Source organism: Carettochelys insculpta, chromosome 1, assembly GCF_033958435.1.
Source record: "Carettochelys insculpta isolate YL-2023 chromosome 1, ASM3395843v1, whole genome shotgun sequence".
Lineage (NCBI taxonomy): Eukaryota > Metazoa > Chordata > Testudines > Carettochelyidae > Carettochelys > Carettochelys insculpta.
Window position 1 is genome coordinate 353,766,029 of NC_134137.1, and position 576,716 is coordinate 354,342,744.

A 576,716-nucleotide genomic window follows, 5' to 3' on the forward strand; every position below is an offset into this window, starting at 1 on the left:
TGATGTGGGGAAGAAGGCAGGAACTGTTAGGGCAAGGAGATTGGCAGCTAAGCAAGAAGAAAGGTCTGGAATTTGGAATTAGATAGGTGTGCTTTATATATGCTAATTAAATTATCTTCAGAAAGCTCTTATGAGTTGATGGGGTATTAGTACCAATTTACAGGTGAGGAAGTGAAACACGGAGAGATTAAATTAAAAAGTACAGTAAACTCTTTCATATCCGGCATTCTGTTATCCAGAACTCTCAAATAACCAGCATTTTAACCATAAGTAAGTTTTAGTTACATTTTCTGTAAGTACACTATAGCAAGAGTAAATACAAATAAATACAGCAAATACAGTAGTTTTCAGTGTATAATACTACTGTTTTTGGTGAATAACTTAGGCTGCATATATTTTTGTTTGTTTCTTAATATCTAATCTTAGTGTTTAGTGTTATGAATTACTAGGTATATCTCTCTATTATCCAGAGTGTTTGAATATCCAGCAACCTCCTGGTCCCGGAACTGCTAGATATGAAAGAGTTTACTATATTTCCTGACATTGGATGCTCCAGATGAGACACCAAGGACCTGATTATTCAGAATACTGTACAGAATAGTATAACACCCTATGGGTACATCTACACTAGCCAGCCACTTCGAAGTAGCCGGCACAATGTTGAAATAGTACACGTTGCGTCTACATGCACCGTGTGCTATTTTGACATTGAAATTGATGTTAGGCAGCAAGACATCGAAATCACTATTCCCATCCGAAGATGGGAATAGCGCCTTACTTCACGTTCAATGTCGAAGTAGGGCATGTGTGGACGATCTGCTTCCTGCTACTTTGAAATAGCGGGGTCCTCCATGGCAGCCATCAGCTGAGGGATTGACAGATGCTCTGTCCAGCCCCTGCAGGGCTCTATGCTCACCTTGTGCAGCAGCCCTTAGCCCAGGGCTTCTGGCTGTTGCTGCTGCAGCTGGGGGCCTATGCTGCATGCACAGGGTCTGCAACCGGTTGTTGGCTCTGTGGATCTCGTGCTGTGCAGGTCAAGTGTGTCTGGGAGGGGCCCTTTAAGGGATCGGCTTGGGGCTTTCCTGGCCCCTTATTTCAATGGGGAGCACTTGTGTGTGTGGATGCTCCGCATTTCCTTCCAGCGCGGCTCCTTTCGACGTTCTCTGTCTCTACTTCGATGTTGAATGTTGATGGCCCCAGCCCTGGAGGATGTGTGGACAGTACGCATCAAAGTAGCCTATTTTGATGTCCTTATGTCGAAATAGGCTACTTCGACATATTGTGCTAGTATAGACGTAGCCTATATGTATTCAAGGGCAGATCCTGATGTCATCAGCAGCAGCTGTGAAAGCCCATCATGTTGCAAATCAGGCTCAGTGGTGTGAGGTAGGGGTCCCCCAGAAAATGAGGATGACATATGTAAACCAGGTCTGAATGAACGCTTCCCTAACAGATAGCTTGGTGGGGGAGAGACCTTGGGTATATTTCTATAAACACACTTTTTTCCTGCTCTGCTTAGATATTCAGCAGATAGAACAGTGTAAAAATTGTTGATTTTGGGTGGGGTTGAGTCAAAATCATTTCAGTACTGAATGCAGGGCTAGTAAAATATGGTTACCAATGTTATAATTATTGTCGGAATAAAGAGGAGCAAAACTGTGCTTTGCCTGTCCCAAATGAAGGGGTCACAGGCAGTTGAAAGAGCCCCATTGAGCCAGGGACGTGACTGCCAGAGCCCTGTGAAAATAAAAAGAGCAGAGACAGATGTCTCTAACAGGTGGCTATAAGCCCTCCCCAAAGGTTCTTCCTGGACTGGTTTAACTTGTTCTACCTCACTTTTTGAAGAATCAGCTAAATGGTCTTCACTGGGAGTCTCTTTGTTACCTTTTTTTGTTCCATTTGATGAAGCGGGTCTTTGCCCACAAAAGTTTATGCTCCAAAATATCTATTAGTCTACAAGGTGCCACAGAACTTCTTGTTGTTTTTGTAGATGCAGACTAACTCAGCTACCTCTCTGATATTTGTTATTTTACATGCTCAGTCTGAACTGAAATCAACTGTGGTAAGATCCTAACAGCCAAAAAATCACTGAGAACTGAAATCACTTGAGATGAGGCAGAGTCTCTACCCAGTACCAGTAAAAAAAAGCAAACAGAATTTTAAGAATAATTAAAAAAGGGATAGAGAATAAAACATAGCATATCTTATTGCTTCATGGCACTCCCACATCTTGAATATTGTGTACAGATGTGGTCGCCTCATCTCAAAAAAGATATATTGGCATAAGAAAATGTTCTGAAAAGGGCAACAAAAATGATTAGGGATTTGGAATAGGTGCCATATGAAGAAAGATTGAAAAGACTGGGACTTTTTCAGCTTAGAAAAAAAGAGAGTAAGGGGGCATATGATAAAGGTCTATAAAATCATGGAAAAATTAGGGGTATGGAAAAAGGGAATACGGAAAAGTTATTTATTTGTTCCCATAACATAAGAATAGGGGGTCACCAAAGGAAAATGCATAACAGATTTAAAACTAACGAGGAAGTTTCTGTTCATGCAGCACACGCTAGGCCTGTGGAACTCCTTGCCAGAAGATGTTGTGAAGACCAGGACTTTAACAGGGTTCAAAAAAGAACTGGATACATTCATGGAGGTTAGGTCAATTAATAGCTATTAGCCAGGATGGGTAAGAATGGTGTCCCTAGCCCATTTGTCAGAAGTTGGAAACAGGATCATTCAATGATTATCTGTTCTGTTCACACACTCTGGGGCATCTGGCATTGGCCACTGTCAGAAGACAGGATACTGGGCTAGTTGAGTCTTTGGTCTTATGTTCATGTGAAGAGCTCAAAATTAGCTAAGACAGTGATGTGCAGAGGTCATAGTAAGGAGGCATCAGAAAACAACAGACAGCAGCTGAAGAACAAGTAGCTGGTGAGACGGAGCACAGTGAGCAGCCAGCAGGATAGCAGGAGAACGTGTGGTGAGAGCAGTTAGCAGATGACAAGCAGGAGCAACCAGGGAGTAGCCGGCAGGGTGGCTGGCAGAGAGAGGCAGTGAGCGAGTAAGATGCTTCTTTACCCCCCCTCCCCACTTCTACCCAGGATATCTGCACTGACCAAGGATGGTCAGTGAGTGGGGCGCAGAGAAGGGGAAAGCACACAAAAGGGACTTTTGGGTTGCTGGCTTAAGTGCTATAGGGGAAAGAAGATGGATCTACCTGGAGATGGATATTTTTCTTATGGTTTATGTTTCTCAACTCTGTGGATTTCCCCCAGATTAACTTCTTCTTACTTCCCTTCTTTTATAAAGTATCTTTTCTACTCTCAGACCCTGTGCTTGTGAGAGGGGAAGTATTGCCTCTCAGAGGTGCCCAAGGGTGGTATGTAAGTTTCCCAGCTACATGGGTAGGGGCTCCAGCCAGTTTTGTGTTGTATTGATGGAAAGGAACCCCTAGATCAGGGATGGGCAATAATTTTTGATGGGGAGGCCACTTCAAGATTTTGGTAAGTGGTCAAGGGCCGCACTTTTCTGTGGAAGGGGTGTGGGGTCTGGGACGGAGATTGGGAGCAAAAGAGAGATTAGAAAATGGGGTGCAGGATAGGGTGTAGGGTCAAAGAGGGAGTTTGGGTAAAGGAGACGGTGGTGACCTGGGACAAGGTATTGGGGGGCCAGGGTCTGCAAGGGGGTATGTATGCAGGAGAGGATTCTAGCCTGGGGGGGATCGTAGGCAGGGATGCAGGCTCAGGGAAGGAGTTGAAGTATGGTGCCAGAGGCAGGTTCTGGCCAAGCTGCAATTGACCGTTCGATGTGGTTCTCTGCACTGGGGGGGAGAGGGCTTCACCTGCTACCCCACGCCCAGCAAAATCTCTCAGCTCCCATTGGCTGGTTTCCAGCCAACGGGAGCTGAGAGATTTTGCTGGGGGGTGTGGCAGTGCATGAAACCAGCCAATGGGGCTGAGAGATTTTGATGGGGGCTGGGCACCACCCAAATCTCCCTCCCTTTAGGAGTTGTAGGCCTGTCTGTGGAACCGGATTAAAAAGCTTGGTGGGCTGGATGCAGCCCACGGGCTGTATCTTGCCTGCCCCTGTCTAGACATTGAACCTGATTGCTGCTGAGTTCACCTGGCAGAAGAGTAACACATAATTAGTGACCCCTCCAAAAAAATTGCTTTAATTAACTCATTGAGCATCACATAGGAACTCAGTGTTAGATGCAAGGATAGAATTCAGTTCTCTAAGGCTGCATTGAACAGCTGTAAACAAGAGACCCTCCTTTCTCTTCCTGCAGTCTGCTGACTCATTTACATCACACCATCCATCTCCTGAAACAAATGAAGCAGGATTCCTGCAAACAACATCCTTCTTTACTGCACATCCCTGATTCATCCACAGAGCAGGCCTGGCATATGCACTGAAGAAGGCAGGTGTCCCATGGAAAAAATGGCATGTGATCATGTAGTCAAAGACTGTGTCATAATGCATATGCATGAAATGGGCTGAATTAAAGTTGTAAACCAACCTTAATTCTGGCTTTACCTAAGTTTTGAGTGGTTGGCTTTGAAAGGAAAAAAGTAATGTTGTAATGTATTTTTCTGTATAATATAAACAAAGTATGTGTTTGTGGCTATGTCTACACTAGAAGCGTCTGTCGAGTTATGTCGAGAGAAACACTGTCGACAGAGTGCATCTACACAGAAAAGCAAATCGACACAGCAATCTACTCTGTCAACAGAGGGCAGACAGACTGTCCTGCCCTCTGTTGACAGACCGGATGAACAGCTGACCAGAAGCTCTGCGACGGAAGCATTATTGACAGAAGCATTATTCCTCAAATTTTCTAGGGGTAACGCTATCAAGACAAATGCAGAGTTCTGTCAAGACTCTGTCAACAGAGTGTTTATGCACGTAGATGCTCCCTGAGTTATGTTGACAGAAGGGGTCTTCTGTCGACAAAACTCTCTAGTGTAAACACAGCCTGTATGTATATAGTGCAAACATTCACTCACATTTGGGTAAAAATACATATTATGTAGCTTCTTCCCTTTCTTGGTAGGTTCATATAACTCCAGTTAATGTTAACAAGAACTACATATGTTTATCATTGTAAAACTAGATTATCTTCAACTCCAATACTGCAAGTGGGAGATATCATCTGTAGGTACTGTAGTGGAAAACAAGCCTGTTGTTCCTTCCTGGATAAGCCAGAGAGAGACCCACTGCATGCATACATCTGTACATGCATACACCATGCACATGTAATGCTGACAGGCAAAATGGAACCTGAGACCTCTGGAGCTGCATGAGCCTTTACCGCTTGAGCTAAAAGCCATCTTGCTCTCAGCTAAAGCTGTAGAGGAGACTCATTCTTCTTTGTAGGTGGTCTAAATACCACTTTATGGGACACTGAACCACACTCAGTGGGTATGTGGACTAAACATGTGCACACGCGCACACACACACACACACACACACGAACAAGATGCCTGAGGTGCCGTGCCAGCTGCTAAGGCTGCTCACACCAACCGCCCAAGCCCTGCGCTGCCAGAGCTGGCCAACTGAGTCAACCGAGCTCTGCACTGCCGGGGCCAGCTGCCTGCCCGCCCACCAGCCACCTGAGCACCACACTGCCAGGGTCAGCCATCTGCCCACCAGCTGCCAGGGCTAGCAGCCTGCCTGCCAGACACCTGAGCCCCAAGCTGCCAGGGCCAGCCACCCACCCACCAGCTGCCCGAGTCCTGACAGCTGTGGCCAGATGCCCACCTGCCGGCACCCGAGCCCTGTGCTGCCAGGGACAGCCTCGCACCAACCAGCTGTCCCAGCTGCCTGCCTGAGCTGCAGGGCAGCCGTCTGCCCACCAGCCCAAGCAATGCCGGGGCCAGCTGCCCTAGCCCCACAAGCCCTGAGAGCCACCTGCCTAAGCCCCTTCTCTGCCCTCTCCGAAAGCCAAGCATGACCAGCCCCCTGCTCTTACCTCATACCCATCTCCCTCCCCCAAGCCAGGCACCTCCAGCCCCATCCTCACCCTCCACCAACCCACACTCACTCACCTTTGCAGGAGGAAGCTAGCTCCACATGGGTCTTTGCCAGCTGCCTGCTTTTTATAGCACCTGCACCAGGTCGCCCACGTAAAATGGCAGGGGCTGGAAGCAATGGCTGGCTCTTTCTTGGTGTGGAAGGAATGATGCAGGGGCTGGGTTGCCTCGCTCCCTCCATGGGAATTTCTTCACGCCCCCTGAGGGGGGCATGGCCCCCAGTTTGGGAAACCATGATTAGCGGATGAGCAAGCAAGGTTCAGGAAAGATCGAAGTACCATACAGCAGATATTGGCACTAAGATTAATATTGGAGAAAGTTCAATGAAAGAACAAAAACAACTATACTTGCTTCGCCCCAATGAGCCCCAAAGAGTCCAGTGCTAGACTACAGTGTACATATCATCATCATCATCAACACATAGAATCAGTGTATATCGAGGGTATATATACTTCAAAATGTCTCTGAAAACAAATTTTGTCTGAATTTTATGGGCATATTCTGGTGATGGGCCTGGAGCTTCAGCTCCCTCAGCCCCCTCCTTAGTAGGGCACTGCTTACTCTGTGGGAATTTTATGCCTTAAATGCTGTACTTTGATCTACCCTTTGTGATATTTACTGTGAGATACCTGCCTTCACGTACAGTCATTTAAAACCTATGTCTATTTTTTTTGTGTATTGTTTTTTTCAATTCATAATTATAATACTATTTATCACTTTGTAGAGCTTTCCCTACTATTATTAAGAACTCTTTACAATTTCAATAATCCTCATCACACTCCTATGGGTATATTTCATTATTCCTATTTTACAGTCATGAAACTTATACAAAGAGTTTTACCTATGAAAGTTCATGATCCAATAAATTTGTTAGTCTCTAAGGTGCCACGAGACAGCTTGTTATTTATAAAGGAGCAGAGTACATCAGTGGTAGAGGCAGGACTTGAATTAAGGAGTTCCTGGCTTCGTGATTCAGTGTACTGAGTTTCTGCCAGCATTTTTTGCCACATTTTTCTCAACTTGTTAACACTGAAATGGTAATTTTTTGTGTTTCTAATTTGTAATTTGAACATATGTATACAGTCATACCCCGAGATACACCCATTTGGGTTACGAGAATTCGACTTTACAAGGAGTTTCATTTTACACCCCTACTTTGGCTTATGAGGCATTTCTTCACATTTACGAGGACTGATTTGGATTTCACGTGCCTCAGTGGGACGTGGCCACCCTGCACCGGAAGAAAGGCTGCAGCTCCAGGCAATGGCTGCCCGCAGCTGCTGCCCACCTGGCACATCTCTCCGCAGTGCCCGGTGGCGGTTTCCTAGAGCCCCTGGCCAGCCACAGCAGGCGCCCACCTTCGGAGCCGGGAGAGGAGGGGACAGCACCCATCCGCGGAGCCACCGCCCCGAGCACCTCAGTCCACCCCCACCTTTACTTTGACACTGCTGTGGCTGGTCTGGGTCTCTGCCTCGGCGCTGCAACAGTGGCGCACCCTGGCCCAGCTGGCGGCTGTGTGCTCCCTGCACTCCTGGCAGCGCTGGCTGGGGCCGGGCGGAGGCTGGCGGCTCTGGTAGGCGAGCACTGAGCAGGTGGAGTTGGCCGTGTCAGTCTTGACGAAGAGGCTGTGCAGGGGGCCGGCAGCACAGTGCGGGGAGGTAGACTCATCCGAGTCCGGGCAGTAGATCATGCTGCTCTGCGAGACGTGGATGCTGGGTGCACAGCCCATCCCGGCTCTGCTGCTGCCGCTCACCCCTGCAGGTGGCTAGGGGCCACCGACGCCTGCCCTGTGCAGCTGTGCCTGGGGCGCCACTCACCCCCTGCGGCGTTCTGTCCCATTTAGCGCCTGGCTCACCCGGCGCTGCTGCCTCGGCCGCTGCTGGCAGGGCCTGTGTGCCACGGAGCCCTGTACGAGCAAGGCATCACCCCTCACCAGCCAGGCGCCCCCTGTGCCTGCCTAGCTCCCCTTGCAGCCAGCCCCTGGCACTGCCCCCTCCCTGCTTAACCTAAGCTACACTCAGGCCGGGCTACCTCCCCGTGCCCTGCTCTGCCCTGCCCACCCCCTTGCACTGGTCCTGCTTCTGCAGCCGTGGGCAGCTACTTGGCTTTGCGCCCCCCTCGCAGGCACTCTTCGATTTCCATCTTCACAGCCCTGTCTCTGCACCTGGGACAGCCCCCAGAAAGCAGGTAAACAGCCACATTATAGAGTAATTAATGAAGGGAAAATGCCTTGTTAGGTTGTGTTATGATAACTAATGTTAACTATTGAAGTAATTGTGTTCATTTTAATGAGATTTGGTGTTGTTTTAGCATAAATGGGTGTAAATTTTGGGGCTCAGGAACGCATACAATTTTTTCACGTTGAAATTAATGGTAATTATGTTTTCGACTTACGAGAATTCGCCCTAAGAGGGGTTTTTCAGGAATGAAGTACCCTCGTAAGGCGGGGGAAGACTGTACATTGCTACTATTAATTGGTGCAAACCTAAATAATTCGTAAATATTTTTAATGCTTCCTATTTCCAAATTTGTCACCCATATTGTTCAAAATCAAGCTGAGAGTTGTCCTTTCTCCAGTGTCTTTACACACTATACAAGTAAGCAAGCTTGAAGCCAGAGAAAAAGCACAGTAAGTATAGAACAATAAAATTATAACTAGTTGTCAGCATGCACACAGAAGTATCATACGATTAAGATACAAGGAAAATGAAAGCAAAGGAGGCAAATAACATCGAGGAGAGAGAGACAGCTGGACTTGCATGTTAATAAGAACCCTATTTTGTTTAGGAAACTCCCTTTCTCTGCATTGTCTCTTTCCTCACACCTCCCCTCTTTTCTTTCTTCCTACCCCTGCTATGTTTCTTCCCTATTCTAATTAGTTCTAATCATGCAATACCAGCAGTGTGACTGTGACAATGGCTAATATCCTGATTTCTGAGTGCTAGGCCTATTTGGTTCCCATGTACACAATGGACTCTAAAAGGTGACCCATTTAGTAAACTAAAAGAATCTCCCCCTAGCCAAAGGGAAAGGACCAGGAAAAGCACCAGGATCAGTTGATTCCAGGAAAACACAAATGAAAAAATAGGAATGAGAGCAAGGGTTATAGATTTATAACCAAGATTCTAGCACACTGAGCAGAGATCCCTGCACAGTGCCCATTTCTTCTCAAAGGAGTCCAAGGAGCTAACAGAGGCAGACTAGAGGAATTTTGTTCACAGGTGTGACTTCAGAAGGGAATGGAAATAGGACCCACATTTGGAAAGCACGCCCCCATCCAGCTGCCTCCCCCTAGGATGGTCAATGGCCGTTACGGCCAGTTCCGGTGGAAGCTGAAGCAAAGATCCCATGATTCTGTGTGTGGTTCACAAATCAAGGTGTCAGCTAGTTTCTTAGAGCAGGATACTGCACACTATGAAAAACAGCATGGAAATGAATTGGTACATAAATTAGAATTCTGGGAAGGTTGCCAACTGCTAAATCACACAAACCCAGGCACCGCTGCCCTGCCTTACCCATACTCTGAGGCCCCATCTTGCTCACTTCATCCCATCTCCCTCCATTGCTAGCTGTCCTCCACCTCACTCATTTCACTGAGCTGAAGCTGGGGCAGAGGTTTAGGGTGTGTGCTTTGGTTGGGGCTGAGGGGTTCAGCGTGTGGGAGGAGGCTCAGGGCAGGGGTTTGGGGTGCAGCAGGGGATATGGAGTATAGGCTGTGGCTGGGTGGTGCTTGCCTTGGGCAGGTCTTGGTGTGTGGTGCAGTGAGGCTAAGGTGAGCTCCTGGAAGTGGTAACACATCCTTATGGCTCCTGGGACAGTCAAGGGGCTCCAGGCACTTCCCCCACTTGTAGACACTGGCCCATCAGTCAGGCGTATTGACAGCAATTCTAGGCCTAAGGGCAGAAAAGTCAGTTGGCCCCATGTAAGCACAATCTGCCCTTTCACGGTCTGCCTGCCATTTGGGCAGAGCTGCACCTGTGCTGGCTGGTGCTCAGTGAGCTGCTGGCTGTATTGCTGGAAACAGTCTTCTGACACTGCTAGGGCTTCCTCATGCCCACCCAGCTGCCTTCACCATCAGTGGTACCATCTGATGCATGCCTAGGAGATCTGCAGCCCACCAGGGCAATTTAGAAGAGCCCAGTGCTCCCAGTTGTCACCACTACCACACCAGTGGTGTAGCCAGCGACCCCTGGGCCACTGCATCCTTTGTGTTACCCCACCCACATTATTAAGCCTGCTTGTACCTCCCATTGGCTGCAGCTCCTAGCCACTAGGAGCTGTGAAGTCAGTGCTTAGGGCAGGGCCAGTGCACAGAGATCCCCTCTCCTCCCAGGGTAGGCAGGGATATGTCGGTAGCTTCCAGGAGCTTGCCTTAGTCCCACTGTGGTATCTGGCACCTGGGCTTGATGATAAGTACTTAGGCATGGGCCTGGTGATAAGCCTGGGACCTGGGACCTGAGCCCGATAAGCAACTGGTGATAAATACCAAGAGCTTGACCTTGATTCAAAATTCTTTGGAAAGTCCCACTGTTGAGAGTGGAAGACAGGTGTCATGTGCTCATAGTGGCCTGCATTCCTGAGGGGAGATACTGCAAACTTGGTACCAGTTGGAGTTTCTGATGTGCTGACAGTTTCCTGCCAAGGTATATTGCATTGTTATAGTCTGACTGAGAAGAGACGTAGAAATGAATAACTGAGGCCAGGTCTTTGTCTGCCAGATACGGCAGAGTCTTTTAACCAAATGGAGCTGATAGAAAACACTCCTCATGGTGTAGTATGAGAGCTCAGACTTAGCAAGGAATCCAAGGGGGCTCCTACATTATGAGCTGAATTCACGAAATGTGTCTGAACCTGGTCAAAGAAGACTGCACCATGTATGCAAAATCCTCAAAATATTATTTTCTGTCCACCAGTACCACCTCTATTTTGTTCAGGTTCAGACAGCTGTTTTTCACCCATACACTGATCTAATTCAAACACTGGGTCATCCTGGTGATAGAGGTGTAGTTGTATGTGGTGGGCAATAGGTGTCATCTGCATATTGCTAGCATTTGCATGTATGTCATCTGACCAGTTCACCTGCTGGTTTCATGCAGATGTTGAAAAGGGTGGATAGCAAACTGACCCTTGTAGAACTCACTTCCCATTAGTTCTCTTTGGGTGCTTCCCTCGAAGAAGGACTGAGACCACTCTAGCACATTGCCCTGGTCTCCTGCCACCTTTCTCAAGCGAGACAATGGTATCTCACAGTGTTGAACACTACAGATAGATCCAGAGGGATGAGAGTGGATGTCTGTCCTGTATGGATTAACAGAAGAGGTCATCCATCTCTGCCACTAAAGTCATTTCAGATCCATTTCCTGGCTTAAATGCAGATTGTGTCACAACAAGAATGCTGGCTTCTAACTCTCTAGAGAGAAATGACACTTTTTAACCATTTATAACTAGGCCAACTTTGCATGAAATTTCATCTGACTCCAAGTCGTTTTGCAAGCAATTTAGGTATTAGAAGTCCTAAAGAAAAAATGCAGGAATTATGGACACCTCTCAGAAGGGTTGTATTTGTATCAGTATCTACAAACTCACGTTGTATTAATGTGTTGTAGTATATGTAGAACATTAATACAACATGAGTTAGTAGATACTGATACAGATTTAATCCCTCTTAGGGGTGTCCTCTTTTTTGAAAGTTCAGATATGGTAACCCTAGGGAATATATATTGAATAAAATATATTGAACAGGAAACATGAATAGGAAGCACTGCTTAGAACCTCGGAGGTAGGCTGAACCTCTTTAGTCTGGCACCTATGGGACCTGGCTGGTGCCGAACCAGAGAATTTGCCAAGCCATGGGGGGTCAATATTGCATAGCCATATTACCCACACTTCCACTGCTTGCCAGTCTCTTAGATTACAATTAACTGCTAGATACAAGCATAGATGACAGGACCGTTGGCTATATAGAAACTTTATGGGACCACAGTAAGCCTTGGCCCCACCTGTGATAAGTGTACAAGGGGCTAAGTAAAAAGATGCCATGCCAGGTATGTTGTGGGAGTAGGGAGTGGCAGACTAGAAAGGTTTAAACTTTAATAGGAAAGAGAGCTGGGGGAGAGGAGAACAGCCCCAGGGGTCCTGCCAGACCACCAGAGGAGGAGGTGGGCGAGCTGTGTCCTGTTCCTGTCTGTAAGCCCACGAGTGACCTGCCTCCTTTCTCTGCCTTGTCGGTAAGGTCTCTGAGGCAGGACCGTACTGAAGGGACAGTGCCCAGCGCACAGGGCCCCTCCTCCGTGGGAGCCGCCAGGGGTCGCTGTTGGGACCCTGGCGAAGGCTAAGGAGGCGCTAACAAGCCAACAGGGAAGGGAGGGCGCTGGGTACCCGCCGTTCCCCCCGCCCCGCCCTCGCAGAGGCCTGGGCGGCACCTGCCCACCCGCCCTCTCGCGGCCCCGCCCCATCCCCTCTGTCCCTCCGCCGGCCCTGCCGGGGGGCGGGCGGGGAAGGCCGCGCCTGCGCGTTGGGTGGAGGGGCTGCTCCGTACCCGGCGCTCTCGGACCCGGCGGGTGGCGAGGGGCCGGCGGCGGGGCAGCGCCATGAGCTCCCGGAAAGGTACCGGCCCGCCGGCTTCGGCAGCCCGGCCGCGGCCCCTCGCAGCGGGGCTGAGGAAAGTGTCGCGCGCGCCCACTAACCTGTGCCCGTCTCTCCCCAGTGCTGGCCCTGCAGGCCCGGAGGCGGCGGCCCAAGCAGCCCGCGGCGGCCGGCAGGAGGGACAAGCACAAAAAGTGAGTGCGGAGCCCCGGCTCCCGTTTTCCCCCCCTCCCCGGGACGCCCGGACGTCCCCCGACCCCGCCCGTTTTTCTCTGAGACAGCCCCCCAAGGGGCCCTGCCATCCTTCTGGGACAGCTTCCCCCAGCTTGCCTCCCCCATATCGTCCTGGGACGGATCTCTCACGGGCCCCCCCCCGTTCTGCCAGGGCACCGCCGGGACCCCCTTTTTGGGCCTCCAGGTAGCCCCTGATCGCACTATCTCCCACTGGGACAGCCTCCATCCCCCGTGTCGCTCCAGACAGCTGCTGCTGAGCCAGCCCATATTTTTCTAGAACACTTCTCCTTTTGTTTCCTCGCGTATCTCCCCGGGACAGCGCCCCCCCCCCAGGGCCCTGCATCCCCCAGATACTGCTGGGGTGAGCTCTTACATATCCTGCTGGGACGGCCTCTCAGGACCCCCTAGTGTCCTGTGAAGACAGTTCTTCCAGGATGCTCTTCCCCGTCTTTCTCCAGAACAAACACTCCGGTCTCCCACATCCCATCTGGGTTATAATACTCCCTGCCCAAACATCCCTCCCATAAGCAGTGGGGTCCAAAAGAAATTTAAGAATCGCCACTCCCCTTCTCACACCACCCTCACCAGAGTGAGGGACCTGCCCTCCCCGTGCAAAATGCTGGCCGCTTGCTGGAGCTGCTGTGTCTGCTGGAGCTACCTCCCTGTGAGCCACCCTGTAGTGGGGTGCATGTGCAGAGCGCATGGAGGGCACTCCACATTTGTGACTCTAAGGAGTTGCACTTCATCATATGATGGTGTCCAGTTTGCCCCATGTGGCAAACAGAAAGTGTATTGGACACTGCGGCCGTAGGGCGTCCCCAGCTATCTCCAATATTCTGCTTAGATCCTCTAATCCCCTCACATCCAGCTGGAATAAGGGGTACCCAGCCTATACCGTCCATCTGGACAAGGTGCCTGTCCCTTTGCACTATTCCTCATTTTGCTGAGACAGGGCACCTCTGGTTAGTCCCTCATTGCTGCAGGACGGATCCCATCCATATCTGTGAGATCTGCCTGGATTGACAGGATGCTTACCTTCCTCCCTCTTCTGTATCCAGATTTCTTCTAGGAAACTTGAGAAAAGATGGTCTCTACCAGTGCGAGCCCTAATATTCATTCTGGGATACCTTTGCCCCATAACTTCCCAGAGGACTGGACTCTACTGTCCTAATAGCTACTTTTACCTTTGTGCCCTCCTAGAATACATACCGCTCTAGTGGGAATCCCCCATCCAGTTCTTCATGTCCTTCTCATGTAAACCACAACCCCATGGGTTTCTCCAGGAAAATCCCATAAAACTTCCCATGTCTTTATTAGGTTACTTTTTGTCATGTGCTTCCTCTGTGCCTTCTCCCACTGCAGTTTGGCCTATCCCTCCTGGGTCTCCTCCTGGGACATCCCTCTCCCCCTCCCCAATTTTTTTGTTGTGATTTATGTATAAGGTTGTAAAGAAACAGATTCAATCACTCTGGTGTATTCTTTTCTTGACCCTGCAGGGATGGGTAAAAGCAGCAGAGGTTTAAAAGTTTTGCTGTGGTGTTTAGATTCAGGTATTAGCTGTGCATCATCATCCTGTTCTGTTTCTGCTGTATTTTTCCAATGCTCTGAAAAAAAACCCCAAAGACGAAAACAAAATGCTAGCAACTCCTTTTAACATTGTTTTTTTCAGTCACATTAGGCATTTATTCATATAAGAAGCCACAATTTGTGGCAGAGTTGTACTATGTGGTTGGTTCCATTATTTCCAAAAACATTTTGGAAGGAAAATTTATGATTGTCTTATACAGAGATTGTTAAGCTTTTCTTTGCCCCTTCAAAAATACAGATTTCTCAACAAGATTTGACATTGTGTGGAACTTTATTTCTGTATTTTGTACTTTTAAAAATTCTTTTCTTGAGTCACTGTGTGTTTAGAGGTGATAATTATAAAGTGGATAACTAACTGCTTCAGAAAAAATACACTGGTTAGTATGCTTTTGGTGAGTGCTGTTTTGTGACTTTGTTTTGGTGAATGAATTAGTTAAATGATATTAAGACAAAGTATAGTTTTAGTGAGCCCAGAACTAGAATTTTTTAATGTTACACCACTGGGCAAACTGGTGCTGTTTATTATAAGTGTCTAGTCTGTTGCTGACACAGACTGCTAGCTGGCCACTTGCCACACAGAGTTGGCATTTCAAAGTGCAATGCCCCAATCTTTTCTGTTGCCTTGGGAAACAGTGGCTTTGTTACAGCAAACAGCTTTCCATTTCTTGTCTACTGTGTATGATTTCTTGTCTCTTTTAAGTTATCTAGTTCTTTTCTCTGGCTTGCTCTTTTGGGCAACAATATAATATCGTAATGAAAACTTCTGAAAGATGTGTAGCTCTTTTGAATATTGTGTGGTTTTATCACAAATTTTTGTAAAAACTAGTACTCAACTTTATTTCAGGAAATAATAAAATGCTATGGGAATTTTCACATTCCTGTGGCTTTTTTAACCCAAACATTACAGTATTGTGATCTCATAATAATGGGTGGATTTGGTATGCACAATGTACAAATTGCATTTATAAATGTGCGTGTGAGGCAAGGAAGTCATCAGATCTGTTAATGGAACTCTGTGTAAAATAGTTAGTGTTGAGCTGCAGTGCAGGTCTACGTTGTAAAGGGACTGTGAAATAATACCTTAAATGAGTCTTCTCTTTGTCTACTTTGTAGTAAACATAGTTGTTTACTGTTCTTTATTTTCAGCAATACAGAGCCAGCACAGCTGTGGAAGACATAACTAGGTTTTGTATCTTCTTGCATTCAACTGAATTGTAAAGTCTTGTAGTCCTGTAATATAGTAAGAACAACATTTTCAAACTTGCGTGTTGAAATTTAGTACATGGATTCAATAGCTGTTTGTGGAATCCGTGCAATCTACAGTAAAGTTATAGTGGAAAGCAGCAGGTGTCTTTTGCAGTGTATTATTCTATTTGCTGAGACTCGCAGTGACTCATCCTAGGAAATCATTCCCGGAATGCCACCATTGGTATTCTGAAATTAGAAATGCTCTAGAAGCTGTAACATTTCATATAGGACCACTATCATGTAGGAGTGATGAAATCAAACACTTTGATTTAGATATCAAGACATCAATCTCTGAATTCCTTGGTGAAGTCAAAATTTGCCAACAGGTACTGCTTCTTCGATGCATTGTGAGAACCTGCTTATCAGGCACTAAATAATTTAATTAGTTAAGAGATATGCTGTGTAGAAGGTTAATTCAGAAGTAATTGTATTACATTTATGTAAAACTCTACGTTGTCCTCAGTAGGATAGTAATTTATACAACTGTAGGTTGGTTCAGCATAGGTCCACTAAAAGTGTGTAATTTTGATTTGCCTTTATGGGCACAAGGAAGTACAATTTCCAGTCCTTTTCACATGCAGTTGGTCTGGAAGGTGAATCCTTCATGGTGAAGGTAAACCACGTGTCCAAGGTCAGACCACGGATTTTGAAAGGAGTGTCTCCCGTCTCTCTGTAACACCTTCTGCCTTTTCCTCAGAAGAGGACATCTGGAGTGGAATCTATGATTTATTTATTTGTTTCAGCTACAACAAGATATAGAGGAATGGGGGAGAGTATCTCACAATCTGTGCTCAAACAAATAAATCAGGTGGATAGTAATGACAAGTTTTAACCATTGGACACTCAAGAACTATAAGCTGTGCAATGTGCAGTATATCAAGTAAGGTAGTCAGGCCAGTCTTCTGCCAATGTATCTTTGTGTAAGATCTTTATACCTGATCTCATGCCAGTATGCTTATTACAATATGCAAATAAACTTTTTGATCACTTCAATAAAATTACCCTTACATTTTAGAGGAAAAGGGTTAGATGCGGAGGGAGAACCATCTATGGCCTTACAGCTTATCAAGAGAAAGTATGAAAACTGGGTTCTGAAGGAGCCCCTCTTACAATGATCGGTGTTCTATACTGTACATGTTAGTTGCTCTACTGCATGATGTAGGCTTGCCTCAGATAAATGTTTCAGTCCAAATGTCAGACATCTTGTCAGCTGATATTCTGGTGGTGTAGAGAGACTGTTAGCCACAAAGTTTAGGCTGCCTATTTAAGCCAGAGGCACAGCTTGGGAAGTAGACTGTTTCAGCGTTCTGCTACTAGCAGGTTGGAGGAAAAGATCCAAGAGACCTATTTTGTGCTACTGACTCTCCGTTTTATCTTCTGTATTAACTTCTCTCTCCTATTGAGGAGCAATAAACTTGAAACCATTGTTGTCTGATCTGGTGTTCTTTGTAAACAGAACTGGCTTATTGCACGGAGTTAAAAACATATTTATCTTAGCTACAAATAGCCTTAAGTTTTGGAAGACTGTTATTTTTAGGTTTGACCTACATTGGCTGAGGCAATCAGTGGTATAGGATGGAGTGATTTATTTTACATTAGTGTCCCCCAGCATAGCAATGGTCATTTCATGCTTTGTGCAGCAGACCCTGCTCTCTCAGCTGATTCACCCTGGAGAAACACATAAAGTAATAGATCCAAGCAACAGAAGAATGAACAATACCGAGTTTTCTGAACCCCTGTGCACTGAAGTATTCCACTTACTAGACTGACCAATGTCAAATAAGATTCCCCCAACCTTCCCTTCAACCAGAAGAGATGACCCTTAGCCTGTGCTCTTAAAGCAGCGGTGTGTGCAAATGAGGGCCTACAGGCTGCATCTGGCCCACCAAATCCAGCCGGCCACCAGCCTGCAGACTAGTATATGATCTTTAGCCACATGCTCTTGGCATGCTGTGAGGCAGGCGGTGTGGGGAGAGGGTCTTCATGTGTTGCCATGCCAGCACAATTTTGCAGTTCCTATGGGCTGGAAACTGGCCAGTGGGAGCTGCATGGGCCATGCTTGTGGTGCAAGTAGTGTGCAGAGGGCCCCTTACTCCTCAAGGGTGCATGGCATTAAGAAAGCACGTGGCTCTGGCAGCCAGATACTTTGAATGGTATGCAGGGGAATGGCAGGCAAGGAGCCTGCCTGAGGGTCTTGCTGGGCTGCTTGTTAGGAATGCCTCCTGGACAGACCCTACCCTATGCCCCCCTCCTGCACTTCTGGCCCAGATCACAGCACCCTCCTGCCTTATGACGCAATACAAACTCCTGCATTCCCTCCTATACCCCTGCCCCAGGTCACAACCTTAGCCCGCTGCACCCCTGCCCCTGCATTCATATCCCGTCCTGGACCCTGAACCCCAATCCACTACCCCAGGTTACAGCCCCCTCCTGCCTCAGGTCACAACCAACACCCTTACCCCACTCCACGCCGGCTCCAGGTCACAAACATTATTCCTGCTAATTTTTTCCATCTGCGAGCAGAATCGATTTCGTTACGTGCAGCTAAGTGCGTGCAGATGGGCACCCCTGACAGAAACACATGCTTGTGGTTGTGAGCTTTCTGCTAATCAGTTGGGAGGCAACTCAGTCTCTCCTGGGTGGCCACCCAAGCACTCAGCTTTCAAGGAATGCTGGTCACAAACCCTCCCATAGATCCTGCAGTCCCTCCTACACCTCTTAAGGTCACAACCCCCTCCTTCACCCAAACTCCTTCCCAGACCCTACGCCCCCTGCTGCACCCCAGTTCCTTACTCAAGTTCCCTTCTGTCCCCAGCTTCCATTCCAGACCCTTCACCGCCTCCATTAATATGGAACAGTGCAGCCCTTGACCACTTGCCAAAATTTTGGAGTAGCCTCCCATCAAAAATTATTGTCCACCTCAGCTTTAAAGATGTTTTCATGATCTGGTAGACCAAATAGAGAGGTTCTAGCTATAAAGGATATCTCCTGGACTGCCCTCAGTGTGATAAGTATTATGAAATTTAGAAGAAAGAGATGTTCCTTGTTCTGAAGGGCTTGTCATCTAAAAAAGGTGCAGACAAGAAGTTCAGCATAAATTAATGTAGCCCAGGCCTATCACAAGGAGCAGTTTAGCTGTTGTGGCAGTACACAGGAAGAGAATGTTTTAGTCATATAAGAATTGGCTGGAAAGCTAATGTTAATTTTTAATGAATTATTAAAAAACCTGTGAATAAGTAAGCTGATGTTGTCAATACTTAAAGAGAACATGTGGAATGATTATGGTAACTTATAGGTTGGTCAGCCTCATCTCATGCAAACAAATGGGATTTTGTTGTTAAAAGAGGGAAACACAATAAAAGCCAGCCTACTTTAAAGGAAAATAAAAATTAACTCAACATTAATTTCCTCTTCATAGACATTTTTATTATAGTATTTCCCCTCATAGTATTGGTGGTTATAATGCATAAGGGCAGTGTCTATACTACCCCCTTTTTCGAAGTGGGCATGGGAATGACACTTACTGGGGAATATCAATGAGGTGCTGCCATGCATATGCAGCATCTCATTAGCATAATGGTAGGCACACAGATTTCGAAGCTGCTAACTTGGAAGTGCTGACAGGCAGTCTAGACACAGGTGCCTTAAAATACGCACCCAACTTCAAAATTTCCTTACTCCCAGTTTGTTGAAGGAGTAAGCGAATTTTGAAGTTGGGTACATATTTCGAATCACCCACTGCATGTACATGTCAGCGCCTCATTGATATTCCCTGGTCTGTGTCATTTTCATGCCCCCTGCTCGTGTAGATATGGACAAAGTGTGCCAAGGTATTTAAAGACAGAATGGCTGTGTCCACACTTGCATTCCTGTTTTGAAAGAGGAATGTAAATGAGGGCTATTGAAAATGCAGATGAGGCACTGATTTACATATCTTGTGCCTCATTTGCATTATATCTTTTTGGAAGACATTCTTTTGAAAGAAAAAAAGCAGTGTAGATGGGGCTCTTTCAAAAATAAACCCCATCGTAGAAAGAACCCTTTTTCCTATTTTGTTTCAGGAAGCAGTGTTCTTTTGAAGATGGGGCTTATTCTTGAGAGAGCACCATCTACACTGCTTTTTTTTCTTTTGAAAGAATCTCTTTTGAAAAGAGATTATGCAAACAAAGCATGAGATATTTAAATTAGTGCCTCATTTGCATTTTTATTTCCCTCATTTGCATTCCTCTTTCAAAAGTGTGGACACAGCCAAAGTGAGGCAGGACTGTTCAGAGAACCTCACAAAAACAACTACATATATATATGGAGGATTGGGGAAAAAGATGCATCACTTATTTTTGAATCCCTTTACCCCTGCTCAAATCCTGCCTAACTCTTATCTTTTATATTCTTCTCCTGTACTAGCATTTCAAAAATTGTTTGTATTGCAGTAGTCTCTAGAGGCCACATTCAGGATTGGCGCACCAATGTGCATAAATAATTTTTAAAAAAATTATTCATTTCTCTGTCTTCCCCCCCAACTTTAGTCTCTCCACTCAGTGTTCTCTCCTTTCCTAAACATTTTTTATTTTACAATTGGCATCATATTCTGTCCATTTCAACTCGTTTATCCAACTTCCTGTTCACCTCTTGTTATTTTTCCACGCAACCCCTAGCTTCAATCTCTGGTTCCTCCTATGGCTTTGCAAACTGTCATCCCTCTAAAAAGTTAACAGAGGAGTGGCTTTATTAATGTTTCTGGAACATTGGTGTTGAGAACAATCATGCTACTCGATATCTAAACTGCTAGGTTTGTTAGTCTTTAAAGTGCTACCTGACTGCTTGTTTGTTTTGTTAAACTGCTAAGGGGCCTTCTGGTGTCTGAGCCCTGCCTCTGGGAGTTGCTGCCCAGATGGTGTATGGAAGGAAGGGAAGAAAGGCAAAAATGGGCTAAAATATTATATATGTTCCTGTAACGCTACTACATGACAACAGTGTATATGTTCAGTAACATGGCAAATTTGCAGTCTAATTTTTGTCTAGAAGTGTTTGGAAAAGTGGAGATTTTCAGACTAAGTTAAAATTAGTAAAAGTTAACTCTTTACAGACACAGTGAACTCTTTCATATTTGGCATTCTGTCATCTGGAACTCGCAAACTTCTGGCATTTTAACCATAAGTAAATGTTAGTTATGTTTTCCATACGTACAGTGTAGTGAAATTAAATACAAATAAATACAGAGCATACAGTGTAAGTTTACAGTGTACAACAATGCTGCTATTGTTGGTAAATAAAGTAGTCTGCATACAGTTTTTTTTTTTAATTAATATCTATTCTTGGTTTTCTTTAGTGTTATGCATTGCTAGGTATACCTCTCTATTATTCAGAATATTTGAATGTCCGGCAACCTCCCAGTCCTGGAGTTGCTGGATATGAAAGAGTTTACTGTAGTGTCTTATTACTGCACTGCATTTTCTCAGCCTTGCACGGACTGTTAGCTAGTAGTTCTTGTTAATAATGGAAGTCAGATTGCTGAAACTCAGGCTATGTCTGTATTTACTGCGGATTCAACGCGCTGCAATCTATCTGTTGAAGTTCAATTCCGCTGCATCAGCGAAGATGCAGCAAAATTGATCTTTCTGGGCTCGTCCGTTGACCCTGGTGCTCCGGGGAGTAAGGAATGTCTGTGTGAGCGCAAAGAGCCCTGATATACACCAGGGCTCAAAGTCGATCTTGATATGTCGATTCTAGCTACATTAAGGGGGTTGACATTCATTTCTAGTGTAGACCAGGCCTCAGTATATTCATTAGAAAAAGTTCCCCAGTTTTTTCGTCACATCATGTTTGTCTCTTTTCAGCAAATATGTTGGCAAATTTTGATTTGGTATAGAAGTTCTGGATAAAGAGCAAATATGTTTAAAGTGTTAAATTCAGTGTCAGTTAAGAGATTACTTTATTTGGAGGATGCCTTTGAAAATCAATCATGAAGAGATCTCTAACTCTTCAGAAATAAAACTGCTTCATGACAATGTACAGTAGAATTCCTTTAATCTGGCACATCCCGGATCGGACAGGTGCCAGATTAGCAAATTTTCTGGACTATTGGATGTCAGCACCCCGCGCTCCTGTAGCTGCTTCACCACTCCCATGTACCTCCTGCTTCTTCACTATCCCTGTGCTCCTGCAGCTTCACTATTCCAATGCCTAGCTGCAGCTCACTGTCTCTGCGAGTCCCCAGCTTCTTCCCCACCCTGCACTCCTCCTGCTTCTTCACCCCCGCGAGTCTCCAGCTTCACCATCTCCATGCGTCTCCAGCTTCAGCACCCCCTAGCCTCCCTGCGGCCCTAAGTTGCCCCAGGCTTAACCCCCTTCTCTCTTTCCATGGCCCCAACCCACCACCCAAACTCCCGACTTACGTGAATTTTGAGATCTGTCAGGGCTACGTGGAACGCAGCCCTTGCCTATCTCAGGGGACTACTTTATGCTGGACAATCAAATTTTGCCAGAATATCTCTGTAAATGGAACTATTTCTGCCAGATGCCAGGCCATCAGGATTTCCTAATCATCAGAGGCCAGATTAAAGGAATTTTACTGTAGTTACTTCACCGTTTTTCTCATCTAAAAAGCTATCAATAAAAACCCTAACTTTTCAACAATATTGGAGACCGAGTTTTTCTTTGTCCTCAAGGCTCAGAAAATAATATTGACTATAAACTATGGTTGTGATGTCTTGTTATCATTTTAGAATTCTGGCAAACAGTATGAAAACTGTGCATTGACTATAGTCTAGGATTGCTTAAGTCCTTGTTTTTGTTTTTTTGTAAATACTGTTGTACTTCCTGCAGAATCTGTACATTTACAAAATCTTCATGTTAATTTGTAGTATTGGAATTGTTTATTTGAAAACTAGCAAATACAAGCCTTAACAAGCATTGTACCATCTTGTCAGAGTATTTTGTTAATTGTTCAGAAGGGTTGCATTTCCTTTGTGCCATTTCTTGGAACAGTTGCTATTTTCGCTTTTCTCTTTCTCCCTTGGCCTTGACCTATCTAGTTTTAAGATGTAATTTGATGAATTTATAAACAGGATTATATGACTAGGTTTTCTACAATAGCAAGGGTCTGGCCTCAATTACTCAGGAGGTCATTTCCAGTGCTATTTTTCCTTTTCTGTGTTTCTTCTTGTCACTTTTTGTTCATATCTTCCTCCCCCCCAATTTTTCGTTTTTGCTTGTTTTGCATTTTCCCATGTCACTCACCTGAAGGTTACATACTAAATGGGCATACATTTATATGTGTCCACTTGTGGGCTGTATGTTTTTGTGAGTAAGTGTAACAAGAGTGGAGAATGTTATAGGATTGCAGTCTTATATGCTTCAGGTGTGTGCGTCTTCCCTTACAGCAGGGGTCTGCAACCAAGATTGCGTGAGGAACCATTTTTTCAAATTCAGTTACAAAATCAATACTCAAGAACTGCAATGTATGTGAATACAAGATCGTCCTTAATAAATAATGTCAAACTGTACTTTTTGTACCCACTATTTTAAGAACAGTGTGCACACCTGATTTGTAGCAGTTAGAAAGCTTGTTACTTTCACTGCTGCATTGGAGAGCAAATGAGGACAAGGAAAATGCTGTGTCTGGGGATAGGCTGTTAAGCACAAAGGAGCAATGTTCCTATCAACCCTCCACGCCCCGCCTCCCATTCCCAGGCTCTACCCCACTTGGCCCCCAAATCCACCCCCCCACATTCCCAAGCTTTACCCCCCATCCTGCAAACCTACCCCCTTATCCCCAGGCTTAACCCCTCTCAGCCCCAAACCCACCCCCCATTCCCAGGATTAACCCGTCGCAGCCAACAAACTCCTTCAGCTGTGCATGCTGCCCCTGCTCCTCCTTGGCCGCTGCTGCCTTATCTGTGGGGCTGCACATTTCCAGCAGGGGCAGACTTGGCCTCCCCCCCCGCCAAGCTCTTCTTGCAGTTTTAGCACTCCCCCCACCTGCAGCATAGGCAGCTCCCTGCCCTGCCCCCACTAAAATAATGGAACTAAATTTAATTGTTTTAATGGCTGGATCCCTCCCACTGCCTTGCTGGCCATTAAATCAATTAAATTTAGTTCCATTATTTTAGCAGTGGCAGGGCAGGGAGCTGCAAGAGAAGTCATTGGCGGCAGCGCCTGGAGCTGCAACTGATTCCTTAAAGAGCTGCAGGTTGCCAACCCCTGACTTGCTACAAACCCTGGAAACACATAAACAGTAAAGTTTGTAGGACAAATCTAGCATGATGCATTCTCCTCCATTTCTTTTTTCTCTCCACTTGGGCCCCTCCTCTTTCATACAGTTTAAATAGGGAAACAATGTCTTACTGTATGCAAATTCTCTGTGAATTTATATAGTGGAACAGAGTTAAAGTTGCTGTCAGATCCTTAATTCTGAATTTCCTAACTTTTGCTTCATTAAAATCTCAACCTAATTTTTGCTTTAATATGACTCATGCACTAAGTAACTGACTGAAAATCTTTTAGATGTAGTATGAATATTCCACGCAGTTTATACATCAGCGAGTTAAAATACTGATGTAAAATCTCAGTCATCATGTTTTGAAAACAGACTGTGTGAGCCACAGTTATAATTGCTTTAATTATCTCCATTATTAATTAGGTGCTTCATTCAGGACCAGACAGGTAAATTCTGTGGCAAATCTGACTGGTAAAAGCTGCAGAAAAAATATTAATCTTACAGTATGAAATAAATATTTTTGTAAAACTGAACGTTTTGTTATGAAACTGACAGAATAGGGTGTTAATTTATGCAGTTTCAGCTCATAAATATATTAAAGTCTGTAACTGTGCCACTGTGAGTCACAACTGAGAATAACAAATAAAGGACAAACTGCTGAGAAATAGAACAGATACACCCCAAGATTAGAGAGTTGTCCCCTATAAGATATGCCAAACCAGCAACAAATATAAGCTTCTGTTTCACCATGCTGGCTAATAAGTTAGAAGAGCAGTTTTCCTAGGCATTCCAGTCCATGTTTCACAAGCAAAAACACTGAATTTACTGCTGAGTGGTTATTTAAAACCAATTTAGTCAAAGTTTTTTTTTCTGATATCAAAGGACCAGCAACAAATCAGCTCCTTATAGTGCAGATCCTACTCAATAATCATGCTGTTGACAGTCCTTTAGTGTCTAAAATCTAGAGGTTTTGTTATAAAAAAGAAAGATGAGAACAAAAATTGGTTACAAAAATCAAATACATGCAATAATTGCAAAGTTCTTGGTTCAGTCTTGTAGCAGTGGTGGAATAAACTGCTGATTTAAATCAAGTCTTTGAGTGCTTTCAAATCACTGGACGTTCCTCAGACCTTTGGTTAGAATGCTTTCCTTAATATCTCCAGATTTGTAGAAGTGGGTCTGCACCATGAAAGCTCATCACTTAATAAATTATTTTTTTAGTCTTTAAAGTGCTACATGAGTTTTTTGTTTTGTTAGAATACAGCCTAACCATTATCTCTCTGTTACTATTCCTTAGTATAAATCCTTAATCCAGATGTGAGAATGGGAAAGAGGCAAAATGGAAATATTTCCAGGGACTTTTATAGCTTCTCCCATGAGGAGGAAACCCAGGGTTCTCACTGTGGCAAACTACAGTAACAAGAATGTGTTTGGAATCACACGGGCAGTCACATATATGTGCGTGACTGCTTGGTCACGGTAGAACGCATATACAATAAGGTCTCAGAGTACGCGAACTCAGAGTACTCGACCCCGCTCTTATGCATCTGACCCCGACTCCTATTGTAAACCCTGTACTGCACTTTCCAGTTCTGCTCAGCTCACTCCCCCTGTCCTGGCTCAACTCCCCTCAGCTCTGCATGGCCCCAGAGCAGCTCCCCCCCAGCTCTGTTCACCACCTGCGCTCAGCTCCGGCTCACCCTGCACGCCCACGCCTGGCTCTGGCTTACCACCTCTCTCACATGGCTCCAGCTCACCCCCCTGCCCCTGGCCTGGTTTAAACCGCTCGCAAGTGGCTCTGGTTCAAGCTGCCACCCCACACAGCTCCGGTGTGACCCCCCCGCCGGCTCACAAGCTGCCTGCTCATGCCCTCTACCGTGCAGCACCGGTGCAGCCACCTGCCTCCCTCCCCGCACGGCTCCAGTGCACCGCCCTTGGCTCACGAGCCACCGACTCACTCCCCTGCCCCACATGGCCCCAGTGCAACCCCCTTGGCTCACGAGCTGCCCACTTGCCCCCCTGCCCCACATGGCTCCGGAGCAACCCCTGTGCTGGGTCACAAGCTGCCTGCCTCCCTCCCCCTCCCCGTGCAGCTCCAATGCAACCCCCTGGCTCACAAGCCGCCTGCTTGTCCCCCCCGCATGTGGCTGCGGTGCAACCACCCTGCCGAATCACAAGCCTCCCTCCCCCCGCCCCACACGGCTCTGGTCAAACACCCTTGGCTCACAAGCTGCCCGCTTTCTCAACTCCCCGCCCCCCTGCAGCCCAGCTCACCACCCATGCACAGCTCTGGCTCAACTCTACTCTTCACCCCCCTGCAGCTCTAACCCACCCCAGGCTTAGCCTCCACCCCCCTGCCTGCCTCCCACAGCCCCAACCCACCGCCAGGCTTAACCGTCCCCATCTGCCACCCCCAGCCCAGGACTTACCTTTCCGCTGTTTTTCCAGCTGCAGAACATGTGTTCTGCTGGTGAAAAAGGCAGACCTCCGCTTACGTGAAATCTGGGTTTATGTGAGGGTGCGTGGAACGGAACCCTTGCATACTCCGAGACCTTACTGTACCTCGAACAGTGTGATCTCAGGAAAGTTCATTCAGTGTTGGTGGGCATTTCCATTGAGAGTTAAATGTTCTTTTGATGGCCCAACTTGTATAGTCTGTCCGAGAGGTGCTGACTAAATAATTTGTAAGTGCTACCCTGGAGCAAACATTTTGACATGTAGTTATAGAGCCAGTAATCATAAATTTAAATACAAAAATGTTACATATATACAAATAGCATAATCAGTGATCCTAAAAGTCTTCAGTAGCAGAGCAGGTAGAAGATAGCAAGGGCAATGCTACAATGGCTGAGAAGGTAAATAAAGGCTTCAGTGGACGGGAGGCTCCCAATCATCATGGATCCTATGCTATTGCACTTGGGCTTTCTCTCCATTAAAGACTGTGTGGTGGCTGTAGTGCAACAGTCCCTCTGTGTTAAAAGAAGTCACACATGGGCATCTCGTATGCACTACTCTCCTAAGCTTAATCCCTATGGTGACTGGCAAATGGCAATGGGAGCAGGATTGTCTGTCAGATCAGTAAGCTTTTAGTCATGGACCAGCACGTGGACTGTAGATATATGTATCAGTCTTTCTCTTTCAAGCACTGAGGTGGTAGAATGGTCCCAGCTGCTGAATCCATGACTGAACAGCCCTGTCTAGGATCTCCTCTGCTTATCCCACATAGGGAGGGGGGCTAGCAAAGGTGCCCTAAACATAGTCTATGTCAAATGCATGGGAAACCTGGACTACATATGAGCATTATTTGAAGGCACTTGAACAATATCAATGCTGCCTCAGGAGAATCCTGAGTATCTCTTGGTGGGATAGGTGCATGAATGCTATCGTCCTGGAAGAGTTGAATATGACTGCACTGAAGCCATTATCATTCACCAACAACCTCATTGCACTGGTCATATGGTACAGATGTCTGTTTAGTGCCTTCCACAACAGATAGTTTCCGGAGTTGAAGGAAGGATGGAGGAGTGTTGGGGGCCAGACGAAGCAATATGAGGACATGATGAAGGCATACATGAAAAAATGCAGCATCACTGTTAATACTTAGGTGAGCCTTGCCCAGGGCTGTCCCAAGTGGAGATATACATATCTCATAGAGCTGGAAGGGACCGCAACAGGTCATTGAGACCATTCCCTGCCCTCTGGGCAGGGACAGCCATCCTCCTTGACAGATTTTTTTTTTAATCTATTTGCCCTGGACCCCTAAATGGCCTCCTCAAGGATTGAGCTCACAACCCTGGGTTTACAAGGCCAATACTAAAACCTCCTACCCTGACTACTTGGAGCTGGCAGTGGAGTGCTGCAAGTAGCAGCTGTGTGGCTTCCCCTGGTATCCCCCAGCTGGGAGAAGCCAGGGCGATGCTGCTGCTGGCAGGAAGGCGGGAGGAGGGATGCCCCTCACTCCCAGGAGCCAGGTGCAGGAGTGCTGGGCTAGTTTCCTGGCTCCTTCAGGGAGCAGGGAAACTGATCAGGCACTGCTGAGCCTGGCTCCCTGCTTCCTGGGGTTGAGGGTCTTCCTCCCTCCTCTCCCCTTCCTCCTCCCCTGAGCCTCCAGGGACACAGGAGCCAGGCGCTGCTGCACCTGTCTGCTGGGGGCTTGGAGTAGGGGGAAGGAGGGAGGTGTGTTGGGGAAGGCCCTCAGCCGCAGGGAGCCAGGAGCAGCTGACTAGGCGCTAGAGCGTCTGGCTTCTGACTCCCCGCTCCCCACGGCTGAATGGAAGCCTAGAAAGTGACCAGGTGGTGGTGTGCCTGTCTCCAGGTTCCCAGGGGTGCAGAGGAGGAGGGAGGAGTCACCCTCCCCCGACTTACGGAAAACGTGAGTTAGGTGGGGTTTGCGAGGAGCACAACCCCCATGTAGCTTGGGGTTTTACTGTACTTAGACAAAAGTTTAACACTCTTACACAGTTGTGTCATAGCACAAAGTATTTACTCAGAAGACATTCTTTTACCAGCACTGTCCTGCTAAGTGTCTGTATGGGTTTTGGGAGCCAGATCTGATGCCATCTCTCTTTTTGGGTCTACTTTGGGCTCTTGACAGGGGAAGAAGTCCTGGCTTTCCAAGGAATTGTTGGGGCCATCAGTCTCTGGGGTACCTTTGGTTCTGTCCACAAAATATCTGTATTTAGAGTGATCTCCTCTACAGTAATCCAGCCCCGCTTGTAATAGTAGGGGTGGGTGCTAGAAGCATTAGTGGAGGTCTTGTTCCTGTTCCTGGTTGTGTATTTTTTGCAATTTTGCTTGAGCTACTTTTGTTTCTTGCTGCACTGGAACTTGTGCCAGTAGTGACTTCTCTCTGTTGGATTTTTTGTTTGATATTTGCTCTTAGATGTGTTCTAGTGGCAACTTTTAAGACAGGAGCAGATGGGCTTCTCTCACCACGTCTTAAGGAAATCCATGTTCTCTGCACAGATTTATGTGGAAACTTGTGTCCTAGCTGCTATAATACTGCAAAGGATATGGGACTCCAGGAATATTTGCTTACAAATGGGGGTGCACCTGGCTCCAGCTCAATATTTAAAATGAGGGAAGTGACACTTTGTAAGTATGACCGCATAGTTATAGAGGGTGCACAGATAGGTCAATCTAGTTGTGATGTGGATGTTGAAGTGATGGAGAAATGTCTTTTTTTAAAAAAGTAAAGTTTGCTGGCAACTGTAAAATCAGTATTTGTGGGGGAGAATAAACATTCCTTTCCCCATCTGTTCTCTTCTTGCTGATTACATGTACAGTTTTTTGTAAATTTCAGCTTGTATTAGCAGCAAGAGGAGGCAGCACTTGCTGCAGAGAAGTCTTCTATCTCTAGTGGACTTTTTGCTCTCTGGAATAGTGTTTGTGGTATAAACAAGCTTTCCCTCTAACTCCACACAAACAATAAATAAAAAACGAGCCAGTCAGTTTCCTGCTGGAGTGCTAGGTATGACTCAGACTCCTGGCACTTCCAAGAGAATCTGAAGGATAGTCTAAACTACTTCTTCAGCTGATGTAAGTTATGTTGCTTAGGAATTTGAAAAACCTCCCCATGTGAGCAATGTAAGGGTATGCCTGCACTTACTGAGAGATTGACCTATTCAGGGTTGATCTTCCGGAGTTTGATTTCACATGTCTGGTAAAGACACACACAATCAATCTTTCTGGGGTCTGCAGTCGACCCCCTGTACTTCTGCTCTTGCAAGGAGTAAGGGAGGATGACAGGAAAAACGCTCAAGTTGACTTTCTTTAGTGAGGACAGACCTTACAGTCAACTGTAGAGATGTTGATTCTAGGTACGGCAATTGCCATATCTAGAATTGCATATCTGCAGTCGACGGTAAGACCTAGTGTAGACTCGCTATAAAGTGGTGTCTACACCATGCTGTGTTGTGGAGAGGGTGTGAGAGGCTCTTCTCCTGACAATACTTCTCAACATGAGACAGAAGCTCAGAAAACTCTTTCATGTGTGGCAGACCTGGGACCAGAAGGTTGCCACATATTCAAATATTCTGGATAATAGAGAGGTATACCTAGCAATGCATAACACTAAAGAAAACCAAGATTAGATATTAAGAAACAAACAAAAATGTCTGCAGAGTACTTTACTTACCAACAAAAGTAGTATTGTATACTGCAAACTTATGCTGTATGTGCTGTATTTATTTGTATTTACTCTCACTACATTGCCCTTTGGGGAGTGATAGCTCAGTGGTTTGTTTATTGGCCTGCTAAACCCAGGGTTGCGAGTACAATTCTTGATGGGGCCAGTTAGGGACTTGGGGCAAATAGATTAAAAAAAATTCAAAGCAGTCTGTCAGGGATGTGAGAGGGCCTGCTGTGAGTGCAGGGGACTGGCCTTGATGACCTCTCAAGGTCCCTTCCAGCTCTAAGAGATAGGTATAGCTCATATAATCAATTTACAAAAATGTATTTAAAATTTACTTATGAGTAAAATACCAGTAATTTGAGAGTTCTGAATAATAGAATGCCAGATATGAAAGTTTACTGTTTTTATGCCAGCAGGAAAGTGCTCTCCTGTTGGAATAATACGTAACCAGGTGTATTGCAGAGGCTCATCTACGTTGGTGCAGATATGCCAATGTAGCACAGTAGTGCAGACTAGCCCTCAGAAACCTGGAGGAATTGGTGAGGTGAGGAAAGCATTTTTTATTAGTGGCTCTAGTCTTAATTTGTCAGCTTCTTCAGTGCATATTTTCTGTTAGAAAATGCCAGCAGGCAGAGACTGTAAGCATCTGGGAGCTTAAAGCAGGTTCCAAACAACTGGACTGGATTTCCTTAAGTGACCCAAAAGAACTTGCTCCTGGCCCTGACTGCTGTCTGGCTTTCTCTGGGGATCACAGGGAGCTGATTTCCAATTTGCAGCAGGCGGTCTGTACCAGAGGTATACCTAACTTTTTTATTTGGGAGGTGGAGCTAGAGTTTTTAAGAAAAAAAAAAGTTGTGTATTGCTTTAATGAGTAGTTTTACCAGGGTTACTTTTGAGCACTTTTAATAAAGTGAGATAAAAAAGCTTCTATTCCAAACTCAGTATTTGCTTTATTAATGCAGTGCTTACGCTTTTTTAGGGCAGAAGGGAAAAGATTAAACAGCTCCATCTCATAGATTCTATCTCTGTATGACATTGCTACAATTTTGGATGGCACAGCTTTGCTGATCTAACCAGACTGTGCTTTCCTTCATAGTGCATGCTGTTTCTTCCTCGAGGATGGCAGCATAATCAGAGATGATGCCAAGGTGAATGGAATTTCTTTCTGCATCTAGAAAGGAAAGGCAAAAGTTCAGGATAACTTATGACTTCATATGAAAATATAAATTGGAAAACCACCAAACAAAACTATTTGATCTTAACTTTGATATTCACTTTTAAAAATAAGTTCACAGATGGCACCTACAATGTTATAGAGTAGGAAATTATGAGACATTCAATGATGACAGAAACTGGTCTTGTCAGGTCCTGTAGACTATGTCTGTACGGAAGCCTTGTTTAGAAATAAGCTGTTCTGGAACAGCTATTCCGAAATAAGCTGCTACACACAGAAATCTATTTTGAAATAGCACTTAGCTATTTTGAAATACATAGTCAGCACACACTCCTTGTTTTGAAATAGCGCCTATTTAGAAATAACTTTTGAAATAGGTGCTATTCAAACTGGGAATAACACTTATTTCAAAATAGCTATTTTGAAATAAGTGTTATCTTGTGTCTTAACAGCACATATTTCAAAATAGCCATGTCTAAATAAGTGCTATTCTTCCTGCAGTGAGGTTTACCGATTTTGAAATAACGCACCCCCTATTTCGAATTCATTTCAAAGTAGTGTATGTGTAGTGTTGATCACAGCAAAGTTATTTCAGGATAACAGCTGTTATCTCAAAATAACTTGGCTGTGTGGCCATAGGTATGTAGGTTAAAAATCTTTGTTAAAGTGCTTCTAGTCTATGCAAATGTTATTTGATTTATTTTTATTTTCACATATAAAGTAGCTGCATAGAACTTGATTAGGAAATATGTTCATTCTCATAAGAAAACATCCTTTGTTTGAATCCATCTTAATATACAAAGCACGAGAGTCTTTTATATTCAGAGTAGAAAAAGCTATGTTGCACTGCATACTGAATAGAAATCCTCCTCTAGAAGAGAGCTGAAACTCTACTTAAATAGAAGATTCATTGTATGGTTTTAAACACTTTATTTTCATTCTTGAATTCTGAAAAGTTAGTCAAAGGAAAAGTAAGAAATACTGTATGTCTTCTACAACAGTATTTTCAGGAATGTGCAAAGATTGCTGAAATTATACATGGTATGATCCGTAAATCTGTTTACAGAGCAGGTGAATTTAAAAAAATATTTTGTAATGAAATAGTGATTATTAGTATCCATTTGGATCTCAGTGTATCATTCATTTTTAAAAATAAGCATGTAATGGATTATTTAGAATATGTTATTTAAATGTTTACCTATCAGTACTCCTTCTACCTTTATGTGTAACTGATTCAGTCGCTCAAGTGATTTGTGGTACAGGTTAAACTTCTTTAGTCCAGCACACTCTCTTCCAGCCGCATCCGTAATCTGGCATGCTTTTAGTTAGCTGGACCACCATTTGTCATGGGGGTAGCCAAGGTTCCTGTGGTCCTATAAAGTTTCTTTCCAGCCACTAGTCCTGGTTCTCAGTGTTCTGTATTATTTATCTGTAATGTAACCCTAAATGTCTTCTAAGGGCCCAGTAAATAAACCATGGAAATGCTGGTAATGCCACTGGACAATATTGTCCTCCCATGGTCCAGCAAATTCTCTCATTCAGAGCCAGTGAGATCCCAAGGGTACTGGACTAGCGGGGTCAACCTGTATTACCAATTTGTACATATTATATAAGGTACAATTAGGTTCCTAGAACACATTTACATAAGAAACCTGTTATAATAATGCCAAAAAGATATGAATAAATAATTCACAAATTACAGGATTCTTTAAATCCCAAAATATTCAAAAAGGATGAGAATTGTATTTGGGCCCTAGAATAAATATTTTTAAATACCAGAACTGCTGGATGAAATATACTGGCTGTGGGTTTGTTTATTGTGGATTTATTTGTGTCTTTTTTTATTTACATGATTTTATTAAAGTGTGGTAGTAATGGAGCCTACACATTGTTTTTCTTTATGGAAGTAAACATGGAAAACAGGATTTCTTTATTTTCTGATGAATTCAGTAATTAAAATCTGTTCAGTCAGCCAGTTCCTACACAAAGGGACATTTAAAGGGGATGATGGAGAGTGCTAAGCAGTCTATGCAATCGGCTGTATATCTATAAACACACACAATTTTCTTGGTTACTAAGAGATACCAAATGTAGAAGTAATTTCAACTACAAAGCAAATTGGAGTCAACAAAAACAATGGACTTCAGCTAAAATTTTGTGTGATGTGGATTAGAATGAAAAGAGCTGTTTGCAGGAGCCAGCTACAAAACAGTTTAAAACCTCATAAATATTAAGAAATAATCTTTTAACTTATTTTGACTCTTCAGTGTCTCCAACCAAACTTGCTATCAGATCTATCTTTAAATTTGTTTTTCTTTTGCATTGCATAAGATATATATCTCTGCGTTGTATCTTGTTCTTTTGCAGAGGAGTGTAAGTTCTTTGCGGGTAGGGATTGGCCAAGGTGGATTTTCTGTGGGCTGGGATTTCAGCTGTTAGTCTTGGGTGGTGAGGACAGAGGAGGCTGATAGTGGGTGACCTCTGCCAACTCTCTTACACTTTCTATGAGATATGTCATAAATGGGGCTGACAGTGGTTACTAAGTAAAATCAAGCCTCATTTGTCATCTTGTGATGAAACTCTCATTCTCCCCCCCCCACCCCCGCCATTGTGTCAGATGATCACAAGTGGGGCTTACTTTTACTTAGAAATCAAATGTCTTGCCATAAATTTGTGGAAGTTGGGAAGTCTGTTAATATGCTGTATATGCTGTAGTCCAGTGAAACCTATTCAAGACTAGCTTATGGCCTATACATAAGTATTTTTTTCAAAATCACAATATGCCTTTTTCTGCGTGCCCACTTGAGAAGCGGAGCATACTACTTTAAATTTAATGATTTCAGCATTTCTTGCTAAACTACTGTTGTGAGTTATGCTGTTCAGAACAAAAATGAACATTACAAACATGTTTGTCTTCCTTGGGATGCTCATCTGGATATAATGATAATAGCATTTTTGGTTATTAGGATGCTTAATATTGAAATAAACCACCAGATGGCAACATACCAATTTAAAAAAAATCTTTGAAAAGGAACTACAACTCTGTTGAATAAATAATGAGACAGTAAAACAAAGTTTTGAGGAAAACAGAAACAACTTTGCATCCAATTTTTTGAATTTTGATTGGGAAAGCAGGCAATACATAAAAAGTGGTATCATAGGGAAACATCGAACTGCCTATATGCATTTCTACTCATTGAAACGACAGAGTATTTCTGATTTATGCTCTGGGTTAGATGTGCAAACATTTTAATGAGTTTTAACATAGCTTTTTTATATGGTGGTATTTGTCATAGCAAGCTAGTTCGAAAAGAGTTAAACAACACACAGGTCAGCAATGACTTAAAGACAAACTTACCTTTTTTTTAAAACAGGAAATGTAAAAGTTAATGAAAATTTAAATACTCTAAAATCAGATTTTGAAGAACCAGTTAGTGTTAAAATTGTTATCCATAACTATTTAGGAACGTATGCCTGGTGTTACAAATACTTGTTGGAGAATATAGTGCTTACTACCATGTGTTCTCTCATTAAAGTTGGTCAGACTGCTCAAGTACTAAGTGCTCCACCATAATGGCTGTGGCAGGGTCAGGAGCTTAACTTAATACATAGCACGCCTGAGAAGCAAGATCAGCAAAGTCAGATTCTGTTTTTGGTGACTGCAATGACAAGACATTCCTTTGTTGTACTGCGTTTTTATCTTAGACAAAGAACAGAGGATACAGTTTGGATGCTGGGAATTATAACTCATTTAGTTCATACTGAATATGAACAAGAGTACACTTTTCTGTAGTGAGCATTTCTGTTGCACCTCTGTTCAGATTTTTAAAGTATGGTCATTGGTAAGTAGTTTTGGCCAGTGGTTCTCAACCTTTTCAGACTACTGTACCACTTTCAGGAGTCTGATTTGTTTTGCATACCTCCCAAGTTTCACCTCACATATGCTATGTCTACACTTACTGGGGATGTCAATGGCTGCTCTGCAATTTTAGGTGTGCCAATTGCATACCTAAAACCGATTTTTCAGCAGTTGACGTTGGTCCTTGTCCTCACCGCAGAATATCAATGGGAGCACTCCTCCTGCCGACATTCCTTAATGTTGTGGCTTGCAAGGAGTTCCAGGGTCAAAATGACACCCCAGAAGATCAAACCTAAGCATTTGATCTTCTGCAGCCAGTGTAGAACTAGACTTAAAAAGTACTTGCTTACAAAATCAGACATAAAAATACAAGTGTGCCACAACACACCTACTGAAAAATAGCTTACTTTCTTATGTTTACCATTTAATTATAAAATAAATCAATTGGACTATAAATACTGTACTTCAGTTCCTTGTATTGTATATAGAGCAGTGTAAGTCAGGCACTGAAATTTTAGTTTGTGTTGGCTTCACTAGTGCTTGTGCTTTAGCCTGTTGTAAAACTAGGCAAATATCTCGATGAGTTGGAAGACCTCTGCATAGCCCCCTGCATACACATGCCCCTAGTTTAGGACCACTGTTTACGCCACAAATTAGTTTGCAATAAAAATGTATGAATAAAAATTACAATGCCTACTAAGTGTTTTCATTAAATGCAAATGAGGGGCTATGGCTATCCAGCTCTGGCCCCAGTCCTGTGCTGCTGCCATGGGGCTGTGGCTCCAGCTCCAGTCGTGGGGTGCTGGCTTTGGCCCCATGCTCCCTGAGCCTTCTGCAGGGCTCAGTGCTGTCCCCAGCAAGGCTGCCAAGGCTTTTGCCCTGGCTCCAGCTGGCCCTACCACCATTAGCCTCTCAAGCTCTCTGGTCCAGGAGCATCCATGGCTCTGCCAGGCCAAAGGTGTTGCAGACCAGACAGTGCTGGTTTTAAGAGGTGCATCCTGTAGTTAAAGTGTTTGGATGGGCGGTTGGGAAGCTTTGTGAAGAAATCACTGCTCTTTAATTTGTTCTCTTCGAACTGCCTGTTTGACTTGATGCATTTGAGAGACTTGTCTCTGATTTGTGCTGTAGCATACCTTGCAGAAAATGATGTATTACTTGGGGTTTGCTTTTTGGAGACGTACGCATAAAATGAATTCAGACTGTTCCAGTAATTTCCATGAAAACTGTCATCTTCCCTTCAGTTTGCAGAATGTAAAACTAAAACAGCATCTTGTTCATTGGCTAGAGAGAACTTTTATTTAAAATTAGGAAGGAGGCTCTAGCCCTTTCTGTATTGGCCAGGGTACCTTTCTTCTCTGTAAAGGATATGTCTACATTAGAAGCATCTGTTGACAGTAGTGTTTGTCAAGAGGGAGAGTTGTGTCAACAGAAACTCTGTTGACAGAGTGCATCTACACACAAAAGCAGGTTGATGGAGCAATCTGCTCTGTCAACAGAGTAGCCAGACTGCCCTGCTCTCTGTCTACAGAATGGTTGACCGGAAGCTGTGCAAACAGGGCTGCCTGGGGAATCGGAAGCTCTCTCAGTCGACAGAAGTGTTGTTCCTCAAATTTTAAGGGATAACAATGTCAAGACAAATTCAGAGTTCTGTCAAGACTCTGTTGACAGAAGGCTTTATGTGTGTAAATGCTTCCTGAGTTATGTCGACAGAAGACCCCTTCTGTTGACAAAACTCTCTAGTGTAGACACAGCCAAAGTATGTTGTGTTTTTAATACTCTTCTTTGCTGCTGCTGTGTGTGTTGCTCTTTTCTGTCATTTGAATTTGTATTGTCAAGTTGGGAAGTTACTGTACCTTTAGGCTATAGCTTATTTAAAATTCTTGGCTAATTTGCTCCCAGATAGTTAGCAAAGGAAAAACCCACCTTCAAGTTAACATTCTGAAGAAGTGGAGCTAATTCTTCATGACCACAGACTTTTTTGTGAAGTGCGATAGTAGCCAGACATATGCCAAGGATATTTGTGGCATAACTATAGGATGTCTGCTCCAGGTGCTTTTTGTAATTACTAGAGAGGTGCACTTGTTGCTTCAGAAAGCTCTGCAGTTAAGAAAGCTTGAAGAACTTCCACAGGACCAGTAGCCTTGCAGGCAATACTTTTTTGGGAAGGGCTTATTACAAACCTGACTTTCAAATGGAAAACAAATCTCTCCTGAGAAATGAGAAATGTAGATTGATGTGTTTTTAACATACTAGTATTTCATTTAGGTCAAATCAATATAATGTAATGATCTGGTGTAATATGCAGTTTCAGATTTAACTTCATCTGAAGGGTGATGTGCCAAAAAAAAAAAAAAAAGCAGGGGAGAGGTGGGTCCTCATTTACTTCTTTATATCACCAAAAAAAAATCAGAAATACCAAATTTGGTCTTTTTTGGCTTGGATTTCTGGAGATGTTTGTGATCTCTAATCCCTTACTTGGTGTGGTGAGTGTGTTAAATTGTTACCAGGGGCTTTTAAAAAAAATATTAAGGGTATGTCTTCAGTACTAGGAAGATTGACCTTGCCACGGTTGATCTTTTGGAATTTGATATAGCATGTCTAGGGGGTGATGTGCTAAATCGAATTTACAGGGCGCCTCCATCAACCATGGTACTTTTGCCCCCTGGCAGGACTAAGGGAGATAGACAAATGTGCTGGCTCCCATTGACCTTCCTTAATGGAGACGGTGTGGAAGCCCAAATTAAGGTACGTTGACTCCAGCTACATAATTAACATAGTTGGAATTGTGTACCTTAATTCGACCTTCCCCTCCAGTGTAGACTTGCATTTTAACTTCATTAAGCCAAACGCCTGTAACACAAAACAAATTTTTTTTAAACTGACTAAAAAATTATTTTCAGTTGCTCAATTATTTCCTGCTTGGTACTTGAGATGTCATAGTTTCACCAGTTTTTCTACTCATTAGTCTTTGAATGTTGATATGACTAGAATTTCTACTGTATAAAAACAATCAACTAGCTCCCTTACCACTTCAGAGAAAATACTAAGGCTTTTATTATGTATCACACGAGCCATGCACTGCCAGGGCCAGCTGGCCACCTGTCTGCCAGCCTAAGCCGCTTGAGCCCCGTGATGCTGGGGCCAGCCATCCAAGCCCCCCTCTGCCTGAGCCTCTCCCCTCTCCCAAAGTCAGGCACCACCAGCTCCCCACTCTTACCCCATCCCTCCCAAGCCCACACATACTCACCTTTGCAGGAGGCAGCTAGCTCCATGTGGGTCTTTGCTGGATGCCTGCTTTTTATAGCAGCTGCGCCAGGTTACCCACATAAAATGGCAGGGGCTGAGAGTGGGAAGCAAAGGCTGGCTTCTTCTTCGAGTGGTCCCCGTGGGTGCTCCACAGTAGGTGTCGGGCTCGCCCCGGCACCGCAGCTCGGAAGTTCTTCAGCAGTCTCCGTCGGGTCACGCATGCGCCAATGCGCGTCAGCTCTTCGTGCGCTTACGGTCACGTGCGCGATCCGGTCCCCTCCAGTTCCTTCTCAACCACCAACGGCTGCAGACAGAATCCTCTCCGGCTCCAACGCCCAAGACAGATAAACTCATTTTATTCGTGTTAATAGTTATAATAATAATAGTTAACAGTTATTTAGTTATTATAGTATTAGTCTACCGCATATATAGTTGGTTTTAGAAGTAAAAGACTGTTTTAAGGCCGCCTCCGGGCGGGCCCGCTATTTTTGACAAGCCTTCAAAGGCCAACAGTTGCTATTGTTTGGTAAATAGACTGTTAAGTGCACTGTTAGCACTTAAGGACTCAGAGAATTAAACTCTGACAATGTCGTCCCCTGGTTTTAAAAAGTGCGAATCTTGCTGGGAGGCCATGCCTGCTTCGGATGGCCACAGCAAATGCATCCGGTGCTTAGGCGAGACACACGTTCCCCAGAAGTGCTCCCATTGCTCTAAATTAACAAATAGAGCTAGGAAAGATAGAGAGATGAGGCTCAAAATGCTGCTCTTTGACAAAGCACTTCAGCCTGCCTCGTCAGAGAAGCCCCATAAGGAGGGCTCTTCAGGATTGCACAAGAGGAAGGCTGCCTCTTTGACCTCCTCTGTGCAGAAGAAGAGAAAAGCTTCTCCAGCTCAATCCCTGCCCGTTACCTCTGGGAGCGGGACGAGTGAAACAAAGGGCCTGGGCACGCTGGCTTCTTCTGCTGAGAAAGCCGCGGCGCGTGTACCCGCGCAGGGGCCCACGGTTCTTAAGGAAACGGCACCGAGGGCCGTGCAGGCACCGGACAGACCGGCACCGGCTACTGCGGCACCGAGAGGTTCGGCTCCGACGGCACTGGGGCAACACTCGGCATGGACCCCTACGGGGCCGAGCGAAGCACCCCGAGCGGCACCGAGAACAACGGCACCGAGCACGGTACCGGGGGGCAGCAGAAACTAGCATGGCACCCGCCACGGTGCCGAGCCCTCCGGCACCGATCAGACCTCCAGTGATGCCTGAAAGAGCAAAAGCTAAAGCAAAGACCCGGCACCGCAGTCCCTCCCCTGAGGTAATTGCGTTGCCATTATCGCCGCGATCCCCCCTGGAGATTCGATGAGCAGCAACACCTTCAGCCTGTCACAGACTTCCATCCCCCTTTCTTCAACGTCCATTTCATGGAGTTGCACGCCTCTCACCATCCTCCAGCAGAGAGCCCTATGAGTATCCTCACAGAGGCTCCCCCCATACGTCGGTGTCATCTCAACGGACACGGCATTCCCTGCATCACCCTTACGCTTTTGGGTCATGGTCCAGGTCCCCATCACCGGGACCCTGTCCCTGTTGCTATGACCGCCACCATTATACGGGACATCAGCATAGGAGCTCGGCATCTCATCATAGATCTCCGTCAACTCCTCCTCAACGCCATAGTGCACAGCTTCCACCTGGGGGAACACCGCAAGTTTCCCAATCAGAGGCTGGATCAAAAGATTTTGAGCCTCACTTCGAAGCTTCAAAAGTGCAACCGTATGAATACAGCCAGGATCCCGAGGAACTGGAGGAGAGATACCACAGTGATGCCTCCTCATCCTCTCCAGACGAAGCGGTTGTTCCTGGGGACATTTCTCCCCCAGATGACCTAAAACAATGCCAGGAGCTGTTCAAAAGGGTAGCTCAATCTCAGGGCATTCAGGTGGCGGAGGTGCAGGAAAAGCACCACAAGCTTCTTAAAAACCTCAGGCCCCCGTCCTCTTCTAAAATAGCTATACCATTGGATGATGCAATTATGGAGGCAGCCACTAACATATGGCAAACTCCAGCCTCCACTCCTCCTACCAACAAAAGGGCAGACAAAAAGTACTTCGTCCCTGCTAAAGGTATAGAATTTTTGTTTAGTCATCCACAGCCAAATTCGCTAGTGGTCGAATCCTCTCAACATAGAACCAAAACGTCCCAGTATAAATCTGGGGGACTGGACAAGGATATAAAGAAACTGGATCTCCTCAGTAGAAAGGCCTACTCGTCATCTACCCTGTTGCTTCGCATGGTTAACTATGCTGCCCATTTGTCGAACCACAATTTCGACAACTACTCCAAACTTACCGCCCTCATGGACTTCCACCTGGAGGATAAGAAGCCAGTCCTTAAGGCAATTGTACAGGAGGGTTACGCGGCTTCTCGAGCAGGAGTCCAGATTGCATTAGATGTAGCAGACACAGCGGCTCGTGCCATAGCCACTGCGGTTGTAATGCGCAGGGAGTCATGGCTCCACACCTCAGGCATTCCCAAGGAACTACAAGTAAAAATAGCAGACCTTCCTTTTGACAAAATGAAATTATTTGCCGAATCAACCGACTCAGTCTTGCACTCTAGTAAAGACTCCAGAGTGACACGTCGGACTTTGGGGATATACACCCCACCATACAGAAGGAAAAAGTTTTATCCTCAACAATGCCGTTATAGTTACCAACCGCAACGTACCCATTTTCAACGGGGGTATGATCAGGGGCGTCATCAGCAGCCACAATACAAGGCCCCTAGATGTCGACCTCAACAAGGCAACGCCTCCTCAGGGCAAAATATAAGACAGCAGGTTTGACGGGTATGTCGAGGGTCGCGAAACCAAGACAGTATCTCAGTGCCAATCTCAGTACATGTTCCATCACCGACTCAAGCCATTCTACCCACAATGGAAAAGCATCACTTCAGACAAGTGGGTATTGGAGATTGTAAACACAGGATACACAATCCCCTTTCAATCATTACCTCCGCCAAATCCTCCCACCGCACCTCTCCTCAGAGACCCCTCTCACCTACCGGAACTAAGGCGGGAGGTGGACCACCTCCTATTCATAGGGGCGGTGGAGAGAGTACCGGAGCAATTTCAAGGCAAAGGTTTCTACTCCAGGTACTTCCTGACAGAGAAGTAGACAGGAGGGTGGAGACCCATTTTGGATCTACGGGCACTCAAGCAATATCTGCGCAAACAGCGCTTCAAGATGACTACGATGGCTTCAATAATTACGGCACTAGACGACGGAGATTGGTTTGCAGCCCTTGACTTACAGGATGAGTATTTTCATATCACAATTCATCCAGCGCACAGGCGCTTCCTCTGGTTCATCGTCGGCACAGATCATTTTCAGTACAGAGTCCTTCCATTCGGCCTCTTTTCGGCGCCCAGAGTCTTCACCAAGACCCTAGCAGTCGTGTCAGCATACCTGCACAGGCAGGGCGTTTTCATCTTCCCGTACCTGGACGATTGCCTGCTAAAGGGAGCTTCCCAGGCAGAGGTATTACGGATGATACACATTACCACAAACACATTTACTTCACTGGGTCTCATCATCAACTTCTCAAAGTCAAAGACCGACCCCACGCAAAATATAGAATTTATAGGGGCTCGGATAGACTCTGTCATGTCAAGAGTATATTTGCCCGATGCCCGTTTTCGAGCCATCGAGTCTCTAGTACAACTAATAACATACAGCCCCACTGTCTCAGTCCTAACGTGCTTACAACTACTGGGGCATATGGCGACCACCACGTTTGTGGTACAAAACGCCAGGCTGCACATGCGAGGATTGCAGCATTGGTTGGGAACCGTATACAAACCATCAATCCATACCGTTCACAAGATGGTGTCACTCACAACGGAAGCGCGAAGGTCAGTAACATGGTGGGCAAACCCCAAGAATCTACTAACAGGGGTGCCTTTCTGCCAACCACAAATTACTGTTTTCATTACAACAGATGCCTCCCATACGGGATAGGGGGCACACATGGACAACAAAACCACTCAAGGTTTATGGTCCCCTGCAGAGAAGACACTGCATATAAACATATTAGAACTCAGAGCAATGTTCCCCGATACTGCTCCAGAGCGGGCATGGGACAGGGGTCTTTGGGGGACACCTTCATGATCCCATGGAAGGGCCCTCTACTTTATGCATTCCCTCCCACAACACTCATACACAAGGTCTTGGAGAAAGCCAAAAGGGAGAGAGCACGCATGATACTCATAGTCCCGACCTGGGATCGGCAGCAATGGTTCCCATTGCTTCTACGCATGGCACAGCATTGGCCGTTTCCCCTACCAACAGTGTCGGACATTCTCACACAGGCTCGGGGGTCAATACTGCATCTGCACCCGCAGAGACTTCGGCTACAAGCATGGTTAATCCATGGCTCAGCGCCCTAGAGACTACATGCTCAGAGGGAGTACAGCAAGTCCTGGAATGTAGTCGGAGGACTTCCACCAGAAAGACTTATGAACACAAATGGTCGCGTTTTTCTGATTGGTGCTCTTCCAAGCAATTGACACCTCGGGATGCCATTATACCCATGATTCTAGACTACCTGCTACAACTCAAACAAAAGGGACTCTCTCTATCCTCTGTAAAGGTTCATCTGGCGGCTATATCAGCTTTTCGACATGAAGAGGATGGATCAACCATATTTGCCCATCCTGTTGTCTCACGCTTCCTAAAGGGGTTGGTAAATCTGTACCCCCCTTGGAAACCAATACTGCCGTCATGGAGTTTAGACTTAGTTCTACACATGCTCTCGGGACCGCCCTTTGAACCATTGGCTACTGTCCCCCTTCGACTACTTACCATTAAAACGACCTTCCTCCTGGGAATCACGTCAGCTCGCAGAGTGAGCGAGCTCGCAGCCATAATGTCCACACCACCCTGCACGATATTCTCAAAGGAGGTGGTGGTCTTACATTTGCACCCAGCCTTCGTTCCAAAGGTCTCTTCAGATTTTCATATCAACGAACCAATAGTATTGCCCTCGTTCTACCCTAAGCCTCACAACTCGAATGAAGAGGCACGGTTGCACTTACTTGACGTAAGAAGGGCACTGGCCTTCTACATTGATAGAACTAAGCCTTTCTGGAAAACAGACAGACTCCTGGTGTCCATTGCATCCAGGTCAAAAGGGGAAGCACTATCTTCGCAGAGGATTTCAAATCACATTGTGTCATGCATAAGACTGTGTTACGAGCTTCGCAAGACTCCTCTGCCAGTTCCGCCCAGGGCCCACTCCACTAGGGTGATGGCGGCGTCGACGGCCTTCTTCAAGGGAATTGCGCTGAGAGACATCTGCAGAGCGGCGACGTGGTCTTCCTATGACACCTTTGCCAAGCACTACGCCATGCACAGGATGCTTGATGAGGATACACGCCTGTCGACAGCAGTCCTTTCAGGGGCAAGCTGCGCATAAATCGGGTACCCACCTCCTTTTTCGGGGTGGGGGGGGGTTACTGCTGGGTAGTCACCTACTGTGGAGCACCCACGGGGACCACTCGAAGAAGAAAGAGAAGTTACTCACCTGTGTAGTGACGATGGTTCTTCGAGATGTGTACCCGTGGGTGCTCCACTACCCACCGTTCCTTCCCACTTCGGAGCTCTGTTTGTGTTTTTCAGAGATGTCTGGAGCGGTTGATCAGGAACTGGTGGGGACCGGATCGCGCACGTGACCGTAAGCGTGCGAAGAGCCGATGTGCATTGGTGCATGCACGACCCGACGGAGACTGCTGAAGAATTTCCGAGCTGCGGCGCCGGGGCGAGCCCAACACCTTCTGTGGAGCACCCACGGGGACACATCTCGAAGGACCATTGTTACTACACAGGTGAGTAACTTCTCTTTTTTCTTTGGGTGGGGCAAATGACAGGGGGGTCGCCTCATGGCCCCCCCTGGAATTTCTTCATGCTCCGGGCCACACCCCCCAGTTTGGGAAACCATGATCTAGTCTAGACCATCCGTGACAGGTGTTTGTCTAATATGCTCTTGAAAAAATCTCCAAATCATGGAGCGTCTACAACCTTCATAAGCAATATATACCAGTGCTTAACCACCCTGACATTTAGGATTTTTTTTTCCTAATGTTCAATCTAAACCCCACTTGCTGCTATTTAAGCCCATTGCTTCTTGTCCTATCATCAGAGGTTAAGAAAAAAAAAATTATATCCCTCCTCGTTGTAACAAACTTTTAGCTCCTTGAAAGTTAACATGTCCCTTCTTGGTCTTCTCTTTTCTAGATCAAACAAACCCAGTTCTTTTAATCTTCCCTCTCAAGTCATATTTTCTAGACCTGTAATCACATGGTTGCTCTTCTCCATGTCACCTCCGATTTGTCCACATATTTTTTTGAAATGTAGTGCCCAGAATTGGACATAGTTCTCCAATTGAGGCCTACTCATCACAGAGTAGAGTGGAAGAATTATTTACGTCTTGCTTACAGCACTCCTGTTAATACATCCCAGAATGCTGTTTGGTTTTTTTGCAACACTGTTGACTCTTAGTGGTCAGCTATGACCCCTACCTTTTCTGCAGTACTCCTTCCTAGGCATTCATTTCTCATTTATATGTGTGAAGCTGATTATTCCATTTTATGTGGAGAGCTTTACATTTGTCTTTAATGAATTTAATCCTCTTTGTCTCAGACCATTTCTCTAGCATGTCCAGGTAATTCTGAATTTTGATCCAATCCTCTGAACTGCTTTCAAACCCTCCCTGCTTGGTATCATCCACAAACTTAATAAGCATGATACAGCTAGGCACCTCCCCATTTTTAATTACAGACGTGTTAATGCCTTGCTCTGTTTCCTCTTAATTTCTAAGAGTTGCTTTTGATTTTTGTTATTGTTGTTTCTGCATATGTTCTAATGTATACATTTTCAAGAGTAATTAGAAAGATGAGAAAAATGCTGGCATCTGATAAAAAGTGTGGAATTGCTTATACCAGTGGTGTCCAATTGGAAGTCAAAGCTCACCAAACTTGTTGTTGTCTTTCCATATTTGTCACATTATACAAACTTTATTAAATAATGTAAGAATATAGGTGGCTAAGTAAGTGACCTCCCACAGAGCCAGGCACTCCCAGCCCTCCCCACCACACTAACTGAATGCTGGGGCTACTGCCGGGGCTGCTGCTGCTGCCGCCATGCACTTCTCCCACCAAGCAGTGGGGCACTTGTGCACAGCACTCTCTGCTTGCAGCTGTCCAGAGGAGCTGCATGTAAAGGCTCCAAGAGCTGTGGGTTGGCCACCCATTCTTATGAGAGAGGTATGCATGTGTTTGCCACAACACAGTGTCCTATTTGCCACATGTGGTGAGTAGTGAACGTATTGGACGCTTCAGGCCTCCAAATTCTTACCTCACATGTGTTGAAACCCAGATGGCAATAATTAGGAAAAGAAATTTAATCCAGATTCTAGAACATTCAGATCTCTCCGCCTAGGGTTGCAGATCCTCCAGGATTGTCTTGGAGTCTCCAGGAATTCAAGATTAATCATTAAAGATTGTCATGTGGTGAAATCTCCAGGAATATGTGTAGCCAAACTTGACCTAGAACAGGTGATGCAAAACAAGTAGTCTTTTAGTGAAACCTTGAATAATGAATGAACACATAATGCTGAGTTTGTAAGAATGGACATGAAATGAACAGTATTTAAATCTTTTTCATGCTGTTTTGCTAGAATATTGCCCATTTGTCTTTAGTACCTACCACATTCTGTTGTTCCCATCGGAGTAACTTTCTGTAAACTTCATCCCAACCCCTCTTAGAACAGACTTTTAAATGTATAATATCTGAATCCTTCACTTGTCCTGGTTTAATACAGATTTTGAGTTTAAAATATCCTATAAATTCATGCAGTTCATGTCAGAGCGTTAGTTAAAGTATAGGGGCCAATCATCTTCTGTTTACACACACGCAGATTGTATGGACTTCCAGTATTCAGCTTCTTCCTGCAGCCTTAATAATAGAACAAAAGCAAACTTATTTGATAAAGTATTTGGATACTTTGATACATAGATAAAAATATCTTTTACAGCCTGTGATTGAGCAGAAAACCTAAACCTGCGCCCTTTCATATTGCTAGCATCGTAATGTAAACCATGGCTTGAAAACTCAGTTATAATAAGCCAGGCATATGATTGTCATTAAGAAAATAAAAAAAAAAAAAGCTCCTGGTCAATGACAAAACGTCCGCATTATTTCCTGTTCAAAGAATAGAATTAATCAGAGCAATTCTGATTTGACCCAAGCTGGGAAGTTCCTGCTGCTGGATAGAGTTCAAGTTTGCACATACATGGATGACCATGCTAGGCTCCGCATTCAACCCCTGCAGCAATGGTTGGCATTGTCTTATTTCTTGTACAGGGATTACTTGCTTTGCTGCAGTTGTGGACTGAATGTGGGAAGGTCCTGGATGGAATTCTGTTTAACCCCCTACCTTCCACAGAGCTGATGTTGGATGCTTTGGCTGTGGTGCACATGTTGGAGATTTCTGGACATGGAAGTGGGGAACAGAAAGTGTAACTGGTTTTGCTTCCCTCAGCTTGGGAAAGGGCTCCCTCTTCAGTGCCTTTCTTCTGTTGGGGGCCAAAGATCTGATGTGTATTCCTGCTAATCCCTCTCTTCAGCTAGGTTCTAGTAAAGATCAAGAGAGATAAAGCACAGGTTATTGTGGTTACCGCAGGGTGGCCCTGTCAGCATTGATTTGGCACATTCATGAACATGGTCTGAGCTATCACACCAACCTCGAGTCTTTGCACCTCTCAGCATGGATACTCTGCAGTTGAACCTGGAGCAGTAAACCTGGAGGTGGTCCAGCAGGTCCTCCTGGGTAGCAGGAAGCCATCCACATGATTGACTTATTTTGCCAAATGGACAAGGTTTATTCACTGAGCATGGCATCTCTCCCTCCTGTTCCTCTCCACCCTATACCAGAAATCCACAGACCACTATGCTTACATACATGCCTTCAGCTTCCATCCAGGCTCACCACACAATCCATTGTTTACAGCCAAGCACTAAGGTACAACCCCATTTGCTCCAGTCTGTCAGACAGAGACAAACACGTACAAGACCTTTACCAAGCTCTCCTAAAACTACAAAACCCACCTAAGGAAGCGAAGAAACAGATTGATGAACCAGATGTGTACCCAGAAGCCACCTGCTACAAGCAGGCCCAACAAGGAAAATAACAGAACATCACTGGCTGTCATCTACGTCCCCCAGCTAAAACTTCTCCAGCGTGTCATCCGTGATCTACAACCCATCCTGGACAATGATCCCTCACTCTCACGGGCCTTGAGAGGCAGGCCAGTCCTTGCCCACAGACAGTTCGCCAACCCTGAAACACATTCTCACCAACAACTATACACCACATCACAATAATTCTAACTCAGGAGCCAATCCCTGCAACAAACCTCTGTGCCAACTCTGGCCACATACCTACACCAGTGACACCATCACAGGATCTAATCATATCAACCACACCATCAGGGGCTCATTCACCTGCACATCTACTAATGTAATATATGCCATCATGCACCAGCAAATGCTCCTCTGCCATATACATTGGCCAAACTGGACTGTCGCTATGTAAAAGAATAAATGAACACAATCAGATATCAGGAATGGTAACATACAAAAACCTGTAGGAAAACACTTCAGTCTCCCTGGACACTCAGTAACAGACTTAAAAGTAGCCATCCTGCAACAAAAAAACTTAAAAAACAGACTCCAGAGAGAAACTGCAGAGCTACAATTCATTTGCAAATTTGACAGCATCAATCAATGACTGAACGCAGACTGGGAAGGGCCGGACAACTACAAAAGCAGTTTCTCCTCCTTTGCTTTTCACACCTCCATGTCAGCTGCTGGAAGTCATTCAGTATTTTCTCATCACATGATGGTCAGTTTCCTGAGGGGCTTTGAGAAGGTTTACTTTCAGATGCGGTCCCCTGTTCTCCAGTGGAACCTTAACCTGTTCCTCTCAAGGCTTCTCAGCGCACTCTTCAAGCCACTGGGCTCCTGCTTCTTATTGTACTTGTCCCAGAAGGTCACTTTCCTAGTGGTGGTGATCAAAGCCTTGGACTAGGAACCCCTTACATGTTTTTTTTTTTTTTAAATAAAGACAAGGGCCAGTTTCAGCCCTACATTTCCTTTCTGCTGAACATGGTCTTTTCCTTCCATGTGAACAAGGACATATTGCTGCCTCTGTTCTTCCCATGCCAGCCAGGATAGTAGAGGAGGGTTAGCTTAGTGGTTTGAGCGTTGAGCTGCTAAACCTGGGGTTGTGAGTTCAATCCTTGTGGAGGCCATTTAGGGATTGGGAAAATAGATGTCAGGGATGGTGCTCAGCCCTGCAAAGAGGGCAGGGGACTGGTTTAGATGACCTCCTGAGGTCCTTTCCAGCTCTAGGAGATGTGTATCTCCAATTATATATATGTATGGACATACAGAGAGCCTAGGCATTTTACGTTGCGCATATCAAGCCTTTCTGCTAATTGACCCAGCTCTTAAATGCTACAGTGGATAAGATGAATAGCCTTTTGGTTTCTTCTCAGAGGATTTTCAACAAGATCACCTCTTGCATCTGTTATGAACTGGCAAAGATCCTGTTACTGCTGATTGTCCAAGTTGTTCAACTAGAGCGTAAATATCTTTGATGGACTTCTGGTGCACATCCCAATCCAGAACATTTGTAAAAGCCGTGATGTAGTCCTTGGTCCATATGTGCACATCTCATTATGCTGTCATCCCGCAGACCAGTGATGGTGCTGGGTACGGCAGAGCTGTGCAACAATTTGCAAGGCTGTAAACTTCTACCTGCCTGCCTGCCTGTCTGGGTAATGCTTGGAATCACCTAATGTGGATGAACATGGGCAAACAATTAAAGAAGAGAAGACAGTTCCTGCTTCCTCAACTCTTAGGCTGTGGCCACACTAGCCCCTCCTTTCGGAGGGGCTATGGTAATGTGGCACTTCGGGATATGCTAATGAAGTGCTGCCATGAACATGCAGCACTTCATTCATGTAATGGCGGCCACATGCATTTCAAAATGCAGCCACCCATGTAGCCGGCGGGCCTTTCAAAATGATCCCCTGATTTCAAAAGCTCCTTATTCCCATCTGGTTTTGAAAAGAAGTGGCTTTTGAAATCATGGGTCTGTTTTGAAAGACCCCCTGGCTACACGGATGGCTGCATTTTGAAACCAGCAGTTTTGAAGAGAACATGGCTGCCATTACGCTAATGAGGTCATTACATACTCATTAGCATATCCCAAAGTGCCACATTAGCATAGCCCCTCTGAAAGGAGTGGCTAATGTGGCCACAGCCTTGGAGTTGGTGGCGAGAAGGAACTCTTAGAGTAGGGATAGCCAGGGCAACCTTTATCAGTGGTTTGCACGTTGGCCTGCTAAACTCAGGGTTGTGAGCGCAATCCTTGAGGCGGCCATTTAGGGATTGGGGCAAAATAGATGTCAGGGTCCTGATGCTTGGTCTTGCTAAGAGAGCAGGGGACTGGACTAGATAACCTCCCAAGGTCCCTTTCAGCTCTAGGAGGCATGTATTTTCAATTGTATCTATCTATCTTATACCATGCCATGCAGGTGCCACTCCAGAGGGCACTAGAGCTGGGTGTCCTATGGATGCTGGTGAGGGAAAAGCTTCTGGCACCAGTAGAATGGGCATGAGCAACCTTACTGAGGCATCAGTTATGGAACAGGTAACTGTCTTTTTTTTCATTAGTGTGAGTTTTGCTGAACTTGACATTGTGGAAGAACATGAGTTACTAGCCATTGATTTTAATTCTGTGTTAATGTAGCTTTTTTGCAGTTTTGATTTCTTATATTGTGATCTAGAAGAAGAGGTTATTTGAGCAGTCAAGGTGTGGGGGATAAATAGAATAGTGCAGTAGACTTGCCACTAGCAAAATGGGGTTTCTGTGAAATCAAGTTTAGTGTTCATCATGGTTAGCACTTATGAAGATCTAATCTTCCAGTTGCATTTAATTCACATAGGAAAGAGTCCCATTTTCGTGACTTATATACATGATTAAAATCATATGGTATTGCTACAATTGTGATGACATGCACACCCAGCTAACATGGTTACAAATAGCAATGGAGACAGTGTGACTTTGCTTATGTGAGCAGAGAACAGAGATGCCAGCTGCTCGGTTACATATTCTGTATAGCCCTCCACACACATGCCTAAGTAGTGGCTTCCAGGCCCTTTCCTGCTGCAGTGAAAAACTCCAGCAGCACGGAGAAGCAAGCTCTGAGCTTATGCAGCCTTTCCCCACTGACTGCTGTGGTGATAACCTTTCACAACCACGTGTAGCTATGCACTGCAGTTTTGGTGCAAGCTGCCTTTCACTCTATCATGTAACTATACGTAACTCTGCATGCTGCTGTGTGCATTGAGAAGACTGTGGATAGTAAATCTGTTGCAGTATCACAAGTAGGGAAATTTCAGTATTCTGTGGAACGTACAGTGAAATTATTTAGCTGCAATTACCCAATTAAAACACAGAGTTGAAAAATTATATTCAGTATGATTAATTGGAAGATGTTACCCATTATCATAGGTAGGAAGTCCTGGAAGATAAATCCTGATTCTCTAACCCTCTGCATATCAGTTATAAAGCAAGGTTCTGGATGAAGATACATGTTTCCTGCTCTTTTGGATGAAAACTTAGCATTTCAATTTGAGCCTCTAATAATAGATACAGCTTTAATTTCTTCTTATTTGGGACTTTAAGTGTAGTAAAATTCACGGGAAGCCTGGGAAGCCCTCATTGGGAGTTTTCATTGTATGAATGACAGAGGGCTTTACGAGAAACTGAGAAGCAAACAAATGAGTGCTGCTTTTAGAGCTGTAAAATGTTAATCTTTCTGCATATTACTGAGAACACAAACTGCAGACTAGGGTCCTGATCCTGCAAAGATTTGTGTATGTGCTTAACATGAAGCACGAGAGTACTTGCTTTGGCTTTGATATATGTAAATGTTCGCAAGTTTGGGCACTAAGATGTTCCAGTCTTTAGCTTTTTATATCACACACAGCACTATGGTTTCTTGAACACTAAGTTTCTCAAAGATGAGAAGTCATTACATTTGGAGCTACATTTGCATCAATCTTTTGTCTTTGACTATGTACAGTCCTTGAGGACAGGAAGTAGGTAGTTACTGATTTTGGTGAGGGTGTATTTATTACTACTTGTTATCGAAGATTTCTTATGCTTCAACATCAGAAGAGTTTCAGGACTTCTTCAAACAGACTGGAAACTTCTTACCTCATTACGTGTCAGTAGAAAGATTTGTGCATATTGATTATATGGCTCAAGTTAATGTTTTACAATTGGGGTTCTGTTGCCGGTATTTTTCCTCTCTGGTTTTGGTGAATCAAATAGCTATGTCCCATTCAAATTTAAATTTTCTGTCCTCTTTCCTAATCTTTATTTATGTATGTGTCTAGGTCACACTTTGACAGGCTGTTTTTCAGTCCGTAATATTGGTAAACTCAATTATAAATATGATATTATAATAATTAACAGATGATTTCTCACAAATATGTAGAATTAAGCTGAAAAAAGTTGAGCACTTCAGCCCTTTGCTTGAATGGTAGGTGTGATGAAATAAGAAGTAGATGGGGGGGAGCCTAAAGCCAGGTCTGTTAGTAGCAAAAATACATGATTTCAAGGGAAATCTTCCTATGTAGTATTTTGTGTGACCTTCATGAAAGAAAGACATGCAGAGGTATCCCTTATTAACTATTCTTGTGAATAAATGCACTATCACATAAGGTGCAAACGGGACAAAATGCACAAGTGATTAAAAAGTAACTTTCACAACTGAACAAAGAACATTTTTACCCCCTGTATGGTACAGAAGCAGATTAAAAAAACCCATGTCTGAAGTCATCATCACTTTTCATGCTGAAAGTGTACATTGCACAGGCTGCCTTGTACTCCTGAGAAGATGATGAAAATATTGGAGTGGCTTTTTATCTCAATAGTAAGAGCTGCCTTTCACTGGGTTTTCTTTTTATTTCTGCTCTTAAGTTTTCACATTTTGTTGGTGAAATTTGGAATCTAGTAAGTTATGAAATACTGCAATAGCTTCAGTACTATCGAAGTTTGCCTGAAATTGCTATAGGTAGTAAGGAGTCCCATTTTCATTGTAAAGCAGGGGACAGGACTGCATTAGATTTTGTTTCTAAAGATTGTTTTTGGTTAAATAGTATCTGACTAGAGTGAATACCAGATAAAAATTTCTCAGATATTATTTTTGAGCCCCTGGTATAAAGGGAATTGAGGATTATATGTGACTGTTAGACTTTTGCTGACATAAGAGCAGACATGTCAGACGTCACTTGCAGATGTGTGGAATATACTGGTTTCACCTTTATTATTTACTGCATTATTGAAAAAATCTTCTAGTTGCATGGTTAGCGTAGGTGGTAGTTTGGTTAAATGAGATTTGATTTTGGCTTTTAATACAAAAACTGGAAAATTAGGTGCTTTTGATCAGCAAAGACAGAGCTTTTGTAACAAATGTGTTCAGGGATTTATGACCTGGAGTTTGCTGTCTGGCTGCATCAGGGCTTTGAGCCAACTATGCTGTGGTGGATATGCATTATATTTGAAAAGAAACTGCACTGTTGCAATGATTACCCTAGGGCTATGGTTGAGATGTGCTTCCTGGGAAAATAAAAAAAAAAAAAATCTATAAAGCTTTCATTACACTGACTTTGTATCTGCAGCTTGTGTAATGAGAGGGAATGGCGCTGCTGTGGAGATTGTTCTAGGGCTGTGGCTAGGAAAACAAAAAATCTATAGAAATTGTCATTGGTTTGTTTTTGCATTTAGAACTTAAAGGAAGCTTTGGATATGACCAAATAAACTATTTGACTATTAATTGAATATTGAATAAATTTGGTTCTTTTATTTTTAGAGATCTGAGTTTTCTGTCTTGGTTATCTCACTTTTAATGGCCAGCTATGGGTATTTCAGGGCTGAATTTGCCATTATTTGTTTACTGGGTTTGTTTAACTCTCTTCAGTCTAGGATTGCAGTAATTACTAAATGTGCATAGTTAATTATTTTGGGCAGTATAACGACATAATGGGGTTTATAGTAATATATATTATGAAGTGATACGTAGGTATACCTTATATACCTATGGTAGTACAGGATTAGGACATAAAAGTTTGTCAATTCATTATTCAAATGTTCATACTTCTGAATAATTTTGAAAAAGCCATCCTCTGAAAGTAGATTCTGTAGATATTTAACTTAGAGGAAGGAGGTGGGAAGTGCTAAGTAGGTAGGGGTATGTCAAAGGCTCATAGTCCACACCTGTGCAATTTTTGCCCCTGTGTCTCAGAGCGTTCAAAGTGACTGGTTTACAATATATAGTATGACAGCTCCAAATGGTACAGTAGGACACTGCTTAATTTTAATAGAAGAACAATGAGAGGAAATTAATTTTAATTGCTATAAATTAGATAATTGAGGAGGTTGCTTGGGGATTATTTCAAATATTGTTTTATCAGGCTAATGATAGAAAATGGAATATTAATTTTTTTGGGTCAGATTAGGAAAGGAAGTTTTAAAACTTCTCACTTTTGGAAGTCAGGATATAAAACTAAATCAGTAAGAACGCCTAGTTATTTTCCACCATTGTGGCAATTGTCAGAAAAAACAAGTCCTGAATTATATATATTTCTAAAGAAAATCTCCTATTGGCAGTTTACAAAGTAGCATGTGCGTCTGAAATGGACATTGGGTAACAGTAGATTATCTGAGCATAAACCTGGTTTTGGTTTAGCTATTTCATTATTATGGTTTTGTTGATATGGAACAAAAATCAAGGTTTCTGGTAATTTAGCAGATTCAGTTCATAATTGGTATGGTTAGATTGTATTTTATATTCTAGATGGTGTACTAATTTTGAGGTCTGATAGGTAGCAAATTTATTTGACTTTGGGTTTGAATGGTTATACTTTTTTCCTTAAGATTTCAATGAATGAGTGTTTAAATGTGTGAAGCCAACATTTAATTTTAATTGACACCATTATATTGTAATTTTTTGTTGCCTGTAATAAATAATCTATGCTAATAATACCCAGTGTTTAGATAGTACATTTTGCATTTTATAGAGCACGTGTTCAATTGTAGATCTCAAACTTCTTTACAAAGGTCAGTAAGTGTCATAATTTTCATTCAACAGGTAGGAGTCTAAGGCAAAGAGTGGTTAAGTGACATGCCAAAGGTTGCTAGCGGTAAACTGTCACTTAGGAACAAAATACCTTTTTTTGTATGCATCTATTACAAATGTAAGCTAGTAGAAAACATAGAAAAACAGTCTTTTTTTCTTATATCTAAACATTCCATTTGTTACGTTTGACAAATCCTAGCAGTTGCAGTTGAACATATGTCGTGATCCCTATCTGAACAGGAATCTTGTTCATCAGGTTAGCCAAGAAAGACAAAAGGGTTAATGTTCTCGATTTAAAAAAAAATCTTTTAAAAGCTGTATTTTCACCTTTTCGTCACTCAGTGTTCTGTCTTTGGGCCTTGACCCTCTGGGCAGTTAGCTGCAGTCTTCTGCCCAATCTGTGGCACTTCCCCAGTGTCCTGTAGGGGAACCCATTATGCTGGTTGCAGTCTAGGGAACCTATGCCCAGTAACCACGGTCTGCTCAAGATCTGAGCTTTCTGGTGTTTCCTGGGCTCCTTTTTATCTTTCCTTCGTATTTTCTGTCCTCCCTCTGGGTTATCTTTGGCGCTTCCTCTACTCACTGGGGTTATTTCATCCCCTCTCAGGTTTTTGCCACAGTCTGTATTCTGAGTTAGTGTCTGAGGGCTTACTCTCCCCTAGTACTCCTGGTCTGTTGCCAGTTCCCTTCTTCTCTATGGAATGATTATAGAGTTCTTCCTGCAGCTTTTTTTTTTTTTTAACTTTTCCTGATCTTCTATGGTACTGCAAACTGAGCATGTGAGACTATGACCATTACCTACAGCAATTTTGTTGTAAGCAAAAATGTACATTCTCTCACCCAGTCTTGTATCCTTTAAAATTTACAGTAATACTTCTTTAAATGCTACCCTACTTCCCTGGAACTCTCACCAAACCTTTCAGACTATATTGTTTCACTGATATGTTTCAGGTTTTCATAAATTTTTTTTATTTCTGTTTAAGGTCTCCCAGAGTTGCTATAGAAGATGTTCAACTGTTTTTTGGACTTTGTGTTTGCTTGTTTAGTAAATATAAATTACTATTCAGGTGGCAGGCGCTGCTTCTTGGTATTCAGGCCAACTGGTTGGATTGGCGGTTGAAGCCAGATATCAGGTCAGGACTGCAACCAGGGTGGCACTGGCATTAAGATCTGGGGACAAGCCAGCATCAGTGCTGTAGCCAAAGTCCAGCTGCAAATCAGGTTCACAACTGGGTGGCTGGAGTCTAGGAATAATCCAAGACCATAATATAATTGCAGTCCACATGCAAGCCAGGGATTAAAGTCAGGTTGTCAGCATTCCAGCAACAAGCCAAGTCAATATCATATCTGGGGACCAGATAAAGGTCAAATGTGAGTAGTCAAAGTCTGAGGGTCCAGGGAAGGTCAGGAAGCAGAGGCAAAGCTGAAGGGGGTCACTGACAGGGCTGAAGCAAGGTCAGGTTAAGGCAATGCATGGGGCAGGCATAGAGGGTCATTTTCCCCTCCAAGTTGGTTAGCCAGGACGGGGATGAAAGGGGCTCTGTCCTTCTCTCCCTGTGTCTCACCCTGGCAGTTGGGCAGGGAGAGGGATGGAGCTGCTTCTGCCTCAGAGCTTGGCTTGGAGATAGTGACAGTTCCTGCCTCATCTTGGCTTCTGGGGACAGGAGTCAAGCATGCAGGGAAGGAGGGTTCTGGCTTGCTTGGCCCTTGTCCTCAGCAGCAGGCTGCCAACCCAGCTGCTGGGCACAATGACTAAATGAGCCAGAAACATGTAGGTGGGGGGCTCCAGCTCACTCAGCCCCTGTGCCCAGCAGCTGGCTGCCCTGCATCAGGATCCTGCTGTTGGGGCCTGGGGCTGAATGAGCTGGAGTCTGCTCTCCACCTGGCATGCTCAGCCCTTGATCAGTGTTTTTCAACCTTCTTTTTTTTTTTTATAAAATACTCCCATATACATATATATATATATATGTGTGTGTGTGTGTGTGTATATATATATATATATATATATATATATATATATATATATATATATATATATATATATATATATATATATATATATATATATATATATTATGAAGTACCCCCAGACCCCTAAGCGTACCACAGGCTGAGAAACTTGATCCTAAGGTAATCTGAGATTTTGAAACAAGTACCATTCACCCTTCACTGATTACTGTTCCCTTTTCAGGAGTCAGATTTGTTTTGCATATTATCAAGTTGCACCTCACTTTAAAACTCATTACTTACAAAACCCATGTAAAAATATCATAGAAGACTACGGCTGAAAGCTTCCTGACTTTCTGACATCTTATTATCAAATAAATGAATTGGAATAGAAACATTGTTCAGTAGTGCCTCAAGTTATGTGAGGGTCTGAGGGTGGGGGGGATGAGCCAGAGCCATGGGGTGGGGTTTGACCCTGGGCAGGGGAGGGGCTGAACTGGAGCCGTGCACGAAGCAGGGGTTGAGCTGGAGCTGGACTTGGGTGGTGAGCTGTTGTGGGGATTGAACCAGGACTGGGGATGCTGAACTGGAGCCATAAGCGGGGCTGTGTGGGACTTGAACTGAGGCCACATGGGGCTGAGCCAGGGCTGGGGGTAGTGGGTTTTTAAGTTGCACTTAATTCACATTAATACAAGTTAAGCACAACTTGAAATTACACATTTTGAGGGTTTACTGTACTTACATTTCAACATGAGGCATATGAAGAAGTAGAAACAAGTCATTGCTTGAATGAACTTTTAGATTGTACTGACTTTCCTAGTGTTTTTATGTAGCCTGTTGTAAAACTAAACAAATATCTAGATGAGTTGATGTACCCCCTGGAAGACCTCTGTGTACCCCCACTGGTACAAGTACCCCTGATTAAGAAACACTGCCCTATATCACATTAGCTGAGCCCAGGCAAGTGAGCAGGCCACCCCTTTTAATTTTGTCACCTGATTACAGAGGGAGACATCTGAACTGGAGTTCATTTACAAATTCAACACCATCAACTTAGACTTGAATAAAGCTCTTAACTGATCAATGCATTACAAAGGCAATTTCTCCTCCATGTTGTTCACATTTCCACATCACATGCTATGAACGAGATGCATCCAGCCTGGTTTAATATGCTTCATTAACAATTGGTCGTATAATTGACAGGTAACTTCTTTTGCTGCTATATATATCCTGGATTCTGTAATTTCAACTCCCACCTCATCTGATGAAGTGGGTTTTACCCATGAAAGCTATTGATTTAAGAAATTTGTTAGTCTTGATAAGTTGCCACAGGACTGCTTGTTGTTTTTAAAGTTACAGACTAACATGGCTAAATCTTAGTTAACATAATTGACAGTACTGCTCTTCCTTTCTTTTATCATACAATACTAAATTCATAACTGGAAAGACAACTGTTCAGCTATATTATGATTGCTTAAGACTAATGATTTAAATTTCTTCCAGACCTTCATTTTCACCAAAATCTTTTACCTCCCTTCTGATTCTGTTAGTATGTGGGGGTTGTGACCAGTTACTTCTTGTCCAGTCAATTCCCAGCAAGCTCTGTGTATTCATTTAGTTCTCTTATCTTCACTGTTTACATTAACCTTAGCTCAAAAGGTTAAATTTAACAAATTTATCTTTAAATTTATAGGAAGTGGAATTGTAACACTTGCACCACATGTAATTTGCAGACCTTGGTCTTGTATCAGTTCTAACTTCTTTAGTGTTGATATAGAAGCTGCCGTAAAGGCTTGGGGGCCCATAACTTGTAACTGGATTTATTAGTGCTCTAGACAGTATCAGTCATGTATTTTCATCTGCACTGTGATATTACCAGCAATACTTTTAAGCAGATTCATTTTACATTTACTATTACTTGGGCTACGTCTACACGAGCCCCAAATTTTGAAATGGCCATGCAGATGGCCATTTCGAAGTTTACTAATGAAGTGCTGAAATACATATTCAGCGCTTCATTAGCATGCGGGTGGCCGCCGCACTTTGAAATTGACGCGCCTCGCCGCTGCGCATCTCGTCCCCACGGGGCTCCTTTTCGAAAGGACCCCACCTACTTCGAAGTCCCCTTATTCCCATCAGCTCATGGGAATAAGGGGATTTCGAAGTAAGTGGTGTCCTTTCGAAAAGGAGCCCCGTCTGGGCGAGGTGCTTCAATTTCGAAGTGCGGCGGCCGCCCGCATGCTAATGAAGCGCTGAATATGTATTTCAGCGCTTCATTAGTACACTTCGAAATGGCCATTTACGTGGCCATTTCGAAGTTTGGGGCACGTATAGACACGGCCTTGATGTTACCTATAGAACTCTTTCAAGTTAGTTTATCAAACATAAGTCCTAAAATGTCAAATTTTGATCTACCTCTATTTTTACTATTTAGGCCATGTCTACTCTTACAAAAATCTTTGAAATGGCCATGCTAATGGCCAAATTGAAGAATATTAACATGGCACTGAAATGAGTATGCAGCACCTCATTAGCATGAGGCCGGCTGCAGCACTTTGAAAGTGCTGTGGCCGGCGGCATGCTAATGAGGCCCTGAATATTCATTTCAGTGCCTCATTCGTATTCTTCAATTTGGCCATTAGCATGGCCATTTTGAAGTTTTTTGTAAGTGTACACATAGCCTTAGAGAGAGAAATTCAGTTCTTCGCCAATCTTAATTTTTATGAAGACCATTCCCTTTGGTTTAGCAAGTGCAAAATTAAATCCCTAAGTATGTCCCCATTCTGAAGTCCCCCTAAGCATCTCTTTGCTTTTCTCCACAGCGATCTTAAGTCCTCTCTGTTTGGTCTATATAGTTAGAGTCCTGTATGGATACAAAGTTTATATCCATGGATATAAATTGGTGTCCTCAGTGCTCCAGGGCTGTACATACAGCACAATCATCTGCAAATAGAGCAATACCTATTTCTGTTCATATACTCCCTGGAAGAACATTAATCAGGGTTAAGCTGATAACATTTCCCTGTGGAAATCCATTAGCAGGTTTATAAATATTTGATAAAGCCACTCTCACCCTGACTTGTCTGGTCTGTCATTTAAAAAATGTTCTTTCTCTTACCCCAGATGTGGCTAGTTTATATAGCAAGCAGTCTTTCCTTAACATAGGCTTTTTCAGTGTTCAAAAAGATAGCTGTTGTAAACTTTCTGTTCCTTGTACATTTTTCATGTTTCTTTCTTCGAGTGCTTGACCATGTGAGTCCCATTCTAGATGTGTATGTGCCCATGTATGTGGTTTTTGGAGATTTTTGCCTTGACAGTATCCATAGGGCCAGCTGTGGTATCCCGTTGAGTGCCATGCTTATGCAGTGATATCAGGTGCTGCTGGCCCTGTGCCCTCTTAGGCCTGGTCTACGCTAGGAATCAAAATAAATCCCAGATACGCAATTCTAGCCGTGCCATTTATGTAGCTAGAATCGATGTATCGTGATTAACTTTCTTCCTTGGTGTAGATGGGTCTATTCAGGCTCGCGCCAACATCCCTTACTCCACGTGGCAGCATGAAGTACCAGGGTTGATGGCTGAGCCCAGAGAGATTGATTTTTCTGCATCTTCACACACATGGCAAAATTGATGCTCAGAAGATCAAGCGTGGCGAGCTGACACCCCTGCCCCCTGGCCTCTGTAAGTATAGACATACTCTGAGTTCCTTTGTACTGCCTGTGGTGGTTAATCTGAGCCTATTTCCTCGCTTACCAAGAACTAACATTTTTGGTCACCAGACTTGATGTCTTGGTTTCGGACTTACATATAGTTAGTTCTTCAGTAGTTAGTGTTAAGTAGCTGGTAAGTGTTCCTAGTTGTTAGAGTTCCAGTGGGGCCTTTACCCCTGGTCCAGCATGCTTGTTTCCAGGTTTCAAACCCTGGACAGATCATAGCAGGCCTATGTCTGTGAGTGCCCCATCCCTGCCCCAGCAACTGTGGCAAGTTCTTTGTGGGAGGTACACATAAAGACAAGTGCCATATTTGTAAAAGCTTTTGGCCCCACACTCAAAAAGAACAGAGTATTTGATTATGGGCTTTCCCCATGGAATCTGCTCTCATCCGGCCTCAAAGCTATCCCAGCAGGATTTGCCAAGATCCTTAGCAATGTGCTGTACTTTGCATAATCTTTGTAAATCTAAAAGGGTGAAATGTTGCTCAGGATGGAGCACTGAGGTACAGTACTTCGGAGTTTGAGCTGACAAACACTAGGGATGTCAGCAGAGGCCAGAGGACTGCAATTAATGTCATGGAGTCTTTGAGGAAGCACTTTGACAATGAGGGCACTAACCTATACCTCTTCAAATACGTCCCATGTGCATTTTGTGTTGCACATATCTATGCAATAAAATGCTTAAAGAGCCTAACTGAAGCTTCCCTCTTCTGCTCCCTCCGCAATTCTCTGCCACAGCTTTGAGCCCATCTTCCACACTCTGAACCCCTTGATCCCACCCCACCACATGAATTTTACATGCACACTCACTAATTTTCCCCATGGGTACTCTAGTCCTGAAGCAGCCACATAATGTATATGCTGAGGCCATCTCTAATTTATACCAGCTTCTGTCACTGTATTACCAAGACGAGGTATTTAACATGGAAACAGTAGTTTTATTTTGTTTAATTTTTTATTCTGGAAACGGTCAGGATCTCATAAGAGACTAATATATATCTTAAAATTTGTATACAATTTAAATAATATGCAAAAATATCTTAAATGGAGATAGATGGTTGTCAAAGACCATGTTTGATTTGCATTGTGATCTAATGCATGAGTCCCAATACCAAGCAAATTTGGCTCTCTGCATCTCTTCTTTCATTTGTGGAGGCATGGATGTGTCAAACCCGAGGGGGTCCTGGGCTTTACTGAAGTTCATGATTACCATGAAAAATGTGACCTCTGTGCCAGAATTGTAGCCTTAGGCATGAGTAACTCTAGCAGACTCTGATTCAGATTTCAGAGCATGTTCTTTGTTTCTAGTATTTGAACTTAATAAGTGTTCCTAAGTTGGGGTGTTTAGTAGTTGTTAGGGGTCTGAGAGCATATTTTAGATACTATAGGGTCATCTTCTATAATGAGGCCCATCAGTCCAGGAACTGTATTTAGCACGTAGTCATTTGGCCCTGAACTGTGTCATGACCTCTAAACCTTTCAATATGAAAAGATTTATAAGATGGGGAGATGAATGATAGAAGGAAAATCATATTATCTGTTCACTTATGTTGATATGACTTTATTGCAAAAAAGGCACACAATTAAAAATCAAGGAGTGGGAAATTGTATGATAATGGCATTTCCAGAATTATGCTTGTTGGCACATAAAACTACATTTGTCTTGGCTTCCATTTGTTGCACTTTTGTCCTCTTTAGTTTAAACGATTGTATTGATATAACGTAAGACAATAGTCACAATTGTCTGCTCTGCAAATAGCGTTTGCTTCCAAATTCAAAAGTAATTTCAAAATGCTGCATTAGGTAGTGTTACTAATATTTTGTATTGTGGTAATGCCCAGAGTGTCCAGTCAAAATCAGGGTCTCAAAATGTGAGGTGCTGTTTGGAAATGCAGACACAGTACCTGCCCTAAAATGATCACAATTAAGAATCGCACAGCACAATGACTGCATTATTAGACCTCCAGCTATGTTGATTGTACCAACAGGATTATCATTGTTGAAAATGTAAGCTCTTGAGGGCAGGGAATATGAGCTAATATTTTACAATGGTCTCCAGTGCATTTTACACATTGGAATAATTAACATTTTGGATACCCAGAAATTTCAGATGCTTGGTGCTTCAGAGCTGATGTGTGGCATGTCAAAGTTACAGAGGTTGAAGTATCTGCAGTCACAAGGGACATAAGAACATAAGAACAGCCATACTGGGTCAGACCAAAGGTCCATCTAGCCCAGTATCCTGTCTGCCGACAGTAGCCAATGCCAGGTGCCCCAGAGGAGGTGAACTGAAGACAATGATCAAGTGATTAGTCTCCTGCCATCCATCTCCCACCTTCGACAAAAGGCTAGTCACCATACCTTACCCCTTGCTAATAGTCATCTATGGAACTAACCTCCAAATATTTATCGAGCTCTTTTTTAAACTTTGTTAGAGTCCTGGCCTTCACAGCGTCCTCTGGCAAGGAGTTCCACAGGTTGACTGTGCGCTGTGTGAAGAAAACTTTCTGTTGTTAGTTTTGAACCTGCTACCCATTAATTTCATTTGGTGTCCTCTAGTTCTTATATTATGGGAACAAGTAAATAACTTTTCTGTATTCACTTTCTCCACACGATTCATGATTTTATGTACCTCTATCATATCGCCCCTCAGTCTCCTCTTTTCTAGACTGAAAAGTCCCAGTCTTTCTAGCCTCTCCTCATATGGGACCCATCCCGAACCCTTAATCATTTTAGTTGCCCTTTTCTGAACCTTTTCTAATGCCAATATATCTTTTTTGAGGTGAGGAGACCACATCTGCACATACATGTGGGCATACCATAGTTTTATATAGGGGAAGTAAGATATTCTTTGTCTTATTTTCTATCCCTTTTTTAATTATTCCTAACATCCTATTTGCTTTCCTGACTGCCGCTGCACACTGCGTGGATGTTTTCAGAGAACTATCCACTATAATTCCAAGACCCATTTCCTGATCTGTTGTAGCTAAATTTGCCCCCATTATATTGTATGTATAATTGGGGTTATTTTTCCCAATGTGCATTACCTTACACTTACCCATATTAAATTTCCTTTGCCATTTTGCTGCCCAATCACTCAGTTTGCTGAGATCTTTTTGAAGTTCTTCACAGTCTTCTTTGGTTTTGACTATTCTGAACAGTTTGGTGTCATCTGCAAACTTTGCCACCTCACTGCTTACCCCTTTCTCTAGATCATTGATGAATAAGTTGAACAAGATTGGTCCCAGGACTGACCGTTGGGGAATGCCACTAGTTACCCCCTTCCATTGTGAAAATTTACCATTTATTCCTACCCTTTGTTTCCTGTCTTTTAACCAGTTCCCAATCTATGAAACGATCTTTCTTCCTATTCCGTGACCACCTAATTTACATAAGAGCCTTTTGTGAGGGACCGTGTCAAAGGCTTTCTGGAAATCTAAGTATACTATGTCTACTGGATCCCCACTGTCCGCATGCTTGTTAACCCCTTCAAAGAACTTTAATAGATTAGTAGGACACGACTTCCCTTTACAGAAACCATGTTGACTTTTGCTCAACAAATCATGTTCTTCTACATATCTGACAATTTTATTGTTTACTATTGTTTCTACTAATTTGCCCGGTACTGACGTTAGACTTACAGTCTATAATTGCTAGGGTCTCCTTTAGAGCCCTTTTAAAATATTGGTGTTATATTTGCTGTCTTCCAATCATTGGGTACCGAAGCTGATTTAAAGGATAGGTTACAAACCACCATTAATAGTTCCACAATTTCACATTTGAGTTCTTTCAGAACCCTTGGGTGAATACCATCTGGTCCTGGAGACTTGTGACTGTTTAGCTGTTTAGCTTATCAATTAGTTCCAAAACCTCCTGTAATGACACTTCAATCTGGGACAGTTCCTCAGATTTGTCACCTATAAAGGACGGCTCAGATTTGGGAATCTCTCTGACATCCTCAGCCGTGAAGACTGAAGCAAAGAAATCATTTAGTTTTTCTGCAATGGCGTTATCTTCCTTGATTGCTCCTTTTATGTCTCTATTGTCCAGGGGCCCCACTGCTTTTTTAGCAGGTTTTCTGCTTCTAACGTACTTAAAAAACATTTTACTATTGTTTTTTGAATTTATGGCTAACTGTTCCTCAAAATCTTTTTTGGCTTTTCTTATTATATTTTTGCATTTAATTTGGCAGTGTTTATGTTCACTATTTTGATCACTAGGATTTGACGTCCACTTTTTAAAAGATGCCTTTTTATCTCTCACTGCCTCTTTGACATGATTGTTAAGCCATGATGGCTCTTTTTTAACTGATGTTCCATTAATCAGGAGTTTCTGTTTATTAGAGGTTAGCTAATCAAGGTTGATCTATCTCTGTGCATATGTGGTTACATATTTTATTACACAAGATTTTGGGCCAGATTTACCCCATGTAGTTTCACAGTCCTGAATGAATTTATTCCAGTAATGACTTTGTCCCATTCTACTAAGCAAAATCAGCTGTCAAAACAAAAAGCAGTCAAGTAGCACTTTAAAGACTAGCAAAATAGTTTATTAGGTGAGCTTTCGTGGGACAGACCCACTTCTTCAGACCATAGTCAGACCAGAACAGACTCAATATTTAAGACACAGAGAACCAAAAACACTAAGCAAGGAGGACAAAGCAGAAGAAGATAATCAAGGTGAGCAAATCAGAGAGTGGAGGGTGGGGGAGAAGATCAAGAATTAGACTGAGCCAAGTACGCAGACGAGCCCCTATAGTGACTCAGAAAGTTCCCATCACGATTTAAACCATGTGTTAATGTGCCAAATTTGAATATAAATGTCAGCTCGTCCACTTCTCTTTCTAAAACGGTGCGATAATTTCTCTTCAGTAACACACATACCTTGAGGTCATTGACAGAATGCCCCATTCCATTAAAATGTTGACTAACTGGTTTGTGGATCTGGAGTGTTTTGATGTCTGTTTTGTGCCCATTGACCCTTTGTCTAAGGGAGTTAGAAGTCTGTCCAATATACAAAGCATCTGGGCATTGTTAGCACATGATGGCGTATATGATGTTAGTAGAGGAGCATGAGAAAGTGCCCGTGATTCTGTGAGTAACCTGGTTAGGTCCAGTGATGGTATTTCCAGAGAAGATATGTGGACAAAGCTGGCAGCGGGCTTTGTTGCAGGGAAAGGTTCCGGGACTGGTGTTCCTGGGGTATAGACTGTGGCTGTTAGTAAGGATCCTCATGAGGTTGGGAGGTTGTCTGTAGGAGAGAACAGGCATGTCACCCAGGGCCCTCTGGAGTGTAGCATCCTGATTAAGAATAAGTTGTAGGTCTTTAATAATTCGTTGCAGTGGTCTGAGTTGGGGGCTGTAGGTGATGATCAGTGGTGTTCTGTTCTTGGCTTTTTGGGGCCGATCTTGGAGTAGCCGGTCTCTGGGTATGCGTCTGGCCCTGTCGATTTGTTTTTTTACTTCTCCTGGCGGGTAATGCAGGTTTATGAATATTTGGTAAAGTTCTTGTAGTTTTTGGTCTCTGTCAGTTGGATCAGAGCAAATGCGATTGTACCTAAGAGCTTGACTGTAAACAATGGATCTAGTCACGTGTGCAGGATGGAAACTAGAAGGGTGTAGATAAGTATAGTGATCAGTAGGTTTTCGGTACAGTGTGGTACTGATCAGGCCATCCTTGATTAGTACTGTAGTGTCCAGGAAATGTATCTCTTTCATGTTGTAATCGAGGCATAAGTTGATGGTGGGGTATAGATTGTTAAAGCCTCTGTGGAATTCTTCTAGATCCTCTGTACCATGATTTACCTGATTTACATGAATCACGGGCACTTTCTCATGCTCCTCTACTAACATCATATATGCCATCATGTGCCAACAATGCCCAGATGCTTTGTATATTGGACAGACTTCTAACTCCCTTAGACAAAGGGTCAACGGGCGCAAAACAGACATCAAAACACTCCAGATCCACAAACCAGTTAGTCAACATTTTAATGGAATGGGGCATTCTGTCAATGACCTCAAGGTATGTGTGTTACTGAAGAGAAATTATCGCACCGTTTTAGAAAGAGAAGTGGACGAGCTGACATTTATATTCAAATTCGGCACATTAACACATGGTTTAAATCGTGATGGGAACTTTCTGAGTCACTATAGGGGCTCGTCTGCGTACTTGACTCAGTCTAATTCTTGATCTCCCCCCCACCCCTCCACTCTCTGATTTGCTCACCTTGATTATCTTTTTCTGCTTTGTCCTCCTTGCTTAGTGTTTTTGGTTCTCTGTGTCTTAAATATTGAGTCTGTTCTGGTCTGACTATGGTCTGAAGAAGTGGGTCTGTCCCACGAAACCTCACCTAATGAACTATTTTGCAAGTCTTTAAAGTGCTACTTGACTGCTTTTTGTTTTCATAGTGTATAGACTAGCACAGCTTACTCTCTGTTACTATTAAAATCAGCTGTGTGTATTTTAGCATATTTATCCTTATATTTTAAAATTTTTGATAATTTATACTCACATCCTTGTGCTATGTCTTTTTCCTCTTTTCTTTCTCTTCCTTCCATTTCCTTTTAATTACATTTACATTTCTTATATACTTTTTTTGAAAAATTTCCTTCTGTTGGAAAGTTTTTCTTCTGTCGGTTTTCTTGTAGTAATTTAAATGACTGTTCTTTAGGGCCTTTCTTGTTCCTTTTGCCTCTTTGTGGCTTTTTTTAGGGTCTGCTAAACTTGGAGAGGGGTGTATTTAGCAAATTTTCAGTTGTATGTAGGTGTTGAAAAATCTGGAGGGTTTGGGGTGCTTTTCTTTGTATATGCTGTAATGAGTAATGTATATTACAGAAGATCTTGAGTTACACGAGGATTGTGCTCCTGGGTACCATGGCATAACTCAAATTTCATGCAAGTCGAGAGGGGAGCTAGGAACCAGGCAGTAGCCTGTCTCCTGGCTCCCCTGGGCTTGCAGGAGCTGGGAAACTGACCAGTGTACCAGTGCTGGTCAGTTTCCTAGCTCTGGAGTGGTGGGGAGCTTGGAACCAGGCAGCAGCCTGGCTACCAGCTCCCATCTGCTGAGGGGAGTCCAGGAAACTGACCAGCACTTGTGCGTTGGTCAGTTTCTTGGCTTCTGCAAGCCCAGGGTTCCACAGGATGAATGATGGAAGGATCCCAAAAGACATCCTGTATGGCGAGCTAGCCTCTGGCAAAAGACCTCCTGGACGCCCCCAACTGCGCTACAAAGATGTTTGCAAGAGGGACCTTAGGGAGGTAGACATCGAGCTGGACAGCTGGGAGGAGCTGGCAGACGATAACAGCAGATGGAGACAGGAGCTACACAAGGGCCTTCAGAAGGGTGAGATGAGGATCAGACACCTAGCAGAGGAGAAGTGAGCCCACAGAAAGCACAGTAAGGACCTGCCAGACACCCACTACACGTGCAACAGATGCAGCAAGGACTGTCACTCTCACGTGGGCCTTCACACTGCAAATGATCCCAAATGGAACTACGAAGGGCGCAATCCATAGTCTACGTAGATTGAAGGATGCCTACTACTACTACTGCAGGCCCAGGGAGCTGGCAACCAAGCGGCAGCAATTGGGAGCCTCTGGGTTTGCGGGAGCCAGGCTGCCAGTTGGTTCCTGGCTCCTCTGGGCTTGCAGGAAATCTACCAGCTTATCAGCTAGCGCCTGGTTCCTGGATCCCTGCCACTCAGTGAGCCAGGCATGGCTTCTTCCCAGCTTCCCTCAGCTGGGAGAAGGTGGGCAGGCAGACAGCCTTGGCAGCGTGGCTCCTCCCTGGCTTCCTCCAGCTGGAGGAGCTGATTGGGCAGACAGCTGTGACAAACTGGGTTGGGGGAGGCTGGGGAGAAGCAGCTGGGGGAAGCCAAGGAACAGCCACACTACAGTGTCAGTCTGTCCCCTGGATCCCCTGGCTGGGGGAGGTCAGGGAGAAGCCACGGTGGTGCAGCTGTCTGTCCACCCTGCTTCCCCAGCTGGGGGAGCTGGGCAGGTAGACAGCCATAGCAGAGCGGCTTCTCCCTGGCTTCCCCCAGCTGGTGGAGCCAGGGGCTGGAGCTGGGAGTTGGCAGAGGAGCTGTGCTCCTGGCAGCCTCCACACCCTGGGAACTCCAGGATTTTGACTTGTGTTTAACTCATGTCAAAGCAAGTTAAGAACAAGTTAAAATTGCGCATATCGGGGTTTACTGTATATACATTAGTCATTACAGTAATACATGCTATTACAAATTATGTCTTTGTCATGTTCCCCATTACACCATAGTCTGTATCAGGGGTGTTCAAAGTGGGGGGCAAGCTCCCTCTAGAAGGCGTGACATTTTGTAAGGTGGGGAGCAGCACAATCGGCTTCCCCCCCCGTGGCTTTCGCTGCCTTACCATCCCTCTGCTTTCTCCCGCATGGCCTCCGCCACTGCTGTCACCAAAGGAACACCCCCTGTCCTGCTGCTGGGCCAGTCAGACTGTGCATAGGCCCTCAGTCAAGCAGTGGGGCAGTCAGTGAGATCCCAGCTTGATAAGGTACCCTCCTGGGATTCTTCCTTGGTACTCTCCTAGGGTCCTCCTCCATGGACACCCCTCCCCCTTACCTCCTGGAGCCTCCCAGCACCCCCTTCCCAGGGGCTCCACTCTTTTCCTGAGTTCCCCACCCCCCGCATCCCTTGCTGTGGTCCTCCCACAGGTTTGGGGGACCCCGGCTAATTGCAAGGCCAAAAAGTGGGTCCCAATGTAAGATTACTTACCCCGGTCTATATTACTGTTTTGAGTAGAAAAACCCTTAGATACAGGTAACTGTTTCTGGTGTTTTACAAGTATTTATTGGATAAACATCAACTGATTTTTTATTGAAGGTGTTTTATTGTGTTTATCAGGTAAAACAGAAAATCAGAAGTCTGATATAAAGAGAGCTTGATGTTTTTTCACTCTCAGGCATTTCTCTGTTGCATTTTCCCTTCCCTCAGAACTATCAGGACTGTCAAGTCTTGTCTTCGTATTCTTGTTGTTGGAGGCCTGATTAGATGACTCATAAGCATTGGGACCTTTTCCAGTTCGTAATTGAAGGGGTGGAAGTGTTGTGCTCTTAACAAACAAAACAAGTTTTTCTCCCAAGTGTTATATTTAAATAGGTATTACCAAAACAAAAACAGTCACTCAAGGTTTTACGTATTCAGAATAAAAATCCTAGTTTTGCTTGCTTGGTATTTCTGATGTCATTCTACTGCTCCATTTGCTGGTCATCTATAAAGTGTTCCAGGGTAGACAAAAATCTAAATTTCAGATGTAATAAAGTAATTCGATTTTTTTTTGAAGGAGATACTGTAAAGCTTATTTTACATTTGGCAGGGTGCACAAAAGAGCTCAAATCCACTTTTTCCTTTTGAACTCTTTTATATGGTTTTATAACATCTCTAGAACAGTGGTTTTCAATCATGGATACACATACTCCTTGGGCTATGCAGAGGACTTCAGGGGGCACATCCATTCATCTCGATACTTACTTAGTTTTACAACAGGTTTAAATAAGAAGCACTAGCTAACTCAGTGACTTATTTATACAACTCTCTATATTATACACTGTAATAAAAGTACAATATTTATATTCCGGTTGATTTAATTTATAATTTTGTAGTAAAATGAAAAAATCAGCAGATTCAGTAATAAAGTGGCATGACACTTTTTGTATTTTTATGTTTGATTGTGTAAGCTGGGGTGAACAAACTATGTTGGGCGTTGCTTTTCGTCCCTGCAGTAATTAAGGTTACCCCCAATCCCTGCCCCAAACTGTCTAATGCAATCCAAAGCAATGGAAATTTTGGTTATGTTCATATAAAAAAAACAAAACAAAACAAAACAAAAGAACAACCTTTTGGCATGTGTAAGGAAATAAGTATGTAGAATATAAAAATGTTATTAATTTGGCATATAAATGTGAGTACATATACATTAAAAGGTAACATTTCGGCATTTTTAATGAGATAGATGAGCCTGAGACCCAGCATCTAATTGTGTCGTGTCCCCCATTACAAAATTTCATGCCCTCTGCCACCCCACCACCACCCGGGGCCTGCCCTCCACTTTGCTCATTCCTGGTGTAATCAAGTAGTTTTAAAAATGAGATGAAACTTGGAGGTATGCAAGACAAATGTGACTTCTGAAAGGGATATAGTATTCTGGAAGGTTGAGAGCTACTCGTCTAGAACATGATTTGGGATGCATGCTGAGTGAGAGTGACCAGTCACCTTATACTTTCAAAAGTCTTTTCAAAGGCTTCTTTTTTTCCTGTCCTCTTAACCCCACTCACTCGCTGCTCTCTATTACCAGTCCTCAACAACCATCCCATGCTTTTGCTTCTTCCCTTAAAAGTTTTTTTTAACCCCACATCCTAGTTCCCCTTCTCAATAGCCTCCATTTTGTGCCTTTGTTTCCTCTTTGTGTCTTTTGAAAAAATCCACTCTTAATTCATCAACACCCCTTTTGTCCTCGAAAATATTTCATATACTTCAGTGGTTCCCAATCTTTTCATTAGTGGAGACCCTGAATTACCCTTCCCAAACTGTTCACGAACCCCCATTGAAGCCAGTTCTAGCCACTATGTACATGTCATTAAATGAAGAAGGAAACCACAACATGGATTTTGGACAGCAATGAATAATATTATTGGAAGATATTTCATTTAAAAACAATAATTGATTAAGCATAACTTTGCAATTTATTTAAAACTTATTTTCTGTGATTATTTTTATTTATCCTTTATTTTTTTCATAGACCCCCACAATACCCTCCGCGGACCCCAGATTGGGAACCACAGATATACTCTTTCTTCACCTTTGCAACCACATCTTATTCTCTCTCCTACCTGTCACTTTTCCTTTCTCCCTTAATCACAGCAGTGCATTCTCTTGTGTTTCTTCACGTATACCACTTTGAGACCACTTCTCTCCCACCATTCTCTGTGCTCTGTTGCCTTCCCTTATCTATCCCATTCTTCTTAAGGGAAAACGTAGGTTCAGTTGGAAGAAATTATTTCTTGGGAAGAAAATGTTGTTGTAATTATTATTAGAAATTGTAAATGGGTTTATGGGTAATTTCTGTGATTTCAAATAATATTAGCATTATTCTATATGTATGTAAATATTGGTTCTTCCAATAACTTTCTTGCTTCATTTCTTCTTTTCCATTTTTGGTAACATAAATGCATAAACCATTACCAGTGCTAGATGCTGCAGATAGTTAATTTTATTTACCAGTATATACCTACCCTACTTAGCGGAAACTGACTTACTTAAAATGAAAGTAGCAATATTAAAAAAAAATGTGAATACGGTTTTATGTGACTGCCTTTGGAGTATGCGACCTTCAGAGTAGCAGGAGCTGGGGAGCTATCCTTAGGTCTTGCCTAGACAAGATTTTCTGGTATTGTTTTAACTTGAGATAATTGATTGCCAACACAGCATTTTTGACTGAAAACTCAGATACATGTTATGGGCTGAAGTGAGGGGAAATAGCTGAGGATAATTCAGATCATGTCCTTTTTAGTGCTTTATGTCTTTGATTTTACTTTATTTTGTTTTTGTAAATAAAAGTCTGCTACATTTATAAAATGAAGTCCTGTGGAAGTGGTACAAACGATTACTTATTGCACCGAGACAGTTACAGTACCAACCGCATCAGATGGGGAAGCAGATGTCTGTTGATCTGTGTTTTAATGTTAAAGGAAACAGACCAAAAATACTGAAGTTCTTTTAGTAATTTCTTCTTTGTACAGACTGTCAACAATTACAATCAATCTTTTATATTGTTTTAAACAAGTTGCTAAACTTCCAAAACATTGTTAAAAACCTTAATTTTTAAAAGGCATCCTGCCAAAAAGAATGTCTAGGTACTAAATATCCTTTTCTCTGTTTTGCAAGCAAGAAGTCATTGAAATGTGCAAAAATCTCGAGCTTAGTAATGTTTAGAGAAGAATGGATATATGTGTACAGACATGCACATTTGATGTTTACTGACTCACTTTCGTTTAACTTAGGTTTATGAACTGAGAAAGGTCATAAGGTGGAAATGGAGCAGAGCAGTGGGGGCTGAGTGATTTATGTATGTGTTAGTACAGTCGCTCAATCTATGCCTAAATTGTACCTGGCATAATGGGACAGAGATGGTGCTGCAGTTATCAGAAGACTTTTTTCTATCTATATAGTTAATCCGCCTCTCTGAGAGGCAGTAGTTATGTCTGTGGAAGATCTCTTCTGTTAACCTAGCCATATCTACACTGGGATTAGATAGACATAACTATGGAGCTCAGAATGTGAAATTTTTCAGAGGGCTGAGCAATGGTCCCTCTGCTCCAGTGGTTTTCTGTTTGCTCCAATTTTTTCCATCCCAGAGTGGAATAAATTTTGTTACCTGCACCAATGGTGTACATCAGCACACCACCAATAGAAACACATGCTGCCTGCTGTGGGCAGCTCTGGGCGCTCTGTTAATCATGTGGCACCTGAATCTCTCCTGGGAGGCTGCCTCAGCACTCGGCTTACAGGGAACACTTGCCCTGAGCAGCATAAAGAAATTCGTCCATTTCTAAGTGTAGATGAAGCCTTAACAAAATACTTGTAGCACAGTAGGCGAAACAAGGTGAAAAAAGGGAGATGTTAATTAATAGTTCAGTCCCATGGCTGCTGCTCCAAAGTTCGAGGAAGGATGATTACTTACCTCTGATGTCACATGTCTAAGTTGTTTGTAGGCAACTGTTCAGAGGCAAGAAGGAACTGCTCATATAACTGCTGTACAAGTGAATGGGAAAAGAAATGGAGGGGAGAAAGAGAGAAGGAGAGGATTGGGGAGAAGGAAAGTGGAGGGCATGAGTCATGGCAGTGGCTGTGAGTTTCAGAGTGCGACACTCACAAAGACATCAAAGTGTATCCTGAAATTTTCTTAGATAAAATATATGTCATCTAAGTCACAGAATTATATTATAAAATATTTAGAGGTATGGAAGTCCATCTCCTTGGTACTGCAAGTACAATCCTCATAGTATATCCATACTGTTTGTAAATGTCTTGGTTATTGTTTCAGTCATGCCACTCCAGATTATCCCACAAACTGGTAGGAATATATACAGTCACCAATTCTTTTCTGCTACTTGATTTTTTCCTTTTTTATGTCAGTCTTATTTCTTCTAACTTTCCTGTAGTATCTTAAAAAATTAATCTCTTTTCTTGCAATGAGTATATGTAGTTTGTTCTCAAATGCACCTTCACCCCATTTTTAGTCATTTTAGGCCTATTTGATTTACCAATCTTTTCTCAGAAGTCAATTTCCTGATTATTCAAAAGAATGGAGTATAGGTAAACCAAAGGGATGTTGTGACATGTTCTTGCCTGTTTGTATCACAGTCTTGTGCATTCTGCAATTCAGAGTATAATCAATGGGTCTCATTGTAGACCTGAAATTTTTTACTGCATCCTCTTTACTTATTTGAAACATTTATTGACTCTAGTATAGTTAAGTTCCTTTCACTTACTAGAACTTTATGTATGTGTTTATTTATTTATTAGAACTGCATTAATATTCCTTCTAATGATGCTACTGGGTACTTTTCTATTTTCATGACAAATAGAAATAACTTTATTTTTAAATAGTAACAAAGAGATGGCCATGTTAGTCTGTAGTCTGTCAAAACAAAAGAGCAGTCATGTAGCACTTTAAAGACTAACATTAACTAAAATTATTCTGTTAGTCTTCAAAGTGCTACTTCATTGCTTTTTTGTTTTACTTTTAAATGTTCAGTTAAAATTAGAATGAAAGAAAAGAAACTCTTGGACAAAGATTTTTGGCTAAATGATATTTTTAATGTGGAGAAGGCATTTAGCCAAACTCTTTGGCCATGACTATGTGAGGGGGCAATGTCAAACTAGGGTGTGCAACTCCAGCTACGTGAATAGTGTAGCTGGAGTTTTCATCTTAAATCGAGCTATTGTGGCCTCTCCACTGTGGGGGGTTGATGGGAGAAACTCTCTCCTTATGCTTGACATTCCAGGGGAGTACCAGAGTCAATGAAAGCATGATCAGTGGTCGTTTTAGCACATTTGTACTACACCTGCTAAATCGACCCCTAGGGAATTGGTCCCTGCAGTGCTGATCTTCTGGTACATGTAGACAAGGCCTATAATACATTAAAGAGTGAAAATCTCTCCTCCTTTCACCCCATAGTTTCCAATATTAATGTGTACAATGTATAGGATACAGAAAAATGCCTCCAGTCGTATCTGACGTGGTTTGTAAACTAAGACTTTTTTTTCTTAACTATATAAACATCAAGAAACTTGGTTAGAAAGTTGGTAGTTTCTTGTTGCTATGTCAGTCTGTGTATTATTTATAATTTGCCACTGGGCCACTTAGTAATTTTCCCTTTGAACTATCTTGTTCTCATATTATATGCTTTATTATAAATTACAGCTTCTTATAGTTGTATGTATTCTGGTTAATGATTAAGGTTTTCTGTTAGAAAAGGAAATAAAACAATTCAGATCTAACAAATAGTAGCGCGCCAATGCTCAACTACTGCAGTGATGAGAATGGTATGTGAAGTAACGTAGACTAGAATAGACAAAAGAATCTGGAGTTAGGTGCAGCCTGTGCAAAGAGAACTTTTATACAGCGGGAAAAAAAAAGATCTGTGCCAATGACTCTGTGTACTTGTCAGCTGTATTGAGGTTGTGCCATGGGGCAAAAAATAGCAGTGTTGGTGTTTAGGCTTGGGTTTGATATAGTGGGGTTTATTGAGATTTACTTACCTCAGAAATGCTCATAGCTTCTGTCATGGTCTCCCAGGACAACTACATTCCACAAAGTGTAGACCCAAGATCCTGCTATTGGCACTGTGAACAAAGAATTTTCGGTGATAATGTTTGCTGTGGAACTGATTGCCAAAATATACAGACTGGTTCAAAGTCTGGCTGGGTTCAGATAAAACAGAAAATACCTTTTTAATGAAGTTTTTTTCACATATGCTATCCTCTTCAAAACAGAGCAAAAAAATTAACAAATCTAGTCATGCTCCTGTGCTGTGGAAGAAGGGAGAAAGAAAGCACCTCTTTGTTCTGGGCTTTTTTAGTATATTACTATATATGTTAATAATTCTGCTAAGTAAAAATATCACTGAGGTAGATGCAATATGGAAGTCTAACAGATTCATTTACCAAAGACAGGCATGTAGAGATGAGCATAGTTTTTAAAAAAAAATGAGTAGGGCATATTAGAAGTCTCTGATGAATCTAAGGGGGACAATCTGAAACTTTTTTTTTGCTATGAGAAATTTTAATCTCATGGCTTTTAAAAGAAATCTTCAACATTGCATCTGTGCAAAAATTGATTAAAAAGAAATTCTGATCTCTTGAGGTATGGAATCATAACAGTTATCTAAGAACTGTTGTTTTAGTATAGTCTGGGTTAACCACATTGCATTTTCTACGGGGGGAGAGAGAGAATCAGAGCATATACAATTTTTTTTTCCATAGCCAGTCTGTTAATCCTTGGAGTAAGCATGTGTCTGGCTGATTTGATCTAAATGTATCAAAGCTACATTTTTTCCAAATGCTGTGATTACATTTTTCATTCTACAGTATATGATAATCTGAGTTTGTGCCTGAATTTTGAGAAAGTAACGCACTGCAGTCTTAGAAAATGAGGTGAAAAAAACTTCATGGTATTTTTAAATGCTTAACTGTTATTAGTGTTTAGGCACATTACAGACCTGAAGGAAATGTGATATCTGGAAGAATCATAGCACATAATGATGGTTGTATCCTGATTGTTTCTCACAGATGCTCTTTTTTGCACTCATGATTAAATCAGTAGGCCCAAAAAATAAAGGTGTAAGATGAATTTTTCTAGTAATAAGGACAACTGGTTACAGTCAGGACAAATTAGTGGACTGAGGAGTAATCATACAAGCTTTATGAACTCACTGTAATTTGCTTTTAATATAGTTAGCCCATAGCTGCTTTGCTTTTGTGAGAAGTAGAGAAAGTAGAAATAAACTTTCACATATAAATTCTGTCACTTAGCAGTTCCAAGATATTTAAAAACAAACAATTTTGCATTCTACTAAGACAGCATCTACTTTCAGGGGGAAAAAAACAAATGTGAATTTGCAGCAGTGATAATATCTGGTAATATAGTGTTTTTTCCTCTTCAAGATGTTTTTTAAAAAATTAATCTTCCAAGTAAGGTACACAAAGAGCCAAAAGGTCTTTGAGTGATTGGTCATGTCCAGTGGTCATGGACTTCAATGTCCAATGTCCAGTGGTCAAGGTCTTCTTTGAGTGATTGGTCATGGCTTTCAGGGATGGTCTAGAAAGTGCTTGGTCCTGCCACGAGGGCAGGGGGCTGGACTCGATGCCCTCTCGAGGTCCCTTCCAATCCTACTCTTCTATGATTCTATGATTTCGATAGGTTTGTGTGTGTGCTGCATTAATGATCATCAGAGATTTTTTCCCCTAGCAGTACCTGTTGGGCTGGCTGTGGAACCTGTGAAGTGGTGCCAGCACCCTTATCACCCCCGTTCATTTCCTTTTAAATGCCAATGACAGTTGTGGGAGCACTCTGTTCTTCCTCTTTCAAGTGCATTCCCTAGCCTTGTTTATTAGCTTAGTCTGTGTATAGTATTGAATAGTTATAGTTGTGGTTTAGTTAGGGTTAGTTTCTTGTGTATAGTAGTTAGATGTGGGGGAGGATGTTCCTCCACCTTTTTTCTTCCATGGACCACATGCTGCATGCCCTGGGGTTTAAAGCCTGTTAAAGTTGTGGGAAGCTTCTGCCCACATGCAGCCTACACAAGACTGTCTAAAGCAGTGTTTCCCAAATGGTGTTCTGCAGAACCCCAGGATTCCATGAAGTGAAAATAAGCGTTCCGCGATACAATGATCAGGGGTCAGCAACCTGTGGCTCTAAGGAGCCATTTGCAGCTCCAAAGGCTGCTGCCGCTGACCCCTCTACCACTCCATGCCTTGGTGCTGTTGAAACAGTAGAATTAAATTTAATTGGCTTAATGGTCGGCAGGGCGACGGGAGGGATCCGCCCGTTAAACCAACTGAATTTAATTCTGTAATTTCGGCGGCAGCAGGGCAGGGAGCCACAGAGAGCCCTTCATTTGCAAAGTGGCCAGCATATGCACAATGAGGACAGGGCAAGGGGAACCAGTGGCTATCTGGAAGGGGAGCCAGACAGTCCTGCAGTTTCTGCATCATCCTTGCCTTTCAGTGGCTATGACTGGCCTCTTGCATTACCATAGGGAGGCCAATGAAATCAGGCTGTCATGACTAGAGTTGGAGGAGCAGCAGTGGCTAAGGTAGGTTTGTCTGCCATGATGGGTGAGGTAATGAGAGGAGCTAACTGTGGCGGAGTTTGTTCAGGCAGGGTTAGGCTGGGGGTCTCTTTGGGTGCATGGGTTAGTCTCAGGGGCCACTTTCAGTCAGTCTGGGGCTGAGTCGAGTTAGTCCTGGGGTTGGGGGGGTGGGTTTTGGACTGAGGGGGTTAAGCCATATATGACTGTTATTAGGGGTTCCACAAAATTCTTTTGAGTTCCATGGACAAATAAATCAGGAGACGCTGGTCTAATGTGTCTGGTGACGGGCACCAGACAGATAAGTGTCTGATTTGTCAAAGATACTGACCTTGAACAAAGAAAGACAGGGACAACTGCCTCAACTTATTGTTAATGGAGATGGCACTTAGATCACAGCAGAAATATTGAGCACTGACCCCTTCCAGTGCACCAGTATTTGTGCCTGATACTTTGGCTCCAGGGAAAGATGCTGGCAAAGCACACCAGCACTGTTCCTCTGCCAGATGTCAGGGTGTGAGTATGCGGCACCAAGCACACTCTCCTGCACTTCATACAAGTAAAAGACTGCAGGTGGCCAGTAGACAGAGACCCTTTGGATGGGAAGCCTGTGATCCATGTTCCAGTGCTGTTGACTCCAGCTCAGGAGAAGTCAGTTGTGTCCTGTTCACATTGATTCCCCTGTCAGGGAACAGGTTGAAGAGGTAGACTTTCCCTGTACTCTGGACACGCAACCTAATTGAATTAATGGCGGACCCTTCATTAGGGCATGTTGCAGCCAAGAGACAGTGCTGGCTTTACCTGCACTGCTGACCAAGGCACCATCTATGGCACTAGTGTGTCCTCAGGCTCCAGTTGCCTTTGCAGCACCTGTATCAACAGCATCGACTCCTCCTCAACCACCAGCATTCGTGGTGCCAGTAGCGGTTCCTACAATTCAGCACCCTAAAAACAGAGATGCAAAGAAACTAGAATTCTTTGAAAGAAGGATTTATTCTTCTGGGGGTTACTGTTGCATGTGATGAATCAACAGACAGTGCTAAGTCGCTATGCCTTTCAACACCTGGGCTGCCAAGGGGAAGTTCCATGATCTTATCTTGTTGGACTCCAAGCAGGAATTTGGGGCCCTGCTCATGGAGGGCAATGTGGTTTCCTGGGCCACCTTACAAGCGGCTTTGGACTTAGGATTCTGCAGCTCATACCATGGCTATGAGGGTTGTTATGTGCCATAATGCCTGCCTTCAGGTCTTGCGAAGCTCACTGGAGGTCCAGACTACTATCTAAGATCTCCCTTTTCACTGCCAGGGACTAGGTACAGCAAATATGGAGTGGTGGTTACATAGCTTAAAAGATTCACAAGCCACATTAAAGTCGTTACACATGCACACCCCAACCCTGCAGAGGAAGCAGCTTAGATTTCCACCCTTTCATGTTTCTATCCTGGCCAGCCTAGACAGGACAATAACAGATGTAGAGACAGAAATGGCAGAGGTCACAGATCTAGGTTTTCCTCTTGTGAAGGCCAAGGGCCTAATAAGCCCTCTGAAGGTCCCAAACCCAGCTTTTAAAGGTATGCCCAAGGGTGGAATTCCAGACTCACATTCAGATCCTCTTCCCTTTGTGAATTGTTTATTCTGATTCTACCATGCTTGGGCACACATCACCTCAGCTTGCTTGGTTCTAAGCACAATGGAGTCAGGACATTCTATCCAGCTTTTGGGCTCCCCTCCCACATCTCCTGTCCTGGTTCTTGTTCAGGGATCTCTCTCACGAGCATCACATACTTCAGGAGGTGTAGTCATTTCTAACCTTAGGGCTATGTGTACACTAGCCCCCCTCTTTCAAAAGGGGGATGCTAATGAGACACTTTGGGATATGCTAATGAGGTGCTGCAATGAATATGCAGCCTCTCATTAGCATAATGGTGGCCGCAGCACTTCGAAAGTGCTGCTTTTGATTGCGTGTGGCTTGTCTACGTGGGGTCCTTTTCGAAAAGACCCTGCACACTTTGAAATCCCCTTATTCCTATTTAGTTATATTTGGGGCTGGCTGTAGTCAGGGGTCTTCTAGCCACCCAGGGGAAGTCTTCCTCAACAGTCACGATTTTTGGGGCTGGCTGTAGTCGTGGTCTTTTTCCAAAGGCCATTGAAGACAGTGTAGTAGCTCTACAATTACCACAGTTCTCAAAGTAAGGCTTGCAGCTATGAAAATTCTTGTTCTGAGGTTCTTCTTTGCCATGTCCAAACCTAGATCCAAGCCTGGGCATGCTGGTGATAGGGGCAGGTGGTGGGCCCTTCCCCAGAGTATTAGACAGCATCCTGGGTCTGGATGTAGCCCTGCTGGAGCTCTTTCACCTTCTCCTGGAATTACTCCATGCTGCAGTGGAGGGTAGCCTCATTCCGCCAGTGTGTAGGCCAGCTGGCATAGGCTTGGGCATTACAGCGCTTCAGCTTGGGGTCTTGGAGTAGATCGTCCTTGCCCCACAGGTCCGGGAGGGTCTGCACCTTTTGCCCAGTCCAGGAGCACTAATTATACCACAAGGTATGACCCTCGGCAGATCAGAAGTAACTACAGGGCCCTGAGAGTATGGTGAAAGCATTTGGTGCACAGGTGGCATTGTCTCCACTCCTTCTGGTCAAGGGTAGGGGTCCAGGCAGAGACATATGCATCTTGGTGGTGAATGCCAGGCAGTGAAGATGGTGTTGCCAGGAGGGCTTTAGCTTCCTTGATCATGAGATGCTGTCCCAGGAAGGACTGATAAGCATAGATGAGGACCACATATCAAGGAAGGGGAAGAGTATATTTGGATACAGACTGACTATCCTAATGAGGAAGGCTTTAAATTAGGTTTGATGGACTCAAGTGACTAAAGCCCACACATAAGCCAAACACATGGAGGTGTGGAAGAGGATGAGAAATTGACAGGGGAGCATAGGCTGTAGTAGCTGTGATAAGGGGGAGACAAGAGAACTGAGGGATCAGATCAGTATCTTAACCTATATACTAACATGAGAAGGGTGGGGAATAAGCAGCAAGTACTCATAATGCTAGTAAATAAGTAAAACTATGACATAGTTGTCACCTCAGAGACCTTGTGGGATAATACTGTGACTGGAATATTAGTATAGATGGGTACAGTTTACTGAGGAAGGACAGGCAGGGAAAAAAGGGAGGAGGTGTTACCCTGTATATTAAAAGTGTATACACTTGAATGGAGATTGAGATGGACATGGGATACAGAGTTGTGGAGAATCTCTTGGTATGAATAAAATGGGTGAAACATAAGGGTGATATCAGGATAGGGGTCTACTGTAGGCCACCCAATCAGGAAGAACAGGCAGATGATTCAGGGCATTGAAGTCAATTTTTTATTGCAGAAGATGGAAAAAGCTGCTTGGGATTAGGGATATAAATACCCATCAAAAATGTCACCTGGTTAAATTATTAAAATTATATTGTTTAACTGATTAATCGAGGGCTGGTGCAGAGTGGCGGGGTCCTGCCACAGGGGCCGCTCCAGGCAAGTGCTGCTGTGGTTGGGTTTTGCCTGCCAGCCTACCACAAATAGGGAGCTCCTCCAGCCTGTCCTCTGTGAGCAGGGCTGTTCTAGCCTGGGTGGCCCACTACATCATGGCAGGGATCCTCCTTGTCAAGCTCCCATGCTGCTGCAGGGGGTGCATCTCTGTTTGGGCCTGCGACACTGCAGCCTGGGGGAGCGCTGTTCCTTCCAGGACCCACTGCAGCTGGGGTCCTGCTGGCTGAGCTTCTACGCTGAGAGCAGGATCTGCTACAGGTGGGCCCACTGTGCTCTGCTGCAGCTGGGGGAATGCTCCCACTGGGCCCGGCCTCCCAGTTAAGCAGTTCCTGGGTAAGCATGCTGGTAAGGCTAATGCTTATTGGGTAACCAGTTAACCTCTTACATCCCTACTCAGAAAGAGGCTGTTTTATATTTCATTTTGACAAATAGGGAGGAACTGATTTAGAATTTGGAAGTGGAAGGTGGCTTAGGTGAAAGTGATCATGAAATGACATACTTAATGATTCTAAGCAAAGATATGAGGGAGAACAGCAAAATGAAATCCATGGATTTCAAGAAGGCAGACTTTAGCAAGCTCAGGGAATCAGTAAGTAAGGTCCCATGGGAAGCAAATCTACAAGGAAAAGCTATGGAAGATGCATGACAGTTTTTCAGAGAGATATTGTTAAGGGAATAAGAGCAAACTATTCCACTGTATGGGAAAGGTAGGAAGTATAGCAAGAGACCATCCTAGTTTAACCAGGAAATCTTGAATGATCTCAAACTCAAAAAGAGCCCTACAAAATTGGATACTATGTCAAATTACAAAGGATAGGTATGTATATAAATAACATAGGTATGTGGAGGCAAAATGAGAAAGGTGAAGGCACAAAACAAGCTCAGTCTAGCCAGAGACATAAAGGATAATAAGAAAACATTATGTTACATACATTAGAAGAAAGAGAAAGACCAAGGACAGGGCAGGCCCATTATTCAATAAAGGAGAAACAGTAACAGAAAATATAGAAATGGCAGCGGTGCTTAATGACTTCTTTGTTTCAGTTTTCACAAAGTAGGTAGGTGTCAATTTGTCATCTGGCATAGTGAATTCCACTGAAAATATGGTAGGTTCAGACGATAAAATAGGGAAAGACCAAGTTAAAACTTATTTAAACAAATCATATGTCTTCAAGTCACCAGAGCCTGAAGAAATGCCTCCTAAAATACTCAAGAAACTGACTGAGGGATATCTGAGCCATAAGCTATTATCTTTGAAAAGTCATGGAATACAGGAGAGATTACTGAAGACTGGGAAAGGGCCACTGGAATGGATTGGGAAAATGCTTGGGCTGTAGATGGCCTGCAAGTGGTGAATTTGAGATGTCTGATCAGGACAAGCTGATAAGAAAAATTCCAAAGTACTCCACTTAGGAAAGAGTAATCAGCTGCACACATACAAAATGGGAAGTGGGTGCTTTGGAGGGAGTGCTGTGGAAAGGGATCTGGGGCGGTACTGGACCACAAGCTAAATATGAGTTAACAGTGTAACACTGTTCAGAAAAAGCAAACATCATTCTGGGATGTATTAGCAGGAGTGTTGTAAGCAAGATCTGAGAAGTAATTCTTCTGCTCTACTTCACACTGAGTAGGCCTCAAATGTAATAATTGTGTCCAGTTTTGGATGCCATATTTCAGGAAAGATGTGGACAAATTGCAAAAATTCCAGAGAAGAGCAACAAAAATGAAGCAGTGGGCTTATATTTCAGCAAGGACAGTTTAGGTTCAACATTAACAAAGATTTCCTATCAGGGTGATCAAGCATGGGAATAAATTGCCAAAGGAGGTTGTGGAATCTCCATCACTGGAGACTTTTAAGAGCAGGGTAGGCAAATACCTGCCAGATATGGTCTAGATAATGCTTGGTCCTGCCGTGAGTGCAGGGAATTGGACTTAATGACCTAGTGAGATTCCTTCCAGTTCTATGATTCTAAGGTTATTTTTAATTATTATTTCTCTGTTGTGCTACTACACTGTATCACAAAGGGTGAGACCAAGAACAGGCTCTCATCAGTTTTATGGTTAATTCTAATTTACATCCAAAAGTACAGAAGCCTCATTTTACGTTACAGTTAGCCAGATTGTGTTGTGTGAGTCAGAAGGAGACAGAAGGCTTGTTAAATGTAGTCTGTCTTTGAAGGAGCATGAATGACGTGGTTACTTGTGTGCCTTTTTTATGCATTCAGTCTAATCTGTCAATTGTTTAGTATTGCTGTTAATCACCATAGAATCTTTGAGTGATAATTCCTATGTGAATTCCACACTTAGGTACATGTGTGCACCCTTCACGTGAGTCCTGCAATTCTTCAAAGCAGTGTAATTTATCCTGCATATGTGCAGATGCTTTTGTTGCCGTCCTAAGAGTATAAGAAGCAGTGAGAGTCAACACCTCACTAGTTTCTTCTTACCGTTGCACAGCCTTACTTGGAAGTGTGTCCTCCTTTATTACTATACAGAGAATATTTGTAAATAATTGCATTTTTAGAAGTATAGTTAGCAATTAAAGTTCATAAGTAGTTAAAATTTATAATATCACAAAGATGTTTTCTTTTTCCTTGGTGGTTAAACTCCTCCCCGTCTCTGAGATTGTCCCCAGAGTCAAGGGATTGAAGAATTCTTCTCCAGCAGTAACAAACATCAGTGCTGCCTGTTCCATTTGTGTGAGGTGCATATCTCTGAAGTGCAGTATCTTTCACTCCTTTTCATCCAAAATTAAAGAGGCCCTGGAACTTTACCTATAGAAGCATGTGATGAAGAAGGCTATGAGGCCCCTCTGTTATTTAGGTCAGAGGGACCTCACTGTATGCTGCCCTGAACTGACCAAAAGGTCAGTGCCTTGGAGCAGATCCTTCAGCATCTAATCCCAAGAACTCCTCTTCTATAGCAGCTCATAAAAGTAGAGAGTACTCTTATAGGCACAAGGATGCTACATAAGAAACATGCTTTCTCCCTGAGTCTGTCTAGGTCAGCTAAGACATTGTTTAGGGAACCTAAAGATCCACATCAGAGGGCAGAATATGTAAAAAATGTAAGATAGTCTGTTTTCATGGTTCTCTAGTGAAACATGAGGATAGATATGTGCTAGTTCTATCTGTGAGTGCAGGTCTGGACCCATCATCAGTACTGCCTCATCTGTCCAGCGACCATCTGGTTGCATTAGATGCATTGGATCCATCAGATTTAGCTGTGGGAAACCCTCAGACACCAATGTGTATTGAAACTTGTTTGACACCGCAGAATATACTCCCCACTTAAATAAAATCCCCAATTCTTTCTGGCCTATGCCTCCTGAGGGATGTTTTTACTGTGGTGGAGTCTATATCACTATCTCAGAAGCCATCTCACCCCCAACCATCTAGTAAGAGTGTCCTGGTACCAATGGCACTGCTGCTAATGATAGAGCAGTTCTTGGACTCTGATGAATCAGAGGAGATGGGCACATTGGTACGTGTAGAAGCAGTTGAGCTGTGATAGGCAGTCAAGGGATTACGCTTGCCATTCTGCTGAATAAATACTGTCCAACTGCTGCTACTGATTTCCTTGAAGACTGCCACAACCAATTGACTCCTCTTTCTGGCCTTATTGGGAAGTGGACAAATTGAAATTTATATTCAAATTTGGAACATTAACACATGGTTTAAATCGTGATGTGAACTTTCTCAGTCACTATAGGGGCTTGTCTGCATACTTAACTCAATCTAATTCTTGATCTTCCCCCCCACCCCTCCACTCTCTGATTTGCTCACCTTGATTATCTTTTTCTGATTTGTCCTCCTTGCTTACTGTTTTGGGTTCTCTGTGTCTTAAATATTGAGTCTGTTCTGGTCTGGATATGGTCTGAAGAAGTAGGTCTGTCCCATGAAAGCTCACCTAGGCTATGTCTACACGTGAAGCCAACATCGAAATAGCTTATTTCGATGTAGCAACATCGAAATAGGCTATTTCGATGAATAACGTCTACACGTCCTCCAGGGCTGGCAACGTCGATGTTCAACTTTGACGTTGCGCGGCACCACATCGAAATAGGCGCTGCGAGGGTACGTCTACACGCCAAAGTAGCACACATCGAAATAAGGGTGCCAGGCACAGCTGCAGACAAGGTCACAGGGCGGACTCAACAGCAAGCCTGTCCCTTAAAGGGCCCCTCCCAGACACAGTTGCACTAAACAACACAAGATACACAGAGCTGACAACTGGTTGCAGACCCTGTGCCTGCAGCATAGATCCCCAGCTGCCGCAGAAGCAGCCAGAAGCCCTGGGCTAAGGGCTGCTGCCCACGGTGACCATAGAGCCTCGCAGGGGCTGGAGAGAGAGCATCTCTCAACCCCCCAGCTGATGGCCGCCATGGAGGACCCGGCAATTTCGACGTTGCGGAACGCGGATCGTCTACACAGTCCCTACTTGGACGTTGAACGTCGAAGTAGGGCGCTATTCCGATCCCCTCATGAGGTTAGCGACTTCGACGTCTCGCCACCTAAATTCGAAGTTAACTTCGAAATAGCGCCCGACGCGTGTAGCCGCGACGGGCGCTATTTCAAAGTTGGTGCCACTACTTCGAAGTAGCGTGCACGTGTAGACACAGCTCTAATAAACTATTTTGCTAGTCTTTAAAGTGCTACTTGACTGCTTTTTATTTTGATAGTGTATAGACTAGCACAGCTTACTCTCTCTTACTGGCCTTATTGGGGTTTGGGATGTTTAGTATAGATGTAAAGGCTCTGTTGAGACTTGTGCAGCTCCTCTTCTTTTCACCAGCTTGTTCCATTGGTGTAAAAGGAGGGAGAGATGAAACCAGATACATGTTAATTAATGGATGCCAGTTCATCATCCCTGGATGAAGCAGTCACAGCTCCTTTGCTTTCTCCACCAGATGACCACCACCAATACCAAGAGCTGTTATAAAAAGTCTCCTGTGACTTACAATTCCTATTTGAGGAGGTCCAGAACCCTCAATACTAGCTCCTGGATAGCTTACTGTCACAGGGACTGAGTAATGTTGATGCTTAGTATGCGCAGTAGTGCATGACTTGGGCCCTACCAAATTCACAGACATGCAGAATGCATCGCAGATGTTGAAATCTGGTTTACTGTAAAATCTGTCTTATGTGTTTTTACCCTATACAATACATATTTCATGGGGTGAGACCTGCATTTCTCAAATTGAGGGTCCTGACCCAAAAGAAAATTGCAGGTGAAACAGAATGTTATTTTTGAAGAGTCACAGATTTGCCATCTTTACGTATGCACTGTCTTCGGCACGGGGCAACCGGAGAGCAGTGATTGCAATGTACCATACTATACTAATGTCACCCTTAACTGGAGGTAGCTCTGCCCTGAGAGCTGGACTCCCAGCCAACAGCCACCGCCCTCCAACTATCGAGCTCTGAAGGCAGTGGCATCACCTACAGAAGTAAGGATAGCAGTGATACCAACCTCCCACACAACTCTTTTTGGGTCAGGACTCTTACAATTAAAACACTGTGAAATTTCAGATTTAAATATGTGAAATCGTGAAATTTACCATTTTTAAAAGCCTCTTACTGCAGAATTGATGCAGATGGTCCATGAATTTGTTAGGGCCCTATCCATGATAAAACATAGTTAACTATGGTAGTTTGTATCATCTGCCTTAATAAATGCCAAAAGTAGCATTTGACTGTTTAGGTGTAATGTTAATGTGGTTAGCTTGTTTTTCCTTAATTCTGTTTCAAGAGGTAATTTAGACAAAAAGTTATTGTGGTTTGTTTCAGAGTGACGTTTCAGGTTTCTCACTTTCTAGTGAATGAGTGATGCATTGCAAATAGGGGATGGTGGCTCAGATTTTAGTTTTCCTCTTCATACTGGCATTTCTTATATTTTAAATATGTAACTCATCAAATTAATATAGAGTTCACACTTAAATCTAACACTATTCAAATGCTGCCTAGTGGAGTTAGCAGCAACAAGAGTTGGGTTCAGTATCCAGATGTTTATCCAATACAGAAACAAATCAAGGTCCCCACCCTGTAATCTAGGAAAATTACACACCACTGCCTGACCTCTTTAGGAGGAAAGACTTCCCCTCTTGCAAGCACACAATAAGAGTGTAGAAAAATATTAAAGAGAAGGAGGGAAGTAACTGACATTAATTTGGGAAAGTTTGGCAACCAGGGTTCATAAACATAAAAGCTTAACAAACACTCATCCCAAAGCACATTGCCTCAGGTTCTTGAGTCTAACAACCAAAAGTTCTTTTAATTTGCACCTTTCTTCTCCTGATACGGTTGTTGTAAGGATATCAGTGACAGTGTGGAGGCAGCGGTGAGAATGTGTGGAGAGTTGGGAAGCTGCTTTAGAAGGAGTAGAGGTATGAGACGAGGAGATCCGATATTGATAAGTATCTTCATCATGCACTTAGAGAGAGCGGTGGACAAGATTAAGGAAGAGGTAGGAGGGATATCTGTGCACAGGATGAGAATCAACAACTTGAGGTTTGTGGATGATATAATTATCATTGAAGAAGATGAAGAGAAGCTAGCAAGAACAATGCAGGTGCTAAATGAGGAAGGGAAGTGGTACGGACTAATTATGAACATAAATAAAACAAAACCAATGGTATTTGGAGATAAGAAAATAGGAAGGAAGATCAGTGTAGATGGGGTTGAACTAGAGAACATAGAGAAGTTCATGCATCTGGAGAGCAACATAACATATGATCTCAGCTGTAATAAGGAAATAGCGAAAACAAGAGTGAGTTTGAAGGTGATGGATAAGATCTGGAAAAGCAAAGTGATTAGCTTAGGAACAAAGCTGCGTGTCTTGAACACGTGTTTTCAGCAGCATGTTGTACAGATGTGAGACATGGGTGATAATGAAATATTCGAAGAGAAGGGTGTTGGCATTCGAGAGGAGTTGTTATAGGAAGATTCTGAGAATAGGATGGATGCAGAAGGTCACAAACAAGGAATTATATAAGAAGATACAGCCGAAAGAGAACCTACTGCAGAGGGTTGTAAAGTGGAAGTTACAGCTATTCAGGAATATCTGCAGAATGAATGATGAACGAAAAATTAATGGATGGTTCTAGTAGAAGAGGCAGACCACTCCGCACTGGAGAGGGAAAGATGGAAGAAAATAGCAAGAGAGGCATCAAATGCCAACAGGGGCTGAGCCCCTTGATGATGATGATGATGATGTTTTCTTCTTCTTCCATCACACTCACTCAGAGTTGTTGTCCTGGGTCAGAATAAAGCAAAAAAAACAAAACAAAAACCTTCCCTCCCAAAAAAAACTGAGTTCACAAATTTATCTGTTTGAATTCACCTCCCACGTGTTTGGGAGTGGAAGACACCTTGCCTGCTCTGCTGTCCATGTGCTTCTTTTGGGATCAGTTGCCTTGACAGCCACTTGCTGCTCTAATTTGCTAGTGGTCCACCCTCTCAGCTGTCTTCATGCTATGACCAATGCACACTGTCTTCTTCTATTGCCACCTGCTTCCCTTATGTGACCCCTGACTTCATTGTTCAGTGATTTTTCAGCTCTATGTGGGGAACTTCACTGCTGAAGCAGGCTGGGCTGAACCATAGTCCTGCAACACATATTAGCTCTAGTGATCACTTAACAAAACAAAAGGTACCTAATAGAGCTTTAATTAGCGCTGTTTTTGAAAAGTGGGGTGGGGTAGATTAAACCATTCCTGCAACTGTTAGAGCCCACACTTCCCAGCAGGAACATCTGTCCCCTCTCACTCTTATTCACCACAGGGGTCTGAGCCCCCCTGTTTAATGAGTTGAGTTCAGTTGAGGGTGACCCCTCTATCAAGACAAACCAAATACAGTTCTGTTGTATAAGCTTTACTTCTATAGTAAGGATAACAATCACTGATTATCTCTGCATTCAGTACTAAAATGATTTGTGACCAACACCAGCCGGAATCGGTCTCTTTGGCAACAAAGCTCTGTCAGTTCTGCTCAGAACTAGACAGAGTGGTGGTGGGGGGTATGTTCATGTTCATATAGTCTGGTCCAGATGCTGTTTCCCTTCTGGAGCTCATCACTAGCTGTCGGGGGAGAGCTCATTCAAAATTTGCTTACACAATTTATGTACAATAAACACAGCCTGTGGAATGGAGAGAGACTGCAAAGCATGCAGTTTCTTGATACAAAGTGCATGTGCTGTTCTCAGTGGGGGCAGATAATAGAACAAGGAAGAGGGATCTCAAGTTGCAGAGCGAGAAGTTTAGGCTGGGTATTAGGAAAATCTTCATCCTTAAAGTTTCTTGACAAAGCCATGGTTGGGGTGATTTAGTTCTGCCATTATTTTGTGATACACGGTCACCAGCTTCCCAGCAATGGAGGTCTTCAGTTTATTTTTGGTTTGTGAATGTATGATTCCCTAAACCCATACATTTCTTTCCACAAATACAGCAGTACAGTAAAAGCTGCATTATCTAGCACTTGGATAACTGGCACACTCTGTTGACCAGTATCTGGCAGGGGCCAGCTGTTGGAGGCTGAGGGGTGGCTGCTGGGGGCCTGTCTGAGCTGGCGGACTGGTATTCATGGCCCCAGCTCAAATAGCTGGCGTATTTAATTATCTGGCAACCCTGGTTCCCAGGGATGCTGGATAATAAAGCTTGTACTGTACATGGAAGTATTAAAAGTATGGTGTAGCTAAAGTAAAGGGATGACACTTATCTTTTCTACCCTTTTGAAGGATCAAGCTGTTTTTTATTCAGTTGCTTGTGTTGCATTTTTCATTGTCATACAATTTGAAAAAAACCTACTGTTTCATTATAATTATTGTCTTTGTCAGAATTGGTTTTTCATTTATATCTGAATCAAATTAATCAGAATGGATTTTACTCTGGGAGCATGGATCAAGAAGGTAGCTGGCTTTATATACAGCAGTGATCACTTACTTTTTTGGTGATATTATTTTGTCTATTGTCTTTGTCTTTAGCTTTTGTAGATAGACTGTGTTCAGTATTCTTAAAAATATGTTTCACATTCAAAAACTTGTTCATTACATCATTCAATGTAGAACTCTCTTTTTCTGTATTCTGAATGGGCTGAGCTGTGGGTTGAGAAGCAGTGAAATTAATTTTCAGTTTTGCATCCAAAAAACATTGTCTTCAAGAAAGCCAGTGAAGAATTACATACCAGCATCACACAGCCAGACCTTCTTCAAAGGCAACTGATTGAATAACCTTCTCACATACATGAAGGTCTTTGAGATATTTAATAGAAGATGCCTCTGAGAAAGCTTTAATCAGCATGCATGGAATTGAATGCTTTGCCAAACAAGGCTGAAAATGACTGGTGGTACTTGTTTGTTTTTAAAAAAACTTAACAGTGCTTTTAAATTTTGACACATGAAGAGGAAGTTGCCCTATCTTCAACATCACCAATGGAAAGCTACATTGTGTGGGCAGCATATTCATAACACAGAAGATGTAGATGTTCATTTATCAAGAAAGTCTAAGTAGCTTTGATGCTAACCATGTTGTCTGTCAGTGAAATAATCTTCATTGAACCTAGTTAATTGATTGCATTTTTGAACTGGTCAGCAACATGTTGGGCTGTGTGTGGTGGTGCTCAGTTGTGCACTGGAACAAGAGGGATGCTGGTCGTGTGGAGTTGTTCCCATGAAATTGATGACAAACCCTTGCCACAGCCAAATCAGGGATTTGGTGAGTTACTGCTTAGGCATGCAGCATCAATCTGTCCTGGAGTAGAACCGTTTCTGGGCTCAGCTATTTCCTCCCACTGATACCAGGAACTCTCCTGTTTCCTCACACTGAATCAAAATCTTGAGACCCTGAGCCTGCTCTCGGTCTTGTTCCTGCCCTAGCTCTTCCTGAGATTATTCCAGTCTTGTCCTTGCCCTGCCCAGTCCTTGTTCTAGCCCTGATAATGACCTGCTTTAGCGTTGCCTGCCTTTCCTGATGCTCCCTGGATCCTTGGACTCTAACTACTCAGTTTTGACCTTTGTCCTGTATCTAGGCTCTGGATACGATAATGACTTGGTTTGTCCATTGGACCTTGACCACCAGGCTTCAATCCACTACAAAGACTAGACCTTACTACTGGGAGGCAGCACCAGCAATGACGCCCTCATTACAAGAATTGCGCCATCCATCAGTCTCCGCAGACACATGAGGAGCTTGTGCAATAGGGACACCAACTCTCTTCCACATTGTCTGCCTCATCATTCTGAAGATTTCCTGCAAACTATTTCCTACTTGATGCTTAGTAAACTGGAAGCAATTTATGAAAAAAATTCTAGCATACAAGGAATTTCTACTGTAAGAAATGTGATATTACTAGCATAAATACCTCTAGGAAATATCCAGTTATTCTGATGATGAGGCATTCCATCCTGTTAATACCAATTTGCTGCACATCTGAAGGCCTTCCAGGAGTAAGAGTTTTCAGTACTGAAACAGATGGAGTAGCAAAAATCTTGTTAGAAGACAAAAAAATGAAATTAGCTTCACTTTCATTGTCACTCACATTATTGAGCTTATCAAAAGATGATGATGCAGAAAGTCAAGTAAAATGAGAAAGGAGAGAACCAAACAATTTTTGATGGTGTCCGGTTATCCATTTCTTACTGTTGGACTGCAATAATCATCTATATTTGACAGCCATGGGACATATGTCAGAAGAATTCAGCAAGTATTTCTCTATTATTTCTGCAAATGTTATGTATGTGGAAGAACAGAGCTTATGCTTAGCATTAAATTATTCCATGTTCATGACTAGGAAAATCATTCACAGAAATGATTTTTCCTTATGTAATTTATGTCAATGTTAATGACTTTTTTTTTTAACTTTTGTAATGCTCTCTAGGTTATGAAATGTCTCTTGTATTTCACACAGTAAGCATTGTAACCCCTTTTCTGTCCTCCCTGGGTTACACAGGCGCAGGCAGCACTCACTTGGGTGCCTGTGTGTCTGAAGAGCTTAATGTTAAAGGAGATCCTGAGTGTCCCAGTGGTGATGTTGGATAGTTAAGAATCCCTTTTCCATGCCTGATTTCTAAAGATCTGTAAAATGGTGGTGTCTCCACCTGGCTGTCCCCTGTGTGCCCTTAACAGTATGCCTTGGAGACCTCCAGGAAATGTATTCCTGTTATAATCTGAATTTAACTCCCAAAAAGTGATTATAAATAGTATGTATCTAAAAGACCTAATTAGATTTAACACATACTTTTACATAACAGTTTAGTGAAACAGACTAAACATGAATAAAATCAATTAACAATATACACAAAAGTAAATGAAACGTATAATTAGCATGTACATTGCCATCAGTTATTCCACACACTTTAGTTTTCAAAGTTCCAGTTACTTGTGTACATTGGCATGTGGCTGTTGTTCCACCAGATGGCAGGAAGCTTGGTGAAGGTTCTGTGTGTCAGTCCAGGTGAGGCAACAAGCTGACCAGTCCTTCTGACCTGGAACTGGCCCTTGCAGCACTTTGATAGACATAGATAAAGTTCCTTTCCTACAGGGTCTCTCAGTAGCAGGCTGTAGGTCTCCAAAGCAGTTCCTGGCTGGGAGAAAACTTCACACCTGCCCTGAAGAGGTCTGTTCAGTCAACCTTAACTCTTCAGCCACAGGGAGCGCAGCATCTTCTTTTTCCAGCTTAGTGAAAAAACCTCCTTTTATTCCCTTTTCTTCCCAAAGCCTCATGGGAATTGAGTCAGATCTTCCCACACAGGATCTTCCCAGTAACAATCAGAGACACCTTTATATAGAGGGGCCTACAGCAGGAATTCAGTTCTGTTTCTAATGATTGCTTTTCCAGAAGATTCCAGACAGTCAGTGTTTTTGGGTGTGCTGCCCTCTCTGGGTATGTCCCCATTTACTGGAAGATCAACTCCTTCAGGGTCAATCTTCCAGGGTTCGATTTAGCGTACCTAGTGGGGACACACTAAATCGAACCTTCAGGCTCTACAGTTGGTCCTGGTACTCCTCATTCTCACCAGGAGTAAGGGAGGTCTCTTCCTCTGTGTGGGCAGCCAGAAAAGTTGATCTAGGATACGTTCATTCCAGATGCACAGTTATAGCTGGAATTGCTTAGCTTAGCCTACAGACACAGTACTGCAGAAGATCAGCCTCCATTAAGGAAGGTTGATGGGAGAAACATTCCCATTCAATCTTCTTCCGTGTATACAGCCATAGCAATCGACCGCTGATACGTCGAGTTTTAGCTACTCAATTGGCGTAGGTAAAATTGTGTATCAACAGTCAACTGCTATGTCTAGTATAGGCACAGCTTCAGACTGACTTTTTGGTGTAGTATAGACCTTGCCTTTCTCTCCCAAGACTATTACAGAGTATTAGATCACGTGAAGGGCCTCAGGATATGTGGCAGATGACTTCTCTCTTCAGCAATCATCAACAGCAGGAACAGAGTGGCAAGGGACGGGCCTGTACAAAAAAGTGATGTCACACCCCCTCATCAGCAAAGAACATTTTATATTATCAGCAAGGTTTGTTGTGTGGGAGCAGAAGTGCTTTGTTTAAATGGGCATTTAATGTAGGTTGTTGTTGGCTTTGTGAAAAGTTGGGGAGTTGTTAATTGGAGTGTAATAGCTGTGAAACTTTTTTTTAAGGGAAAGACTTATTGGCTATGCATCCCCCACACTCTTCTGAGTTAATTTCTGTACATTGGTCTAGTCACAGATTGGATTGTAAGATTTTCATGTCAGCAGTCATGTCTTTAACTTGTTTAATTTGCTTTGTAAACTGCCACATGAATACATACTGTCTAATCTTCAAATAGTTTCTCTCTCTCTCTTTCTGTTCTACAATACTTCATCCAATCAAGATGCTCAGCTTCATTTGGTTTGCTTCTTTTCCAAGTGATGGTATTAACATATAGTAAAATGAGTGATCAAAACATTTAAGTGGGCTTGCTAACAGGCAGCTCTGTGATACAATCAAAGAGTAGGCTTGAACATATATCAGGACATTTTTGCTGGCCTAATTCACAATATTTGACTGTGGTTAAAGAATAGGTGATCAGCTATTTGACAGTACAGTAGACTGGCTTGGCAGGCCTTCCTGGTACTTAAGCTGGCTCCTTGTATTTAATTGTTTCTCAACTTATTTATCCTTTGAATTGCCTTGGAAAGCTTCTAAGTTCTTGTAGGTTTGTTTTAGAAGGTTGGTTGAGTAAGTGGTGGGCGAGTTGTGAGATCAGAAGGTTGGGTATCCCAGTAGGTGTCCAAAATGTCTGTTTAAAAATTGGTGGTATAATTAGGGTCTAGATTTTAAGCTTTCGTTTAAAAAGAACATTTTTACATAGTAACAGAGAGTAAGCCGTGCTAGTCTATACACTATCAAAACAAAAAGCAGTCAAGTAGCACTTTAAAGACTAGCAAAATAGTTTATTAGGTGGTCTGTCCCACGAAAGCTCACCTAATAAACTATTTTGCTAGTCTTTAAAGTGCTACTTGATTGCTTTTTATTTTTACAGTGTTAATCTTCTGGGTATGAACCTCTTGTGAACAAACAACATAGTGATGTGTGCCTAAATCTGTGAACAGATAAAGACAATAGCTCTGAGAGAAGCATGAACTGCTTCCATTCAGCCCAAAAGGGAGTTGACTCTGAAACTCAATAATGGTAATTTAAGTTTTAACTTGTTTAAATAATTAATTGTTGATTATGCTAATAGGAACAAAATGATATTTCTGCTTACCTGTGATTGGACAAAAAGGAGTGTTAATTCTGCTTCCTCCTCCATTTTTGTCACTTTCACCGTTATCCAAAACAGGGAAGAAAGGAGTTATATGTCCTTCTCCAAAGGGCCATCCCTAGTGATAAGCAAAATACACAGCCTCACGGGGCATCAAATTATCCCAAATGTCATGGTGCTCAAGGCATCTGCGTGCTGCATCTATGGTTCTTTTGTCAGCCACCCCCATTCCATGGCTGGCCTCTGCAGGGGCTGTGCTCAGCAGGGCTCCTCCGTAAGGGCATGAGGGTCCTGGGGAACGGCCCCCCCTCATAATAACCCCTTCTAATCCTTCTCAAAGTCCCCCATTCCTGCTTTGTTCCTAACCTGCCTCTTCCCACCCTCCCACTCCATCTGTTCCTGTAAATTTCCATCCCTGGTTCATCTCCACCCCACCTCTTCCTGCCCATGTTACAAAGAGGATGGTGATCAGTTGTTTTCATTCTGCTCTGGACTGTGACAAGAAGCAGGAAGGCTATTTCATAGTCAGGGAGATTTAGATTAGATACTAGGAAAAAATAATTTATAAGGATTAAGTTACCAAGAAAAGTTGTGGAAATCCCAGCATTGGAACCTTTTCATACCAGGTTTTATTTAAACTGCAATGTTTAAAAGAAGGATTTTTCTTCTGCATAATAAGGGTTCAAAATTGTATGAAGTCAACATTCAGTTGTAAACTTTTGAAAGAACAACCATGTTTTTTATTCAAAGTTATGAACATTTCAGAGTTACAGACACCTCGCATTCCCTAGGTGTTCAGACCTCTGTGATTCTATTGATTGATCTATAGCAAGGATCAGCAACCCTTCCAAGGTAGAGTGCTGAAATTTGACCTTTTGACCTCTGTGTATGGTCCGAGTGCTGGTGATACTTTCTAAAATTGCTAATATTCCTGCTTAGAACAGCTTCATGAATAAATAAATAAAGATGCAGAGCTTTACTCTTTAGGTAGTGGTTGGTAGCATTAGCTGATCTTTTGTTAATCCACAGGCAGCATGGTTTTGAGCAAGCTCCCAGGTGCATGCAGGAGGAGGAGCAGGGCTGAGGTCCCACCTCGTGTACCAATGAAAACTGGCTTGCATGCTACTCTTGGCATCTGTGCTGGGGTTTGTTGACCCCTGATCCATAGTGCTGGGTTGAGGGGAGATTTTTTCCAGATACCTTAATACTGATTTATGCAGGTGGGTTACTTACACTGATTAGAGAGATGTGTTCCTTCAGCCCCAGCAGGAAGTGACCACAGAAGAGGCATACTCCTCTGGCCCCAGAAAGAAGCTGCTGTAGCCAGAGGACTGGGGGCCTCTTCCCTGGCAATGACGGTTCCATGCACAGCATCCCTGAGCCCCTATTTAAGCAGCTGCACAGACATGCAGCTTAGAAGGAGCTCTACTGCTTGAGCTAGCAGAGCGATAGTACAGTAAACTCTTTCATATCCAGCATTCTGTTATCCAGAACTCTCAAATAACCAGCATTTTAACCATAAGTAAATTTTACTTATGTTTTCCGTAAGTACAGTATAGTGAGAGTAAATACAACAAATACAGTACAAGTTTACAGTGTACAATACTACTGTTGTTAGTAAATAAAGTACTCTGCATACATTTTTGTTTGTTTCTTAATATCTAATCTTGTTTTTCTTTAGTGTTATGCATTGCTAGGTATACCTCTCTATTATCCAGAATATTTGAATATCCAGCAACCTATTGGTCCGGGGCTGCCGGATATCAAAGAGTTTACTGTGGTGCTCTATGTGGACCAGCCACTAGAAGGTATTGAGATATGTATTGCCAATGCATTTCACTCCCGTCTGCTGACATCAGAGTGATGTAGAGACATAGGACTCCTGGGTTCAATTCCAGGTTCTGTAGGGAAGGGTTGTCTAATAGTTCTAGATTCTTCAGCCCCTGTGTTCCCTCTCCCCATCCTCAGACAGTCTCTGCCCCCACCCCATCCCAGCTCCTGTCTCTGTTGGCTCCTGGTGTCCTTTCTCTGCTTCTATCCACCCTCTCACACCTAGACGTTTTCCCTCCATCTCAGTCTTTGCTCCTTTCTCTTCCTCTCCTGCTCAGGTCCCAGTTTTTGTTCTTCTCTGCTCCTTTCCTTTCCACTCTTAATCCCCATCCACATCCTGCTAGTGCCCTTCATTACATAGACCCAACCATATGCCTGAGGTCCTCCCCCTCTTCTACTGCACTTGTCTCCTGTCCCTCCCAGTTCTCTCCCCTCTGGTCTCCTCAGCTCCCTCCCTGGTACTGCTCTCCCCTTTGCATTTTATTTCCTCCTCCTTCATGCCTGGGACATCAGCAGTACATTGCTAGTGCATCTCACTTCTTATCCCCGCTACCTTAGTGGCCCCTAATGGCTGGGAGAGGCAATAGCAGGGAAAATTGTGCTCAATCCTGGTATCCCCAAGGTGGAGTTGGCTCAATACAGACAGTGGACATGGGAAAATTTAGCTACCAAATTCTACTAATCTCTACTGAGCATGTATGAACTGAGACTTTTTTCAAATTTTTGCAATTTGGGGAAAGCAAAAGACCTATTGTGAACAGCAAGGTGACCTTCACCCCCACTGTACTGCCCCATAAATTCCAAGCCCTTGCTTCAAAACTATGAAAGTGGTAGAGCTTTTCAAGGAAATGGTTATAAGATTTCATTTTCACATGGGAAGATCATACTTTTTTTAATCTTATGCTCAGAAATGGCTGAATGTTTTTTCAGCTGAAAAATAAATGCAGCACCCTGAAGTAGATCTCGGGCATGGAAAATTTCATCCTGAATAGTTTAAGTTCAGTAATGTTATCAGAAATAGAAAATTGGATCTTAAAATGGGAAGAGTCAAATGACATTACATAAATGTTGTGCTTCCAGCTGTGCTATAGTATGTTCTTAAAATGATAATCAGTCAACTCTATTGTGCTAGTACCCTTTGGTTTTCATCTGAAACATTTAAATAACAGCGTTTCTGGCTACATGGTAATCTTAATTTATTTTTGAAAACCATCCAGATGTACTTGGTTTTGAGATCTCATGAAACAGAAGTCACAGATGGTATTGAGGATATTTCTTCCTTCACCCCCCTCACCTTGCCTAACAGGAGTCTAGTAGTAAAATTTATCTGAATATAAATATTTCTGTTCTAGATGGCATTGTCAGGGCATTTCTTTTAGGATAAGCGTTATGTATCAGCCTGTTCTGCTAATGGATTTTGCTGTTCATTGGTTGTGAGCATTAGGAGGAGCAATTAAGGTATTGGGTATAAAAAAAAATCGAAGGTAAATTTAGATATTGGCCTTCAAAGTATATTTGAAATGGCACCCTGTAATGTTAATATAAGAAACTGACACTTGTAGAATTCTGTTTGATTTCTGATCCCTATGCCGAAGTAGTGATTTAATACTTCATTCTTTGTGACAAAAATAATTCAAAGAGCCATATTTTTCAGGGCTTTTGAAATGAAGGTTCTGAAGGGCAGTAAATATGTTTAGGTAGCAAAGCTGCAGAATAATTTACTCCCCAAACTATTTGATTTTTCTGAAAAGCTGGAATTTGTGGAGCGGCTTGTAATTTGTTACGATAAGAATCATCTAGTAAATATGTTAGCTCAACCTCAAAAGAGGAACCACCCCTCTGCTTAAAAGAAATGGTACTTCCTGCTTTCATAAACAGTCATGTGCATAGTTTAGCAAGGCCTGATGCCTCTGGAGCTTTTTCCTTTAGAACACCGTTGAATCAGTTCTTACTGAAATGCTGTGAATCTTGTGGCCTCATTCAGAACAAAAGGGATTAGGAAAACAAATCATTTGATAATAAGACTTTGGAAAGCAGGGGCAGGCAATCTTGGTTGTGAATATTTTTTGATTTTTCCAGAGATCAAGCAGAAGATTGAGCTGCTGATGTCAGTTAACTCTGAGAAGTCGTCCTCTTCAGAAAGGTACAGCTACATCTCTTGCATGAACAATTAATGGTGTAGCATTGCAAAGAAGCAGCATAGGGCAATTTTTTCTCATCAGTTTGCTGATATTGTTGATGTATTGCATGTTGGTTATCATAATGTATTGACTGATGCTGTGTTTTTGGTTAAGCTTTGTGTCTTTTTGCAAAGGGTTATTGATTTTTGTTTTTAATGAAGTCTAATCAACAGCAGCATGCAAATCAAAATACAGCAGACTATGCCTTATGTATACTGTTGTTCCAGTCTGTGTGCTGTTTGTGTTTTCGTACAAAAGGCATCTTGATTTCTAAATTCAGTTTCAAAAATTAGATTTTTTTTATTTTGTATTAGAGGAAATCCAGTTACCATGGTTGCTGTTAAATTAGGTTAGTGGAGAATATAAATTTATTAACCACTAAATATCCTGTTATGCTGAAAGGGAGTGTCCTTTTGCAAATAGCATAGGAATTGCAAACACACAAATTAGCCACATTCTGTAAGAGATGTGATGCTTCTTCAAGTCTGTGCTAGGAAATGGAACAGTCACTGCATGCAGTAATAATGGTTCATGCCTGCAGGTAAGGACAAAATGACTCAGAAGTGTTTTTAAAGCAATTATTTTAACTGTCAATCAGAGTTGTTATAAGTAGCTATTTCATTTAAGTAGATATTTCAAAATTTTGTTTTTATTTTTGACATTCAGATTTTTGTTGCATGATGTACTCTTAATGACTATTTTGGTGCTTTAAATAACTAAACATATTTACTTCTGTTTTGCTCAAGATTTAATTTTATTAGAAACTTGTGTTAAGAAAATTGTCATTGGAGGCTAACACAAGACCAATTCAAATTAAAAAGATTATTTGAACTAAATCATTTAATCTGTGTGCAGCAGAACAGCTGACTATTTATTATATATTTTGGAAATGAGTTGCCAGAATTGTAATTAGTAATTTAGTGTTTGCATAGACAGGTCTTTTTTAGATGAAAATGTTATCTAAGATATATATGAATGAATATAGTTTTGTTTTGTACGAATGAATGTAGTTGAACATAATTAAAATAATGGCAGTGCACTGGAAATCTAAGTTAAGGGAACATAAGATAAAAGGCAATTAAAACGAGAAAGTGCTGTGGGGAGTGTGTGCCTTTAACAACAATACAAGCAATTTAATTAAATTTATAACTGTAATGAGGGAAGACATAATACTAACCCATGATGTTGCTTTTCACTAGCTGTAGCATGACAAAATATCAGAGCAATGAGAGATATAGAAAATGGTGGGGGGGAGTGGGTTGTTCAGTCACCTTCCAAAATGGAGAAATGTAAGAAAAGCTTTGGGTTGTTTTTGTCAGTATAAATTGAAAGTCATGAAGAAAAGGCCTAAGATGTATAAGATTTTTTGTTTATCCATCCTCGCAGCATCTCAGTATCACAAACTATGAATGTTAGGCCAAATAAATGGTGGTTGTGATAGGAGGGCAGATGGGGAGATGAAAGTAGTACAGGAAACAGGTGTTAACGGTGATTTTTAGGGCTTCTGTGAAGGGTATGCTGATGAAGTGGTGATTCCAATTATAACATATTTATAGCAGCTCGAATGCTAATGACAAAACTGGTAGCTGATCAGAATTAATGTTGATCAAAATGTGTCAAAATACAGTATGATTTCTGGGAAGAAATTGTTGGGTGACCAGTATGAACCTCTCTCCCTAAAGTATTGTTATACATAATTAGAAAAGAAGGAAAAAGATTTTAAGAATGCATTTTATACTCGTGAGCCATTAAAAATTCACTGGTATGTTTTTTTAGATTGGCAAGTGCATAGTTGATAAAGTTGCTTCATGGTTGGTATTTTGAAGGAAAAAGATAAATCTGAAAAGGTCAAGAGAAAGATTAAAAAATGTATATCGTGTATGCACCATAAACTTTTACTACAATAGAGATTTTTTCTGCATTGTGAGATACTACTATTTTAGTGCTTTGAGTTGGCATACATTAGTTACACATATTTAGGTTCAGAAAATAGCAAATAAAGACTTTCACAAAGTCTGTCAGAGAGTTTTTCATTATCACTGGCTACTGGTTACATGATAGCACTCTGTCAACAGAAGTCATTGTCAGAAGAGATTTCCCGACAAAACTTCTGTTGACAGAGTGCAGCCACACACACACAAAAGCAAATCGGGAGAGCGCTCTGCTTTGTCGACAGAGCAGCAGGACTGCCCATCTGCTCTCTCGACAAAGTAGGCACCCGGAAGCACAGCGGTCAGGGTTGCCCATTGTTGTGGATGCCCTGTCTGTCGAGAGAAGGGCCACCCAGAACGACCAAACAGTTTTTTTTGTCAACAGAATCTGTCAACACAGTTTTAAACCTCAAAGCTTTGAGGCAGAATGCTGCCAGCAAAAGTGATGTGTTTTGTCCAGATACTGTTGACAAATTCCATGAGTTTTGTTCACAAAACCAGGGCTTCACCTGCAAAACTTGCTAGTGTAACCATAGCCACTGTGAAAGAACCACATTCTTTCCTCAAAACAAAAGTATACTGAGTTTATTCACTGTATAGTTGGAAACAATATTATCTATCTTGTTAATGTCTATCCTTCTATGACCTTCAAAATTAAAATGTAAAAAAGCTGTTTCGTGTAAGAAATCCGTATTCTAAATTGTTTGTGAAATTATCCTTAACCTGTTGTGCACAGGTATGTACACAGTCTGTGTATATGGTATATAAATAATGTTGATATGTAAACTTGATGTTTGGGCACACATTCTTACATTGTGTTTTGTTTCCGTTTTTCACTCATAAATATCAGACTTTTCTGGTACTTTGAGCTGCCTAATGGAAGATTTAAATTATAGTCTGTGGTATGGTCCCATATCTTCCAGGTCAGAAGAAGTAATAGAGGATGCTTGCACTCTTAAGGGAAGTGGTGAGGAGAAGTTAGGATTTTCGTGTTAACATAGCCTGTACTCAGTGTGAGTGGAAGGGTTGAGGGAGAGTTTGATCCTCTGCTTCTCTTCTCTTAGAAAAAGGTGCTTTGGATTTTTGGGTTCCACCAGAGGAGAAGGAATGTTTAAGATCAATATACTGTGCTGTCCGATACAAGTAATCCTTAGTAGGAAGCATGTTGAAATAAAGATAGGGGGAAAATGGCTATGTTTTAAGAAGGCTCAAATTCTTAAAATCCTGCTTTGATTAGGGGCCCACCAAATTCACAGACATGCAAATAGCATCACGGACCATGAAATCTGGCCTTCAATGTGCTTTTCATCCAATACTATACAGATTTCATGAGGGGAAGACGAGCATTTCTCAAACTGGGGAATCTGACCCAAAAGGGAGTTGCAGAGGACTCTCAAGGTTATTTTAAGAGAGTCACGATATTGCCACCCTTACTTCTGTGCTGCATTCAGAGCTGGGTAACTAGAGAGCAGAGGTAGTAATGTTGGCTGGATGCCCAGCTCTGAAGGCAGCATCCTGCCAGCAGCAGTTCAGAAGTAAGAATGGCGGTAGCATACCCATGTCACCCTTATTTCTGTACTGCCACTTTCAGCACTGGGTACCCAGAGAATGGCAACTTTTGACTAAGGTCCCAGCTGCTTAAGCAACAGTGCAGAAATAAGAGTTGGCACTATCATATCATACTGTACCATTCTCACTTCTGAGATGCTGATGGTAGCTCTCTGCCTTTAGAGTCGTCTCCCTGTTAGCAGCCACCACTCTCCAGCTGCCCAGCTCACAAGACAGTGGAACCGCCAACAGCAGCTCAGAGATAAGGGTACCAGTGTCACAGACCCCCCTGGCCCCACCCAAACTGCTTTTTGGGTCAGGATTCCTACAGTTACAAAACAAAGAAACCTTAGATTTAACTTCTGAAGTAATAAAGTTTATCATTTTTAAAATCCTGTGACCATGAAATTGACAAAAATGAATCCTGAATTTGGTAGGAACCTGTTTACAATCCTTAGTTGCTGTCTTTCAGTTTTCCCTTTTTAAGAGGCCATGAGATACAGCAAAGCTAACAAGAAAGTGAGACTACAGGACAAGGAGCCCTGCCTTTTTTGTATTTATTTGGTGCATTCAGCCCCTCAAGCTACAGCTGTACTTTGAAAAAAGTGTGGGTGGGCTCATGCTTGTGTGTATGCCTGTATATCTGAATATGAACCTGTTTTGTAGAACCTGTTTTCAGAGGATGGTGGACTTGGTATTTTAAAGATAAAGACTTCATCTGTCTGGATCAATTTAAAATCACTGAACATTCCCTAATAAATTTACCACGTTATATTAATCTTTCACATAAAGTAGATCAAAGTGTTCAGGAAATTATATTTACAGATGTGATTTGGGGTTCCAGAATTTGGAATCTGTCTTCTCATTGACGTAGTTAGATAAAATATTGTGTAGGTAACCGTCACTGACAGAGTTAATAATTCTAAAATATTTAACCTACTTTTTCCCTTATATCTGTTTGTAGAATGTCTGCGTATTTTACTTTAAAATTAACTAACACTTCAATCCTCTTATTTTTGTTTAATCACATTAGGCCTACAGTAATGAGCAGTCTTACAATAGCAAACCATTTTATATGTATGATGGAAGAAAATAATAGTGTTCACATTCCAAGGTGTTTTATAAATAGCAGCAAGAGAAAATATTCTCAGATAATAAAACAGCTTGATAATGTCTTTTTAAAAAAATCCAAATGTGCAGTATTATTGATGGGGATTGTGTAGGGACAGCAACTGGTTCTTCATTGTATTTCCATTTATTTTTTAGCTGCATGATTTTTCACTGTTCTCTTTTTGTATTTGATCTGCTCAGAGCAAATGTAATGTATGCACTTGATACACTTACATTCTTACTAAGTTGGTCCATCTCCAAGAATTCTGTCAGGAAGAAAGAAAAGTGAGGAGGAAATCTAAAATAATGAAAAAGAAGGTGAAGGTCTGGTAGTGTATGCTTTCTTTACATAAGAAAGTATCTTATGATTGTTGCAAAATTAAGTTGTGAAAGGGGGTGGGGGTATTGTAGCGTTTTTCATGAATGGCAATCAAACTTTTTAAGGGAGTATAAAATGAGTTTTGTTGTATACGTTCAAATTTCTGCCCTTTTACAGTACTTATGCAGAATAGTATAATTTGCTGATAGCAGATAGTAGGGCTCTGGTATTCTTATAAGTGGATAAATCAGTTTCAAGAAATATTTAGCTTACTATCTTTGGTATGCTATGGCCTCAATGTATGTTATATACATATATGTTGGAATAAGAGGTAGATGATGGTGCAGTTCATAGATATGATATGAGTGGGGTTTTGTGACATCATAATAAGATTGAAGGCAAAATGATATATTATGTTCCTGAAATTCTGTGTTGGCTTTATTTTGGCATGCTCTAATTTTTTTAGTGTGATATATACAGGAAAAGTGAACTCTACATTTTTAATGGTTTGCCTCTTTTTGTCTTTATACTTCCATGGTGGTAGTTCCACTTTTTTAAAACTAGAGTCATAAATAAAAGTTTCTAATTGGTTTAGTTTCTAATTCAGAACAATTTTAATTTGTTTGAAGAGGACCTTCCTCTTTTCAGTGCTTCATTTAACGTTCAATATTTATGAAAAAAGAAGAAACCTTGGGAAATGTCTGTCTTCAATGCTTAGCAAAATGGTTGGTCTTGGCGATTTCCTGTTCCTGTGAAGCTGAAGGGCTTGACGGTTTGAGAGTCCAACATTGGAACAAACTTTATGAACTCAGGTAATAGGGAGTCTGCCTCTGGGCCACCTCCACCTCTCAGTAGAATTTTATCCCAGATGTTACAAGCCATCCGGAGAATGGCGCTCGCTGGAACATCTTGTGGCATTCTCACGATGTGTCTGAAAACTGTAAGATACCATCTGCAGACAGTGGCCTCTGTAGTCTATGGACCAGTGTCACCATAAAAATGAAGTTATGCCACTTTATACCCAATATACGATTGCATTTTTGTGTCCACTTTGTGATTATACATAATATTTCAGTTTTAAAACCGTGAACGGACATTGCTTTTTCTGGTACTGCATGTTTAGTTGCTTGACATTTAGGGTAATTTTCAAGATAAAACAATTAGCCTGTGATAACTTTACTATGCCAGTATTTTATTCTAAATGAAATTTGAAAGGGGTGCAGACATGAGTAGTTCTGTTGTAATTCTGAATTGTACTGATATGAACAAGCAGTGGAAATTGCATGTTTGCATGGTTAAAAATAGCTATTTTTAATATAAAATGTTCGACCAATGAATTAATAAGTTTCTGAACATCTCATCCATTAATTGTAACTTCTTTGGGCTACTGATTAGTTCAGGACGTAGACTAAAATGCAGTGTATAGCATGTGTTTTAAAAGGTAAAAAAAATTAGAGATTTTATTTTTTCTGTTAAGGTTTTGTTTTCCTAATTGTATTTTTGTCCTCATTGACAATATTTCACTTAGTTCCTGGTTCTTACTGCAGTCCTTATTGTCTGTGACTTTAACCAACTTATTTAAATGTTTTTGCTGTAACTGTGCAAGGGGAGTTTTCATTAGCATCTTTAGTATCTTTGATCTTGAGATGGTTGTTATAGTATACCACTTTGGAGTTGTTTTTTCCTTTTGATTTGGAATTGTTTTCTTCAAAGGGCCTTCAACATAACCTTTTTTAAGAACTAGGCTAATGAAAGGGATGCATGATTTCTACAGTTCCAGAAATGCAGAGCACAGATAGGATGTTTATTTGTAAGTATCACTGGAGTTAATTTGGCAAATTGTCTTGGGAAAAGATCTTGGGGGCTGGCATCAGACTGTCCTGTGTGGAGGCAATTAATGATTGAAAGATACTTGTATAAATAGATTGGATGGAACTATTTGAATGGGAATAGAAAGTTACACCAATTCAGGGTAGATGCGTATCTAATATATTTTTGTTACATTAAGGGGAAAAATGTGTTTTGGTAATTGAGGACTCCAGAACATACATTTAGCCCATTTTCATGAATTGAAATTCTTACCCTAATACCTGACTTAATCATGACTTATCTTAAATCTCTTAGTACAGACTTCTAAATAAAGTTGGGGGAAGTATTTCTTCAGTACATAGGTGCACGTTGTTGTGTGCCCTGTGAAAGCATTGTATTGCTGTGCATACTGTATGCAGTTGCTAATATTACAAGACAAATAATGCTGAACTCTTTTGAAGCTGAATACTGTCAAATATTTAAAAAATACGTGAATGTTTCTGTACATGCGCACACGTGCATATTGTACAGTCCCTGTGATGTTATGTGGGGTAAAGCTTTTATTGGTGTGAGATTACAGTGCATTACTTGTGAACAGCAAAGCCACAATTAAACTAAGCAAGTGTTCCAAATAAGTGCTGCGTACCATTATGTGTTCTCTGTATATTATGTATTATGAAAGTACTGTACTGTCTTACAGAAAATATATTGTTGTATCTCTCCACCTGTGAAGCCCAGGTGGTGTATTTATCATAAATCTCAGTGTAGGATTGGGAAAAAGTCGTAGTAAACCTCTAAATTTGACTTATATTGCATTTTTGTAAGTGATAATGTTGTTACCTTGAAGTTTATTGTCTTGAAATCTCTGGAAGTTGTACGAAGCATCATCTGGCTTCTCCCTTAAATACTTCTGTACTTTGTTCTGTGCAACCCTTTATGTTTGGGATATTATTACTACTACTACTTAACCCTTGTACTCCGTGTAGAGCATAGATCATCTACAAGTCTCCTCCACTTCACTCTGTCCTGGGACAGAACTTCTAGCTGGCTCCAGAAGTACCCCAGTTGTTGTCCTTTAGTCTCAGTAGACCTTCTCCACGTTGTCCAAGTTCTTCCTCTTTTGCGACAGCCCCATGATACGAACACAATACAATACAGTAACAAAGCTGCGTCAGTTCTTCACCATATTCATCTATATTCTCAGCCCTTCATCAAATTGTGTCTGTGATAGTAAACTGTTTCGGATCGTGATTGTCTCTTTTCTGTGTTTATACAGAGCCCAGCACAATAGGTTGCAAATCCTACTTTGAACATAAACTGAATGTGAATATTTTGTGCAGTAGGTTTAAAGACTTCTAAAAAGGGTTTAAAATTGTATTTCTCTGCATATAAATGTCTATCTTAAAATTCTTGCAGTCTTCTAAGGGTAAAGGTCAGTCACTGGAAAGTTGGGGTTATCTTCTTTCTAGTAGCAGAAAGATCACATTGCTAATTATGAAAGCTGGTGAGATATCCAGATTGTGACGCCTGGGACTAGTCCATGAGGACTGAATGTTGTCCAAACTAGGGCTTGAGATAGTTGAATTTTGAGAAGTAAGAAAAAAAGAGCCATTTTTTGCAGGTCCTCTCTTTGTAAATCTGTTCTGCCTTCTGGTAGCTTCCTGGATGATGTCTAGGCTTCCTGCCACCTTAACCTGCAGATGTCCTCCATGAAGTGGTCAACACAGGCATGTGTTTGGTGCGGTTTACCCTTATCCCTGACACTTATTCCTTCTGCGGCGTGAAGGCGACCCTAGTGCATGTCTGCCTTGAGTGTGCCAGGTTACAGGCCCTCTTCTGGTTCCTCCAGAATCTCCTGTTGAGGTTCTGGCTGCACTTTTCCCCACAGTTCCTGATTCTCTCACACCCCATCTGTGGCCCCACAAAGTTGCGGGACCTGCTCGTTAGCTTCCTCTGGCCATGGCCAAGGTGTGGCCTTTTCCAACATCAGGGAGGGAAAGCTGTCTGTGGGGAGGGGATGACACTGTAACTGTGAGGCCTCCTTTTGTTCCTTGATCCGTTCACGCATCCAGGCACAGTTCTTTTGGGCAGCGTCTACTGTCTCGTTCAGCACCTTTGAGGAGCAGTGGGTGCTGTCTGAGGCGATCTTCTCGGTGTCCCCTTCCGTTTCCCTCATCTTGGCCCTATGACATACACATCCAGCCCTGTTTTCTTTGTTGTTGTCCTCTGGAATCATTTGGGGTCTGTACTTTTCAGTGGATGCCCCCTTGTAGGGGAAGTCTTGTAGCTGGGGTGGGCGTAAGCCCCGACAGGACCTTAACTTGCAGACGGTTAAAAAAATAAAAGTCAACAAAATACTGAAATGTTTCTCTGGAAACTTTCCTCTAACTAATTTTTTATTATCCTGTTTCAATATTCCCTCTCCAGTGATAACCCTTTACATTCTTCTTAGCCATTCACCAGTTGCTGCCAAAATGGCATACCAGTCATAGGTAGGACAGCGTTCATTTATTGTAGTCCAGTTGCCTGTTCCTCGTAGGGATAAATATCAGAAAAATTGAAATGGAAGTGGCTTTATTCTTAAACGTAGCTCTGCCACAAAAACAGGGTTTTTTTCACTCAGAATCCTTTAGTAAGCAATCTGTCATCTTCCTTTGACTAATCACAACAGGTTCATCTCTTGATTCCTATTCCCTGTTCAGTTTCTTAGGTCACAAGCAACAAGAACTTTAACCTCTCAGAACTTCATCCATTCGCTGATGCTTCAAAGGATCCCTCAGGATTTTAGTACACTAAACTCTCACAATGTGTGATTTTGAGTTGGGCTTAACTTGCATTAATGCAAATTAAGTGCAACTCAAAATCCCACTCTCCTAGCCCTGGCTCAAACCTCCTGGCCCTGTGTGCCCCATTTCAACCCCCCTGCGGCTCTGGCTCACCACCTCTGCCCTGGTTCAACCCCAGCCCCAGCTCAACACCCCCACGTGTTGCTTCAGCTCAACCCACCCACACCCCAGTTCAACCCCCTCGCACGTGGTTCCAGCTCACCCTGCCCGTGTGGGGCTCCAGCTTACCTCTGCCCCCCCACCCTCCCTGCAGTCCTAACCACCCCAGGCTTAATCCCCCTGTCCCACTCAGACGGCCTTAACCCACCTCCAGGCTTAACCATCCCCAACTGCCCCCCACCCCACCCCAGGGCTTACCTTGTATGAGGAGCTCCAGGTGGTTGTGCTGCTTCTCTGCTGCAGAACGTATGTTCCATTGGGGAAAAAAGCCAACCGCTGACTTGCACAAAATTCAAGTTATGCAAGGGTGTATGGGAAAGCAACTCACGCATAACTCAAGGGACTGTTGTACATTAAAATATTTCACATTCTCAATATGAGAAACAGAGTGCAAATGCTGTTCCCATATGGTTAGTCTCAAATCTTATCTGTGTGCTTTGCAAGTAAGGATCATTTCAGCACGTTAGTGATCTAGAAAATCAAGTAAAAGAAAAGGAATCTATTATTATACTTAGTTAATTCTGATTTATGCCAGAAGTCAAATAAATCAAAGTTCTACAAAAAGAAATGATTTGTGTGCAAGGAGCAAATCCTTGTCTTTTTCTCTACCATCAGAATTCCAAAGTTGAGAAGAACATAAAAAGATGCAGAACGCCTCTCCAAATGTGTATGTAACAGCCTTTGCCATCTAGCAAAATTTTCTGAAGACATAGACATAAAGCAAGAGAAAAAGGTCTGCAAGACAGTTTTATTATGATTTGTGCCATCACCAAAAAAGGGCTGAGGGAGTGTAATTCTCATCTGGCTAGAGTGTTCCTATAAAAACAAATGACTCAAAGAGGTACAGAAATATGACGTATCCAAGCAGAAAGTAAATTGACACCTAAGTTTGAGGTAGTGGACACGAAGAATATAATTAATCTGTTTAATCTGTGTTTTTGTGCTTGAAAGGAAAATTCCTTCCCCAGAGACCCATACAGAAAAGGATGAAGCAGTCTATTCTGCTCTCAAGCATGGCCATCTCTTGCTTTGCCTGTGTTATTGGAAAGAGAAGGCGAGTAAGGGAGCATCTTTTATTTGGCTAACTTCTAATGGGGAGAGAGACAAACTTTTGAGCCACACAAGAAATAACTACGAAATGCGTGACTGGCCCGTGTCAGACAAGTTGGCCTTGTGAGGCTTGGGTTGTGGGAATATTTCCTTGGTGTGTAGACTTTTGTGCTCAACTGCAGTCTGAGCTCTAAGGTCCTATTATCCCACAGGATCCTAGAATTTGAGATCCAGTCTGAGACTGGAAGCATACACAGCACTGGAAAAACTCCTGCAGCCTGAGCCCCATGAGCTGAAGTTGGTTGGCAGGGGCCAACTGCAAGTTTTTCTTTGCTGTGTAGCTGTGCCCACAGAGTTCTTTTTCAGATTGGCAGAAGAAATCACAGCATCAGGGTAAAATCCAAGGCGTAATTTCTTAGAATATATTTATAAGGGAGCATACAAAGTTAAGTAGCTTATTAATATCTCTGCAGATACTGAATAAAAAGAGGGTGTTAGTGCTTCAGATTGTTGTAATAAGCCTTATATCCAGTGTTTCTATTCAGTCCGTTTTTTAGTATTTAGCAGAGTAGTGAATTTTTTGAGGCTACTCTACCTTGCATTTAGCTTTGATGCTAGGAGTACTTTGTCAAGACCTGAAGAAAAGCTTGGTGCAGCTGGAAAGCTTGTGACTCTCATCAATGCAAATTGGTCCAATAAAAGATATTACCTCACCCACTATGGCTCTCTAATAATGTGGGACCAACACAACTACATATAAATTGCTTGGGTTATGTTAGCACTATTTAAATCCCTCCCTCTAACAGAAATAAGTTTCTAAAGACAGCCTTGGACAAAACTACATTGGCGGCAGGCTTTGTCAGACTGCTAAGTCCCTCCTCCTGCTTTGCCTCCAGGCAAATATCAACAAAAATAGTGATTGAAAGATGAATGTGTATGAGTTCCTGGAAATTGCTGACCTGACGAAATCTCTTCCTTTTTACGAAACTATAATTAATACAGATATGTTCCTGTTTTTCTGCCTTGTCACATTTTCAGTGATCTTTGCTAAAGAGTTAATGATGAGAGGAGTCACATCACCTTTCTTGCCATTGTCCTGATTTGGGCTTCTAAAGATCTACATTTAGCTCAAAATACAAAGTCCATGATTCTTACTCCAAGTTTATGATCTGCTGATAAACATCCAGAAGAGGGAGTTTATTTTGAAGTGTTACACGCTTTGGCCTTCATCATTACACTGGCTCAACTTATAGAGAGATGTATCTTTGGAAAGGAAGACTCAAGATTCTTCCTGAGAGGAGTGCCTGTGGTGCTCCACTCCAGCTGTTGGTGCATCCTTGTGCCTTCACATGGAGATTTTTTCAGCAGTGGCCATCTGGGTTGTGCATGTGAACATGGGTGCATGTAGAGCATGTCTTTTGCCACTCCTCTTCCCTTTTTAAAGAGCTGCACACAGGACCTGGAGCTCTCATATCCCTTTCTGCCATCGCTGGCTGGAGATGGAGTTCAGAAGTTGTGCCATCAGCTCTCTCCTCACAGTTTGTAGTTAGTTAGGACAGTTTCTCTTAGTGAATTAGCTAGTGTTAAAAGAAGAAGAAGGAAAAAAAAAATCCTCTGTTTCAGCAGTTTTAACAGGTTCCAGGGCTGCTGGGGTACACAGTCAGTGTCTGCTGTTTGAGCGAGGAGCACATCCTCCAGAAATTATGCCCATCGTGCCAAAATGAAAACTAGGGCACACAGAGACAGGGACCTAAGGCTGAAATTCCTCTTAAAGAAGTCCCTCCAGCCAGCCTCTACCCCAGAACAAAGGGGATGCTCAGCAAAGGCTCCCCAGCCATGTCCCTCACAAGGTCCCTAAAGCCACTGAAAGCAGCAAAAATGTGGCAGGCACCTTCACCACAGAAAGCACATAAGAGAAAAAAATTCTCTCCACTGAGATCTGTGCTCCCTCTGCAGACTGCATCAAGAGTGAGCTCTGTCAGTGCTCCAGGCACCTCAGGCATCATCGGTGCCAAAACTAATGCGGCTGCCCTCCCTGTTTCTTTTGCAGCACTTTTGACACTTCAGACAGACTCGGCACCAACAGCCAATCTGCTCTCAGTGCACTCACCTCCAAAGTACACCACAGCTCTGTCAACACAGGTTATATTTCCACAGCTGGCCACTCCACATAGAGACTTTCAAGTCTCCCAGGTGCCAGCGTTCCCTCTGCTTGCAGCATCCCTCTTGCCTACCTCAAGGGCACTGCACCAGGGCTACTCATGAGATGCTTCCCCCTTTTCCTCAGATAAGGATACAAGCTTTCTCCTCACCCCTTCCCTTCCTCAAGAGTCCGCCAACCCTAATACAACTACCCGTCACTCCCCCCCACCACTCTGGGGTCCCTAGCCATGTTGTATTCCGTGGAGACTCTGTACATCCTACTGCAAATGACAGGACTCCTCTAACAGGACCATCATGGAATCTCGATCATCACCTCCAGAGCCCGCTGAGGCAGGGGAACTGAACTTGTTGCCATTCAGCCAGAGGACATACTCTGTGACATGTCTTCTCAACCAAATGAGGCCCATATACCATCAATTGCTGCTGCTCCACTTCCACCACCACACACAGTAGGTGATTATGCCTATTTCCAAGACCTGTTTAAACGTGTGGCAGCAGAATGCCACATAGATATGGGGGAGGTGTCAGAAACCCAACGAGAGTTGACTGACATACTACAGCCACCCTCCTCCACTAAGATAGCTTTACCCTTATATATAGCAATTCTAGAACCAGCAAAATCAGTGTGCGAAATACCAGCCACAAGAGCATTCACAGGCAAGAGAACAGATCACAAGTACTATGTGTCCTCTAAGGGCAAATAATATCGCTCCACCCATCCTGCCCCAAATTCACTAGTGGTAGAGGCAGCGAATCAAAAGGCCAAAAACAGTCTAGATATACCTCAGCAGACAGAGCTAATAAGGGACTGTACAACTTTGGCTGCAAAGTTTACACTCTAGCCACAGTCCAGTTCAGGGTTGCAAATTACGCTGCACTACTTGCTAACTATGACCACAAAAACTGCGTGGAGTTTACAGCCTTTATTAAGGATCTCCCAGAGCACAAAAGATGGCCATTTCAAGCCCTCATCACAGAGGGACAAACAGTTGCACGCAGTGCACTCCAAGTGGCTCTTGATACCATGGATGCAGCTGCACGAACCACAGCCACTATGATAGTTATGAGGTGGGCCTCCTGGTGCAACTCATCCACATTCTCCAGAGAGGTCCGGAACACCGTGGAAGATCTTCCTTCCAATACGAAGAAAATTTTCACAGTAACTTTCAAGGAAGTGCTTCACTCCATGAAGGATCCTCGAGACACTCTGCAATCTTTGGGAATGAATATACCTGCCACAAAAGACACTAGTTTCGATACCAGCCATACCAGAGAAATAAATACTCATATTACTCTTTAACAGCCTTGATCGTATGATTGATGACAACAATGACACAGGCACTCAACTAAGCATATTTGAAATTTAGGTCAAGGGTCCAGAAGATCTCTCCCTCTCTCTAATGCAATCAAACCTCCATTTCTCCAATCACCTTCATCCCTTCCATCACGAATGGCTCATGATTAATGGCTCATGCCGTCAAGTGGGCATTAGAGATCATCAGATCTGACTACACCATCCCCTTTCATTCCATGCCCCCCATTCGCTCCCCTTCCCTGGCCCTTTTCAGGGGCTCATCTTATGAACAGTTATTTCCTCAGGAGGTAGACCATCTCAGCCTGGGGAGGTAGACCCTGTTCCCCAGCAACAATTACAATTGTTAGCCTTTTCATGTGCTACAGAACTGCTTGTTTTGTGAAGAAATGCCCACTTCAGAGAAAGCAATTTCTTTTACAAAGGAACAGCCAGGATTTCTTGTAGACTTAAGGTATTTATAAACAATTTCTTACCAACTTATAATACTTAATATAGACCTACCAGCTACTGCAAAACAAAACATACTGAAAGTTAGAGGACTTAAAACCAGCAATGACTGAAAGTTACAGAACTTACATCTGCATTGTACGGGACTGAGCCAAAGATTTATACAGCATGTATGTATTAAAAAGTAACTGATGAAATTTTCTTTAAGTGATAGGGTACTGCAGTAACAAGATGAAGAACTGTCTTGTAAGTGACAAGCACACACCTTCTCACATATGCATATTATCATGAAAATGAGGCCCATATAAAACCAATCGCAATGGAAATAAAATTAGTGGATAAAGAAAAGAGGAGAGTGAAGATCAGAAGAGAAGGCCTCAAGGGGAGAAACTAACAAGTATAAACTGCCTCAGACTGAGATTCAGCTGAAGCTAGTGATTGGATTTTAGTTGAGGGTAACAATTGTCTGTTTGAAGTGTATGAAGAGAGCCATAAATCTGAGGGGTTTTTATCAGATCTGATCTGATTGTCTTGGGGCCATGATGAAATGACTTTTCTTTGGTCTGGTCCATTTGTAAGGATGAAATTAACCAGATACTTACTTACTATATTGGGTGTATAATGCTAATTCCTTATACTCTATGGGTGCATCTACGCTAGAGAATTTTGTCAACAAAACCAGGTTTTGTCCACAAAACTCATGGAGTATCTACACAGAAAATGGGTTTTGTCAACAGTGTCTTGACAAAACCCGGCACTTGTCCTGACAGTGTTATGCCTCCCCATGATGAGGAATAATGCTTCTGTCAACAGAGTACTGTTGACAAAATTGCAGTGTAGATGCTCTGGGGAAACTTTTGTTGACAGGTGGGTCCTCCATGGCACCGGCCATCTGGAGCTGGGAGGTGCTCTCTCCACCACAATCAGGGCTCTCTTCCTTGGTGCTCCAGCTGCCCTTAAAGGTGTGGGGAGCCCAGGAGCCCTGTAGCAGGAAGTAGACCATGTGGAAGTAGTCCAGGCTCCATGCTGTCTGTAGCCATGAATCAGCAGCCACTCCCTGACATGGAAGCCATGGCACAGGTGGCCAGAGACCCCTCTGGATCCTCTATGAATTCCCCTGAGGGGGTCTTAGGACCCACCCTTGACTACAAAAAAGTGGGCAACTTCCTGGTCCTCTGTGCAGACAAGGCTGTTCTGCTGGACCCAGCAGCCAAGCGCCGCAATGTCCTGGGCTATGCCCACCTTGCACAACTGCTGATGGAGCAGGCTCCCGCTCTTCCCCAGAGCAGGTGCGGGCTAAAGTGAAGGAGCTCTGCCAGGGCTACACGTGGGCCTGGGATATGAGATGGCAATCGGGGGCAGGGACGACCACCTGCCCCTATGGTGCTGAACTGAACCGCTCTTGGAGGGGCGAGGATGGTGTTCATGGCATGGTAACCCTGGACCCCATGGAGGAGGCCACCCCATCCCATCAGGAGATGGAGCCAGGGCAGACCATCATCCTGGAGCCTTGGGGGAGCCAGAATCTGACCCCAACTTGACCAAGGGGACCCTGATTATTGTGCTGGACTCAGGCCCCTTGAGCGAGGAGATATCCAGGTTGTCACTGGACCTGTTCAATGGACTGTCAAGTGAGTACCTGATGAGCACACGCTATGGGTTGGGACAGGGTGGGGCGGCTGCCCCTGCCATGGCTGGGCACAGGCCAGTAACATGGGCAGCACCCATCCCAGTGGACAGTGCCAAGGGTCACACGTGTGTGTGTTGAGAGGACCGCTCTGCGCCTGGCTCGTTTGCCACCCATGCAGAAATTCCTGTGTGCTCAGGCGCCCTCTAGGCTATAGACTGTCAAGTGAGAGTACCCAGGAGGGGGCAGAGTAGTCAGCCCAATCCTGTACAGGGAAGCCCACTGTGAAGGGCACACATGCCTGTGCTCCTGGGAAATCCCCATCCAACATCCCAGGGGCAGGGTGCCGCCACTTGTGGTGGGTGGGGGGTGGACTCTAGGGGGTTGTTGTGAGATGGACTCACTTTGTTCCCCTTTCTCCTTACAGCTGCACCATCAGAGGGTCTGGCCAGCCCCCCCCCGCATTCTGTCAGGGCCAGCCAGCCCCAAAGAGGACCCTGAACCCCAGGCAGGAGGGGATCCAGTGGCTGTCGTGGCTTGTGGCCCACCACCCCTTGCCAGGACTAATGCCTGTCACTGTCTAAAGCTGCCCCCACTGTATGTAGTTACCCTATCCTGTACAATGTAAGCAGTTTTTGTTCCAGAACATTTATTTCCTTACACATGCCTAGGTTAAGTTATTTAATTGAAAGCTATTTGTTTAACACCCCCACGTTCCTTGTTATTGTGGGGGGTAGTGAAGCGTGGTTGGGCAGGTTGGGACAGAGTGGGACTGTGGGCCCGAGGACCCTGCAGAGGTGCCTTGGGGAGGGTCTTTGGGGATAGTGGATGGAGCTGTCCCGGAGGGCCTCCTGGATCCACAGCCCGTCATGATGGGCTTGGCTGTTAGGGGCTGCTCATGGCTCCTTGTACCTGTAGCTGGTGTCACCCATCTACCCTCTGGAAGAAGGACGCCTACTTGCTCTCCATCACTTGCGGGGCATTAGGCTCTGCCACATCCAGGCAGATGAGGAGACACCTGAAGTGGGCCTTCAGCCACCCAAAGGCACACTCCACTGGGGTCTGTTTGCAGATAAGGCAGGTGTTAAAGAGTTCTTGGGTGGGGTCCATGAGCCAGCGCAGCAGGGGTTAGGCCGTGTCCCACATTACGCCCAAGGGCATGTTGGTGTCCCTAATGGCAAGCTCCAGGTAGAGGACGTATGTCCCCACCTCCATCCTCTGGCAGAGGCTGGAATTTTGGAAAACTCGCACATTGTGGGCCACATAGAACAGCCCGCATAGACATCTGTGAAGCATCCCTGGTGGTCGACTGGGGGCCTGCATGACTATGGAGTAGTAGTCCTTCTGGTTAATGTATAGGGTGTCGTGATGGTCCGAGGCTTGGATAGGGATGAGCGTTCCATCAGATGCACCAAAGCAGTGCAAGAAGCCCAGTGCGGCAAAGCCAGCCACGGCTGCATCCACGTCTCCAACCCAGATGACCCTCTGTAACAGGGTGTCGTTGATAGCTTTGATGACCTGTGAAAGGAGGGGACCAAATGCATATATGAGGGACTGAGGGAGGTGGGCCCTGGATTTCGGGGGGATCCCTGGCCACCTCTGGGTTCCCATCCCCCCCAAGAGCCCTTGCCCCCCTTATTGCCCCCCAGGAGAGAGTGTGGTGAGGGTGGGACCGCATGGTCCCCTGGAGATGAGGGTTCCCCCTTGGCCCCCGCCCCCCAACTTGAGGGTCTCCCCCCTGGTAGGACCTCCCCCACATCGTGAGGCCTGTGAACTGAGAGTTCCTTACCTGCATAAGCATAGTCCTAATGATGGACCTGGCCACCATGAACTGATTCCCAACTGAGTGGTATCTGTCTAGAGTGCCAAGCTTCCATAGTGTGATGGCCACCTGTTGCTCAAGGGGGATGGAGGGCTGCATCTGTGCGTCTTCCCTGCAGAGGGCATGGGCGAGCCAGTTGCAGAGCTCAAGAAATGTTGCCTTGCGCATTCTAAAGCTCTGCACCCACCACTGGTCATCCCACTCAACCATGATGAGGTGGTCCCACCAGTCAGTACTGGTCGGGTACCACCACACCTGCCTGATGATGTGTGGGGGAGGGTGGGTGGAGGATACCCCTAGGGCACTGGGGTCAGGCCCCCCAGTGGCGGCGTAGCACGCACACGTCCACAACAGGTAGATGACAGCTGCTGCAGCTCTTCCAGGGTCCAGGACATGACCAGGGGCTGGTCTGGCTCCATGGATTGGCAGCACAACACAAGGGTCTCCCTTGGGCTGCATGTGCTCCCTGCACAGGCTGTGCTGTTCCTTGTGAGGGTTGCAAAGCCTCTAATGTGCAGGGGGTGCGGGGAGGAGGGCCTTTAAGGGCATGTCAGACTGGCAGTTCCAGAAGGGCTTGCCTGCCATGCTACCCTGTCCATGGCAACTCCTGCCCCATTCTGTTGAGAGAGCGGCTGGGGCTGGTTGGCTGATCTGTCGACAAAGTGAATTGCTGTTTCAATCTGCTTTTGTGTGTGGATGCAATCTATCGACAGAAGTTTTGCTGGAAGATTTCTTCCGACAGCAAATTCTGTCGACAGGTCTCTGTAGTGCAGATGTAGCCTATGTGTAGAGAAATTTGTATACCCAGAGAACAAATTTCTTCAGAATACTCCCAGATATAATGTGTCTTGCACACTGAAGCCACGACAGAGTTTCTGTTGCAAAAATGTGGGAGAATATAGAAGTTCTGTGTCTGTGTGTGTGTGCACGCATGCACGCGCTGAATAATGCTTTTTCTTTTTCTTTCCAGTCCACTCTACTGTTCCTTTCTATGCTGCTTCTGTCCTTTCCTATCTATTGTGTCTGTCTTTAAGAAAGTGTCTTAACTAACCCCTCATCCGTGCTTTGCCAGTGTCTATTAGCACATAAACACTGAACAAAAACAGTGATTTCCAGCTTGTATCTTTCTTTGCACGTTACTTTTTAGTCTACTGAGAAACAGAAATTGAAAGCCCAAAACTTCAAGAAGCAAGAGCTAGTAGTTTAGGCTGCACAGACTAGAGCCATCAATTCATTTTTATGGGACTGTAAGTGTATGTGTAGCATGTTTGTGATGAGATTTAATTGTAACTGTTATTTCTAAATGAGAAATTTAGTGTTTTATTGATGATTTAAAAAACAAAAACAATCTGATTTAAATTTAAAAAAATCCATTTTAAACAAATCATCAATTTTATCCATCCTGAAAAGAAATGGAAGTTATGGTAAATAATTATCTGTGTGGTGGAATTTTTAGGTCAGTAAGATGGTAGTCCACAAAATGCTGCTGAGATTTCAGAGAACAGGAGCCCCTGAGCAGCTATGGTATCTGATACTTTAAGTTAAGTAATACAAATACAAAGAAAGCCCAGTTCAAAGCAGTTTTATAAGGACTACACCCTTCCCTCGTTTAAAGAGTACTTTACTTACAAATACTCGCTAAAATGAGGGACACATATACCCACCTATCAAAACAAAAAGCAGTCTAGGAGCACTTTAAAGACTAGCAAAATAGTTTATTAGGTGAGCTTTCGTGGGACAGACCCACTTCTTCAGACCATAGCCAGACCAGAACAGACTCAATATTTAAGACACAGAGAACCAAAAACAGTAAGCTAGGAGGACAAATCAGCTAGCTTTGTCCACATATCTTCTCTGGAAATACCATCACTGGACCTAACCAGGTTACTCACAGAATCATGGGCACTTTCTCATGCTCCTCTACTAACATCATATATGCCATCATGTGCTAACAATGCCCAGATGCTTTGTATATTGGACAGACTTCTAACTCCCTTAGACAAAGGGTCAACGGGCACAAAACAGACATCAAAACACTCCAGATCCACAAACCAGTTAGTCAACATTTTAATGGAATAGGGCATTCTGTCAATGACCTCAAGGTATGTGTGTTACTGAAGAGAAATTATCGCACCATTTTAGAGAGAGAAGTGGACAAGCTGACATTTATATTCAAATTCGGCACATTAACACATGGTTTAAATCGTGATGGGAACTTTCTGAGTCACTATAGGGGCTCGTCTGCATACTTGGCTCAATCTAATTCTTGATCTTCCCCCCCACCCCTCCACTCTCTGATTTGCTCACCTTGATTATCTTTTTCTGATTTGTCCTCCTTGCTTAGTGTTTTTGGTTCTCTGTGTCTTAAATAATGAGTCTGTTCTGGTGTGGCGATGGTCTGAAGAAGTGGGTCTGGCCCACGAAAGCTCACCTAATAAACTATTTTGCTAGTCTTTAAAGTGCTCCTAGACTGCTTTTTGTTTTGATAGTGTATAGACTAGCACGGCTTCCTCTCTGTTACTATATACCCACCTATGTTCACTGAATGAGTGAACTTCCCCTGCTAATATGAACAAGCCGCAGAGTCCCTGGCCAGAGAGTGAGGAGACGCGCCCCCTGCCCCCCAGCAGTCCCAAACTGCTCTGGGTGCCTCCCCCAGCCCTCCTGCTCCCAGCAGGTAACAGTCATTAAAACCAATTAACTCAAATGGTAAGCTTTCAACACCTAGGCATGAAGTAATTCCTATATCTATTGGTAGATATCTGCCTGAGGCAGCAGTATTAAGAAACTGTGAATGGCTTCTTTAACAGCTGCATGTGGCTCAGAACTGCCCGGCTGGGGACCCTCAACAAATGTAACAGTGACCCATGTGTGGGTCCCAACCCATAGGCTGGGAATCCTTGCTCTACATACATACACTATATCCTATTTCTGATGCCAAACTATTCAAATACATCAGAAAATTACCTAAACTCAACTGTTTTATGTCAAGTTAGAAGCACATGGAACAAATCGGAGACTTTTACATGTATTGTAATGGAAATTTAGTGTCGCTGTTATGAGTTTTCACCTAAGAGCAGAAATTTGGGAACCAGTTATGCTCATATAGCGAGGGATGAGTGTGTTTAGTCAGTACAGCCTTGCATGCAAAATGTGTTGAACTGATAAATTAATACAAAAAGTATATGAGGTAAACTTAAGTTGTTGAATTTTTCTCTAGATACTAGAAACAAAGAGCACTTGCCCTGGATGCAGATTATCAATCCTAAACAAAACTGCTATACTCATTTTTTTCAGGAATGCTCCTTGGTAGGGCTGTTAGGGTCTAATGCAATCCAGCATCAGAACATGGCTTTGCGTCAATTTCCCCTTGTTACATTTCTCCAAAACTGCCCGGTAACCCCTTCTTAGAGTCTGGTTTGTTGAAAGAAGGAGTATTTTTTGGTGCAGCTGTTAGCCAGTATTCACAGGAACTAACTATGTGAGTGGGAATTTGTTTGGTGCAGTCGTGATTACTTGGATAAAAATGTTCCCAAAGTCCTGTTTCTCTGAAAACAGTATGAACACCATCATGTAGTATCCTGTAACAGTTTCAAAGTCTCACCTTCTGCTAACAATAAGCTCCATTTTTAATCTTCTTTCTGGTGTCAGGCTCATGCCTGTCTTGCTTACTTTCATCATGAATAGTAACAGAGAGGAAGCCGTGCTAGTCTGTACACTATCAAAACAAAAAGCAGTCACATAGCACTTTAAAGACTAGCAAAATAGTTTATTAGGTGAGCTTTTGTGGGATAGACCCACTTCTTCAGACTTTAAAGTAGTCTTTAAAGTGCTACTTGACTGCTTTTTTTTCCACTTTCATCATGTGATGCCTGGTCATCTATCCAACCAGTAGAATAATTCAAAATCGTCATGTGGGACTAGATAGCTAGGTATATGGAGCAGAAAGTATCTGCAATATTTAGACCTATTATGAATGGGAGGAACCTAGGAGGAAGTCCAGCTTGAAGATAAAGCCCAAGTTATGGGCCTGAGTGATAGGCAGGATGATGATGTTTTCCAATGCGAGTGATAAAGAAGGTGATAGGGAGGGCTTTCAGCAGGTAGTTATGAGTTCTTTTTTAGCCATATTGAGCTTGAGCTGATAGCTAGACCATCCATGAGGAGACATGCTGAGATTTGAGTAAGAACAGAAAGGAACAAGCCTGGAATAGAAAGAAAGACCTGTGAGATGGCACCATTGAGGTGATAGTTATCTAAATATGTATTTTTGGGTGAGATTTCCCGGCAGTAAGGGGCACTGGGAGAAGACATAGGGACCAGAGACAGAAAATTGGAAAGGAGAGGAGGTGGATCCTCTGAAGGACATGCTGTAGGAGTGATTAGAGCAGGGGTGGGAAACATATGTCCCACGGGCCAGATCTCGTCCTCCAGATGTTTTAATCCAGCTCACAGCTGGCCTATACATCTTGGGATGGGGCCAGTGCAGCACAATTTCTCAGTTCCCGTTGGTTGATTGCTGGCCAATAGGAACTGAGAGATTTTGCTGGGGTGGGGACAGTGTGAAACCAGCCAATGGGAGAGGAGAGATCTTGCTGGGGGCGGGGACGGTACAGCACAATTTCTCAGCTAGTGAGAGATTTTGCTGGGGTGGGGCAGCAGAGAGCCACATGGATCAGGCAGAGGGCTGGGGCTGCTTACCTGAGAGTGCTGCTTAGGTAAGTGCCTCCTGGCCACAGCCTGCCTCTGGTACTACATCCCAACTCCCTCTAAGATGCTGCACCTGCTCCTACAGCCCTCTTCCAGGCCAAAATCATCTCTTGCCCCAAGTCACAATCTCCTTCTGCCCCCAAACTCTCCCTCAGACCCCCCCCACACTCCTGCACTCCAGTCCTGTACCTCAAGCTCCCTTCTGCACGAGACCTCTCTCCCAGACTCCGCACCCTCTCCATAGAAAAGTGTGGCCTTTGACCACTTTCCAGAATCTTGGAGTGGCCACCCCAGCAAAAATTGCCCATCCATGGATAAGAGAGAGAGAAGAACCAGGAAAGGACAGTCAGGAAAGCCAAGGGAGGACAAGAATTCAAGGAGTCTGACAAACTGTGTCAAAAGGCAGCTTGATATGTCAAGGAGAATGACAGTGGAATATAACTATTTCTGAGTTTTTCCTGGATTCTTTTCAGTACCTTTTGCACTCATGTCATATAGAACACCGTGTTCCTTTTTGGGAGAAACTTTACGGACTTGTCTGGAATCCAGGAAAGCAGTTCAATTCTGGACTTGCCAATGAGGTGGGTTTTTTGGCATTAAAATCAAAGAAAAGTTGAGCAGAATATACTACGTACTCAACAGACAATCACGAATCCTTTTATATACATATTTACACAATGCTTTTGGTTGATATATCATATGACTAGATTGGTGTATTAATTTTTGTAATCAGTCTCTGAATAGATGATATGTGTCAAAGTATGCTGATGAGTAAAGCTGCAGCTGCAAGCTTATATATTGCTTTTTGCTATTTTTTTTTGTTTACAAACTACATATTATTTACAAGACCAATTGTAAATTTATGCTTTGTCTATTGTGAACTTTGTTTCCTTACTTCTCTTCCTCACTTTTATGTTGCTCATGCAAGGGCTACAAGCTTAAGGGAAGTCAAGGTCATTTGAAACTTTGGCAAGGGCATTTTCAGAGAAATGCTGGGAGCGGAAGCTGGATTGGAGAGGGTATAATTGGAGGAGAGAAATGCCAGACAGTGATTATCGGAAGTGTGTTCAGAGATCTTAAGAATGAAAGGGGAACGTCAAGTGGTAGTTGTCAAAGCAAGTTGGGGTTATGATGGGTTTTTTAATATGGGAGAGACTAGAGTATGCATGTATTCTGAAATGAAAGAGAGGCAAGTGAGATGTTGAGTAAAGGAAGAAATTGAAAGTGGAATGGGGGAAATTGGGATTTGATGGGGTGTTTTTGTAGCAAAAGGTGGGATAAAAGGAGGAGAGCAGAGAAATGTTTGTGTCTTTGCTAGGAGAAGATGATAAATATAGGAGAGGGGATGGCAATGGCAGATAGGAGAGGGAATGTATAACAATTTGGGAATCTAGCAGAGAGGTAGCAGTGTTAGTCTGTACTCCAGCAAAACAAAGCAGCAGAAATGTAGCACTTTAAGGCTAACAAAATGATTTATTCGGTGATGAGCTTTCGAGGGACAGACCCACTTCATCAGATCAATCTCATTTCCAATACAGTCTGTGACAGTCTGTATTGGAAATGAGATTGATCTGATGAAGCGGGTCTGTCCCACGAAAGCTCATCACCGAATAAATCATTTTGTTAGCCTTAAAGTGCTACATTTCTGCTGCTTTAATTGGGGAATCTGTTTGTTATGACTTAAGAATTCCACATGACATTTTGGACTCTGTATATACTGTCATGCTGGAGACTCTATTTTAGACATAATAACCTTTACTTTTTGTCCCATTACTCTCTAGGTTGGACTGAAATTCATAGGGCAATGTTACAGAACTGGAAATAAACTGGGGATCATTGACTTAAGTGCTCTCTGATTAAAACGTGATTTTTCTAAACAATAGGCAGGCTCATCTCCCTGATAAACTGCTTCTTCTGGGTAGATCCCCTAACAATATAATTACCTAGTAAGAGACTGATCCTGGAGTCATCAGACAGCGGGGTTAGAAAGTTATGTAGCTCAGGAATTGATGTGTTCAGGATCAGTGCTGGTCCTCAAGGCCTAATGTAGGTGAGCTGCAGGATTCCATTTCTGTGTTATGGTAACAGACTCAGAGTAAATGCCTAGAAAATACGCCAAAGATGTCAAGAGAGGAAATGGTGCTCAATCTGAAACTCATGGAAACTTAAGACACATAGGGCATTTAGGGTCTGGATCCCCTCACAGTACTCTGATGAGCCATCACCAAATCTGTGGCAAAATATTTTCTCTTGGAAGAAAGTGGTGTGTTTCTGTGCAGAAAGAGAGGTAGAACTGTGGAGCTGCTCAGAGGGATTGAGGAGTGAGTAAACAATGGTGAAAAGGCAGCTGGAATTGCAGACATGGGCTTCGGTTAGGTTGGAGGAGTAGAGTTCTTTAGGAATGAAAATGGCAGAACTGAAAAAGAGAATGCATAAACAGTGGAGGAAGTCAGCCAGAGCTGCTTCACAGTACAAGAGTGGGAGTGGAGGAAGCAGATGTCAGGGAGCCAGAGCTGGGGTAGGTGAGGCAATCCCTGTCTCAGAAGGTTTGTTGGCACACCATTGTACCTCCATTAATTTTCAGACTTAGTAACTCCAGCCACATAACCACCTCTTTGTGTGCTTCTTTATTAATATCTTCTGACATAAGGATCACTGACTTATTCAGATCCAGGGAATTTCAGACTAGCAGTCAGGATAGTTGAAGGAGGCTGTTGACAGGAAGAGGTTATTCTGGTGTTAAAAACAGTGTACAGTATTCATAAACTAATGGGGAAAAATGAGTGTGTCAGAAGGATGACACTAATAATACTTAGTCCTTCTTCAGCACAGAAGACTGGACTAGATGACCTGTTGAGTTCCATTCCAGTCCTGCATTTCCATGATTCTAAGGTATTAAAGAGTAACTAAATCTAGTGCTTGATGCACTCAGATAAGCTAAAATCCTACAAGTTTTAGATTTCATGAAGAATTTTTTGTCATGCTCTTTAAGTATCTAGTGTAAGTGTGTTTGCCCAGCTCCAAACACAATTTTGTTTAACCCTTACTAGGGGTCTGGGGCTATGTTCACCAACCTCCTCTCTTTCCAGCAATTTTTCCTCCTGGGTGACAAAACGAAGTCATCATGCCAGTGATAACCCTCCTGTCTCCTCTGCTGGAGAGGGAAGGTGCCACTCAGAGCTGAGCTCTGTCTGTCACTACGGACAGGGGAGACGCTTCCTACTGCTCAGCCCAGTGGGAGTCAATAGTGGCAGCCAGAGGGGGAGCTGTTTGGCCAGGCCTGGCCATGCTGTGGAGGTCAGGGAGCTGTATGACCAGCCACCCTCAGCAGCCTCCCCTAAGCCTTTTGTGTGATGATGTCATTCAGTCATCCAGGAGGATTTTTTTTTTACATATATGAGACAGACAGACAGACAGAGTTTTCTCTGCTAAATCTTGAAGAAGCTCATGAAACAGGCCAGTGGAAGCTCAGTTTTGTTTTAGAGGTGTTAACAAATCCTCAGTTTGGGGATCCTTTCATCAGTATCTCCTACTACCTTTTACTTAGGAATTCCATGTTTAGTAGAAGCTAAACTCAGAAGTCTCCAAACTAGAAGTTCTTACAGTGGAATCCCAATTTGCACTTTTCAGTCTGTGACCGTGAAAAACCTCTATCTCTAATGTAAAAAACTATGTTCATCTATGGGCAAGTAACTGCCCTGTTCCACTCCTGTCTCAAGCCACTGTATTTCAAGTAAGTGGAATGATATTTATTTAGTGTGTGCAAGGTGACTGAAAAAATGTTTAGTGCTGAAAGAAATATTAGAAAGCTCTTTTTATTTTGTAGTGTCCAGCATGAACAAAGCATCAAAATTCTTGATTTCCAGGTGTTTGAATTATATATTAAATTGTATATTAAAACTTGAAAAGCCAAGGGCTGCATGCCTAAGTCAGTCACAGCTCATTAAAACAGAGCCATCTTCAGTCTGTGAGTACGGAAGTCCTTTGCTTTCTTGGAAAAAAAGATGTAAAATGGCCATGGTCCTCCTACAAGTAGTCTCCAGACAGCATGTTAGATATTCAGGCCTCAGCGGATATACTCAAAATAAATAAATATAATTTTCTAAATAGAATTTGAAACTCTTGGGATTTCTTTTTCTAATTCTGGTTATTTCTGTGTTCTGAATGGTCAGCATTGCCACTCTACTGTTCCCTTGGTGAGAATAAGTTTCTTAATCAGGACATTTTGGGCTTCTTATAACCTGTAGAAATGTAAATTGGGGTTTGTGTTTGGGGAACTAGTTTATGTAAGATACTAAGTTTTTGCATTATTCTATATTTCAGCTCTGGAAGCGGTCTCATGTGGTTTTTCCCAGCAGGGCAGAGCCAAGCAGATTTGCTGCTGTTACTGAGATCTGGACATATATTCTAAACTGTGGTGGGAAACCCAGCTTTGGGGGTGGGCTTTGATACTTACAATTTAAATGGCCATCACAAGTATTTCTCTAAAATCTTGGTAGCTTAGTACAGTTCCCTATCTTGTTTTCTAAGTGTCTGTACATTCTGTACGAAAATTTCAGTGTCCCATAAACATTAACATGTTTATCTTTGTAACATCCTAGTGATGTAGATAAGTAGTATGGTAATTTTATGTATGGGAACATTGAGGTACAATGACATTGTGATATATCTATGATCACCTAGTACACATATAGAATAGCTGGGAGTAGACCTTGGGTCTTCTGATTCTCAAGCCTATGCTCTCTATGCCTAATCTGATTCTCTTGGTGGTTGCTCAATAATGAGTAGTATGTCTTCATATCACCTTCCTATTTTGAGAGTCTGTTCATGGCTGACCAGCCCAATTCTGGAGCCTCAGGTCTTATTACAGAAGGGACAGGTGCTGGTAGCCATTGGAGAGGCATGGGGCAGATTCTGTGGCTCTTTTCTTATGCTCCGCCTCTCCTTGTCTGCACTGCGGCAGGACCTCTCAAATTACGCCACTCCCTCATGGATTACTGCTTTTCACAGTGGATGGTCCTGGGCAGGGTTCTCTCAAGTGTCAACACCAATGCCGCCCTTTTTCATATGTTCCTTCAGCATGTCCTTAAATCGTCTATACCACTACCCTTCTTTTCAAATTCAAAAACATGGTAACTTTTTAAGCTTATTAAGGTATGGTTTACATTCTCATTTCTTAGGCAAGTACAATTACCCTAGTGCTTTAGTTTTTCATGTAACTTGAGCATTGTTATCAGAATGTCTACGCTTACATTCCTCTTTCAAAAGAGGAGTGCAAATGAGGGAAATTGCAGATGCCAATGAGGCACAAATCTACATGTCTCACGCTTTGTTTGCATAATCTCTTTTCAGAAAAGATTATTTCAAAAGAAAAAAAGCAGTGTAAATGGGGCTCTTCTGAAAACAAACCCCATCTTCGAAAGAACCCTTCTTCCTAATTTTTTTTTTTTAGGAGTAAGGGTTCTTTTGAAGACGTGGTTTATTTTCAAAAGAGCCCCATCTACACTGCTTTTTTTTCTTTCAAAATAATCTTTTCCGAAAAGAGATTATGCAAGTGAAGCATGAAATATATAAATCAGTGCCTCATTTGCATTTTTTATTTTCCTCATTTACATTCCACTTTCAAAAGAGGAATGCAAGTGTAGATGTAGCCTAGGTGTCTTTATTAGAACCAAATCATTTTAAGGGAAAGGGCACTAGATTATCATCCACCCTTTTTTTTTTTAGTGACATTCACCATAAATGCACCATAAAGAACAATTAAAAAAATAAACATTTTCATAGTTGTTTCTGTTCTTTGTGTGTTGTAAGTGCAGCAGCTTTGATCATTGATTTTTTTAAAACATTTTCTTCTTTCCTTCTTGTAGTAAATCCATGTCTCTGATTGTTACAGAAAAAAAGACTTCTATTTTGCAAAATTATAAAACTTTTAGATTGTGTTGGTGTAGTCTCTCCTAGCCCCATGATTTTATTACCTAGCATACGCCAGCCAATGTGTACTGAAATTATTCCTTTTCTAGGCATTCTCCATTTTTGTTCCGTGATGAGTCGGGGGAGACAGTGAAATAATTCTGTAATGTTGACTTCTATGGAAACTGTTCTTAAATACTTTTTATGAAAACCATGTAACAGCCATTCTACTTTAGTCACTGTACTAACTTATTTATTTTAACTAAAATTATTTTTAGTGAAAGACTGCTGATAGTAAGGCCCATTGTTATTATCATCTGAAATAATAGTGGTACAACTGGATGTGCCCATAATGTATGTTGTCTGTGCTTTCTTCCCCCACATTTTTGGTTTCATAATTCTGAATTTTTTTTTAACTTGGGCATCAGTTTTCATACAGCTGGGTTTTGTGCCTTTGAAATTTCATCCAGATATTCCAATGTTTTATGTAGCAATAGTAAATGTATGTTATGGCAATCTATAGTTTTATAGTAGTAGTAGGCATCCTTCAGTCTGCATAGACTGTAGATCACGCCCTTTATAGTTTAAATTGAGGACTTCATTTACAGCGTCTACTGTGACTATGAAGACCCACATGAGAGTGACAGTCCTTGCTGCACCTCTTGCAGATGTGGTGGGTGTCTGGCAAGTCCTTATTGTGCTTTCTGTGTGCTCGCTTCTCCTCTGCTAGCTGTCTGATCCTCATCTCGCTCTTCTGAAGGCCCTTGTGTAACCCCTGCCTCCATCTGCTGCGGTCGTCTGCTAGTTCTTGCCAGTTGTCCAGCTCGATGTCTACCTCTCTGAGGTCTCTCTTGCAGACATCTTTGTAGCGCAACTGGGGGCATCCGGGAGGTCTTTTGCTAGAGGCTAGCTCACCATACAGGATGTCTTTTAGAATCCTTCCATCATTCATCCTGTGAACGTGGCCAAGCCAGCAGAGCCGACGCTGCCTGAGGAGGGTGTGCATGGTTGGGATTCCAGCTTGCTCGAGGACGGCGGTGTTGGTCACTCTGTCCTTCCACGATATTCCAAGGATGCACCTGAGACAGCGCAAGTGGAAGACGTTCAGCCTCTTTTCCTGGCGGGCATACAGGATCCAAGTCTCGCTGCCATAAAGGAGGGTGCTGAGGATGCAGGCTCTGTAGACTTGCATTTTGGTGTGAGTGTACAGCTTGCTGTTATTCCACACTCTCTTGCTGAGTCTGAACAGAGTTGTGGCCGCTTTTCCGATCCTCCTCTTTAGCTCAGTGTCCAACGACAGGGTGTATCCTGGGAAGGAGCAAGGGTAAGGGAGTAAACCCTGACAGAAAATCTGGAGTGGAGTCCGAAGGCCGTTCAGTGTCAACTTCTGGCACTGTCCCGGCAACTCCTGCAGCTGAGCTGGTACCAGACGTGGAGGTTATTCTCTCCTTTGGACTATATCAGTAAAGCAGAGAGGGGGACACTGGTGTCTGGGCAGCCCAGAGTCTCCATAATAAATGCCCAGGCTCGCGCCCGGAGAGGTACTCCGGCATCGCTGAACAGCGTTATAGTTTTATAGTTTACTTTTAAATTTCAGTGATGTACATAACTCATAGTGGGAGAAAAACAGATTATACCAAAAATGGTACCACCATTGTCTCTCTACTGCTTGTTCTCATCAGCATCTGCTCCTTTTAATCCACCTCACATGGTTTTCTTTTAGGTCTTTTATCTACATGAGAGCAGGTTTTAAAGAATGTTGTAGTGCTCTAGAGAAGGTATTTCTGTTCACGTGTTGCTGGTTGTCTTTTACCTGACTTATTCACTATGGAAACATAACAAGTAGTCAAAAATGAATTTGGGAAATGGGTGCAATGCTCTTTGAAAGGAAATTGATGGTTTTTCACATTCTGTATTATGGAGCAGTGTCAGAAAATCCTGATAACACAGTAATATTGCTCATGTTATCTACAGCAAAATTAATGTTGAGATTCTAATCTGTAAGTGTGTACACTTGGAATACATTGTTATACTCGTTTTTGAAATGCATAAATGGAGAGCTCCATGGTCTCACTGAGTAAGGGTGGATGATGTTGGTAAATCTTGTATCGAAAGATAAATTTACCAGGTGAAAATGGCGAAGGGTCTTCAGATGTTGGCAGTTAAAATAGTGAAACCTGAAGTATGGGTAGAGACGGCAGAATATGTGATGTGAGATTTCAGGTTGTCTTGGGCCTTTTTAATTGCTGCTGTTAGCATTCAGTAGTCATTCATGAGGTACATTGATAGTGACATGGAAGTCTGCATATTAATTTAAGGCGGGGTGGGGAACCTTTTTTGGGCCCTGGGCCACTGAAAAATGAGTCAGGGGCTACAGAAAAGTAAGAAGCAAAAAACAAACAAAAAAAAGCCTTCACTGATGTGGTCACTGACTGAGACACCTCACTCTCCATGGGCAGGGGATGGAGAAGGTTTCCCCTCAGGCCAGGTTAACTCTTCTAGGGGGCCTGGGATGAGGCCAAAAATGAGAAGTTCAGTGTTGAGGAGGGGGGCTGCCGGAGAGCAGGATGGGTATGTGGAGTCTAGGCATCAGGGGATGTGCAGGAACAGGCTGGGGGGGTGGGTTCTGGTGAGCTGAAGGGTGGAGGGAACAGGCTGAGGATGGAGAGGTCTGGGTGGGAGGTGGGTGCAGGAGTGGGGTGCAGGTGGGAGGTCTGGTGGGGTGGGAGAGAGCAGGAACAGGATGGGGGTGGGGGTCTGGGTAAGAGAGAGGAGTGGCCTGGCCTGTGGGTCCAGGATAAGGGTGGGTGGTCTAGACAGGTGGTAGTGGCAGGGGCAGGCTATGGGTGGGAGCCAGGGTGAGAGGAAGGGTGCAGATGTGGAGGGGGAAAGAGTTTGTGTATGTTTGTGTGTGTGTTAGGGATTTAAAAAAATAACAGTGATAAATATCTTTGTAATTGACTCTTCTCATTTGCAGACTATGAACATTATGCCTATATATAAGTGATGCAAATGTAGCTTTAAAGTTATTTTTGGTTACTGTTATTCTGATATATGTCTGGCAGAAATAGTTAATTTTGATGAACAGGCTAACTATCCAAGTTTTCATTTAAAATTGTCATGCTTATTTGAGATGATTTTTCAGTCTGATGATTGAGAAGCTGATTTTTTTTTAAAGTACATTCTTATATTAATTTTATATAACAAACAATGTTTAAAACAAAACTAAAAAAAAATTAAATGAAAAATGGCCTGAGGCTGAGTAAAATTTACCCAAACAAAATTAATATTTAAGGTTTAAACTCATTTATTGGCTACTTTTGCGTACAGAAAGGCAGTGTAAAGATGGAATATAGTACTTAGTAAACCTTTAAGGTCATAATTAAGACCTGAGTGCTGCATGCTGTCTGTGTGCCACCCCATTAGGTATTCATGGTGCATTGCCTAATTTGAGTTTATAAATAGATTTTATTTTTAAATGAGCTTAAGATGATTTATAATATAATGTCAAATTTCTGTTTCAATTTCACTTTTTAAATTATACTGAACTGAATAATGATATACTGGTATGTTTAAGAATATAATGCATATGAGTATAATATTTTAAGTGGAATTTGTAAATTGATGAAATGTGATGTGATGATATAATTAGATTCAATGGTAATATAAACATAGAGAGGGTAATACACTGTGCACAAGAGATACTAATGGTATTTTGATAAAAGATTTTCTCAACATACTAGTTTTTAAGTACAAGTGTTTTGTAATTTTTTTCCATGTGAAACATACAGTACATCATGTTTTTCTTCTTATGCTTAGGGAAAAGGTACGGCACATGTCCTTTGGGGAAATGCACCCTTTTCCTTTTCCATAAATTGCAGATATAAGTCATTATGTGAGTGTAATGCAGTAATTTCAAATATAGCTGTTGGATGTTTCTTTTATTAAGGTATGGATAATAAGATGTGTAATACTCTGAATTGAACAAAGTATATTAGTTTGTAACTACCCTTTGTTTTAAGGAAAATTGCAGATTAAGATACGTATTTCCATGTTACTGTCTTCACCCTGAAAGGACTGGATCATGATAATGTCTGACTGAAGAAAGCATAATGTAGCTGTCTCTAGAACTCAGCAGTGCTGTATTTGAATTGTCCTCAGGGCATTCTTTAGAACAACACAAAACATCACCTTCCCTCAGGACCTGATTGTGTTGTCCCTGAAATGTTCAATTGTCCCCTACAGTCCCAAAACAAACACTCTGAAGTATTGCCTGGATTGAAGTGAATTACTTAGAAACAAAGCAATGTACTAAAATGAGGAAAATTAGGGAGGTTTTAGGACTAAAGATTTTATTTCATGCTTTCAGCCTCCTGTGTATGTGAATTTAAAACCAAAAGTGTTATAGTAATACCTACAGTGGTGGTAGGCGCTCTTTAGTCCACTGGGGCTCCATCTGCGGCCTGTGGGGCCCTGACTACCTTACCTTCCCAATATACTTCTCAAGTACTGGGGCGCTGGAGCCCTGCATTTCCTAAGCCACCCCCTCCTGCCCAGCACTTTCGGAGCTGTGAATTGCCTGCTCTGCCCTGCTCCTCCTTGGTTCACAGCTTTCTATCTCTGGGTATGAGTGGGAGGAGCACAGACAGTGCATGAATTAGGGGATTTGTGTGCTTCAAAAGTTCTGGGAGGGAGGGAGGGAGCAGGTAAATGTGGACCTCCAGTGCCCCAGGGTGGAATGCAAGAGGCAGGTGGGAAAGAGGGGCTGACAGGAAGGCAGTGGTGCCACAGGTGGAAACCCCGTGAGTCACAGACTGCTCTGGCCCACTGAGGTGAAGGAGGGCCCCTCACGCGGCCCACTCACTATTCCTGGTTGTCCATCCCTTATCTAGAGGCTGCAGCTGGGACTGGACCCATTATGTCAAGTCCTGAATAAAATCCTGTTAAAAACCCCTTCCATGAAGATGTTACAGTTTAAATAGTCAAGACAAAAGGTATGAGGTTAAATGAATTTGTTCAAGGCCATACTGGGAGTCTCTACAGGAGTAGGGACTGATCCCATATTTCCTTATTTCCGCGCCAGTGCCACAAATACACTGTTCCTCTTACATATGGGCTGTGTCTACACTAGCCCAAATTTGAAGATTACTAATGAGGAGCTGAATTACATATTCAGCACCTCATTAATATGCCGGCGGCTGCAGCACTTCAAAATTACCATGGCTCACTGCTATTCCTGTCTTCTGTTAGGAATAAGGGGATTTTGAAGTTGCCGGGGTCCTTTCGAAAAGGACCCCTGTCTGGACGAGCCGCGCAGCAGCAAGCCCCGGCAATTTTGAAGTGCCGCGGCTGCTGGCTTGCTAATGAGGTGCTGAATATGTGTTTCAGCGCTTCATTAACAATCTTCGAAATGGCCATTTGCTTGGCCATTTCGAAGATTTGGGCTAGTGTAGACATAGCCATGATGTTTTTGAATTGGTAATTTTTATAAGTGAATTTTGCTGCTGGTAAAAAGTGTTTTGACTGCACTAGATAAAAATTACGGCCCATCTCCCCACAAAGTATAGCAGCAATATATTCTTGGTAGTGGCATTACAGGCTTATAAAAACCAATGGTTCTCAAAAATCAGGTTTCAGAAGATTTGCCAAACAGGGTGAGAGTTAGACATGCTGGTGTCCAGGGCAGAAAACCAAAGATGGAGCTCTGCTCTGGGGTGACTGGCGAAGGGGTCAGAAAAATAGTTTCTGCAATGGTCTGTTAAGTTAAGCGGGCTGCCTGGGATCACAACAAATATCAAAGGTGGTGAAGCTGTCCTTGTAATGTCTAAGGTAATTGATATCTTTGTAGAGTTTGAGATGAAAAGTATCAAACTTGAGAATGAACTCCAGTTCAGATGTCTCTCTTTGTAATATGGTGTTAGTCTCTTTGTTTCAGAATGCACACTTAAGGTTTGGATGCTATGACCCGCTGTATTAACATGATCACTGACAAGTTTATGTATATTCAGATTCCTAATGTCTGATTTGTGTCCATTCATTCTTTGCTGAAGTGATTGTCCAGTTTGTCAAGTGTATATAGTAGAGGGGCATTTCTGGCACATGATGGCGTGTATTGCATTGGTAGAAGTGCAGGCATATGAGCCCCTGATTGCATAACTGATGTGATTAGGTCCAGTGATGGTGTCTCCAGTGTAAATATGTGGACAGAGTTGGCAATGGGATTTGTTGCAAGGAAAAGTTTCAGGATTAGGGTTCTGTGATAATGTGTGTGGTTGCTATTGAGAATTTTTCTAAGGTTAGGTGGTCATCTATAGGAAAGAACAGGTCTGTCACTCAGGGCCTGTGAGAGTGCAGCATCACGTTCCAGTGTGGGTTGTAGATTGTTGATAATATGCTGGAGGGGTATGAAATGGGGGCTATAGGTGATGATAAGTGGTGTTCTGTTATTAACTGTCTTGAGCCTATCAAGAAGTAGCTGGTTTCTTGTGTTTGTCTGGCCCTGTCATTCAGTTTTTATTACTTCTCCCAGTGGGTAATTAAGTTTTATGAATGTCTTGAAGTTTTTGGTCTCTGTCAGTAGTAGTGGAGCAGATGCGGTTTTATCTAAGGGCTTGACTATAAATGAGGGATTGTGTGATGAGTCCTGGATGGAAGCTGGAGACATGTAGGTAAGAGTAGCAGTTAGTGTGCTGCCGGTAGAGAGTGGTGTTGATTTGACCATTGGTAAGTTGTACCGTGACGTCCAGGAAATAGATCTCTCATGTGGAATGGTTCAGGCTGAGTTTGATGGTGAGGTTCAGGTTGTTGAAATCCCTGTGGAATTCTTCAAGTCTCTTTACCATGTGCATTCTGAAACAAAGAGACTTAAACACTAGATTACAAAGGAAAACATCTGAGTTGGAGTTCATCCTCAAGCTGTTAGGAACAGTATTCCAGATGAGGCCAATGCACAACTGGTGGCAAAGCTTTGTGACTTTGTCCTCACCCACAACTATTTCAGATTTGAGGACAATTTATACCTTCAAATCAGTAGCACTGCTATGGGCACCTGTGTTTCCCCACAGTATGTCAGCATTTTTAGGGCTGACCTAGAAAAACACTTCCTCAGCTCTCGTCCCCTAGCATCCTTCTGCTACTTGCGCTACATTGATGACATCTTCATCATCTGGACCCATGGGAATGAGGCTCTTGAAGAGTTCCACGGTGATTTCAACAGTTTCCACCCCACCATCAGCCTCAGCCTGGACCAGTCCACACAAGATCCACTTCCTGGATGCTACAGTGCAAATAATTGATTGTCACATAAACACCATCCTATACTGGAAACCCACAGACCACTATGCTTACCTACATGCTTCCAGCTTCCATCCGGGGCACACCACATGATCCATTGTATACAGCCATGCATTGAGGTACAATTGCATTTGCTCCAATCCCTTAGACAGAGACAAACACCTACAAAACCTTTACCAAGCTTTCCTAAAACTACAATACCCACTTGCAGAAGTGAATAAACAGTTTGACAGAGCCAGACATGTACCGAGAAGCCACCTGCTACAAGACAGGCCCAACAAGAAAATAACAGAACACCACTGGCCATCAGCTGTAGCCCCCAGCTAAAACCTCTCCAGCGCATCATCCATGATCTACAACCCATCCTGGACAGAGATCCTTCACTCTCACAGACCTTTGTAGGCAGGCCAGTCCTTGCCTGTGGACAGCCTGCCAACCTGGAAAAAAAAATCTCACCAGCAACTATAGACCACACCACAGTAACTCTAACTCAGGAACCAATCCCTGCAACAAGTCTCAGTGCCAACTCTGCCCACATATCTACACCAGTGACATCATCACAGGGCCTAATCATATCAATCACACCATCAGGGGCTCATTCTCCTGCACATCTTCTAATGTAATGTATGTCATCATGTGTAAGCAATGTCCCTCTGCCATATACGTTGGCCAAACTGGACAATCTCTATGAAAAAGAGTAAATGGACACAAATCAGATATCAGGAATGGTAACGTACAAAAATCTGTAGGAGAACACCTCCGTCTACCTGGACACTCAGTAACAGATTTACAAGTAGCCATCCTGCAAGAAAAAACCTTCAAAAACAGACTCCAAAGAGAAACTGCAGAGCTACAATTCATTTGCAAATTTGACACCATCAATCAAGGGTTGAACAGAGACTCGGAGTGGCTGGGCAACTGCAAAAACAGTTTCTCCTCTCTTGGTGTTCACACCTCCACATTAGCTGCTGGAAATGGGCCACATCCTCCCTGGGTAAATTGTGCTTGTCAGCTCTGGCCTTTCTCCTGATTGGGAATCCTTCCTTTTCATGAGTCTGTATAATTAGACCTGCCTCTGGCATTTCCATTAGGTGCATCTGATGAAGCAAGTTTTGCCCACGATGGCTTATGCTCCAAAATATCCATTAGTTTATAAGGTGCCACAGGACTTCTTGTTGTTTTTGCGGACACAGGCTTAAATGGCTAGCCCTCTGGTACATTCTCAAGTTTGATACTCAACAAAGAGAGAAGTGCATGCCAAGGCAGAAGTGCAATGTAAAACAAGAACTCTGAAAACCCAGTAGTGGACTGACATGCAAGTACCGTAGCAGCTCACAGACATCAACGATACGAGAGGTTTCTATGGCCCGAGAAACCATGGAAACAATCCCCTGAGATCAAAGGATGGTACCCAACTCTTGAAAAATAATGGAGCTTATCACTGGTGGGAGCACTATAATGAGCTCTTGAACATCCCGTTCACCATGGTCCTAGAATCCCTTGACCAAATCCCTCTGCAACTGCCTAGAGATGACCTTGCAACACTTCCTGCCTTGAGTGAGGTCCAAGCTGCCATCAAAGCGATGAAGTGTAACAAGGCAACTGGACTAGATGGAATTCCCACCAGTCTTCCAAGAATGTGGTCCACAGCTCCACAAACAGCTCCGCCTCCTGATTCTCAAGATCTGGGATAGGGAGCAGATGCCACAACGTTTGAGAGACATACTGCTCATCAGTCTTTTCAATAAGGGAGACAAGTCAGACTGTGGAAAGTATCATGTCAACAGCAGGGAAAATTTTAGTTTGAATCCTCACAAATTGACTCCTGCCACTCTCAGAGGAGAAATTCTCCCAAAATCCCAGTGTGGCTTCAAAGCATTCTGAGAAACAGTAGATGTGATCTTCAGTGCCTGGCAACTGCAGGAAAAACGTCATGAACACAACCAGGCCTTAAATATGAGTTTCATCTACCTGAGCAAAACATTTGACTCAGTCAATTGTAGTGCTCTGGGAACCATCCTCTCAAATATTAGCTGCCCAAAAAATTCATTAGCATTTTAAGGCTACTTCATGACAACATGACTGGTACACTATTGAGCAACAACGGATCCCAAAGTGACCCCTTTGAGGTCAAAACGGGAGTCAAGTAAGGCTGCATCATTGCCCCATTGCTGTTCTGCATCTTCATTGCCATGACCTTTCACCTCATTGATGGCAAGCTTCCAGATGATGTGAAGATTGTCTGCAGAATGAATGGGAAACTTTTCAATCTCAGGTATCAGGGAGGTAGCTGTGGTAGTCTGTATCTTCAAAAACAACAAGAAGTCCTGTAGCACCTTATAGACTAACAGATATTTTGGAGCATAAACTTTCGTGGGCAAAAACCCACTTTGTGCATCTGATGAAGCAAGTCTTTGCCCATGAAAGCTTATGCTCCAAAATATCTGTTAGTCTATAAGGTGCCACGGGTCATCTTGTTGTTTTCAGTCTCAGGAGACCGAAGGCTAAAAGCAAGACCTCCACAACCTCAATCATGGAGCTCCAGTACACAGATGACAATATGGTTGTTGCTTTTTCTCCCACATCCCTTCAGACCATCTTAAGTGCCCTCACTGCAGCATATAAGGATGTCAGCCTCACACTGGACATCAAAAGGACCAAGGTGCTCCACCAACCTTCACTGACGGGACAATGTTGTGCACCTTGTATTGAAGTCAGTGGAGAACTGCTGGAAAATCTGGAGCACTTTTCATACCTTGTTAATCATTTTTCCAAAAAAGTCGACATTGATGTGGAAGTCCAACATCGTCTGAGCCATGCAAGCTCTGCTTTTGCTCGCCTGAGACAAAAGGTCTGTGAGAACCAGCACACCTATCCCAAGACAAAGCTCCTTGGCTACATCTGCACTAGCCCAAAACTTCAAAATAGCCATGCAAATGGCCATTTCAAAGTTTACTAGTGAAGCGCTGAAATACATATTCAGCACCTCATTAGAATGCCGGCAGCCACGGCACTTCGAAATTGACGCGGCTCACTGCCACGTGGCTCATCCAGACCGGGCTTCTTTTCGAAAGGACCCCGGTAACTTCAAAATCCACTTATTCCTAACAGCAGATAGGAGTAAGGGGATTTCAGAGTTGCCGGGGTCTTTTCTTAAAAGAGCCCCATCTGGACGAGCTGCGCGGTGGCGAGCCGCATCAATTTCGAAGTGCCACGGCTGCTGGCATTCTAATGGAGCACTGAATATGTATTTCAGCGCTTCATTAGTAAACTTCAAAACGGCCATTTTGAAGTTTTGGGCTAGTGTAGACACAGCCCTTGTATACTGTGCAGTGGTTGTTCCAACACTACTATATTCATGTGAAATCTGGACAGCATACAAGCATTGTTTGAAGGCACTTGAAGAATGTCATCAATGCTACCTCAGGAGAATCCTAAATGTCTTTTGGGAGGATAGGACGTGAACACTAGTGTCTGGAAAAGAGTCTAATGTGACCAGCATTGAAGCCATGATCATTCATCAACAACTACGTTGGACTGGTCACATGGTTTGGACGTCTGATCAGCGCTTTCCAAACAGATTCTATTTGCTGAATTGGAGAAGAGATAGAGGATCATTGGGGGCCAGTAGAAGCGATATAAGGACATGCTGAAGGAACACATGAGGAAGTGCAGCATCAGTGTTGACACTTGGGAGTACCTTGCCCAAGACTGCCCCAGTGGAGAATGGTAATCCCTGAGGGGGTGGCGCAATTTGAGAAGTCCCACCACAGTGCAGATGAGGAGAGGCGGAGAAGAAGAAAAGAGCATCAAAAACTGCCTCTCATCCCTCCAACAGCTACTAACACCTGCTTCTTCTGTGATAAGATCTGCAGCTCCAGAAGTGGTCTGATCAGCCATCAATGGACTCAAAAATAGGAGGGCGACATGAAGACATCCTACTCGTCATCGAGTAACCACCAAGGCTTTTCACCTCAAACTCAACACATATGACAGTTATCTTATGCATTACAAGGACAATTTCACCACCTTTGACATTCGTAGTGATCCTAAGCAGCACACTTAACCTGATAGACACTTCCATAAACTATTTTTCTTTCCCCTTTGCCCGCTTCTGTCCTGTTCAGCTGATTGGTCAGTTTTAATTTCATTTTTTCCTATCTTTCTGTTAAATTCTCTTCATCTCAGTTACCATTCATCATGATTTTTCTGAATCTGAAGTAGTGGATCTGTCCCATGAAAGCTCATCACCTAATAAATTATATTGCTAGACTCTAAAGTGCTATGGGAATGCTTTTTTTTTGGTTTGTTTTGTGAAGATACAGATTAACATGGCTACCTCTCTGAGATTTAAAAAAATGTTATTCTAGTCTTTCATAGATCTATGTGCCATTAATAATTCCAGTGTCAGCCTCTTTGTCTAATAGAGCAGCACGGCTAAGGGCCTCATTTGCCACAGGACAAGGGCACAGTTGCTCAAGTATTTTACGGATTTGCATTCTCCTGCTGTCTTCCACGTTCCTCCTGCCTGAGCTCTGCAGGGTGTAATGAAATCATGTGGAATGTTGAATGTGCTGCCACAGCTCCTCCCCAGAAATTTTTCTGAAATAATGCCCCCAAGCACCACCTAACTGACGTGTTGAGCTTGTTTAAATCTGTCATACTTACATACTGCCATTCGCCAGACTCCAGCTCTGTTGCTTCCAGGCTTGGCATCGAACAGTTTCTGTACTCAGCTAACACATCAGCACTGTTGTGACAATCCCCAGCAAGATAAGGGTGTCTCTGACTTGTTGGAAAGATTATGCATGAGTATGCTAGGGAATTCCTATATTATTGCACCTTCCCCCCTGCCTGCATGCCACCAACAGGACAGTAATCACAGACACTTTGTTGTTTACTGGGGCTCACATAGACAGTATTACTGCATTCTAATACCCTAGAGCAGCAGTCCTCAATCTTTCCTGGGCAGGGACCATTTTGACAATTCAGGAAGGCTTGGTGACCCATGGCAATTCAAAACAGGGTGGTTGTGGGGGCAGTGCCATAACTAGCTAATTTTGTACCTGAGGCAATAATATAAAATTGTACCCCCCATGTGTATATGTTCATAAGTTATTCCATAGTAAAAGGGGAAATATCTTCATAAAATAACACTACATTTATTAACAGCAACGAAGGGTCCTGTGGCACCTTATAGACTAACAGAAAAGTTTTGAGCATGAGCTTTTGTGAGCACAGGCTCACTTCATCAGATGCATCTGAGCATCTGATGAAGTGAGTCTGTGCTCACGAAAGCTCATGCTCAAAACTTTTCTGTTAGTCTGTTAGGTGCCACAGGACCCTTCGTTGCTGTTACAGATCCAGACTAACACGGCTACCCCTCCGATACTTGACTACGTTTATTATAGCTAATCAGAGTTGTGGTAGTGGAAAGACACTCGTCTTCAAACTGTTCCCCCCGGCTTAAACCCCACACTCAGGGGCCAGGGGAGTCACACGCCAGGGCTAAGAGAGTCACACTCAGGGGTTAGGAGAAGGTTGGAGGAGTCACAGTCAGGGTCTAGGAGTCCCTCAGGGGCTGGAGGGGACTAAGGAAGTCACAGTCAGAGGCTAGGGGAGTCACACTTGGGATGGAGAGGTCTAGAGGAGTCACACTTGGGGCTGGAGGAGGCTACTGGGGGCAGAGGGACACCCAACCGCCACAGCTGGAAGCTGGTTAGGGTGTGGAGCCCTGGCTGGTAGTGCCAGCTGCAAGAACCCCAGCTGGGTGTGGGGGGAACCCTGATTCCTGCAGCTAGAAGCTGGCTGGGGCAGAGCCTTGACCAGCAGAGCCAGCCGCAGGAACCCTGGCCAGGGCTGGCAGGACCCCAACTCCCGTGGCTGGAAGCCGACTGGGGCAGAGCTCTGGCCAGCAGTGCCAGCTGCAGGAACCCCATCTGGGGCTGGGTGGAGGGACCACAATCCTGTGGCTGAAGACCAGCTGAGGCAGAGCCTGGCTGGCAGCGCCAGCTGTGGGAACCAGGCCTGGCGGAAGGGACCCCTACCCCCCATGGTTGGAAGCCAGCTCTACCCTAGCTGGCGGTGCCAGTTGCAGGAACCCTGCTGGGGGGAATCCCAGCTCCTGCAGAAGCTGAAAGCCAGGGAGCTGATCAGCTCCGCCCTCCCTCCTAACCTCAGACTCAGGCCCCCACCTCACCTGAGCTGGGTGGTGCTCCTCAGGTATGCAGTGTTCTGCCCTGCAGTGGAAATAGTTCTCCATTTAATTGATTAGCTTAACTGCCTGATGGCTGTTAATCCAATTAAGAACTTTAGTACCACTTCAGCGTGAATAGCTTCTGAAGAGTCACCTGTGGATCTGCCCAGCCCAGCCCTGCAGGTGACCCTTTTCAAATGTACTTGCGATCCGTAGGTTGGGAAATCCTGCCCTAGAGAATCAGGGTGCGCATAAATATCTTGGTACCCAGCAGTATAAGAAGCATGCAGGGCTGTTTATCCATTTTTTCAATATAAACACAATCTCAAAATGTCAGACACTATGATAACCCTACTCTGTATAAAAAGGGAGACGTAAGATCCGTTTCCCTATATTTAGAAAGAATGAGTTCATAGGACTGATGTAACAAAAACCATGTCACCCTTTCATTAGTGTATCTCCCAGGCACAAGAATTTTTTGAAAGACGTGTTTCATCGGTCAGTTAGTCACCGACCACAAGTGTGAGGTGTGTAGCTCAGAGATGAACTTCTACTCAGGACCTGTTCACCTTTCAGACAAACAGGAAGTGCAGCACATACTATTTCAGGGGACCTCAGGGCCATTTCTTCAATGGCTATGCTCTCCTGTTTCCTTTGATGGACCGTTTGAACTATACCTTTCCTCCTGTCCCTCTGCTTCCTCAGGTATTGTGGAAGATTTGAAAGTACAGATTGTGAGTTATTTTCATTGTGCCCAAAGAGCCTGGTCAATTCTAGTTTTCCAGGTCTTCTACATGTCAGCTCAGTCACCCATGAGCATTACATTAACTCAAGAGACTTCTCTGAAAGCAGGAATGACAAGCTCAGACATTCCACCCCAGAAATTCTTCACTTTCAGAGTGTGGTATGTGGATGGGCATCAAATCTAGAATGTTCCTGTTATGAAATTCAAGAAGCCATTTTACTAATACAAAGGACCAAACAAGGAATTACCTGTAATCTAAGTGGAATTGTATCTCTGACTGGGCCCAACAGCTCCATGTGACTGTTGAGACAATGGGATATTCCTGATATCTTGGATTTACCTCCTTATCCTTAAGATGAACAGGTCTTCCTTTAGCTTGATACAGGTACTGATGATGGCAGTCAGCATGCATAACCCTCCAGAAGATAGACACACAGTCTTTGCACAACAAATCATCACCTCCTTAAAGGGTATAATTAGAACTTTCCCACTAGTAATAAGACTCAGCCCTTCAATTGGACCTTAATTTGGTACTTTGAACACTTGCCTAGCCACATTTCAAATGGCTGGCTTGTTCAGGGCTTCATCTTTTTATGAAGATTGCCTCCTTCTTTGAATCCATTCCAGTCAGGTGGACGTGTGTGCATGCACAGAAGCTGGAAGATTTTTGCCCAACAGGAACCATCAGGTTAGCCTGGAATGGTGCCTGCCTGGCACCCTCTATACAGCCTGCCCACACACCAGTTCCTTCCTGCCATCTGATGATGGTAGCTGGAACACGTCACTTTTGCTATCACAAGTGCTTTTTGCAGCATTACTTGTATATAGTAGAGTTCATTGTTTTTCCTGGTTTTAGTAGTTAGTGATATATGGGACATCTCCCCCACCCTTCCCCTAGAACAAATCATGCCTTGGTCCCCAGGGTTTAAAGCTTGACAAGCCTGTGGCAAGCTTATACCAAACAGCAGCCCTCATAGGCTGTGTCTGCATGTGCCACTTCTTCTGGAAGCAGCATGGTAATGAGCCATCTGAAAGATGCTAATGAGGCACGGATGTAAATTTCCCTCAAAATTCAGAGGAAGAAGGAGCCTTTTGGAAGGAGGGTTTCCTTCCAGAAGATCCCCGTGGGCCACACGTCTGCACGTGTATTTTGGAGTCTGGAGGAGCTTCTTCCAGACTCTGAATCACATGCCCATATGCTAATGAGGTATGGGGAAATTTACATCTGTGCCTCATTAGCTTCTTCCAGATGGCTCATTATCGTGCCACTTCCGGAAGAAGTGTCACATGAAGACACAGTCATATAGAATGCTTCAGGTGTCTTGGAGAGGCCCATCAGAAGAAAGGCATCGTTTGCAAAGGTTTTTGTCTATGAGTCCTTAACAACCATGAACAGAGACCTAGAATCCTGCTCATGGAAGCTATTCTTCTCCAGCCCAATCTGGTGCCATCTGCACCTTTGCACAGCTTGCGGTCATTGGTGCAGAGCTCACTGGTGCTGTTGTCCGTGGACTTGGCATCGAGAAGAGAAAAATATGGACAAGGCACTGTGTATAGAGTTGTTTGTCACAGATTGGCATCCCTAGTGCCTCAGAAGAAACAGAGGTGTGAGAGGGGAAGATCTAGCCCACAGGAGGAAAGGCTCTAGGCCAAGTCACTAGCCTCATGAGTCTAAGGGAATGCAACAGGGTACGTCAACTCCTGTACTTCTTTATTCGGCTTTGGTGAGGCCGCATCTGAAGAACTGCGTCCAGTTCTGGGCCCCCAATTATAGGAAGGATGTGGACACACTGGAGAGGGTCCCCTGGAGGGCGACCAAAATAATTAGGGGGCTGGAGCAGATGACCTATGAAGAAAGGTTGAGGGAATTGGGTCTGTTTAGTCTCCAGAAGAGAAGACTGAGGCGGGATTTGATAACAGCCTTCAGCTTACTGAAGGGAGGCTGCGAAGAGGCTGGAGAGAGGCTGTTCACAGCGGTCACAGATGGTAGAACACGGAACAATGGTCTCAAGTTGCGGTTGGGAAGGTCCAGTTTGAACATTAGGAAAAACTTTTTCACTAGGGTGGTGAAGCATTGGAATAGTCTACACAGGAAAGTAGTGGAGTCTCCATCCGCAGAGGTGTTTAAGTCTCAGCTCGACAAGGCCCTGGCTGGGCTGATCTGATGGGGTTTGGTCCTGCCATGGGCAGGGTGCTGGACTTGATGGCCTCTTAGTCTCTTCCAGCTCTATTGTTCTATGATTTTATGATTCCTGCTCCTCAAATGGTCCAGTTGAGTAGGACCCAGCACCATTCTGGGGATCATCATGGCTGGAATATTCAGCTTCCATCAACTCCTGAGACCTTTGAAACAGTTCCCGATTTGATTCAGATAACAGCATCTGAATCTGCCAGGAAGGCTGACGCACTGGCATCAGTGAAGCCGCCAGTGTCCTCTTGTGATAAGCCCTCCTGCTACCATGCTGCTCACCTTCCCCAGTGCCAACTTCCCCCCCAAGGCCATTGCACAACACAACATCATTTAAAACGTTTGCATCTTATTGCTTGGCACCTATGAGCACTGTCCTTCTGTGCTTGTTGGCCTTGGAATCAGAATTGGACGTTGATTCCTGCTGCTCTGATAGATCCAGCAGTAGAATGTCCAGGTCATGCCACCATCAGCAACATCCAGCTATGCAGTGGCCCTCTCCGTGGAATCCACCACAATGGCCATTCTTGACCCCTTGGGCGTACCAGCAAGCCCAAGACAAGTCACAAGTCCACAGAGCCAGATCTGCCTTGATAGCTTTGGCGTCAGAGAATTCCAGATTTGCTGTGGTGCTGGACTCAGTGCTAGCATCTTTGGCACTGTTGGTGTATATGGCATGAGGATACATGACTTTATCAAAAGGGGTCCCTGCTGTTCTCTGTGTCCCAGAGACAGCTTTGACACTGATGGCAGGTTCACAGGCTTTTCATACTTCAGATCTAACATCAGCCATTTCAGCCCCAGCCTCTGCCCCCTCCCAGCATCCCTAACCATTCTGGTGCCAATTACTGCTCTGACACTGACTGCCGCAGTACTGGCCATCCCATCGCTGACTGCTATGGTGCCCACTGCCTAAGCAGTGACTGCCTCCGGGTGGCATCCAGAGCCTGGGCAAGAGGGGGCAGGAGCAATGGTCTTACCCTAAGCCCTTTCTTACTGCTCAGAAGTCATTTGTGACACACACAGAGGATCTCACCAGACCCTGAACTCTGTCCACCCCTCCTAACCCCAGCTTGGTGTCTGCCAGCCCAGTCGAGTCCCTGTCCTTCCAGCATGCTGTGCTCCAGTTTTCAGCCCCACTGCTAGCCCCACCCTGGCCTTCCCCCATAAGGCTAATGAAGCTAGCGCTGGGGCTGGAGACTTGTACAGCACCATGCCTTTAATGCGCACAAAATGCATTCTCTCTCTTGCTCAGATGAACACTTTACTCTCCCTCTGCTCACCTTCGAAGATGGGGAGCTACTTTCTCTTCTCTTTCTTTCTTAACATAGAAGCAATGCTTCCTTTCATCCTGCTGCCAAGAGCTGTCTTCTCTGCCTAAGTCCCAGGAAGACCATCTCCCCAACTTCCCTTAAACCCCACTAGTAAGCAACCAGGGAGCTTGCGAACAGGGTGTTTGCTAACAGGAGGGAGTTTTGAGAGGGGCTCTCCTGGTGAAGGAGGGGGCAGTTTACGGCACCTTGGGGTAAGTGGCTGTCTGGAGTGTGTGGGTGTTTGTTTGGGGCCTGAGTTTGTCTGAGGTTTTGAGTGCTGAGCTGTGTTTTGTTTTAATGTGGGTAAGTGTAAAATAATGAACATTGGAAAAAATAACCCCAAGTGTACACACGATATGATGGGGCCTCATTTAGCTACAACTAATCAGGAAAGAGATCTTGGGGTTGTTGTGGATAGTTCTCCGAGTACTTCCACGCAGTATGCAGTGACAGTCAAAAAAGCAAATAGGATGTTAGGAATTATTAAAAAAAAAAGGGATAGAAAGTAAGACAAAATATTTTACTGCCCCTTCATAAAACTATGGTACGCCCACATCTTGAATACTGCATACAGATGTGGTCCCCTCACCTCAAAAAAGATATTTTGGCATTAGACAAGGTTCAGAAAAGGGCAACTAAAATGATTAGGGGTTTAGAACGGGTCCCATATGAGTAGAGGCTAAACAGACTGAGACTTTTCAGTTTAGAAAAGAGGAGACTGAGGAGGGAGATGATAGAGGTATATAAAATCATGAGCAGTGTGGAGAGGTTGAATAAAGAGGTTATTTACTTGTTCCCCTACTATAAGAACTAGAGGACACTAAATGAAATTAATGGGTATCAGGTTTAAAACTAATAAAAGAAAGTTCGTTTTCACACAGCGCACAGCCAACTTATGGAACTCCTTGCCGGAGAAGGGTGTGAAGACTAGAACTGTAAGAGAGTTCAAAGAAGAGCTAGATAAATTCATGGAGGTTAGGTCCATAACAGACTCTTAGTCAGAGGGTAGGAATGGTGTCCCTGGCCTCTGTTTGTCAGAGGCTGGAGGTGGATGAATGGAGATAAGTCGCTTGATCATTGTCTTCGGTCCCTGGCATTCACCACTGTCAGCAGATGGGATGCTGGGCTAGATGGACCTTTGGTCTGACCCAGTAATGACCATTCTTACGTTCTCCCTCCCTTACCTTTTGCCGCCACGGTAGTCTTTTTCAGCTCTAGGGCCTTATATATAAGTGCAGGATTAAAGTCAAGGCAGCTGTTTGTCTTCAGCCCCAAGACACTCACTCAGAGCTCTGCCTGTGTGCCTGCCCTGAAAATCATGGAATTGTATCAGTTTCTCAAGTTATTGTTATAGCCTACTACTGTTGTTGGTAAATAAGTACTCTTCATATATTTTTGCTTGTTTTTTGATATCCAATCTTGTTTCTCTTTAGTGTTATGCATTACTAGGTATACCTTTGTATTATCCAGAATATTTTAATATCCAGCAACCTCCCAGTCTTGTGGCTGCCAGATATGAAAGAATTTAATGTAGCAGCATTCATGAGGCCAGGATGCATTCATGTGTGTGACAGGTTGAAAAATGTGAAAACCTTCAAAAAAACAACAGTTTGACAGTGTTCCATAAAGAGTAATATATCTTAAATATAGATCTAAAATATCTAGCTGAATTATATCAAAAAAAGGAAAATATCCATCAGTAATCGAAGAATGGAATCATTCAGCACCTTATTGATGGATGTCTTCAAGTCTGTTTCTATACTTACTACATGTAAGTAGCAGCTTCTTCATGTGTCTGTGACAAGTAGCCTACTGTCACATTCTTGATAAACTGCTTGATGAAATATTACTTACTTGAGTCATGAGCCTTAAAAATTTCAAAAACAGCGCAAAAAATCTGTTGCTGCTTGAGGGATATTATGATCTGAAGAAAAAAAGTTGATCTGTCTATCAACAAGCTACAGTTTGATTTATCATGCCACGGGTTCAGTATAATTGGATGACAGAGAACAATTTTAAAATTGCTCTCAAGTCAAAAAGTTTTGCAAAGTCTATGTATTGCTTCTGTGGGTTGAGGGGGGAAAAAGTATTAAAAAAAAATCCCCTTTCAAGTGTTTGTGTTAGTACTGCCACATACTAAGTAACAGTGAAATACACACAAAAATACTAATATATTTTGGCATTTCTTTTTCATTATGGTTTTACCCTATAACACTGCTCTAAATCTTTTACATATACTACTTAACTCTTGAACTCTGAGTAGACCATAGGTCATCAACAAGTCTTCTCCACTTTCAGGACAAAACTTCTAGCTGATTCCAGGATTACCCCAGTTGTTGTATTTCAGTCTCAGTAGATCTCCTTCATGTTGTCCACGGTCTTCCTCTTTTACGTTTTCCTTGTGGGTTCCATGTGAGAGCTTGACGGACTATGCTGGATGATGGTTTTTCTGAGTGTGTGGCCTCACCATCCCCTTTCTTCTTTTGATTTGAAAATCAGTTGGTTCTTGTCCTACTCTGTTCCAAAGCTCCTTATTTGTGGCAAAGTCTTTCCATTTGATGTGAAGGGTATTCCTCAGGCATCTGTTTATGAACGTCTGTAGCTTGAAATTTGAAGACTTTTTAGTACTCCAGGTCTCGCAACCATACAAGAGCAAACTCTTTACATTTGTGGTGAAGAGAGGCAGTTTTGTCTTTGCAGATATTATTTGTGAACTCCATATGGGCTGGAGAGTCTTGAATGCTTCCATTGCTTTCCCTGTCCTGCAACTGATATACTTTTCTCTTCCTCCATCTCTGCCCATAATATCCCTAAGAAGGTGAACTGCTCCACATCTTCCAGGTCATCCCTTCCCAGCGTGGTGGTGGTGGTGTTGGACTGATTGATCCTCATTATCTTGGTCTTTCCCTTGTTAATTCTCAGTCCAGTCACTGCAGCAGTTTTGTTTAGTGTTGTGACCTTTTCTTTCATGCTTTCATGTTGGTGTGAAAGGAGGGTGGCATCAGCAAATTCAATGTCATATGATTGATAATTATTTTTAAGAACCCCATTTTTACACTTCCATTCTTACTGTAGACTATGGTGGATAACTTGCAGCCCATGCACCACATGTAGTTGGCTGGTGAGATAGTTGGTTGGTGGGCTGCAAGACATTTTGAGTAGTTGGCTGGCAGTCTGCAGGACAGGGTAGTAGGCTAGTGGGCTGCAAGACATCTTGTTTATTTTAAATGTCCACAGGCATGTCTCCCTATAGCTCCCAGTGGCTGCAGTTTGCTATTCCTGGCTAATGGGAACTGCGGGAAACAGTGTCCGGCATGTCCCTAGGGCCTGTACCACTTTCTGCAGCTCCCATTGGCTGGATATGGGGAACTGTAGCCCCGAGAGCTGCAGGGGTCCATGGCTGCGGACAGTCAATGTAAACAAACTGTCCTGTGGCTCACCAACCAATTACCTTGATGGGCTTCAGGATGTTCCCCACATGTGTTCTTCCTAAATATAACTCCTGAATAGATTGACTTTCCGAGCACTCATGGTGCCCTAGGAACAGTGTTGTACTTGTTCAATTTTTAACTAAAGGTATCATATGTTTTCATCTATCAGTTTGAATCTACATACGAAGCAGATGTTATTTTTTTATGTTGACATTGATGTTATAATACAAATGCTCTAAGATATCACTGATAATATATCATCTAAATTCAGGATATCTCAGCCCCACCATATATTTGGCAAGAGAAATGTGGTAATTATTCAGTTATTGAAATTGGTTGCAGAGAGACCTTTAGAAATCTTGAGGAATTCAAAGTTCTATAAACATAAAAAAGATATATAGAGAGAACAAATGGCACTGTGGCACATTTAAAGAAAAATTCCAACCTGTAATAGTAACGAAGGATGAGTCAGACTTTCTCCTTTTATTGACAGGGCACATTTTCTATAAAATATCAAGTAGAAGGCATTTTTGGGGAATATTATTTAAACAAGCTATTTTTCATAATTTGAACTTGCTGAACTTGAAAAAAATAGTTTACCAAGCTGAATTTGAATATTTCATAATCTATGTGGAGTTCAATATGTAAATAAAATTTGAAAAATTAATAAATTTCTATGATTTTTATTGTACTGCACAGAATTAGCATATGTTGTGCATATTGTGTAGCCATGCATGATTTAACAGTTCCTGTATGTGCAGAAACACTCTGCACTTACAGAGTGCAATGTGTGCTCTAGTGGCATTTCTGCAGCTGCAGCATTGTGATGCCCTCTCTTTGATACTTTCACAGGTAATAAAATTTCTGCACAGCTGTTGGGGATTGGCTCCAATGAGATTAGTTTGGGCACAGCTCTTCCTTGTGGTTAGCACAACCCATTCTTTGGTGAGGGTAATATGGGATTCTTGCAGATTACCTGCATATGGCTGGAATGCAGCTCTTTGCATGTGACAGAGCATAGCATTACTTTTGGGGGGCAGTGCTTCTGGCGACTGGTACTTGGTGAACGGTATCACCTATGCTTTTTTGCAGCTCTCCATTTTAGTTTAACTGTAAGCTCCAGTCTGCTTCCATTCACAATCCAAATATGAATTTAATGGCAGATGCATTGAATTCTAGAAGAGTGACTATGACATAGTAGATGGAGCTGTGAATTAAGTATTAATTCATGTACTCAAAATAGTATTTTTAATTTTACGTAATTCTACTTAAGTTGTTTATCATGGCTAACATCTACATTGCTAATTGTCTAAGTGTAAGTGGAACACTACTACAGAAAGTTTTTTGTGATTCTCAGTAGTACTATTTCTATGCCCAAATATATCAAAACTTTGGGGGGGTAAATGCAGGAAATAAATGGAGGGAAAAGAAACTTTAAAAAAAAATTAAAGCTATTCCTGTTGAACAAATACTTGAAAGAGGTTGAGGGGGAAGGTTCTCTAGAAGACAATGTTCATGTCTTAAATAACTAACAGCTGAGCCATCCTCTCCTGATTCATTCTTGAGTCATTTTTTGACCAAAAAGCTTGGGTGGAGATAATGAAAGGCATGATTGCTAATTATAATACTAAATCTGGCAAGAAAAAAGTGCCTTTTTTTCCAGTGCCTTTTTTTCTCTCTTAACTGCCTAAATAAGTTCTTGTGTGTTAGTATAGTCAGAAGTTGTTCAGGAAAGAACAAGGTTTGTTTTTTAGAAGATACTCTACTTCTTTCATAGTTTTTTAATAATATTATTCCAAAGATAAACTATTCAGAAATATTCTTGCATTTTTGCATCTTCTATCACTATGGGCTCCCACTTTTATTTGTGAACTGTGTGCTGTCATGGTACAAGTTAGTAGTCTCATTCATGAAGAAACCCTCTATTTTAAATGTTTAGTGACTTTCTTTCTAGACTGTGTTAGAAAATGAAGCACGTTGGCATTGTGTAATTATGTTTTCCTGCACTGCCACGTAGATATGCTTCTGCTTTTATCTAGCAAGACCACAGCTAGGCAGGAGAAGACAGTGAAATCATCAGCATAAACAAGGGCTTGAAAATGAACATCACTATCTTCCCTTCAGTCTTAGCATCTTCTGCACAATGCTATAGATCTGAAGAAGTGGGTCTGTCCCACAAAAGCGCATCACCTGATTAGTCTTTAAAGTGGTACATGACTGCTGATTTGTATTGTTAGAATACAGACTAACATAGCTACCTCTCTGTTACATCTTCTAATACAACTAGTTTGTTGTGATAAGATGGAGTCAATAGATAAGATGGTAAAGCACAGTTCTGATGTGACGGTACAGTAGAAGAAGAATGATTGCAAAGTAAAGTTACTGCGAGTTATCCTGTCTAAGCTTTGCAAGGAAATTTAAATGCAAACCAGCACTTTAAATTTGAGATATAAACTGACAAAAGCCACATTCAGTTTTCATTTAACAAGCCATGACATGTTCAAGTTGCAATGTTGTGTGTAATCATTCCAGCACTGCTGGTGCTTTCTCAGAGGATCCTAAGATCTTCATTCTGTCTGGAAAACTATAGTGTCTACTATACTGACAAATAATAGTTAAACTATTATTTTTGAAGATAAATTACTTGGTCTTCCTAAATCTTTTTCAATTAACGAACAATCTTTTAACTCCTGTTGTTGTTCAATGGGTTTCATGCCCTGCAGAGTGAACCCACCATCAATTGTCAGAGTTCTTGTATAGAAGTCAAACAAACCAACCAACCACCACTTTTTTCAGCATAGGTGGAATTATAAGACTTTTGGGTTGTCTTGATGATTTTCTGTAATCTGTGCATGTTATCCATTTGTTGCTTTGTAGATTACCACATTTGCAGTAACACCCTATCACTTCTTATTTGATATATAAGATTCTATGGAATTGAGGCCATTGGAATACCAAAGATTAATCAATGCAGCATTTGAGAAATCTTTTGATTTTACTTTATTCTGTTAAAAATAAATCAAATTTGAGAAATATTTTCAAATGCTCCTTGAGGGGAAAATATGAAAAATGTGCAGAACAAATAATTTCTGTATAGAATTATTCCATCACTGATCTTTCTTTGATTCTCAAACAATTCTTTATTAGCACTGGGAGCTATTGTTAAGAATTGTTTATCTTAAAAACAAGCAAACTAATCTGGATTACATGATTTTTGGCTCCAGCAATTTACTATATGTCATCTAAAAATACACCTTAGAATCCATTTTCAGCACTGATTTGTTGAGATTTTGTCAGTGTCCAATCCTGTTTCCTGTAACTGCCCTTAATACTGCTGTAGATATAGCAATGGATAAAGTATACTTTTGTGTTCTTCAGGACATTAAATTAAATTATCTTTGACTGAGGTGTTGCTTTAAAAGAATTGTCAGTTTTGAAGAATGCCTAGCAGCCCATCAATCTCTCTGCCCTGCCTGACTACTTCACACAGAAACATGGCTGGGATTGACAACCAATCCAAGTTTACTTCAGCTGATGGCTTGGCATTTGGGTGGAGTTTGCATGTTGACAAAATGTGCTCAACATCCATCCTCTGTATGCTTATGGAGAAAAGATGGGACTCTGCATGAGCATTTTAGATTGCAAAATGGAAGATATAAGCTGTCATCTAGTTAATGCACTGAGGCTCCAGATAAGGCAAGTACTGTGTGTTGTGATGGGAGGTCTTCCATGTTCCAAGAATGTCATTCATTTCTCATAGAGGCTCTTATCTAATAGATAGTTGAGGGGCAATCTTGCTCTCTAATGATTAAATCGTGTAATTTGCCTTAGTGGAACACAAGGCAAATCCAAGTTTATTTACTTATGCGGTACTCACTGTGTCCATCTCTGTGATTCAAAATACAGTAGACGAGATTGTAAGTAGACACACACATACACACACACACACACACACACACACACACACACACAGAGTTTCATATGCTGTAGGTTTTGAGGTTAATAATGTTGAGATAACTTAGAGGTTTGAAAGAAACAAGGTGAAAAATGCGTTGTTGAGGCCTCAGGTCTCCAATACATTTTAATGATCATAAGCCTAGTAAGTTTCTTCCATTATATATAAATAAATGAAGTAATTGGAGATACACACATGTCTTGAGAACTGGAGGTCATCTAGTCCAGTCTCCTGCCCTTTCAGCAGGGCCAAGCACTATCCCTCACATCTGTTTGCCCCAATCCCTAAATGGGTCCCTCAAGGATTGAGCTCACAACCCTGGGTTTAGCAGGCCCATGCTCAAACCACTGAGCTATCCCTCCTGCTTCTCTCACCAAGTCCATAGTCTCTGTTTTCCAGAAACTGGAAAGAAGGAAATCTAGGGAATGTCTGACTTGATTACTTGTGCATTCCCTCTGAAGTACCTGGCATTGGCCACAGTTGGAAGAGAGGATACTGGGCTAGAGGAACCTTTGGTCTGATTCAGTATGGTCATTCTTTTGTTCTTATTATTTTTTTTCTGCTTACATATGATGTACACTGGCAGCTGGTGATGGCAGTAGAAATCAGAGCCAGTTGCCATGGCAATGATATGAAGTACTGCAAGAAATGCAAATACTGTATTGTAATCACTTGGTGTGTTGTTCCTTGTATCTTTCTACATGGAAGAAATTCAGACCTACATTTTAAAACATAAAATATATTTCTACTTCTAGCTCTTCTTTTTCCTCAGCCTCATATTTAATTCCTCAAATATGTTTGTCTACAGCAGAGGTGGGGCAACCTGCAGCACAAGGGACATGTGTGGCCCAGCAGGGTTCTGTGTGTGGCCTGCAAAACATTTTGTTTACTATGGCTCATGCACAGGATTTCTAGATTCTTCTGTTTCCTGTCCATGTTGTTATTTTTTCCTACTGGTATAACTAAAGTGACAGGCACATGAAGTGAAAAGTGTGCTGATTGCACACAACAGTGATTATGAGAGCTGTGTACTCCCTTTGCAGCCAGTAGAAGAACTATGGTTCAATCAGCACACCCTGTAAATTTTAGATAGGCAAGTGCAGTTAGCAAAACTACCCTATCCTAGGAGACTGTCTTGGTTATTAAAGTCTTGTGGCCCACTCAGCTGAAGATGGTTCACTCATGTGGCTGACTTACTAGTCTTCATTGCCTATTGTTGATCTACAGAGATGGTATCAGGAGACTAGTTGAGATGTAGCCCAGGGTCAAGTGGGCGCCTGGTGCCGGTAGCAGGGGTTGCACACACACTCCCATTTGGTATCAGGAAGTGGAGAGACATGGACGCAGCCTTTACCACTTCCTGCTGGCAAGTGCAAGAGGCAGTCAAGCCCCCTCTTCCAAACAACTCAGCTAGGAGCTGGGGGAGTGGAGTGGCTAGAGCTGCATTGCTCCACTTTCCATCACATCGACCAGTGAGTGCAGGGGGTCCAACCTCTGCTGCAGATACCAGCTCTCGCAACTAGTCCCCTGGGATGCCCATGAGCTCTGGCCCTGCTGACTGCTAGTCCATTGTTCATCTGCCTGTTGCATTTTTTGGGGTGGGGGTGTTCCCTCATACTGCCATGTGTCTCCCTGAGTTGAAAGAAAGAAGAAGCAGTACCAAAGCATCCATTATTTTTTTATGGATAAATTCAATAACGTGTCAGGTCTACAAATTGTTCATAAATGTTTGCCCTCCCTCTGTAGCAGCGGTGTCCAATAGGACTTCAAAGATCATCACATTTGTGGTTGTTATCTTTCCATATTTGCCACATTTGTGCCCCCCCAATAAAATCCCTCCCTCTCCCCCAGAGCCAAGCACTCCCAGCCCCGCCCAAATAAATGCCTTCCCCTAGAGCCAGGCACACTCTGCCCCTCCCTTCTCTAAATAAATGCCACACTCCTCCCCAAGAGCCAGGCTCCCCTAGCCACCTCTTCTAATTTAATGACAGCAACTCACCAGAGCCGCTGATGGATCTGCTCCTGGAGCCACCGAGGGGGCGGCTGCTGCTGCTGCAGCCACTTGCTTCTCCTACCAAGTGGTGGGGTGCATGTGCGGAGCAGGTGGATGGCACTCCCTGTGTGTGGCTCTGGGGCGGAGCCGCAGTTAAAGGCTCTAAAAGCCACATTTGCCACACTGTGATGTCCCATTCGCCACAAGTAGCAACTGGTGAATATATTGGATGCTGAAGCTGTATAAAGCCTCACTCATTCAGGCTTGTTTTGCTCAAGTAACTTTGTTGTATAGCTGTTTGGTGTTCAGTATATTCTTATTCATCATTTTAAAATATCTCTGTTGTCTTTGTCTGATATAACTTTTGGACACTGTTCTGGGATCTCTGTTTTTCTTTATTAAAACTCTTCATGTGATGTGGGAATAAGAAAAGTCAAAAATTAGCAAATCAAAAAGATCACTTCAAATGGTTCATCTTGTAAGAGATTCTCTCACATTGTCTGTGAAAGAGAATAGTAAATGTATTTATCCATAGGTAATTTTTCCTTATCTGAAGTGGACACCTCATATCCCAGGAGACTCCACGTGGGCCATTATCAAATTTTGCATTACAGTCAATCTGGAGGGGGAAATACCTTCATAATTTTTTTCTTTTGGCACATTCCTACAGAGAAAGAGAGAGAGGAAGTTTGTGGTCTGACTTTGCTGTTATTCTTCGTTTTCATTTTTGTATAACAAGTGAATAATATCAAGTATCCTTTCTGGAGATAGATAATTTATTGTAAAGGTATTAGAATTTATTGTTTTGTCCTCTTAGCTTGGGCAATTGGCAAGAGAGTGAAAGGGAGTCATTTCTCTGAACATCTCCACCTCTTGGTAGCACAGTCTTAAGGACAGGGATTTTTTGGTTTGTTTGTTTGTTTGTTTGTTTTTGGTGTTCTTATGTTTTTTAAAAAGAGGAATCTCCACTCTTGAGAGCTGAGGAGGATTAATTAAGTTATAATGAATAACAGTGTGCAGGGTTTCCATGTGGAAGGAAAAAGTTACAATATGTGAATATTGTTTTAGTATGTGTTTGCTGGAGTTGTATTTGAGATGTCATGAAAGTTCAATAATGTTAATAATCTTAAGTTAGAAATCTTATTATGTTACATAGAAAGTTTGATGGTGCTACTTTAAAAATATTAATTCAAGTTAGCATATTTGCTTTTTGTTATAAATTATAACTTTAGCATTTTCACTTTTTAATGCCAAAGATGCTTAAGTCCACTTAACAAATGTAAGTAAAACATTTAAAAAACTAGCATTTCAGTAGTCTGTATAGTTACAAAAAACTCAATAACTAATTGTATATTGATTTCATTCATCTCAAAGAAGGATACAAAAATAGTTTTCATAGCATCCTATCATTCAATAATAGGACATGCAAAAGTGACACCATTAGTGCTCCTTCTTAAGCACTGGCATGGCTGAGTACCGTGAAAGAATGTAGCAAAGAAAGAACAAAATTTAATATTGGTAAAGTTAGTTTAATAAAAACTGATGAAAATTCAGGCAGCCAAATAAAGTGGTTAGATGGAGTCATCAGGTTTATGGGATTTATAGCATGCGTTCAATTAAAAAAATGAAAGTGGGAAAGTGTTTTCATAGTCATGCAGGTATTGTGCCTCCCCATCCTCTTCTCAGGCAGCAAATAAATTTAACCCTTACATGGATGTCAGTCTTACTGGCTCCATAGACTAAACAGAGCTTTAAATCAACACTTCATTCCTTAGAAGTAATATTCTTAATAGCCAGATTAAAAACTATTTCAGGACTCTTCCTTCCATCCTTCTTTATTCCAACTGTTGGTAATATAACATACATAAAGGCCAATAAGAGCAACCTATTCTTGAATTCTCACCTAGCAAATATAATAAGCTTTGCAAACATAGAAGAAATCCCTTCTGAAAACCAATACAGTAGTTTTGGAAAAGTCTCAAATGAAGCTTCTTTTTATTAGACTATTAAAATAACTGCTTTTCAAATTCTGAAAGTATGGACTCCTTTTAGGCATTAGGAGAGGGTTCTTTATATCACTTGGTGTTTACTTCAAGATGAGTAATGAAAAACAGTCCTATTTGTGAGAACTCTCAATTTTCTCAAAATGCTGTCAATATCTGGTGCAGAATTTGAACAGTAGCTTCTTGATGGTAACTGGCTGTAGATTCGTGGTGCCTTGTCATCTTGCAAAGTTTTGTCTCTCAGAGACAGGGTCTTAGTAATGTATTTCTAAATGTTATAGTGCTGGAGCCCTGCTCATCCTCTACCTGCCCTCCATTTCTGCCTTCACAGCTGTCCCCAGTCCGATTCTCCCTTACCCATTCTTACCACTCTACTGTCCCCTTCATATATGCCCCACTACTCTTTCCCTCACCTCTCCTCCTTCCCTCACCTATCACCTTCCCCAAACACATTTGACTTCTGCGCCAATACTCTGCTCTTCTTGCCCCTTGACATAAGTGTTTGGTAAAAATATTCTTTGGTGGATTATATTCAAACCAGATATTATCGCCATGTTCTCTGAAATATTATCCAGTGTGAAATCTCCTGGCTGAAGTGAATTACTACAGTTTGTAGAGTCATAACATCCAAATGCTGAATCCAAAGATTCAAAAATATGTCCTCGTTACCTGACTTACTGTTTTCAGGTATGCCAGCCAAGTGCAAGTTCATGATTGTGCATTTGTTTTCTAGCTCATCAGTCTTAATGTTGAACTGTTTACAGTCCTTGACCCCGGTATCCAAAATGGCCTCATGTCCAGAAGATGAAGTTTCAAGGTTTGTGACATGGAGCTTTACACTGTGATTTCTTTTTAAAAAAATGGATTAGAGGTTTTTGTCAACATCCAGCTGGGCTTGAATGGTATTTTTTCATTTACTTTCAAGAAAAAAAAAAACGGTTAGGCCTTTGGAGATGGTAGAGTTCAGCTACATTAATTGATCTTGTAGTAAGATTAATAGTGATTGGCTGAGGATGTTTTTGTGAGATCAAGTTCTGTTTTAATCAGAAATGGCAATACAGAGATGCATGATGCTAACAAATACAGTAAAGGAATAAAAATTAATCCCGTTCCTTGAAAGAAATATTTGGAAACACGATTGCTATATGTTGATCCTTACAAATCTCTGGATATCTACTTTGTCTGTGGCCCATGTTTACAGATTATAGATTAGGTGCAGATACAAATTTTATACTTGTGCAGACTCCAGCAATATGACTTATGCATGCATTTTTCCTTGCTGTATTTTTGTTCTCTCAGTCATATCCTTAATTTTAAAAAATTGTTAACTTCCGTCTAACACTTAGCAAGAAAGAGGTTGAAACATATTCAGAATTATCTTTCTAAATCTCAGAATTTACTGTAATAACACTTCTTCCATTTGTGTCTGGAGGAGGTGGGGGGGGATATTTGATACTAATGCAAGTTCTAATAATATTGCTTAGGGCAAAAGCATAGCAGCTGCTATGCAGGCTGTCCCATATTGCCAGTCAAACTTATTTCTGACCAACTGTACTTTGCTATTCCAAATGCTTTATTTTCTTAGACTTTATATTGTGCAAAAATGTGAAAGGATGCGTGTTGTGATATAGGTCTATGTAGGGCTAAGATAAATCTACATAAATAATTCTGCATTATAAAGCTATGTTTCCAGAGCTGAAAAGTTCACGTTACACTAATCAGAGAATCATAGAATACTAGAACTGGAAGGGAGATTATTGAGTCCAGTCTAGATCAGTGCTTCTTAAACTTTTTGAGACCATGGAACACCAAACAATAATAATTTTTAAGGGAAAACCTATGAAAATTTTCTTTAAAAAAAAATTGTTGCCAGACTCCCACCCAACACCCTCCAAAAAAGGAAGAAAAAAAAAAGCCGAAAAACAAACAGGAACATATGCAGGAAAAACAAAACGAAGTAATTTAATCTGTTATTGTAGCAATATAGAAGTATAAGTATCTTGTTTTAATAATGGAAAATATATACCATCAGTATATGATATCAAAAAAGTGTCAGATGCTTGCAGCACATCTGTGAGTTGTTCACAGAACATCGTTTACGAAACATTGATCTAGATAATTTCTGACAGATGTTTATCTAGCCAGCTCCTAAATATCTCCAGTGGAGGAGATTCCACAGTCTCGCTGCAATTTATTAGTGTTTAACCACCCTGACAGGAAATTTTTCTTAGTGTCCAACCTAAATCTCACTTGCTGCAATTTAAGTCCCGTTCTCAACTGTTAGGCCTAGCTCAAAATAACTTATGCAATTTGCGGTGTGCAAATTGCATAAGTTATTTTGAGCTTCCTTATTTTGAACCCAGTGAAGGCTACATCTGCACCTGCCAAAGGTTACCGGGAGTGAAACTGCTCAAAATAGCCCTGTATCCCAAACCAGAAACTGTAGTATAGCCTTAGACTTATTGTTTTAATGGAGAGACACTGAGACTGAGTCTACACTTGCCCCCAACTTCAAAGGGGGCATGTTAATCAGGGTAATGGGAGATTACTAATGAAGTGCAAAATTTTGTGGAGTAAAGGCACTTTAAAGTAGTGTGGTCACTTCGAAGTGCCTGCAGCTACATGCATGCCAGCACTTTGAAGTTTGACACTTCGAAGTTGCCACGAGGAAGAATTAGTCTAAAGAAGTAATTAGTAATCTCCTATTGCCCTGATTAACATGCCTTCTTCAAAGTTGGGGTAAGTGTAGAGAAGCCCTGATAATTTAAATGGGGTCTGTCAGAGGCCTAGGATTTGCTGCAAATGTGAAAATAAGTGTAATTAGTTATGTCTGATGATGGAAGGCTCTGCTCAACCTTACCTATAACAGTGAGATATGTCACTGATCTCTTTGTTTACAAATAAGATGTTCTATATATTTGTAAATAGGTAAACAGCCCCCCCCGTAACATCGAACTATTGAGAGACTACCACCCCCCCCACAAAAAAAAGAAAAAGAATATTAGTAGATAGGTACCTTCAAAATGTCTTCTTTTTCTTAAATACGTAGCTGGAGACAATGAAAATGTGAAAATCTCATAAGACAGTAGAACTTCAAAATATTAATTGTAATTGTCCTCATTGATATGTGAAATGTTTTCTGCATAGCTAAACCAAGAAGGCATCTCACTTGTAGGATATTTCTGATCTTCAGAAGCTGGAACATTTGTTAGAAATACTGGATGTTTTAACAGTTGAGTTTTAAAAACCTATTTGGTAAAAATCTGTGATTCCATTGCTTATCTTGAGCAAAGGCTAGGTAGAAGGCTTGGTATCTTATTGCTATTCACTAGTAGTTGCTCCTTCCATATTGAGGTAATTAGCTACATTACTGATAGAAAATAGATATGCAAAAAGCCTGTTGAGTCGTCTAGTGTATTTCAGTAGCCTTTGAAGGCTTGTTCCCTGCATCAAGTTCTTTAAACTTTTTTTATTTGCTGTCACAGAGGAAATTTGGTACAACTTGTGCATGTTGATCATCTTTGAGGAATATTCTTTCTTGACTCCAAATACATAATATTCTAAAAATATGTGTGTTATTTTATATATTGGTTAGTAATTTGTAATGTTTCTGTGTCTAACTATAATTGATACTGTAAACATTTGATGTGCTGTTTTAGTGTAATGGTCTACTTTTCTATGAAAGCTGTAGCTCCTCTTTGTAGTTTTACTTCCATGCATTTTTTGGAAATACCTAAGGCATTATCAGATAATATAAAGCATAATTAGGGAAATGGATGGGATTTATTTCAATAAAATTTGAAAGATGGATTTTGTGGCTAAACCCCTCAACTAGCTTCCTGAACAATCTTTCTCAAAAATGTACTTCTTTTTTTCAGGCCAGAGCCTCAACAGAAAGCTCCATCTGTACCTCCGCCTCCACCTCCGCCCCCACCGCCGCCTCTGCCAGAGTCAGCACCACCAGAACCAGAGGAGGAGATTCTGGGATCTGATGATGAGGAGCAAGAAGACCCTGCAGATTATTGCAAAGGTTAGTATAATTAAGCACTATGTAAAGTGTTAACTATTAAATGTCTAATAGCCCCTGACAAGTTGGACTCTCAGGAGCCACTTGAATGGTCTTCTTTAGAGTAAAGCATATATTTTTGTGTGTTAGAGGCAGTGGTATCCTAGTGCTGGTCCTAGGTTATGAAATTCCTACTGCAAAAACCCGGGATATGTCTACACTAGAGAGACTATAGGGGAAAACCGTCACTGTAGCTATGCCTGTATAACCCTATAATACATGTTACCTATCTGAATGATGGTAGGCAGTGTTTGTTTTGGGTTTTTTTTGTAAAAGAGGAGTCAGTACAGTTTCTTGCCCCTTCATCCCCACCTCTCCAACCCCCACTCCCCCGCCTGGGTTCCCATGGCTGGGGCTGCCAGAGGGGTAGTTGTGGGCTCCAGCTCCTGACCCCTGCTGCTGTGGGACAAGCGTGAGCTCCATCTCCCAGTCCTGCTCTGCTGCAGGGTGTGGGGGCTCTGGCTCCCAGCCCCACAGCAGCTCTCCCAGCCTGCCCCTTCCCCTTACCCCCCCGCTGCTGCGGGGTCAGCTGGGTCTCTGGCTGTCAGTCCCAATGCTGCTGCAGGGCTGGTGAGGGCTCTGGCTCCCAGCCCCATGACAGCCTTCTGGTGCCCCCACTGCTGTGGGACTGGTGAGGGCTCCCAGTCCCCTCACAGTTGCAGGGCTGGTGGGAGCTCTGGCTGCCACATTCTTCTTACCTTTGCCACATCTGCTAAGCAGTTACTGACGTGTGAGAGTACTGTCCCTCTTCCCCCATCACTGCTTACTATACCTAAAGAGTCCGTGGTGAGGGGACATGGTCACAGTCCTTTTGAAAGTCCCAGTTTATTATGTATACTGGATCATGCTCATTGACTGTTTCAAAGGATGGCAATAGATGAGTGAGGCATGATTTCCCTTTATGAAAGCTGTGTTGGTTCTTCCCCATCGTGTCATGTTCATGTGCCTTACGATTTGTTTACTGTTTCAGCCAATTTGTGTGGTACTAAAGTTAGTCTTACCTGGCTATAGTTGCCGGGATTGTCTCTGGAGCCTTTCTAAAAGCCAATGTTACATTAGCTATCCTCCAGTCATCTTATACAGAAACTGAATGAAATAATAGGTTACGTGCCTCAGTTAGGAGCACTGCAATTTCATATCTGTGGTCCTTCAGAACTTTTCAGTGAATTCCATCTGGTCCTGGGCACTTACAACTCTTGAATTGTATCAGTTTGTTTCTAATCCTTTTTTGTTGACACCTCAAGCAGATCTGCTGACTAAAGAGACAGGCTCAGGTTTGGGAATCTTCCTCATAAGTGAAAATCAGTATATAGAATTAATTTCTTCTCAATGACCTTGTTGTCTTTTTGTGCCCCTTTAGCATAGAACATCCAGATGCTAATTGTCCCTGCTGATTGTTTGGCAACTTTCCATTTCTTTTGTAATTGTTATTATTATTTGTTGTATAGTTTGTGTGTCTTTTGCTAGTTGCTTTTTGATTTTTTTTTATTTGTCTGTGAGGGTGAAAGTAACTTAAAATTCTTGCAGGTGATCTTGTATTTTACCTCATGGGGGGGTCTCAAGAAAGTGGGTTGCCGGGGACTGTGATATGACAATACTTTTAAGCAATTTAAATATTGAGTGTAAAGCAGTGGGGTAGGTATTTGGGAGGATGCAGGAGTCGGGCTCAGTTCAGGGGCTCAGGTCAGGAGACTGGGCATGTGCAGAGGAGTGCACGACTTGGGACAGATGGTTGGGGGTTGTGGGCTTAAGGCAGTGGGCTGGGTCTGTGTGTAGGGGCACTGGAATCAGGGTTGGGGTATGTGAGGAGGAGTTCAGGGTGAAGGTTTGGAGGTGGGTGGGTATAGGAGTCAGGACTGGAAAGTGTGAGGGGCTCAGGGTGTAGGGTTGCAGTGTGCCAGAGCTTTTCAGAAAAAGTTGAGTGTGAGGAGGGACTCTGTGTAGAGAGCTGGAGGATGAGGGATGCAGGAGTCAGGGTTAGGGGCATAAAGGGACTGAGGGCAGAAGTCTGAAGGTACAGGAGTCAGGGGATAGTGAGAGGTAGTGAGGAGGGGATCAGGGCAATGGGTTTGGGGATGTTTGTTATACGGGCAGTGCAGGGGGAGCAAAAACACCTCCTGCCTCCAAAGATTCATAGAATCATAGAACACCAGAACTGGAAGGGACCTCAAGAGGTCATCAAGTCCAGTTCCCTGCCTCTCATTAGAACCAAGCACCCGATAGGTGTCTAGCTAACCAGTGATGGAGATTCCACAACCTCCTTAGGTAATTTATCCCAGGACACTGCATGCTCTTCCCCTCTCCATCACGCTTGGGGAGTGAGAGGAAAGTACACTGTCTGAGTTACTCACTCCTCTGCCTGCTGCCCGTATCCAGCCCAGAGTGAGGGGGATGCACACAAGCTGTGTACTTTCCCTCTGTTCCCTGACATGACAGGAAGGGAATCAGCAAGAGCATTGTGGTAGGGATCTCTGGTGAAGTTTCAGTCCCCAGTCTACTCTAAATGGCACCCTGAGAGTGAAGGTGGTTTGGGGTTGGGGCAGTCCTGAACCAGTGGATGGGTGTGCCCCCAGCAACCATTTAACCTAACTGGCTGCCTGCTGCTTGGTGTGGTAGCCTGCAGGAGAGTCTCTGAAGCCCAGTTGGAAGCACGCCCCCCTGTCTCCTGCAGCAGAGCACCCCAGCACTGGCTTGCTCCTTCTAGCCACAGTGGGGCATTTGGACATACTGTCTTACTTTCATCTCTGCTTGCCTGATTTTATTTTTACACTTGATTTCCCAAAGTTTGTTCTCTTCTGGTTGCCTTAGCAGTTTTTAATGGCTGTCTATTTGTCTGTAACCCCCTCTTTTACATTGTTATTTAGTCATGTTGGTGCTTTATTGGCCTTTTTGCTGGTTTTTATTCTACTACTGCAACTACTTATCCCTCAGATTCCTCATGGAGCATAGGTCATCTACAGATTTCCTCCACTTCACTCTGTCTGGAACAAAAACTTCTAGTTGGCTCCTAAAGTACCCAGTTGTTGTCCTTTAATCTCAGTAGACCTCCTCCATGTTGTCTGATGGCTTCCTCTTTTGCGTTTTCCTTGCGAGTTCCATGTGAGAGCTCGACGGACTATGCTGGATGATGGTTTTCTAAGAGTGTGGCCTAGCCATTCCCACTTCCTATCCTTTATTTCAATGTCAAGTGGTCCTTATCCTGCTCTATTCCAAAGCTCCTCATTTGTGACGAAATCTTGCCATTTGATGTGAAGGATGTACCTCAGGCATCTGTTTATGAATGTGTGTAGCTTGCGATTTAAAGACAGTTTAGTATGCCAAGTCTCACATCCTACAAGAGCACAATCTTAACATTTGTGTTGAAGGTCCACAGTTTCATCTTTGCAGATATTATTTGTGAACTCCATATGGGACAGAGAGTCTTGAATGCAGGTGTTGCTTTCGCTATCCTGGAATTGATATCCTTATCTCTTCCTCCGTCTATGCCCATAATATTCCCCAAGTAGGTGAACCGCTGATCTACTCCCAGTGTGATGGTGATGGTGTTGAACTGATTGATCCTTATATCTTGGTCTTTCCCTAGTTAATGTTCAGTCCAGTCATTGCGGCAGTTTTGTCTAGTGTTGTGACCTTTTCTTCCATGCTTTCATGTTGGTGTGAAAGGAGGGCAACATCATCGCAAAATCTATGTCCTCTAGCTGCTTGAAAAGTGTCCACTGAATGCCTCATTGATGGCCATTTGTTGTCCTGTTCATAATCCAGTCCATTGTGATCAAGAACAGGAAAGGTGACAATAGGCACCCTTGTTGCACTCCCGACAGTATGTTGAAGGATTCTGTCAAGTTAATAATTTTGGATGGGATGCCATGGTGTTGCAGCAGTTTCCACAAAATGTCTCTATCAGTGCTGTCAAAGGCTTTTACAAAGTCAGTGAAGGTTATGTACGGAGGGAGCTCTACTTAAGCGACTTTTCTGTGATTACTCTGAAAGTTTCTATTTGGTCAGTACAGGACCTCTCCCTTCAGAAGCCAGACTGTTCTTTTCTGAGCTGTTTATACTTCGGTATCACAGTGTCCTATTGATTGTCATCGTTCCACTGAGTTCCTGTGATCACTAATGCAGTATCTTCACTGAAAACCAAGCACTCATGTTCACCCATTTTAATATTTAGACTTCTAGGTTATGTCTACACTGCAGAGATCTTTTGAAAGAAGCCCTTCTAGAAGATCTCTTCTGAAAGAACTTGTTTCTAAAGAGCTCATCCACACACATAAAAGCGGCTCAAAAGAGTGATCTACTCTTTTGAAAAAAGGGTATGGACGCAACTCCCACTCTTGTGAAAGGACGGGCCAGACATTGAAAAATCAGGCCCCATGAGACCTGCCCTTTCCAAAAAGGTCCTGCAGTGCATCTACACACATTGTCTTTTGAAGTGGCATGCCCTTCCTGAAATGGGAGTGGAAGAGCACTTTCAAAAGGGGTGCTGCATTGTTTCAATTTACTTTTGACAGAATGCTTTTTGTGCCTAGACATTCTGCTGGATCTTTCGAAAGGGCCCCCTTTGTTCAAACAATCTTTTGAAAGAGCTTGTTAGTGTAGATGCAGCCCTGGAGTTTGTATCCAAGCACTTAATATACTTGAAATGTGCTCACCTTAAACGTGCTGTACTTAAAGTGCTTTTCAAGGATATTTAACTTTCACAGTGTTTGCTTACTTCTTAATAATATAGTCTGATATCTAAAAAATGTATAGATGATCTACCTGTTTGTCGTGTTACATATTCACAATAGCATGTGAATGTGCAAGTCTTTGCTTGCTATTTTAGCTTTTGACTACAAAATACATGTATCTTTCATATGCTGTCTTCAGCTGAATCTGCATTTTTGATGACTCTCACCCATGTTATTAGCTTTCTTTTTCAGATAACCTCCAGATAACCTTCAGCTAACATTTTATTAATTTTTATTTTATCATAAAAACTGTATTTTAACAGCAAGTCATGAAAATGCAGCCATGTCAATGCATCTACATCATACAACACTTGATACTGTGCTAATCCAGGTCCTAACAATTAAAATACTACTGTGACTGTTAAAACTGTATGACAGAAGCTTGAAAATATATTCTAAATATTATCCAATATTGGTGTTATTCTTGGTTCCTTGTGATGGAAACAAATTCTTCATTAATGCCAAAAAACAGAGAGAGAGTAAATAGAAAAAAGAATGTAATTCACCAATTTGGGCAAAAATACATTATATAAAAAGAAAAGGTCATTCTAAATGTTCATCTGTGTATCAATGATGGCAGTTTCAAAACGTATGTAATATCTTTACGGCTTGATCCTATTCCTACTGAAGAAGGTGTGGTCCTTTCCATTTTCTTGTTGGGAGTTTAGTTTTATCTATACCAGGCGGGAAAATAAGTGTTTTCATATCTGAATAACCGTACTTACAAAATCTGACAGTTGTTTTTACCCACAATAGCTTATGCCCAAATAAATCTGTTAGTCTTTAAAATGCTACAGGACTGCATTTTTTTTTTTTGTGCAGATGTGGACTAACAAGGCTATTCTTCTGAGACTTGTACTTACACAAGTAGTATTTCCTATGGTTGAATGATCTGATATATATAATATTAGTCCTGAGGAATGCTAATTTTATCTTTGTTGAACCACATTTTGCTTCCTCTGGAATCACATTTTAGGCACATAGATGTTTCACAAATAGATAGAATGGCTTAGGAAGGAAAAATAATACAATATTTCTTTCTAGGTAGCCCAAGTGAACAATACTATTCCTGGAAAATGATTGTATTTAACTCAGATGTTCAGTTAATTGTCTCACTAGGCTGTTTTTCAAACAGTCCCACATCTTAAATGGGTAAGAGATTTTATAGCTCAATTTCATAACATTTATTTTCAATCTAAAAAGAATTTATCCAGTAAGAGCGTTCAGACTGCTCAAAAGTAGAAGAGGAACTTAACTTGTGAGACCTGTGAGAAAAATTGAAATACAAAAATTACTCCGTATTTTTCGAGACTTGTCTAACAATCAACAAAAAAAAATTATAAAAATGTAATGGAGCAAAGCTACCCCTCTTGGCTCCCGCCTTGGCTGAGCTTAGATAAAGCCACTTGGCGATCATGGGGTTCAGTAATCACTGGTGATTTTATTTACAAGTTTATACTCCCACAACTTTCTCACCATGTGGTATACACCACTCTGGGTTGCTTGTGTCTGAATCCAGGAGGGAAGGGCTCTTCTGCTTTCACTCACTTCCTCTTCTGCATCACACATTTTTCTGGCTTCCTTCACTTTAGCCTCATATATAGTACTGGCCTAATGGGGCTGGCAGCTGGCTTTCATTCACCAATTAGGGCAGGTTTCTTCCAGCCTATTCCTCTTTATTAATCTAAATGGGGCTGACATGGTGGGGTGCTGATTCTGCAGTCCTTTTGCTAAGACTGCCATTCTATAACCCTGAAATCTCGAAGGCTGCGTCTGCACTGTACCGCCCTTCTGGAATGTTTGAAGAATAAGGGTTCTGGAAGGGGGGTTTTCTTCTGAGGGAACCCCATCCATACGACTATTTTTGCTTCCAGAAAGGACTCTTCCAAAAGTAAGATTATGTGAGAGTATGCAAATTAGAGGCAAGTTATGTAAATCTGTGCCTCATTTGAATTTTTGCTGTCGCTCGTAAGCATGCCCCTTTCAGAAGGGTGGTGCAGTATAAATGTGGCGCAAGAGTCTTGGGTCAAGACTAATATGTCATTGTGGTTCATAATTTTTCATGCAAGTATCTTAACATTTTACAATTTTAAAGCACTATTTCCCAGCATGGGAAAAAGTTTAATTTCTTAGGCATTGTACAAAAGCAGTATTTATGGGTATAAAAAATTATACTAATATGTGATTCTAAATTTTCAGATGGTTTACAATCTTAAGGATACTTCAGATAGTGTGAAAGCAACCATTTAAATCAGGTCAGATTTGAAGTGCTGGAATAATTAGAATGAAGTTATTGAAAATAGAATATCTTGCAGAATATATCATCTGTCCCCAAAGATAACTTTTCTAGTAACTATAATATCAGACTCTAGTGAGTAAGATCCAGGTTTTGTAGTTTTATTATTTTTAACACTATTTCATAGAAAAAAAGGGATCTCTTATGTACTGACCCAAAATTCCTTCCTAACACTGTCACTGAGCTTAATCAAAAACACTGTGTTAGTCTCTATTTCCAGTTTTCTTTCCAAAATGTCATAATCCATCTGGAAAGCTATATTACATGACAGCCTAACTGTCTAGGTAAGGCAAGTCTTCTTGAAGTCAGCTACCAGTTGATACCTAGCGACCTGTGGTAATAAGTCAATAAGGACATTATCTCTGTCACTATTCTAAATTGAATTAGACATTTTATTAAAACTTTTTACTGGTATTCCTGAATCAATAAAGGCACCTTCCACATCCTTAAGGTGGCTTGAATGGTGTATTTAGTTTTGGAGCTCTGATTTTGTGGATTTGGTTCAGTGATCATGGCTCCAGTAGATACAGGCGTCCAGCTGACTGATTGCCAGCACACCGACAAAATGTTAATTATAAGTAACTTGTCTTTTATTGTGTTGGGACTGAATTGCAAGGCACACCACCTTTCTGTCATCTTTTGTGCAAGAACTGACTGAATGACTGGATGGTGTGACATGGAACCCTATAAAAATACATTTCTCTTTCATTCTCCACTCAGTTTATGTTTGGAGATTGACGAGGATATATCTGTACAGGGAGCCCAACATTCATTCTTATATCTTCTTCTGTCAGAAGAAAAGCTGACAGTTGGTCTACCCTTGTGGGCTTTCATCACCACATCATTAGCATTGTCCAGGGCTTTGTTGATGTCTGATGAGTTATTTGCTACTGATATAGCAATGTAAGTGTTCGATTTTACATTGCAACAGGAACAGATCATTGAAAACAGTGCCCGTAATATTCCAGTAGTTTCATGAGGCTTAAAGGCCCAAAATACCAATCGTTTTGATCGATACCAGTGTTTCTCAACCAGAGGTATGTGTCCCCATGGGAGTACACAGAAGTCTTCCAGGGGGTACATCAGCTCATCTAAATATTTGTCTAGTTTTACAACAGGCTGGAAAGGTTGATTGGCACTTGTTTCAAGACCTGATTACCTTAGGACCATGTTTCTCAACCACTGGTACTTTTAGGGGTACACAAGAGAAGTCTGGGGGGTACTTACATATACTGTTTTGACAGACATACTTTATAAAAATAGTTGAGAAACACTGGTCTATACTAATATACAGGTGAATTGACCTGAATACACTCTGACATGACCTGGTCTGCCAGCATCACATAGTCATTTTTGCTACCTTTTCTTTTTCTGCTAACCTTACCATACCCTGTATTAAGGGGAAGAGTACAAAAATTACTTCCCAGTAAGTTTTAAGTGAAAAATTACCATACTTTAGTCAAACCTGATCTAAAATCACACGGTGGAGCTGTTCTAAGTACTGGGCAGGTAATTTGACTTTCATATACATTAAACACGTGACTCTCTATTAACTGTAACAAGAAAATGTGTGTTGTTAGTACCTAACTGGATTTGATTGTTAATGCATCCACTAAGAACTGTACTTGGGTCTCTAGCTCATTTCACATTAGTCAGCAAACATATTTCAAATGATGATGCTTTGTTTAGTCTCTTGGCTAAGATTGATTTGAACTAACAAACTAAATTGAAAGAGTGCGGTTATGAACCTGACAAGCCTTATTGTACTCCTAGGAGATCAGTCTAGAATTGGGACCGATGATCTCTGATTAAATAACGTAAGAGTCAGAATAACATTTCTAAAAGTATTTACTGATGGAGATTAAAGATTGAACAAAGTATGAAATTATCTATTATTGCTCGTACCAGTTTATAGAATATCATGACTAGTGCATTTGTTCTTAATAGCTGCGTCTACACGTGCACGCTACTTCGAAGTAGCGGCACCAACTTCGACGTTAGGCGGCGAGACGTCGAAGTCACTAACCTCATGAGGAGATAGGAATAGCGCCCTACTTCGACGTTCAACGTCGAAGTAGGGACTGTGTAGACGATCCGCGTCCTGCAACGTCGAAATTGCTGGGTCCTCCATGGCGGCCATCAGCTGGGGGGTTGAGAGATGCTCTCTCTCCAGCCCCTGCGGGGCTCTATGGTCACCGTGGGCAGCAGCCCTTAGCCCAGGGCTTCTGGCTGCTTCTGCGGCAGCTGGGGATCTATGCTGCAGGCACAGGGTCTGCAACCAGTTGTCAGCTCTGTGTATCTTGTGTTGTTTAGTGCAACTGTGTCTGGGAGGGGCCCTTTAAGGGAGCGGCTGGCTGTTGAGTCCGCCCTGTGACCCTGTCTGCAGCTGTGCCTGGCATCCCTATTTCGATGTGTGCTACTTTGACGTGTAGACGTTCCCTCGCTGCACCTATTTCGATGTTGGGCTGAGCAACGTCGAAGTTGAACATCGACGTTGCCGGCCCTGGAGGACGTGTAGACGTTATTCATCGAAATAGACTATTTCGATGTCGCAACATCGAAATAAACTATTTCGATGTTGGCTGCACGTGTAGACGTAGCCAATATGTGTGTATAGTTAAGTTAAGCTTCTTACATTTTCCTGTCAGGTCATGGTCATTATTTGATGTAAAATTATTAAAGGAGGGAACTTCTTTTGTATTCAAGAAATGGATTTAGTTAGATCAGACATTGTTCCCTGAAGACTTTATCCAAAATCCAGTGACATCAGTGGAAAGACTCCCCTTGACTTGAGTGGATTTTAGATAAGACCTGCTTTGTATGTCTGTTTGTCTAAAAATATATTTAAGTCTCAAAATTCCAGCTCCGTTATACATATGGCACATAGGAACCATGAGGCTGTTATTCTCCTGTTTCTGAAAAACTTTAAACATTTGGAGAGTACTCTCAAGAGATTGTCATCAGTTAGAATACTTTGTGTCTCTGATTTTCTAGTTTCTCCTCCAGAGATGTCTCCAATTCATTCAGTTCACAAAGGACAAAATGCCCTACACAGCAATGGAATTCATCAGCTATGATTACCAATACATTCAAGAGACATTAAAGAATAATGATCTTTCTGATTTTCTCTCTTTCCCCCCTCTCATCCATTCAGCAGTTGCATCAGAAACATCATTATCTTCTGTGGTGAACTGAACAGCACAACAGAACTTTTGTTGCAATCTGTGCAGTACTACTTATACACTGAATGATTATAATTACTGGTAGTTTTTTTCCATCTAAAACTACAGTTTCATTAAACCCCCTTGGCACGAGGCAGACCATTCCCTGCTATGCTGGCACCTCCTTCAGACCACTCTTAGGATTAGTTTATGAGACTGACGCCCTTTCCTGGGGTCGCATGCTGTCACTTCCTCTGCCTAAATGGTCTCACTCCAGGAAGTACAGTATCTGTTAATGACTGTGCCTCCCTGTAATCCTCCTTAAGCCTAGTGCAGCTGACCCAACCTGTCCAATGGGCAAGACAGCTCTTCCATGAGACAAATGGTGAAGAATGATTTTGAGTCATAGACTTGCTCACAGAAGGGCCCATTTTATACCATTTTAGCAACATAAAAGGACAGTGAAATGGGCACTCATGAGAATCTTTCCCTTGGTGTTCCTTGGTATGTTTGATGAGTGTTAGGACAGGTGTAAGATATATATCAGTCATCTTATTATATTCAATTACAAAGATTTACTATGTAACTTAAAAGTACTAAAACTAAGTCTTAAATATTTTCAGCTTCTAGACCTCAGTGAGGAAAATGTATATTTTTGTCAAGAAAATGATTGCACAGGGAATATGATTATAATACTTATAATTTTTTGTGCACCAATTGGAATGTGCATAAGAAAAATGATTCAGTAAATTGAATGCTAGTGATGTATGTTATCTTGATTGTCTTGTCAACAGATTTAATTCTTCTCAGAAGAGCAAACCTTTTCAGGAATGGGATTGCGCTTTTCTCTTCCTTCTGCTGTTCTGCATATGTCTCCTGAGAACTAGCTATATTTTATCTGTCTAGTAGTTTAAACCTAAAATTTATGGAGAATTGGTATGAATCCTTTGATTGTAATCTAGTTCTGTAGTTGTTAGAAAGCAAGTTAATATTTATGCAGGTCATCAGTTTCTAGCCTTCCTGCTGGCCATTGTGGTCTGGTAGTTATATGGCCAAGGGAGTACTTGAGTTTTGTTTGTAAATTGATTTCTTCGTTAATGTTTGGTCTCAAAATGCATTTGTGTGAGTGTACTGATCAAATATTAAAGATGAAGTTTATAATAGAGGTGACTGATATAGGAAAAGCTTTGTGTTCAGCATTTTTAGAAGTCTGGGATAGTCAAAGATAGCATTTCATAGTCAAAGATAGCAAAGTTTCAGTGATTCCTTTGAGTAAGTATGCTCTAGCAAGAAGAGCCATTTTTTTCAAATTCAGAACAATACTTCAAGAGCCACAATGCATGTGAATATGAGACAGTCCTTAATAAATAACATCTAATCATACTTTTTGTCACTCCTATTTTAAGAACAACACACACAATGATTTAAGGACTGGGCAGATAATTTTACTGTTAAACACTTGAACCTCTATTAACTGTAACAACAAAATGTGCGTAGTTAGTACCTGTACCAGTTAGAAAGTTGTTACCCTCATCTCTATGCTTTACCTTCCTCAGCCCCCAAATCCACCCCACTATCCCCAAGCTTTACTCCACATCCCGAAAACCCACCACCCCCATTCTCAGGCTTAAACACTTTCAGCCCCAAACCACCCCTCCAAGCCCCAGGTTTAACCACACCCCCAGCCCCAAACCATCCCTCCATCCCCAGGCTTGACCCATCTCAGCCCCAACCTGTCCCCCATCCCCAGGTTTAACCCCTTTTATCCCCAAACTCACCCCCATCTCAAGGCTTTATCCACTTCAGCCCCCAAATCTGCCTTGCCAGCCTCAGGATTAACCTGATGCAGCTGGCGAGCTCCTCCAGCTAACGCACACTGTTGCTGCTCCTCCGCGGCTGCCACCTTCTCCCCCACCTACTGCTCCTCCTTCCGCCTCCTTCTCAGCAGGGCTGTGCAGCTCCAGCAGGGACAGTCTCAGCTGTCCTTCCACTCATCTCTCCTGCTCACTTCCTCCACCTGCAGTGCAGGCAGCTGCCTGCCCTGCCCTGCAGAAAAAATGGAACTACACTGAATTGCTTTAACGGCTGGATCCCTCCCACCGCCCTGCTGGCCTTTAAACCAATTCAGTTTAGTTCCATTATTTCAGCCACAGCAGGGTAGGGAGCTGCAAGAGGAGTCAGCAGTGGCAGCATCCAGAGCCACAAGTGACTCCTTAAAGAGCAGCATGAGGCTCCAGAGCCACAGGTTGCTGACCCCTGCTCTAGGTTTTCTCTTGAAGAGATCTGCTCTGATTGAGATTTTCAGTGGTACTGTAAAAATGAGGATCAAACAGTCTAACACCACCACCATCACTGGGAGATGACCTGGAAGATGTGGAGCAGTTCGCCTACCTGGGGAGTATTATGGGCATAGAAGGAGGAAAAGACAAGGATATCAATGCCAGGATAGAGAAAGCAACAGCTGTATCCGTCTCATATGGAGTTCACAAATAATATCTGCAAAGATGAAACTGCAGATCTTCAATACAAATGTGAAGTGTGTGCTCTTGTATGGATGCAGTACATGGCATCCTAAAAAGTCTTCAGATCACGAGCTATAGATATTCATGAACAGATGCCTGAGGTACATCCTTCACATCAAATGGCAAGACTTCATCACAAATGAGAAGCTTTGGAACACAGCAGGACAAGAACCAATTGACATTGAAATCAAGAGAAGAAAGTTGGAATGTCTAGGCCATGCGCTCAGAAAACCATCATCCTGCATAGTCTGTCGAGCTCTCACATGGCATCTGTGAGGAAAACGCAGAAGGGGAAGATGCTGGACAACGTGGAGGTCTACTGAGATTAAAAGACAACAACTGGGGTACTCTTAGAGCCAGCTAGAAGTTTTATTCCAAGACAGAGTGAAGTGAAGGAGACTTGTAGATGACCTATGCTCCATGTGAAGTACAAGGGTTGAGGAGGAGGAGGAGGAGTAGAAGTATAAAAATCTATTTTTGCAGGAGGGGTTAAAGCCCTTGTTTCTCACTGTAGCCAGAAAATATGTTCAGTAACCCACTGCAGACTTTTAAAATAAAGTGATGTTTAATAGTTAACAGGAACAAAGTAGTCAGTCTTGTACAAATATAATGAAACAGGCCTCCATGCTTGAATCTTACCAAAACTTCATTCTTCCTTTTCAAGTTTTGGGTAAGTTTTACTGTGCCTAGCCTCCCTACTACTGGTTTAGGAGAGACAGCATTCTCTCAGGCCAGGTCTACACCTACAATTTAGATTGACACAGCTGCATTGCTCAGGGCGGTGATAATTTTTCACTCTTCTGAATGCCAAAGTTAATCAGAGCTAACTGCTGTTGTAGGCACAACTAGGGGAGTAGAAGAATTATCATCCGGGGAGGTGGGATTGCCTGATTGATGGAATAACATTTGCTGTTGATTTAGAAAGCACTTGCACTGCCATGCTGTAGCACCATAGCTACAGGGTTGCACCAATGCTGCTGTAGCTCTTGTAGCATAGACTAAGGCTTGGTCTACAATAGACCTTACAGTCGATTGCAAATATGCAATTCTAGTATGGCAGTTGCATAGCTAGAATCAATGTACCTGCAGTTGACTGTAAGGTCTATCCTCACTGAGGGAGGTTGATGGGAGCATTTCTCCCGTTGATCTCCCTTACTTCTCGTGAGAGCAGGAGTACAGAGGATTGGCCGTGGACCTCAAAGAGATCGATTTCACGTGTCTGTACCAGACACACAAAACCAAACTCCAGGAGATCAATCCTGAAAAGGGCGATTTCCTGTTGAGTGTAGACATACCTATAGTCTCTGTTTCTGTGTCAGACACTTCCCTCCAGCCAGGGCTGCCTCTTCACCCACCTCCTTATCTAGGGTAGAGTTCCCTTTGATCCCAGGAATGGAGCTGGGAAAAATAAAAGTGCTAGCCTGGCAGGTGGATATTTTCCAATTAATAATATTCCCCATAATTATTTTGAAGACCCTTAGTAGTGTCTTGGGAGGTTTCATCTTCTGCTTGGTTTCCCTTAACAGCTTCCTTTGACTTAACTCTGAGTAATCATCATATCAAGCTGGTAAACTGAGGCACATAATTTTCATGGCAGTATAGGAATCTCCATATTTTCCACAAAGAAGAGTTTAAAGAATGTACTTAGAAGATACAAGACATTTTTGAGGCAGAGTATTGTAAGTGTAGAAAAAAATTACTGCAGTTTCCTGATTTATAGTTTAGAACAACTTTCAATGGTATTTGGTATGAAAGGACTAAACAGGTAAGTGAAAGTACTGTACTTGCTTATATTTCTGAGCTCACTTTTTTATTTTTCTTGAAAGGTGGCTATCATCCAGTGAAAATTGGAGATCTTTTCAATGGCCGGTATCATGTAATAAGGAAGCTAGGATGGGGACACTTCTCTACAGTCTGGCTGTGCTGGGATATGCAGTAAGAGATCTACATATATATTTGCCTTTAAGCTTTATCTTTTCATTTTTAATCAAGTAAATACTGATCTGTTAATTTGCTATACGTGTAGTAACTTTTGTTTTATTCAGAGGTTGAACCTATCGGCTACGTCTACACAAGCACAAATCTTTGAAATGGCCATGCAAATGGCCATTTCAGAGATTACTAAGGAGGCTCTGAAAGGCATATTCAGCACCTCATTAGCATGCTGCCAGCCACGGCTCTTCAAAATTGCTGTTTTTCGCTGCTGCGCAGCTCGTCCAGACAGAGGTGCTTTTCTAAAGGACCCCGGGAACTTCAAAATCCCCTTATTCCTATCTGCTGATTTCGAAGTTTCTGGGGTCCTTTTGAAAAGGACCTCCATCTGGATGAGCCGCATGGTAGTGAAAAGCATCAATTTCGAAGAGCTGTGGCTGGCGGCATGCTAATGAGGCACTGAATATGCATTTCAGCACCTCATTAGTAATCTTGGAAATGGCCATTTGCAGGGCCATTTTGAATATTTCTGCTAGTGTAGACACGGCCATCCAGGCGTTGTGTGTACCTTTGTTGTTTGGTATAGAGATGTCCACAAATGCTTTTCTCCTTTTGGTCAAGGATGCATTTTATAAAATGTGTCAGAAGATAAAGTCTAAGTTTTATTTTTTGTGACTAATTATCAGGGCTTATTGATTTCACTTGGAAAGCAAGTTGATATTTTTATTCCTTTGTATCCTTAATAGTAAGCCTACCTATATTTTGATTGAATAATAAATAGATACTTGAAATTTCTCTTATAAAGCCATTGTAATTCAAAATATTAAAAATTCAGTGATCTCAATATTATAGAAATAATACAAAAATATAGTTACAGGTATTATTCTGTGTCAGAATGCACTAAATTATATCAAGTATTTAGCTATTATATCATGGAGAATTTAGGAGTTTTCAATAATTTGAAGACAAAATTACCAAAACTTGCCAGGTGTAATTCTCTGAAGTACACTTTGTAACATCTTTCATGTCTGGTCATTTGCTGAATTATTTTTATTGTTTTCAAGGGGGAAGAGATTTGTTGCGATGAAAGTTGTAAAAAGTGCCCAGCATTATACAGAGACAGCCTTGGATGAAATTAAGTTGCTAAAATGTGTGAGTATTGTGGCACTGAGTGCTCAGTACTAATAATGGTAAATTATGTCTAGATAAAATGGAAGTATATGCTCTCGAACATCATTATTTTCCCTCTGATTTCAAAACATACGATAACTAATTACTACATTGTCTGTATTTATAAGCCTCTATCATCATGTTTATATTTTTAGAAAAAAAAAAGAATTACCTTTCTAAAAAGATGAATTATTTCCAGTATTTTGTTTCTTTGCTTAGGTTCGTGAAAGTGATCCTGCTGATCCAAACAAAGACATGGTTGTACAATTGATTGATGACTTCAAAATTTCAGGAATGAATGGAATACGTATCCTTTTGTAGCTGTTCTACGTATATTAAAATTAAAATGAAGGGCATAAATGGGTATTTTGTTTTATATTCATTAATTATTGTGTGTATGCAGAATGGAGTAATTTTTCAAAATAATTTGTTTTATTTTGTTCTAAAACTAAAATTTAAGGCCATCATAGTGATATTTAATCGTGCACTATATTACAATCTGTAATTCACTTTCCTAGTAGAAATAGTTTAATAATTCTAAATATGATGAAGGAGAAAATAGAAGTAGAAATTTCAATTTTGTTTCCTTGATGAACAGGCTTTCCCACTAGAATACCAGAAGACAGGGATATTTTTAAAAAAATTTAAATTTTACTTACAGTGATCAACATTTATGGTTTCACTAATCTTTCCAAATAACATAGTTAAGAAACACAGTGTACGTTAGTGTCCTGTGCTCCATTATTATTGTTATAGATTCTGCAGTAATTTCAATTAGTTAGGCTGGACAAGATTTTTTTTCTGAAAACAAGCAAGCAATTTATGTTGAAACATTACTAGAATATATTATAATGTATATTACTGCTGTAATGTGGAAAAAAACTTAAAAGAGAAGGGATAATCACTCTAAATAAAAAAGAATCAACTGATCTATCATATTGTTTCTATCCTTTGAATTGTTTATTAACATAAATTGCAAGCATACGATTGGCTGGAGTGTTATTTTACTCCTGTAACTGGCTGAAGGGGTTGATCTCTGAGTGACCAAGTTTTTTTTAAAAAAAAAAAAGGCAGCTTGCTAACTGAATCTTTATGATGTTTTTTAGAATTATAATCTGTAATGATTCTGAAGAAAACCAAATAGTAAAATTATAGTAAGGGTAGGAAATATTAAACATGGAAGACTGGATAGAATAGAGGATGAGTAGTAGGGTCTTGGAGCCTTTTATGTCTAAATCATTGGTTGAAACCCAGCTCAGCACAGTAGTGAGTTTATGTTCCTCTAATCTGGTGAAGGCCAGTGGGGAGATGTTAACTTCTGAAGGAAGTATGTGTCTCCTACTGATATAAGTGCATGGAGGGTTTTTCTCCTGGTTGCTTACATGATTCTCTTGGCCAGTTACTGACCAGATGTTAACTTTCATTTTTGGAGAAATGTTACTGGGGAAGTATCAGCGCACACACCTAGATGTGATACTTTTTTTTCTTTTTTTGACGTCTTTCAGTTAAATACTGAAATGAAACTGTCCTCATTCATGTGATTCTCTGCTGCGGCTGAACTATCTTTGCTGATCATGTTATTTCTTCTTTGTATAGTGTCCGTATGGGTTTTCTACTGCACCTAGGAGATCTTTACTGAGCTGTACAGTCACTGCTCCCTGTCTCAAGTAGTGTTTATGTAGTGTTGTGCATTCCAGCCACCTTCAGTTGTTTCTCAGTCTTCTTTGGTTTGGGATGGAATCCTGAGCAGATCCCACCATACGTCTGTAGCCATTAATAATAATAGTGTTTCCATTATAACTTTCTAGATATTAGCATTTTTTATTTTTATTTTTATTTTTCCCCTGAATTTAATTTTCTATTTCTCTTTCCTCTCCATTATTCTTTACCTTAGCATTGGTTTTCTTTTTTCCATATCGTTCCCAGTTGAGAATCCCTCTTTTTCTTGGGGTTACGCCCAGATGCCTAAAATAACTGAGTGCTCTATCATCAGTCAGACCCTTGGTGCTAGCCAGGTCTTTTGCATCAAGCATGCCTTCAGTACTAAGCAAATTCTCAGCACCAGCATACCTTTGGTATCACCTACTGGCCTTTTGACAGACTGCATTTTAACACCCTAAATCTTTATACAGACATTGGTGTTGTCAGTGTTCCTCCCAGTACACAGGAGTTTCGGTACCCATGAGACTTGATCATCTCTGATAATCTAGACTAGAGTCACTGCTTCTCTGTAAGGAGCTCCCTGAAATTTATACTTCTTCCCCACATATACAAGACAACTGTCCTCCACCCCCAAGGATTGCACCACCTTTCTCTAATGGGGGAGGAGAGGAAGAGGTGGAGTACTCTATGTATAGAGTGCACTTTCCCAGACTGATTGCAGGACAGAGACAAATAGTCTTCCCATCGTCATCTGTGTCCAGATTGCCCAACACTGTATCAGCAGTGCAAGAGGAACAGGAGGATGAAGCAGAAAGAGATTACACTATCAATCTGCTGTTTCTCATTTTCTCCCTGATTAAGCCATCATGTTGTCACTTCCAACATTGGTGAATGATTTTAAACAGTTCCGAGAACTGTTCTGTAGGACTGTAGATTCTCTCACATCTCTCTAGGGGAAGTTAGAGAGCAACAGCACAAGTGGCTTGATAACGTACAAGCCTCTATGTTAGCAGAGATGGCACTTTTGATCAGCAGGCTTTGTTGGGCCCTGAGAAGATGGTCTGTCAGATTCCAGCATCAATACCATCCACTTGAAAGCAAGTAGACAGGAAATACTGTGTCCTTGGTAAGTTTGTGGAATTTCTCTTTCTTCCTCTACTTTGAATTCCCTGGTTGTACATGTGATAAAAGGGAACACCACTCTAGAAGAGCCCCCTAATACAGGGAGTGAAAGAGGCTACACATCATTGGTGATGAAGCATACTCTTCAGGTATGCTCCAGTTCCATATTGTTAAATATGAAGCACTTTTGTGTAATTAAAGCATATAAACTATTTAAATTCCAGGGATTCTGTTAGCACCTACCAGATGCAGGAAGAAACTCACCCAGATCCAGACAGACATCATCTTTCTCTCCAAATGCAAGACCTCTGTGCTTTATATATCAAGTCTTTTCTGGTATGGCTATGATCTGAAGAAGTGGGTCTGTCCCACAAAAGCTCATCACCTAATAAATTTGTTTGTTAGTCTTCAAAGTGCTGCTTGACTGCTTTTTTGTTTTGATAAAATACAAATCAATATGGCTACCTCTCTGTCACCACTCAGATACAGGAAGGTGACAGAACGACTCCTTTTGGCACATATGGCTCCAACAACCATTCTGGACTCCGAAGACACAGCTGCACACTCTGTTACAATGACAGTGGTGATGAGACTAGCATCATGGCTTCACCTCTATAGGTTCCCTGGAGAGGTGTAGTCAAGGATCTATCCTTTGAAGATTCATAGTGTCAGAGAGGTAGCTGGGTTAGTCTGTAGCGTCACAAAAAAAAATTAAAAAAAAAATCAAGCAGTCCTGTAGCACCTTAAAGACTAATAATTTTATTTATTAGGTAACAAGTTTTCCTGGGTAAGACCCACTTCATCAAATTCTGGAGAAGAAGAAGTGAGTAAACAGGGAAAATATTGAGAAACGAAGAAAAAAGGGTGCGGGGGAGTCACCTCTCGTTAAAGGGACCTCTAGAAACAGTAAATTAAGTGGGATGGCTGCCATTTGTGTGAATATCACTACCTTTGATAAATTCTCACTTCCTCTCTGAGCCAAAATAAATGATTGATAACCTTTCCCCAAGACAGCCACTGAACTACTGTGTGACTTGGATTTTGGCAATCACTTGTTCAGTTACCTAGTATTGTTAGGCGACAGTAATTGAATCAAATTCATTTGATGCACCTTGCCTCCTACCACAATTGAGAACACTTTCTTGGTACATGGTAGAAAAAAGTTTCTCTAGTAGTGTGTGGTATGGCATTTAAGTTTTCCAGTTTGACACAGCATGATGCTGCAAGCGTTTCTCATTCGCTTTGGTTGCTGATCGCAATACTGTTTTCTGGACCTTTTGTTCTTTCAGCTTTTGCTGAAAAAAATCAAGTGGTTTTGAAGAGAACTGTGCTGCATTTGCAAGAGTTGCAACATTTTAGATAGTTTTAAGCTCTCCTTTGCCAGAACTTCATCTCATATCACACACAGTGCCCATGGATCTTCCTCAAAGCTAGTCCATGTAAACCCATATTCCAAATATTATGGATTATATATGAAATTTCTTGGCTTTTTACTCCCATTTGGATTCTTGTTTGCCAGTTGAATACAGCAATTGATTCCTCTTCAGTATTCTGCTTTTTTTTTTTTCAAAAAGCAGTCCATGATTAAAATTACCTCTGTGAACAACTTTTCAAGATGGTTTCAACTCAACAGATGTTAAACAGGCTGTTAAGTAAACAGATGCCTGCGTACAGGAAGTACCTTAGTACAGGAAGTGATGCAGAGAGGGAACACAGGGCAATTGCAGGATTGCAGGTACAGGGAGCAATGACAAATTAAATTGCTTGGCCTTGAAGCCTTGCCCAGGAGGCCTTCAGCCCCCTCAAAGTTAGAAACTAGGGCTTCAGCTACCTCTATATATGCAGGTTGGCTGGGACTTCAGCCCCAACTGCCAGTGGAGCCGCAAGCTAACTGGGATTTGAGCCCCCAACCCCTGGTCACCACAGCTTCAGCCCACAACCACCCAAGAAGAGGCAGGCTGACTGGAGCGTCAGCGTCAGAGGCTCCAGTCCCTAGCTCTCCACAGAGCAGTGGGCTGGCAAGGATTTCCATGTCCCTTTGCTCATGGATCTGCATGCTGGGGCTTTCTCCCACCAGTTGACCCTATCAAAGTGGAATCATGACCAACTCTTTTATAACCCGTGTCCTAGAATTATGTGCAGTTTTAAGTGCATGCCTTTGTTTTCTAGCATTGATCAGACAAAGTACCATAAGAGCAATAATGGACACCATTTCCTGAATGTTCTGTGCCAGCAGAGGGGGAATCAAGATCAGAATCCCTGTACCCAGAAGCACTAACATTTGTGGAACTGGTGTATCCAACACATCATCAGCCTCTGCCTCAGAGTTGCCTGGACACCAGTGTACCACAGCAGACTCACTGAACAGGAAATTCTTACAATCCCACAAGTGGAAATTAGAGACAAGGGTCCTGCAGCACACTATTCAACCACTGAGGATTCCTAAGGGTTGATCTCTTTGCCACATCCAAAAATGCCACATTTCTGCTCAAGAGTGGGTCTGGGTCACTGGTCTCTGGGGGATAACATCATTACAGGGGATACACCTGTACTCCAGGCCTTTCCACTCTTAACCCTATTATTCAGAGTTCACAAGGTACAAATGAAACAAGCCACCCTCATAGCCCCATGATGGCCAGGACAGATTTGGTATCCTTACCTCATATGCCTGACAGTTTTTCTATCAGTCACCCTACAGTTGACTGCGCATCTCCTCTCACACGCTGTATCCTCCATCTCAATCTAGAACTCCTTTGTCTGAAGGCGTGGTTCTGGAATTTGGAGATGACCTGGTCAGAATAGGTAAAACATTCTTTTAAATAGTAGATGTGATGCAACTTGATATAATTATCCCTATAAATGAAAAAGATTCCAGACTTGGTGTGATACTGAACATGTCCCTGCAATAAATGCTTCTTTTCTACTTACTCTACAGGACATCCTAGAACTTAAAAGATCAGGGTTGACCAAAGGTTCCATTTGTGCACACCTAGCCACAGTCATTGCATGCCCAAAATTCTTAATTAAATTGCTGTCCTCTTCCATACAAGCAAGTACTTGCCAAAACTTGTTCCTGCATCCCTCTTTAACAATAATGGAATTTGTCCATGTCTACCCTCCTTTACTGCATGGGCAAGGCTTCTCCAGTGGCAGAGTGCGAGGTGGACCTGGGGATGTAAGAAGAGAAGAGGCTAGACGACCTACGGAGATTGTAGAAATGCCTTCACTGGAAGTTTTCAAGAGGAGGCTGAATAGGCTGTCTTGGATGGTTTAGGCACAATAAATCTTTCATTTTCTCAGGGGATTAGAGATTATCTGTGTGGTCCCTTCTAACTCTATTATTCTACATAATTTAAAATGCACTAGAAATCATACATATTTTTAGGAATTTTATTTGTAACAGTTCTACAATGAAAACAAAAACAGAAAAATTGCCTTTCTTTTCTGTCTAGCTGCAATTACAAGAAGAGGAGAGCAGTTAGTTGAAAAAAATATTCCAAGAATAGTTATTGATGGCTTGTGGTCAAACTGGGAAGACTGTTAATGAGGTCCTGCTCAGAGAACTGGCCTGGATCTAGTACTATTCAATATATAATCTTGTGCAATTGAAGGGAGCGTTCACTTATAAAGAGTGCAGGTGACACAAAAGGGAGGGTTTGCAAGAACTTGGAAAGACGAGTATCAGAGGGGTGGCCATGTTAGTCTGGATCTGTAGCAGCAACGAAGGGTCCTGTGGCACCTTATAGACTAACAGAAAAGACCTTATAGACCAGCATCTGAAGAAGTGAGTTAACTCACGAAAGCTCAAGCTCTAAACTTTTCTGTTAGTCTGTAAGGTGCCACAGGACCCTTCGTTGCTGCTGTTGGAAAGACGAGTAGATTTAAGAAAACCTTGATAAATTGGAGAATTTGTTTGAAATCAGTGAGATGGAAATAATACCCAATGCAAAGACCATAGAAAGGAAAACCAAATGCATAACTAGAAAATGGGGGGAGGGGGGAATAAATGGCTTGATGTTAGTACTGCAGAATAACATATGAGGATTTCAAAAACTGAATATGAGCCAGCAATGTGATGACGTTGTAAAAGACTGATATAATTTTGGGGTATAGTAACAAAAATGATCTGTCCCGTCACCCAATAAGTAATATTGTTAGTCTTTAAGGTGTTGCAGGACTGCTTTTTGTTCAGAGTAAATGGGCTCACTATATATCCTCTCAAGATTGCTGCCAGCCCTGCCTTTCTGTGATGCTATGATTTTAATTCTGCATGCATGGACTACAGTAAGGTCTCAACATTCTTGAGGGTTCTGTGTTGAGAACCCTGGCGAATGTTGAATGTTGAATCTCGTGAATGTGACAGCCGCTTCCTGCCTGGAGCCTGGCTGCCAGGGTTCCTGCCCATAGTCCCAGTGCAGGGGCGGCTGCCAGTGCTCCTGCCCAGAGCCCCGGGGAAGCGGCGGCTGCCGGCGCTCCCTGCTCTGGGGAAGCAGTGGCTGCCAGCACTCCCTGCCCAGAGCCCTGGGGAAGCGGTGGCTGCCAGGGCTCCCTGCCCCGGGGAAATGGCGGCTGCCGGCGCTCCCTGCACGGGGCCCTGGGGAAGCAGCGGCTGCCAGTGCTCCCCACCCCAGAGCTCTGGGGGAAGCGGCGGCTGCTGGCACTTTCTGTCCCGCAGCTCCAGGGAAGCGGCCACTTGGAATAACTGAATTTGCAAATCTTAAGTTCACAAATGTTAAGACCTTACTGTATTTTTATAAAGGGTTGACTGGCACTTTAGCTAAAAAGTGCAAAAACATGTTATGGTTGAGCTAAATACGAAGTTACTTTGAAAATTATCCTTATTTAAATCTCAGATGTCTGTATGGTCTTTGAAGTTCTTGGACATCATCTTTTAAAATGGATAATCAAGTCCAACTATCAAGGCCTTCCTATCCGTTGTGTAAAAAGTATAATTCGACAGGTATGATTTGCTAATGTTTTAATATATTTTCTACAGTGTTGCTTTACTTTGATGTTAATGCATTGCTGCTTCAGCTGCAGATGATACCAGGAAATATACAGTAGATAATAATTTCTTAGGTCTTCCCTTAGGTAGCTATTTAGAGCATCTTTTCAGATAACTTGTGTGCACACGTTGCTTGCTTTGTTGTGTAGATAATCCATTCATTACTGATCTCTTTCACAAAACAAAGTTGTATGTCCGTGTGTTTCTCACAGATTGAAGGTAATTTGAAAATAAGGAAATCCGTTTTCATCATTAATTAATAGACCACAGTTTCATCTTTCATATTGAATCACCTTCAGCACATACAACATAAGATCAGAGGAAAATGCTATAAACATATTTAAAAATAAAACTAATTCATCTCTGAAAAACAGATCCTCAGGAGACCGATATTAGAAAACGCCCAAGAATAGGATTATTTTAAAATATTCTGATTATTTAAGAGCACACATCTAAAGATGATTAGCACTTTTGAAAATTCTACTATTAAACTTCTCTCTCAAACTTCTCCTTCATTGCTCCATACAAACCAAATTGCTGGGGAGATTATCTCACAGGAGTGATGTACCAGACAAGGAGAAGATCATACATATTATCATTGTTAGGGTCCTACTAAAGTCACGGTCCATTTTGGTCAATTTCATGGTCATAGGATTTTAAAAATCATAAATTTCATGATTTCACTCCCTTAAATCTGAAGTTTTCCAGTGTTGTAATTATGGGAAGTTCTGACCTAAAAGGAGTTGTGGGTGGTCACAAGGTTATTGTGTATGGGGTGGGGGATTGTGGTAAATACACGCTTGGACTGAGGTGGAGATGGATGTGGGAAGCGGATATATTGAGAGTATCTGAGTTAAGCTAAAAGGGGTAAAAAACGAGGATGATGTCCTGCTAGGAGTCTACTATGGGCCACCTACCCACATGGAAGAGGTGGATGAGGATTATTGTAAACAACTAACAAAATCATCCAGGGCCCAGGATTTGGTGGTGATGGGGGACTTCAGCTATCCAGATATATGTTGGGAAACTAACACAGCGACACACAGACTATCCAATAAGTTCTTGGACTGTATTGGACACAACTTTTTATTTCAGAAGGTTGAAAAACCTATGGGGGGGAAGCTGTCCTAGATTTGATTTTAACAAATAGGGAGTAACTGACTGAGAATCTGAAAGTGGAAGGTATGTCATAGAGTTCACAATTTTAAGGAAGGGTAGAAGGGAGAACAGCAAAATAGAGACAATGGATTTCAGGAAGGAGGATTTTGATAAACTCAGAGAGCTGGTAGGTAAGGTCCCATGGGAAGCAAGACTGAGGGGAAAAACAGCTGAGGAGGGTTGGCAGTTTTTCAAAGGGATGTTATTAAGGGCCCAAAAGCAAGCTATTCCACTGCGTAGGAAAGAGAAAATAAGGCAAAAGACCCCCTTGGCTTAACCAGGAGATCTTGCATGATCTCAAAATAAAAAAGGAATCATATAAAAGTGGAAACTAGGACAAATTACAAAGGATGAATACAGGCAAACAACATAGGAATGCATGGGCAAGATTAGAAAGGCAAAGGCACAAAATGAGCACAGATTAGCTACAGGCATAAAGGGAAACAAGAAGACTTTTTATAAATGTATTAAAAGCAAGAGGATGACCAGGGATAGGGTAGGCCCATTGCTCAATGAGGAGGGAGAAATAGTAATGGGAAACTTGGAAATGGCAGAGATGCTTACTGACTTCTTTGTTTTCATCTTCACTGAGAAGTCTGAAGAAGGAATGCCTAACATAGTGAATGCTAGTGGAAAAAGGGGTAGGTATAGAAGATAAAATAAAAAAAAGAACAAGTTAAAAATCACTTAGAAAAGTTAGATGTCTGAAGGTCACCAGGGCCAGATGAAATGCAGCCTAGAATACTCAAGGAGCTGATAGAGGAGGTGTCTGACCATTAGCTATTATCTTTGGAAAATCATGGGAGACGAGAGATTCCAGAGGACTGGAAAAAAGCAAATATAGTGCCCATCTATAAAAAGGGGAATAAGAACAATGCAGGAAGCTACACACCAGTCAGTTTAACTTCTGTGCCAGGAAAGATAATGGAACAAGTAATTAAGGATATCATCTGCAAACACTTGGAAGGTGGTAAGCTGATAGGGAACAGCCAGCATGGATTTGCAAAGAACAAATCATGTCAAACCAATCTGATAGTTTTCTTTGATAGGATAATGAGCCTTGTGGATAAGGGAGAAACGGTAGATGTGGTATACCTAGACTTTAGTAAGGCATTTGATATGGTCTCGCATGAGATCAATAAAGTCGGCAAATACAACTTAGATGAGGCTACTATAAGGTGGGTGCAAAACTGACTGGATAACCGTAGTCAGAGAGTAGTTCTTAATGGTTCTCAATCCTGCGGAAAATGTATACCAAGTAGGGGTCTTAAGGGGTCTGTATTGGGACCGGTTCTGTTCAATATCTTCATCAACGGTTTAGATATTGCCATAGAAAGTACGCTTATTAAGTTTGCAGATGATACCAAGCAAGGAGGGGTTGCAACTGCTTTGGAGGATAGGATCATAATTTAAAATTATCTGGATAAATTGGAGAAATGGTCTGAGGTAAAAAGGATGAAGTTTAATAAGGACACATGCCAAGTGCTCCACTTGGGAAGGAACAATCAGTTTCACACATATGGAATGGGAAGCGACTGTCCAGGAAAGAGTGTGGCAGAAAGGGGTCTAGGGATTATAGTGGACCACAAGCTAAATATGAGTCAACAGTGTGATGCTGTTGCAAAAAAAGCAAACATGATTCTGGGATGCATTAACAGGTGTGTTGTGAACAAGGCACGAGAAGTCATTCTTCCACTCTACTCTGCGCTGATTACGCCTCAGCTGGAGTATTGTGTCCAGTTCTGGGCACCAAATTTCAAGAAAGATGTGGAGAAGTTGGAAAGGGTCCAGAGAAGAGCCACAAGAATGATCAAAGGTCTAGAGAACATGACCTATGAAGAAAGGCTGAAAGAATTGGGCTTGTTTAGTTTGGAAAAAAGAAGATTGAAGGGAGACATGATAGCCGTTTTCAGGTATCTAAAAGGGTGTCATAAGGAGGAGGGAGAGAACTGGTTCTTCTTGGCCTCTGAGGATAGAACAAGAAGCAAGGGGCTTAAACTGCAGCAAGGGAGGTTTAGGTTGGAAATCAGGAAAATGTTCCTAAATGTCAGAGTGGTGAAACACTGGAATAAATTGCCTCGGGAGGTTGTGGAATCTCCATCTCTGGAGATATTTAAGAACAGGTTAGATAAATGTCTATCAGGGATGGTCTAGACAGTACTTGGTCCTGCTATGAGGGCAGGTGGCTGGACTCAATGACGTCTCAAGGTCCCTTCCAGTCCTACCATTCTATGATTCTTCAGAGCTGGGCAGCTTGAGTATGGTGGCTGCTGACCAGTATCCCAGGTCTAAAGGCAGAGATGCCACCATCATCAGCACAGAAGTAAGGGTGACAAGTTATGGTATTTCCACAGTCCTGCATTGGTGCTGACAGGGGCATTGCATTCAGAGGTGGGTTCCTGGCCAATAGCCACCACTCTCCAGCTGCCTAACCTGAAAGGCAGCACAGAAGTAAAGATGGCAATACTATGACCCCATTAATATAACCTTATGACCCGTCTCCCAACTCCCTTTGGGGACAGTATCTCCAGTCTGAGAAGTGCTGGTCTCCCATGTGGGATCTGTATAGGATAGGATAGGATAAAGTGACACAAAAGATGAGACGTCATGGGGGGGAGACCAGATTTAATGATTTGTGTCATTTTTCAAGACCATATTAGTATGGCCCTTACTCATCATGTTCTTTTGTGGATCATTGTGCTAATCTTAGTAATGATGCAAACCTGGATGGTTTCCAGGATGACCAAAATCTGTGATGCCAAGTAGCTTTTTACAGTTTGCCTTTATGTAAATTACTGTGATCAATATTGTTATTTTAAAATAATCTTTTAAAATAATTCTTCCCAATTATTTTCCTAAAAAATTTATATCAACGTTTTAATAGCCTAAGTGGAACAGAGGCTCTGATCCAGCATCTTTTTGTGTAGAGGTGAAGCCTTATGCTCATATGGACTCACTTATAGAATGAGAGCCAAAATTATTTGTTGAACAGCACCCTAATATGAGTCAGTGTAAGGAATTGATCCACTTTAATTCTTTTAAAATCAGTAGTGCAATATGTGTGTGTATGTTGTATGCCTACACACACTCCTAAAAGAAGTGAGGTATGGTGATTCAAATATCAGTCTTTTTATAACTTATCGTTCTTATTTGAATAAGAAAAATTTGCATAAAATTTCAGTTAAGACAAGTTAATACAATAAAGTATTCTATATAAGATAAACAATGAAAAGAATAGTTAAAATATAAGTGAATATTAAGGGAAAAGACGTCAAAAGCAAAATAAGAAATTGAATACGAGGGGAAATATACGAGTCTAAAATGCTTTCTCTTAAAGATACCCCTTCTGTACGATTCTCACTACTTGGTCTCAGCTCTGACTACCCACAACAAACGCCCCACTATGCCCAGCAAAAGATCTCTTGCCCCAAGTCTGGGTCACACCAGGGCCGGTCCAAACTGTCCTTGATTCCTAAACAGTCATTTTGAAGATGCACCTGAGGTTGGAGTACAAGCACAGCCAGATTCTTCCCTACTCTTCCTCGAATGACTGTTATGGTTTCTCCTGGCCTGCTCGGCCATTACTTTGGATTGCTGAGTCCTTCAGACAGTTGTGGTGGGCTACACAATCCCCTTTCATTCCCTCCCACTTTTCCACCCCTCCTTCCCCATCTGTCCTTCTTGAGGGACCCCTTTCATGAGCAGTTTCTCCTCCAGGAGGGTCAATTGATCCTGGGCCTGGGAGTGGTGGAAGACATTCTCCTTCAATTCAGGCCCCAGTGTTTTTACTCTTGTTGGCTACGTCTACACGTGAACGCTGCATCGAAATAGCTTATTTCAATGTAGTGACATCGAAATAGGCTATTTCGATGAATAAAGTCTACACGTCCTCCAGGGCTGGCAACGTCGACGTTCAACATCGACGTTGCGCAGCACCACATCGAAATAGGCGCTGCGAGGGAACGTCTACACACCACAATAGCACACATCGAAATAAGGGTGACAGGCACAGCTGCAGACAGGGTCACAGGGCAGACTCAACAGCAGGCTGCTCCCTTAAAGGACCCCTCCCAGTCACAGTTGCACTAAACAATACAAGATCCACAGAGCCGACAACTGGTTGCAGACCCTGTGCGTGCAGCATGGATCCCCAGCTGCAGCAGCAGCAGCAGCCAGAAGTCCTGGGCTAAGGGCTGCTGCACATGGTGACCATAGAGCCCCGCAGGGGCTGGAGAGAGAGCGTCTCTCAACCCCTCAGCTGATGGCCGCCATGGAGGACCCCGCAATTTCGATGTTGCGGGACGCACAACGACTACACGGTCCCTACTTCGACGTTGAACGTCGAAGTAGGGCGCTATTCCTATCCCCTCATGGGGTTAGCGGCTTCGACGTCTCGCCGCTTAACATCGATCTTAACATCGAAATAGCGCCCAACACGTGTAGCTGTGACGGGCGCTATTTCGAAGTTAGTGCCGCTACTTCGAAGTAGCGTGCACGTGTAGACACGGCTGTTGTTTCCTAGTCCTGAAGGCAAAAGGGGGCCTTCAATCTATCCTGGACCTCAAGGAGCTCAACAAGTTCATTGACTCCCACAAATTCCATATAGTCTCCTTAGGCACCACCATTCCCTTCCTGGATCTGGGAAAATGGCATGCCACCCTTGATTTAAAGGATGCTTATTTCCATGTTGTGATTCAACCTTCCGACAGTGCTACCTCCACTTTACATTGGGCCTGATGCACCTCTATGGGCCTTCCCTTTTGGTGCTCCACAGCCCCAGGATATATATCAAGTTTATGCTGTGGTGGTGACTTTTCTTCGTTGCAGGGGTGTTCAGTTTTACCTGTATTTGGATGATTGTCTCCTGCAGGGCTGTTTCTTCTGCCAGGTGGGTGCCCAGGTTTTCTTCACCAGAAAGACTATGGACAGTCTTGGGCTCATGCTCAAGCAGTGAAAATCCTCGTTAACGCCTCTCTCACCAACCAAAATGCATATTGAGATTGTTTTATATTTCACTCATTTTGCAGCATTCATTTTCAGTTACAGAAACAAAGGCTTCAGTTATTAAAAAGTGTATTGTATTATTCAAGTAATATTCAGGAGTGTTAAAATAAACAAATTCTTAAATTATATCTCAAAGATGCTTATCTGGATATTTAAGTGGAAGGTCTTGGCTATTATTTCACCTAGGTTATTAATACTTAAGAGTGTGGGAGTGTTGTCCCAAGTGCAAAGTCAGTTGGCTATGGAATTGCGTTATGTTGTGATATGACTTTCATGCATTTCTGATTTCTTCATTTACTAATGAAATTAAAATTTGTTTCAACTGGTGGATTGAGTCCCAAGTAATTTGTTTTCAGTTATACCAAATGCAATTACTTGGGTATTTTTCTCTTGGAAGTTAGTCTCTGATAAAACTTTTAAAGAGTTTAAGACTTTGTTAAACTTGAATTCCAAGTGAGGTGTATTCCCTACATACAGCTTATGCACCCAAATTTGAAAATGTTGGCCCACATCTATATGGCTGTCTGCATTTGTGTGACTGTGCAAACCTCAACCTAGAGTCGTGCCAGGGCTTATATAGCCCAGGATGAGTCAGCCACTGGAAGTCAACATAGAATTGTTCAATTAAAAGTCACTGAATGCTCTTGTTTGTATTAGGTTTTTTGGGAGTGTTTTTGCTTCATTTTCACAGTTTTGTGATTGTGCTCGAAAGCTGAGGAGCCCAGACTTGTTTATCTTCTACAGTTTTGTTTCCTCTCTATGTCTCTCTGTGGAATTGGTTGAAGTTTGTTCCTTTGTTGATAAAAAACACCCTACTGGTATTTGAACAGTGAGCCTTATGTATTCAGGGAGGTAATCTTTTTCTCCCTTTTATTATGTTTGTTTGTTGCTCCCTGTGTTACCTTTTCCTGTCTGCCCTTGTTCATTAACAACCATGGGCTCAGTGCCCATTGGTGTCTGATGCCTCCCTCACTATTTCCTTCCATCTTTCCCTGTCCAATGTAGAGTGGCTTAGTTTCTGTGGACTAGCTCTGCACCACTCTACTATACCATCTACCCATTCTCTGTGGGGTCAGCTTCTCCTGTTTGAACCGTCCATTATGCCAAATACCAGTGTCTTGATTTTTCATTTGTTGTTCATTCTGCAAGTACGCCTGAATAATTGTAACTTCTGTGGTATAACCTTCTGCAGCAAGTTCTCTTTTGGCTGTATCTTCCTGTATAATTCCTTGTTGGTGACCTTCTACATCCATTCTGTTCTCAGGACCTTTCTATAAAAACTCCTCTCAAACGCCAGTGTTTTTCTCTTCAAATCTTTCTTTGTCACCCGTGTCTCACATACGTACAACATGCTGCGTAATGCACACGTTTTCAAGGTGATCGGCTTTGTTCCTAAGCTATTCACTTTGCTTTTCCAGATCCTATCCATCACCTTCAAACTTTCTCTTTCTTTTGCTGTTCTAGTTACTGTTTCCTTCTTACAGTCCAGAGCATACAGTTTGTTGCTCCCCAGATATGTGAACTTCTCCACGTTCTCTAGTTCAATCCCATCTATACTGATCTTCCTTCCTATTTTCTTATCTCCGCCATGAAGTCTCTGGGGGTTCCATGCCAGTCCCCGGCCTGGATAAAGGAGGAAGGTTGGTCAGATGAGTGATGCACTGACCCATGAAACAGTAATACGAATGAAATCTGATGCCAGTACGATTAAGTGATAATAGATGCCGGTTTGGATGTCGCTCAGATAAACAAAGTCCACAACACCAATCGAGTGATCTGGGTTGGGTCAATAAGTTGGCCACCGAAAGAAAATTACAGCTAACACATATGTTATCAGTTGGAACATGGAACGTCTGAACACCGTGGGTGAGTGGAAAACATAGAGCTGCTTTGCAAGGAGATGGAGAGATACCGAAGCGACATGCTTGGACTGGCGGAGATGCACTGAACAGCATCAGGATAGATGTGTGGTTTAAAGTCATTTGGTCAGGAAATGAAACGAAGCATGAGGCAGGAGTCGGATTCCTTCTTTGCAAAAGAGCTAGAGGAGTATTATTAGGATACAAACCTTTTAGTAGTAGGCATCCTTCAGTCTGCATAGACTATGGATCGCGCCCTTTATAATTTCAATTGAGGGCTTCATTTACAGCGTCTATTGTGACTATGAAGACCCACACGAGAGTGACAGTCCTTGCTGCATCTCTTGCAGATGTGGTGGGTGTCTAGCAAGTCCTTAGTGTGCTTTCTGTGTGCTCGCTTCTCCTCTGCTAGCTGTCTGATCCTCATCTCGCCCTTCTGAAGGCCCTTGTGTAACCCCTGCCTCCATCTGCTGCGGTCGTCTGCTAGTTCTTGCCAGTTGTCCAGCTCGATGTCTACCTCTCTGAGGTCTCTCTTGCAGACATCTTTGTAGCGCAACTGGGGGCGTCCGGGAGGTCTTTTGCCAGAGGCTAGCTCACCATACAGGATGTCTTTTGGAATCCTTCCATCATTCATCCTGTGGACGTGGCCAAGCCAGCGGAGGTGACGCTGCCTGAGGAGGGTGTGCATGGTTGGGATTCCAGCTTGCTCAAGGACGGCGGTGTTGGTCACTCTGTCCTTCCATGATATTCCAAGGATGTGCCTGAGGCAGCGCAAGTGGAAGACGTTCAGCCTCTTTTCCTGGCGGGCATACAGGGTCCAAGTCTCGCTGCCATAAAGGAGGGTGCTGAGGATGCAGGCTCTGTAGACTTGCATTTTGGTGTGAGTGTACAGCTTGTTGTTATTCCACACTCTCTTGCTGAGTCTGAACAGAGTTGTGGCCGCTTTTCCGATCCTCCTCTTTAGCTCAGTGTCCAACGACAGGGTGTCAGTGGTGGTGGACCTCAGGTAAACGAACTCGTGGACGACCTCTAACTTATAGTTGTCAATGCTGATTGATGGGGATTCAGCAACATCCTGACTGAGTACGTTTGTCTTCTTTAGGCTGATGGTAAGCCCAAAGTCCTTGCACGCTTTGAAGAACTGATCCAGCAGTTTTTGAAGCTGGTCTTCTGTGTGAGACACTACAGCAGCATCGTCTGCGAACAGCATGTCTCATCAGTACCCTGTGTGAGGCTCCAGTTCAAACGCTTCTCCCAACCCCCGACCCTGTTCAGCACCCCACCCCACCCCGCTCACAGCCCCTGTTCAGACTCCCCGTGGTCCAGCTCACCACCCCTGTGCACAGCTCTGGCTCAACTCCATCCCTCACCCCCCTGTAGTCCTAATACACCCCAGGCTTAGCCCCCGCCCCCACAGCCTACCTCCCATGGCCCCAACCCACTGCCAGGCCTAACCCTCCCCAAGTGCCCCCCACACTCCAGGACTTACCTTTCTGCTGCTTCCCTGGCTGCAGAACATGTGTTTCACCAGGGAAAAAGCCATACCCCCACTTACACAAAATCTGGATTACACAAGGGTGCGTGGAATGGAACCCTCGTGTAATTCGAGGGTCTACTGTATGAAGTAGACAGTCACAAATATAAGTCCCCATCTCAGAATCTGTTAAACTTTACTAAATTCAAGTTCCTGCTGTGCCTGATGTGGGGCAGTGACTCAAATCTGGGTCTTCTTTCATAGGTGAGTGCCTGTATAACAAGGGTTTTCTAGCATTAGAGCTGAGAGGCTTTTTTCAGGAAAAAATCTTAGGGCCTTTAACATACTGTGAGAATCTTTTGTTTTGGTCTCTGTGTTATATAAACATTGTTTAAATGAGAAGATGCTGTAGTAAATGGAGAAGAGGAATCATAAGTAAAGCTTGACAGCAGTTTTTTATTTAAATGCTTTTAGTTAGCAAATGTTGATTAGTTAAAATCAAAACTTTTCATTGGGAAAGTTTGTCAGGTCAAGGGTAGAATTTCTAGTGCAAATAAGAATGGTGGGAGAGAGAAAGAGAGAGGACTGATCCTACAGCTGAGTGGCTAGGGCATACCTAGAATATGGGAAGACAGGTTCAAGTTCCTGCTCTGCGTGATGTGGGGCCAAGACTCAAATCTGGGGTTCTTATAGGGCAGTGCAAGAACAACAAGGTTATCTGGGTGGAGAATCTTTTGCCTGTTTTTTGTGAAAAAATCTGAAAGTTCTCTGTTGCATTCCAGTGCAGAGTAGTAGATGTTTCCGAAATCTCAAAAATTATAGTAGTCTGGGGAAACTATTTCTCGACAAGTTCGAACTATGAACTCTTTCTTGGTGTGGCTTTTAGTTTTAATATTATGCTTAAAAATCTGAACTGCTTGTCATCATATGTCCTCGGAGAATAAACCAGGTTTTCTGTCCGTTAAGAGAAAAATCCCTGCTTTTTCAGTTGTTTTTTCAAATAGACAAATTTTGGAATTTAGTGGAGCATACTTGCGTGCACAAATCTAGAGTAATGTATCCAGTACTGTGTTTTTGGATTCACATGTTCAGCTTTTAAAATTCATCTTATCTGGAATGATTCTGAGAGGGTTTGGGTTAAGAATGTGCTGTGTAACATTTAGGCTACGTCTACACGTGCACCCAACTTCGAAATAGCTTATTTCGATGTTGCGACATCGAAATAGTCTATTTCGATGAATAACGTCTACACGTCCTCCAGGGCTGGCAACGTCGATGTTCAACTTCGACGTTGCTCAGCCCAACATCGAAATAGGCACAGCGAGGGAACGTCTACACGCCAAAGTAGCACACATCGAAATAAGGGAGCCAGGCACAGCTGCAGACAGGGTCACGGGGCGGACTCAACAGCAAGTCGCTCCCTTAAAGGGCCCCTCCCAGACACACTTTCATTAAACAGTGCAAGATAGACAGAGCCAACAACTAGTTGCAGACCCTGTATATGCAGCACGGACCCCCAGCTGCAGCAGCAGCAGCCAGAAGCCCTGGGCTAAGGGCTGCTGCCCACGGTGACCACAGAGCCCCGCAAGGGCTGGAGAGAGAGTATCTCTCAACCCCCCAGCTGATGGCCGCCATGGAGGACCCCGCTATTTCGATGTTGCGGGACGCGGATCGTCTACACGTCCCTACTTCGATGTTGAACGTCGAAGTAGGGCGCTATTCCCATCCCCTCATGGGGTTAGCGACTTCGACGTCTCGCCGCCTAACGTCGATTTCAACTTCGAAATAGCGCCCAACGCGTGTAGACGTGACGGGCGCTATTTCGAAGTTAGTGCCGCTACTTCGAAGTAGCGTGCACGTGTAGACGCAGCTTTAGAGGGGGACAGTGCTCTTTTGAATAAACCGTGGAGATTCTTTTTTCTGCACTGCTATAGACTTCTTTAGCAACATCGCATAATTCAATTAACCTGTCTGTTCTTAATGGTGTTGTGAAGCCTGATTCATTTGTGTTTGATGGACAGTGCTGTAACAGTGCAGATTAATGATAAAAGGTTGTCATTTTTCCTTGTTACCTATTTTACATCAATGTTTATGCAGATTTACGTGATAATTTGCAAAATGCTTCCTGCATATAATGTAAAATTGTGTGGTGGACTGAATAATCTGTGACAGACAAAATTTTGTAGCAAATACACTTGGCATGCCAAATGTGCAATAGATGAAAATGGACAAATCATCATAACATCTTGGGCACATTTGAAGCAGAGATAATATTTCATATCTAAGTCAAATTGCCTTTTGTGTAACACGATGCACAAAAGGCATGATAACTTAAACATTCAAAATATAAACATGTAAAATACTTGTATACTATATTGAGGTCAAGTTTTCACATATTACTGCATTTGAATTAGAATAATTACTCTTTAAACAGTAAAACAATATATGTATTTGTCTTGGTCAGACTGTGAAATTATTTTTAACTGCTTGTGTTGTATCCAGGTTCTTCAAGGTTTAGATTATCTACACAGCAAATGCAAGATCATCCATACGGATATAAAACCTGAAAATATTTTGATGTGTGTGGAGGATGCCTATGTGCGTAGAATGGCTGCTGAAGCTACAGAGTGGCAGAAAGCTGGTGCTCCTCCTCCTTCTGGCTCTGCAGGTACAGTAGTGAAATTAAACTCTCTGTAACTGAAACTATATTGGAAAGCAGATCTTAAAAATATTTAATTTGTTCTAGTTATTGAATATTATATCTTTTAAGAGACTGAATTAAACTTGTGACTGTTAGTTACTTCACTGTATTCCTAGTTAATGTAAATATTACTTTAGACAGTGCTTTTTTCCCTAGAAAAATGGTCCCAGAACTCCCCGCAGTCTCAAACCGCCCCCAGGCTTAACCCGCTTACAGCTCTAAACTGCCCCGCCTGCCCCCCAGGCTTAACCCTCCTCCCAGCCCCAAACAGTCCCCAGGCAATGTAACCCCTGGCAGCCTCAAACCACCTTACCCCACCCTCAGGCTGAACCCCCTTCAGCCCCAAATTGCCCCCCATCCCCAGACTTAACCCCCCCTCCGCAGCCCCAAACCACTCCCTCCCCCAAACTGAGGCTTCAGTGACTTAGCTTACACAGATCAGACGTGCCAAGTGTTGGTGCCCCCCCCACCCCCACTGGTCCTTCACCAGCCTGTCTGCACTTCACCATGTATGCATGTCTTACCCCAGCCCGCTGGCTCCCCCCACATACAGCATGGGAGGAGCAGCTCCCAGCACACTGCCATACTGAAAGAACTCGATTTGATTAGTTTAACAGATGGATCCCTCCTGCCGGTCATTAAAACAATTAAATCGAGTCCTCTTTCAGCACGGCAGCCAGGGAGCCAAAAGTCAGCAATAGTGGCAGTGGCAGGAGCAGCAAATGGCTCCTTGAAGAGACACATGCAGTTTGAAGCTGCCCAGCGCCTTCTAAAATGGCGGCGCCAGGGAAAAAGGTGCTGGAATGCTGTTCCGTGACATTCGAGCAGAAAAAAATCCCTGACTTTAGCCCACAGGAAAGCCATCTGAGAGATGTTTTATGTTTTTCATGTTGGTACGCTCCCAGTATTCAGTGTTGTAATACAGGTTGAACCTTTCTAATCTAGAACTCTCTCATCCAGCAAACTCCAAAATCCAGCATGACTTTAGTTAGCTGGATGACCACTTATCGATATGGCCACATTTCCCATTGTCCCATACCCGTCAAACAGGTTGCAGGGTGGGAGGGGGCTGCTGGGAGTAGTCCATAATGCGCTGACCCCCAGACTAGTGCAGGGTTGAGATGGGGTGGGGGGGAACGGCTGGAGGACAGAACGGCTGGAGCACTGCCCTGTACCCAACAGGCTGCAGATGCGGTGGCCACTACCCCAAGCAAAAGACCGCCCTGGAGAAGCTGCAGGCCTGGGGGGCAACAGCAGGTGGGGGGCAGCCTCCGGAGTGCTGCTTCTCCTCCCCTCACCCCAGAATGGAGGCTCTGGGTGGGGAGGGTAGCTGGAGGCTGGGGCCAGCCCACAGAGCCCCACCCCCAGATCCCTCCCTCCCAGGAGGAGTTGCTGGATGGGAAGTGTTGCCCTGAACCCCTGGGAGAAGCTGCCTTAGTGGTGACATCACCCTCACTGCCACAGGTGGCCCTGGTAATGCCCCTGTCTCCCAGCCCTCATCCTGAGACCCAGCCCTAATTTCTGCACCTCTCACCTCCCTTGACTTCTGCACCCCCACTCCATCCCTTGAGCCCCCATCAACCCTCTGTACCTCCACACTCCTGAATCCTCACTTCAGCCTTCATTTTTCTTTATTTTTGAAAAATAGTATAATTGGAAAAAAGCATGTACATTTTTCATTTATTAAAAAAAATACTTTAGTTAAAGAGCTGAGCAATGCTGGGTGCATCTCCTAGTGTTACCTATCATTTTGTCTAATTTTAACTAAAGGTTAGTAAACAAGGTTGTGGCCTGCCTTAAGGGAGCTGCCAGAGTATTACTAGGGAGCTTGTTTCTGACCTGAAAATGTCTCCCCAGAGCAAGCTACACTTGCTGACTTCTGAAAGGACAAGAAACGGCCTTCCCCTCGGTGACAGAATCACATGCAGAAATCCTTCAAAAATAGAAATAATTATTTACTGGAGGAATTTTGGAGTTACAGAAAAGCAAGAAGAAATGAGTAAAGTGTCGTAAGGTATAATGTAATCACAGGTTAAAAAAAGGAGCACACCAATCAACAGACACAGACAGTATAGCATGTAACCAGGCTAGGCTCGTAGCTTGAGCTGCTAAGGGCAGGGGGAGAGGAGGGAGGGAGGGCTCCAGTAGTGAGCCTGGTGCCTGGCTGACAACTTGGGCTGCCAGTGCCTGAGTGGGGGGACTGCCTCTGTCAGCACAGCTCAGGGCTGATAGCCAACAGGAAGTGTAAGTAATACGAAGTCAGGGTGGTGCATCACCCTAACTACATAGACTTAAGTGTGGTTATACCTCTCACAGAAGTTCAGTAATTAAGTTCATGTCGTGGGCATCTTGTATCAGCAGGAGCATCACTGTAGTGTTGACATGGAGCTGATTAGGTTGATACAAACTGTCTTGCATTGACCTAATTACAATGTAGACCTCGCATGAGATACTTGCTCCATGGCTAGTTCTTTTTCTTCATACAGCCCTCCCTACTTCCGATGGTTCACTCTTCCCTTTCTTGCTTTAGTCTACTTTCCTTCAGAGCCCTGGTGAGCTCATGTTTCTGCCAGTGCACTTACTCCTCCAGGTTCCCTGCTGGAGGAAAAGTCAGGAACTGGCCATGGTGAGTTGAACTGCATAGGAGTAGCTGGCATCTGTCCGAGTTTCTGGAAACATGGAGGCTAGACAAGACTCACTGAAGAGTCTGTCATCCATCTAATGGAAGTAATTTTGTTAAACTGTCACTCTGAATAAGAGACTTTTGTTTTGTTCTCTTTTTATATTGTTCTCTATATTTAGATGAACAAGATTAAATAGACAACTAATTGTTTTTAAAGTAGGAGAATTTGTGAGTTGTTAACAGTGAGACAGTATGTGATGGAGAAGTGTCTGCAGATTCCTATGTGCCTAAATAAGACCAGAAAGAACTTCAGTGTTCCTCGTCTGACTGCCTGTGCAAGCCACAGGATTTCCATGAATTAATTTCTGTTTGAATTGTAGCATATCTTTTTTAGAAAAACATCCAGCGTTGCTTTAAAAATTGCCAGTGACAGAAAATTTCCTGCATATCACCTTTGTTCCACTGAAGACAACTAATTGTTCTAGGTTTGTGAATACTTTTAAGGAGACAAAATATTAATGTGCTGATAAATATAAAAAGGCACTAGTTTGCAATAGATTATATTGTATATCAGTATGCTTTTGTAAAAATGTACTTAATTCACCTCTCAGTTTGACTTTATTGTTCTTTTTCAGTGAGTACTGCTCCACAACAGAAGCATGTAAGTATATTTATATAACTCATACCTAAAACATCTTGCTGTCCTTTAGCTACTGACCTTTATACTATTGACATGCTACAGTCCATATAGAAGCTCCTCTGATTACAGCTTTTGTCCTTAAATGAGCACTTTTTATGCAGTTCTATGGTCTGTATAAATTTCCCATGATTTTATACAAATTTAGGTCAAGAGTGTTGTAGCAATTCTTTAAGATACATTTTTTCTTCCATGGTAATAGTAATTTTATTTTAAAATAGAATTAAATATGAATGATAGAAAAAATGCATAATTGCAGTTTTTAAGCACAGTAGTTATCCTATTGTGACTATGCACGTTCGAGCAGTCTCCAAAGCTCGAAGAGCCTCATGTGGAATGAAGTTGAGGAATAGCCATTTTTCATCTTTCTTATGGAATGATCTTGATCTTGTATACTTTAATGCTATACATTATGGCTGTGGCTACACTACATTCCCCTTTCGGAATGACAATGCAAGTGCGGCCGATTGGAAATGTGGATGAAGTGCTGATTTAAATATTGCGTGCCTCCTTTCCATAATGGTGGCCACTTGCTGTTCCAGAAGTGCTGTTTTTTGGGGGGGGAGGGAAACCAAGCAGTGTAGACGGGGTTCATATTTTTCAGGAAGAAGGGTTCTTTCAAAAACAGGGTCCGTTTTCAAATGAATGCTGTCTACACTGCTTGTTTTTTTTTCTAAAACCAGCACTTCCAGAACAGCAAGTGGGTGCCATTATGCAAATGAGTTGTGCAATATGAAAATCAGTGCCGTATTTGCATTCGCCTTCTGGAAGGGGAATGTAGTGTAGCCGCAGCCTGTTAGTGGTCCCATTTGACTTCAGTCATCTATTTCTGACTATGCTGTACAGTTGCTTGAAGATTATTAGCAGAAATTATCCCTTCATTTCCTACAATTAATCAATTATTTTGAACAACCACAAGAGCAAATCTTCAGTATATGTAAAAAAGGAAGTTACATAATTAAAATTCAAAATGTGATAAAAAATGTTACAGTAAAAACTACATCAGTCTGCTGTCTCTAACTGCTTGATTTTTCTTTTGCTTGTTGTTCCTGGACCTGGAAGCCCCTTTTTTCATTCCTTACGGTATATATAATTACAGCTTTTATCACATCCTACTGCTGTTAGAGATATATATCTTTTTACCATAAAATGGGTAATAAAACTGCTTTTAATTTTTACAGAGTTGTAAATAAACAACATGTAGAAGATTTTAGATAATTTCTTCACCTTTTTACCTCCATTTGCTGATTGTTAGCAGCTTGTTTTCAATGAGTTGGTATACCAGGAGAGTAATAAAACATTTCTACATTGTTACCTTCCATATGCATGAACCGTGATCATTAGTGGTCTAAAGGTTAAGGATGTTGCTGTTGGCCAAGATTAAATGAATCAAGTACATTTTATTGTACTATTACCCATATAGTAATGGGTAATAGTAATATAATCTGCTTTTTAGTTTAATTAACAAGCCTGAGGTTATGTACCTTTTATTGCTTTATTTAACCTGAAGTGATTTTTGAGATCAAGATTAGATAGACAACACAAATACTTTAATGTGGTACATAACATTCAGAATTTGCAAATAAAAAGCTATCAAAATTATTTGAAGTTTGTAGTCAGTTGACTTTATTTTTCTTCATTAAATGTAGGTTGGGAAGATATCTAAAAACAAAAAGAAAAAACTGAAGAAAAAACAGAAGAGACAAGCTGAGCTACTAGAGAAACGCCTGCAGGAAATAGAAGAACTGGAACGAGAAGCTGAAAGGAAAAAAATAGAAGAAAATGTAAACTCAGCCATATCATCAAATGAACAAGAAGATGAGTATCACCCAGAGGTCAAGCTAAAAACAGCTGATTTAGAGGAGGTAGCAGATGAAGAGCCTGGGAATGATGATGGTTAGTAACTTCTGTTTTACTGATATTAAAGTTAATTTGGAACTTGAATTGTACTTGCTGAGACTGGTTTATCTTAACTACTAAGTAATCCTACAAAATCTCTGAACCAAATAGCTTTTACATTTATTTGCAATGTAGTTGTAACTGTGTTGGTCCTGTGATATTAGAGAGACAAGGTGAATGAGATAGTATCTTTTTTTGCACCAGCTTCTGTTGGTCAGAGAAACAAATTTAACATTTTTACTTGGCTGTTCTTCAGGCACTTGTCCATATATATATTCAGCTGTACGTATATATCTAAGTTCCCTCTAAGTGTCATGCCTGCCCAGCAATCTGTCAAATGCCGTGCACTTCATGTACCCCTCCCTCCTTCTGTGGTACTACTCCTGCCCTCTGCCTAGGAGCCCCTGGGTGGCTGTTCCAGGAGCCTTCCACTTGCTGTGCAGAGCGGTGGGAGGAGGAAGTGTGGATAGAGGGAGGGAGAGGAGACGCTGATGTCAGAGTGTCCCTCTTCCTCCTTCCCACCGCCCCTGAAGCCCGTCTTCACAGGCAGGAGAGCATCATGACAGGGCTCAGGAATGGAATGTGTTGGCAGCTGCTGCTCTGTCGGAACAAGCAGGGTTTAGACTGATGAGTGCCAATCTACTTAAAGAAGCAGCATGCTTAAAGGGGCAGCATGTGTCTCTCTCACACACACAGTAATTGTCCCGATAGTAACATTTTAAAATATATATATTTAGGCTTATTTTTTCTATTGGTAGCGCACATCTGCTCATTACCATAATATTGGTGTACATAACAGACTTAATTCTGCACATGAACAGAAAAAATTAGTGGGAACAGTGCTGCACGTCTGTCAATGCATGTGAGATCGTCGATAACGGTATCTGTGTATTTTTTAGGAGTTCTTACTGATCTATATACGTGCTGAGACTATTCTTTTGTCATTGTACTGGGGGTATGGAAGACTCCAGCTGCTACTCTGATTCCTTCTCTCCCACATTGGCCTGAGGTGGAGCCCTTCTGTGTCTATACTCCTTAGCTTTGGCCTGGTGGTAAAATGAGAACAGACACATGCATGGAATTAAACAGCAGGGCTCAATTTCTATTAAACTTCCAACGTAAGAGAGAGGCATTTCTCACCTCTCACTCATACTCCTCTATACCAGGCATTTAATTGGTTCCAGTGTGGGAAATATAGGACTCCTTATCATATAACCCCTCATGTGGGATAAGCTTTTCTCAGTTCACCCCACAGGATTCAGCTCTGTGAGTCCTAGCACCCTTCCCCTGTGTGGCCTCAGTATGGAAGGGCTGTAAAGTCCGACCTTAACCCACAAATACCACAAGGTATTACCTTATCACATGAGCTCTAGGCCCATCACCAAAATCCCAAGTTTTTTATCTTTAGGAAATATTCATTTTAATCTCTTAACCCCACTGGAAACCTGACTGTGAGTTGCAGTGACTAAATATTGCCACCCCAGTACCTTAGTTAGATACCAGGCATGTTGCTACTTTAACCCACTTTGGCTTCCAGGATTCTCTGGTCCTCTGCCAATTGAACCATGGGAGTTAAATTCCTTCCTGACAACTTAAACATGTGGTCAACTAGACCCATGATGTATGTCAGGCAGGATTCCCATTTGTAGCTCAAATGACTAGGCTGAGCTTCTGATAAGGAGCCAAAAGAGGCTCCACATGGGCCCATGCACTGGGTTACATTTTTGGAGCTGAGAAATACTGACCAATTGGCATAACGCTCAACTGGCCAGAGGGTGCCAGAGCCTCCCACGGGAGGAGTTACCTATTGTTCCTTGGCAAGCGCCTCTCGCCCTTGCTATTGCAACTGTCTTTCTTTCACAGCTGGATCCATGAGTTTTCCCCATCTGTTGTTGCAGGTGGGTGGCATTTTGTAAATACATTTAGGTAGGGTTAGGATAATTTTCTTTGTATATAGTATAGTTATGCTTGGAGAATCATAATTTAAAGATAAGCAAAGCAAGAATCTGTTTTTATTAGCGGGAAATTATCGATTTGAATTTCAATATTAAAAGACCAGCTAAAAAATGAAGTGTGCTCTTCCTGAGGTCACCAGCCGAACAGCCAGATGGCTGATATATCTGCAGTAATCCCTCAAAATACATGATTTTGAGTTGTGCTTAATTTGCATGAATGCGAGTTAAGCGCAACTCAAAATCCCGCTCCCCTCAGCCTGGTTCAGCCAACCCCCTCCTCCCCACATGGCCCTGGTTCAAACCCCCCTGTGGCCCTGGTTCACCCCCTGCACCTGGCTCTGGCTTAACCACCAGAGGGCCACGCGGCCCCAGCTCAACTCCACTCCTCCGACCCCCCTACAGCCCTAACCCACCCCAGGCTTAACCCCACTGCCCCCTTCCCATGGCCCCAACCCACCGCCACTTAACCCTGCACAACTGCCCGCCCCCAATCCCAGGACTTACTTTTCAAAAGGAGCTCCAGGTGCTCCTGCTGCTTCACTGGCTGCAGAATGTGTGTTCCGGCAGGGAAAAAAGCTGCCCTCCTGACTTATGCAAAATTGGAGTTATGCAAAGTTTCATGGGAATGCAAGCCTCACATAACTCGAGGGACTACTGTACTTCCCCTCGCAAAGAACGTGGGCTGTGGCCACACTAGCAAGTGGCGTTGAAGGAGATAATCCTGATCCGTCACTTCGAAACAAAGCGACTACACACAAAACACGGATCAACATGTCGATCCACAACACCAAAGAGACCGCCCCTGTCATTTCGAAATGGAGTGGCTACACAGCCCAGAGCCTCCTTTCGAAATAATGGGGCAGGAAATGGTGAAGGCAGGGTCAAATGGCTGACAAGCCCTTCCTGGAGCATGGGCCAGCTGCCCCCTTAAGGGGCTCCTCCCAAACACCTCCCTCTCCCCATGCACATGCCGAGGGCTCAAGCTGCTTGCAGTGCATGACCTCTAGCACAGCACTGGAGGAGCCTTGCTCAGCCTCAACCCCATAGCCTGCCATGGACCTGCAGCACTTTATGGATGGAGATGTCCTGGACATCATCTCCAGTTTGATGGCCATCCTGGCAGCGTGCCACCTCAGGCTTCGTGCTGCTGCCCGCCACATTGATGCCCTCTTGCGCCCCCCATGGTGCATCAGGAGCACCCCTTTCCCCGGGTCTGCCATCATCTCTGGCGGTACCCCACCAGTGAAGAATGGTGGGACAACATTTTCCTTGAGGAGTGGGACGACAAGTTGTGGCTCCACAACTCCCTGATGACCCGGGCCACCTTCATGGAGCTGTGCCAGTGGCTGGCACCAGCAGTTCACCACCAGGATACCCGCATGCGGCCTGCACTCCCCCTGGAGAAGAGGGTAGCCATCACCATGTGGAAGCTGGCCACCTTGGACAGCAACCGCTCAGTCGGCCACAGATTTGGGATGAGGAAGGCCTGCCCCACGCAACCCTCCAGGCACTCCCATACCCACCTCCACCCCCACCAAAACCCCCCCACGCACGCATTTCCCTCACTATCCCCAATCAAGGCACAACACAGACACTGTTCATTAAATTTAGCTGTTAGTTGTTGAAAAACTATGTTGTTACATGCTATTTACATTGGGAGGGCGGGGGGTGAACTATTTATACTGCAGGGGAGGGGAGCCTCAATCCTCTGTTGGGGTGGTGGGCCATGAGTCACGGTGGCCCCTGGTGCTGCGACTGCCCTGGGTCCAGGGCCCATGGTGGGGCTGGGATGGCGTGGGGAGGACAGGTAGGTAGGGCCGAGCTGGGGGTGAGATGGGTTCAGACTTGCGGGGGGCGGGCGGTGGAGCCAGGGAGGGGTTGGGCCCGCCTGCCCACAGCCATCGCGTGAGCTCCTCCTGCTTGGCTGTGATCATGGCGGCTGGGAGCAGAGTGGTGAGGGCAGGGGGAGCAGGAGGGGTGGAAGTGTATGGGGGGGCAGGGGAAGGGTGGACTGCGGGAAAGGCCATACACTGAGTGGGTGGCTGGGCCAGGTGGTTTGTGATGGTCTGGGTGAAGATGTCCATGTGCCACGCCACCTGGTCCCAGGCTGCACGCTTCATGGAGAGCCAGTCCCTCTGCAAGCGGTTTTGCTCCTGCCACGTGGCCATATGGGCTGCCGCCAGCTCATCGCCCTGGCTGCGGTGGCAGGCCCACCCAGCATGGTGCCCCCATGTCCAGTCCTACCTGAGGGTGCCTCGGGTGGTTCTGGGGAGGCCCAAGCGGAGGTGGTCCGGCTGGTGCCCTTGGATGCCTCCGCTATGTATAGCGGCCCCTCACCATCACTGTCCCCATTGTCAGTTGGCGTCTTGGGGTCTGGGATCAGTGGTGAAGTTGGGGGTCCTGGCTGTAGCTCCTTGCCCTACGTGTCCAACTTCGCGGTGTCTAGAGTCTCCTCTGGTGGGGCAGCCTCCCTGGGGCTGAGGAACTGGTGGAGCTCCGTGAAGTAGGGGCAGGTTGCGGGCACTGCCTCCAATTCCTGGGCTGTGTCCCTTGCCTTTGTGTAACCCTGCCACAGCTCTTTTACTTTTGAACAGACCTGGTCAAGGGTCTGGAGGGGGTGGCCCTTTGCAGCCAGGTTGTCAGTGAGGTGGGCATAGGCAGCCACGTTTCACTTGCATCCCTCCATTCTCAGCAGGACGTCCTTCTCCCCCCAGATGGCCAGCAGGTCCCAGACTTTGGCCTCCCTCCACAGGGCACTCTTCCTCTTCGGTGGCTGCCCGGGGTCCTGGGGGCCCTGCTGCCCAGTACCTTGGGATCCCTGAGTCTCCCGGGGTTTTATGTCTGCTGGGCATGGCTCCAGCTGGATTCCTTTCTGCCGTTCTGGCGAGTATGCAGCTGCAAGCATGTGCTCCTATGGCTGCGAGCACACTCTCAGCTTCCTGCATGGGGTTTCTGTGTCCCTGCAGCTTTAAGGCACCCAGAGCTGACTGCCATAGAGCTCTGGCTGCTGACCAGAGTGTCTAACAATTTATTTTCTTCCAGATGTTTGCAGATGAATTCCTTAATTAATTGTTCCATTATCTTTCCTGCCACAGAAATTAAATTTACTGGTCTGTAATTTCCTGGTTTGCTCTTATTCCCCTTTTGATATATGGACACTATATTTGCCCTTTTCGTATCTTCTGGAATCTCTCCCAACTTCCATGACTCTTCCAGGATGATAGCTGAAAGCTCAGATATCTCCTCTATCAACTCTTTGTGTATTCTGGCATGCATTTCATCAGGTCCTGGTGACTTGTAGACATCTAACTTTTCTAAGTAATTTTATCTTGCTTTTTTATTTTATCTTCTAAACCTATCCCCTTTCCACTAACATTGAGTATCTTAGGCATTTCTTCATCAGACTTCTTGGTAAAAACCAAAACAAAGAAGTCATTAAGCACCTCTGTCATTTCCAAGTTTTCTGATATTTTTCCTCTCTTCTCCAGCCTTGAATGCCTATTTGTTTTCTTCTCCCCCAGCCATACAAGTGTTTTCTCGTATCTGGCCCCCTAGAGATAGAATGTATCCTGTGGACTAATTAGTAAGCCCATTGTCGTCTTCTTCAGATCCCTTCCTGAGACACATTTCTGATGTCTTTATGTGATGCTTCATTTGTTTATATTAACAAATAGAGATTTTGAGCCACTAAGTTGTAACTTTGTAACTTTACGATCTTATTTACAATTACTTTTGTCCTTCCTCTATCATTCTCTCCTGCTGTTTGTACCCACATGAATCTTGTTTCAGTATAATCTGATCCTGCAGGATATCCTTAGTGGACAGACCATTGTGCCTAGGTGCCTACCAAACTTGCACCCATGAAAAATTGGTCATGTACCATGAAATCTGGTCTGCCCCCGTGACAAGTGGTCTTTTTTTAATGTGCTTTTACTTTATACTATGCAAATTTCATAGGGAATACCAACATTTCTCAAACTGCAGGACTTGACCCAAAAGGGAGTTGCACATGGGTCTCAGTGTTATTTTCAGGGGGTGTCTGGAAAATAGCATGTGCTGGCTGGGAACCCTGCTGTGAAGGCAGCACCCCAGCAGTGGTGCAGAAGTCAAAGTAGCAATACCACACCATACCACTCTTACTTCTGCATTGCTGCTTTCAGAGCTGGGCAGCTGGAGTGTGGCAGTTGCTTACTGGGGGCCCAGCTCCATGGGCAGCAGCACACAAGGGTGGCAGTGCCATTCCATGGCATCCTTACTTCTGCAGTGCTGCTGGTGTTGCCTCTGCCTTCAGAGCTGGGTTCCTGGCCAGCAGCTGCTGCTCTCTGTCTGGCTATGTCTATGGTACATTCCCCTTTGGAAAGAGGAACATAAATGAGGGAAATCGAATGAATCCCGTCTACACTGCTATTTTTTCCCCCAAAATACTCTCTTCCGAAAACACAATCGGAAACAGTTATGCAAATGAAACATGAAATTTGTAAATCAGTGCTTCATCTGCATTTTTGATTTCTCACATTTGCATTCCTCTTTTGAAAGAGGAATGTAGTGTAGACGTAGCCTCTGTCCATTTCTGAAAGCAGCCCTGTCACTAGCAGTATGGAAATAAGGGTAACAATACTACAGTCTCCTCCTGCCCCGATAACTAGTTCTTTTTTGAGTCAGGACCCCTACAATTACAACACGAAATTTCAGATTTAAAGGACTGAAATAATTAAATTTATGTTTTTTGAAATCCTGTTATTGTGAACTTGACCAAAATGGACCTTGAATTTGGTAGGGCTCTAATTATGTCCCTGCAGAAACCCTTTGAAGTCAGTGGTTCCACACAGGTACAGTTCTCCACAGCTATGTAACAGCCTGCAGGATCAGGGCTGCAGGCTGTGCAGCACTTAACATAAGATGACCTTTGTGCATTACTGCAATACAAATTGTGAATAATAATAATGATTTGATTGATTTTCTGAGACATATTTTTTAAAAATATTAAGATGAAATTGGAAAATAATCAGAGTTGTAAAATGTGCATTTCCAAATAAATAGTGAAACATGATGCCTTGTGAAACAAAAACTTTAAGTTAAAAATCTTCGTGTATTTAAGTATTTGTTTCTTTACATTGAAATCTGGTTGTATTAAGAGTTCAAGATCATGAAAGTTCATAATTTCAAAAAGGTATATTAATATATTATCTAACATGTTGCTCATTACATTTGTAAGGTGAAGCTGATGACCAGGAAGAAAAAGAAGACACAGAAAAAGAAAACACTGAGAAAGATGATGATGTTGAACAGGAACTTGTCAACACAGACCCTACATGGATAGAATCCCCCAAAACAAATGGCCATATTGTAAATGGCCCATTCTTACTAGAACAACAGATAGAAGAGGAGGATGAAGAAGAGGAAGAATGCCCAAACCCTGAGGAGTATAACCTTGATGAGCCAAATGCAAAAAGTGATTATTCTTATAGTAGCTCCTATGAACAATTTAATGGTGAATTGCCAAATGGACGTCTCAAAATTCCTGAGTCACAGTTCTCTGAATTTTCAGCTTCAATGTTCTCTGGAGCTTTAGAATCTGTAGCTTGTGGTTCAGCTGTTTCTGAGGGATCATCTGTAACTGAAAGAGAAGAGAGCAGCCCATCTCATGATAGGAGCAGAACAGTTTCAGCATCTAGTACTGGAGACTTGCCAAAAAGTGAGTATTTCTCCTCGTAAATGCCTTTATGTATCTGAGAGTTGTAGATGAAATCCTACTTTGGAATGGAATGATGGGGTTAAATATTGTGTGTGCACCATAAACCTATTCAGTGATGTGTATTGAGAAGTTACTTGTGATTTGTATACTGATGAAATTATTTAAATTAGACTTTTTTTACTTATTTACTCCATATATATTGTTAATAGTAAATGTCAGTTATAATTATTTTAAATTTAGTATTTCATCCACTTGGCTTGTTTAAGTTGTCAATTATGTCTTAATTACAAAGCTAGAGGTCAGAATAGGAAACTATGTGGACTTTAATTCCTGCATATGTATATTTAAGAATAGATCAAACTGTTGTGTAAGTGGTTAGACCTATTCCCCCTGTGGGGATTCACGTAAGTACCTAGATATACATGTGGTACAGTGCCATGTTAATTAAGGAGACACATGCATCAATATTTCTACATTTTGGAATATTTACCTTATAATGCACGTTACTAGAGTCGGTATGGGATGTGCTTTGCACTGAGATAGAGGGAGCTCTTAGGATCTCCTTGTTATCAGAGCCAACCTCTCGTTCCATGGACTAGCTTTCGGTTTTTAAAACAGCATTAAAATTAATAACTATTATTATTACTACTATTAATATTAACTTACACAGTAAGTTTCTATTCCTTTTAATTGTGATGATTACCTTCCAAAAGTCAGACATTCACTAAGGCTGAAAGGTGAGGATGGGGAAATGGTGTGGCTTTATTCCACTACAGTAGGTTTGGGGCACGCTCTGTCCCTCTTCTTCTCTACAGTTTATCAAAATGGAGTTAGTTAAATGTAAGCATCATGCCATTAATCTTTCCCAAGATCCTTGAGCTGCAGGAACATGCAATCATCAATACTGTAGGAGCCACCTAGTGTTTCGTGGGGTTCTGAGGAACATGGTTGGGTACGTTATTAGGCTGAGATGGAAGTGGAAGAAGTGAGATTTTGGGGGTTAAGGATATAAAAATTATTATTTTGAGGGGAGGTACGTTACTAAGGGATTGTTCCATGAATGGCATGTTTTGTGGGCAAGCTCCTTACTAACAGTTTGGTACTAGATCAGAAAATATAGATACTTCAGAAATGCTCATATAAGCTGTTCTTAACAAGTGATTGTTAGCAGTTGTTTGCTAAAGAGCTGCTCTGTTGATTCAATGGTTGTGCCTAGTTATAATGCCCGATGTCATATCAGCTGAACATCTGGAGTAGGTTTGTATTTATTCCACCTTGTCCTGTGTATCCTCCTCTCTCATCTGCAAGAGAATTTCAAGTGTGGTGGAAAAGAATCATGCCTGCAGTGAGGCTCCTTCACCTGGCATTCAGCAGTAGTAGTGAAACTTGAATGGGATATGCTTCTGGTCACTTTCATACTGTTTTGCTGTTCCACAAAAATCTTAGGTGCAGAAGCAACACATACCTAGGGAAAGATGCCGTGCTTCCTTTTCTGCAGTATCTGGGAGAACAACATCTTCACAGCCTTTAAATTCTGGACTTCTGTTATTCTTGTGGACTGAGTAGCACTCCAGGAACTCTTTTAGTGCTCAGTGCTGTGCTGCTCCCCTCTCATTCCTGCTTTGCTCCCTGAACAAGGGGCCACAAAACATATTTTATTGGTTGTTTGCCTCTCCTTCCTTATCAAGCACAGCAGCAGTGGAGAATTGCATCTGGTCTGCTCTTAGGCAGAATAGCTTTCATGTGGTCCAGCAGATGCAAAACGTGAACCAAACCGGAGAATGTCATTTTTGCTGCTGCATCTAGCTCCACTAAGTAAGCAGTATTAGCAGGAACAATAACAAGGTGTGTGATCCTTGAGGAAAACCTAAAGGAGGGAAGTGGAACGAGAAAACATCAATGACTGGAGTCAGGGAAGCCAGCTAAAGTGAAGGCAGCACCAAGAATGAGTCCAAATAAAATTCATTTTGATCCAGGTTAGGGGCATGAGCTAAGTGTGAGCATTCTGGGATCTCTGTGACCTCTACAGTAAGCAGTGTAGCTGGCCCAGGTTCCACATGAGATGCTCGGGCAGTCCCTGGGCTAGCCACACCAGCTACTTCTGAGGTATGGTCAGGCCACCACACCCTCCCACAGTAGCAGCTGGAGCTTGGATGTAGGAGGGAATTGGAATGTTGGAGGGGGTGAAGGCTCTGGCACATGCCTGGGAGGGAGCTCCCTGGGAGCAGCAATATATCCTTCCCTCAGCTCCATGTGCTGCCTTTGCTCACAAGTGCTGCCCCTGCAGCTCTCACTGACCCCAGTTGCTTGGCCGTAGGAGCTGTGATGCTCTGAGCAGAGGCAGTGCACAGAACTACTTGGCTACGCCTGTGCCTAGGGCTGAGAGAGAGACAAGATGCTGCTTCCAGGGAACCATGCAGAGTGAGGTAGGGAGTCTGCCAGCCCCGCAGTACCCTCCCTTGCCCCCAGCACCACCCCCAGCACCTGCCAGCTGCACACCACCCCCTTTCCCCACCAGCACCTGGGGAACCCTGTGTTTGTGCCATTCACAGCACCCAGTCACGCTTTCCTCCCCCTGTTTAGTCAGGGGTGTATACTACAATTCATAGACAGGTCAGAAGCCATGAATTTTTGTTTACTGCCTGTCACCTGTCCATGACTTTTACTAAAAACATTTGTGACTAAAGCATAGCCTTACTATTAAAAATATGAATTGGGATCAATACAATAAAGGTCTGACAGCCCAGTTAGCATAGAGCAAGAGATCTGAGATGTGCTTGTGAGACTTTGGAAAAACAAGTATAGAGGTCTGTATTTTCCGTATGAATGTCTGAGACAGAAAGTGTTGGTTTGGTGAAGTTTTTTTGGAGCTAATTGTGGTCTGTTTAGCAAGCTTCATTTAAAAACTGTGTGGGAGGTTCAAGAATACCAGGAGGCTTGTGAATGCTTACAAATGTGAGTGTGGAGTAGCATCAGGCATAGCAGTATTTTGTGAATAGCAAATAAATAACCTCCTGGGAATATTATGCACTAGCTGGGTTAGAGGATAATGAGGTTGGGAAGAAGCAGAGAGTATTAGTCTTAACTAGGAAAGGAAAAGTAAGCATCGAAAAGAGATGAAAGGACAAGTGATTTTGATACATGATTTAATGAAATCACAGTTCAGAAATTATCTTAGATACTACAGTGATGACTTCTATAAAATACCCATAGACCATTTGATCTAGATAAAGAAAACAGGATAGTATGCTGCCTCCCAGATGCCAGCAAAGAAAAGTATAAGAACAAAAAAGATCTCCTACTGCCAAGGAGATGGACTAGATAAATTTTAAAAGGTCAAGAGCAGGAAAGGAGGACCCTCTCTGCCATTAGGGACCTCTGAATAAAAACAGTGCAGGTCAAAAAAAGAAAGTTTCTTTTGTGAGTTAACATATCTCATAGAGCTAGAAGGGACCTTGGGAGGTCATCAAGTCCAGTCCCCTGCCTTCTTAGTAGTACTAAGCACCATCTTCTTCTTTTTAAAGTCTGTTTACCCCAGATCCCTAAATAACTCTCCCAAGGATTGGGCTTATAACCCTGGGTTTAGCAGGTTAGTGCTCAAACCCCTGAGCTATCCCTCCCCCCAACATGCTTTGGGGTCCATATTCTGGGGTTGGGTGTGGTTGGGTGTAGTGGCACATGATTCAAGGCAGTTTCATAAAGGACAAACACACATTATGGGTGGGATGAGGATGCACTATGTAATGGCAGCAGATTTAGGTACCTACCCATTCATTCTTAACCTGGTTTTCAAGGCATCCCTGATTTTCGTTTCATCTCTCTGCACTCTCCTGATTGCTGTTATGTCTGGCTGCTCATAATTACTGGCCAGGAGATTTGCCTCCGCCCTCCATGCTGGTATGAAATTTTCTCCCTCTGCCTCACAGATTTTATGAAGAATACAGCAGGCCCCTACGACATCTCAAAACACCCATGTTGTCTTCACTGAGGTCTGAGCAGGTCAAAAGGCACCTGAACGTGGCTTTTAAATGGCCGAAGGTACATTCTACCACCGTTTTGCATCTGTTCAGCATATAGTTGAGTAGTTCCTTACTGCGGTCCAGGGTGCCTGTGTATGGCTTCATTAGCTAAAGGAGCAAGGGGTAAGCAGGGTCATCAAGAATCACTATGGGCATTTTCATGTCGCAACTGATAATTTTCTGGTCTGGGAAGAAGTACCACCCTGGAGCTTTCTAAACAGACTAGAATTCCTAAAGATATTTATGTCTTGCACCTTTCCCGGCCATTCCATGTTGACATCGGTGAAACGACCTTTGTGATCCACCAACACCTGCAACACCATGTCACATAGTGCCCACACCTGATCACAGAGTTGACTTATTGTGTCCCCATTAAATTGCCTAAATTTGACTGTGGCTGCAGTGCATTGTGGGCACCTACCCACCTATCCTGCAGCCCCACTGCATTTTGGGTTTCTGTGCCAGTGTCTTGAGGGGAAAAAAGAGTCACCACAAGTGGTTCTGGATGTCTGATGTCATCATTCCAGAGTGCATTTGCCTCACTTCCTGCTGGAAAAAAACACAGCAAAGCGAATTTTCACACCACTTTTTACATTGCCTACCACTCACCACTACAAGAATAGATGGATCCAGAAGATGCTTCAGTCTTTTGCAGAGTGTTTAATGATGACTTCCCACACTGTACTGCAGTATCTTCTGAATGTAATGAGCCTCTAGTATGAGCACCTCGAGATGAGGGGCATTTCCACACATCAAGAGTGGGAGAAGAGGAATGCAGAGATGATGGCACCACTAGATGTACTGTACACCACGGAGCACAGATTCTGGTCCTGCAAAACCAGCTCAGACTGGTGGGACTGCATCATTTTGCAGGCATGGGATGATCAGCAGTAGCTGCAAAACTTCTGCATGCGTAAGGTCACTTTCATGGAACTTCATGAATTGTTGTCAGATCTGCATCCTTGCTGGAAAAAAAAATGTAAATGATTTACTGAATAAGAGTGAGAAGAATTGTTGCAGCAGTGCATTGTCCCACAGTTCCCTCAGCCCCATAGATTCTGGGTATTTTTGCTGGTGCAGCATGCGGGAAAAAAATGCTATGCAAGTGGTTGTGGGTATGTGATGTCATCTTCTCAGCTTGCATTGCCCTCTTTCCCCTCCCATGGAAAGCAAAGAGCCACTTTTCCAGGAGGGAGAAAGGAAGTAAGGAAGGAAAAGTAATGGTATGGCATCAGCAGAGAGTGCCAAATTAACTGAAATCTCTTGTTTCTGTAAGTGAATTGTTTTTCTACCTGGAGGGAGGGATAGCTCAGTGGTTTGAGCATTGGGCTGCTAAATCCTGGGTTGTGCATTCAATATTTGAGGGGGCTGTGTAGGGATGGGGGCAAATAGATTAAAAAAAAACGGTCTGGGATGGCATTAGGTCCTGTTGTGAGTGTAGGGGACTGGATTCCATGGTCTCTCAAGCCCCCTTCCAGTTATGACATGGGTATATCTCCATATAAAATTGTAGCTGAATTATCAGAGATTTTACAAAAAGCAGCAGGTGCTTGCAATGGACAGCAAGGTGTCTGTAGTCATCTCAGCTGTTCCTACACCCACTGTTCCCTGTGTTTTTGGGGGGCCAAAGCATGAAGTCAGAGGATATGAAAGTTAGGAAAAAGATTTTGGGCTTCCCACTACATTGTTTTTTCCAAAATGTGATTGTACTGAAATCTCTTACACCAAACAGAAATAGGAATCTCAGCTGGCCCTCCATCCATTGTTCCTTGTGTTTTTGGAGGACCAAACCATGAAGAAAGAGGATAGGAAAGGTTAGGGAAAATATTTTATAACTGAAATACCAAACATTTTGCCAAAAGCAGCAGGTGCCTACAATAGGTGGCAAGCCTCCAAAAATATTTTTGGTGGGAGTTCTGGAGTTTGTGGCTGCAAAACTAATTGAAGAGGTCCTCATGGTGTCTGCAAGGCCCTGCAAGTCTTAGCTTCCAGGGGAGTCTTCCTCCCAGCGGCAGCAAGCACCTGAATATATATATTCAGGGCAAGGGTGTCTGGGGTATGTGGCTGCAGAGACAGTATAAGAGGTCCCTGCGGGGCCTTGCAGGCACCTGCAAGGACCTGCTAGCCTTAGCTGCCAGAGGGAAACTTTCCCCCAGTGGCAGCAAGCCCGAATATATTTTTTTGCAGGGCGTGAGGTGGGTGAGTGCAGAGCCAGTTGAAGAGGTCCCTTGGGCAACAGCAAGCCCCCAATAATTTTAGCCACTGGTGGAAACTGCCCCTGGGGAGCAGTAAGGCCCCAAAAATCTTTTCTGCCCTTGGTGCCCTCACCGCATGCAAGCCAGGACGTGGTGCTGCCTGGCACCATGGTCTACACTGAGCAGCAGGCACATGCTTTTATAGGTTCAGGGCCTAGCCACGTGATGTGGTTGAGTTCAGGAAAGACCCCAACTGCGTGGCGCCTGTGCGGGAGGGAAGGAACCTCTGCACAAATGTAAAGTGCAGAAAAATGTTCCTTGGCCTCTCATACAAGTACAAGCCTCCACAGCCTAGCTACCACGTGGTGTGGCAGAGCAGGGGCTGGCACCAGCTCAGAAAAAAACAAAACAAAACACAAAAAGTATTCATCTGGCAGAGGCAGAGACAGAACCGTAGCTGAACTAATAGCAGAGGAAGAAAGAAGCTTCTCAGACTTTCATACAAGTGTAACACCACAGCCATGCTGATAGCAAGGAAAGACAGACAGAGCCATGAGTGAACTAACAGCAAAGAAAGAAAGAAGTTTCTCAGCCTCTCTCAGAAGCATGACACCACAGCCATGGGCTTCCTGGTGCCAAACTGAAATTTGTGGGCTTCCTGTTGCCTCATTTGTGCACACGTGGAGAGCAGCGGAGATGGAAATGGACAGAACGGAGCACTGTGAGGCTTTGTGGGTTACATACGGGACACCTGTGGAGGCTAATGAATCCGATTCAGATGTGGCGTTTACACACTAACCTTTATTGGAACTTTTAAATTCGAACGTGACGCTATGCCAAGCTGGTTCTGACGATATTGTGATATCGATATTAGTGCTGCCTAATTCAAGCTAGTGGTATTTAGTGACATTTTAATATTGAGCTAACTGCCTTAACTTTGAATTTAGCTCATAGTGTAGATGAAGCCTAAGTGTATGTGTAGCGTGTTTGTGATAAGATTTAATTACAACTTATTTTAAATGAGAATTTTAGTATTTTATAGATATAAAATAAAAAATAAATTAAAAATCTGATTTTTTAAATTAAAAAAATCATAATTTTTATCCTCCCTCATTTGCACTGATTTTCATTATGTTTGTTCTCCAGTCACAGCTAACCTATTTTGGTGAACCCAAAATGCATAGAATTCCTCAGCCATTGCTGAGTTTTCTGCTATTGTCCTTCTGTTCAGATTGAGTAAAAGGCCTACTTTTTCCTTATTCTTTCTCCTGCATTTAATTTATTTGTAAAGTGTTTTCTTGTTACCCTCACATTGCACATGGTTTAAATCTCATTTTTGTCTTCAACTTTCTACAGTAAACGCTTTCATGTCCAGCAGCTCCAGGTCCAGGAGGTTTCTGGTTATTCAGATATTCTGGATAATAGAGAGGTATACCTAGCAGTGCATAACACTAAAGAAAAACAAGATTAGATATTAAGAAATGAACAAAAATGTATGCCGAGTACTTTATTTACCAACAAAAGTACAGTACACTGTAAACTTATACTGTATTTGATGTATTTATTTGTATTTAGTTTCACTGTACTGTACTTACAGAAAATGTAATTAAAATTCACTTATGGTTAAAATGCAGGTTATTTGAGAGTTCTGGATAATAGAATGCTGGATATGACAGAGTTTAAAGGTCTCCTGGTTAAGCCAACTAGCAGAGAGGGAGCCATGCTAGTCTATACACTATCAAAACAAAAAGCAGTCAAGTAGCACTTTAAAGACTAGCAAAATAGTTTATTAGGTGAGCTTTCGTGGGACAGACCCACTTCTGTCCCATGAAAGCTCACCTAATAAACTATTTTGCTAGTCTTTAAAGTGCTACTTGACTGCTTTTTGTTTTGGTTAAGCCAAGGTGGTCTCATTCCATACTTAATAGTTTCCCTATGCAGTGTTTTTTGTTTTGTTTTTTTTTTTACCCTTAGTAATGTCTCTTTAATATACTGCCAATTCTTCTGGACTTCCTTTTCACCGTAGGGATCTTACTTACATATTCTCTGAGCTTGCTGAAATCTGCTTTCTTGACATCCATTGTCTTTTATCTGATGTTTTCCCTTCTACCATTCCTTACATCTGTGAACTCCTGCAATTTCATGCTCATGTTCACATAAGTGAGCATGTATATATATATAGAGAGAGACACACACACACATCTCATAGAGCTGGAAGTGACATCAGGAGGCCATCTAGTCCAGTCCCCTGCCCTCTTGGCAGGCCCAGCCTCCATCTCCCTCCCCGTTTTTGTACCCCAGATCCCTAAATGGCCCCTTCAAGAATTGAGCTCAATAACCCTGGGTTTAGCAGGCCAATGCTGAAACCACTGAGCTATCCCTCCCTCCCAAGTCCACTTTTCTCTTCGAATGTTTACCAAGTTCCTCCTTTTTTGACAGTTTCACATCTAGAATAGCCTCTTTCCTTGTCTCTTTCTCCACCTTCTGAAATAAAAGGTCTTCAATGCATTCCAAGAATTTATTGGATAGTCTGTGCCCTGCTGTGTTATATTTCTAACAGATATCTGTGTAGCTAAATCCACCTATCACCAACAAGTCCTGTGTTTTGGATGTGTTTGTTATTTGGTTTTAAAAAGCCTCATTCATCTTTTCTTGCTGGTTAGGTGATCTGTGATAGCCACTTGCCATGACATTGCCTTGTTATTTTTTCATCCCCTTTATCTTTACCTGAGACTTTCAACAGGTCTGCCTTCTACCTCTGTGTCGACCTCAGTGCAAGTGTATACATATTTGGGGGGGCAGGAAACTCTTCTTTTTTCCCTGTCTGACCTGACCAGCCAGTCAAGTACCTGAGAGAGAACGCTCAGAGCTGTGGTCCTCCCTGTGTCATAACTAGAAGTGGCCATCCCTGATGCTTCAGAGGAAGGCGATTTTTTTAAAAAAACCCTACCCTGTGTGGTGCAGGGGAGAGAATTGCTTCCTGACCCCTGCAGGGTTGTAATTTGCTTGCAGTAGAAGAAAACCATATAAACATTCTTCTTGATGATTTTGTCCATAACTATTGCAAGTTATGGTTGGCATTTTTCTTCCTCAAAGAAGATCCCTGTGATTGTCTTTACCGTCTCACCTTCAGTGGTCTGGTGCTGTCTTTTCAGGAGGGTGGCTTGAAGTTCCTGCTAGAATCTTCTCCTACTAATGCTTTGAACAAATGAATGACTGCAGAGATGTGAGGCATTTTTTCAGTACTTTCCAAGGCTCAGGACAATTCCTTCATAGGAATCAGTTTTTGTTGGTCTGGAAATGCAATCCCAAGCATGCATTTCAAAGTCTAGTCCCCACAGGCTAATAAAGCTGAGGTATTGATAGACCACAGAGTTAATAATTTTGTTCTTATCACATAGAATTTAGCAATTTATAATCTACATGAGAATCTTTTTTGTAAATCTTACATCTTCCAATCCAAACTGTATGTTTTCTTTAATCTGCAAATAGCAAAATTATTATTGTGGAAAGAGAGTTGTACATGGAAGCTTACTTAGCAATATCTTTAATAAAGTATCTATTACATATTAGCTATCTTCTATCTTGAGTGAAATATTAGGGAAAGATAAAAATGGGAGTAAAATGTTTTACTGATAGTGTAGGATGGGATTCATCTTGCATAAGTATGCAGGACTCAAGATGTTAAAATTCTTTGTGTTAACAATCTAATGTGTTATTAGAAGCACTGGTAAGGAAACCTAAATGTCACTTTAAATTCTCATAAATGTCAGCTAATGATTTTGAGGCCACCAGATTTTTAAGAAACGGGATAAAGTGCCAGACTAGAAGTTGTTGTTCAAAGACAACGAAAAACATTCCATGGATACTAACTGATCTAATTCTTGTTTGCACTAGCAAAAACCCGGGCTGCAGACTTATTGGTGAATCCTTTGGATCCAAGAAATGCAGATAACATTAGAGTTAAAATTGCTGACCTGGGAAATGCTTGCTGGGTAGTAAGTATAAAAACTCTTATCTTAAGTGTTCAGCTGTCATTATTTACAAAAAGCCTCTTTATTATTCAGTGTCTTTCCATTAATGCCGTTCTTTCAATTTTAGCATAAACACTTTACTGAAGACATCCAGACAAGACAGTATAGATCCATAGAGGTTCTAATAGGAGCAGGTTACAGTACACCTGCTGATATCTGGAGTACAGCCTGTATGGTAAGAACAAGAATATGCTGTTATTTTATTATGTCAGTCAAGCTTTGTTTTACCAAATAGAATCCATTGAGAACAGTTGCTTATTTATAGTGCAAACTTGGATAGATGGGTCTTATTAAAAACTATGAAATCACAGTACCAATACTGTAGCTGAGATGATAACCATATTTGCACTATGTGCTTGATTGTTTTCCTGACACTTCGTCTCTCCAACATCCTACCATGACCACCTCAGTTTCTTCTCATTGCCTGTGGCTAGAGTTGGAGCTCTGTATGTTGTCTTCACCTCATAGGTTCACTTTGTTTTCTGAGAAATTTTCTTGTGTAGTTTAAATGTTAGTTTATTGTTAGTAGATTAGTTGGCAACACACTTCACAGGGCCCTGGACAGTGTGGGGCTGGATTGGTTCTGGGCCCATTGCAAGGGGTAAGTCCTCAGGTAGAAGGGATGAGGCTAGGAGCAGCTAGCTCTCAGCACCACCAGACTGCACTGCATCTCCCCCAGCCAGCCCTCAGCATTGCCCAAACCATGCTGTGCAAGACTCCAGGGTGATTTTAAAGGGCGTGGGACCCTGGGCCCTTTTAAATCTCTGGGCCTCAGGGCAACTGCCCCCTTTGTCCCTCTCCACTCTAGTAACTATCCTTCCAGCCGTGAATCACAATGACTGGTTTTCAGCCCTGGATCTACAAGACACTTATTTCCACACAACAGTCCTCCTTAGTCTCAGTTTCTCAGATTGGTTGGGGCTGACCTTGCTACCAGTACACTGTGCTGTCTTCTGTCATGTCTTCCATTTCTCAGCCTTCACCAAGTGTGAGATTGCAATAGTGGTGTGTCTCAGGAAGAAGGAATTCAGACCTTCCTGTATCTGAAGCAAATTCAACCATTTCTGTTGGCTTTACACTATGCCTGTTCAGTCATCTGCGTCTGATCCTAAACAGCGGGAAGTCAGTATTGCATCCAGCTGAAAGAATCAACCTCATTGGGGCCCAGATAGACTTCACAGGTTCAGGAGTGTTTCTACCAACTGAGCAATCAGGTGGTCTACCCCGTATGTCTTAAGTTGCTGTCTTAGTCCTCAGCCACAGCCCTAGTATGCTTGAGGTTGCTAGCCCACAAGGCCACATTTACACAGGTAGTCCAATATGCCAGGCGGTTCCTGTGCCTCTTCAGATGTAACTGAAGTTTGTTGACCATCCAAATTGCTATCCCGTGGGCACTCTGATCGAACTCCTCCAACCAATCCTGGGTTTCATCTAATAGGGGTGAAGAATTCATGAGAAAGGGATGGTGCTTAGTCCTGCGGAGAAGGCAGGGGACTGGACTCAGTGACCTCTTGAGGTCCCTTCTAGCTCTCTGAGATATGTAAATACAATGTTCTTCTCACTCAGCCACCACTGACCATGAATCTAGGGATTGATGCCTCCTTAATGGGTTGGGGGAGTGCATTTATACCCACTGAAAGGTCAAGGCCTTTTGTCAGAGGGAGAAGTTTCTCTGCATATCAGGATCTGGGGCAGAGATGAGCAAACTATGGCTTGTGGGCTGCATCTGGCCCATCAGGTCTTTTAGTCTTTCCCTTAGGATTACCAGTCCAGTGGCGCAGTGGTGTTAAGGTAGGCTGCCCCGCCCTGTCCCTGTGCCCCTCCTGGAAGCAGCCAGCACATCCCTGTAGTGGGGCAAAGGGATCCACCTGGTGCTCTCACTGGCTGGCACTGTCTTCAGTAGCTCCTCTTGGCTGGGAATGGGGGACTGTGGCCAATGGAAGGTGTGAGGGCAGTGCCTGCAGGGGTGGGCATTTCATGGAGCCACCTGCACTCCCTCCCTCAAGAGCTGTTTTCAGATGATTCCAGGAGCAGCACAGAGGCAGGGCAAGGGTGGGGAAGCCTATGTTATTTCTGCTGTGCCGCCAACCAGGAGCCACCTGAGGTAAGTGCCAACTGGCTGAAGACCACACCCCAACCCTAAACTCCCTCACACACCCCTAACCCCACCCTTCCTTCACCTCAACCCCTTGCCCTTAGCCCCCTCCCACATTCCAACCCAAGGACCTCATTTTAGGAGGGCAAGATGGGGTGCAGCTGTATGTACTGGATGGTTGATTGTTTTTCTTCCCTTTCCCCTGACTATCTGAGAACAATGGGAAAGTAGACAGTAGAAGCCCTCAATGAGGATGGCCTATTTGGCCAAGTGGAAGCACCTCTCAGCGTATGGTCATTAGCCTGCAGAGTTCAGTCAACACTGGCGTATATCCAGGACATCGTGAAGTCCCTGTTATACCTTCCAACATATGGTCTTGCACTTAATTCATTGCACGTCCATTTGGCAGTAATTTTGGCATTTCACCCACCTGTTTGTGGAAAGTCTGATTGCAAACTCCATGATAGTGAAGTCTGTGAAAGCTGTTGCTCAACTCCAGCCACCTGTTAAAGAGCTGGTTCCTTTGTGGATTCTTAATATTTTAGTAGTTCTTATGAGACCTCTATTTGAGCCTCTGATGACTGTTTTCTCCCTTGTGTGTCAGAAATCTTCCTTCTGTGTGGTGATAACATCTGCAGAGAATGTGTGAGAGTTGCAGGCTCTGATGGAAGAACCTTATTATATGAAATTTTCTGAAGGCAAAGAAACCTTTTTGGCTGCATTCTCAATGTTTTTTTCAAAGGTGGTTTTACAATTTCATTTGAACCAAGTTATATATCTACCAGTATTCTTCCCTAAGCATCTTTCAACCCTAGAGGAACGAAGTCTTCTACATTGCATGTTAGGCAATGTCTGACATTTTAGCTGGGTAAAAGAAAACCTTTCTGTCCCTTGCCTCTTCTGTTTGTTTTACATGCAGACTGAATACAGGGTCAAGTAATCTCTTCACACGCAATTTCTATGGATAACTTCTTGTATAATGACAGCATATGACATAACCCTGGCTATGCCACCTCCTACTTATTCCACAAAAGTTTAGGTGATGTCAGTTCAGTGACATTTCTAAAGGTCGTTCCTATGTTGGGCACCTGCAGGGTGGCCACTTAGTCCTCTAGGCATACTTTGCAAATCATTTTCCTATCACAGCTGCATCACAGTCAGATGCAAACTTGAGGAAGGCAGTCTTGCAGTCCTTTAAATAGACTTCAGGTGCCACCTTCTGTGAGTATGCTTGCAATGCATTCACTTGAATATACATTAAATCCTTGATTTAATGGACTAATGGAGGTTAGGGGTGTCCGTTAATGCTGAAGGTCCATTATATCTGAATGGTTATACCGTATGATGATGCACTGACCTTTCCAGTCCATCACTCACGCCTGTCCTCTGCCCCACCCTTCCCTTCCCTATGCTTCCCTTCCGCCCTTCTGCCCCATTCTTCCCCTCACACCTCCCTGTCCCAGTTACCGGGAGAGGAAATGCACGCCAGCCTGGCTCCTTCTACCTCCCACAGCTCTCAGCTGCAGCTCCTCCAGCCTCAGCCATTGACCTCAAGATGTGCTTCAGACATGTATTCCATGACTTGCCCTCCATCCCCATGCTTAAGAGTCTGTACTTCTGACATCTGGTTTGAAGGACCTGAGTGGGTTGAGGCAGTGCTGTCCTTAGACAGTTAGGAGAGCAGCTATGATTGCAGGGTATAACCGCTGACTCCTGTGTACTACTAGGCAAAGTTTCTTGGTTACAGTGTGTTGAACACACATATCACATGGAATACCCATCTGCGTCATATCAGGGAGGATAACAGTTACAGATAGTTAACCTGTGCTTTATTGGACAAGATGCTTTTGAAATATCAGAGGTAATGGAAAAAACTTTCATTTTTAACAGGTCATGAATCAGTTGAAATTAGTCCAATAAACTAAGTTTAATTTCTCTTTTTTTCCCTCACTATAAAGTTGCAAAAAGGCCACTAGAAGAATTTTTGAGCTTTTTGACAGTGATATTACTTGTATTCACAGAAGAATGAAAGAATCAGGCCAGTGGTCTAGATATTGGATCAGACCAATGGTCCATCTAGCGTCATATCCTGTCTTCTGGTGGTGGTCAATACCAGATGCTTCACAGAGCATAAACAGAACAGGAGACTTGATGAGGTGATTCACTTGTTATCCAGTCCCACCTTCTTGCAGTTTGAGAATTAGGGACAGTGAGAGCTTGGGGTTGCAATCCCTAACCATCTTGGCTAATAGCCATTGATGAACCTCTCTTGCATTAACTTATCTTATTCATAACGTTTGTAGGACCAGAATTTGGAAATAGACTGATATGCGGTTGTTGCAATCGACCGTGCAAATCCAATATTGAATGGATAAGCCACAAGAGAAGCTGCAGACTCAAGCACTGCCCATAGATCCTCACCACCGCTGCTAACCACCATCTCTGGAGATGAAAGGGGCCATATAGTAGGATCAGAGATTTAGACTGTATGATATGATGCAAGTGACTTATTTTGTTTATAAATTAGGAAAATGTATTAAACCGTAGAAGTGATTTTAAAAGCAAAATACAATAATTTTCAAGAGACCTACTCAAGGAGCAACAGCTAGGTAATAATTATAAAAATACTTTGTCCAAAGATAGTGGATGGGGGTTGTAGGAGAGGGCTGAATTGTACAATGAGTTTGTGAATCTGAAAGATTAGAAAGCTTGTGAGGCTCTCATGTAAGGGAAAAAAATAAATATTAGAAACCTGCAGAGATTAGAAGTTTAGTATATCTAGTGTTTGGAGCAGTCATAGTAGTTCTAACCAATTCATAGTTAAAATTGCAACTTGGTTTCCAATATAAGCCTGATTTTGGCCTCTACGCTAAAAGCTACAACAGACTATGAATGCTCCATACCCCTAACTCCCTGAATTTCTATATTGGTTTTGAAGTAAAAAGTGGATTTTTTCAGCTAAATAGGCTGTGGATTGGATCCTGGAATTAAAAGTTCCTACAAATACAAGTATTCAGTGGTGTTCAGGAACAAACAAAAAAGAGAGAGATCAAGCTTGGTTGTTTCTTCTGGTTATACCAGTCAGATCAATTGTAGATGATAGATTTCAGATAATTTAGACATTAAATGTGTAATTCCATCTTTTCAGATATCTAGGATCCTGTAAGTTTACCTTTCCTCTGAATTCCTTGCTCTTTAATGGTTGTTTTCTTTATTAATTATAAAATTCTTGTAGGCATTCACAAGGAATTCACTTGGTATTGATACGTCCACTTAGTGCTACTTCACCTTAACATATTTTTTTGGTATTTAAATAGTATTTTTTTCTTTACCTTAAGGAGTTAAGGTTTGTCGTTGCAGTCTATCTGGCTAACTTTGTGGTCAGCTTTGCAGGTGACTTTTCAGACTGATCTGAAACTTACAAGGTCTACAGGCTGCAAGTGTAATTATTTGCAACCGTGCACTTTTTGCTAGTGTGTAATCATTTACTACTGTGGCGTATTTGCTAGCCTGTGTGTACGCTGCAAGCTTGGTAGGTGACATTTTTGGATCCCGTAAATTCTGTCAGTTATGCTGTGATTCAAAGAATGTAAAAGTGCTGTCTGGATCTGAACACCTTGTAAGTTTTGTGAGCGAAACTCCTCCTCTGTAAAACACTTACAGCACTGCTCTTTCTGCTTGGTGTCCAATGGGAATTGAAAGATCTCCACGCTTGTGGTTGTGATCTTTCTGTATTTGTTGCAGCTCCCTGCCGAGCTAGGTTACTTCAGTTCCCTCCCCAGATAAATTAGTTACCCCTCCCCCAGAGCCAGGCACCCCCAGCCTTCCCATTGTAAATGCCAGCAACTCACCAGAGTCACTGCTGAGGCTAGCAGAGCAGCTTGGGGCCGCTGGAGCCACCGGGGCTGGTGGAGTGGCTTTTGGGGCTGTGGGAGCAGCTGGGCCATCAGAGACACTGGAGCCGCCACATGCGACTCTCACCAGGGGTTGGTCATGTGCACAAGGAGGTGGCACTCGTGTGGCTCTAGGAAGAGCTGCTTTTTTAGGCTCCAAGAGCCACATGTGGCTCCAGAGCCAGTGGCCACACCATGGTGTTCCGTTCGCCACATGTGGCGAGTGGCAACTGTATTGGACACTGCAGCATTAGACTTCTTGGTGTAAGGGTCGTATGCTGAGGCATGATGCATATGTGCAACTTGCATTGAATCTTATTGGAGTTGTGGTGCTCAACATCTAGCAGGGTGAAATCATAGATAATATATAGAAAAGAGGAGAGCAGACTAAGAAAGCAGCATGAAAAATTAGCATTTTTGATTGTGTGGTTAGACATATGCTTTCAGAATGTAAATAAAATGTATATATTATGATGAAAAGAGCAAACATCTCATACTTATTATAATGAAAAGGTGGGAGGTTAGTTGTGGAAGCAAAACTGATAAAATTAATTTTAGTAAAGAGTTAAAAGAAAGTAAGTAAAGAAACTTACAATAGGAAGAGGAAGGATAATTCAGATTTAAGGAACTTGATGGTGAACAGTGGAAATGTTCTGGTACTTTCCGGCAATGTTTATATTCAACGTTCTTCCCCTCCCCGGACATACTGTACAATCTAACAAGCTTCGTCCACCACTTTGTGAAAGTTTTAAATCAAGTAAGTTGTCTTAGAATATATTAGTAGGATTCGTACAAATAGATGGTAATTTGATTTTCCTAGGGTGTCTTTTCTACTTAAAAGTAACCAAACAAAGATGATAATACATGTAAATAATATCATCAGCACACTATATTTCACAGTTACATGTTGTCATCAAGAATGTGACTTTATTTTAGTACAATGAAAAATATGTTTCACTGGTTTTATTTTTCACTACCTCTGTTTTCCATTAAAAAGTTTACAAGATACATTTTATGCTTTTGTGTCAGGATCCAGAATGGTGCACCATGTTGGCATACAGCACTCTCACTGTAGACTTGCCAAGCAAGTGACGTAATCTGTACATTTTTAACTTTGTAGTTATATAAAAACACAATTAATTACTATGCACAAAAATAATTAACACATATATAAATAAATGCACAAGATGGAAATATATAAATAATAAAATGGACTCATTATTTGTAAGACCTGGGGAAAAACAAAATATAACAAATTACATAATAACCCATAGAGATCATGCAGGGCATCAGTTATCGAAATTACTTAGATGGATGAGAACATTGGTCATTTGCAGGGACTAATACAGCGGTGGACAAAACCAGCTTTGTGGGCTGGATCTGGCCGGATCCAAGCATTTCTCTCCAGCCAGTGCAGTGGATTAGCAGACTACAGCCAGCAGCAGGTACGCTGCTGCAACGACCCCCCGCCCCCAAGCTACCCACACTCCCCCATTCCCTCTGCAGTCAAACTGCTCCTGGGATTCTCCTGCTAGCTGTGTAGAAGGGGAGAAGGTGGAGGGGAGAGCGTAGTGCTCAAATCAGGGTGTTCCCCTGCCCTTGTACCCCATCTCTGTAGCCATGGATGGTGAGCGACTCAAGAGTGCAGAGCAGGAGAGGGGAGATGACAGAGCAGGACAGATTTCCCTTAAGAGGACAGAGAGTGGCTTCTCTCAGAAACTTACTCAGCTGCAGCCAGTACACACACACTGCGTCACTGTCACACACACGTAGTCTGTGGCACACACACACAGTCACTCACGTATACACTGTGTCACAGAATCTCTCACACACACACACACACAGTTTCTTTTTCATACTCACACACTTTGTATCTCTCTTTAGTCCCCAGCCCCAACCTTTCTACCCAAGGCTCCATCCCGTTCAGGGGGGCCAAGAGCAGGCCCGCAGCCAGCACCAAAATTTGTGGAGTGGCTCCTCTGCAAAAATTGATGCCCACCCCTGGAATAATATGTACTAATCTAGAAAAGTATGAAGTAGTTTCATATGTGAGCAGACATCCCCATATTTTTTTCCAAGTGTTTCTATTAGACAGTGGGTTTTTTTTCATTTAATGTAGTAGTAAGAGTTCTCACAAAGCCAATCTGTGTATGGGGGATGAATTGCAGTTTTCCATTTTCTCCAGATAACTCTCCAAGATACTAAAGTAGTTACTGCAATCTATTACTTAACGTTATCTGGAAATACAAAACCAAGCACCCCTAAAATAGACAAACTTGGGGAAGGAAAGATAACATTTAAAGTTTCTGAGAGCGTGCTGAATATGGTGTTCCAGAACAGATTAATTTGACAGATATGGAGGATGTGTGAAAAGCTAGCATGTGGTTGTTTGAATCTCCAGTATTCATCTGGCTTTACAGACATTTTGGAGTCCAGTAGTATCTTAGTTAGGAGGAATCACACAGACAAAACTTGGAGTCACCTGTCACATTAAACCAACAATTCTCCCAGGTTTCTGTTATGATAGTAAGGCTAAGTTTTTCCCCATCTTTCTCTGAGATTGAGTTTTAGAGGTTAATGCACAGCATTAAACAATGTAAAAGTAATTCTTAAAAGGTTATCTAATATGTTATCTAAAGTTTCTTAATATGTTCTAAAGGTGAGAGAGTTGAAACAGACCAATTGTGTCCTATCCTTGCAGGAATCTATAAACGTAGCTGCCTGAAGAAGAAAATGTGAGATTGTAGTATCTGATATTTTGTCTATGTGTAATTGAAGGAGGCCAATCTGTCATTTTGTGTTATAGCTTTAATTTTTGTTAATGCTCTTTCTATCCAAATTGTTGCAGTTGTGGAGTTAGCCTTGATCCTGAAACACAAGTTATTGTACAAGATGAGAGTTAATGAGATTGAATGCTGTAATTGTCTTTTTTTCTTTAAGTGTTGGGTAGCCCCTTAAAATGTATAAAAGGAGTGAGGAACCAAACGGAATAGTTAAGCCTTTTTTTAAAAAAAAATAAATCTCAAACCAGTCCAATGTGTATACAAAGATTCTGGAAGGGAACCAGCTTGCAATAGGATATATTTGGAATGGTAGGCAATATAAGCAAAATCTGGCAATCCCATAAATTACACAGGATTTTTAAGAGTCTTGTGTGACAAGTCAGGCTGGTTTTTATCCCAAATAAATTGCATGATAAGCCTATTTATATGCAAGAGTAAAGGAGAGACCTTGAAAAGAATAGACTAATTATATAAATCCTTCTTGGGCAGATATTCATTTTGCAATTTCTGTTCTCCCTGGGACCAATAGAGGAGGAAGACATCTCCTTTCTACCTCCTAGGGAAATTTCTTTTAATATGTAGTTCATACTTATAAAAATAATGTTGGGAGGATTAGGACAAATTTAACATCTAAATAAATTATTTGCGTGCATATTTAAAATGAAAAATTATGAAATTGAAACAGATTCAGTCTTTAGGCTATATTAATTGTTTCTGTTTTGTTCCAGTTAATTTAAAAACTAGTGCTCTTTCCAAAACCCACAAACTATATTCAATAATGGTGGGATCAGTGAAGGGTGAAGTCTTCAACAGTACAAAAAATGTCATCAGCATACAAGCTAATTTTATATTCTTTCTGCTTTACAGTCACACCTTCAGTGACTAAGTTCCTTCATACGTATGTTGCCAGTACTTTGAGACGTTAAAAAGGATGTGTAAGAGGGAGCAGCCCTGTCATTTCCATCTTTGTAGTTGAAATGTGGGAGAGATAATTCCATCAATTGACAGTGAAGTGAGGGAAGAGTTATATAATACACTGTCTCAATTCAGGAAATATTGATCCAAATCCAATCTTTTTTTAGGGCAGTCATTAGATAAGGTCACTGAGTCCTATCAAAGGCTTTCTTTGCATCTAGAGATAAAACTATGTAGGAAATATTTGACATCTGAACTTGCTGGATGAAATGAGTGATTTTTCTTGTGTTATCAGAAGCCAATCTTCCTGTAATGAAACTAATGTGATCTGTGTGTATAATTGATTGGATGATGGGACTCACTGATATCATCAACATTTTTACAATTATTTTACACTCTGTGTTCAATAGAGCTACAGGGGAGAAGTCACCACAACCATCTTTGTTCTTCCTGAGCACTGAAGTCATTAAAGCACTTCTCATGTCACAAGATATGGTTCCTTTTTGTAGTGTTTCATTGAGGACCTCTGAAAGATTAGAAGATAGCTGATTATAGAATGTTATGTTGAACTCATCCAGAAAACCATGCATCAACAGATACCCTGCCAGAAGTCATATTTTTATAGTCAATTCAATCTGTTCTGCTGTGGTAGCTTTGTCGATAAACAACACTTGGTCTGAAATTAGGGCCTTAAAAGGCCTTCAATTAAATAATCAGATTGATTAGAGTCATATTGCTTGTGTGATTTATATAAAGCTTGACAGAATTGCTTAAATTGATTTTTATGTTTATTATTTTAAGGAAGGCACCCTCATCATGTAATAAAAAAGAAATGTTATTAACTAATTCCATCTTATGTCTTCTGGCAAGTAGTTTACTTGCTTTTTTTATCCATTTCGTAATACCTTTCTTTGATCCCATTGAGTACGAATTTGACTTGATTGGATAAACATTCATCATATTTATAATTGATATTGTTTAGAAAATGTAGGAGTGGTTCATTGTTTGGGACAGTCTTGTGCATGCTCTGCAACTCACATATTTCCTTATCCAGTAAGTCTAGTAATGTGACTTTCTCTCTTTTTTCGGGAGACATACTTTATTCAGTCACCTCTTAACAGCAGGGCCGACAACCACTGTTGTTGGCTCCAGGACAATGTGTGTGGTGGAAGTGGTGATGCCGGGGGTTGGGCTCCATGCTCCTGGAAGCGGCAGGGCCAAGGGCAGAAGCGACGGGGCCTAGCACACTCAGCCCTTAGTGCCAGTCAGACTGTGGCCCACACAAACAAATCCTCCCAAGCCATGCAGAGTGGTGGAGCAGTGCTGCTGTGACATTTTAAAGGGGCCTGGAGCTCCAACCATTGTCACTGCGAAAATAACAGCAGCAGCGGCAAGGAGTCCTGGGCCCTTGTGCAATTGTCCTCTTTGACTCCCCTGTCAGAGGGTGTGCCCCTTGCCATCCTTTGGGAAGCTCTGAAAGCCACTGAATCTGATCTTATTATCTTGTATGACATTAGAAATGACCGAACCAACTATGCAAGAAAACTTTGCATCTTTTATTAGTAGTGTGTTCAGCTTCCAGGTGGAAGATTTCAGTGTTATGTAACCAGCGTCTATGGTCAATACGACTGGAGTGTGATCTGAAGTTAATAGATTACCAATTGCTGCTTCTAGGCAAGCTGGAATCAGTTTTGAAGACTCAAGAAAAAAGTAAAATCTAGAGAAGGATAAATGTATTGCAGAGAAATACGTATAGTCATTCTCCTTGAGGTATCTCCATCTCCATATTTCTTTTAAATCAAGTTCATTCATTAATAATGCACGTTGGCCTACTGTGCTTTCAAGAGCTGAGTCTCATATACAGTAAACCCCCAATTTGCATGAGAATTACATTTCTGGGGAACCAGGTGTAATTTGAATTTTGTGCAGGTGGGGGTGAGACTGTCAGCTCCATCCCCAGGGAGCTACCAGGGCTGTGGGAATTCCCAGCAACAACAGGGAGCTCAGGAAGGGGTTAGGGGGTGGGGCAGAGGCCAGAGCACAGAGGATGCCCCAGGGAACAGAGCCCCGGGCTGAGCTGGTGACAGATGGCCCCCCCTTGCCCGACATTCACTCACCCTGTAAGCGAGCTTCATCCCCGTGGCTGGTCTCTCACTTGCCCCTGCAGAGCTGCATCTCCCAGCACCTGGAAAGTGCATGCCGCTGCAGCCTCCCTCACTTCTGGGTCACTTGGGGAATGCAGCCTAGGCCTGGCCCAGAGGAACCCCCAGCGTGTGGGAGGGAAAAGGCTCTGCGGTGTCAGGGAGCAGCAGCATGTATGCACTCTGGGTGGTGTGCGCTGTGGGCAGATTCTTTAAATACTTGTGGGGGGCGTGCTTGCAGTGTCTTTGCCTGACTGCTTTGGGGAGGGGAAATCTGCCCCCCTCAGAAAGTGGGGCGGAGGAGTGTAGGAGGCAAGGGCAGACCAGGTCTAAGAGCCTCTTCCATCCCACAGCATGTCAAGCTCCTCCTCCCCCATCCTGAGGAGCTCCTGAGCCGTGACTCAACTCACGTTGATATAAAAAATTCATAAGTCGAGTCTGCACAACTCAGGGGTCGACTGTAATTAGATTTGTCTGAATGTCTGTCTAGTACAGTATTCTAATTCACACAGTATTACTGGAATGTCTTTTTTAATTGGGAAGAATGACTGAAAAATTCAGAATTACTTCAGCTTGCATTCTAAATGCTTCCTAAAATTAACTTTTTTTTTAGGTGAAACAGCTTTAAGAAGAACGTATCTTCCTTCAGGATCAGGCCATGTTTAACTACCATATATATATTCAAGAAGTCTTGTGGCACCTTATAGACTAACAGATATTTTGGAGCATAAACTTATGCTCCAAAATATCTGTTAGTCTATAAGGTGCCACAAGACTTCTTGTTGTTCTCGAAGCTACAGACTAACACAGCTACCTCTCTGATACATATACATTCAGTCATTACCCCATTCATTTATAAGCCGATCCTCAAACAAGATGAATAGTCAAAAATGGGAAGTTATTCTGACTCATTCATAAGCTGACCCTATATTTCAGGACTTGGCAAACTTCATATCCCAGCCCCCTGGGTAAGCTGCTGGTGCAATGAGACATTTTGTTTATCTGAAACTTCAGCAGGCATGGATCCCTGCATCTCCCAGTGTCTGCAATTCACCATTCCCAGCCAGCTGGTGGCAGCCAGCATGTATGTCCTTCAGCCCTCATTGCTTCCTGCTGCTCCCATTGACTGGAAACAGCAACAGGGAATTAAGGGATATGTGCCTACCAATACTCTTGGTAAACAGAACACCCCAAAGTACCAGTCCATGTAATTAAATAACTTCAAAACATGTGCTACCCTAAACTTAAAATTTCCTAGTGGTAGCTGTTTGCTTTTCCTAATATCATTCTTCTCCAGGACTAGATTATAATTACTGGTACTTTTGTAGTACATATGGTACTTGCATTGAGAGCAAAATAAATTATTGATGCAGTCATTTAGGCTACGTCTACACGTGCAGCCAACATCGAAATAGCTTATTTCGATGTTGCGACGTCGAAATAGTCTATTTCGATGAATAACGTCTACACGTCCTCCAGGGCCGGCAACGTCGATGTTCAACTTCGACGTTGCTCAGCCCAACATCGAAATAGGCGCAGCGAGGGAACGTCTACACGTCAAAGTAGCACACATCGAAATAGGGATGCCAGGCACAGCTGCAGACAGGGTCACAGGGCGGACTCAACAGCCAGCCGCTCCCTTAAAGGGCCCCTCCCAGACACAGTTGCACTAAACAACACAAGATACACAGAGCTGACAACTGGTTGCAGACCCTGTGCCTGCAGCATAGATCCCCAGCTGCCGCAGAAGCAGCCAGAAGCCCTGGGCTAAGGGCTGCTGCCCATGGTGACCATAGAGCCCCGCAGGGGCTGGAGAGAGAGCATCTCTCAACCCCCCAGCTGATGGCCGCCATGGAGGACCCGGCAATTTCGACGTTGCGGGACGCGGATCGTCTACACGGTCCCTACTTCGACGTTGAACGTCGAAGTAGGGTGCTATTCCTATCCCCTCATGAGGTTAGCGACTTCGACGTCTCGCCGCCTAACGTCGAAGTTAACTTCGAAATAGCGCCTGACGTGTGTAGACGCGACGGGCGCTATTTCGAAGTTGGTGCCGCTACTTCGAAGTAGCGTGCACGTGTAGATGCAGCTTTAAAGTTGCACAGGCTTTTTTAGTGGAACAGATTGGTTTGAAGTGAATGCCAAAAAAGCAGTGCTAAAGATCTTCATGAAATTTGATCCATCCATTTCACAAAATGCGAGACCTTGGAAGACAATCCGAAAAATACAATGAACAATAGTGCTATAGCACTGGTGTCAGTCTACTGCAGTGTAATTTGATCTCTTCATCATGTCTTGAGCCAATCTGAAAATATAATGTGCAGAATCGATGGAATTGGTGTTAAAATGTAAATAGCTGTTATTGCCTCAACCATGCCAATCTACAGGGCTGCTTTAAAATTAACAAACTACTTGGCATTGATAAAGCAGGTGAGATTCGTAGGTAGTCCTATGAAATCTATTACTGAATTATTTTCTAAGATTTTCATAGAAGTATTTAAAATGAACTATGGTGAAATTAAAAGAAAATGGTCTGCTTATGATGCCACGTTCAAACTTAAAGTTATAGAATATGCAGAAGTAAGCAACAACTGCGCTGCTGCTCATGAATTCTGTATCAATTAAAAGCAGGTAAGAGTGGCAAAAAAATACACCACCACCAAGAGACATGCCAAGAGGCAAGAAAAGTGTCCAACGAGGTGTGCTTCATTTCCTGGGCTAGAGAAAGATCTCAGTGATTGGATTGTTGAATGTTGACAAAATGCATATCTTTTCAGTAGAACAGAAATTTGGCTGTCTGCTCTGCAAATGTCTAAAGATGACAAATGCAAGGATGTAAAGCCATCAGAGTTTGTTATGTCAGTGGCTTGGTGTACTTACTTTATGAACTGCCAGGGTGTTTGTGCTCATCAGTGAACAAGATAGCACAAAAGCTGCCAAGAGATCTGGAATTAAAAAAATAAATCTTTCCCAAGGTTTGTTATAAAACGTTGAAAGGAATATACATTTGATCTGTCAAAAATAGGAAATATGGATGAAACACCACTATCTGATCTGCCCAGCAACAGAATGGTAACTGGCATTGGTGAAAAAAACAGTTTAATTAAAACCACTGGCCATGAAAGAAATCCATTTTACAACAGCTTTATCATGTTTGGCCAATGGATCAAAGCTCCCTCCTGTTGTTATTTTTAAAAGAAAACCCTTGCTTAAAACATGACCTTTCCTGCAGGCGTTATTGCACATGCACATGAAAAAGGATGGATAGATGAAAGTGGTACTATTGAATGGCTGGAAAAAGTCTGGAATAAGAGACCAGGAGTACTTTTCAGGAAACCCGATACACTCATTTGGGACATGTTCAGGGCACACAAGATGGATGAGGTGAAACATGGCAGAAAGAAAAAAACCCAAAAACTACTTTGTCTATAATTCCTGGAGGCTTAAATCCTGTTCTGTAGATGCTTGATGTGTGCCTGAACAAATCCTTTAAAAACAGGCTACACAACATGTGGTCTGACTGGATATGCTCAGGCATAGTGAAGGTGACAAAAGACGAGAATCTTATGAAGCTCGAAATGCCCAGTGCGTCAAGCTTGCATGGGAGTCCATTCTCTTGGAAGTGATAGAAAAACCATTTTGAAAATGCTGTATCAGCAGTGTGTGTGATGAGTCAAAAGATGACGCCATATTTGTTAATGACACTATGGAGGCTGATAAGGAATCTGAGTCTGAAGATGACATTGTTGATGTCTACGATGACAATGCAGGAGCAGCTATGACTGAAGCCGAGTTCAACGAACTGTTTAGTGAATTGGAGATTGATTCATACTTTGAAGCATTATAAGGCTTTTTAAATAAGTACATTAGAATGATATGAGACTTTAAAATCCGTAAATGGATCTTTAAAATATTGATTATAATTTTGAAGGTATGTGAATACTGTGACAAGTCCCTTATTGGCCTCCTATGGGTTCTGTGCGTTTTGTTGTGTGCCTCAGAGGCTCATGGTGGGTGTCCCCCCTTCAGAGAGAAATGGTCCACCACCTACCAAGTCACTCTCATCACTGGAAAGTCACTTGGTTAGGGTCCAACACACATCACAGTGGAGTGGGGAAAAGAAATGGAGTTGGAAGGACCCCGGCCCCACCCACTTGCTCCAGGTTCTGGCCCAAGGCCCTAGGCTGGGGCCAGTGAAGGGGTTCTTTCCCAGCTGCTCCCACCATACCTTCCTCCTGACTTTCTAAACACAAATATATTTTCAAGTCAACTATTACCCTGTAAATACAGTTGGGCATTTTAGAATACGTATAATGCATTCCTATATATGTTTTTACATATACATGCACACGCTTCTTTATATGCATATACGTATTTACAAAATTTACCATGTGTAAATTTATAGTTGACTTGGTAAATAAAGTATAAATTTGTACAAAATCTAAATACAAAAAGTACAAAATATAAAAAAATCCATCATAGTCTGCCAAATGCCCTGCACAAACTGAATAATGTGTGTTGTTCATAATTTAGGTTATTATCTACTCTACTTCACATATCAAGAGGATTGACAGATAGTGAAGACATTGTCTAGCAGTTCAGGTTGTGATGATCGGTGCAGATAATACTTCAGTCAGTAGATGGTGCTATAAACCCCAGATTAGTGTTAAAATGTTACTCTGTGCCAGAATAGTCAGTTTTTTCCCTCAAGGTTTAAATTTCTTGATCAAGTACACCCAAGGTCCAAACTCTAGGGAAACATTTTTATACCCCAACAACAGTAACAATAATATAAGTAAATAAAATATATATTACAGTCCATTCAGAAGCATCTGGCTGTCTGGATTTGGCCTTTAGTCTGCCTGTTAACTCCTCCTGCTCTGTGCGCTGCAGTGTCAGACTGTTGTTATTCTTGTTCAGTTCCAAAGGAGCTTAACAGAAGAGTTTTATCTAACTACCTGTCTGCTGGGAGCTGGAAGGTTATGTGAGGGAGCAGCTTCTGAAGAAGGGTTTGGGGAGGGATTAGACTCAATGGCCTCCTGAGGTCTCTTCCAACACTATGATTCTCTGATTCTAATTTTCTTCTGTTTTAGACCTTCAGCAGTGCTCAAGATGCAAAGATTGTTTCTTTAAGAATTGTTTTCTAAGTTATCCTATTTTATTTCCAGTTTGTCCAGTCTAAGTTTAAGGAGGCAGTTTCTTTAAGTGAGGCATTTGGGATTTTACATCACATACATCTGTAGGGAAGCTAAAAATGGCTTTTGAAACTGAATTCAGTTGGTCTGTGAGGAATTCTTTCAGTGCCACAATATCCTGGGCTCGGATCTTCTGTAGCCTTGCAGTCACCCCATTCAGATGCTCTGTGTTTCAACTGTAGTGACAACTCTTGTTGCCTCACTTTTGTCATCAGACTCCATATTCAAAAGTTTGAAGTTATTCCTGGAGATTACCTCAAGTTTTTATTAAACAAACTTATTGCCAGTTTGCTAGAAAACTAATTTTTAGAGACAAATTGGTAGGTAAGGAACAAGAAGGTCTGGCTCTTGGCAACCATCTTCCTAACAAGCACCCAGTGACACCCTCTTGCCTCCCTTTGCATGCACATGGTTTTAAGAACTTGGGTTTGCTCAAGTGAAGGCAGGATGTCATATAACTCTCACCCCAGAGACAAACGTGGAGTCTATTCCTACCATAATTCTGGGAGATCTTGCATTCTCTCAGCATATGAAACCATATTTTGGTCATTCCCAGAGGATGGAGTGTTCCTTTGCCTGCTGTCCCAGCAGGAGCAGAATTATCCTTTCACAAGGACCAACATTAACATTAACATTAACATTAACATTCAGAAGCCAGAAATTCATGGAAAACAGAGCTCCAACATAATGCGGTTAGGTCTACCTCTGTTATTACTTTGTACAGCCTCTGGACATGGGAATGAGCACAGTGATTCCTCTGTCTCCATTTATATGCCTTAGGTGGGACTAAGGGCAAGTGTCTGAAATGATAACCTTCCTCTTGCCCTTCATCTGCCCAAAAAAAGCAACACCTGAGAAGATTACTTAAATTGTAGCTACAGAGGTCAGCGCAAGTGATCATTCACATAATTTTAGTATTCAGAACTATAGGTTCTCTTTAAATAGACTTGCTTCCAATAAGGGAAAATATGACATGTCCCTGGTTTCCCTCCCTCAGGATGAAGGGCATACATTCTTGTATATAAAGTTTGACCCATTTGGATAATCTGGCAAAAAAACTGTGTCTTTCCCTTGAATTTATCCTGATAGTCTATAAGTAACTGCTGTGATTTACAGAAAAATATAATTATCTCTATTTGGGGATCACTATCAGCCACATTTTACTAATGGGAAAACTGAGGCAACAAAAACACCAAACCGAATTGCTCAAGATCACACAGTAGGTCAGTAATTCACAGGAGTTTGGCAACATTTTGTATCCCAAGCCACTACATTCAGGTGCTTCAGGTCTGGATAAATAATCTGGCCCTGACCTTGTTAAGACCTGGAAAATGAACATGTGTTTCTGTCCCTTAAAGGTTTTAGGATACACTGTGTTACAGATCAATGGCATGAAATCTTAGCCTTGTTGATAACTATGAGAAATTTTGCCACTGACATCAAGGAACTCAAGAGGGAGCTTCATCTTAAGGAACTTCATCTTTAGGCCTTTAGGGGCCATTATAATGGTCTAGTCTGACTTCCTTCATTCATATCATAAGACATAGAATTTCATTCAGTGATTCCTGTATCTAGCTGAACACCTTGTAATTGAACTGGAGCCTATTTGTAGAACCACACCCAATGGGATTTAGAGACCCTAAGAGATGAAGAATTTGTCATATCCCTGGATAATTTTTTCAAATGGTGAGTTACCATCACTGTTAAAAATGTACATCTTATTTCCAGTTTGAACTTTGCTGAGTTCTGCTTTCAGCCACTGGATCATGGAAAACTAAAGTCCTCTCAATGAAACTGCATGTCTTGGAAGTGTTTCTGTCTCTGAGAAGCATAAAACTGCTAACTGGAATTTTATACACATCTAGAGCCAGCATTACTGACTTGGTTTGGTTTCAGAATCTCTTGTCCAATTAAGGTGAATATTCACTATTCTTTATTTAACTGGTTTTCTTCAGATTCACCTCCTTTAAGGGTTGATGCTGACAATTAACATCCCAAAAGCACGTATCTGTGTTGATGATACTCAAAGGTGACATTTCTTACCCAGTAAATTCAAACTCCAGGAATTACCAGGTGGACTCAGAGCATAAATCCATAGCCTTGTCAGTTTTGTCCAGTTTTTCAGTGTAAGGTATAGATCCTGATTAAGTAAAAAGAAATGAAATGGGAGTTAAGTCTTGCAGCTACTTGAAAAAATTTAGATTTGAATCACCAATGTTGCAGGGGAGCAAGAAATCCGGGGCCCCCTGTTAGCCACAAGCTGATTTCAGGGGGTCTTCCAAAATAAACCAGAGAGGGCCGGCATTAGACTCCCTGTGGCTCAGGGCTGAAAGCTGAAGCCCAAGCAACTTAGCTTTGCAAAGCCCCTGTGGCGTGGGCCATTGAGTAATTGCCTTTCTTGCTGCTATTTGTCGCTGTCCCTTGCTTTTAATCTACTTCATATACAGAAGTCAATTGTTGTGGCACAGTGGGCCATGGAATTTTTATAGATGGCCTCTGAAAGGAAAAGGATGAGCACCTGTTCACTACATGGTTCTGACCATAGCACTGAGAGCATGTGCACTTCCTCTCAAGACACTCTGTCTATGCTGTCAGTAGGCTCAAGGACTTCAGTTACTAGGTAAGTAACCGTTATAGCGTGTAAGTCTAGTTACAGGTCCTCTGGAAACACTGGCTTTGAAAGTAATTCTCATTTTGTCATCAAAATTCCAGTACTAAAATAATTACTGTTGAAATACCAATAAATGTGTCTTTTATTTCCTAGGCATTTGAGCTTGCAACTGGAGATTATTTGTTTGAACCACATTCTGGGGAGGACTATTCCAGGGATGAGGGTAAGTGTCTTTGGAGATATTTGAACAGTTTACAGTAGTGTTTATATGTCTGATTGAGTAAACAATTCATAAGCACTGTGCTTTGGTACAGATTGTGAATTCAGATGTTTTCTTTTTAGTTTTAAGTCCCAACTGTAGCATTAGATGGACAAATCCCCTTCAGCAGACGCATTCATCTTGCTTAACAGCAGCCTGAACGAATTATACTACCCTCTTGTAAGATTTGCATATGTGAGAAAACCCAATTGAGAAATAACAAAGAATTTTAATTACAGAAAGCAACACAACTGATTTTTAATTGCTCTTCTGTTTATTAGAGTGACATTGGACTAGATATTTGTTTGTGTAAATATTGTTTGAAGTAGCTAGTTACTAATTAAAAAAAAAATTCCTGCTTCCATCTGTTTACCTGTCCATTTCCATGCTTGTTTGCTTGTGATATCCCTTGCAGCGGTAACATGGGCATCATTCATTGTTCCTAAATGCCACTAATGATGCCAGAGTTCTGCTGATCCTGGAAACCTCTGCATGGGTTTGCTGCAAACATTGTTGATTTGAAACTATTTCTGATTTTTTACTAATTCCAGTTTCTTTCCTCTTCTTTTTGTCCCATCCTTTCCCTGCCCTTCCCACTCCTGTCCTTTTTTTCTCTCCTTCATAGACCACATAGCACACATCATAGAGCTGCTAGGCAATATCCCAAGGCACTTTGCTCTGTCTGGAAAATATTCTCGGGAATTCTTCAATCGCAGAGGTAGTACCTCTTCTTTTTGAAAGGCACCGTGATGCAGACAGAAGTGGAATAGTACTTGCTGGTTGTAACCAAAAAGGAGTATTTTCTCAAGTCATATAACAGAAATCTATCCCAGTTCTATAAACATTAACAACTTCAAAACAAAAAGCTATGAGGAACTTTTTTTTTAAGTCGCACTAATTTAAAGGGAACAATTGCAGACATCTTTTAATCACTTTATTGGTAAAACATTACCTTTAAATGTGCCGTTCAGTGATTTTGGATGAAGAAGTTTTGCTGGTAGCACCTTTCTAAATTAGTCATTAAAAGTATTCTTGTCCACACACTCATTAGTTTTCTTAGTTTTTTTGAACAGGATCAATCTATTTCTGTCTGTACCGGGCCAGTGTTAGTGTGTGCATGCAATGTACTGATTAAACTATTGTATGTTTCTGTTTTGCTGGCAATGTTCTCCAATGCAGATCACATAGCTTTGATCATTGAACTGCTGGGAAAAATCCCTCGAAAATACGCTATGTTGGGGAAATATTCCAAGGAGTTTTTCACCAAAAAAGGTAACGGTAGTTACACAACACTAATCTAAAGCATAATACTATCCAAAAGGAGAAATTGTACATTCATATATGATTACTGAAGAAATATATCCATTTAAATGAGGACACCATGTTACAGAAGAATCCTGATATAAATCACCATTCTTGAAGAGCAGGAAGTTGCAGAATAAAGACAGTTTCCCTATATCATTTATTTTAAATGGTATACTCAACAAAGTTGTGGATATTAAGTATTATGTCTATGAATCCCTATTTAACTGCTTAAATATGTACAATAGTGTTTTGCATGCATTCGGTTGATGTCTTACATAAGATAACTTTCTGTCACCCTTGAAAGCAGTTAATATACTTTCTGGGAAGTACCAGTTATCTGGTATTTTATATCTTGTTTCATGTTTAAGCAGACTCTCTTTATGTGGGTCAAACTGATAGATTATATAAGTCAGTGCTCAACACCCAGATCATATGTCTGATTCCTGACATTATCTTACCATTTGTGTATAGACTTCAGAAAAGATAGTTGTGTGACACGTGTGGTATACTTTCCTTCCCTTTCAGAATAGTGCTTTTTCACTTTAAGTATTGCAGTGCATTTCTTCATCCAAACCAGGTGCCACTCTGCACCTGTTGGCTTTCCCCCAGCCCTTAGTTCGAAAATGACTGTAGTGAATTCTGTGCAGATAGAATCAGGACCTAAGAAGGCAGAAGGAAGGCTTTCCCCCTTGGTACTAGAAATGGATTTTTTTCTGTGGTTAAATGCTCTATGACTCTCATGGTTTTCTTGCTCCCTTATTCGTGTCTGGAATGAGCTTTTATTTTAAACACAGATTCTGCTGAGTACCAGTTTAGTTGCTCGTTTCCATGCATAGCATGAAAGAGCTTGGTAGCACATTTTCCTTATCATCCACTGCACTGCTTTAATTACTTTTTACGCGACTGTACCCAGATTGCATTCCCTTATACATTTGAGTGCAGTCAAATTCCAATGGAAATTTCCTAGTTACTTTTAGTGATTTTGACCTAATTGTCCATAGTCAAATGGTTCTGATCAAATTGTCTCTCTCTGCCTGCCACAGTCATTTATAATTGATTATTTACAGACTATTCCTTTGGGAAATGGGCTAATTTTCTTTTAGGAAGAATGAAAAGGGTACTGGAGCCACCACCTCACCTCATTGTATAGTATACAACATGACAATACCAAGCTCTACTGCCATAATCGGGTTTTATGGTCAAAACAAGCACTCTTTTCTTATAGTGCTTTTGTTCTGTAAGGTGGGGTGGGAAACATTTTTTCTCTTGGGGTCATCAATGTACAAAAAAGAAAACCAACTAGGGGCCACACATAAGTAAAAAGCAAGGATAGGAAAAGTGGTTGGGCCCCAGTTTTCATGTAGATAGGCAGTAACTGGGAGTATGGTTTTGTAGGGCCCCTTCCCCACACCTTCCACCTGCAATTTCCTCTACTTCTGCTGGAGAACTGGGATTACCCTGCTCTACCCACCTGCTCTTCATTCCTTACAGGGAGCAGAGACGAGGCATGGTGGCTTGCCCAACTCCACCCACCCAGCACTCCTGCCAGGGAACCGGTCTGACGGCGGGGTTGCCCTGCTCGTCTTGCCTGGCATTCCTGTCAGGGGACAGTGTTGGGTCCTGGGGGCTTGCCCTGCTCTGCCAGCCTGGTGCTCATTCTGGAGAGTGGGGTATGTTGATGGGCCACGTGAATATAAGCAAGGGGCTGAATCTGGCCTGAGCTAGGAGTTCCTGACCTCTGCTTTAATGTTTACATAATCCCGACCATTTAATTCTGCAGCGTTGATTTGTGCAAAAACTTCCTTTAACTTCTCCCTTTTTCCTTACATCACCTTGGCTATGTCTACACTAGCCCCAAACTTTGAAATGGCCATGTAAATGTCCATTTCGATGTTTACTAATGAAGCGCTGAAATACATATTCAGCGCCTCATTAGCATGCGGGCGGCCACCGCACTTTGAAATTGACGCGGCTCACCGCCACGCGGCTCGTCCCCACGGGGCTCCTTTTTGAAAGGACCCTGCCTACTTCGAAGTCCCCTTATTCCCATCTGCTCACAGGAATAAGGGGACTTCGAAGTAGGCGGAGTCCTTTCGAAAAGGAGCCCCGTCGGGGCGAGCCGCGTCAATTTCGAAGTGCTGTGGCTGCCCGCATGCTAATGAAGCGCTGAATATGTATTTCAGCGCTTCATTAGTAAACTTCAAAATGGCCATTTACATGGCCATTTCGAAGTTTGGGGCTAGTGTAGACACGGCCTTTATCTCCCAAAGTGACACATTTATCAGCCATTTTCTCCTGACCACACTGACCTTAGTTCTTTTTTGCACTTGCTCTTCAAGGTGGTGCACTTCGCCTGTAACACAGCTGCCACGTCTGTGCTTTCTTTACCTTGGGATTGTTTAAGAAGGCATTATTAATATTTATCTCCATGGTCGCCTCAGGATCTCTGCCTATATTTTATCTGTTTATGGCATTCGGCAGACCTTTGTTGTGCTCTGCCAGGCTCTTTCCTACACAGAGATGCAAAGTATCTCCTCCAGTTCTCCTTGTATTACAGAATTTGTCTTGAGGGGAGACTTTTGTACTGGCCCCAGAGAATAGGTCAGGACCGCCCCACTCTGGGGATTCAGAGCAACAGTATTTAATTTCTGGGCTCCTTTTCTGAGTCTTCAAAATATTGTGACTATTAATATTTGACATTATTAATTTCAATGAGGAAAACCACCGAATACTAATTTAACCATATATTCCTTACAACTGCTCTAAACATGGCCCCAAAACCTAAATAATAAGTAATTTGCTACAGGCTGAACCTCTCCAGTCTAGAGGATGCTGCCATTCCAGAGAACCTCACTGTCTGGAAGCAGGGATTCCAGCCAGAGCCGAGAGCAGAGCTTGTCCCAGTGGTTGGGAGTGGAGCGGGGATGGGAGTGGAGCTGGTCAGAGGGCCAAGAGCAGATCTGCGCGGGGGGGCCATAATTCAAAGAATCATAGAATGCTAGGACTGGAAAGGACCTTGAGAGGTCATTGACTCCAGCCCCCTTCCCTCATGGCAGGACCAAGTACTGTTTAAACTATCCTTGATAACCTGTTCTTAAATATCTCCAGAGATGGAGATTCTACAACCTCCCCAGGCAATTTATTCCAGTGTTTGACCACCCTGACAGTTACGAACTTTTTCCTAATGTCCGGCCTAAACCTCCCTTGCTGCAGTTTAAGCCCATTGCTTCTTGTCCTATCCTCAGAGACCAACAAGAACAAGTTTTCTCCCTCCTCTTTATGGCACCCTTTTAGATACCTGAAACCACTATCATGTCTCCCTGTCAGTCTTCTCTTTTCCAAACTAAACTCGCCCAATTGTTTCAGCCTTTCTTCCTAGGTCATGTTCTCTAGACCTTTGATCATTCTTGTGGCTCTTTTCTGAACCCTTTCTAATTTCTCCACATCTTTCTTGAAATGCAGTGCCCAGCACTGCACACACTACTCCAGCTGAGGCATAATCAGCGCAGAGTAGAGCGGAAGAATGACTTCTCGTGTCTTGTTCACAACACACCTGTTAATGCATCCCAGAATTATGTTTGCTGTTTTTGCAACAGCATCACACTGTTGCCTCATATTTAACTTGTGGTCCACTATAACCTCTAGATCCCTTTCTGCCATACTCCTTCTTAGGCAGTTGCTTCCCATTCTGTAGGTGTGAAACTGATTGTTCCTTCCTAAGTGGAGCACTTGGCATTTGTCTTTATTAAACGTCATCCTGTTTACCTCAGACCATTTCTCCAATTTGTCCAGATCATTTTGAATTTTGACTCAATCCTCCAAAGCAGTTGCAACCCCTCCTTGCTTGGTATCATCTGCAAACTTAATAAGCGTACTTTCTATGCCAATATCTAGATTGTTGATGAAGCTATTGAACAGAACTGGTCCCAATAGAGACCCCTGCAGAACCTCACTTGTTATACCTTTCCAGCAGGATTGAGAACCATTAAGAACTACTCTCTGACTATGGTTATCCAGCCAGTTTTGCACTCCCCTTATAGTATCCCCATCTAAGTTGTATTTGCCTAGTTTATTGATAAGAATATCATGCGGGACCGTATCAAATGCCCTACAGAAGTCTAGGTATACCACATTACCGCTTCTCCCTGATCCACAAGGCTCGTTATCCTATCAAAGAAAGCTATCAGATTGGTTTGACATGATTTGTTCTTTGCAAATCCATGCTGGCTGTTCCCTATCAGCTTACCACCTTCCAAGTGCTTGCAGATGATTTCCTTAATTACTCGTTCCATTGTCTTTCCTGGCACAGAAGTTAAACTGACTGGGCTGTAGTTTCCTGCGTTGTTCTTATTCCCCTTTTTATGGATGGGCATTATATTTGCCTTTTTCCAGTCTTCTGGAATCTCTCTTGTCTCCCATGATTTTCCAAAGATGATAACTAATGGCTCAGATACCTCCTCTATCAGCTCATTGAGTATTCTAGGATGCATTTCATTAGGCCTTGGTTACTTGCACACATCTAACTTTTCTAAGAGATTTTTAACTTGTTCCTTTTTTATTTTGTCTTCTAAACCTATCCCTTTCCCACTAATATACACTATGTTAATTGACCTCCCCTTGTCCTGCAAACTCGGTTGCTCGGGATCCATAGGGTCCCAAGGGTGCTAGAAGAGGGAGGTTCAGGTTCAACCTGTGCATTCAAATGGTGATCAAACATTTATTGGCATTTAATCAAGATACTTACAACCAGGCTAAACCCTAGGGGTGCTTAGATCCATATTGGTTGGCTCCAGTGTGGTCAGACAGGTATTAGCAATGAACTCTTTAACAGCTTATTTTTAATACCCTTTAATAAACAAGTGGTATCAATGCCAGTTACTGACTTCAGCTAGAAACCAGTTTGAGACAGCTCACCCTTATTTCCAGTCCTAATCCAGACAAAATATACAATCTCATATCTTTCCTCTGTGTCTCTTCACCTCCTTTTTGCCAACCAGTAGAATAGAGGGAAGATTTGTGCTTGTTTCTTTTAAGTCATTTTTTCCTTGTCATGTTCATGCAGCTGTAACCATACATCCTTCCGACTGTGTAAGTAGTAGTACACCTTTGAGTTGTATCCAAATGGATGCTCCACTGTAGGTATGTCTGTGTCCCTGCACTTCTGAGCAGAGAGCTTTTTTCCCATGTCCTTTCAGCCTGCTCATGCTCTTTCCCTCCCATGTCATGAGCCTTCAGACACAGGCTACCCACCCTCATTTTTTTCTCAGCTTGACCCTAGCTAACAATGGAGCAATCAGCAGACTGTTTTCAGATATTTTATAGCCCCAGAATTGTTATTTTAGATATTATTTTCTTTTTCATGTTATCAGGTTTCAGTTAGTTTTTGCTTCCCTGTTTAAAAACCAGCTAGTTTTTACTTTATCTCCTCCCTTCCAGGATATGCTCGGCTGCCCTGAGTTTAAGAGGTGTCTCCGTAGCCATATAGCTAAAATACAGTATTCTAGCATTTGAAGAAGAATATTTTAATAAGCCTTATCCAGTGTAATGTGTCTGTGTATCCTGCCAGCCACTTTTTCTGACGAGCAGGCAGGAATGGCCTCGTGCCATTGCAAAGATCCATCAAGCCAGGCTGTGTTTATCATTGATGTCCAGAAGGGAACATCCTAGAGGAGGGAGCCAAGGAACTATTGACTGTGCCATTGTATGTGATAATGAGTGAGGAGTAGACTGACTACCCTGAAGTTAGAAGCAAGCACTCCCAATATGTGAAGATAACCCATCCCACCAAAACCAGGGTAGGGAACATCCATGAAAGTCACCAGTGGACTGGTGTTAAACAACACAGAAAACAATCTCCAAATAAACATATGGTGCAAAATGACTGATTACAACATGATGTTACAAAATCCATAGATTTGTATGAAAAGGAGTTCCTATAAACGATGGGACATCATGGCATGGTACTTTGGTTTTATATAGTGGATATGCTGAACCCCCAAGGCTGCTTGTATTACACACAATCCACTTGTTATGGAAAGGATTGAAAAAGGATTGACTGTGGTGATCTTGCAGTTCAGAATTCTACTTCGTAACTAAGGCCTGGTAATCTGCAATCACATGATCCCTCCAGACTTAACACTTCTGTTGATCACTTGCCAGACTTACAAGAATAGTTTCAGGCCATCATACATGAGACGCAGTTAATGGTGATAACAGCTTTCCATCCTGCACTAATTATAGCAGCCTGCTTGGTATTAACAGAAGTCATGATGGAAGAGGCATTGTGTGGCAGCCAAAGGAGGTACAGGTGATGGTAGAGGATCTCTTTTGAAGGCACAAAATTGTTCGCAGTTAAGTTCCATACTTCACACGCAAAGACTCTGGGGCCACACTGTTGTTGACGGGGTCCTATGAACAGGGAAATTTAGTCATCAGTCCTCATACCAATCACACTCGCCATAGTACTCAAAGTCTCAGTTTCAGAAGCATGAATCATCAGCCCTTCAATCCTCAACATCATAACTTTTCCCACTTTGACAGATCAGTTTTTGACACATTGGTCAAGGCCCTAAGAGACCACTCACTAAAACATCTGCAGCAACTTTCAGGCTTTTCACATCCCTTCAGATGCCACCTTGCTCTCTTCCTTCAAAACTGGGAATATACAGCTACAAGTTAAACCTACCAAAACTAGAATTCTGTCCTCTGGCAACATCCCTCATCTGGTGGAACCTGGACCAGAGACCCCAGGTTGGGAGGTTAGTAAGTGGAGCCTGGTCACCTGAGGCAGGGAGCCCAGCTGAACCAGGCACCTGTGGGGCCAGGACTGTGCTAGGCGCCCAACCAGGGCTGAACCACACTGGCAGCCTGGCCAGAGCTGCACCAAGCACTCATGAGGTGGGGGCCATGCTGACAACCTGGCTGGTCCAGAGCCAGCCTCTGGGTTGGGGCTGGGGCCAACACCTACAGGGCCAGGGCAATGTGTGGGCCATGCTTGCGTTTCTGGGGCCATGCCAGCAGCCCAGTCTTAGTGGAGCTAGCACCCACATGGCCAGGGCTGGAGTTGGGGCCATTACCAGCATGGGGCTGGAACCAGCCTTTGCAGCTGATGCTGGCCCAGCAGGGTGCCAAGGTGTGGCAGCAGGGAAGGGGGTCCTAGGGATGGAAGTGGATAGCTGGGGAGAGGAGCAGGCAGCAGACTGGGTGGCTGGAGCAGGGGACCTGCCTTCGTCCAGCAAATTCCCTCATCCAGGACCAGTGAGGTCCTGAAGGTGCCAGATGAAGGAGGTGCAACCAATACTGACAGATGGGTTTTGGAAATTTTCCTTTTCACCTCCCCCCCTGTCCTCTTCAGCAACCCTTCTTATGAGAGACCGTTATATGACAGGAAGTAGATCACCTCATATATCTGGGAACTATAGAATCCATTCCAGGAAATCTGAGAGGGAAATATTTCCTGATTCACAAGAAAAAAGGAGGTCAGATAGCCATACTGGACCTCATAGCATTGAACAAAAATTCAAGGTAGTCACGCTAGCAGAAATTACTCCATCTTTGGAACACTGCGAGGAGAAGAAGCATATTTGGAAATACAAGGCCTTGGGGCTAATGTCAGACAACTCTTTCAGTTTATCATAGATAGCACAATTTTCAGTATAGTGTACTTCTCTTTGGCCTCTCACGGGCTCCCCAGAGTATTCGGCTTTCCATAGCAGTTTCTCATCTATTCGCTCTGGGGATTGTGATTTACCCATACTTAGATCACTGTTTCCTCAAAGCCTGCTACTTTGAAGATGCTGTGTGTCTCACCATGGAAGTATGGAGATATTGACAAAGCTGGGTCTACAAATCAGCTTCCAGAAATAAATCTTTACTTCGCCATAGCCCTTGGAATTTATAGGGGCCTGTCTCATTCTTCCTGCAACAACAGATTTCACAGTCTGACCACACTCACAGAGACAACTCAAGCCAGCTCACAAACATTGATCAGACATTGCCTCCAGCTTCTAGGACACACAGAAGCAGGTACGTTTGCAATACCTCATGCAAGACTCCATATTAGGTGTCTATAGGCATAGTTCAGATCTGTTTACAGATGAAAGACAGACACTTTAGGCAAACTTCTCTTGATAGCTACAGGGTCACATGCTCCCTTGATTGATGGAAGATCCAACATATGTCTGTACAAGGATTCCATTTATAACCCTCTACACACACACACACACACACTCTCTCTCTCTCACTCTGCTTCACAGTATATTCTATCAATGTGGGACCGCTACAACAGACTTGTTTGTTATTTACCTGAGTAGAAAATGCCCATTCGATTGCTCCAGGGCTGCCTTCGGAAAACACTTATTAGAGGACACGCTCCTTTTCCCATGTACAAGGGCTGCCTATATGCCTTTCTCCCATTTCCTTTCCTGCTGAATTCCTGCTAAAAAGTGAACGTAATAGTGAGTGCTCCCACTTCGCTGAGACATGTCCTACTCGTACCTGACACAGCTGGCAATGTGTCCACCAACTCACCCTGTACTTACCTTTGCTTTCAGACCGAAGGACAAACTCTCCGTACCAACGTGCGGATTGCCACAACACTTGGCTCCTTCATAGTTGCAGCACATAGAAAGCTGCTCTTCTGAGGAGGTGCAGGAGGTGCTACTCTGCAGTATAAAATGGGCTACCTGACACACAGCTATAAAAGTGGGTTAGATTTCAGGTTTGGTGCAATTCCTGACAAATTACCCAGCATTTTTCACCCTTCCTGTGGTCTTGGACTAAAAATTGAATCACAACAGATCAGAGCGGTCCCTCAGTTCGGTCAAAGTATGCCTTGCAGCCGTAATATCTTTCCTTCTGCAAACAGGGTATCCCTGATTTTTTTTGCCCATCCAACTACAGAGAGATGCTCCATGGCATTGTGAACCTCTGTCCCCAACCCAGACTTCCAACTCTAATGTGGGCCCTAAATCTAGTTTTAAAGCACCTAACTAGACAGCCCTTTGCACCTATGGTCACTTGTTTGCTTACATACCTATTGATGCCAACTGCATTTCTGGTGCCATCATCCTGGCAAGGAGAACAAGCTACATAGTGGCACTACTGGCACTTCCCCTTCACTATGTCCTTTAAAAATGAAATTACTCTTAGGCCACATCAGAAGTTCAGCCCCTTGACAACCTTGTCTTTTCACATAAACCAGCTGATTCAGTTCCTGATGTTTTATCCAAAGCTCTATCATGTTGCCATGGAGGCTGTACTGCCTACACTAGACATTAGAAGAGCCTTAGTCTTTTGTCTGGACAGGAGAAGGGCATTTAGGAAATCTCAGTGCTTCCTCCCCATTGTGTCAAGGTCAAAAGGCACAGCCGTATCAGTCCTCACTATTAAAGACTCCCCTCCACATCACAGGTTCGCAAGTCCCCTCCCCATCCCATTCCAAAAAAAATATTGGGAATAGAACCTGAAAGCACCTTGTGTTCAAGATCTGAGCCCCCTCTATTTTTTTTTAAACTCTGGATGAACTGGTATTCACTAAAGGTTACGTTTTTCTCATGCGTTACATTAGTTTCATGCTGGCTAAGTTACCATAACTGTTAAATGTGCCTTTGGAGGTTGTTAGTGGAAAAATACTAGCAGCTATTGGATATTTTGGAGTGGTGGGAAAGGTGTAATGCAAAAACAAAGTGGGCCTTTGCCCTCAGAATCCACTGTTGGTTCTATGGCAGAAGGCTCTTCAGCCGTTTGGAGGAAGCCCAGTCCCTGCATTGTGTCATGCATACCTAACTGTACATGAGGTTTCTGGTGGGTGGATCTGCACGTGGCCCTGCCAGAACTGGTCCTAAGCCCAAGTCTGTTTTTAGGAGACTGTGTTTTCAAGAAAGTGCATGATCAAAGAAACATCACGGTGGAAATTGTTACATAAAACCCTGCTTTAGTGTTGCTGAGTTCTCATGCCTCTTAGTTATGGATTGTCTTTCTAGGTGTTCTTTTTTCACTTTTAATTATTAATACACTTTTTGTAGGCTTAAATTGGGCATTCAGTGGTACTTAGGTGTAGGGGAATGGGAAGATGTTTTCTTTAAATTATTGGAGGGGGTGTTAGTCTGGATTTACATAAAGTTGAAGGCAATCCTGCTATAAACCCAGTTTTCTTTCTTCTGTCCTAACTTCATCAAACCTAAAATAATCCTGGGCCACGGCTCATTTTAGGGAAAAAAAAGTTCCCCTTCTCACCTTCCTGCCCCCTCTATCTATATCCTGGATTCTTCTTTTTCCTCCAATTCTGATGAAGTGGGTCTTACCCACAAAAGCTCATTAGGTAATAATTAAAATTGTTAAAGTGCTACAGGACCGCTTGTTTTTTGGGGTTATTTCTTTGTGAAACTACAGACTAACGCAGCTAATGTGAGCCTTATGTCAAATTCAGGCTTCAGTTAAAAAAAAAAAAAAATCCAAATGTGCTGAGCATGCACATAATCTTTGCTTGGCTTTCAGAGTGACACCATGAGAACACTTGTAAAGCTCATCTTGCTCTCATACAAATTTACTGATTTTTTTTTTTTTGGGGTCACTCGTGATGTGTAATGCATAGATTAGTATGGAGTTGTATGAGAAAGGAAAAAGTTAACGTTGTTTGCATGACCACAACTGCATGTGCACATTTTGACTGGAACATTAGCACATGCAGTCATTTCCTCATTTGGACTTTCTAATGGTTGTGAGACTGTTTTGGTTTTTTTATGAGATAAATTGATAATTATATAAAAATGAAAATTCTATTTTGTGTAAAGCGAAGGTAGTCCTTATTTGTATAAATGGTAATAATATTCATAGCAATATTCATGGAGCTCATGAGTGTAAATTGGAATAGTGCTAACTTAATTTGTTCCAGCTGTATGAATGATTTATGATGCTTTCCGATAGTCTTTGCATATAGTGTTAACCATAAGGCAAGGCATGCAGTACATACTGATACCAAACTAAAGTGTATTTCACTGTGTTTGATTAGTATAAACATCCATAATAGCATTGCTAGTTTTATTAGTACTTATGCTAATTTTATTTAGCTTTTCTTTGAGATGTTAACATCACTAAATTTATTGTAAGTATGAAAAGGCAGCAGAATATGTGAAAGTAGGACCATAATAGAAGTATGTCTACAGTGATTTCCAGGTATAGTATACACCTTTCAAATGAAGTAATGCCTTTGGAATGAGCTTTAAAAGATTTTTAGTTTTTGCCAACTGAGTGAAAAAACTGGCTGGGTTTGTTTTCATGGAGAAGCAAAAAATATACTACACCCACCTGCCTGAATAGTTGAGCCTTGCAGTTGAAAGAGTCTGAGCAAGTAAGAACAAGAACTTTCTAACAACATTTTTATTTGCAGGAGAACTCCGGCACATTACCAAGCTAAAACCGTGGAGCCTCTTTGATGTGCTTGTTGAAAAGTATGGGTGGCCTCATGAAGATGCTGCACAGTTCACAGATTTCCTGATCCCCATGCTAGAAATGGTCCCAGAAAAACGAGCGTCAGCTGGAGAATGCCTTAGGCATCCATGGTTAAATTCTTAGCAGAATCTTCAAATGTAACATTGAACCAGCAATCACTTTCCAGTGCATCGGACCTGAGTGATGACTGTCACAAATTCTTTAACAGGATTACAAGTGAGCTGGCTTCATCCTCAGACCTTTGTTTTGCTTTGAGGTACTGTTTGACATTTTGCTTTTTGTGCACTGTATTCTTGGGGAAAGGTAGTCTCGTCTTCAGCTGGTAGTTTACTGACCCACTTTTCAGAAAACACTCAGCGTGTCTTTAAGCATCATTTCTTGTGTTGGCGTGGCATTCAAATGTCAAACTTTTGAACACACCATCTCTCCTGACCCTGTGTTTTGGCAGGTTTTATATCTATTTATGATGAAATATTTTAGCTAAGTATTATGTAATTTACAAGTTTGACATTATCAAGTCAGAACTGAGAAATGGCAAGGAATTGTACAATTTTATTTTCTGACAAAGGGACATCATTCTTGTATTATAGTGTATGTAAATGCACCCTGTAAATGTCTATTTCCATTTAAATATGAAATGGAGATTCAGATTTAAGAGTAAGGCTACTAAGTTTAAAGAACTTTGTAGCATATGAATTGCATGTGGCGGACTTCAAGCTGCTTTAAGGATTTGTGTAAATTTTCCATTTCATAGACATTCCTGTACATTGGATTACAAAGTGGCTCTGGTTTACAAGACTTCATTCCACAAATGGCACTTTAAAGGAAGGCTAGACTTCTTTCTAATGATAAAGTATGCTTTATCATTTTAGCACTCCCTTTTAGAATTTTGCCTATTTTAAGGAAAGATTAACAATTTCCCTTAGTGTGATAGTGAAGACATGACATCACATGGTGTTGCCTTTTTGTAGGCACTATAATTTGTACTATACCCAAAAGATTAAAAGTGAGCATGGGAAATATTCTGTCCAGAATTACTGATCTTTTACAATTTGTGGTTGGGGTAAGAAAAAAATTGATGCAAAACCAAATACAATTTAGAGAACAAAATAATCCAGTGTTTGAGACAGTTTATGCTCATTCCATTCATAGCTTTACATGCTCCTAAAACAAATTGCACTAGCTTTTTTCCCCATGAATTAACATATATAGAAATTAGTTTGCCCTTTGTAACTTGCACGCAAAAATGTAAATGTTTCTAGGGGTGAAAAAAGCTAAATAGATTCAAATTCATAGGCAATAGAGATTTTAGAATGTAAAATATGGAGTCAGTGGGATGAATGTAAGTTTATTTCTGTTTTTACATAATTATGGTGCCACTTTTTTGACTGTCCATTTTAAATTTATTCACATGCCTTTGCAATAACTAGATTGTGAGAAGATAGCTGTGTTGTAACAATAACCAATTGTTTGAGGTGCTTGCAGTTGTCAAATTAAAGTATTTTGTTTTTTCAGACATTGTGCTGTTCATTCAAATGCTTGATAATTCCAGCTGTTAGTCACATTTCAGAGTAGGTTTTTCAGCGGAGTGTAAAAGAAATGTCAGTTGACAATTAATTTGTAATTCTGTATACTTGCTGGAAATATTTTACTTAATACATTAAGCTAAAACAGCAGTTTTACTCATTGTTTATTCAGACTCAGAAATGGCATTCCACAGAGCCTAAGCCTGTGCATGCTTCTGCCCTTCTGTGTATACCTCCAGTTATTAAAAACGAGGATTATTTAAAAACTCTTGTTAGAGTGCAAAACATGGTTATTTATTCAAGAGACTTCAGCCACAGTTGGCGCTGCCAACATTTTGGGTTCAGAGCAGAGAGCAAGGGCACCAAGAATAATATTGATAGTGCGAAGACAAAATGCAGCAATGAAAGACAGGAGGTAACATTTTCTGCTTTTCCATGGAGTTGTTTTAGAGTCATACAACAACTGAAGTTTTTTCAGTACAGGAAGGAAAGAAAAACTTAAGGACTGAAATATTAGCTTATAATGTGTGTCATTTTCAAGGCATGAAACCAACTATTTCAATACATTTACACGCATTTGCACTATTGTAGCTATTTTTACGTTATTGGTAACCTAACACTTAGTCAATAGCAGTAACATAATTCAGTTCAGATGCTTGCTATGCTGTCTTTTACCCATTTCTTTCAAAAGCCATAGCTATTCAATTTAAACTGACAAAATGTATGTAACTGTCTTGTACAAAGTGTGAGTTCTTGCTTCTAAGCTAAATAGTGATCCGCTCACTCACTTTTTTCATGTGGTGACTTTGAACATCTCAGTAAAGTGATAAATTGTGATTCTATAGGGATGTATGAAAGGCAGTTATTTATTCCAAGTTGGACTTATTCAAATTGGCATTGACTATGAGCTAGCTGATCTTTTAATAAAATTAGTTATTATTCTTGGCCAATTCCTAGTATTGCTAGACTCAGGCAAAAAGACAAGGATGTGAATAATAATGGAACTGAAATACCTTTCCTGAAGTAGTAAGAAAATGGATTTTTAATGCCATATTTCACCAGTAGCAGTTGCACATTAAGAAAAAGCAGCAGGCCCTCTTTACTCAGTCTGATATACTAGCTTTTTATAAACTGGTGGATGTTTTTGAAAAACTAACAGTCATGTTCAGTTGCAGTAGAAATTACTTGACATCTACATACCTTGAACAAGTTTCATGGGGTTAAACTTGTACTGTTTCATTAATATTACATACAGCCAACTAAATTAAGATACAAAATAATATGTCCTTGCACCAGGCTGGTATTTAGTCAAATGGCTTGTCTTTGTGGTCTACAGTATAAAAATTGGTGCACACATTTATTCTGTATTCAAGCATAATGGAAGTTTCTTAGTTACCATTCAGATAGCTTATCCTAGGTATATAAGTAAAATTAAAATACTGAACTTGAGTTTTAACAATAAGCTTTCTGGCTGTATTTATTCTGATGTTGTTAAATCCATTATGCTCCATATTACTCTTTAGCCACAAAAAACATGCCCATCTCCTCTCTTTTTTCACTGAAAGTTCATAAGTCTTTCATTTTTTGTTGAAGTGTCTTCACGGGGTAGGTGGTCACTTATTGTAAGTACTGCACTACAGCAACGTCCTGGTGCATTTCAGGAATTGTTCTACACAACCTGACAAACCATAAGTGTTGCAATAACTGGACTTCTACTTTGAAATTTTAGAATAAGAACCATACCTAGATATGTATTAAGATATGTGCAAATGCTACTGTGGTCTATCTTCAACATCAGAATAACCAATATTTGAAACAGGTTTGATATGAATCTAGTCTGTAACTGTACCAGTGTATGAATATTTATCATGTACAATGCATAAACTTTGTGGATTAGTTTTGTATAATGTGAGACGTTTCAGTAAACTGACACTACATTGACATTTCAAGTAGTTTTTCATTATCTCTAATAATTCAGATAAGCAGAAAAAGAATGCACTAACCTTTAATCACAGGGGTTCTCAAACTTATTTGATTGTTGATTTCCATTTCTTTCTGTCTGTAGTAGTTTCAGTCCCACACCCTCAGAGCTGGGCAGTGAGAGAGCAGCACTGATTTAAGAGTGGCGTGTATTCTCACCTGTACTTATGTCCTGTGACTTTCCACGGGACAGTCACCCAGCTCTGACTGTGTGTAGAAAGTTCTTTCCCTTTCTAAAACTTCTCATGTCCCCCTGTTTGAGAACAGCTGCTTTAAGTGACAGTGTCACAGATGAAATTTGAGATGGCATATGCAAGTCATCTTTTTCGGTCAGCTTTTCATGCAGAAAGTAAGATATCCACAAAATGGGAATACATTATTTTTGAAGGGAAAAATTCTGCCATCACTTCTAATTATAGCACTCAGAGTCATGGACGTTTTTAAAATAGTAGAGCACAGTCACTTAACATTATTTCTCCTTAAATACACAACACTCAAGACCAGTTCATTAAAACTGACATAATTGTGATTTATTAACATGAATTAAAATGCCCAACCAGTGCTGCAATGTGACAGTATATTAAAAAATTAAAGATCATATACTGTACTACTTCCACAAAGATCACACATTTTTGCAAAAGACTTGTCATTATGTACAGTACTATATCAAATGAAAGGCTCCTTAAGCAATTTTACACGCAAAAGAGATACAGTATTTACAGCAGTTGTCAGATATTAGAAACGATCTGTACATTAAATTACATTTCTGCAAATAACTGATGAAACAAAAGTCATGTCCACGCCAAACAATAAAAATCTGTATTGCATTGTTTTCTAGCAATATGCACACAAAGAACTGTTGACAGAAGAAAATGAAAAACCTATTCGTGCCACCTCTTAGCTGTGTACTTATTTAATTACATATGTATAAAAAGTAATATAGAAAACATTCACTAAATAAATTTAACTGCAACAATAAAATTTAAAGATTATGCAGCATCAAATCTGCCAGAAAAAACTGCTGGAATGTTCACTTACAAAATAAAAAGAAATATCTAATACTGTCTGAACAGCACATTTTCAGGAATTTAAAAAAAGCAAAAAAATGGAAAGAATACAATGAGAGCACTGGTGTTTGCTTTTATACAAAGTATCATGTACAAGCTTTAAAAAGTACCTTGAACAGGTACATATGAAATATATACAGTTTATCTTACAGAAACATTTTTAAAATGTTTAGAAGCAAGGGTCCCATTTTAATGCCACCCTGAGCCATGATAATTATTTTGAAAAGTTGGTGGCACCTGTGCTCTGTGAATAGGAATTTGTCCAGGCACTGGTGAAGCCTGCTGAGGTCCTTGCACCCCATGAGGAAGGGTTACAGAGCCAGGAAGAGGACAGAACCCTGAAGCTGTAGGTGTTGGAATACTGTTTGGTCCTTGAGGTTGGATATGAGGACCTTGACCTGGTAGTGAGCAGTGAGGTCCTGTTCCAGCAGGCTGATGTTGAGGTCCAGGTCCCAAGGTTGTATGATGTGGGGCTTGTGATGAATAGGAAGAGACACTCGAATGAGCACTTGAAGGAAAATGTGGAGGTCCTTGATGTGATGGATGATGTAACCCTTGTGCTGAGGTTGGGTGGTGCCCAGAGCCTAAAACATTGGAAGGTGGTGGTGGCGGCGGTGGTGGAGGAGCTGAGTTTACTACATGCTGGTGTTGTGCTTGCAGACCTTGATGTCCTGTTGTGGAATGAGGAGGTTGATGGTGGGGCAGAGGACCCGGGGGTGGAGGTGGTGGTGGCAAATGGTGACCAGCAGCTTGAGAATGAATATGTGAACCAGGTGCTACTGCCACAGCATGAACTGGACCTACTACGTGTGCTACAGAATGCTGCTGATGGGAACTTTGCTGCTGTACAAGATGGGGTCCTGGAGCAGGTGGTGGTGGTGGTGGTGGTGGAGGAACAGCAGATGCGGAAGCCTGATGATGAATACTGGGGTTCTGAGATGGCAAAAAATGTCCTGCAGTTACATGATGTCCTGGGACTGCTTGCTGGCCCGTAGCTCCAGGAAGTGCTTGATTTGGTCCAGAGGAGAAAACAGTTTGTTGGGGTAGGCTACCCTTTAACTGACTATAACTTTGAAAGTTTCCAGAGGGCTGCTGGTTTTGATAGTAAGTAGAAGAAGGGGGTGGAGGCGGCGGTGGGGGTGGTGCACTGCTGTTCAAATTTTGTTGGTTAAACTGACTGTAAGTTGCAGAAGATGGTCCTGAAGGTGCCTGGGTGAACAATTGTCCACTAACCTGCTGCTGACTACCAGGCTGAAGGTTCTGTGCTGGCGGATAAAAACTTCTGTGTGTTTCTCTCTGAGGTGTTCCAACTTGAGGTGATTGTGGATGCTGAGGTCTGTATGGAGATCCTAACTGTTGTGAGTGAGGCTTTGGTGAAAGATAACCATGCTGTAAAGGTGTGTGAGGAGTTGATGACTTTGGAGGATTTTCTACATGAGGTGAAGGGGGACAATGCAGTTTCAAAGGTGCAGAAGGCAGCTTTTGTGAATGGGAAAGTTGCTCTGTTGAACTACGCAAATGCGACTGAGATGGGTGAGTTTTTGAAAGTACTTGGATGTTATTTGTCAGTTGTTTTTGTTGTAGCTCAGATTTTTGATGGTTCATGTTCTCAGTCTCTGGAACACTAACTGAGTTTTCCCAGTGAGAATCAGGTTTTGTGGGTGTTCTCCCAGTTGATTGCGCTGAAACTATAGGACCAGGTGAAGACGGCTAGATACATAAAATGAAAGAACAAATCAGCCAAACTTTACACCAAAACATTTTAAAATGTACACATTTAAACCACTGGTTCTTAAAAGTAACTCATCTAGCAAGTTCAATTACTTCTCTCGTAAAAACGTTTTAGAATTCAAAAAAGTCCCTGACAGGTGTACAGGATATTTGCTCATTGAAAGAAAAAGACACAGTGGGAAGTCTAAACTTCCTGAATGCTATCATAATCTTCATGATAAGTTTCTGTGCATTTTAGTAAACGATTATTCATACAGCACAGAAATTGTCCTAGGTTTAAAAACAAACAAAGATCTTTTTATCTATGGTATTTAAAGTAATCCTGGACTGTTGCTAAGGGATTTACTTCAAATTTCATACACAATTATTAACTAAAAATAAATTTTAGGTTTCAAATCAAACTTCATATCTTAAAAATGGGATAATTACAACCTGAATTCCTCCATTTAATATTATGCAGTTGCTACAACACAACTCTGCAGTGTTGTTTACCCTCACTGTTAAAAATGTATGCTTTATTTTCCAATATGTATTTGAGCACATACATTAGAGTTCAGATTCCTCATATTATAATAGTGATTTTTTTAAAACTCAAAACACAAAAAACCCAAATAATTTCTGTCTCCAAAAAACAAAATAATTGTAACTATGACCTGGATGACTACTGTTCAGCATAACACATACCCACTTTAACTGAATGGAACCTGTGATCTCTAATAACTGAAAAGATTTTATCCATTCATACTCCAGGTAAGACTAAAAAACAGATGAATCTGTCTGGTGGTTCTTTGAAATTATCAGAAAATCTTGATTGAAAAAAACCAACAATACCACGTGTACTATGCTAAGGTATGCAAAATGTGTTCGTTAGTATCAAACTCCATTGCAATTGAGAATTTCTATTATGAATTAAATCAATGGTAACTTTGTACATTGGATTAGATGAAAAATGCCTTATGTCATTAAATGGTTGAGTTATTGCTGCTCATATTCAACAGATTTACATTAAGTAAGTTCTGGGTAACTAAAGAGAAAAGCACTTTGATCAATAAAAGGCATTTGTCACATAAGATCCTATACATACTAAATAAAACTACACATTAGCAGAGCTTTCTAAAAACAAATTCAAAATCTTTGCATGCACCGTATCTACACATATACACAGTAATATTACCTTGCTTATTTTTGAAGGACTCTTGCAAGTCTTCTGAGAAATTTCTGGGGACAGACATTCAGTAGTGGACTCTGAATTTTCAGGATCAGGGTCTACAAACAAAACCACAGTAAAGTGTAGCAATTTGATAATACTTACGAGCATTACCAAGCAGTTTATATTCAACACTAGAAAACTTATTTTCAAATTCCAAGTGATAAGATTCAACAATCCAAGCATGATGAGGTCATCTGCTGACTGACATTCCATTAATTCAGAGAGAAATAGAACCATAAGTGGTAACTGAGGAAAGGTATTTGAATAAGATTGCAAGTATAGGCTACAAGGTGAGACACACCCTACATATGGACTAGATCCAAACATAGTATTAAAATAGTTAATTATTTGGATTACTTCAATACATCCATTTTCTGGAGCGATAATACAACTTACCACTGTCCTTGTCTTTCCTATGATCACTGAGAAGTAAAGCTCTTTGATAACTTCGCTCTCTCACTTGTTCCACTGAAGTTGAGGCAGTCCTTTAAAACACAAACAAAACACTCTTTACATTAAAGTGGTCTAACACTGTATTTCAGATGTCAGAGTATATATCATTTAACCTCAAATATAAGGTGAGAGATGCTGCTTGGGCAAGAACATTCTGTACAAGAACGAGTTTGCTACACACAGTATACACAAGACAGTGTGCTGTATATGTAATTAATCAGCCTTTTCATTTTAGTGGACTCTCTCACGTCAAACATACAATAATTTCTGCTACATTTTCATCAGAACAGAAAAGGAAGTTTGCGCTGACAGTATTCCTGTTTGAGTAAACTATCATATACGAGAGGTTGCCAGATAATCAAATATTCTGGAAAAATAGAGCGGTATACCTAGCAGTGTGTAACACTTAAAAACAACATTAGATATTAAGAAACAAACTAATACATGCAGAGTACTTTATTTACCAACAGTAGTGCTGTACACTGTAAACTTATACTGTATTGGCTGTATTTATTTGTATTTACTTTCACTATACTGTACTTATGGAAAACATAACATTTACTTATAACTCAAATGCTGGTTATTTGAGAGTTCCAAATAATAGAAGGTCAGATATGAAAGAGTCTACTGTAATATGAACAAGATTACTACAGTTCATTGTCATTTACAAACCATTTCTGGGAGTCACTGAACATGAGCACAAAGTATATTTTTTGGCATTGTCTAAACCATATGGACTAGAGTTGTGAGGAATGCCAGGCATTTGCAGGCATAGTGGAAACACTGCGCCACCTCCTCTGTATTTGAAAATGTTTTGATTAATTACCAGTGCTGAAATTATGTTACAGTGGTCTTGTTTTCTGAAAAACATGCGGTTTCTTAAATCTTGTAAGATAAAGTTACTGGCAAGAAAATTAAGCGGCATCCAGTGTTCAAACTAGTATGTCTTTCTGTCATGTTTTCTCTTCCTACCATCATTATTTCTGCAGCAGTGTCTCCTACAGTTCTGGATGTCTGGGATGCTATCTCTGTGGCTCTTGAAGTGGGATCAGTGTTTTAGCACCACATTATCTGGTAACACTTTCTCTGCTCCTGCTTGCTGCCAGGCTCTGCCTCCACAGCAGACAATGGTGATTTCCTTTACTCACTACTCTCTTGGGCACTGGTGTCTCTCCTCCACTCTGTGTTGGATAACCTTACTGAGCCTTCACTGCAATCTCTCTTTGCTGGCTCAGCAGTGAAGAACACACATATAAAGCACTATTTGGATTTGACAGTGTTATTAGGCTTCTGAGGCAAATGGTGGGTTGCACCCAGAACTCCGTCCCTGACTGTGTTAGGTGAGGCCCCGGGGCTATAAGTTGGACAGGCAAGTGAGGTTGTCTACCTATCAAGGCAGCTGTGACTCCAATGGGATAAAATGGATCAGGAACCCCAGCAGAGAACTTAAAGAAACTTGGAAAGCAAAGGGAACTGTACCCAATCAGCTCAGGGCATCCTTCAGATGACATCTGATTCTAGCAGGTTAGCTTCAGAAAACTTCCCCGAAAGAGGAACACGTACCTAGTGCAACAGCATTCTGGCACAGACCACTCCAAAGAGCTCCAGCCCTTAAGGAAGGCAAGTCACAAAAGGCCTCACCAGAACTTCAGCAGAGCTTTTACACTCACTGAAGATACTAAAGGATTTTTAAAAAAAAAAAAAGTTTTGGGCAACAAAATAATCCATGAGCTAAAGTCCTCTGATTCCTCTACTTCCCCACTGAGGGAAGTGAGCTGTCTGGCTCTGATACCTCAGCAGTCTCTCATAAATCCTACCAAGGCTTCGACAGCCCTTTACCCCTCCCTAAAGGATATGAGAAAATAGTGAAATAAGTCTGATAAAGGTAACCATGTTAACAAGAGCAGTGTTGGACTCTAATGCATACAAAAGGATACACTGTAGGATACCGCCCCCCAGTTGGGGGATTTCTATCCTAAAGAACCCACAAATACAAAGATGGAGACCAGTCTTGGGAAGGGTTTTGAATCCTCCTCTGCCACTGTCTGAGTTTCCCTAACAGCCACCTGCTTTGCAAGAGCATCTCCCTTCTGGGTGGAAGATCTCAAAGCTGTTAAGGACAGGCATTACACTGACTTTTGCTCCAAATTAAAGAGAGTCACCCTAGCAAAAGCATTTGTAGCTGATGCCTCAGTGAATTCAGTGAGGTTCTCAGCCCCAGCCCTGACTTCCAACTCATCAGCCAGGTGCCACCTATAGCTCCAGCTAGGGTGGATAAAAGTAGTAACAGTTTTGAAAAAAAGTTTAATTTAAAAATATTTTTTATTTTGAACTAATAAACCAGTTTTAAATTAAATATGAATTCAGAAGAAAATATGTTAAGGCCTAAACTTAAATATGCTGACTCCATGAACGTCTATCAAAAACTTTGACAGCTTTTTTTCTACATAAAGAATCAGGGGTGGGGGAAGAGTTTGCTTGTTGAGGTCAAGCTTTACAAATATGGCATAAACGGTCATGTGCTGCATTAAGGGCCTGAGCCTGATGGGGGAACTCTGCGTGCAAGAGACTAGCAGTCATTGGAATCCAACCTCTGACTCCCAGATACACCATCACCTTTCTCCATCAGAATCATTCACTGAGCTCACCTGATTGCTCCGATTGGCTTAGTTTTCAAATTATGAATACTCCATACATTATAGAATCTTACTTACCAAACCATAAAAAAAAGTTGGACTCAAAACATTTAAGATTGTGTTTAATAAACTGGATATACTATTGTGTTTAATTCCAGTTATATCCTACCACAGCTTGACATGAATGAGCAAAAAAGTGAATTATCAATAAGTAATATCATTCACCATTCTCTAACATACAAAAATGAACAAATCAGAATCTGAAAATATTAAGCACTGCCCCATCCATTCTTCGTCCAGTCACACATTTTCAACACATTTCACATAAAACACAATCTTACCTACAACAAAGTATCTCATCTTTTGCTCTTGGTTCTTACTATATCTCTGCCAGTGTGTACAAGTGAGGCGGGAGGGAGAGATTGTAATTATTCTCAACCTCAAAAGGCTCAAGTTAAGAAAATTAAGTTTTGGATCAAGACCCCTACCTTTGTCAAAGGGGAATTCTTAATTTCAGTATACCTAGCAGAAACGTATCTCCATATCCCCATCATGAAATGTCACTGCACTCTTCTAACATTTGCCTTTAGCAGGAAACAACGTTGATAATAAACACTCCCATAAATGGCTATTAGCCAGGGATAAAGTACGGTGCCCCAGCCTTCATAACAAGGGCAGGAGATGGATGGCAGGAGATAAATCACTTGATCATTGTCTTCTGTTCTCCTTCTCTGGGGCACCTGGCATTGGCCACCGTCGGCAGATGGGATGCTGGGCTTGATGGACCTTTGGTCTGACCCAGTATGGCCACTCTTATGTTCTTATGTTCATTTGGCCTGTTTCAGACCTCTGTTTTTTCTCCATAATCGTAAAGGTAGTATTAGCAAGACTCAGGATAAGGAAAACACATCTATGCTCCTTCCTGGAATCATATCCGGACCAACACTCCAGTGCAGTAAGTAGCACACAGGACCAGACCTTGGATAACCAATCTCCTCAGGCTCCAGAGTTTCATCACCAGTTCCCAAGAAAAGTTCTCAGTTTCCTTCCACGAATTCATTTTCTTACTCTAGAGCTGCAGGTACTAGTTTACAACTCCTAATGTACTGGACAGGGACCATTCCATGGTCCCAGTTGTGCATCAGAAGTCCTCATACTAAAGGTACAGGACTACTCCCCAGAACATGAGAGATCTGATACAGGTTCAGAAAACTGTATAAATTAACCCCATTGATTTGAGCTGACCTTCACTGGTGATGAGCCCAAATTAATATCTACAAAGGTATTCCCACCTGCCTTCCAAATCCTTTAGTCATTTTAATTACAACCAGCCTGGAGGGTTGGGGAGATAAATTTGAGACCTAGACATCCCAGTGAACTTGAAGCAAGGAAGAAATGGCTCATAGCATAAAGCTGTTAGGGCTGAGAACAGTCAAGCTAGCTCTCCTAAAGTTCCTGCTCAACTGAAGGTGAACCACATCCTGCTTCAATCAGACAATACTACTACAGTTGCATATTTAAACAACCACAAGGGAACTGAAAGTGGAAACAAAGGATATTAAGACACTGTTTCATCCAGAAAATTATAAATAGTATCAGGTGTACTTCTCTAACTTGTCCAGATTCAACAAAAATGCCAACAGCACAGTGCAAATCCCACAACTCCAAAATTCTAACTGTTCAGGACTTCTCCAAGAAGGCATATACCAAGGCCTTCAGACCCCAATACAGCGCGCCTCAGGTGTCTGCTCTGAGGAGCGTGATACTTGCAGGACCCTCAGGCTCCCTGGCAGACAAAGCAGTCCTCATAGCCACACGATTTAATCAGGCCACTCGTCCTACAATGGGATCTTTTGCTAGTTCTGGGAGCCCTAACAAGCTATGTTTCTGAGTGTCTGACATCAGAGTCAACCTTTTATTTATCCATTACAACTTGTCTCTTAGCTGAGATCACATCTAACAGGAGAATGTTGGTGTTGCCAGCCACAGCTACATAGAAGCCTGACTGTATGTTACATGGAGGACAAGGTGATGTTCAGGACACCAGAATTCCTTCTTCTCTTAAGGTAAATTTCTCCTTCCTCGTTTCCCAAGAAGTTTTGCTTTTTTCATTCTGTCCAAGACCACCACATCCAAACAAAAAATGTGTGACACACCTTACAGATCAGAAGAGTGTTGAAAAATGATCAAGCACACAAAGATGAGGCTCCCTATTCATGCCCTTTCACCCAAATGGCCAGGGACTCAGATTTACACCACTAGGTGGCTTATATTATGTACTGTGGAAGCCCACTAATCATTACTGGGTTTTGTGTCCAAAGAGATCATGGCATGCCTTAACAAGCTTATAACTGAAACAAGTGAACATGTCCACTGGCAATCTCCAACATGGTATACAGTTAGCACCTTATTTAAGCAAGCACTACAATGTGTACCTCTGATCTTCTGCAGAGGCCTCCTTTAGCAGGAAGATGCTCCATGCAGTAGCTCAGAAATTAGACTTTTGAGTGCGCTGACAAAAAAAGACAGTACATCTGTTCATTGCTTGCAACTTCCCAAAGGTTCTGAATTGTGGAAAATGAGGTGGCAGAACAGAAAATTTCTTACAAATTTCCTTTCTGCTAGCAAAATCTCCTATTACTGTACACACACCGGATGGTTCAGGAGTCAACAGCTTCCTAAGTCAATCATTACCATCTTCCTTGATCTAATGTAGCTATTTTGTTCTCCCCGTACCTTCTGTTTTGCTCGTTAATTGCTTTGTATTTGGGATTTTTCCAGGTGCTTTCCTATACATCCTAACACAGAAATTTCTGCATGATCTTCTCACTGCAAAGTCAATTTTTAAAGTACTCCTTTAAAAAACTGCCCAAAGTTTTGAGAAGTCCAGCTGTGAGAATCTTGCTGCTCAAAAGGGACAGCCTGAGTACCTTCTGAGCAGAGATGGGTCTTCCTGCTCAGCTTCTGAGTCCATTTTCACCTGAAGCTTTGGGGGAACTTCTCTACAATAGAGAAATGTGATGTAAGCTAGCAGATCAACTTTACCTGTGCTGGCAACATTAGGAAGCCTAATATAGATGGGAAGCTGCTTTAAGTGCTCTCTCCAAAAAAAAAGTGAAATTAACATCTTATCTATCTAGCTCTTTATAATCCACAGGAAAAAATATGAATTTGTTTCACTCAACCTAAATATGACTATGTACTAAACACACCTCATCACCATATTGCATTTTAAAATATTTAAGTGCTCAATATTCCACATGCAAACTTTCAGTGACAGGACTGAACATACACACACAATACACTCACTTCCCTGAGGAATCAATTCATTGCGATTGGAAGGAAAATGGAATTAGGACACTTGTTCACTCACTTGAAAACAAAGCTTCTGGCCCAAACCTCATGTGTGTCTGTGTGGGTGGAGGGTGCAAATGTAAATTAAGTACTCTGTATTCAAATATGTCTAATTTATGAATTTATAAATGGTATCCCATTCCCTCAGCTAAGTCACCCCACCATAGCACACTAACATATATAAAAAGGTATGTCTGACAAAATTAGATTGTATAAAATACCCCCATAAACTGATTCTATCAAGAACTCACGGCGCTTACAAATTCACATAATTTATATGCATATTTCTAAGACAAGCTATTACGTTTTCAGTTTAAATTTGTAGATTATGTAGCCAGATAGACAATTGGAGAAGCAAATATTTTCTGTACTAAATGGCTTACCACTGGACTTCTGGTTCATTCTTCTCACTGGAAGACACTTCCTTAGTTGGACAATTGTTGCCAGTTTCTTCTGGAGTTGTATTATAAACAGTAGCTGGCAGTGGTAAAGGTAGGCTAGCAGTGTTATCAATTTGCTCCCCATTTTCACTGCTGTTATACCCATCATTAGCACCATTATTACTGCTTATACTTCCTCCACCAGCAGCATGAGGGGATACAGTAACCAGAGTAAAGCTCTCTGTCTTTGAACCGCTTTTTCTAGCTTCTCGTTGTCTCTTTCGGTATTCTAATAAAGACACCTATGGAAAAAACATCACAGGAAAAGTTTACTCAAATGTTCATTACAAATGCTTACCTTCCGAATGCTGATACATTAATATCTACAGAGAAATACTCTTTAAAAACTTCAACTAGAAATACCACATGCATTGTCTCTAAAACCAAAAAAGAGGTAAGTTAGTAGGGCTAAATGATATTCATCTCTGGAGATTCACACAATGATTTACTTCAGTTTATGAGAAAGAGAAACAGGAGTACAGGGAGACAGATCTCTGCCAGGGAAAGGAATTGTGTATTTCTTACCCTTGGAAAAGGTTGAAAATGGATTTTGGGCACCGAGTGCAGGATGGTCCTGCTGTGCGGAAGCTGTACTGTTGAGAACAGCATTGTAAATACTAAGACTTCAAGAATGCATTTTCCTGGATGTTGTGGCTTATTTAAAGTGGTAGCTACCCCATGTGACAGCAGTGACCATTTAAACTATTTTTTCTGGTTTTGATCAAATGCATTTGTATTTAAAAAACAAAACAGGCTACTTGATTGTTCTGAGACATGTGCTTGCAATCTTTGATTTGTAACATCTGTATTTGATTTCCCTTTTTCTTTTAAATAGTGAATTAAAATTATTCCAATTCTTGCATATTATTTTCAGTTAACTCTTTTAATTAAGATAGAGATTCAGCATATATTAGATGACATTACTGGTCAAACTGATTTTATTCCATTACTGAAGAAATTGATGTAAAATATGTTAAGTTTATATATATAATTGCAACCTTCTGAAGTCTCCTTACAATAGAATAGCAACAAGCAATTTTTTTTACACTAAACCTAACTCTTTTTATGCTTCTTACTGACCAGGCAAAAATCTGTGCAAAGCTGCTCTCAAACCTTTGGGTTTGAAACAAAAAACTGAAATATTGATATTAAAGCCAGGACAGTATTTTTTTCATTAAGAAATCAGCCTTCTGTGAAAGTTAGATTTAATCCTTTTATACTTGAGTCTCATCTTCACAGAATCCATAGCCTGGGAGCAAAAGTGCCTCAACAGAAAATCCATAATACACTGGGGCAAACTGGCAGAATGACACTTAAAAACAAACAAAAAAAAGCCACTACAGCTACTTAGGTTTACAATTGTTAAGATTCTGACCAACTGCAGAGTAAGATTTTGTTTTAAAAGATAGGGGCTTAATATTAATCCACCTCTGGACACGACAGATTTTCAAAAATGCTGAATACCAACATCTCCTACTTATGTCACTGTGAGAGGGGAAGATACTGAGGCATGGAGATCTCCATTAGGCCAGACAAATTAGAGCTTGTCTACACAGACTGCTGCGCTGGGATGGGTGAAGACCCTCTAAGGCAATAGAAGAGCACTCTCCCATAAGCCCCGTAAACCACCTCCTCAAGTGGTAGTACCTACATTAGTGGCAGAAGCTCTCCCACTGACATAGTGCTGTTAATACGAGTGTTTATTGGTGTAGCTTATGGTCACTGACAGGGGTGGTTCATTCATACTCCAGACCAACATAAAATATGGCAACAAACCCTAAGGTAAGCACAGCCTAAGTGTTGCCTTATCCTTTTTCATGTGTTTGCTGTTTTGTAAATTTAAGAGAAATGGTGGGAAATAATTATAGAAATGACTATGGCTCAAAGGGAATTAAGTTCACTTTATTTTGAAAAAGATAGGCAGTCTCAGCATTCAGTTGGCTTACAAACCATTCCAATGATGAAGACCTCATATTTTTGCTATTAGAAAGGACATGAAGATGGAGGATGATTCTACTCAATTTACTCATTGCAACACTTAGATGAGATTCTCGCCAATCCAGGAAATGACTTCTACATGGATGATGGAGCGTCTCATCTATTTCTATTACTTGGCATACAATACTGGTACCCTGTTGGTCAACTGTATCACAACATGGCTTACTCCAAGGAGCTAGACTGCCTTCAATTTTAGAAAAATGCATGCTTCATTCTTTCAACTGGTGTTGAAATTAAAACTCCCAGAGAAGATTTGCATGAGTTTTGGTGTCTGTAGAGAGGATGACTGATCAGACTGGACCTCTACATCATAACAGATGGGATTACAGCATCTGCATTTTACTTTTGCAGGATTAGGTTATATTCCTTGGGCAGTAATTTCTGAATCTTCCTCATGTGTAGATAAGACTCTGCCTACATAAAGCACTAAATTCTAAATAATGCAAACAGAGCCTAATGATGATCTGTATGTAGGAAGAGCTCACGTTTAAGTCTTTCCTCACTTGGTATGTCTCTCTCAACCTAAATTCTTATATGTGCATGTCAGCTCAAGGCTTGCCTACATGTGAATTACTTTGGAATAATTCTGTATATAGGTGCTTTTATACCAAAGTAAGTGTCTGCAAGAGGAAAATCAGAACACCTAATCAACTTTGGAGTAGCTCACTGGTATACTACCTCCAGAAAACTTCTGGCTGTGTTTGGAAACTGTGCCATACTGGGAGAAAATCCAAAGTCCCATTACGAACACAGACTGCTCCTGTTGCTCTCATGCAGAGGATGTCAATGACCTCAAGCTTGTCTACTACATAATGACTATCTTCAAAAGTTGAACCATGTGTGTTTAAAGTAAGGCATTAAGCAAAATGAGAATCTGAATTCCCTTTACTTATTTTAAGTGTGTGTGAATTGGGGGCAGTGAGACAGGACAAGACAAAGCATTTAATCATAACTTGATCTGATTTTTTTCCATATAGGTATTGGAAAACCCATAAATTTGGAATAGCCATTTGCAGTTCCAGTGTATAGCTAAATATTGAATTTGGCAATGTGTTGAAGGCCAAAACTGTCACAACAAAATACACAGTATCCACAGAAACAGTAGTCATTAAAGTTCATATCAGATAAAGAATTAAGGATTTTCTTTTTCTAGAATGGTGCAATCTGGAAGTCATTGTACCGTATCAGGATGTACACAGAGGATAAAGCCACCATACACTGGCTGCTTTAAGATGTGACATCTTGTCTTAGATTCTTTAAGCTTTCCTTTGGGAAGAAGTTCTGCTACCAATGGGATAAACCATGTCTTTTGCTGATGTCACTTCAGGCTGTGCTCTCTTTGGGTTTCTGCACTTTGTAAAATTTTAGAGTGTGCATGCTGAGCCTCTTGCCTATGTCTGGAAACTCTAAGGCTGTCACAGTAATATTGAAGATGTACAACACTTAGAATGAATTTGATCTTAGAAAGTATTTAACTTGAATCCTATTAGTTGGCTTCTACAAAATGGGTCTGAGATGCCTCAGTTCCAGTTTGGTAATGATTTTTACACCTCATGGTTTCAAATTTATTGTACAGGAAAAGATTTTTCTACAATTTTCTCACAGTGCTTTTCCTCAGTTTCTATGAATTCCTCTCTTGCAATGGAAGGAGGAATAAAGAAATCAGGTTTCTCTGATTTCTTTTTGTGCTCTTTGGAATTTAGACTGCCAGTTTCTTCATGTGCGATTGAGGGGGGGTGACCTAGAGATGGGATTGCAATTTTGTCTGCTGTTCTTGGAAACTTCCCTTGAGTATGAAACTTCCATCTCCTTTCTCATTAGGAGATGAACAACTGCTATTGTAGATATGTATCTACACTACAGTAATTTTGAGAGCATGCTTCATCAGTGAGAAGAACGGTTAGGAAAAATTAGCCTGAATTTAAAGACAGGCTCACTTGAGCATCAGAAGAGGATGAATGGTAGAGTAAGTGTAGGAGTTTAGAGCTTTTTAGCTTTAGCTGATTTCAGGTTCCTTCCCTTCATCTTCAAGGTGCTTTAGAAGGAAAACAGACTGCAGGGACATGACTAGAAATAACTATGACTACCAGTGTCAGAGTTCCTCTCTCAAGCAGAATGATAACACAGCTCACCTTCAGTGTCTGCCTGAAGATTTATCTCACAATCTGAGCATAGCCTGGACTTACATTTCTTTTCCTGAGCAGATATACCATGTTCGAGGGGGTAAAAAAGAGGTACAGAGAAAAGGGAAAAACCCTATTTATTACTGCCACAAAAAGTTTGAAAATGAAGGGGGAAATCTAGAATTGCTACTGAGTATTGGGGCAGAATTACTGGCAGCCTGCCAGGTGAGACATGCCATCACCACCAGTGTTCCAATTCCCCAAGAGCTATAACTCCACATAGTAACAACTAGTGAAAACACTGCTGATGGTTACAAATAGGCCTATACCCATACATACCCTAAATGTACTAGAACAGTTTTATTTAAATACTCTTTGTAATTTGAAGGAGTAGTTTTAGTTAATGTTGTCAATTTAAAATTTAGTTCAAAAGCAGAATCTTCTAAATGTATACTTTTTATAAAATACAAAAATCAATAGAGCAATTTCCATAAATTAAAGATTCCTTTGAAGCAACAGCAGCATAAAAGCCTATAAGCAGACCTGATTGGTGTCAATCAATTTTCATTGTCCAAGCAAAGAACCAACAAATTAAGTAGTGAAATGAAGGCTAGATTTTTGGTTTGATTGATTGTAACATAATTTTTAGGTCTGAAAATTAGAGAGCTGTTTTTAAAAAGAATCTGCTAATCGTACACTGAAAATAATATCTGCACTGCAGTTCCTGTAAAAACTGATCCACAATAATTTTTTATTATTAAAGTGATTATTCTCTTAACAGTTATACATGTAATGGGCTATATAAAATAAACCATGAAGTTTAAAGTTGTAACCTTTTTCTTTTGTGGAGGATTCTGAGGTGTGCAATTTCCATCCATCAAGATGTCGTTATTGACAGTCCTTCCAAAGCCAGATGCAATTCCATCTTCCGCAGTACAGAAAACAGATGCTTCCATGAACATGCCTCTTGCATCATCTTGAATCAGGCACTTTGACTCATTTATTCTGAACCCACCACCTACTTCCAACTGATGTGAAGGCGTCAAGTCTCTCAAATTAGAATTCATTGAAAAATTTACACCTGTCCTGTCTGGGCTTTTTACCCAGGTTGAATAAACTGTACCCCGTCCACACTGAGCAGTTTCCAGCTGGCTGTTAGAATCAGTCCTATCATGTGAGGGGGCTTCCAAGTTTTTATGCAGTGTACTTTGCTCAATTACTTCGAGTCCCAACTGGAGGTCTGATACAGATTCCTTTTCTCCAGTGCACTGCCTGGTGACATCGGTCCTATTCCTTGGACTAGGATATCCAATAGTCTTTATTTCTTGCAGGCCCATTTCTGTCAGACTGGAATTTCTGAAAGAATTTAGTGCTAGAATTGTGGATGATCTGTCATATCCCTGCATGAAAGAGGTACATAGCAGTTATTGACTTTTTTCACAATGTAACTTTTCTTCTTATGCAGGTTGAACCTCTCTAATCCAAAAAACTCTCTCATCTGGCAACATCCATAATCTGGCATGATTTCAGTTAGCCAGACAACCACTTTTGATGGTGTGGCCAAGCTTCCCATGACCCCATAAAGTTTGTTTACAGCCACCAGTACTGGATCTCAGTGTTCTGTGTTATTCACCCCTAAATGTCTTCTAACAGCCCTCTAAGCCATGGAAACGTTGGTAATGCTCCTAGACAACATTGACCTCGTGTAGTCCAGTAAATTTTCTTGTCCAGCACTGATCAGGTCCTGAGGGTGCTGGACTAGGGAGGTTCAACCTATATATGTAATACGATTGAGGCTTCACTGGTGACTGCATCCCTTAAAGCAGAATTAAATCATAGGTGTAGAAACAAATGTTTTAAAACAAAATTAGACTGCTTACTCACAGGAAGTACATGTAATACCAAGTTCCAAAAGATGCTTTTTTCAAAAATGCCTTCCTTCCTTACCACCAAAGTTAACATAAACAACCTTATGTACAGGCTAACTTAAAAAATTAACACTTATCCTGTTTCCACTTTTGTTACATGTTGATTGGTAATATTTTGATCAAACATTTCTGAATTTGTCTGCCATGTAAAAATGCTGGAGTGAAGTTTCAGAGGATCTTACGACAAAGAAATATCAACAGAGGCAAGGTTCCAGGACCTGAAAAGCTTAAACCGTATATAACCATCTCCTTTCTAAATGGTGCTTCACCTAACAAAACACAAGAGAGTTCCATAGTACCAGGCCTGCCAACAGGGAAGCCAACTGCTCAGCAATTTAAAAGGGCCAAGGCAGATGGGAAATAATTTTTAAAATGTCAAAAAAAAAAAAAAAAAAAAAAAAAAAATCACATTTCCTGCTGCTGCCCTGTACGAAGCACCATTCTTCACTGTGATAGTGACAGTTTGCCGGAGCACTGCTATACCTTGGGGCAGAGCATCAGCAACCGCAGCCTGAGAACCAAATAGCTTGCTGCTTCTCTGGCTACTCAGGAGCTGCTGTGCCATCCCTGCAGCTTGTAAGGCCGAGGTCAGGGGAACTTCAAAGAGGAAAAAGCTCTATCTATGCTGCAATTTCCTCCATGGGGCCGTAAGCATCAAGCCAGCCAGTTCAGCCACACAATCAAGCCATCCTAAGTTTACCAAAACACAGACAGGGCTAGTTTCCCCTTCTCTACCACTAGCACTGACTCCTGTGCTATTATCAGCACAGGATGAGTAGTAATCTCCACCATTCAGACAAGAAAGGAGGTGCATGTTTTCCTTCAGCAGATGTAATGCACCATGCTTGCCATTTCATTGATCTGGGTGTTGATGTTCCACAGCACCAAACAGCACAAATATTGCTCTGTATATTTTAACTTCAGTGGTCATTTTCAATTACATCCTGTACATCAGCTTTTCCTTGTCTTTACTCATGAATCACAAGTAGATGTTAAATTAGCCTACATGGTACTTTAGCTGTTTTCATACTTTATGCTTCTTTAGATGCATTATAGATTAAGTTTAATTTAAATATATAATTCTAAACAACAAATTCAACCTCATATTTAGGCTCATGATTTGGTTAATAATGGTGCTATAACTGGGGAAAAAAGTAACTAGATGAAGCAACACCACAAATTATGCATAGATGGTACTACTGGTGGAACTTCTCTAATCCAGCACACTCTCCTCTGACAAGATCCATAGTCTGGTATTATTTCAGTCAGATGGATATCCATTTATCATAGGGGTAGCCAAGTTTCCCATGGTCCCATAAAATCCTGGCTCTCAGTGTTTTGTGGTGATATTTAGATTTAATTTACCCCTAAATGTCTTCTAAGAGCCCAGTATGCAGTGGAAGTGTTGGTAATGCTGCTAGACAACTCTGACGTCCTGTGGTTTGGCTAATTCTCTTGTTTGGCACCACTAAGGTCCCCATGGTATGTGCTGGACTAGAGAGGTTCAACTGGTATTATGGTATCAATAGGATAAAAACAGTGTCATAAACCTCAAGCATCCCTTTGCGGAAGGAGCAGGAAGAGTGGGAAGACATGGTATACCCTGGGGCCAGGAATTGCTGTTGGCAGACCAGCCTACTATCAATCACTGACATTCTAAACACTTTCATGATAGAAATGCCTTTCTAAGCACCATAGAAGGCTAGTACTACAAAATTTGTGCCCATTATATTCCTATGCAATTTCTTTGATTCCTTCAATCATTTAAGTTTATACATGCAATGTTTTCCACTCAAATATTCAATATCCTGACAGTTTAAATGTTGTGTGCCCATGGTAATGGGTTCTATCGTCTTTTTTTAACCCCAAACTGGTTTTCACTTTGTTTCTATTTTTAGTTTTAAAAGATTCCAAACAAAACTCTTCATTAATTTAAATCTAAAATCAGACATATAGTACCACCTTTTGTAAAATCTAGCTACATAATCGAAATTATGAGCCCTGTGTTAAATTATCGGTTGAAATAGAAGACTAAATTATGACTTGCACGAAAATTTGGTAATCACGTTAATTTTAATCTACAAGATATACTTAACATATACCAGTGAAGAATAATTTTCCACACAGAGGTGCATTTTGAGTCATTTTTAAGACCCCACTGGAATACATGAAGTGATTTTTAAAGAACTGCATTAGCTGAATGTGTAAGACATCACAGCATTAGAATGTATGTATACATAATGTTCACATTTCAGTGCTTAGGATTTTAATTTTTTTTAGTATTAAAACTGTAGTTAACTATTGTGTATGAGAATTATTTCACTAGCTGTAGGTCCAATTTGATGTTGGTGATCTACAGAATACACTATTTATCATTGTCTTCTCAAAGGAATTTCATTTAGGTCTTCTCAAATGTATGGATCATGTTGCCCTCTGGTGCCTTTAGTCTACAGAGGCTCTGAACTCTAAGGAAGTGGGAAAAAGGAGGAGGAAATGGAAGGGAAGACTATGAAAGAATGGGAAAAGGATGAAGAAGGGGAAATGATAAATAAAAGAAAAATAGGAAATGTGCACAAGTGGACAACCTGAACTAGAAGAAAAATCTTGCCTCATTCTCACTAAGTTTTGGTTTACTATGAGGCTCAATCTACACTAGACCTTACTGTGACTGCAGATACACAAATCTAGCTGTGGTAATGGCATATCTGCAGTCAACTGTAAAGTCTGTCCTCACTGAATGAGATCAACGGGACCGTTTCTCCTGTTGATCTCCCTTACTTCTCACAATAGCAAGGAGTACAGGGGTCAACTGTCAACCCCAGATGTGTGAAACTTTGGAAAATCACCCTCAACGGGTAGATCTCCCGGTATGTTATACACAAGCTGTGGATCTTGGGAAGGAAGAGACTTTTCTGATAATGAAGATGTACAGATGAATCAGCAGACTTTTCTACAGTTTTCTTACAAAGATTCTTACCTCTTGACTATAAGCTCGCCTCTTAATTTCTGGAGAACTGTCAGGCGAGGAAATATTCTGCACAAGTAAAAAAAAAATGTAAGATTTCAGTTCAATCTTGATCTGGGGTGACAAAGAAATATGAGAAGGAAGTACGGAACAGCTTAAGTTTCCACTCTTCAAATTAGTGGAGGTAGTTATTTTTGTTTCAATTTATTCAGATAAATAGCAAGTCTTCAGTAACTGTTAACAACAACAACATACATGTTACCAGGCTATTAATTATATATTACAATCCAATACACAGAAAAGCATATCTTTGCTTCAGTACCACTGATCCTTTATTCTTTTCAGATTCTGAAAGTAAACTAACAATATCCAGATCTTCTTAACAACAATACAATTTTAGGCCCTGATTTTGCAGTAAGATTTGTGCAAGTGAATGTGGCCAGAGAAGACCCACAGAAGTCAACAGGACTCAATAAAAGCATAAGAATTCACATAGGTGGTTCCAACTCCTGAACCAGGAACTTTAAACCTATCTTTTGGTGTAGTCTTATAGAGCAATTTTGGGTTTATCTACATGGCACTGGCACAGCATGCCAGAGTGGTGTGATTTATAAAGGTCTTACGAAGGTAACATGTTGCACTCTAACTGTAGACCCTGCTGGCAAGCATGTGTAACCCATACACCTATGTGTGGTTAACTGTCCCATGTAGTGGTACCTAGACCACTTCACAGAGAAAAAATAAGCGTCCTTTACAACCTAAACTGAGTCAACTAGCCTTTAGTTCAAGCTGCAGAGGTGCCTGCACTAAGCTCCAGAGGTCCCAGGTTCGAGTCTGCCTGAGGGCAGTTACACATGCACACACAACATACCCCAAACTAGGTACCTGTTAGAGCATAGCGTGTTAGAGCACTAAAAAAAAAAAACAACCCACCTCTCTCGTGCACTTTGCTATTCCAAGTAAACAAGACCTTTATGTTCTTAAATGGAAACCACATCTAATAACCTCAGTGTTTAAAACTACTGACTAATGAGATTTTTGAAAAAGTACATATTCTTGTTTATCTGAAATCTCACCTCAAAGTGCAGGGCATTTCCGTGTATACATGGAGTCACAGGAGTAACCGGTGAATATATGGGTTTGTATCCATTCCTACAAGTTTCATCTTCTGCTTTTATCCTAGGAGGGGTAGCAAACAATGATGGGTCTGCGGCAGTGATATCAGTGTGAGTTGGCGTTGCATATGGAGAAGGAGTAGGTGTGGAGGTTTCTGAATAAGCAGAATCCAACAACTGATAGAGTCTTCGTTTTTTTAATGGTGTTGTTAGATCTGTATGTTAAAACAGAAAGACTATGAAATAATATTTTGCTGCTCTGATATTCATCCCCTCTCATTTTGTAAAGACCTAAGCATATACTGAAGCATACAATAAATACAACAAATTAAATCAGTCAGAAATCAAATTAAAAGAAATGCCTTTTTACAAGAAGCATTCAACATAAAAAAAATTAATTACAATCCTAATTACAGAAGACTGCAGAGATATTAAGAACTGAAATTTTCAATGCTAACTTAAAATTATGGAAAAACATTATAAATTATCAGATATAAAAACATATCCGCTGCATCTACACATGTGAACGGGCATCATAATGAGCAGCCCGGAAGATGCTAATGAGGTGCAGATGTAAAGAGAGAAGATCCCTGAGAGCCGTTCATCCACACATCTATTTTGAAGTCTGGAAGAGCTTCTTTCGGACTCAATCATGTGGCCATATGCTAATGAAGCATGGGAAATTTACATCCACACTTCATTAGCATCTTCCAGGCTGCTCATTACCATGTGTGTACACAAAGCCAGCAGTTATTACATGATAAAAATTCTTCAGCTCAAAAAATGAAAACTATCTACGTTTATAACTTTAAATAGAAGACGTTTACAGATTTCATATGCTAATGTTGCTTGGTTTCACCCCAAGCTCATTTTGTATTAAATAAGTAAAATTAAGAATACGTCATTTTTCTATTTTTTTTTGTGCAGTAACTGTCCCATTGAAATTGGTAGAAATTTTGGATATGTAAGGACTGCAGGGATAGGTCTATAACGTGAAGAATAAGTTTGAGCAAATCAATATGAAATACTTTCTCTAAATCATATCTTTCTTTCAATGAAACCTTCAAAAATTCCAAAAAGGGTATTTTTATGTGTGTCTCAATTACACTAGCTGGCGTAACAAACTATAGTATGCCACAAATTATTTTCATCCCATATTTCAAGCATTCTAATAAGACAAGATCAGAAAAAAAGTGCATAATACTCTACATTAAGGAGATTTTGTCCACATTGTCCACTGAGACTTTTTGTTTATACGGGACATTCATAGTTTGAAAACCACATTCCTTAGTAATGTAAAAAATATTAACCCTTTTAAAAAGATTACGATGTCTTATAATATTTAGTTGTTGAAAGCTTCACCTGGTAAGGAACAGCTGTCATTCAGTAATAATGGACTTTTATTTTCACCATTGATCACAGGACTCCTAGATCTTTCTTGAGTTGGTGAATTAAATCTTTCTATCATTGCTGAATTTTCTTCTTCCAAAGCTTGTTTTAACCAACGCTGTCATAACAAACGAACAAACAAACAAAAAGAGAATTTGAAAAAATTATATATAATTAAATTTCTTAAGCCATTCTGGACATATTACAGATGATAGAGCAAGTTCCAGATACTGCAAGTTCTAAAACAGGATTCATGCTTAAAAGAAGAATTGTGATTAAATGAGAGGGAGTTGGGAGAAAAAAGGCAACCTACAGAAACATCTATCTGCCTTTAGTTTCAAAGCCAGGTTAAGTTAAAATGATTCATTACCTTCTTGCAAGAGCCAGTAATGTTTTCCACAGGTTCTTTTCTCCTCCTTTTTTCTGAAAGGAATGGTGATGTAAAACGAATATAGTGCTTAGGAGTAGAATACACATGTGGACTGTAAGTGAGACCTGGTAAGGAATTCAACTGCGTAGCCAGAACTTCAGGGTCTGTAGTTATACGCAGAGGCCTATCTGAAAGGCTGTCTATAGGCTTTCCTGTCTTCTCACTCTTCTCACTTAACCATTCACTGACCAAGTGCTAGACAAAAAAAGAAGAAAATGTCAAAGCTTATAGGTATACATAAAGAACTGTAAAATGCTGCTTACAGAATGGTTTACTATCTCAACCCTTCTGCATCAGGTAAATCAAGTATGCATTTTAGCTCATACAACATATGGATATCTAGTTTTCTGGACTGTAAACCTACACATCTCAATATCTAAAGCATAGATCAGCTTGTAATTTTTGATATCGCATGCCCAAAAATTCTAGCTAGCTTATGTTTTTTTTAACTTTCTTGATATTGTTCTTTTTGTCAATCAAATTATCAGTTTATATTGGACTGTCTTTTTCATAGTGAGTATAAATGAGTTCACATTTACAGAAGACTATTTACAAGTAATGGGTCTAGTTTTCTTTCTCAGCAGATCCAGTTAATAGTATGTTAAGCTTCAATAATTTATCACCTAGATTGGAGTGAAACTAAAATCATATTTAGATTAACCAAAAAGCCATGTTCGTACTACTGGTAACTTCAAATGTTCAATTTACATTTTATCCATGCATAGTTTTGAAACTGGTGAAATACTGAAATAAAAATAATCAATCTATATAATAAATACTATTAAATTTTAACAAAGTGGAATTAGTTTTTGAATGATTCTGAACTAGAATGATGGTGCTGGTTTTTTCATTTATACAACTGAATACTTTTATGTCAGATATTTAGTTACATAATTCATATTGTAGTCCTTTTTTCAGTTTGTACAGCACCTAGCCCAGGGGACCGCAACTAAAAGAGCGAGAGCAGCCATTTTTTTCGAATTTGGTATAAAATAAAATAAAATAAAATAAAATAAAATAATCATTAACTTCAAACCGCACTTACCCCACAATGCACTGCACATACTAAAAAGAGAATTATCCAACGTCTAGATCACATATTGTTTGCTATTTAGATATAAAAGTTGATCATTGGACTTTTACATGTTTACCTAAATATCAAAAATAATCAGAGGGTTTTTTGTTTGTTGTTGTTTTTTAATTTTGCAATTATAGCATCAGGAGCCACAGAGAAGTAAAAAGGCTGCATTTCCCAATATTTATAATCGCTCTTTTCGGTAACTTCCAAAAGTGTTGGATTTTGTACTGCAACATCTTTCTTAGCCAGTAAAATGGTAAAGCATAGTAGAAAAAGCTACTCCCTCCAAAAAGATGGCAAAAAATCTGAACTTCAAAACACTGCTTAAAAGCAGTATCTGCACAGGCTCCTACACCAAGTATGAAATGACTTAGTGGAGAAAGTATGGACAGAGCTTCTTGGGAAATAATAATATCCCAAAACTTGACAAAAAACAAACTTCCCCTTCATAAAATTTTTGTGTCAAAGTCAATACTGGAAAAAATACTTTTAAATGTGTCCGTCTGATTGGCAGATCATTTTTAATTATACATACATATCTCATAGAACAGGAAGGGACCTCAAGAGGTCATTGAGTCCAGTCCCCTACACTCACAGCAAGACCTCTCATTACCTCTGACAGATTTGATTTTTTTTTTTTTTTTTAAATCTAACCTGCCCCCAAAAGGTCCCCCTCAAGGACTGAAGTCACAACCCTGGGTTTACAAGGCCAATGCTCTATTCGCTGAGCTACCCCTCTCTACTGTTTAAATTAAACAAAACCACAAAAAAGTTTTTAAACTTGCTTTAATCATTGAGTGGCCCAAACAACTAATCAGAATGATTAAGTATATGATTGCAATAAAAGCTGTTTTAATTCATGTGGAATTTTTTGTTCTCATTCCTCAGTAAAGTATGCCCTGTCACTGTTATAACCCTCAGTGAACTTATTTCCAAACCATACTTTTTCATCTAAGTTTTTCTACCTTTACTTACATATCACAAACTGTTCAAATAGGAGGAAATGTTAATGTGGACCATCCACCTGCATTTTAGTTCTCGTGTCATTTAGACTTGCACCCAAATGTCTTTTTAAATAAAATCAGTCTCTGATCCCCCAAGAATCAAATTACCTATTTTACAATCACGATTAAAATCAGCAAGTAGAAAACCTTAATTTAAGGTATCTGGTTTTAATCTGGTTTTGCATTTGTAATTTATCTTCCTAAAGAATGGTTTCTTCTCATCAGATGAAATAACTACTAAAACGTGTTGCTTGGTGGAACAAATAAGAGATTTCACTAAATATAGTATTCATTTTTGCTAACGAAGATACACCATAATCTACACGTTTATAGAAGAAATTACATAATACAACATTATTCCCCTTAACTGTTACCTATTTTTAGATTAGAATATGACATGGCATGCTATTTTCTAGATAATCTTTTACTTAGGATTTGTGTCAAACTGCATTTGGTTAGAAATTGGAACGCAATTAAAACATATTGAGTACAATAAAAAATAATTCTAATTACAAAACAAGTTTTGATTAAAAATCATTATTATACAAAGGGAACATTAACTGTCTCTGGTCATCACTGGTGCTGTGGGACACCTAAGTAGCTTTGAAAATTAAGATCCATGTCCCTCAAGTTTTAGAATTGGTAGATTTTAACTTTCCCCACCTGGTTTTATTCACTTGGGCTATGACTACACATGTCCCTCCCTTTCAGAAGGGACATGTAAACAAAGTGGGTAGAAAATGCTAATGAGGGGTTGGTATGAATATTCAGTGCTTCATTTGCATAATGATGGCCACCCAGAGCATCAAAAGTGCTGCTTTCAAACTGCAAACCAGCTGTGTAGATGGGGTTCCTTCAAAAGGAAAGCACAATTTTGAAAGCACCCCTTAGGTGCTTAATACTCATATCAGCGCCTTATTAGCATTTTCAACCCACTTGATTTACACACCCTTTCTGAAGGGGAGGGGCATGTGCAGACGCACCCTTACTGAACAAGGAAAACAAGCTTTCCATCTTTTTCAATGCTGAGTTAATTACTCCACCCAAATGAAGGAAATATTGTTTCATCTGTTCACTAAACTGAAAATAAGACATACTTATGGCAAGCTTCTCAACTGAAAACGCAAGTAGTTATATTTGGAAAAATGTAAATACCCCAACATTAGTTTCATTTTAAAGGCTGAAAATAGAAGTTCCTAACTGCAGTTCATGACACAGCAACATATTTATCAGAAATGACTGAGTTGACTTCCATAAGTTTTTTCCTGTGTCCATACGTATGTAATAATTTAAAGAGAAGCATCCTTCAACTCACTAAAATTTGAGGGTTAGTTGTTGCACCATATTTTTAATTAAAGGTTTTAAATTATAGTATCTTTAGTTTACTACAGGTTGTCAATTTTAAATTTATCTTAAACTTTAAATGGAAAAACAGGTAAGTGAATTTATTTTAATGAAAAGCAATTTAAATACACTCCCCCACGTCTATCCACTCTTCCCAGTCAAGGAGTATGACAAAGGACATCTAGTATATTCTGAAGTGATAAATGGAAGATCCCGCTTCAGCAGCTCATTTTTTCAAAGACTTTTCAGATGTCTTTTTACTTTTAAGCTTTGCGTCCCAGAGAAGATAAGGAACAGCCTTTTGCTTTCCCTCACAATAGCAGCCAAAAAGTGATTGTAAAAGGTAAGTATCCGAGGTAAACAGAACAAGAATATCCAGAGCTCAGGTATGGGCTTTTTAGTTTATTTTATCTTCTGGACTAATACATAACCTTATTTCAGTAAGCAGCTTTGCATATACATACAAGCTAATGTATTTTTGATATTTTATACTTTATATAAAATATTATGCAATGGATTGTATTTTCCTAATGAAACAGTTCATTTTTATGCATTTGAATGATAAAAAAGTAAGATGAAAAATGAGAAAAAGATAACAGCTTTTTAAAAAAATACCTGGGGACTTTTTTTAGTAAAAATATTTTAAACTGAAAACAATAGTGTTTAATTATTTAAAACTGTACTTTAGTTTTGCTGCACAAGTTTAGAGAATTCTTATAATTTATAGTGCAAAGTATTATGCGAGCTCTTTTACTTAATGCTGTAGAATTTCTTTACAGATTGCATGTAATAAGCTTATGTTTAAAAAATGGAAGGCTTTTGGACAGCATTTCTGATATTTTCAAGTGCTTTGTTGCTTTTGAGATCTTTCAAATTTAGCCAGCTTGAACCCCAGCCTTCTCTTAACAAAAGAAAAAGTCAATAAATCAAAACATCTTTACACAGTTAACATTATAAAACAAAATAAACCATACAATAAAGCAAAACAAAAATAAGACTAAATCTGAGCAACTTTCTTTTAACAGATTACTTGTATGTAATGGTTACAAGCATGTTCAAATAGATTTGAGTAGGAAATGCAAACTCCAAAATAATTCTGCAAAATGTGCTTCAGAAAGAATGCATCTTAATGGCCGCTTTTAACCACATTGTTCCATTGACTACTTTAGTCCATTAGATTACTAACAGTGAACATGCCAAAAATCTATGATGACATTCATGTCGGTGAAATCAAGGAGTTGCACAGTATAATTAAGCACAAATTTTGGTGTGGGATGCATCATCTCTATATTTCATTTTTGTTTTTTCTTAATGTTCTTCTGTTTATAGATCTTCCTCTGTATAGGCAAACATACCTTCTTTGTTTTGGGATACTTAGCAGGGCATTTATTAAGTGCTGGAGCTTCTGTTTCAGTAACTATTTCTGCAACAGTAGTTTCTGTTTCAGGCTCAGCTGCAAGTGCAGTGTTCTCAGTTTCATTCTGTTGTGAAGAGACTTCCACATCCGGAGAAGACGGTTGGATATCTGAACATGTGCTGACAGTTCTGTGTCGTCTACGCTGCTGTCCAATATGTGTTCTGCTCCGAGAGAAGCTTTTCCTTTGTTTAGCTCTATTAACTTTGGCAGAGGCTGGCTTGGTGGCAGTTTCCTCTTTTGCCGATTCCTGGCATAAGATACAGCAACTAAAGTAGTTACATACATGATTCAATTAAGATTTATTAAGATTTAAAAATAAATCAAGATTTATTCCCTCATACCTAGAGGTTTAAAAGTCTATTTTAAGTTTCTGGCTTTAAAATGGAAATATTTACTGCCTATACCTTCTCAAGACACAAATACAATGCAAGGGGTTTCCTATATGTTTATATGAAATCTGAAATGAAAGAGATACTGATAAAATTGACTTCATAAAGTTCACCATAGGAATTACCATGTTCTCTAACTACCTTCATCTATAATGCATCTATATATACACCATAGGTCTTCCAGGGCAAGGACCTTGTTCCTTTGTTCATCCACAATGCCCCAACACACCTTTTCTGTTACATAAATAATGCTCTTGAATAATATGTTAATTGGGAAGAGTTTGCATTTTTCCTTGTTTCTGTTAAAGTTAACTGCACAGTAAAGAAAGGCAAAAATATTTAATACAGAGAATGCAGTACTATCCAGCCAGGAAAGTATTTCCCGTTGGTGATCGATGTTTTTAACCCTGGCGGTTAAAAACAGGATAGTTACAATTTAAGGAATTTTCACTTTACATATAGCTGACAAAGTTAATTCTTATTTAAAATCTAAGCAACTACTATGGCATTCATATTTAATATACTTGTAGCACTCTCTCTGAGGACTGCCCAGTGTATCAGATATAAACTAAGCCTTACGGATCTCTTGGAGTTAGGATTAAAGTGCAGGCTATCAATTTTGAACTTTAAATATTGACCAATCCATCTCCAGGTAGATTTTTTGTGTATATAAATTTCCTTAATTTAACTGCTGTTCTTCCAATATGGTTGTACTAGTTTGTCTATTCTTGAAAGATTAAAGAACACACCATGGCATGTAAAAGCCCTTCAAATGTTACTAAAATCTGATGTCAAATCTAAAAGTAAAATACGGAATTAAGATTTCACATTTTACATTAAAATTTTGTGAATACCAAACTTGAATGTTTAAAACAAAGTAATATACTTGTTTTAAGATGCAAATAGCTACCTGAATAAACTCTGCGTCACTGATAATCTGTGCTTCCTTGCATTCTGATTTAACCTCAGTTTTAGCAGTACTGATTCTTTCCAAAGCCTGTTCTCTTCTTTTTTCTCTTTTCTCTAGTCTGGCAAAAGCTTGCAGAATAGCTTCCATTTTCCGTTCTTCACGTGTCTAAAGGATATAATAAGCGTTTATGATATAGACATCCATTGCATATAAAAAATGCACAAATTCTGATTTTTAAAACACTTAAAAACTGACTGATTTCTTACATGATATGTTCATGCGTAAATCAGATTCAGACAAAGCTCAGAGTAAAATGCCTAAGAGTGCCAGGAAATAGTACATGAACACCTGGATTCTAACCAAGCCCCACCACAAACACAAAGTAGAGTTTCCTGTTTTGGATTAGAATCAATAGCATACTAAATATAAGAATTTACCTGTCATCAATTACACTAAAAATGTAAAAATATTATATAGTGCCAGGCGTCAAGCCCTCTGACTATATTATTTTGAGTCAATATCACAATGGGAATACTGCAAAACAGATGGCCAGAGGAAATGAATATTATTTATCAGAAACAATATTAACAAACACACAGATTTTCAGTGTTACATATCCCAAAAGTAGTATTTTTTTTAATTTACAAACAAAACCTATGTCAAAATAGGTGCCCCTGAGTTAATACACCAATATTACCACAGAGGGGAACCAGATTCTCAGTATGAATGCATGAGTAATTCAGGTCCTGATTCTTATGCATGGACAGACACTTTACACCCATCCACATGAGTCAGTGCACAAGTTACACAATCAGATGCTTACGCCAGGTTTAGGGAAGTTTAGGGAAGGAAGTGCAACACCCACAGGGACGTATCTCAAAGAACCATCATTACTGCACAAGGTGAGTATCTTCCTCTTCTTTAAGTAGTGTTCCCGGGGCGCTCCATTCTAGGTGACTATAAAGCAGTAGTAGCACTTTGAAGGTAGGTTTGGAGCCCAGTAACAATTACAGTAGACAGAACTGCTTGACCCACTTGAATGTAGGAAGCAACTGAAGATGACAGAGCATAGTGCTGTGCAAAGGTATTGCTCAAAGACCACATCGCCGCCCTGCATGTGTCCGTAAAGGGTACATTCATGAGAAAGGACATGGTGAAAGAGCCCCGATAGAATGGGCAGTGACAACTCCTGGAAAGGTCTTTCCAGTGAAGAACGTAACAGGTGTGTATGCTGGTGGAGATCCACTCTGACAGTTTTTGAGATGAAACAGGATGGCCCCCAGATGACTCAGTGAAGAAGAGGAAGAGCCTAGGAGACTTGTGCCAATCAATGTAAAAGATTAACACCCGACAAATGTCCAGGGTATGCCATGCCACATGCGCAAGATCAGATTGTGGCTTTGGGAAGAAGGCAGGTAAGTGGATAGGTTCGTTGATATGAAATGGAGAAAGAACCTTAGGCAGGAGATTAGGATGAGGGCGAAGAGTCACTCTATCCCAGGTAAACACTGTATAAGGCGGCTCAGCCATCAGAGCAGCAAGCTCCCCGACCCTCCTGGCCAATGTGATGGCGACTAAAAATGAGACAGATGGAGCCAGGAACATGTCACCAGGGGTTCAAGGGGTGGCTCCATGAGGCAGGGTGAAGGGTGCAGCCAAAGTCCTGGGACAGCAGTTTGCAGCAAGGAAGAAAGGGATACGGAGTCACCACTGATAGTTGGTACACGTAAGGATACCAGGTTTGTCTCGGTCATGCCGGGGCCATCGGGATAAGGCAAATTTGATCCAGTCCGACCTTGACTAGAAGTCTGTGAATCAAGGGAAGGTGAGGAAATGCGTAAACAAGGGGCATGTCCCATTTAATGGAGAAAGCATCTCCGAGGAAGTGCCTCCTCAAACCCACTCTGGAGCAGTACTGATGGTACTTTCTGTTGACTTGGGTTGTGAACAGGTGTATGCATGGCTGGCCCCAAAGCTGGAACACATGGTTGAGGGCCACCATACTGATTGCTGAGCGACACAGTGTACCCACAGTCACGTTCAGTACCCTGGAGACATATGAAGCCACCAGCATGATGTGGTGCTGAAGGCACCATGTCCACAATTTTATGGCTTCCACGCACAGGGACAGGGACCAAACCCCACGCGGACAGTTGATAAAATACACGCATGTGGTGATGTCTGTCAGAATGTTGACAGTTCTGCATGCAAGAGGCCACCAGCAATGCTGTCAAGTATAGTGGACCAACCTGAGCTCCAGAAGATTTATGTAGAGCACTTGCTGGGTGAAGGGCCATTTGCTATGGACCGTAAGACAACTGAAATGGGCCCCTCATCCCATAAAGGAGGCATCCATGATAAGGATAACAGATGGTGTCGACTGGTGGAATGGGACTCCAAAGAGAATGTTGTCTGGACACGTCCACCACTAAAGGGAGGTGATAACATGTGGCAGGACAGCTACTGATTTGGACAGTGGCTCCCTGACCAGGGCACAACATGTTGCCAGCTGGTACTGGAGGAATCGCATGTACAGTCTGGCCAGCTTGATGTGATGGCAGCCATGTTACTCAGCAGCTTCAGGCACACGCACACCACGACAGTGGGGGACAGTCACACCACCAGAATGAGGTCACACAGGGCCTGAAATCTGAACAGGAAGAGTGGGCCTGACAGGTGGTACTGGTTATGTGCGCCCTCAGGAACTCTAGAGATGGTGTGAGTTGAAGTGTGGACTTCTTGCCGTTTCTGGGGAAGCCAAGGCTGAGCAGGAGGTCTGTGGCGATCCCTACCATGAGAAGTGCCTCCAGAAACTAGGGACCTTTTTGAGACAATCATCCAAATATGAGAAGATAATTACCCCATGATATTCTAGGTGGGCAGCCACAGCCACCAGAAACTTGGCAAACACCCTGGGCATGGTTGAGAGCCCAAAACGGAAGGACCTGGTTTTGGTAGTGACGGGATACCACCATAAAACGAAGCAAGCACCTGTGCACCGGGTGGCCTGTGATGTGGACAAAGGTGTCCTGTAGATCGAGAGCCAGTCTTCTTTGTCCAGTGCTGGGATAATAGTTGCAAGAGTCACCATCTTGATACATCGACAGAGGACATATTGAGCCTCTGGAGATCGACGACAGGCTTCCACTCCCTGTGCTTTTTCTTGATTAGGAATTACATGGAGTAGAACCCCCTACCCTGAAACTGTGCTGGGACAGGCTCAGTGGCATTCCAGATGGAGGAGGTACTGTACCTCTTGCCCTAGTAGATTCTCATAAGAAATGTTCCTGAAGAGGGGATCGGGGGGGGGGGGGGCGAGTGGAGGGTAGCGGTAAAGGGGATGGAATACCTCCAGGCCACTAATCCTAGGATCCACTTGTCTGAAGTAATGGCAGCCCAACAACGGAAAAAAGGTCAGAGGCAATGGTGAAAAGGGTAGAAACCAGGTTGTGAGACGGCTAGAGCAGCAAGTATCAAACCCTCAAAACTGCTGCTTAGGCTGCTGAGTGTGGGACACCACACATTAGCGCTGTTGCTGTGGTTTGTGCCACTGAGACCTGTGATGTTGGCAGGGTTCGTAGCACTCTGAGTGCTGCTGAAACTGCTCCCGTGGCTTTTGGTACGGAGAGTACTGAAACCACTTAAACGGGGGTGGGGGTGTGCGTTCGTGTCACATTGCATACCCACAGCATATGCAGCACGGTACAAGAATCCTTCATTGACTGTAAGACCTCAACAGTCTTTTCTGCAAACCGGTGTTCCTGACCAAAGGGAGGGTCCTCTACCTTCTGCTGAAGGTCTTTGGAGACCCCCCGCCCCCTGAGGACTGGAGCCACAACGTCTGCCACAGCGGAGGCCGTGACTCTTGCTGCTATGTCTGCTACGTCCACTGAGGACTGGAGCGTTGTACAGGCAATGGTGTGTCCTTCTTGCATGACCTTTATGAGGATCAGGCATTGCTGCTCCATCAAGGAGGGGACCAGCTCTTGCAGCTTGGAATAACTGAGGTCAGTGCTTTTTTTTCCCCTAGGAAAAAAGGTGCCAGAACTCAAGCCCTAAACTGTCCACCCCCCACAAAGCCCCCAAGCTTAACCCACCCTGCAGCCCCAAACCACCACCACCCCTGCTTTACTATACAACCCCTGCAGTCCCAAACCACTCCCAGCCTTTAACCCCCGCATGGCCCCAGACTGCCTCCCCCGCAAACCTAAGATTTGCATACTTGACCCAGGAGCTCTAGATGCTGCTGCTCCTTCACTGGTTGCCATTTTCTCTTCAGCAGGGCTGAGCAGCTCCATCCAGCCCTCCATTTCTCCCTACATACAGCGCAGCAGGGGCAGCTCCTGAAAGAGCAGGACTCAGTTTAATTGGTTTAATGACCCAATCCCTCCTGCTCACAGTTAAACCAATTTAATTGAGTCCTGCTCTTTTACTGCAGCAGGCAGGGAACTGGAGGAGGAGAAGCAGTAGCAGGAGCCACAAGTGGCTCCTTAAAACAGCCATATGTGGCTCAGAACTGTCCAGACGCCTTTTACAAATGGCAGCGCCAGGAAAAAAAAAAAAGGTGGCAGAACACAGTTATACTGAGTTCCACTGGAAAAAAAAGCCCTGACTGAGCTGGTCACAGTCTGCCAGCATGACTGCACAGTTTGCTGCCTGTAGGAGCAACATGCCTGATGAGTAGACTTTACACCCCACAATGTCCCACTTCTTGCTCGCCTTGTCTGCTGAGTCCAAAGACACCTGTATGTTTCACCTGCACCTGCTGCAGGTCCTTCTCCTGAGCCTGGGCCACCTGCTGAAACAGCTCCTGAAAGGCCCGTGTGTCATCTGTAGAGGGAGGTGAGACTGAGATCAAGGCATTGTTAGGTGAAAAAGAGGTATGGTGCAGTAGAAACCTATCTTCATCCTCTGACAGGGGGTCCTCTGCCTCGGAATGCTACGACTGGATATGTCACTGATGTGGTGGGCTGAGGTGACACAGGGCAGTCCCTAGACACAGTAGATGGTGCTGATGAAGCACAGGAGAGGGCTGATCGTGACTGCCAAGGTAACCAGTAAGGAGCAGGCTCTTGCGGGTATGGACAGTAGTGCATAAACCATGGTGGTAGCAGTATAGGTAAACCATGGTTGGCAGAATGTCTTCCCAGTTGGAGTCCACGGGACTGGAGTGATGTGATGAAAAGACATTCTGTCAGTCGGAACTGCCCCCTCCTGGGAAGGGCACTCTGGCCCCAAGCCATGTGAGAACCCCAAATGCCTAGGTGGGCATGGAGACGAAAGCAGCATGGGGATACATAGTGCGCAGAGCAGGGTGGTGCTGAAACTAGTGCCATGTACGCCTTTGGAGGCGAGTCTTTGTGGCACCGTTTGGATGCCATGCTGTGCTCATGTGCTGTAGGATTAGGCAAAACAGTGTCTTGGTGCCACTTCGGTGCCGCAGCCCTGGACTTGCGTTGTGCTGAATCCAGTGTCTTCTGCAAGCAGTGTGGTGACTTGGAGCAGTGTAGCTTGTGCTCCGTTTCCAGCACTGAGAGCAGGGTCTTAGCTTTCAATGACCTCTTATGCCCAAGTATAGAAGCAGCCAAAGGCAACAGCATCAGGAGGCACCAAATGCTGGCAGCTTGGCTTGGAAAACACCCACTTTAGCAGTGCTGGTGACATCATGGCAGCTTTTTCAACTGGTGCGGCCCATTAAGGCCACACTGGAAGCAAGGAACACACTGGGGAAGGACCCAATCAAGGAAGGAGGACACGCAGAGTTCATATCCTTGGTCTCGCATGCTGGTTTTTGTGCAAAGGGCTGCACCAGAGCTGGTGGTTGGAGGGACTTTTTGTAAAGGCAAATCTCGAGCCTACTGGCTTGATCCCTTCTGGCCCTCGTCATGAGGCTACAGCAGTGGGTGCAAGACTGAGCTTGATAACTGTCACCCATAAGAACATAAGAATGGCCATACTGGGTCAGACCAAAGGTCCATCCAGCCCAGCATCCCATCTGCCGATGGTGGCCAATGCCAGGTGCCCCAGAGAAGGAGAACAGAAGACAATGATCAAGTGATTTATCTCCTGCCATCCATCTCCTGCCCTTGTTCTGAAGGCTAGGGCACCATACTTTATCCCTGGCTAATAGCCATTTATGGACCTAACCTGCAAAAATTTATCAAGCTCTTTTTTAAACCCTAATAGAGTCCTGGCCTTCGCAGCCTCCTCGGGCAAGGAGTTCCACAGGTTGACTGTGCGCTGTGTGAAGAAAAATTTCCTTTTATTAGTTTTGAACCTACTACCCATCAATTTCATTTGGTGTCCCCTAGTTCTTGTATTATGGGAAAAGGTAAATAATTTTTCTATATTTACTTTCTCCACACCATTCATGATTTTATATACCTCTATCATATCGCCCCTCAGTCGCCTCTTTTCCAAACTGAAAAGTCCCAGTCTCTCTAGCCTCTCCCCATATGGGACCCGTTCCAAGCCCCTAATCATCTTAGTCGCCCTTTTCTGAACCTTTTCTAATGCCAATATATCTTTTTTGAGGTGAGGAGACCACATCTGCACGCAGTACTCCAGATGTGGGCGTACCATAGTTTTATATAGGGGAAGTATGATATCTTTTGTCTTATTATCGATCCCTTTTTTAATAATTCCTAACATCCTATTTGCCTTACTAACTGCCGCTGCACACTGCGTGGATGTCTTCAGAGAACTATCCACTATAACTCCAAGATCCCTTTCCTGATCTGTCGTAGCTAAATTTGACCCCATGATGTAGTACGTGTAATTTGGGTTATTTCTTCCAACATGCATTACCTTACACTTACCCACATTAAATTTCATTTGCCATTTTGCTGCCCAATCATTCAGTTTGCTGAGATCTTTTTGTAGTTCTTCAGTCACTTAATGAAGGACATGTGGCCATAAGAGGCCTGCATGGCTTCCCTGCACATTGTGCATTGTTTGAAGCCCTGATGGCCTGGCATCGTGATGACACAGCAACTCAACGCTAAACACAAAACCTAACTAAAACTTTTTTTTTTTTGGTTAAACTTTAATGGGAAATATAACCTGGATAAGAACAGCTAAGGGTAGAACAATAACTCTTCTTTTGCCCTTCAGTGAGAGAGAGCATAAAGCTCTGTCAGCAGCTGAGGACAGCAGTGAAGGAGCTGAGGGGCCCACACTGGACGCACAGATAGCATGAGGAGGCACTACTGCACATGCACAGGAAACCAAAGCTATAAAAGAATCTCCGAGCACCAACTGAGGACGCACCAACACCCAAAGCGGAGCACCCACTTGGATGATACTGGGAGAAGAAATACATTTTAAGTTAAAAGGGGCCCCTATAACTATGCTGTTCCTAATAGTGAACAAAGGAACAAAATAAAGCTTCAGCTTACCACCTGTTTTACTAATATCCAAAGGTAAAAGCTTTATATTATTTGCAATTATAGTGATGGAATTATAGTTTTGACTTCAGTCTATTCTCATTGTGCACAATTATTATGCAGTACTATCTGCTGCATAGTTAAAAGTTGCTATATGTAGCTCAGCTTTAATAAAAGCTTTAAACTTTTATTCTCTACAAATCTCACTAAAATGGCAAAACCATAATAAATTTGGTTGTTACTTGCATTTCTCATAGTGCTTTGATAAATAATTAACTGACACTGAATACGGTTCAAAATTCACCCATTTTGGCTGTCTATGTTTCAGAACTTTTTAGCCATAATGGAAAATGTGCGCTAAAACAGTTCTGCTATATTCCCATTTGATGACAAATCTGCCACAACATCAATATTAACAAAAAAAAACTGAAAAAGAAAGAAAAAGAGAAATAGAGAAAAAAGAAAAAAAAGAATAGTTCCTCCTATAACACTGCATAATGCAACGTCAAGTTTGCACACTACACAAAGCTTTAACAGTTGCCTCAGCAACACTGAGGCAGAACAGCTTCCAAAATGCATAGCATATGAGACAATCAGATATGCTGATCTGTTGATATAAAGCATGAGAGACCTGAAAAGCTTTGCATTAAAATGCAAGTTCAATGAAGTGGGTTACATATTACTTTTGATATCAACTGAGGATGGAAATGAAAGCCTTACCCGTAGCTTTGCTAAGCAATATGAAGCTGGAAAGAAATTCAAACAATTTTTTCCCTTACTGTTTTAAAATTTGTTTAAGGTTATGGGAAGACTGAGAATATCCTGCTGCAACCTGGAAAACCACTAAACACAGTTGCTTGCTTGCTAATAAAAGAGCACAGAGTCAAGATGTGTTCTCTGACATAAAATTTACCATGCAAAAATTGAGCACCTGATGGTATTACACACACACACACACACACACACACACACACACACTTCAAAATCAGACTGAGAAAGTTAATGGCTTTTTTACGAAGACATGATAGAGCAAATATGAATACTGCAAGATAACTTAGTTTTTTGGGGATAAGAGCAAATATTTAACAGCAGACCATTCCTATTCTGTCATATCCTAAACCAAGTGGCTTGGCAGCACACCACCTGTTAAGACCACAAGTTGCATTTAGGCCTGTGGTGTCCAACAAGCTAGTTTCATGCGGCTATTTGGCTAGTTGAGCGTGGGTAGTTTGTTTGAACAATAAATACATTTTCAGAAGAACATGGCTAGTTCACTATAGCAGTAGCCATTATAGTGGCTACTGCTTCAGAACTAGCTGGACACCACAGATATAGGCAGTACAATAGAACCCCAAGATACATGCACTCAAGTTGTGTGAATCTCAGGTTAATGTGACTCCTAGTGGCAGAGAGCTGGTGACTGGCTCTCGGGCTGCCCACCACTCATAGGAGACAGGAAACTGGCTCTTCCAAGTTATACGAAATATGACATGCAGAGTTGCGCAAGAACAACCTCCACGTAAGTCAGGAGACTACTGTATTCAACAATCCGTAAACTGTCCACCACAAGTCTTCCCCTCATTCATTCAGAGTTAGACTGGCTTATTTGCCTTTTACCTCCCTCATTCCCCCTCCACCAGGTAAAACATCACCAGTTTGAGACCAGACCTCACAATCCATATTTCATAATCCTCATTTTGGCAAACATGACTAGAGAAATCAAAAGGCTAACTACTGACTACTAACAAGTGTGCTAATGCGACACTGAAAATTAAGTAGTAGATTATAGAGGACTTCAGATGCATGGTCTAATTTTGCACTGCTATATTAGTACAAATCTCGTAAGATGATAATACACCCAATTTCATGTAGGATTTTCAAGTTGTGGGTGGTGACTCAGTCATTTAATTTTGGCTTTCAGGAACTTAAAAGTCTGGCTGAATGGAATGATGAGGGATGAAGCCCAATATATTCTAATTTACCTCTAGAAGATAAAGCCAGAAGTTTATTTTTAGAACAGAACTCTCCTAGGAGTAAATTTACACCTAGCACAATGACCGGGGCCCACAGTCCTACAGTAATACTGCTACTATTATTATAAAAGACCAGACTGAATACAGTTAAGCTACATATTAAACTTCAAGGGTTCAACTTCTCTTTCATCTGAAACTCAGGTCCATAGGGTTTTAATGCACTAAGATATCCAGTTTTGAAGCAAACATCTACAGAACCTGAAAAGATTCTGACTGCAGGGACAATTCTGACTTCAATTATACTGATAACCTTACAAAAAAACCTGAGTTGCACAGATGTGCCAGATGGCAGAAATTGTACCAAAAGATCTTTATTACATATAATATTGATTGAGTAGATGATTCCTTTTCAATCATCGGCAGAATTTATCATGTTGGCAGTTAAAAACAATTTACGTACTGCAGATCATATTTAATTCAGAAAATAATGAAACAAAACAATAAGCCTCTCAACGCTTTTAACAGTCACCTCAGAACAGAACAGTAATCAACTCATTACTTCAAAATTACGGGGGTGAGGGGAAGAGACACAGGAAGGTTTGTGCCCACAATTCCCCCCGGACAAAGATGGGCAATAATTTTCCACTGAGGTGGTGGTTCACTCCAAGAGTTTGGTAATTTGTTAAGGAATGCATTTTTCTATGGAGGAGGTACAGGGTCTGGGATGGAGGTGGGATTCAGAAGAGCTAGGAGGAAGGGACTGGGGTTCAGGATAGAGTGTACGGTCTTAGAGGGAGTTTGGATGAATTAGGAAGTTGTGACCTGGGGCAGGGTATTTGGGAGCAGGATCCACAAGAGAGCATGGATGAAGGAAAGGATTCTGGAGTAGGGGAAGGATGTAAGAGTGGGTAGAAGGTCGAAGAGAGAATTGTGACCTGAATGGGGGGGGGAAGGACGGTTCACAGGGCTTGGAGAGTGATCCGGGAAGAGTATAGGGTGCAGGAGAGGATTTGATTTGGGGAGAGATGTATGTTGAAAGGGGATAACAAGTGGGGTTCCCCTGGGGTCATTTCTGGGACTAGCTCTGTTTAATATCTTCATCAATAATTTAAATAATGGCATAGAGACTTACAAAGTCTGCAGATGACACCAAGCTGGTGGAGGGCAGTGGGGGGAAAGGGAGTTTCCAAATGCTTTGGAGGATAGAATTATAATTCAAATTTATCTGTAAGAACTGGAGAAATGGCCTGAGATAAACAGGATGAAGTTTAATATGGACAAATCCAAAGTACTCCACTTAGGAAAAGAACAATCAAGTTCACACATACAATACTGGAAATGACTGGAAAAAGGGATCTAGGGGTCATAGTGGACCACAAGCTGAATATGAGTTAACCGTGTGACACTGATGCAAAAAAGGAACGTAATGCTTAAAGGAACGCATTAACAGGAATGTTGTGAAGAAAACAACTCTTGCTCTACCCTGTGCTGATTAGCGTGTCCAGTTCTTGGCACCATGTTTTAAGAAAGAGATGGAGAAACTAGACAGAGTACAGAGAAGAGCAACGAAATATTAAAGATATAGAAAACATGACCCATGAGGGAAGACTGAAAGAACCAGGTTTATTTAATTCGGAAAAGAGATGACAGAGTGGATCTGACAGCAGCTTTCAAGTACCTAAAAGGATGTTACAAAAAGGAGAAGAAAAATTATTCTCAATCTCTGATGATAGGAAAAAAGCAATGGCTTAAATTATAGCAAGAGAGGTGCAGGTTATACATTCAGAAAAACTTCCCAATGGTCAGGGTGGTTAAACACTGAATCAATTGCCAAGGGAGGTTATGGAATATCCATCATTGGAAGTATTTAAGAGCAGGCTGGATAGGTCTTTGTAAGGGATGATCTAGACCAGGGGCTGGCAACCCCCAGCACATGTGCCAAGAGTGGCACGAGTTGATTCTGAGTGGCATGCAATGGGAAGCTCAGCTCTGAACCCGTGTCCCCCCATGCAACGGGGAATGCAGAGATCCGCGGGCACTGCTCTGCTCCCAGAAGTGCACACGGCAGAGCAGCCGTGGGGATGTGCCACCCTGGCTTGCAAGCCAGCTGAGAGGCAGCGTGGCACAGAGCTGTCTGAAGCACAGCACAAGGCCCTTCAGGCTGGGAGAGGGGATGGGGGCGGGCAGAGCAGCTCCCCCTGCTAAACTTGCCACCCTTTTCCCACCACCTGCCCCCACCTCTACTGGGTACAGAGAATGAGCCCCTCTGTGCCCCCCTACCCCCCTGGCACTTTGCCATCTGCCCTGAGGTGAGGATTTTTTAGTCCATCTGCCCCCGCCTCTGCCCACCATCTGGGATGGGGGCCAAGCCCTCTGGCTTTCCATTTCTGCCCTGTCTTGCCACCTTCAGGCTGGCAGTTAATTTCAGCAAGGTCTTTAGAGGTCTTGCTTCCCCAGGGCTGCCCAGTTCCTCCCCGTCAGCTCACCTGCCCCCAGAACATGCCAGCCCCACTTCTGCATACCAGGGCTCTTCTTCCTGTCACCAGCCACAGATAAACAGGAAAGTTCTGCTCCTTCATTTATTTATTAATTAAGCTGTTGTAAATAAGAGTATTGGAGACTGTTAAGAGCACCACCAGCACTGGGTACAGAGAGGTCAAAAGGTCAAATTTCCGCACTCCACCTCAGAAAGATTGCTGACCTCTGATCTAGAGGGCACTGGTCCTGCCATGAGGGCAAGTGACTTGAACTGATGATCTCTCGAGGTCCCTTCCATTTCTAATATTCTATGATTCTATATTATTATAGGTGCACAACCTCCAATACAAAACTGATCTGGTCAGCAAATTTCGATGGAACATACAGAAAAACTAGTATAATATACTGTGAGATACTCTGAAAATTGACAACGCAGTGTTAGTATACTGCAAAATGCTGATATCTGCCATTTCTGCAACATGCTAAACAGCTCTGCTAGTTCTGGGGAAAAAAATTGCCTATGCAAAACCAACTAAAATCTGTTAACGTTTTCTTGGTTGGGAGCTTTGGTCTATAAACAGCATATTACCATGCTGAAATTAACTTAAACAGTAAAAATTATACTCAGTCACGTTAGAGCATTTCTGAAACTGTGCAACAGAACACTTTCTCACTTGTAGAACCACTGTTTCATCTCTCTTACTGGTTTACAGCATGACTTACTTGCCAGATTCACATCAGACCTCATTCTAAATAGTTACAAAATAAACCTTTAAATTACATACTAAATCAGGGTATTTATGATGGGTAGTTTAAACTCCAAATATATGCCTCTTTTTGAAGGGCCTAAACAGCACTATTCCATCATCAGCTATGCAACTCTTGCTCAAGGGAGATGTGAAATGTGGAATATTGCCTTTAGGGATCCATATTCCCAATGGTGTGACATTATGACTGTAAACTCATTTAAATATCACAAGTGACAAAACCGCCAATTCCTGCCCCCGACTCTCCATACATGTCTGCCAGTCCTTACCTTCCTCTCCAGGCTGACTGGTTTTATGGAATTCAAAAATAAAAACATGAAGGCTGTGTTTACACGGGCACATATCTTTGAAATAGCCATATTTTGAAGATTACTAATGAGGCGCTGAATTGAATATTCAGTGCCTAATTAGCATTAGGACGCTTCCGGCCGCGGCGCTTCAAAGGCTTGCGGCTCCGCATGGCTACATGGGGGTCCTCTTTGAAAGGACCCACACCTTTCGAAATCCCCTTATTCCGATCAGTGATCGGGACAAGGGGATTTCGAAAGGTGTGGGGTCCTTTCGAAAAGGACCCCCATGTAGACGCACGCTTTCAAAAGCGGCGCTTTTGAAGCGCCGTGGCCAGAAGCGTCCTAATGCTAATGAGGCGCTGAATATTCAATTCAGTGCCTCATCAGTAATCTTCGAAATGGCCATCAGCATGGCTACTTCGAAGATTTGTGCCTCTGTAGACACACCTGAAATGAAGACTAAACATAACTGTGTACCTAAATTGTAGCTATATATCCACGTACTACGTTCTACTCACAAATGCTAAGATTCTTACAGCAACCGAAAGATATTAGATATACCATATATGCAATTCAACCAGGTCAGTATTGCAATAAGAAGTAGTTTAATGCACTTTTTTTGGATCTTTTCAACTATAACAGGGTATTAAACATTTCACATTAAGAAATAAGGATCTTGAATACATGCCTATTTTACTACAGGTACCAGTTTTAGTATCAATCCCAGCTTTTTCTTTTTGCTTTTAATTTCACTGTAGCAAATTTGCACCAAAACGTCTATTTTATTTTCAAATGGAAAGGCTGGCAATATCCTTTTTCCAACCCATTACGTATTGTTATGGTCAGTAGCATTAAGTTTGAGTTAGGTGGTCACTTCCTTGGAGCAGAGACCTACCCATAACAGTGTGTGAAATATAAAATCCTAGACCTCTGCTGCTGTGTAACTAATATGCATCACCATAGGTACACTTCATATAATGTGTAACTGGATGGCTTAAACTGTGGCAACTCTATTAACTCAAATTAAAAGTTCAATTATTAATCTTAAAGCAAAGAAGACCTCTTTCCGTAAATAAATCTGTGTCCTCAGCATTTAAAATAGTTTTCAAATTTAACCACTGTAATCCAATTTCTTCAAGGGTCAAATTTTCATAAAGTCTCCAACAACTTAAACTGTAAGCACATATTTTTAAAGCACATTATCTTATGACTAAGATTATACCTGAACAATAAATTAGCCTATATGCATATGATCTGTATTTATAAACTAACCAACTAAACTAGACAACTAACCATATGTTTCAGTGAACATTTGTCCCCCAACCAAAGTTGTGTAGGCAAAAGAACTGTGAACAGATATGACCCATTCTGAATACAAAAATCAAATGGTTAATTTTCTATCTAGCAAGTTCATTTTAGATACACATCCATGCTTTTGTTAAGGCAAAAACTCAGGTAACACTAAAGCTTGTCAGTAAAAGGCAGCAGCTGAAGTTTTGAAACTCACTTTTGCCTTTAAAATAAAATTCATGCAGAACAAACATATGTAAGGAACTTTTCATACCGGTATTTAAAAAAATAGATAAATTATTTTCTTTATCCACCCTGCTGAGCTTTTCAGAAGTGACTAGCGATTTTAGGCACATAAATTTGAGTGTCCAACAGACACCATTGCTAAAAAGGCCTTATTTTCAGAAATTGAGCGACCCATCGCTGAAAATTAAGCCTCTTTAAATGTGCCTGAAATTAAGCATCCAAAATCATTACTCAGTTATGAAAATCTTGTCCCCGACTGTATCTTACAAATAACCAACTATTGTGGAGCACTATAATAAAAAACCAAAAGCCATAATTAGGCATTTTCTGAAAGTAATGACAGCTACAACACAGAGGCAACAGAAAATTATAAACATTTTAAAAACAAAAAGAATAAATTTGCATGTTTTGTCAGGCGGTGATGGTCAAGCCAAATGCAAATGCTCTCACTCAGCAAGCAAGGTTTAAAGTGCATATGGTATACTCGCTTCATATATGCTCACATTCTAAAAGCCTATAAAAAGGCAGCAAATTAGCATGGGAAGAGCAGCCATCACTAATTTCTAGTGACAGCTTTAAGCAGCTACTTGCTTCCCAACTTACCATCTTCCTTTTCCTTTCTGCAATCTGCTCCTCTGATTCCATTTCTACTTCATTGCTAATAGGAGTTTTTTCTTCTATATCATCAATAAAATCTGGCTCCTGAAAGATGGAAATGACTGCTTTACAGAAGCTCCACTACTACTCTTTCAAGCTAGGGAAATCTAAAAGCTACACAGAACAAAGTAGCCTCAAATCACTACTTCATAAGCTACCAGCCATTAACCAATGTAACATATAAAAACTACGTATCATCCACTTGGACCCTTTTATTGCTCTAGATATATACCCTGACTCAAGTACCTTCTCCAGTCCAAACAGAAACATCCACATAATTTTCTTTACAAATCACTTGAGCTTTTTCCAACCAATATATAAGAATTAAGCTTCCAAGCCAATGGGCACTACCGGGCACTCAGCACTAATGAACATCAGGCTACTTATTTGTGAAGAGAAATAAGAAATTTGAACCCTAACTTGAGACATCAATTTTTTAAAATATTAAACCTCAATTTTTCATAAAATGGAATGTATATTATAATGTAAAACAAGATCGTCATATTTATATAAATGCTTGCAGTCAACTCAAATGTATGTCTCTATTAACAAACATTTCCACTGACGTGGTATTAACCTCCATTACAATCTAACATTAGTGGCTTACCACAGGGAACACAAAAGATATATGTGGGGGAATACTTCTGCTTTTTTCCAGGTCCCTTACAACAGAAAGATAACATTCAAAAACTTGAAAAGAATAAAGCAGAGTCAATAACATCTGATATGTTTCCAATGTTCTACCATTTGTTCTTAGTTGTGGTTGCCTTAAAAATGAAGTTGGAATTATTATATTTGTTGTTTAATAAAACTGATATTAAGTGTAAGTTAACAGTACAATTCTTGAGTACAGAACTAAAAAAATAGACAAAGTACATACATAAAGTGTTATTTTGGCCAACTGAACTGCTTTTTAAACATCTGATGTTTTTCTAGGTTAAAAAAAATCTTTTAGCTTGAGTGTGACAATTCTTATAAAGATTATATAGGAAACTGTGTGCCCCAAAATAGGTTTCAAATACCAGTTACTGCTAGTGGCAACCTGGCCAGGAAAAAAAAAAAAACACACCTTACCTGTAAAACTTTTGTTTGAACATACTGCCTTCGTAGCTTCATTTCTATAGAAATCTCATGCCAGTCCTTGTGAACCCAGAAGCATTCTAAAGCAAGTTAGCTGTTTGAGTATGCCAGTCTACCATGCCCCAAGACCACAAACTTAATGTAAACTTTATGCAAAAATTTTGTATATTGATTGTCTGTGCATCATCACCAATTCCCTTAACTCTGTCTTTCTTTTCTTCCATCATGGTTCCCTTCATTACTCTCTAGGAGGATGGAGAGAATTTGAAAATGGATCCCTACAACCGCACATTCAACTCTCTTCCAATTACCCTCATAATCTCTTCCTTCCAATTACCCTCATAATCCCATCAAGTATTTACACTTAGACAATCAATTCTCTCCTCCCTGAAAACAAACATGAATCCATCATTATGATATCTGTTCTTTGTATAATTTCTCTTTACTAATTGGTGTGTGCAAGCCCTCCTGAACCAGTGTCCGTAAAATTCATTACTGTCTCATTTACCTGCTCTCCTATGCCAATAAATTAACAGAAACCCTATTACCAAAACCATGGATACCATACTAGACCACCCTTCTTCCCTGAACACACTTTATAAATATCCGTTTATCATTACCGTCTCAGTTTACCCTTTTTATGCCAGTGTCAATCTACACAACACTCAACAGGTACATATAGGCTATGAATATGAGACCTCAATGTCTTTTTGAGGTTGAAATCTTGGTAGAAGAAATTGTTATGGAAGCAAGCCTGTTTACAACTGTGATTAAAAGCATCACAACTGCAGGGATAGCATTCATGTGACTAACACTGCTTTAGGATGGTTTTGGGATCTTGAGACATGGCATGCAGCTTTTACACTACAGATCTGCAAAGCACTTTAAAAGGCATAACTTCTGGTTTATGTCGAGGCATTTCAGTGGGAGAAACAGGTTAAAGAGAAACAAATTACCTTTAAAAACAGACAATTATGGGTTGAACCTCTCTAATAAGGCACCCTCAGGACCTGATCAACGCTGGATGAGAAAATTTGCCGGACCATGGGAGGTCAATATTGTCTAGCAGCATTCTTCTTCTTGGCAGTCACATTTCCAACACTTCCACTGCTTATTGGGCTCTTAGAAGACATTTTGGGGTAAATTACAGCTAAATAATAACAGAACGTTGAGAGCCAAGACTGGCAGTTGTAAATAAATTTTACAGGACCACAGGAAACTAGGCCGCACCTATGATAAGTGGTCATTGAGCTAACTGAAATCATGCCAGATTACAGATGTTGCCAAACAAGAGTGGCCCAGATTAGACAGGTTCAATCTGTATTTCAAGAGAACTAGAAATAGCATAATACTTTAAGTAGCTAATCCAATACTAAAAATCACAAAGAACAACTCTTTCCAATAACTTGTAAGATTTTTTTAAGAACTATTCTAAAGCAAGCAATCATCTGGTTTATAAATCTGGCCATTCAGTTATTTTTGCTTTAATACCTGATTATTGGAAATGGACAGTCTGAGTGGAGAAAGTCTCCTCTGCTTATTATCAGGAATCTTCATTTTGGTGGCTGTTCCTTCACAATCAAGCGTGATGTTCTGATTTTGTATTTCCTTTTCTTTTGAAATGTCCTTATCTTTCTTTCCCTTTTTCCTTCTGGTTTCATATCCAGTATTGATGTTTTCTGTAGGTTCGGAACCATGTTTAAGAACGGGGCATTCAGGATTTTCTTTGAGGCAAGCGCAATCCACTTTGTATTTGCTAAAACAGTAAATACCCAAAAGAGATGGGTGTAAAAATATTGAACTGAATTCTACAACAATATGATTTTAAAAAGTTAGACCACTCCTACTCATTTCACTGAACCAATATCTTAGCACATTTGAAAATGGTTAAATTTTTACCATGCTGTGCAATATTATGATATGGCTACACAGCAAAAGTTATTTCAGAATAGTGGTTTGCTTATTTCGAAGTATGTAAACCTCATTCTATAAGGAATAGCACCTATTTCAAAATAGTTATTTAGAAATAGGGGAGGTGTGGACAGCAAATACAGCCTATTTCAAAACAAGCCATAGTGCATCCAATGACTCTGTTTAGAAACGGTCTCTATGGACGTGCCTACACTAGCCCAAATCTTCAAAATGGCCATGCAAACAGCCATTTCAAAGATTACTAATGAAGCGCTGAAATGCATATTAGCATGCCACAGGCCACGGCTCTTCGAAACTGCCTCCTTTCGCTGCCATATGAGTCATCCAGACAGGGGTCCTTTTCGAAAGGACTCCTCCAACTTCAAAAGCCCCTTATTCTTATCTGCTGAAGTTCCTGGGATCCTTTCAAAAAGTACCCGTCCGGATGAGCTCCGCAGCAACGAAAAGCATGTCTTCGAAATGACCATGTTGGGCTAGTGCAGACGCTCTATTTTCATATAGCCAAGTGCTATTTCAAAATGCATTGTGTGTGTGTGTGTGAGAGTGTGAGAGACACTATTTCAAAATAAGTTATTCTGGAAAATCTCTTCTGGAATAGCTTATTTTGAAATTATGCTTATGTGTAGACATAACCTTGCATTTTATTATTCTCACCCACAGTTTCTTAAACCCTTTTCCCTGTTTACAATATGGAACACCATTACAACAAATAAATGAAAGCTAAACAACATTTTAAAAAACAAAAAAAATATTGTGGTGCAAAATGTAAAAATGTAAAAATCAGAGCAATTTAATTTTGTACACTGATTTGTAAAAATCATATGTCTGTCTGGATAGAACACTGGGAATGACAATCCAACAGATATAACGTATACAAGAACTCTTGTAAGTCATACAAGTTTAAGTAATATAAAACTTTACATAGTAGCATTTATAAATGAGCAAAATACCCAGACTGATGCAAAAAAGATCTCTACAAATCCAGCAGAGTTTGCCCTAACTCTTGAATAGTACTGATGTCTGAGGAAGGCGTTAGCTATATTGCCTAATGTGTGTACTTTATAGTCAATGGAAATTGTTCATGCATATTTAGGAGCAGCACTTACATTAATCATTTTACTATTTCAAACCAATGGCATCTATCTTCCAGAGGATTGCAGAATTCACAAAGGGAGAAATAGCTGTTCCCAGGGGAACATGTGGATCAACATATTTTAGAATTTAAGACATTATTATAAGGAAAGTCTTAACAGAGTTGAACATCCTTCTGTAATTATTATAGCACAAATGTAACATTTTCATTATTATAGGCTGCGTCTACACCACGAGAAATTTGAATTTAAGGCAATTAGTTTGATATTACCATGTGACCGTCTTGACTAAAAGAACATTAACTAGATTTAGGGAGCACTAATATCGATATCATAATATCATTGGTATCAGTTGGGAACATCACCAAGCTCAAATTCAAAAGTTCAACTAAAGGCCAGTCTGGAAGCACCATGTCTGAAAAAGAGAAGTTACTCACTGTAGTAACGATGGTTCTTCGAGATGTGTCCCCGTGGGTGCTCCACGATAGGTGTCGGGCTCGCCCCAGCGCCGCAGATCGGAAACTTTCCAGCAGTTTCTGCCGAACCGTGCATGCGCCGGCGCGCGTCGCTCCCTTGCGCGCCCCCGGCCACGTGAGCGATCCGGTCCCCGCCAGTTCCTTGACCAACCGCCTCGGATGCTCCTGAACAACACTAAACCGAGATCTGAAGCGGGGAGGATGGGCGGGTGGTGGAGCACCCACGGGGACACATCTCGAAGAACCATTGTTACTATGGTGAGTAACTTCTCTTTCTTCCTCAAGTGTCCCCGTGGGTGCTCCACAATAGGTGACTATCCAGCAGTAACCCAAGTAAGGAGGTGGGTAATCGGGTTTATGTGCAGCTTGCCCCCGAAAGGACCGCTGTCGAGAGGCGGGTATCCTCTTGGAATACCCGGTGTAGGGCATAATGCTTGGCGAAGGTGTCATAGGATGACCAGGTCGCCACTCTACAGATGTCTTTTAACGGGATGCCCTTGAAAAAGGCTGTTGATGCCGCCACCGCCCTGGTGGAGTGAGCCCTAGGCGGGGCCAGCACAGGAGTCTTTCGAAGTTCGTAGCACATTTTTATACAGGACACAATGTGCTTCGAGATTCTCTGTGAGGAGAGACCCTCTCCTTTTGACCTGGGAGCGAGAGAGACTAGGAGTCTGTCTGTCTTCCGGAAGGACTTAGTTCTGTCTATGTAGAAGGCCAACGCCCTCCTCACGTCCAGGAGATGTAGGCGTGCCTCCTTGCTGGAGCTGTGAGGCTTCAGGTAAAACAAGGGTAAAACTATAGGTTCGTTAAGGTGGAACTCTGAAGAAACTTTCGGAACAAAGGCTGGATGCAGCCGTAAGGTTACCGCCTCCTTTGAGAAGACTGTGCAGGGCGGCGTTGCCATGACTGCTGCGAGCTCGCTCACCCTGCGGGCTGACGTGATTGCAAGGAGGAAGGTTGTTTTTATCGTAAGGAGACATAGGGGAACTGTGGCTAAGGGTTCAAAGGGTGGGCCCGTTAGCGCGCTGAGCACTAGGTACAAGTTCCACGATGGTGGAAGCGGTTTCCGAGGGGGGTACACGTTTACCAGCCCCTTCAGGAACCTGGTAACAATAGGGTGGGCAAACACCGTGGGCCCTTCCTCTTCATGCCGAAAAGCCGATATAGCAGCAAGGTGGACCTTCAGCGAGGATAGGGAGAGCCCGCCTCTTTTGAGGTCCAGTAAGTATTCTAGTATTACGGGTATAGGCACATCAAGGGGAGCTAACTGCTTGGCAGAACACCATGCAGTGAATCGAGTCCATTTCTGCTTGTAAGTCTTCCTGGTGGAGGTCCTTCGGCTACTCTCCACGACTTGTTGTACTCCCTCCGTACATGTACTCTCTAGTGAGCTGAACCATGGATTAACCATGCTTGTAGGTGCAGGCCTTGAGGGTGTGGATGCACTATGGACCCCTGGGCCTGTGTGAGCAGGTCCGGTGCCGCCGGAAGGGGAAGCGGTGGGCGGTCCGACGTGCAGAAGCAAGGGGAACGATTGCTGTCGATCCCACGTTGGGACTACTAGGATCATGCAGGCTCGTTCCCTCCTGGCTTTCTGCAAGACCTTGTGGATGAGCACTGTGGGGGGAAACGCGTGAAGCAGGGGGCCCTTCCACGAAATCGCGTATGCTTCCCCCAAGGACCCCCGCCCTAGTCCTGCCCTGGAGCAGTACTGGGGGCACTTCTTGTTGTGCTGGGTGGCAAACAGGCCTATCTGGGGAAACCCCCATGTATGAAAGATCGGTCGTAGCAGATCAGAGCGGATCTGCCATTTGTGCATGAGTGCAAAGCACCTGCTCAGCTGGTCTGCCTTCACGTTGTGAGCTCCTGGTAAGTACGAGGCCTTCAACGTTATATTGTTGGCGATGCACCAGTTCCACAGCCGGACGGCTTCCGCACATAGGGCACGGGATCGAGCTCCTCCTTGTCGATTTATATAAAACATGGTGGAGGTATTGTCTGTATTGATCCCGACTACTTTGCCTTGTATGTGGTCTCGAAAGTGTTTGCAGGCATTGAACACTGCTCTGAGCTCCAGTATATTTATATGCAGTGACTGTTCCGTAGGGGACCACAGTCCTTGCGTTACCTTGTTGCCGATGTGTGCTCCCCACCCTATGTGGGAAGTATAGGTAGTAAGAAAAATAGAGATTTGTGGTTGGTGAAAGGGTACCCCTGTTAGCATGTTCTTGGGGTTTACCCACCATTGCAGGGATCTGCGCACCTCTATCGTGGGCGACACCACCCTGTGGACAGTGTGGGACGCCGGCTTGTAGACGCTTGCCAGCCAATGTTGCAGGCTGCGCATGTGCAATCTGGCGTTCTGTACCACAAACATTGCCGCTGCCATGTGGCCTAGCAGCTGCAAGCACGTTAAGACCGGCACCGTGGGGCTGTATGTAATGACTTGCACCAGGGAACTGATGGCGCGAAAGCAGGCGTCGGGTAGATAGACCCTTGCTGTAATAGAGTTTATACGTGCCCCTATGAACTCTACGTCTTGTGTGGGGTCGGTCTTTGACTTTGCGAGGTTGATGACCAGGCCCAGCGAAGAAAACGTGTTTGCTGTTACGCGTATCATGCGTAGTACCTCTGCCCTCAAGGCCCCTTTCAGTAGGCAGTCATCCAGATATGGGAATATAAATACCCCCTGTCTGTGCAGGTATGCTGACACCACTGCCAGGGTTTTGGTAAAGACTCTGGGGGCCAAGGAGAGGCCAAACGGCAGGACCTTGTATTGGAAATGTTCTTTGCCGACCATAAAATGGAGAAAAATGTCTGTGTGCCGGGTGGATCGTTATATGAAAATACGCATCTTGTAAGTCGAGGGCTGCAAACCAATCTCCATCGTCCAGTGCCGTGAGTATAGAGGCGACTGTGATCATCCGAAAACGCTGTTTGCGCAAGTACCTGTTGAGGCCTCGAAGATCTAAGATGGGCCTCCAGCCTCCTGTTTTCTTCTCTGTGAGGAAGTATTGTGAATAAAACCCTTTCCCCTGTAGTCGCTCCGGTACTCTTTCCACCGCCCCTACGAACACAAGATGGTCCACCTCCTGCTTGAGTTTCGCCTCGTGGGAAGCATCCCTGAGATGAGGCCCGGGCGGAGGTTTTGGCGGTGGGAGCGACTGGAAGGGGATCGCGTAACCCATGGCTATGATCTCTAGTACCCATTTGTCTGTGGTGATCTTTTGCCACTGTGGAGTGGAATGGTCGGAGGCGATGATGGAACATTAGTTGGGGATGGCATTGCACGATGGTAGTAATGGTGCAGCCCTCGACCTGTCCGTCAAACTTGTTGCCTTTGGGCCTGCCCGAGGATGCACGGCTCTGTTGGGAACGTCGCCTAGGAGTTCTATACTGTTGTTGCTGTTGATGTCGCCCTTGGTCGTAGCCCCGTTGGTACTGAGCACGCTGAGGCTGGTATGGGTATCGCCTTTGTTGAGGGTAATACTTTTTCTTTCTGTATGGAGGGGTATAAATACCCAGGGTTCTGAGTGTAGCTCGAGTCCTTACTGGAGTGAAGGACCGAATCAGCTGACTCCGCAAAACAACTTCTGCATGTCGAAGGGGAGATTAACAATTTTTGCCTGCAGATCCCTCGGGATACCCGATGTCTGCAGCCAGGATTCCCTGCGCATGACCACTGCCGTAGCCGTTGAACGTGCCGCCGTGTCCGCTACGTCCAGGGCGATCTGGACTCCCGTCCTCGAAGATGCATAGCCCTCTTGCACAATGGCCTTCAGCACCGGCTTCTTATCTTCTGGAAGCGAATCCATGAGAGAAGTAAGCCTGGAGTAATTGTCGAAATTATGGTTCACTAGATGTGCTGCACAATTTGCCACTCTCAACAGCAGGGTGGAGGAGGAGTATACCTTTCTGCCGAACAGCTCTAGCTTCTTGGCATCTCTGTCCGTACCCCCCGCTTTGTACTGGGAAGTCTTTGACCTCTGCTGAGACGATTCTACCACCAGTGAATTTGGTTGTGGGTTACTAAACAGGAACTCCATGCCCTTCGCCGGGACGAAGTATTTCTTATCTGCTCTCTTGTTTATAGGTGGAGCGGAAGCCGGGGTCTGCCATATGGTGGTGGCCAACTCCATGATTGCTTCGTCGAGCAGGATAGCGATTTTGGATGAGGCCGGAGGTCTCAGGTTTTTGAGGAGCTTGTGGTGCTTCTCCTGCACCTCTGCTGTTTGGATGCCTTGCGTGAAGGCCACCCTTTTAAACAGCTCCTGAAACTGTTTGAGGTCGTCCAGGGTAGCAACATCCCCGGGAGCCGTAGCCTCGTCGGGGGAGGACAAGGAGGAACCACTAGGGTAAGCCTCCTTCGAACGCGCAGGGTCCTGCTGTCAGTGGTACACCCTCTCGCTAGAGGCTTGCGAGGGAAAATCTCGGGCTTCCAAAATCAACTCCCCCTGAGACAACTGTGTTTCTGTCCCCGTCCGTGAGTGCCCACGGGGATATTGGACAGTCAGGGGGGACCTGCCCCTGGGTGTATGCCTGTGGTGTCTATGCCCAGCATGGTAAGGGCGACCATGGCAGCACAGGCACGGTTCCTGGGATGGAGACCTGGACCACTCTCGAGGTGCATACCCCTTATGTCTGGGAGAGCGAGATCTTCTTGATGACTGACACAATGGTGAAACTGGTTTGTGATAGTACTCCAGGGGGTCAAATCCCAGAAAAGGCGAAGGTGGCCCGAGCCATGGTGACGCCGGCTGGAGGAACGGAGAAGGCGGCTCTGGGTAGGCTGGGGTAGACCCATGTCTTCTGGTTGGTGTGTGCAGCATAAGGGGAGGGCTTGTTGAAAGCAGCCCTGCAGCCCTGTCCGGGGAAGGGCTGCGGTGCCGGGATTTTGCTGCTGCCTTTCCCCTCCCCTGCGGGGCTGGCACCGCCCCGTCCCGTGCCGGGGATCTCGGCCCCACTGTCGGCGCCGCGCTCGGCATGCTTAGCTGCAGTGCCGCGCGGATAGCCTCCTCCGGTGCCTGCAGGCTGCGTGCCTGTTAGCCCTGCACTGTTGGTGCCACGGGAATCTGTGCCGCTTGCGGCGGTGCCGCTGATTCCGGCGCTTGCCTGGCCGCCGCTCTGAAGGCTGTGCGTGCCGGCTGTTTAGTAATCGAAGGCTCAGCCTCTGCCACGTGCGCTGCCGCTTGTTTGTGACTGTGGCTGGGGGCTGTGTGCTACGTCCGTCCCGCTCGCTGTGGCCGCCGGCAGGGATCGGGCTGGAAAGAGCTTCCTCCATTTCTGCACCGAGGGGGTGAGGGACGCCGCCTTCCTTTTATGGAGCCCTGTGGGTCCCTCTGATTGAGGCCTCTCCGGCACATCTGGCTGGAGGGCCTTATCAAACAACAGCATTTTCAGGTGCATTTCTCTGTCCTTTCTGGCTCCAGCTGTGAGCTTTGCACAGAAGGAACACTTCTGGGTAACGTGTGATTCCCCCAGGCACCTAATGCATTGACTATGCCCATCGGAGGCCGGCATAGCTTCGCGGCAGGACTCTCACTTTTTGAATCCTGAAGAGGACATCGCGGTGAGTCTTTTGAGTTGTTAATAGGGTACTTAGCACTGCCTCTGTGCCTGTTCCCCTCTCACGGCCCCCAGCCTGCCGCAGCAGGAGGCCTACTGGCCTTCACGTCCCCGCGCTGTCTTCGCTCCTCCCTCTCTTTTACTAATCTTTCTACACATATTATTTTTATTATTTATTTATTTATTTATTTTTGCAAGAAAAGAAACCAACAATCTAACTAAAAACTCTAAGTACACTGACTGGCCGCAGCCTGAGCGGATTCTGTCTGCAGCCGATGGCGGTTAAGAAGGAACTGGCGGGGACCGGATCGCACGCATGGCCGGGGGCGCGCAAGGGAGCGGCGCGCACCGGTGTATGCGCGGTCTGGCAGAAACTGCTGGAAAGTTTCCGATCTGCGGCGCCGGGGCAAGCCCGACACCTATCGTGGAGCACCCACGGGGACACTCGAGGAAGAATTGAATTTATCAGCCTCCAGACATGTCCCACATGTCACCCACAATGCCCCTCAGTGCTCCTGTCTGGCCGCTACTCTCCAGGTTTGCAGGAACTAGGTAACAGGGAGACCTTCATGAATTTCAAATCGGGACCAGGAACCTGTGGGGTCATGTTTGCACGAGAGCCTGAGAAGTGTGGCGCTGTGAGTGCATCAACCCATTACAAACAGCCCCAGCACGGAGCTCATGGTTCTGTCTTTACACTTAGTATTTTTTTCTGCGCTGCCTGGTGCTATCTGCTGCCCCGCTGCACCACATGGCAACAAAGCTGTTGTGTGGGGTCATGCTTGCATAAGAGACCAAGAAACTTCTTCTCAATGATGTACATTTTTGCACAATACCCCTCCCTCCACACAGGCACCACGCATGGGGTCTTTCCTGCTCTCAGCCACATCACATGGGTAGCCCCCAACCCAACAAAAGGATGTGCCTGCTGTTCGGTGTTAACCATGCTACCAGGCAGCACCACTTCCTGGCTTGCACGTGGTTAGGGCTCCAAGCATTGGAAAGATTTTCGGGGGCTTGCAGCCATTGAGGGGAAGTCTCCCCCCGGTGGCTAAGATATTGGAGGGGACTACTTCAACCGGCCCCTTCACTGAAACTAGCCTCCTGTGCCCCAACAGTGGACTCATGTGTCTTGATGCCACAGGGAAGACATCTCCCCTGGCAGCTAACACATTCACTGAGACTACTTCAACTGGCCGCACACTGAAACTACCCCACCACAAAAAATATTCTCGGGGGCTTCTTGCCCATTGGAAATACCTACTGATTTTTGCAAAATCTTTGTTACTTTAGTTATAAAAATCTTTTTCCTAACCTTTCCTATTCTGGTTCTTCATGCTTTGACACCCACCCCGAAAACCACCAGGAATACCAAAAATCACAGGGAACAGTGGGTGGAGGGCCAGTTGAGATTCCTGTTTCCATTTTAAGTTCAGTGTATGAGACTTCACAGTCATCCTTCGTGTTAGCAATGTCTGTGTAGTGAGGAGGGAAGACAATTTTTCCTAGCCTTTTCTATCTTTTTTCTTCTAACTTTCCCCCAGCTTTTCAGTGTCCCTGTGTTATTTTCAGGGATTAGATACAATCATGGGAGGGCGTACAGTCAGCGAGTGGCCAGCTGAGAACACAGACTGTGCACAGAAGCTGTATAATGAACAAGGAAGCCGAATACCCTCCCCTCAGCAATATCTGTAAAGGTTTTGAGGGTCCCTGTGTTATTTTCAGGGATCAGATGCAATCATAGGAGGGGGTATAGTTAGTGAATGGCCAGTTGAAAAGACACGCTTACAGATTTTTAAGAAATCCCGGATAATTCAGTTACAGAAGAAAAAGATTTCTGGTAACTTTGCAATCTCTCTGGATGCCTACCTTTTCTTTCCTTCTGACTGGAAAAATGGACATTTGCTTAATATAGGAGGGGAATGAGGAAAACGCAACATGGGAAGATGTCAAAACCCAGCGAACATACCCAAAATGCTACAGAGATGAGCGAACTGTGAGATAGGTTCCCACAATGCACTACTGCAACAGTCTGTTTGCCAGTCGAGCATGGCAGCAATAAGTTGACTTTGTGAGGAGTAGGTGTGGAGGTCAGGATAGTCAAAATCAAATTTATGAATTCCAAAGTTACCAAATCAATATTAATACATTTGAGTTTATCTCGTAGTGTAGACACAGTGACAGAGATTTAGCTTAGGTCTGATTTTATTCCTTCTAAGTTGCTTCAGCTGTTAACTATGGTAAGCAAAGCTGTAAGAAAAGCGATTATTTTTTAAATTAGCACATTTCTGAATAGGTGTATATTAAACTATCAATTAGTATTTAACAATCCGCAAAATGAATGCAGTTTTAAAGAATTTTCACTGTTAATCCACACATGCAGTACTGAGGAGATACAAAATCACTTACCATTTACAGTGAAAAGGTCTATCAATAATGAAACATCCTTTAAAAGGAAAATCCTGCAATGGCATACACTCTTCTCACTGAGGACTTTATGGGAGTGATGCCATTCAAGTATGAGAACAGTAGCATCCATAATAACTGGACAGCACCAACTAATATAATATTAACATTTTACGAGTATTATTTACCTAAGACACTTACCAATTTCCATAATCAAAATCAAATGCAATAGTAATTTCTGTTCCCTTTGAAATATTATGGATGGAGTAAATATAAAGATGTATTGTTCCGTCTTCAATTACATGTCTCACCTAAATCCAGGAAGAAAGCTATACAATTAGTCTACAATGCATTAAAACACACATTCACAGTTAAAAATCCAGGCATGCATGAATACTTTCTACACGATGTTCCCTCCCACTAATGCTTCCAGTCTCTGCCAATTGGTGAAACCAATATAACAACGATTACGGTTTTCATAACCATTAAGCAAAATGTATATACGTTTCCTGATGCTACCTTACACAGGTTTGCAAAGAAATTATTCTTACAAAATGCCTTAATAATATCAAAACATGATCTACTATTCATTCTTTTTATATATTTCTCCTTCTTTGCAGTCAATGTTCTGATAAAAATAAAACTATTTTCATATTTAGCTTGTTAAATTTAGAAAATTAATAAAATATTTTCATTTCCAAATGAGCCTACCACCCGTTTCCTCCAATGAGAGATGAAGGTGCTCACCACTTCACAGTACTCAGCTTCAGTGTTTAAGAATTTTACAAAGAAATAATAAATTAAAATCCCAGTTTAACGACTTGTTGACAACAAAACAATACTGAAAGATTAATCCACCATTATACTGTATCTCACCTCCTTATTTAATCCCCTTCGTACAAAACCTACAGGAACAAGTAGGTTGTATGTGTCTTCCTGGAAGCCAAGCAAAATAAATATCTAGGTTAACTAAGGGATTATTTCCTATACTGATAAGCTTACCTCTGCATTGGGTGTACAAGACCGTCTTATGAATCGAGCTTCATTTCCAAAGGTTCTAGCATCAACACACATTTCTAGTCCATGGAATTTGGAATAGAACAAAACAAAAGGGTATGGCCTCAAAAGAAAAAAAGAAAAACCCTACATTACTGTTTTTATTATTATTATTATTATTATTATTATTGTAAGTAGATGGTTTTCCTTTTTTAAAAAACATTAAGGCTTGTTTTTCAGATTTACTTTTTTTTTAATGCAACTATGACATAACAAAGCACTGATTTTTATACTGCAAATCATGCAAGTCAGCAATGAAGAATTCTCAATCCAAATCCATTAAGATTTATAAGACAAACATATCTAATACACAAAACTTCTCTTGACATTGGAGGCTGAGTTTTGTAAATAATCAGAAGAGTAAGTAGGGATGGATAATTTCATGAATGACAAGTATCAGAGAGGTAGCCAAGTTAGTCTGTATCTTCAAAAACAACAAGAAGTTCTGTAGTACCTTACAGACTAATAGATATTTTGGAGCATAAGCTTTCATGGGCAAAGACCTTCTTCATCAGTGGGTCTTTGACCACAAAAGCTTATGCTCCAAAATATGTGGTAGTCTATAAGGTGCCACAGGACTTCTTGCTGTTTTTAATCTCATGGCTAAATCTAAAAACTAGAAATCAGAAAGTCCATGTAACAATCATAAGCAAGTCACCTAGTCTCAGAGTCTCAATTTGTAAAATATTTACTTATAATTACTAGGTGTTTTACAAATATTTAATGGAAGTTGTTATGCGAGTCCAAAAGCAGTTGTATAATACTCATGGTATATTAACAATTACAAGCCAGTAGCTAGCACAGTAGCAGCAACAAGGTAATTGCAGAAAAGGAAAAAAAGGTATCCTTTTACTAACAAACTAAGAATGTTAACCTATTAAAAAAAGAGTTCTTAAATATGTACCTTTTAAAGAAATACCCATTAGCTTCAAATTGCTCTCTCAGCATGAACTTTCCTCTATATTCAATAATAAGCGCATCTGGAGGCAAATCTTTGGCAGCTTTTAGAATTTTTTTGTTTTTTTGCACATAGCTCTACAAAAGACAGAATTAATTTAAGTATAATTACATTGATTGTATTAGTATTATCAAACAGATTATATATGTCTGCAACCTTTCAAGTAGAAAGTTGGTAACTGAAGGTATTTCCTTCTTGCGGGGGTGGGGACGGGGAGAATGACACCCATTAGATCTTATACAGCTTTTCAGATAATACCCAATAATCAAAAGCCAGTATGTATTCAGACAGAACAGGTGAAGGACGCGCACCTCCTGTAATTATATCACCTCTGATCAAGAATATATCAGCCTGTATCTAGGGGCTACAAGCAATGACATTTCTCCAAAGAACAGTAACGGACAGGGAGCTGTGCCAGTCTATGTACTATCAAAACAAAAAAGTACTTAAGTAGCACTTTAAAGACTAACAAAATAATTTCTTAGGTGAGCTTTCGTGGGCCAGACCCACTTCTTCAGACCATAGCCACACCAGAACAGACTCAATATTTAAGGCACAGAGAACCAAAAACAGTAATCAAGGAGGACAAATAAAAAAAAACGATCAAGGTGAGCAAATCAGAGAGTAGAGGGGAAGAAGGGGGGCAGGGGAGGTCAAGAATTAGATTAAGCCAAGTATGCAAACGAGCCCCTGTAGTGACTCCGAAAATTCCCATCCCGGTTCAAACCATGTGTTAATGTGCCGAATTTGAATATAACAGACAGCTCGGCTGTCTCCCTTTCAAGAGTGGTGTGAACGTTTTTCCTCAGTAACATACAATCTCTTAAGTCATTAACAGAATGGACCCACAAACTGGTTAGTCAACATTTTAATGGAATGGGGCATTGTGTTAATGACTCAAGAGACTGCATGTTACTGAAGAAAAATTTTCACACCACTCTTGAAAGGGAGACAGCCCAGCTGTCTGTTATATTCAAATTCGGCACATTAACACATGGTTTGAACCGGGATGGGAATTTTCTGAGTTACTACAGGGCTCGTTTGCATACTTGGCTTAATCTAATTCTTGACCTCCCCTGCCCCCCCTTCTTCCCCTCTACTCTCTGATTTGCTCACCTTGATTGTTTTTTTTTTCTGATTTGTCCTCCTTGATTACTGTTTTTGGTCCTCTGTGCCTTAAATATTGAGTCTGTTCTGTTATGGCTATGGTCTGAAGAAGTGGGTCTGTCCCAGAAAAGATCACCTAATAAATTATTTTGTTAGTCTTTAAAGTGCTACTTAGCTGCTTTTTTATTTCTCCAAAGAATGTGTCATGAATGCCACGCTGGTGTTAGAGGGAGACAAAAACCCTTCTATTATAAAACCTGACATGGTGCCATTGCCTTAAGATTAGCCTTTCTCTACCAAAAGTAAAGCATCCAATAGCTTGCAGATCTTGTTTAAAGCAGATGTTTATCATATGGTATCTTCTGTAAGTTCTCTCTTTTGTAATTTAAGTGATAAAGAATTTACTTAGATCATCTGCCTGTCACGGTAAACATTAAACACTGTAGGATATCTGTGACTATCCTGCTGACCTTATGTTCTAACCTGGTGTGAGGATAAATGGTCACAGTTAATGGAAGGACTGTGTAACCTGTTCATAAGACCACACATTAGGAAATTACAAGTACATGACAAACTGTAAATACTGTGACACTATACAAATCTTTTTTGTGACCTTAAATAAAGATGAAATCAGCATCCAGTTCATTGATCTAAAACAGACTAGCCAGGGATATGCAACTACCTTCTGACCAGCAAAAGTGTTCCCTCCAAAAATGGACTAGGGCAACCAATGATTTTTTGTAAAATGCACATGCTAATCTTTTCTCTGAAGCAGAGGAAGTATGGCTGACAACATCAATATTTGCTAGCAATGTATTTGTAAAAATTGTAATTACAGAGTTATACTATGTACTACTGGAAAATTCTGATTATTATTTTATCAGAATTAAAAATAATTAGTGCTCAATACTTAATTGTTACTCCTGTTGACAATCCTGGCCAAAAAAACCAGTAGACCTAGAAAATTATCTCTTTTCACTTTCTGCAAGTACTTCCCTTAAATCAGAGGTAAAGAGTAGCAAAAAGGCAAAATGAGGAAGGTCACTTTATTACAGCCCATGTGGAAACTATTCTGTGGATAAACTGTGTAATTTAGTCTGCATTCTGTCAATCTGTCAATTATTAAGAATGCTAACACGCACCTAGCAGTTTTTAAAATTAAAGAAAAACTGTAATGTTATTAAGCGTACAAATATGACTATCAACAGTGATTTACTGTTTAAGAAAGTTATAATTTATTAAAATTATTACTACTGCTAACTCATATCCCCCAGTCGGTAGTATGAGCTAGATGTAAAAAACACACCTAAACAAGACAAGAAGGTGGTTTACCAGAACACAGGGGACCCCGAGTCTCACAAAAGCGTACAAATTTTAGTGCTACTTCATGGGTTATGCTTTTCCTTCCCTTGTTACACAGCTCTCTTTCACTTATTTACCTCTACTGGAGGTTTGAAGATCAAACTGCTGGTGCTAACTTCTTTTTTGTCATTCCCGTTGCCTAGTCTCGAAGCTATTCTCTGTGCCTCTCTTTGAACACCCTCACTGTACTGGTTATTAGTTGCTTCTTCATAACGATCCATCCATGCTTTGATTTTATTTTCCCATCCAAAGTTTGAACTGTCAGAAGGATCAATCTCTGGAGCTGAACCCTACAAAACAGAGTAACCAGAAATTACAAAATACATGATTTTTAATAGGGTTAACCTTAATAATTTGTAAGTTCAAAAGCCAAATATAAAATACAGTAAACTCTTCCACATCCAGCAACTCCGGTACCAGGAGATTGTCACATATTCCAATATTCTGGATAAGAGAGAGATATACCTGGGCTATGTATAACACTGAAGAAAAATCATCATTAGATATTAAGAAACAAACAAATGTATGCAGAGTACTTTATTTACCAACAACATTAGTATTGTACACTGTAAACTTGTACTGTATTTATAATGTATTTACTTTCATTATACTGTACTTACGGAAAACTAAAATTTACTTATGGTTAAAATGCTGGTTATGTGAGAATTCCAGATGATAAAATGGTGGATATGAAAGAGTTTACTGTAGCTGACACAGATTAAAGAAAAGGCAAAAATCATCAATTCAGCATAATCCATTAAATGTATATAAAGATGGGTTTGAGAGGAATGGGGAAAGGAAGCAACCAACATCAGTGAATACTATCAGAACTGTATTTCATTTATATATTTTACATTAATCTACTCAACTGTGTATTTCAAGAATATCCAATTTTTAGATTAATCAAACAGTCTGAAAAGGTACAGTGCACCTATTTATTCTTACGAAGTTATACCATTTCATAAAAATTACCGATTCTAGTATGGTTTAGAAAAAGGTGTTATTTGTGAGGAAAAATTTGTGTATCAGCAAGTTAAAAAAAGAACACATCCAAAACAATTCTATTCACATTAAAAAAGGGCTAGCAATTTATGCTGATGTGTTTGAAAAAAAAGACACAGTCAACTGACAATTATCTGATTTTACTGAATACTGCACAAAGAACATTTTTGGAAAATGCCTCTAAAATGCTTTGAAAATGTTTTAGCTAAAAACCAAACCAAAACAAAAAAAAACCACCCACACCCCACTTTTCAAATTTGTTTCCTTCTCTATTAGTATATGTAACCAACAAAGATCAAAGACAGATCACACATGCAGAGCAGGGGGTGTTAGGAAATGGCACGTATCAGCAGACAGGAATAAGGGGATTCTGAAGTTGGCGGGGTCCTTTTGAAAAGGAGCCCCGTTTGTTCGAGCCACGTGGCAGCAAAAAGTGGCAATTTTGAAGAGCTGCAGCTGGTGGCACGCTATGGAGGGGCTGAATATGCATTTCAGCCCCTCATTAGTAATCTCTGAAATGGCCATTTGCATGGCCATTTCGAAGATTTGGACTAGTGTAGACACAGCCATAAAGAGGAATTAATATCCATAAGGAATAATGTAAGTACCTTGAGATACATTCCCCACACAAAGTTCACACGTGGTACATATAACCCACAGAAGAATAAACAGAAATAAGCATTATTTTTACATTGTAAATGGATTTGATGTGCTTGATTGTGGAAGTAGGGATACTGAAACAGAATTAGGCGGAGGAGAAGAGAGATGGGACAGAATAGTCATCTGCTGCTCTCTCTTCATCGTCCAAGATGTCATTTTCTTCATCCTCCTCAATGCCTAAAGTCTGTGCAACAACTGTTGGCCCTGTTCTTCCATGTCTTGAAGGCCTGAAGGGCCACCTTCTTCCATGACAGGTTCAGGTTTCTTTGGTTTCTTAAAGTAAGTCTCTAATGTCTGCTTATTACCACAAATTTCTGCATCCAAAATCTCTCGACAGCATGACAAGCTGACATTTAGGAGATGTGCAACCTTGGAAAACCAAATCAGTCAGATGATTACAAGTCTTGATTGTGTCGATTTCATCAGTGAGGTTAAAAATATGGCAAAGAGACTTCACTGTAAGTTCTTTATCTTCCTCCTTTGTTGTTTCTTCATCGTCATCGTCGTCGTCGTCATCCTGACTTTCCCCTGCACATGCTTATTCCAGGTCTTCATTACTTAGAGATTCTGAATGAAAAGCAAGCAATTCAGTCACATCCTCTTCATCAACACTGTCAAGCACTGTCTTTGCTCGTGTCACCAACTCCTTTTGAAGTGTGGTCTCATCAAATCTAACAAACTCATTCACTGCTTCAGGGAACATATTTTTCCATATACTGTTCATGCATTGAACACCTATTTCATCCCATACTGTGCCAATGTGCATCTCTGCATCCATTATGTTAAAACTTCTTTTCCTGCACAATTGGTTTTCCTTTGCTGTCTGTATCCTTACTGAGTCTCCTGAACAGCCTACGTAGATAACAGGCTTTAGAGTTAGTGATCACACCTTGATCCATTGGTTTGATCATCAACAAAGTGAGTGGTGATAAGAACTCAACTTTAATGTTGGGGCATAATGAGTCACAATCTAAGTCACGTGCAGCAGCACTTTATACAAGAATAGGAATTTTGAATATTAGATTTTGCTCCTCACAGTATCTTCTCATTTCCAGATCAAAATAATCCACAAACCAGTCAAGGAATATTTGCTTTGCTGTCCAAGCCTTTTGATGAGACTTGACATTGTTTTCCATGGCCCGAGGGTTCTCACTCTGATAAACAAGCAGTGATTTAATTTTCTTGTCTCCCTTGGCATTGCCAGTGAGCAAGAGCGCCAACCAGTCTTCTGAAGCCTTAAAGCCTGGTGCACTTTTTTCATTAACAGAAATGCAGGCTCATGTTGGCATTCGCTTCCAATAAAGTCTTGTCTCATCCATATTAAAGACTTCTTGAAGACCGTATCCTCCTTCCTGAATGCTCTCTCTCAACTCTGCCTCATATGCATCAGCTTGCTCCCTGTTGGCACTTGTTGCTTCACCTTGTATCCTAACATTTTTGAACCAATAGTGTGATTGGAAACAAAGAATGCAGCCACAGCTAGCATTAAATGCTCCTTCTTTAGAATTGCCTCCCACCTCCTGCTTCTTTTTATCCTTCACGAATTCAAACATCCTCACTTCCTTCTCTTGAATGGCACTGAGACGCATGCGCAGGATATGCCGATACAAGTAATCTAACCATGTAGCCAACACTGTCTCCATCATTTCCAACACCTTGCTTCTTTGCCAAGAGATCTTCACAAAAGATTGCTGTCTCATATGCTCAGCCCTTTCCATTATATCAGCAGCATTTCTGGCAATGATACACACCACCGCTTGAAATACACCACAATGGTGAGAAATGTCGGCTGCCTGTTCATTTCTGATGTGCTTTAATCACATCTATTTTTACAGCAAGACTCACACTAACACGTTGCCCCTTGCAAATACCACTGAACTTTGCACCAACACTTGATTTCCCAGTCATGGTTAAAGGATTACACACATACAAAGGCTTGCGGTGTGATGTCATGGCACAATACAGCAGGGATACCCAAAGTATGGTGGCATGGCCCCTTGGGAGGGCATGAAATATTTCATGGGGGCATGGCAAAGTCTCGTTCCCTCAAGCCACAGTGTCAGTAACTGGGCAAAAAGCTGGCTCTGCAGGAGGGAATGTAGGCAAGACACGCGCCCCAGCCATTCTCCCTTGCAGTGGGACAGCACATACACACAGCCACCTCCCTTCAACCCAGCATGCAGCCTGCTCCTGTGTTTCCTCTCCCTGCACACCAAGAGAACACTGCATACCGCTGTCTCTCTTGAGCCTGGCACACAGCCTGCCCCTGCCTCCTACGTTGCTGCCTGGCTGCACTGTGGTACAGTACAGTACAGTACCTGTACAGGTTGTACCTCTTATCTGGCATCCTCAGGACCTGGTCTGAGCCAGAGAAGAGAATTTTCCAAACAAGGGAAAGTCATCTTCCCGCCGCTCCCGCATCTGGATCCTGACTGATCGCAGGTCCTGGCAGCCAGGTCCCAGCAGCCACCATCCACCGTGGCTCACCACCACCCACAAATCGAGGCAGCCTGCAACTATTCACAGTCACCATCCCAGCTCCCCACTGCCCAGCCTCCTGAAGCTCTCTGCCAGTTCCCTCGGCTCCCCACCAGTTCCCCCCAGTTCCCTGCCGGCTCCCCACACCCTCATGACTCTCCAGCTACCCACCAGCTCCCCTGATTCCTCACAGCTTCCCACAGCTCCCTTCCAGTCCCCTCTGATTCCTTGCAGCTCCCTGCCAGTCCCCCATGACTTCAGGGCTCATTTCTAGGTCCCCTGAACTACAGCACCTTCCGCCCAGCCATCACCAAACTCAGCTACGTTCCTGGCTTTTGGTCCCTTGGCCCCCAAACAATGTAAGTGTGGATCAGTGCGACTTACAATGAATTTACTTCCATGAGTTAACGACATATGCAAAATGACTTAGGGAGGCGATTTATAACAAGGACCCCCTGTAGTTCAGTTCATCCATCATGGTGCATTTTGCAGTGGATAAGACAGCACGTGAACCCTTTCTAAGAAGTGATATTATAACGTAGGTCATGGAACTAGGCAATGAAACTCCCCACCAATGAAACTGCTTTTCCAATTTTATTCACTTGCAGTATCATTTGTCACAGCGGTAAACAGAACATGATTTTTAAGTTGTCTGTGCTTTTTTGTATGTTTATACTAACCAGGGTGAATAGTTCTTTGAGCCTAACCTATGAAGAGAACAGGGGAAGAATTCTGTTGTTCTAATTCACACGATGGGGATATTTAGAAGTCTTCCAAGACAAAATAGGTTTTAAGACAAAACTGTCAAAACAATCTCACAGTTGACATCCCAGATCACTGACTGACTTGTTAGAGGCATGGGAAATAATTCTTCAGGCTGTTTCTTTGAAATTCTCGTCCATCTTTTGAAATTTTGTGTTTTTATGAAGGAAAGAAAATCCTAGGACAATAGTATTGTCTGTGCTTGCAGAGTACGTGCCAACTGGAAAACAAATTGGTCATTGCATTAACAGGTGTGTTGTGAGCAAGACACAAGAAGTCATTCTTCCACTCTACTCTGCGCTGGTTAGGCCTCAGTTGGAGTACGGTGTCCAGTTCTGGGCACCACATTTCAAAAGAAGATGGAGAAATTGGAAAGGGTCCAGAAAAGAGCAACAAGAATGATCAAAAGACTAGAAAACATGACCTATGAAGAAAAGCTGAAAGAATTGGCCTTGTTTAGTTTGGAAAAAACAAGATTGAGGGTGGACATGATAGCGGTTTTCAGGTCTCTAAAAGGGTGTCACAAAGAGGAGGGAGAAAACTTGTTCTTCTTGGCCTCTGAGGACAGAAGCAGCATCAATGGGCTTAAACTGCAGCAAGTGAGGTTTGAGTTAGACATTAGGAAAAAGTTTGTAACTGTCAGGGTGGTCAAACACGGGAATAAATTGCCTGGGGAGATTGCAGAATCTCCATCTCTGGAGATATTTAAGAACAGGTTAGATAAATATCTATCAGGGATGGTCTAGACAGTACTTGGTCCTGCCATGAGGGCAGGGGGCTGGACTCGATGACCTCTCAAGGTCCCTTCCAGTCCTAGCATTCTATTTCTATGATTTTTCTAATATTCTTCATTAAAAAACACCAGAAAATATTTATGTTATAGTTATCCTACAAAAACGTATTTTAGCCTCCATACATGTTACGTAAGCTTATTATGAATATACACACCAATATATCAGGTGATAACATTTTTGTATAGTTTCTCATATAAACAAAAGCAAGATTAGTTAGCAGAAAGTTCAGAGTGCTACTGAAGTAACACCCATGTATATCTACAGTTATCTATTTACACTCACCTTAACTCTTGAAGATTTCCTAGATCCTTCACGAAAAGCCTAAAAAAAAAAATTGTCATTTTAAAATACTTAAGATTAACAAAAAAATATTTCTGAAGGAAAACGATCTTATTTTTGCTTTTCAAAAAAGGTAAATTAGTCACACAACTACCCTCATTAAAAAGCAGAAAGAAGGGAAGAGAATGACATTAAAAGGAAAGCCCCTTGTATTTTTTCATATTCTTGAAACATTACAGAAAATACGGCAATAAAAAATGAAATCCAAAGTTTTAAAGGCAGTAGTACTATGACAGCTGGTGTCATGAAAGCTTGCTTTTTTGGGGCACTACAACCTCACCTTGATGCCTCTATCACTGTGCCACTGATAGAACATTAACCTAGAATGCGCTCTGGGCATACAAAGGAAACCCATTAAATGGTGCACATGCTGGACAACCTATGGATACACATTATATGTCCTGTAAAATTATAGAATCTTTCTTCAAACACAGTATTTTCCATTAAGTTTGCCTTTTCAAATATCCTTTGCTTTACATGAGGAGGTAACACCTGCATTTCAGTTTATCATTTATCATTCAAGTGATATTTTAACAGCTGATCAGATATTTCTACAATTGCATTTGAAACTAGTTTCAAAAAATGAACTAGGAAGTGAATGATCTTTAATTGTTTCAAATGCCAGAACACCTCTTAACTACTGACATTCTGGTCTGCAGCTCACCTCTTAATATTTTGCTTGACTGTTAAGGGTTTTACTTTAACATGATCAGAAACAGATAATTTAAAAAAAACACAGAACAACAATTTCTGCATTTTGCTAGTATAAGTGTCTGACATAGTGAAATGTAAGACCCCAATTTTATATATTCATGATATCAATGTATTAATTCTATTGTAGTGATTCATATACGCAGTTAATTTTTTTTTAAATTTTCTTAATACACAATACTGTTATATTCTTAGATAAGAATTTTATTTAAAAATTATCACTGGAAGCATACGCCTACAGAAGTTACTGTCAGAATTGATGTCTGGACAAAATTTCTGTCAACAGATTGCATCTACACATAAAATTGGATCAATCTTTTGATCCGCTCATCAACAAAAGGACCATCGGAACATCTATGCTGTTTTTTCTTTTTGCCAACAGTTTCTGTCAACAAAACAAACTGTGTGTGTAGACACTCCACAAGTTTTGTCTACAAAGCCCCAGTTTTGCCTATAGAACTCTAGTGTAGACGTAGACCTACAAAATTGTACTTAAGTGGTAATCTTCTGGCAGTTTTTAACTGAACTGATACTGCAACTGAATGGAATGTCAAGACTTGTCATACAGAACTGATGCCACCAAACCAATCATTTCTGAATTTTACTAGCTCAAAGAGCACTATAAAAAAGATTTGCCCTTTATTAGCAGCTGTGGGAGGAAAAAAAAATGAGGGAGAAATAATCTAATGTGAAAGCATGAGGCAAAAAATGTCCATATACATTTACAAATAAACTTCATAAATCATCATATAAGTCTGTACATACTGGATACAAACATTGGTAACTTTTTAAATTTATCAACCAGTCTTTAAAGGAATTTCACTGTAAAGAACACTGGATAACCAGAAAAGAATGTGATGCGTTACTTTCCATGGATGACTGCTGCATTGCAATCTAGATTCAGGAAGTAAAAAAATACACCAACATGAGGCCTATGTGAAAAATGTTACATACCAGTAATTAATTCCATAACAAGAAAGCTATAAGAAGAAAAATTAAAATTTTAAGTTAACCTACCTTTTTACATTTTGCAAAGTTCTGTTCTTTCTCCCCACATTTTTTCCTTTTCTTGTCATTAACCTTAGTAACCCTTGTAGCAGTTAGAGTAATTGTAGTTGGTGTGTGTTGAAAAGCAGTATACAGTTCCACAGGAACTTCATCACCACTTTCTGTTGCACTTGTGTCCCCATCTATAAAGAACAAGAGAACATGCTGTAAAAAGAATCAGGTTTTCGGTAAATAAGTGCATTCCAACCTTTAAATTATTGCAAGTATCCACATGCAGAATCAGCAACGTGGCATGTGTGACAGGCATGTGTCTTTTGGTGTAAGAGACCATAAAAATCTATCCCAATACAGACAAGTTATAAAACTTTGAAAAATCTGAATTTGCACATGTCCAAAAGGAACTATAAGGTTGGTAGCCAGAGTCCTTGAAGATTCTGTGTGAAACGAACATATTTCAGTCCTGCTCAGCTGTAGTCTTTCTCACCAAAGACATCACCAGGTTCCTGTAGGTCATGCAGGGATATGATCACCTGAACTCTTTTTCCTGTATTCCGAACGACCTATACCCCCTGCAGTTACCTGAAGGAGGAAGTTGCCCGAGACTAGCAGGGCAAACACTGGGAGAGGGAGCCCACAAATGAACAAACTGTTAGAATATCACTGTAGATTACAAAAAACCACTCACTCTAGAACGGGGTTTCTTAAAGTATATTCCATGAAACACTGGTTTTCCATGAATAACTCACAGGTATGCTGTGAGTGTTTGGAAAAATATATGGATGGTACGTATTTTCTGTTATTAAAACCAAGAACAATGTTACTTCTTCATCCCTAGGATGCCTGATGTATTTTTCAAATTTACCTAATATAAGTACTGTTTCTTTTGGCTCTTAAAGCGCAAATATTTGTAATAAAAAAAAAGTGAGCACTGCACACTATGTATTCTGTGTTGCAAGGAATCAATATATTTAAAATGTAGAAAAACCCTGAAATATTTAAACATATGGTATCCTATTATTTAGCAGTGGGATTAATATTTTAAATTTTTGACAACCCTATGTAATATCTATATACTTTGACACATTGAAACAGTAGAAGTGGTGGCACAGTAGATTGAATGAGCGCATTCATCATTAAGAAGAAAATAGAGGGGTGCCAGTCCACACTGCCTCTTATATTGTTTGAAGTACAAGGAGTGCATCAGCTTACATGCAGCTTACTAAAAATCTCTGAACGAAGATGAATAGTGTGAGTGCAGACCCACGCATGGAACACACATGGAGATCACTCGAAGAAGAAGAAACTTATTTCTTAGAGTTTTACAACTGACTAGTATGTATATAAAAAAAATCTGTTTGATAAAATGAAATACGTTTAAAATGTTTGATTCTATTCCAGATTTTATATGCAAAAATACTAATTACAAAGCACGTGAAAGGCTGCAAATTGAGTATCTCTGAAAATATTCTCAGGGTCTTTACGGTTCATTGAAAGAGCAAACGAGGGGTCCTGTGGCACCTTACAGACTAACAGAAATGTACGAGCATAAGCTTTCGTGGGCAAAGACCCACTTCGAAGTGGGTCTTTGCCCATGAAAGCTTATGCTCGTACATTTCTGTTAGTCTGTAAGGTGCCACAGGACCCCTCGTTGCTTTGCAGATCCAGACTAACATGGCTACCCCTCTGATACAGTTCATTGAAATACTCAGTGTATATAAAACACACTTTATTAAATGTCTGAAATTTTCTTTTTACGCACCTGACATATTTTCCCTTTTTCTTCGCTGCAGCAGCACAGCCCTTTCTTTATCTAAACTCCTGCATAAAAAGGTAACAGTTTAATCAACTCTACAGAATAGTTCTCAGTGGTTGAACAAATGTATGAAATAGAGCTAAAATATTAAACTACTACGATTATTAGTACACACATTTATTCTGTAATGGTCATTCAGCAGGTATATACTGTGATATATTTAAAAATGTAGCTGGTTCACTATTCTATTATGCAATATATGATTTGTGCAAAATAGTATCCAAAGCATCAGTCTCATCTAACTCAATTAAAAAGGCAGAAAATGTATCCATATTTAACAGAGCTTCTAAATTGGTCCACAGAATTATAGACCAATAAGCGTTCCATCTTCAAAACGGGAAATTGATTGAAAACAATTAAAATGGAATAACCACAACACCTGGAAGATAATGATATGATACGGTTCAATCAGCGCAGTTTTGGCAAAGGAAAACCAGGTCTCACTAATCAAAATGCTTTGAGCATGTTATTAATATAGTGGAGAAAGCAGAACCACTAGCTACAACTTATTTCTAGGGGTTTTTGACAAGGTCCCTCAACAAAAACTGAAGACACTAAAATGCAAAGGAGGTCAAAACACTTTCTTAAGCATTTCAGAAATGCAAAGTCTGGTTTTCCATGGTTTTGCTGAAGAACCACTAGGTCTAACTGTACGTTTATTGTAAACTCTACTAATTAATCTGGTGGCGGTGGTGGTGGTGAATTTTAAGGCATACATAAAAATTTAGTCAGTCATAAAAATGAATAGGTGTTAACAAGTTTATATAGCTAAACTTAGGGGAAGGGTAGTATGAAAAGAGGCCCTCGAGAAGAAATGACAGTGCTCAGCTTATGAAGGGATGGACTACATATTCTATTGTTTGCACTCGATACTCTAGAAAGGGTGGTTTGTCATGACTTGGCTGGAGGGTTACATCATCTTAGCAGCCAACCATGGTGGGACAACTATAACATCTAACAAGTCCAGAATTCTATCAGGTAGGTCCCCGTTACATTTCAAGATCAACCTTGGGAAAGACAGTTCTAAAATTTGGTATCCTCCAGTTAATCAATATAATTTCATTTGTTACCAATTGTTAGATTTATGCCATCTCATCCTATTGACTTCTTACCCTTTGATTTATCAAATGAAGCAAAGGATTAACAGTGGATGAGGTATCTAAGTTTTTTTTTCCAGATGATCTAGCAACAGATCCAATTCTCCTTCAAGTTTTCTGCTTAATACTCGAGAATTTTAATGGTCAAAACACGTTTTGTATGCTTTTCATAACACAGAAACCTGCTTCCTACTTTGATAAATTAATTTTTAATAAAGTTAGCATATTTTAAAGACATATTTTTATATTCTCTAAATAACGTAGGTTACAGTTTAAATTGCACACACACACACCCCTCCTCTGCCCCCATTATTAAGCCATTTGGTACTCACCTCGGTTGACAACGTTCACATAGATATACATCAGGAATATGCTGCCTGTCGATCCCCATGCAGTCAATGTGCTGCCAAACACTAGGGGAAGGGGGGGGGGAGAAAATTCCATGTATATAATAATCTGAAATGAATTAATTTAAGATTTTAAGACTGACACTTCATTAGTGACTGTGGCACCTGTGTTCCTGTAAGCTGTGCATTTCTGCAGCCACTCAGGAAAAATTCAAAATGCCTCCCACATCTAGGGTTGTGTTTGTGCTGGTAGTACACAGTCCCATATGCCTTGCTGCACATAAAAATGTATTCCTCATGGAAGCAAAACATGCACACATGGATGGAAAAAATAAGAGAAATCACTACTTAACTGATTCTTCAAGATGTGATGCAGACATCTATTCCACTTTATGTATGTGCACACGCAGGCCACTGGACCCGAAGAATTTTACCTAGCCATACCCAGAAGGGCTCATCACTTGTTCCACAGGGCCACAGCCTCTCCCCAGGCTCTATAAGATAGTAGGGGCCCCAATTCCCTCTCCTGCTCCCCCCCAATTTCCTTCGCAATGAATGCCCACAAACTAGTGCCTTGTCTACACTATCAAGTTTTGGTGACTAACCCTACTTCGCCCCCTAAAAGTCAACAAAAATGTCACCACTTGCTCCCTCTTACAAAGAGAACACGCTGTGTCAGAGGCACCATTGACACTAACAGACATTTTGGAGCATAAGCTTTCATGGGCAAAGACCTGGTTCATCAGATACATGAGCCAGCTGATGAAGCAGGTCTTTGCCCACGAAAGCTTATGCTCCAAAATATCTGTTAGTCTATAAGGCGCAAGGGGATTTCTTGTTGTATTTGAAAACACAGACTAACACAGCTACCTCTCTGATACTTGTCACTATTGACACTGTGAGCAACACACTGTGGATGTGTATTCCAAATTGCAGTGTTGTGGGAAGGCACTTCATATTTTGGGATTCTCTTCCGAGTTTTCCCACAGCCTCCTCAGCTGCCAAGAGCAGCACCATGAGTAGCGCTGTGAGCTTTCCATGTTACAGAATGTGAAAGCAGCACAACAGTCTGCCTTCTCCCCACTTTCATTCCTCCCAACCCCAACTCCCCCTTCCACCCCCCCACAGCAGCAGCAGTCTAGTGCAGGATATAACAGGAGCACTCTAATGACTTCATCTTAAAGCAGCACACTCAGCTGTTGGATACTTCCTTGAGCTTTAGAAGTGAGGGGCACATTCAGCAGAGCAGCTGAGATGAAAACACTGATCAGAGCGACTGGAGAAGGAATTGTGGGATACTGGTGGAAACCAATTCTGTTGACAAAACGAACAGCGACGTCTACACTAGCTTTTTGTCACCAATAAAAAAAATGCGTCTCATGGAAGAGAATTTTTTTTTGTTGCTGAAACTGGGTATTTTTCCCAACAAAAGTCACATTCCAGTGTGAGACCAGTTTTTGGCACCAAATTTGGTAGCACAGACAAGGTCTGAATTACACTGCAAATGACGCAGAATACACATCTGCACCACATCTCAAAAGAACCACGGTTACATTAAGTGATGGTTTCTTCAAATAGGTAGTCATATATTCTACTTAGGTGACTCAAAACCAGCGAGAAGCAGGGTTTGGAGTCTTTCTAAATATGGACTGCCTTACCAAAATTTACATATGCCCCAAAAGAGGTGGTAAAAACATAATGGCTTATAAATGTATGGATGAATCACCATGTAGCAGCCTTGAAAATGTCCAGTACTAAGATGTCACTAAGAAACTCTGCTGACACTGCTTTAGCTCTCACAGCTGCTGTGGAGGCATAGCTGAAGCTACTTCATATGCAGTCTTTGATACAGATTATTATTCATTTAGGGTTTGTCCACACTTACTCCTTGAATTGATGCTACAACACTCAATCCACAGGCTGATTTATCATGTATGCTTAGACACAACAAATCAATCTGAGGCAGAACTCCACCATAACAAGAAGAGTAGCCGGCAACAATGGGACAGCAGCCACTGCCCCCACCCGCCCCGGCCTTACTGCCTGAAAGATGCCACAGTGAGTATGTTGACTTCAGCTATGCTATTTGTGTAGCTGAAGCAGATCAACAGCACCAAGTAGTGTAGATAAGGCCCTGGAGACAGCTTGCAATAGGAGTGCTTAATACTTCATGCATTCTGCATATAAATCAAGAAGGCAAGGCAAAGCATGAAATGGTTTAATACTGTCCAGACAGAAGGCTAGACTCTGCCTGTCATCAAGTGTATGGAGATACTGTTCTTCTAGAGATGAATGTGACTTGTTAGAGAACACAGAAAAATATACTGCCTGATTCAAATGCAACTGAGAAATAAACTTTACAACTACATCAAAAAATCTGTCTAAGTCACTGCACTTAGAAAACTGTGTATATGGCAGCTCTACCATCAGAGCCTGCAACTTATATCTTCTTTGGGATGTTATTGCTACCAAGAATGCAGTTTTCAGCCACAAAGATGGATACAGACCAGATGTCACAGGCTTGAAAAGAGGTATGATTAAAGCCATTAAGACCACATTTAGTTCCCATAGAAGAGCCAGCCCTCAGACTGTAGAATGCAGACATAGGAGTCCTTTTAAGAAACTTGGTACCGTATTAGTGAAGTCCAATCTTCCCTGAACAGCAGAATGAAACAATAGTACAGCCAGAAGCACTTTTAATTAAGCACAAGTCTTGACAACTGAGAGTATAATGGTACTCCAAGATACCCCGGGTAGAAACCAGCATCAGTTGAATTCCATGGGCCAGTGACCACATGAAAAACAGCTTACATTTCACTGACCAGGCCACTGTGATAGAGAACTTTCTAATTCTGAATAGGACCTTCTCTAGACAGATGTCAAACACTGCTCTGCCTCGCTTAGCAATGAAGCAGCTATAGTATGTAATGCAGAGAACTGAGCATGAGATACAATGGGTGACTATGATCCTGTATGAGTAGGCCAAATTGGAGAGCAAGGGGCATGGAAGGCTGAACTGATAGGTAAAGAAAACCACAGAAATAGCACTGCCTCAGCCACACTGAGCAAATGAGAATGAACTTGGCCTCAAACTGAAGATAAATCAAAATGACCTCTGGGGATAATTTGGATTGGGGAAAATTGCACAGTAGAGCCAAGTGCCAGTTGAGACAGAAAGAGCTGGACAAGAGTCCAGACTAAGGCCCTCTTGAGAGCAGATAACATTTTCTGTTGGCTGCCATGGCAAACAAGCCGGCTGTCAGAATTCCCTGAGATGCAAACATGACCCAGAGGATACTTGTCCAGGCCACTCAAGATTCAGGAAAAAAGAATTCCCGACAAGGTATTCGACAAGATGACTCCTGGCAAGTGTAGAACTGCCACAACCTGATTACCTTGTGGCAGAGCATCCTGGAGTATGCGTCCCATTTCTCTTTCATTTAATACATTGTAGTGGTACTACCAGTAAATATGTGTACTACTGGGACAGTGCAGAGAAGAATGGCATGAACTGTAGATGGCACTAAATTCCACCATGTTGACATGCAGTGAGGACTCCAGCTCTAACCACTGACCTTGTTAGGTGAACTTCCCAGCCCATTACAGAGGCAATGGCGACAGCAGACCAAGTTGGTAAAGGCTTCATGAAGAGAACACCCCAGAGAATGTTCTCTGGACCACATCCCCCCTACAAGTAGTCCATGCACAACTGAGGAACACAACTCAATCTGTCCATAGGCTGAAGTTAGATGATAAACCACCCTGAGACATCTCTGTAGGAGGTGAAGGCACAACCTTGCAAACTGAGCCATCTGTTGGCTTGTGTCCCAAGAGCTCAAGGCACATCCCCCAACTGTGGTACAAGGCTTAGACTGCAGACTGAAGCAAAAAGTGGTGAATTGCCTGGAAACAGTTAGCAAAAATGCTTCTGAATTTGCTGAGTCTATTAGGGCCCAATGAACTTGATTTTCTGAGTAGGAACCAAAGTTGAAACCCCATTGTATAGGATGAGACCCAAATGGCTAAGCATGCACAGTATAGTGTCAATATGAGAAACAGCTTCCTCTCTGGACTTGACCCCTTAGTAACCAGTCATCGAGAAATAGGAAGATATGGATTCCCTTTTTCCTGAGATATGCCATCAAAATGATCATGCACTGCGTCTGTTCAGTGAATGATCTGCAAATCAAACATCACTATTTGATGGAGTCCTTAGCTAGGCATAAAAAGCACCACATATTGGGATCACTACTGGGAATCACCACCTCTCCGCCACGACACACGTTTAAAACTTGGTGAAAAATCAGCACCCAAGAAATACTTAAACTACAGCTAAGTAACATTTACGATAAGGGTACTAAACTATATGCAACTAGAATAAGCTACTAAAAATAGAGGGATTGAGAGATGAAAGCCACACCCAACTTTGACTTCAACCACAGGTGGTAAGAGGGAAAGGATGAGGTCCAGGCAGCCCCCTCTCATATAACCAGCGGAGAGACTATAGCCACACTGTGCAAGCACAGTCTCTCTATGGACACTGCTACGCAAAATCCTCCAGCTCCATTCTGCTGGGCACGTGCATATCAAAGTTGAACTTATAATGCACTCGTTTTGATGGTGGTTCCCCACCTTACAATTGAATATAGTCTAAAAGTAGTAATTTTAAGAGTGCTTATTTCTACAGTTTGATTAAAAACAAAAATATGTACATGTATTAACATCTTAATTCATATAAAGATATTTTACCTGCATTTGTCACAACAGATCATGTATCCATCATCATGGGTAAAACCACAAATGCACCTGGTAATATCAGTTCCATAGCTTCCATCCTCTGATGTGCTGATGGTAGTAGCACTAGAAGTTTCATCAAAATTGGGAGTGGTAAATATGCCTACTTCATTCTTGCTGATAAGAACTGATGGAGGAGGAGATGCTGGAGGTGTTGGCGGAGGACGAGCACCATAATTATGGTCCTGAATGATTTTTTGAAAAACTCAGTTATGACACAGAACTGCACAGCAACCAATTTCCATTTTCAAACCCCCTCAAAAGGATTCCCTCACCCACTTTTGTTTGGAAGTCTGATTTCCAAACTCACAACCAGAATAAAACATTCAAAAACATAACTCCAAAATTTTGCTCCTATATCCACATTTAAGTATCTCCGGAATCACCTGCACACTACAAACACATTTATTCCAGAAGCTTCCTTTAAACTTTTTAAACTAAGGCCAGTTACGCAGATATCTAAAACCATATTTAACTTTACACAAAAGAAAAGGGAGATAAATCAACATGCTTATTTTTCAGGTTGCTTTATGTATCAATATCGTATTCTAGGAAAACTGTTTCTTAAACTTTGAGACCATGGAACATCAAGCAATAATATTTTAAATGTGGAACACTATGAAAAAAATTCTTCAAACTTGCTCTTTCCTTTAAAAAGAAAGAAAAAAAATGGGGGGTGGGGGAACTGACTGACATATTGAGATATTGCTGGTGTTTTGTTTCCAAATGCCTTTTAATTTTTGATGGAGACATAGCACCGTTAGAGAAAATCTCCAAGCAGAGAACAGCATTGCAGGCAATTGTCTTTATGTGTGAATCCAAACACTAGGTACAGAGGACGGTATTTTCTATATACAGTAGGGTCTCAACATTAGCGAGCATTCTGTGTCCAGAGCGCATGTGAATGTTGATTTCTGTGAATGGGGGAGGAGGGGGAAACCTTGGAGACCTGGGAAGTGGCAGCACAGGTGGTTCCTGGTCCAGAGTCCTGGGAAGCGGCAGCTGCCGGCACTCTGTGCCCTGGAGCTCCAGGGAAGCTGCAGCAGTCACTGGCCCCGAGGAAGAGAGGCCACTCCCAAATAACTGAGTTCATGAATATGGCACTTGCAAATGTCAAGAACCTACTGTACTGTTTTTTTCCCTTTTTGTTCTGGGGGAGATGTGTCACATAGTTGAGAAATAGAAATTTTTATGTTTACTTCACTTGTTGGTACTGGTTCCACAGCAGTGGTATTTTCACTCACTTCTGGCTTTTTTTTTTTTTTTTAAAAAAAGAAATGTACCTTACTCTGTTTGTTCATATCAGTGAACATAATTCCATAAATCATCACATGCCACACATACATTGGCTGACATCAAGCAGCTGACTGACAGTGCTACCACCACACTGGTGTAGCATATACACATTGTTGCTAACTGCTACCTCACCATTTAGATAAAAGAAGATTAGAGGAGAAGGGAGGCTAGCACAATGTTAATCAACCTTATCAGACTACTGCTCTCACAAGATGCAGAAATAAAATTATTTACTGTACAACTGTCAAATGGTTATTTATTGTAAAACTGAATTATTTTCCCAAATGTTCATGGCACACCTGTGAGCTGTTCTTGAAACGCTGGAGTTTTAAAGAACATCATTTGAGAAACACTTCCAGAAACATTAGCTGCACACACTAGATATTACTACTACTGCATCAGCATCAGTATTGAACACTGCAAATACAGACTCTATATACAATCACTCATTTGAGAAAACCTATGTTTATTCAAAAATAAAAGAACAAAAATGGAATGGAAAGTTTAAGATTCACAGTACTACAAAAAGAGTAAAGGAGCATTTAGCAGAACTCTTCACAAAAAATGCTTGTCTTTTTGTATATGTGACTTAAGTGAACCCCACTCCCTCTTCCCGCATACAATACGTAACTTTAAACGTGCCTCAAAATTATTTGATTAAAAAGAGTGGGAACCTCACACAAATACTCCAAGTTTTAACTTACCGCATAAGGCAAACCAATGTAACTGTGAGAGTGATGAGAACTGCTGGTATATAACTGGTGTGGATAACTGTTTGATTTTTCAACTACCACAGGGCTAGCTTCTACAGATTCTGGTCTGAAAAGCAAGATGTACACCATTAGGTACAATATTTCATATTTAATTTTACTTTTTAGAAGCTAAAAAGATCTATTTTCCTAAGAAGCAACCCCAAAAGAAGAATAGACGTATCACCAAAAAAATTTCTGCAACATCTGATAGATAGCTTAAATTTATCTGTTGAGATACAAGATCCTGATATAGGCATTAGCACCAAATAAAATCTGCAGCTGTTCAGACACCTTCGATATAACATGGTTTATTAGATCCTTTAGGTAAGGCTGTGCAACTACACATAATTGTATAAAGTGACTGAGAGAAACTGTATATTAGCATCATGTAAGAACAACAGAAGCAACAAGGAACAATATATATAAACCTACATAAGTCTATCAATATAGTCATATCATTATCCACAATGGATCCACAATGACATCTAGTGATAACATCAGTGCAGTGCCAGTAACCTCCTACAGAGATAATCCTGTGGTGCCAGATTCTAGAAGTTTTTGGTTGGGAACAAAGAACATGCACTACGAATTCAAAACAAAAATTGGAGGTAAAATTAAGCAGTACTACTACTGAAAAATATACTGCAAAAAAGGAATAAAAAAAGAAGGTAGCTTATGTCATGAGAGAAATCTGAAAAGGAAAAGAAATATTTATTGCCCTTTCACAGAAGTTATATAAATATTTCCATCTGAGGAGGAGACCTAGATTTTCTGGCCCTACTTCTAGATTTGACCAACACGTTAATTCAGATCTCATTATATATGGGGTGCATCTACACTAGCAACTAACTTCGAAGGTGCGAGCAGAGAGCCTACACGCATTCTCCCTTAAGCGCCTTCGAAGTTAGTTGCTAGTGTAGATGCACCCCATATATAATAAGATCTGAATTAACGTGTTGGTCAAATCTAGAAGTTAACTTTGAAGTAGGGTGTCCAATTTCGAAGCCCTTACTCTATTCCCGGGAATGGAGTAATGCCCTACTTTGAAGTTTAGCTTCAAAGTAGGGTGTGTACAGATGCTCAGCTTCAAAGTAAGAAACTTCCAAGTTCTTTTTCTAGTGTAGACACAGCCACTGGCAGTAACATATTACTTATCCATCATTAGAGCTATGGGGCTCCATAATATTTAGGCAAATTTCAAATGAACCAGGGGCACTCAGCAGAACCTCTACATGACAGCAAATCACTGCCAGGACTAGCCATGGCAAGATGCTGACTCGTAACCAACAAATAGCAATCTTAGTCTCAAACTATTCTAAGAAGTTCACAGAAGTTTCTCTTATTCCCAATAATCAAAATTTAAACAAATCTCTAACATACTGATAATCCAAAAGGACGTTAGTAATAACGTTTTAAAAATTACTTAACAAGACATGGATTTAGGGCACTTAAAGCTATTTTGGGATTTAAAAAAAAAAAAAAACACATTCATATTGTGCATATTTCTCTCTGGTTTTGTAATCACAAATTAGCAAGAGAAAATAGTGTGCACGCACATTCTTTTTGCCCTGCATCATGAAAAATAAAGAGTTCTACAAATTTAGTTTTGTTAGATGGATGCTCACTTTGTAAGTCATATTTCTGTATTATTTTAACCTTGTCTTACAAAACAGTCATTTCTTCACATCTTTGTGTGTGGGGTTTTCCCCTAAGAATAGGCAGGAAAAATCCCAGGCACATTGTATGTCCTCCATTATACAGGTCAAGAGAAGGCAATAATTTTTGATGGGGTTGGACCATTTGAAAATTTTGGTAAGTACTCAAGTACCACATTTTCTATAGAAGGGGTGTGGAGTCTAAGATGCAGGTTGGGTGCAGAAGAGGGTGTGAGGTTTAAGAGGGACTTTGGGTGAAGGAGGGGGTTGTGATCTGGGGTAGAGTATTGAGATGGAGGGTCCAGGAGGGAGAATGGGTGCAAGAGAGGATTCTGACCTGCTGAGGCATGAAGGAGTGGGATGCAGGGTCTGGCAGGGTAGTTGGGGTGCAGTACCAGAAGCAGGCTCTGTCCAGGAAGTGCTCACAAACAGTTCATGAATAGTTGAACTCTCAGGCAGGCTTCCATGCCTCCCAGCAGCCCCAGATGGCTGTTCCATGTGGCTCTGTGCTTCAGGGAAGGGCTCTGCACGCTGCCCCTACCCCAGCAAAATCTCTCAATTCATATAGACCAGGAACCAGACAGTGGGAGCTGAGAAACTGTGCTGCACTACCCCTGCCCCCAAAATATTCTCTCAGCTCCCACTGGTCAGTTTCCAGACAATAGGAGCAGAGAGATTTTGCATTGGCTGGCAGCAGCAAGCAAAAGTCTCCCCTCCAGCTGCAGACCAAATTAAATGGGCTGAATCTAGCCCACATCTTGCCCGCCCCGGGCTACATGACCACAGTAGTCCCTTCTAGTCTTTGCATCTATGATCATATTTATTTGTTTACTTTGTGTGTTTCAGAGAACTTTTCACTCTATGTATAGACATTTGGTTAGTCTGTTTGCCTTTATGCAAGCAGGTTTTCCCACACAGTAACAGGGAAGAAAAAAAGCTGGAATGTACAGCCACAAAAAATTACTAGGTGGCAGTAGGGTAAAGGAAGATTATAATAGCGTAGAATTTTCATAGACAGTAAATTCTTCAGTGCAGGACTGTCTACTGCTTTGTATATTCCACAGAACCAAGTCTATCATCAACACTACACAATCACTATATAAATATAGTAGTCCCTTGAGTTATCTGAGGGTTGTGTTACCACGCACCCTTGCATAACTTGAATTCTGTATAAGAAGTGGTGGTGTGGGGAGTGCTTTTTCCCCCCAGTGGAACACACGTTCTGTAGCCACAGAATCAGCAGGAGCACCTGGAGCTCCTTTTGAAAGGTGTTAAGTCCTGTGTGAGGGCAGTTGCGGAGGGATAAGACTGCCTGTGGGTTGAGGCTGTGGGAGGGGGCAGTGGAGTTGAGCTGGGACCATGTGGCCCTGTAGGGGGTTGAGCTGGAGCCGTGCAGCGAGTTTGAACTGGGGCCACGCGGGTCAGGTGGGAGCGAGATTTTTGAGACATGCTTAACTCGTGTTCATGTGAGTTAAGCCCATCTTGAAATCATGCATTTCAAGGGATTACTGTACTTGAAAATACTTAGATCACTGTTTTTCCAGAACTTCAACATCTACCTTTAAAACACAAACAGCAGATCTCCTCAGTCGCACACAGATATTTTTCTTTGTAAGTAATAACACACGAACAGAACATTTTTAAAGAACAGACTCTTGCTATTAGATAAATGTTGAGAATTGAAAAAAAAAAGTGTTAAGTGAGAATACAAACATTTTCTAGGTGGAAGATATTTATTCTCAACCTTTATTACAACATCCTTCTAGACCCTGACTGCCTGTTCATTTTAGGAAATGAGTGAGAAAAAAGGTTGTTCAGTAAAGAAACTAATGGGGCAGCACTGATCCTTGACCTTCTCCTACAGCATGAGAGCATTTATAGGGTAACCCTCCCCCACCTGGGAAGTAGAAATCTCCCATCTTCCCTAAGTTTATGAACCAATGATCTAAAAGCAAGAAAACAAATTTGAAGAGGTATGCTAACTCATTATTACCCACATAATGCCATGGTGAAGGTACAGTGTTTTCTGGCCAGAGTCATAAGTACTACTAAAATGGAAATAACAGAATGTTGAGGATGAGGACACTCAAATGTGGATGCACCAGGAGCTGGTATTTGCATGATACACACCAGCTAATTTTCCTGAATTTCCAGGCACATTCATATCTTCCTCTCCAAATTCAAAACAGCTGCTGTCCCCTTCCGCTGAGCTTTCTCCTAGCAGAATATTTCTAATACTTTTCGAAAATAAAAGATCTACTCTGTTTTCCATTAAATAGTGCATTTTTTTCCCCAGGAATTATTTGTCTCGTTTGTTTTCCCTAGTAACTGGAGAACTATTTGGTCTAACAATCTGAGTATCAAAACTCCCTGAGAAAAAATGTTTTTAATTTGCCATCTACATTTTAGTAAAGCTAAAGTTTATTAGCGAAGCATTTCTTAGGTACCATTATTGGGAGCCACAAAAACAAAGGTCTCAATCTCTCACATGTGAAAGAATTAAACAAAAGATACTGATATTACTATATACTTAAAAAGACTCATCACCAGAATTTCCTTCTCTACCTTACAAAATCTATCCTGAAGGTGGCAGTCTGTGCATTTCACACAAATTGGAGTCCAAAGAGCAACTAGGCTTCACAGCAACGAAGGGTCCTGTGGCATCTTATAGACTAACAGAAAAGTTTTGAGCATGAGCTTTCATGAGCACAGACTCATTTCATCAGATGCTGGTCTTGGAAATCTGCAGGGCCAGGTGTAAATAAGCCGGAGCAGGCTTCACAGGGGTTTTGAAGTGCTTGTCTTACATTCAGACAACAAATCCCACTTTCTGTAAGTTTTTGCTATTTATTGGAATTCTCGGAGGACAATTAGTACTTTTGGCACCCACAATGTGACTGTCCTCGCAGCAAGCATCCATATAATCATATAAAACAATACAAATGGCAACTACCAAAATAAAAGCAAGAAATTTAAAAACCAAAAATAGCAAAGAAATCTAAAGGTTATTGTTACCTATTTTAATACTAGTAATCTAGATTCTGAATGACTATGATTATGCCTAAAGATCAACATGTATATAAGTGACTTGAGGATAAGACACTAAAGCTCTTTCTGCACTACAGCATTTTGTCAACAGAAGTCACTGTTGACAGATACTTCCCAACAGAATGCATCCACACCTAACAGAGGCTCCCCATGTTGACCCACTCCATTGACAGAGAGCAGCCAGACTGCCCAGCCCTCTGTCCACAGAAAAGCCAAACGGAAGCTCTGCAAACAGGGCTGCCCAGTGAACCAGAAGCCCACTCGGTCGACAGAGGGCCTCCCTCCCCCAAGCATTAACACTATTTTTTTGTTGGCAGAATCTGTTGATGGAGGCACTATGCCTTGAACGGTCATGAGAGAAGCCTGGTGGAAGAAGTGCTGCATTCTGTCAACAGATTCTCAAGATAATGCATTTGTAGTGTGGACACTCCCTGTTTTTTTTCCCCGACAGAAGGCCACTTCTGTCAGCAAAACTCTGTAGTGTAGACCCAGCCTAAGGCTTGGTCTTCAATCAACCTTAAAGTAAAAGCACGCAAACTTTCACCCCCTATTATCAAGGAAAGCTAAATAAAATTTCTTCCTATTTCTGTATTTCTACTGGTTCTTCTCTTTTGGCTATTCATCTTCCATCTGATGAATGGTATGTAAGAGCTTAACAGTTGCAAGCCAGATCTAATAAATTTTTACATTTGCTTCCTTCAGTAAGAGACGTGTACTGCACCTACTGGATGGAAATCCACTAGAAGATGTAACCTGTCATGTTTCTCAGCAGTTCTCTTAGGACAGTGATGGGGAGAGTGTTCCTATAGTTTATTTAAAAAAAAACAAACTTCTTTTTGTATGACCCTGGACAAAATCCAAACTAAATGGAATTCTGAAGTTGAAATTCAAGAGTGACAAATTTTAAGTTATCCCAGATGCCCTACAAGTACCCAACAAATCAGAATTTAAAGTCTTGCTCCTAATATGTAGTCTCCTCAGCCTTGAAGACACCTAATGCGCCCAAAGTGTGCAGAGCACACACATGCATGCGCGTGCGCATGCACACACACACACACACACACACACACACACAGAACAGCCCCAAAAAACCACAGACACCCCAAAACCAAAACCACTTACACATAATGAACAGAAATGCAGCTCTCTTTGCTTCTCTCTCAGAACCAGGAAAACCTAGCCTTCTTTTTCTGTGCTGTTTCCGTTGGAAACCTCTCTATTATGAACTCTCTCTGATGCAAGCCTTACATTCTCTGTTAAAAAAGCCATCAGTCTAGAATTCTTGTTTTCCAGACAAAAATCAACCAGCCTACAACACTGAATGTATAAATTTATTAATTCTTGCCACTGATTCTACTCATATGGTCTTAAGTATAAAACAGTAGCTTGTGCAACATAAGGAGATGCCCTTCAAGCAAGCCACTAATATATCTTCTCTGGCACAATCTAAAAACTTTTCAGGTGAAAGGTAGAGAACTCAATTTTTCCTTTGTAAAAAGAAAGAATCGTGTTTTACGGAAAATTCCACTCTTGACTAATAGGTTTAATGGTAAAGGATGCATCCAAGTCACTTTTCAAAGTTTACGATGGCCAATTCATCTGACTTGTCACAATGCCTTTATGTAGTATCTTGCCACTTTGGAAGTTCTTTTGGAGACATGAAGCATGAAAAACGATATGTAAAAATGAATACTAGTCTATTCTTCCAACACCTAAACCAAGCAAATATGTTCTTTAACTGTCAAAAACCACAAAATCTGTATTTTAACCCAAGAGAAGGAAATTAAAGAATGAATGAATGAAGGAGGGGTTGAACAAGACTCCTAAAGGAAAGGACACTTAATCTATGCTCATTCTGACTGACATTCTGTTGGCAAGTTTCAAAATGCTATATCTTACAAAAGACTAGAAAGAAAAATCTCTAACAAGTCAGAGGTCCAAATTTGGACTTTCCTATTGCATGCTAAATACACAGTATATATGATCTAATATTCTTCAAAAATAAGTGACTAATGTTTGGCTCTGAAAGAAATCGATTATAGTCATCAAAAATGCTCAGCAACTAACATCTGCCATTGGCTTCATTTTTTAAAAATAACTATCACTAAGATTTACAGGCACATATTGTGCATTACAGAGACTCTCCTCCTATATACAGGCATGATTTTTTTTTGGTGGGTATGTCCCTCACCTCCTGGCAAAAATAAAAAAATCCTACTGCATTGTTACACACTCTGCTAAACCAAAGAATAAACAAGAAACACAAAAATTAACAAGTGCTATTCTTAGACATGCTAAGCTCACTGCGATGGTGTTAATACCACTACTTCATGTAAATGAAGAAAAAAAATCAGTCATTTGTATTCTTATGGAAAAAATATTTGTACTTTATTCCATTCCCAAAGAATCCACAGACATCATAGACATGCAGCTATCTTTTGTGTGGAGTTAACTACTTTCTGGTTGCCAATTAGCCATAATGTAAGAAACACGCAGGCCTGCCTGTATCCTTTAAAACATTGGCTTCAGCAATTGGCAGGAGACTTGAGGCCTAAAAACTGTGGCATAGGTAAAAATCAGGTAACTCATAAGACAGTAGAAATAGACAAAAGGGGGTAATTTTGTTCATAATGACAGTATCAGTCAACCACAGAACATGAAATGACACCAGCTTCTGGAAGGTTTTGGACAGAACATCCAACAAAGGTTCCAAAGCAACAAATCGATTTATATGATAGCAGGGAAAAATCATAAATGCACTTACATATAGAAAAAGGACACTACAACATTGATAAAGGGAGAAAATACAAGTAAGGAAGGACAAACCCCTATTGAATATGCATTAGAAGTGGTAACATCAGCATAAAGTATCATAAAAGTGTCATTCCACTCCGTTGGAGAGATTTAGTCCTTAGGAGGGACCAGAAAGATGGCCACTGATGAAGATGAGAAAGGCAATAGCTAATATTTCAGGTTGTTCTTCAAGGGATGGTGTAAATATGGATGTTCAGCTCTTCTTTCTGTATTATCTCTATCAACATTACTGAAGTGGAGTGTGTGTGTAAAATATATGACTAAGGTATTTGTTAATATAAAAGATTCTTATGGTCTAAGTGTCAGACCTATGCACATGGCAGTTCCCAACTACATTTTAATAATACTGGGCCTGCTCGTAGGACAAGAATATGTCAAACCTTAAAGTGGTAACCAGGAAATCTTAATAATATTTAACTCAGGATATAACAGTTAAGATGAAAGGGTATATTGAGGGGGTCCCCCAAGGATTAGTTCTAAATCTAGTTCTGTTCGGTATCTTGATCATGTAATTTAGATAATGGCATAGAAAGTACATTTCTGAAGTTTGTGGACTATAGTTAGCTGAAAGGGGCACCAAGTGCATTTGGGAGGACATGACTAAAATTCAAAATGATCTGGACAAACAGAAGAAATGGTTTGAAACAAACAGGATGAAATTAAATAAGGACAAATGCATGCAGTTCCACTGAGGAAGGAACAATCAGTTGCACATATACAGAATGGGAAATGAATGTCTCAGAAGAGTACTATGGAAGGGATCTGGGGGTCCATAGTGCATCACAAACTAAATAGGAGTCAATTATCTAACACCGGGGCGGGGTGGGAGAGGGGGAGATAGGTGGGAGAGGCAAACATAATACTGGGGTGTATTCACGGGGGGCATAGTAAGCAACACAAGAGAAGTAACTTTTCCACTCTACTCCAGCTGATACCTAATCATCAAAGAATAGCGTGTCCAGTTTTGGACACCAGGTTTCAGGATTTGAACAAACTGGAAGAAGAAGTCCAGAGGAGAGCAACAAAAATTTAATAAAGGGCTAGAAAACATGACCTATGAGGGAATATTGAAAAAACTGGGTTTGTTTAGTCTGAAGTGGAAAAGACCAAAGAGGACATAGCAGTTTTCAAGTACATAAAAGGTTATTAAAAGGAAGAAGGAGGAAAAAAAATGTTCTTAGTTTTTGAGAATAAGACAAGAGACAATTGGGTTAAAATTGAAACAAGGGCAGTTTAGGTTTGACATTAGGAAAAACTTCCTGCCAGGGTGATTAAGCACTGGAATAAATTTACTAGGGAAGCTGCAAAAGCTCCATCATTGGAGATCTTTAAGAACAGGTTAGACAAACACTTGTTAGGAGATAGTCTAAATAAGACCAAGTCCTGCCATCAAGGAAGGAGAACTGAACTAGATGTCCTCTCAAGCTTCCGTCCAATCACAGCATGGTAGGACTTAAGTGGTACCAGGAGGTCTTCAATGTCCAATAAGACAAACTTGGCTAGATCCTGGGTGTCATCTGATTGACACGTAACAAAGCACATAAGAGTTTTGAGCAACCTGCCCACCTCAGAGGATGAAAGGTAGAGCTGAACCTGAGACTACCAGTTTAGTTATTTCACTCATATGCCTCCAAACTTTAAGCTAGCTACTTTAGCTGTAAAAAGCAAAAACAATGGAGTACCAAACAGAAAGATTAAAATATTGGGAGAGCAATAAATTTAACTGATTAATAATATAAAAATTAAAAATATTAACGATGAAAATTATATTTAAAATCACTTTTCTGGGTTATCAATATTTCTATGTACATACTTCCATGCAAAGATGAGAATTATGTTTCTAAAATACACCCAAATAAGGTTTTTACAAATACCTGAAGGAAATCAAAATGATCAACATGAGAAAAGTTTTTAAAGCAGTATATTTTATTTAAATAAACTGCTAACAAAATACTGCTTCTTCAAAAAAAATAAAAAAAGAGTAAGGAAAAAATAATGTACAATAGGTGAACAAAATAGTTAATAATTCAAAAAATTAAACTATAAACATTTTGGAAGTCTGTTCATCTCTATTAAAAAATGCTCATCAGGAAAAAGAAAAAAACAGCAAAGTTACCAGTTATGTGAAAAATACTTACTCCGAGCCTGCAGCCATTTCCAAATCAGAAGCTTCTGCTGTGTCAACCCCAAATGGGATCACTATGCTCATGACGTTCGTTTCTGATAAATTCGATTACTACGGAGTCCTGTGCATTGGTATCCAAAACACTGGGGCATTCCAGCCACAGTGCTCATTGCAAACATCTAAGTGCATCCACAAACCCTGTTTAAAATAAAATTAAAAAAAAATAAAAAGACAATCATTAAGTAAGCAGTTCCATACTACACTGTAAGATGGCACACTGAGCTAAAACATCTTACCACACAAAGAATCATCACCAATATGAAGATTAAAAAAAAATTCAGATTATGACAAAATTATAAAACTTTAAAAAATTCTTTAGTTTAGTATATTAATCTTTCAGCATGTTTTTAAATAATCAGAAAGCATCAGTATCACCTCTCTCATATAACTGTCTTCCCATACCTTCAAACAAAAAACTTGAGGCAGAAATCTAAACATGAAAATACAGTATAGGATGAAACCTCAAGGTTTCAGAATTAAAAGATAAAAGGACCACATACAAAACATATTATATAAATGGAAAAGAAAAAAAAAATTTCACCACTCTTCTCAAATAGCTGTTAAAAATAAAATAATACTGTTTATAATCAGAAGTACCATCACAAATACCTAAAATTCCCATTGCAGTCATGACGGACTATCATTAAAATGGACTACGTTTCTCAACAAATTAGCTAAATATGGCCGCAATTATCGTTTTACCCACTCAATTTTAACCGAGTAATAGTCTGCTTCCTTAGTTTAGTTATGTGGTGATAATGGATAAGTATCCTAACTCCTTCATCCAAATTCTACGTGTTATTTAAAACTCCGAGGGCTTGTCTACACTTGCCCCCAACTTCGAAGGGGGCATGTTAATCAGGGTGATGGGAGATTACTAATGAATTGCTGTGGTGAATACACAGCACTTCATTTGCCTAATTCTCCCCCACAGCACCTTCAAAGTGCTGGCATGCGTGTAGCTGCGGGCACTTTGAAGTGCCTGTGCTACTTCAAAGTTCCTTTACTCTCCAAAATTTTGAGGAGTAAAGGCACTTCGAAGTGCCCGCAGCTACACGCATGCTGGCACTTTGAAGTGGCCCGGGGCGGGGGGGGGATTAGCCTAATGAAGTGCTGCATATTCACTGCAGCACTTCATTAGTAATCTCCCATGGCCTTGATTAACATTTGCCCTTTGAAGTTGGGGGCAAGTGTATACCCAGCCCAAGAATCCTTGAAAATATGACAGTTATATTTTTTCATTAAAGAATTTTATTGTCATCTGATTAATGACAGTTATGTAACATTTCTGATAGAATAATAAAATGTGAACATGTATTAAAATGACCTTTAGATTCAATGTTTCTACTGTATTTGCTAATAAACCAAGAATACAAAACCGAAAAAAGTGATGCCGCTCAATTTAACTGATTTTAATGGGGAGGAAGAGATGTGAGATAAGGAGTTAGACAAGAGCTTATGCCTATTTATCAAAGTGTCTCCTCGTTTTTCAACTACAATTCTGAACATTATACATTTCACACATCTTTCTGCGGATTCCGATTAAAATAAATCTGATACATGGAAGAGTCAATATGGCTAACAGGAGTAAATAAGAATCTATTTTGACTCATACATAAATCAATAAAATCCTACCTCCATGACTCTGCACTTCCAAACCGCTTCCTCTTCCCTGCTGCAAGAGTGCCACAAAGCATAGAATATGAGCACAGAGAAGGATAAAAAGAATTATATAACTAACTATCACTGTACTCCTGTTTCTACTTCACAGAAATGTTGTAGTAAATTAACATGTAATGAGTCAATAGTAGCTTCCACAGCATCAATTAGCCAAATGAGGTGAGATCTTCAAGTCAACTTGATGGCACTTCTCCATTTAGCTATATTTATTTTGTGGGATATACTTCAGCACAGCTATTTGTATCTTCCATGCTTCTGCACTGAATTACTGAAAGACATCTTTCTGTAGACAAGCCTCAAACATTCTGATCAGTGCTTCTTGGATGAAGCATGAAACTCCTGTGTCCAATAAATTAAATTCACTTCACATTTAAAAGTGCAGTTTTAACTGCTGGTTTGACCCAGAAAGTCATAAATCCTCATAGGATGCTACAACAGTTAGGATCAAATCGTGAGACTTAAGATAACTGGTCCCTTATCTAAAGGGAGCGTACTATTGACTGGGCATTTTCAACAGAGTTCTAGGTTTAGAACCAAAATAATTTACTGACAAGGCTAGTTTCCCCAAGAATTGCCCTGGAGGTGGATTGGGAAGTACTTCACATTGATGTTGATTTAATCAGAAGAGACTTTATTTTTTAAAACATATGCATGTTTAGAACATTAGCGGGACACATTTAATAAACTGGAAGAAAAAGTTTAAAGTAGTTCACATTAAACTTTCTCATAAAATGAGTAAGATCTCTGGATATTTTGCCACTCCCAACTCATCTTTTCATCCTACAAGAAGTTTTACGTCTTTTAGGCAAATTACCAAATATACTAACTTTAGAGAAGTCAAGTCACCTACTTCATGGAAATAATCTGCTGTACTTGTGTAAATACTGGGAATCACCTTTTGTCAGATTATATGCAGACAATGACTTAGGAAGAGTAAATTTTTTTTATTATAATTAATTTATGTTCCTGAGAGACAAAAAATGAAGCCCTCTAAGCCAAACAACAAGTACATCAAAGTTTACAGCAGAGGTGGGGAACCATTTTTGGGTTGGGGCCATTGTCTGACCCACAGACAAAAATCAATCCGGAACCACATAAAAGGGAGAAGGAAAATAAAATAAAAAAACAAAAAACCCCTCACTGATGTGGTCTCTGACACTCATTCCCATCATGCTACAGCATGACCGGGGGGGGGGGAGGGCGGGATGCAGAAGGGGAGATGGAGGTTCAGGGCTTCCCCCCACGCCAGATTAACTCTTCTAGGAGCAAAAATGGGGGATGTCAGAGTTCAGTGCATGGGAGGAGGCTGCCACAAGTGGTATCTGGATGCAGGCTACAGGTGTGAGGTCTGGGTTGGATGGAGGGTGCAGGAGTGGGCTGAGTTTGGAGGATCTGGGTAGGAGTAAGATGCATAAATGGGCTAAGGGCAATGGTAGGGGGGTTTCAGGAGCAGGCTGGAGGTAGAGTCTGAGCAGGTGCAGGAATTGGCTGGGGGTAGAATGGTTTGGGCATCTTTTCATGCAGCTAGGGAAATGGCAGCATGGAGAAAAGCTCGCTGGAGAAGCTTTTCACCTGCCATACCCAGAGGCACTCCTCCTGACTGGCCTCTCCAGGATGCTAGGGGAGGGGGAAGAGCAGCACAAAGCCACTTCCCTCTCCCCACCAGGCAGAGCCCATGGGCCAGATGCAGCTCTGGCTTGCCTGATTCCAGTCTGCAAAGCTCAGGGTTCCACACTCCCCACCCGCCTTCGCCTGGATGTTGGAAAGGAGAGCCCTGAGCATTCCGGGCCGTGTCCAGGCAACTTGCAGTCCAGATATGGACTGCGGGCTAGGGGTTCCTCATGCCTGCTCTACAGCGCTGGATGCACTGAACATGAGTAAGATGGATAACAGGCAGCAGCAGCAGCACAAGTTCTTACACTATCCTACTTTAATGCTAGAACATTAACCAGGCAGGACCACCTCTATAACTGAGTGAAATTCAACTGCCACTTAATTTAGCTGCTTTGCTTCCTGGGGGGCTGACTGGTTCAGGGCACAGACAATATTCAGCCTTTCACTTTGTAGGTGCTAATTCAAATAGCTGTCTAACTGAAATGAGTAAATCATCTCAGTCTACTTTGGTATGAATTGGCACCCTTTTGGAGAGTCTCAGAAGGGAGGTAATTAACAGAAGCATGTAACTAGGAAAACCTACTCTTAAAATCAGTTTGGAACAAAGAGCTTCAATGGTAACATTTTAGAGAGTTATTATTGTCTAGATGCGACTCTGCCTTGCTTTAATTTTCATTGTTGTATGGTCAGCCAGTCAAAAAATAAACTAAAAATTTGAAAAGCTGAATGTCAGTAGAAGCTGAAACAAAAGAGGGGTGTAAGAGGAGTGAAGACCACCTACAACACCTATCACAAGTGCTACAATGTCTATTTACTTGCTACACAAAGAAACAGATCATCACAGCTAATCACATACACAAGATATTTGGGTTGGACTAAGTGATCTACACTGGGACAATTGTTACAAGAAAAAGGTAGGGAGAGGGATAGCTCAGTGGTTTGAGCATTGGTCTGCTAAAAAAAAAAAAACCATGAGTTTTTTAGCTCAATCCTTGAGGGGCCCAGTTCAGGATCTGGGGCAAATAGATTTAAAAAAAAAAATCAAAAAAAAAAAAAAAATCTGTGAACGATGGTGATAGGTCCTACTGTGAGTACAGGGGACTGGACTCGATGACCTCTAAAGGTCCCTTCCAGTTCTATGACATATGCATATCTCCATATTTACTAAGATGCAACTGGCAAAACAGACTTCATAAAAACTACTAACTAGAAAATGTTCACTAATGCAAGGAGAGAACAAATTACATCTTCCCAAGTGCACAAAACGATTTCTTGTGAGTCACAAATGTGTTCATTAGCATGTTAGTTTTTGTCTAATGACCCAGACTGATTTTTGCTGTGATTATGGCATTAGTCCAGAGGGCCCCCAAACAATACAGAGAAGGAATTGTGGGGGGGGGGGGAGACTATTCAGCAATGACATGAATAGAAAAGGCAGTAGCACCATTAAGTTCAAAATTGCTGTGGCGGGGCGGGGCGGGGGGCACTGTGAAGAGAACAGGCCCGGAAACATTACAGGCAACATCTGTATACAGGTCTTTCAGTAGCACACTAGTCTTTACATTCTTGGTCCTACCTCAGCCATTTTGAGAAAACTGATGAACTTCACCAATAATATTACAGCCAAATAACTTATAAGACAGATCTACCTATCCATTTTGTAGAACAAATATGAGATTCTTATGTTGTACTTTTCACAAAGAAAGCCATGGCAACATCTGAGGGTGGTACACCCTTCAACCATAACTGCAGAAGAAAGGCATTCCATCATCAGACACACAACGCACTGCCTTGGCAACACCACCTGCATTTCTCAGCTAACTCAGGACCGAAATCAATGTTGATTGTGAGCAACACTGCTCAATGAATTCTTCATGTTGGACTCGCTACAGACTGACATTCCTGCCCTTACTCTGGGCAGATACTCAGAATAAGGCTTTTTTGGGGGGGGGCGGGGAGCAGGGGAGGGGGCAGGTGTTGCAGGGGCTTATCTATCCCAAGCATGTAAACTGATTGCAAGCACAGCTGCACATTTTGTGTCCTTATAGTATCACATCATGTCAAACAGTCATTTCAGAATAGTGAGGGAATGGGGGCGAAGTAGAAGAAATCACCGTTTACACAACATCCAGATTTAGAAATTTCTTCTCTCTTACACTGTGGTATTCCTGATAAACCAACCTGAGGATTCTTTATGCATACCCTCAGAATATATGTTTGGACTACAGAAACAAACATACAGAATGATCAAGCCAGGATTCCAGCAGATGCTTCAGATGAAAGTGAAAGAAACCATGCAGAGTATAATGAATAACCTGTCCTTAGGGGAAGCTTTTTCTTAACTCCTGTCAATGGCTAGCCTATTCCCCCAATCACAGTGACGATTCTGAACATCTTGAATATTCTCATCTATTGAGAGTTGAGTTTTCCTTGAGCCCTAAGATGAGCTCAAATTCAGCAACTTAGAATAAAAGGTTCCTGCGTGTTCTATCAGGCCCAGAGATTTATTATGCATCACCTAAAAACATGGGGAGATGCAGTGATGCTATATACTTATATTACTGGTTAAATGAAATGAGAGAAGAAAGTAAACTGAACTTTCTTATCCCATTGTCTTTTAACCTAGCACTACACTGTGAATGCTTGAGGTAGCAAGCAAACTGGTCTTACCTTCTGAAATTGCATTAATTCTCTTTTTAAAAAAATTGCCACTGTTTAGGACCCAATTTGGAAGTCACATTCGCTTTGGTGGATCTTTGGCTCAGTGGGAGCTGCAGGTCTGATTTTTCCACTGGGTTATATTTCTTCCTTTCACATTCCTCTCTGGACTATTAAGAGAGGTATTCCTGCACTCAGAAGGCAAGTGGTGGGGGGGAGATCTATGGGGTAGTAAGTCTGACATGTAAGATTTTTCTTAATAATATTACCAAATTCCCCTTCCAATCCATCTTTCAGGTGTCCAATGCACGAGAAATGCATCTCAGTCATCTTAGTTCAATGCAAGTTTTTTTTTTAAAATAGTCATGAAATAATGTTCTAACTTTACTTAACTTTTGTTGCATAGTAATAGAAGACAGATTCCTATTGTTTTGTTTTTATGTTCACTAGATGTATATTGTTGCTCCCCCCCCAAAAAATCAAAATACATTAAAACCCCCATGATCCGACCCCCGGTTATCCAACAATCCATTTTATCCGACACAACTTGGGTCCGTGTGGAATAAAAAGAACGTTGAATAACTGGGGTTGGATAGAACTCCCCCAGCCCCAGCACAGCCGGCATACCAACTCAGGTAGCGGGCAGCCCTGCCAGGGGCGAGCAGAGACTCCCCACCTAGGGCTGGTGACCAAGATGGCTACCTGTCCAGGGAGCCAGCCACCAGACGGCTCTGCACCCAAGGTCTGGCAGTGCCTCCACACCTCAGGACTGGCTGGGGCTGCGTGACCCAGGACCATTGGCAGCCCTTCCCCCACACCCCTCCAGGGCACCTGGGGCTCTGCATGCCACTGGGGCTCCCTGCCTTGGGGCCTGCTGCCCACCCAGCTGGCCCTCTCAGGCAGTCAGCCACCCCCATCCTACAGAAGGAGCCTGCCTTCCACCTATGTCCCTCCCCACTTCCCAATAATCCAACATATTTGGTTATCCAACCATTGGTCAGTCCCGATTATGTCAGATAAATGGGTTTTACTGTACTTTTATTTCACTGTGTCATACTTATTATGCATAGTATTTCAAACTCAGAGCTGAAATCAAGGAGAACCTGCTGTACTGGTGAGGATGCAACCTGTGAGGTTTCCAATTCACACTGGAAATTTACCACTACAAAGATACAGCAGTACAAGTGGTGTGAAAGCTTGCTCAAGTTAGTACACTTTGTTTGCAACAACTCATTTGTGTGAGAGAGTTTTAGGCTTTTTAGAGATGACTGTCAGACGTTGGTATTAATCAGTGAATTTTTTTTCTTTTTGGCCTAGGGTAGACAGACCTTAAAAGGAAGTAGCCAGTATAATCCCTTCATGCACAAGACTATAACTGAGGGTATTATGGAATTTTGTTCTTACATTTTACTAAATTCATTTAACAGCACATTGTGTGTGTCATTTCATCCCCCCCACCCATACAGACAAACTTCAGAGGGTGACTCAACACTTCAAACTATTTTTTTTTTTTTAAAAAGTGAACTGAAGTTGATGTATTTCCTACCATATGACATAAAGCACTGAACTCTAAGTTTCCACTGAAGAAAGTTGCACTAATTTAGTTATATCAGTTTCTAAATCACCCTAATTTTCTCATGCAAGCAAAAATTTAAAAAAATAGGCATGTAAGTCTACTCCTTCCATCTTTTTATTGGAGAGCTCTCTGAATGACCTACAGAATTTTTTTTTTAAAGTCTTGCAGTAGATTTGAAGATCAGAAGGGACTACGAGATGATTCAACCTGACTTCTCAAACACCACAGACTATCACATTTTAACCATTTACTCCCATGTTTAGTCAACACATGCTACTGGGCTCCACCACATATTCCATAATGACCCCCAGTCTGATCTGAAGGCTTCAAAAGATGAGAGTGCACCAGTTCTCAGTAGCTCATTAATAATTTTTTCACTGTTAAAGTGTGCGTCTTACTTCAATTTGCCCAGCTTTAAATTCCAGGTATTGATTCTTCTATTTAAAAAGGAGCTGGAGTATTTCATCCTCCAAAAAAAAAAAAAACAATAGTTTTCGTACCATCCATCTTAAAGAGAAGTTTACACCTTTAGACAGCCTGAGTAAAATGCATGTTACCCATTTTGTGGCATATCCTGAACTTACTAACATGCATTTTACTCAGGCTGTCTAAAGGTGTAAACTTCTCTTTAAGATGGACGGCACAAAAACTATTGTTTTTTTTTTTTGGAGGATGAAATACTCCAGCTCCTTTTTAAATAGAAGAATCAATACCTGGAATTTAAAGCTGGGCAAATTGAAGTAAGACGCACACTTTAACAGTGAAAAAATTATTAATGAGCTACTGAGAACTGGTGCACTCTCATCTTTTGAAGCCTTCAGATCAGACTGGGGGTCATTATGGAATATGTGGTGGAGCCCAGTAGCATGTGTTGACTAAACATGGGAGTAAATGGTTAAAATGTGATAGTCTGTGGTGTTTGAGAAGTCAGGTTGAATCATCTCGTAGTCCCTTCTGATCTTCAAATCTACTGCAAGACTTTAAAAAAAAAAATTCTGTAGGTCATTCAGAGAGCTCTGACCTGATTTTCTAAATGCAAAAATTAAGCACAAAAAAGAAAAAAGTTTTCAAACCTTCTACTTCTTAATACATCATAAAGGGAAAATACCAAATTATTTTCTTCTTTACAGTTAATTCTTAAATAGCAAGTTGGAAATACTTTCCATTGCTATGCAGAAGTCTGGACTTCTAAAACTCCAAGCTAGCGAGGACTTGAGTGGTGGCAGAACATGCATGAAGAAACTGCATTCTTGGCAAACTTGACTGAAATCATATGTAACTACTACCAGACTGTAGATCACTGCAGATAGGTACTATGACTATGCAACCCATGTCCAAGAAAATCTGAGAACACTTACAACAAATAAAAGCCTACAGTTTGCACCTGCTATGTTCCAAATGGTGAACTATGTAATAAAAAGGTCTAATTAAAAGGTAGTAAAAATTTGCAACCAGATGCTTAACATACTTAACAACAAGGCGTATGGAATACACACCAAAATATACGTAAGAGCATGGTAACCAACACTTAGGTAAGCCTGGGGCTTGTCTACGCTACCTACCTACTTCAAAGGGAGGATGGTAAGTAGGGTGTTTGGAGTTTATTATGAAGTGCTGCGGTGCATATGCAGCACTTCATTAAGCAAGTCGTCCCCCACCCGCACCCCGTGGCAACTTCGAAGGGTTAAACTTCCAAGTGCCGGCACATGTCTAGACATGGCTCACCCATCAGTACTTTGAAGTGCCTGGGGAGCTTTGAAGTCCCTTTACTCCTCAAATTAACACTTCTAAGTTGCTGCGTGGGGGGGGGGGGGGGGAGAGGGGGAAATTTCCTTAATGAAGTGCTGCAGTGCTGCATATGCACTGAAGCACTTCATTAATAAACTCCCAACACCCCACTTACCATCCTCCCTTCAAACGAGGGAGGTAGTGTAGACACAGCCCTGATGTACAAAAGTCAGCAGGACCTGACAAAATTCACTCTTGGGTACTTCGGGAACTAGTTGGAGCAATTACAGTAAACCCTCAAAATACATGGCTCCAAGTTGCACTTAACTCACTTTAAAGCAAGTGAAATGCAACTTAAGCTGTGCTGTGGTCACTTCCCCCTGCCTTCCCCCAGCCACGCGGCTATCAGCCTGAGAGCCACACCCTTGGAAGAAGGCAGGGGGAAGGCTTTTAGCTGGCCTAGCTACCCGCAGCTGTGGGCAGCTAGGTAAGCTAAAAGCACCTTCTCTCTGCCTTCCCCCAGCTGTACTACTGTCAGCCTGGAGGAAGGCAGACAGAAGGGGCTTCTAGCTTGCATTGCTGCCCACAGCTGGGGGAAGGCAGAGAGAAGGGACTTTTAGTTTGCCTAGCTGCCTGCAGCTAAAAGCCTTCCCCCTGCCTTTCTTCAGTGCAGCGGCTGTCAGTGCTGTGGCTGGGGGAAAGGGCTTTTAGCTTGCCTAACTGCCAGAGCTGGTGACAGCTGCAAGGCTGGAGGAAGGCAAGGAGAAGCAGCCAGGAAACTGATCAGCCCTGGTGGGCTGTTCCTTTTCTCCATCCCGCAAGTGGAGAGGAGCTGAGAACCAAGTGGCAGCCTGGTTCCTGGCTGCCCTACCTGGTGGAAACTGACCAGCCATGAGCAAGCAGGAGGGAAATGAAAACCAGGTTACCCCCTGGTTCCCAGCTCCCTGCCACTCTATGAACGAGACTGAAGAAGGGCCTCAGTCCTTGAAAAGGAAAACAAGAAGAACTCAAGAAACCCATAGACCTGTCAGCCTAACTAACTGTTTCTTGGCAAAAAGTCTGGAACAAATTATCAACCAATCAATTTGTAAGACCTTTAAGAATTCTAAGGTGACAAGTAATAGCCAACATACATACATGCATCTACAGCAAATCATGCCAAACCAACCTTATTTTTTCTGTGACAAGGTTTCTAATCTCACAGATAGAGAGGGAAAATCAGTAAACAATACGTCAGTTCTATAAGACTTAACACAATCCCACATGTCATTCTCAGAAGCAAACTAGGAAAATGTGGCATAGCTGAATTATAAAGGTATGTGTACAAGTGGTTAAAAACCACATTAAAAGTTATAATCAACGATTTGTTCTTCAGCTGAAGGAATGTATCTATGACATCCTACCGCACCTATCCTGGGTCTAATGAAACGACTGAGTAGTACTAGTCACCTGGAGAATACAGTGGAGATCATGCTTATGAACACCAGGCATGATACCAAGCCGGAAGGCATTGCTAGTATCTTGGTGGACACAATTAAAATTCAAAACATCCTTCACCAATTTGAAAACTACCCACCCCCCCCAAAAAAAAAAAGCAACAAGATAAAATTCAATAGACAAATATAAAGCACAACATTTTAGGAAGGAGGAGAATAACTACAAACAAGGCAATGAAGGTCACAGTACTACTGGAAAGGATCTGGGGATTAGAGAGTATCAAAAATTCAACATAATCCAAACAATTTGATGTAGGTGCAAAAAGAGACTAATATTTAGGCTTGCATTAATAACAATGTGGTATGGAATACACAGAAAGTAACTGTCCCACTTAGTACTAATCAGTCATCATCTGCACTAATAGATCAAGTTTTGTTAGGGTGACTGTATTTCCCTATCCCAAATATGGGACAGGGAGATATGGGGGAAGGAGTGGCTCTTCCCAGCTGCATAAAGCCCTGGAGAAGCGGCAGCCACGGGCACTCCCCGTCCCAGATAAGGGACAGCCACGGGCGCTCCTGGCCCCACCCTCAGCCTCCGAAGGCCTACATATGGGACAATTGGTCCCTTTTAAAAAATAAGTTGGGATGCCTTTTTGGCAACCCAAACACAGGACCATCTCGCCCAATACAGGACAGACGGTCACCCTAAGTTTTGTACAATATATTTAAAGAACAATGTGGACAAACTGGAGTGCACAGCAATAGAATTTAAAAAAGGCAAAAACATCAGAAAAGCTCCAGACACCCTCCCCACCACTAGCCCAAGCAGCACCAACCCACTCCTGCAAGCCTCTAGCCCTGAAGCTCCCCTGCCATTTCTTAATTCTGAGCTTCCCCTTCAAATTCCTGCACCCCACCTTGAGCCCACACCACCTGTCAGACCCCTTACACCCTAATCCTCTCATCCAATCCTGAGTCCCTCATCCTCTGTCCTCCCCAAAGTCCACACTCCCACCCAAAAGAGTCTTGCACCCTAAGCCTTTGTTCCAGCCCTGAGCTCTTCATCCGCAGGCCCCACACCCCAAGGGAAAGCCCTCACATTTCTTCACCCCAACCCTCTGTCCCAAGCTTGAGAACCCTCCCGCACTCAGAACCCCTTGGCTCCAACCCCACAACATAAATTGTGTTATATGCAACAGTATAAAGGTGATGTGTTGCAAATTAACAAAATTCAAGAAAATGGAACAAAATTAATTCTGCTCAGACATGGGAAAAAATTAGAGGGAACACTGGACTAGGTCAGAGGTCAGCAACCTTTCCAAGCTGGAGGGCTGAAATTTGACCTTTTGGCCGTATGTACAATCAGAGTGTCAGTGATACTTTTTATTAATAAAGATGCAGAGCTTTACTGTTTAGATCAGGGTGGCCAACCAGTTAGATCAGGGTGCTCTCCCCCCACCCCTCCAACTCAATGCCCTGCCTTTCCCCCAGAGGCTGGCACATAGAGCCCCCTGGCTTAAACTTGATGGTGGCAGATCTTATGAGTTGCCAGCATCACCATCGCTTCTCCCACCAAGCACTAAAGTGCAGGCGCAGAGTGGTAGATAGTACTCCCAGCGCACTGCATCCAGCAGGTGCCACATTTAATTGCTCAAAGAGCCTTATGCAGCTCAAGAGCCATGGATTGGTCACCCCGGATTTAGGTGGTAGCTGGTAGCACGAGCTGGTCTTTTGTTAATCCACAGGCAGCATGGCTTTGAGCAAGCTCCCTGGTCCATGGAGGGGCCGGGCTCAGCTCCCACCTAGAGTGCTAATGAAAATCAGCTCATGTGTCACTCTTGGCACCCATGCTGGGGGTTCATGACCCCTGATCTAGGTGTATTTTTTACCCTACTTCAGTCAGCAAGGTTGGGCTGGATGAACTGTTGGAAGTGTGGGGCTGAAAGGGACATCTATAAATGACAAATCCGTAGCTTGAGCAATAAGAGCTAACCTGCAAACAACAAATCAACAAGCAAATGTGGGAGACTAAAAAGTTGGCAAGGTCCTCTAATTTTGATACAGCCCAATATCAAAAATGAACACATTAAAAAGCTACTTACTCTCTCCAAATAAAAGCAACTATAAAATACAGCACAAACAGGACCATTACATTTTACGTGTTAGGAAAACTGGGGACGTAGTTATATTAAAACTGTCTGAATTTTTCATTATGCATAGAGAGGGAATCACAATCCCTTCCAGTGATTCAGTATATTTCCTGAGCAACAGAGAGCAAAAGTCTGGGGGAGGGGAAAAAGTCATATTTCGAATTGCAGATTTGAGAGAGGAAAGGGAAAAGGTCTGGGCTGCAAGGAGAAAACGCACTAATTCTTATACATAAGCAAGCATGCCATTTTGCCTCCCTAATTTAAGGCATCAATACCATCTGAAGGGGAATTTTTTGATACACACACCAATTTACAATCTTTATTCCATATTCCTGACCTGTGCCTTTGCAGAGAAAAGAGCATAGCATCCAAAACATTTGAATTTGCTAAAAACAAACAGGGAAAATTTGATGGACCCTGCTTCTCAATTCCAACTTCTTTCAATTTTCTAGCTATTCTGCCTATAGATGCAAAGGCTAAACATAAATTTTGTTTTAAAAAATCTTTTATAGGATAATAATTATTAATTTGCTTTCTTTAATTAATCTCGTAATACCTGGTAATCTGTACAGACATTTTGTCTTCCCAGTTGATGATAATATTCACTTCTAAAGTTTGTTATCCTACATTAGGGATTTTGCGATCACTATGGAGAAGCAAACTGTTTACGGAATGTTTGAATGAATCATACTTCTTCCTCTGTACATGTGCTCAGAGGAAATTAACATGTAAAACTGAAACCATCAGTAAAACTACTGCCAAAGTTATGTTAATTTTAAGATAATTGGAGAGACAATTTCCTGGAGATAATCTATTTGTATATTTGTTAAGTGAGCACACCCTGCACTCCTTTTTAGAGAATGTGAACACATCAACAGAAGGTGGTGAATTTCTCTAGAACAGATGTGTATTTCCCCCATAGTATCAAGTCCCTACTCCCACTCCTGAACACAGACAAAAAAGCTTCCAGGGCAGAAAATTAAAATTACTTCCCCCTCAGTCCATTTATTTTCACATTATTTTCAATAAGCTGGTATAAAATTTATGCGGAAAATAAAAGCCTATTCCATTCTGCAGGTCAGTAAGGTACTCAGCATAACACGACTTAGCCAAAAACCACAAATCATTACCAAAAAACCTTAGAAAAGATCCAACCTTGTTTTTTATTAAAATATGAAAGTGAGACAGAGCAGGCCCTGTACAAGAGGAAAGAAAGCATATTCTAAGCAAAACATTTAAAAATTTCCTCTTTGGGTAATTATTTTAAACAAAAACACAGATAACATGAACATTGTCCTAGTATTTTTCCACATTAACCCATTTAATAAATAGTTCTCTATCCATCAGCAAAAACAATTTATCATGGTCTTCTTCAAAACCATAGCACTGGCAATACCACCACATTATAAACTCTAATTCCCGACCTTTAAAAGTATAAAAAAGGCATACACTAAAGGAAAACCTTCATCAGATGCAATTTTATAGCATTCTATGATTGTTCAGAACACAGTAATAGAAATGCATTTTCTATAAACACAAGTCTTTATCTAGAATGCTAATATAGAGATTAGATCAACATATCACTGGAATATTCCACATGGGAACAATTAAATGAGGGACTCAATGAATATTTATGTTGGATATTACTAAGGAGGAGCATAACCTACCAGATTTTGAAAGAAGCCCTTCATCCCTCAAAATGGTAAAGGCTTTTGCTAGCATTTGGAAAGGGACATCCAATACCTTTACCATTGTGCTACTTGGACTTCACAATCTTAGGGACTACCACTAGTTCAGATTTAGACTCCAACTGGCTCTTTGGATAGCCTTGTATGGTAACCTAAGAAACTGACTAGCACTCACCTTTTCACATTTCTGAGGATAATGAACTGAGCAAAAAACGAAACAGAAGACAGAGAAAATAAGGGACAGAAAGGAGGAGAAACATAAAAGAAGCAGGCACCCCTGAATGAGGAATTTCACAGGAGAATGGGGGGGGTCCAAATGAAAAATCCACTATCACCTCCAAAACCCAAAATACGCAGTAGAAAAAAAAAAATGTGCTCAGTACTGACAAAGTCAAACCCTCCCAAAACAAAGCTGTTCTTGTTTCCCCCCCTTATCTCAGTCCCTGTATTAACCAACATTTACATGGAGGCTCAAAGACACAAGAGCAACATTATCAGAAAGTTGTAATATTAACAATATTAAACTCTCCACTTCAAATGGGTTTCAACTAGGCTCGGAAAAAAAAACATACTGATCCACTAACAGCGGGCAGTAATAAGTCTGAAATGGAGGACCAGCAAGCCACAGTTTCAATGACACTTTCAAAGAATTCAAGACTCTTGTACAAAGAAAACCAACCATAAGGTTAACATCTCTCAAATGTCCAGTCGGTCTCTGGTGCGCTCAAAGAGCTTCAGCGTATTACACAGATTACATCAACTCCAAGTAATTAGTGGGGGGAGAGGGGTAGGACTCCTGTGTCAGTGCCATCCAAGAGTCATTTTGTTTACTGAGTTATGTGCTGACACAAAATGGAAATACTCTCCACTGGGCCTCCCACTGCCGGTGAAAGGACAGAATGCTCCAGAAGCCCCATGGGGTTACTTCTACTGGGGACTGGAGTGGTAAAGGGGGATCAGTGTCCCCCTTTTACATGATACTTCTGCAAGTCCACAAGAGCAGAGGTTCTTAAACTATGGACTTTCAACCACCAGATAGTTCCCTCTAAAGTGCACACATGGACATCTACATAAGAAAAATGAAGAGCTGACCACCTAATTAGTGGCTCACAGACATGGCTCCACTAATTAGTAAGGGATGTTATAGGTTAACTGGTTAATCAGTAAACCTCATCCTAAATGGATGAGGCTTACCAATGTTAGTTAAGCAGTAAGAGCTGAAGCAACCCGCCACCCAATGCAGGTAGGGGACTGCTCCAGCTCTGCAGGACGGCCACAGGGGCATTCCAGTGCAGCCAGAGCAATCCTCTCTTTGACTGGTGGGGGAAAGAGCACGGTACTGAAGAGGCTGTACCTGCAGCATGCCTAGGGCCGCTGGGAACGGAGGCTGCTGTGGCTTGACTGGAACATCCCTACCCATGCCTGGGGATCGGGGCTTCTCTTACCTGCTGAAGTGCCCTCCATCTGCAGTAGAGTCTACCTACTGTTTAGCCAATTAACTGCTATTTTACATCCCTAGTTCTGGCCTTGGAATAACAGGGTGCAGAGGGGAGGGGGCAGTAGAGTGAGACAAGTGAAAAAGGAGGTAGGCAAAGAGGCAGTGGGATGAGAAGAGGGGGCAATGGGAAATCTCCAAAATGCACAGCTCCAAAGGTCAGAGAAAGAGGTGAATTTCCCCAGCTTCAGGGCTGTGGCTGCTTGGGAGACAGGTCTGTGATGGGGAAAGAGACCTCTACGGATACTAAAATATGAGCTGTGTGCTTTTCTTGATAAAACAAAATAACTTTACTATTAGATCGTTTTTAATAGTGTTCTTATCCAAAGCACTTTCCCACGTCTAGCTAACAGCAGAAACAACATTTGGAAAGATCAAATGGCCCAACAAACCCTCAGCCCTTTTCAAGCAGTCCATTAAAAAGAAAAAGGACAGAGAGAGAGACTAAAGAGTCTGCAGGGCTTCTCTCTTCTCTTTTAACCTCTTCTTTTCTTCTAGCTGACAGTTGCTTATTATACACAAACCAAACAAAAAAAGAAGGGGGTGGGGGAGAAGGGAGGAGATACAGACTATTATGCCCAAACGTCTAGGCTATGTCTACACTACAGAGATTTTTTTTCTAAAGAAGTCCTTCTGGGAGGTGTCTTCCAAAAGATCAGGTCCACACACACAAAAAAAAAAGTCGCTCAAAAATGTGATCTGCTCTTTCAAAAGAGAGCATCCACACAGCCCCAGCTCTTTTGAAAGGATGGACAAGGGATTCAAAAAAAAAAAAAAAAAAAAAATCAGGCCACATGAGGACTGCTCTTTTGGGGAAAAAAAAGGGGGGGCTGTGGACCCTCCACACACATTTTCTTTCTAAAGAAGCTTTCAAAAGGGGTGCGTGCTCTTCTTGAAATAGGAAGAGTGATTTAGAAAGGAGTGCCTCATTCTCTCCATTTACTTTCAAAAGAATGCTTTGTGTGTGTAGATGCTGTGCTGGATCGTTCAAAAAAGCCACCTTCTTTCAAAAAAAAAAAATCTTTCAAAAGAACTTGCTAGGGTAGATGCAGTCCTAGTGTCTCCAGATGTAATTACTAAAGCCACATAAAAAGGGAAAAAAATTGTTAGTTGTCTGTCTTGTGGGAGGAGAAAAATGCTACCTAGAGGAGGGTCTAGCTATATCCAAGTCACACCAAAGAGCAAAGAGGATGGTGGAAAAGTTTATTCTTCTGGGCATGGGTACTGAAAAATGTTGCTACCATTTACAAGAAATACTAGTTGGTTTGTAGTAAACAGCTTCTCTCACCTCCCTTTCCCTCAATAATTCTGCATCATAAGGTATTATTGTTACATCCAGAATTATTTTAGATAAGCTCTCATTGGACTCAAGAAGCTAACAGAATTAGTAAAGGAGTTACACAGTAAACAGAATTTGTTTTCCAAAATCATTCTTCCTACAAGTTGTTTCCTTCCAAACACGCGATCTGACACACTCAGTGAGTGATACATTACAATAGTATATTTTAAAAATGTTCATGATACTATGCTATAAAAAAGTGTATATAGTCAAAACATCCACAGATTGCAAAGTTCATTACGTAACACCATCAAAGATCCCAAGGAGCATTAGAAGTAATTAGAGTACTTCTGCATTTATATGTAATCAATATTCAATAGACTACATCTCTTCTATTGGGGTGGCCAACTATGGATTTATTTTCTCTTGTGTGTGACAGTTTACTTATCACTGGTTCATCCACCGAACCATCTTGATTATAACAAATCTTTCAAAACACATTCTCAGTATCAGTTCTGAATGCAGAATATAAATCAAGTATTTAGGGGTGGGGGTTGCTATAGTCTAAGGGGTTTTTTGGGGGGTGGCGGGGTCCACATTTTTCTGTTACATGTTGAAAGTGTATTACTTCTGCCTGTATTTCCTATCATGGGAACAAAAGCGTATGAAATGATTTACTGCCTTTACCATATATTTGCAGTTTGTATCTATCAATTGATAAACAGCATGGAAAACTCAGGTACTGGGAGATTCTGGTGCAGTTTTTCTTCCACTTGATATTACAAATTTGTAATACACAGGATAACTTACTTCACTTGAGTCAAAGAATGGCCTTGCAGCTAAACTTTTCTATTTATTCTAATTTTTTTCCACTGATGTAGGATTCCCACACACGTAGTTTTCCCCCACTTCTAAGTGCTGAATTTGGTCTGCATGGAGGCTTCCATTAGTGCATATATGGAAAACCTGCAGAAATTTGAAGGTGGTATGATGTCCTTTTGGATCCTGGAATTGGATTCTCAGACTGAATACAAAGGAAGACTTGAAGCTTTAACGGATGAAATAAATAGGAGCTTTTAAAATGTTTCCTTACTATTGGGAGTTTCCCGTCTATACTGAACAAGTACATTAAATACAAAAAGTATTGGTTTTAGTATCATATTACACATATTTTTACATGTTTTAAACCCAAGAGGTCTTTCAGTCATGATCAAGAAAGTCTCAGCACACAGAATTTAAGCATATTCAGGGATTCTAGTGTCTGTCTATTTTGGTAGGTTTCTCTTCCTAGGAAAAAAAAATTATAGTTTTTTTTTTTTTTTTTTTTTTTTTAAATTGACAGCATAATTCTGAGAGGACATCTGTTCCTTTATTAGCCCTTTTAACAATCACTTGCAAATGACACAGACAGGAACTGCAGCTTTTGACCACACAGTACTGTTCTGGGATGCAAAACAAACATGCGAAAACTTCCTAAGCTCTTCTGCATTACTTGGAAGTAAATAAGAGTGAACAGCAGGGAAAGGAAGTGAATGATTTAAAAAAAATCTTGGACGAACCACTTCCAATTTCTATTTTTTTCAATTTACTTTTTAAAAATGTGCATGATTATTAGAGTGGGGTTTTATTAGCTGCTTAAAGTTTACACTGAAAATTGAAACACACACACACAGCTAGATAACCAAATGTTCTGCTATTAAAGATGGAATGCTGGCCTAACATATACTGAAATTACTGTTCTTTTCAGTCAGAAGTTGATAATGAATAATTAGTTTTTCAGATTTCTTACACATTCAGTCTCCATTTTAAAACTGTATCCTGAGAAAACAGTAACAATATTGTGATCCCGTTTCATTTTGCCCAAAATACTGACCTATATGAAAAACTTCACAATGCACCTTGTACTCTGCTCTTCAGCTTCAAAATAAATAATACATACAGAGAAAAAATATTTTAACAGCACTGAAAGTCTGTCTCAAACCAACTGTTAAGACATGATCAGCTGTCTAGTCACAGAATATCAGTTGCCTGATATAACTAACAGGTGGCTCCAAACCTGGCCCTACTATAACCATACCTACTAGTTGGGAGGTTATCTTCCTCCAACCAGACAAGAAACAACAAAAGATAAAATTCTCAATTATATCCTGCATAATACTTCTAAAACTTGTTAAGCTAGAAATAAATTAAGAAAAAAAATCAATATGTTGGAACAACTTAAAAACTTAAGCTATTTAAAATACTTATCCATGCTCCTTTAAATAGAGGGATCCACTGCATTGCTATTTTAAGTATTTGCAGTTCCAATTTTAGAAGCACATAGTACGGTCTTCATTCTTGAAAGGTAAATGCCTTCATCATTTTCAAAAAAGTGAAAAATAGAGGATTTAATATATACAAATAAACCAACGTAGTTTCTATTTCCGTTATAAAACATGCAGAAGTACATTAAATTAGTTCTGGTTGTATCACGTCTGGGTTAATCTCAACAACTTCTGTCAACGTTTCTAAAAGATCATTTTTAATCACAAGAACTACTGAAGTTCCATGACACCCAAAAATAATATCCACACCCCCCACCCCACCCCCACAAGTTGAAGAGGGCTCCCCTATTTCCAAATCAGAACTTGTGTTTCATGGAAGATATAAGCAAACAAAAGAACTTTAGGCCTAAGGTTTTCAAAGGTAGGAACCTAAGTCCATATTTGGGCACCTCAATAGGTGACCTGATTTTCAAGAACTATGACTGTTCAGAAGTTCCCATCTAAGTCTTCCAGTAGTATACTGTGATCTAAATGAAAGAAAATATGAAAGGAATGGCACACTCACTTGGAAAAGGATCACTAGAATAAAAATTGTTTTGCCTTTCTATGATGCAAAACTTTCAAATGCGAAGTAGGTACACCAAAAAAATACTTTGTTCAATCTACGGAAACGTACTTCTTGAGTAAGAGCTACCATGGCCTTGGTCAGTGAGGCTTAATTAAAAAAAGAGAAGCAGTAAAGGAACCAGATACCTGACAAGTTATCATATGCTAGTATAAAATGCAGTCTCTGCTTTAAGGCTCACAGTAATAATAAACATGAAATTTTGCTATTCAAATATATTGTAAGGGACACTTCCATAAATGTAGTTAAGTAACTTTCTGTCAGCACAATCCTTAAAAAATTTGCAAGAGAAAAAGCTCAGTGACCTCCCAAACTTCTAGTCATTAATATTAGAAAGTGCAGAAAGAAGCTGCAGTCTTGTTAAAATGCATTACAGCAAAGACAGCAGTAGTAGAGTTTTACCTTGGGAAACTACAGCAAAATTACAATTTCTTCTTGTGTAGTATGTGAAGAGTCCAAAATCTTGTGCAAAAGACAACCAGATGTTATTTCAAAAGGCAGGACTGATTTGTTAAATTTTTAATTTATGACTAATAAACAAAATAATTTATAACTAGAGAGAAACTGCTTTTCAGTGAAGTTGAAGTTTTAGTTTTCAAACTATGGAAAACAAATACTATTTCTCAAGAGCAGTGTTCCCTCTAATGTTGGCATCCTTAGGCTGAATGAATTTTGTTAGGTGCACCAACGCAAATTTACATATGTACCACCAGTAGAAACACACGCTTCCAGCAATGGGTGCTCTCCTAAACAGCTGGGCAGCACTCGAATCTCTCCTGGGCAGCCACCCGAGTGCTCAGTTTACAGAAAACACTGCTCCACAAACATTCAGAATTCAACCGAAGCACACATAGGAAGGACATCCCTGTAAAACTGAAGTACATACTTCCAATCCTACTATCAATTCTGACTTCCTGTATCTATATTATTGTTTAAATACATGACCTGTTCCTGGATCAAAGACCCACAGATTTTGAGAGACTTACAAAAATATGTTTGTGTCACAAAAATCAGGAATCAATTTTCTCCACATCCTGAATAAAGGTGTAATTTAGGAATTTTCCTTTGACTCTAGAACAATTTTTTAAAATTTGATATGTAGTAATTCACAGTGCTCACATAATGAATCACTTAAGTAAAATCGAAGAGAATAAAGGCCTCAATCCCTAGTACTCAAGAATTTGATGTCATGCTGTGCAATCAATCCTAACACAGTTATATTAGACAAAATTAAGCATGTGCTTAAATCCTTGGAGAATGGAGCTCTACAGAAAATCCTGCAAACCTTTAAGGAGAATAAAATTTGGAAAGAAAAAGATTATATTCTCGCTGTTTCTTAAAGTCCCAACCAAAAACATCGTACCTTTAAATAAAAAAAATTGTCAGCAAGATTCAAGTGACAAGGTTAATTTAATAAATATTATTCATCATCAAAATATGAAACCAAACAGAAAAACAAATGTAATCCAAAGAAATAATTAGTCCTAGTACTCTCATGCAAATACACTAAAAAAAAGTTTACTTTCCCCCAATATTTTTCTCTTGAAATCCTAAGCTTTCTAAATTACTAAATATATTTCAAATGCAAATGACCAAACGCACAGAGCTGCCTTAGTACTTGAAGATCACATTACTGACAGATTTTTTTATATCTTAAGTCTTGACATTTGAAGACATATTAGTATATACAGAACCTAAAAGAGAACATCAAAAATTCTGAGATTTCAAACTAAGTCTCATGGACAGTTATTGTGCAACAGAGACTTTTTTTTGTAAATATAAATTTTATCTGTTGATTTTACTGTGGTATTCATCCTCATAATATCCAAACTCCTCAAAAGCATTAATGAATTTAGCTTTAAAACATGCTTGTGAGGCAAAGCATTGCTGTCCCATTTTAAAGATGGAGAAAATGACTCACACAAGGTCACCAAGGAAGATCTTCTGATTCCCCAGGAAGTGTAGTGGTAAAGATGTTACTTACACTGCAGACATTTCTCAGATCACTTATAAGGTATCGATGCTTGTTTTAAACTGTGTGTGGAAGAGTACACTTCAGATTCAGCTTGTGTAGCCCTAGTCATGTAAGATATACCCCTTTGTTTCTTGATATTTGAACAGAAGTCCTATAAGCATTACAAACTTAGGCAACAGAATAAAAACATAGCAACCTATGGAAATTATCAGAATACTAATAAAAAAACCCACTCAAGTTTACCACAGACCTTTTAGCCAGCCCCAATTTATCAAAGTGTATAACTGAGTGAAATAACACGTGGATTTAAATTTCAAAAGTCCATACTCCAGCAGTGTGTTGATCCAGTAATGTGTGCCCTGTTATATTAAAGCACTACTTCCGTGGTTTAACTCTCACAGCCTTTGGCCTCACCACACACTAGGCATGCCTTACAGGCCTATTAATGCATACCTTCAAAGTCTTGTTGCTTAGCTGACGCAGATATAAAGAAGAAATCATCAATTCTTGCAAAACAGAGGAAGGTAATATTTGTAAGTTAAAATTATTTGCGCACTAAAAATGGTTTTCTACTGGAATAGCATTTCACATTTGGCTCTTAAAATCCAGAAGGTTCCAACAATACACTAAAATGGGAACTTGCATATCATTTAATAGGGCCAGCAGGAGTTTGACTTTACACATTTCTTTTTACTTATTGTAAATTTAGTTCAACATACTAAAAACATGACAACTGCATTAAATTCATCAACCACTAAAATAGTATTTATTTTTTTCGCTCCCTTCCTTCTCCTTCCCCCACCACACATCACCTTTTTATGATGATAGTAAAAGGTTCATATGTCATTTGGGACAGGAAAAAAGACTAGGTACTGTAGTATCACTTAATTTTTAGTGCCTTATCAGACAGTTTTTACAATTTAAACATATATATTTTGCTAACAAAACAATTTTCATGCTAAAAATTATTTGTGGGCAAGAAAGCTTCATACCTGAAGAACCAAAAGTAACAGGTTTTAATCTTGTCTGGATATATCTTTGAACACTAACATCAAAATATTAAATTAATATTTCCAAAATAATAACTTTACTTTAACACCACGATCTCCAACAAAGAAGTACTTTGTCAAAGATTAACCTGACAGTCACACATTCAATGACTGTTTCAGAATATAGTTATGATGGTTTTACTCTGTCTTTTTGGTTAAGTAATATTTCTCCTTATTTTAGTCATATTATAATGGTACATATCTAGGTGAACTATCATGGATATAGGAATTCTCCCAAAACACTATTAAAACAAAAGTGAAGAGATTAGCACGGCATACAAACACACAAAGATACAAACACACCCCCCAAGAAGCCACTTGAATGTATCGTCTCCCCCTCCCCCACCATTAAGAGTGGTCTCGTTCATTTGCCTCTCTCACACATAGCCAATAAAATTATTCGGTTCGGATACAGCATTTTATTCATAGTAAAGTCAAGACATGTTTTGTGCATGATTTGAAGAAAACAGCCTTTTCATTTAAACGTAACAAGCCAGTAATGTGCTGCAGACAAACGCACTGCATGGGGTGTGGAGGACCCGAGCTGATTAGATTACCACAACATCAGCCTGAGGCCGCCATTTTTAGAATCTCTAAAGGACAAAAGAGGGAAATTACAATTTTTACTCCACATCTCCTATAAGTAACTTCAGAACTACAACGTTTATGGTCAAGCATCAACGTACAAGACCTCTGGTCATAGCCATCTCTTTCAATTCATTGAGGTAGGTCTCCGAGAACAAAATGCCTTTTCGTTATTAATCCCTTTAGGATGAGGTAAATAAACTGAATTCTTAAATTCCGTCTTTAATAAAAGGCGGTCTGTACAATTTTAGAAACCTCAGGATTTTTACCTACAGTACATTCCTAAGTATTGGGAATACAGGACCTTTATAATCGGACTACATTATCTTTCTTCTACCTTATTTAGTACTACACAGTGGACCGTTTGTTTCTCCTCCCCTACGTCTGCAGCAGTAGGGTCTACTCCACTAATGCCTGTCAAGAAAGAGATTTAGCTGTAGCTCACACGGAAACACGAATGCTAGCTACAACTAAAACAAGGCGGCAAAGATGAGTATTATAAATATTCCTTGGGCTCCTCACTGCCTCTACAAAGGGGTGGGCAGAATCGCCCCCTTTTAAATTGACACAGAAACTCTTTAGAACTGTTTTCCGTTTGTTCAGGTTACACCACAGACGAGATATTCGGGGGGGAGGGAGGGACGGAGGGGGTGTGGAAAGGAGAGAGTTTAGGCCTATAACGAGCCATTTTAGTATCGCAGAACAAAAATATACAGGATGGGGAGACTGTTTGCTAAGCTTCATGCATACGGTATGCAATCAAACTATTACACATGCCTGCCCTTAAACTCTGGGGTCTGCATACATTTATGCTGTATGTCACATAATATCCCCTCTTGGCTTTCTTTGGGGTTGTAATCATAATGCATAAATCCGGCATAACTGCCAAAAATCCCCTCGGCACCTTCAGTTACTGTAACCCGCCATATTCACGAGATATAACGATTCGCTTACATTTTCAAACCACCCCGTACAACATAAAACACAACCACAGCAATTTATACAGGATCACGGACCTGTTAGGGGAGAGGGGATCTCCCGCCCCACCCCTCCCAGATGCAAAGGGATGCCCCCCTAAGGTTTTAACCCTTACTGGAACCCCCCACCCCCTCACCAGGACGTGCTAATCATAACAGGAGACTCACCTGTAATGGTCACAGGCCAGGCAGCAGGACCCCCTTAGCTGAGCCCCTTTCCTAGCCCAACCAAAACAATGCAACGGCCCCACTGCGGATGCCCCTAGACTGGGTAGGACTCAGCCGTCAGCCGCCTATGGTCTAGGTAAGTAAGCGGAGGAGTCCCGCAGACCAGCTCGGCACTCAGAACCCTGCAGAGCCCAGCTGAAAAGCACCTTTGCCTTGGGACCTATGCACAAACCCCGCTGCCGCGGCTGCTCTAGTCTCCCTCCTCTCAGCCTCCTACGCTCCCTCTATGTCACTGCCTCTCTCTGGGAAAATGGCGTCCTCCACTCTCCCCTCCCTCCCCCCCCTGCACGGGGCTTACCCGCCCCGCCCGGCAGGGGCAAGGTTACCAGGGCGAAGCTAAACAGCCGCCATTTTGCTTATGGGCTGGGATGCAGTCTGTGTCCGTTAAGTCCTCTCGTGCTATGTCCATTTTAGGAAGGGGGGGGGGGGTCCCTGACGCTATTAAATTGTTCGAGGGCCGGGGAGCGGGCGCCTCATCGAAAAATGCCCGAAAGGGACAGCGTAGGGAGCGGCCATGGGGAAGGTGAGGTGAGGGCTCGGAGGGACCATACAGGTGAATGTGCAGGATACAGGCTCGGGCCCAGACCACTGCTGCGGGTGAGCTACAGCGCGTCTCGCTAACTCGCAGCGAGATCCTGCCTATCCCAGGGCGACAGACACCCAAACCTGCCTTCAGCCTCCCCACCAGCGAGCCCCCGGCGCCAGGCTACCCCCCGACCTCTGGTGAGACCGCCGGCCAGCTGTGCTGACACACGGCCTGACTGTGGGGGAGGTGGCCAGGCTAAGGCAATCCTCCTGCGGCGGACAGACGGGGAGGGGGCTTAGAAACATGACGCCCATTCAGCGTACTATGCGGGGTTGCTGCCACGTCCGGCGGAGTCTCCTCACAGGTGAGTGAGCCGTAGCGCCGGCCTGCCTAGGGGGACCTTCGCCAAAGAACGAGACTCGAGACACCAGGGCCAGTTCTGCCTGCCAGGCTCCCCTTTAGCAATGACACATGGGTGGAGGGCACGTCTGGGGCTGCCCTGACCTGAACTAGTCAATAGCAAAGCAAAAGGTAAGCGTGAGAGACAAGCGCAGCCCCTCTGTTTATGCAGCGCTCCTTCCCTTCCCCCACGTCCCCGCCCGCCTCTGCGTGTGCTGCCCACGCACCACCCCACATTGCCCGCCTGGCTTCAGCCCCTCCGGCGATGGCTGAGAGAGGAGGGGAGGGACGGCAGCGGCAGCTTGGATTGCGTTAGACGCCCACCAGGGGCTGAGCGAGTCTCGTTTAGTGCGCAAACTCGGGACACCACATAAAAGCTGGGCTGGCACCTCTTTACCCTGCCTCGATGGAGCCGCCACAAGCGGGCGACCAGGGAAGCCACCAGCAGCGGCGCCATAGATTATTCTTCCCCGTACGGTTGGCACGGAGGCGTGTGGGGCTGTAAAGAACCGCTGCTGTGGCAGGAAGGAGTCGCGCTGGAGGGATCTGGAGGAGAAGGAGGCGGCGGCTGTAACGAGGCATCGAGTCTGGGGGGAGGGAGTGATTAAACGTCTTGTGGCCATGGCGGAGTCTGAGGGTATTTTTTTTCTGTCTAATCCCTCTGTGTATCTGTTTCTCTCTTTCTCTCCGTAGGGCGCTTGGTTGGGCTGCTCGGTCGGGTTCTGCCTCTTGTTGCGCGAAATGGCGGCCGCTGGCTTGGTGGTTTGGTTGTTTGGATTTTTTTTTTCGTGCGTGTTATTTCCCCTCCCCCACCCCTGCTTTGGCCACTTTTCCACAGCGAACCGCGGAGAGGACTGAGTCAGGAGGAAGGGGAGGGGGAGCAGACGGCGTCGAAGCCAATCGCCAGGCTGTCTGGGCTTCACAGGCGCGCCCGGATTGGCTGCCGCTGACATCATCTTGCAGCAAGGGGCAGCCGCAGCTGGGCAGGGCTGAGGAGCTGTCTGGGGAGGCTGGTGCAAAGGGAGAAAACAGGCGCCATGATCCCGACGCTGGGGAAGCTGTGAGGGCATGGCGAGCCAGGCAAGCTCACGGGAAGGGAACGCGAAGGCCTTGACAACGATCACCCGAGCGGTGGCAAGACTGTGAGGCGACAAGGGGGGGGGAAGAGGGCCCTCCTGTATTTGTAACTGCGTCAGTACAAGATGGCGCAGGGTCTCCCTGGAGAGAGACGGGAGCTGCACGTCCGCCGGAGGTCATGTGACCGTGTTGCATTCTTGTGGGGCTGTTTGGCTGCAGACCAAGCTGGCGGAGACGGCGGCTGCTAGGGAGAGTCCGCGCTTCCTCACCCGCCCTGTTCATCCCCGCCCCCGGCAGGAGAGTCTGGGTGGATTTTATTTCCCTTCCTTATTACTCGCCTGCAAGGAGGGTGTAGCCGCTGAGGAAAGTTCTCGTTTTTCGTCCCCTTCCCCACCTCCAGGATGTGGTAGCTCCTGGGGAAAGTTCATTCCTCCTCCCCCGCTTCTCTGCATTGAGCGCATAGTTGCTGCAGATGAAAGTTCTCGCTCCTCTCCCTACCCTAGCCCCTCCCTTTCCGTGGGAGCAGGGGGGAGGGGAGTAACTTTTTCCACTAGTAACGAGCAAAGCTGTCAGCCCTCTAATTGCTTCTATCTAAATTAGGTCACATTGGGGTTTCAGACTGGGTGGTCTCCGGTTTGGTTTTTTTTTTCCTCCTCCCACCCCTTGTTTCACTTGTAGGAACAACTCCTTTGTTGGTTCGATTTTCCAATAATAGTGCTTGTTGAAACCTTGGGAGTGAGACAGTTATCCTAGTTGGCCTTTGATCTGTTTGCAAATAGACCCATTTTTGTGGCTTGTATCCTTCCAAAATTGGATTGATATTTAGAGGTGGCTTGCTTTTTTTAATTTTTTTAAACTTTTAGGAAAAAGATGCCTGGGGGGTGGGGATTGACCAGTTGTGGAAGTATAATAATGGGGGGCATCACACCAACTCATCCCGTGGAGCAGCCTCAGCATGTGGCGGTGTTAAAGAACTGGTAGACTAGAGACAGAACAAATCTGTGGCGCAACTGCAATACTTTAAATGTATGTATTCTTGGATATGTGCATGTAGAAATTTTACTAAATTCATAGGAAAGATTTATGTACTATTTATAGTTTTGACTGATCAAACAAAGTGGGCATTAAAACTGTTGAGAACTTATGATCCTGCTATAGAGGGACTGTTATCCCTTGTAAATTGTTCATTTGTATTCTGTTTACTTCTGTCTCACTTTCCAGACAATAGTAAGTGAGGAAGAGGAGCTTAAAATGAAGCGTCTGACTTCTGTTATCCTCGAGACTGTAATGCAAGTAATGACTTGCTACCAACTTGCACAAGTCAATGCTTAAGTCACATGAGTGAGTTTGGGTTATGTAACTAGACTTCTGTATAGGCCCAGTTAACATAAGCCTCTTATCCTGACACACAACCAGGGGGTGGCTGACATCTATGCAACTTTAAGGAGTTTTACATGGTTGTAAATTAACTTTGCTAAGGGAGGGTCTCTCTTCTATCTAGTATCACAGTACTTTTTCTTGGATTATGAGTAGAACATTTAAAACAGAAATGCAGAGACTAGACACTGAAGTGCTGATGGCTAACTTGATTATTTGAGACCTGAAGGTTCTTAAACTTGGACTTTGTCAGGCTTTATTGTAAAGCTGGGAGATCCTGAATTAACTTCTGTATTGATTAGCCTTTTTACAAAAAGATGCAGTAAGTTTGGGAGGCTCTGAAGGTGCATTTCAGCTGGATCTCTGGCAGTGAATGAAGGAAATCTAGTATTATGTACGTATACAAAATGGTGCTTTATAAATTTGTGATTACACTTAGGGAAGTATACCTGATTCTTAAAACTAGTGGAGTTGTGTTTCAGGCTGAAATAGATCAGCTTGTCTGGATGTGCTGAAATTTGTTCCAGAATTCCAGCAACTCTCCATGTTCCTACCTGTACAATAGCCCAGAGTGCCTGTGCTGTTCTGCCCCATGGTGTTTATCTTCTATTGTCATAGGAGCACAGTGAAAATAAAATACATCTCTTTGATTCTGGTGCTTTTGGTATAGATTCCAAAGGAGTGAGAGAGCCCCATATGAGCAACCTTGATGGAAGGCAAGGAAGTGGAAAGCAGTGAGGCACAATCAGAGAGAGAGAGAAAGGGAAGAACCTATCCAAAAGAGGGTCTGTTAAAACTTTTACATTTTCTTAGAGGTTATTTCCTTTTGAGTAGAAAAAGATTATGTAGGTCTCCATTACTGCTTGTTTAACTTGCATTGCTCAGGGCTACCTGCTTTCTTTTATATAAAACTTTTTTCTTCCGTTTAAGAGATGTATTGTCCACATTAATACTGTGGTGGCTTCTGCTTCTCCAATAGGTGGGAGTAATTATGCTGGGAGGCCAGCACTCTTCTGTTGGCATAATGGTTGTGTCTACACTAGAGCAATCTGTCAAGAAACATTTGTGTCAGAAGATATCTGAGGACAGATCACAGTCAGACTGCCAAGTGGATCACAAGAGCAATCCTCTGTTCACAGAGTAGTCGAACTGACTGGCTGCTCTCCTGACAAAACAGCCAACCTTCAGAACATCAGTGGGCAGGGTTGCTCTGTGTCCCAGAAGCCCTCCCTGTTTGTCAGCAGGGGCCCCCTCTTCCCCTCCCCCCCCCCCAACAGTCTAACCAGCTTTCTGTTAACTGCCCACAGAGGCATTCTGCTTCATTGGGGGTGGGGGGGGGGAGCAGCAGAACACTGTCACCAGAACCCTTTGGGAATGTTGTCTCTCTGTGGGGTTTTGTTGGCAAAACTATCTAGGGTAGACATAGCTACTGTGTTTGAGGTGCTAGTGTGGTACAGCTGCATTAGTGTAGTGTAGACTTGCTCTGTTCCCTTTAATTGGAATTGTACTTCTTGTCTGTGTCTTTACTTGTATTCCTCTTTGGAAAGGTCATGGCTTCGGTGTAAGTAGTATGAAGAATCTTTAGGGTTGCTTTACATTATAGAAACCTTTAGTAGGTTAAAGTGAATACAACTCCTTCATATCACAAAAAATGGAAAAAAACAGTTTATGGAGGAATGGAACGGGTTATTGACTTAACTCTAAACTGGATGGTTATGTTGCAGGCCAATAGTCATAAAGATCTCTAAGATCCATAACCTCGTTCCAGAAGTGTTTTAAAACACTGGTTAGAGGTGACCTCCAGAGAACTGCAGCACCATAAGCTTGTGAGTTTTCTGTCCAGAATTGGAAGTGACATTCCATTGTCAGTACCTGGGAGTGGATTAGAAAATATCAGACCATGATAAATTACTTGAGTTTAAAGACATACTGTGGAGCTTGTGAATTGTGTGGTGGACAGCAGGCCCCAGGAAGGTTTTGGAGTGTGCTTGAGCCTAGTCTAATTGCAGTAGCTACCTATATTGTGGTGGGGGGTGTGTGTGGGTTGTTTTGTTCTTTAACAAAACAAAAACAAAAAAATCTTCAGTGTGTATTAAATCTTAAAAGTGATACGGTTTAGCAGCTTCAAGCTGTTTAAGCAGTTTCGGGAAAAAAAACTAGGAAAGTTGTTTGTGGTTTTTTTTTTGTTTTTTTTAATTGTAGGTTTTTAAGCAGTATTGTATGATCAAATGTGCATCCTGAACTACAGCAACAACTTCTTTACCCTTATTTAATTCTTAATGCCTCCATGTAAGAAGTCTGCCTATATTTAGGCTGGTACTTTTTTTTTTTTTTTTTTAAATTGTTGCCTCCTGTCCTCTACTTTTTGCCTCTTCCACACAAGGACTTAAGTGATTTTTATCCCTGTTTCCGTGCTGCCCCTTAATCAACGGAGACTTTTCTAGACTAGACAGCATAAACTGTAACACTGCAAAACAACGCCCTTTCACTCTGAAGGATACCTTTAGACATCTAAGGCTGTGCAGAGTGAGGAGAGGCTCCCAGGCTTCATCTAGCTCTAGCAATGTGAACAAGGTAGACAACAATTGGCCCGTTTGGAGGTCAAGTTCAGTATAAGTTTGTGGAGTTGGGGAGTGTTTATTTAAAATAGTGACTGAGCTGCTCTACCCTACTAGAGCTGTTTATAACTCTCCTTCACAGTATGCCATAACAAAAGCAATTATAGTAGCAAATATGAACTCCATGTGTGAAATGTTGCTATTACCTCTCTTCATTTTAAAGGGTGACATACAAAAGCGGCCTTACTAGCAACCAAACACCTCTTCACCTGAGTTCTCACTGGAGCAGATCTTCATAATAAATACATTTGACCATTTTTGGAAGCAGCGAAGTGCCAGGTGCCAATACAGTAGGGACTCCACATTCGTGAGGGCTCCATCTTAAGAACCCTTGCGAATATTGATTTGTCATGAATACCAGGGGATTCCTGGGGGAAGTGGCGGATTCCCATGCTCCTGCCCAGGGGAAGCAGCAGCTGCTGTCACTTGCAGATAATTGAATTCATGAACATTGAGTTCATGAATGATGAGACCCTACTGTACTTCCAAAGTATGGTGTGTGTTAGGAATCTTTCAGTAACTACAGTTTAGAAACATCAGTAAACTGAAACTTCTTCAGGCTTCTTAATGGTGGGTAAAATGTGTCCAAATGTGTGCATCTAATCATTTTAAACTAGAGAACACTATAGAGGTTTAAACACTTGTATTCTGAGCCAGAGTGGCTTTACCCTTGTGTCTACAGAAGTGCAGTTGTAAGCCATTCTTGGCATACCCCAATAGGATTTTTCTGAAAAATTTTGGCTAGAAATCTTATGGTTTACCTGCATGGGAGTATTCACTTGACTTGCCTTCATGTTCCTGAAGGTGTGACATCAGTACATAAAGGATTGAAGTGTCCTGAGTAAAAACTGAGTGAGATTATCCACTCCAGGTTTTTAATTTATGTGCATTGACTTCATGCCATTAGATGACACGGTCTTAGGCTTTGTCTGCACTAGCACTTGTGTCAGTCAGGCTTCACTGGCAAAAGTTCTATGGCATCAGGAAATGGCGCTATTCCTGCTTGTTGTAGCTGATTTTAATTATGTGTAGGAAAGCTCCCAATGAGCATAGCAAAGCTGCACAGGAGCCCTCTGTAATGTCTGTCGTGTACATACACCCTCAGAGCGGAGGTGTCAATTTTTGATTGAGGGGGGCATGCCATGATTTTTGGTAAGTGGTCAAAGGCTGCACTTCTCTAGAGCGTGTGCAGTGTTTGGGATGGAGGCTGAGTGCAGAAGGAAGACTAGGACTGGGGTGGAGGAGAGGGTGTGGGGTCTGAGGGGGAGTTTGGATAAAGGAGGGGGTGGTGACCTGAGTAGGGGATTAGGATGCAGTGGAGGATTCTAGCCCAGGGAAGGTGTGTAGGATATATGAAAGATCTAGGAGGGAATTGGGGGTTCTAGAGGCAGGCTTTGTCCAGCCAGCATTTAGCTAAGCAGTGCCTGGCCAGCTGCACTCTCAGGCGGGCTACTCTGGCTTCCAGCAGCCTGAGAGTGCTCAAAACAACTGGCTGCTCCATTTGGCTCTTTGTTGGAGGGGGTAAGGCTTTGCACACTGTTCCTGCCCCCAGCAAAATCTCTCCACTCCTCTGGCAGGCTTCTGGCCAAGAGGAGATGAAAGGCTTTTGCCTGGGGTGGGTAGAGAGACAGTGGGCTAAGCCCTCCTCCTGGATCACAGAAAGACATAGGGAGTAGCTAGCTGCTTTGAATGACGCCTGCCTTTGCAGCACAAAGCACTTATGGACTGGATTGAAAGGCTTAGCAAGGCTCAATCTTGCCTTTCCCTACCTTAGAATATTTTAATTAGGTTTAAATTGTCAATTACATCTCAAATCATTTATTTTGGTGAAAATTTTCACTTCCAAAAGATAATTTTTGTTTGCTAATATGCATTGATTGCAGTTCAACTTTAAAACTACTCACTTGTTACCATTCTAGAGTAACATCTTGGAACAGATTCACATGCATATAAAGGCATGGCCTGCAGTTGTTGTTAGGCTCTATTTTTAAACTTGTTCTGATAGGTTCAGCAATGTTTAACAAGTTCTGCTCCACAGTCCTGAGGGCTGAAGGGGAAAAAGTCATGTACAAGCTGCTTTGTCTGGATTCAGCTGGCTATCAACTCCCATTTCCATAAGCTGTAGTGCTGGAATTACTGGTCCTGGGCTTTAAAGACATTATCTAGAAGAGCTCTCTGCTACAGAAGGGGAGAAAATGACTAACTGGATAGTGTTCGCTTACCAGTCAAGTGCCTAAAACTTTAACAAGGTTTTCATTTTTTTTTTTTTTTTTTTTAAAGTGTGTACAGTGTCAACTCTCTCCCATGGGTATAAATAGCTCTGCTGTAAAAGCACAGGAATTACTTTCTGTCAATGTTGTCATCAGTTTGCCAGAGCATGCTCATTTTTGGTTTTATAATCCAATGATAAATGTAATGCCGTGGATCTTTAGGATGAAAAGTACCATTTTTAATAGGGAACCTTAAAGCACTCCATTTGTTCCTTAACCCAGATGCAGCACTCCACTGCCTGTTACTACCCTTTCCTATCTGACAGCTCCCAGGACTGGGCGGTTGCTGTATGCTAATATTACAGATAATAGAGAGAATCCCTTCGCTGCCAGTTCCCTGACAGCAGAACTGTACTATAGCAGTGCTCCCCTCAGCAGCCCAGTTTCTGGAGCACCACCTCTGCCCACTCAGCCTGCTGTGTACTCCCTACTGGGGTTCAGCAGCCCCAGAACCAAGAGGTTGCTGGATGTTAAAATATTATGGATAATAGTGAGAATCCATTCACTGCAAGTCCCCAGGCAGTGGGGCTTCACTATAGCAGTGGTCCACTCCCCAAAGTCCTCTCAGCATGGCTTCCAGAGCACCACCTTGGCCAGCACAGCATGCTCCCTGCTCCCCTGTTCAGTGGCTTTGGCCCCAGCCTATGCTGCTGTGCAAGGGTGGGATAGCTCCCTGTGCTCTGGTCACTCATCATGCAGCTCTCTGGCAGGGGTTCAGCAGCCCCCAGTGGCTCAGGCTCTAGCTACCTGTCCCATCGCACTCCCCGCCAGGGTTTAGCAGCTCTTAGTGGCTCAGATCCCAGCCTGTGCTGCTGTGCAGTGGTTCTGGCACATGGTAGAGGAGTGCTCTCCCCCCAGCTCCCATTGGCAGTGTCAGTTGCTGAGTAACCCTGAAGCCTCCACAGCCACCATGATCAGGGAGGGATGGGGAGTGGTGGATGCAGCAGCCTTGTCTCAGCTTCTCACCCACATCCCAGTGCCAGTCCCTTTTAAGAAGGGGAAGCTGCATCGATGGCTCAGGGCAGGATGGGGTCCCTTTGTAGCTTGCAAGCAGCACAGCCTCTCAGAAGAAGAAACATAGGTGCAAGGATAGTGCCTGGTGGTAGTTACTTTTAATACTGGTTATTTTGAGACTGAATAATCTCAGTTGATTGAATGTTGTTTAAAACAGAGTTTACCGTAATACGCAGCAAGATTATGCAAGAAACTGGAGACCCTTTAAAGAAGGCTACCTAATTGACATTTAAGTGGTTAGATAAGTTTGATTCTTGTCCAACTCTTGAGGTTAAAAGAAATAAAAATGTATGGGATCAATTATGGTTTAGTCCACACTCTGATTATGGCCTTATAACCTCTATCACCATTACTTTGAAATAGAAAGACTACTACTTTTCTGTACTGTTCAACCTTGTCATAGATCTTAGTAGCTAGGTCTTTCTCATCACAAGAGGAGTTGATAGCGGATATCTAGGTAAGTTCTGGGGAGGTTGTGGTAAGAAATTCTGATGGGTTTCTATAAAGGCAGGTAAAACTGACTGAAATTTGGAGGGCTTCAGGAATGTTCAAGTCTTGTAAGGGTATTCTAAAACTGGTGGATATGAGCATACCGTATAAAATAAACATGTTGGCAGTTCTTAAGTAAACCTGTCTAATTTCCTCCTCTCTCCATTCATCCTTTTTTACTGTTAACTTTTTATCTACACCCAGGACATTCATTCAGACTTTGCCATAATAAGGGGAATAAATTGAAGGTTCAGCCTGGAGAACATTCACCATCCAGTTGCTCTGTACAAAAGTAAGGTGTGTTGCCATCAGCTTGAAGAAGCCCTAGTCATGGAATAGTACTTGGTTGTGCTGGGAGCTGTACAAATACAGACAGAGCTTGCTTCTACTTCCGTTTCAATTGCCCAACTCTTGTTTTTTATAATGTTAGCTAGTGATACAGGTGAGCAGCTGCTCAGTAATTCATGTTAGCCAAATGTTGGTGCTTATAGAAAGTTGCTGTTGGGCCTCTGTTAGCTATTTTGGGAAAGTAATGAGGTTGGAATTTGGGAGAAAATCTTTATGGCTATTGCAGTTACTGTTTTTATTTGTACACAAGCACATTTTAAGAACTGGACATCACTGACTTAAGTTGATAAAGCATTGTATCTGGACTGTATATAAGGCCTTAACAGTTCTTAAGTTTCCGCAGACAAATAAGGTATGTTCAGCTCCATCACTGTAGCAAGTTATGCAAACAATTCCTCTGTGTTCTTTCTAGCCTCTCTACTGTAGGCCATCAAAGCCCAGATGTTCATAACTCTGAATTGATTAGTGGTTGAGTAAACCAAAATGAATTGCAGTTTGTAAAATTAAATATTTTGCTGTCTATATAAATATTAGAAGTAAGGAGAGAAATTTAAGATGCTAATAAGGCCACTTCTTAGGCTCCAGTGCATAAAGTTTTGGTGTTTTAATAGGTAATAACAAGAAGCATGTGGCTTCTTGTAGTATTTTTGCTACAGTGAAATGTTAAGCACCAATTTATGCAGACTTTGTAGCTGCTGAACGAAACTTACATCCTGTTTACAATAGCAAGTACATCTAAACCTGTTCAGTGAATGTCACATGTTTGCAATAAGTAACTTCTGAAAACATCAACATTTTAATGTTGCATCTGTTCAGTGGTTGCTTTTTCTATACAGTCTGAAAGTATTGTGAAGTATGTAACTTCTTCAAACTAGTAGTGGCCAGCTTTGTAGTGATACTGCAGAATGTGTAAGCTGGATATCAAAGATACAAGTATTGGTATAAGATACTGTACCATTTACCCATCTTAAGTATAGAATTTTTGCACAAATCATGAACTTGCTCAACAGTTAAGCAGATGTGTTCAAGTTGCAGCAGAGCTGTGTGGTATGAGGTTCAGTTTGTTCAAAGAGAGTGAGAAACTTACCTGTTTAAGTTCCTTTCTAGCTTTGCAATCTGGGAAACTCAGTTATAGCACCATAAATCATTCATTCTAATTCTGAAACAAATTGTAAGTGGACAGGTAGCTCTCTGCATAATCAAAGTGGACAGATTCTGAAAACCACTGGCTAATCGCTTACCTTTTACTGCATTTGGAAAAAAATAAACTGGTAATGGCCCTGCCGTACCTATGGCTTCATTGTTCATCTAGTAAAAGGTTACTGAGGAATAAAATAAAATGTCCATCTCTGTTCCTTCTTGGAGGCTAAATTAAATCATGTTGGCCAAGTCTTGTCCCTATATAAGTATGCTAAGACATTGGACTAGGTAGCATTAATTATTATTTTCAAAGATCCCTGCTCTAATGTAGATGTAGCCCAGATTTAGGTTTTGTCTTCCCTGGCAGTTGAGGGACAAAGCTGAGAGTACTTTTAATGCACGTGTGAACAAAAGCTTTCCCCTCACCGTTCTAGTGTGAACAGTGCTTTATCAGCAGGAGGGCTCTCCTGCTAACAAAGCAAATGCCGCTCCTGGTGGGAATGGAAGCTTGGTGAGTGGAAGTTTAACATGACTATGTTGACAGCTATGTCACTAATATCTCTGTAGCAAAGTTCAGTTTTGTCTGTGCTATGTATTTAATAAGCAAACTGATCAAGATGCAATTTAGAGAAAAGCTTAATATAACATGGAGTTACTTGTGCAGAAATCCAAAAATTTAGATTGCTGTTGGGGGATGAGCTGAAAGTCAAAACTTCTTTGGTGAGAAGAGGAGAAATTTGATTGAAGCCCTGGTGTTTGAGGGAAGCAAGGGCTGGTTGAGGTAGAAAACAATGGATGTAAATGTAGGCAGAAATTTAGGAAGCATGAAAATGGAATAAGATTGTATTGGTTATGTCACTGAGAGCCATGTGTAGTGGGAATATTGTGCACAAATTGTCATCTTCCCTGCTTGGGAAGAGGTGGGACTCAGCAGAAGCATAATTTCCTTAACTCATAAAATGTGAAGGGCAATCAAAATGATCTCTTTTGTGCGGAGAGGAAATACAAGGACTCCTATTTCTCAAGTTAAAAATAACAACAGCATGGGATTGTGCTGTTTTGCTAGATAGGGAGCTTGAGGGAATCAATCACCCTAGTACTTATTGGCAGAGTGGCTCTGTTTGAACCACACTGCCAAGAAACAGGGCTTGAGGGGAAGCGGGCTGAAAAGCTATGTGGAAGACTTTGATCCAGAGCCCTGGTGTTTGGTGGTGGTCCCTGCAATCTATTCAGTGCTGTGGTGTGAGGAAACTGCACCCCCTTCTTCCTTGAGAACAAATAGAGAGCCATCTAGTTTCTCCCTTCTCCCAAACTCACTCTAACGCCCCCCCCACCCCACCCCCACTCTGAGATGATCTGCTTTGACATAATGATTAGGGCCGTACTAAATTAATGGCCATGAAATTTGGTCTCCCCTTGTGAAATCTGATCTCTTGTGTGCTTTTACTCAACACCAGGGGGTGGCAACCTGTGGCTCAGGGCCCTGCTGCTGCTGACTTCTGTTGTGGCTGTCTGCTGTAAAATAATGGAACTAAAAATTGGTTTAATGGCCAGCATGGCAGTGGGAGGGATCTGGCCAGTAAACCAATTCCATTGAGCTCTGTTACTTCAATGCAGCAGAACAGGGAGCTGCCTGCTGTGTGAGGGGGAAGTGGGGTGGGGGAGCAGCTGAGTCTGCCCCTGCCAGAACTGCGCAGCTCCACCAAGAAGGAGGAAGAGGCAGGGGGAGGCCTCCTGGGAGCTGACTGCACCTTCTTTCTGCAGGGCCAGCACCTCCTTCCAAGCAGCATCATTTCCCCCCCCCCCCCCCCCCCCGAGTCACTGGGTGGGGAGCAGCTGGGAAAGGTGAAGGCACTTTCTGGCCTGAATGTTTCAGGAGGGTAAAGAGATCTGAGAGCAGTGGGTGGGTAAGTAAGATCCAGGTTTAGTGGGCAGGTTGGGGCGGGGCAGTGGAGGTGGGTTAAGCTTGGGGATGGGGGTGGATTTGGGGGCTGAGATGGGGGTAACAACTTTCTAACAGGGACAAATGGGGGGGTGTGTGCACGTGCATGTGCCCTTTTCTTAAAATAGGGGTGATAAAAAGTGCGGTTTGATATTTATTTAGGACTGTTTCATTCACGTGCATTGGGGCTCTTGCAGTGTTGATTTTTGTATCTGAATTTGAAAAAATGTCTTCTCGCTATTTTGGTTGCAGACCCTTGCGCTACCCAATACAGATTTCACGGGGGATACCAGGGAGCAAATTCAAACTGAGGGACCTGACCCGTAATGGGAATTATGGGGAGATCAAGAGGTAATTTTAAGAGGGTCACAGTATTGTCAACCTAACTTGTGGTGGTGGTCAACCACTCAGCTCTGACAGCAGTTGTTGGCCAGGCATGCAGCTTGGATGGCAACACCCCACCCAGCAGCACCACAGAGGTAAGCATGTCAGTACAGTACCATGATATTCTTACTTCTGCACTGTTGCTGGCAGTGGCTCTGCCTTTAGAGCTCAGCTGCTGCTGTCCAGCTCTGAAGACAATGCTGCAGGCAGCAGCTGTACAGCAGTAAGAGTAGCATTACTCCAAACCCCTACAATATCCCTAAAGCGAGGGAGAAAAGAGGGGTATGTTCTTCTTCCCCCATGCCACATACTGTGTAGCTTACATGCTATTTATGAGCTCTGGGAGAGTGTGCCTCTCTGATACTCACTTCTGGAGTGGCAGGTCTGCAAAATAATACAAATGTTTATCTCAGGCACAGTATGGCCATTTATTATCAGGAGCTTAGCTGCCATGGGATGGTAAGTGCTAAGGTTATTGTGAATAGAATGTTCATAAGCATGATTACATATTAGCCTGTAAGATATGCTGAGTAACAGTTGGGTGTATATAACCAACCATTCAATGAGTATGAGGGAAAGCTAATGGCAAAATAGAAATAAAATAATTTTTTTTTTTAAATTGGATATATTTTTCATTCTAAAATGCAGTGGACTGAATTCACTTTTTACCTACCCTAATATAAATAAACATAAGCTCACTGAAGTCAATGTCTAACACTGGTGTGAGACTAGTATATGTATGTGAGAGGAAAAGCAGATCTCCTATTTGTTGCCTAATTTTGTAATGAGTAACAATGGCTGCCATTTCATTTTGAGTAACAAAGACTGACTATGTGATAGAGATGTTTCTGCTTGGAATCAAACTGCATTTAAATAATAAACTTTTAAATTTTGAAAAGCAAATTATTTTTCAAATGCCGAATCTTTGTGCTGTTTTTCTTTCCTCTTTATATTTTGGTCACAATGTTTCTAGTGAAAATTGCATAACCACCTCTAAATAGAGGGAGAAATAATGTGTATCCTTTCTTACAAGTGCCTGTTTTTAATTTCATAAAATTCTGAACGGAGAGAAATGTTTTACAAAATATTCACTAAATGCCCCAGTAATTTGTAATATTTCAGGTTATGTGTAACCCCTCCACCATCTTTGCCCACAGAGTTGGGGCATGGTTTGACTTTTATTTGATGGGCTGGGAAGGAGGTGGTGTGAAGAGACTGACTTGACAAATAGTTCCTCCCTCAGAAAAGATGTCTGTGTATCATGCTGGTGCTTTCTGTTAAGTCCCATAGAGTAGCAAGTCCAATCACAACATGCTTTTAATATTGCTTGCAAATAATACACAGAGCAGCTAAGATTGCGCCATGGCCAATAAAATTACAGTAACTTACTTCTGACTTCAGTCATGAGCAAATAGCAACCCCTAAAACAAATCCCCCCCCATTAAAGATTACAATAAAATTTAAGAAGTCTTATAGACTAACGTATTTTGGTTAGTCTGTAAGGTGCCACAAGACTTCTTGTTGTTCTCAAAGCTACAGACTAACAGGGTACCTCTCTGGTAATAAAATGTAACTTTTTTTTCCATGGACTTTTCAGTCATTGGTTCTAATGCTAGTCACAAGGATTTCTCCTAGAAGAAATTATAGTGAAGTCTTTCATAGCCAGCAGCCCAGGACCACACATGTGCCCTGTGTTCAAATATTCTGGATAACAGAGGTATATCGAGCAATGCACAGCATTAAAGAAAAATGAGATTAGATATTAAACAAATTTATGTAAAGTACTTTATTTACCAACAGTGTAGTATTGTATACTGTAAACTTATACTATATTAACTTTCTTTATTTTATTTACTTTGTACTGTGCTTATGGAAGATGTAACTAAACCTTACTTGCTTTTTAAGTTTAAAAAAAAACATTTATTTTGACTTTTCACTATACATGTACTGTGCTTATGAAACAACTAAAACTTAAACTTTATTTCACCACTTTGTCTTACAGTTAGTCAGTTATTTGAGAATGGTGGATGATCGAATGCTGGTTAAGACAATTTACTGTATAATGAAACTTCTCCAGATTTTATTTTATATATAATATATATATAATAAAAATGACTGTAGTAACCATTGCTGTCTTCACAGCAGCTCTCTCTCAATGACAGTCACATGCTCTTCACAGTTGCAGACTTAAGTACTTGCCCGTTGTATACAGCAATAGTGGCATACCACACTGCATGTTCTGAAGGAACTACAATTCATTTATAGTTGGAAAATGGTTATTAGGAGCAGAAATTAAGTCTAGTCCAGGGTGAACATTGGATGTTAGATTGGGTGGGGGGGATTGATGGGGATACAAGTAGTTCTCATTATTGTTACTGCAAAAAATACGATCTTTAATATCGCACGCTGCCAGTTCATGTGCATGCCGAAGCCATAGAAATGCCTATAAGAAGACTGCTATGTGAGAGACTCATCTTTCCACACTGTGTTTTAGTCACTGTTCAGGTAGCAGGCATGTACATTGTGATGGGTTGGATCACAGAAGTCCCTTGAGGGATTATTGCCCCACTTGCCAATTAAGGCACTGAGCCCACCCTCCTGCCCTCTGGGGCTCCCCCCCCCCCCCCCCCCCCAGAGCAACACAGTGCTGAGCTTGCTCAGTTTTGAGAGAGCTTGGCTCATAGGCCTGTTTTGGCAGCACCCAGGAATCCAACACCCCCTCCCTCAACGGGACCAAAACACTGAATAACTCTGCTATTCCATATAAAACTTTTGTGCAGAGAGAGCTTTTATATAGTCCTCCCCCTTATGAAGGAGAAACATGCACATGGGTTACTCTGCCCCCTTCCCACCTCCATAACCATTGTGTACAATGGGCTTCATAATAAACATAAGCATAAAAAGTAGGATTTAATAAAAACACTAAAGTGATGGTAAATAGACAAAGTAAATTACTAAACTAAAATAAAATATGCTAGCTAATTCTAATCTAAAACCTCTAAACAATTAGACTTGCTCTTTTTTCTGACCTAGGTCCAACAGCTTTGCCTTTGCTGAAATTTTTTTGATTCCAGGTTCTTCTTGTTGCCATCTTAGAGTGGGAGGCAATTTCAAAAGCCATCCAAGATAGAGACCTGGTTTTTCCATTTCTTAAATGGTCCTTAATGGGGCCTTCTTTTTTTTTTCCAGTCTTTCCATCCCCGTGGAAAAATATCAGACTCAAGATGGATTCTAGTAGCAGGTGGCGTGGTACTATGTCTTCCTATGATTAAGCACACTTTGAGCTTAGGGGAAAAATAAAATTATTCCCTGCTTGTTCATTTCAGTACTGAGTCCTGAAGAGCCTAAAGTATTGCTGGTGTCCTTCATTAGCATATTTAAAATTAAAACCAGTTTCACACATCATACATGTGGCTTCACATACAAGACTGATACATGTACAAAAGTAGGACATACAGATTCAGTAGACTGTAATTTTAAAAATGGTATGTTTACATGACCTATTCTTAATAAAGCATCTTTGAGTCATGCATATTCATAAACCATGGAGGGAGGGGGTTGACAGACATAATCTCTTGTATTGATTTACCAGTTTATGTGGTTATCCGAGATGAGGTGCATGCAGAACAAGCCTTGGCAGTGCACGTGTGTGCAGAATCTTTGGAATAGTTCCAGTTAAAGACAGACAAACACTTGTTCTAGCATGCAGAAGTGTCCCTAAGGGTGGAGCTGAAGATACTAAGTGTTGGGCTTGTTCCTTCTATCTAAAATTACACTGCAGCAGTGCTAGTGACACCATTCTCATTAGATGTGGTGTCTTCTATATACTCCGTTAGTCATAGTTTTTATATTAGTCCTTGTGGATTATCTGTCTAAGTGAACTTCTGAACATTTTGCCTAATTTTAATATGATTTTTTTCTAAGGCTTGGCTTAAGTAGACTTTTAAATTGGGCTCCCAAACTGTATTTTAGTATAAATACAGGGGCACATGAAAAGAAGGGAGTACCTTTTTGGGTGTTTTTGTTTTTTCCTAACATCTGGAACTCTGGAGCTCAGTTTGATTCACTATCTCAAGGTGGGGGGAGGAAGAAAGGTCAGAGACTGGAACCTCCCTCCCAGCCACTTTGCAAGTGGTGGACTCAGCTAGTAGGTTTATGGTGTCAGCAGTCTCCATGAGGAGATGCTTATGGCTCCAGTTGTCAGGTCTGTCTTAGGAAGTATAGCACCTGGTGCAGGACCTTCTCTCTGAAGGATCCTCATTACTGGTGGACCAGAGAGACATGAAGCTGCATGATCTTAAAAGACTTGACACATTGTGGTCCTTGGACCTATAGCCACAATACGGATCAAGGTGTGGATGACACCAGTTCTAGGAGAGCTGTATTGTGAGTGACATACCTACCAACTCCTAGCCCACTAACAAGGGAACTGCTGGTGATTAACTTCACATGGAATAGATTTGATAAAACACTTGAAGACAAGAAGGTGACTGATCTACTGTAACTATTGCCCTTTAAGATGTGGTGCCCCTCTCCATTCCATGACTTGCCTTCTTTCAGAGTTGATGGTCAGAAGGAACTGAACACAGGTGTGGTGGCCCCTTATCCTGGGACATGAGTGCAGCAGCGGTAGACCCAATCCTTCAGATGCCACTGGGAGGAAAAAAAATCTGTCACCAGTACATGCAGCACTTACATAGAATAGATACGAGAAACACGGCTTGAGGAGCAGTTGCGGGTGATTAGTAACCATCTTTTCTGAAGCCTCAGAGGTGCTCAGCCCTCTAGCTCCTTCCTGAGCCTGGCAGACTTCTTAAACTAGGAATTCCCTTATCTACATCACATCAGGGCTGTGCAAAGTGGGGGCATGCCCCCCCTGGAGGCTTGACATTTTTTAAGAGGGGAGTGCACTGCAATCAGCTCCCCTGCCCCCCTAGCTTCTGCCTCCCTAGCCCTCTACTTCCTTCCCTGCTGCCTCTGCTAGTGCCATCACTAAGGGAATGCCCTTTCCTCACCCCATTGCTGGGCCAATCAGAATGTTCTGAGGCCTGGAGTCAGGCAGCAGGGCAAAGCCAGTGAGTTCCCAGCTTGGAAAGACAGATGCATGGGTCACTGCAGACTGTGCATACTATGCCCTGCCCTGAGTCTCCCCCCAGGTGCTAATGTGGAGTCAGTGCTGCCTCTGGGGGTGTAGGTCTGCCTTAACCCTGGAGCAATCCTCATTTGTCAGACCAGTGCAGCTCTGAATCCCCTTGAGTCCCTCACATAGTCTGCTGGGGTCCTCCCCCAAGTACTCCTCCCTGCTTTGTGGCACTCCTTGGAGCCCCCCAGTACACCGTACCTGAGCATCCAACCTCCTCCTTGATGCCCCACACCTTTTCTTGTAGTCCTCCCCCAGGTTAGCAGGGGCCCAGCTAATTGCAGGGCTGAAAAGGCGGACCCAACATAAAATGTGTGCTCACCCCAACCACCAGAACCTGATCCAGATCAGACCTCATACAGAAGAAACTTGGGGAAGGGGGATATGAAATGGTGTGAGACTATTGATATGACACACTGGTTTTCAAATTACTTTAATCGCATCTATAAGTGTTTCCAAGCTTAAAGTTATACTTGTTTAGAAAACAAAAACATGATCATTGTAAAGAATTTCATTATAATTATATGTGGTAGGCCCACCATCTTAAGTTGCCAGATGCTTCTCATTGTAATACCTCATTTTCAGTTATTTATAAATTTGCAAAAACTTTTTGGGCTGAACTGTTCTGTGCCAGATGTCTGCTTCATGGTTTTATTTTGGTTTTGATTTACTAATTTTTTAAAAAATTCAGTCAAAATGGGTCAGCTATTTCCAAGTATTATGTTAGGAGAAAATCTGTTTTGTAAAGGTTAAAACAATCTTGAGACCTTTTGTCCTTGTGGTTTGGAGCAGGGATGAGAAAATTGTCTGTCAGTCTTTGTGTCAGGTATAGGTGATTGACATCTACATGGGTGGGATCCCAGACTGGACAAGGTGCTGAAGAAAACTAACTAGCTGGACAAAGAGAGTAACTAGGACACAGTATGTGGAGAAAATGGGCTCGTGATAGCAGAGGTATAACTGACAGGGAGGTGACATGCATGGGAATAATTGGGACTGGCTGGACAAAGAGCTGAAGGAGTTGAGGGCACAAGCATAAATAGCATTAGGAATCCAGAGACCAGGTGGGTGAGGTAATATGTTTTATTACACCAACTTCTGTTGGTGAGAGAGAGAAGCTTTCAGATTATACAGAGTTTGTATCTCTTACCAACAGAAGTTGATCCAGTAAAATATATTACCTCACCTGGCTTATCTCTTTAATATCCCGGGACCAACCTGGCTATGACAAAGGAGATCAGACAGACTGGGAGACAGTGCAAGGATAAGGGAGACAGAGACCAGATGAGGAACCGAGAGGAAGGTACAGGGAACAGGGTGGATTGATTTCACTCAATCAATTTAAAATCACTGATTTAAATCAAGTAACCAACGAAGCTAGGTCTGACTGTGGTGGGTGTGCTTAATTTTGGAGTAAGCCCCATTGAACTCACTGACACTCCTGTTTTTTGAGAAAACAAATGTAGATAGGGGTTCCCTTGGAAGAGCTGAGTTATGGTGAAGTAGAATAGGGAACAGACTTAAGGCATCGCCATTATGGTCTGTGGCCATGATGCCCCAAAAGGAGGAGTATATGTTATGTAATATAAAATAAGAAAATAACAGTGGGAACTCTAGCTTTCTCTTACTGAGGCTTTCTGAATTGTGTACTTGAGTGACAGATTCTAAACCTAGATAACTAATTAAGCCATAAGGACTAGCTAACAAAACTGTTTTGCTAGCACCATCCACTACAGCAAACAGCTTGGGAATTCACTTGTGAAATCACACATATATTAAAAGGCATACAGAGAGTCTTAAGAATGATGCATTGCTGAGTGAACTACTTCAAGTTACTAACTTGTTGATCCATTCAGCCAAAACTACTTGTTTATCCACATCATGTTCTCCCAGTAAGCAGTTTTCCTCGCAGTGTTTCATTCTTGAAACTAGGCACTGGGTCTTCTTGCACTGCTTACATTTGACATCTTTTCTTTTTTTACCCAGGGAACCAATTTCTTCCAAAAAATATTCCCAAATACGGTGTATCTCATGCTCAGAAGCCATTATAGCTTTTCTGGGGTGAGAGTGTGGAGGAATATAGAAAGTTTCTGTATGTGCTGAATAATATCTTCCCATTTTCTTTCTAATCCACTCTGTTGTTCCTTTCTATGTTTCCTCTGTCCTTTCCTATATATTGTGTCTGTTTTTAACACAGTGTCTTAACTAGCTTCTCTGCCTGGTTTGCTCAAGGTCCACCATCATATAAGTACAGAACAAAACCAACCCTGTCCAGCCTGTCTTTCTTTTTAGTCTGCTGAGAAGCAGAACTTTAAAGCCCAGAACTTTGAAGAAGCAAGAGCTACTAGTGAGGCTGGACAGGCTGGAGCCGTTTAATTCATTTTTATGAGACTGTGGATGTGTGTAGCGTGCTTGTGTTGACACACAATTCTAACTGCTATTTTTAAATGAGAAATTTAGTACTGATATTTTTAAAAAATCAAAGATTTTATGATTTTTTTTTTTTTTAAATCAACCCTGATGGGGGAACGTCTAAGCAAGGAGACGGGGACAAGAAGCCAAAAAATTATAGACAAGTCCATACCAAATTCACAGTCGATTTTTAGGAACAATAATGGAGTCCCATGTCATGATAAAGACTAATGAACTAAAGCAAGCAGCAGTGGTTGATCAGATCTATGTCTGTAAGTCTCCAGCTGCAGGGAGCTTCAGGACTGCCAAGAACTGTCCTGCACTCTGGTGGCACTTGGAGGTGGGTTTGGTCTTGACCCTACTCCAAGAGCTGCCATGCAAGGGAAGGACATGCCCTGTCCCTCCCAAGCCTGGTTAGGACTTGCAGCTAGGAGCCTTCCTGACAGGGCCTTCCCAGCAGGTGAGGGAAGATCAAATTGCAAGGGAAGGGCTTATGTCAGAGTTTATAATATAATTTTCAGTGACATGAAATTGGTAGGGTCCTAATTAGAGACAGTAACTAAAGTGTGTCAGGGATCCGAAAGGGTCAAGTTTGGGGAAACTAGAAGGGGAGGGGAGGGATATGGTCTAGAATGACCTAGACAAATGGAGGATTGTGCCAAAAGAACTCTGAGTTTCAACAAAGACAAATGCAGAGTCCTAAACTTAAGGTGGTAAGAATCCCATGTACTACATTTGGCCTTTTGTGCCCAGTTCTCCTCCTGCCTCCCACTACAGAAATGATGTGCATAAACTGGAGATCCAGTGGAGGGTAACGAAAATAATTAGGGGGCTGGGGCACATAACTTATGAGCAGAGACTGAGGGAACTGGGCTTATTTAGTCTTCTGAAGGGAAGAATGAGGCAGGATTTGATACCAGCATGTAATGAAGAGGGTTTCCAAATGGTAATGAGCTAGGCTATTCTCAGTCGTGGTAGATGAGGGAACAAGAAGCAGTGGTCTCAAATTGCAGTGGGGGGTGGGTGTAGGCTGGATATTGGGAAAAACTGTCACTAGGAGTTTGGTGAAGCACTGGAATAGGCAGTCTAGAGAGATGGTAGACTCACTATCCTTCAGGTTTTTTTAAAGCAAGGCTTGATGAAGCCCTGGCTAGAACAATTTAGTTTGAATTGGTCCTGCTTTGATCAGGGGGTTGGAGTAGATAACCTCCAGAGGTCTCTTCCAACTCTAATCCTCGGGCCCCAAGAATACATTCCCCTTGAGAATTTGAAATGGAACTCGAGATTTCCTTCTTTGTAAAGAACTTTAAGATCGACTGATTAAAAAGTGTTCTATAAGTGCTGGTTATTAGCATTGAAGTTTCACTGTTCTGCTGTCAGCAACTCTACAAAACCCACTAGCAAAGTGCTGGTCTGATATTCCTCTAATACTGATCCACATAGAAGATGACAGTCTCCTTCTGCTATTGGTTAGTCTGCTCAAGTCAGGGGTCTGTGTTATGGATCTTAAGGTTCCAATCCTGTTGATAAATCATATAGGGGTTAATGTAATGCCACATGATTTTGGAATTTCTATTTTTAGTCTGCATTTTTAAAAATCTAGGATATTAAACAGATCATACTGTCTTAACACTGAAGGTTGCAAAGTCAAGCACTCAAAAGTTAGGAAATGCTAGAATGAAGATTACCAGTGGAGCCTTAATTTGTGTCCGTCTCCCTGTCTCTTCCTACAATTTTTAATTATGTGATGACGTGCTGTTTTTCCCTGAGTCCCCTGTCTCACTCAGTGCACAGGGTGGACTTGTATTGGAGATGAGTCTGAGCTGTGCAGTAAAAGAGGCTGCTATCTGTAGGACCTCTGCGTCACTTCTTGCAGTATCTGGAAGGTATACAATAATGAGGCAGAGGATTGCAGGATCAGAAAACAGAGTCTTATGGTTAAGGCATTTAAATTTTGATTTGGAGAATAGTATGTTATCCCCACCTTAGCCACAGAGTTCCTGTGTGATGCTAAGTAAATCACAAATATCAAAATTTTCACACGTGGTCATTAACTGTTCTATATTTTCTTGGTGCCCAGTTTAAGACCCTGGAGCAAGATTCTGTCACTTTCTAACATTTGAATACTTGACCTGCAAACCTTGACATAGCTTGTTGAATGTAATAAATGTAGAGATGAGTGAACTTTGACTTAGCAAACTCACTTTTTAAACACAGGACACAATACATTATTTCTAAAATGATCTTAATCAGTTAAAACAACTTACTGATGCAGTTAGTTTTACTTTTATATCTGGTTTTATTTTAATTTTAGTATTTTGAGTTATCAGTAATTCTAGTAGTGCGATTGTTTAAAATTAAAACATTCTGAAGTTTTAGAGACGCTTGGACACTGTATTAAGAAAGTTGAAAACAGAAGTAGCCTATATGGAATGAATGCTGTTTGTGGTTTGTGATGTCAACAGCACTCTGTTTCTCATTATTCTTTTTGGCTGGGAGTTAGTTTATATCTCACTCCAGTACAGTCATTATTATGTACAGTTTTTTCTCTGTGTGCTGTGGTAACTCCCATAAGTCTTGGGTGGAGTCACATGCACACTGAAAAGTTCTGCTTTATTGTTAACTCCTTTATTCCTGCAAATGTGACTGCAAGTGACTTGTGTTAATAATACTCCTTTCATGCATAAGGATCACAAACTTACTGCATCTATAGAGGGAATAATTTCAACAGTTGCTGCAGTGTAGCCACCTCTGGGATGAAAATTTGCAGCTTTTTAACAGCACATAAGGTGTAGAAAAGGCTCGTGTCCAAATGAAAATGGGGGGAGACTTTAGTACATAGACTGTAGGTTGCATTTTGGCCAGGACAATTTACTTCATTTATTTATTAAAGAGCTTATGAACTAGTACCTCATTTTTATATAGTGCTTTTAATCTATAGATCACAAAGTTCTTTAGGGAATATAGCAATCGTTATTCCCCTTTTGCAGATAAGGAAACTGATACAGAGGGAGGTAAAGTGACTTACCCAGTTTCACCGAGCAGGTCAGTGGCTGAGGTGGAGCTCATGTTTCTTCTTCGAGTGGTCCCCGTGGGTGCTCCACACTAGGTGTCAGGCTCACCCCGGTGCCACAGATTGGAAAATTCCTAGTAGTCTCCATCAGGTCGCGCATGCGCCGATCCTTCGCGCACCTTCGGTCACATGTGCGATCCGGTCCCCGCCAGTTCCTTCTCAACCGCCAACGGCTGCAGACGGATTCCAGTCCGGCTCCAACTCCTGAGAAAGATAAAACTATCTCTTAATTTTGTTAATCTTGTTAATAGTTATTACTTTGATAGTTTAGTTAGCATTGTTAAAGTTGTTTTTCGTTGAATGTAGATATAGTTTAAAAAAAAAAAAAAAAAAGGGAGAAAGAGAAGAACGGGGGTGGCCTCCTTAAGCGGTCTGCTATCCTAAAAGCCGCAAACGTTATCTTTTTTCCAGGACTGATTACCTGTTAAGTGCCCTGTTAACATTCAAAGACTAAACGCCCAGGCCGAGATGTCCTCGCTGAGGTTTAAGAAATGTGCGTCATGCCACGAGGCCATGCCTGCCTCAGATGGGCATAGCGAGTGCATCCGTTGCCTCAGGGAGACCCACGTTCCACAAAAGTGTCCTCACTGCTCCAAGCTCACGGCCAGAGCCAGAAAGGACAGGGAGATGAGGCTGAAAATGATTTTATTTGATAAGGCCCTCCAACCTGAACCAGCAGAGAAGCCCCATAAAGAGGGGCCCTCAGGGTCGCACAAGAGGAAGGTGGCTTCCCTAACCTCCTCTGTACAAAAGAAAAGGAAGCTTTCTCCAGCTCCATCCTTGCCGGTAGCACCTGTGAGCGGGACGAGTGGAGCACAGGGCTCTGACCCGTGGGCTGATCAAAGCGAGGTGACTGTAGCGCACACAGCGGCGCCGGGGCTTCCAACCATTAAGCAGTTGGCGCCGCAGGCGCCGGGATTGGTGGCACTAACTCCCACAGCACCGAGCCTTGCAGCACTGACGGCGCCAGAACAGGGGTGCCTGGCACGGGACCCAACGGTGCTGGAGGAAGCTACCTGCGCGGCTCCGTGCACAGGGGCACCAAGCACGGCACCCACAACAGCACTGAGGTCCCCGGCACGGGAGGGGGCGGCGCCTGCTTCACAAGGATGGGGAAAAGCAAAGGCCAAAACATGGCACCACAGCCCATCCCCGGAGGCCACCGCGTTGCCGTTATCGCCTAGCTCCCCCCCACAGAAATACATCGGGCAGCAACTCCAATGGCTTGCTTCAGACCTCCATCCCCGTTCCTTCAACCACCATCCCCCTGGCTCAGACAACCTTCACCAGTCTCCAGTAGGGACCCCTATGAATACTATCACAGAGCATCTCCGCCTCTCTCTGCGTCATCATGGAGGTCATGCTCGTCTAGACCCCATGCGTACATTTTTCAATCATGGTCTAGATCCCCATTACCGGGCCCTTGTCCTTGCTGTTATGGCCGTCCCTACCATACTGAACACCGGCACAGGGGGTCCAGGTCCAGGGTTAGATCCCCACCCACACCTTGCCAACACCCCTTCACTCAGTCTCGCTCCGTGAGAAGAACACAGCCTCCCCAGGCGGATGTTGGTCCACAGGCCCTGGACCTCCCCTCTGAATCCTCAAAAGGGCAAGCATATGAACAAATCCAGGAATCGGAGGAATAAGGGGAGGTATATCATAGTGACTCCTCTTCGTCCTCCCCATGTGAGGGGATTGTCCCTGGGGATATTCCCCCCCGCCCCCGGACAACTTTAGGCAATTCCAAGAACTATTCAAGAGAGTAGCACAAACACAGGACATTCATGTAGCAGAGGTGCAGGGGAAACATCATAAACTCCTGAAAAATTTAAGACCCCCGGCTTCATCTAAGATCGCTATCCCACTAGATGAAGCGATTATGGAATCAGCCACCAACATATGGCAGACTCCAGCCACTACCCCTCCCACAAATAAGAGGGTGGATAAGAAATACTTTGTTCCAGCCAAGGGCATGGCATTCCTGTTTAGCCACCCCCAACCAAATTCCCTGGTAGTCAAATCATCACAGCAGAGATCTGAGACACCCCAATATAAATCAGGAGGGTCAGAAAAAGACGTGAGGAAATTGGACACGTTTGGTAGGAAGGTCTATTCCTCCTCTACCTTACTACTCAGTATGGCAAACTATGCAGCACACCTGTCAAACCACAACTTTGACAGTTATTCCAGTCTGGCTTCCCTTATGGATTTCCTTCCAGAGGATAAGAAACCTGTGCTGAAAGCGATCGTCCAAGAGGGTACGCGGCCTCACGAACAGGAGTCCAGATTGCCCTGGACGTGGCAGACACAGCAGCATGCTCCACAGCCACAGCAGTGGTAATGTGTAGGGAATCGTGGCTCCAGACGTCCAGCATTCCCAGAGATCTGCAAACAAAAATTGTAGACCTTCCATTTGATAAACAGAAGTTATTCACAGATTCAACTGATTTGGTCCTACACTCCAGCAAGGACTCGAGAACCATGCTTAAGACCCTGGGCATATATACCCCTCCATACAGGAGGAAGAAGTTTTACCCCCAGCAAAGGCGCTACGCTTATCAACCTCAGCGTACACAATACCAATGGAGCTATGACCAAGGGCACCACCACCAGCAACAACAGTATAGGGCCTCCAGACGATGCCCCCAGCAGGGTCACGCACCCTCGGGGCAAGCCCTGAGACAGCAAGTTTGACAGGTATGTGGAGGACTGCAGTATCAACACCATCCCTCAATGCCAATCCCAGCACATGTTCCATCATCAGCTCAAACTGTTCTACTCTCAATGGCAAAACGTCACCACAGACAAATGGATTCTGGAGATTATAGCCACGGGATACATGATCCCCTTCCAATCACTACCTCCACCAAAACCGCCCACCCAGTCCTTCAGGGACCCCTCCCACAAGACAAGGTTAAAACAGGAGGTAGACCACCTCATATTCATAGGGGTGGTGGAGAGAGTTCCGGAACAGTTCCAAGGGAAAGGGTTCTACTCACGGTACTTCCTAAGAGAGAAGAAGACGGGGCTGGAGGCCAATCCTGGACCTACGAGCCCTCAACCGGCATGTGCGCAAGCAGCGTTTCAGGATGGTTACAATTGCCTCCATACTTACAGCATTGGACAATGGAGACTGGTTTGCAGCCCTCGACTTGCAGGACGTGTATTTTCATATAATTATTCGCCTGGCACACAGACATTTCCTCCGCTTCACAGTAGGCAGGGAGCACTTCCAATACAGAGTTCTTCCATTCAGTCTCTCCTCAGCACCCAGAGTGTTCACCAAAACACTGGCGGTAGTATCAGCTTACCTACACAGACAGGGTGTGTTCATTTTTCCATACCTGGACGACTGCCTACTGAAAGGGGCCTCAAAGGCAGAGGTCCTATGCTTGATACACGTCACTACAAACACATTCGCCTTGTTGGGCCTAGTTATCAACCTCTCGAAATCAAAGACCGAGCCTGCGCAGAGTATAGAGTTCATAGGGGCATGCATAGACTCTACTACATCAAGAGTATACCTGCCCGAGGCCCGTTTCCACACCATCAGATCCCTGGTACAAGTGATGACGTACAGCCCTACAGTGCCAATCCTGACATGTGTACAACTGTTGGGGCACATGGCATCCACCACGTTCGTAGTACAGAATGCCAGGGTGCATATGCGGGGCCTACAACATTGGCTGGCGAGTGTTTACAAACTGATAGTCCATACCATCCACAGGGCAGTGTCGCCCACAGCGGAGGTGCGCAGGTCACTGGCATGGTGGGCAAATCCCAAGAACTTACTAGTCGGGGTGCCCTTCCACCAACCACAAATCGCGATTTTCCTTACAACAGACGCATCCCACATAGGATGGGGAGCGCACATAGGCAACAAAGTAACTCAGGGGCTGTGGTCCCCCGTGGAAAAAACATTGCACATAAACATACTAGAGGTCAGAGCAGTGTTCAACGCGTGCAGATGCTTTCAGAAATACCTGCACGGCAAAGTAGTCGGGATAAATACCAACACCACTACCACCATGTTTTATATCAACCGGCAAGGAGGGGCCAGATCCCATGCGCTCTGTGCAGAGGCGGTCCGGTTGTGGAACTAGTGCGTTGTCAACAATATAACGCTAAAAGCCTCATACCTACCCGGTGTCCACAACATGAAGGCGGACCAGCTAAGCAGGCGATTTGCACTCACGCACGAGTGTCAGATCCGTGCTGATCTGCTCTGACAAGTTTTTCACAAATGGGGGGTTCCCCAAATCGACCTGTTTGCCACTTACAACAACAAACAATGCCCTCAGTACTGCTCCAGAGTGGGCATAGGACAGGGATCCTTGGGGGACACCTTCGCGGTGCCGTGGAAGGGCCCTCTACTCTATGCGTTCCCTCCCACGTCACTCATTCACAAGGTTCTAGAGAAAGCCAAAAGAGAGAGAGCACGCATAATACTGATAATCTCAACCTGGGACCGACAGCAATGGTTTCCTCTGCTTCTGCACATGTCATGCCGCCTGCCACTCCCCCTACCGGTAGTGCCGGACCGTCTCACACAGGCTCAGGGGTCCATAGTGCACCCACATCCTCAAAGACTCCGCCTACAGGCGTGGCTAATCCATGGCTCAGCACCTTAGAGAGCACATGTTCGGAGGGAGTGAAACGTGTCTTGGAGTCCAGTCGAAGGACTTCCACCAGAAGGACTTACGCACAAAAGCGGAAACGATTCATCTCCTGGTGCTCTTCCAAGCAGTTGGTTCCTCAGGGTGTCCCTATAACTGCAATTCTAGAATACCTGCTGGAGCTAAAACAGGACGGACTCTCCCTATCCTCTCTAAAGGTCCATCTTGCAGCTATATCAGCATTTCAACATAAAGAGGAAGGGCCAACCATATTCGCCCATCCTATGGTCACACGGTTCCTAAAGGGGCAGGTAAACTTGTACCCCCCTCGGAAACCGCTATCACCATCGTGGAGTTTGGACTTGGTCCTCCACACGCTGTCGGGACCACCCTTTGAACCATTGGCCACGGTACCTCTCCGGCTGCTCACCCTGAAAACAACCTTCCTTCTTGCCATCACGTCAGCCCGCAAGGTGAGCGAACTCGCAGCAATAATGGCAATGCCACCCTGCACAGTATTCTCGAAAGAAGTGGTGATCTTACGATTACACCCAGCTTTCCTTCCAAAGGTTTCCTCAGAGTTCCACGTTAACGAACCAATAGTATTACCCTCATTTTATCCTAAGCCTCACAGCTCTAGCAAAGAGGCGCGGCTGCACCTGCTAGACATAAGGAGGGCGTTGGCCTTTTACATAGACAGAACTAAGCCCTTCTGGAAAACGGACAGACTCCTGGTGTCTCTCGCACCCAGGTCGAAAGGGGAAGGCCTCTCCTCACAAAGAATTTCAAATCACATTGTATCCTGCATAAGACTGTGTTATGAGCTGAAGAAGACCCCTCTGCTAGTTCCGCCCAGGGCTCACTCCACCAGAGCGATGGCAACGTCGACAGCCTTCTTCAAAGGCATCGCGTTAAAAGACATCTGCAGAGCGGCAACTTGGTCATCTTACGACACCTTTGCCAAGCATTATGCCATGCACCGGGTGTTCGATGAGGATACATGCCTATCAACAGCAGTCCTATCAAGGGCAAGCTGCACATAAGTGGACACCCACCTCCCTAATCGGGGTCACTGCTGGGTAGTCACCTACTGTGGAGCACCCACAGGGACCACTCGAAGAAGAAAGAGAAGTTACTCACCTGTGTAGTAACGATGGTTCTTCTAGATGTGTCCCCGTGGGTGTTCCACTACCCGCCCATCCTCCCTGCTTCAGAGCTCTGTTTTTGTGTTTTTCAGAAGCATCCGGGGCAGTTGGTCAAGGAACTGGTGGGGACCGGATCGCGCATGTGACAGAAGGCGTGCAAAGGACCGGCGCACATCAGCGCATGCGCGACCCGACAGAGACTGCTAGGAATTTTCCAATCTGAGGCGCTGGGGCGAGCCCGACACCTACTGTGGAGCACCCATGGGGACACATCTCGAAGAACCATCATTACTACACAGGTGAGTAACTTCTCTTTCTTGAGTCCCAAACCACTGATCTGTCCTCTGCCTCCCTGTATGGGTTTATGGTGCCTCAAATTTTGCATCTCATCAGAAACCCAGTATCTCAAATGGCTAATACTGTGCTTATACATTGGTTTAGTACTAGTTCAGAGGAAAGAATATTATCTATTGAATTATAAACATCGTTTTCTTCAGCCTTCCAGTTTTTCTTGCAGTTTTCCCTACCACATACATGACCCAACTCTGCAGAAGGTAGGATTTATGTCAAGCTAGATAATGTAGAATGTAATAATGTCAGTTTGTCAGATTATAAGGTAATAATGAAATATAACAGTTCTGTTCTGATAATATTATGGCCCCTTTTTGTCTGGAGAGATGGTGGTTAGCAGTGGCAGTGAGGATCTATGAGCAATGTTTAATACTTTAATTCATAGCTTGGATAGTGTAATAGAGCAGCAGTTTTCAAGCTTCATTGCACTGTGACCCCCTTCTGACAACAAAAATTACTACACCACCCAAGAAGGAGGAACCAAAGCGTGAAACTGCCTAAGCACTGCCATGTAGGCAGGTCGGTGTAGTCCAAGCCCCAAGGGCTTCAACTCCATGCAGGGTACCTCTGTAACGTGAGCCCTGCTTCTCAGTGGTAAAGCCAAAGCCCTAAGGTGGAGGTGGGACTTGAGTTTTGGCTTTGGTCCCAGGCTGCAGAAAGTTTAATGCCATTCCTGGTAACCCCTTAAAATAGTTGTGACCACCTTTGGCTTCCTCACCCACTGATTGAAAACTGCTGGAATAGAGCATAGGCTAATCAAACTCAATGCAAAATTTGAAAGGCTCACAAGTAAAGAGGATCTGCATTAATTTTAAACATTTTTATTGGTGGGAAAAAAAAGATGGGTGCTTTTTTTCCCCTAACTGCCCGAAAACTAATAAATGGCTGAGGGGAAGGGATTTTTTCTCCACCTTTAAAAAGAAATCACTTCGTGGAACAAACCAAACAAAGTTTTCAGCTCCAAAGTAGAATTGTTCAGAAAGCTGTAACCATGGGCAAACACGATTATAATGAACTTCTCAAAATTAAACTCACCTACCAGTGAAAATTGTAGTGAGGGTAATGCACTGCAAATCTTTATCATTACAAAATATTTTTTTTGGTGATTTGATACTATATAGTTGATCAGTGCAGTTATTTAAAATTTAAAAGTGTACTTTAATACATTTTGAGCTGGTTAGTGACTGTTGTATTTTTTAATTTAGAAGAAATAATATGTTACAATTTCTGTAACAGTATTGTATTAACGGTGCATTTCTTAGACCTGTTTTATACGTGCACCACAGAAGGGACAAATTATAACAGAGAAGTCCTTAAATACCAAAAACATCTCTGCAGCAAGTAATTGTTACCACAGAAGCAAGGAATTAAAACTTCAGTAAGAATATACAGGAGAAGCAGGTGAACGCCTAAAAAGAGGTTTTGTTTTCATGCAAGTGATGCTAACAAAAGATTAAATGTTTACAAGGAGAAACAGCATACAACTGATATTTGTCCCTATTGCTTGAATCAGTTTTACATCCCATCGCTGCTCCCCACACCTTCCAATGCACAGTGTTACGAGGCAAGCCATCAGACCACTAGAGGGATGATCCTTCTGTTTTTACAATAAAGTATGTTCATTTTGGGGACCTTATCCAAAGACTACTGATGTGAATGTAAGTATTTTCATTAACTTCCTTTGTACTTGCCTTAGGCCCTGGAAACATTAGCTGTACAATGTATGTCTTTGGGGTCATTTTTTCCCATATTCAGTAAAATTTTAATCCTCCCTGCAAATTAACCAAGACAGTATTTTAAAGATGAGTGAAATTGTTCTGAAATAAACCACCAACAATAAACACTTGCTTCAACTATTGCAATAGTGGCAGTGGCTGGAGGCCTGGTCCCTTTAAATTGCGGCCGGAGTGTGATGGAGTATGATGGAGAGTGATTCAGGCAGCACTGAGGGCTGGGGTGAGGGGGCATGATCTGCGGGGTGCTGAGGGCTGGCTGCCTCAGCACTTCCCCTTCCAGTGCACTGCCCCTTCCAGGGGCAAAGTTACCACCTCACCCCAGCCCCCGCCTTGCCCAGGGACCCCACTAGCAGGATGCATTGCAAACATAAGAACATCCATACGGGGTCAGACCAAATGTCCATCTGTCCCAGTATCCTGTCTTCTAATAGTGGCCAATTCCAGATGCCCCAGAGGGAGTGAACAGAACAGGTGATCACTGAGTGATCCCTCTCCTGGTGCAAGAGAGCTTCGCACCTTCTGGCCGTTTCTACACTAGCAAGTTCTTTTGGAAAATCAGGCCCTTTTTCAAAAGAACACATGGAGTGTCCACACACAAAATGCTCTTTTTTTACATCTGAAATGGAAAGAATGCGACTCTTCCGGAAACCCTCTTCTACTCCCAGATCAGGAAGGGTGCCTTCTTTCAAAAGAAAGCATGTGTAGACGCTCAAGGGGCCCTTTTTCCAAAAAGCAGTCTTCATGGTACCAGATTTTTCAATCCCGGGCCTGCTCTTCTGAAAGAGTTGGAGTTGTGTGGATGCTTTCTATTGAAAGAGTGGATCAAATTTTCAGTCTGCTTTTTTGTGTGTGGATGTGCGGTTTCAAAAGAAAATTTTCCAGAAGATCATCTTTCAAAAGATCGCTGTAGTGTAGACATGGCCTCTCAGAGGAGGAAGCAGGACTTTTCCCCAGCAGAATATTTCAGTTGGTTTTAAAATTACATGCAAATACATTTTAAACGAGACTCTTTGAAAACCATGTACTTTTTATTGTACTAGCAAGGAGATATACTCTAGGGTTTAGTATTTTTACTAAAACAAGAATTCTAACCCCTAAGCACCATCAGGAATAGCAGCTCTCTGCTCTGCTTTAGTTGTGGGAGGACAAAGTATTAAAAATATGAATGCTGGTCTTGGCTGTTTAAAGATGGGGCAGAGCCTTTCAGTTACTATTAAAATTAATTTATTGTCATTTGTGCACATGTATTGTCTAATGATTTAAGATCAGAAACAATTTTAAAAGTATTTTAAAACATGCATTTTTCCTGATAGTTTATATGGCTGTATTTCACTAAATAGATGGTCTCCTTACTGTATGACCTATTTGTTAACAAAAAGTGTCTGGTTTTGGCTCTCCAGATGAATTACACAAGCTCAGTAGGACTCCACCCTATATCTTGTACCAAGAAGCAATTCATAGGACTCTCCATTGTTTCATTTATGTTATATATCAGTTGCTTTGCATTTTCTGCATGTATTCTGATCTCATGTACGTGAAGTGTGGAGTATGGAAACTATTAATTCAAAGAAACTTCAGCAGCTCAAATAAAGTTCAGTCCTGCAACAGTCTGCCCTATAGAGTTTCATGGAATACTACTGAAGTGAGCTTTTTAAATAGAATACTGAATAACTGCGCTTCCAGTAAAAGTACCTTAGCATGTTTGATGTTCTTCATAATTCAGTAGTGGAGTTAACTGTTCATGCACTTGGCATGGCAATTATACGTATGCAACTGTGTTGTTAAGAAAAACTGAGATTTTAAGAGTTTAAAAAAAACTGCTCCTAAACCCACAAGTCTCTCATGTTCCCAATTGCTGAAACAGGTCTTTGCCCGTGAAAGCTTATGCTCCAAAAATCTGTTAATCTGTAAGATGCCACAAGACTTCTTGTTTTTGCTGATGCAGACTAATACAGCTACCCCTTTGATACTAATTACCACACCCTGGCTTCTCCATTATTACCATATAAAGCAGGTCAGGGATCTACAGAGTATGAGGTAGTGTAAAACTAATCTGGTGTATCTGTGGATCTGATTTTGTCACTCTTCCATATGCCATGTAGTATCTTACTCAGTAACCAGTCCCATTGGAATTAATGTTGCTCACAGAATAAATTGTTCACTGGCAAAATACAAGCAGGAATATCTGTGAAGCAGTTTGCATTTTGCTGGTTTTGTTTATTTTTTTTTAATCTATTTTGGGCAATACGTTCTAGGTGTGAGGTGTTGCTTTTAATTTTCTCTTTTAAAAGAAAAAAGAAAAGTCAGTGGGTGGGAAGTATCAATATCAGTTTCTCCTGGTTTACATGGAATGAAGACCTACATTGTATAGTGCAATTTGTTAACTTGTTTCTGTTCTTTGTTGAGTAAATGATGATTCAGGCATTTTTAACATATTAAAAGCTCAAGATTGCCAAAAGAATTTTTAAGCTGTATTCTCTTTTCTAGCAGTCATCTAAAAGGACTCACCCTTTCGTGCTAATCCACTGACTGTTCAGCAATCCCAGAACATATAACATGCATAACATAGGGTTAGCTGGCAGGTCTTCATGAGAACAAGATTTACTCCTTAAGTCATTTAGAACCTCTGATTCTGATTGAAAGCTTCAGTCGTGTCTCTCCTTTCCCTTTATCCCTTTGCATACAATATTATCTTAAAACAATGTCTGAGACAATTCTGTGTGAAAACTAGGGACTCCAGAGATTCCTGCAAATAGTTTAATAGTTTTTGGTTCCAGTCCATCAGTTTGCACAAATTCTGTCGTCCAAATGTCTGCTTTCTCTTTTGCAGTTGAACACACCTACTAAAACAAAACAAAGCTAAAAGCAAATGTAGACCAAATTCAGTTTTACTTGATTTTATCTTTAAAATGTTGCAATGTGCAAATTCTATGGAATTTCAGTTGGAAACTCTCTATATTGGCAAAAGTTTACTAGAATCTGGCCCCATGGCAGCTTGCAGGCAAAAGTTAATCTTACCAAGCCTTGGAATTAATGTGAACTTGCATTTTGAGTTGGTAACTAAATTTCCTGTGTCCAATCCTGGTATCTGTTTCAGAAAGGATGTTGGGAAAAACTAAGGTTCAGGAAAGAACTACAAAAGTGATTCAAGAAGTGTGTGGTTCTGTGTTACGCTTGTGGCCAGATTAGATGGCCAGGATGATAGTTTCTGGCCTTAAAATGAGGTTTCCACACATCACTCTAGTTGCTGCTTCTCTTAAGCCTCTCTGAATGTAGAGAGTTATGTTTATGAAAATGCTTCAAAAATGTTACTGTAAAAAGTTCTTTTTCATATCAGTGTGTTGAAAATGACACTTCCCCCTTTCCCTCACCATGCCCAGGAAAAGCCATAATGTACGTCACTCCTGCACAGGCACCAAAGTGAGGGATGTGTACATGGTACCCTCTCCATGGGAGCTATAGAGAAATTGCACTCCTAGTGCTTATCTGAGCCCAAGCTATGCATGGGACAGGCACCACTACTTACCACAAACAAACCTGCTTCTTTGTACTGTTCAGCAGAAATGGCTGTTCAGGTTTAGGAGCATATACTGCACCTTTTAGAGATTGCAACTCCTGCAGTTACAACCTGTGTGTTTGAAAATTCTGAAATTGATTGTGCTTTCCTGATGCATGGTGTCTTTTGGATATCTCCTTCCATAGAGGAGCTTTATATATTGTCCTTAGAGAGATGGCCCAAATGAGGAGCGATGTTTATTCCTGGATCCCAAAAGGGGCCATTTCTTCCTGTGGTCCTATTCAACATGTACATGCTACAACTAGGTGAATGGAAAGCTTATGTTCCAAAAAACTCTGGTAGTGGCTAAGGTGCCATAGGACTACTTCCTGTTTTTTTGCAGACACAGGCTAACACATCTACCCCTCTGATACTTGGAGCTTGTTCGTTACTCCATAGTTGCCCACAGGCCGGCTGCTTCTCCCATATTGTAAAAATGGGAAAGGAAGAAAAGCTATGCTATTCGATATCAACAGTTTAAAGTGTTTTTGCAAATGGTTATTTTTCTAAAAAGGCAGGTGATCATGCCTTTTTAAATCTCATTGAAAGAGCTCTCCTAGAGTAAGTCATCTGCAGCTGTAGAAGAGCCCTCAGAGGCAAACTTCACTAAAGCTCCCCTTCTCCCTTGAAACAATGGAGCTGACAGAGTTCCCAGAGGCAGGGGAGGGGAAAAAAAATACCCTGATTTGTTTCTTTTGAGTTATATACGCATGGAAGAATTCCCTAGTGTTCCAGTGGTGTTTTGGTTTTAAATCAGGCAGATCTATGCAGGCAACACTTTTGCAGCCTCAAACTTCTATACACAGGATTGAAATAACCAAGAGCCCATCCCCAGGAAATGCACAATAGTGCTGATATGTCTTTTGCTGCTAAGGAAGTGGCCTCTGTTTATAACCAACCAGCAATCTGCAAAAGCCCAGAGTTTGGACAGTTGCCAGGATAAATCATACTAAAAGTTTGTTTCCTTTTTAATTCTCTTAGCAGATCTTCATAGTATTGCTGTGTCTTTCCACCATTTTAAACCTATCTACAAGTGCCAAGTTTTGAAACCCCAAATAATGTAGTTTTTCAATTAAAAAAAAGGAAAGGAAAAAAAGACCAGACCCTGGAGAATAAAAACGTTTCCTATAATTAATCAAAGTTACTGACAAATATGATATACTGGTGAGAGGAAGGTGAAAGCATATTAGACTCAAGAATTATCCCCAACTGTTTCCCACCTCTGTTAGTAATCTTTTCTTTTAACTATAACTGGCAGTAGAAATATGACATAGTATTTCAGAAAATGCACTGAATTAAACCACACAATGTTTTGATCTTGGGGACATTAGGAGCCCTCTAGTGGATTTTTCCATTTGAACACAAGCTATCTTTCCACAGGGGGTGGCATCCTGTACACATTAGAATATGGCAGTCAATTTCAGACCCACTTTAAGTTTGTATGTTGAATGATGACTTATGTTTTGACTTTCATCTCACAATTTTTCACGAGTCTTCAATTTTTTACATATATAGGAATTATTTTTCCCCATGCATAAACTATAAGCTGTTTCCAATATATATGCCAGGGCTATGGTTACACTCAAAGCAACTGTCAACAGACACCAACAAAACATCTTCCAACAGATTGTGGCTGTACACTAAAGTGGATCAAAAGAGCAATCTACTCTGTCAACAGAGCAGCTGGACTGCTTGGCCCTCTCTTGACAGAACAGCCAACTGGAAGCTCCAGCAAACAGGACTGCCCAGGGAACTGAAAGCCCTGACTGTTGTCAGAAGGCCCCCCTAGAGTGTCCACACACCTTTTTGGTGGACAGATTCTGTCAACAAAGGTGCTCTTCCTCATCTGGGAGAGGCAGAAGTTGGTGAAAGTGCTGACTTTTGTCAACATACTGTGGGTAGTAACAGAGAGGGAGCCGTGCTGGTCTATATACTATCAAAACAAAAAAGCAGTCAAGTAGCACTTTAAAGACTGACTAAATAATTTATTAGGTGAGCTTTCATGGGACGGACTCACTTCTTCAGACCATAGCCATGCCAGAACAGACTCAATATTTAAATATTGAGTCTGTTCTAGTATGGCTATGGTCTGAAGAAGTGGGTCTGTCTCACAAAAACTCACCTAATAAACTATTTTGTTGGTCTTTACAGTGCTACTTGACTGCTTTTTGTTTTGATACTGTGGATAAAATGCATTTTGCATGTGGACGCTCCACTAGTTTTGTTGAAAAAACTCTCCACCCATAGCCTAGGGCACTGCAACCTGTGGCTCTGGAGTCTTTAAGCACTTATTTGTGGCTCCCAATGATATAATTGCAAATAAAAAAAAAGTCCTGCTTATTTTCCATAAATGAGTGTCTAACAGCTCAAAAACAAATAACTCATATCTAAATGGCAAACAATATGTAATCTTGAAACACTGGATAACTCCCCCTAGTGTCCTCCAGAGAGAGAGAAAGTTTGGGAGTGAAAGTCAGGACGACCATGGTACAAATGCACGTAAAGTGCGAGGAAACAGAATATGCAAAAGGTTTGTGAACATCCTGCAGTGAGCATGTATCCTATTACAAATCATTATGTGCACTGTTCTTAAAATAGGGGTTACAGAAAGTATGGTTTGATGTTATTAAGGGCTGTCCCATAGTCATATGCACTGAGGCTCTTGAATTACTGAATTTTTTGCCAAATTGGAGAAAATGAGCCTGCTGTTCTGGTTGTCTATCCCTCTTATACACCATCCAAATGCATTCAGTTCTCTCAGCCACACAGAAACGTCTTATGTGTCACAAAAGGAAAACTTTCTAAGTCTACTCAACAGTAGCCACCGTTTAATATCTTATGTTAGTGGTGCACTATATGCAAAGGTTTCAGCTCATTAATGTTAATAAAGTATAATTTTTATGCTTCCCATTAGCCCTTAAGACACACACACTCTCCGCTATCAAAAATATGTGTTCAATGCTCCAACTTAATACTCTGGGAGATGCATTCAGCCCTATGATATGTGGAAACTAAATTTAAAACGTTTGGTATAGGTTACATTCAGCCTTTCTGTTATTCCAGGGTCATAGTTGAAAGCCCAGAATGCATCATTTCTACAGTACATTCTTAAGAGGTAAAGGTGCAGAACTTCAGAGTGACACAGATAAGCTTATTTACAGTGTTAACAACAGAGCGGAAGACAAACATGCAAGGCAAACTTTTCAAATTAAAATGAAATTATCAGACTTCTGGTTCTCTGAAAGCTGGACCTGTCAATGGTTTATTGCCTAGTACAATAGTTTGTAGTGATCATTGTAGTACTATATCATCTCACTCAGCTCTTGAAGTTGTTTCTTTATGTGAATAACATTTTGCTGTTATGGGCATGATAGAGACCCAAGTCCCTGGATGCTTCTCTCAAGTGCAGAGATAATTTGAGCATATAAAATGTATGCTGCTGCTCCTGCTGGTGTTATTTTGTCTTGGACTTCCTTTGGGAATTTAAGTGTATCTCTTGCCTTAAACAAGGCCTCTTTCTCAATTGCAGGGGTTGATCACACCCACCACAATCTCAGGGATCCTGACATCTTGTGATGCCTCTTATAGCCACATGGTGATTAGCACGTGGTAATCACTCTGGTAATTCAGACTGAAAAACGCCTGAGAATGTCTTTTGTATCTTTTTCAGATATTAGCCATTACAAGTATACAATGGCTTGCGGGAGCTCATCATGAGTCTTGTATATTGTTCCATACAAATGCCACTCTTCCTTTTTGGTCACACAGAGTCTGTCATGATTTCAGCTGATTTGATATACCTTTAAGATGAAGTCACTCATTGGCTACGTCTACACGTGCCCCAAACTTCGAAACGGCCACACAAATGGTCATTTCGAAGTTTACTAATGAAGCGCTGAAATGCATATTCAGCGCTTCATTAGCATGCGAGCGGCCGCCGCACTTCAAAATTGACGCGCCTCACCGCTGTGCGTCTCGTCCAGACGGGGCCCCTTTTCGAAAGGACGCTGCCTACTTCGAAGTCCCCTTATTCCCATGAGCTGATGTAGGAGGCGTCCTTTCGAAAAGGGGCCCCGTCTGGACGAGACGCGCGGCGGCGAGGCACGTCAATTTCGAAGTGCGGCGGCCGCCCACATGTTAATGAAGCGCTGAATATGCATTTCAGCGCTTCATTAGTAAACTTCGAAATGGCCATTTGCGTGGCCGTTTTGAAGTTTGGGGCACGTGTGGACACGGCCATTGAAAATAAAGATGTGGTAAAGCAAAAGCTTTGCAGCTGTGCAAATCGATGAGCCTTGTTACCTTTACAATAAAAATGCAAGTGTTAAAATTGTTCAATGAGGTGTTAGGGTAGGGAATCTGATCCAACGTACAGCACTAGAAGTCCTCGTTTTCCCCTTTGTAAAAATGATTATACATAAGCATTTCATGGTTTTTTGTGAAGTTTAACTAATATTAGATGTTTTCAAAGGGAAAGTACTATAGAAGTGCGGAGTATGATTTTTTAAAAAAATTATTACAGTCCTAACAGCAGTAGTCATTAGGCTCAAGAAGATATGAGAGTCCACACTGAGGATAGGATCACAAAGAGACTTAGGTACATAACTAGGGGTGCTCAAGTCCAATATGTAGTATCCATTGCTATTCACAAAATCCCTGCTCAGCTGCCACCTAATGCTGTAAGTGCCTAAAATTCTTTAGGTACTTAAGTTTCACTTGTTAAAGATTACTTGTTAAAGTATCCATGGCACTACCTTTCAGCAACTGTGTGCACAGCTACGAAAGTCTTGACCCAACCCAGTAACTTGGCACCCAATGTGTCTAAGCTCCAGCAGGATTCTCAAATGGGGCATTCCCCTGTTTCTCTTACATTTGGGATCCAAGCTAGTAGGCATGCTCCGAGCATGTCTAAACCCTGCAAAATGGCTAGAAAAGGAGCCACACGCACAGACACGCCGCCACTCCATTTTTAGTTATTTATACATGGTGGAACCACTTTAACAGGAGACAGTAAGAGAAACCAGCCTTGGAATATTCCCTAGCCTGGTGGCTCAGGCATTCGCCAGGGAGCTGGGAGACCCAAGCTGAAATCCCTTTTCCACTGCAGACAGAGAAGGAAACTGAAACCATCTTTCACATCTTGGCAGAATGACCTAATCACAAGGCTACGAATCATGGAGGAGGTACCACTACTTCCTGTTCCTTTAATTTTTTTTTTCCCCTCAAAAAGAGTGGACCAGGCTTAGATGTCTAACTCCATGGCAGGGTTTACGGGTGTGAATCCTGAGAGGAGCTATGCATCTCCCTCCAGCCTTGTCATAGGCACCTATTCCCTTGAGGGTTCAGAACAGATCCTTTTCTTCAGCGTTTCATACTGGCTAGCTTATGTGGCTCCCTGCTCAATATGCTGGGTTTTGTGAATCATATGCTTAGGTACATAACTCTTCTCGTGGATAGGTACAGATAGGTAGGTACCTAACTCATAAATGGTAAAACCATTGAGAATTGCAACATCATTCAAGCCTAAGGGCTTCTCTATTCTTACTGGAAGATCCATCTGCTGGAGTAAGAGATGTTGATGTTAGACTATTGAGGATCTGTTGTCACTAGGGAAGTAAATCAATTCTGATACATTGATTCTAGCTGTGCTAACGCTGTAGCTAGAATAGTGTATCTGAAATTGACTATTTGCCTAGTATCCCAAGTGTCAAATTCTGACTTTAGCTATTTTTGCATAGCTACCATTTAAGTTAGGGGGAGTTATATACACATGCGTGAGGACAGGCTAGAATTGACCCAGTGTCAGTTACTAGCTTGCTTGGTCTCTAGGAATTATTTTACTAGGACTAGTTGCACTACTATTAGAGCTCACACTTTTAAACAGCTGCAAGTTCTGAAGAACAAATAAAATGGAGGTTACCAGCATATCAGTCCAACCTTTTGATGTTACATTATTGCTCTGCTTATGAGATAGCTTCTTTGTTCACTACAAGAGACTTCTTCAAGATGACATCTAATACTGGGTAATAAATAAGCCCGTTCATGGGCAACTCTCAGTTGAGGAGAGAAATGCAGCAGATTCCCTTTCTAGGACCAATGGAGTCCCAGTGCCTACTTTCTTCCTCCCGTAAAGAAACAGTACACTGAAGTTCAATGCACTACTGAATATGGGAGCATGAGTTATCCCATCGTGTCTTAGACTGTCACAGTGTATATAATAAAAGCCTTGAAGTGATTTGTCTGTTTGCACAGCAGAAGCAGGAAAGGTAACTCATTAGAGAAAGAGATTTAATTCCTCTAAACAAAATGTGCCACTTCCAAATATAGGATGTTATCATTAAAAATTGGAGCTAAGTGGGTGGTCTTGTTCATTTTTTAAATCAAGCTTCTTTCAGCTATCCACAAAATGATCTTTATGGTTGTAGGCTTTCACTTCACTGCTGGAAGCTCTGGCATTGCCAAGTCCTGTGCTGGCAGCTCATGAAAGATCATGAATTTCGCTCTAAAGTGTACAGCCAAAATAAAAGAAGAGCAAAATAAGCCCAACAATTTGAAAGCAACTCATCTTCCTTATGTTATCAATTGTATCTGAATTACAGTTCAGTGGACAATCAAATTAGTTGCCAGAATCCTAGGAAGCTTTATTATAATACTAGAAGATTTACCTGAACTTGCTGCAGTCCTTCGGTGTAATGGGCTGGCAGTGTGGGGAGAATGCAGGAATCGGTTTGGGGGGCACAGGAGGAAGTCGGAGGGCGTGGTGGGGGATTCTGGTCAGGGGATAGAGGTGTAGGAGTCAGGGAAGTGGGGGGCTCAGACCAGGGAGCGAGAAGTCTGGGGGGCTTGTCAGGGGGCCCCGATAACTGGCTTCTCCAGGGCAGGCATGGATGTGGAGCCCAGCCCTGGCTGCCAGCCCCTCCTGAGAGGTGGACAGGGGACTGAGGCTGTGGTATCTGAACCAAGCCTCCAGCAAGGTTCCCCTGGGGGGCGGGTGCTGTCAGGCAGGGGCCAGGGCTGTGATGCCTGCCCCCAGCTATCAGCATTTCTCATGGCATAGGGCAGGGCTGTGTGGCCCAACCCTGACCCCAGTCATATTCCTCAGAGCAGGGGATGGGACTGCGTGGGCTAGCTCCAGACCCCAGGGGTGTGCCATGGGGCTGCACGGGCTGGCCCCAGACTCCAGCGATGCTGCTCCAGGGCAACGGGTCTGCTGGCTGGCACTGTGGCTGAGGGTTGGTGGGGAGGGGTTTGAGACAGGAAGGCCACTTACCTGTACTGCTGGCCACTCTCTTACTGGTACATCAAGTTTGATCACTGTGCTGTCCAGATCATTAATGAAGATGTTAATACCAAACTCAGAACAGATCCCTCTGGAACCCCACTTGAGACTTCCCTTCCATCTGACATCATTAAATTAATAGTTACTCTTTATTTGCAATTGTTTAACCAAATATGTATCCACATAATGGTAGGTCCCCCAAGCCCACATTTCTCCAGCTTGCTTATGAGAATGTTGTGGGACTACGTCAAAAGTGTTGCTGCAGTCCAGGTATGTTATGTCCACCGCATTTCTCTTATCCATGAAACCAGTTACCCATCGAAGGATATCAAGCTGGTTTGGCATGAGTTGGTCTTAATATATCAATACTGGCTTCTAATGATTGCCCTTCATTCTCCATGTATTTGCAAACTAAATATTTTATAGTAGCTTCCCAGGTATGAAAGTCAGGCTGAGTAATCTATAGTTTCTTGGCTTCTCTGTTTTTCCCCTTTTAAAGACGGGAAGCATGTTAGCCACGTGGGCTCTGCTCTAACTCCAGCTCTGCAAGATTCCAGGGTGTTGCAGCAGTTGCCATCCTGGGTTGCCCAGGGTCTGGGCATTAAGGCAGAGGAAATCCTGGATGATCCAGACCCTATGATGGACATCCTGCCTTTCATCTATCAGCTTACCATTGATAAAAACAATTACAGACATGGCTAAGATTCCATGGCAGATCCCAGCCTTGCTGACACCTACCGCAAAGCACAATGAATGGTGGTGCTTTGTGCCCTGCAAGGACTATGTACATCTGTACATCAGTACTCTCACCCTCAGCCTGATTAGTGTTGGCCACTGCTAACCAGCAGGAGAGGTAAAGTTTTCAGGGCCTGGTTAATTTGATTCCATTAACCAAGGACTAAACAGACTGGGAGTGGCTCACACCTTACAAAAGGAGCTTCTCTGCCCTAGGTGTTAACATCTCCACATTAGAGTGACAATGGGCCATATCCCCCCCATCTTATCTGACCTGTTTTTTCCTCTCTTCGTACATACTACTGATAATGGGCTTTGTCAGCTCTGGCCCTCCATCTTACTGGGACCCCACTCTTTAAATACCCCTCTGAAACCACCCCCCCACTCCTGCATCTGATGAAATAGGTCTTTCACCCCAAAAGCTTATGCTCCAAAATATCTGTTAGTCTATAAGGTGCCACAGGACTTCTTGTTCTTGAAGATACAGACTAACACAGCTACCTCTCTGATACATATCTCTTGTACATGTTAAAGTGATTCATCCTGGTTTTGCTTTTGTGAAAACTTGCACTTCTTCCACTCTGTGTTTTGAAAGGAGTTCTTGGGCACTTTATTGCTCAACTAAATTTTCCCTCTTATGCTTTTTTAGATCTGAAAAAAACTAAATATGAAGGATCACAATGAAAAGATTTTAAGGTCAGAAGCCCCCATTATGATGATCTAGTCTGAACTGTTATCAGTGGGGCTGACAGGCTTGCTGGACCCCTGGGCAAGTCTGCAGCGTGGGGGTTGGCTCCTTGCCCTCCACGAAGGGTTGAGGCTGACGGTGGAAGGGGAGGGGCTGGGAAGAGCTTGGCTCAGCCAGCACTTCCGGGGACACCCACAGCGTATTTTGCCTCCCTCAGGAAGGCTTTATTGCTGCCTGGAGCCCACTGCATGGGGCTCCAGTGACAATTTAAAAGGCCTGTGATTCCAGCTGCCATTACTGTAGCATCAGCAGTGTGCAGAACCCTGAACCCTCTTGAGTTGGTGGCCCCCAAGGCAGTTGCCCCATTTATACCACCCCCATCAGTGGTCCCAGTTCCTGGACAATACAGGCTTTGGACTATTCCCCAGTAATTTCTCCATTATAAGTCTAATTTTTGTTTAAACTAAGCCATATTTAAAAAAAAAATTAGTCTAGACTTAAAAATAGTTGAAGTAATGGATCAGGAAGAAACATTGGCCTAGCATTGCTCATGTGTTTTACACCAGTGTAACTGTACAAATTTCAGTGGAGTTAGTCCAGCTTTATTACTTTTATCAGTGTGAGGAGAAACAGACCCACTGACAATGAATCATTAGGAATGCAGGCGGAAGTGACTAGGCAAAAAACAGACACAAGTGTATTGTCAGTGCAGTGGTGCAAGGACTGAATGTAATTGGCAACCAAAGGAACAATTTAAGTTCAACATCTGACTTGTTTTGAAATAGTTTTATAATCTGGTTGGTCTTGCCTTCAGGATTTAAAACTTTTTAAAAATAATCCTTCACTGGGAAACTGCAAACAGATAATATTTATTTAGGATTTGATTCTTCTACCATTAGGTTAGTCCCTTTTTCTGTACGTAGTCTTAAATACTCATGGAGCAAAATACAAGTCAAAGTGAGTAATGCAGTATTTGGTCCTTATTAACAAGACTATTTTCTGCTAATTCCAATACAAACAAACCAGTCTCTATTTTTAAAAACTGAATCACATGGCTCAAAGGATTTGTTTGGGGACCGATCTAGCAAACACAAGGCCTAGTGCATCAAGTGGTAGAGCTGTGTGTGTTAACAAAGTAGCAAGTGCCTGACACAGTCACTGAAGCACTGCTACCATGGCTCTGAGGAAAAGGGCTTCTGGGCCAAGTTCTGGTTGCAAAAAGTATTGAGATGTCAGAAAAGAAACTAGCTCCTATTTGATTCTTTCTATATTCAGGGAAACAGGACTTTGTGTATTCTTTGTTAATAAATGGATTGCTTCAGAGATGCCTCTAGCTCTGTCATCAATTTGCCCTCATAACAAAACCATCCTGCAGAGCCCCATTTTTGGCTAATGAGGGGTATAGTATAGGGGTGTGTATCTCCTAATGTTGAGAGTACTTACTCCCTGTATCCCCTTGTGGCTCAAATCTATGGGTAGCTAGTAGCTGTAACATCTTTTTGAATTGTTTTGAGTCTGTGGGTAGGCAGTAGCTTCTGGGGAGTTTTGAGGTCACAACCAACAGTAGCATCTACTGGTTCAAGTCTGGAGTGGTCATAAGTGAAGCTGGGCTCTGCACCACTGGCTTCCAACCCAGGGCCCTGGGACATATTACAAAACCTCTTCCCAGGATTACTTCCTATTGCACCTCCTGCTACTCCAGAGACCCAGTATGTGCCTGGCTACTTACTTTTCATATGTACTCAGCTGAAATGGTTCCTGAGGTTCTTCCCACTTACAAGCAGGCAGGAGCTCTGCTATTTCTCCAGTGGCAGCCTGCAGCTCTGTATTGAGATCTGCTGCCAACAGCATGGCTACTTGCCTACCTGGCTCCAATCCCTGCTGGCTCCTCTTGCCTCCCTTGGCCCCTCAATCTTTCCTGGCCCCCACTCCCTCCCCAGGCTCCTACCTACCCCATTACTCTTGACTCCTGCTGCCTCTCTGGGTTCCCCAACCCCATTGCTTTCTCCCCCATTTCCCCAACTCCCCATCCCAGCTGCACACCCCAGACTAGTCCAAACATGTACCCAAGCAGGTAACTGCTGCTGCCTGTGAAGGGGTGGACTCAACAGGCTTCCTTGTGTCCCCTCTGGCAGAGAGCTGTGCTGGTAGCCTGGTCTCAGCGGGATCACTTGTTGCTGAGGGGACTGTGTGCTGCAGCCACATGTACTCTGTGATTCTGTGGCAGTCATCTATTGCTCCAGTGGGAAAGAGCACATGAAGAAAGTTGTTTGGGGCCTTGGGAAGGTGGCTTACAACAAAACTGGGCAAGAGTCACTTTGGGAAGAGAGTGGTGACATATCTCTGGTTCAGCTTGGGGGAATGCTGGATGCCTCACTGATTAACAAGTCCAGGCACTAATTGATTACCTGATACCCTTGACCAAAAGACAGATACACCATTCCTAAACTTGGCTGGTTGTTATAGCCTGTGTGCAATGCACATTGCTGTAAAAGCAGCCCCCCTTACTAAACAGGTGGACATTAAACCCAGATAGGTTAATTGGAAAGAAGCTTACAACAGCTCCATAAAGTGTCCCTTAAAGAGTGGGGGTCAGGGGAGATTATAGGGTCCAGAGAATCAGTATGTGGTTGGGGGTGGCTGCAGGAGTCCAGGAGCCAAAATACAAATTCACCCAAGATGCCATTTCCCACCAGATCAATCTGACAGGCCAGCCATAAAAGTGGGTGGCCAGTCAAGGTGCTGTAGTCAGGAGGATGACAATAGTCAAGAGAGTGTTGCTGGAGGATGCATTGTTGGCAGTCACTAGGAAGTAGCCCATGGCTCTAATGGCAAGGAGGGCCTGCCATTGTCCCATACCCTCAAACTATCATCAGGTATCATTCTATATGCAGTATTGTCATCTAATCCAGTTCTTCTTTGAGTGATTGTTCATGTGTATTCCAAGTTAGGTGCTTTCATGTGCATGCATGAAGCCAGAATATTGGAGTAGAGGAGACATTTCACACCTCACCCTCCATCACAACCATACCAGCAACAACCCAGGGACAATAAAGGATATAATGGATATAATGGGCATAGGCACTCTCAGAACTCTGGTCAGGGATGTGGCCAGCAGAAACCTTCCTTGGGCCCTAAACTGGCCTTTTGAAGGTACAGTAACCTGTCAAGTTATGTGAGGGTTGTGTTCCCAGGCACCATTGTATAACTCAAATTTTGCCTAAGTTAGGGGGTGGCCTTTCCCCCTAGCAGAATGCATGTTCTGCAGCTGGGGAACCAGCAGGAGCACCTGAAGCTCCTTTTGATAGGTAAGTCCTGGGGTTGGGAGGTAGTTGGGGAGGGTTAAGCCTGGTGGTGGGTTTGGGCCAGGGGAGGGGGTCGGGGGTTAAGCCTAGGGTGCGTTAGAGCTGCAAGGAGAGCGGGAGTGCAGTTGAGCCAGGCCATGTGGCCCTGGGCGGGGGTTCAACCAGAGCTGCACAGGGTGGCGGAGGGGTGAGCTGAAGCCTGGCATGGGGGGAGGTGAGCTAAAGCTGGGCACAGGGAGCGGTGAGCCAGAGCCACAGGGGGGAGGGGTTCAACTGGGGCCACACAGGGCCGGGGGGATTGAGCCAGGGCACAGAGGAGCGGGATTTTGGGTTGCCCTTAACTTGTGTTAATGTGAGTTAAGTGCATCTCTCAATTGCACATTTCAAGGGATTACTGTGCGATCAAAGGTGATATGCCAATTATTCAGCTGGAGCCTTCCTATCCCATCTTTTAGGTCCACTTGTGTTGTACTGAAAAGTACTGCATGGGATGTTTTGGGGGGAAAAGGCAAAATGCCACATTGATTGGTAATACACATATAGCAATCAACACTCATCATATGCATGTGATATATTACACTCACACATGCACACACACAAGCACAGTCCTGTCTTGTTGCTGTTACTAGTAGTTGTTTCCCCTAACTGCACTGGCCGGGTGAGTTAGATGGGGGAGGTGTGGAACCAAGCTTCTGCCGATCTGGATCGGTGCTGCAGTGCTGACAAGACAAACCGGGGGTCCCCACGCAAGATTCCTTCTTTTTATAGTGTCCTCTCTCTCATGCAGGTTGACACCAGTTAGCCACCTCATGCATATGCATAATCTGGAAGAGCAATCTTATGAATATGTATTTAGACATCTATGGCACCTTCTCTGGGTGGTGCTTCCAAAAGCAGACACTTGCTGGTGACTCCCAAGTCATCCATATGTCCAATCTTGTTTCAATGAGCCCAGTTCATGGGTTCCACTGTTCTTCTCATTGGTCTTGGATCTAGCTTCTATCCATTCTCCAACCCTTGAAATACCTGGAAGTGCCTGTCTTCCAAGCCTTAGCCATTCACACCTCATTCACTCAACAGGGCAATTAATTAAGCAATCCAAAAATATAGGGTACAAAGAGGTTTTTCTTTACCTTACCTACTTCAAGGAACTATTCTACAAAATACAAAATTTTTATGTAAAAACACTTAATACAAAGTTTCTACATTCTATATGAAAAGATACAAAGTTCCCATGTGACCAGTACAAAGTTTCTACATTGTAAACTAAAAGGATACTACATTTCTATATAACAGGGCTTAACACGATATGTAAAATGACTTGATACAACATTTAAAAACTCCAATGAGCAAATAATTAAAACAAAGATGTATCTACATTTGTCTCTCTTTCACCACACTTGGTCCTGTATAACCTCAGACAGTTGGGTCCCGTGCATACTGCAAAGGGGATATACTATCCAATTCAACTCTCTTGCCACCCTCCCATTCCCCTCCAGCATCTCTCCTCAGGGTCTCCTTTGACAAGCATGCTCTTATCTAGGAGGTGCAGTTGCTCCTAGCATTAGAAGTAGAGAAGTTCTTTAGAAATTCAGGGGCCAGGGGTTCTACTCCCATTATTTCCTAATCCTGAAATCCAAGGGTGGGCCCTGTCCTCTTCTGGACTTGTGAGAACTCAACAAGTTTGTGAAAAGGATTGAGTTTTGCATGGTCTGTCTAGCCATGGTAATCCCTTCTCTGGATCCAGCAGACTGGTTCGACACTCTCGACCTTCAGGAAGCCTATTTCTATATAGCCCTTTACCCATCTCAAAGGAAATATCTCAGATTTATGGTAAATGGTGGCTACTACCAGTTTATAGTCCTCCCCTTTGGGCTTTCAGCCACCTCAAGGGTATTCACCCATGCATGACAGTGGTAGCTTCCTTACTTCGCAGGTACCACCTTCAACTCTTCCTGTACCTGGATGACTGGCTGGTCAAGGGCCAGTCAGAGCCCCAGCTTCAGAACACATTTAGTTATAAAACAGATTTTCACCAAGCTGGAACTTCTCATAAATGAGGCAAAGTCCACTTTGGTGTGGCTACACAGAATAGTTTGTAGAGTCACTGCTGGACTTGACACGGACCAGAGCATGAAGTGAGTCTGTGCTCACGAAAGCTCATGCTCAAAACTTTTCTGTTAGTCTATAAGGTGCCACAGGACCCTTCATTGTTGTTCCCACTCACAAGGTTTCAAGCCATGTCAGACATCATAAAAAACGTGCTCCACTGCCCTATGCCATGAAGTGCTGAGGCTGTAGGAGTTTGCATAAAACATTCCATTCTCCGACAAGCTTTCTATCTGCCAGGTATCCAGAATACCATGGCAGACCATCTCAGCAGATCCCAACAATACTGTCTGCTTTAAATACTGTCCAATACTCAACGGCAGCTAAGATCAAAGCCTAGTGCTGCAGTAGGGCAGTTACCAAGGCCAGAACACCCTTGTTTCCACTGAACAGTCGAACAGTCCCACAAATGGGTACATGGATTCCCATACAAGTACTGGGAGAATATTTTTATTCTAAAAATAGTAGTGAGACATTCTTTCTCTAACCAAGAGTACCCATGTTAAAATAATGAACTTGATTGGCTGTCTGTGACATTACTCATTCTATGGTGCAAAACTGTTCCATCCCATGTGATGAAACATCACATGAAAAGATTGACTCTTTCCCTGGATCAAAATAAACAAAGAGCTCTGTGGATTCAAGTAACTCTTTAGACTCCTGGAAAGCTTGGTCTTATCTCTTCCCAATACAGGGGTCTCCTTCAGAAGGTGATGCAGTGTTTTTAAAAGAGCTGAAAAATTTGGGAGAAACCTCTGATGATAATTTAACTGATCTAAGTATTCTGATAGCTCCACTTTTGTTCTGAACTTGTAACAAACTCCTAATGAGGCCAGATTTTCCTGCCCTAGTCATGGAGGAAAATTGTTTTTTGCATGTCCTTATCTCATTTGCAAGAAAACAATGGCCCAACCTGTCAAAATATTGCTACCAATCCTTATTATCTGTATCTAACGCCTCTTTTTTGTTTTTGGTAAAGTTGCCATTCGTATGTTTTCCCTTTCAGTTTTGTAAAGGTGCACAAAAAAATCACTTTACTTACAGTATTGCATACTAGGAACATGCAGCTTTATTTAACTTCATAACAGAATGGGTGAAAACACACATAAACTAAACAGTAAGGCTGTGTCTACACTAGCCAAAAACTTCGAAATGGCCATGCAAATGGCCATTTCGAAGTTTACTAATGAGGTGCTGAAATACATATTCAGCGCCTCGTTAGCATGCGGGCGGCTGGGGCACTGCGAAATTGACGTGGCTTGTCCAGACAGGGCTCCTTTTCAAAAGGACCCCGGCTACTTCGAAGTCCCCTTATTCCCATGAGCATAATTCTGCTCATGGGAATAAGGAGACTTCGAAGTAGCCGGGGTCCTTTCAAAAAGGAGCCCTGTCTAGACGAGCCGCGTGGCAGCGAGCTGCGTCAATTTTGCAGTGCCGCAGCCGCCCGCATGCTAATGAGGCGCTGAATATGTATTTCAGCGCTTCATTAGTAAACTTCAAAATGGCCATTTGCATGGCCATTTCGAAGTTTTTGGCTAGTGTAGACGTAGCCTAAGAGAGATGTGAAGCCTGGCTCCAAGCCATAATATTCTCAGTAAACCAGTTAAGACCTTGATGACCATTTTAATACACAAATACCCCATGTTGGTCTACTAGTTGTAGCAAGACACCGTTACCAGTGTGGTGTCTGGCATCTGTTCTGCTCCTGGCTGTGTTGATAACATTTGACCACGTGTGTGTTTGCCCTCTCTGAATGCCAGTGCTGTCTCTGATCAGTTAGCCCGCACAGCAGACTTCTGAGGGCACCCAAAAACCACAAATCAAGTGAGGTACAAAGGAACTGGAACCAGGTTTATTGTTGTTGACACATGGGCTTTAGTACTCAGGGGCTATGTCTACACTAGCCCCAAACTTTGAAATGGCCATGCAAATGGCCATTTCGAAGTTTACTAATGAAGCGCTGAAATGCATATTCAGCGCCTCATTAGCATGTGGGCAGCAGCAGCACTTCGAAATTGACGTGGCGCGCCGCCGTGCGGCTCATCCCTACGGGGCTCCTTTTCGAAAGGACCCCGCGTACTTCGAAGTCCCCTTATTCCTATGAGCAGATGGGAATAAGGGGACATCAAAGTAGGCAGGGTCCTTTTGAAAAGGAGCTCTGTTGGGACGAGCCGCGCGGCAGCGCGCCACATCAATTTCGAAGTGCCGCAGCCACCCGCATGCTAATGAGGTGTTGAATATGTATTTCAGCGCTCCATTAGTAAACTTCGAAATGGCTATTTGCATGGCCATTTCGAAGTTTGGGGCTAGTGTAGACACGGCCAGGGTGTCCCCACTTGGATGCCAGCAGTTTTACACTAATACATGCATGTCCCTTGACAATTGACATGACTATTGACAGCAAGAGGGCTCTGTCATCCCCTAGGTTGCTCAACGCAGCCCCTGTTACACACACTTTTATACACAGGTATAAACAAGTTGTGCATGTGACGTATTGAAGGTACAACCACGATTATAATGTGTTGTCATACCTTGACACCCCTTAATGTAACTAGATCCTACTCATTACCTTGTAGATAGTGGTACCGTCAAAACAACACTATCCATCACATTGTCATAATGACTCTGTACTGAACCTGGGTCAGAAGGTACCTGGTGCTAAGCTGTTATCTATGGGGAGAGTGCTGGTATCATGAAGAATGGCCTGTTATCTTCCTAGAATATGTTTATGTGTGTAACTGAACGCTTAGCACTTTGGTTCTGGTATGGCTATGGTCTGTAGAAGTGGGTCTGTCCCATGAAAGCTTGCCACCTAATAAATTACTTTGTTAGTCTTTAAAGTGCTCCTGGACTGCTTTTTTGTCTTGATAACACTTTGGGGTTATGTTCTGATCATTCCTGTCTCTGCCATATTCCTGTGAGTGTGTCTTGTTCACAGCTTGGCTTTGTGCTTTTAACTTTGCTCTAGGTTAATATAGGTAACCTGTGTTGTTCAGGCTTGAGATGCTTTAGCATTGACCATTGTTCAGGCGTTTAGCCTTACACCAAGCCTGATTTTCAGGCCCTCTCATTACCTCACTAGTTAAGTAACTGCAAGTGACTATTGCTGGTTAGGCATCTAACAGAACGTACACAAAAAGTAACAGGGAGGGACCTGTGCTAGTCTATATACTATTAAAACAAAAAAGCAGTCAAGTGGGACATGAAAGCTCACCTAATAAATTATTTTGTTAGTCTTTAAAGTGCTACTTGACTGCTTTTTTGTTTTCATACACAAAAAGTTGATTTACCAGAGTACATCTGATACCAGCATACGTTAGGTGCACACAGATATAAATACACAACTGCCTAACTTTGAAAATTCAGCCTATGTGTTTTTAAAATATTTCAGAATCATTTGGATGCAAGACATCATTTACTACAAAGATTCCCAGAATAGAAAACATCGTGAAACAAATTCAGTTTCATTTATGCTTCCATCTCTTCCCCACCTTTGCCTTCATTTTGTGCAAATTATTCCTTAAACTAAAAAAATTTAAAAAAAAATCCTTTTCACATAATTTTAATGTAAACCTTCACGAGAGGAAAGATGGCATTTAAAGTAACTGGCCACAAAGAACACTTTACACTTAATTAATATATAATTAACTACAAATTTATACATTGCCAAAAATGATTTTAAATTCTATTTTCTCCTCTGTAGAAACATGGGCTTTGTCTACAATACACAGCTGTTAGTGGCATGCACATGTTGACACAGGCATGTTAATCAAAGTCAGGCTGTGTGAATGCTGTTTTTCAGCACTTTTGCCAAAAAAATGCTTCTACTCTCTATGAGTGAGGTTTGTATTGTGGACAGAAGAAAGCTCCTGCATACACTGCAGTTCTCACTGCCACTTGCCAGGGCAAAACTTTTATCTTTTTTTTTGGGTGGGGGAGAGCTTTTTAAAGCACTGTTTGTGGTTCAATTGGCAGTGTAGACAAACCTTAGTCTTGTGCTAACATTACTTCCCCAGAGTAACATTCATCATGTTTTGTTAATTAGATTTGCAGGGAAACAAGACCTTATAAGGTTACATGCAGATATCACAAACCAGATTCTGAAATCTCAATGCTGTCTGGCAATATTTGATTTAGGAAGGGTGTAGAATTCACTTCAGATATCTTTATAGAGGATTACAGGAGAACCTCCTTCAAACTGAACAATAAAAATTCAATGAGTCATGACAATTTGTCAAGAAAATGACTAAGCTAATTTTTTCTCTTTTACATTAATGAGACATTAACCATGAGAAAAAGCAGTTTCCTGATTGTGACTGTTCTATCCCATTTAATGTTACAAAGAAAATGAGAGAAGCTACTCAGTACCACTATTTGTTATAATTTCATTAGGAACAGGTAGATCTAATTTATTTAGAGGGCCTGTTTCCAAGATTAGGAGTTATACTACTACATGAATCAAATCTGACACACAATTGAGTTAGAAAGGCCTCTCATTAGAACTATGCTCCAGTAGAATGTAAACAAGAAATATTGTTTAATAAGGTCAGTGAGATAATGGAGAGCTAAACTATGGAAAGATTTATAGACAGCAACAGATAGGGCTAGATCCTCAGCTAGTGTCATATTAGACTACAATGTGTACGTCTGCAGTAGGAAATTAGGTTGAATTTGTCAAGGTCGATGTTTAGTACCTGATTTTGTAAAGTTGAGGGTGCCTGCCCACACTGGCACATGAAGTTAATGGAGTGTGTTCCCATTTGGGTGGGCAGTTTTGACTTTGTACCTATCCCCCAGTTCCTCCTACCCATTCAGCATTGTGGGTAAAACTCCTGGGCCATGTCTACACTAGCCCCAAATTTCGAAATGGCCATGCAAATAGACATTTCGAAGTTTACTAATGAAGCGCTGAAATACATATTCAGCACCTCATTAGCATGCGGGCAGCCGCGGCACTTCAAAATTGACGCGGCTCGCCACCGTGCTGCTCATCCCGACAGGGCTCCTTTTCGAAAGGACCCTGCCTACTTTGAAGTCCCCTTATTCCCATCTGCTCATAGGAATAAGGGGACTTCAAAGTAAGCGGGGTCCTTTCAAAAAGGAGCCCCGTCAGGATGAGCCGAGCAGCGGCGAGCTGCGTCAATTTTGAAGTGCCGCGGCCGCCCGCATGCTAATGAGGTGCTGAATACGTATTTCAGCGCTTCATTAGTAAACTTCGAAATGGCCATTTGCATGGCCATTTCGAAGTTTGGGGCTAGTGTAGACATAGCCCTGGTGTCTGACAGGACAAAAAAGTGCCACGGGTGGTTCTGAGTGTGTGTTGTCAGTCCCCCATAGTGCACTTCCATCCTTTGGAAAAGAATGCCAAAAAAAGTGGTTTTGCTCCCTTTTTTCATATCTGTGAAGACACCATTGCAAGGCTAGCATGGAACCTAATCAGCTTCAAACTGTTGTAGCAAGTACTATGAGCACCTCACACATTGTGCCATGCTATGTGCAGAGTCTAAGAAGCCTCCAGAGCAATGAAAACTCTGAGGAGGACACAGACACACCTGAATGTGAAACACTGGTGAGGAGGATTAGGGAGACGATGGCTACACTTGGCACTTTGTACACAGTGGCACGCCAGTTCTGGTGCCATGAAGAAAGCTCAGACTGGTGGGGGGCCATGTTGTTCTGAGGGTATGGGATGATCAGCAGTGGCTACAAAACTTCCACATATGTAAGGCCACTTTCATGGATCTTTGTGAATTGCTTTCCCCCACCCTGAAGTACTGCAGTACTAGAATGAGATCTGCTCTGACACATCTGAAGTGAGTGGCAATAGCTCTGTGGGAGCTTGCAATGCCAGATAGCTACCAGTCAGTGGCAATCAATTGAGAGTGGGCAAATTTACAGTGGGGGCCAAGGCAAACAATACTCTTCTGCTACAAAAGACAGTGACTCTGGGAAACATTCAGGACATAATGGAAGGTTTGGCTGTGATAGAGTTCCCTAGCTGCTTTGGAGCAATAGATGGAACACACATCCCTTGGCACCAAACCATTTGAGACAATGTACATAAACTGCAAGGTAACAGAGAGGAAGCCGTGCTAGTCTATACACTATCAAAACAAAAAGCAGTCAAGTAGCACTTTAAAGACTAGCAAAATAGTTTATTAGGTGAGCTTTCGTGGGACAGACCCACTTCTTCAGACCATAGCCAGACCAGAACAGACAGTGGGTCTGTCCCACGAAAGCTCACCTAATAAACTATTTTGCTAGTCTTTAAAGTGCTACTTGACTGCTTTTTGTTTTGATAAGCTGCAAGGGCTACTTCTCCATAGTGTTGTTGCAGGCGTTGGTGAATCACAAGGGTTGTTTCACTAACATCAACCTGAGATAATTGGGAAAGCTGCATGACACACACATCTTTAGGAACTCTGGTCTGTTCAGAAAGCTGCAGAATGGAACTTCCTTCCCAGACTGGAGAATTACCATTGGACACATGGAGATGCCAATACTGATCCTGGGAGATTCAGCTTTGCCCTTCCTCCCTTGGTTCATGAAGCCATACACAGACAGCCTGGACCACAGTAAGGAGTAGTTCAACTAGTGGCTGAGCAAGTGCAGAATGGTAGTAGAATGTGCATTCGGCTGTTTAAAAGCCAGGTTCAAGAGCCTCCTGACTCTGTTAGATCTCAGCAAAAGCAAAATTCCACTCGTGGTGGCAGCCTGCTCTGTGCTCCACAATTAATGTGAGAGCAAGGGGGAAAATTTCATGCCAGGCCGGAGGGCTGAGGCAGATCACATGGCCACTAATTATGAGCAGCCAGACAACAGGGTACTACGGAGAACACAGTGAGGGGCGCTGATAATCAGGATGGCTTTCAGAAACAGCTTTATGAATAATCAGAGAATATGACCATCATGTCTGTTGCTCTTAAGGAAGTGCCCCCTGCATCATGTCTGCTAGCCTGTAAATCCTGTTAAACCCCACTCTCCACTGCTTCACAAGCAATAAAGACACTGTTTTTGCAAGCTTAATCATTTATAAAGGAATTCATGGCAGGGTCTTCAAGGGTGGGTAAGAAAGGGCAAGAGGTGTTTTGCCATCACAGGTTGGGGAATGTCAGCCTTCTGCTCTGATGAGCATCCCTAGGAGTGGAATTCAAGGTTGTCCTTGACTTCCCCTCCCCGCATTCTGAGGTGCTGATGGGGAAGGGTATGGAACATGCTGAAGAGAGCATATGGTTCATCAGGGGCTGTGTTCCACAGAGGCTTCCACGTTCTCTACAACATATTTTCCCGCATTTGTTTTCTACTTTGATCTGTGCCAGTCTAACAGCTGGAGGCTGGGAGGTGGGGAGTGGTGGTCAATGAGCCTGAGACTGAGCGCACTGCAACAAAATATAAGGAACGGCTAGACATTAGGGAGATACATTTACTGTAGGTGAAATAAGTTTTGCAACACACAAAGAAATTTCATGGAAGAGCCTCTGTGGAACATAATAGGGATGTGTTATGTGCAAGGACAAATTTTTGCTTTTAAGCATCCTTTGTTCAGCAGGTGCTACACAAAGATCTTAAGGGACCAGCCTGACTTGGTTCACTTCCAGGCTGCACTGCTTTTTGGTGCAATAATTCCAGATTAGTTGCCAGTGGCTTGATGGGGGAAGGTAGATGTCAGAAATGGCAGGACCCCCCAAAAACCTTGTGAGAAGAACTAAAGAGTACCTGTCTGAGAGCTTTATGCAAGCTTAATTTTGATATTATTCCTTGTGAAAAGTAGGAGTACAAAAGTTGAACTTAGAAGCCTTTAAAGTCAGTGGAGTGGACTCTGTAGTGTGAGTGAGTACACAGAAAACTGACCTGTCACCTAAATTTGACCTGATCTCCTAGGGTAGACCAGGCCAATGTGACAATGATAATTTACACCAGTTGAGGACTTAGCTCTGAGAGAGTCTCTAATGGGCACTGGGAAAACAGTGGAATTAAGGAGCCAAAGGAAATAAACTTAAAAAACCTTATTAGGAATACAGTTGGAATAGCGTGGAGACTTGGCAATTCTCTAATCCCGGAGACTGAGGGGTCATTTTCCTGCATTGCTATAATGCAGTCAGTTACAAAACCTTTCATGAGAATCCCAAAGAGAAGAAATTTAAGGATGAACTAAAAACCTTAGGACTTAATTCCAACTGGTTGACTATACTGGAGGACAACATTGATTTCACAATTGGAAAACTGGAGTAACAAAGGCTGCGTCTACACTACGAGATAAAATAGATTTTAAGTCAGTTAACCTGATTTTTCCAAGTGCCTGTCCTCACTGTAAATTCCATTAGCTAGATCTATGGACCACTAAAATTGACAGGATATCGAAATCCTAAAATCGTAGTAACTTGATGGGTGTAGCGTTCAATTCAAATTTAAAATTCTGAATGAAGGACAGTGAGAATGTGGCATATCTTTAAATCAAATTCATTAGCTTCCGCAGATGTCCCATATGTGCTCCACAATGTATCACAGTTCTCCATTCTGGCCTCTTACATCTCCACTGGAGGAATTAGGCAACAAGAAGACTCTTACAATTCAGCCCCTGGAAGCCCCTGGATGTAGGGTTATAAAAAGCTGAAAAATCTCCTTTCTTTTTCTTTGCTAGTAGCACAGCTGTGGGGTCTGTGATTCTGTGCATTCCCCTTCTAGCTGTCTATTTTTCTGCACTGCCTGGTGCCAGCTGCTGCCCCGCCCCCCGTACCATGTGTCAGCTTGGCTGTGGGTGGGGGCCATGCTTGTCTGGTAGTATGAGAAACTTCTTTTCAGCTGTTTACATGTTGTCCTGACCCCCACATCCCCTCTATTTCCTCCCCCCAGAGGCACCACACAGTCTGGAACATTCCCACGCCCAGCAGTATCACATGGCTTGACCCCGAACCAATAAAAGGACATGTTGCGCAAGGTGCCAGGCAGCTTGTGTGCGGCGAGGGTCACAATTTTGGGGGGCTGGCTTTACGTGGGGGTCTTTTAGCTGCCCGGGGATGTCTCCCTCAGCGGTCATGATTTTTGGGGGCTGGCTGTAGCCAGGGGTCTTTTAGCTGCCCCAAGCCATACACGTTTCAATGAAGGCACTGTATTAGCTATAAATTTACCACAGCTGTCAAAAAAAAAGGCTTGCAGCAGGAAATATTCTTGTCCTTAGGGTCTTCTTTTCCAGGTCCAAAACTAGCTGTAGTCTGGGGTTTAGCCTGATGAATCACTCAAGTTTCAGTGTAGCAACCATGCCTACTTAGATATTCTTTGGCAGGAGGCCTAAATCCAGATACAGGTTCCTGGAAGGGCTTCCATGGGCAGTCACAATTTTCATGGCTGTCAAAAGCATACTGTCTTTTAGCCACCGTGAGCCATTACTGATGATTCATTTGAGTTTCAGTGTAGCAACTATGTCTACTTAAGCATAAGGGTCTTGTTTTGCAGGGGGCCTAAATCCAGCTTCAAGTTCCTGAAAGGACCTCTGGGGGTAGTCACTATTTTCATGGCTGTCAAAAGTGTACTGTCTTTTAGCTGTCCTGGGCCATTATTGATGATTCATTCGAGTTTCAGTGTAACACTCGTGTCCATTTAAATGTAGGGAATGTGGCAGAAGGAACCGCAATGCTGCTGAAGGCTGGGAGGAATGTGCCTCCCAGAGGTCATCTGCATGAGAATGCAAAGGGCTGCAGGTGTGATACTGAGGCTGGGAGGAGTGTGTCTCCCAGAGATCATTTGCATGAGAATTCAAAGGTGTGCATGTGTGATACCTTTTCAGGCAAAGCCTAATGGGTAGCAAGTAAGCCATGAGATTTGGTCTATTGTAAACATGTAGTTGTAAAATCACAATTTAAGCTGACACTTAGTGCGGGAGTTGTGAGATCCCACCAATGCTCTGGGTTGTTGTGGGGGACAGGGCAGTTGCCTTAGCTGTGTAAGACATTGATTACACAGGGCTCCCTGGTTTAAAGCATTGTAAAGGAGGAGGGGAGGGGGTATTGGGTGAGTCAGTTTGTTCTGTGCCTTAGCCCTGCCTATGGCTTGGCCATATAGCTACAAGACTGGCTTGACTAACCCTCCCTGCCTGTTGAAAGATAGAGCTGGATACTAGGGTGTTTGTGAGACCCTACACTAAAGATATCAAGAGCTGAAATCACAGAGTGGCAGCTGGGGCCATGCAGAGCTGATATCACAGAGTGGCAGCTGAGGCCATGCAGAGCTGAAATCACAGGCTATGTCTACATGGGGATGCTAAATCAAAATAGCTTATTTTGATGCAGTGAAATCAAAATAAGCTATTTCGATGAATAGCACCAACACGTCCTCCAGGGCTGGTGCCATCGATGTTCAACGTCGATGTTGGGCAGCACTACATCGAAGTAGGCGCTGCAGGGGAGCGTCTATGCACCAAAGCGGTCCACATGGAAATAAGGGTGCCAGGAACAGCTGCAGACAGGGTCACAGGGCGGACTAGCACTGCCAGGGCAACAGCAAGCCACTCCCTTAAAGGGCCCTTCCCAGACACGCAGCCTGCACAGCACACGGTCTGCAGAGCCACAGGCACGCACACTCCATGGAAGCAGCATGGACCCCCAAGCAGCAGCAGCCAGAGGCCCACACACCCACCCCTGGAGGAGCAGGGCTTGCCCTGCTTAGTGCCATGCAGGAGGCAGCTGACCATCTTTTATTTGAGGAAGATGAGCTGCCCCCAGGGGATGAGGAAGCAGCCCCAGACCTTGCTGCTCTCCCAGCACCCCCTGCTGCACATGCCACCGGCTGTGGAGCTACCCCACGAGCACCGACTGGTGGAAGCAGCTGGTGCTCGGCGAGTGGGACGACGACCGCTGGCTCCGGAATTTCCGGATGAGCCGTCAGACATTCCTGGAGCTCTGCCAGTGGCTCACCCCTGCCTTACGGCACCAGGACACACCCATGTGACGTGCCCTCACTGTCGAGAAACGGGTCGGCATCGCTGTCTGGAAGCTGGCCACTCCAGACAGCTACCGATCCGTAGGGCACCAGTTTGGCATGGGCAAGGCCACCGTCGGGGCTGTCCTCATGGAGGTAAGAGGACCCGGGGGTGGGGAACCCCGGGGGGAACCCTGGGGTGCGGAGCCCGGGGGTGGAGGGCCAGACACACCCTGCACATCCCTCACCGGTGCTCTCTCATGTCCTTCCCCTGCAGGTCATTCGCGTAATCAATGCCCTGCTCCTCCACAGGCTTGTGCAGCTTGGGGAACCGGATGCTGCCATTGCTGGGTTTGCCAGCCTGGGCTTCCCAAATTGCTTTGGGGCTCTGGATGGGACCCATATCCCCATCTGTGCCCCGGAGCACAGCAGAGGACGCTTCATCAATAGGAAGGGATACCATTCCGTGGTCCTCCAGGCCTTGGTGGACAGCTGGGGCTGCTTCCTGGAGATTTATGTTGGCTGGCCTGGCAGCACTCACGATACTCGGGTATTCAGAAATTCAGGCCTGTGCCGCCGGCTGGAGGTGGGGACCTACATCCCCAGTGGGAGATCCCTGTGGGGGACACCACCATGCCCCTCTGCATCGTCGCAGACGCGGCGTACCCCACTCCGGCCCTGGCTCATGCATGCTTACATGGGCCATGTCACAGCCAGCCAGGAGCGGTTCAACACGCGCTTGAACTATGCACGCCAGGTGGTCGAGTGCACTTTCGGCCGCCTGAAAGGGCGCTGGAAGTGTCTCCTCACCCACCTGGATGCAGGCCTCACCAACATCCCCCAGATTGTGGGCACGTGCAGCGCACTCCACAACCTGGTGGAGAGCAAGGGAGAAGCCTTCTTCCAGGGCCGGGCTGTGGAGGCTGGCAGGGCCAATGTCCAGCCACCCGCTGCCCCCAGTCGCCAGGTCGACCCTGAGGGGATCCGGGTCCAGGAGGCCCTGCGGGCCCATTTTGACCAGGCTGTGGGGTGAACGCTGGCAGGGCCAGCTGCAGGCGAGCCACCCACTGCACCCCCCCATCCTCCACAACACTCCCTGCCCCCACGCCCACACCACAGAGCACCCGAGAGCACACACCCCCACACTTTTCTTTGAAATAAATGGAAATGTTGTTTCAAACAAAACAGTGCAACCTCTTCTTATTAACAGAAGAAAAGGGGGGAACTATGTACATGGGGGAGCAGCTACTAAAACAGGGGTCCAACAAAAACTATTTACAAATGGGAGAATGTGTACAAAGGGGGAGGGCCACATCCTCAGCCCCGCACGCTAATGTCCAGCACCCAGTGTTGGGGGGCGCGACCCACATCTCAGCTGGAGCCCTGGTCGAGGCTGGGTGGGGTCTGGGAGAACCGGCAAATACGGCCGGCCGGTGTCCGCAGGCCCATGGTCCCCCTCGGCGGCAGGCCCCAGGGTGGCAGACGGTGGAGGGACGGCAGGTGGAGCGGTGGGTGGCGCAGTGGGCGGAGCAGCAGGGGGGCCAGGTGTTGCACAATGCGATCAAAACTGCGCATGAAGGCCCCCCAAGCCTCCTGGCGCCAGGCCAGCACTCGCTCCTGGAGCTCTAGCCACCTCTCCTCCACCCGCAGGCGCCGCTCTGACACCTCCAGCTGACGGGGGAGGGTGGCAAGCAGCTGGGGGTCCGTGGCCGTCCACGGGTGGCTCCTCCGTCGGCCCCGTCCTAGGGCTGGTCGGTGCTCCGCCGAGGGGCTGGCCTGCTGGGATGGCCCCGGTGGGCTCTCCGGGACCACGGACACCTCACCGGTCCTCTCCGGGCCCTCCGATGGTGCAGCTGTGGAATACAGGGGGGAACAAGAGTGGAGACAGCCATTAGTGTGGGCCTTGACCCGTGGCCCTTGTCCCCCCACTCCTCTGCTGCTTGTTCCCCATCCCCGTCCCGTAGAGATGCTGCTGCTGCTGCTGGGTGTCCCACCCCCCTCCCCACAGGAGACCCTAGGTTCCGCTCCCCCTATCCCCAGGGATGGGGCATGGCACTGTCCTGCTGGGGGGCAGGGGCTGATGCACTCTTCTGAGGGACATGCCACTGCTGTCCTTGGGGCCATGGTCATCTGGGCATGTGGAGGGCCCTGGTCATGTCTCTTGTCCCCGCCCCTTAACCCGGGGGTGTGCACCGGGGGAGTACATACCTGACGGTCCGCTCCCACAGTCAAGGAACACCCATTGGGCGGACGCCCTGCTGGAGCTGTGGGATGGGAGGGTGATGCGGAGCCCCCCATCGCTGGAGGAGTCCCCCTCCTCCTCCTCCGGTGTCCCAGGGGTGGGCTCCTGGGGGTGCCCCTGGGGTGCAGGGCTTGCCTCCGGGGCGGACTCTGTCTCTGGGGCCTGCTGGGGCTCGTCGGCCGAGGTGTCAAGAGTGGCCGGGGGGGAGGAGGTGTACCCGGGGCCCAGGATGGCCCTGAGCTCCCTGTAAAAGGGGCAAGTGGTGGGGGCAGCCCCAGATCGGCTGGCCGCATCCCAGGCCCGGGCATAACCCTGCCGCAGCTCCTTTACCTTACTCCTGACATGGTCAGGAGTGCGGGCAGGGTGGCCCTGGGCAGCCAGGCCCTCAGCCAGCTGAGTGAACGCATCTGCGTTCCACCTCTTGCTCCCCATTACCTGCAGCACCTCCTCCTCACCCCAGAGCCCCAGCAGGTCCCAGATCTCAGCCTCCGTCCAGGAGGGGCCCTGCTGCCTCTTCCCCAGCTGGCTGCCATCACCGCAGGGTGTTGGGCTGTGGCTGCTGCGGGCGTGCAGGCTGAGCACGTGGCAGTGCTGCTGCCTGCACGCACTCTCAGCTTCCTGCACAGGAAATCAGGGGGCGGGGAGCTTTAAGGGGCTGCTGCATGCGGCGACCATAGAGCTCAGGGGCTGGAGAGAGCATCTCTCAACCCCTCAGCTGATGGCCGCCATGGCGGATCCCGCTATTTTGATGTTGCGGGACGCGGATTGTCTACACGTGCCCTACTTCGACGTTCAACGTCGAAGTAGGGCGCTATTCCCAATCTCCTGTTGGGGATAACAACTTCGATGTCTCGCCGCCTTACGTCGATTTCAACTTTGAAATAGCGCTCGCCATGCGTAGGCATGGCGGATGCTATTTCGAAGTTGGCATGGCTACTTTGAACTAGCCGGCTCATGTAGACGCGGCTACGGGGTTCTGCCCAAGGGCGATCCCAAGCAGTGGGGTTGGGAGCGATGACAGCGACCGGCAGGCGGCCGGTAGGAGGAGCGGCGGACGACGGCGACCGGCGGGCGGCCGGTAGGAGTGGCAGCAGATGGGTGGGCGGCCGGTAGGAGCAGTGGTAGACAACAGCGACTGGCGGGCGGCCGGTAGGAGGAGAGGCGGACGACGGCGGGCGGCTGGTAGGAGCAACAGCGGACGATGGTGACCGGCGGGCAGCCGGTAGGAGGAGTGGCGGACAACGGCGGGCAGCGGCCGGCCGGTGGCAGCACGGGGAGGCTGCAGACAAGTGGACAGCTAGTACTGCCCTGGTGATGTATGTGTGGGCTTTGGGTTTGGGACTGCACCGCAGAAGGTACACCCTGTAACTGTGTGTGGGGTAAAGGGCCAAGAGCCCCAGCAAGAGACTTGGTTCTACTGCGTATGGGGATGGTATCTTGGTAAAGGGGTTTGTCTCTTCTTTGCTTAGATATACTGCATCTGTCACTGTAACCTCGGGGTAGGTTACGGTCATTAAACAAGCCATTTCTATCTCAGACTCTGTGCTTGCGAGGGGGGGAGAACCGCCTTACAGGCACCCAGCACGGGGGTGAAATTGTCCCAGGCCACTGGGTAGGGGCTCGAGCCAGTTGGTTGTATCCTTGACAGGAAAACCCCACAGGAGTTGAACCTGGCCCTTCTGGCAGGCATCTGGCATTAATAGAAGGGTTACATAAACATACTTAACATGGCAGGGGAAAGAGGGGAAAGAAATGTGGGAAGATGGCATCATATGCCCACATCTACTTGTGGGGCCAGAATGCAATGGGGCTCAGGGAACTGTGGGATAGGTTCCCACAATACACTGCTGTAGCACTCAATTTAAGCTACTTGTGTGTGACAGCAGTAAGTTGATTTTGTGGGGAGCATGTTGGAAGGTGAAGGTGCTCTAAATTGAATAGATAGTTATTTTAATAAAATCGATTTTATCTTGTAGTGTAGACACAGCCAAAATGGGTAAGATAGCATCCCTTTCCAATGCTAGACAGACTTAACCATGCTGAAGTGTCTATTTTGGGATCATTTTGCACAATGACAGGGAATTGCTTCCATTACTACACAAGTGACGTCTGGAATTGCTCATGATAAGTCAGACAAATCATATTGTCAATATTTGCTCCTGATCTTTCCTTTGACATGTTTTGTGACCTTGAGCAGATAAGGATCCATCTGCACAAGCTCCTGAAGCAGCCCTTTTGGATATCTGATAACAGTATTGCCCTGCCTGTATTCTGACATGATTTGGACTGGTTGTATGTCTAGAAGAAAATTTTGTTATAAGGTTTGTTCTTTTTCTCCACTTCCTTTCCCTGGTGTATGATGTTGGTTGTCAGTTTCATTGATCCACAGTGGTAAGTTCCATCATTTAGTTATTATTTGCAAAAGGTCTGGTGCTAATGATCTATCGATACACTTTTGTGAAAAACCAAGGACATAGTAAAATAGCAGCAAGTAGAGGATTGTGTTACAGCTCTGTGACAACTGGGGTGTTGGGAGAGGAGGTCAAAAACAGCCTGCAAGGTTCTGGCATACCCTCTCTGGTGCAGATGCTGTTTGGCCAGTCTAGAGGGCTCTACATTGCCCACCTCCAAGCCCTGGTGAAATGCTGGGAAGATGAGAACAAATGCTGTGGTCAGGATTTCTACCTCTTCCTCCTTCTTGCTCAGCTCACTCAGTGTCAATCTTTGCTTGATTCACCTATTGCCATGGAGACCAATCTTCCCTCTTTTCCTCTCAGGCTGAAGTCTGTCTTCCACAGAAGACATTGTCAGCTGTTGAACAAGCTGCTTGGCTCTGATATACCAAACACAGAAAAATGCCCATGTGAAAGCACAGTGCTTTAATTAGATCAATCAATCCTGTTTGCCCCCTCTGCAACTCTGAAAATGTTGGTGATCACGGGCCCCTTCATTCAAGGATGGATTAAGATGAAATGTGTTCTAGAGAGATAAAGAACACAAGCCCCTCCCCATAATTATTATCTGGTGGGAATGATGGTGCTGGCATCAGATGATCTGTTTAATCAGGCCTTAATCCACCATGTTTATCAGAAAATAGACCAAGCTGTCCGTATTTTGATCCACACTAAAGTTTACCTCAAATATTTGGCCAGGAAATTGGCTTATTCATTTCATATGAGCTCAAGCTAATCTCTTAAATGGAATTTATTTTATCTGACAGTCCGAGATCAAAAAGTATAGGAATTGCCAGACTGGATCAGAACAGCGGTCTATCTAGTGGAACACCCTAGCTTCTATAATAGCCAATACCAGATGTTTCAAAGGAAAGTGGAAGAAACTGCTTAGCACACAATTATGGAATAAATTGCTATTAGGAGAATTTCCTTCCTGTGATTCATCATTGCCTTAAGCCCTGAAGAATATCCCTATCTAATGCAATTGAGACTTCTATCCATACAGTATTGTCCAATGCTATTTTGAATCCTGCTAAGCTCTTGGTTTCAATGATATATTTATGGCAGTAAGTTCCATGGATGAATTAAGGGTGTTTTCCTCTTTACAGCAAACCCATCAGTCTGAAATGTGTTACCTTTCAATTTCATTCAGAGTCCTCTCAGTCTTCCCCTGTAAGGAGGAATGAGAGAATGCCCAGTTTACTTTTTCCAGTATAGATTCTGTATGTATTTCTCTATATAATTAATTACTTTGTGTACCTGTACCATGTCCCATCTTATTTGTGTTTCCTCTAGCCTAACTAGCATCCCTCTTTTCAGTTTCTTCACATGGAAATCCTTCTATGCTTCTGATACCTTAGTGCATATTTGACTATTTTCTGTTTCCGTTATATCAGGAGCAGGCAAAGTATGGGCCATGGGCCAGTGGGAGCCTCAGCCAGGCTCCCTGCCTGTACCACTCTCACTTGCTGCTCAGAGAAGCCAACTCTGGGGGCCATGTGCTTCAGTGAGCACTGTGAGCCTGCGCTGCCCCCAGCACAATGTCACAGGTCCCATTGGCCAGTTTTGGGCCAATGGGAGCTGCCTGTTTGCAGGATCGGCAGCATACAGATACCCTCCTCCCCTGAGCTCACAGTGTTCAGATCAGTATGTGGCCCCTGCCAACTGCTTTGAGTGGTCTGCAGGGGCATGGAAGGCAGAAGGCATGGCCGAGGGACCTTCTGGGCAGAGCTGCTGGCTGGGATCCACCCAGGTAAGTGCCTACTGGCCAGATCCAGCCTCTGGCACCCGAGTCCTTCCTGCCCCCAACCCTCTGCCCCCTTCCAGTTCCCCTGTCTCCTTTGAGGCCCTGTACCTCTCCTGCAGGTCAGGATCCTCTCCTGCATCCATATCCCTCCCGGACTCTGCCACCCAATCACCAGCCCAAGGTCACAACTCAAACCTCTGCCCCTCCTTCTGCACACCAGCCTGAGGTCATAACCCCCTCCCAGACCTTGCATCCCACCCACACCTCTCCTCCTGGTCAGAATTCTCTCTTACACCCATACCTGCTCCCAGATCCCACAACCCCACCTACATGTCAGTCCCTTCTTGAAGCTCCCTTCTGTACCCAACCTCAATCCCAGACCCTGCACCTTCTCCATTAACATCATGGAAGAATGCAGCCATTGACTACTTACCACATTCTTTGAGTAGCCCCTCCCCCATCAAAATTATTGCCTACCCCTGCCCGAGGGCCTTAGTTCTCTGAAATGTGTCAAGGATGGTCATGGCTGAAAGCAAGTCCCAACAACAGCTACTGGCTGGTTGCACAGTCATGCGAGAATTCCTCCGAGAGCAGGGATCTGTAATCTGTGGCTCTGGAGCCACATGCAGCTTTTTCAAGGACTTCTTTGTGGCTCCCGAGGCTATAATGGCAAAGTGAAAAAAAAAAACCCTCCTGTTTATTTTCGATAAACAGTGAATATCTAAAAGTCCAAAAATGAACAACTCTTATCTAAATAGCAAACAATATGTGATCATGAAAGGTTCTAGAGTCCTCCAGAGAGAGAGAAGATTCAGGAATGAAAGTCAGGAAGACAGTGGTACAAACACGCACACAAAGTGTGAAGAAGTTCGTAAAAGGTTTGTGAACATCCTGCAGTAATCATGTATCACATTACAAATCATCGTGTGTGCCCTGTTCTTAAAATAGGGATTGCAAAAAGTTTGGTTTGATGTTATTTATTAAGGACCATCTTGTATTCAGATGCACTGTGGCTCATGGATTATTGATTTTTTTATCGAATTGGAAAAAATGTCTCTTCTTGCTATTTTGGTTGCCAATCCCTGTCCTAGGGGTTCCAGCTAAGCATAACCCCTTCAGTCTTTCTATATTCTAGCATCTTCCCCAGAATGCCTTACCAGGATTATTTTCTCTGCTAATAGACAATGGTATTTGGATTAGTCTTCATTTATTTTGTTCACGAACTGCACTGGTCAATAGCTCCCCAAGGACATGTGCAGCAAACCCCCACATACTATAAATAAAAATTTTAAAGCCTGTCATCTGAAAGGTAAAGGCCTTCCCACACAAAGGAAATGGCAGTCCCTCCTGAACTATCACCCTCAGCAAAAAGCTTGAACCAGTAGATGAGATGTGTAGCATGCCTTGAAGGTCAGTCTGGTTCTGTTAGATCAGAAAGTCCTGTGACATCGAGCATTTGCGTAACTATTTACAAAGTGTCCCATTATTCCTATAAATGAAGCCTCTACCTTTTCATTAGCCATCTTCCTGCATTTTGCTGGCTTTGTGTAAGCAATAATCTGAATGCTCCCTTGTGCAGAAAAGACTGACACACAGGCTACGTCTACACTAGCACACTTAATCGAAGTAGCCTATTTCGACGTAAGAACATCGAAATAGGCTACTTCGACGTATATCGTCTACACGTCCTCCAGGGCTGGTGCCATCGACATTCAAAGTAGCGATGGAGAATGTCAAAAGGAGCCACCCTGCAAGGAAATGCAGAGCATCCACACACACAAGTGTTCCCCGTCAAAATAAGGGGCCAGCAAAGCCCCAAGCCGCTCCCTTAAAGGGCCCCTCCCAGACACATTCGGCCTGCACAGCACGAGATCCACAGAGCCAACAACCAGTTGCAGACCCTGTGAATGCAGCATGGACCCCCAACTGCAGCAGCAGCAGCAGCAGCAGCAACCAGAAGCCCTGGGCTAAGGGCTGCTGTGTGCAGTGACCATAGGGCCCCATAGGGGCTGGACAGAGTGTCTCTCAACCCCTCAGCTGATGGCCGCCGTGGAGGACCCTGCCATTTTGAAGTAGCGGGATGCGTATCATCTAGACACGCCCTACATCTACACACGTTGAACGTCGAAGTAGGGCGCTGTTCCCATCTTTGGGTAGGAATAGCGATTTTGATGTCTGGCCGCCTGACATCGATCTCAACGTGGAAATAGCACAGAGCACGTGTAGACGCGACGCGTGCTATTTCGACGTTGTGCTGGCTACTTCGAAGTAGCTGGCTAGTGTAGACACACCCACAGTGTTGCTATCCTTTGTATGCGGGGTCTATTTCTGAGGTGTCCATCCTGTGGTTCTTCAGGGCAACCTTGCTAAGAAAATAGTATTTGTTTGTTAAACTGAAAGTATTTCCCAAGCCTGCCCCTGAAAATTTTAAACCAAGGTGTTTGAGCCTGCTTTTTGTCACAGGGAGGCTGCCACCCAGCCAGCTCGAAGTGAGTTAGGATCACTCCAGGCCACTGTTGTTACTTCTCAGTGAAGCTGTTCAGTGCCCCCACCAGAAGCTACCTGGTGCATTACAGTGAAAGGGGGAGAACAGCTGTGGCTGTTCCACTGCCTGTTTCCCCACTGAGCTGAAGAAGCCCCAGAAAGCAGGGCCAGGGCTCAGTCACCTCTACCCATGTCCAGAAGAGCACCAAGTATGTGATGTCTCTCCTATCACAAATAGTCAGGCAACCCAGAAGATGGGAGAGAGCTTTGGCTCCTTGTTCTGGCCCAGAGTGGCTATGACTTGCACCCGCTGGCAGCCATTCTTCAGGGACTATCCACAGCTGGGGCTAGCCAGAGAAAAATGTGTTTAACCTATGTGCAGGGAGGGAAGCACACCAGCCATTGGGGACATCACCAGGTTGGAAGTGCTAGTGGGGACATGATGATTTTTAAGGAACATAGAAAAAAATGTAAAAGTTCAGTGGTATTTACAGAGCTGCTGTGAATGGTGAAGCAATGCCTCTGTGTTCAAGAAAGGAGCAATGGCTGCAGGACTTTCAGACATGAAAAGCCACATTCCTGGATATACAACAAGAAGTCATAAGCCCATGAAAGCTGATGCTCCAAAACATCCGTTAGTCTATAAAGTGCCACAGGACTTCTTGTTGTTTTTACAGATACAGACTAACATGGCTACGGCTCTGATTCCTGGATGTTTGTGCCAACCTTGCTCAATCTGTGTGCCCAGCTTGCCTCAGCCCACTGTTATTGACAGACTTGGCTGGGCCCTGGGACTGCAGGTGGGTGGGGGATGGCCTGGGACCGCAGAAGGAGTGTGGTCTTGAGCAGAACTGGAGACTAGCCTCCCCAGCCTAGCCTTTCAGTGCTACCTGGCACACACTGCCTGCGGTTCCCAGCTATTGGATTATCACTGGTGATACTTAAAAGTCAACAGTGGTTCTAGGGGCCTCAGCCTACTTGTCATTCCCCGGTGCAGGAATTTGTGCACTGGCCACCTGAACAGCAACAAGAAAAGATTCAGCTACCAGGTCAGACAGTTGAATTTGCTTTTGCTAGATTGGAGGGAGGGTGTCAGAGTTTGCTCACTAGTCTGAATCTCAGCGAGAAAAACATCCCAGTGGTTATAGCTGGCTGTTGTGTCCTGCATAACATCTTTGTCACGACTAGGACATGGGTTTCCTGAACTGTTGGTCAGAGTAGGAGTCAGGCCAGGTGTAATACCAGGAAGTTAGAGTCTGAGCTAGACCAGAGGACAAACTCATCATGTGTCAGGAAGCAAGCAGGGCCAGGTCATAAGGAGATCAGCAGCTGGGAGAAGAAGCAGTTATCACAGGGAAGCAGCCCAAAGCAGGGAAAACCCAGTTTCATGGACAACTTCCTTTTCTGCGGTGGGTTTATGTAGAAGCCATGAACCAATCACAATACCAGCATTCTGCCAATTGGATTCTAGGATTTGGGTGCCTGGTCCCAGTTCTGCTCCTGTTTTGACATTGGCTAGCAAATCACTGGGGGATAGATTAGAGATCACTAGATCTTAAGTGCCCTGTGGAGTAGCACGCAAGACCCACGGTCCCTGACAGTCTGTGAGGCAAAGGTGGAAAAGCTGGTGTCAGGGTGAAGAAAAGAGGTGGAGCTGGTGTCTGCCAACTTGAAACAGCCAGACACAAGGGCCGTTGTAAGAGACTAACATGGAGCTGTTGGTTGAGGGAGGCTTTGATTTACTAAGGATCAGCTACCATTGTGTTCTCTGGGACTTGACTGTTGCTAAGGATTCTCTTGTGCTTGCAGAATATTTATGTGGGCCTTACTATACAAACAAGTACAGTTTGCTTTGACAACAGCTAATGGGTTTTTGCAACATTTGTGTGTATAGAGGTAATTTGATTCTCCAAAAGTAGAACTTTATTGAATGACAAATACAGGCAGAAAAACAATGTGCAATAAACAACAGTCAGGTCAATATAATACAATATTTTAACATAAATTAACAAAGTGTAACTTTAACATTGGAAAAGGACTGAGGTAAACATTTCTATATATTTAAGTGTGCAATGGCAGTGCATTATGCCTATGCATATACTAGCCAGGGGACTAGCTGTGGTTTTCCTTGCTATCTCCTGGCATGGAATGGCAAAGGTAAGAAAGAGAACATAAGAATGGTCCTACTAAGCCAGACCAATGGTCCATCTAGCCCAGTATCCTCTGACTGTGATCAATATCAAGTGCCCCAGGGGGAAAGAGCAGAATAAGCAATCATCAACTGATCACTCATTCCCAGTGTCTGACAAACAAGAGACTAGGAACACCACATCTGCCCATCCTGGGTCTTTTTCTCCATGAATTATCTAGGGTTTTTTTTAACACTGTTATAGTCTTGGCCTTCTCAATACTCCCCCTGGCAAAGTGTTCCACAGCTTCATTGTGCACTGTGTGAAGAAATACTTCCTTTTGTTTGTTTTGAACCTGAAGCCTGTTCATTTCATTTGATGATCTCTAGTTCAATATATGATGAGAAGGAGTAAATATGACATCCTTATTCACTTTTTCCATACCGATCATGATTTTACAGACCTCTATCACCTCTCCCCTTAGCTATCTCTTCCAAGCTGAAATGTTCCAGTCTTATGAACATTTCCTGCTATAGAAGTTTTCTATATCTCTAATAATTTGTGTTGTCTTTTTCTGAATCTTTTAATATTTCAATCTATCTTTTTGAGATGGGGTGACCACATCTGCACACAGTATTCAAGGGGCGGGCATACCATGGATTTATACAGAACCAATAGGATATCTTCTGTCTTATTGTCTATCCCTTTCTTAATGATTCCCAGCATTGTATTCACTTCTTTATCTGCTGGTGCAGACTGAATGGATATTTTCAGAGAACTAGCCACAGTTACTCCACTTTCTTTTTTAAGTGGTAACAGCTGCTTTAGACCCCATCATTTTATATGTGTACTAGGGATGTTTTCTAATGTGCATTATTTTGCATTTATCAACAATAAATTTCTTCTGACATTTTGTTTCTGAGTCATTCAGTTGTGCCTGGATTTTTTGTGGCTCTTTGCAGTCTGCCTGGGACTTAACTATAAGTATTTTTGTACCACCTGCAAATTTTGCCACTCTTTACCCCTTTCTCCAGATCATTTAGAAATATGTTGAATACGACTGGTCCCAGAACAGACCACTGCAAGATACCACTATCTACTCCTTTCCTTTCTGAAAACTGACCATTTATTCCTATCCTTTCTTTCCTGTCTTTTAACCAGTTACCAATCCATGAGAGGAGCTTCCCTCTTATTCCATGACACCATACTTTGTTTGAGAGTCTTTGCTGAGGGATCTTGTCAGAGGCTTTCTGTAAAGCTAAGTGCACTGTATCCATTGGATCCCTCTTGGCCACTTACTTGTTGAGCTCCTCAAAGAATTCTAATGCATTGGTGACGCATGTTTTCTCTTTACAGAAACTATGTTGACACTTGCCCAAAAAATTATGTTCACATGTGTGGCTGACATATTTGTTCTTTACTATAATTTCAATCAATTTGCCTGGTACTGAAGTCAGGCTTAATAGCCTGTAATTGCAGGGATCACCACTGAAAGGGGCTGAAGCATGGTGTCCATAGAAGAGGGATTGTTCCATGTTTTTGCAATTGCTTCAACATTGCCCCTTGCTTTGAAATTTCAGAGAGATTATCAGGGCCAGACAAAGTGGATGCACAGTGGACTAGTCAAAATCTGTTACCCCAATCATAGCAAATTTCTTCTTGCCTGCACTATTTTAGATCTCAGAAATACATCAAGATAAAATGCTGAGTAGAGGGACAAGGAATTTACTCCCTACAGGAGCTCAATTAATCTAATCTACAGGCTAGTCCACACAGTGGGATTTAATCAGAAGTTCTTCCATATGCCTCACCTAACTCCTAGTAGTACACAAGTCACACCTACAGTGTGCACACAGAGCGCCTGTTCCATTTTCAATTGGCACAGCGTGAACATGTGAAGGCAGTTTGCTGCAAACAGAAGGTGTTGCATGCTCGGGGGATCTCCAGTGGTCCTTTGGGGCTCATACCATATTCAAATTGCTGTCTGAGAAGGCTCCATGAATGAATTGGCATTTGATCTTACCTGTCCCAGCAACTGAAAGTCTTACTTACCCCCTGCCTCTTTTGTCCACAAGAGGTTTGGGGGTCGAATGACATGGCTCAGAATTGCTGGGGTACTGACAGGTTCAAAAGTGCTGAGCTCCCAAGAGCTGGCATTCTGAGAACCTTGAGGCTGGTTCTGAGCATGGAATGGCTCCTGGTAGCATGACTGCAAGGGGCTGGCAGAGAATAGTTGTTGTTGGTCTCACTAGTCAGTATCATCCAAGACTGAAGGACATGCCTGGGTCCCAAATTGTGGGACTGCAAAATCTGTTGGCCTAGGAGGCTGCCCAGCTGTCACTGGAACTGAAATGGAGACAGGGCCATGCAGCTGCCTGGCTGCTCCAGGATAGCTGGGGCTGTGTGGCTGCCTGGCTGCTCTGGGGATAGTGGAGCACTGTGGGGAGCTGGAGCTGTGTGGTTGCCTGGCACTGGAGGTGGGGGATGTGGTAGCCTTGGCCATGGGGGCAAGGATAGCAGCCATAATGGAGGAGACTATAGGCACGGATCTGGGCTCCAGTAGGTGTGAAAGGGGCGGGGCCATGGGTGGAAGGTGTGGGCCTGGGGTGTGCCTCCCCAAGCCAGGCCTTCATCCATTTACCATGTTCAGGCTCCAGAAAGCACCTCCAAATTGCTTCATAATTTCTCTGTCTTTCCCATGCTCTGCTTAGCCACTGCTCCATGTTCACCTGAGACAGCTGCATCTCTTTCTCTCCCTGGGCTCTCATATACAAACTTTAACTCTTAACCAGCTGCCCTGTCTCTGGGATTCTGCCACAATGGTGCTTGGTCCTGCCAGGAGTGCAGGGGACTGGACTTGATGACCTCTCAGTATCCATTCCAGTTCTATGATTCTGTGATTCTATGAACTCTACAAACATCTCATCCCAAGTCTTCCTTTCTAGCTCCCTCAGTTTGGCCATCTGCTCTGTGGTACACAGAGACCCTTACACAACCGGCTGGCCATTGCAGCTTCTGGGGCTGTGAGAGAACAGGAAGGGTGGAGTCACGTATTATTTGTGTTGCAGACAGGTCATGAGAATGTTTGTTCATTATGTAAATGTTACTTTACCTCCTGAGATTTGGTCTGTGTGTGAGGAGAGCTGAGAGTATTGCAATCTCTGTCTGCTGCAGATGCTTTTGGGGAGGTTTGGGGCTGGGTGGGATACACTTTGGTTTTCTGGGGTTTTTGATGTGCTGGAGGCACTTGTACGGTGTTAGATGGGTGAAGGTGGATTATGGGAAGGCAGAAGGGGCCAGGCAGGATAGCAGTCCCTTCTACATCCCTTTGCAGCTGTTTTGACTTTTGATAGGTGACCAAGGGCCATAGAATGAGCTGATTCAAAAGGCATAGGGCAGACCTGCAAGATACACTGTGCAGTTACTCACGAAGATGGTTCCCCAGAAGTGCTGCAGGACTGCAAGGGGCTTGCAAGCTATACTGGGGGACACGGGCATGGAGCTGTTCCATCGAATGCAAAATGGAGTAACTTCTCACTCTTGACTTCTGCAATATCTCCCAGGAAGACACGTAGAAAGCACAGCGAAAAATAGATCGGGCCTGCAGTGATTGTGGGCTAGCATGCATGTTTCAGGGCATTTGTACCTCTGGGACAGTGCTATTATTTGTGCCTTTACTGGGCATGCACATTCTGTTTATTCTTCATGTAAACTATAAACAATATCCAGATTTCTTTGTCAGTAAACAGCCTTAATAAACTGTCACATTTTGCCCAAATGAGTGTTTTAGTTATTCAAATTTGCTGTGGGAGAGCGTGGTAAACACAAAGGCCAATTCCCTGGGTGGGCAGCCACCATTTGGAAACACATGGAGGAATCCAAGTGAAACAGTATGGTCTGGGAGTAGGAGGGAGCTGTAGGGACTGGATACTCAGAAGGGCTCCTAGCTAACATCTGCCTACAATGGCTGCAGCCATAGGGCACCCAGAACGGAAGGCAAAACCACAGTATAGCAAAATAATAACACATTGAAAAAGTAGGTGCTTACATGCCAAAGTTCCCTCCATGTGATCTCTTTGGTCCTGGTCTGGGTTTCTGGCTGGGACCCTGACTCAGCCAATGCAGAGCAGGAATTATAGTCTGTTGCAGGACTGGAGCTGGCTTTCCAGCTGGCCAGTGTCCTGAGGGTCCTGAGTCTCAAAAAGATCCTGGCTCTCGAGGCCAACGACTTTGCTGGTGTCTTCCTGTTTAGCCTCTGATGGGTCCAGCTGGTCATTGTCAGTGGAAAGGAGAGTGCAGGCGGCAGGCTCGGAATAGTGTTTTGGATGGGTTGTACTATGTCTGTGTAGTGACAGAGAGATAGCTGTGTTAGTCCATATTCTACCAAAACAAAACAAAAACATTCAATCTCTGTGTAGAATCCAGACCACCTCATCAAAAGCACACAGGTCATACACAGTGGGGCCAACAGACACTGTGAGCCCCGGAGCAAGGCTGGCTCCATGACCCCAGAAGGCGAGAGTCTTGGGAAGAAGGGGCGGGGCCAAGGCCAGTCAGCTCTTAGTGCTACCCAGACCATGGTGTGCCTCCCTCACCCAGTCCTCAGAGATGGACAGAGCAGAGTTCTGGTGACAATTCATAGAGGCCTGGGGCTCCAGCCACTGCCACAGTAGTGTTGATGTCCAGGAGCTCTGGCCCCCTTTGACTCTCCGGGTCCCAATCCAACTGCCCCCTTGCTCCCCTCTGCTGGCAGGCCTGGTCATATGTCTGCTGCTGGACTGTCTCCTTGTGTCCCTCACTGAGGCCCCCCCACTTCCTGTGAGATGCTTTATCTTTGTCTAGCATCACTTGACATCCTGGCCATGATTCCTCCCACACATCTGCTTTCCAGTGTCCACAAAAAGCTCTTTATTCCAGTGGCCAGCCCCAACAGTTCTCTGCAAGGACGCTTCTCACACCCCAGACATCAAAAAGCCCCAGGGTTTCCTCATAGCTCTGTGGCTGGGAGAGGTGTGCTGTGGGGCTTCTGGGGTGCTGTCATGGTTGCATTACCAGAATAATAATGCTTTGGAATCTAGGAGCAACATCCATCTCTGTGCTACCTTACAAAGAGGGCAGTGTCCTCCTGGGAATTTGACATACGTGCATGAGAGGACATGCACGTACCATTAATGCACACATCAGTAATGGCCGACTTGCAAAGCACTGTGGGGAACAGCCATGGGAAGCAGCCATAAAAGTCGCTTGCAGCAATTGCATCCTCAGGAATAATAGACCAAACTAGTTTGACTGGAAGCAAACCTAGTCCACATTGCAAGAGGGCTCTAGAGTTCGTGATAAGTGTGGAATTAGTGCATCCTGTGGTGATGGTATCGGGTGTTTTCAACCTGGATTGATTGGCTCTAGTTTAACATGCCATTGTAGACAAGTGCTAAGTGAATGCCTGGTTAATAAATACAGCTCAGAAGTAAGGTAAATTGGTTACAACTGTATAACACAAAGCCCTGTTTAGGTTGACAGCTGGGCAAATGATCAAACTGAGAATGAACAACAGCAGCTGGAAACTTGTTACCCTGGAAGAACAGCCCTGGAGGCTGACAGTCAGAGGCATTTGGAGATATACGTGAAAGACCAGACACATACAAAATTACAGTAGATACAGGAGAAAAAGGTGAAAACTGGATATCTCAAGAAACAGCCTCAACGCTGTGGGCTGCCTGGGGGCTGGGGACAGTGTTGCCTGTAAGATGTGTGCTTGGGCAGCCACCCAGGAGAGATCTGGGTGCTGCACTGCTGAAAAGCGGAGCGCCCACAGCCGGCAGCATGTGTTTCTCCTGGTGGTGCACAGCTGCACAAGCCTGGGGAGGGGACAGTTTGCCCAAGGCCCCCTTTTTGGGAGGACCCCCAAACTCCTGGAACCATCTGATGGAAGGGGAGGCAGGCTAAAAGTGAATGTCTGGCATTGCAGCCTGGTGCATTGGGGTCACGATGCCATTATAGCTAGAGAGGCCCCTGGGCTACAGCATATTGTGTGCCAGGCCCCCATCTGCCAACTGCCAAAACCACGGCAGCAACTCAGGAATAGGGACGAGCCAGGAAGCAGTGTGGACTTGTCCCCATGGTGAAGCTTGTCAGCAAGGAGGTGTAAAGTACAGAGTGGAGGGGAGAGGTTCCCTTGAAGGCTGAGATGCCTCAGTTTCAGATTTTGCCCTGGGTTCCCCAAAACCTCTGTGCTCTGCAGAAACGGGACTGAAAGAACCTGTGCCAGAACTGCCACAAACACTGTAAGCATTAAAATCAACTTCAGAACTGTTACAGCCTCAGAGCGGCCAATCACTAACAGCGCCTGGCTGGAGTCCCGCTGAATCAGCCTAGCCCCTGAGTCCATCATGTCAGTGGCAGCATCTTGTGGAAAATAAGCCAGGTAAGCACAGGATCAAAAGAAAAAGCATTTCACTGTTGGCCTTAAAAGTTTTTCAAAAGCCACATTATTTTACAGTGAGATGTGCTGCCATGGAGGAGTTAAAGTCTGTGACATAGGGATGTAAGAATAGGTATCGCGTTACTAACATGGGAGTGACCATACAGACCAGCTGGTATAATGTCAACATGGGAGTGACTGTACTTACGCCCACTATAAACTACGGGCCTGGTCCAAAATCCACTGAGGTCAATGCAAATGTGCTACCTGATGTCAATGGCCTTTGAATTAAGTGCTGTCTGGAGCTCGAGTGGACTCTTTGACCTCGTGGGGAGTTAGGAATTAGAACCTCCTTTTCAGGGGATCTGACTCCTGAGCACATTTGAATCACTACAACAGACAGTTAGTAATACTGAGCTCAGAAAGATATTCTTTGAATGCAGCTCAGTGTTTATATTGGCATGGACCCAACAAGCACTCAGGGAAGCAGAAGTTTCCAACTAGAGAGGGTGAGGCTCTGCAAGGGAAGGAACTGTTATTTCCTGCCTTTGGAGCAAGGCTTGCTGCTAAATTCAAAATACGTGGCCAGAATGGTAGATACTGGGATTCTCGAATGACAAAAGCTAAAAGCTGGCAAAAAAAGTGAGACTTTCCCCCTCTTTTCCAGCACCTCTGTATTATTCTCAGCAAGTACCTAAGGACAAGCCAGCCATCGGTGAGCACACAGACTAAAAGGCCAGTCTTTTCTTTTCCACCTTGGGGGCGAAGCCTGTGGTCAGGAGTTCTCCCAAGTTTTCCCCTGGTTGGGATGAGGGGCCATAAGTGACAATTTTTCTGTAGCCCAGCTGAGACTGGGACAAGGAGCGGAATCAAGTACCTCCTATGGGGACAGTCACGAAGGGCTCTTGCGCACAGCAGTGGGAAAGGTCATGTCTTCTTCTGGGTCAGTTGAAAAGGGCAATTTATATCCTGTCGAAAGCTGGGAGTGTCTCAGATTTTGGCTTTTTCATGCAGGTGGACATGTACAGCATCAAAAGCCCATATAACTGTTCAAGGCATAAGCATTGCTTCCTGTAGGGAGAAATCAACATCGTCTGACCTCTGGAGCTAGAGCTGCCATCTTGCAGAGCTCTGCTCAATGCAGAGCCAGAGACAGGCTACGTAAAATGGAATCAGTCCCAACCAGTGCTGGTGCCCTACGCAGTCCAGCACCAATGCTACCCATCCTGGCAGGAAGAGGCCCCTTTGCAGGGATGGGGGCTGCGGATGACTAACCTTTGCGGGGAGGGGATTTCCATCTCTCCCAGACCAGATGGACTGGATGTCATGTGCTACTGCAGTAGCGTTTGGTCCGTCCAGTTTGGGAGAGTTGGCAACCATGGAGCAGGGCTGGGAGGGAGGCTCAGCTCCAGCCTCAGGGCAGCAGGTGGGAGGTGTAGACAGCGGGGGTTGATGTGAGTGTAGGCCAGAGGGACAGCAGGCAGCCAGCCAGAAAGAAGAGGTGCTTTGGAGAGGAAAGCACTGCCACTGGGGGAGAGGGCAGCTTAGGGAAAGGGGCCAGGGATTAGCAGAGCCAGCTCTGAGCCCTGGGTAAATTACCTTTAATCTACTCTGGGGTTGGGAGGTGGAGTGAGGGGCTGGGAAGTGGCACGGGGGTGGGGTATTAGAGTCACCACAGCTGATGCTGTCCACAGCCCGTGATGGTTCTAGGCATATGCATCATAGGGCACGACTAAATTTGGAGTGCCACTGGTGCATAGGCATATGCTGTATATGCCTAAGAATGGCCTGGTAAGGGGAATCGTCATACAGCCAGTTTAACCAGCATGACAGCTGGTTTGTGCTGCTGGAGCAGGCCTCAGGATCTGTCCCAGACCTCTTACTTAAGTCTATGGCCTTTGTTATGCAGATCAGACCAGATGGTCATAAAGGTTTCAGCTAACATTAAACTCTATTAATCTCTCCACTAGCTTTTATCACCCAGGTGGGAAATGAGTCTAATCTGCATGTGGTAGCTTACACTCCACAAGCGTCTCTGAAGCGCTACTGAATGAAAGCCTCTCAGGTCCACAGGGCTGCACATGGTGCCACACAGGTTTGGCCTGGCCAAGCCTCCATTTATCTGGGTGGCCCCTGCTTAGTCACAGCACCCAGAGCAGAGAACTGAGCCACACCCCATGAGACAGGAGCGTCTAGTGTGGCAGGAGTGCTGTGCAGGTTTGCTTACCCTCCTCCTGCCTGCACTTCTCTCTCTGGCAATTGTTTGAAAGGGCACAGGGCTCAGTCAATATCAGATTTCGTCTTAGGCCCAGAAACCTCAGCACAGCCCTAGCCTGGAGATACTTCTTACAATGCTTACCTCTCTTTACAGCCCTGTCCCTAGCAGTCCTCCATCAAGGACATACTTCCAGGTTCTGTTCAGCTTTCATCTGTTCAAGAACACATGGGCAGCCTCGTGTCAGATTCCTGGTCTCTGGAGAGCTCAGTTGATGCATGGCATTCCCTAGGACGGTCCCCACCCCAGGTCTCTCCCAGACATCTTTGTTCCATACCACACAGAGTGGTCATTCCGAGGGACTTCCTAAGTCGTCAAACCTAGTCCCTTGCTATTCCAGGTAACCCCATCACACAATCCTGGTCAGAAATTTATTAAACTCCACATTAGCCTTCAGCACTTCTCCTTCCACCCTGTAGTTACATGACCTGCTGGAAATTACAGTTTTCATGATCCAGAATGAAAACAAAGTATGGGTAGAGATTAGGTTTGAACCTGAGTCCTAGGCCTCCTTAAAGGCCCAGCCTAGGCCACACTGGAGAGAAGACAGAAGTAGCAATCCAGCACCCTGCCAAATCGCAATACATGAAGTTCTCTCTTTTGGGAGTCAGAATGATCTGAGAAATTGTCAATAAACAACTGTCTCCTGAATCCTCCAAATATGATGGAATCTGAACTGTATACTAAAGTGTTAAGTCTGAAAATTTTCAGAGTTAGTTTTGTTCAAGATTTACTCCCTGATCCACAAAGATATCTATGTTTGTAAGTTCCACTGATTTCAATGGTAATTAGGAGCCTAAGGACTTTCACTGATCTCCTACTCCCCCGCACAGTTCACCAACAGAATCATGGTATAATACTGAACTATTTACAGGGCTGTCTACTGCTTGTTAACACATGGCTTATTTGCTAACTCTTCTGTAAAGATAAGGAAGTGTAGAGCTCATGATCAAAGGTAACATGAGCGGTGGGAACTCCTTTGATTGCAGTGAAGTTGCATATACATCAACTCTAAATCTGACTTGGACTTTTTTGTGATTTTAACGTGCATAATATAATAATATAACATGCATTGGAAATTTTTACCCTACAGTCGTTTAGCTTACTTTACACTGAAAAGCATGTATTAACAGATATATAACATATTGGGCGAACTAGGGGAAGAGCTGAGTAGGTAGATCATAAGACATTTGTAGGTCTTTGGAATATGTTGCTTTTCATTAAATAATTTCCATCTGTGTTTCTGCAATTCTGTCTCTCCACACTGTCTGAGGATTAAAACAAAAAGCAGTCAAGTAGCACTTTAAAGACTAGCAAAATAGTTTATTAGGTGAGCTTTTGTGGGACAGACCCACTTCTGCAGACCATAGCCAGACCAGAACAGACTCAATATTTAAGGCACAGAGAACCAAAAACAGTAAGCAAGGAGGACAAATCAGAAAAAAGATAATCAAGATGAGCAAATCAGAGAGTGGAGGGGTGGTGGGGGAAGGTCAAGAATTAGATTGAGCCAAGTGTGCAGACAAGCCCCTATAGTGACTCAGAAAGTTCCCATCATGATTTAAACCATGTGTTAATGTGCCGAATTTGAATATTGTCTGAGGATTAGAAGTACACTAATCATTCTCACCATGTTACCAGGAAGGCAGAGGTGTTGTGTTTGATTTTATGGTTAAATATGGGATTGCAAGTAGCTTGTAATAATATGATTCTTGATATCGAATGCAGCGAATCCTGCTTCAGTTTGGTAGGTTTGTAAAGGGCCCAAATTCATAAGAATAAAATAAGAAAAGAGGTACCTGTGTTAGGCAGCTTGCCATGTATCCCTATCACTTCCTCCTAGCTGCATTCAGGCATTGTTTCTCTATGGCACAATTAAGATTCCCTTCTCCTTCAATCTGTTTTGCCTGTTGTACATTAGCTAATGGCGCACCCTTCTGCAGCTACTGAAGAGCAACAGGCTGCAGTACTGATCTGCATGTGCGTGTTTCTGCCACAGTTAATGTCTGCATGTGTGCTCCTGCCTGGGAATTTCAAACCCGGGGCACCATTTTAGATTTTGGTGGGGGAGTGGCTGGGGGGAACAACTTTAACTCTCATTCCATGGGATAGACTACAAACAAGTAGATTCCAAAAATAATCAACCACCACGACAATGGTGAAGGATGACGAAATTAAACCTTGTGGTACAGCAACAGTTGACACACATGAACAATATTTCATGCCACCCTAACTCAAGGATTGTTTCATAATACCCCACAATTAATAGAACTGTAACTAGTTTTTGATCAAAGCACGCTCCAGAAAGGCATTTAGTCTTCATTAGAAACATCAAGAGATGGAGAAATCACCATTACCCTAAGTGGTTTGGAGGAAATTGTTGCAGTGAGAGGAAGTGAATTGACCTCAAGACCACACTTGTGAGTCTGTATCATAACACACATGCCCCATGGAAATGCATTAAGATTGCACAAGCAACCTTAATTCTGGCATTTCCTAACATTTAATGGCCTGGTCAACAGACAGCTCTCTCTGCTTATATAACCATTTAGGATGGGGCGGGGGGCATTTGGTTAATTACATTTCTCTGCTTATTTATGTTTATCTAAATAGTTGCCCTGCCACAACTTCTAGTGGGAACACAAAATTGCCTTACACAGGAAGAGCTTATTCCTCCTCTCCCAGCACTGATGCCAGAGAGGTAGCTGTGTTCGTCTGTATCCGCAAAACCAACAAGAAGTCCAGTGGCATCTTATAGACCTGCGATGTTCAATACGCCTCCCATTCACCACGCGTGGCAAGCGGGACACCGCGGTATGGCAAATGGAGCACCCTCTGCCCACCCTCCACTCTGCGCACGTGCCCCACCCCTTTGTGGAAAGAGCGTGTGGTAGCAGCAGCTGGTCTGGCTAGTCAAGCTCCAGCCGCCTGCCTGATGCAGTCTCCAGATGCAGGGCACACGGTTCTCACGGGACCTGGCAGTGGTGGGGGCAGGATGAAGTAGTTTCCAGCCATGGCACCTGGCTGTCTGGAGGAGGGGGCCTGGTGCACATTTCCAGCCACGGGGCCTGGTGTGCTCTCCAGCTGTAGGGCATGGCAGTGGGGGGGCTGGAGGTGGCACGCAGGGCCTGGCGTTCTCTCCAGCCGTAGCTCTGGTGCGTCACCAGCAGCTGCGGGGGCTGGTGCCTGGCTCTGCGAGGGGGAAGGGGGGGACTCGTGCTTGGTTCTGTGTGTGTGTGGCAGGGGGGCCTGGTTCGTGGCTCTGCAGGGAGGGGGTGGCAAATAGGAAAATGCTATTGGACACCACTGTTACAGACTAACAGCTATTTTTGCAGCATAAGCTTTCATGGGCAAAGTCCCACTTCGTCAGACATCTGACAAAGCAGGTCTTTGCCCACGAAAGCTTATATTCCAAAAAAATCTGTGAGTCTAGAAGGTGCCACAGGACTTCTTGTTGTTCTTCCCTGCACTGAAATAACTATATTAGTATAAAGCAGATTTATGCTGATATGATTATCTCTGAACTAGGAGGACTGTACTGCTTTAACTATGCTAGTAGAGCTCAAGCAGTACAACCTTCTAGTGCAAACAAGCCCTTGCTCTCTGATAATCATGACCTTTATACCAAATGAAACCAAAAAAGGTCTGGCTCTTGTTAAGAGGGAAGAGAGATGGTCTCTCCACAGGGGAAAATAATACTTGGCTATTTCGCCCTCTGATACTATGGTGATGGGCATCAACTGAAAACTAATGCTGAACAGTGCTAGACTAAGAGCAGTTTCCTTTCTAAGCAGGTTAGTACAGAACGTTGGCAATCAGTTTAAATGACAATAGAGGAGTACACTTCCTGCGCCTGACGGAAGCAGTGCAAAGGCTTGGGGTAGTCAGAGATAATGGGGGAGCTGAGGGAGAGGGAAGGAGAGGGAATGAACTTGGAGAGTATGGGGTGTTGGTGGGAGAAGGCTTTGGGGTGGGATTGTTGGGGGTTGGAAAGCCTCCCCCATTCAGCCCCTAGCTGACCCCCAAACCTCTCCCATTCAGTCAGAGACATCTGCTTCTGCCCCCACCCCACCCTCCATCCCCTTAGGTCTCTGCAGCCCCGCCCCCAGGATCAGTGCTGTCACCTCAGTAGCTCGTGAGATCATGCCAGTCTGTCCCGCCATTAGTCATGCTGAACACCAGTCCGTGACCCACTCCCCCCAGCGGCCCTGTGCGCGCCACTCTGTCCTAAACCGGCTGGGCGGGAAGGATGCCCGAGGAACTCTGCATCACGGGGCGTACAGAAAATAGCTTCTGCCTCAGAAGTGCTGCAGTTGTCGCTTGTGCCCACTGGAGGCCGCTGTGGCCCCAGATCAGCCAGCTGCGCCCTGCAGCCGGCTGTTCTGGTGGCCCAGCAGCCTGCGGTGGACAAAGGGTGGAAGTGCAGCACCTTTTAGGAAAGTGTCTTTCATGCGGGAAAATACAAGATGCTGCGGGACACAGGATTGTGCGCGTTTGCGGACCCACAGAGTTAGGGTGGCCACAGTGCCCTGTGGGAAATATGGGACACTGGTCTCTGGGGATGGGGGGCTGCTGTCCCATGTCAGGGCTCCTTGGCAATGCGGGCTTCTGCCCCCATGGTCAGGCAGCAGGGATGGGGGCTCAGCAGCATCCCGATGAGGGGGCGTGGAGGATGAGGGCTCTGCAATCTCTTGGTGGAGGGGTGCCAAGAATAGGGGCTCTGCAGCATGCTGGCTGGGGTGGGGGCAGGGAATGAGGCAGCTGCCCTGTGGCAGGGGTCGCTGGCAACAGGGGCTGCTGCACCACAGATAGGGCAGCCGCCCTGTGGAGGAGTTTCCCCACAGCAGAAGCTGCCCACCCGAGGTGCACGATGCTGGGGAATGAGGCAGCTGCGCCCTGGAGGAGCTTGCTGGCAGTGGGAGCTGCTTCCCCTGGGTGGGGCACCCGGCAAGGAGGCAGCTGTCCCATGGCACAGGGGAACAGGGCAACTGCTCAGCAGAGAAGCTCCCTGGCAGTGGGAGCTGATGCCCTGAGACACCAGGTGCCCAGGAACAAGAGCCCCATAAAATACAGGACAATTTTCCTATTTTCTTAAAAAGTTGGGCTGCTCGCAAGATAGCTTAAACAAGGGACTGTCCCAGTAAAAATGAGATGGATAATCACCCTATTCAGAGAACAAGCTATGAAATAAGATGAGGCTGGTGCTTATAAAAGACTAGATACTGTAAAGCGGCATAGAACATATCCTCTTTGGCACTTCCCTGAATTGCAGAAGTCAAGGAAAACTCTGCTTGCCATATGCTAGAGTCTCCGGGCCACCATTAATCTAAAAACAATTGTGAGTATTACTGGAAGCTACAAAAGGACCCAGGATCTTACTGTGCTAAAGATCTGGCCGTGCAATTATATTACTGAACGAAAGGGGAGGAGGAAAACAGCACTACCCCAGATTCTTTCCCATAGTATCTGCTTGGAAGAAGATAGGACATCGTACGCACTGGTATCCAGCAAAGCAGGAGAATAATCAAAGAAATGACAGCCTAAGCACAAGACAAGAGACAACAACAGCAGGTATCACTGACAGAGTGGAAGCAGGAGTTGATGTCTCTGAACAGTAGGCCCTTGCTCTTTGAAGAGCCTGCCCTACCACCTTCCCCAGCCCTCACAGGCAGCGTTTTAAACCTCAGCATCATGCTATTTAAAGAGCTTGCCTAACCCATTCTTGGTTTACCTTTATCAGAACTTTCCAGCTCTGAAGAAGTGGGTCTGTCCCACAAAAGCTCATCACCTAATAAATTATTCTGTTAGTCTTTAAAGTGCTAAAAGACTGCTTTTTTGTTTCTTTTGCCAGCAGTCTCAGACAGCTCTTTATATTGCTGTTTTAAGAGCCCACCTCACCTATTCTCCAGCTCTCTGAGGAGGCCCTTTAAATAGCAGAGCAACATAGAGGACAATTTGCCCTGTTTTTTTTTTTTTTTTTAAAGTTGGGACACTTTCCAGGAAGCTGAAATAAGATAAAGTCCTGGGGGAAGAACAAATGGGATAGATGGTCACCCTACTCAGAGTTGTCACTGGAGTAAATGCTGAGTATGCCCTACAAAATGTCATCCCTTTCTAAATATGCCTCAGAGGGGTAGCCGGTTTTACCCACGAAACCTAATTGTTTTAGTCTTTAAGCTGCTTCAGAACTGCTTGGTTTTTGTTATTCTTTTTCTATCTTACAGCATATTTTGAAGACTATGCCATGTTTTTAATTAAGTAATTAATCAATTAATTAATTTTGCTGGATGTCTGTGTAACTAAATAGCATTGTATGTGCTATATAAATACTTACTTGGTGTCACAATTCTAACACAAGACCTGGTGAGTGGGGTCTGGCAGCTGCCTGGATGTTGGATGGGGCTGGTGGCCACTGGAGTCCCAGTGCTGAGCCTCTGAGGGGTGGGGGATGAGGTCACCAGAGCTGGCACTGTCCATGGTTACTTAACATCCAGTCCTGAGGTATACACAGCTTAAGTACCACTAAATTTTGGCACTAGTGTGGTGCCCCAAATTTAGTGGTGCCCTATGCAACTGCATATGGCTAAGGATGGCCTGCTAGTCAGAAACACAGAAGTGTGGCATGGCATGGTATTGCCACCCTTACTGCTGCACAGCCATGTTCATTCTGCTAGCTTTCTGAGAGGACTATTTAATCTTGCTCCTACCTCGCACCGCAACACTTGCTCCTACTCCCACCCACTCCCACATTGCTTGTTGAATTTTTATTCTGCTCCAGCTGCGAAAGCAGTGGGCCCTGCAGGACCCTTTGCTGTTGCTGTGCTCTAGACCCTACCTTTTTTTAAGAGCTGCCACCCAGCTCTGAAGGCAGCACCACCACCAGCATGAGTTCAGAAACAGGGGGCAGTAGGTTTGTAGAATTTTGGGGGGTGCCCAGAATGGGTTCAAGTCCCCATCTGCCAGCTGCCTAAGGCTCTGGGAGTTTGGGTGGGAGGGGTGTGGGCACTGGAAGGGAACTTGCTTGCGGGAGGAGCTTTTGGGCGCAGGCTCTAGGATGTAGTTAGGCGCAGAAGGGGTGACGGACTGGGCTCTGGGAGCAAGTTTGGGTATAGGAGAGAGTTTGGAGCACAGACTTTGAGACAGAGTTTGGGTGTGCATGCATGCAGGGTATGGGCTCTGGACAGGAATTTGAGTACACAAGGGGTGAGGGAGTGAGTTTGGGTACTGGGAAGCACAGGCTCTCATGCAGCATTTGGGTGCTGGATGAAGGCTCTGGGTTGGAGCATGGGGTGAGGAGTACAGGCTCTGGGAGGTAATGTGGGTGGGGGAGTCTGGGTCTAGTTTGGAGCAGGGGTACAGCAGGGAGTGTGGGGTGAAGGCTGTGGGAGAAAGGTTGAGGTGAGGAGGGGCTGTGGGCTCTGGGCTGGGTCAATAAGCTGGCGTGTGGCAGGGGACGCAGGCTCTGGGGCACAGTTCAGGAGGAAGTGAGGAATGCAGGCTGGGGGAAGGACAGGTGCAGTGTGGCTGACACTTGTTTATCTAACCAGCCCTAAGGTACTCAAAGCTGTTATTGTGAAAAGCCTTTGAAGCTGCAACAAGGATCAAACTCACAACCCTCAGTTATAAGGTGAGGGGGCTTGCCTCTTACCTTCCCAAAGTACATACTTTCTGACACTAGTTGCTTGGGACACGAGGCTGGCCAGTTTGTCACACGCTGGTTTCCATAAATTTGTAGACATTAAGAAACCACTAGATCATCAAATCTGACCCCCTGCGTAGCACAGGCCTCTGGGATAGCCTCCAAAGAGACATAAAAAGCTGGAGAAACGATTGCTTGCCTTGGTACTTTGGAGGAAACTAATGCAGTGCAGGGAAGGAAATTGATCTCAAATCCACACTTGGGTGTCTGCATCATATGTCCAACGGAACTGCACTATTGTTGCACACAACCTGAATTCCGGTATTTTGTAATATTTAAAGGCCCGGGGCCTGGTTAACACACAGTTCTTTGTATTCATAACTATTTTGGGTGGGGATGCATTTAGTTATGTTTACTCACATAGTTGTCCCGGCACAATTTCTAGTGTGGACAGTTATAGCCTTATAAAAGTGTCTTACACCAGTGTAGCCCATTTCCCTCCCTGTGCTGGAATACCAGTATAAAGCACCTTTATACTGACATGCCAGTACATACACTAGTGGGACTCAAGCAGTTCAACTTTTTATTATAAAGAAGTGCCTGCACCCCAACAATCATGTTCTTCTACATTGAATTAAAATAAAAAGGACAAGTCTTGTTAAGAGAGAAGGGAGATTCCTTCGCCACAGGAGAAATGACGCTCCAGTAATTGGCCCTCAGGTATGATGGTGATGGGCACCAACTGAAAAACCTAGATCAACAGCTTTTATATTTCACGTGGATTAATGAATGTCAATTCAGCCATGGGTGCTGGTTCCTGACAGGAGAGTCTGGGCCCAGGCTATCAAAAGCTAATTTAAAAAGAATGAGCCCCTGTAGGCAGTTGATTGCCTATTAAGCTCCTGGCCTAGCTCAAAGGCCCTCAGGACTTAGTTGCAAGGGTGCAGTTTTGCGACAGGAGTTCTCCATTGCTGCAGGAGGAGACCAGATTTTGGCCAGCCCCAGATGGATCAGGCTAAATCGGTTCCAAGTTTCTCTGGGGCACTCATCTTCTCAGCATGGATGTTACAGGAAAGGAGAAAACTCGGAAGAGGCTCCTCGTTGCTCTCACATACGTGAACCTGAACTCTTTCTCAGTTCTCCAGGAAGGACCTCCAGAATGAGGCTGGCTGCTGTAAAGCCAAGGAGGCCTTTGAGACTCCGCTGTGTTCTGCCGCCCATTCCTACCTCACTGTTGTCAGTGTCACCGTGAGGTCACTGCCTCCCAACCTCCTTTGACCAATAATCTGAGGTCCTGCAAAAAGCCATTGTGATGTTATTGCCACATCCAGGCCTGCCCTGCAGGGCTAATGTTTGTTTCTGGCCAGATTAACTCTCCTGGGGGCTCGGGGCGGGACCAAAAATGAGGGGTTCAGGAGTCTGTGGATGAGAATGGGTTGCTGGGGACCAGGATGGGGGCGTGGGGTCTGGGTGGGAGGGAGGGTGCAGGAGCAGAGAGGGGGTCTAGGTGGGAGACCTGGTCAGGTGACAGGGGCAAGACTGGGCTGGGGGTGTGAGTAGGGTGCAGGAGCATGCTGAGGGTGGGAGGTCTGCCTGGGAGGGAAGGGGCACGAATAGGCTGGGGGTGGTGGCCTGGGTGGGAGGGTGGGGAGAGTCCGCGCAGGAGGGTGCATGAGGGAGGTGTGGACAAGTGGGAGGGGGCTAGGGCAGAGAGTTTGGGTGGGAGGGGTTTGTGAGGGCATGGTTACTCGGTGCAACTCCTCATGGGCACAGATTGGCGTCCAGGCAGCAGTTCCTCCCTCTGCCATGCAGAGCCTGTAGGCCAATTTGTTCCTGTCATGCCTGGATCCAGCCCATGAGGCTCAGCGTCTCTCCCACCTCCTGCAGATGGGAGCCAGTGCTAGCACTCCAGCCTTCCGGAGACAGAGCACCAGCCCAGGTTCCCTGCTGTGGGCAGTCTGAGCCCCAAGCCTCACAGGCCAGATCCAGGCAAGGTGTGGGCCAGATCTGGCCCATGGGCCTTAGCTTCCCCACCCTCCCCCCACTTTAGAGAGATTGCTGCTGCTGCATCACATAAAAGCACTGGCTTTTACTGACATGGTGTTTGCACAGGAGACATCAATATACTGCAAAAGAAAGAGCCCCCGGCCCTGGGGCAACAGCAGTGGCACAGAATATGCCATAGATGACTTGTGCCTCCCTCTAGTGGGAAGGGGCACAATTTTAGTGGTGGTGGTGGGGTGTTAGACCATCCCACAGCCCCCCCCTCTGCTCAGTGATTGCCCTGCCCTGTGTCCAGCCCTGGGGCTGTGTTCTCCCTGCACCACATTACCTGCTGGGGAGAAGCTGGGCTCTGTCCTCCCACTATATCTCCCCATTCAGCTCCCTCCCTGGCAGGTAGGCCTGGGCAGGACGCAGGAGGAAGCCGTTTCTCTTGAGAGCTGATGCTGACTGTGCAGTACAGCAGCTGCCTGAGAGACAGCCCAGCTGGGGAGGTGGAGGAAGAGGCTGGCTCTCCACCTGGCCTCTCTTGCCAGGCACAGGACTCGTGTGCTGGAAATGTGCCAGAGGGGAGGGGGGGTTCATTTGGCCCCTGTCCCAAGCAGCTGAAGCCTAGAGCCTAGCTGGGGAGCTGGCTGTTACAGGCCACCGACGTACAACACAGAGATGTGACCCAGAGCGACCGGCATGAGTAGCTGGCCCTGCCCTCTCCACTCCTTGCCCAGGCTGAGCATAAAAGGGAGCAATTGCAGAGGCAGGAACAGGCCTTTGTCCCACTTTGCCATAAACACAACGGTTGATCTGACGGAGCCATAAGATTGTGGCACCACATAAGGAAAAAAAATGCTGTCTACTGGCTAAATCAAGGTCTGGGAAGATGGATGTGCTCCTCCTTATCTAGCTCCATCTGGGACTGTCAAGTTAATGTCTTACAGAGTACAACTCCCATAGGCCTCTTTCATTACAGCTAAAATGGAATGACAGTGAAAGGTGAAGGCCATAGCAAATCATATCTAGTATCAAGAATAAGACGTACAAAACAGGCTAACATATGCTTATCGGATACATTTGACAGTGCAGGTATGATCACCCTGCATTTGGCAGATACAGGTCTGAGACCATTAGCTCCAATCCTTTACTGTTAGGGGTGGGAAGAAGACGGAGTCGCAGTTGGCAGGCTGGAGGACTAAGGAGATGCAGCATCCAGGGATCAGCAATCCACCTCCCTTCCTGCTCTCCCACCCCAGCAAAGTTCAATGGCATAGCTGCCATCGGTAGCGCAAGCCCGAGGCTTTGGCCGGGAGAGGCATAGCATGGAGTGACCCAAGCAGAGGCCCTGTGTGTACCAGTGATGCAGGGGAGCCCTAGCTAAGGGCATGGCTAACAAAGAAGCTGTCCGCATGACTGACAGCTCAGAGGAGGGGTTGTTTGACTCTTGCGCACAGAGAGCAGTAGGCCTGTCTCAAGGGGCCAGCACTCCTGCATGCTTGTGCTGATCCAAGAGGTGCAAGCTGGAGCCCTGCCATCTGGTAGAAAGGAGACTAAATTAGCTATTACTGAAATAGTGTTGGGTGCCTTATGCAATTTGACAGTCCCATGCTGAGAGTGTAGAGCACTGGCTGTTCAAGTTGAACTACTCAGAGCTAACTTACCAGAGTAGGTGAAGAGGTGGCTGTGTCCTACCCAGTCTGTCCTAGGGTGTTCCCTATACCTCTGTGGTGGGCAAGGAGGTCCTAGGAGCACTGAGTCTGCAGTTCTGGATCTTCTGTGGCCTGACACTGAAGAGGATACAGCAAGAAAGAAGTTAGAGAGCTTGATCTAATGGTGTGGAAGTCAGGCATGCTCCTTTCAGCCTGCAGACTCGCTGAGGCAGGCATTATCACTATGAACTTCACAACGGGCAGCCAAGCTGGTGGGGGGCCTGTTCTTCCAATAGACACAATAATTAATGATAAACTCCAGCGACACCCACGATGTACCCTGTCATAAGTGGGATCAGAGTCAGGTTCAGTAACAGAAAAGCTTCTGAGATCACTCAGCCTAAGTCTCTGTGAATGCAAGGTTGTTCCTATTGCTTTTTCTAGTGGTTGATGTCTGAGATTTAACATCCCCTACTTTGGGATTTATATAATTTCCCTGAGGAGATTATTGCTCAGATGAATCTCCCTCACCGTCAGGGACATATTGTGAAATTCAGCTTAAATTTCCCCTTATTGCTTTCTCCTTACTCCCAATTCTACCCCCAATTCTACTACGGTTTTTCCCAGTCCTTCCTCCTCTTCTGACCACTGAGCTGCTGCTCCCAGCCATGTGTTCTGACAGCCAGGTAGATCTTTTACATGTTCACACTGCAACACGGCCCTGCTGCAACACATGGGCTATTCCTCACCTCTTCCTCCCTAGACCACTTCTTGCTGGCTTCCCCCTCCCCCCCCGGTCTACAACTCTGTCCCTGCCTTGGCTTTATACTCCCGGTGTATTAGTTTTCTCCAGCCATTTTCTTTTGCTCTGCAGACATATTAGGACTTTAGACCAGTTGAGTGTATATGGACAGAGGCTCTTTCTTGCTTCCTGGCAGAGCTTCAGGAGGAGAGAGTGTCCTTGATACTGGCTTTTCAAGGTGGGCCAGTGTCCGGCGACCTGTTAGTTTCAATTAATGGAGGTGATTGACAGAGGAAGGGCTCCTGGAGTGAACTGGCAGAGTCAGCACATTGCCCTGGACATCTGGCTGCAGAGAAGTGGAGAAAGGAGAAGCTGCATGGGTGGAGAAGAGCAAAAGGAGTATAAGACTAACAGGCATCTCTGTGGAAGGGCTGTTACCCTTTGTAGCCAGACAAAGTCTCCCCCTTACAAGCCAGCTTGCCCGCTGCCCCCCCCCACCGAGGAGCACACAGGGCATGGAAACAGCTGCTGACAGCACAGTCTTTGATGCCCTCATTGAGGCCCAGATGTGCTAGCTTATCGTGACCCTGAGAAACAGAAAGTACAGATAAAAGGCTAATAGGCCAAACTGTCAACAAGAGGTGGGGGAGGGGGGCACTTCAGGAAATCACCCCAGCTGGCATTGATGGATATGATGACCACACAACCATCCCAGAAGGGGAAGTCCCCGCCCCCGCAAAAAGAATGTCCTGTACTCCTAAATTGCTTATCTCCTGTCTTACAAGTGCAAATTAAGTAAGAAATGCCCTTGTAACAAACTGGCGTCACAAAAGACAGACCAGTACGATCTGGCACCTTAGATAAGAAAGAGAATACGTAACTTAAAGGGGTATAAAAGGTGGGCCCAGCAGAACTCTAACTTTGAGTGCATTTCCACCAACTACCTGCTGGTCGGGTCAGGTGATTGCCTCCCGAGGTCCGCAACTGGGGACGCCCAACCTCGTATTCGTCTTTCTACGGAATTGAGTGACCGATCCGGCTTGGCTACGCTGGTATCGAGAGACGCAGAGAGGGTAAGATATACCCATGCAAGGTCTCCTTTCCTTTTGTGCACAGCTAAAGCATTAGAGCTCTGTAGCTAGACGTCGTTGTATCAAGATATCATTGTGTTAGATGGTAACAGATATCTTTGTATTGGATTGTAACGTAACCTGTTAACACCTGTACTTTGCTAGCAAATAAGAAGTAGACAATAGCCTTTTGTAACCGCACGCTTATAACTGTAGCTTAAATAAACTTGTAACTAGTTAAGATCAAAGCCTGACTGCTGTTAACCCTTTTGTCACTGCAACACAGCCGGCACAACAAAAAGAACTTTAACCATTTGGCTACCACAGCCTGGCCGTAGGTGAGAGTGCTAGGAGCTCCCTGCTCTAACAGTAAAAAACTGGGTTGTTTAGGACCCAGGTGAATACCTCACCGCACATTACCTGGCCACCGGCTAACACCCTTATCACACAGAAATGTGAAACTGGAGCTGTGCCTCCTCCACAAGTTTGTGAATTTGAACCTGAAACTGTCTGGTGTTGAACAAGGAACATAAGGTTCAGGAAAGAGTGCAGCTTCAGATGGGGGAAAAGCTGAATTACTATAACTGCTCCCTGAGAAATGCAACACCCCCCCTCCAAAAAAAAAAGAAACCAAACAAGCATCCTCCCCCACAAATCCTGCTCTGCCGTGTTTAGTGAATGAACCTAACCAGTGCTACTCCATGGTTAAGTAGATAAGGCTTTCATACGTTCATTCACACTGGTTTAAGGCTTGCCTTCTACTCATTCCAAGAAAAACATTGTTTAATTTTTTTTTCTATTTGAAAAACTGGTTGTAGAGAAACATTGCAGTACAAATTACTACACTGCCAGTTTAGTCAAGGGGGTTATCCATCTTATGGGAGGCATGTAATCTTACATTAGTATTATTTCTATTAATCTGATCTTTTCAAAAGTAGAAAAAATTGAGTTGGAAACCATTTTGAATTAACAAAACCTATTAAATCATCTGCCACTAGATGGCAGCAGAAATACACACAAAACAGTAACCAATATCACATGCTACGAATGTGTTCAATAAGTCTAGAACTAGTTACCTTGCCTTTGAATAATTTTCTAGTATCCTATATTCCATTGTAACTCTGTTTAATACAAAATGTATTTAACTACTTCTAATATGAAGAATTTTTAATACTATGCCTTGCTGACAAACTTAAAGAGTAGAACAAGCTGTTTAAAACCCATTAATTTTATGTATTTTGATTTCTTATCCTTCATGTGCACTCACTCTGAAACGAGGGAGAGCAGTCAATTAAAAATGAATAAAATGGTTCTTTTTCTGATGGCATTTACCCTAGAACGAAGCCTGGTAACTAGTGTCTGTCCATTTTTTACAGCAACCCAGACATCTAACCCTATTTACTCTGCTACGTTATAATATCCTTTGCTTCCTATAGCACCTTCCACTCGAGAATCTTATTGTACACCGCACTCATTTAACTTCCTAGCACAGCCTGTGATGTACATATTTATTAAAAAAGTAAGGGAGTTGAGGCAGAGGGCAATCAGGACCGAACTTCTCTAGTCATCCAAAGTAACTCTTGCCCTGTGAAAGGGAACATGAACCATGGATCCTGCCTACAGGTCAGGCTTGGGTGTAGCAGGTTGTCTTCCACCCAGCCAGTCCCATTTTACTACACCTCCATCCTGTGACTGTTCTTTTAGCAGCTCAGCTCTCTGTCCAAGTCACACATTCAAATCCATGTTCAGGGATGGGACCCTTGTTTAAGTCAAGGGCCATTGAACCCCGCCCCCCCCAAACATGTAGGGGCCCACCAGTGAGAAGAAAAAACCCTCACGGGCTTGGCCCCTAAGAACCAACCAACCAACCAAGATGCAGACACGCCAGCAGTGCTGGGGCTGCTTCAGCACCCCCCACGCCAGGGCTAGATCCATCCTCCAGCTTCCCTTGATGTGGCCTGCAGCAAGGCTAAGGGCTTTCCTTCCCCTGCTGTAGCAGGGCAAGCTGATGCTAGCATTCCAGCCCCATAGAAGGGCACTGAAGCAGGGAGACTTGTAGCAGGGCTGAAGCACTAGCATCAACTCACCCTGCTGTGTGTGTGAGGGGGAGAGCCCTGAGTCTTACCACAGATCAAGGAAAGTCTGAAGCTGGATCCAGCCCAGAGTCTGTAGGTTCCCCATCCTTGCTTGATGTGTACCCTGAAAAAGATGGAATTCACCATAAATTAGAAAGAGACTTCATGGAATAGAAGGCTCGGAATACATTGTTCTATGCCTGCCACATCCCAGAGGAGTAGATGGCTGGTGGTGGTTGGGGACTCCTTCCTAACGGGGATGGAGTCATCCATTTGTTGCCCAGACCAGGAAACCTGAGAGGTGTGCTGCTTGCCTGGAACGAGAATTCAGCTTGGCTGAACAGCGTTTGGAGTGTCTGCTGAGGCTGATCAAGACATCAGACTGCAACCCTTCCTACTTGTCCACCATTGACACTGCCAATAATGTCCATGGAGAGCACAGACTATGTGGCGCTGGGAAGAAGGATAAAGGCACAAGTCGTGTTGTTGTTCATCCTCCTTGATAAAGGAAAAGGCCCAGATAAGAGACTGCCAAACTGTGGAGGTAAACGTGTCGTTGAGCCAGTGGTATCAGAGAGAGGGAGCTGAATCTTTTGACCATGGGATGTTATCCTAGGAACAAATATTGCTAGAAAGAGAAGGAATCCACCTAATGAAAAGGGGAAAAAAGCATTTTTACAGGCAGGCTTGCTAACCTAGTGAGGAGGACTTTAAAGTAGTTCACTGGGGAATGATGACCTAAGTCCTGAGTCTAGAGCACTGTCATGGATGGGTATAAACTGTTCAGGAAGGACAGGCAGGGGAGGAACTACAGTGTTGGAATTGCACTGTATGTAAGGGAGCACTGTGATTTCTCAGTGCTCCACTATGAAACTGGAGAAGAGTCTGTTAAGAGTCTTTGGGTTAAGATTAGAGGTTAGAGCAATGAGAAAGATGTTGTGGTGGGCATCTGTTGTAGACAAGGAGGATGAGGAACACAAGACTTTCTTCAGACAACTAACCGAAGTTTCCAGATAAGAGACCATGGTTCTCATGGGGGTCTTCAATCACCCTGACAGCTGCTGGAAGAGCAACACAGCTGTGACCAGACAACCCAGCTAGTTTTTGGAGGGCGTTAAGGGCAACTTCCTGGTGCAAGTGCTTGAGGAACCAACTAGGGGTCATGCTCCTCTCGACCTACTACTGACAGGGCAAGTAGATGTAGGTGAAAACCTGGGCAGCAGTGACCGTGAGATGGTCAAGTTCAATATTGTGAGAAAAGAATTGCAGAATACGGATCCTGGACTCTAGAAAAAAGAAGACTTGGACTCTCTCAAGGAACTGATGGACAGGATCTGGGAGGCTAATATAAGGAGGAAAGTAGTCTAGGAGAGCAGGTTGTATTTTAAATCAACATTATTGAAGGTGCGGGAACAAACCATCCCAATATGCAGAAAGAATAGCAAATATGGCAGGTGACCAGCTTGACTGAATGGAGAAATCTTTGGTGAGCTTAAACACAAAAAGGAAGCTCACAAGAAGTGGAAGGTTGGCCGATGGCCTGGGGAGGAATATAAAAACATTGCTTAAGTGTGCAGGGGAGTAATAAAGAACGCCAAAGCAGAATCAGTGTTGCAGCTAGCAAGGAATGAGAAGGATACCGGGAAAGTTTTCTACAGTATGTTAGAAACAAGAAGGTCTGGGAAAGCATGGGACCCTTACTGAATGGGTAAGGCAAACTTGTGAGAGATGGTGTAGAAAAAGCTGAAGCATTCAATGCCATTGTTGCCTTGGTTTTCACAAACAATGATATCGCCCACACTTCTGCACTGGGCAGCACAGTATGGGGGAGGAGTGAGCAGCCCTCAGTAATAAAAGAACAGGTTAAGGACTTTTTAGAAAAGTTAGACATGCAGAGCCAATGGCCATTATCCTTGAAAACCCTTGGCAATTGGGGGCAGGCCCAGACAACTGGAAAAAGGCTAATATAGTGCCTATCTTCAAAAAGTGGAAGAAGGAGGATCCAGGGAACTACAGACAAGTCAGCCTCATCTCACTCCCTGAAAAAAATCATGGCGCAGATCCTCAAGGAATCAAGTTTGAAACACTTGGAAGAGAGAAAGGTGATCAGGAACAGGATTTACCAAGGGCAAGTCATGCCTGACCAACCTGATTGCCTTGAGTGATGAGATAACTGGCTCTGTGGAGAGGGGGAAAGTGGTGCATGTGATACATCTTGACTTTAGCAAAATTTTGATTCTGTCTCCCATAACATTCTCATTAAGATTAAGAGGGGATTTGATAGCAGCCTCATCTACCTGAAGGGGGGTCCAAAGAGGCTGGAGCTAGGGTGTCAGTGGGGGCAAAGAACAGAACAGCCGCGTCTACACGTGCCGGCTACTTCGAAGTAGCTGCGCCAACTTCGAAATAGCGCCTGCCACGTCTACACGTGGCGAGCGCTATTTTGAAGTTGACATCGACGTAAGGCAGCGAGACGTCGAAGTCGCTATCCTCATGAGGAGATGGGAATAGCGCCCTACTTCGACGTTGAACGTCGAAGTAGGGCACGTGTAGCCGATCCGCATCCCTCAACATCGAAATAGCGGTGTCCGCCATGGCAGCCATCAGTGGAGGGGTTGAGAGACTCTCTCTCCAGCCCCTGAGCTCTATGGTCACTGCATGCAGCGGCCCCTTAAAGCTCCCCGCCCCCTGCCTTCCTGTGCAGGAAGCTGAGAGAGCGTGCAGGCGGCAGCAGTAACATGCAGCCAGCCTGCACGCCTCCCTGCAGCCCAAAGACTCCCCACCCCCACTACGATGGCCACCCGCCAGCCCCCCAAGCGCCCCCCAGGGCACCCCCCCCCCAAGGGGAGCCAGGGCTCCCAGCCTGGCAGCCAGCCCTGGAAGAGGCAGCGGGGCCCCTCCTGGACGGAGTCTGAGCTTTGGGACCTGCTGGGGCTCTGGAGAGAGGAGGTGGTGCTCCAGGTAATGGGGAGCAAGAGGCGGAACGCGGATGCGTTCGCTCGGCTGGCCGAGGGCCTGGCCTCCCAGGGGTCACCCTGCCCGCACTCCTGACTATGTCAGGAGTAAGGTCAAGTAGCTGCGGCAGGGTTACGCCCGGGCCCGGGATGCGGCCGGCTGATCTGGGGCCGCCCCCGCCACTTGCCCCTTTTACAGGGAGCTCAGGGAAATCCTGGGCCCCCAGCACAACTCCTCCCCGCCGGCCACTCTTGACACCTTGGCCGACAAGCCCCAGCAGGCCCCGGAGGCGGAGTCCGCCCCGGAGGCAAGCCCCGCACCCCAGGGGCCCTCCCAGGAGCCCACCCCTGGGATGCCGGAGGAGGAGGAGGGGGAATCCTTCTCCAGCGACGGGGGGCTCCACATCATTGTGGCTTCCCGGAGCTCCAGCAGGGCGTCCGCCCAAAGAGTGTCCCCTGACCGTGGGAGCGGACCGTCAGGTATGTACTCCCCCGGTGCACACCCCCGGGGTTGAGGGGCGGGGACAACAGACATGACCAGGGCCCTCCACATGCCCAGATGACCATGGCCCCAAGGACAGCAGTGGCATGTCCCTCAGAAGAGTGCATCAGCCCCTGCCCCTGCAGCAGGACAGCGCCATGCCCCATCCCTGGGCATGGGGGGGAGCGGAACCTAGGGTCCCCTGGGGGGAGGGGGTGGGACACCCATCAGCAGCAGCAGCATCTCCCGGGGACAGTAGGGGAACTAGCAGCAGAGGGGTGGGGGGACAAGGGCCACAGCTTGGGGGACCACACTAATGGCTGTCTCCACTCTTCTCCCCCCCCCATGTTCCGCAGCTGCACCATTGGAGGGCCTGGACAGCGCCGGCAAGGTGTCAGTGGTCCCGGAAAGCCCACCAGGGCCATCCCAGCAGGCCAGCCCCTTGGCGGAGCACCGACCAGCCCCAGGGCGGGGACGACAGCGGACCCAGCACCACCACCGGACGGCGACGGCCCCTCAGCTGCTGGCGACCCTCCGGCAGCAGCTGGAGGTATCGGGCCAGCGCCTGTGGGTGGATGAGCGGCACCTCCAACTGCAGGAGCGGGCGCTGGCCTGGCTCCAGGAGGCATGGGGGGCCTTTATGCACACGTTTGAGCGTACCGCGGACTACCTGGCCCCCCCCATGCCGCACCGGCCGCCACTCTGCCCACCCTGCCTGCTCCACCCGCCGCTCCACCCACTGCTCCACCGGCTGTCCCACTGCCATCCGCCACCAAGGGGCCTTCCGCCGAGGGGGACCTGGGGCCTGCTGACACCCGCTGGCCGTATCTGCCAGTTCGCCCAGCCCCCAGCCAGCCATGGCCAGGGCTGAGGCCGAGGCAAGGGTCGTGCCCGCCAACCCCAAGCGCTGGACAGTAAGGGGTGCGGGGCCCAGGATGTGGCCCCTCCCCTCCCCCATTGTACATATCCCCATTATTTTGTATATAGTTTGTATTAGACCCCTGTTATTTTATGATACCTGCCCCCCCATGTAAATAGTTCCCCCCTTCCTTGTGTTCCCATATTTAGCGTAATATATATATATTTGTTTGTAGTAATAATCAGAGAAATCACCGTTCTGTGGTTTCAAAACCAGCCGGTCTCTTTTTATTTGCAAGAAAAGTGCGGGGGGGGGGGTGCTCTTGGGTGCTCTGTGGTGTGGGCATGGGGGCAGGGAGTGTTGTGGAGGATGGAGGGGTGCAGTGGGGGTCCTGCCAGCATTCACCCTGCAGCCTGGTCAAAATGAGCCCGCAGGGCCTCCCGGACCCAGGTCCCCTCAGGGTCCACCTGGCGACTGGGGGCAGCGGGTGGCTGCACATCAGCCCTGCCAGCCTCCACAGCCCAGCCCTGAAAGAAGGCCTCCCCCTTGCTCTCCACCAGGTTGTGGAGTGCACTACACGCGCCCACAATCTGGGGGATGTTGGTGGGGCCCGCATCAAGGCAGGTGAGGAGACACCTCCAGCGCCCTTTGAGGCAGCTAAATGTGTGCTCAACCACCTGGCGCGCATGGTTCAGGCGCGTGTTGAAGCGCTCCTGGCTGGCTGTGAGATGGCCCATGTAAGGGTGCATGAGCCAGGGCTGGAGGGCGTACGCCGTGTCTGTGACGACACAGAGGGGCATCGTGGTGTCCTCCACAGGGATCTCCCGCTGGGGGACGTAGGTCCCCACCTCCAGGCAGAGGCACAGGCCCGAATTCCTGAATACCTGGGTGTCGTGGGTGCTGCCAGGCCAGCCAACATAAACGTCCAGGAAGCGGCCCCGGCTGTCCACCAAGGCCTGGAGGACCAATGAATGGTAGCCCTTCCTGTTCAGGAAGCGTCCTCCGCTGTGCTCCGGAGCTCGGATGGAGATATGGGTCCCATCCAGAGCCCCGAAGCAATTTGGGAAGCCCAGGGTGGCAAACCCCGCGATGGCAGCATCTGGGTCCCCGAGCCGCACGAGCCTGTGGAGGAGCAGGGCGTTGATGGCACGGACGACCTGCAGGGGAAGGATATGGGAGAGCACCAATGAGGGCTGTGCAGGGTGTGTCTGGCCCTCCACCCCCAGGGCTGCCTCCCCCTCCCCGTGGGTCCTCTTACCTCCATGAGGACAGCCCCAACAGTGGCCTTGCCGATGCCAAACTGCTGCCCCACGGATTGGTAGCTGTCTGGAGTGGCCAGCTTCCAGACAGCGATGCCGACCCGTTTCTCCACGCTGAGGGCACGCCACATGGTGGTGTCCTGGTGCCTCCGTGAGGGGGTTAGCCACTGGCAGAGCTCCAGGAATGTCTGCCGGCTCATACGAAAGTTCTGGAGCCAGCGGTCGTCGTCCCACTTGCCGAGAATCAGCTGCTCCCACCAGTCAGTGCTCGTGGGGTAGCTCCACAGCCGGCGGCGTGTGCGGTGGGGGGGCGGAGGACAGCAGGGTCTGGGGTTGCTTCCTCCTCCCCTGGGGCCAGCTCCTCTTCCACGAATAAAAGGTGATCTGCTGCCTCCTGCATGGCATTGAGCAGGGCGAGCACTGCTCCTGCAGGGGCGGCCGGGTGGACCTCTGGCTGCTGCTGCGGGTCCATAACTGCTTCACCGAGGTGTGCGTGCCTATGGCTCTGCAGACCGCGTGCTGTGCAGGCTGAGTGTGTCTGGGAGGGGCCCTTTAAGGGAGCAGCTAGCTGTTGCCCCGGAAGTGCTAGTCCGCCCTGTGACCCTGTCTGCAGCTGTTCCTGGCAACCTTATTTCAATGTGGGCCATTTTGGCGTGTAGACGCTCCCCTGCAGCACCTACTTTGATGTGGTGCTGCCCAACGTCAACGTTGAACATCGACGGCACCAGCCCTGGAGGACGTGTAGATGTTGTTCACCTAAATAGCTTATTTTGATGTTGCTACAGTGAAATAAGCTATTTCGATGTAGCATTCACGTGTAGACATAGCTAACAAGGCATAATGATCTCAAGCTGGGGAGATCTATATTAGATATTAGGAAGAGCTATTACATTAGGAGGGTGGTGAAGCACTGGTATGGGTTACCTCGGAAGGTGGTGGAATCTTCAACCTTAGAGGTTTTTAAGGCCAGGCTTGACAAAGCTGTGCCTGGAATGATTCAGCTGGAACTGGTCCTTCTTTCAGCAGGGGGTTGGACTAGATTTTTCTGAGGTCTCTTCCAGCTCTAATCTCCTAGGATTTGCTCTCTCACTAAGTCCTTCATTGACTGGGTGTGTTCTATACAGCCTCTTCAAGGCTCCCTTAACCCTCGCTCTGCCTGTATGGGGCCACTGCCCCACTAAACATCCTCCCACTTAAGCTCCCACATCTATGGTGCCCGCTGTATCTCAGCCCATTCCCACATGTTCCTCTTTTATATGGGGAGTGGGCTGAGCTACAGTAGGCAGCTTAGAAAAATCTCTCCTCTAGCGCCTTGGTCTTCAGTGCCTCCTTATCCTGAGTAGTGTCAGACTGAGTCCAGCTCTTGGCCGCCCTCTACTTCTCTGGGGCAATGTGATCTTACAGAGTCCTCTTTGTGGAGCTTGGAGTAAATCTTTTCCCTTCCCTTGACCACAGCCCTCACAGCATATTCTACCAGCTCAGCCCCTTTTTCTGTGCTAGCGTGGGCCTACAAATCTCATAGGCACAGTCCCTCCTCAAGTGACCCAGTTTTCCCCTGGCTCAACAAGTCTAGCACCTGTGTTCTCTTCTAGGAGGTGGGGCAGCTTTCAGGCTCTTCTTTTCTGCGGTCTGGGTGGGATATCTGTTCTTCATCCTCGGAGAGGCCCTCCCCCCTGAAGTTTTCCTGTTGACCAGAGATGAAATGCTTCCTGTACCATGACACTGGCCTCCAGCTCCTGGTGCTTAGCATGTCTATGGGCCCTCTCCTACAGCATTTGAAACCACCTCCATTGTTGCCTGGCAAGCTGGGTCACACATGCTCTCTAGTAGCCTATCACCATGGTTTCAACCCTCATTTGTCCTTCAGTTCCTCTAGCAGCTAACAATTCTCACAGCCCTGTCCCCTTCCCATTGTATCGGGGTGACAGCATGCCCACATTCTCCACCACATCTAATAGTTCAGACTCAGCACTGTGGTGCCTCCTGCTGGTCATGCTGGGAATTAGCTCTCCAACAGTGAGGCTTCCTCTAGTGGTGCATCCACAACTCTGGGACTCACATCACTCCCCTACCATGGCAGCCTCTCCTTAACACAACCCTCCAGCTATGCCCAACTCAGTCACTTGCCTCAGTGGACAACTTCAGTCTAAAGTCTAGCCCCTTACTTCAGCAGCAAACTGTCATCTGAATATTGGCCAGTCTCCTCATTGGCAATGGGTGCCAAAGAGGGGAGCGGGGAAAGAAGACTACTCCTGTGGGTCCCGATCCAGGGACCACCTAGGCAGCAGCCAGTTGCTGTGACTCCTTCAACCCCCTTTATCCATTTCCCTGGGCCACTTGCGTATAGCCAAAGCATCTTCCCTGCCCATTGTATCAGGAGCCATTCTGAGCCTAGATGAGCCACAGATGCTAGATGATGATATTCTGTGGCCAGCTTGCTCATGCAAAGCTCTCAATTGGTGGTCAGTATAAGCACTATAATGCCATCTTAAAGGCCAACATGAAGTCATGTGACATATCACCCAATGATCTGGAAACTCTAGCTCAGGACAGACAGTCCTGGCAGCAAACCACTGCACAGGCTCTTAATTGCTTTGAGAGTCAGCATATCCGGGCACTACAGGACAAGTGTAAGATCCATAAAGAACATATGGGCTATGTCTACACTAGCACCCCCTTTTTGAAAGAGGGATGCTAATGAGACACTTTGGGATATACTAATGAGGCACTACAATGAACATGTAGTGCCTCATTAGCATAATGGTGGCTGCAGCACTTTGAAAGTGCCGCTTTCGATCATGCACAGGTCGTCTACCTGGGGTCCTTTTCAAAAGCTGCACACCTGCACACTTTGAAATCCCCTTATTCCTACAACCAAATAGGAAATCCCCTTATTCCTACAATCATATTCATTGCAGTGCCTCATTAGCATATCCCTAACTGTTCATTAGCATCCCTCTTTTGAAAGGGGGAGGTGCTAGTGTAGACATAGGCATGATGTCTACAGTTTGCATTTTTTTAATGTTACATCTGCAGTTGGCTCTGCTGAGCAAGGGTTGGTTTAGTCACTCACCAATGGCCTCATTGTGGCAGTCCTTATCAAGCACCCTCTTTCTCCTCTGACTCTGTTGAGCACTGCTCTGTCCATGGTGCTGTCTCTACAGAAGCCAGTTCTTTGCTTGCCCTCCAGGGAGAGACTGCCCTCTGCTCTGCTGAGCAGCCATTTATATATTGTCCCCATTGCCCTGATTGGTTGCTCCAGCAAGCCTTCCCTTGACTGGCTCTCTCAACAAGAAAACAAAAATGGCAGAAATGTAGCACTTTAAAGATTGACAAAATGATTTATTCAATTATGACCTTTCATGAGACAGACCCATTTCATCAGCTCAATATCATTTCCAACATAGACTGACATTTCTGTATTGGAAATGAGATTGATCTGATGAAGTGGGTCTGTCCCACAAAAGCTCATGACCAAATATATCATTTTGTTAATCTTTAAAGTGCTACATTACTGCTGTTTTGTTTTGTTGGAGTACAGACTAACATTGCTACCTCTGTTAATTCTCTCAACAAGGCTTTTCCTGACTGGTTGAGTCCTGTGCCAGTTTTCTAAGGGTTTCTTAGCCCTTCTTCTACCTATGTGGAGCTGCTGCTCCACCATAGTTATCACCAGGCAGCAGGAAATGAAAGGGACTGAAGTAGTATGGTGTGACTTGACCTCTACCTAACTACCACTGAACTACTCCATTTCTCTTTTCTAAGCTCTGCCTTCCGCTTGTGCAGGTGTGATGAGGCAGGGCTGCTTAGTCCCAGAGCAGCGTCTTAACCCTTCTTCTCCAGGGTGGGGTTTGTACACCTCACCACAGGCACTTAGCTCCATAGTAATTGGATTGGGTCATTATACCACACTTGGAGCTGTTGAAGCACATGACTTCTCTGTAGTTAGGCGGCTAACATTCAGCTTTATTGAATTCAATAAGGCAACAGATGAGCCAAACTGGACACCAGTAAAACCAGGTCCAGCAAGGCTGCTTGATGCAGCTAACTCTAGTATTTTATACCCTTACACAAACAAGCCCAGGGTCAGAGGCAATTAGTTAGAGAATCATAAATCACTTTCCAAACAGAAACCTTTATCAGCAAGGAAAAACAGGTACAAGGAAGCTGGAGCCCCAGCTTCAAACAGTTCATTAACGCATTCCACAGAGCTCATCCTCCCAGCCATTCCCAAACAGGTCAAGGAAAGGACAGGCTCTTGTGTGTGTGCAGGAGTAAGGGATGTGAAGTGGCTTCTATACAAGATGGCTTCCACAGATCCAAATTAAATAGCTTCAGGGACTCACTTTAGGTCTTCAAGTTTGAAAGTTATCTGGTGGTTTACCTGTGATCCCTAAGGAAATCTGTTTTGGAGCTGAGCGCAGAATTCTGGTCTCCAGAAATCTAATTTTGATTTCCTTCTTTATTTCAGGCTTCACATCTGAATGCGCATTGGAACAACAGAGAAGTTCTCTAACACCTACTCCATACTAGAAAACTGATTACACCTGTTCATGGCATTTATATCCTTCTAGCTCATCTTCTGGTGTTGAAACTGAAAATATTCATGATGTAAATATTTTTTCATGCATGTGATGTAAGCCTATAACCTGGGATACAGGGGTTTGATCGTTTTTTGTGTCATTATTTGATTAGTAATAAATATGAAGGGCTTGGGCTAATTTTTACCTGTGTAAACCAGGAATAACTGTATGGTCAATTATGCTAGTGTAAAAACCAGTCTGTATAAAAGCAGAATGAGTCTATAAATGTGTTTAACATCTTTCATCCAAAGGTGTTTTACAAATGTAACAAAATGATACACAAGGTGTGTGGCTACTCCTGCTCCATTGGAAGCAATGGGACTTTTGCCATTGAGTCAATGGGTATAGGATCAAGCCATTGGGGGTTGGGGGTAACATGGGGTGGATTTTCCAAGGCATAAATAGCAGTAAGGGACCTAATGTCCATTGGCAGTCTACATTCCTTGTAAGCTGCACACATCTGCAGACATGCAGGAGAGATTCAAATATTGCCAGCTGATCAGCAGAATGTGCACATGTGGCAGCATGTGTTTAGGGGTCCCTCCCCACATATTGCTTCCCTCGTGAAGCTGCTCCCAGGAGGGACCCTCCTGCTAGCTGTGCAGAGCATGGGGAAGAAGGGAGTACTGATGTCAGCGTATCCTCTTGCTCTTGCACCCCAACTGCACAAAGCAGGGGAGAGGGTGGGGGGACACACCCTGGCTGGGGGCAACGGAATGGGACATCCAGCTGCTGTAGCCAGACCAGTGAGTGACTGCTTGTCTTGCTTAAAGAGACAGTGCACCATTTCTTAGGTATCTCCAGCAGCCAGCTCACAGTCCGTCTACCTGTCCATTTCTCTCTCTCTCTTTCTCTCTCTCTCTTTCTCGTCACCTGTACCCCATCACCTCAGAGCAGTGGAAAGGGGACAGAGCCTGGCTTGGGAAGAATCTTGCTGTGCTCTACTCTAAAGGGTGAATTCCTTTCTTAAAGATGCACTGCACTATTTAACCTGAGATTTCCGCAGCAGCCAGGTCACAGTCTAGCACAACCATATTTCCATATGATGAATACAGGACACCTGGGCAATCGGGGGAGGGGCAGGGAGTGTGGGGGAAAAGCATCATTTGACCTTGATCTCATGCTCAGAGGGGGCCTCAGTTTAAGACATATGTTAATTTTTTGGCATTTGATAGGTTAGAAAAGCTTTTATTAGATAAAAAAGGGATTCCAGTTCTGTCTCACTCTTTTTTGGAACCTTGTTTTGTTTTCATGTATCAGCTTGTCTTTTAATTTGTATTACGATGAGGCCCCTCAAAAGCTGGGCGTGGCCTGGGCCTCTCTGGACCTGTGAGAGGCCCTGCTCCCAACATGCTTTAAAAGCTCCAGGGCCCAGCAGGGGAGGGGTGGGGCCATGGGGGTCTGGGCTGAGGGGAGGCTCAGGTATAGGTGTAGTGTGACTTCTGTTTTTGGGGCAGGAGCCAGCTAGCGCTTTATGGCAGGACCAGGGAGACACACCACCTCTACCCCCACTGATGCCAGCAGGCCACCTAGCCTGGCTTGGCTGTGGTTGGGCGGCAGGGGCGATACAGCTCAAAAAGTCAGAAGAAAGCTCAGGGTGCAGAGAAGTGCAGCTCAGGGTGTGGAAAGAGGAGTGGCCAGGGGCTGTGTGTGGGCAGGAGCTTGCTAGGAGATGTGTGCAGGTAGCTCAGGGTTCAGGGAGAAATTGCTTAGGGCTGGGTGCACGTAGGCAGCTAGCTCAGGATGCAGGCAAGAGTAGCTTAGGATGTAGGCAGGAGCTAGCTCAGGGGACAGGCAGAGGGTAGCTTGGGGGCTATATGCGGCCAAGAGGTAGCTCAGGGTGTAGGGAAGGGGAAACGAGGGGCTGTGTGGGGGCAGGGGGAGTCGTCCACGAGGCAGGGAAGGGGTAGCTAGGGGCTGTGGACGGGTAGCTCAGGATGCTGGCAGGAAGTAGCTAGGGGCTATGGGCAGGCAGCCATAGCTAGAGATTATGTGTGGGCAGGGGATTGCTTGAGGGCAGAGACGGTGTAACTAGAGTCTGTATGCCAGGAGGGCTCCTCTGCAGACCCTGCTCTCTGAGGGCTCTTCCAGATACAGAGCAGGGCTCTCACCCATGCAGCTCTTACTGGCTATGTGAGGAAAGGGGGCTGGGAGCTGGTCAGAAGCAGAGAGCGAGCGGAGTCTCTGGGACTGTCCTGCACTTTTACTTAAGTTGGCGGGGGGGCGGGCACAGAGGTCACCAGGGCTCGGGCATTCAGTCCTGCAGCTCTTGGCTTCATTGGCAGGAAAGGTGGGAACAGCAGAGATCAGGGCTTCACCCGGGAGAGGGGGGCAGGCTGGAGACTGGGGCTCCAGCCTGCTGGGTTGGGGTGGGAAGGAACGGGGCACTAGATAGCTGGGCTTCAGCCTGTGGGGATGGCCACACTGGGGATCGGGGCTTCAGCCCTCAGTTCCTGGCCTCATCCCTGTGTGTGTGTGTGGGGGGCGGGGTGTCACCATCTTGGGCATTCAGCTCTGCAGCTCCCAGCTTCAATGGGAGACGGGGCCGGGTGTCAGGGTTCAGGACTTCAGCCCCACAGCCTGAAAGGGCTGCAGACCCCATCCCCACCCCCTTCTCTGTTGAGAAATGCTGCTTCAGGGTGCACATGGGGAGGGGTGACAAACACCCCCCCACACACTCCACCCCTAATCCTCAGTCACACACAGGTAACCTCTCCTCCCACTGGCTCTGTATGGGTGGGTGGCTGCCTCTACGCCCTGACTGACAGCGCCACCTGCTGGCCACTGCCTGCCCGGCAGTCTCATGCCAGCCACAACAGGAGACTGTAGCAGCTGCACTGACTGGGGCTGCCCAGCAGGGGGAGCGCTGGAGCTGAAAATACAGGACAATTTTTTTTAAAAAAACAAAAAACAAAAAACCCTCTGGACAGTTGCCAGAAGTATGGGACTGTCCCGGCCAAAATGGGACAGCTGGTCACGTGACCTGCAAGCATCCCGCCCTTTTGTTTTTTTTTTTAAAACACAGGGTAATTGTCCAGTATGTTGCAAAGCAGAGACTTGAACTTTAAAGAGACAGTTGCCTAAGCAGCAGGTGCTGTCTGGCTAAAGCGCTAGCTGGAGAGGCTGGAGAGCAGGCTCTATAAACAGATTATTTAAACAAGCTGTTGCTGTCTTGCCTGTGGCCCTCCAAGCAATGGGCAAGGTGGACGGTGGACGGTGGTGGTGGGGGAGGAGGGGAGCAGGTTGCCTGGCAGTTGCTTTGCTCACGCTGACTGAGAAGGCCAGAGTAGGCTGTGTCTCAGATGATCCCCTTCCACAAACACCCTGCTGGCAGGTAATAGGATTGGAGTAGGGTGAACAGGGCTCTATGGTGGTGGGGAATGGGGGGGGTGCAGCTGCTGGGGTTTGAACTGAGCTTGGTAGCCCACAAGAAGCAGTAAACAGGTAAGTCTCTGACATAAAGGGCAGCTGGGCCCAGGACCGGGGTTAGCTGGGGGATCAGGGTTTGAAGGCGTCCCATGAAGGGGGGCGGGGGGGGGCAGGGCTCAGGAGGGAACAGAGGCAGAAAGAAGAGGACAGGGAAGGTGAATCATGGCAGAGGGCTGGATTAACTCTTCTGGAGGCCAGGGCTATTAGATTTTGTGGGGACCCTAGGATCAGGGTGAGCACAAAAATCATGGGGTCAAAACAAGGGAAGGGGTGCTCCAGGCTGGGCCAGAAGGCTGGGGTGTGAGATGGGGGGTGAGGGTGCTCCAGCTGGGAGTGCTTGATCTGAGGTACAGTCTGAGATGAAGGGCTTGGGCGTGCAGCAGAAGAGGGCTCCAGGCTGGGGGCTGAGGGAGCAGGTGTGTGTGTGGGCTCAGCCTGGCTGATAGCTGAGGGGGGCAAAGGGGGCAAGTACCCAGGACCTCAGGCAATTTAAAAGGGCCTGAGAGTCCCAGACCCTTTTAAATAGCTCAGGGAGGTGTGGCAGGTGGGACTCCCCGCCCCCTTTTGGGGAGGCTAGCCCCATGCGCCATTCTTCCTGCCTGTGCCTTTCCTCGGAGGCGAGAGCCACAGCCCTCCATGCTTAAAGAGGAGGTGGAAAAAGGTGGGGTGATGGGAGAAATAGGGAGGGTTGGGAGTTTGGCTTCGCCATTTTGCATAGGTGTTAATGGTTTAGAAGGGAAAGAATTCGTTTCACAACATAATTCTTTTGAAGTTTTGTAACTATCTGAAAAACTGATAATTTTTGTTTAAAAAATAGCCTGTTACTTTACTAATTGATGCATGATAAATTAAAAACTGGAAGAACCTTACCTAGGTCCTGTTTACTTGTTTGACCTTTTCAATCAGTGTTGGATTTCCACGCAGCCCCTCCCCACCCAGCTTCTCCCAGAGAGGGGACACTCAGCAGCTTGTGGCACAGTTTCTGAGAAACCACACCACAAGCAGCTGTGTGCCCGCGGGGTTCCCCAGCTGGAGATCCCGGTGCCCAGACAGCTGCTTGCCGCACTGGTTCTTCCAGCAGCTGTCTGTCAGGGCCAGCAGCCTGAGTTGTGGCTGTTGCACCTGACAGCAGCAGTTTCCCGCTTCTCTGTCCGGGTGGCAGTCGTTAACCCAAGACACGTGCAACTTGATTATGCATCTCTCGAGGGTTTACTGTACATTGAATCTTTGTATTGCATAGTTCTAATGGATTGCCATTGAAATGGCTTAACGCTGAGCATTTTAGCAGCTGTCCTATATTTCACATAGGGAAATATGGTCACCTTATCTCCAGGGAGCTAAAAAAAGGGACGGGCCTGTCTAAAAACAGGATGGATGGACATCCTAATTTAGCCCCCACACTCTCTCACTCCTCTTCTTGCTCATGTACCCCAGCTTCTCAGAATGTGGGAGAGGAGACAATAAAGGCTCAGGAACAGAGCAGGACAGCTTTTTAGTATCTTAAATGGACAGTGCATGAGGTTTCTCCAAATTTACCTAGCAACAGCCAGCCTGCACAGATGCTGTGACACACACCCAGAGCGTCTCTGTATCACCCACTAGCTCTGTCACCCACTTTTCTACACACCATCTTTCTCTTGTCTCTCTGTCTTCTCACTCACACACATTGGCTCTTTTGTACTAACCTCCCAACACATTCTTGTATTATTATTGTTACTACTTGGTACTTCCTGCCATGCGCATATAGGCTCTGTACTTTTATTCTTGCAAAATGGGTAGTTTTAGTGTTTTGACTGGTCTGTGCAGCTAATAATTTTTATTTCTTCTGCACTTAAATTTAATTATTTGAGTAGCGTGTTCTAAAATACCTAACCTGTCCTGGCTGGAGTAAACATCTGTATGGGACCTTTTAATAATATATAGTTAAACTAAATTTCTTTTTTCTGGCAGCTCACAATAGCACATGTATCACTGCACATAACATGTATTCCACACATGGATGGAAAACAAAGCAGCGGGCACAAGGGGGGGGTAGTCAGTCTGAGACATTTCTTGAGTACTGATTTTAAGGGATGAATGTCACTTACTCAACCACAACTGCCACTTTCTGCATCACTCTGTTTTCCAAGGAAGTCTCACAGCCAAGCACTAACAAATCCCAGGGGGGCCTACCACGTGAGAATACACAGCACCAGGTGGAATGGCTGCATGTGCATTTTATCTGCTAATCTGTGCAGGTTTTTTCCACTAATACAACAACACTGGCATATAAAAATACCTGGAAAGCAGAAACAGGTGTAAAAGTGCATACGCTGGTGGACAGGGAAATTGCTGCATGTTCCACTCTGGGGATTAACTCAAGCTATTCATCATAACAATATACAGTGCTTTTTTCCATGCTCCTCTTTTTAATAAGAAAGGCACTGGGTGAAGGAAGCTGGCCATTTGTTTAGGCACAAACTTTGACCAGCTTTAACGGCACTATAATAATCTGACTGCCGTTAGTCTCAGAGGATATATGTATATTAGGGAACAGCCGCAGATACTTTGCAGTTAAGGTTGCAACTCAGCTCACATTATAAATTCTGTTTTTCACCCTTTTCTAAAATCTGCAAAGGTTTATCAGAATGAATACAGATGGATTTCTCTACACCCAAGCAAAAATTTCCTCACACAGTTTCATACAGCTTCAACAGGGGTTCTGAAGATATGGTCCCATTAAAACTTGGAAGGTGCTCTGTGTGGCTAAGTATAGACTTAAGCCACTGTGATGAAAAATTCAAGACCACAAGCAAAGAGCTTTTTATACACCAAATTAATTTACAATCATATGTGAGGTCATGGGGGGAGGGGCTAGAATGCAGTAGCAGATGCAATGGCTAATGTATGCTTGACAATAAAGCTCACAAAGCTTCTCCGGACTCAATTCTGCACTGGTTTACATCTGCTGCGACCCCAAGTTGACTTTAGGAGGTATGCAGCAGTTGTAAATGAAGAGGTGCACCTTTAGAACCTGTTTTACTATGGGGAAATCTTGCTGCAGACAGAGGTTATTTTCTTGTACTTCCAAACAGACCTGAAGGTCCAAATACTAACCTGATATAGCCATGCAAAAAATGCACTCAACTTAATGGCATTGCAGGAGTAAATTTCACCCAGGGAGCCAATTAGCAATGGAGAGAGGTGAGCTTGGTTTAATTCCCAGTCTCATTCAAAAATGATACTTCCATTTCATTATAAGCATTTTGGACAACATGAATAATCAGATGGTAAGCTCTTCAGCTGCGGCTTCTGATGTATTTGTGTAGTGCCTATCAAAACACAGCCTCAGTAACTCAACAACATACGTGGCCATGTAGAGGAGATGGTATAAGATTCTTTCTGAAACCAAGCTACTACAGTAGTTGGTTTCTCTTAACAGAGTGGCCTTTTGTGACAGATGTATAAACTTGAATTGAAAACAAACAAACAAAGAAACAAATAAAAAAACAGCCCTCAGTTTTACTCAGCTCCAAAAAATATTTAAGATGAACTTTACAAACCTTCCTAGGAGTTAAACAAAAAAGCCATCCAGTAGCACTTTAAAGACTAACAAAATAATTTCTAATTAATAAAATTAAATTATTTCGTTAGTCTTTAAAGTGCCACAAGACTGCTGTTTTGTTTTGTGAAGATACAGACTAACATGCCTTCCTCTCTGTGACTACCTAGATGTAATCAGTCAATGAAAATTAATGGCTACTTGGCATCCAGACCCCCTTGGTGGCTTTGAAAACCTTTGGTATATGGTATTCAGATCTTTGTATTTTGCATCTTATGGAATCAAATTAACTGTAAGGGAATGCAGCGCATTTAACAAATAAGGTCTCAATTGTGCAAGTATGACGTGGGTGGAAAAATCTGTATGATTATCCAGAGAACACTTGCCTTACTGGGGCTCTGCACGAACACAGTGATCTGTCTCAGTGTTATCTCACTGCAGATGTGGGGCCTGTGCAGGGTCTGGAAAGGGTGATATTGATTGCAGGAACAGCTATCCTTAGCACAAATGAACTGGAAAAAAGCATGAGCATACTCTATTTTAGTATGCCACATAAATTAATCATTGACCTTTATTAGGTACTCTAACATTAAGCATATCTTAAAGTACCAAAATTATTGTACTAATTTTATTTTATTTTAGTTTTTTACAGAAAGTCAGGTATTCCAATAATTTTCTTTACAGTTTTTTGACTTAAAAAAAATTACACACATTTTTTGACATTACAATGGAATGGAAGAGGAAAGCGTTCACTTTTAAAAAGATAAAAACATACTACTTATACTTAACATTTAGTGATGTACATCCTTGTTAGTTTTTCTTTATTTATGTACATTTTATTGAAACAGTAGGGCTGCAAGATCTTGTGATAACACATTTTTACAAGTCTAAAGTGGGGTTTTTCATTATACAATCACTATGATGCAAAACTCAGTTGGCAGTAACAAAACTGCATGGCATGACGAAACCCAATTAATGTAGTTTGTATTGCCAGAAAAATTATCATGACTGCAACACTCTGGGAATACAGTGTGAGCCATGGAGCAAATGATTACAATGATACTTCAGCACATTCAGACAAACCTTTTTACAAACTTTTGAGAGTAAGGCGTGCCAATGATAAACCAACACTGGTAAATGAGAACAAGCTTTATTAAAGACCCCATTTAGCAAGGTAGGCCTAAATGTGCCAACTTTGAGCATTTGAGTTGTACCAGTGGAATTACTCATAGGCTGCAATACCTTGTTGAATTGGGGCCTTAGTGAGTTTCTGAACCCGCTCATGTAAGTCAACTATGTTATACCTCTTATATTTATTTTTAATGATAGAGACTAGGAATAGAGCTACGTCCGATGATGACTTCTGGGTGGGATGTTCAAAAGTCCTCAGCACTGAACTAACTGCTTGCACTGAAGTCAGTGGAAATTCCCATTGATTACAATGGATGCAGACTTGGGCTAAGGGTCAGAGTGTTTGAAAATACCACCCAAATTCACCTGTAAACTTATTTAGCAAGCATATATGTTAGCTGTTCAGTCACTATAGCAATCAGGGCCATATTATAGGTACCTCAACAAGCAGCTGAAGTTATTACTTACTAACTAGTTCTTATTTATTGACAATTTGATCACAGATATTATCTTCAGCCAAAGAAGCGTTACTGGGAATCATGCCCTTAGATGCAGTTTTGTTTTGCAGTGACTCATTTACAACCAGAAGCTAAAAGCATATTTTAGCTCTGTACTTCATCAAGAGCGATTTGTCATTTGGAATTTGTAATAAACACTTGTTAGTCTAGCTACTTTTTCTGAGTGCCAGCAAGTCTAAGAGAGAAATCTCTCCAGTCTTCTGAATTTAGAATTGCATCATGGAATGCAGAGGCTACTTGCTCACTTCTAAAATATTCCACTATAGACTAATGATCTGGTCACATCCTCCGCCTCAGACTTCTCTTATTATTCAATTGCTTTCCACAATTAGTTTACTTGGCAAGGAACCTAAAGAACAACCGGGCCCGCCAATGGGACGTGGGGGACAAAGGGGGCAGTTGGCTGAGGCCCAGTGCTTCAAAGGGCCTGGCGTTCCCAGCTGCTACCAACGCTACTGCAGGAGCAGCGGTGACTGGAGTCCTAGGCCCTTTAAATTGCTGCTGGTGCGCAAAGCTATGTGCTCTGGATGACTGGGGAGGGGGCGGGGGGATGGGGCACAGGCCCAGCATGACTTGCTCTGGGCAGCACTGAGGGCTGCTTGCCCCCAACTGCACCTCTGCTGCCTGAGGCCACGTCCCTTTTAAGTGTGCAGAGCTCCCACTCCATCTTGCCCGGGGCCCAGCACGTCTGCCTCTGTCCCTGTGAACAGCAACAAAACGTTGCACTGAAGTCAGAATAACTCAGTGATAATATGCCTCATATAGCATGTAAGCAAAGCAAAACAAAACATGAAGGGCCACGGCCACTGTTGCGCGCTAGCTGCACACCAAGCAGCCAGAGCACAGCTGTGAACCTGGCCCAGAGCTTTCACACGTTTTATTTTATTTGTAAAATCTACTTGTTTGCTATTCAGATTTACAGATTTTAAGGCCAGAGGGACCATTGGATCATCTACTCTGATCTCCTGTGTAACTCAGGCCATTGAATTTCGTTAAGTGGTTATATGACACAGAACATGAAAAATACAAAAGTGCGTAACTGCAGCTGCGTGTTACATTCCAGGTGTCAAGTAATTTCTCCCCCTCCTTTTCTGGTGGATTTGTTTTGCCGCCTTAAATAGGAACAAGTCTATGTTGCTTGAGGAGCAATAGTATTATGAAATTCCAAAAGGTGTAACTTATTTGCCTTCACTGAACTACAATATATGTCAGAAATAATTTTTCAGTTGTAAGTTAGTTACTTTGTTACAGACATAAATTAAACAAAAGACATATGCAGTAAAAATTGAGAAGATTTATATTTTTAACCAATTTATTATACAGTGAAATAAACAAAGTGCAGAAATGCTGCAGTAAAAGTTATACTTTTTTCTCTAGGAGATGGAAACATTCACAGAGTCTATTTATAAATGCTTATTTAAGAGTGATGTTCTATCAGTTTCCTGGCTACTGGAACAGGAATAGCCTTGAGTTAACGGTCTCACTACTGTGAAAGGTTTTAAAGCTTTTTGCTTTCCAATTGAATAAAAAAAATGAGTTTACAAACCTTTTCAATGCGTATATTACATAAATTTTGTCTAGCAACAACTACATCTCTTCTAATTTATTCCCCAAATGTGACTTTTCATGCATGTCTTCTGAATGTTGTATTCAGTGACAGTTTCTAATGAGCTGGTATGTAATCCATGATTGCATCGCTCTTCAGAAAATGACTTCCATGCCTGGCTGATCTATGTTTAGAAGGCAGCTCTTACCAATCAGGCATTTTTGCACTTGTCAACATTCTTCTCAATTGAAGGCTCCTTCCCAAGCTTCTTTCTGTTTAATGTTGATGTACAAAAGCAGTTACTCATTTTGTTTTGTGCTCATTCTAGTGAGGATTGGCTTAGCAGGACTGTAGAAAACAGACAAAAGAAAGAGGTCAATTTATTGCCAGCAAAGAGATAGGCATTGCTACTGTGTTTGGCACAGTGTTATCTTTTGATTAATACATATGTCACAATTTTTATTTGCATTCATTATAAAAGATAACATCAGTCATCCACTTTTCTTTCCAACTATCTCAGTGATTTGTAGGGTGGAATCTTTGAAAGTCAATCTATTAATCGATGAAGAAAGTCAAAATCATGGGATTGTTCCATCTGAACAGCGGGAAAATAAAGATTTAGCATGTACTGTGTGAAAGTCACATTAGTTTGAATAATATCAGGACTTGGATCAAGGTTCTGAGATTCTGTTCAGTATTTATAATTTCCTTCAAAAGCCTGCATATGCTAACCTCATTTAAAAAGAAACACATAGTCTGGTAGATTTCAAAGGGTCAGTTCCCAAAGACGATAGAGATATTTTCAACACATACCGTCATTCACCATGCATTGGTATGTCCTCCCTCCACACTATCATTTTCAGTGCCACATAAACATAAATTCCATGCACATGCCACATAAACATAAATTCCGTGAACAGGCTGAAGAACGTCTCCCCCGCAGCCCTTTATGCAATGTATTGCATTTAAATTAGGAATAAATCCCAGGTTGTGGTACACAGAAACCATAACACAGCAGATACATCCACATCCACACGACTGTAAGCCACGCACAGGGCATTCTGATGTAGGATAGCCATCTTCTGCAAGACTCTCCTCCAACCTTACAGGCCTGTGTATATGGGGAAAGTAGGTCTGCATTTGTCCCCAAGTTTGAATAAGAAGTGCAAGTGGAGCTCTGCAGAGGGATCACTAGCTAAAATTGCCCAGATAGCTGGTCTGATAGTTGGGCTGAACCTTGAAGTCTTCACTCAGGCAACATCTTCCTTGGCAGGAGTTTTGCCTGAGAAAGTACTCAGGGAAAATGACCAGAAAGGCGCACACAGAAAGGGCTCTGTGCTCAGCGACATGTGCATGAGGCTAGAGAACAGAGTCCATGGAACTCTGACTCTTTATTATGCTATGGCCCCTTTGTGGTGGCACAAAGGTCTGCAAAGCCAATGGATATGGCATCTTGCTGTAGCAGCCAGGATAATGCCCTGATGCTATCCCCATCATAGGTTTCACCATGGGGCTGCGGGGAAGTGCTGGAAGGAATGGGATGTGGCTGCAGCATCACTGCTCTCTAACCATTATGAACTGCTGGAATGGCCTTTTGGGGTTTGCAGGCAGCAAAGCAGAAGTCAGAGCCATTCTGAGGCTGCTCAGAGCTGTTCCAGGGACTGAGAAGTGGGGCTGAGAGCTGCCATGGGCTCAGGAAGTGGGGGTGTGGGTGTGGGGGGGAGGCTCCACACCCCAAAGGGGCAGATCCTCAAGCAGAAGGGGGTGAGGGGAAGGACAGTCACCCCTTAGTGTCACTCCAAGCCCCCAGAAGCCACAGAGTGGGAAAGTGATGCTTCTGTGGCATTTCAAGGGGGCCCAGAGCTCCTGGTCTCTGCCCCTGCTACTGCAGCTTCAGGCCCCTTTGAAGTGCCAGGTCCCTGTGCCGTTGCCTCCCACCCACGTCAGCACATCTGGCACTGACAAAAGGGTTCAGAAAAGCCATCTTTGCCACTTTCCCCCAGCCCAGCACCAAGCGCAGTGTGGGATCCACCAGAAGTCATGCTCACGCCATCTGTTATGCTGAGATGTGTTTTGTGAGGAGGAGACCAACAATTGCTATTGCTGGAACCAGACAACAATTCGCACAGGAAGCATATCTATATCTATGCCTAAAGAGAAGACTGGGGATGATGACTGGGACTAGTCTGCTTTAGTCATTCAACTAATATAAATTTTCAAGTGCTCTCTGAGAGAACAACACTCTAATGAGATTAGTATACAGTGGGTCTGATAATTTGCCTTTTGCAGATGGAAATGACCAGTTACACTTCTCTGAATAGAGCTTCCTACGGTCCCTTGAAAGAATGCGCCAATAGTGAACAAGTAGTAGACAGGAAATACACACATTTCTGATAAAAATAATGCACAATAATTGTGCCGCCAGTACCCTAATGCCTGTTACAAAATGGGTAAATATTCTTATGGAGTCATAGACAATAAAGAAGGCAAAGATCTGCTTGATCAGCCCATTTATTTTTACCAGTGAGGTATTTATCTGCACAGTACCTAGGCAAATGTGTGGTCCAATTTAGTGTTAAAATGATCTCCTTTCACAGAAAGAGATACTGATGCTGAGAGGCCCAAGTCACTTTCCCACAGCCAAAGAATGAGTCAGTGGCAGAATCAGGAATACACACCAGGTTTTTAACTCCAAGTCCTTTCTTCAGCCCATCACCCATGCTGCCTCTACTACATCTAATGCTATGAGACAGCTTTGATAGAACGTATATGTGGATAAATACAGATAGTTGTCACAGATAAATTACTTGATGTGCAACAATTGTAACAAGGAAAACCTTAGTAATACGCTGTGGCACTTCCATGAAAAATTTCAGGTTTGTAGAGTTAAATAGAGCATTTAAAATGTTTTTTTACTCCAGAAGTTCTTCTATTTGCTATTCAAAGCCATGACAATATTTGGCATGACAGTTATTGGATTTCTAGCAACATTTAAAACTCAGCATTAGGGTTGCAACATATTAAAGCCTTTATTAGTTCTCCTGCAAAAATTCTGAGCACATGAAACAGGAAATCCAATAAATATCACAATTTCTAGTTAATGACATGCAAAGAAACAGCTACATAGTCATCCATTTTGTGCAGGCTGGTTTGACCCTGTTACTTGCTTTTGACTTTTTGAAGTGTCTTTGCATCAGAGTTACCTACAAATCCTTGTTAGAAGGGCACATCAACCAAAGTTAATGACAGCTGTCTCTATGAAGCCTATATTGTCCAAATTACAAGAAGGCAGTGCTGTTAGATTCTCAATCTATTTGGAGATTCTTTAAGGCTCCACAACCCAGAGATATAATTATTGTTCCTACTGCACCCACTCAATTAGGCTGTGTGTCTGCTGTTGGAGATAAAGAGTAATTCAGTCTTTGCTTGAGGGATTTACAGCATTCCAATGTTTATGCACATTTTCTGAGGGAGCTTATCAATATTTCGTTGTTGTGAAGATAAATATTGGAGAGCATTCCAGGCTGCTCCTTGCTCAAGTATAAATATACACTCTGAAGTTTCAGACAGTCCACAACATGCTTTTATGGCAAGGACAGTCAGATAAACAGCACTTACAGAGAATAATGCAAGAATCTTCATTCTTCAGAGATTAAAGGCACTGCCTTTGCAACAGCCTCAGCTCTTTACATGATTAATTCGCTGCAGACATATTTATACAACCTCCTAGCCATTCATTTGATTGGTAGTGTGAAAAATGCCAGTCTTCTACAGGTTATTGCTTCACTGTTCTTTCCAAACACTTGTGATTACAAGTGTCTTACTCAGTTCGGGAGGGGAAGCAAATGACTTTCTTGATGAGGTCAAGACTAATTCTATTCCAAAATCCAATCAGTTGCTAGGAGCTTGAGTAATAAGTGATGGGTAAAATTTTGTCCTCATCTCACCACAGACCCAAAGCACTTCACTGACTCATTATTTTTTAAAGTCTATTGACATTATTACTTTTTTTTATTTATTGAATGCTGGCAGTCTATCTGATGCACTACAGGAGAGAAAGTAAGCTACTCTCAGGAACTAATACTATAAATGAATATGCAATGAAATTTGGATACATTATGTAAGCAGATGACAGTCTAATGCCAATATGAGGCATACAGATTTTTTTTTTTAATTTCTTTAGTGAATTATTCCTGATCCTGGACAAAACTGCTGCCAAAGAGCTAGAACAGTCCTAGAAGAACACGGGGTTCACTGTAATTTAAATTACCTTCTTAAAATACTTCTATGTTCTGTTTATCACCTGGAACTGCACCTTGTAATTATAGATACACAGGGTGGGATCTTCAGATGTGCTTAGCCTTGGCCTAACTCTGTTTCCAATGAACTCCGTGGCAATTTTATCAGTAGCTTCAATGGGAGCAGAGTAAGTTCAATGCTGAGCATTTCTGAAAAATACATGTTTAGTTGCTCCAACAAAGAAATCAGAACTAATGTGCATCCACACACAGACAACATCCATGTATGTGTATGACCCTGTGATTCAGGGTCAAAGCATGAAGTGCAGTTAGGTGTCCACATTCAAGTGGACGTTGGCTGCCTTATTACCCTTCATGTTGCTGAAAATAATCTCCTCAATTCTTATACTGAAAAATATTCCCTGCCTACGACAATGGCATTGCTTTCCTGAGCAATGAGGGGCAGAGAAGTCTTTTGGAGGATGACATGTATCTGTTTGCAAAGGAGGGAATGTGGTACCACTTGTACAGGGTTCTATGCACAACAGGTGCCAAGCTGCCCACAGCTATGCATTGAAGTCACAAGGCTGTCCTACTGAAGGGGCAACTCAAGAGCTTGGAAACTTCCACCTTAACCAAAACTGTCTGGTTTGGGCTGGGCCTGTTTGTGAGTGCCCATCTGATCCCCAGGCTGTTCCAGCACCGTTTTGATAGCACATCAGTAATGGCCCCCTGTTTAGCCCTTGCCTAAAGTAGACACACACCACTTCCTCCTTTTATTTGTAGGTGAGCAAGCACAATCTGGCAGTTATCTTTTACATAGTCATCCATGGGCATCAAAGCCTGACTCTTCCAGCAGAGAATGCTGCTGAGGGTCAGAAACTGTGTATACAAGAAGTATCAAAAGGTTTATAAAACCTCAGGAGAAAACTTCTATGTTCCCTTTACCTGTGAAGAATTACAGGAATTTGTATTGACAGATTGGTAAGTGACCTGTCTTCTTTGTTTGCAGCATCTCCTTGCAAAGCAATAGGGAAAAAAATGGATTTTAACAGATTCTGTATTCAGACTTTATAGAATAGGGGACCAAAATACTGACTGGAAGGCTAGTGAGCACTAGATCTGCTACAATTAGATTACTTGTTGCCCTGTTAAGGTTTAACTTCCAGCCTTGTTGTTTTCCTGAATGCTCACATGAAAAGAGAAAGCTTGCTATTTCTATTTGCAAGAAGTTCAGTTCTTTGCTGCACAATAAAACTCTTAAAATCTGACAGGCTGGTTCAAAGGCAGATGAAGCAGATAATGGTAGTAATTAGTCACTGACTGCAACTTTTTCTTATAAAAAGGAGGAACAGAAAAATGGCTAGAGGATACAATTTTTTTTGTTACATTACTGATAGCATTGTTTTCTGTTGGCAATTCATCTTGTGATTGGGTATGGTGTTTTGTTTAGTAACACTTTACCACACACACACCTATCCATGAACAACAGCAAAAATACATCTGAGTCATGTCCAGGACTCAGACCTTCCCTCCTTGCATACCTGAAACTCCCACTGAGTCTGGTCACCTTGAGGCCCTTGCTAATTTTTGCGTCATTTCAATTTCATTTTCATATTTTTATTTTTTCGCTCCTCTTTTGTGTGTGAGAGACTCAGACTGAACAGGAGGCCGCGACTGTCTGCAGGAAGAACATTTTAAAGCAGTTGTACTCAAAATGCTGTCAAGTGCACAGGGTGAGCGAAGTGACAAAACAGAGGTACATTATTTTCTACATCTCTTTCAGCTGGAGTAAATGTTACGTGCTATTTGTAACACTAGTCGGTAAAGCATCTCCAGAGAGAAGTGTAATTTTTAAGCAGGTGCCCCTTAAATAGTCCAGTCAATTAAAAACACAATTAAGTCAGACCACCAAAGGACAACAGGCCAGGTGCAATAGGGAATGAGATGAGAAGGCCCCTTAATGCATGGAGGTCAGTCTTCCTTTGTGTGTTCTTGTTCCTTTTAGTGCTTGTTATAAGCTTCATAGTCTTTTGAGGTGTGCCAGATTTGAATGGTTTTTGGGGGTGGCTGCATTAGTAAATGTCATTCCCTTTGTTATTTGGTCTTTGTAATTATGTGATATGCAATTACTGTGGGCAGAAGCAAAGTCAGGGCAGCCAATGGGAGGAAGAGAAAGGAAGCAATTGCCTCAGGGACTGGCAATTTCAAAGGACCTGTGACTGCAGACCACCACTGCTGCTACTGCAGCTGTATCAGTGGCTGGAACCTAGGGTCTTTTGAACTACCACCGGAGCCCTGCCTCGTACAGTCTGTGTGGCACGGAGGGCTGGCTGGGGCCTCCTGCCCCTTCTGCCTGACACCCTGCCCCTTCCAGCGGATCTGGAGCCAAGCTCCCCTTTCACATTGCCCAGGGCCTGGAAAAGTCTGTTACCAGCGCTGAGCACACCAGGCCTGGCTTAGGGCAAGGCAAGCAAGGCAGCTGCCTTGAGCCCTGCACCTTCAGGGCCTCATGCTTCAATTGATTTCAGTTTCCACTGCCCACTGGTTGGGCCCGGCTATCCGTATACTGCCTTGAGTCCTGCCCACTGGCCAGGCCCTGCTGAGCTGGTTCTGGAGCCTGGTATAGTCTGCTGTAACAATCCACATGGCAATGACAGGAGAGACTCTACTCTGGCATAACAGGTTATTTTTAACCTACCACTGTTATGTTTTAATCTCTGTTCAGCATGGTAGAGATGTTCAGACGATTATGCTCTCAGTGCTTGTGGAAGAGTCAGAAAGGGTTCGCCCGTGAACACACCCTAGTAGCTGCTTTTTTGGATCCTACTGGGGCCTGCAGCCGTGAGGCAGCGAGAATTTCTTAGCAGGTGAGGTTTATGGATATAAAGAGAATGGGAATAGGCTTCTAGCTAGAGACAACAGGTGGATCTGAGGAACGAATCAGGGTCTTATATATTAAAAAAAAAAAAAGAGATACACATCTCATAGAGCTGGAAGGGACCTTGGGAGATCATTAAGTCCAGTCTCCTGTCCTCTTGGCAGGACCAACCACCATTCCTGACAGATTTGTTTTAAATATTTATTTGCCCCAGACTCCTAAATGGCCTCCTTGAGGATTGAGCTTACAACCCTGTGTTTAGCAGGCTAATGTTCAAAACACTGAGCTATCCATCACCAAACAGCTTTGAGGTAGGCACCCAAGAAGCAACCTATCTAGTGAGAAGGTAGGGGATGGACTTCATATTCTCTTCCAGTTCATTCTCTGTTAATAAGGCTACAGCTCATGGGAAGAGGGTGAGCTTTGACTTTGCATAGCATGTGAACTGTCTTTTAGTGCAGATTGGGAAAGGCAACTGCTCACAGCCGGCTAGTTCTTCTTTCAAAACAACCATTGCTTAAACTTATTTAAAAGCAGGGAGCTGGGAGTCACATGTTCTGAAATCAGGTGTCTGCTGCCTTCTGGACAGGAAGCAACAGTAGACCAGCTTTCCTTCACAATCCTGCCAGTTTATCTCATCTCTGACCTGGCAAGACCAACAGTCCACTGTGCAGTCCTTCACTGCTGACAGAGAGCACCAATAAGGATCCAAAAATCTGCAATCAGTTATTAGCTGACAGTCCACACTAGGTTAATGAACATCATGTGACTAAATCAAGTGATGACAAATATCTCTGAGAAAGAGTCTAAATAGTTCATTACTTCACACACTGAAATGTCTTATGTTTGAGTAGCTTCACTTAGAAAAGTGAATTGTCACACCTTCAAAGACCAGTCTCGTGTTTGAGAAGAATGAGAGAGAGAGAGAGAGAGAGAGTGCGCGCGTGCGTGTGTGTGTGTGTGTGTGTACACTCATTCTTCTTGGACACCAGCCTGGTCTTTGAAGATGTGAGGATTAGCTTTTCTAAGCGAAGATACTCAACGCTTACACCAAGAATATTTGGGTTCTGGGCCACGCTAACAGGACTAGCATACTCACTCTTCCCTTCAGAAAGGACAGGTAGTTATACTACTTCAAACCCAATGGAATTAAAAAAAAAAGAATAAACTTGGGGCTCATGGAAAGCCTTGCTGAATCAGTGATTTCTGTGAGCACCATGACAAACAGATTTCTTTCTATACATGCATTAAGTGTGGTTTGGGTTCAACATGCTATCCCATAAATTCAGTTAGACATAGGAGCACTGGCAGAAACACAAGGAGCTGGACTCCCATTGGGGCATCGCCATTGGATATCTCGGACCCTCAGACAAGCCTGTCCTATTATGTGTGAGCGTACAAATAGAGGTCAAGCTAGAGAGAACACTTAAAAATGTTGCAATCAGTTGTCATTTGCATTTCCAAGTTCTAGTGCCAAATATATTGTATTCTTTCATGCTGTGCCCTGTTCCTTGAAAACTTCTCTTTACTGACTTCTCCTCCTTACCATTCTCCTTTAAGGTCCTTCCCAAAACCCATTTCTTAAGGAAGTCCCAAACGATAGATTATAATCAGAGGTATCTAGTGATAGAGAAATGTGTAACCATCTAGGTGTATGCCACTAATTCAGTATGCCTAGCCTCACCACAAAAACTCAGGAGCCAGGCACCCAAAATCATGAGTGACTTACAAATTATAAGATTCTAAAACTAAACATTGAGATCTTTGTATTTGCCTCATAGTATTTGGGATTTAAGGCTCACATTTTCCACTTTTGTTTGTTTGTTTGTTTCCTGTAGCCAGAAGGGCTAGAAATTTACTTAAAAAAAAGAGCTAAGGTTCTCACACAGTCATACGATTTTAGGAGTTGGGGCTTTGCAAAAAATATCGGAGCTGACTACACTCCTAATCTTTTTATTAGCCCCTCAGTCATTTTGTCTTCAGCTTCATCCTTCCCTCTGTTTCTGTCATGTGTTTTCATCTCCTGCCATAGTTCTTCTCTTAGCTTAGGTTGAAATCCTGTAATTGGATCCATATGGGTACATGTGGGTAACATGTCCCGTTGGGTGTGTTCACACAGCCTGTGCACACAAGCCGTCCAGCCCATGATGACAGATGTCAGCTAGTGGGGGTCACACTAGCACTTTAGAAATAGCCCCACAAGCCCACATCTATCAGCTGAGACTGGGAGCTGTGTTCCTCGTAAGTTGAGCACTTGGGCGGCCACCCACAAGAGATTAAAATGCCTCTCAGCTCATTAGCAGAGTGCCCACAGCTGGCAGGATGAGTTTCCAATCATGGTGCACATCCACGCATGCCTCGGTGCACACAACTAAATTTATTCTACATGTGGATGGGAAAAATTAGAGGAAACACTGGCTGGGAGATATACCGATGACCCGAATTGGACACTATAGCCGTGTCTACACTAGCCGGCTATTTCGAAATAGTCGTGCCAACTTCAAAATAGCGCCCGCCGCGTCTACATGTGCCAAGCACTATTTCGAAGTTGAAATCGACGTAAGGCGGTGAGACGTCAAAGTCGCTATCCTCATCAGGAGATGGGAACAGCGCCCTACTTCAACGTTGAATGTCGAAGTAGGGCACGTGTAGATGATCTGCTTCCCGCAACATCGAAATAGCAGGGTCTGCAAGGGCAGCCAGCAGCTGAGGGGTTGAGAGACGCTCTCTCCAGCCCCTGAGCTCTGTGGTCGCTGCATGCAGCAGCCCCTTAAAGCTCCCCGCCCCCTTATTTCCTGTGCAGGAAGCTGAGAGCACGTGCAGGCAGCAGCACAGCCACGTGCCCAGCCTGCACGTCCCTCAGCAGCCCCAACCCACCACCCCGCACCCCATGGCATCCACCCAGCCCCCCAAGCACCCACAGGGCACCCCCCTCAAGGGGACCCAGGGCTCCCAGCCTGCCAACCAGCGGGGGAAGAGGCAGTGGGGCCCCTCCTGGATGGAGGCCGAGATCCGGGACCTGCTGGGGCTCTGGGGTGAGGAGGAGGTGCTCCAGGTAATGGGGAGCAAGAGGCGGAACGCGGATGTGTGTCGCTCGGCTGGACGAGGGCCTGGCTGCCCGGGGTTACCCTGCCCGCACTCCTGAGCATGTCAGGAGTAAGGTGAAGGAGCTGCGACAGGGTTACACCCGGGCCCGGGACACAGCCAGCCCACCCCCCCCCCCCGCCTGCCCCTTTTACAGGGAGATCAGGGCCATCCTGGGCCCCCAGTACACCTCCTCCCCCCCCCAGCCACCCTTGACACCTCGGGCGACGAGCCCCAGCAGGACCCGGAGACGCAGTCCGCCCCGGAGGCCAGACCTGCACCCCAGGGGCCCGCCCAGGAGCCCACCCCTGGGACACCGGAGGAGGAGGAGGAGGAGTCCAGCAACGGGAGGGCTCCAAATTGCCCTCCTCTCCCGCAGCTCCAGCAGGGCATCTGCCTGATGGCTGTCCCCCGACTGTGGGAGCGGAGCGTCAGGTATGTACCCCCCGGTGCACACCCCTGGGGTTAAGGGGTGGGAACGAGACATGACCAGGGCCCTCCACACACCCAGATGACCATGGCCCCGAGGACAGCAGTGGCATGTCCCTCAGAAGAGTCTATCAGCCCCTGCCCCCCCCAGCAGGACAGCGCCATGCCCCATCCCTGGGGATGGGGGGAGCGGAACCTAGGGTCCCCCGGGGGGGGGTTGGACACCCATCATTATCGTTAGCACCTCCGGGGGACGGGGATGGGGAACCAGCAGCAGAGGGGTGGTGGGACAAGGGCCATGGGTCAGGGCCCAGACTAACAGCTGTCTCCACTCTTCTTCCCCCCTCTGTTCTGCAGCTGCACCATCAGAGGGCCCGGAGAGCACTGGTGCGGCGTCTGTCGTCCTGGAGAGCCCACCGGGGCCATCCCACCAGGCCAGCCCCTCGGCGGAGCACGGACCAGCCCCAGGTCGAGCCCAACAGCGGCGGAGCCATCTGCAGGCCTCCACGGACCCCCAGCTGCTCGCCACCCTCCGGCGTCAGCTGGAGGTGTCCGAGCGGCACCTGCAGGTGGAGGAGCAGCGGCTCCATCTCCAGGAGCGAGTGCTGGCCTGGCGCCAGGAGGCTTGGGGGGCCTTCACGCGCACCTTCCAGGACATCGTGTGGCACTTGGGCCCCCTGCCTGCCGTCCTTCCCCCATCTGCTGTCCTGGGGCCTGCCGCTGAGGGGGACCATGGGCCTCCGGACTCCGCCCGGCCCTATCTGCCGGTTCTCCTCGCCCCCACCCAGCCTTGACAGGGCCTCCGGCCGAGACATGGGTCGCGCCCCCCCACACCAGGCGCAGGACAATAGGGGGTGCGTGGCCAAGGACGTTGCCCCCACAAGGTCCCCTCATTTGGACATATTCCCCCCATCCTTGTAAATAGTTTTTGTTCTACCCCTGTTTTGTACCTGCCCCTCCCATGTACATAGTTCCCCCCTTCTTCTGTTGATAATTAATACAGGTTGCACGGTTTTGTTTAAAAAAAATTCCATTTATTGCACAGAAGTGGGGGGGGTTGTGCTCTCAGGTTCTCTGTGGTGTGAGCGTGGGGGCAGGGAGTGTTGTGGAGGATGTGGGGGGTGCAGTGGGTGGCTCATCTGCAGCTGGCCCTGCCAGCGTTCACCCCGCAGCCTGGTCAAAATGGGCCTGCAGGGCCTCCCGGACCCGGATCCCCTCAGGGTCGACCTGGCGACTGGGGGCAGCGGCTGGCTGGACGTTAGTCCTGCCAGCCTCCACAGCCCAGCCCTGGAAGAAGGCCTCCCCCTTGCTCTCCACCAGGTTGTGGAGTGCGCTGCACGCGCCCACAACCTGGGGGATGTTGGTGAGGCCTGCATCCAGGCGGGTGAGGAGACACCTCCAGCGCCTTTTGAGGCATCCAAAAGTGCGCTCGACCACCTGGTGCGCATGGTTCAAGCGCGTGTTGAACCGCTCCTGGCTGGCTGTGACATGGCCCGTGTAGGGGTGCATGAGCTAGGGCCGGAGGAGGTACGTCGCATCTGCGACAAGGCAGAGGGGCATGGTGGTGTCCCCCACAGGGATCTCCCGCTGGGGGATGTAGGTCTCTGCCTCCAGCCGGCGGCACAGGCCCGAATTTCTGAACACCCGGGCGTCGTGAGTGCTGCCAGGCCAGCCAACATAAATGTCCAAGAGGCGGCCCCGGCTGTCCACCAAGGCCTGGAGGACCACGGAATGGTATCCCTTCCTATTCAGGAAGCATCCTCCGCTGTGCTCCGGGGCACAGATGGGGATATGGGTCCCATCTAGAGCCCCAAAGCAATTTGGGAAGCCCAGGTGGGCAAACCCCGTGATGGCGGCATCCGGGTCCTCAAGCCACACAAGCCTGTGGAGGAGCAGGGCATTGATTGCGCGAATGACCTGCAGGGGAAGGACATGAGAGAGCACCGGTGAGGGGTGTGTAGGGTGTGTCCGGCCCTCCCCACAGGGCTCCCCCCTCCTTCCCAGGGCTCCCCCCCATCCCCCCAGGGCTCCCCCCCAGGCACCCCCCTATCCTCCCAGGGCTCCCCCCAGGGCTTGCCCCCCTCCCCCTGGGTCCTCTTACCTCCATGAGGCCAGCCCCGACGGTGGCTTTGCCCACACCGAACTGGTGCCCTACGGATCGGTAGCTGTCTGGAGTGGCCAGCTTCCAGACAGTGATGCCGACCCGTTTCTCGACGGTGAGGGCACGTCGCATGGGGGTGTCCTGGTGCCGTAAGGCAGAGGTGAGCCACTGGCAGAGCTCCAGGAATGTCTGCCAGCTCATTCGGAAGTTCCGGAGCCAGCGGTCGTTGTCCCACTTGCCGAGCACCAGCCGCTCCCACCAGTCCGTGCTCGTGGGGTGTCTCTACAGCCGGCGGCGTGTGAGGGGGTGGGGGGGGCTGGGAGGACAGCAAGGTCTGGGGCTGCTTCCTCATCCCCCGAGGACAGCTCATCTTCCTGAAATAAAAGATGGTCAGCTGCCTCCTGCATGGCACTGAGCAGGGCAGCCACTGGTCCTCCAGGGGTGGGTGTGTGGGCCTCTGGCTGCTGCTGCTGCTGGGGGTCCATGCTGTTTCACGGGCTGTGCGTGCTTGTGGCTCTGCAGACGGCCTGCTGTGCAGGCTGAGGGTGTCTGGGAGGGGCCCTTTAAAGGAGCGGCTTGCTGTTGCCCCGGAAGTGCCAGTCCGCCCTATGACCCTGTCTGCAGCTCTTCCTGGCACCCTTATTTTGATTTGGGCTGCTTTGGTGTGTAGGTGCTCCTCTGCAGCACCTACTTCGATGTAGTGCTGCCCAACGTCGATGTTGAACGTCGATGGCACCAGCCCTGGAGGATGTGTGGACGCTATTCGTTGAAATAGTTTATTTCGATTTCGCTACGTCGAAATAAGCTATGTCGATGTAGCATCCCAGTGTAGATGTAGCTTATGTGTGAAAGGGTTTGATCGCATCAATGCGTTGGAGGATGGAGATTGGCGATTGGGGGCTGGATCTCACTCTTAATCCATTTTGGAAAGCAGAAGCACAATGCACATTAATGGCCATACTACAACACCAGCTCTGGAGTCTCCACGTAAGTGGAGTGTAATTTGTGCTGATGTATTTACTCAAAATAGCAAACACAGCAAGGGCTGGATTTTCCTCAGGGTTCATTGGGTACAATTTATTCAATATTAATATAATATATTTTAATTATTTGCTACAGATGATTAGCAATTAAATTGAACTGAAAAAATTAATCACAGAGCTTCCTTCTTGAGCTATTTCGTTCTCAGATACATTCATCATCTCAGGCTGAAACATGACAGATGACTCAACTACATGACAGAGCATAAACTATTGATTCCTAACCTTATTTTAACAAAACAAGCAGCAATGGAGAGATTTTGGCAGCTGTGAATCTTTGCACCTGAGAATCCTAACCCTTGTCAGTGCTGCAATCAGGAAATGCTAAGTCCAGTAAATAAAGAGTTAATTTTAATTTTCTTCTTGCCTTGCATTGTTTTGAAAACCTCCAAGGTGAACTTGCTCCCTGGAACATTCTCCTGTATGATCTGCTTCACCTCAGAAACTGTTCTGGATTGTTATGAGAATCAGCACCACTCATAAAACCATGTTATAAGAATTGCTGTGAATCTACCTGGGAATTTTCAGTGTTTTGTGGGCTTCTTTGCACAGGCGAGAAGTTGTTCATATTTATATAAGAAAATTTCACTTTGACCATGTTTATTAGAATTTTTTTAGTGTTTTGGAATTTCTGTGATCACTCTTACAACTTCTAGTCTTTTGTGGTCACTCTCCCTAAGCATGGACTCACCCTTGGTTGTAGTTTCTAGTCCTCAGTGAGAAGGAACCAGGTTTATGCAGAATAAAGACTGGCTGAACTTTTATGGCTCCATTTTGTGGACTAGCACACAACACATAAAACCTTTTGGCAGGAAGAAAGAACCATGTCCTACCTTTCTTGCAAGATGTTGGAGAATACTCTGTAAAACTGAGACTAAGATTTTTGGCAGGGTCCCATAGAGTGCCTAGCACAATTTTGCATGCTAAAAGTAATTTAAATTACTAGGCCAAATTATCCTAAGTATAAAGTCAAATTGGACCCGGTATGACTTCTAATCAGAACTTCTATAGTACTAGCTGCATTTCCAAAATACCTATCATCATGCTGTGAGGGAATTTATAAGAGAAGAACTCTTTTGGGCTCTGAGAATCAAATCCCTACATGGCTCAGTATCTGTGAGTGTATTGCTGTTCTTAACTTCATGTAGTCATTAAAGGGGCCAAAGTAAAGAAAGATCTGGTCTTTTCACGTATTTCTGTCATCCAGGAATTAAAGCAGAGTCAGAAAGCAGTTCTTGCATTATTTCATCCCCATAAATGTATGGAACTGAAAAAAAAGCCCATTCAAAATAACATTTGAAAGACTCTTTAATAATAAATAATAATAATAATTTATACCTCACTGGATTCTGTTAGCTACTTTAGATGCAAATTAAAACAAATGCAGCCCTTGTCCTGACGAATTTATGAACTCTAGCTTAACACATACCACAACAGGGGAGACAATGCATGGAAGAGGAGTGGGGAATGGAAGAGAGAATCTGGGTTACACAGGAAGAACATGGCTTGTCTGGCTTTAGGGAACCTGTGAACTGAGAGAATAAAGAACTTTGGCTCCATGTAAAAAGACAAGGACAGAAGTTTTTAAGGGGAAGAGACTGTGATCCAGGCCCCAGAGATTATGGGGTTGAGGCACAACCCACATGTATTTAAAGCCTGGTTTACACTACAAGGTTAGGTGGTCACAACACAGCTAGCTGTGCATATGTCGTGACTTCAGTTTGTCTCCCACCAATGTAAATGCTCTATTATGCTTATAACACCACCATTACCTGAAACGGTGTAGAGCCACAGTCCATGTATTTAGGTTGATGAGTGCAAGTGTAGACACTATACTACTTATATGGACTGTTGCTGTCCTCCAGCAACTATCCCACAACGCCCCACACTGACTGCTCTGGTCACCACTGTGAACTCCACTGCCCACGGATCAAGGAGATTAGAAGATATCTCCGTCCCCTTTTAAAGTCCTGCCAATTTTTTAAATCCCTTTTCCTGTCTTGGTGAGCACAAACAGCAGCACTCCACTGTTTAGGGCAAACACTCAGTAGACCATGCTTCAGGCATGCTCATGGCTGGGAAAAAAAACAGGAGGTATGGAATCTATTGGGCCTGTGGGGAGAAGAGGCAGTGTAAGCACAGTTCTGCACCAGCCATGGAAACGTAGGCATCTCTGAGCAGACTGCTTAGCAGAAGCAGGAGAAAGACAACAGGCTCCAGCAGCAGAACCATGTGAAAACCAAGGAGTTGTGGCAGGGAGGCCAACTATCAAGCTGGTGGAGAACCACAGACCTCCTGTTTTTACAAAGCTGTAAGCCATTGTTGGTGGAACCTGTCCCCACCCAGAGCACTGTGGGTACTTCCAAGAAGTCCAAGAATGCGCATGGGCAGAAATTCAAGTTTGACTGCTTTTTGGAGGGACATGTTTCATGCCTTTGCCGTGGCCTGGGACTGGAGGAGCTCTGTGCTCCCACCCCAGTGGAGGTCTTGTGCCTCTGCTTTCACTCCCCATGTGCACGTCCCAGAGTCCAAGTCAGAGGTCCGGTCCATGAATAGTGAGGAGGATGCAGCTGTGGACAAGGGAGAGGAAGAGGAATATGGGGGACAGGTGACAAAGGGATCCAGCTGAGCAGTGACCCAGGACTTGTTCTTAAATCCATCACAGTCCTGCCAGTCAAGCATGGGTGAGCCCAGTTCATGGGATGGAACCTCAGGTGAGCTTGTAAGTAAATTTTAACTATTAGGAACTCCCACATCTTTTACCTAATATTTAATTTACTAGTGCTAGAGAGAGAGTGGTACAACCAAAAGAGGCAGAGTTGCTATCTGCTTTTCATTCCACTCTAAAGTTAGGTGGGGTGGGAGACACAGAACAGTTTGTTTAGGTACATTGGGATGTTCCATGACTCCTCCAGAGAGACCATAACGAAACCTTCCTGGAGGTATCCCGCAAGCCTCTGTGGGAGATTTCTGGGAAGGCTGCCTTATTTCTTCCACAGCAATACGAAACTCTGTGATACCACTCAGTGATAAGGTTAGCAGGGACCACTGTAGTACAAAGACAAGCAGACAAGCAGTAGTATGCTCTTTCTGCCTTTGTTACCCCCCAGAAACAGATAATAGCTAAAATCACCACGGTACCAAGCATTCAGTGTCGCTGTCCTACACAACTAGAATCACGTAACTGAGCAATTCCCTTTTAATGTTCCCAGCTCCGGAGGGCTGTACTTACCATGGCCGATGCTTGTGTCACACAAAAGCAATCCACAACAAAAGTAAGAATGCAGTCCTTAAAATTTTTGGGAGCAAGTGGAGTGAGTTCAACATCTTAGTAAATACACTGACAGTGGTACTTCTGTGTGGGTTATCTGCTGCTGCTGCTACTTCCCTGCATGCTCATGGAATGCTTGATTCAGATAAGGAGGAGAAAGAAGAGGCTGCAGGATGACATCAGCCAGGAGATTCTGCAAACCAATGCTTCATTGTGTAGCGAGCATGGGGCCTGCAGAATGAATACTGCTGACAGGCATGAGCCAGAAAGAACGGAGAAGAGAAAGGCACAGAAACCCACAAGAAAAAGGAGAGGGAGATGCACCAGGACATAATGGGGTTTCCTAGGCAAAAGAGAGAGATGCAGAACTCACCTCTGCAGCCCTCAGAACACAATATCGCGATCTCTGTATAGCACCCCGACCCCCCACCATTCCACCCGGCAAGAGATGTTGGTGCAGTACTTCTACTATTCCAGCCGAGGGTGAGAGAGACATTAAAAGCAATCACAGCTTCACACACACTGGCCCGTGAAAGCCAAACTGGTGTTATGTGTAGCTGAATTGGACAAGAATGTTCGTTCATTTTCATAAGTTCTGTTCTCTGAATAAATTGTGTTTTAAATATTCTTGTTTTTGAATTGCCTGGAGTTTTTTGCATCTATTTTGTAACATAATAATATTTTATTATTTGGAACATAATTCATCTTTATTAGTTAACAATATAAGCTGGCTGTGAAAGAAAGCAGTTACCCATTAGTGCAGCATAATCACACAACTCATAAGATCATTCACGAGCAAAATTAATAGGTGCATTAACAATGCTATAATTATTGTCCTACATACATAGCAATCACCACGTGACTCATACCAGGCCTCAAAAAATCAGGGCCAGGTAGCACATACAACTACAACACTCTAGTTCACTATTAAAATGTTTTTTCAAAGCCTCCCTGAAACAGATACCTCTGAGTGGAGTTCTTCTAATAGCCCTTGTATTTGGCTGCTCAAATTCAAAAGACAGCTGTTCCACCTCCACACTCTGTCCCAGCAGAAGCTTTCCCCCTTGCTTCACAGATATTATGCAGCACACAACAGGCAGCTGTAACCACTGGGCTATTTTTAAGTGAGGTCCAATCCTGTGAGTAAACAATGATTGCATCCCTTAAAAAGACCAAAGGCACATGCCACTCTCATGCTGCATCTGCTGAGCTTATAGCTGAATGGTTCCTTGGTGCTGCTGAAGTGGCTGGTGGACAGCTTCATGAGCCATGGGAGCAAGTGGTAGCCCAGGATCACTGCCGGTATTTTAACATTGCCAACTGTAATTTGCTGGTCAGGAAAGAAAGTCCCTATTTGTATCTTTCTGAACAGTTTTGTGTTCTTAGGGATATGAGCATTCTGCATATTCCAAGGCCTGCTCACATTGATGTTGGTGAATCATCCCCCATTGCTTGCATAACGATAGAAAAACATCCCCTTTTCTTGATGTGCTTTGTATCAAGGTGATCTGGCAGCAGAGTAGGAACAAACACGCCATTTATTGCACCACCACAGTTAGGGAACACTAGAGCTGCAAACCAATCCACTATGCTCTGCTCACTGCAGAGAATCTCAGGCCTGCATCTCAGGAGGAAATTAGTGGCCTGCACACTTGCATGACAACAGCTCCTGTGGTGGATTTTCTGAATCCAAATGGATTCCTGGCTGTCCAGTAGCAATGCGATTGCTACTCACTTCTGCACTATGAGGGCATCTCTCATTGTGGTGTCCACGCACTGGAGGGGAAGCTTTTGGCCTTGCATGTTCAAAAGTTCCACAGCCACTACTCATCGTCCCAAATCTGTATTACAATGTGATCCCACCACCTGTCACAGCTTTCCTCTTGGGCCTGAAGTGGGACTCCACCATCTGCAGCTGCTCTATGAATACCACCACCAACATTCAATTGAACCTCGCTATGTGCCAGAGTGAACTGCTTTCCAAGGACCCAATTAGAAGAGCGCCACATGGCTCTTCTTGTGACTCTGCAAATACTGAAGGTTCATATGCCCTGTGTTTGCACTGCTCTTGACACTAATGCAGAGCTGTGTAGGTGCCACATTTCTGTCAGAAGTGGCAGGGACAGCAAGGAAGACTATGTTGGTTTAGAGGCTTTTGAAAGAAAGGTGCATGAAAGGCCAGAATCTTCTTAATTTTGGGGAAAATCAGAAAAAATGAAAGGGGACAATGGGGAAGGGAAGGAAAATTCAAAAATTGTAATAGTGGGAATAAGGGAGACACACAGAGCCCCTAGCAAGCAGAGGAGACTAATGGACATATAGAGCACCTGCCAGCATGGGGAATGGCAGACTGGTTTGGAGACCTGGGGGAAGAGGGCATGGGAGGGAAAGGGGCATATACAGAGCTCCTCAATTTGGGTAAATAGGGGGTACATACAGAACCACTGTTGGGGGCAGGACAGAGATTCTGTATGGGGCGTATCAGTGAAAGGAGAAATTTTAGGGAACAAGAGGGCACCCAGAGCCCCTGGTATAGAGTAAGGCCTGCCCAGAGCCGGGGGGTGGGGGGGAAGAGTAAGTTTGTTCTGGGCTCCACTCAACCATATGGCATGGTGACCTGGTCTGTTGAGTCACAGTATAATCTGGTTTGGCCAAGCTGCCACTCCATCGTGAGGAGTGTGTGGGGGAAAGAGGGAAGGGAGCTTGGCAAACTGTGGCTGAATGGCAAATCTTGGGTCAAATTAGCTGCTGGAGGGTGAACAGCAGGGTGCGATTGCACTCCAAACTAGGGACACCCATCTGCTCCTGGAATTCCAAATAGTCCAGTACTTCTGGAAATGGGCTCACTCTTTTGCAGCTTGATCCTCACCTTGCTGGTGTAGTATGTGTGTGAGTCACAGCACATGGGTAGGTGTCATTTTGGAAAGCATGCTGCTCCCTCTGTCCCCAGCTGGTGCAATCAGACATACAAGATAACGCGGTCGGGGCAGAGTGGTGTGCTCTTTAAAAGGGGTCCTCTGTTTGACAGTGGACAAAACCAGATCTGGTGTTGCATTCTGGAGAGGGGGGGAACCCTAAAAAAGCAGCCTAGTTTAGTTAATAGTGGATGAGAGACAACCCTACTCCACAGCCACCACACTTTCCTTCAATGGCACTTTTATTTTTTTCAAAAGTGTGGGAGCCTGAGATTCAGATATTGCCCTGTCCCCTGCCCTGAAGTGGCAAATGGAGTGGCACACAGAACTCCTGGTATGTGAGGAGAATGGGTTAGGGTTCGCTTGATACAAGCGAAGGGGCAAATCGGAGTCTCTGGTATGAAGAGGAGGTGAAAAGACTGTAGGTCGCAGGAAGAGAATGGGAGAGTGGCACATAGGTAGTTTGTGAGGGGAGGAGAGGGGAACAGTTGTACCAGTATAATAGTTTTGCTACTGTAGCTCTACCTCACACTTCCTGACTGCAATAGTTATATTGGTATTAAATGTGGAGACCAAGCCTTAGAAGATGAGCTATCAATCATGGATGCACACGGTTTTCCAAACTGCCAGTCCTGAGCCTTGGAACTCGCATAGACTTAACTGTACTTTCTTGCACAACATGTAGGTTAGGGGCATGTGGTTTTATTTCCATTAATTAGCATAAGAAAGATGCCCAAGGCTTCTGTTTCTGTAGCAACATTATCTTCTATTTTTTTAACAGCAGGAGGCCATTAACCTTTATTTGCTAAACATGAATAAATTTCTAATGTAGTTCATCACATAAGGCATTACAGTCAAATTAGGTTTCAGTCAAGAAGAAATATTTTTAAAAGAAATTGTTACAAGCAAATATAAATTTCCTGTATTATGCACTCACGGTAGTGACTGAGCTGGTGCTCTGGTTTCAGCAGTTTGCTGAATTCAGGAAGTTGCTGGGGATCTCATGGCAACGCATTATCATAATTTTAAATTATGTTGAAACAATTACATACAACAATTATTTTAAAAAAGAGAAAACGTGTATTCATGGCACAACTGAGAAATACTATTTAAATAATTATAAATCTGTGGCTAACCTAGGCTTCAGGGACACTCCTAATTTCACTGTGACAGTGGGGATAAAACTTAGATCATCCTGATCCCAAAACTCAGGCTCTCAAATGCTTGAGTTCAGGATTAAGATCCATTAGCAGCTGTTAGCATATCCTGCACTTAGACAATTGGGAAGTTCTAGTTCCAACCACTAGAGGGCAATGATACTCACATACGAGTAATTTCATTCCCATGCAAATACCATCTAATAGCAAAATACTGGAAGTGGCATTAATAACTAAGTTTACATGACATTTAATTTCAAGCAATATAATATTAGACAATTCAAGGAATATTTTATAGTTTCAAAATCTAACAATAATATTTTTGCAAATTATGTGTTCGTCATTAAACAAGTTTGGTATTGTTAGAACCATAGTTTTTAGATAACTTATCAAGTTTATTCTGCACAACAAATACACATGATCTAAAGTATCATTTTAATAAATATTTTATGGTGATGCAGATAAAACATTTTAAAACCAGCTTTAATTTATTTAATTTCAGATATCATATACAAAATGTTCTTGATGATTCATAGTTACTCGTGTTAAATTTGGAAAAAAACAACACTTTTCTCTGCCAAAATAATTTATCAGCAAGTTGTGACGCAAACCTTAAAATCCACACCTTGACAGATGTAAGTATTAAAGTAACAATTCAGGTGAGTTTCAAAAGTCTGAAACGATTCATTGCTTCTGAAACAGAAGTGAAAACTGATTTAATAACAAAAAGAGGTTGTTAGGTAGTGATGAAGAAATTTTTAACCACAGGAAGAAAAGATCTTCATGAATATCCTGACTCTCTTCTAAATACAGGTTAAACTAATCTAGATAGTACTTTTGTTTTTCATCTCACCAGCAACAACCACCAGAAAGCCTATTACTGAAATATTTTTTGATTCCCAAAGTTTTAGGTTGTGTGCCCTCAAAATGTACTAGTCCTGATTTGACTCACACACTCCTTCAACATGTTCAGTGATGTGAACATTTTGCACCACTCGCGCTTCTCAAGGAATACCTGCTGTGGGTTTATGACTGTTCTGTGCCCCCGCATTCAAGAGAGAAAGTTTCCTGTATCTGTTTTCTACATTATGTTCTAGCTCCAGTGATTTTTTTGACTCTTTCTAAAGACACCTCTTGATCACAGGCGTAGACAGATGATACCATAAGACTGAGAAATCCCCTTGGTGGGGGAGTTGAAAATATGCACAAAGTTATCCACCTATTCCTGTCCTGGTCTACCAGAGACACTTGAATTACACAGAATTTTCCTTGCACTGTTCCTTGACTTCAGGAATAAAAAAAAACAAACCAAAATGTATCGATCAACTTTTACTGAGAAATATGGAATGTTTGTAAACATGAAACACAGAAGAACCTCAGAGTTAGAGAACACCAATCAACTGCATATCTCATTTGGACCCAGAAGTACACAGTCAGGCAGCAGCAGAGGCAAAATAGAAAAAGCAAATACAGAATAGCGCTATCGTAAATGTAAACTACCAAGAAAATAAAGGAAAAGTTTAAAAAAAATTGTTTGATACAGTAAAAAAATTGTGAGCTTGTTATATTTAAATTAAGATGGTTAAAAGCAGCATTTTTCTTCTGCACAGTAAAGTTTCAAAGCTGTATTAAATCATGCTGCAAACGTTTGAAAGACCAACCCTAATGTTTTGTACAGAGTTACAAATATTTCAGTTACCAACAACCTCCATTCCTTGAGATAGTCATAACTCTGAAGTTCTACTGTCTTGTCCATTTACCCCCAGAAGGTGTGTTAAGTGGTGGGTAGCAGTCATACTACAAAAGATTAAAACATAAGCCCTGTGTCTACACAAGCCCCTTTCTTTTGGAAGGGGCATGTTAATGAGCAGGTTCAAATATGCTAATGAGGCACTGCAATGAATATGCAGCACCTGATTAGCATAATGTGGGCCGCGGCGATTCGAAACTGCAGCTTTTTGAATCGCACGACGCCTGTGGAGATGGGACCTTCTGAAAGGATGCCCCCAGTTTTCAAAAGCCCTTCTTCCTAACAAACACCTCTGTCCATAATTACTGCACAGTAAACAACAACGAAATTCACCAGCACCACTGACTTACATGAGAGTATTTGCTTGAGTCTGGTCACCAGTACTGGCTTTATAGATATGTCTCCACAGTTCTTAGACAACAATGGTTGGCCTGTGTCAGCTGACTCAGGCTTGCTAGGCTAGAGCTAAGGAGCTGTTTATTTGCAGTGCAGATATTTAGGCTTGGGTTGAAACCTGAGTTCTGGGACCTGAGTTCTGGCTCTGTAAGGGGTCTGGACTAACCATTGTGGCACCTCCTGCTGGTCACTCTGGGAATCAGCTCTGTCAGTCAGCAGGGCGCCCTCCTCTGCTGTCTCCACCACCTGGACCATGGTGTACTTGTCATGGCAGGGCCCTCCAGCTGTGGCCTAAATCCTGTCTCCTCTCTACCAGGGAACTGGCAGTTTCCAGTCTTCGCACCTGACTCTGAGGCCAGCTACAGCCCTAAGTCCAGACCCTTGCCTCAAACCGCAGGAGCAAACTGCAGTCAATGTCAGGCCATGCTTCTCTGTGGCAAAGTGCAGACTGGCCTGCCGACTACTCTGGGTTCCAACTTAGGGACCCTCTATTGTCAGACATGTCTTGCCCTCCTTCTCTCCCTTCTACTGACGATGTTCCCCTGGGCCACTTCTTCATATCCCTTACACCTTTTCAGCCCTTTATGTCAGAGGGGCCTCAGTCTGACAGGTATCAGGATGGCGTGTCCTCTCTGCTCCTCTGAGCCAGCCCGTCCTTCTTCTTCTGTGCCCTCCAGGGAAAGACTCCTCTCTGCTTTGCTGAGTAGTCCCTTATATCTGGGCTGCTCCAGCAAGTCTTCTCCTGACTGGTTCCCAATAAGCCTGTCCCTGTTTGGCTGGGTTTGGCACAGGGTCCTTCAGGCCTGCTTTAACCCCTACCATGGCAAAGTCAGGTAACAGGCAAAGTCAAGACTGAGCAGCTGCACCACAATTAAATAGCCCCTTAGCCTAAGTCCTTCCCTTCTCTTCTCCACAGGCAGAGAAGGGGCTTGACCCAGCACCTGCCTCATTTTAGGGGCACATCCCAAACTCTGGGCTAAAGCCTATAGATAACAAAACTCGCTCCCTTTGTGAATCCAGGCCAAATATCAGCTCACTGGCAGGGGCCAGGTTCCTGCATGATTGTGCGAGGGATAGACTGATCAAGGAGACTTACACCCTCAGCTGCAGAACTTATATTCACTGGGGCAAAATGATGGTCCTAAAAAGGCTTTGCCCCACCTCTTGGCTCCTGAGGGAAGGGTGTGCTGACCCACATTAAAGGGTGTATCCTTTTTCCATATTGGCTGCAAAGGTGCCCTAAAGATACCATGGAGCTACAGGTAACGGCACCAGGAGTTGGTTCTTACAGTTCAACTCTGCTGGAATCACAGATCTGGCAAGTTTGAAAGTCCATTTTATTGATTCTTCCTTCTCCAAATGGACACACTTCAATGTTTTGAGACTCCTGTTCAGCTGGATCTCTTTCCTCCCTGAACTGACCCTATTTGCTTTATTCTTTCTTCAGCTGGCAGGGCATTTCCCTCTCACCATTAAGCTTTCATGGTCCCATATCCTTCAAAATCTTCTTCCAGCATCTCTTCCTCCCTGAGCTTTGCACTTTCCCCACTTTTCTTATTCTAAAAAGAAAAGAGCAGCCATCGCTAGCATTCCAGTTATTTATGTGTAAATATTGTTTTCAGGTTTTATCCTGAACTAGCAAAAACTGAAGAGCCACAGGTCTTTCTGTTCCCCTTAGACATCTTCACTGCTTGATTCTGAGCAAGCATAGCAGTTTACTCGAACAATGGAAGAGTGACATTCTTTTTACCCTGCCTCAAAGTTTGTTCTTTCATGATGTGCCTATTCAAAAATATATCTGCATCCCTAATCCTCCTAAAACAAAGTTTAATATGTATAAAAAAGCCTACAGTGCACATTAGCACAGCACAGAATTCCAGTGGCAAAAAAGGCTGAGGTTGAATTGAGAAGGAAGCACTGTGCATGACAATAAGTTCATTTTGACAGGCCAAATTAATTTTAAATGATACTGAAGTGATTTGTGTCTCACTCAATGGCTGCATTTTTCTGTAAAAATAAAACATTATAGTTAGAAAGACACTCTTGGGAAGTCTCTCTCATGGAGACAAATAAGAAGGATAGTAATTAAGAATCAAATATATTGCAATGGTGATTGCAAACTCTAGAACTAAGAGTTAGCACTGTTCAGTTACAATCACATTGCATCAATTTCTGATTTAGCCATATTGATTTTATAACCAGAATATGGTCAATATTTGAAGCATACATACAATTAAGCATAGATAAATATCTGCAGCAGTGAGTTGTGGCTGATATGCTTATGAAGATATTCCATAGCCTGACAGTGGAGAGAGAAAGAGAAAGCCAGGAGAAAACACCATGAGAAGGAGCTAAATTCTCTCAAGCTGGATGAAAGAAGATGCAGCTGACAACAATAGGATGCAATATGTCTAGCTTTGGGCTGCATCTGATTGTCTCTTGCAGACTGAAAGCAGCAGCTGGCACAAAATCAGGTAAGGAGAGATTCCTGTGAAAAGGTGCAGACATCATTAGAGACCAGTCATTGAGAAACAAGGGGGCTCACAGGGAAGGCAGGCACAGCACAAGAGCTTTATCCTGAAATGCAGAAATAATTGGCCAGATATTCATTATTGTATTGCACCAGTGTGATGTACATGAAGAGGACCAGGCTGGATCTCAGAGAATATCTTCTAATTCCTTCTAGGTTGGTCTGGGCCAGACGAATGAAATCCAAAAAATATTTTCTAGTTTCAAAACAGATTTCTGGGAGTATTTTGTAGATGGTTTTTTTTGGTGTTGAAAGACTGGAACTCGTAAAAGCTGATTGTAAAGCTGATGGACATTGGTCACTAGGGCTACGTCTACACTAGCCCCAAACTTCGAAATGGCCATTTCGAAGTTTACTAATGAAGTGCTGAAATATGTATTCAGCACCTCATTAGCATGCGGGTGGCCGCGGCACTTCAAAATTGACGCGGCTCGCCACCGCACGGCTCATCCAGATGGGGCTCCTTTTCGAAAGGACCCTGCCTACTTCGAAGTCCCCTTATTCCCATCTGCTCATAGGAATAAGGGGACTTTGAAGTAGGTGGGGTCCTTTCGAAAAGGAGCCCCGTCTGGACAAGCTGCGCGGCAGTGAGCCGCATCAATTTCGAAGTGCCGTGGCTGCCCGCATGCTAATGAGACATTGAATATGTATTTCAGTGCTTCATTAGTAAACTTCAAAATGGTCATTTACATGGCCATTTTGAAGTTTAGGGCTAGTGTAGACATGGCCTAGGGCTGTGTCTACATTACCACCTTCCTTCAAAGGAAGGATGGTAATGAGGCTGTTTGGAGTTTACTAATGAAGTGGCGTAAGGGGACTTCGAAGATGCCCCAGCACTTCGAAGTCCTGGCAGGTGAGCTGCAGCTAGAGGCGTGCTGGTACTTTGAAGTTTAAAACTTCAGAGTTGCCGCAGGGTGGGGAATTTGCTTTATGAAGTGCTGCCTATGAATGGCAGCACTTCATTAGTAAACTCTGAACAGCCTCATTACCATCCTTCCTTTGAAGGAAGGTGGTAATGCAGACACAGCCTAGGAGAAGGCTAACATACGAGCTAAAGGCCAGCTGGCAAACAGCCAAGGCTGTAGAGCAGAGACGTCACTCTCCCTTCTGTGTGACCTCAGTGCCTCTGGGGTTATATAAGTATGGATAGGTATCATGGTAACAGTATCTGCATGAATATCTATATGCTAATGAGATGATAATATGGGGGAGAGCATGATCAGTGTGTCTGTAGTGGACATAAACTTAACAAATATGATTTAAACTCTAATCTAGTTAAAAGTAACATAGCTGAAATGTTCTAGCAATTATAGAGACTGGTAAGTCTAACATCAGTACCGGGCAAATTAGTAGAAACAATAGTAAAGAATAAAATTGTCAGACACGTAGAGGAACATGATTTGTTGAGCAAAAGTCAACATGGTTTCTGTAAAGGGAAGTCGTGTCTTACTAATCTATTAGAGCTCTTTGAAGGGGTTAACAAGCATGCGGACAGGGGGGATCCAGTAGACATAGTATACTTAGATTTCCAGAAAGCCTTTGACACGGTCCCTCACCACAGGCTCTTATGTAAATTAGGTGGTCATGGGATAGCAGGAAAGATCCTTTCATGGATGGTTAAAAGACAGGAAACAAAGGGTAGGAATAAATGGTAACTTTTCACGATGGAAGGGGGTAACTAGTGGCATTCCCCAAGGGTCAGTCCTGGGACCAATTTTGTTCAACTTATTCATCAATGATCTGGAGAAAGGGGTAAGCAGTGAGGTGGCAAAGTTTGCAGATGACACCAAACTGTTCAGGATAGTCAAAACCAAAGCAGAATGTGAAGAACTCCAAAAAGATCTCAGCAAACTGATTGACTGGGCAGCAAAATGGCAAATGAAATTTAATGTGGGTAAGTGTAAGGTAATGCACATTGGGAAAAATAACCCCAATTATTCATACAATATGATGGGGGCAAATTTAGCTACAACAGATCAGGAAAGGGATCTTGGAATTATAGTGGATAGTTCTCTGAAAACATCCACACAGTGTGCAGCGGCAGTCAGTTAAGCAAATAGAAAGTTAGGAATAATTAAAAAAGGGATAGGAAATAAGACAAAGAATATCTTACTTCCCCTATATAAAACTATGGTACACCCACATCTTGAGTATTGCGTGCAGATGTGGTCTCCTCACCTCAAAAAAGATATATTGGCGTTAGAAAAGGTTCAGAAAAGGGCAACTAAAATGATTAAGGGTTTGGAATGGGTCCCATATGAGGAAAGGCTAGAGAGACTGGGACTTTTCGGTCTAGAAAAGAGGAGACTGAGGGGCGATATGATAGAGGTATATAACATCATGAATGGTGTGGAGAAAGTGAATACAGAAAAGTTATTTACTTGTTCCCATAATACAAGAACTACAGGACACCAAATGAAATTAATGGGTAGCAGGTTCAAAACTAATAAAAGAAAGTTTTTCTTCACACAGCACACAGTCAACCTGTGGATCTCCTTACCAGAGGACGCTGTGAGGGCCTGGACTCTAACAGAGTTTAAAAAAGAGCTCGATAAATATTTGGAGGTTAGGTCCATAGATGGCTATGAGCAAGGGGTAAGGTATGGTGCCTAGCCTTTTGTCGAAGGCGGGAGATGGATGGCAGGAGAAAAATCGCTTGATCATTGTCTTTGGTTTACCTCCTCTGGGGCACCTGGCATTGGCTACTGTCGGCAGACAGGATACTGGGCTAGATGGACCTTTGGTCTGACCCAGTATGGCCGTTCTTATGTTCTTATGTCCTTTCCAAGACATAAAGTAAAGATGAGGGTATGAAATTATTGGGGGAAATTCCCCGCAAATCTTTCTGTGGTTTTACTTACGGGAATTGCTGCAGAATGCAATTGCTGCTCACTAGGAAGACAGACCTAACCCTGTATGTGAGGAGTTAAAGGTGCTGATCACAAAGCAACTAGACAGAAAATGTTGTGATTTTGTTATCCCTGCTGTATTGTTAGCAGATGAATATCCCAACAGACTAGGATCATGTTGTATGTGAGAAGAGCAGCCACTTACGTTTACATCAAGAAAATGATCTCTTCCTTCGCATGTAGAATTGAAAGTAGCTCATCTGCACTGGTTTTCAATTTCCACACCATTCTGTCACTCTCACTTAATTACTCACTTTCATTAAGAAGTAGATCTAAGTTGACTTCATCTCTGGTTATAGTTTCTTACCTATTGTAATTTTCTATATAATTAAAAAAACCTCTTTGATAATGCATATTTGGTTGTAGCTGTCACCCAACTGACACTAGGGCAGTTAAATCTCCCCTGAATTCAGTGTCTTGTGGCTTAGAGCACCACAAATGTTGGTGCATGAATTTCCCACACTCAGTCTTTTTCATTCTCGCTAAACATGTTTGAATGAAAGATAATAGAATAAGCCATCCATACTGGCACTGAATATTAAAGAGCCTCACATGTGCAAAGTAACTACACTTCTAACAATAAGAATTTTATTAGGAAGATTGTTTCCATCTCCTTTGGTAAAGTAACATTTCCCTATATGCCATTCCCTTCCTCTTCATAATGTTTGCCCACACGCTCAGGAATCAATAGCATTTGGTGAATGAGTTACTGGGAAGATGGGGAGGGTGTCTCCCAAACAAAACCTTTCTATGTCTCCCCAGCTCCAAGAAAGCAGAGTGATATGAAGGGACAGCCAGCCATGACAGACCAGGGTAACAGCATCAGGGTGAAGACTTGACGTTAACAATTCCAAGAGGAATGGAGTGTTCTGCCTTTATGGGCCAAACCCACTTAGGGAAGGCACAACTTCCTGGATGTCCAAATCAGAACTCAGAAACACACGCTGCATCACCACAAGGAATATGTAACTTTTGAACACTACAGGCTACAAGACAGCTCTTGTCAAAGAATTCACCTGCTACAAGACTGTAATCACTGGCATCACAGAGGCCTGTCTGCTGCAGAAGGATCAAGTCACTGTGAAGGAATGACCTTCCTCCAGTCTGGTGGGTCACACTGACCTCAGGATGAAGAACTTATTAGGCAGCCTCAGGCACAGACTTTAATCACATGAAAACACACCACTCCACATTTACTTTATGCTCAGCTCTAGCATCATTGCAGACACTTACCTGTCTCAAGTGGCCTATGCACCTATAGAAGATACATCCTCTGTGGAAAAGGATGGATTCTACCCTACCTAACAGCAAAAATCCAGTCAACTCTGCCACGACACACTATTAGTGCTTGGCGACTCAGCTGAGTATGAAACCCTGACAGGCCACTTTGGGTTGGGTTCCTCAAATGACACTTCCACCCAGCTTTTGAGACTGTGGAACACTGAGGCCTTTTCTATTACAGGCCTCTGGTTTAGGAACCTTAACAACCATCAATGGACCAAGATTTCAGGCAATGGATGTTCCATGAAAGAAACTGACCATAACCTTGCCTGGAACAGCTGCACAGTGAAATCTCACTTGGTCTTCAGTGGTGCAGAAGCATCAGCAAACTCAGACCATAGTCGTGCTGTCACTCAGCTCTCACTAAATTTTCCAACTCCTCACAAGTGAATGTCCTCCAACAGCACAATGTCCAATGTCTATCTGAGGATCCTGTTGAACTTGTGACACACACACAGGCCATTGAGGATCACATACATAACTTGGGTATCCTCTTAGATAACACGAAGATTGCCTGGAGTGGTATATATAATAGTATAACAAACAATTGGCTTCAGATAGTTATGCAAAAAATTTGGCGTTCCTAACAGACCTGTGAAATATTAATGAAAAAGGCAGATGGATGCAAGCATGGAGTCATCCAAGAACATAAATGGTTGAAAGACATTTTCTGGGCCATGGCAAAATGTGACCAGGAGGTCTACATTAATTCCCTGCATGATGAAATATATGGCTTAAAATAAAGCAATCTCTGTCCTGCATACAGAAGCTACCAGTTGCTTAGCCAGTGGCTATAAACAACCTCCTAACATTTCCATTGTGAATCCACTGTTCATTGATGCATGTGGTTCTGGACAGATAAAAACACACTATGAAAGTTGACGGAGACACACATCTGCAGACAATTGTCCAGAGCTACACAACCAGGCAAATGGCTTGGCTGCAGACTGGGGGATGAATACTGGGCCTTGGCCACTCAAGGAGCTTTGAAAAGCCATCCAAAAATTATATAATGAACATTTTGTTGGACCTGATGGAATGCCTCCTGAATTGCTAAAAACGCCTTAGAACCAGTGAGCACCAGACTGAAGCAACTGTTCTGGAAAGCACAGGCACCAGACAAGGCATCAGTAGAATGGAAATAGGTTGTCATAGTGTTGCAGTATAAGGGCAAAAGATCTCATGCTAAGGACGGCAATTACAGCCTATTCTCATTTTTATTGGTCCTAGAAATGTCTCTAGGTCATATTCTGCTTGCCAGGATGTAGCCACTACTTAATAGATACTGTTGTCTACCTCAGTCAGATTTCAGATTTGCGTGGTTGACCATGGACTCTCTCCTTACCCTCCAGCTTTCAGCTGTGCTGCACCAAGAATTTAACTGCCCACTTCACATGACATACTTTGACATCAAAGCAGCTTTTGAGTCCCTTGGAAGGTCAGAGCTTTGGCTCACACTGAAAGAAGCTAGATTGTCCCAGATGTTCTGATAAATTTGATGCACGTTCTTCACGTCAGTACTGGTGTCACAGTGCTGGTTGCTTCATGGTTGCAGCTGCCTTTCTATACAACCCCTCCTGTGCATGTGGGATGAATGCTTGCCTTGGCATTATGCTGTCAAACTACTGACTGGCTATTAGGATTTGCTGCTTCACATGTTAGAATCAAGGATAGTTAAGGAGTATTCACTAACCAAGACTACAGTGACAATGCTGCCTTGCTTGTGAAGAAGCCAGAAAATTTCTGCCCTGCCCTCTGTCTCCAAGATGTTACCTCTCTGCGGAGTTCAATGTCTCATGGTGAAGACTAAAGCCCAGAACCACAGAGATGGGCCAGCTCAAAGGTGGGATTAAGTACCATGGAAAGCACTGACAAGATCATCTGATTGGAATGCAAGCAGAATTCAAATGTTCACAATAGACCAGCTATTCTTCGAGAAATAGGTCTCATCACCTGTTGCATTAAGTCCCTGTTATACCTATAAACACAAAAGTGTCTTTGTTGTTGAATTTAACAGTTATCAAACTTGTGTACTACCTGTATTGCTCTATGGGTCAGAACTCTGGACCTTCTTACAAACAGATCAAGAGCAGTTTGAGAAGGTCCATACATGCTGTTAGCACCAAACCCTGAGCATAAAGTGGTTTTACTTTGTGTGTGAAATGTACAAATATCACAGAGATCTGGCCTACCTTCAATAGCTCTGTGGCCTTATTGGATTTTTAAATTGAATATGAAAGCCATTTTGTAACCAATGTATAGAGTGGCACCAATGCTTCTGCTAAGCGGCCCAAGTGAGGTGTCTAATGAAAGGTGGTAATGCCCTGAATCTGTTTATGTTCCTGTGTGTCTGTGGCATGTTTGTATGTGAAGTTATAGATATTAGCTCTATAGTGTATTAGGAATGTTTTAGTGATGAATTTCACAATAGGATGTGAGCTCTTCTTCCCAGCCTGGGTGATGGGCTAATCAAAGGAACAGATTCCCGGAAGTCAAATACACATCTCAGGAATTTGGGAGTGTCACCCAGAATGCATCCAATGGCAGAGTGCCAGAGAAGCCTACCCGAGTCACATAATCCTGACCCTCCAGTGCCTGATGGGAAGGAGAAAGGACTTTTTCCCTCCACTTGGAAAACTATAAGGGGGTTAGGGTTGTGTGCGTGTTCTTTCAGTCCTTAAGATTTAAGCCTCTCTGCACTGGGGGGGCCTATCCCCCAAACGGATGCTTGCAAAGACTTTCAAAAAATCAGCATATAACATAGCTGGCCTGCATCAATATCTGTAACATATCACTTTACCAATTTCTCTCTCATACTGTTCTTTCTTTGTTAATGAACCTTTAGATCTTAGATTCTACAGGATTGGCATCACAGCATGCTGTTTTGGGTAAGATCCAAATATATATTGACCTGGGACTGCGTCTGGACCCTTTGGGGCCTGAAAGAATCTGTGTGGAGTTGGTGAAATAGGTTTTTGCCTGCGTTGGGGGCTGTTGGTCTGGGCTTTTGTAGTGGCTAGGAAATCTGTGGGTTTGCTTGTGTGGCTTCTGGCTGGCGAGTGGGGTGGCAGAGATACTTTTGTTGTTAGTTTGATTTGCCTGAGTGAGAAGGAAATCAAAGCCCAGGGCTGTAAATGGCCTGGTTTTACGCAAATACACTCTGGGTTGATTGCCTTAGCTGTGCCCAGAAACCCCGTCATATAACAAACTCATTATATGCCAAAGTGGAGTTGCATACTCACCACCCATGACACCAAGATGGACAAAAACACTTCATCACTCTGACCTCTGTTCAAATTCTCTGTTGACATGTGCATGCTCTGAGCCCTCACTCCCCCGACCACTTGTGGGGCTACTATAGAGATTTGTGGATTCACAGGAACTTAATTAAACAATGCCTGGAGGAAAGCCAACAACCATAGTCACTCTAGCTAGTGCAGTGGTCCTTAATAGGCTATAGGTGTCTGATGATGCTTCCTTTCCTGGTAGCATAAGGGCTTTATGGGAGCTCATAAAATATTTGACAATAGAAGGAGAGTTGTTTCTTTCATATATGCCTAAGAAGGAACATAAACAATATGCTGCTTCAGGATAAAAATAGTTCCACATAAGACATGATGGCCTGTTGCATCTGACCAACAGCTCAGATCTCAAGTAGCTTCTTTTCTTCGTGTTGCTAAGAAACCACAATGATTCTACTAATTATGTAAACAAGACTTTAGTTAATTTTTCATCCAACCTTCCCCAGATCTCTAGCCGTGGCTTGTGACAATTCTAATTCTTGAGGAAGTTACACTCTGCTCCTCCTGATAAAGAGTTGAGAAAGCATGACCGTCGGGGAAGGAAAGCTTATTCCTCAGCAGCTATTTTCATGAGGAGAGCTAATTACCAAGCTTTGTTTTCCAGTTACGATTTGTGAATCAGGATGCTGCTGTCAATAAACCTTTTGCATGAGTCTCATAGACAGTTATTCAAAGACATTATTCAAGAAGCTCTTTCTGAGAACTCCATTAGAGGTGCTTTAGCTGCACCTGATGGAGCCACCATATTTGTAGCTCCAGCTGTTACTCTGACAAAACCTGCTACCTAATTTGGACCTTACATTAACGCTCCAATCTACAGTTTTATACTTATTCTTCAAGAGGTCTAATTTATGGTTAGAATTTGCTTGCTGCAGCTTTGGAGACCCATACGTACGATAGTAACAGAGAGATAGCTGTGTTGGTCAGTATTCTATCAAAACAAAAAAGCAGTTAAGCAGCACTTTAAAGACTAACAAAATAATTTATTAGGTGATGAGCTTTTGTGGGACAGTCCCACTTCTTGAGACCATAGCCACAGCAGAACCATAGGTAGTCCATCATGTCCGACAAGGACATCTTGAACTTGCACAGGCTCATCGGTTGTGGACTTGCATGTGGCTGAGGAGTCCAAGCTTTGAACTGCATGGGTGTTTGCAGTTGGGGCAAGAGAACTGTCCTGGCTCTGTTGGTACAACTGTTGCTGTTGCTTTTTTTCTCTCACAAGCATCAATGAGGTGTACACGTCACTGCTCTTCAAAGTTGTCATATGCGTGTCGTATGAGAGCACGCCAGCCTGTTCAGTCTTTTGCATGCTGCTCTAGCTGATCTGATTTAAAACAGCATGAGCAATGTTGGCCTTCATGCAGTCTTTATACCTCTTGTGAGGCATACCTTGATTCCTTTTGCCCTGGGAGAGTTCACCATAGAGGAGCTGCTTAGGGATTCTTGACTCCTCCATTTATACGACGTGTCCTATCTAGCGAAGCTGGGCTTTCACAATCATGGCTTCAATGCTCGTGGTTCCTGTTCTGTCCAGGACTTCCAGATTCGTAACTCTGTCCTGCCATTGAATGTGCAGAACAGAAATAATATATAAAGCACAGATGTCCAAAAGTTGTTAGCAAGGCTGATAAATCAGAAATCTCCTAATTCACAAACCTGTCAGCCAGCGCTTTAATGGAGTGGGCCATTCTGTTAATGACCTGAAAGTCTGTGTTTTACTGAAAAGGAACTTTAAGAATTGTTTACAGAGAGAGTGCTAGAACTCTCATTTATGTTCAAATTTGACACATTAACACATGATTTGAACCGGGACAGCAATTACCTGGCCCATTATGAGGAAGCTTTTACATAATTTGTTTTATCTAACTCTTGACTTCCCCACACCACAACCCCCTCCTGCTGCCCCTCTGCTCTTCTGATTTGCCAACCTTGGTAACAATTTTTCTGATTTGTCAACCTTGATAACAATTTTTGGACCTCTGTGCTTTATATATTGAGTCTGTTCTGGTATGGCTATGATCTGAAGAAGTGGGTCTCTCCCACGAAAGCTCATCACCTAATAAATTATTTTGTTAGTCATTAAAGTGCTACTTGACTGCTTTTTTGTTTTGATATATGTAGGAGTGTCATTACAGTAGGAGCTCTCTGGAGAAATTCTGACTACCACAATTCCTCCTGGAGGCTTGAATGCGGCACACACCAGGATGGTATTCTTTGCCACTTTGACAGAGAGTGTAACATGCCACCTTCTCTGCGCCTGAACAGCCTTGTCAGAGAGGAACTGAAATGACAAGAAAACATCCATGGGCCTGCCCTTAGTAGCTAGTACCAACAGGGAAATCAGCCAACCACTGCTCCAGAAATAGACTCTTAGCCTTGGTGAACTGCAGGGCAGATAGTAACATCATGAATGAAGAAAACCAGAACTGAGACAAGATCCAATGGCTGGAATTTGAATGTAGAAAAATTCAAATTCAAAAGAAAAACATACTTTCTAACAGTGAGGATAGTTCATTCACAATTAATCATAGGAACAACCTACCATGGGATAGGAGAGAGAGTCCCCATTGCTGGTTGTGTTCCTAAAGGATATCTTTCAACTCAGTGACAACTTTTTGGACCTGATACAACAATTAGTGTGTGAAACTCCATGGCCTGTGTTATGCAGGTTATGTTAGACAATCACAGTGCTCTGTTCTGATCTTAAATTTTACACTGTTCAGTCTTGTGGGCTTCCTCAGCCTCAGCATCAACACAGGAAGCAAAGGACATAATATAGATACCACAGACCTCAGAATGCATCCTATTCATACACTAAAACATTACAGGTAGGGAAATAATCCAAGAACATGGTGCCAGTTCACTTCTGGGGAGCAGCAGCCCTTTAAGGCATTTGTCTCTAATGGGGTGGGACTGGAATGTCAGTTGGGAACAAGGCCTCAAAGAATGACCTTGACCCAGACACATGAGACTCAGAACTTTGATCTTTTATTTGTGAGCCTCTCTCACAGATGAAATTGGTTTCACAATTAATAAGGAGTCCAACTGAATAAAGACTTCCATTGTCTTAGAAATGTAACCCCCCCAAAAAACAAGTTTAAAAATAGCCTAAAATTACTACCTATTATATGTATTTGCTAGTTTATGCGCCACTCTGAAGGCAGAACTGTCAATTCAAAATAACTCCATCTGTCTGTTCTACCTACTTTTCCCAATGCACCAAGATTGTTTCTACCTAGTATCTGTGTTCAAAGTTCTATGCAAAGCAGCAAGTGGCCTGATGGGTGATGGAACTGAGCATTTGGTGGAAGGTGAGACCTTTTCTTTATCTAGCCTTATACAGCAGCTGTTTGTCACACCAGTTGAAAGTGCACTTTGCTCATATATTTTGTGCAACTGGCAGATAACAGAAATAAATCTAGGTGTTGTGTATGTTAACCTAACTGAGAGCATGAAGAAAAGTGATGTGGTGTTGGAAGCAGGATGACCTGGATGAATCTGTTAAGCTGTTGAAACCACTCTATTGTTGTTCTGCTGAGTGAGTATTAGTGAAAGCTCAGAGAAACATGCCATGTTCAAACACCAGAAGGACTAAATCTAGTTCCTCTAAAGCAATGGTTCACAACATTTTCACTAGTGCGGACCTCCAATCACCCCCCCAAACCATTCATGTCCCCCAATCATGCCTCCCAAACTGTTTGCAGATCCTCATCAAAGCCAATTCTAGCTGTTATGTACATGTCATTAAATGAAAAAAGAAACCACAACATAGATGTTCAGACAGCTATTAACATTATTGGACAATATTTAATTTAAAAATAACAATTTATTGTAACTTTGCAATTTATTTAAAACTTATTTTCTATGTTCATTTTAATTCATCTTTTATTTTTTTCACAGACCTCCTGCAATACCTTTGGTCCACGGACTCCAGGTTGGGAACAACAGAAAGAAATTCTTACATTAATTATGCTAGCACCTCCTTAATGGTGAATAAATGAGTGGTGTGTCTCTTTTAGTGACAACAAGTGCTAGGAACTTGTACGCACCACATAAGAAATGATACAGCCTATTTCCTACGTTACCTTGAACTAACACAGGCTACGTCTACACGTGAAGCCAACATCGAAATAGGCTATTTCGATGAATAACGTCTACACGTCCTCCAGGGCTGGCAACGTCGATGTTCAACTTCGACGTTGCGCGGCACCACATCGAAATAGGCGCTGCGAGGGTACGTCTACACGCCAAAGTAGCACACATCGAAATAAGGGTGCCAGGCACAGCTGCAGACAGGGTCACAGGGCGGACTCAACAGCAAGCCGCTCCCTTAAAGGGCCCCTCCCAGACACAGTTGCACTAAACAACACAAGATCCACAGAGCCGACAACTGGTTGCAGACCCTGTGCCTGCAGCATGGATCCCCAGCTGCCGCAGCAGCAGCCAGAAGCCCTGGGCTAAGGGCTGCTGCCCACGGTGACCATAGAGCCCCGCAGGGGCTGGAGAGAGAGCATCTCTCAACCCCCCAGCTGATGGCCGCCATGGAGGACCCGGCAATTTCGACGTTGCGGGACGTGGATCGTCTACACGGTCCCTACTTCGACGTTCAATGTCGAAGTAGGGCGCTATTCTGATCCCCTCATGAGGTTAGCGACTTCGACGTCTCGCTGCCTAACGTCGAAGTTAACTTCGAAATAGCGCCCGACGCGTGTAGCCGCGACGGGCGCTATTTCGAAGTTAGTGCCGCTACTTCGAAGTAGCGTGCACGTGTAGACACAGCTACAATGTCATTGCCAGGAGTGCCATCCTTCTCAGGAGAGTCACTGTGTAGTGCTCACTTTTGTCTTAATGTGGTGGTAAAATCTTTAAATATCTCTTATTGCCACTCTCATTATAGACCAATGGTCCCAAACTATGGGGCACACCGCTCTACAAGGGCACAAGGGGTGCATGCCAGGTCCCAGCCAGCGTTCCCTGTACGCTGAGTGCCCAGGAGAGATTCAGGTTCCACCCAGCTGATTAGCAGAGCACCTACAGCCAGCAGCTTGTGTTTCTATTGGTGACGCACATCTGCACATATCTTGGGTGGTGCACATAACTTTATTTTGCCCATGGATGGAAAAAAAATAGAAGGAACACTGACAGCAGCCCAGCCCTCCTGGGGTGCCACGCAGCCCTGCTCTGTCCCCAGCCGAGCTCCAGCACCAGCTATAGGTCTAGTACGCCCCCTGGAGAGGGAGTTGGGGAGAAGGCTCAGACATATTCCATTACTGGTAAGGAGAGTATGACAGGAAAAATTTGGGCACCACTGCTAGAGACGCACCAAATAGTGCATGGAGGAGGCTGCTTTCTGACATTTGGCAAACTTCATCACCATCAGTAACACGCCTGCTGATAGAAAACTGCAAACGTTTATAAATCTCTAAGCCAGGACGGTAGGATGAGGTTCAGTACTAGCCACACAGAAGACAACAAAAGTAGGAATCAATAAAATTTCTTCTGGAACATTTTTGAAAAGCAATGCCGATGCAAACTCCCAAGGAATTCTAAGCAGAGGGACAGGGATTCATAAATTTTACAATAAACTGATAATAATTAGACTTAACATGTAAAGCAATGCAGTTAATTTATGCATCTGACTACCTATATTCTATAAAAACTATAATAAACAATTGAACAAATTACATAAACTGCTTCCTTTCTGTGAGACTATAGATGTGCACTGTGGCCAAGATTTTCAAAACCGACTAGATATTTTGGGTGCTTGTATTTTTGGGTACCCATCTTGGGGCATTTTAGAAGAGACTGATTTTGAGAAAGGTCTCAGCATCCATCTTCTTAAAAAAAAATCAACCCTCTTTAAGTTGGACACCTAAAATCACTAGTTACTTATGAAAATTATGGCTTGCAGTTTTAAGTGCATAGTTCTTGGATGCATCTGCTACACTCACCAATATAAAACAGATATACTTATTTTTATTCATGAATTTTGTCACAGAGTCGAAGCCTGATCTCCAGTAGACATATATCTGTTTATCATAATTAACCTTCATTAGATTTTTCTGACCTCTCCCATCCCTCTAATCCATTATGAATATTGCCTTGAAGAAATCTGAGGACTTACTTAATAATTAGAACCAGTAATAACAGGCTGTTGATGCCAAGAGTGGAATCTCTGTAATTCACAGAACTGGGAGAAGCTGCTCAAGGAACATTGAGAGGACTGTACAAAATCTTTGTAAGTTTTATATTTCAGTTTTAACAGTGTATCCAGAGTACATGTATTTATAGAAGAACATGTCCTTTAAGATAGGAAAATACTACATCAATGATATGCTCATGTATCACAGGGGTAGCCGAGTTAGTCTGCATCTTCAAAAACAAGAGTTCTGTGGCACTTTATAGACTAACAGATGTTTTGGAGCATAAGCTTTCGTGGGCAAAGTTACGATTCGTCAGATGTATCTTGTTGTTTATACTAATCTATGTTCAATAGACATCATACAAAACATTGTATAATACAGGTTGGACTTCTCTAATCCGGAACTCTCTCATCCAGCAATATCCATAATCTAGCATGATTTTAGTTAGCTGGATTGCCACTTATCATGCGTGGCCAAATTTCTCATGGTCCCATAAAGTTTGTTTTTAGCCACCAGTCCTGGCTCTCAGTGTTCTGTGCTGTAATTTGGCAGTAATTTACCCAAGAGGTGTTGGTAATGCTGCCAGAAAATACTGACCTCCCATGGTTTGTCAAATTCTCTTGCTGGCACTGGTCAAATCCAAAGGGTGTTGAATTGTAGAAGTTTAACCTGTATTTCACTCTTCAACATGCAATAAGAGTCTCAGATTGCTGATTTCTACCTCTGTTTATTCACACAGTATTACAGAACAATTCCTTTAATCTGGTCTCTGATGGTCTGGAAATCCTGATGGTCCAGCATCTTGCAAAAATAGTCCCATTTACGAAGATAATCTGGCAAAATGTGATGGTCCAGCATACAGAAGTCCCCCGAGATACGTGTACCTCCAAATTCATGTAAGTTAGGGGCTTGGGTAGTGGGTTGGGGCTGAGAGAGAGTGGCAGGGGGGTTAAGCCTGGGGTGGGTTAGGGCTGCTGGCGGGAGGTCGGGGTGGAGTTGAGCCTGTGTGTGCAGGGGTGGTGAAGCTGAGAAGCGCGGGGCTGAGGAAGCTGCCAGAGCATGGGGTAGACAAGAAGCTGGGGACGCACTGTGGTTATGAGCCACAATGAGGGGGTTTGAACTAGGGCATGGGGTTTGAACCGGGGTGTGTGGGGTGGGGGGTGATGTGGGGGTGTTGAAGCTGGAGACACAGGGGGTGAAGAAGCAGTGAAGCGTGGGGTGAAGAAGGTGCAGGAGCATGGGGGGAAGAAGGTGCAAAGTGTAGGGGGAAGAAGGTGCAGAAGCACCGGGTGCTGAAGCTGCAAAGTGCGGGGTGAAGAAGCTGCAAAGCGTGGGGTAGAGAAGAAAAAAGGGATGTGCAGGAGTGGTGAGCCGCAGCTGGGCGCAGAGATGGTGAGCCGTGATGTGGGGGGTTCGAACTAGGACGTGGGGGTTATGGTGACATCCAATAGTCCAGAAAATTTGAGAATCCAGCATCTGTCTGGTCCCAGATGTGTTGGATTAAAGGAATTTTACTGTAAACTAATATTTGTATACTGTTGGCAGTGCAGTAGAAGTTTTACAGATGAAAATCTCTGTTTGGAGGAGCATAAAATTCATGCAGACAACGAGAGGTGATGTCTTCATTGATTAAAAAGGTGTGACCACACCATGTGATAACTAATGCAAGTTAGCTGCTTAACTGTAAAAGCATAGTGGAGAAAAGTCAGTTGCAGTTTTAAACATGAAATAAACAAAGTGAGATCAACCATAAGTAGAGATAAAGTGTTGACCTTGCCTAGCTACCTCTTGATAAATGCTGAAAGTGCTTTATCTCTAGTGCCTTATCGCTAGCATTTTGCAGTGAGATAGCTATCACATTGTCAGAAATACTCCTTAGTGTTAGTGAAAACAAAGCTGAAGGCAGAGATTGGGGGTGGGGGTGGGACACACCACAGAACAGTAAGAATGGAGCATAAAAACACATGGACAAGCAAAAGTCTTGTCAGTGCTGCGATTTGTTGTGAATATTTCACTGAAGGCGGGGGAAGGCATGGGAGCTATTGGAAGAACTGTCTTACAGAGGGATCAGAAAGAGGGAGAAGGAGGAATGTGGTAGACCAGGTTTGAAAGGGGGTTCAATGAGGAAGGTGCAAAAGAAGTGGGAGAGGGAAGTGAACATGAGTGGGTAGGTGAATTGGATGGCTTAGAGTTTGTCTACACAGCAAAGCTACTTTGAAATAACTTTGCTAGTGTCTACACAATGCAAGCACTATTTTGAAACAGGTTAACCTCTTTCCAGGAGGAATAGAGACTATTTTGAAATAACTGTTTCGAAATAGGGGTGGTGTAGACAGGAAATAGAGCCTGTTTTGAAATAAGCCAAAGTGCGTCCAATGTCTCTATTCTGAAATAGGCTCTACTGTGTGTAGATGTTGGATTTGGAAATAGCTGAGGGCTATTTTGAAATGCATTTTGTGTGTAGTAGCATTATTACAATATTAGCTATTCTAGGATAGTTCTTCTGGAGTAGCTTCTTTTGAAATAAGGCTGCTGTGTAGACCTACTCTTACATGAAAGGCAGTGGAAGAGTAGAGTGTGTGAATTTGCAAGGCAGAAAGGCAGTGCAAAGAGCTTCCTGGAAACCTTTGAAAGGGAGGACAAGAAGGACAAATCTGATGAAGAGAACACAGGTAAATTAATGGAGGGATTTGTGGAAGGGCTGGATGTGTTAGTACCATTTAGTGACAGTCTCATTTTGAAGCAGGAGTGGAGAAAAAGGAAAAGGAGCAGAAAATAACAATGAGGGTGCAAGTCTGTTATACAGAGAAGATAGGAGACTTCCCAAGAGGACTGAGCCATGAGGGAAGAGGAAGACTTTGGAACTAAAATAAGGTGCTCAATTTTAACTATAGCTGTGTAACTGAGATTGCTCAGTGATAGTCTAGGTGTGAGGAATCTGACAGAGGGTGTCAGGAGCCACCAGAGGAGATGCCAGAGAAGCAGGCAAGGAAATAGCCTGGGAACCCGGAAAAGCCAGTTTCTGTGAGACTGGAGAGGGTTATCAATATGGAAGCTGAAGTGGTGAAAGATGAGTCCAGGAGATTGAAAATACAATAAAAGGGAAAGCTAGGAGTCAAAATCAGAGAAGAAAGAAGAGGAGCCAGGAGGACAGTACACAAGACACATTGACATAGGAGGAGGGAAGAACAAGATGAAATGAAATGAGAAGATGGTGATTGAAATGAATTTGTGTAACATGTCTAAAGGGTGGTCCCTGATCCAGGGCCTATTTTTCAAAGCTGGGTGCCTACTGGTAGGCATCTAATTTAGTTCCTACGTCTCTAAAACAGGCGTGCAGGGACTTATGCTCTGGCAGCCTCTTCTGAGAACTGAGCGTCCTATTATTTTTAAATGTAACGCAAATGGAAGTTTATTGAAACCATCCCATGATAACCCCTCAATATATGACCAACCAGCAGGACATGCTGCTTAAAGTCAATGAGAAAAGTGTTGACCTATCTGTGGTACAATCCCTCCGACAAATCACTGCTTGTTTAGCCTGTAGTAACTCCTCTGCACATCTGCACCCTCTCCTCCTTTGTGTATATGATATTTGTTCTCACAGCTGGTGGGATCCATGCAGCAGCACAGCAACCTACCAAGTTTTGTTGCTATGGTGAAGAAAATGGCCCCAGGTGAAGGGAATGGAGCTATGCAAAAGCACTTAGTATTGGTGCAGATGCTCCTGCTTTCTGCCCCTTATCTGCTGGTCAGGGTACAGAATCCTCTGACAGTTCTGTATGGGAGATAATTCCACCCTCTGATCAAACTATTCAGAGACAATGCCTCCCATAAAGTCTTGAGTTAGACTGTTATCTGTCCACTGGTATCCACATGTTTACAGTCAGGGCAATATTTGGATGGCTTGTTTCCAATTGGCTTAGTTTATCAGATAGTCATCTCCTCTGCAAGCTTCCAGATTCAGATATGGAGGTCACCAAACTGTTTCCAGAATAGAATTTGGTGTAAAATGCCTCTGGCGTTTAAGTTAGCTCAGATAGCTTTCAAGACTGCTCAGATACTAGTAGAATAGCAAGAACGTCTGTAGCCAATTGAAGCAGCCACTGTGTGCTCAGCAGTAACAGCTAATACACAGCACTGAACTTCAGAAGTAATCCTAGCTAACCTACCAAAGGGGTTTCTCTCTGTCTTCAGCTGGGACAGTATCTAGAAACAGAGAGCAGGGAACTGAATGTAACATTTCACCAAAGGATGGGCTCTCCAGCACTGAATCGCACTCTTGTAAGTGATGCAATAGGCAGCAGTGTGAAGTTTGGGAGCTTCTGGCCCACAGGCAAGCAGGCCACCCACAAAGCCATGCTAAGGAAAAGATATAAAGACGTAAATGAATGAAAGCATTATATTGCTCGTATGTTTTTTCTCTTCTGGTAAGTCATTTTCCACTTTAGTAATAGAGTCTACTTTCAGATTACGCTGTCTCCAATGAGTTAGTTTTATGACAGCCATGAAAACAAAGTAAAGTAAGTTCTGATAAGCTGCTTTCCAAGATTGATCCCTAGCATCCTTTGACTTACCTCTTGATATATCTTCAAGGATAAACTAGATGGAAACATTATTTTCTTCCCTTCATAGATGAGCTGAACAGGAGCACAGCAGAGGATATATGAACACTGTTTTCAGAGCTGGGTGTAGGTGTTCTGGAAGCTATTACAAAACCCCTTAATGTGCTGCAAACTGAAGGCAGTTTTTTATTTTTATCAACAAAACTATCTTTTAGCATTTTGTGGACTTCCTGATGGTGGCTTCCTCTTCATTCCGGATCAAAACTAAGGTGACAAAATCAGCTACTTCTTTTCTCTGGCTAGCCATAAGAAAGAAAGCTAGAAGCTAAGGTGGTATTCTTTCCTTCTCCCATTGTCCATCCTTTTTTTCCTCTTGTGAAATCTAAAAACATAGCTGGTAATTTTTCATTCCAGTACCAGAAAGGGAACATTCTTGCATTTTTTAATATTGTAACTTCATGAACTTTAGAGATGAATAAGTACTATTAGAGCACTCTTTTCTCTCCCAGATGATCAAGGACCACTCCTGACAGTATAACCCATTTAGGTTCCTATTAAGCATTTTGTTTTGAAACATATCCTGGTGTAGTATAGGTACATCCAGGTTCCACAGACATAGATAAATAGTCTTTTTGTCTTCAATATTTTTCAGAGCAGCATTTCCCCCCTGAAAGCACTGCAGTTAAGAAGTTGATCAGTAGAAGTGCAATCATGACACCAATTCCCAGTAGTAGGAACACAAAAAGGAAATATATTTAAGTTCTTCCCATGAGAATATGCTACAAAAACTGCTGAATAGCTAAAAATGCTAAACCAACTCTGTGTACAGCTGTATGCACACCAGTGCTGTGTGCTTACCCAGCTATAGAAATAAATCTCCAGCTTAATTATTGACAGGGTGATAAAATGCTATTGGTTTCCCTCTGTTTCTTTTCCTTCCTCCCATTAGGTTATGGTGACAGACTGAATGCTAATTAACAGAGAAGAGAAGGACACCATGTGGGACTATAACAAAAAAGGGCTATATTTGTAGCCTACCCTTCCTGGCAGTGGCCATATGCAGCAAATGCTACACCTGTTATTATCATGCTGTGCTCACAGAAGGTAGGTGAGTACATTGTCATGGAGGTTACTACAGCTCTCACACAACAGAAATATAGTTTGTGGAAGGGAACCAACACTAGGAATTTAGAGACCAGGGTTCCATTCTACACCATCTTGGATATTTATTTATTTAGCATTTGCATATTTGCTGAGCCAAGCAATCAGAGGTGCTGGAACAAAGGATGCTGGCAGTGCTGCTGCATCTCCAGACTGAAGTGGAATTCATTATATGCAGGGTGGGCAGTTTGGTTCAATCGTTGTCAGCACCTCTATAAAAACCGTTCCATCAGTCCTGCAAGCAGTCGCATGCTTAGCGGCCAAGCAGAGCTGCAGTTTGGTTGACTGCACAGAAGCTTTGTCTGGTCCGGAATCAGCTAGGAAGGACTCACTGACAACGTGGCAAGTCAAAGCTGGGTGGGTGAGCAGTAGGGTCTGTGACAAGGAACTTCTTGGTGGTTGACATGAAGCACCAGTGTTTCCACCACAAGGACTCTGCTGTCACATCCTGGTGTGGCAACCTCAACCAGCATGGGTTTCTTGAGGAAAGACTTGTAGCTGGAAGAGTAAAAGGTTATTGAACAAGAGCCAGCTTGGTTTGGCACTTCCCTCCTCAAGCTGCTTGTCAGAGGTGGACAAACTGTCAAATGTTGACCAAGTTGGATTGTTGATAAGGTCGACGCACGTGACCACATACTTGTGCTAGTCACATAGTCACTGAAAATGGTTTTCAAAGAAACCTGAAAACAAATGTTCTTTGCCTTGACTTCACTGCAGCATACACTAGGCAGCCATGTGAAACTCGCGGCCATGGGGCCTCGTGAGCCTGATCGATTTTTTTTTTGCAGCCTGTGACTAGATGTGAATAAAACATTTAAGTGTGGCCTGCCTGATCACTCCCCCTTCTCTGGCATACACGAGCGGCAGGGAGCCGGACGAACACCAAATCCAGCTCCTTTGGCTGTCCATATCTAGCGCATGCGTATTAAAGCCCCAGAGAGCCAAGGAGGTTTTAATACATGTGTGCTGGACATGGACAGCCTGAGGAGCTGGGATTGGTGTTTTTCCCGCCCCCTGCCACTTGTGCGTGCCAGAGAAGGGTGTGTGACCGCTCTAAGGAGAGGGACGAGGAAACCCACATGGGTGGAGAGGGCGCCTGCCTAGGGCAGCTGCAGGCAAGGCGCCATGGGGGGCGGATAAAGGGGCAATCAAGGAGTCCGAGGAAGTATGGGGGAGTGCAGTGCAAGCCTCATGGGGCCTAGGGGGTAGTGCATGGAGTGCAGCAGTGAAAGCCTCAAGAGGCCTTAGTGGGCAGTGCAATGGGGGCTGCACTGCAACGGGTGGCAGTGCAATGGGTGGCAGTGCAATGGGGACTGCACTGCAATGGGTGGCTGTGCAATGGGAGCTGCACTACAATGGGTGGCAGTGCAACGGGGACTGTACTGCAATGGGTGGCAGTGCAATGGGTGGCAGTGCAATGGGGGCTGCACTGCAATGGGTGGCAGTGGAATGGGAGCTGCACTACAATGACTGGCAGTAAAATGGGGGCTGCACTGCAATGGGTGGCGGTGGAATGGGGGCTGCACTACAATGAGTGGCAGTGGAATGGGAGCTGCACTACAATGGGTGGCAGTGCAACAGGGACTGTACTGCAATGGGTGGCAGTGCAACGGGGGCTGCACTGCAATTGGTGGCAGTGGAATGGGAGCTGCGCTACAATGAGTGGCAGTGCAACGGGGGCTGCCCTGCAGTGGGTGGCAGTGGAATGGGGGCTGCACTACAATGGGTGGCAGTGCAGGCCCCAAGGGGTCAGGGTGTGCTGCAAAGTGCGCTGCACTGCAGTGGAAGGAACACAAGCCCCAAAGAGTCTGAAATGAGAGAGGGGGAGAACATAGTGCAATGGGGGATTGCAGCGTAAAGCCCAGAATGCCTGAGAAGGAAGTGCAGAGAAACTGGGGGGGAGTGCAGTGTAAACTGGAGGGGGGGTGTCTCTAAGAGGCGGAGGGGAGTACAGTGTTTCTCTTCCGGTGGAACTGAAAGAAAATGTCCTTCTGGGCTTTGGACAATAGCCACAGAAGCTGTGAGATCCTGACCTGGTCTCTCTCCCCATCCCGCTTCTCCTACTGGGGGCTTCCCAGTCCCACCCAGCTCCCCTTTCCTCTCTCCCTGCTTCTTGTATGCAGGAATTAATATTGAATTGTGATGTCTTCTCTGGCCCACTGAAAGGGGGTGGGGAAGTGGAATCTCTAACCTCTGTATGGGAAGAGAGGCTGCTCTTGGGGCAGGGGAGAGGTTTCACTGTGTTGCACCCACCCAGTACAAAGGTGAGAGGGAAATACATAATATCAGCCAAAGCATCATTCAAACCTGGCATAATGATTGACAAAGCAAACCCTGTACAATGGAAAGGTTCCAACTTAAGTACACCCTTAGCGACGTAACGCCAGTGGTGTTCCACCAGCAAGCTGGTGGTGATCAGTTTCTCTCAGCCCTAATCTTCATTCTCTGAGTCTGGACAACTTCATTCCTCTCAGATACCGCTCCTTTAAATAAACTCCTGCTGTTGTTTCTTTCAACCACAAATCCCAAAGCCCATTCATTCATTCCTGTGGGTAACTCCTGACTCTCCAGTGTGGTGGGCTATCCTCATTTTTAGAGGTGATGAAACTGGCAGCACAGAGAGTTCAGAGCTAGCCCTAGAATGCAGGCGTTCTGACACCTGGCTTTTGAGTGTTCATTGCAAAGCTATCTGTCCCTCCTTCCTTCAAGATGTTTCGGCTTTTCTCCCTGGTTGTCTTTTATCATCAGTGTTTCCTCTTTCTTCCCTCACTGCTAGGTATTTCTTTTTTCTCAAATTTTATGAACTATTAACAAAGATTATAAAACGATAACATTCACGTTTATTAAATTCTCAATTAAAATTATTATATTACAGTCAAACAAGACCTGAAAAAATATTATAAAACATACCCAAAACATATCTATAATAATAAATAATTACTACCTTCCTATAGAAGTACATTTTCTTTGGTGGTCCAGAGAGTTATCAGTTGTCATTTGTGTGGCCCTCAGTAGGCTTTGAGTTTGACATGCCTGCACTATGGTGCGGCACATGGGTCTAGTAGTTATAATGCCAACCGTCCTCCCACCAGTGGTTACTGATGCCATCCAATTGCTCCTCTGAGACAGATGGTCCAAGGTGCATGTGTGTGAGAAAACAAATGATTGGAGAAAACAGATAACTAGGTTACTCCCGCGGCTTGTTCTGACCCCAGGCTTTGTCAGTCTGCACAGCACTGACTTACCACTAGTTCAGCCATGGGATTTCATTTACACAGATGACCTCTGCTGTGTGAGCTAGTGGCTCTGTTGGAGGAGACCCTGACTGACAATGCTGCAAAGCTAGCCAACTGCTGCAAGACACAGTGCTTTCAATCTAGTCCCATCAAGACAGCCCCTAGAACATTCCACCAATGCTAGGAGGAAACTAAGCATCATAATGAAGCATACTGTCTACATGACCTAGGACAAGTCAGTTAGCCTTCTCAATAGCTCTGAGTCAATAAACCACTTACATCTGTGCTGATCTTTATGAAATCAGTAACAACATTTACATGCTTAAAGTTAAGAGATTGTGTCCAGTCTCACCTTCCCTTCCCCTCTTACAAAACAGAGACAGTCTCTCTCTACCATAGGGATGTGATGTGACAATTTAGATGTGTAGAATTCTTTGAGCTCCTTGGCACTATAGAAATGAATGGAATTGTAACAGGATTAGTGTGCTGGCTGCATCTCTGTGCTGTAGAGGGGGAGGACACTGCTCTCAGAAAGTGGAGACTGGGGATGCACTTCCCTCTTGGAGGAAAAGCAGAAGTGTTTTTAGGAGTCAGTAGCATGAGCAGGAGGAGGTGAGCTGCCTTGCTTCTCTTTTGCAGTAATAAATTCATGTTCTGTTTTCTGAGCTCATACCCGTGTCTTCATTGCAGAGACTGACCCATGAAGAAGAATGCGAAAAGCACAAAACACTGTTAAATTATTCCCACACTTTTCAGTAACCCACCCCCAACATTAGCAATATTTAATGACAAGGCTCCTGGCTTTTCTTGGGATGCTATTACACAATAATCTTCCTTACTTCTATAGAGTACTATTTGTACTGACCTATTTTCCCTTTGCTTTTAAAATGCTCCATTGACATTAATTAAGGCTTCCCTAGCCCAGTCATCTGTTTTGTTATGGAGTAAAAAGGTGACCTTGCTCACCGGGTGGGTTTCTTCACACTCTTTCAGGTCTAATCATTAGTGCCTTAAGGAAAAGGGCAGTGACTCTCAAGCTGGATAACCGAGAAGAACTCTAAAAACATCATGCAGATGGCTGTCAAATTTCCAGGTGTTATGACCACAACAATTTAAAAGGTAGACAACATTCTGGTTAGTCATTCTATTATCACACGATGGCTATGTCTACACTAGCCAAAACTTCAAAATGGCCACGCAAATGGACATTTCCAAGTTTACTAATGAAGTGCTGAAATACATATTCAGCACCTCATTAGCATGCGGGTGGCCGTGGCACTTCGAAATTGACGCGGCACCCCGCCATGCGGCTCGTCCAGATGGGGCTCCTTTTCGAAAGGACCCCGCCTACTTCGAAGTCCCCTTATTCCCATCTGCTCATAGGAATAAGGGGACTACGGGAATAAGGGGACTTCGAAGTAGGTGGGGCCCTTTCGAAAAGGAACCCAGTCTGGATGAGCTGCGCGGTGGCAAGCCACGTCAATTTCAAAGTGCCGCGGCCGCCCGCATGCTAATGAGGCGCTGAATATCAATTTCAGAGCTTCATTAGTAAACTTCAAAATGGCCATTTGCATGGCCATTTCGAAGTTTTTGGCTAGTGTAGACACGGCCCACGTGTACAGTATCATTAATTACATGCACTATAGCAATGTGTATGTTGTGGTGAAGTTGTCTTTTCATTTAATGATAAAATGTAACTATGCACCCCCCAGTGGGTGGGTTCAGCTGTCTGGAGCTGAACTGAGCGTACTCAGCATAAGTAACAGCTTTTCATTGCTTTTATTCTAGTGTCCAGAAAGAAAAGAAATGTGGATCTAAGTGGCACACTGGGCTAGTGCACTGACCTGTCCTCTCTAGCAATGTGGCATCAATTGACAGCTTAGGGCACAATGAAAATGAGTTTGGTCCTTTCATTTGACATCCCGCTTGTGCACATCACAAAACCATGACACAGTTTAATATGAGTGGCTGTCTCAGATCAAGAGAAACCCAGGATGAAAACAGCAAGGGTGTTGCAGATCATTAAGAGGAAGCACGACAGAGGCTGAGTAGGGAAGCTTGCCTGTTTCAGGGTAGCACTATTAGTCTCACCACTGTGAGCATTACAGTCACTCAGAAGTTCTTTTCTTTTCTTTTCTTTTCTTTTTTAAGAAAAAAGGGAAATATAATCTCTTTGTCCAAGGATGATCTTTTGAATATATTACTGTGAAAGCACAATATGTTTTATTTCTATCTGACAACCATCATAAAAAATAGCATGAAAAGTTGCTAGAAGTCTAATAAAAACATTCACACAGGAAAAACTCAGATGTGTACAGCAGTCAGACACACTGATATGACTTGAATTCCACAGTGGTCAGTCTGGAGGGTTATTTTCAAAGGACGACCACAGAAGAGTCTGCAGGATTACTGATACTTGGTCTTGGCCAGACATTAGATGCATAGCAGATTTTCACAAACACCAAGATGTTAGTGAGGCTGAGGTATCTTGGGGCTTCTGAAAATCCCACTAGGCACCTACGTACCTTTAAAAATATGGCCCATTGATTCCTACTCATGGAAAACCAAACTTATGCTTTCTTGTTCTTTAGTCTACAAAACCTGGCCCAGTGGAAGCTTCTGAGCACTGCAGGAGCTGGCGCTCCAACTGAACTGGAGCTTCTGGGTACAATTATGATGGTGGGCCCTTAGGCAAAATGAGGAGATGGCTCTCAGAAGGGGTGGCGTCTCCAGGGCCTGGGCCAGGGCCAGCATCAAGGCAGCCAGCCCTTTGCACCACCTAGGCTGCACTACCCCACTGCCATCATCTGAGGTGTCCTGTCCAGGGTTCTGCAGAGCACCGCATGGTGCCATGGTGCAGATTTAAAGGGCCTGTGGCTCTGGTCATTGCCACTGCCACACTAGCAACAACAGCAGCCGAGAGCCCTGGGTCCCTTTGAATCACCAGGTCCCAGAGCAACTGCCTTCTTTGCCCCCCATGTCGGCAGGCCCATACTGCAACAAATAATTTTTACAGTGCTTACAACGAGGATATCATTGGTTAAGGACTACATTTAAAAAGGGGGCATTAAAAATCTGAACCAACATTAGGACTACAAATACAAGTTATGGATCATGCTGCCGAACATCAGAATCACAAGACAGCAGCAGAAAGCCATGCAACAGATTTTGGCAGAAGCACACACATTCTACAGCTCGTCCCAATGGGTGCCATGCTTACACTTACATTAGTCAGTTTCATACTACCTTAGTTTGCTTTAAGCATTTCCATCATCTGTGAAGGAGGGAAAAACAGAATGGTTAAGGTAAAACAAAATGAAATCTTATGCATTGGTTAGTTGGTAAACAGTCTCATTAACTTAGTGCTGAAGGAAAGTATATAGTCATCACACTCCTATTTTGCTAACCATAGAAACAGAGTTCTCTGAAAGTCAAGCAATGAAGATGATTCAGTGATGTACCAAAGAACCAGATGAAAAACTAAAATTTATGGAGAAAAACACATCGAAGATTAAAAAAACAAAAAATAAAAATAAAAAACAGCCTTGAGCAATACTGAATCCGGTCCCACTGTGACAGAAGGAAGACTCTTTGGAACATCTTTCCAGCAGCGAGCAATTTTAAATATTGTGTCTGCATGAGTGCTTTCAAAATATTTGAAGAAAGATGTAACAGTAAAAAAAATTACCACAAGCCAGAGTAATTAGTTGTATCAAAGATAAAAACCACAGCTGAAATATGTCCTAAGTACTGTACACACAGAACTACATAAATCTTTCATGCTTTTGGATGACATGCTCCAGCATCAAATGAAAGAGACATATTTTGGTCTTGCAGGTTCACTGCTCTTTGCTGTTAGCTATGTTTTCAAAACAACATGTACAACTTTAAAGAACTCCAAACAGCCAAATCCTTAAGCGTGCAAGTACCAGTTGAACCTGTCTAATCCAGAACTCTCTCGTATGGCAAACTCCATAATCCAGCATGATTTTAGTTAGCCAGACAACCACTTATCATGGGTGTGGCCAAATTTCCCATGGTCCCATAAAGTTTGTTTACTGCCACCAGTCCTGGCTCTCAGCGTTCTGTGCTGTGATTTAGCTGTAATGTACCACTAAGTGTCTTTCTTCTAAGAGCCCAGTAAGCAGTGGTAGTGTTGGTAATATGCTAGAATATATTGTCCTCCTGTCGTTCAGCAAATTCTCTCGTCCGGCACCGGTCAGGTCCCGAGGGTGCCTGATGACAGAGGGTCAACCTGTAGTCACATGCCATTACGTGTTAATTGTGTAGTTTTTTGTGACATTACTTAGGCATACATGGAGGCACTGTGACTGTGAGGCTTTATATTAACCTTCCCAAAGATTCATACCAGATGGTAAGAAATGCATGACTGTAGTTTTTTTAAGACATAGCTGGATTCCTATTTTCTTGGAAGATTTGACTCCGCTTACAGTGCTACTGGTGTAACTTCCATAAAAATGATTTATTGGCTTGCCTCTTTTGTGCCCATTATGTGGGCAATGAAACATAAAACACTTTGTGATGTTGTTGATTAATGCATACACTGGCTGTGTAGTGAAATACGGGGCGAAGCAGCTGTCTTGATTAAGAGGCCGAAAAACCCTCTGGAAATATAATACTGTACTGAATAAATGTTATTAACCAGCACTTCCTGTTTCTTGCTTAATATTTATTTTGCTGCTTCTGTACTGTAAGAGAGGAGTTTAGAATTTTATACCTATGTAACACTTCTTAGTCCCTTTACTCTCTGAATTTACTCTGGTTAAATTACGTTTATGCAAATTCTGTTCTGATTAAGCAGCACTCATTACAATTCAATCTCATTGCACTAAAGTAGTATACTTGAGATACACCCCAATAAAATTCTTTTCCCATTCAAGCTTGTGCTAAGGATCCAATCCTTTAAATGCACATTCTCATAACTTCACTCCCACATTCATTGGAGTGGGGCCCCGGGTAAGTGAAAAGTTACTCTCATGCACAATGTGTTTGCAGGACTGGGGCCAAGGGCTGAAACACATTTGCCTGACTGACCACCTTTAAATCAAGTCAACTACTCATGTGAGTAAAGTGAGTAAGATCTGGCTCTAAGTGATTTCTCCTGTGCTGTAGGTTGAAGATCTAAAGCAAATGTTTGGGCCAAATGTTGCTGTCAGAGCGCCAGGGGAAGGGTGTTTCCTAGTAGAGATGAACAGGTACATGCTTTCTTTCCTCAAGCTCATATGCCAACATTAGCAGTGTGGCCATGGGAGCTGCAGTTAGCCACCCAAGTCTAGTCTAGCTGAGGTCCCTGGTATGCGCTCAGGTGGAGAGCCTAGGCTGCTGCAGCCATATGGCTATTTGCAGCTCACTGGCTTGAACAAAGCTAGTGTGTGTCTGTGCACCTGCGTGGACAGCACCCTCCCAGCTGCTATGTTCCTATCCTCAGTGCCACCAGGCAAGATCTGGCATAATTCTGAAGTCAGTAGAATTAGTGCATATTGATACTGGAGAAACTGAGATCAGCGCTTGGCCCTTCATATTTCTATATATGAGCTGGGTGAAACCTTGTTATGGTTGAATTAAAACCTTCAAACTGATATGTGAGCAAGCCCTTTATTTAAAATATGTAAGAGACAGTTGAGGGGCCACACCTAAAACAAAGCCTAATAAGTCTGCCCAAGAATTACTATAATCATCTCTCTCTCTCTCTCTGTTTCCACTGAGTATTCTGACCAGGAGCATGTGAGGAAAGGGAGAAAACACAGGCATGGAGAACAGAAAAGACCAGAGAGAGGCAGACAGAGAAAGCAAGAGAGGCAAGCAGAAGTCTGTGAGCACAGGGTGACCCTGACAAACGCTGAAAAGGGAGCTTTTGGATCTGGTGTTAACTAAAAAACCTCCAGGGATGTGAGCTAAAGAACTACTCCTCTTGTGCTCAGTTCCTCCTGCATTTGGAGAAGTAGGACTTTGTACAGTCCTTGTAAATAAAGAAAGCTGCATCAAAGAAAATACCAGTGTCCCAATCTCTGCTCCCAAATGGAACATCTTGGGAACACCAGCAAACACAAATCTAGTCTAGTTTTGGAGTGGCCCTTATTTTGAATTCACCCTCATCTTAGGGCCACAGGGAGGAATTAATGACATTTGTAGAAGCTCTTGCCTCTAAAATAAGATACAGAGGATCTAACTCAGTTCTGTGTTACACTGATGCAAAACTTTTTATTACTGTTTTTCAGCAACAACAAAATATCCTTTAATGACACCAATAAAATGCTCCACTATGTATTCAGAGTAATACCTTTCTAGAACTGTTGATGGCACCCTGCCTATGGGAACTAGCAGGATTTAATACTACAACAAAAAGTGTCCGGTTGTATCCTCTTAATTAATAGACTTAGTCTCTATTGATTAAACATGGAGGTCATTTATAACGACCACAACATAACTAAAAGGAAAATGATTTATTCAGTTGTTAAATTACCAGGAGGATCACGTGTGATTCATTTACATTTAACCCTATCAAATCATTCTAATTTATCTGTGATTACAAAATTCCAGGGAGAGGATTTTGGATAAGCATTTTTATTATAAGCACTGTTATTTAAGCATAAGCAGTAGTTCCATTTGTGAGGAGAAGGTAGACAGTTAATGGAAATACGGCAATTGACACTTTTGCAAAGTGCAAATACTCCTATAAGACATAAGGAATGATGCCAGATCTTGAACTGGAAAAAAAAAAACTTTGCTATGTTGAGAATGAGATGCAGTTGCTTAAAATTATACATCACGGCACAGCCCCTGTAAATTAATCTAGTCCTTGCATCCTCTCTTACATATCAGACCAATTAATAGAAGCATATATTTAGATGAAGAGGCTGAGGTTCTGCGTCAATAGATGATGATGGTGATGACAACTCAGCAGTACATCATCAAAAAGCAGTTGCTAGGGATGAATCTTTGGAAACTTCTAAAGAGGCTAAATCTGTCAGATGAACATTTGTGGAACAAAAATTTAAGGGGCTATTTTTGTAATACCCAGAAAAGTTCAACAATACATCAAACTATACAATTTATCTGTTTTAAAGGAGAGCTGTTAGCACATTTCTCTTGAACAAAGCCCTCTTTAATATTTATCAGATATGAACATCTCCTAAAATGAAGCCTGCCTTTCAACCATTTGTTAAGATTGAAGATTTTCAACAGGAGGTCATCAGAGCTTCAACCTATCTTACTTTGAATACTTCAAAATACCAGTGAATGAATGACCCACAGATCCTCAAATGAGTAGTAGTTATGGCGAAAGGCTACCTTGTCAGGAGTGAATACAACATGCACATACTTCAAAAATATATAAATGTCGTTGTGTTGCATTAGGGCTTGATCCTATGAGGTGCTGGATGCTTCCAGCAAGGAGCTGAGCATTTTCAGCTCCCAATTTCAAAAGAGTTGAGGGCACCTACCACTACGCTTAGGAAATTAGACTAACAGAAAAATATTACTTGTTCTTCCCTGTACTTTCTGCTCACACATATGGAATGGGAAGATACTGTTTAGCAAGAAGTTTTGCAGAAAGGGAACTAGGGGTTTAGTGGACCACAAGTTAAACATGAGTCAGCAGTGTGACCCTGTTGCAAAAAAAAAAAAGCAAACATGGTTCTGGGATGCGTTCACAGGAGTGTGGTGAGCAAGACACAAGAAGTCATTTTTCTACTCTACTCAGCGTTGATTAGGCCTCAGTTGGTGTATTGTGTCCAGTTAAGGGCTACACATATCAAGAAAGATGTGGAGAAATTGGAGAAGGTCCAGAGAAGAGCAACAAGAATGATCAAAGCTCTAGAGAACATGAGCTATGAGGGAAGCCTGAAAGAACTGGGCTTGGTTAGGTTAGAAAAGAGAAGGCTGAGAGGGGACACGAAAATAATTTTTAAGTATTTAAAAGAGTGTTACAAGGAGGACGGAGAAAAATTGTCTTCCTTGTCCTCTGAGGATAGGACAAGGAACAACAGGCTTAAACTGCAGCAAGGGAGATTTAGGTTGGATATTGTAAAAGCTTCCTAAGTGTCATAGTGGTTAAACATGGGAATGAATTGCCTGGGGAGGTTGTGGAATCTCCATCAGTGGAAATATTTAAGCGCAGGTTAGATAGCCACATACCAGGGATGGTCTAGAGACTCTAGATGGTGCTTGGTGCTGCCATGAGAGCAGGGGACTGGACTTGACCTCTTGAGGTCCCTTCCAGTTCTAATGTTCTATGATGCTGTTGAAAGCCTTATTTTTATATTTATTCACTTCTGCTCTTGAAGGCTGCTCTTTTCTGTGATGTCATTTACAGATTTGTCTCCCTTCAAACTGCTGGTTCCAAGGGGGATGCTGCCACGTTGACTGCCATTGGGAAGGCATGTTAATGTCAGTTTCCCAAATCCCACTTAATTGTAGATACAAAATTACAAAAATATATAGCAATGCATGGCTTCCCTAAGGACCTCCTGCATCTGTGGATTACTTGGGTATGGTGGTGTAGAAAGCTGTCTAGAAACTGGAGCATCTCAGACCTAACCAACCCATAGCTACTACTGTCCACCTGATTTTATGTGCCAAATTCTGACTCTGAATGTGAACAGAGTTGAATGAACTCAATGGAAGCCTTATGTGCATCTCCAAAAGCAGAATTTTGTGCTTAATATGGTTGTGGATATCTAACTTATCCAATTAATGAATGTAGGAATATCTACCACCAGTTCTTAAAAGATGAAAGAGCACACATAGTTTATGACTGGCAATACCTATACGACAGAGCTGGAAGTGACCTTGAGAGGTCATTGAGTCCAGCCTGCTACACTCATTGGAAGACCTATCACCAACCCTGACAGGGCTTTTTTTTAATCTGTTTGCCGCCAATCCTTAATGGACCCCTCAAGGATTGAACTCACAACTGTGGGTTTAGCAGACAAAATGCTCAAACCACTAAGCTAGCCCTCCACACATAGAAACTGTCACTCTTAAAAAAACATTTCTTATTTCCTCTCCCAGATGCTTTTATTTCTGTATGTTCAAGATAGTCAAGCAGAATCAATTAGAAGAGGTTTCTTTTATGTAAACCTCCCATCTTCTTTCATTATTAAAAGCCACTGATGTCATCATTACCAGCATACATTATTTTTTAATCTGTTCCCCAACAGCTCTTCCCCTCACAACAGAGGATTCATTTTCTCCTTACAGGGCAAATATTTCAGACACAGATTTTTAACTGTTATTCTGACCAACAACTAAGAGGTAACCGGCCCTTTACTGCCCCACCTAAGTCAATAAGAGCTCTCCCATTTCCTTCCACAGGAGCTAGTACAGGCAGGGATTAGTTTATTTCCCTTTAATGCTCTTCCCGTAGTTGTCTCACAGGGTCCCATCTGGTGAGGTGCTGAGCTCCTTTAACTCCCATCCAGTTCAATGACATGTTGTGGTCACTGACAACAATGGAAATGGAGGGTGCTCACAGTTCACCACCTTTCATCAGCGAGCACTTGGACTCAGTCAACATACATCACCTGTTTCCAAATGAAGGCCCAGTTTTACAATGTGTTTCTCATGAGTCCACTGTCTTTAGCTGGGCTCCATCTGAATGCTGGGGTCCACTAACATATAGCCCGTGGCAGAACTGGGATCTAATTCTGCCTCCACATAATTTCCACCTTTGTTTTGAAACCTAGCCAAAATATGGGGTAAGCTGCACCCTGCTGGGATTTCACTAGTCTCAAGCTGGATCTACATGGTGCAACGTTTGAGGCATAAAGGGACTGGTGACAGAGGGGGGCTTGGCCAGCAAAGGCATGTCCACACGGCCTCTGCAGTGCCGGCACCTGCTTCTGCTGATGCCGAACTCTTGCGGGGCTATGGTAATGAACCTCAGGAGCATGCAAATGGCATGCCACTTGCAATCCCGAGAAGCTCATTTTGCATAGCTCTGCTGACAGCGGTGCTGGGCGGAGTGCCATGTAGAGATAGGCTCAGTGTTTCAGGTTACAATGTCCCAGGACTGCACTTTAACTCCACTGCATGCAATGTTATTTTTGCACCTAAATCATCTTTAAAATAGTTGGATAGACTCTTTTCATAGATGAGCAGCCATCTCAGCAAATGTAGAGGTTGATTTACAGTTTCTACTTTGTACACTTTCTGTAGTGGAGCATAAAATTGAAAGGCTTGTGCCAAACTCATTCATACATGGACACATTCAAGAACAAATTAATTTTAAAGCATTTACAGGATATATAATGCGTGTAAGTCATGCTTTACAAATCTATATAGCAATTTATAGCATGATACAGCATAATTAGAAAAGAGCTGCCAGGAAACAGATAATATAGCATTTTTAATCTAAAATGATTTTATCATTACACTTCTGCATATTAGCCATAATTCAGACCTGAAGGGAATCGTGAGTAATCAGTTTTAAAACAAAATTATTGTATAAAAGATGGTTTTCCTAGTACACTAAACTTAGTGAAATATAAACATAATTTAAGGGTAACTTAAGGTTCCTAGAACCAGCGACACACCAGATCATATCAAGTATCGGAGGGGTAGCTATGTTAGTCTGGATCTGTAACAGCAACGAAGGGTCCTGTGGCACCTTATAGACTAACTTTTCTGTTAGTCTATAAGGTGCCACAGGACCCTTCGTTGATGTTACAGATCATATCAGTGTGCTAAATAGCTGACTTGGGGATGGTTTTGGATCTCCCACCAACATAAACCCAGTGTAAGTGCAATTAGACACCAATAGTGGATAAAGCCCACAAATAGATGGAGAGCCAGGGCTGCCATTAGCCTAAAAACTCATTTCTCTGTCACTTAAGCTAAAGAATACCCTTAGTTAGCACTAATGGTAGGCCCAGTAGTCGTCTCTGTGGACAAGTCACTGGCCGGCACCTTCACTCACAGACTCACACATAAAGCTAGTACATTCCTTGTGCCACTTGACTGCTGGAGGCAGAGAGAACCAATCACAGGAGACACTAGGTACCTCCTTGAGATGACAAATGCTACCAACTCCAACTTCATCCAATGGAAGCTGATGACACTCAGCACCTCACAGAATCAGGTGCTGTGGCTGCATAGGGCAAGGGCAGGCATAATGCCAGCAGGAATGCTGTAGGAAGTATGCTCACCAGCAAACCTTGCTACAACTTTTGCAAAAGGGCAGCCTGAATGTTTCTCTGCAACACCAGATAGGTTGAGTGGTATTGAGCCATACCTATTCCTTTTCCCTGACAAGCCTGAATTCCCACTTGCAACACAGAGCTTCTACTACATCCTCCACATGCTGAGAATTTATAATCAGGAAACACAGAAACAAATTATTTTAAAAACCTTAAAGGAAAATGACTGAACCAAATTCAGCCCTGGCATAGCGCCACAACACCCAGGGAATTCAGTGGGCCATGTGGGTGTACGTGAGAGCCAAGTTTAGCATGTTGATAGCAAACTGAACGTTGTAGTTACTTGCATTCTCTCAGGCATTCTTCTGCCTGAATATGTTTAGGGGCACTGATACCATCTATACAAGCAGCAATTTAAGATGTGAACTGTAGAAAGTATAAATAGATGATGATGAAGTCGCCACCATGCTCCTTTCTCCCAGTCATCCAGCTTAGCTTGTGTCCTATATATGTATAGCTGGTACAGGCTGAACTTCTCTAGTCCAGCACCCAATGAGACCAGAGAATTTGCTGAACCACAGGAGGTCAATATTGTCTGGTGGCATTACCGTAATTTCCACTCCTTATTGGGATCTTATAAGACATTTAGGGTAAATTAGAACTAACTAACAGCACAGAACACTGAGAGACAGGACTGGTGGTGGTAAATAAAGTTTATGTGACCATGGGGAACTCAGCCACACCCATGATAAGTGGACATCCAGCTAACTAAAATCATGCTGGACCACGGATGTTGCCTGGACCAGAGTGCTGGACAAGAGAGATTTAACTTGTACTATAACTCAGATCCAAATAGTGCCCTCCTTCATCTCCTTAGGAGAAATATAGACTTATTTGCATTTGGCCAACCTCTACAAAATGCAGATTTCAAAGACAAAATTGCAACAAAAATTATTTTGAGAAGAATAAATAAAGTGTTTACAGACTAAAGAGAAATTTCATTGTTAATAATGACCAACACTTGTAGACTCAATAATGAAACATACAGTCATTCGGTATTGGAGAGGCAATGTGGGAGGGGTCATTTATTTTATTGGATTAACTTCTGTTGGTGAGAAAGACAAGCTTTGAAGCTTTCATAGAGCTCTTCTTTGGGTTCGGGAAATGAACACAAAGCATCACAGTTAAAAACATAGTGTAGCAGACTGTTAAGAAGCTAGTCTTATGGTCTCTCTGTCAATCTGAACACAATGATTTCGTTTAACAATATCAGTTTGGTGGTAATCAACTCCTAATCACATTTCACAGTGGCTGCTTTTCCATAGGTGAACAGGGAAATTGAAAATGAACATCCAGCTCTGTGCAAGGTAAATCTTATCTCATTGAAAAGCGTCTACGTAAAACACCAGATGTGGGCTCTCATAGTTCTGCCAATGCCTTACTCTGTGACGAGGGGGTGGATCCTATGTGCAGCATGGCTGGCAACTCGTAACTGGAAAACCTTTGCAAAGGTCTGAAAGAACTTCTGTGAAGCTCCAGGTCTTTGTTCAGAGCAACAGAGCCACAATTCCAAAGCTGAGAAAGGGGATAACTTGTGTTCATCCTCATTCAGTGACGAACAGAAGGCAGTAGTAAGAAGAAGTACTATACTAACAAATGGAAAAAAGGAAAATTAAAAAATAAGCAATAAAAACTGGAAGTTATTAAATATAGAAAACTTGTAAGGGAAGCTAAAGACAAACGAAAAATCTATGACTGGCAGGGCTAAAGACAGTAACTAGTTTTACAGTGCAGGAGGAAGAAAAGAAGTCTTAGCAATAAATGGTAAAATTGACAATGAGGAAGCAAAGGCAGAAGTGTTCAATAAATATTTCTGTTCTGTGTTTAGAAAGAAGCAGGATAATGTACTTCTCTTAGATGAGGATGATAAAGTTCTTTCCATTCCATTAATACACGAGGAGGATGTTAAACAACATTTACTAGAGATAAACATTTCAAATCAGCAGACCAGGCTAACTTGCACCCACAAGTTTCATAACTTCATAGAATTTAATGGCAGAAGAGACAGTTAGATCATTGAGTCTCACCTCCCGCTGATGGCAGGCCATTCAGTTTCAGACAGATATCCCTCTATTAATCCCAATGACTTTAGTTAGACCTGTGACAAGGTAAGACTGAGAGGGGGTAAGAATGAGAGGGAAAAGCAGGGCAGGAAAATAAACAGGGCGTAAGCAGCTGGGGAGGAAGACACCCTGGGTCATTTGGGGCCAGCTGGTCCCACTTAAGCCTGCTTTTAAAAGAACCCTTGCCTAGTAGGCAGGGGTGGAGAGAGCTGGAGCAAAGCAAAGCGAAGTGAGTTTTCTAGAGGGACCAAAAGAAGGAGAGGAGTGCTCAGCCACAAGGGGCTAAAGCCCCTGCCCAGGAGGCCTCGAATTTGGAGTAAGGCCAAGCAGGCTGAATCCACAGGAGGAGCCAAACCAGGAGGGGAACAGGATGTAGCTGCTGCTGCTGCTACTACCACTGCCACTACCTGGAGGAGGTATGGGGGGGAAGAATTGTCTGGGGAAGTGGCCCAAGGAAGGGCTGAAGTGCTTGTAACAAGGGGAGCCCTCCCTCACCACCAGCAGCCACACAGGGTTCCTGGGCTGGAACCCGGAACGAGTGGGTGGGGCCCAGGTTCCCCCCAAGACCACCATCTTCCCTGTTCCCCCTCCTCATGAAGGGCAACAGTGTCCGGCCAGGGGAGAGTGGACTAAACAGAGGCCTGAAGCCCAGGAGCCTAGCCAGCCTTGCAACACGTGATGTCAGGAGTGGGATGAAGTGCTGCTGTGAGACCCTGCGGCAGACCTACCTAGAGGAACTCAAAGAAAAGAGAGATGGAGGACATGGTGAAAGCCATTGTACACACCACTGCAGAGCAGCAGGAGGCCACCCAGGCATATGCAGCCACCCAGCAGGAGACTAATTGGCTGCTCATAAGCTAGGCAGCCAAAGACGGAGCCACCCTCGGAGAGGTCGTAACGCAGCTGAAAGCTCTGACTGCCTGGGTGCATGGCCTAGACGGGACTTGACCCTTGCGCGCAAGCAACTACCTCCAGAAAATGACAAGGGGAAGACGACATAGAAGCATACCTTTCGGCCTTTGAGAGGACGGCCATGCGGGAAGGCTGGCCCCGAGATCAACGGGCCAGCATCCTGGTCCCATTCCTCTGCGGAAAGGCCCAGAAGGCCTACTTCGACCTACCAGAGGTGGTGGCTGCAGATTACGCCCCACTGAAGGCCGAGATCCTGGCCCGGACTGGAGTGACAAAGGCTGTCAGAGCCCAGAGGTTCCATGAATGGAAGTACCAGGAGGGAAAAGTGCCAAGGGCCCAGCTGTTCGCTTTAATCCACCTGGCGTGAAGACGGCTACAGCCTGAGACTCATGGCCCGGAGAGGATCCTGCAGACCATTGTGTTGGACCGGTACATGAGGGGGCTACTGCCGGACCTTCGGGGATGGGTCTGCCAGAATGACCAGTCCTCGTATGACGAAATGGTGGCTCTCGTGGAGCGACAGTCAACAACCTGAGCTCTCACACGGCCCCTTGCAGAGGAAGCCCGGTGGGGGAAGCGGGACCCTCCTACTCCATGGGTCCAGCCATTACAGCCCCTAGGCAGGGTAGGAGGCAGGAGAGAGGAAGGGGGGACACTGGATGTCCCCAGAGGACTTGGGGGGCCAGAGAAGGAGGATTCAGGGGTAAGGCCCAGCAGCCCCAAGGGAAGACGGATGCTCCATGTGGGGTATAAATGTTATGCAGGCGGGGAACTGGGGCACACAGCAGTCCGCTGCCCAAACATGGATGAACCCATGCAGTGCAACTGTGGGGATCTGGGTGGACTCTGCAGCCTGATAGACGTTGTGGGTGTCATGATGGCTCCCCATCAGTTTACCTGGCCAGTGAAAATGAATGGTGTGGAGACTATGGCCCTGGTGGACTTGGGGAGTACCCTCACATTAGTCTCAGGGCAGCTGGTGGGGCAAGACCAGCTTACCCGAGCCAAGCACACAGGCATATCCTGTGTGCATGGGGATGTGTGTTATTACCCAGTCATCCCTGTGTGAATAGAGCTCCAAGGAAACGTCACAAGAGTGACGGCAGGGGTGGTACCAAGGCTACCCGGTGGTGATTGGGTGGGACTTCCCTGGCTTCAGCACTCTGTTGCCTGCAGAGGGAGGGAGAGTAGAGGTGTCACCCACAATCTTCCATGAGTTCTCCCAGGACCTCTTTGCTGCACCTGGGAAACCACGGAAGTCAAGGCGTGAGAGGAGGGCAGCCAAACAGCTGGGTACCCAAATCCTCTTCCAGAACGCGGGATCAGCCTGGGTGCAGGAAGAGGCAGAACCCACAGGGAGGAAGGCGTCCCAAGAGATAGAGGAGCCCGAGACTGGGCCCAGTACTGTGGGGCCACCAGGGTCAGAAGAAGAGGGAGCTTTCCTTGAGCTTGAGGAGATAGGGTCCTCCCTCCCCAGTTTTGCATGGGAACAGGCCGAAGACCCAGTATACTGAAATATATGTCAGGAGGTAGTAGAGGTGAATGGGGTGCCTGTGGGGGGAAGAGCCAAAGGTCCCGGACCATATTATATACTCAAGGGAGACCTACTATACTGGGTAGGGAAAATACAGGACCAGCCGGTGGAGCAGCTCCTGGTGCCCCAAAGACATCAGAAGGCAGTAATGGGCTTAGCCCACAGCCATCTATTTAGGGGTCACCTTGGGGTTGAGAAGAACCTAAACCAGATCTTGTGGAGGTTCTTTTGGCCTGGGGTGTACGTAGAAGTCCGGCGTTTCTGCACCTCCTGCCCTGAGTGCCAGCTGCATGGACCACAACCGCATTTGAGGGCCCCATTGGTGCCTCTACCCATTATTGGGGTCCCCTTTGAGCGGATAGCCATGGACCTAGTTGTCCCACTGGTGAGGTCAGCTCGAGGACACAGATACATCTTGGTAGTCCTGGACTATGCCACCTGATACCCAGAGGTTGTACCCCTGCAGAATGCTCACTCAAAATCTATTGTGAGGGAGCTAGTACAGATCTTTGCCAGAGTCGGAATCCTTTGGGACATATTGACGGACCAGGGTACATCCTTCATCTCCAAACTAATGAAGGATTTGTGCGCATTGCTCCACATCCGTGCCCTGAAGATGCTGGTATACCATCCACAGACCGATGGCCTCGTAGAATGGTTCAATTGCACCCTCAAAAGTATGGTAGTGAGCCGGGATGGGAGAGACTGGGATGCCCTGCTCCCATACCTAATGTTCGCCATCCGGGAAGTACCTCAGGCCTCCACAGGGTTTTCTCCATTTGAGCTATTGTATGGGCGGAACCCCCAAGGTATCCTGGATCTTACCAAAGAGACCTGGGAGGAGCAGCCGAACCATGGGCACAATATCATCGAACACATCCTCCAGATGAAGGACCGGATCACCAAGGTTACACCCATTGTCCGGGAGCACCTGGAACAGGCCCAAGAAGCCCAGCGGGCATACTATAACTGACAGGCGGCCATCTGGAAGTTCAAGGTGGGGGACCAGGTGATGGTATTGGTCCCAACGGCAGAGAGCAAGCTCCTCGCCCAGTGGCAGGGCCCTTACGAGGAAGCTGAGGCCATTGGGGAGGTAAAATACAAGGTACGACAACCAGGTTGTCAGAAGACTGAGCAGGTCTACCACATTAACTTACTAAAACCTTCGCAGAACCGGGAAGAGCAGCTGGCTGCCCTGAGCACATTGGCATCAGAGGAGGACAGGAGAGACAGGTGGGAAACTCCCCAGAGCTAAACTCCGACCAACAGAGGCAGGTCCTCAACATATTGAAACAACACGCAGATGTGTTTTCAGCAAACCCTGGACGAACCACAGAGGTGGTACACCACATTGTCACTGACCCAGAGGTACGAGTGCATGTGAGGCCTTACAGACTCCTAGGCTACGTCTACACGTGCACCCAACTTCGAAATAGCTTATTTCGATGTTGCAACATCGAAATAGACTATTTCGATGAATAACGTCTACACGTCCTCCAGGGCCGGCAACGTCGATGTTCAACTTCGACGTTGCTCAGCCCAACATCGAAATAGGCACAGCGAGGGAACGTCTACACGGCAAAGTAGCACACATCGAAATAAGGGAGCCAGCCACAGCTGCAGACAGGGTCACGGGGCGGACTCAACAGCAAGTCGCTCCCTTAAAGGGCCCCTCCCAGACACACTTTCATTAAACAGTGCAAGATACACAGAGCCAACAACTAGTTGCAGACCCTGTATATGCAGCACGGACCCCCAGCTGCAGCAGCAGCAGCCAGAAGCCCTGGGCTAAGGGCTGCTGCCCACGGTGACCACAGAGCCCCGCAAGGGCTGGAGAGAGAGTATCTCTCAACCCCCCAGCTGATGGCCGCCATGGAGGACCCCGCTATTTCGATGTTGCGGGACGCGGATCGTCTACACGTCCCTACTTCGATGTTGAACGTCGAAGTAGGGCGCTATTCCCATCCGCTCATGGGGTTAGCGACTTCGACGTCTCGCCGCCTAACGTCGATTTCAACTTCGAAATAGCGCCCAACACGTGTAGACGTGACGGGCGCTATTTCGAAGTTACTGCCGCTACTTCGAAGTAGCGTGCACGTGTAGACGCAGCCCTAGAGTTGCCAACCCCTTACCTAAATCATCAGTGAAGATCTAGAATGGAACCAGACCCTGAACAAATCCCTGCAGGATCTACTAGGTATGCACGTCCAGTTTGATTGTGAACCATTGAAAATGCCTCTCTGGAAACGGTTAACCAAGTGGCTGTGCACCACGCATCTTATAGGTGCTTCATATGAGTTGTATTTCCCTAGTTTGTTTATGCAAATCAGTATCAGAAGCCTTACTAAAATCAAGATATACCACATTTACCACTTCCCTCAGTCCACAAGGCTTGTTACCCTGGCAGGGAAAGCTATTAGGATGGTTTGACATGATGTGTTCTTTGCAAATTAATTGTTTGATTATTTGCTCCATTATCTGTTCAGGTACTAAAGTTAGCTGACTGGTCTGAAGTTATCCAGGTTTTTCTTATTTCCTTTTTTATACATTGGCAGTATTTGTGCCTTTTTTTCAGTCTTCTGGAATCTCTCCCCTCTATACTCACTAGTGGGTTAGACATCTTCTCTGTCAGTTCCTTGAGCATTCTATCTTGCAGTTCATCAGGCTCTGGTGACTTGAAGACATTTATCTTGTCAGAGTAATTTATATCTTGTTCTTTCCCTATTTTAGCCTCTGATCCTACCTCGTTATCACTGGCATTCACTATGTTAAACATACAATCTCCACAATAGTTTTCTTGGTGAAAACTAAAAGAAAGACGCTATTAAGCATCTCTCCCATTTCCACACTTTCTATTATTGCTCCCTCCCCTCACTGAGTACTTATCCAGCTTTAAATGATTCCACCAATGGGGTTTAAACAGTTTCCTCCGAGAAGCTATTTTGCAAACTAACTAATCTTACCATTGTCAGCAACTCTAACCTTTTCCTTTCTTAACTGCACTCTGTTCCTATTTATCTTCCTGTGGCCCTCTCATACACAATTCTTTTTCCTCTTGGTCAAACATATACAAAAGCTACATCTTTACTGAATCTTTGTTTGGCAAATCTATGCAACTTCTTGTTATCTTTCTCCATGAGTCAATCCCGCCATCCCCTTAATTGCTACATTGTATTGTGGTGGTGCCTTAGCTTCTGACACATGTTCTCTAGTACATTTTTAAATTTTTCAACCTACAGCAACTTACTTTAAGGAATGCAAAGGCTTGAAAGAAAGTGCTCATGATGTCAGCTGCAGCAAGACAATAATCTCCACCTTCTTTGAAACTGATGGTGCCTATTTCTGGTTCCTTTAAATTGTCAATCTCATTGTAAAATGCTAGCAGAGATTGACTCCTACGCTTGGCCTTTCCAATGGAAGGAGAGTGCATCATGGAACTGCATTTCAGAGTTTAATATGTTTGGCCTTGGTAAGATACAAATAATAAAAATGTAATCAGATGGAAACAACTTGTTATAAAATGTATCAACACTAACAGTTATAAAGCTACATAATTTCTGAGTACTTTGATGAAGAACATCTACCCTTGAAGTGTAAGGGTGTGAGAGGAGCAGGGGAGCTATCTATCTATCTATCTATCTATCTATCTAAGCTTTACATAGTAATGAAATGTTCAGTGCCTTGGGACCCGCTGACTGCCTTTTGTTACATCCTGGGAACTGTGATGTATTGTTTGAGAAACAATGCTCTAGTGCATCAGAGGCATTCAAAATGCGGGTAAGTCCATCAGCGGTAGGCAGAGCACTTGCTAGAAGACTAATTGTGTGTCTCACAATGCTGTCTCACCACCCTGGTGTCCTAGTCCTACATTACATGATAAGAAACCAAAAAGGCATCACACACTTCTCTCATATTATTACTTTTTTTCTGTACATGAAAGCAATTGCTGAAGCCACCCTAGGGATACTGTGCCATTGCAAATGGAAAGGGAGATGGCCTACACAAATGTGAAGAGAGAAGGTGTCCATGAGTCAATCTCTCTACTAATATGATTAGGGACACAAACTTTTTTTTTTTCTTGAAAGTCGAGATAAGTGTAAGGAAACATACCAGGGAGGAAAAGAGATGATTTTAATGTATGTTTCCAGAGAGCTGATTACTCATCACAAAAGCACATCAAACAAAAAAAAAAACCCATTAAGGGTCTGATTCTACTTCCTTCATTGACCAGCAACAGACAGCTTATACTCCACTGGCTTTAGTGGAATCACTCCTGAGCTATACAAATATACATGAGGAGGAAATCATACACAAATTCACATCTTTGTAGAATGAAACCTTCATAGTCTTGAAGGTGATTTAAAGAAACCCATGAGAATTTGAATGATAAATTCAACTGAAAGGTCAGGATAAAGAGGCTGACATTAAAAAACAGAAACTGTGAATGGAAAGTTACTGGCAAATATCAAAAGAAGAAACTTCCTTAAAAGAGATCATTACAGCAAAGTGTTTTGTAGTGCAGTTGCTGTGCAATAAAGTTACACACACACAAACACACACAAAAAAATCCTGAAGGACATTATCTAAGGTACAAGTGAAAAGAAAATGAGATGCTTCAGGATACGAAGACTTGTAGGAAGCACAACTACAGCAGTAAAGGATGATGGAAATCATGAGGCAAGAAATACAACTATGGCTACCTGAGGAAATGAACACAAGGGCTACGTCTACACGTGCAGCCAACATCGAAATAGTCTATTTCGATGAATAACGTCTACACGTCCTCCAGGGCCGGCAACGTCGATGTTCAACTTCGACGTTGCTCAGCCCAACATCGAAATAGGCGCAGCGAGGGAACGTCTACACGTCAAAGTAGCACACATCGAAATAGGGATGCCAGGCACAGCTGCAGACAGGGTCACAGGGCGGACTCAACAGCCAGCCGCTCCCTTAAAGGGCCCCTCCCAGACACAGTTGCACTAAACAACACAAGATACACAGAGCTGACAACTGGTTGCAGACCCTGTGCCTGCAGCATAGATCCCCAGCTGCCGCAGAAGCAGCCAGAAGCCCTGGGCTAAGGGCTGCTGCCCACGGTGACCATAGAGCCCCGCAGGGGCTGGAGAGAGAGCATCTCTCAACCCCCCAGTTGATGGCCGCCATGGAGGACCCAGCAATTTTGACGTTGCGGGACGCGGATCGTCTACACGGTCCCTACTTCGACGTTGAACGTCGAAGTAGGGCGCTATTCCTATCTCCTCATGAGGTTAGCGACTTCGACGTCTCGCCGCCTAACGTCGAAGTTAACTTCGAAATAGCGCCCGACGTGTGTAGACGCGACGGGCGCTATTTCAAAGTTGGTGCCGCTACTTCGAAGTAGCGTGCACGTGTAGATGCAGCTAAGAACTGCAGAACACCTATTCTGAAAACGTGGCCATTTGTATTGCTAAAATGGAAATCAATGAACCATATGCAAGAAGACAAGCTTATTAAATGATGGACTGTCTACCTGGAAATTCCTGTCTGTGAATTCATCATGGTGATAAAGAAAAAAAAATGAGACTGGGGTAAGAGTTTGTTCACTGAAGTGATCAGGTGTCTTATAACTAGATTTGCAAACAAAAGAGGGACTGGAAAGACCACTGGAGTTAGTGCTTTGGCCTTTATTAAAACTGAACCAGCCTTCACATAGGAAATTCATGTATGGGACAGTAAGAGAGACTTCATCCACTAAGAAGTGGGAAGGGTTATTACAGATAAATCTGACAGTATTGGACTGGAGAGAATCTGGTCACTGTAGCAATTGGGCAAGTTAAAATGCTCAATCTGTACATGTTAATTCCATTCACAAGTGAAGTCTTCCTATTGGATAACACCTGTTCCACTGAAGATTTCATTGTTGTAAGTAATAATAGCTTCCTTCTTACCTATGAAAGTTGTCTCTTATACTAACAGAAGAAATTAACATTTTTAACAGACTCCGTAACTGGGGGGAAAATGTATTTGATCATCATAACACAGAAACTCCCCAGCCCCAAAAGTATGATGATTAAACAAAAACAAAAACAAAACAAAACAAAAAAAATCAAACAAAACTCACAAAACACTTTTACATAGAAGGGCCAGCATTGAGGGGGAGAGATAGTTCAGTGGTTTGAGTATTAGCCTGCTAAATCCAGCATTATGATCCTGTTGTGAGGGCAGGGGACTGGACTCAATGATCTCCAAAGGTCCCTTCCAGCTTATAAGATACTTATGTAAACAAGTCATAATTTATAGCCCGGATCCCAGGGCCACTGGTACCAATGGAATGGTTTCTATTATTTCAATGTGTTTTACATAAAAATCATGGCAATACTTTCAGCTCCTGAGGACAAATGCAAAATACTTCTTTTAGGAAGGAATAATCAGTTGCACACACAGGCCATGGCTACACTAGTGAATTTTGTTGACAAAACTTGGCACTTCCACTGACAACCTTCTGCCTCTCCCAGGCGAGGAAGAGCACCTTTGTTGACAGATTCTGTCAACTAAAAAGCTGTGTGGATGCCCAGGGGAGCCTCCTGTTGGCTGGCAGCGCTTCCAGGACACTAGGCAGCTCTGTCTGCTGTGCTTCTGTTTTGTTGAGAGAGGGGCCAGGCAGTCCAGCTTCTCTGTCGATAGAGCGGCTCGACAGAGCAACCCGCTTTTGTGCGTGGCTTCACTCTGTTGACAGATGTTTTGTCGGAAAATCTCTTCCAACAGAAACCTCTGTGAACAGACGTTTCTAGTGTAGCCGTAACCATATAAAATGGAAAAAGAGCATAGGAAGAAGTATGCAGATGGGGATCTGAGGTCACAGTGGATCACAAGCTAAATATGAGTCCAAAATGGAACACTCTTGCAAAAAGAACAACATCATTCTGGGATGTAATAGCAGGAGTGCTATAAGCAAGACACAAGGAGTAATTCTGCTCTACTCCACTCTGATTAGGCCTCAACTGCACTACTATGTCTAGTTCTAAGTGCCACATTTCAGGACTGCATTGGACAAACTAGGAAAAGTACAAAGAACAACAACAAAAGTGATTAAAAGTTTAGAAAACATGCCCTCTGAGGGGGTTCGGAAAGAATTGGATTTGTTATGCTAACCATATACAACACACACGGCCCAACTGCAGGGGTCAGCAACATTTCTGTACATGGATATTAGTGTCCATGTGTTAAAAATTTTGAGGTTTGTGGTATTTTTCAAAAAATTAAATAACTGAATGGCAAGTATCAGAGAGGTAGCTGTGTTAGTCTGTATCTACAAAAGCAACAAGAGGTTCTGTGGCACCTTATAGACTAACAGATATTTTGAGCATAAGCTTTCGTGGAGTGTGGCAGCGAGACTTGGACCCTGTATGCCCGCCAGGAAAAGAGGCTGAACGTCTTCCACTTGCGCTGCCTCAGGCGCATCCTTGGAATATCATGGAAGGACAGAGTGACCAACACCGCCGTCCTCGAGCAAGCTGGAATCCCAACCATGCACACCCTCCTCAGGCAGCGTCGGCTCCGCTGGCTTGGCCATGTCCACAGGATGAATGACTGAAGGATCCAAAAAGACATCCTGTATGGTGAGCTAGCCTCTGGCAAAAGACCTCCCGGACGCCCCCAGTTGCGCTACAAAGATGTCTGCAAGAGAGACCTCAGAGAAGCAGACATCGAGCTGGACAACTGGGAAGAACTAGCAGACGACCGCGGCAGATGGAGGCAGGGGTTACACAAGGGCCTTCAGAAGGGCGAGATGAAGATCAGACAGCTAGCAGAGGAGAAGTGAGCGCACAGAAAGCACAACAAGGACTTGCCAGACACCCACTACATCTGCAAGTGATGCAGCAAGGACTGTCACTCTTGTGTGGGTCTTCATAGTCACAGCGGATGCTGTAAATGAAGCCCTCAGTTGAAACTATAAAGGGCGCGATCCATAGTCTATGCAGACTGAAGGATGCCTACCTAAGCTTTCGTGGGCAAAGACCCACTTCATCCGTTAGTTTATAAGGTCACAGGACTTCTTGTTGTTCTGACAGTTTTCTATTCACTAATCGGACTTAACAGCAAGCAATTCTGCATTACAGTAGTAGATTTTGTCCCCAGTTTGAATTTGTCAAATATACGCACATAGCTTTTTTTTTCAGCAAACCTTTTATGCTGGCAATATCCAAGGACTGGCTTCATGGCACACTTCCCTTTCTGAGGCAGAGTGAAATATTGAATTTATACTGATTAGCAGGATAGAAGCATGGGACAAGAGAGAACTAGTGCTCCCAAGTGCCTACTTATAAGCTCTCAAATGTGCATGCCTTGAATGGCAGCTAATTAAATTTAGCCTACATTACAAACACAGTTGTATAATTTCTCTTATTTTTAAAGTTTTATTTGGAAACCAAGAAACAAAGAACAGCATTTTACTTCTGCTAGGATACATTCTATTACACCAGACATATAATACTTGTGGCTTCTTCAGTCTTGGGGATTACTGTGAATCAAAATAAGCACTGGCCCCTTGGTTAGAGGAAAAGTATCTAGGATGGCTTGGTCACTTACAGCTCCCCTTCCCCAACAAAAATCAACAGTATCTTTTTATTTCTTTGTAGGTTCTAGTGAATTGTTCAGAACTCATACCTCTTTATGCATTTTCCAAACACTTTTAGATTAGAAAACGAAAAGCAAAAAGGATCATGTACAATAATAATAGAACATACACATAAAGATAGTCTGGAGGTTCTATGCTATTATGCATATTTCTGAAGAAAGCGGTTAGCCTTGACTGCAAAGGGATGAAAAACAAGAAGAACAAAATAAATGTAAATCCCATGTCAGAAAACATAAAAGATAATTGATATTTAACAGGTCTTCTTTCTAAGCAATCTAAGATCATCTTTCTACACAGAAGGAATATATTCCTGACCTCACATATTTGATAAGATTCAGAATGGTTCTAATGTTGTAAGCATTCCCCTTTCCTCCAAATCTTAAATAAATAAATTGCTTTCCTAAATCTTAAGAAAGTAAATTTTTTTTTTATTTTCCATGTACCCAATAAAATGTCTTGACCATGGGATTAAGGCTTTTGAAAAAAGAGAGAAGGAACTGTTCTTTAATTTTCCTTGGAAAAATTAAAACAATATTTGAAAAGGAAAAAGGAATCGTAAGGAAGAGATAGCTCAAGGTTGGCAGGAGCCCCAGTGGGGAAATAAAATGTTTCTTCCTATCACTTTACATTTCTTCTGCATTTTTAGCCTTGTATAAAAGCAATGCTACTGTTCATTGTATGCTCCTGACATGGTTGCTTGAAACTTGTATAGCATGAGTAGTGAATGCTGTGAAAAACATAAAGGTCAATGGAGCAGTCCCTCTTCTGTTTCAGGTGGACCACCTGATGTATAGCAATGTGCTTTGCGTTTTAATGATTTACTTGCTCCAGTCCCACATTTGCTCCAAAGCAGTCAGCTATTCTGAGATTATCATGAAAGTTTCATGCTGAAAAATTAAATCATGTGCAGTAGCGTGACATTGGATCTTGTTTTCTGGTAACCTGTCAAAACAACATCTAACAGCTTATACATCGGGTTCGGTTTTAAAAACTTGCTTTAAAGATGTAGATTTATTGTAAAAATATTCCTAACCTACCTACAGGTTATTCAACCAGTGGAAAATTAAAATTCATTTGAAGATCTGTTGATAAATTAATGAGTGGCCAGGGATTTATCAACCTGGGGCAATAGGCCAAATACATCATTGCTGTAATTCCATTGACATCACTGGTGTTATTCCACTATTCAGTTGTTTGTGTCATTTGTTCATGAAAGGGTACCATTCTCTGAATGGCACAACCTAACCCTTAAAAACTACCGTTTTATGGTGCTGAAGAAATAAAAGGTCAAATTTGTCTATCAAGAACGCCAGGGTATATCAGAGTAGCTCAAAGAAACCACAGAAGAATTTGACTACATTCCACATCCTCCTTGTTGCTGGTGTTGCTGTTTACATCTCTAAGAGTGTAGAATAACACGTCTTTGGTTTGGTATGATCATACATCCATTTTGCATAGGGTAAATGACTGCAAGGTGTCACAGTGGAGAAATGGGCCCTGACGACTTTCTTCTATAGCATGACTTTATCAAACTAGTCTGCAATTTCACTGAGCAAATGGAAGGTTAATGTAAGGTTAGAAAAAAAGCCAGAATTAACATTTAATAAACACAATGAACAAGCTGCAACATGTCAGGGATTTTTCATCCCTTGGGCATAATCGTCCCCGTGGGCCAGGGGAAACAAGCCTTGGGCCATTAATATTATTACAGGGGCAGGTAGACCCTAAAAGGTACATAGGCTGCCAGTTAGCAGCCCCCGTAACGGTCACTCTGTGTCGGTTGGTTTTACCGGTAACCTGAACTCACAAACATTTCAAATCATGAATTTCAAAATCCAGGCTCCTCATTGGACGGAGATGAGGTAGCTCCTGTAAAGGGACCTGGTTGAAAACAGGCCCCTCAGAACGCTTATATGCAAATGACCTCATGAATAATTCATAAAAACAGGGAATATAAGGCAGTGCCCCGCAGCGCTCGGGGGTTCCACTATCCACTGGCAGCCGGCGCTGAAAGAAGACTTTGCGAAGTGCTCCTGACTTTGTGAAGAGCTCCTGTTCCCTGAAGGTCCTCAGCTGCAATTCTACATCCGCCCAGCAGAGTCCGCTCTGCTGAGGCATAGCTGAAATCACACATACTAAAAGAGCTAAGGCAGTCTCCGCTCTGAGGTAAATTGGGTGAGGGACGAACTGGCCTCACCCTTAGGGTGGGGTACTGCGCCCTCACCCCTTAGCACCCAGAGCCTGCCAAAAATCACTGCGGCACCTTCGATCTCGCCGCCAACAAACAGATTGAGAGCGGATTTGGAGTGGGTCGAACTGGCCCCATCCCTAGGGTGGGGTACTGCGTCCACTCCAATTGAGGCTTAAGGTCTGCCACCATCGCAGCACCACCGCTCTCGCTGCCAACGCCTCAGCCTTTCTCCACCGGACGTGACCATCTTATCGGATTAGACCACCGGATCAGACACGTAAAACCCCCTACGCCCTAAACACTAACTTTCTAGCTTAATTTGGGCTGTGTGGGGATGCTTACCAAGCCAGTAACTCTAACTGGGAACTATTATTACTTGGGGCTATAACCATTGGCTTAAAGCTGCACACCTGGTTAACAAGCCCATAACTAGAAGTTTTACTAATTAACTGTTTATCGTTGTGTTCTTTTTCTATAACCCCTTTTCTCCCTTTTTTCCCTTTCCTCCCTTCTCTCCAATCCCCACTGAAAAAATCAGTTGGGAAGGACCCTGGTAGGGTGGACCTCAAGGTGTCCAATAGAGTGGCACTATTAGTCACTCAGGGTACATAGGGGTGACAAACTAATTTATCCCCTATAACCCGGAGGAAAAACTTATTAGATTTTTGTGTCCTTGTGTTTTACAAGGAGAGTCTCATACAGACTTCCCTCATGGAACCCTTGTTGCTGTTTATTGTAAGTGTTTAAAGTATAATTAGAAGTAGATAAGTTAATATATATATATATCGTTACAAGTTCAATTATTGTGCTGTTCGTTTATAAGTTACTGTTTTTGTTAATAAATATAATCATTATTTAATCCAACCTTCCTCTCCGTATCTCACCCTTGCCCTCAACAAACAAGCCAGCTCCTAACCTACCAGGGATTAGCTTCTCCCCAGTCTCTCCCCTCTTACACTGCACTGCGCTCTAGGCCCCCTGCCGGAGGTGGGTGGGGTCGGTTTGCTGAGGAGCGGAGCGGTCCTTTGCCAGTCGGTGGGCTTCCTGCCGTCTCCTCTTTGCCCTCGTCTGAGGCCCCGTGGGGATCCGGACGGACTGCTGGTGCGGGGTCAGCGGGGGGTTTATCGCCCGCGATTCTGCCCGCACTGTCACAACAGACATTACTAAGGCAGTGAGGGAAAAGTTTGCACAACTTGCCATATGAGTGGAAAGAGGAACGCATCCTCTAGGGGACTGATGTGCCAGAAAATTACCTTTTGAAGAAAGAAACTCTGAGGGAGCAATTCTGCTCTCTTTAATTCAGAAAATCTCACTAGGGTCAATGGGAGCTTTGTTTGTGGAAAACGAGGAGGAGTTCATCAAATCATTAAAATAGGCCTGCAAGTAGTTCTGGAAACATGACAGTGCTACGTTGTTACAGAATCATAATTTTCAGTTTTCCTTGTGACAATAATCTTGTGGCAGGATCTGATGCACACTTGAACTATATCTCAGATAACATGACATTCATCTGTCTGTTAGCAGATCAGATGCAGGCAGCAAACCTTGGTCCTTGGCTTGTGTTATCACTACTCCACATTTTAATCTTTCGCTAAACTCCCAGTTTACTAAACATGCTTAATAATTTACAGTAGGGTCTCAACATTTGTGAGGATTCCGGGTTAGGACCCTCATGAATGTTGATTTTTCACAAATATGGGGGGCGCCAAGGGCCCAGGAGGACATGGAGGAAGTAGCGGCTGCCAGCGCTCCTGCCTGGGGCCCCAGTAGAAGTGGTGGCTGTCGGCGCTCCTGCCTGGAGCCCCAAGGAAGTGGATGCTCAGCCACTCATGAATAATTGAATTCGCAAACATTAAGTTTGTGAATCATGAGACTCTACTGTACTATGGCTGATGCCCATTGCCTCTGTCCAAAAGACAATATTTTTTAATTCAGTGGGATCCAGCCTGGGGAGAAAAAAACACCTAGAAAACACCAAGCTCAAGGGAAAGCTCAGCTCACGGCAAGCTGCATTATCGTTTGGGTTAACAGAAAAGGCAGCTCTCCCAAAAAGGGATAAATTTGGAATTGAGCCACTGTGTGTTTACCATGCGAGGAACAGACTTGGACGGCAGCTTTTTTTGTGCATATATGTGTTGTCAGGAGGGATTTAAATATGATTTTCCCATTGGGATGGGGATTAACAAAAATGCTCTTGGAACGAATGATGGAGCAGAAGGCTTAGTTATAAACTCCGGACCCTGCACCCCAATATCCTGTCCCAGGCCCTGGTAAGGGGTGCACTTGCACAGGAGCCCAACATTTCAAAATGGGTCCCAGCTCCTGTGGCCACAGTGGTGGCTGGAGCCCCATGTCCCTCTGAAATTCCACGGAAGCACCACTCCACTGCTCTGTGCAGCTGTGAGGGATGGGGGGAAGGCCAAGCACTGTGCCCCAGGTGACACTAAATGTGGTGCCCAGAACTGGACACAACACTCCAACTGAGATCTAATCAGCGCAGAGTAGAGCGGAACAATGACTTCTTGTGTCTCCTCACAACACTCCTGTTAGTGCATCCCAGAATCATGATTTTTTTTTTGCAACAGCATCACACTGTTGACTCATATTTAGCTTGTGGCCTACTATGACCCCTAGATCCCTTTCCACAGTACTACTTCCTAGACTGTTGCTTCCCATTCTATACGTATGAAGCTGTTTGCTCCTTCCTAAGTGGAACACTTTGCACTTGTCCTTATTACACTTCATTCTGTTTACCTCAGACCATTTCTCCAGTTTGTCCAGATCATTTTGAATTATGAGCCTATGCTTCAAAGCAGTTGCAACTCCTCTCAGCTGGGTATCACCTGCAAAGGTAATACGTGTACTCTCTATGCCAATATCTTAATCGCTGATGAAGATATTGACTAGAACCAGTCCCAAAACAGATCCCTGCATAACCCCACTTGTTATGCTCTTCCAGAGTGACTGCGAACCATTAATAACTACTTGCCGAGAATGGTTATCCAGGCAGTTATGCACCCACCTTCTAGTGGCTCCATCTAAGTTGTATTTGTTAGTTTATTGATTAGAAGATCATGCAAGACGGTGTCAAATGCCTTACTAAAGTCTTGGTATACCACATCCACTGCTTCTCCTTTGTCCACAAGATTTGTTATCTTGTCAAAAAAAGCCCTCAGATTGGTCTGGCATGATTTGTTCTTTACAAATCCATGCTGGCTGTTACCTATCACATTATTTTCTTCCAGATGCTTGCAGTTTAATTGTTTAATTATTTGCTCCATTATCTTTCCCAGCACAGAAGTTAAACTGACTGGTCTGCAGTTTCCTGCATTGTTCTTTTTCCCCTTTTTATAGATGGGCACTATGTTTGCCCTTTTCCAGTCTTCTGGAATCTCTCTTGACTTCCACAACTTTTCAAAGATGATAACTAAACTCAGATATCTCCTCTATCAGTGCCTTAATTATTCTAGGATGCATTTCATCAGGCCATGGTGACTTGCAGACATCTAACTTTCCTAAGTGATTTTTAACTTGTTCTTTTTTTATTTTATCCTCTAAGCCTACCCTCTTCCCTCTAGCATACATTATGTTAGGCATTTCTGCATTGGCCTTCTCGGGGAAGACTGAAACAAAGAAGTCATTAAACACCTCTGCCATTTCCAAGTTTCCTGGTATTGTTTCTCCCTCCTCACTGAGTAGTTGGCCTCAGTGGAAGTAAGAGAGACAGCATCTTGAGATGACTGACACTATCTTTGGGTGTGTGGGGGAAGATGAATGGAATTGTGTTTTCTTCCTTACAATAACCATATTTTATGGATGGCAAGCCACATGGAGATCTTCTGCTCCTGAAGTGCAGCTTGCAGTATCCCTTATTCACCTACCAGACCCAGAGGAATTGAGACTTTGGCCTTGCAGTGGGATGGTGAGGGAGGGGCTTTCCCCCAGCATAGGGGGAGGGGTTCTGGGGCTTCGCACACCTGCCAGGCTTTGGACTCCACCAGGAGCTGATGTCCTGAACCACCACAGGTGTGCTCCGGTTCTTGAACTTCTGAAGATTGTCATATGCAGCTTAGTCAGTAAGTCTGGCCAAGCCTGCCAAAACAGGGAAGCTGTAGGCTGTATCTCTATCCTGGGTGAAGCTTCTATTGATGCCAGAGAGGAAAAAGAGGAGCTGCTTGCAAAGGACGTAATGAAATAGGCAACCTGCCGCCCAAGGGTTGCATCTGCCCCATCAGGGCAATCTGTTGATTGGCTACCAGACATTTTGCTGACATTAACTGTCCTCAGGCACAGACCCCCTACCCCCAGCTCCCGGTGTGCGCAGTTCACTGTGCCTGGCCAATGGGAGCTGTGGATGCAGTGGCCAGTATGATCCTGCAGGTTGCCTACCAGTGATATGATGTCTCCTGAGACATTTGCTGAGTTTTTAATGGCTATATTCCAGGTGGAAGTCTGCTTGTCAAGGCCTAATGACATTCCCGATTCCATGTGTAATGTGAAATCATCAAGTTCTGGAGAGAACCCCTAGTGGAAACTCACCTTTATAGAAATCCCTGTGGGCTGCAGCACTGTAATCGACGTATACAAGACATTGCCGGGGATGTGCTAAAATCACTCTTTAATTAAATAAGGGAAACTGAAAAGGAAGATAAAAATAACAAAGGTGTTGTTTCCACTTATTTGCTATAAGGATGTTAATGAGGATATTCCCTTAGAAAGGAGGGGGAATGAACAGGCCAATCAAATTCCCTTTCACACTGAAAACTTTCTGTGTTTTAGAACTTTTCCATATTCCTGTTGCACTTACAGAAAGTGTTAGTTGGACCGCCCTGAACAACACCACCTGGTCCCCAAAGAACAGGCAAACTGCCCTCATTAGCAGTGGAAGCTTCTCAGCAGCACCCCATCAATGGGTTTTATTGCTTACATAGAGAAACCAGATCAGACGGTCTGATTCTGCTACCCTTGCTCACATTGGCTACGTCTACACGTGCAGCCAACATCGAAATAGTCTATTTCGATGAATAACGTCTACACGTCCTCCAGGGCCGGCAACGTCGATGTTCAACTTCGACGTTGCTCAGCCCAACATCGAAATAGGCGCAGCAAGGGAACGTCTACACGTCAAAGTAGCACACATCGAAATAGGGATGCCAGGCACAGCTGCAGACAGGGTCACAGGGCGGACTCAACAGCCAGCCGCTCCCTTAAAGGGCCCCTCCCAGACACAGTTGCACTAAACAACACAAGATACACAGAGCTGACAACTGGTTGCAGACCCTGTGCCTGCAGCATGGATCCCCAGCTGCCGCAGAAGCAGCCAGAAGCCCTGGGCTAAGGGCTGCTGCCCACGGTGACCATAGAGCCCCGCAGGGGCTGGAGAGAGAGCATCTCTCAACCCCCCAGTTGATGGCCGCCATGGAGGACCCAGCAATTTCGACGTTGTGGGACGCGGATCGTCTACACGGTCCCTACTTCGACGTTGAATGTCGAAGTAGGGCGCTATTCCTATCTCCTCATGAGGTTAGCGACTTCGACGTCTCGCCGCCTAACGTCGAAGTTAACTTCGAAATAGCGCCCGACGCGTGTAGACGCGACGGGCGCTATTTCGAAGTTGGTGCCGCTACTTCGAAGTAGCGTGCACGTGTAGATGCAGCTATTGTGTAATATTTAACTCAGTCACTAACTCGGCTGAAATCAGTGGGACCAGTCATGGAGAAAGCTACACCTGATGAGAGTAAGGATGACATAGGCCCACCAACTGTGGGGGGTAGGGGCAAAAGGGGCAGTTGCATGGGGGACCAGCGATTCAAAAGGGCCTGGGTCTTCACTACCCCAGCAGCAGTGGAGGTCAGAGCCCCAGGCCCTTTAAATCATTGTCACAGCTCCGTGCAGCAGACTCTGGTCAGCTCTGAGGCTGCCTGGGATGGGGTGAGGTTTCAGCATGGTGCACTATGGGCAGTTCTTTAGTCTGGCTGGCCCAACCCTGCCCCTTCTGCCTGAGGCCCCACCACTTCCTCATGTACAGAGCTGGCCTCCCTCACCTTGCCCAGGGGCCTGCCTCCCCACCCCTCAGGATGCTACAATCATACCCCAAAAACTAGAATGTGGTTTTCATGTCCATCCACTCATTGGTTTGTTTACAAAGAGTGTGAACAAGATTCTAATTAGTTCTAATTGTACTGTCTGTAACGTGGACCTATGTCCACCAGAAACCGGATTTGGAGAAACTGATCTGACTCAGCCACTGAATAGATATCACCTGATAACTTCCAGTCATTAATGACCTGGACTGTATTTCAAGCAATAGCCACTAAGTAAAATAGTCTTACTATTTTTCATAGAATCATAGACTCATAGAACACTAGGACTGGAAGGGACCTTGAGAGGCCATCGAGTCCAGCCCCCTGCCCCAATGGCAGGACCAAGTACTATCTAAACCATCTCTGACAGACATCTATCTAATCTGTTCTTAAACATCTCCAGCGATGGAGATTCCACAACCTCCCTTGGCAATTTATTCCACTGTTTGACCACCGTGACAGTTAGGAACTTTTTCCTAATGTCCAACCTAAACCTCCCTTGCTGCAGTTTAAGCCCGTTGCCTCTTGTTCTATCCTCAGAGGCCAAGAAGAACAAGTTCTCTCCTTCCTCCTTACGACTCCCTTTTAGATACCTGAAAACCGCTATCATGTCGCCCCTCAATCTTCTCTTTTCCAAACTAAACAAGCCCAATTCTTTCAACCTTTTTTCATAGGTCACATTCTCTAGACCTTTAATCATTCTTGTCGCTCTTTTCTGGACCCTCTCTAGTTTCTCCACATCTTTTTTGAACTGCGGTGCCCAGAACTGGACACAATACTCCAGCTGAGGCCTAACCAGAGCAGAGTAGAGCGGAAGAATGACTTCTCGTGTCTTGTTCACAACACACCTGTTAATGCACCCCAGAATCATGTTTGCTTTTTTTGCAACAGCATCACACTGTTGACTCATATTTAGCTTGTGGTCCACTATAATCCCTGGACCCCTTTCTGCTGTAGTCGTTCCTAGACAGTCTCTGCCCATTCTATATGTGTGAAACTGATTGTTCCTTCCCAAGTGCAGCACTTTGCATTTGTCCTTATTAAACTTCATCCTGTTTACCTCAGACCACTTCTCCAATTTATCCAGATCATTTTGAATTATGACCCTATCCTCCAAAGCAGTTGCAACCCCTCCCAACTCGGTATCATCTGCAAACTTAATAAGCGTACTTTCTATGCCAATATCTAAATCATTGATGAAGATATTGAACAGAACTGGTCCTAACACACACCCCTGTGGAACCCCACTTGTTATACTTTTCCAGCAGGATTGAGAACTGTTGAGAACTACTCTCTGGGTACGGTTATCCAGCCAGTTATGCACCCACCTTATAGTAGCCTCATCTAAATTGTATTTGCCTAGTTTTTTTTATAAGAATATCATGAGAGACCATATCAAATGCTTTACTAAAGTCTAGGTAGACCACATCCACTGCTTCTCCTCTATCCACAAGGCTCGTTATCCTATCAAAGAAAGCTACCAGATTAGTTTGACAAGATTTATTCTTTACAAACCCACGCTGGCTGTTTCCTATCACCTTACCACCTTCCAAGTGCTTGAAGATGATTTCTTTAATTACCTGCTCCATTATCTTTCCTGTCACTGAAGTTAAGCTGACTGGCCTGTAGTTTCCTGGGTTATTCTTATTCCCCTTTTTATAGATGGGCACTATATTTGCCCTTTTCCAGTCTTCTGGAATCTCTCCTGTCTCCCATGATTTTCCAAAGATGATAGACAAAGGCTCAGATACCTCCTCTATCAGCTCCTTGAGTATTCTAGGGTGCATTTCATCAGGCCCTGGTGACTTGCAGACATCTAATTTTCCTAAGTGATTTTTAACTTGTTCGTTTTTTATTTCAACTTCTAACCCTAACCCTTTCCCACTAGCATTCACTATGTTGGGCATTCCTTCATCAGGCTTCTCAGTGAAGACCGAAACAAAGAAGTCATTAAGCATCTCTGCCATTTCCAGGTTCCCTGTTACTGTTTCTCCCTCCTCACTGAGCAATGGCCCTACCCTGTCCCTGGTCTTCCTCTTGTTTCTAATATATTTATAAAAAGGCTTCTTGTTTCCCTTTATGCCTGTAGCTAGTTTGAGCTCATTTTGTGCCTTAGCCTTTCTAATCTTTCTGAGGCATTCTTGTGTTGTTTGCCTATATTCATCCTTTGTAATTTGTCCTTGTTTCATGTTTTATACAATTCTTTTCTTATTTTGAGATCACGCAAGATCTCCTGGTTAAGCCAAGGCGGTCTTTTTCCATATTTTCTATCTTTCCTACACAGCGGGATAGCTTGCTTTTGGGCCCTTAATAATGTCCCTTTGAAAAACTGCCACCTCTCCTCATCTGTTATTCCCCTCAGTTTTGCTTCCCATGGGACCTTACCTACCAGCTCTCTGAGTTTATCAAAATCTGCCCTCCTGAAATCCATTATTTCTATTTTGCTGTTTTCTGTTCTACCCTTCCTTAGGATTGTGAACTCTATGATTTCATGATCACCTTCACCCAAGCTGCCTTCCACTTTCAAGTTCTGTACCAAGTCCTCCCTATTTGTTAAAATCAAATCTAGAACAGGTTCCCCCCGGTAGCTTTTTCAACCTTTTGGAATAAAAAATTGTCTCCAATACAATCCACGAACTTACTGGATAGTCTGTGCCTCGCTGTATTAGTTTCCCAACATATATCTGGATAATTGAAGTCCCCCATCACCACCAAATCTGGGGCCCTGCTTGACTTTGTTAGCTGTTTAAAAAAAGCCTCATCCACCTCTTCCACCTGGCTAGGCGGCCTGCAGCAGACGCCTAGCAGGACATCACCCTTGTTTTTTACCCCTCTTAGTCTAACCCAGAGACTCTCAACACGTCCATCTCTTACGTCCATTATCAATTCTCTTCAGTGCTAAGTCATCCTGACGTTCTTCTGTTTCACACCACAAGAGTTGCTTTGGAAGCTATATGCAGTCGTGTCCTGTAATTCTGGTACCTATAGCACAAGTTGACTCCTTAGGTTTATTCATAATTTCTATATTTATCTCTCTTCTTACAACTGTACAGTGTATTTATTCAGCAAAACTAGGGTAAAGACCATATTAAAAGCAAGGTAATGGAAGTTACAGAGGGAACCACTATACCTATTTTACAGCTTTGCCACATACCTTTTATGCACTTTGGTTGTGTTAATTTTTTTAAAGTGTTAATTTTTATATCCACAATTTCTGTAATGGTATTTAATTATATAATTAGTGTAAAGAAAGAGAAGCACATAATTAGGCGATGTAATAATGTGTAATAATGTGTAATAATAGTTATCTGTTGTGCAAATCTTTTTTAAACAGAGACAAATAGGCATATGGCTTTAAAATTATAAATCTGTAAGAGCCAGAAAGTGTGCAAATATATCTACATATATTTTTGGCACATACTCACTCTTCACTGCCAAGAAACTTTGGAAATATTTTCTATATGCCACTGAAGTCAACAGCTGTGACTCTGAAAACACACAAGAAGCTGCTCCACTGCGTTAGGTTATGTCTACACAATGCAGCTTTTAGTTACAAGGTTGTGCTGACACAATTCCCCCACCAGATTATGCCGTGTCAGCAGGCTCTCCAGGCAACAAAGTAGAGTTTCCACTTGCACTTGATGTGGCAAAAATTTTGGCATGGGGTGTGGGGGGAATGTGTGTGCTTAAGCACTCGTGAATGACAAAATTTTTAATGATCAATTGTAAGTGAAGACAAAGCCTTAGATGGTAGCAACCTGAAACCTTTCTATTCCCTATATGGGAATATTCAGGAAAGTTAAACCAAATTAACTAAAATTATGAATTTAAAATGCACTCAAGCCCCCACGTGGACACTGTAACTAAACTGAACTAATGCCACATTACTTCTGAATGAGAGTATCCACATAGGGCTTTAATGCACTTTAGAAGACACCTTTAATTAATTCAACTTAACTTTTCTGAGTGTCCCCATATGGACACATCCTTAGACTAGAATTACACTCTGACTGAGATACCTCATTCATTACAGTCCACGACAAAATTTCCATTGACTTCAGTAATGTGGGATCAAGCTCTCTGTGAGGAAGAACAACGTCCGTGGGTTCCCTTCTGTCTGTTCAGAGTCTTATTTTACGTTCTTTACATACCCAAAGCCCCAACTGCAGTCAATAGCAGCTTGGGGTGTGAGGGGAATACCACATCGGGCACTCAGTCTCATACATTTTCAGCAGCTAGTCTGGTGTTTCTATTGAAAGGAGCTCATTGCTATTCTGTTTTGCCAGCTCCCAAATGACTGATGAAACACTTTTCATAATTTAAAACAGTGTTTCATAATTCACAAAATTAAACAAAAAAGGAATCGGGAGTCAGTAATTACTGACTCCTTAAAGAAACCAGCCCATTGTTTCTAATCCTCATTTACATTTTACTCATTTAAAAAAGAAATGGTTAATTCTGACAAAATAAGAGATATTGCAGGTTTGCATGCAAAGCATTCCTTGCTTTCAGCTGTGGAGATGGCATTGTACCTGCTATTGTTATTGTACATAATTAATGAACAGTTTGCAAACTATTATCACATCTTTGATAGTTGATGGGCAAGTTAATTATACCTTATTTAGATTTTGCAGAGACATGACCCAGTTTCATTCCCACTTCAAATTTTCCATAGATTCAATGGCATATTAACTACAGTGAACATGTCTTTTAAAAGAAAGACTAAATATTGGAAGGATCCTTAGGCTATGTCTACACAGCAGCATTATTTTGTAATAAACTATTCTGGAAGCTAGATTACAGTAATTTGTGGACAGAAGGTTTTGGCAGAAGATATCTTCTGACAAAACTTCTGTTTACAGATTGTGGTCAAACTGCAAAGTGGATCGCAAGAAAACACAGCCAACTGGGAGCACAGCAGACAGGGCTGGCTGGTGTCCCGGAAGCCCTGTCTGTTAACAGAGGGCCTCCTGGAATGTCCATATCAGCTTTCTGTTGCCAGATCTCTGTCGATAGAGGCATAATGCCTCAGTGGGAGCAGGACAAGACTGTCAACAAAAGTGCTGCTTTCTGTCAATTTACTGTCAATTTACCGTCAATTTACCCTCTAGTGTACACACAGTTGAAGAGATTTTCCAGAACAGCTTATTTTGAAATAGTGCATCTACACACAAAATGCATATTGAAATAGGGCTCAGCTATTTCGAAATAGAATGTTCACACACAGTAGAGCCTATTTCAAATCAGAGACCCTGGAAGCACTACAGCTTATTTAGCAATAGCCCTTATTCCTTGTTAATACAGCCCCTTTTCTGAAATATTGATTTTGGAATAGGTGCTAGTCCTGATAGAATGAGATTTACAGAATTCAAAACAAGCTGTTCACTATTTTGAAATTATTTCAAAATAGTGGTTTTGCTGTGTAGATGATCGCAAAGTTATTTCACAATAGTGTCTGTTATTCTGAAATAACTTTGCTGTGTAGGCACACCCTTAGTGTAGTAACTTGAAAGACTCATTAGCTTTCTAAGCACTGTTGATTTATACCTAGTGTAGCCATTTTCACCTACACCAAGTGGATGTAAAATAGTATTGCTCTGATCTGATAGTGTTTTATATTCACTTTGCACAGGTGTCAATGGCTACATAAGGTGCAGGGCAACACTGAAGCTGTCCCATTGTGCCTTATCTCGTTATTAGGAATAATATCACAAAATAATAGACAGGAAAGGCTGGAAGGCACATCAAGAGGTCATCCAGGGATTCCACAACCTTCTTTGGAAGCCCATTCCCAATTTTAACTACCTTTTCAGTTAGAAAGCTTTTCCTAATACTTTACCAGTAGATTAAACCCAATACTTCTTGTCTTACCTTCAGCGGACATGGAGAAAAATTGGTCACCATCCTCTAAGAGACATTAACATATTTGTTTCCCCCTTCCATGCCCTTAATTTTCTTTTCTCAAGACTAAACTCAGTTTGTGCTAAAAATATAAACATGCTCAGGTTTTTTTAACCTTTCCTCATAGGGTTTTACAAACCCTTCTTCTCGGTTGTGTTGCTCTTCTTTGGACTCTCTCTAATTTATCCACATCTTTCCTAAAGTGTGGTGCCTAGAACCGGACATAGTGCTCCAGATGAGGCCTTGCTAGTGCTGAGTAGAGTGGGACAATCACCACTCATGTCGTGCACATGACTGTCTTATTAGCAGACTCCAGAATGATATTAACCTTCTTTGCAACTGCATCCAATGGTTCACTCACTCAAACTTTGATCCACTATAACTCTCAGCTACTTTTCAGCAACACTATTACGATGTCCCACCCTTTAAATGTTCAGGGGATTCTGTACTCTGCTCCACCCCCTCAGTGCAAAGTATCACTTTCAGGTTAATTTCAGTTTTTCATCCAGAACAACAAAGTCACCAGTGCAGACAGCTGAGTTTCCATCAGCTCTCTCTGTGTCTGTGTGCCTATCTCCTGCTCTGGTGGCTCCAGAAATGTAATGTTTGAGTAAATGAATGGGCTACCCCATGAGTATCAAGTGCTCCCACTGCCTGAACAAAAAGAAAAAAAAATCAGAAAACACTATAAGGATTAAGACAAAGCTATAAAAAGGGCTAGAAGCCTTGAATGACAGACTGCGTTTTGCTCCTGGGGCAGCATGGAGCAGCAGGCTAAAGAGGGGGAAGTAGTCAAATAAAGAATTGAAGGGGGCGCAAGCAGCTATCTTTGTGGACCATGTACGAGCAAGCAAAGAGGGAAAAAGCCTTAGCCTGAACTGAGGATCTCAGTAGCTCACAGATGGCCCACAAGTGCAACCAAAGGGGTGTGTGAGTGTGCAGCCAGCAGAGGGCAGAAAGATACAGATGATGCACAGTGTAGAAAAAAAATGTCCAAAATACTAGGACAGGGGTCAGCAACCTCTCCGAGGCAGAGTGTTAAAATTTGACCCCTTAACCTCTATATACAATCCGAGTGCCAGCGATACTTTCTAAAGTCACTAATAGTCCTACTTACAACAGCTTCACTAAAAAATAAATGAAGATGCAGAGCTTCATTGTTTAGGTGGTGGTTGGTAGCATTAGCTGGTCTTTTGTTACTCCACAGGTGGCATGACTTTGAGCCAGCTCCTGGCTGCATGGGAGAGGAGGGGCAGGGCTGAGCTCCCACCTAGCATGCCGATGAAAACTGGCTCGAATGCCATTCTTGGCACCTGTGCCTGGGGTTGCTGACCCCTGTTCTAGGAGGAATGAAGTCCAACAGGAAGGCAGAAAATTGGCACTTTTTGTAGGCAACGTTGTGGACTTTGACGAAAACTGTCAGTTGTGGGTGGTGTACTTTTAACATTTTGAGCAATTGTAAACTACAACAGTATTTCAGATGGACAATGAATTTCAACCTTGCTGACAGTGCTGGATCTGAATGTATTTACATAGTTTCCTAGGGTATGTCTGCACAGCAGCCTTAATCCAAAATAAATTATTCCCGAATAGCTATTCCAAAATAGGTTATTTCGAAATAATACTGTGAAAGCAGTTCCCACTAGTGGCAGGGTGGCCTAGTGGCTAAGCACCTGCAGTGCCTAGGGCCCAAGGTGTAGGCCTTCAGCCCACAACCTAAAGATGGTAGCGTTTGTTTGGAGAGTGGCCCCAAGAGTCCAGTTTCCCCTCCTTAGGTGGAAGATTTTCCAGGATTCTCCCCATTTTAGAAAGCGGGAGGGTTTGGAGGCTGCATACTCTGGTGCCTGACCCAGTAGCAGCTCTGGCTCAGGCCCTGCAAGTGTCAGACCTGGCTCCTGCCTCTTGGGTGGTCAGCCCTGAACTGAGCTAGCTTCTCTCCTTTCATCCTGCCTCCAGGCCTGACATGGGAGGCAGGTGAAATGGGGTGGGGCTAATTGGGCAAACAGACTCTGTTTAGCCCCTGCACTGCCCAGCCTTCCACTCACTCCCTCACATGCTGCTACACACAAAACTGTATTTCGAAATAAACAGCACTTAGCTATTTAAAGAAGCAAAGGAACTGTTGACATCAGGTGAAGTTCTAGTGTCTTTGGTGTTTTGCTATGACTGAAATTGGCTTGAAGTTCTTCCCAATATGGATTAGGAACAGTTCTTTCCCATTTTTTTCTAATAATATGGAAAACCCAACTGCTTTTGCACCCTCAACATTCACTATGCCTGTGAAGAGCTATGCACAAATAGACAGAGAAGCTTTTAGCATTAACTGCAGAATTCAGAAGTTCCATAGCTATCTGTATGGGAGATATTTTACCTATCTGATGGATTGTCAATCATTACTTTCACTTGTTGGACTAGAACATGGAATTCACTCATTAGTTGTTACATGCATGTGATGATGGGCATTGCAACTTCCAGCTCATTCCTCTACTTCTAAATTCCAGAAAGGGACTCAGTATGACAGTGATAGCGCCTGCCATGCCTATCTTCTTGTCAACCCAAAGAAATTTCAGACAAATTGTTCTCTGTCAATTTGATGAGTAGCGTACCCATCCCTAGCACAGATGGGGCCCAAAGATTTAAAATGACTCACTCAAGTCACCCAGCAGAGTAGTGGCAGAGCAAGGATGCTGTGCTTTTTCTTGTGATGGGGATGGTACTACAGGGTACAATATCAGATCAACCTCCCCAAGTTTAAGCAATCTTCATCACATCAATGTGAATTATCTGTGAATCAGGCTTGAATGTTATGGGGAATGCAAGTGATCACTCTGAAATGACTTCATTGTCAGTTTTCTGGGAGTTCTTCACAAGGGTTATTTTGGTCACTGAATGGAGTAAGGCCATAGCCATAGGGGATCAACAAAGATATTGAGAGGAAGGCAAATTACTGTACTACATGTCAACAAATTCAGCATGATCCTGGGTCAGCTCATCTACACCCTTGGTCATGGCATCAGACTCCTTGGACATGCATTCATGTGGATTTTGATAACCCTCTAGAAGGTCATATACTTTTGGTCAAAATCAATGTTCATTGATGGTCAGAAGTTTTCAGAATGATTTCTCTTACAGTTGCTAACACCCCTGGATATTGCCATGTCTTGTTTAGTTAGTTTGATTTATTGTAACAGTTGATGGACGTGTCTACACGAGCCCCAAACTTTGATATGGCCACGCAAATGGCCATTTCGAAGTTTACTAATGAAGCACTGAAATGCATATTCAGTGCTTCATTAGCATGCGGGCGGCCGTGGCACTTAGAAATTGACGCGCCTCACCACCGTGCGTCTCATCCAGACGGGGCTCCTTTTCGAAAGGACCCCGCCTACTTCGAAGTCCCCTTATTCCCATGAGCTAAGGGGACTTCGAAGTAGGCGGGGTCCTTTCGAAAAGGAGCCCCATCGGGACGAGATGCGCGGCGGCGAGGCGCGTCAATTTCGAAGTGCTGCGGCTGCCCGCATGCTAATGAAGCGCTGAATATGCATTTCAGCGCTTCATTAGTAAACTTTGAAATGGCCATTTGCATGGCCATTTTGAAGTTTGGGGCTCGTGTAGACGTAGCCGATGAGTGACAATTGACCTCAATTCTGTTCTGAAGAATTTCAGACATTCATAGCCTCATATGAAGTTGATCACACATGCACAGCTCCTTGCCATCCTGCTACACACAGAGTGATAGAATGCTTTGTACAAACACTTACGCGTGTCTTCAAAACAAGTCTAATCTGAGGTAGCACCAGAAATTGGCCATTTTCTTGCTTGTCTACTGGAATACACTATGTGCTAGTGCAAGACTCATCTGCAACTCTTTTCTTAGGACAATCATTGTGCACCTATTGGTGTCTGCTACATCTTTATATTGCCACATGTGTAGCCAAATCCCAAGCATTACAAAGGGATTGAAACACAAGACTCATCATCATTCTTTTCAAGTCAGAGGCAGTGGACTCACAACTACTGTTGTGGAGTAATATGGGTACCTGGTGAACTTGTAAAATGCATGGGAACTGTTTTGTCTGTGGTAAAACCATCCAGTGATTTTTTATACAAATCACATATGGACCAGTCACAGACTCGGCTAGTACCAGAGTCCACAGATGTTGCAGTAGAACTTGCTGTTTCTCCAATCAAGCCTCCTACCTTTACAACTCCTAATTTTGACAATTCCCTCATTATCATCTGCTCCTATTTTTCAGGACACTGCTGTGCCAGGGCAGAATAATTCTTCACAGTTAAAGAGTCTGCAGTAGCCCACCCACAACTTTTAGTTTCAGTTTTGCTTCCAGAACAATAAAGCCACCACAGCAGGCAGCTGTACCTCCATGATCTCCCTTTG

General features: G+C 43.4%; 3 protein-coding genes and 2 long non-coding RNA genes across 24 annotated transcripts; 3 read left to right on the forward strand and 2 right to left on the reverse strand.

Annotated features, from left to right (window-relative positions):
• Positions 1-12,559: 12,559 nt before the first annotated feature.
• On the forward strand, positions 12,560-254,048 carry SRPK2 (SRSF protein kinase 2). Of its 10 annotated transcripts, XM_075016740.1 has the most exons (19): positions 12,582-12,641; positions 12,742-12,814; positions 98,762-98,825; positions 157,479-157,562; positions 160,624-160,775; positions 175,347-175,455; positions 176,517-176,604; positions 176,842-176,929; positions 184,260-184,366; positions 196,409-196,574; positions 199,866-199,891; positions 201,577-201,823; positions 208,997-209,476; positions 219,588-219,688; positions 219,792-219,899; positions 239,511-239,580; positions 240,242-240,334; positions 240,796-240,888; positions 252,311-254,048. In XM_075016740.1, the coding sequence occupies exons 3-19, from the start codon at positions 98,788-98,790 to the stop codon at positions 252,493-252,495; spliced, it is 2,235 nt and encodes a 744-aa protein (XP_074872841.1). In that variant the 5' UTR covers positions 12,582-12,641; positions 12,742-12,814; positions 98,762-98,787; the 3' UTR covers positions 252,496-254,048. The 10 variants fall into 10 exon arrangements, 9 of the variants coding, with proteins under 9 accessions (XP_074872833.1, XP_074872861.1, XP_074872841.1 ...); XM_075016732.1 differs by lacking the exon at positions 98,762-98,825 and having other exon boundaries at positions 12,560-12,641; XM_075016767.1 differs by lacking the exon at positions 157,479-157,562.
• LOC142024634 (uncharacterized) lies at positions 247,193-256,048 on the reverse strand. Its single transcript, XR_012648502.1, has 3 exons — positions 255,902-256,048; positions 249,226-249,358; positions 247,193-247,329 (listed from the first exon to the last, which is right to left on the reverse strand). It is a non-coding gene; the product is annotated as an uncharacterized LOC142024634 (long non-coding RNA).
• Positions 256,049-256,147: 99 nt separating this feature from the next.
• KMT2E (lysine methyltransferase 2E (inactive)) lies at positions 256,148-369,754 on the reverse strand. 3 transcript variants are annotated; one of them, XM_075016686.1, is made up of 26 exons: positions 369,484-369,754; positions 346,169-346,208; positions 344,487-344,671; positions 334,784-334,898; positions 332,739-332,968; positions 327,975-328,055; positions 326,492-326,550; positions 324,742-324,914; positions 322,957-322,995; positions 317,056-317,268; positions 314,456-314,586; positions 313,498-313,615; positions 312,697-312,806; positions 302,517-302,781; positions 299,892-299,990; positions 284,860-285,024; positions 283,499-283,807; positions 278,658-278,912; positions 278,261-278,405; positions 276,860-277,113; positions 275,796-275,852; positions 271,724-272,290; positions 266,713-267,011; positions 260,283-260,371; positions 259,851-259,942; positions 256,148-258,655 (listed from the first exon to the last, which is right to left on the reverse strand). In XM_075016686.1, exons 3-26 carry the CDS (start codon positions 344,555-344,557, stop codon positions 257,135-257,137), a joined length of 5,457 nt encoding a protein of 1,818 aa, XP_074872787.1. In that variant the 5' UTR covers positions 344,558-344,671; positions 346,169-346,208; positions 369,484-369,754; the 3' UTR covers positions 256,148-257,134. The 3 variants fall into 3 exon arrangements, with proteins under 3 accessions (XP_074872787.1, XP_074872778.1, XP_074872796.1); XM_075016677.1 differs by lacking the exon at positions 346,169-346,208; XM_075016695.1 differs by lacking the exons at positions 299,892-299,990; positions 346,169-346,208.
• A 215-nt stretch (positions 369,755-369,969) lies between these two features.
• Positions 369,970-475,528, forward strand: LOC142024640 (uncharacterized). Of its 9 annotated transcripts, XM_075016822.1 has the most exons (5): positions 369,970-370,433; positions 371,162-372,571; positions 394,164-399,815; positions 401,381-401,525; positions 403,004-404,053. In XM_075016822.1, exon 3 carries the CDS (start codon positions 396,505-396,507, stop codon positions 397,972-397,974), a length of 1,470 nt encoding a protein of 489 aa, XP_074872923.1. In that variant the 5' UTR covers positions 369,970-370,433; positions 371,162-372,571; positions 394,164-396,504; the 3' UTR covers positions 397,975-399,815; positions 401,381-401,525; positions 403,004-404,053. The 9 variants fall into 7 exon arrangements, 8 of the variants coding, with proteins under 8 accessions (XP_074872923.1, XP_074872893.1, XP_074872884.1 ...); XM_075016783.1 differs by having other exon boundaries at positions 394,164-401,525; XR_012648505.1 differs by having other exon boundaries at positions 399,609-401,525.
• Positions 475,529-527,598: 52,070 nt separating this feature from the next.
• On the forward strand, positions 527,599-530,466 carry LOC142007492 (uncharacterized). Its single transcript, XR_012643952.1, has 3 exons — positions 527,599-527,712; positions 529,474-529,672; positions 530,353-530,466. It is a non-coding gene; the product is annotated as an uncharacterized LOC142007492 (long non-coding RNA).
• Positions 530,467-576,716: the final 46,250 nt, after the last annotated feature.

Bases quoted from the DNA above. Each gene is read 5' to 3' on its own strand.
- SRPK2 (XM_075016708.1), top strand. From the start codon at position 44,078: ATGCACGACCCGACGGAGACTGCTGAAGAATTTCCGAGCTGCGGCGCC. The intron at 98,826-157,478 runs GTACAGCTACAT...TTTGTTTTCTAG, and splicing joins AAGTCGTCCTCTTCAGAAAG to CTCATCAGTCTTAATGTTGA. The intron at 219,689-219,791 runs GTAAGTATAAAA...TTTCAATTTTAG, and splicing joins TGGGAAATGCTTGCTGGGTA to CATAAACACTTTACTGAAGA.
- KMT2E (XM_075016677.1), bottom strand. From the start codon at position 344,557: ATGAGCATAGTGATCCCATTTGGGGTTGACACAGCAGAAGCTTCTGAT. The intron at 317,269-322,956 runs GTGAGTGTAAAT...TCTGTTTTGTAG, and splicing joins GGAAATCTTCAAGAGTTAAG to GGTTCAGCTCCAGAGATTGA. The intron at 314,587-317,055 runs GTAAATAAGTGA...TGTCTTTTGTAG, and splicing joins TCTTCAAACCTCCAGTAGAG to AGCTATGTGCAAAAAAACAA.
- LOC142024640 (XM_075016792.1), top strand. From the start codon at position 396,505: ATGTTCCATCATCAGCTCAAACTGTTCTACTCTCAATGGCAAAACGTC.